The sequence below is a fragment of the Corythoichthys intestinalis genome, chromosome 9, assembly GCF_030265065.1.
Source record: "Corythoichthys intestinalis isolate RoL2023-P3 chromosome 9, ASM3026506v1, whole genome shotgun sequence".
Taxonomy (NCBI): Eukaryota; Metazoa; Chordata; class Actinopteri; order Syngnathiformes; family Syngnathidae; genus Corythoichthys; species Corythoichthys intestinalis.
The window spans coordinates 3290278-3866993 of record NC_080403.1 but is presented as its reverse complement, the minus strand read 5'-3'; the positions used below and the strand labels follow the sequence as shown (position 1 = coordinate 3866993).

At 39.6% G+C, this 576716-nt stretch overlaps 6 protein-coding genes and 3 long non-coding RNA genes across 24 annotated transcripts; 4 read left to right on the top strand and 5 right to left on the bottom strand.

The window, feature by feature from the left end:
* Positions 1 to 5875: 5875 nt before the first annotated feature.
* vgll4b (vestigial-like family member 4b) lies at positions 5876 to 111628 on the bottom strand. 2 transcript variants are annotated; one of them, XM_057845293.1, is made up of 6 exons: positions 111361 to 111628; positions 103890 to 103963; positions 44336 to 44561; positions 16139 to 16367; positions 15950 to 16067; positions 5876 to 9957 (listed from the first exon to the last, which is right to left on the bottom strand). In XM_057845293.1, exons 2-6 carry the CDS (start codon positions 103951 to 103953, stop codon positions 9683 to 9685), a joined length of 912 nt encoding a protein of 303 aa, XP_057701276.1. In that variant the 5' UTR covers positions 103954 to 103963; positions 111361 to 111628; the 3' UTR covers positions 5876 to 9682. The 2 variants fall into 2 exon arrangements, with proteins under 2 accessions (XP_057701276.1, XP_057701275.1); XM_057845292.1 differs by lacking the exons at positions 103890 to 103963; positions 111361 to 111628 and adding an exon at positions 56171 to 56544.
* A 5554-nt stretch (positions 111629 to 117182) lies between these two features.
* On the top strand, positions 117183 to 122138 carry LOC130921422 (uncharacterized). The gene is made up of 3 exons (XR_009064348.1): positions 117183 to 117424; positions 119474 to 119747; positions 121784 to 122138. It is a non-coding gene; the product is annotated as an uncharacterized LOC130921422 (long non-coding RNA).
* A 4614-nt stretch (positions 122139 to 126752) lies between these two features.
* tamm41 (TAM41 mitochondrial translocator assembly and maintenance homolog) lies at positions 126753 to 149343 on the bottom strand. Of its 2 annotated transcripts, none has more exons than XM_057845291.1 (8): positions 149002 to 149343; positions 148214 to 148396; positions 148037 to 148129; positions 143723 to 143873; positions 141887 to 142032; positions 129149 to 129314; positions 128746 to 128808; positions 126753 to 128664 (listed from the first exon to the last, which is right to left on the bottom strand). In XM_057845291.1, the coding sequence occupies exons 1-8, from the start codon at positions 149038 to 149040 to the stop codon at positions 128573 to 128575; spliced, it is 933 nt and encodes a 310-aa protein (XP_057701274.1). In that variant the 5' UTR covers positions 149041 to 149343; the 3' UTR covers positions 126753 to 128572. The 2 variants fall into 2 exon arrangements, with proteins under 2 accessions (XP_057701274.1, XP_057701272.1); XM_057845289.1 differs by having other exon boundaries at positions 126754 to 128664; positions 148991 to 149343.
* A 45315-nt stretch (positions 149344 to 194658) lies between these two features.
* Positions 194659 to 380764, top strand: syn2b (synapsin IIb). 2 transcript variants are annotated; one of them, XM_057845288.1, is made up of 13 exons: positions 194659 to 195276; positions 298377 to 298434; positions 300294 to 300385; positions 308061 to 308217; positions 312627 to 312716; positions 347368 to 347430; positions 347629 to 347771; positions 353648 to 353722; positions 353871 to 353973; positions 364880 to 365059; positions 365163 to 365229; positions 369731 to 370499; positions 375230 to 380764. In XM_057845288.1, exons 1-13 carry the CDS (start codon positions 194831 to 194833, stop codon positions 375345 to 375347), a joined length of 2361 nt encoding a protein of 786 aa, XP_057701271.1. In that variant the 5' UTR covers positions 194659 to 194830; the 3' UTR covers positions 375348 to 380764. The 2 variants fall into 2 exon arrangements, with proteins under 2 accessions (XP_057701271.1, XP_057701270.1); XM_057845287.1 differs by having other exon boundaries at positions 375191 to 380764.
* LOC130921421 (metalloproteinase inhibitor 4-like) lies at positions 312717 to 343316 on the bottom strand. Its single transcript, XM_057845294.1, has 6 exons — positions 343187 to 343316; positions 342769 to 342949; positions 322546 to 322643; positions 319824 to 319938; positions 319612 to 319736; positions 312717 to 316075 (listed from the first exon to the last, which is right to left on the bottom strand). The coding sequence occupies exons 2-6, from the start codon at positions 342899 to 342901 to the stop codon at positions 315878 to 315880; spliced, it is 669 nt and encodes a 222-aa protein (XP_057701277.1). The 5' UTR covers positions 342902 to 342949; positions 343187 to 343316; the 3' UTR covers positions 312717 to 315877.
* Positions 380765 to 397368: 16604 nt separating the features above from the next.
* Positions 397369 to 489705, top strand: pparg (peroxisome proliferator-activated receptor gamma). 8 transcript variants are annotated; one of them, XM_057845120.1, is made up of 9 exons: positions 397369 to 397462; positions 458990 to 459277; positions 460773 to 460939; positions 467439 to 467577; positions 471389 to 471588; positions 476267 to 476384; positions 476695 to 476879; positions 479730 to 479973; positions 487604 to 489705. In XM_057845120.1, the coding sequence occupies exons 2-9, from the start codon at positions 458992 to 458994 to the stop codon at positions 487849 to 487851; spliced, it is 1587 nt and encodes a 528-aa protein (XP_057701103.1). In that variant the 5' UTR covers positions 397369 to 397462; positions 458990 to 458991; the 3' UTR covers positions 487852 to 489705. The 8 variants fall into 8 exon arrangements, with proteins under 8 accessions (XP_057701103.1, XP_057701102.1, XP_057701097.1 ...); XM_057845119.1 differs by having other exon boundaries at positions 397376 to 397462; positions 458987 to 459277; XM_057845114.1 differs by lacking the exon at positions 397369 to 397462 and adding an exon at positions 397553 to 397774.
* Positions 489706 to 521972: 32267 nt separating this feature from the next.
* On the top strand, positions 521973 to 576491 carry terf2ip (telomeric repeat binding factor 2, interacting protein). 2 transcript variants are annotated; one of them, XM_057846213.1, is made up of 10 exons: positions 521973 to 522104; positions 531395 to 531624; positions 533011 to 533141; positions 540611 to 540679; positions 540788 to 541218; positions 541354 to 541458; positions 561021 to 561633; positions 571921 to 572006; positions 575185 to 575445; positions 576100 to 576491. In XM_057846213.1, the coding sequence occupies exons 1-10, from the start codon at positions 522090 to 522092 to the stop codon at positions 576319 to 576321; spliced, it is 2163 nt and encodes a 720-aa protein (XP_057702196.1). In that variant the 5' UTR covers positions 521973 to 522089; the 3' UTR covers positions 576322 to 576491. The 2 variants fall into 2 exon arrangements, with proteins under 2 accessions (XP_057702196.1, XP_057702195.1); XM_057846212.1 differs by having other exon boundaries at positions 540611 to 541218.
* Positions 554401 to 555615, bottom strand: LOC130921870 (uncharacterized). Of its 5 annotated transcripts, XR_009064414.1 has the most exons (6): positions 555593 to 555615; positions 555470 to 555520; positions 555201 to 555269; positions 554978 to 555091; positions 554825 to 554894; positions 554405 to 554702 (listed from the first exon to the last, which is right to left on the bottom strand). It is a non-coding gene; the product is annotated as an uncharacterized LOC130921870 (long non-coding RNA). The 5 variants fall into 5 exon arrangements; XR_009064413.1 differs by having other exon boundaries at positions 554401 to 554702; positions 555201 to 555520; XR_009064416.1 differs by lacking the exon at positions 555201 to 555269 and having other exon boundaries at positions 554407 to 554702; positions 555466 to 555520; positions 555593 to 555614.
* On the bottom strand, positions 555612 to 557857 carry LOC130921871 (uncharacterized). The gene is made up of 4 exons (XR_009064418.1): positions 557687 to 557857; positions 557066 to 557164; positions 556880 to 556956; positions 555612 to 555651 (listed from the first exon to the last, which is right to left on the bottom strand). It is a non-coding gene; the product is annotated as an uncharacterized LOC130921871 (long non-coding RNA).
* Positions 576492 to 576716: the final 225 nt, after the last annotated feature.

Below are 576716 nucleotides of genomic sequence, written 5' to 3'. Positions count from 1 at the left end.
TTAGAGAATTCAGGATTTAAGCATTTATTCACAAGAATTTTCACCAGAAAAGCTCCTTTTAGATAAGGCGGCTGCTAGCTACATTAATTAACAGACTAGCATTGTACTTCGACTTATTCACGTAAAATAAATGCTGACTGCACAGGGTTTTTTGCTTTTAACCAATAATCAAGACTGTTTTACGTCCATATCCATAAAGAATTCGGGGATTTAAGCATTTATTCACAATAATTTTCAGTGGAAAAGCTCTGTTTAGCTAGCCGCTAGCTACATTTACTAACAGACTAACATTGTACTTCGACATATTTACATTAAATAAATAAATAAATATATAAATAAATAATATAAAATAATATATATATACTGTATATAAAAATTGTATAAATAAAATGACTGCACTTTTTTTTTTTTTTTTTTTTTGCTTCTAACCAAGAATCGACTGTTTTACGTCTATATAAAGAATTCAGGGATTTAAGCATTTATTCACAAGAATTTTCAACGAAAAAAGCTCTTTGTGATTCCACTCGATCAGCTTTGACGGCCTCGCCAATAATGCAGGCCCCCTATTTATTGGCCCAGTGTCCCGTCAGAACATTATGAAGTCTATGCACATTTATTTACAAGAATTTTCAGCTTAAAAAGCTCTTTGTTTTGTGACGGCTGCCATGTTGGATTACACAATAACGGAACTTTCGCTTGAAATATTTGTATAAAATGAACGATAAGTGCCCGTTTTTTGCTTTTAACCAATAATCTAGACTGTTTTACATTCATATCTATAGAAATTCCACGAATTTATGCATTTATTTACAAAAAAAAATCAATTTAAAAATCTCTGTTTTGTGAAGGCTGCCATTTCGGGTTAGACAATGCCTTTAGCTTGGAATATTTACGTAAAAATGAACGATAACCGCCCTAATTTTTCTTTTGTTGAATAAAATTAAAATGATTCTGCAATCTTTCCTCAAGTATTAAGTGTTTGATGTGAAAATTGAGTGATTTATTAGCTTTTGAAAACTTGTCAGAATTGGACTAAAAATAAAAAGAGGTTTCTATTGCTGGCAAAAACTTGCATGATTTGTTAAATATTGCTATTGATTCTGAAAATATAGGTGAGTATCTCTGCATTTGCTGATTTTTGTGGATCTAGTGTAAAATCTGAGAATTATCAAGCCATTTTGTTTTGTTATATTTACCGTAATTTTGAGACTATAAGCCTCTACTTTTTTCCTTCACTTTGAATCCTGTGGTTTGTAGTCCAGTGCGGCTTGTTGATTTATTTAGGTTACTAGGTCACAGTTTATTTGACAGTGGCGTCATAAGCAGTGTTGTTAATCTTACTGAAAAAAAGTAATTAATTATAGTTACAAATTACTTCTCCCAAAAAGTAATTGCGTTAGTAACTCAATTACCTGAATGTAAGAGTAATTAGTTACTTGGCAAAGTAAATGGTAATAATTACTTTTTTTTTTTTTTTTTCCAAAAAAAATAAATAAATAAATAAAAATAAAAAAACCATTGGCCACACGATAGGAAGTTTTTTGTGAAGGTTTTTGGTACAATTGGCCCGAGCCCAATTCTTTACCCTAATTTACACTTTACCCTGAATCAACTGTTAAAAGTTGTTAAAATTGCTCCCATTATTGCATTAGTTCCCTTCTCTCTGCTTTCGACATATGAAAGTTTTAAAACTGTTTCATCATTTAAAGATAGATTCAAGTCAAGATTTTGCCGATTTAGAAGCATTTTAGATAAAAAGTTACTTAGGTTCGCTAGGAAGGTTCTCTACAACAGAGCCGTCCTAAAAAGTCTACTGCTTTAAGATGGCGGCTGTCTACTAACTCATTTAGTGCCATGTCTGTCATTTTGCATCTAGTTATATCTATGTACAGTAGATGTGATATCTACCATGTCTACCATATCTACCATAACATGCGGGCGTAGTTTGTAGGCTATCGGCTACAACATGTATTATTGGAGATACCTAGCATCGCGTTTGCTCGGCGTCACAACTTTCTTGCCTCCTCCCTACTCCTGCTCTGCTCTGTCGTCTCGGTGAGTCCGTCTCCCTCAGACTTTTCGACCAATATAGTAACGCGTAGTAACGCATGCCTTTCCGTCCTCAGTAACGGTAACGGCGTTGCCAAGATGAGAAAAGTAATTAATTAGATTACCCACTACTGAAAAAAATAACGCCGTTAGTAACGCCGTTATATTGTAACGCCGTTATTAACAACACTGGTCATAAGACTGTCATAACTATGGCATGACACTCATTTGCATTACTGAATGCTTATGACAGATTCAGTTAAGTGTCATCCAGCACATTATGTCACTAACTCCATTTATGTCAAGCTCGGATCTTTTACATCCATTCAAAAGTGATCCATTTATAAGCATTCATCAATGCTCATGGCAGTGTCATGTCATAATTATGATTGTCTAATGAATCTTATGGCACCACTGTCAAATAAAGTGTTGCCAAATACCATAGCTACCAATTAATGAAAGTGGAACAGTAACTGAAGAAATAATTAGCACAAAACATGAATTTTGATTGTTATTTAGTACATCTGTAGCGCCACACTGCATGCTAGGAGGCATGTTGGACAACAACAGTGTTGACAGCAGGTGGCAGCAGAGGATGACTGTCTCCTCCAGGGGAGCAGTGCATAGACTTCGTAATATATTGACATGACTTGGGGCGCCGGGCCGATCCGTAGGGGGCCTATTTTCAAAAACTTAAAATTCAAATATTTTTAAAACCAAAGCTGCTAATGACCTAAAACCAAAACATGCAGCTACCTTAGCCATACATGAGTCTGCATGAGCAGCAGTGTCAAAAAATTCAAAGTAGTTCCCTTATAAAATCGTGATCAATTATTTTTTATATAAGTGTAACAAAACAAAACGGCTATAAAATTCTCAGTTTATGCACTAGATACACAAAAATCACCAAATGCAGAGATAATCTATATTTTCAGGATCAATGGCAATAATTAACATATGTTTTTGCCCAAAATACCAACTTAAATTTTTTTCAACAGCTAATAAATCACTCAATTTTCACATCAGAAGCTCAGGACTTGAGGAAAACATGCAGAATCAGTTATAAATCATTTATAAGTAGAATAAATTCTATATGCAATAACAACTTATTATAGAATATAATAGCCCTTTATTGTCATTATACTGTATATTTGTAGGGAATGAGGCTATTGGCCGCCTGACGTTAACAGAGCTTTTCTGGTGAAAATTATTGTGAATAAATGCTTAAGTCCCCGAATTCTTCATAGATATGGATGTAAAACGGTCTCGATTCTTGGTTATAAGCAAAAAAACAACTTGCGTTTAGCGTTTATTTTACGTAAATATGTCGAAGTACAATGCTACTCTGTTAGCGATTGAGGCTAGCGGCCGCCTGACGTAAACAGAGCTTTTCTGGCGGAAATTCTTGTGAACAAATGTTTAAATCTGTGGTGACCACTACATTGTTACATAATTCACTTAAGGAACTTAAGTGGGGCATGTTGTGTTCCAGGGGAAAAATATTTTGCCGTGCGTGTTTCCGGCACAGACAGAGAGTCAAGAGAGTCACGAGCGGCCGGACACGTCGACACGAACGTCTACTCAACGAGCCATCAAGACTCAACAACATTCATCCACTACAAATCCCTAAATTCTTCATAGATATGGACAGAAGACAGTCTCAATTCGTGGTTAAAAGCTAAGAAAACGTATATTTGTAGGGAATGAGGCTAGTGGCCGCCTGACGTTAACAGAGCTTTTCTGGTGAAAATTATTGTGAATAAATGCTTAAGTCCCCGAATTCTTCATAGATATGGATGTAAAACGGTCTCGATTCTTGGTTATAAGCAAAAAAACAACTTGCGTTTAGCGTTTATTTTACGTAAATATGTCGAAGTACAGTGCTACTCTGTTAGCGAATGAGGCTAGCGGCCGCCTGATGTCAACAGAGCTTTTCTGGCAAAAATTATTGTGAATAAATGCTTAAATCCCCTAATTCTTCATAGATATGGGTGTAAAACAGTCTCAATTCTTGGTTAAACGCAAATAAAAAAAAAAAAAAAAGTGCATTTAGCGTTTATTTTACGTAAATATGTCTAACTATAATGCTACTCTGTTAGCGACTGAGGCTAGCGTCCACCTGACGTAAACAGCTTTTCTGGTGAAAATTCTTGTGAATAAATGCTTAAATCCCCGAATTCTTTATAGATATGGATGTGAAACAGTCTCTATTCTTGGTTAAAAGCAAATAAACTGCAGTTGGCGTTTATTTTATGTAAATATGGCGAACTATGATGCCAATGCAGTAGCAGCTGATTTCTCCCATTGATTTTATTTCATAAGTTTAAAAATGCATCCATGGTACAAAAAATGTTAGAATTACCTCGAATCCTCGCACGAATCACACGTATCCTTCCTGTTTGTATGTGGTACAGTTTTCGTACTTCTTCAAAAATCCAAGCTTAAACCCGCCTTGGACATGAGCGTGTGCTTTCTTCGAATGACTATTACTAAATGAAGCTCAGCCCCTTATGGCAGTACTTCTCAAATAGTGGGGCGGGCCCCCCCAGGGGGGCGCAGAGCGATGCTAGGGGTGGCGCATGTGACCTTGGGGAACATACTTTATTGTCGTACTAGATGAAAGTGTAATTGCACATCCACTCAGTGGGTGGCAGTGCTGCTCTCATTTTCAGCGTGTGTGCAGTACTTTTGAACCAAACAAGAGCACACAGCAAAGAGCACTGGAGATATGAAAAGCTAAGACAAGGAAATATGACAAAGCATATGTAGCATTTAACTTTTGGCCTTGTCTTTTAGTACAATGGGAGATGAGGAAAGACCAGTCTGTCTACTTTGTATAAAAATGTTCGCAGCGGACAGCAGGAATTATTTTTTTTTCAGTGAGTGCCAAATAAGCCCAGCAATCCTCCCGCTTTGTCAGTGTTACATCAGTACACCAGTGAGCACGGTCAGCATCATATAATCTGGCATACCAAGTTGCTCAGTGCAAAATGACCCCACAACATAACAAAGGAGCTGATACTGCCTGCAGCAAAAATAAAAACTGTCCCTCTGCCTACTACCATGTTGTTTTGTTCTATTACTTTTGTTTTTTCGGTCTAATTGTTTGACATATTGTCATCATGCTTGATGTTGCTAATCAATTTGAATTTATTATTATTTATTGATTTCATTAAACGGTCAAAAAATGTACTGAGTGTATTTATACAGAATGATGTTTTTTTTTGTTTTTTGTATACTTTATTGTAAGTTAATCTGTATTACTTTTCTGTTTAATATAAAAAATAACAATGTTACGCAGAGTTGTACTTATAATAATAAGAATTTTATATACAAATGATACTACAGTATATTTACAGTGGTGACAGAGTTGGGGGGGCGCAGAACGTTTACGTCTTCCGGGGGGGGCGTAACAGAAAATAATTGAGAAGCACTGCCTTATGGTAAGGCGTGACGCAAAGAATGACGAAGTGTCAGGTCAATAGTTTTGAAGTCTATGAGCAGTGATAGCCAAACGAAGCTTCTTGAAGCAATGAAGCTTTGCAGCCAATTGGTTCAAAACTTCAGAGTGGTTCATTTGGTTTTATGACAATTGAATGATGCCACTGTCAAATAGTGTTACTGGTTGATAATTTTTGGTGTAATTATCCCATTATATAGTGAGGACGGCTGCTACTTATAGTCCAAGTGCGGCTTATACGTGAACAAATGCCGTTTTTGTGTCAAATTTGGTGGGTGGCTGCTTATAGCCAGGTGCGCCCCGAGCCCGTCAACTGATAATGAAGTCTACAGATCAGTGAGCAGAGAAACCACAGTCAGTCAGGTGCTGATTTCAAAGCACTTTATTGTTCATCAAGGCTACTTTACGTACAAAAAAAAGGTGGCCTGCCAAAACCTTTTCAGTAGGAGACGCAGAGCCACAAACTGTTCATTTGTGTGTACTATTTATTGTACAGTTGAGAGTGATTCTAGCACTAAATACATGCTACTTGTTAAAAAGAAAAAAAAAAATACAGTGCCCCAGGAACATGTGATTGGTAGCCACATTGCGCGACAATGGACGACCCAAAACACTCGCATTGCTGACTAGCAACAAGGCAGATTGAAGAGCAACAGATTGGACTCGGATTTGGAAGACGCGATTGAAAATGCTGCCAGCGGGTGGCGCTGAACCTAGTGGCTGAGTCACTGGACTTTTTAATTAAATAATTGCTGGAAGTAGCGATTGTCACCGACATCGTCCAGTGGCTTTGTGTGTGTGTGTTCCTGCACTTGAACCTTTTAAGACAAACGACAAAAAAAGATCAACTTTTTCAACGAGAAGAAACAAAGGATTATAATAGAGGACAAGAAGAAAAAATTAAATAGCTACATGTCATTAACAAATTATTGTTCCTTGAAAAATACCTATGATTTCTTTCCTCTGTACATCCGTTACGCACAGCGTAATGATGGTCTTAAAGTTAACTATTACAAAAACATCTTCCTACTCTACGCGATGTAGTAGACAGGCCGCTTTCAAAGTACAGCACGGAAGTGAAATGATGGAGAGAAAAAATGAACCAGTTTACGTGACGTTTTAGCAGCAACAGAAGCTCAGCTCCTGCGGCGGCTATTTTATTGCCATTTCTTGCTATACTGGACGAAATAAAAATGGAATGTGTGGAGAACGCTTTTTGTCGGTAGCGCTTCCACTTAGCAGTCCAGTTCGGAAGACCATTGTGGTTTGTTTAGATGCTACTGTATTGATTTAACAGATCCTTTTTTTTGTGTTCTTAATTCCCAGAATTGCACAATTCCCTCTGCAGTAATCTAATGCTTGAAAGTTAACCCCACATGCTCAACCCTCTGAAGGACTATCTTGAAATCGTCAAATGTTGCCTCAATCTGAAGTTACAGTGGTACCTCTACTTACAAACGTCTCTATATTTTCAGATTCAGAATTTTCAGGTTAAGACACGCCTCAATGGGAAAATATTGCTTTGTTACGCAATAATAAGTATGGCTGGTACTCACATCTCCCAGAGTTCACTGAATGTAACATACTTATAGCTGCTCTGCCTTTGGCTATTGCCTAGCATCCCATTGGCTAAGAAGGACCTCTACTTTATGTGTGTATCCCAGCGTCCTCTTCATTACCCTCTTCGTGTTCTGACAGCTTTACATGAGTGAATTTATTCTTTATTGTTTTTTTACACTATGCACAACTCAATTTTATGTTTATTGTGCAATAATCTAATTGTAACATTTATTACACGTTTTGATGCATTATAAAAGATTTATGTCTGAATTTGGGGGGGCTTGGAACGGGTTAGGGCATTTACATGGAAAACGCACCTCTTCTTACAAATGTTTTAAGTTACGAAACTAATGCTGCAACGATTAATTGATCAGCTCGTATTAATTCGAAATTTTTTTTGCTGCTTAGAGGATTCATTTAATTGTAATGGTTTGTTTTAAAAGTGTTTGCATTTAGTTTTATTGATATGGGTGGATACACTACCCTCTAGTGGCAACATTGAATATGACATAACTCAGCTGCTCCCTGTTAAGACCAACATAAGGTTGTAAAACTTCGAGCTAATTTATCCATTCATAATTTAGTTTAGAGCTGTATTTAAGTTTTTTTTTTTTTTTTTTTTTTGGAATATGTGTTCTAACGATCTTTTAAGCGCACTGTTAAAAAAAAAAAAAACGGAAAAAAAAAAGACCAAAAACATTTTAGCTAGCCAAATAAGAATTGTTATTTTGTTGTACTTCAAACCTCATTTATTTTTATACAGCTTAAGGCTTAGATCAGGTAATTTAATTATTTTTCTTGTGAATTGCAAGTGCAACTCTGCATAGTTGGAAAAAACACTCGGGAGTTTTATTTTGTATTCGCATCTAAAGCTCTTTTTAAAGTGCAATTTTAGCAAAATTTATTCTGCAACACATTAAAATTTTCTGATTACTTGATTATTTGAATTGATAGATTAATCATACAAATACAGGTAGTCCCCAAGTTACGATGGACCCAACTTGCATGATTTCGACTTTATGCTGCCTACGTCGTTTTTTTCTTCAAATGTTGACTTTTGTGATGCATGTACAGACGCGTCCGCCCACCCCAAACACAGAGCAGCCGAGTAGTAGAGGAGACAGCTTGCGCACAATTTGTTGCTTGTGAAGCATCCAGAGGCGACTGCTGTACATAACCCCTTTTTTACTGTTTATCGTGCATTTTTAATTGTGGTCAAATACTTGGTGCGAGTTATGTGCGGATGCTAACTGATACATGCTAATCGTTTGTTATTGCTGTATCAGCAGCGACTTGTAAACGCAAATTTGAATTTCTGTTATTGAAGATGAGAATGATTTAATTTTGTTTTATTTTAGTTTTATTCTGCAATTGTTGTTGTCATGAAAAGATGAGTCTAACATCGTCATTTTGGCGCTTAGCTCCAATGTCTTGGCGAGGACAGTACAATGACGTATCACATATGTTTTTGGATAGTTTTTTTATTTAGATGGTGTTTTGATGTTTTTAAAGAGTTAATTCCGGGTTACATCGCCAGCGCAAAAACAGAACTCGTTCGTAAACTGCTAACTACCTGTAATAAATAGTTGCAGTCCTATTTTAAACTACTTCCAGAACCAATTAATTTCAGAAGTAGAGGGATCACTGTATTTGCTTGTTCTTAAAAATCAAAAGTTAAAAAGCGCCCGATTTGAAACATCTCTTAACACCGTACCGAACTGTACTGTTTTGCGTAAACTTTACAGATCGTCGTCGCGCCAGTGACGGATCAACGTCAACGTTGCTTGGTTTGTTTTGTTTCAGTAGAAAATGTTAAGCGGAGCCTGTTGACTGGTACAAAACTAAAAAAATAAAAAATAAAAAGCACGCGTGTGACATATTAACATCAACGATAAATGGGATTACAACTGATCCAGCAGTGAGCGAGTGTTGTCTAACGCGAGTCACAAGAAAACATCCGGAAAAATGCTGACTGCAAGATGCCAGCTATTCAAAACCAAAATACATGCATGACAGGGGAAAAGCGATTTTACCGTTCGCACCTTTCAAAGGCCGACTTAACCACAGATGGGATGATGCGCGTTCACCTCAGCCTGTTCTTATTTAATACTATTGTTAGCTTTTTGAAAAGATGAAGGTGGCTTTCACAAAGACTCTCATGATGTGCAATTTGTAACCCAAATCTTAGAAGCGTAACCTTTTAAGATCAGAACCATTGTTGAAATCTTTCAGCATTTGAACATATCAGCCTTGAACTCCAGATTTTAAATCATGGCCTAGTGTAAAACCTTTCAATCCAAACAGTCAAACATAACACTTTCATCAGGCGTCGTTGGCATCCGTCCAGACCTCGCCGGTCAGTCCTCGAGTCTTTGAGGTGCAGTGTGAAAGGGGCTAGAGAAATTTTTGGTGGCACATTCACGTGCTTTTTGTTTCTCACTTTTGTCTTTCGATGCAGCGCGTTAAACAAAACCCAAAAAGATCTACAAAGAAAAAACTGCTTATGTACAAAAAAAAAAAAAAAAACGCCAGGACGCCGCATTCCTCATCAGTTCCTTGCTGCTCCTCAGCGCTCCATCAAGGAGGCCGGCTTTCTCGGAAGTCCCGCCACCTTCAGGAGACCAGTGAAGGGGAGCGATTGCGGTTGACGACGCGGCTGTCGGGTGACGAGTCGGGGCTGCTGGCGGAAGACGACGGCGTGCTCTTGTTCTTGATCTGCAGCCAGGTCTCTCCCAACGCCTTGGCGAAGTGGTCGTCCACCGAGCCCGTGATGGACACTGAGTTGGCGGCCGTGGCTTGCGCGGTCGCCGCCGGTTCAGGTTCCTTGTAGTTTTTGCCCAAGCTACGGCGGAAGTGCTCCTCGATGACAGGGTCACACACAGTGTTGGCTGCAATGAAGATGAACAGAGAAAAAACGGAAGCTGGTCAATCACAATGATACCGAAACTTACATGTGCCTGGATTAGGGGAAGTTCAGAATTGTTGACATTAGGTTTAATTAGTCAGTGGAGTTGATTTCAACAAATTCCGTACAGTTTGTCTGTTATTTGTTAGTTCCTGAGTGGCTAAGCTAGCGTGAGCCAATGGTGCCTGCTCAGCATGCCAATAGAAAAAAAAACAATATTAACCGATCTAACATAGTCAAATAAATTCAAAATACCCATGCGGCCAAAATAATCACACCAAACTGACGGACAGTGGGGCCAATAAGTATTTAGTCAACAACCAATTGTGCAAGTTCTCCTACTTGAAAAGATTAGAGAGGCCTGTAATTGCCAACATGGGTAAACCTCAACCATGAGAGACATAATGTGCAAAAAAAAAAAAAAAAAAAAAAAATCCCATTGTTTGATTTTTAAAGAATTTATTTCCAAATTAGAGTGGAAATTAAGTATTTGGTCACCAACAAACAAGCAAGATTTCTGGCTGTCAAAGGGGTCTAACTTCTAACGAGGTCTAACGACGCTCCACCCGTTACCTGTATTAATGGCAACTGTTTAAACCCATTATCGGTATAAAAGACATCTGTCCACAACCTCAGTCTGTCACACTCCAAACTCCACTATGGCCAAGACAAAAGAGCTGTCGAAGGACACCAGAGACAAAATTGTCTCAGGCTGGGAAGACTGAATCTGCAATAGGTAAAACGCTTGGTATAAAGAAATCAACTGTGGGAGCGATTATTAGAAAATGGAAGACATACAAGACCACTGATACTCTCCCTCGATCTGGGGCTCCATGCAAGATCTCACCCCGTGGCGTCAAAAGGATAACAAGAACGGTGAGAAAAAAAATCCCAGAACCACACGGGGGGACCTAGTGAATGACCTACAGAGAGCTGGGACCACAGTAACAAAGGCTACTATCAGTAACACAATACACGGCCAGGGACTCAAAATCCTGCAATGCCAGACGTGTCCCCCTGCTGAAGCCAGTACACGTCCAGGCCCGTCTGCGGTTCGCTAGAGAGCATTTGGATGATCCAGAAGAAAACTGGGAGAATGTGTTATGGTCAGATGAAACCAAAATAGAACTTTTTGGTAGAAACACAAGTTGTCGTGTTTGGAGGAGAAAGAATACTGAATTGCATCTGAAGAACACCATACCGTCTGTGAAACATGGGGGTGGAAACATCATGCTTTTGGGCTGGTTTTCTGCAAAGGGACCAGGACGACTGATCTGTGTATAGGAAAGAATGAATGGGCCATGTAACGAGAGATTTTGAGTGAAAATCTCTTTCCATCAGCAAGGCCATTGAAGATGAGACATGGCTGGGTCTTTCAGCATGACAATGATCCCAAACACACAGCCAGGGCAACAAAGGAGTGGCTTCGTAAGAAGCATTTCAAGGTCATGGAGTGGCCTAGCCAATCTCCAGATCTCAACCCCATAGAAAATCTGTGGAGGGAGTTAAAAGTCTGTGTTGCCCAACGACAGACCAAGAACATCACTGCTCTAGAGGAGATCTGCATGGAGGAATGGGCCAAAATACCAGTGTGAAAAGCTTGTGAAGAGTTACAGAAAACATTTGGCCTCCGTTATTGCCAACAAAGGATAAATAGTATTGAGATGAACTTTTGGTATTGACCAAATACTTATTTTCCACCATGATTTGCAAATAAATTATTTAAAAATGTTTTGGACACTCGGGTGAAGAGAGGGGCGGAGCTGTCAACTGATCACCACCTGGTGGTGTGTTGGCTCCGATGGCGGAGGAAGTTGCTGACCAGACCTGGCAGGCCCAAACGTATTGTGAGGGTCTGCTGGGAACATCTGGCAGAATCCCCTGTCAGAAAGAGTTTCAACGCCCACCTACGGCAGAACTTCTCCCTTGTCCCGGGGGAGGTGGGGGACATTGAGTCCGAGTGGGCCATGTTCCGCACCTCCATTGTTGAGGCGGCCGATCGGAGCTGTGGCCGTAAGGTGGTTGGTGCCTGTCGTGGCGGCAATCCCCGAACCCGCTGGTGGACATCAGCAGTAAGGGATGCCGTCAAGCTGAAGAAGGAGGCCTATCGGGCCTTTTTGGCCTGTGGGACTCCGGAGGCAGCTGACAGGTACCGGCTGGCCAAGCGGACTGTGGCTTCGGCGGTCACAGAGGCAAAAACTCGGACATGGGAGGAGTTCGGCGAGGCCATGGAAAACTACTTCCGGACGGCTTCGAGGAAATTCTGGTCCACCATCCGGCGTCTGAGGAGAGGAAAGCAGTGCACCATTAACACTGTGTATAGTGAAGATGGTGTACTGCTGACCTCGACTCGGGACATCGCGAGTCGGTGGGGAGAATACTTCGAAGCCCTCCTCAATTCCACCGACACGCCTTCCTTTGAGGAAGCAGAGTCTGTGGACTCTGAGGTGGGCTCTTCGATCTCTGGGGTTGAAGTCACTGAGGCGGTTGGTAAGCTCCTTGGTGACAAGGCCCCGGGGGTAGATGAGATCCGCCTGGAGTTCCTAAAGGCTCTGGATGTTGTAGGGCTGTCATGGCTGACACGCCTCTAACACATCGCGTGGACATCGGGGACAGTGCCTCTGGATTGGCAGACCGGGGCGGTGGTCCCCCTTTTTAAAAAGGGGGACCGGAGGGTGTGTTCCAATTATAGAGGAATCACACTCCTCAGCCTCCCCGGTAAAGTCTATTCAGGGGTGCTGGAGAGGAGGAGGAAGGAGGAATCTCGGATTCAGGAGGAGCAGTGTGGTTTTCGTCCAGCCGTGGAACAGTGGACCAGCTCTACACCCTCAGCAGGGTCCTCGAGGGTGCATGGGAGTTCGCCCAACCAGTCTACATGTGTTTTGTGGATTTGGAGAAGGCGTTCGACCGTGTGCCTAGGGGAGTCCTGTGGAGGGTGCTCCGGGACTACGGGGTACCGAGCCCCTTGGTAAGGGTTGTTCGGTCCCTGTACGACCGGTGTCAGAGTCTGGTCCACATTGCCGGCAGTAAGTCGAATTCGTTCCCAGTGAGGATTGGACTCCGCCAAGGCTGCCCTTTGTCACCGATTCTGTTCATAATTTTTATGGACAGAATTTCTAGGCGCAGCCGAAGCGTTGAGGGTGTCCGGTTTGGTGGCCTCAGCATTGCATCTCTGCTTTTTGCAGATGATGTGGTGCTGTTGGCTTCATCAAGCCATGACCTCCAACTCTCACTGGGGCGGTTCGCAGCCGAGTGTGAAGCGGTTGGGATGAAGATCAGCACCTCCAAATCCGAGACAATGGTCCTCAGCCGGAAAAGGGTGGAGTGCCCTCTCCGGGTCGGGGATGAGATCCTGTCCAAAGTGGAGCAGTTCAAGTATCTTGGGATCTTGTTCACGAGTGAGGGTAGGAGGGAGCGGGAGATTGACAGGCGGATCGGTGCAGCGTCTGCAGTGATGCAGACTCTGCACCGGTCCGTTGTGGTGAAGAAGGAGCTGAGCCAAAAGGCGAAGCTCTCGATTTACCTGCCGATCTACGTTCCTACCCTCACCTATGGTCACGAGCTGTGGTTCGTGACCGAAAGAACAAGATCCCGGATACAAGCGGCCGAAATGAGTTTCCTCCGCAGGGTGTCCGGGCTCTCCCTTAGAGATAGGGTGAGAAGCTCGGTCATCCGGGAGGGGCTTGGTGTCGAGCCGCTACTCCTCCGCGTTGAGAGGAGCCAGTTGAGGTGGCTCGGGCATCTGGTTCGGATGCCTCTTGGACGCCTCCCTGGAGAGGTGTTCCGGGCATGTCCCACCGGCGGGAGGCCCCATGGTCGACCCAGGACACGCTGGAGAGACTATGTCGCTCGGCTGGTCTGGGAACGCCTTGGAATCCTGCCGGAGGAGCTGGCTGAAGTGGCTGGGGAGAGGGAAGTCTGGGCTTCCCTGCTGAAGCTGCTGCCCCTGCGACCCGACCCTGGACTAAGCAGAAGATAATGGATGGATGGATGGATCAACTCCCTTATGCGCACAGATTTGTCTAAATACTGGGTTCCTAACGACATCACTAACAAAAGCATATGCATTTACCCTACTCTGTCACACCTTAATCTGACCTATCCCCCCACTTCCATTCCTCTTGGTAACCTTACTGGTTACTAGGTGGATCCCCTCTCCACATGATTTGGCCTTGGTAAGGGTAGTCATAAAGAGCTTGCAATTCTACTTAAAATAGTATAAGCCTGTCGAGATATGCATTAAGTCAATTTATCGCACGGTAAATAAAAAATGAGGTCGGTAATTTTCCCAGCTTCGATTTATCGCTGCGTGCACTCGGCAAACGTGCGTGTTGATTGCATATGGGAATCCTGTTCCTTTCACAGATGTTTATTGGTCATCAACACACCGTAGAATTAAAGTTCAGACACAAAATAAGGAAACAAATCTATATTAAACATTGTAAAATGTTAGCATTGCTACATTGAGCCTAATGAAAAACATGAAAACTCGCTGGTTTACAGCATTTGCAAACGATGCGAAAAAAATCAATTACTAACACCACATGCATGATGAAAATTGAAGACAAGTGCTTTTTTTTTTTTTTTTTTTTTTTTTTTTTACTAAATTGAAGACAAGTGCTTTTTTTTTTTTTTTTTTTTTTTAACTGCTGTGAAATTTATGGTTAGCAAATTAGGGAATGTACTTCCGATGAACATTTAAAAATAAAAGCACGTCATGTTTAACATGTAAATAAACATTCCTGGGGTTAATCTCACATGCTTCACATTCTACGCTAAGTAGAGCTTTAAAATGACACCCATTATAAAATATCTGATTGGCAATGAATAAGTTGAATAAATTTGCTAACATGCTCACTTTGCAGGACAAGATAACAGTCATTTTGGATCAAATAAACACTTTTGATGGGCTCTAATTGGCAGAGAACAAAAATGGCGTTGGGTTTCTCACCCATTTCATATTTTGCACTTAGCTAGCTTAGCACTTTCAAAAGAGCATTAAACGCAATTACAAAATAAAATTCCCGAATGTTTCTTCAAATCATGCAGAATTGCACTTTCATTTAAAAATAAATGAAAATACTTGAGCTTGGCCTCAAACGGTATAGGGTTACTACCTAAGTAAAATAAATGAGGATATAAGTACAACAAAAGAACAATTGACTAACTTACATAGCAAATATCCGCTAACTTAAATGCTATAAAATGCTAACTTTTTTTTTTTTTTTTTTTTACAATGCTCTTAACAAATTGTTCAAACGCATATTCCCACAAAAAATGGCGAAATCTACCTATAAACTAAATTACGAACGCATTAAAAAGAATAACTCAAATAAAAACTTTCCTTATGTTGGTTTTAGCAGGGAGCAGATGGGTTCAGCAATGTTAAATGAGTTATGTCATATTCATTGTTGCCACTAGAAGGCAGTGTATCCACCCAAATCAATAAAACTAAAAGCAAACACTTTCAAAACAAACCATTAATTATAATACCACTCTAAACGAATACTTGAAGCCGCAAAATTTGATTCCAAGTTTTTTTTCAAATCGAATTACTCGAGTTAATCGATTAATCGTTGCAGCACTAATGAATACAATTATTATGTATTTCAATATTTTTGTTTTACATGAATAAACATATCAACAATAATCAGATGTGTTAAATTGTTTTTAAAAGAAAAAAGAATTGCAATACCCATACACCTCTGGAATATTTTGATGCTTATATCCCTTAATTCATTCACTGTCATTGACTGTTATAGAAATGAAGTCTATTTAAACTGAAACGCTGCCACTGAATGTTCATGTTTCAAAGCCACTGACGGCAATCGGCCGATCGCTGCCAACCCCCCCAGTCAAATCGTATCAGACGTCTACTGCCGTCAAGAGGCCAGTGAGTTCATTCTTAAAATATTAAATAAATACATTTTAAACATAATATTAAAAAGCCTTGTTGTTTATGTGTGAGCACTCACAGTGGACTCTCCTGTAGTTGTTAGTGAGGCTCGAGCACCCATTGTGAGAGAGCGTGCAGTGTGACAGGTTGCAGTTGCGGTTGTTGGCGGGAGCGCATGTGATCACCGATGGACGATTCTGAAAAAGATGCACATCAGTGTTTAGTTCCCGAAAAAGGAAAAATGCAACATCTGAGGGTCGACAGTCACCTGCTGGCGTTCCGCGATGCCGAGTGCATGCGGGACGGCGACCGGGGCCGTCAAGCCGTTGCTCTTGGTCAGCGCCAGTGGCTGGTCCATGGCGGCTAAACTGGCCAAGTGGTGATGATGCTGGAGGTGGGCGTGTCCATACAGGTGGTTGGCATGGAGGCCTGGTACCACCACACGTTCCATAGGACCTCGGCTCTGGTCCTTGCTGCGATAGTCTCCGTGAGGTTTCCTGTTGTTTAAAAAAAAAAAAAAAAAAAAAAAAAATAGAACAATGGGGTAACATTAAGAATCTGTTACTGTCTGTCAGAATCGTTTTGACTTTTCCCCAATGCAGCGCTCGTAAATACAGTGGTATAAAAAAGTATCTGAACCTTTTGGAATTTCCCACATTTCTGCATAAAATCACCATCAATTGTGATCTGATCTTCGTCAAAATCACACAGATGGATAAAAAGGTGTCTGCTTGAACTAAAACCACCCAAAAATTCATAGGTTTTCATATTTTAATGAGGATAGTAGGCAAACAATAACAGAAGGGGGGAAAATAAGTAACTGAACCCTCATATTTAATATTTTCTGACCCCCTTTGGCAGCAATAACTTCAACCAGACGCATCCTGTAGCTGCAGATCAGTCTGGCACATCAATCAGGACTAATCTTCTCTACAAAACAGCGTAATTCAGTCAGATTCCTGGGATGTCTGACATGAATCGCAGTCTTTAGGTTATGCCACAGCATCTCAATGGGGTTCAAGTCTGGACTTTGACTTGGCCACTGTAGAACATGTACTGTGTTTTGTTCTTCTGAAACCAATCTGAAGTTGATTTACTTCTGTGTTTTGGATCATTGTCTTTTTGCACCATCCATCCTCTTTTTAGCTTCAACTGTCTGACAGACGCCGGTTTTCCTGCAAAACATCCTGGTAAACCTTTGACTTCCTTCTTCCATTAATGATTGCAAGTTGTCCAGGCCCTGAGGTAGTAAAGCGGCCCCAAATCAAGATCCTTCCTCCACCATGCTTCGCGGTGGGGATGAGGTATTTGATGTTTGTGAGCTGTTCCATTTTTCCTCCACACATGATGTGTGTTACTGCCAAACAATTCAACTTTGGTTTCAATCAGTCCACAAAATATTTTGCCAAAATTTGCGGAGTGTCCAAGTGCCTTTTTGCGAACATTAACCGAGCAACAGTGGGATTTTTTTAGACAGCAGTGGCTTCCTCCGTGGAGTCTTCCCATGAACACCATTCTTGGCCATAATTTTACATATAGTTGACGTGTGCAGACATATTGACTCTGCCAGTGATTTCTGTAAGTCTTTAGCAGACAAGCTAGTGTTCTTTTTTTACCTCTCTAAGTATTCTGCGCTGAACTCTTGGTGTCATCTTTGGTGGACGGCTACTCCTTGGGAAAGAAAAACAGTGCCAAACTCTCCATTTGAAAACAATTTTTCTGACTGTCGATTTGAACACCATCCAGACTTTTAGAGATGGCTTTGTATCCTTTCCTATCTTTATACAAATCAACAATCCTTGATCGCAGGTCTTCAGACAGCTCTTTTGACCGAGCCATGAACCACAACAGACAATGCTACTCATCAAGACAATTCTTACTCGGTGTGTGTTTTATAGTGGGTGGGGCAGCTTTAAACCACTCATCAGTGATTGGGCACTCACCTGACAAATTATTTGGTAAAAATTGGTTTCAATTGCTCTCCAAGTCTCCTTAGACAGAGGGTTCACTTATTTTTCCCCCCTTCTGTCATTGTTTGCATGCTATCCTCATTAAAATATGAAAACCTATTTATATTTGGGTAGTTTTAGTTATAGCACACAGTTTTTTCATCTGTGTGATATTGACAAAGATCAGATCACATTTGATGGTGATTTTATGCAGAAATGTTAAAAATGATAAAAGGTTCAGATACTATTTTACACCACTGTTGACTGTATACACCCAGTTTTTCCTCATATTGCTCGCACTTGAACCGGTAGCAATTATGTTGTTGAGTGGCTCCAATACAGTCTGCTTCACTTTGTGCATGCTTGTTTTTGACTTGTGTTTTAGACCCTTCCAGCAACTTCACTTCCCTCCTCCAATTTGAGGCCCGCCCAAAGGATCGAGAGTCAGTCTTTTTTCTCACAAACAGGAAAATGGAGCTCCATCTAAACACATGTTGACAAACTAGGACTTTAAAAATGCCTTTTCATTCACAGGCAGACACTGAGGCATTTCCACAGTCTTTATGTCATCACTGAAAGAGAACACCGCAACTCAATGGGCACAATAGTGAAAATTCAAGACCCTTTGGAAAAAAAACAACAACGAAAAAAAAACATACTTGCTTGGACGCGAATGCTAAAAACTTGTAGGAACATGTGACCAAGCAACCTGACTGCTGGTTCAAGCATCTGGAGTCAACAACAGCATCCAACCACAAATAAATGAGCCCCCATCACCTTCCACAATACCGTGAGGACAGAGGAAGAGCTAAGGAGATGTGTGTGTGTGTGTGTGTGTGTGTGTGTGTGTGTGGGGGGGGGGGTCCCCCTGGGTGAATGGTCCAGGCTTCTACTACTACAAGAAAGACTTGTTTCCTTCGTTAGTGGCCAAAGCTTGCCTGAGCAAAGAGGCTCGTTTTCCCCCTTTGCTTTGTTTTCTTGTTCTTTCACCATCAGCTGCAAACTTCCTGAGAGATTTGGCAGCGCTCCAAAAAAAAAACCACCAGGAGACACACTCACAAAAGCAAGACATCAATTTGCCATTTCTTGTTCTGAAGTTCAATTATATTCAAATCGGATTGTCATAATAAATCGAGAGAAGCAGTTTTCTCAGAGGCTGCAGGTGAATGTTATCATTCCCTATAAATGTCAAGAATTTCATTGACAACTACACTACACACTCGTTTATAGGCCGATTCTAACATGCGGCTTTTCCATCCCATTGTCGTGGCTCCCAGAGGCTATTGAATCATATTACTTTTGCGAGCGGGCTGTAAAGAAGCATTACTAGACCAATGCCTCTTCAATGACCATCACGCCAAAGCCAGGGCAACTTTTTCATATGGAGGAAAAACAAACCAGGAGTCATGGCGGCGGTCTGGAAATATTTCAGCATAGAAATTCCATCGATTACAATCAATGACTGCATGCAAGATTTGTGGCCTGAACGTTTCGAGAAGTGGAGTTAAATCCGCCAGTTTCAATACCTCAAACCTGATGAAACATTTGAAGACGAAACGTGAACGAACACAAAGACTTTGAGGCTGCAACAGCAGGACTGCTGTCCAGAGAAAGGGGGCTGGACCAAAGCAACAATACCGAGTCAGTTCACTAAATCTACTTTACTTTTATTGTCTTTTACAGAAAGAAATACCGCAGTAATTTGAGACATGTTTCCAAAGTAGGGTTGCCACCTTTCAGAAATAGAAATAAGGGATGCCTTCCTCCCACCGAAAGCCATACAGGTGACGAAAAAAAGGGGCATCCCCAGAACTCCGAAAATGCATAGAAATAGAAAATAGATTAGATTAGAATAGAATAGAAATGTATCTATTTATATTAAAGATACACGATAATATCGGTCGCCGATAATTATCGGCCGATAATGGCAATTATGACGTCACACAGATAATCCAGATAATAAAAAAATTCAACCGATAATGCAATCCGATAATTCTATACTTGATTTAGCCTCCAAATGTGCGCAACCGAAGAATTCAGCATGCTGCCTCCTCAACCCCTCCCCTCTCTGAAGCCCCTGAGGGAGGAGGGGTTGAGGAGGCGGAGTTACACGACAAGAAATAGTTGAATATTATGGCGGCTGTTACTAAAAAAACGACGCTCTCGCCATCCTCGAAACATGTACCGCAGAAGTTCCACGAGACCGAAAGAAAGCGTCCTCATTCAAAACCACTAACCCAGCATCCATTTAAAACTGCATCACAAAGATTTTTGGAACGAATACGAGGCTGCTGCCAGCGGGAATGCTAAAGCTATTGTAAACACTAAGTGAAACTACGGGGCTTGTGACGATACAGAGTCGGGTTGTTTGGGAAAGCAGCCCAAGGCGGGTGGTAAACTTGCATCTAAGGCTAAACACCGGCACGACTGGAGACCGATAGTCGGCAAGTAGCCGTCCTCCAACGGAGCCCGCCGCTCTGGATGGTCCCGGCAGGCCGCCGCGGCGGGCAGAGCCCAGTTCCACAGCTTCAGGACCTCCGGCGAACACCCCGGTTTCTCGAGCGTTCCCTCACGGCGTGCGAGCAGAGCCAGCCCCCGAATACGCTGCGGCGAACCGGCCGGTGCGGGCGGATTATCTGGTAGGAACGTAGCCGCCGCCGAGACGAGATACGATTTTTTTTTACCGAAATGACCCGAGAGCCAAAGCCCTGGATAAAAAAATAATGCAGTTTATACGACCACCATTCTTCATGAAAAACATGCCAATCACATTTTCACCGTGTACATTTGGAGAAGTGATGTCCAGTAAGCAAGCTTATCATGACGGCACAGTGGTTAGATGATAATTTAAACATAGAGAAAATGAAGTCAGCCAGCCAATAATGCATTCAGTATGTAAAATGACAAGCGGTCAGATGACTTTGTAACGCTGCCTTTATTTTCTGCTTAACAAAACTCAGGCACAAAACAACACGCATGGAGATGCGAGCTCCAACTCCATCCAAATAGTACTGCCGTGTATCAGTTTAGCTGCTGAAAAGCACACGTCGTTAGTGCCGCAAATGTAAACAAAGCGCTGCAGAATGGGTACATGACATCTCGCTCTTTTGAGTTAATCATTTTCACAGTGTGCAACAAAGCATATAACATTAGTAATCACTTTTCAAATTAATCTAATTTATTTGTCTGCTCAATTGCAGTCACAGTAGATAATCAAAACTTATTGGCACTTATTAACACGTATCAATTTAAATATGCACATTCCTGTTGTAATGAAATAACAATAATATTCTGTAGCCACAAATATTATTCAAAATCTTTTCTTCTTCCAAGTTTTTTTTTTTATAGGATTAAGTATAATAACGTATTGCTTAAAATAAGGCTGTTAAGATTATTTTCAGCTAGCTATTTTTCTTCCAAGAAATCTGAGAAAAATACACTTGAAGCGCTGGCAGATACAGTGCCTTGCAAAAGTATTCGGCCCCCTTGAATCTTGCAACCTTTCGCCACATTTCAGGCTTCAAACATAAAGATATGAAATTTAATTTTTTTGTCAAGAATCAACAACAAGTGGGACACAATCGTGAAGTGGAACAAAATTTATTGGATAATTTAAACTTTTTTTAACAAATAAAAAACTGAAAAGTTGGGCGTGCAATATTATTCGGCCCCTTTACTTTCAGTGCAGCAAACTCACTCCAGAAGTTCAGTGAGGATCTCTGAATGATCCAATGTTGTCCTAAATGACCGATGATGATAAATAGAATCCACCTGTGTGTAATCAAGTCTCCGTATAAATGCACCTGCTCTGTGATAGTCTCAGGGTTCTGTTTAAAGTGCAGAGAGCATTATGAAAACCAAGGAACACACCAGGCAGGTCCGAGATACTGTTGTGGAGAAGTTTAAAGCCAGATTTGGATACAAAAAGATTTCCCAAGCTTTAAACATCTCAAGGAGCACTTTGCAAGCCATCATATTGAAATGGAAGGTGCATCAGACCACTGCAAATCTACCAAGACCCGGCCGTCCTTCCAAACTTTCTTCTCAAACAAGGAGAAAACTGATCAGAGATGCAGCCAAGAGGCCCATGATCACTCTGGATGAACTGCAGAGATCTACAGCTGAGGTGGGAGAGTCTGTCCATAGGACAACAATCAGTCGCACACTGCACAAATCTGGCCTTTATGGAAGAGTGGCAAGAAGAAAGCCATTCCTCAAAGATATCCATAAAAAGTCTCGTTTAAAGTTTGCCACAAGCCACCTGGGAGACACACCAAACATGTGGAAGAAGGTGCTGAAACCAAAATTGAACTTTCTGGCCACAATGCAAAACGATATGTTTGGCGTAAAAGCAACACAGCTCATCACCCTGAACACACCATCCCCACTGTCAAACATGGTGGTGGCAGCATCATGGTTTGGGCCTGCTTTTCTTCAGCAGGGACAGGGAAGATGGTTAAAATTGACGGGAAGATGGATGCAGCCAAATACAGGAACATTCTGGAAGAAAACCTGTTGGTATCTGCACAAGACCTGAGACTGGGACGGAGATTTATCTTCCAACAGGACAATGATCCGAAACATAAAGCCAAATCTATGGAGATAGAATAGTGCCAAAAGAAGTGAGGTTGTAAAATGAAAATTCTTCCTGTAAAATGACCATTTTTAACTAAAAAACACTTGTATTACCGACTTTTTCCTTTTGTAATAAACATGAAAAAAACACAATGTAAAAAATACATTATACAAGTGTTTTTTTTCCAATTACAAGTGATTTTTTTTGTTCTACGGGTGTTTTTTCTTAGCTACAGGTTAAAAAGTTTTGTCTCACCCTTGTCGCGTTTTATGAGACAAAAAAAATACTCGTAACCTAGTTTTAAAATAAAAACATACCTGTAAAATGACTCATCTTAACTAAAAAACACTTGTATTTTAACTAAAAAAAACACTTGTATTTCCAAATTTTTTCGTTGTGAAATAAACATGAAAAAACAATATTATAAAATTTCTTCAAGTGTTTTTTTTCCTCATTTACAAGTGATTTTTTTTGTTCTACGGGTGTTTTTTCTTAGCTACAGGTTAAAAAGTTTTGTCTCACCCTTGTCGCGTTTTATGAGACAAAAAAAATACTTGTAACCTAGTTTTAAAATAAAAACATACCTGTAAAATGACTCATCTTAACTAAAAAACACTTGTATTTTAACTAAAAAAACACTTGTATTTCCAAATTTTTCGTTGTGAAATAAACATGAAAAAACAATATTAAAAAATTTCTTCAAGTGTTTTTTTTCCCCCATTTACAAGTGATTTTTTTATTTTTCTACAGGTGTTTTTTTCTTTGCTACAGGTGAAAAAGTTTCGTCTCACCCCTTGTGGCGTTTTCTGAGACAAAAGTCACTTGTAACCAAAGATGAAAAAATCTACTTGTACATCGAAATAATATGTTGTAAAACACAAAAATATCATTCCAAGTCGTGGTCAAAAGAAGACGTTAGTTAAGAAAGAACACAATCTAGTGAATAGTTCTTCGGGTGTTTTATCTTTAATAATCTACAAGTGTTTTCTGAGCATGTACAACTAAATTTCGGCCCAAGCATGTGATGTGAGGCAAAATTCAGACCAATCGGAACGGCGATTGTTCAGGAGGAGGGCGGGACACACCATTGCCGACCTGCTCCTTCTTGCTTTATTCATCACGGCAGAGTACGACAGAAATGGCAGAGCAGCTCTGCCATTTCGGCCATGGCAGAGCAGCTCTGCCATTTCGGCCATGGCAGAGCTGCTCTGCCATTTCTGTCGTACTCTGCCGTGATGAATAAAGCAAGAAGGAGCAGGTCGGCAATGGTGTGTCCCGCCCTCCTCCTGAACAATCGCCGTTCCGATTGGTCTGAATTTTGCCTCACATCACATGCTTGGGCCGAAATTTAGTTGTACATGCTCAGAAAACACTTGTACATTATTAAAGATAAAACACCCGAAGAACTATTCACTAGATTGTGTTCTTTCTTAACTAACGTCTTCTTTTGACCACGACTTGGAATGATATTTTTGTGTTTTACAACATATTATTTCGATGTACAAGTAGATTTTTTCATCTTTGGTTACAAGTGACTTTTGTCTCAGAAAACGCCACAAGGGGTGAGACGAAACTTTTTCACCTGTAGCAAAGAAAAAAACACCTGTAGAAAAATAAAAAAATCACTTGTAAATGGGGGAAAAAAACACTTGAAGAAATTTTTTAATATTGTTTTTTCATGTTTATTTCACAACGAAAAATTTGGAAATACAAGTGTTTTTTTAGTTAAAATACAAGTGTTTTTTAGTTAAGATGAGTCATTTTACAGGTATGTTTTTATTTTAAAACTAGGTTACAAGTATTTTTTTTGTCTCATAAAACGCGACAAGGGTGAGACAAAACTTTTTAACCTGTAGCTAAGAAAAAACACCCGTAGAACAAAAAAAATCACTTGTAAATGAGGAAAAAAAACACTTGAAGAAATTTTATAATATTGTTTTTTCATGTTTATTTCACAACGAAAAAATTTGGAAATACAAGTGTTTTTTTAGTTAAAATACAAGTGTTTTTTAGTTAAGATGAGTCATTTTACAGGTATGTTTTTATTTTAAAACTAGGTTACGAGTATTTTTTTTGTCTCATAAAACGCGACAAGGGTGAGACAAAACTTTTTAACCTGTAGCTAAGAAAAAACACCCGTAGAACAAAAAAAATCACTTGTAATTGGAAAAAAAACACTTGTATAATGTATTTTTTACATTGTGTTTTTTTCATGTTTATTACAAAAGGAAAAAGTCGGTAATACAAGTGTTTTTTAGTTAAAAATGGTCATTTTACAGGAAGAATTTTCATTTTACAACCTCACTTCTTTTGGCACTATTCTATCTCCATACAAATCTACAATGGAATGGTTCAAAAATAAACGTATCCAGGTGTTAGAATGGCCAAGTCAAAGTCCAGACCTGAATCCAATCGAGAATCTGTGGAAAGAGCTGAAGACTGCTGTTCACAAACACTCTCCATCCAACCTCACTGAGATCGAGCTGTTTTGCAAGAAAGAATGGGCAAGAATGTCAGTCTCTCAATGTGCAAAACTGATAGAAACATACGCCAAGCGACTTGCAGCTGTAATTGGAGCAAAAGGTGGAGCTACAAAGTTAATGCAAGGGGGCCGAATAATATTGCACGCCCCACTTTTTAGTTTTTTATTTGTTAAAAAAGTTTAAATTATCCAATAAATTTTGTTCCACTTCACGATTGTGTCCCACTTGTTGTTGATTCTTGACAAAAAATTAAAATTTTATATCTTTATGTTTGAAGCCTGAAATGTGGGACAAGGTTGCAAGGTTCAAGGGGGCCGAATACTTTTGCAAGGCACTGTAATTTCACTTATTTCCAATAGATTTACACTTAAAACTGAATAGTTTTAAGGAGGTGTGTTTTGCAGTGTATTAATGTTATATATGTTAGGAATGGCATACTTTTAAAGGCATTTTTGTGCAATTTAGGTATTTACTCTGTAAGTAATTGTTGCCAAAAGTTTACCATTACACAATGTCAGACAATCTGTCATTATTTAGATGTTGGAATTGACGACTTGTTCATATTTTATGTTGAAAAAAAGAGGAATAAATTATATTTTTGCACAGTAATATTTTCTTTTGTGTATACTTTAAAATTTTACATAAATCTTTAAATAGAATTATCAGCTTGACATTATCGGTTATCGGTTGGAATGAGGAGGAAATTATCGGTTATCGGTATCGGTTGAAAAATGTATTATCGTGCATCACTAATTTATATATATATATATATATATATATATATATATATATTCCGTATTGGTTCAATACGGAACACAACTTTTAATTCCCAATTCGGAACAATTCCTTATTTCAAAGAACGGGTGGCAAGCCTATAAAAGTGCTGTAGAAGTAAGCTAAGCTAAGTGGCTAAATGTGTGTTGCTGGTGTTGCACAGAGAGGGAGGTTAATAGAGAGACAGGATGCTGTGGTCAATTATTATTATAATTTCATGAAAGTTGCACTGTTTAGCCTTTGAGAGCCAAAACTCAGGGTTTAAAAAAGCTTATTCAGTTCATTGATTGTATTTTTACTTTCTTACTGTTGGGTTAGTATTATACATGTTATAATTTCACAAATTTAGCATTATTTTGGTCTTTGAGAGCCAAAGGTCTATTTAACTTTTGTCACCCATACCAGGTATGCAATAAAAAGTTCTACTGGATTCACTTCACATATATAATTTCAAACGATGTGGTATCGGGTATGGTATCAGCATAGGCCGATACGGCACAGCCAGGTATCGGGGTTGGGGCCAAACAAATGGTAGCGGTGCAAGACTAATAAACACACTGAAATGATATCAGACCCTCTGTTAAAACTTAAATTGTTTTATCAAGGGTTCCCAACGATGTGTACTGCAGAGGAGGTGTGTAGCATCTGTACACCTCAAGGATTCCTTTCCAACTAAAGTAATGTTATTTTTGCCTGCTGCTTCCAGTAAGTCACCACTAGGGGAAGCCAAGCGCACATAGCAAAACCAAAGAAAAACTGTAGAGTCCGGAGTTACAATAGTGAAATCTTGGGACGGATGAACAATATATCAGTTTAGAAAGAAATCAGACTTAAAAAGTAGTCAATAACCATTCCAATTGAAATGATGCTTCGTTTGAATTTGAATGGTTCCGATTACAATTCCATGTTTTGATTCTGGTTCCAAGCGATTCTCGATTCAGATTCTTTCAATAGGCAAGGTAAACCAAATTGTACAGTTTATATTATTAACTACTCTTCTCGACTATTTTTTAAATTATATGAACTTCTTATTAACTTTGCTATGAATTTCCCACAGGGCTAGTTTTAACATATATAAATATCAGTCTTTGAACTTGATATGATGAAATTTATCTATTTTTCTGTATCATTTTGGTGTGTTTATTCTGTTACTATGTTGTCATTTATGTGAAGCGTAGCAACGCATTTTTGGGCTAAGCTAAATTAGCCACTTCAGAAGATTTGCTCATAACGAAGCTAGTCTTCATGTGGCTACTTCGTGGTGTTCGGCAGCTTTTTTGTTCTGGTCGGCAGTCAGGGCATCGAAACTTGGAATTGAAATTAAAAAATTCAAACAGTTCCGGGAGAACCGGAGTGTTCGTCCCAGATCCCATTGATGCCCAACCCCACTGTTAGCGATTTGATGTATGAAACGATAACATAGTAATAATCGTGACAGGTGTACTTATGTGTTTTGTTTACAGCAGAGGTGGAAGGTGTAATAACATCACAGCCAACTTGGGATGTTCCAAGTTGGAAAATGAAATGTTGATCTCACAAAGTTTGTCTCAGTAGGTAAATGAAGATATCGTGTCAAAGTGCTTTGAGTGCCTTAAAGGTGGAAAGGCGCTACACAAGCGTAACTACATTTACCATTTACAACTGAGGAACAAAACTTTCTGAAATGAGGGTTATCTGTATTGAGTCAGTCAATATCAGTGGACACTTTTCTATTCAATGGTGCGACAGACAAAATGACGAAAATGTTCCTATTCTGAATGTGATGCTTCTTTCTTCACATTGATGGTCAGTAAATCAGAGAGACGCCCAATTCGCCCCTCACCACCTGAGTGCCTGGGTTCTTCCCAATTTCAACCACTGCCAAAACAAAGGAGTGGCCATAGCGCCGAGGCAGAGGGGCCCGGTTGCAGGAGCCAGAGAAAGAACCAATCAACGAGAGTCAAATCCTCCACCAGCCCCGAGCCTAAGCGTTGGCCCAACACACTGTGCTTGATTTTGTGCCATTGGGCAACCAAAAACCCACCTGCTTGCTACTCGCGCCAGCTGGTCAGACTACACAATCAAACTTGCCTGCTTGTAGAAGGCTTCTTTTGTTGTTGTTTTTTTGAACGTCTGTCTTTTTAAATTTAAATAAATTTTAGATCCGATCTTGGGTTGAAGTGAAAACGAGAACCACATGACTGGCATCGGAACACGTCACATGACGAGCAGTTTGAATCTATTTTACATGTAGCCAGCCATTAGTGGCGGCGTTTGCGGCCTGTGCTTACAGGAGAATCCTTTCGGTCTTAATCCAGAGGCCAACCCTCCGCCTAAAACCAATGCACCGTACACTTCCATATGAGTACTGTACTTAAATCCGGCACCGTCATCCTCTGTCATTAAGTGCAGCCTTTTAAGTGATGCCTGTTTTCACGTGGACTCTGGGAGGGCTGTGGTCGTGCTGTGTATTACTTGTGTTCAGAGGTGGGTTGTAGTAGTACAATTACTCCATTATATTTACTTGAGTAACTTTTGGAGAAAAATGTACTTCTGAGATTAGTTTTACCACACAATACGTTTTACTTTAACTTGAGTAGATTTATGAAGAAGCAGCACTGCTCTTATCTGTGTCAGGGAATGCGCGGGCAGGCAGGTAGGTTGTGTGGACCCAAAAGCAGTGAAACAAAAATGCAAGGCAGGTGGCAGAGAACTCAAAAAGGCTTTAATGATAACTAACAAAAGGCACAAAGTACAAAACAAAGGCTGTGGTGATCAAAAAACTATCAACAAATAACTTAGGTCACTAACAAAGGCTGAATATCAAAAACTTACTGAGACGAACACGAGGGCTAGGACAGGACTTCAACTTTGACGCAGACACAGACATTGACAATGACGCAACCAGGAGTGAACAGAAAATGGGAGCTTATATACACACAAGCAAACAAGGGTTAACGAGACAACAAGGAACAGGTGAGCACAGGGGGATAGGCAAGGAGAAGGCACATCAGGTGAAATCAATGGGCAATCACAGGGACAAGTTACACTAGGAGAAAACAAATACAAAACCTAACAGTACCCCCCCCTCAAGGGACGGATCCCAGACGTCCCGATGAAAACAAAGTCCCAAACACTGCGAGAAGAAGGATGCTGAAGGAGGGAGCAACATTAGCCCGTCAGGGCTAGTCAGGCGGGCGTCCAGGACGCCAGACGTGGGCCGATTGCACGGGTCGACCGGGTGGGCGTTTGGGGCGCCAGACGTTGGGTGACCGCACAGGATGATCAGGCGGGCGCCCCGGGCGAGGTAGGACTTTGCCGTTCATGCCACTAAGCCGTGGCAGGAAGCGAGGAGCGACGTCGTCGTCATCGTAAAGAGAGTCAGGCACGTCGTCGGAGTCGGGCGGACCAGGCACTGAGGCGTCGTCGGAGTCGGGCGGACCAGGCACTGAGGCGTCGTCGGAGTCGGGCGGACCAGGCACTGAGGCGTCGTCGGAGTCGGGCGGACCAGGCACTGAGGCGTCGTCGGAGTCGGGCGGACCAGGCACTGAGGCGTCGTCGGAGTCGTCGTCGGAGACTGCTGGCGGAACAGCAGCGGAGTCGTCGCCGGAGACTGCTGGCGGAACAGCAGCGGAGTCGTCGCCGGAGACTGCTGGCGGAACAGCAGCGGAGTCGTCGCAGGAGACTGCTGGCGGAACAGCAGCGGAGTCGTCGCAGGAGACTGCTGGCGGAACAGCAGCGGAGTCGTCGCAGGAGACTGCTGGCGGAACAGCAGCGGAGTCGTCGCAGGAGACTGCTGGCGGAACAGCAGCGGAGTCGTCGCAGGAGACTGCTGGCGGAACAGCAGCGGAGTCGTCGCAGGAGACTGCTGGCGGAACAGCAGCGGAGTCGTCGCAGGAGACTGCTGGCGGAACAGCAGCGGAGTCGTCGCAGGAGACTGCTGGCGGAACAGCAGCGGAGTCGTCGCAGGAGACTGCTGGCGGAACAGCAGCGGAGTCGCAGGAGTCTGCTGGCGGAACAGCAGCGGAGTCGCAGGAGTCTGCTGGCGGAACAGCAGCGGAGTCGCAGGAGTCTGCTGGCGGAACAGCAGCGGAGTCGCAGGAGTCTGCTGGCGGAACAGCAGCGGAGTCGCAGGAGACTGCTGGCGGAACAGCAGCGGAGTCGCAGGAGACTGCTGGCGGAACAGCAGCGGAGTCGCAGGAGTCTGCTGGCGGAACAGCAGCGGAGTCGTCGGGCACTGGAACGAAGGTCAGACGGCGAGGCGCCGGGACAGGCACTAGACTGCGTGGAGTCGGCGCGGGCACTGGAACGGAGGCCAGACGGCGAGGTGCCGGGACAGGGAGTAGGCGACGAGGCGCCGGGACGGGCACCTCGGGCAGCTTGGACTTTGGCGCGGGCACTGGACTGCGTGGAATCAGCGCAGGCACTGGAACGGAGGCCAGACGGCGAGGTGCCGGGACAGGGACTAGGCGACGAGGCGCCGGGACGGGCACCTCGGGCAGCTTGGACGTCGGCGCGGGCACTTGACTGCGGGGAGCCGGCGCTGGAGGAACTTGACTGCGGGGAGCCGGCGCGGGAGGAACTTGACTGCGGGGAGCCGGCGCGGGAGGAACTTGACTGCGGGGAGCCGGCGCGGGAGGAACTTGACTGCGGGGAGCCGGCGCGGGAGGAACTTGACTGCGGGGAGCCGGCGCGGGAGGAACTTGACTGCGGGGAGCCGGCGCGGGAGGAACTTGACTGCGGGGAGCCGGCGCGGGAGGAACTTGACTGCGGGGAGCCGGCGCGGGAGGAACTTGACTGCGTGGAGCCGGCGCGGGAGGAACTTGACTGCGTGGAGCCGGCGCGGGAGGAACTTGACTGCGTGGAGCCGGCGCGGGAGGAACTTGACTGCGTGGAGCCGGCGCGGGAGGAACTTGACTGCGTGGAGCCGGCGCGGGAGGAACTTGACTGCGTGGAGCCGGCGCGGGAGGAACTTGACTGCGTGGAGCCGGCGCGGGAGGAACTTGACTGCGTGGAGCCGGCGCGGGAGGAACTTGACTGCGTGGAGCCGGCGCGGGAGGAACTTGACTGCGTGGAGCCGGCGCGGGAGGAACTTGACTGCGTGGAGCCGGCGCGGGAGGAACTTGACTGCGTGGAGCCGGCGCGGGAGCTTCGGGAACCCACGACGTCAGCACCGCCGCCCGCCGTCGGCGTTGACGGCCACGCCGAGGCTTTTGCTGAGTGCCTTCAGGTGGCAGGGGCGGCAGAATAGCCCCATTAGGCCGCAGTGAGCCTGGGCGTCCCCGCAGACCACCCCGGGGGGGTCCCCGATAGATGGCCCACCGGGATCCCAGGTAGGAGTCTTTGGCCAAGATTTCGGAACGGGACACAAAGTGCGACGGGTGGAAGGAAAAATTACCAGGGGAAACGGAGGGCGTGAAATCAAAATCCAGGTCTGAGTCAGAATCAGACTCCAAAAATATATGCCGAGGGAACACAAAATCGGGGGAACGGGCAGAAAGCCGTCGGCGAGCATGCCGGTGCCGGTTGTTTCCCGCTGGGTCCACTAGTGTTTGCGTCATTCTGTCAGGGAATGCGCGGGCAGGCAGGTAGGTTGTGTGGACCCAAAAGCAGTGAAACAAAAATGCAAGGCAGGTGGCAGAGAACTCAAAAAGGCTTTAATGATAACTAACAAAAGGCACAAAGTACAAAACAAAGGCTGTGGTGATCAAAAAACTATCAACAAATAACTTAGGTCACTAACAAAGGCTGAATATCAAAAACTTACTGAGACGAACACGAGGGCTAGGACAGGACTTCAACTTTGACGCAGACACAGACATTGACAATGACGCAACCAGGAGTGAACAGAAAATGGGAGCTTATATACACACAAGCAAACAAGGGTTAACGAGACAACAAGGAACAGGTGAGCACAGGGGGATAGGCAAGGAGAAGGCACATCAGGTGAAATCAATGGGCAATCACAGGGACAAGTTACACTAGGAGAAAACAAATACAAAACCTAACAATCTGCTACTTCGGGCTATACTAGTCTTTACATTTTTCCCTCTTCAGTTAACATATTAGATTTGACTTAATGTTTGCCAGTAATGCCCACAATTGCTCTATTAAATTCACCAGTGAGATGGTATAACAATAATCACATGATACCAGTATACCAATCAGGCGTAATAATACCATTACATGACCACACACAAGCTTGCAGTCGTAGGTTTTGCTATCACAACGGCCTGTTCAATCAAGTCGCATCTTTAAAGCACCTTAAAAAATAAGCAGTAGAGTGCTGCCGTCAGCATTACTCGAAAGTGTGGATTTCAACATCTCTCGCAGTTTTTATTTGGCACTGTTATACTACGGAAAAACAGATATTATTGTTTTAATTTCATGGTCGGAAATCTTTCTTGCACGAGAGGGCACTCATTGGACGATTGATGTTACAATTCTGTAGATTTTTCTAGTCGGAATTAGAGAATTTTTGTGTATTTTTCCGTCTTCACAAACACAACATTCACTTCCACTGCTACGCGGATGACACCCAGCTCTATATTTCTTCAAAACCAACCTCTTCCCTTGCACCCTCCTCCCTCACCCTCTGTTAAGAAGACAGTAACTATTGGTTCTCCTCCAACTTCCTCCTCCTCAATAGCTCAAAATCAGAAGTCGTCCTTGAAGTCAACAACACCATGCTCTGTAATGACAATAACTTCTTTATTACCATCAACCGATGTCTCCCTCTACTCAGGTTAAGAGTCTGGGTGTCATCCTCGACAGCATGCTCTCCTTTCCCTCCCATATCAACGACATCACCAGATCAGCCTGCTTCCACCTTTGCAATATTTCCCGCCTCCTCCCTTCTCTCACCCGCCATACCACTTCCACTCTTGTCTGTAGGCTAGTCACTTCCCGGCTCGATTACTGTAACTCACTGCTCTTCGGTCTCCCAAATAAGTCCCTTCAGAAACTGCAGCGCCTAAAAAACTCAGCAGCACGCCTTATCACTCGGACCCCCACCACACACCACATCACCCCCATCCTCCGTCAACTTCACTGGCTCCCAGTCAAACAAAGAATCAACTACAAGATCCTCGTCATTCCCTTCAAAGCACTCCATGGCCTGGCCTCTCGCCTACCTATGCAATCTCCTCTGTATTAACAGTCCCCCCTTCGCTCCTCCTCTTTCCTCCACCTTTCGGTTACTCGTGTCCGTCTCGCCACCTTACATAACCACACTAAGCCAAAGAAATCGCCCCCCCCAAAAAAAATCCAAAAAAATTACCAGAACTGAAGCATCATTCGTTCAAAGAGCATGAGTGCCCTCTAGTGGAGAAATTAGTTTCTACTTTGAATAGTTATTATGAAATTAAAAGGATCATATCTCCGGTTTCCTAGTCAATCGGTGCCAAATAAAAACTGGGAGAGAGGTTAAAAAATGCGCTTTCAACTCATGTTGAGGGCAGCGCTCCATGTCAAATAGTTAATTTTTTACAGTGCTTTAAAGACGCCACGACATTGAATAGGGTGGCGTGATCATAGAACGGCAAGCTTGATTGCAAGCAAGGTTGGTACAATTGAGTCATGTGATTATTGTTGCAACATCTTATTGGTGAAACTAGTTTAGCCATTGTTGGCATCTGGCAAAAAAAAAAAAAGTAAAATCTAATATGTAGAATAAAGAGGAAAAATGTAGCGACTAGTGTAACCCAAAGTAGCGGAGTAAGAGTAGCGTTTATTCTTCATAAATCCACTCAAGTAAAAGTAAAAAGTATTGCTTGGTAAAACTACTCTTAGAAGTACATTTTTCTCAAAAGGTTACTCAAGTAAATGTAATGTGGTAAATGTAACGCATTACTATCCATACTGTATCTGGTTGTAAATTTATCAAGATACATTACAATTGATTATTACAATTGAATTTCTTTCATTTGATTTTGTGCCCTGAATTATTCACTGAGTAGCTCCTATTTGACAGTTTGTTGTGGGGGATATTTTTGTATTTATTTTTTCAACGGGATGGAAGAATGTGTGCATGTTCTAAACTCCTCTTTCATTTTCAGTGCTGTAATAATTGTCCGTGTGGCAGTAGCTCGCATAAAAAAAGTTGGAAATACCAGTTACTACTACAAATGTAAAGGTATCAGGCTTTGTTCTCTCTGAATCTTTATCCTTCATTTTCACCAAGACTTGTTGGACAATTATATGCTTGGCTGTCCACAAAGCAAGGTCCATAAAAGGCGTGCTTGGATGAGTTTGGTGTGGAAAAACTTGATCCCGACGCCATCAAGGGCTGTTGGGACGATCAGGAGGAGAGATTACAGGCCTGACGCTCTTACATTACAGTGCCTAATTATAGTTACAGCCAGGTGTAACACTACTTAAAACTATACAATCTAAAAAATATTAAATTCAATTTGAAAAATCCCGACATTTTCAGTGTTTACTCCTATTTTTTGGTTCACTTGTTTCAGGTTCAAACTACACTTACAGAGGGGGGACACTTCTCCAGGAAAACCCTCCCAATAAATCTTATAACTAGGCAGATGTTGATATCCTCAGAAAGATCCATGGAGACGGGGATAGAGGGAATGATACACACACAGGAAACATCTGGGAAGAATCAGCATGTAGAGAAAAGACACACAAAAAAAGAAAAAAATGAGTGAGGGGGTGGATGAAGGCGCAACCGCAGGTTACATACAACCAGGCCGAGCTCTGCGAAAAGCCACAGAGTGGAAATATACGAATTTATATATAGAAAGTCAGCCACACTGTTTATCCAGAATATGTTTTTGCATCCAGCCAGCCTTTAACACAATTTCTGACACCACTTGTGTTGTAGCTGTACAGTTTCTCCACACATTTTCACTTGGACGGCATAACTGATAGGAATCAAACACGTCTGCCAGCCAAGTGACTTAGGGTCGAGGGTGGGTGGCAGAAAATCCTTTATCAAAGCTGGGACAGATCGGATATGGGAACCTCAACAAGGATGCACAGAAGACAACACGTGACTAACGAACACAAAAAAAAAAAAAGGAAGCCACATGCTTTTGAACAGCTTTGATCATCAGACAAGCTTCCTCTCTCTTGTTTTCATCTTCCTCCCATTTGGCTTCTGGAGAAACCTCTTAACTCTTTCCGTGCCATCGACAATGACAGACGTCCAATCATCTTTTCATCATTCTGCTGAGGATTTAAATTACTTTTTCATTATTAGACGTCCTATCCAGTTCAATTGGATTCAGAATTTCAAAGTGAACTCCAATAAAAAGGAGCCAGATTTCAGGCTTAGTTGCTTGCTACGGCAACTTTTAGCTGGGTACGTTTGTTTTATATACCCATTTCAAACCATCCTTTTTGTATTTGAGAAGCAAAAGCAAATGGGACTTTTACACCGGAGGGTTTACAACTGCTGAGTGGCAGCCAGGAGGGCAGGCAGCAGCAAGCTTCCAGCCCGCAGGCTCCAGTGAGCGGGATAAGGCTTCTTTGTTCCCGACTCCGCCTACCTCCTCCTACATACACAGTCTGAATCTATTTTTTTATTTTTTATTTTTTTTTTAAAAGAAGCACAAAATCAGAAAGATTTGCTTCAAATATACACCACAGCTAAGAATCGCCCAGATCAAAAAGTCAGGCTTTCAGCTTGAAGTTGATACAACAAATTTTAAAATGAGAGTGTCACGAGTGTTAACACAAACTTTTTTTTTTTTTTTTAATGCTCGACTTATATATATGCCCCAACAAAATGAACATAGACAAGCACAAATTCTAAGTTCTACTAGGACAACGCCGACTTTGTGATAATACACACTCAGCAGGAAAAAAGTCATCATTTTCAATTAAACCCACCTGATTTTTTTTCACAATAAAATAAAATTTCTATAATTTTTTATAAATGAAATAATTTACCTTTGTTTTAACTTCAAACAGAAACAAAAAGTGCAGGAGTTCTCAGGTTCAGCATCATCTCTCGTAAATACAAATAAAAACCATTTAATGACCGAAAGAATACTTAACCAAACAGAGGAGGGAGGAATACTAGAGGTGGGAATCTTGGGGCACCTAATGATTCGATTACGATTATGATTCAGAGGCTACAATTTGATTATAAATCGATTATTGATGCCCCCCCCCCCCCCCCCCCGCTTTTAATGTTTCGTACATTAGTTACAAAAATTGTACAAAAATCTTCTTAGACATAAATAAATAGAGGTGTGCAAAATTTCCGATTCTTAGATTATTCGCGATTCGGCCGTGGATGATTCGAGAATGATTCACAAACATCCAAATTCCGATTATTAAAGTATGCGAAGTAAAGCGGAAGTACACAACACTCAGCGCGCCGCGCGGTGTTCGGGACGGAACGGAGCGAGAGTAGCTAAACATCATGCTTCCCATTACCCGGCTCCTCGGGTAATGCCAATGCTCAACTCACGGCTCTAGCTCAACTCATGCAACGAGATAAAAAAACACAACAACATACCTGACTGCTGCCGAAAAGCTGCTAGAAAAGTACATCCCTATAATGTCACGGTGGATATCATTTATATAGGACTAGATGCATTATAGATTTGGTAGTGTTAGCAGCACATCGACAAAAAGCTAGATGCGGGAGTTATAAACGGCCGCCATCTTAAAGCAGTACACTTCCCTGCAAGGCTGTTGTAGCGAACCTTCCAAGCAAACCTAATTAACTTTTTATCTAAAATACTCCTAAATCGCTAAAATATTTAGTTGACTCTATCTTTACAATAGTTTTAAAACTTTCACATGTCGAAAGTAGACAAAAGGGAAATTATGGAATAACGGGAGCAATTTTAACAAATTTAATGGCTGATTCACAACATTAAATTAATTGAATGTAGTTTAAAGCTGCTGATACAGAATGGGGACTGGAGTTTTTTATTTAATGTTATTTTTGTATATTTGTTTACTGCTATATGTTAACTTGATACTGAAATAGTAGTGTGGTTTAGCCTGAGAGTATTTTTGAACAATTTTGGAACTAATGTACAAAACATTAAAAAAAAAAAAAAAAGAAAAAAAAGAAAAAAAAAAAAGGAGGGGGGTGCATCAATAATCGTTTTATAATCGAATCGGAGCCTCTGAATCGTAATCGTAATTGCATCGTTAGGTGCCCAAAGATTCCCAGCTCTATAAATAAACTACTATTTCAGTATCAAGTTAACAGTTCAAAACAGTAAATAAAATACTTGAGTCCCCATTTTGTAACAGCAGCTTTAAATTACATTCCATTAATTTGATGTTTTGAATCAACTGTTAAAGTTGATAAAATTGCTCCCATTATTCTATAATTTCCCTTCTGTTTACTTTCGACATGTGAAAGTTTTAAAACAGTTTCATCATTTAAAGACAGATTCAAGTCAAGATTTTGCCGATTATAGGAGTATTTTAGATAAATAGTTCATTAGGTTCGATACAACAGACCTTTCCTGAGAAGTCTACTGCTTCAAGATGGCAGCTGTTTACTAGCGCGGGCGAGTCTTTCATTTCGCATCTAGTTTTCTATACATGTACCAACACCGCCGAGTCTGTCATTTCGCATGTCGTTCTATATACATGTGAATGATGTGACATCTACCGTAGCATTATTTGGGCGTAGTTTGTAGCGGCTGTCAGCCGCAGTCGGGTATTATTTTTTTTTCATCTAGCAGCATGAGTTAAGCATGATGTTTACTCTCGGTCCGTTCATCATTGCGTCTCGAATACCCAGCTGACTGTGTTTTAGTTCCGTTTTACCAGGCATATTTCAATAAGCGGAATTTGGATGTTTGTGAATCGTTCTCGAGTCTTCCACGGCCAAATCGCGAATAATCTAAGAATCGGAAATTTTGCACACCTCTAGTGAATACTAGTGCAAGAGACAGCAGGCAGGAGAGAGAGGCGCGGCTGAATCTGAGCCAAAATAACCCAGTTTTAAATTAATTTTTCATATCGGCCGGTCGGATTTAAAAAAAGGCAGATACCGGTATATGTCAATTTTCGAAATATCGGCGCCAATAATTGGTCTATTTCTAATACGAATGCATCGAAATACTATTTTTTCGATATACTGTACAACATAAAATTTGACTCCTTATGTCTCGACATATGACAAAATGCTCGAGATACGACGATTTATGACAGCGGCGCAATTTCGTTGTTTTCCCGTGAGACGGCAGCACGTCGGATTTTCTTGTGAGAGAATTCATCATGGGTCCCAAGAAGGTTAGTGCAGGCGGTAGTTAGGGAACCTCGTGGTACTTCACGGTACGATACGATTTACAATTCAAAGGTCACGTTAACGATGATCTAACGATATGGCGATATGATAAACAAAAAAACAAGCTATCTTCATCCTTCTGGTATAAGTTTATCACTAGTAGATGTCCAATCCATTTGAACTTGAAGGGTGGCAGTTAATGAACCCCGCCCATTTCAATTGGGCCCCTCCCACTTCTATGGCCATCAGTGGCAGCCAGTGTTGGGCAACGAGGTAATTTTGGGCCATTCCAAGTCATTACCTGTTGATTTTCAGTCACTCCCTGTTGATTTTGAGGCATTTCAGGGTCACTTCCTGTTGATTTATGGGCATTTTATAGGTCACTATTTGTTGATTTTGGCTTACAGAACAGGAAGTGACCTGGGAATGAATAGGCAGTGACTCAAACATAACAGGAAGTGACTTTTAAATGCCCCCAAATTCGGAAAGAGTGACTGTGAACGCTCTGGTTTCGAACGAATAAACGTTCATTCACTCTTCCCGATCTTAAAGGAAAGGGTGTAGCCATAGAGTTACCTGAGACACTATTATGGTGTGGAAGATTTTGGTAGCAACTTGTTGGTGCCTTTTTCTTTCTTTTTTTTTTTTTTTTTTTTAATTGAAATACATGGACACCTTTTTAATACGATATCTCGATTCTTGGCATCAGCATATCGATAACCTTTTTGGGATGCAAAGTATCACGATATATCACCATTTCGATATTTTGTCATACCCCTAGTGGTAGTAGTGGTGAAAAAATGAAGATGGTGATGTTTACCATTGATATGAGAAATAAAAAGAAATAAATCACGTAAAAATATGAGCGTGGTGTGCGTGTGACTGAACTTCCTAGACAATAAGGCCGGAATACGTCTACGATCTCGATGGCCCTCCCCTCAAGCAGAGAGAACCACTCAAAATGGTCAAAGCATCCAAGGGGACACTATCATCTCTAAACGTCTTAGTGCTATTTCGGAGGAGATGGAATGCCATGCTAATATGGATTAAGGATAAAGAGAGATTGCTGGCCATTTGGTCACTGAAACAATAATATGTCTGAAAGCCAGCTTCTATTTGTTAAGATGACAATTAAATATGAAAAAAGTGTTTTTTAATGAGTTATTTGTTTTGCTATGTGTAATTGCTACTTGTAATTGCACCTGCAGCATTTCTTAAAGGTTTATTGTAGGTTTTTTTAGGCTGTGGAACGAATTAATCGAATTACAGTGTATTCTTATGGAGAAATCAGTCTTGACATACGACCATTTTGACAAACAAACCAGGTCCTGGAACAAATTAAACTCATATGTCGAGGTACGACGGTAGGAATGAATTGTCGTTATTTAACTCATTAGGCCAAAAATATATTTGTCTGGCCCTCTTGCGATCTAATTGCCATTAATATGACCCACGAACCAGTTGGTCTAGACCAGGGGTCCCCAAATGCCTCCACATTTGGTCCGGCCCCCTGAACAATACCAGAGAGCATTTTGATTTTTTTTTTTTTTTTTCTCAATATTGTTATTTATTTACTGGTCTTTTTCTTTGAAGAACTTAGAGATGGTTATTTGGTTATTATCTATTTAATTAATAGTGTTATTATTTTTTTTATTATTATTATTATATTATATTATATTTTTATTTTATTTACTTTTGTTCCGTGAAGAATCCAGAAGGGGTTATTTGATTGTGGCTTTCTGAAAAATAATAAATTTTTACATTTAGGCACTCCTGCAATCGTCACACTTTTATTGTTACAAACTGACCCTGGCCCCTCATCAGAGAAGGGAAAAGTTATGTGGCCCTCACAGGAAAAAGTTTGGGGATCCCTGGTCTGGACTGTATTCCTGATACCGATAAGTTATCTTCAAGTGCTTGAAGGATGCTAAACCATTTAGAGTCAAATCAAACATACTTAGCAAAACTGTACACCGCACAACAATGCAGCCTTTATCGGTCTTGTGAGTAGCATGTGTGTGTGTGTGTGTACAGGCAGCTGGAGTTTGTTCAGACACTTTTGCTTTGTTCTCCCACCATAGTCTGACTGCCCCCACCCCGACACTAACGTGCTTGTTGGGATTGGACAACAAAAGGAGACGCGACCTTCTGTGGCACCGCCCCCGAGTGGAGGTGTCAGGTGTCAGTCCGCGCCAACAGAACAACTAACACTGTCTGTGCATTAGAAAAGTGTGGGAAAAGTAGTGGGATTTTGTGAAAACATTCAAAAGTACCAAGTTAAAAAGACACAAGAAGACGTTGCATATGGGGAATCTAGGCCTCGGCGGTAAATTACTTTTATAAGTTGTTTTTTTTTTTAATTGCGGATGATACAAAAAAAAAAAACTGACAGCACAAATACGGTGAAGAAAAAAGATATTTAAGACAGAACTTTTTTAATGCTACTTTTGTTCAACATCTAACATTTTTTAAGAACCCTTAATGGAACAAGTGACTATTTTTAATAATTAAAAAAAAACAAAAACAACCTGACATCCATTTACGAGGAATCCCATTTTGGATCATGTAGGCCTTAATATTTACAATAAAACATGTTAACAAGTTTAGCCTCTTTGACCTAAAACAGGGTCCCCCCAGGATTGATAAATCTATAATTAAGACTTTTAAGACCTTTTTAATGCCGTTTCAACTGAAAATTAATACTTTTCTCGCACCCATTATTTAGATAATATTTAATCATATTAAAAAAATAAAGCACTGAACATCAAATTTAACCTCAATTACTAAGTGTGTTTGACAAAAGAATGCACATTTATTGAAGATACAATTAAAACAAAAGTTTTGTGCCACAGACCGGCCCTCTTTATGTCATGACCTACCTTATTAAAATATTGTAATAATAATCGTGCTGTCAAGAGATTAATTTTTAAAAATTGCGACTAATCGCATGCTGTCAATAGTAAACTTGCGATTTTTTAAAATGCATAAATTATATATTTCAATTTCTAAATACACCTATTAGCACAGGAGTTCGTCAAATTTAAGCCTCATTAGAAACAAGAATAGAGTTTTCCTTTACACATGTAAAGATGAATCAAACATGAATTTTCCCCAAATAACTTGTAAAAAGGGAGGCACAGAGGAAGAGCATGTCGACTGACAGTTCTGAGATCAAGGGCTCAAGCGCAGGTTCTGTGTGAAGTTACCATTTTATTTTTGGGGGTACTAGCTATAATTTTATCTTATATTAGACTGACTTTTTAAAGAATGAGGAACCTTTTCCAGGTGTTTTGAATTACACATGTGGCAAGTGTGTACAAAACTGAAGCTTTTCATTATATTCATTTTTTTTTGGTTTGTGGTACATGCAAATTGACATCCTCAATTTTGTTGGTTTAATCTACCAAAATAAAACAACTTTTACTTGATATTCAAAATTTGGGGGGCGTACTGTATATAGTTTACATAAATAAAAAAATAATGTAATATATCATTACTTATGTTTTCATATTATTCATGACATAAAATTACCGCAATTAAATGTGAAAGATTGAATGATTGATTGAAAGAATAATTGAACTCAACAAAACGGCTGTCTCCCAATGCACTTATACAGTTCAGACACCTGTGTATTTCAGGGTAGTTCACGCTCATCAGTCCACCTCAGAGTGCAATGTTTTGGGTTAAAATGCCCAACTTATGTTTTGCCTGAGAACGTGGATTTCACCCCAATCCTCCGTCTTTGTGCCCAAAAATAGTGCCTGAAGCCTCCATGGTGGAAAATTTAGTGGTGCTCTCATGAAAAATATTTCATTCTGCATGTTCATTTACGGTTTATCGCTGTGCTTTTATCCAAACATGCTCAAAAACAACGATAACGGGTCGCTCCAACAGCCAGACGGGTTCACGCTCGTCATGCTGCCTCAACGTGCCCCATTTCGGCCATTAAAACCCAAAATTAAGTTTTTCCAGAATCAAATCAACAGGATGATATCATGATACTCTTTCCCGGAGGCAGAGCTGGCGGCATTGGAGAATGAGAGGGAGCCTGTTGCGGGGTATCGAATTTTAAACTACGGAATGCTAGAAGGGCCACAATTTATCGTGCAAAGCGGGGTTGCGTGATGCCGTTAGTAAATAGTTTAACTGAAAGCTTCGTTAAAAATGTGTATTACGACCGGCCCAAACGTCAGGCCGGCCCACCAGGAACTGTCCCAGTTCTCCCGATTAGCCACTCCGGGCCTGGTACTGTGCCATTGCCTGGTGTTGTGATGTTGATGCTAACGGCGCGCACGCACGAGGTGCAGTGCATCGTAAAAATTCTACGCTTCATCTTCGTTATGGATTAAAAAAAAAAAAAAAAAAAACTTCGTCACGGATATAATTTAGGTTGCACTGAGATGTTCTTGAAAATTAAAACCACGGTGAAAAAATTCCGGACTTACGACAGCTAATTTAATACTTTTAATACCTTTAATAATAGAAAACTAAATTCAATGCCTATTTAATACTTTTAATAATCCGCGGGTACCCTGTAAAAGTGATGTCTATATAAGTGGACGCCAGAACTCAATTATATTATTGTTTATCATCGTTTGTCATTATATACTCTTTAATGAATGAATTAAATTAATTGATAAAATCTTAGTAAAAAAAAAATAATAAAATGAAATAAAAAACAAACAAACTGAAAATTACTCTGGTTAAGGGCCCCAATAAAAATCTGAAGTGTCTTTTTTGGGGAAGGGGGTTTCCGCTGTATTTATCAAATTCTTCTGATGATAAGTCGCAGTTTTTTTTTTTTTTTTTTTTTTTAAATAGTTTGGCAGAGGGTGCGTCTTATACTCTGGAGCGACTTATGTGTGAAATTGTTAACACATTATTATATCATTGTTGCTTGTTAGTATCTTCTGAGTGTTACAGTTATCTGAATAACTCTTAATTGCTTTGCTACATTAACATACCAGGGAGGTTCTCAGTTCGTTGTTTATGTGTCATGTAATGTTAGCATACCACACACTTATTCAGCCTGTTGTTCTCTATTGTATTTTTATTTTATTGCCTTTTAAGATGACGTCTGTTCTTGGTGCTGGATTCTATCAAATAAATTTCCCCCAAAAATGCGACTTAATACTCCAGTGCGACTTATATGTTTTTTTTCCTTTTCATTGCACATTTTTTGGCTGGTGCGACATATACACAAGTGCGACTTATAGTCCAAAAAATATGGTAACTCACTGTTTGCCCTTGACAACGATCGACGTCAAATTCATTTAAACTGGGATGACTGGCTGTGAATGCTCATGTTTCGATGCCGTTGACAGATCTAGAAACCCAATCAATTTTGACTGATCGCCATTATTATTTAAGACCTCTTTCACAGGGTTTTAAAATCCAGTATTTCCCACATTTGTTTCTAGGGCCGGCCATATTTCGACTTCAGTATCAGAAGCAGGGTAAATTTTTAATAATGGCATCGGGGTGAAGTTTTCAAACGAATGCTCACTTGAAAGCAACAGTGGTTCTCTGACAAGGATGTGAGACATAGCTAATTAGTGGATTGTGTGATGCTGTATCGGCCTGCAACATCTAAAACAGACACAGAAAATAGAACAACACTACCAGTTTAACTAGTCTGCCTAATTAAATCTGTAAAATGTGAATTCCCAACACATCTATGAGTGGGAAAAGATGATGACTGTGCACAAACGTCAAGTCATACAAGCTAATCCTTTGTTATGTGGGCCCAGTCACAAGACCAGCAAAGAAAAGACCTTTTTCTCATGCCCCCCTATGAGTAGCACGGTGGCTCGACCTGATGTGTAACACAATCCGAACACAATTATGGATGTCTGGTGTGAAACAAATCTCTGAACGGTAATACCCAGGATTGTAAGCCGCTTTCAATGTTTTAACGTTCAAATGGTTTTCCTTGCATAAGCAGAGTGCTCTTTATCTGTCAAGGATGGCCATTATAAGTGACGTTCAATTCCCTCCACCAGACACGATCACTATGAAGCAACTAGTATGAAATGTGACACAGCTTGGGCTTTCCAATTCCTGACATCGCAGAAATAAATAATTGCAGTCCCATGACTAACTTCGGATTGCCTGGTCTGCTGCCCCCTCGCCTCCAGAATTTCTGGAATCTCTGCAAGCGGGAATGCGAGGAAAGTGGGCCGTAGAAGTGGTAGTACGTTTCAAGGATTTTATAGTTCCAAGCAAATGACCACCACGTCAAAACAATTTTGTTTTTTATCCACTCCTGGGAATTCTTTATTCCCTCCAGATACCAAACAAACCCATACAAGGCCAAAGAAAGTCAACAAAGTGTCCTTTTTAGAACATGATCATTAATATTTTTTTTAGTACTAATGAAATAAAGCAAAACACATCAAATATCCAAATAACTGAAAATGGAATTCATCACCAAAGAGGAAAGTGAAGTGAAGAGTGTTATGACTCTGCGTTATGTACTCACAATTGCGTGGCAAAAAGTCGACTCATTTTGGCAACGTGCTCATTGTCGTCCAAGTCGCTGTCTCCCTGCTCTCCGCTCAGCTTCCTCTTGGTTGGGCTGATGGGTGGCGGGCCCGTTCTGTGGGTAGAGATGGATGACGACGAGGAGGACGAAGGAGACGATGAGGAGGAAGACGAGGACAGGGACAGGCACTGGAGTCGGGGGTCTCCTCGCAAGGTTGCCTCTCCTAAGACAGCAGGACACTATAGTTAACCATACGTTTTGACGTTGATGGACTAACTATTCAGTGTCCTTTACAATACAGCAAGTGTTTCAGAAACAGTAGTATTGACTTTCTCCTCTAGAATTAGCAGTGGAGTATCTGTTTTGGAAACCTCTGAACAGGTTCTGCGTGCAACTGTTTGTGTACATTCCTCTGACTGACTGAGTCTGAGACAGAGTTTTGCCCTGGTCCACAAGACCTACAGAGTAGCCGGTGAGTGGGGGCAAAAAAAAAAAAAGAATGAGGGAAAAGTACTACTGGCTCTGTCTCTGCTTGGGGACTTTCCACTGCTTTGGATTCATGCATCTGCCTGAGTTTTCCAAAAAACAAAACATACAAGCCGAAGAAAAAGCCTATTCCAGCTCAAAACTCTCCATAACTACTCCCAAAACGGAGACAAACAAAAAGTTTGTTGCTAACGCAAGGCTCCCAAAGCGTGACAATACAGCTCCTTTCAAATGATGATGAATCGGCGCAGCCATTAGCTCCGACACAAATCCCAGAAAAGCTTTCAACCAGCATACTGAAATCAGATAATTAGATAGGTCGATCACTAAAAATAGAACCGATCTTGTCCGCTATTTGACTCTAGTCTAAGTTAGCAACATTAGCCCGCTTGCATTTGGTCCCGGACATCCATGTTCATTAATATGAGCATAGAGGGCACTTGTTGGGTATTTTCAAACTTTCACGACTCCAGTATATTTTTTATTACTCTAATAAGCCTCTCTTTGCTGCGTTAAAGTGGGAAGGAGCAAAATTTGTATTGGCATTCTCTCTATGTCACTCTTTGGTAATTGTTTTGCCAGGGTTCTTGCACCCTTTTCCAAGTTTTTTTTAAAAGTCAAATTCAGTGCTTTTTAAGCATTTTTAAAACCATAGACTTCATAATGTATTGACATGACACAATCCCCATTCACTGTGTTACGCCTTCTCGAAGGGGGCCGTCCAACACTCCGCTTTATTTATTAGCAGTCAGTTCACATGCAGCGATCTAACGTTGGATTTAGGTTGAAAAAGTATGAAAGCTATACCGCATACAAACAGGAAAGATTGTCTCAGGAGCGATTTGTTCGAGAATTCAAGGTAATTATTATATTTTTCGTACCATCATGCATTTTGAAACGTTACGGAAAAAATTAATGGGAGAAATGAGCCGCTACAGCATTGGCATTATACTTCGCAATATTTACATAAAATTAATGCTACTACCTGCACTTTTTTTTTTTTTTTTTTTTTTTTTTTTTTTTTTTGCTTTTAACCAAGAACCGAACAAAATTCAAGACACGACTGCCACCCAGACACCTGAAGGGATGCACAAGGTTAAGATGGCTGCAGCGGAAGTTACTTAGCGAGAAATTTACTCCTGTTCAGAGACTCGAAAATACATTTGTGTATGAGACAGGCAAGAACCAGGTTGCACTTTGGGTCCTCTTCTGTGCGCAAGTTATTTTTTAGAGTGACAGGGGAAGAGCGAGTTGTCCAGCTGTAGGTTCAAGTCATGTTGATTGGAAAATGTCTCTAGTGCATACCTGTCAACCCAAAGCCGTTGGCAAACTTACAAATAGTGACGTATGCGCTTACAAATTGGTGACTGATCTTACAATGTTTTATATAGCGAGCAATATGAAACAAAAATAAAACTCAATTTAAAAAAAATAATAATAATAATAATATACAATAATATTATATATATGTAATAATAATAAAAAAATAATAATATGAATTTATTGGTAATATTGTCACATATAACCTGGTGCAATCAAAGAACAATCAATATCTTCAGCTACATCATGATTACTAAAATTTAACAGTGACTTTTGTTATAATTGTATCTCGCACTTTTGGCAATTTCTATCATGTCTTTTGATGGCTGCACTTCAGCTCGCAATTCAGTTTGACTTGAAGGTACTTCATTAATGTGTCCAATTATAAATTAAAAAGGTCAATTGATAAAATTAACTTACCGTTGCAATCTTTAAATCAGGGAACATTTCTTTTGCTAATTCTGAAAATAGATCAGCAATAGTTGCAGGCAACAAATTGGCAGAATAAAATCTCCGCTTTCGTCACTTTTCATTCTACAGACTTCATCTTTATGACCAGTGTTGTTAATCTTACTTTAAAAAAGTAATAACAGCTACAAATTACTTCTCCCAAAAAGTAATTGAGTTGGTAACTCACCAGAATGTAAGAGTAATTAGCTACTTGGCAAAGTAACTGGCGTTACCGTTCACTCCCCCCCCCCCCCCCCCCCCAAAAAAAAACAAAAAACAAAAAACAAAAAAAAACAGTAACCTTTGCTATGTTTGGAAGTCATTTGATGTTGTGAATCAACTGTTAAAGTTGTTAAAATTGCTCCCGATTTTGCATAAGTTCCCTTCTGTCTACTTTCGACGTGAAAGTTTTGAAACCGTTTCATCACTTAAAGATAGATTCAAGTTAAGATTTTGCCGATTTAGGAGTATTTTAGATGAAAAGTTACTTAGGTTCGCTAGGAAGGTTCACTACAACAGACTCTTTCTGAGAAGTTTACTGCTCAAAAATGGCCATCAAGTGTACCATCAAGTGGGCGTAGATTGTAGGCTGTCGGCTACAGTCAGGAAATATTGGAGCCACCTGGTCTAGCATCTTTCCACTCCCGCTCTTCTCTTTCCGTGTCTGTCTTTTCTCACGTCATCCAACAAACGTAGTAACGCATAGTAACGCACGTTGTCTCATTGCCGAAACGGTGACAAAATCCGAACGGAGAAAAAAAAACAATGCACAAAAAACGTGAACGTTTCGAACGTACGGCATACACATTTAAAAATCAGTGCTCACTTGTACAAATTACGCCGAAACCGTACAACTTGAAATGTATGCTAGTGTGTTGCTAAGTCCCTTGTGCGTGTATAAGAGGTGAGTACACGAACCCTCTTGTACTGTTTAACCTTCATTGTTGTTGTTTTTGAGATGTTGCTGGTTAGCGCCGAGCGCTATGCTAATTAGCGAATTCGCTAACGTGTCGATTTGTGCGTTGTTTGGCTGTGTACAAAAGTTACTCCAGAGGCAGAAAGTGTAAAACCAGGAATAAGTACAGCGGTAACACTACAAACATGCTAAATAGTACAGAAATATGTGAAAAGAAAAGTATATTGGTTCAATATAGTCTTATTTCTAAAGGCACTTTGTTTGTTTCCAGGAAATGTGAAACTCATTCCACCAGTGTAAGTTTTATTGTATTGTTGAGAGAAATAAATGTTGCCTTTGAAACAGCTAATGTTTTTGCACCTTCTTTAGGGCAGCTTTTGTTGTGTGGGCATGTTTCCATTGTTCCTGTTGAATCATTAGGACATATTAAATAGATAATGGTCATAAATTTGTTTGGTTACTTTATTAATTAGTAATTTATGATGCATCGATAATCGTGATCATCATCAATACAGTGATCATCGTTCAATCATCGAATCGTTGCACCCTCAATCGTGATCAAATCGAATCGTGGGGTGACTAAGATGGCACACCCTTACTTTGTACTCGGGGTGGTAATCTCTGGGTACCTCACGATACAATACGATTTGTTCACGATCTCACGACATTGCGATACAACAATTATCGATATGACTAAGACTTAAGTATTTTCGTCCATAAAACTAAGACTAAGACAAAAATTAAAAGGGCTGCCAAAAACAACACTGCTCAAGAGGCACATAAAAATGCTTTCATTTTAAAGCCTATAACTGTGCGTCACAAATAAAACAAAAACTGATGAATTAAAGAAATGAATTAAAGTACTTAACTAATTATTTTTTATAATGTTATGAAAACAGTGGACGATTCAATATCTCACAAGTCCTAATATGCCTCTTAATGATTGGCCTTTAATCAACGTAAATCATCAATTTTTATCATTAGATACAAACATTTAATGATTTGCTGTGTATACTTTTGAAGTCACCTATTTTAATTTATATAAAATAAGTGCCTAACTTATTTCATATTTTACTGTCACTAATGGTAAGAATTACAAATGTGTTTGCCAAAAATGTGTTTTTTTTCCCCCTTGTACGTGCAGACTGTCAGGTTCCAGGTCTTGGTAAACCGTAGAGGTTTGGTCCGGGCAGCGGAACTCTTCTTGTTGGCTGGATATGTCATGCCAGTGTGCATGTGTGTGATTAGTGCGTGTCGTCTGAAAAAATTAGAAAATGTATTGTACAATTATGTAATTGGCAAAAATGACTTGTTATCTTTGATGTGCTATATTTAAATTCATTTGAAAATAAACACTATGCATGTAATTTTATAGTCAACAGGTTCCCAAATACTAAAGTGTGATTAGTCACCTTAGATCAGTTTATCAATTTTATCCAACCAAATCATATATCTATTACGATTAAAGAGTAATCATTTCAAGTAATGAAGAGTGGGCATATGTGCTGCAGCGGCAGCCTTAGCATGGCCTCTTAAATACGCCACCTCACTACGCATGGCATGTTCCTGCTCGCCCGCTGTGTGCCATGGCAACAGGGATGACATCATTATATTTGGCCAGGCAGATAGATAGCAATAAAAAGGACAGCAGGTTTCTGACAGCACACAACCAATCAGGGGGCAGCGCAAAGAGAGTATGGGTTCATTTGGAAGGGTAAATGTTTCCGACCCACATGAAATAAAAACATCAGATGGAATAGAGTGAAACATCAAAAAAGGAACTGAAATGTTGGTCTACTTGCATGTTGTTTTAATAGCCAAACAGTAATCAAGTGAATTGTTATCATTGACGCCATTAGGAAACTGTTAGATAGCAGAATACTCTCCATTTCGGTGGAAATTTCAGTGTCAGAAACACTAGTTGTTCACACACTTCCTTTCATCACAGTATGTTATGCTTCCACTTCTGTGGTGGTTATCACATAAGGTCTGGCTCAACTCATGCAGATAGATATACTGTATATAAACAATAATACCTGTCTGCAGCCGACAGCCGCTACAGACTACGCCCACATAATGCTACGGTAGATATAACATGTATAAAGAACTAGAAAAATGCAAAATGACAGACTAACCAGGGTTAGTATACAGCCGCCATCGTAAAGCAGAAGACTTCTCAGGAAGGCTGTTGTAGCTAACCTTCCGAGCGAACCTAGTTAACTTGTACCTAAAATACTTCTAAATCACCAAAATCTTGACTTGAATCTATCTTTAAATGATCAACCAGTTTTAGGACTTTCATATGTTGGAAGTAGACAGAAGGGAACTTAAGGAATAAAGGGAGCGATTTACAACATTAAATTCATTGAATGTGGTTTAAAGCTACTGATACAGAATGGGGAATTGAGTCTTTTACTGAAACTGATACTGAAATAGTTTATTTAAGCCTGAGGATTTTTGTACAACTTTTGTAACTCATTTACGCAAAAAGTAAAAGCAGCTAATAGCTGGGGTGGGGGGGTCCATCAATAATCGAATCGTAGCCTCTGAATCATAATCGTAATCGAATCGTTAGGTGCACCAAGATTCCCACCTCTAGTGTGAAGTGTTTTGAGGGCCTTAAAAAGATGGAAAGGCGCACTATAAGTGTAACCCCATTTACCATTACCATTTAACGAATTAGAAGAAGGGGTGAATATTAGTTTAGGAGAGAAAGGCGCGGCTGCATTCTGAGCCGGAATAACCCAGTTTTAAATGGATTTTTTTCATATCGGCTGGTCAGATTTCTTAAAAAAAAGGCCGATACCGATCTCCATCAAATTTCCAAATATCGGCACCGATAATCGCTCTATCTCGACTCGAAATACGACGATTTACGACAGTTACATTTTATAATTACAATTACATTGTTATCCTGTAAGACAGACGTCTTGAAAAAAAATAACACTCTACAGCATCTCTGTCTCTGTCAGTCACACGGTGCGTTCAGGAACAGCATGCAAAACACAACCGCTACATTAGGATTCAATTCTTTATATTATCATGTTGTTATTATTCCAATTTGTATTTATAATTTACAGCATTTGTTTTGCTATATGTAATTGCTATTTGTAATTGTACCAGAAGTAATTATTAACGACTTAGCCTAGGTTTTTGGACTTTGGAACGAATTCATTGAATTATAATTTATCCTAATGGGTAAATCCCGCTTGACATACGACCATTTCGACTGACAAACCAGGTCCTGGAATGAATTAAATTACTAAGTAGAGGTACCACTGTATATGGCATTTTATGACTGTGTAATCACAGAGACTAAATTAAAACAGACTCTTTTAGGATCAGAAAAAAATTTGTTTATTATTATTTATTATATATATATTTTTTAATAATTGGCAGAATAGCATATAAAAATTATAAATGTGCAACTTCAATGCAAAGAAGTAAATAGTAAATTAGTCAATTGAATGTTTCAGTCCAAATGGTAAATCATCACACCAAATGCTCTTGTGGCATATTTTTCCAAAAACATTTGGTTAATCTTCTAATTGTGACACTTTGGGCATTCAACTTGTGCATTCAAATTTGCCTTTGCATACATTTTCATATGACAAAGTAACAAACATAACGTTATGGTTGGCAGACGTGCACGCAGACACGATTTGTAAATGTGACCATATGTGCGACAATTTACGCAATGTGCACATTTTTACTTCAGACTTCTAATTAGAAACATCAGAAGACATAGACATGATGAGAAATGCGCTTGAATGGAAGTCAAACTCCTCTCCTCTCCTCTCTCATTCAATTGGGCCTGCAAGATCAAAGTCTATTTTTCTTGAACGATCTTCAAACAGCTTGAAATCTGGATGAGATTAGATTACAAATAGAGGTGAACTCTCTCTCGCTCTCTTTTCCTCTGTATATTCACCCTTAAGACACTCCAAGATGAGTCCAAGCTTGCCCTGTTATCTCTATGGTGGAGTGCTTAGTCTATTAGTTGAATCCTGAGAAAGTAGAAAGAGGATCAAAAATCCATGATCGAGGATAATCCAAAAAGTTGCACCCAAGTAAGAAAATTATCTCAAAACACACACACAAAACCCGCTAAACACTTACTGAACTACTTAAACAAAACTTTAAAAACTAATTAAGCACCACCACACAGCAGGTTTTAAGTTATTGTGGTATTTAGAAACTCCATTTTTCTCCAAATATGACGCAACTATTGTGCTAACACATATTCCATTGTTTACCCACTATACTTCTGGGGAAACAAGCCAGGATGTCTGTGCTTCGCGGTTTTGGGTGTACTGGAGAACATAATAGTGCTACGGATGCATGTGCACAAGATGTTGTCACTTGATAATTACCAGGTTGCTTTGCAAATGAGACTCAGTCCCCTATTACCTTACACAGAATTAGGTTGAACAAATGAATGAAAATATGGTGAAACTTAATCAACCACAATTTGATGTGGTATCATAACCACTTGTCTGCTAGGGAACTGGTGTAAATGTAATAAATTTGCTCCAAGTTCAAATTGTGGCCATCATGAAATCTGATAACGGCACTGCACTTAAAGATGCGTTTAGAAATAAAAATTTTAAAAAAGCTTTTCACGTTGGTTGTCTTTCAAGTGTTAACTACTAACATAAGGTTCAACAATAAAAATGTATTTAAAACCACAATCCGAAAACAGCAAACGCTAGCGTTCTACAGCTTCACTATGATCGCTTTCCGAGCAGCTACTTAAATTATAATTCCTGGTTCACGGTCACATCATCTGAGAGGCATAAACAAGACAAACAATTCAGTACTGCTGAAATAATTTCTAATGAGGTACGTGGGATACTGACATGGCATGAACGTTTTGTTGAGCTGTGGTCCATTTTCCAAATATAAAGCCAAAAGCTTCCAAACAATCTTCTCATGAACAACATTTTAAAATTGTACACACTCAAGGCAACACGTCAGCACAAGGGCATCGTCACATCTTTACTCCACCTCGTTGCGAGTCTGAACACGCACAGCACTTCTTTCCCTCTTATCATGAAGCACAAGTTCTGCTTAGTCAGTTAAAAGAAACCAAAACAAATGTGTGTGAATTATCATGTAAGAGACCCCCAGAGGATGGGCACGGATTAAAAACAAAAATAAAACTGAAGCATCCCCTCCTTTTTCTATAAATGGCTTAATTGGATAGATGTCGTGAAACGTGAGAGGGAGAAAACAACCCGAAACCCTCTGTTTGGATTTAATCCCTGAACAGTGGCACTTTTATTCTTTTCACTTGTTGAAGTGCAGAGGAAAAGCTATGACAAGACTGAAAGCTGCTGCTATTTCTGAATTCGCACTTCTTAAAGCAACACTTAATAACTTTCAGTTTTCAGTTATTTTGGCGGCGCCAATGGACGAAACCGGTAGTTTTGCTTAACTGTCACCATTTCCCATGACGACCTGCGCAAGTGACAAAAAGTCCTGATCTTCTGGTCGCTGGCAGCTAGTTACCCTAGCATGTGCTTTGTAAAATAATTATTTCAGTAAAAAATCATATTGCTCATACAGTGGTAAGCAGCCTGTCTCCCATGTATAATGGAAATGAGACAAAGTGGAACCACAAAAGCTGCCTTGATATGGAACGGTAGACTGTGACCAACATAGCAGTGATTAAATCACACACAAAGATTTAAAAGAAACTAAAGACATCTCTGCACAGGCTTGTGTGAAAAGAGAGTGACCAGACCACATATTTTAGGGAAAATCTAACAAACCTGTTTTGCCAAATTAGCTACTGAGCTAATCTGCAAAATGCTTTCAGCCGCATGGTTTCATTGGCACGACTACAGGTTTATTTTATGGAGTGAAATGTAGATTTGAGCTGTGTATTTTCACAACTACATTAGTGGGTTCCGTTTTGGATCTGCTTGAAGACAGGCGACAAGAATTTGGAAAGCTTCAATTCACTCATTTTTTAATAACATCCACATTGTTTAACAGGCCAAATAAAAGCGGCTGCTCAAATCTACTTTTTCCTCTTCTGCAGGGTATAATATAACAGTTGATAAAACGTACTGACACGGTTTCCTATAATATAGGCCAAAACTGCTCATTTGACTCCTTGACCACCATTGACGGCAACAATTAACCAGATTTGCCGTTTTTACATTGGCCATGCAGTAACTTCAAATTACCACATATAAAACAGTTGTAACGCTTTGACGTTTTTCATGAATGAAGTCAGGGCTCCGGACTACGACCAAATGGTCGCATTTTGCAATTAAAATTAGAGCCAGTACAAGTTTTTTTTTTCATCTACTTGCACATGCGCGACCAGTAACATTGCAGGTTTTTTTTTTCGTGTTGTTGTTGTTGCAGACAAACTCCTTCATGGTTAAATCCATTAGTTGGTGGTAATGTAACTTGCTTGATTTGCCAAGGGAAAATCCAAAAGAAGAAAAAAGTGGAGGTGGGCAATGTGTGGAACGGATTGACACAAGGGAGGCAACAAGCGATGGCGAAATGTGAAAGATATCGCCAAACAACGGGGGCGATGCGACTGCAGCGGCAAGCGACACAAACCGCCCTCTGTCCATGCGTCATCGCTCGTCGCTGATTAGCTATGAATTTGGAGGGCATTTTACGATTCCGCTCAATTCTGAGCGCCAACAAATTTTCAAACTGCAGCTTTTTTATCTACGTCCCGAAAATCAAGCCGAGAGCTATCATAAAGTATGTGCTGGTCACACATTGCTAAAATGATGCGCTTCTCCATGTTGACAAAGTGTGGTGTGTGGAACCTCTTGGTACCTCACGATACGATACGGTTTGCAATACAAAGCTCACGATAACGATGATCTGACGATATGGCGATACAATGATTATCGATACACTGGTCAAGAAATTGTTCTAGGATATTCTAAAAACAACAAAAAAACAGAAAAACAAGCTTCTCCTGTGAATTGGAATGGGTTTATCACTAGTAGACATCCAATCCATTTGAACTGGGAGGGTGGCAGCGAATGAACGAATGCCATCCCTCCCACTTCAAACGCATTGAACGTCTATGGCTGTCAGTAGCAGCCAATGCCAGGACATGAGGCATTTAAGGTCATTTACCTGTTGATTTTCAGTTACTTCCTGTTGATTTTGGGGTGTTTTATGGGTCACTTCCTGTTCATTTTGTGTTACAGAACAGGAAGTGACCTTGGAATCACCCAAATGAACAGCAAGGGACCTATAAATCCCCTGAAAATCTGACAGAATGACTGTGAATGCTCTGGTTTCGAATTAACGAACGTTCTCAGTCTAAATATTGGGTGTCTGGCACTGTCAAGGCAGCTTTAGAGTTAACTGAGACACTATTATGGTGGAAGATTTTGGTTGCAACTTCTTGGTTCCTTTTTCGGGTTTTTTTGCTCCCAACCCCCCCCCCCCCCGTTTTTTAGACATTGACACCTTTTTAAAAATGATATCTCGATTCTTGCAGGAGCATATCGATAAACTTTTGGGACACAAAGTATCATGATATATCACCACTTCGATATTCTGTCACACCCCTACAGTTGACGGCGACAGAAATCGAACAAAATTCCCATGTTATCCTAATTTATAAATAGTATACTGTTTGATGTCATAACCAATAGAGAATAAAATATAGATTCATAAATGTGTAGATTTATGCATTTATTATAAAAGTATCGGTTAATTACAGAAAACTTTACATGTCGATTTACAGTGTGCGCCCCTTAATCTTCTGCTTGTGCCCCTAAAACTTCAAGTTAAGAGCCACTGTGCTCCCAAAAATATTAGTCTGGAGCCCTGGAAGTTATTAGCTCCCACTGACGGCAATAGATGTCAATTTTGACTGGGAGCAAAAGATCATTGACAGCCCTCCCAGTCCAAATTAACAGTACGTCCATTGTATTGCTGTTAATGGCACCGAAACATGATGTCTATCACTGTCAATGGCAATTTTTTAAATATATATTTAAATATATAATAATTTTTTAAATAATAAAGTATCTTTACTTCACCTAACTATCCTAGCACCTATTATAGTAGGCAGAACAATTAAACATTTTTCCACGAGATGGCATAAGGTACATATTTAACCTAGGTATCCACTTTCTCTGCCATGAGATTAATCGTTTACGTAAATTATAGCACTGTACTGTATTCCCCATTGGGGCAGGGTTATTAAAACAATGCTAATGTTTTGCAACTATTCAAATTCAGTCTGACTTGACAGAGCATGATAGATAATGACAACATATTACAACAGAGAACACTTGAAGCTTTCAGCGCAATGTGTCAGACAAACAACGTGAAAAATGAATCAATATTCACTTTTTCTCAATATCCTAAAATGACACTAGAAGCCAACGTAAACAACGTAGCCGACAGCGCTGCAGAGCGTTATGCTCGTTTGAACGTACGCATATTCCACATTGTAAGGATAGTTCGAGGGGAATGCCAAAACACGAATAGTCATTCAAATACAAAACTCAGTTGTGCCATTACGACGAAATGCGAAAGCATCGATAACAACGTGAGTATTAAGAACACTTAAGACCACTTGGAAGTTGCAAAAACAAGCAGAAAAATATCGACGAGCCCACCAGTCGCCCCCGTAAGAAAAAAATGCCTTCCAAGTTTACCTTCGTAGCAGAGTATGCCAATGTTGTTGTTCATCTTGTCCAGATACTGGAAGTTCAACAGGTCCATTTTTGTCAGTAGCATTTATCGCGTTTTCTCCCCTTTACAAGATTACGACAAAAAGCAAAGTGGCTGGCTGTTCTTTTTTCAGGCTAAGTTAAAAGGCCCAGCCTCCCAACTTTAGTCTCTTTAGTAAACAAATTCAACCTTGATAGAAGAAAGTACGCTTAAAAATTAGTATGGAGAAATACTTGGCAAACGTAGGTAATAATGACAGTTTGTAGCGCCAGTTCTGCTCACAGCCAGCTGTAAGTAGACTGCACTGACACGCAGGCTATGTTGAGTATGACTCTCGATTGGTGCTCAACACACGCACACACAAGTGGATGGAGCCTCAATCTGTGACGTCACGCCGATGCGGAAGTTCCCGAATACTGCTTTCTCTCATTGGACAACAGGTGGCGACAACGCAGGATACCAAAAACAACTGTGTTGAGGACTTTATAATAGTATGCAGTATATAAAGGAATACATGCTAGTCATCCCCCCCCCCCGGTATTTTAGGAGCCAACAAATTTCCATAGCGCTTGGATTCATTAATGCTTGGGGTGAGCTGATTTTGAACTGGAATAGTTGCCAGCCAACTCCAGAGCACGCGTATTCAAACTCTCAGTAGCACATGCATACATATGGCAGAAACAAGGCTGAACAAGCAGTTTCTGCTCTTGCACCACTCTTTAAAAAAAAAAACTGCTGTATTCTAAGCAAAAAGATCTGGTGTGTTTGATAGAACAATATGTCTATATGCTGCCATTGGAGAGTCATGGTGCATTAAGCCCCCGAACTATTTTTAATTTGTCCGTTTTACCCTGGAGACCCCCGTTAACAGACGTCGCGCAACCGCTTTTGTTTCAACCAAGCCATAAACAGAAAGCAAGTATATATATTTATCACCGTATTCAAAATGTCTGTCATGTTTTGTTAAACTCGTTAATTGATGTCTAATATTTACAGGGTGTTCCAAAATGGTTGACCCCATTCTAAATGCCCATACCTCGGAAAGTACTTGATGGATCTTAATGAAACTAAATACACTTTGTGTTGAAGGTAATAGGTTTTATTGCTTAAGTTTACAAAGAAAAGTACAAATATTTGTTGGTTCTATGACAGATTTTCATAAATGTTCAATATGAGCGCCGCCTGTGACTCTGCACACGTAGAGTCGGTATTCGAGCTAGTGCCAAACCCGCTGTACCATGTCTTCGGTAACAATTTCCAGTGCAGCTGTAATTTTCTGTTTTGTTGTTTAGTTGGTGCCTTTTTTTGCAAAATTTGTGAAAAAGGCACGATGCATTGTCTTCGGTGACTGAGTCCGAGCATACTCTAACATGCAAAATGCCTTTTCATTTGAAGTGAACGGCATTTCTTAACCTGAAAAGAAATGACAAACGTTACACACAAAAACGTTTCTACACAAGCTGTGAAAATTTGAGGTCATTCCAACGAAAATTGTCAACATTATTGGCCTACGAAATGTGGTCAAACATTTTGGAACACGCTGTAGTTTAAAAAAAAAAAAAAAAAAAAAAAACTTTAAAAAATTATTCATTTGCATATTTTAAACTTTTAAACAAATTTACGTCAAAATGAAAAAAATAATGTCTGTAAATAAGTCACGGCTATCGCTTAATTGTATTTTTTTTTGTTACTGTCGCATTTTCCCCCAATGTTTTAGATGATAAATAATCGATCCAAACAAAGAAAAAGTGGAAAAAAAAAAAAAAAAACACTTAAAAGGGTAAATATATGAAAAAGAAAATCTTGACCACTCCTTGATGTCTGCGATTTCTGCATCGCGACACTTGTTGTATTACCATGTTTCACCCATAAAATCCCCCCAAAATTTGGCTGTGGCCATTCACAGCTGTGTCTTGACACTCGGTGATACATAATACATGGAGTTTTTGGATCGAAGAGAGGTTAGTACGCAATAATATCGCGTTAAAATCATGGCGTCTTTAGTTATGCTCTCTCATACTCTCACCTCCTGATGGGGTTTTGCTGTTTAATTTATTTTTAATGCCCTCCAGTTCCAAATTTTACTTCCCCCAGAAAATTGAGATTTTAAGTTTTCCAATGATGTATCACACATGCATATAAGTCAATTTTGAAATTTGGCCAAATTGGGAGCCTCAGAGCGGAACTTCAAGTCACCTGAGTGGTTTCCGCCATATACTTATTTTTAGAAGAGGAAAATAAAGTAACAAGACATGAAATGAAGCAAAAAGAAGAAAAAAAACCTCCATCTGAAGTCTTGAAAAACGGTAAATTTTTTAAGACTTGTTTCTTTTTAAATAAAAAAAGTTTATTTTGCAGCAGAAGTGGGTAGTAACACGTTACATTTACTCCGTTACATTTACCGTAATTTTCTAACTTCGAGCCACTACTTTTTTCCACTCATTTTGAATCCTGCAGTTTGTAGTCCAGTGCGGCTTTTTTGTTGATTTATTTGGATTCATTGGTAACACTTTATTTGACAGTGGCGTCATAAGACTGTAATAAGACAGTCAAAATTATGACATGATACTATCGTGGGCATTTATGAATGCTTATGACAGATGTCATTAAGTGTCGTCCGGCAAATTATATCACTAACTCCATTTATGTCCAGCTTGGATCTTTTACATCCATTCAAAACTGAGATAATTTGCCGGAAAACACAAAATGACATCTGTCATAAGCATTTATTAATGCTCATCGCAGTGTCATTTCATAATTATGATGGTCTTATGACAGTCTTAAGGTATTACTGTCAAATAACGTATTCGCAAATACCATAACTAGCAATTAATGAAACAACTGGTAACAACAGTAACTGAAGAAGTAATTAGCACAGAACATGAAGTTTGATTGTTATTTACTGCTGTCGCGCTGCAATGCATGCTAGGAGGCATGTTGGGCGACAACAGTGTTGACAGCAGGTGGTAGCAGAGGTTGACTGTCTCCTCCATCATGATCATGATGGCCAAATGAAGCTTCTTGAAGCAATGAAGCTTCGCAGCCAACTGGTTCAAAGTTTCATAGTGGTTCATTTGGTCTTATGACAGTCTTATGGCACTACTGTCAAACAAAGTGTTCCCAAATACCATAACTAGCAATTAATGAAACAACTGGAACAGAAACTGAAGAAATAATTAGCACAGAACATGAATTTTGATTGTTATTTAGGTTGACTGTCTCCCTCAAGGGAGCAGTGATCGCCAAATGAAGCTTCTTGAAGCAATAAAATTTCACAGCTAATTGGTTCACAGCTTTATAGTGGTTCATGTGGTTTTATGACAGTCTTATGGCACTACTGTCAAATAAAGTGTTACCAAATACCATAACTAACAATTGATGAAAGAACTGGAACAGTAACTGAAGAAATAATTAGCACAGAACATGAATTTTGATTGTTATTTAGGTTGACTGTCTCCCCCAAGGGAGCAGTGTTGGCCAAATGAAGCTTCTTGAAGCAATGAAGCTTTGCAGGTTTGGTTCAAAGCTTCATGGTAGTTCATTTGGTCTTATGATGCCGCTGTCACATGAAGTGTTACCGGCTAATATCTTTTGGTGGAAATATCCTATACTACATTGAGGACAGCTGTGGCTTATAGTCCAGTGCGGCTTCTTGAAAGGTGGAAAAGCGCTATACAAGTATAACACCATTTACCCATCTATGAACAAATACAGTTTTTGTTTGGTGGCCGGCAGCTGATAGTCAGGTGTGCCTTATAGCCCGAAAATTACAGTACTTGAGTAACCTTTTGAGAAAAGTATACTTCTGTGTAGTTTTACGAATCCATACTTTTGACTTTTACTGGAGTAGATTTGTGAAGAAACGCTACTCTTACTGTGCTATTGGGCTACACTAGTCGTTACATTTTTCCTCTTTAGTCTAAATATTAGATTTTATGTCTTTTTTTTGCCAGAGATGCCAACAGTGGGTTTCACCAATGAGCTGTCGCAACAATAATCACACGACTCCATTATATCAAACAGACTCAAGCTTGCCCTTCTATGATCACGCCAGCTTGTAATCACATCAATCAAAAAATAAGTATTTGACATAGAGCACTGCCGTCAATGTGAGTCGAAAGCGCAGAATTTCACTACCCTCCCGGTTTTTATTTGGCACGGATTAACCAAGGAAAACCGGAGATATAATCCTTTTATTTTCATAATAGGATATATGTTTTCTCCAATAGTGAACACTAATGCTCTTTGGACATTTCTGTGTTGCTTCATTTCTGTATTTTTTTTTTTTTCGTGCCGTAATGCAATGATTGTGTTTGTTTGTTTGTTTTGTATTTCTTTGGCTTAATGTGTTTGTGTAATATCCTATAGTACAGTATAATAATAACAGTTCATATAGATAACTTAGTGTTGAGAAAAAAATACAATTGTTTAAAAAAAAAAACAACAACACCGTAAGGAGTTACTCACAATGTTACTCATAATGTGAGTATTGTTTTGCGAGAGTAACATTGTTTTGAAGTAACGCTACTCTTACTTGAGTAAAATTTTTGGCTACTCTACCCACCTGTGCTTATTTTACAAACTGTTACAGATCAATGACAAATATTCTTATGTTTGTGTACAATGTTTACAGGCACCATTAGCGCACAGCATTTTCAATCAATTAATGGTAATCTTGGTCAATCAAGGAAATGTGTATAAATGTCCATTCCTAAAATAAGTAAATGCATTTTACCATAGTGTGGGAAGTGTACAAATTCAGGTTGTCATCATTTGTGCATGAAAGGAATGAAAGGGCGCTACAGGATCGATGGGTTTCCCGTGCCACCACACATATGCACTGGGCATGCTTGATAAATCCCCAAGGGCCTCAAATCTCAGGGATGTTTTATGCACAAGATCAGTCTCTCCAAACATAGGCCGATCCGATGAGCGAGGGGAGGGCAGAAGTTGGGTACTTAGGGTTTGTAGAACAGCAGATGAATGGGGTTGGGGGTAAAGTACAGGTATAAAGGACAACATCATATCACAAGGTTGAGGGAAGGGATAAATGAATATAACAATGAATTCTCTGCTTATGGTCCTGACAGGAAAAGGAAGTTGTATGACTTCAGAAGTGAGAAGCTTGGTAAAAAATTCAGTCAGAAATAATTATATAAGATTGTTGATAGCTTATAACCATTTGCGATATTACAGGGTAAATATAAATGATTTTAATAACCCCTCAAAAATGATGAACATAAACCTGTGATGATAAAACATTGTATGTGAAATATCCAATATGACAATGACTAATGGACGGAAGCTAAGCAATCCAGTCTTAAATTCAAAAGTGTATGTCTGCTGCCCTCTAGGGTCCATAATGAAAATGCGGATTATGAAGGCAAAAAAAAAAAAATACTTTGATTATAAATTAAAAAAACATTTCATATATACAGTATGTATATAAATATATCAAATAAAAAATCCATTCATCCATTTTCATTGTCTTGAGCAAGGACGCCTCGACTTCGCTTCCTCATTGTGAAGAAATCAAAATAAAACAATACTGTACACAAGATATAAATAACATTTTTAGCGTGATTTCGGATTAAGGGATCAACCAAAATGCATTGAAACATACAAAAGATATGGGCAACATTTTTTGAGGAAAAATAAACATCAGCAAAAATCTTATTTCAAGGCCATATCACCCAGCTCTCGTAGAAAACCTTCTACCATCTGGTTCACTAATGAAATCCTAATTCCATGACAGAATTTTAATGTCCTTCTCATACAAGCACGAAATGCACCTCTAACTTATCCCATAAACACTCCTTTAACAACTCCCCTCTGTCCTTGTACATAAACATTACACATCACCATGCCACAAGCCTCTCTATACTCCCTCTCATTGCCTTCTCCATTCAAGAGTGATCACCATTTGCATTACCTTCTTCGACCCTTTTTATTGTGTCCACTTTCACACACTCTCACGCCCTCAGTTAGAACAGAGGGTCTCATTCAGTACCTTACAGCTGCAAACTACCACGTTCCATGACACAGATTGACTTCCAACTTGTTCCCATAAAAAATAAATAAATTAGATGAAGTAAATCACCTGAAAGAAAATCAGGGTCAAATTTGTCAACCACGGTAAAAAAAAGTACCATACAGCAAAACTACTGAATTTTAAAAACCCTAACAGGGTTATCAAGGGGATAAAAAGAGCAATACTGTCACAAAGAGGAATTTTAAAGTTAATGTGTGGAAGCAAGCCTTGCTACAAAAGATAAAAACCTGAGAAAAATGTAATCTCCAACATTATTTATAATGTCCATGCCTAGAGGATGTCGCAGCATGATATCAAAGGACTACATTTGCCTAACGGGAGCTCCTCAATTCACTTACTTAAAAGGTTCCAAGGTGCACACTGTATACTGTATTGCTATTGTCTAGTCATAACAAAGTATACAGTGCTGGCCAAAAGTATTGGCACCCGTGCAATTGTCAGATAATTCTCAATTTCTCCCAGAAAATGATTGCAATTACAAACATTTTGGTAGTAATATCTTTATCTATTTTACTTGCAATAAAAAAAAAAAAAAAACATAAAAGAGAAAGGGGAAATAAAATTAAATTATCATCATTTTAAACAAAACTCCAACAATGGGCCGGACAAAAGTTTTGGCATCCTTTGAAAAATAATGTGATGCTTCTCTAAATTGTGTAAATAACACCATCTGTTACTTACCTGTGGCACATAACCGGTGGTGGCCTTAACTAAATCACACTTGCAGCCAGTTAAAATGGATTATAGTTGACTCAACCTCTGTTCTGTGTCCTTGTGTGTACCACATTGAGCATGGGAAAAGGAAGAAGACCAAAGAACTGTCTGAGGACTTGAGAAGCAAAATTGTGAGAAAGCATGGGCAATCTCAAGGCGACAAGTCCATCTCCAAAGACCTGAATGTTCCTGTGTCTATCGTGTGCAGTGTCATCAATAAGTGTAAAGCTTGTGGCACTGTGGCTAACCTCTCTAGATGTGGACTGAAAAGAAAAACTGACAAGATATTTCAACGAAAGATTGTGCGAGGGTGGATAAAGAAGCTCGACTAACATCCAAACAAGTTCAAGCGGTCCTGCAGTCTGAGGGTACAACAGTGTCAACCCGTGCTATCCGTCGGCGTCTGAATGAAAAGGGACTCTGTAGTAGGATACCCAGGAAGACCCCACTTCTGACGCAGAGACATTAAAAAGCCAGGCTGGAGTTTGCCAAAACTTACCTGAGAAAGCGGTAAACGTTTTGGAAGAATGTTCTCTGGTCAGATGAGACAAAAGTAGAGCTTTTTGGAAAAATACATCAACATAGAGTTTACGGGGGAAAAAAGGGGCCTTCAAAGAAAAGAACACAGTCCCCACAGTCAAACATGGTGGAGGTTCCCTAATGTTTTGGGGTTGCTTTGCTCCCTCTGGCACTGGACTGCTTGACCGTGTGCATGGCATTATGAAGTCTGAAGACTACCAACAAATTTTGCAGCATAATGTAGGACTCAGTTTTGGAGTTTTGTTTTAAATGATAATGATTTTTTTTTTTTTAAATCATTCTCTTATGTATTTTTTCATTGCCTGCAAAATTAATGAAGATATTACTATCAAAGCATTTGTAATTGCAATCATTTTCTGGGAGAAATTGAGCATTATCTGACAGAATTGCAGGGGTGCAAATATTTTTGGCCGGCACTGTAGGTTCCAAAACGCCCTGACTTTGGCAACCAATACACGGTGTACCCTGCCTATTCCCCGTTGTCAACAGGTGTTTTATTATGTTCAGTAAGACAAGTCTGTAGAAAGTACGCTTTGGTATATAGCACAAGGGTAGCGGATTCAGTGATACTCACAGCTAAGACTAGTACTATAGAAAATGGAGTGATAAATTATGTCTTATTGCAAGAAAAAACTAAGTGCAGTGTAGGTATAGGCATGGTGTACACCCAGAAATGTTTGAGGGGTCAAAATGTCAACAAAATCTTTCAGTGCCATTTATGCATGTGTTTGTCCCCCCCTATTTTTCTCCCAGTCCTCTCTATGTAAATGGCTTGAACGTCTATCACTGTCAATGGCTGCCAATGAGTTAAGTCAGTTGTGTCCGAAAAGCAGCCAAAGTTTATACTGGTCCACAGCAAATTATGAAAATATATTTGAATATGGCCAGCAAAAGAAGGTTGCGTTCATCCTACATTCAAGTTACTTTACTCAGCTTCAACACTAGATGGAGCTAAAACCTGACTTGTAGAAATCAATGTGGGAAACTGGAGGAAAATAAGTATTTGAACACCCTGATATTTTGCAAGTTCATGGAGGGGTCTGAGATTTTCATCGTAGGTACTAGTACATGTCCTCTGTGGGAGGAATCATTTAAAAAGAAAAACTCACAATGTATGTTTTTTTAACGATTAATTTGTTTGATACAGATGAAAATAAGTATTTGAACACCCGAGAAAACGAATGTTAATATTTGTTACAGTAACCTTTGTTTGCAATTACAGAGGTCAAAAATTTCCTGTAGTTTTTCTCTTGGTTTGCACACACTGCAAGAGGGATCTTGGCCCACCCAACAGTCAGGTTTCTGGGCTGTTGCTGAGAAACACTGAGTTTGAGCTGCCTCCAGAGATTTTCTATTGGGTTTAGGTCTGGAGACCGGCGAGGCCATGCTAGAACCTTGTTATGCTTCTTATGGAGCCACCTCTTGGTTTTCTTAGCTGTGTGCTTCGGGTCATTGTAATGTTAGAAGGCCCGACCTGAAGGAAGGAGGTTGTTCCCAAAAATCTCCCAATACAGGGCCCCAGTCATCCTCTCTTTAATACAGTGCACTCCTTCTGTCCAATGCACAGAAAAACACCCCCAAAGCATGATGCTACCACCCCCATGCTTCACAGTAGGGGTGGTGTTCTTGACACAGTACTCATCATTCTTTTCCCTCCAAACACGGTTCGTAAAATTATGACCCAAAAATTTTATTTTACTCTTATCGGACCACAAAACCTGCTCCCATGACTCCTCTGCATCATCCAAATGGTAATAGGCAAACCTAAGAAAGGCCTTTACATGTGCTGGTTTAAGCAGGGGAATCTTCCATGCCATGCATGATTTCAAACCATGACGTCTTGGTGTATTACCAACTGTAACCTTGGAAACGGTGGTCCCAGCTCTTTTTAGGTCATTGCCCAACTCATATCAAGTAGTTCTGGGCTGATTCCTCACCTTGCTTAGGATCGATGAGACCCCACGAGGTGATATCTTACATCGGGCTCCACTCGATTGAGGTTGACCATCATGTTTAGCTTCTTTCATTTTCTAATGTTTGCTCCAACAGTGGACCTTTTTTTACCAAGCTGCTTGGCAATTGCTCCGTAGCCCTTTCCAGCCTTGTGGAGGAGAACAATTTTGTCTCTGGTGTGTTTGGACAGCTCTTTGGTCTTGGCCATGTTACAAGTTTGAGTCTTACTGATTGTATGGGGTGGACAGGTGTCTTTATGCTGACATCGATCTTAAACAAGTGCATCTGATTCAGGATAATACATGGAGTGGAGGTGGACCTTTAATAGGCGGACTAACAGGTCTTTTCGGGTCAGAATTCTAGCTGATAGACCAGTGTTCAAATACTTATTTGCAGCTGTATGACACAAATAAATTGTTAAAAATTCATGCATTGTGGTTTCTGGATTTTTCTTTTTAGATTACCTCTCTCAAAGCAGACATAACACCTACGATGAAAATTTCAGACTCCTCCATGATTTCTAAGTGGCAGAACTTGCAAAATAGCTAAGTGTTCAAATACTTATTTTCTTCACTGTATATTAAGAAGGTTATTATCTTAGCAACTAATGAAAATGCATCAATTTCTGCTCACCATTTTAATACAAAGACAAGATAACTTGATATTTCAGGTGGGTTATCCAAACTTTCTTAATCTTTAGTCAATTTTCAAAAAGCTACTATCATTGTAAAGATTCATAAAACATGTTGTTAAAAAGCAAAAGTTGAAAACTTCATGTTTAAAATACACCCAGGATGGAACAACCAAGTGCAATTGACATTTTAAAAAAATAAATAAATAAATAAATAAATAAATAAGCCGTGGCAAAACAGACAGAAAATATGGGACATTATAACATATATGAATGCAAAACTTAAAATAAGCCTTTGGTTTTTCAATGTAAACTGAGGCGCAAAATTTTTTAGATGGACATGACTATCGAGGCAAAGGGACACAGTTGCAACAAGACACCAACAGGGAGTCGTCGTACTGTTGACAGGTTGCTACAGCAAAACAATGACAACCAACGCTATGATGTCATTTCCCAACTTTTATCCTAACAGTCCTCCACACTGAAAGACGACCCAAAGAAATCCAGAAAATTAAAGAAATAAAAGCAAAAGCAGCAATCACCTTGTGGGTTTATTCCAATTACTAGATTTGTAACTCATAAATAATTATTGAAATGTAGAAAACATTGTGGAGCGAAAATCTGTCAAAATATATATTGAAAGTAGGGCTGCAATGATTAATCGATTATCTCGAATAAGTTGGTTAGAAAAAAGCTTCGAATCAAATTTTCCTGCTTCAAGGATTCGTTTAATTAGAGTGGGGTTGTAATGGTTTTTACAATGTTTTTAAAGTGTTTGCATTTAGTTTTATAGATTTGGGTAGATATACTGCCTTCCAGTGGCAACAGGGAATATGACATAACTAATTTAACAAGGTTGAATCAAGCTGGTCCCTGTCAAGACCAACATGGGATACGTTTTTGTTTGAGCTAATATGTTTTTTATGCATTGGTAATTTAGTTTAGAGGTATACTCAGCAGTTCTTTTGTGGCAATATGTGTTTGAACGATTTGTTAAGAGTAGCGATGTCCCGATCTAATCACGTGATCGGAAATCAGGCCAATCGCTCCATTTTTCAGAGAATCAGAATCGGGTAAAAAGGATCGGTTTTTAATTAAAAAGAAATATTTTTGTTTTTCTGCTATATGCTCGTACAGCCTCTCACTCTCCCACCTGCTGATTTTCTTGGTCAGCAGTGCACTGGAGTTTGTTTGTTTAAGTTAACGATGATTGACAGGCGTTGAAGCTTTGACCTTGCCAGAGAAGTTTGGGAACGCTAACTTCAAAGGCACCAAATGCGTCAATCATCGCTACTCTGCCGACGACATCACCCATATGGAAGCGCCAAAATGCTATAATGATAGGAGGAGGTAAACGGCAGATTAAATGCCTCATTTGTCGTCATCTGCGCTTTGCCAAATTGTTGATTATAGTCGAATCGTCTCAAAATATGATTTAAATGACATAATAATATTATTTTAGATTTTTTAAAGATTTTTTTACATTATGCTTAAAAGCAATAAAATGTGCATAGTGAATTTAATTCTATACCTAGTGTCACGTTATTTACTGAAATACTCTCCTAAAAGTGCAAATGGCTCAAGTGTATCTCTGTGAGAAACATGAAAGTGCTGTTATATTTCATTCTGAGTGACTATGGAGCGGGCAATCAAAAAGAGAAGAATCTCAAGTATGTGTGGTCAGCACAGTCTTGAGAGAATGTTCCTACACTGCTGAGCTGTTATAAGACAATTTGGCTTGGCATTTACAGAGAAGGAATGAAGGCCTTGCCAGGATGCCCCCAAAATGTCCACAATCTCCCAAACTGTACAATTAAAAACTATCAATCCAACACATGGAGCAAACTCTGAGATGACCGGAGAGATAACTGTTTTGTTTCACAGAAAAAAGGATAAGTCAAGCAAAATTAATGAGAACACAACATTCATCGATTCTATTGTATTTAACCTTGTGACAGTTACCCTCTGACACTCCACCTTTGTGGCTCCTCAGCCACCCATTCAACCATGAAAGAGTGGCAACGACACAAGGACAGGGTACTGAAAGAGGGGAGTGAATATAAGACAATAAAGGGCTAAATGTGAGTGAGACAATTCAAACTCTCCGTGCTCTCTGGCATGAAAAGATGACGGATCTGACCACGAAGAAACTGACCTAAAAAATTTGCTCAAACATTTTTCCCCCGTTACAATTAGGCATGGGCCTGTTACCGGTTTCAAGGTTTACCGTGGTATGAAAACGTCACGGTTTCAAAACCACTAAAATTTTCTGTCATACCGTAGTTAGGGTATTAGCCATTTTTGAGGTCCCAAAAATGTAGCGAGAAATCTGTGGCTTGGCGAGGCAGTGCTCACCCATCCCCTTCCAGTTGTTGCTCTGTTCTGTGTGTCAGTGACACTACACCTGAGCTTTTTCCCCCCTCAAAAATAGACAAAGTCGCAAGTATGGGAGTGCTTCGGCCGCCAAAAGAAACAGAGGAAGAGTAGGAAGGACAGCCGACGTGCAGGCAACAACTCCAACATGATTTCACATTTGCGTGATCATCATCCGTCACTTTACAGACAATTTAAGGGGAGTAAAAGCTGTCATGAACATTTTCCACCAGCTACGAGAGTTCACTCAAGCTGGTTTAGTGTGTCTAGCGATGGTAAAACATATAATATAATGTAAGCTTGTCAACGAGACTGATAATGTGGCTAGTTACCATGCCAAGACGGCTAACTAGTTTCCTCTCTACCATTAACATTAGCCTACTTTTTCTTTTGCCATTGTAAACATTTGCCAATTTGCAAATAAGTTAAGTAAATAAAATAAAAACCCTGTTCAATGGAAAACTTTTTTTTAACTCATACATCTCAAAATAACACATTTTTTAAACTATAATTGCAATACTGTGAAATCGCTGTATTATTGCATAAGGTTATTATCCCGTCAAAATCTCATACCGGCACATGCCTAGCTACGATAAACCCTTTTATATTGCCAGACGCAGGAATCCCATCATGTGTCTTGCATCTCATTTTTTGTGGTTGTATTACTACAGTTATGAAATCTCTGAACAACTGTATGCCACTGTCTTTCTCATGCAACATTGCAGTTTAATTATTAATTGCTTGCTTATTTCTTCTGTTCCAATTAATATAATTATGAAGTCCGAGGAAATAAATAAGAATTGAAATAAAAATGGAAAATGTTAAAATAAAAAATCATATATATAAATAAAAATGAAATAAAAATTGAAATAGATAAAACATGAAATAAATGCATAAATATTGACATAGACGCATTTTAATGACACATTTAATAATTTATTTAACTGTGTATTTAATTTTTGCACTCCTGGTCCTCCATAGTCTTCAGCACTCATCTTCACACATATTTATTGTATTTAGAAACAAATCATCAATATGACTGGAGTGTCCCTATAATTCTCCTTTCTTGCCGCCTAACCCCTCTTCAACCCATGTGATTTCAAAATGAATTGCCTAAAAACAATGAGGGATACATACAACTCATATGCAGTTGAATAGAACAAAAGAACAGAAAAAAAGGTCAAAGTTGTAATGCAAGGTTAATGTTTATGTGCAATGTAAACAGCTAGTGACCTATTTATCAATGAATAGCGCTTTAGTCTCCTGATAAAAGCAGTGTCTATTGTTGTACAATTTACAACCGCTGACACTTAACACCAGATAAGGTGATCACTTAAAACAACAATGACATCATTGGGAGGCACATTAATTGCACGTTTTTGTCATTTTGTTTAACGATCAAAATTATGTTAGTCGTAGTATCCTGAAGTAATGCAAGCAACCACTTCACAATCCTTGCCGTGGCCTATAAATCAAACAACAACTAAAAACAGTGTTTATTTTGTGAAATTTGCACATGATCCCTGTGCCTGATTGGGTTTTCTCTAGTTACTTTGGTTTATTCCCATATCTCAAAAACATGCATTGTAGTCTGATTGACCACTTCAAGTTGTCCGAAAGTATGAGTGTGTGTTTGTTTCTTTGTCCCCTTTCATTGCCTGCCCAATGTTAGGCTCCAGCAACCCCGCAACCCTCTTGAGGATAAGCGACACGGAAGATGAATGACTGAAATTAAAACAATACACCATACAAAATAACATTAAGTACGGTAAATAATTACTGGTGTCAACAATAATCGATGTGGCGATGCATCCCAATGCGGGGCATGGACGATTCGATTCGATGTGGGCAACAAGCCGAATCGATTCAGCGCATTTTAAAATATATAAGTACGTTCAAAAATCTTCCCTGCGCAATTCCGGTGATGCAATGGATTTGGTTTCCCCATTTGTATTATTATTGTCATGTTTCATTTTTTACACACTGCATAACTCTGGTCAAGTTTCCCACCAACTTCATAGAAGCCAAAATGTCTCCAGATGTCAGCTTTCAATGTCTTAGGAGCATCAAGAATCTTTCTTGCGCCCTCTTTCTCCGCTTCAGCCATTGTTATGTTATGTCCTATCTCTTAGACAGGGGCGCCGTATAGGGGGGAAAAGTGGTACTGATTCCAAGGGCCCATGGCCTGAGGGGGCCCACAAAGAAAATTAGAGCATTAGGTAATCGTTCACTAATTTAAATATTAATCATTATAATTTTAAAAGGTATAAAACGAAGGGTTTCTTTTTCTTGTTTTGTTTTTGGCAAAAAGTAAACATCCAGAGAGCATATGTATTGCCAGCAACCCCCCCCCGCGTATTTTCATTAATTGGTTTCGTCCGCCCTTCCTTTGATCAGACCGCGCGCAGGCTGAGCAGCGGTGCACATTTACACCAGTCAATGACTCTAGAGTATTGTGTAACTGGGTAGAAAAGGCCAACAGGATGTGAAAAAGTACTTCACAAAGGAAGGTTGGTGTAAATTGTGTCAGTGTAGTGCTTAAAATTAACCTGTTATTTTAGCTCACGCGACGTCTATTAGAAAGCTCAGAAGCAGGTCCCAGCTCACTCCGTAAGAAATACGGGATTTTCCCGACCTCAGTGAGCGACATTGACCAATTCAAGAACATGAATTCCAAATAATGACGGCATTTTTTGGTATCATACAGATGTTGAAAGTTGGTGTGGATTTTTTTTTTAATCTGGTTGAATCCAGTTTGTCAATAATTTATTGAATTTAGTTTGTCATCAATTAAATTTACTTAGTTAACATGGAAGGGACCTGGCTTCGGAGCTGTAGCCTATAGTGGAGATTGTAAGTTTTCAAATGGGGCTAAGCCTACTCCATAATGAAATACTGTAATTGTTTGCTAGCTAGTGTTTGCTCCACTTTTAGCTTACATTTAATTAGTACAGCAGGTTAACCCTTTCGCAAGCTCTCCACACCAAAACGATTGTCTCTGCCCTCGCCTGTTGTAATAGGCACAAGAACAACTCCTCTTGCTGCGTCTGGCTCAGCAGCCCTGTCTCCTGACACCCTTTATGAGCCAGCCTCATCTTTACTCCCAACTGAAGGAGGTGAGGAATCAACTTGAACACTGCCACACCACACATAAAATATCAGTGGCTAAGAGACAAATAGTAATAAGTAATAATAATTAATAATAATTATTATTATTATTAATTAATGATACATAATTAATAATTAAATTAAGATACTAGAATAATATAGAAGATATTGTTATATTTGTCATTTTATGTACACTACAGAGCCAGGACCATCTTCAGTAAGACACCTGAACTCTGTGTATACTGCTACATTCCCCCCTAACTTGTCCTCCCTTGGTCTCCTGAATGCAATTTTTAAGATGCAGCTGCAAAGCATTTTTGGAGAAGTGTGCATCGCTTTACGAATATTTTGCACACTCCCCGTAACGGTTGCAGGCGGCGAGAGAGCTTTTAGTAAGCTAAAACTCATAAAAAATTATATGAGGTCCACTATGTGTCAGGACAGGCTTTCTAGTCTTGCCATGTTGTCCATTGAAAGTCAGTTGGCTAGGAAGCTAGACTTTAATGATTTGATCACTGACTTTGCTATCAAGAAGGCTCGGCGCTGGGCTCTTGGTGACTAAGGCAGAGCAACCTGCAATCTGCTCGCTTTGTTTGTAATTGTGAGTGTGATTGCTTGTGTGTGTGTGTGTGTGTGTGTGTGTGTGTGTGTGTGTGTGTGTGTGTGTGTGTGTGTATGTGTGTATGTGTGGTGTTCGCTTTGTTATATCATTCTAAAGATTGTTGTTTTGATTGGCGTTAATGTATGCTGTAGTATTGTTAGAATAAAAGTTTTGTTTTAACTTAAGTCATTCATTGTGGTATTTGAGAATATTTCTAATAATATATTAAGGTTTGTAAAATATGGGCTTCAGTACATTTCTTAAAGATGATATCAGTCTATTCATTATTGCTCTATACGCTGTATGTTTACATAAATATATTTTCATCTTAAATTAATGCAGAAAATGCACAAATTAGTGTGTAAAGATTCACCAGAATGCAGGAAATTACATAGTTGATACTCTAAATGTGTGTGTGTGTCCCGGCACTGGTGGTGGGGCCCAAAGTGATATCTTTTCATGGGGCCCAAAATCCCTGGCAGCGCCCCTGCTCTTAGAGGTTAGATCTTGTGCCCGAACCCGAACGGGTCGGGCCCAAAATGTTCAGCCATTGTTATGTTATGTCCTATCTCTTAGAGGTTAGATCTTGTGCCCGAACCCGAATGGGTCGGGCCCAAAATGTTAAGCATTCACGTTCTGGTCGGGTCGGGCTGCCCCGCGCCGGACTAATAAATTATAAAAAAAAAATTAAAAAAAAGGGATAAAACCAAGAGCAGGCTCTATGTATTGTGCATTTGCTTGTGCACTCACATGAAGCAGTGGCGCCGCCCGCTTTTTCTTCTTCTCCTCCGCTGTGGCGCTTGCGATTCGTTACGAAAGACACTTTTATTTATGCACACAAAGGCAACACAAATGTGATCCTTTTGAATCCTCTCCTCTGTGTGTCTGCAAACTCGTTTTTTTTTTTTTTTTTAATATATTAAACTTTCCCAGCGTTATTTTGTTGTGTAAATGATTTTATAATGATCGCAAAAATATGTAGACTATTTAAACATTAAGAAAAGTTGCGTTTTTTTTCTGCCAACTGAGAATTCGTTACGAAAGACACTTTTTTATGCACACAAAGGCAACACAAATGTGATCCTTTTGAATCTTCTCCTCTGTGTGTCTGCAAAATCGCATGGTTTTTTTTTATATTAAACTTTCCCAGCGTTATTTCGTTGTATAAATGCTTCTATAATGACCACAAAAATATGTAGACTATTTAAACATTAAGAAACATGCGTTTTTTCCGCCATCTCGAAGAAATGAAAATAAATTGCTGCTGCTGCGTTTTTTTTTTTTCGCGTCACTACAAGCCGGGTCGGGCTTCAATACCAGCGGGCTGTGTCGGGTCGGGCTGGATTTTTTAGGCCCCATCTAACCTCTACTATCTCTCTGCTCTCTCTATTGCAAAAAAAATGATATTTCCTCATGTTGAAACAGATTGTTATGGCTGCTAAAATGCTGCTGCACTTCATTTTAATTCATTATTTTTATTGTTATGTGGTAGTTACTGATTGCATTTCTAAGTTGATTGCACATATATAGTGGGCTAGACCTACATTTTACTTTTGATCTACATTGCAATTTACAGTGCCTTGCAAAAGTATTCGGCCCCCTTGAAACTTGCAACCTTTCGCCACATTTCAGGCTTCAAACATAAAGATATAAAATTTAAATTTTTTGTCAAGAATCAACAACAAGTGGGACACAATCGTGAAGTGGAACAAAATTTATTGGATAATTTAAACTTTTTTAACAAATAAAAAACTGAAAAGTGGGGCGTGCAATATTATTCGGCCCCCTTGCGTTAATTCTTTGTCGCGCCACCTTTTGCTCCAATTACAGCTGCAAGTCGCTTGGGGTATGTTTCTATCAGTTTGGCACATCGAGAGACTGACATTCTTGCCCATTCTTCCTTGCAAAACAGCTCGAGGTCAGTGAGGTTGGATGGAGAGTGTTTGTGAACAGCAGTCTTCAGCTCTTTCCACAGATTCTCGATTGGATTCAGGTCTGGACTTTGACTTGGCCATTCTAACACCTGGATATGTTTATTTTTTAACCATTCCATTGTAGATTTGGCTTTATGTTTTGGATCATTGCCCTGTTGGAAGATAAATCTCTGTCCCAGTCTCAGGTCTTGTGCAGATACCAACAGGTTTTCTTCCAGAATGTTCCTGTATTTGGCTGCATCCATCTTCCCGTCAATTTTAGCCATCTTCCCTGTCCCTGCTGAAGAAAAGCAGGCCCAAACCATGATGCTGCCACCACCATGTTTGACAGTGGGGATGGTGTGTTCAGGGTGATGAGCTGTGTTGCTTTTACGCCAAACATATCGTTTTGCATTGTGGCCAAAAAGTTCAATTTTGGTTTCATCTGACCAGAGCACCTTCTTCCACATGTTTGGTGTGTCTCCCAGGTGGCTTGTGGCAAACTTTAAACGAGACTTTTTATGGATATCTTTGAGAAATGGCTTTCTTCTTGCCACTCTTCCATAAAGGCCAGATTTGTGCAGTGTACGACTGATTGTTGTCCTATGGACAGACTCTCCCACCTCAGCTGTAGATCTCTGCACTTCATCCAGAGTGATCATGGGCCTCTTGGCTGCATCTCTGATCAGTTTTCTCCTTGTTTGAGAAGAAAGTTTGGAAGGACGGCCGGGTCTTGGTAGATTTGCAGTGGTCTGATGCTCCTTCCATTTCAATATGATGGCTTGCACAGTGCTCCTTGAGATGTTTAAAGCTTGGGAAATCATTTTGTATCCAAATCCGGCTTTAAACTTCTCCACAACAGTATCTCGGACCTGGCTGGTGTGTTCCTTGGTTTTCATAATGCTCTCTGCACTTTAAACAGAACCCTGAGACTATCACAGAGCAGGTGCATTTATACGGAGACTTGATTACACACAGTAGGATTCTATTTATCATCATCGGTCATTTAGGACAACATTGGATCATTCAGAGATCCTCACTGAACTTCTGGAGTGAGTTTGCTGCACTGAAAGTAAAGGGGCCGAATAATATTGCACGCCCCACTTTTCAGTTTTTTATTTGTTAAAAAAGTTTAAATTATCCAATAAATGTTGTTCCACTTCACGATTGTGTCCCACTTGTTGTTGATTCTTGACAAAAAAATTTAATTTCATATCTTTATGTTTGAAGCCTGAAATGTGGCGAAAGGTTGCAAGATTCAAGGGGGCCGAATACTTTTGCAAGGCACTGTAGTTGGATGTTTTGTTTGCAACTGAACTGATCCCTGGATTGATATTGCGATAAAGATGCTGCTGCACTACAATATTTTCTTTGTCGCTTTCTTTAATATTTACTTGAATATTTTTATCGATGGGTTGTTGTGACTAAAATACAGTGACTGTTATTACTGATTTTGCACAGGAGTTCAGATGTTGCACTGTGTGAAAGGCTGCTACTGTGTGTAAAAAAAGAGAAAGCCCTGGTCTCATTCAAAGCACCAATTAAATGCTGTGATCTGTTTTTTTTTTTTTTTTTTTTAAATATATATCTAAAAGTATTTTCATTTGACTTCAACCAGGAGTGACACAAGAGCCAATAAAAAGTTGTTTAATGTCTGACCGCTTGTGTTGCCTCATGATTCACGAAAAATATGTTTTGCTTTAGAATTTTAATGCATCCCAGGCTTTAAGGCATCGCGATGCATTGCCAAATCGAACCGAATCGAATCGTGACCCTCTGAATCGAATCAAATCGAACTGAATCGAATCGTGGCCCTCCCAATCGTAATCGAATCGGATCGTGAGGGCAGTACCGATGCACACCTCTATAAATAATACAATGTTTAATATGTCCAATGTTTAATACATCCTACTTTAGGTGCCTGTGACAGCATAAAAAAAATCTTAAATAGCATTATTATGAGAATTACAATCATATTTTGAGACGATTCAACTATATACAACAATTTGGCAAAGCGCAGATGATGAGAAATTAGTCTTTTAATCTACCGTTTAGCCCACCTGTCATTATAGCACTCTGGCGTCCCCAGCTGGCGGATGACGTCAGCAGGGTCACGATTTCATCTGATTTAGAATTCAGCCCATTGAGGGGGAAGATTCAGAACGAGGAAAATGCGACGAAGAGAGCTGCAAAACGTCATTGCTTCAATATTTCTACTCCAATATTTTTACAGCATATTCTTTTTATCCAAGTATTTTTTCCCCAATTGCTAAATAAATGGTATGGTCATGACAAATAGCAGTCTTGTGCTAAATGGAATATGAAATATTAAAAATGCATTTATTCAGTACCACATGGCAAAATTACTCCATAATGGTCAAAACTGTTGACTCCTTGCACCTCCCAAACGATATTTTATGCCACCGGAGTATGTCCGGCTTTTGTCATTTCCCTGCCCCGGCTTCACAGAGCGTAAACATCAGGAGGCGTGACAGGTAGCAAACATGCTAACCCGAACCGAACGGCGTTTCCAAGTCTTATTCTCGTCTTTCGAAAACGGAAAATCACACAAAACTACCACAGATCATTTCACATGGCGGCGTGGTTGTCGATCGTCTTCACCGATCGGCAAACCCCAGCAGCGAGCAAGTTACAGCTTGTAGTTCCCCTGCTGCGGGCAGGAGTGCTCGTTGCTTGGGAAGCAGCTGGAGAATGACCGCCGGACAAACCAGCCGACTTCGGAGGAGCACGTAGCTGCCCTAGCCCAACCCGATGATAGTGCTCTATTGCCGGGCACACGAAGAGGGCAGAGGGGGCTGGAAGTCTGGACTATATGGAGAACCGCATGAGCATAAGCCGAGTATAGCGCCCTCCCGGCGGGCACACGAAGTGGACCGAGGCGGGTGTGCGACAAGCCGCTGGTCGTCAGCCGAGTGGCCTTCTCGGTGGACAAGGAGCATCGTCAGCCACAAAATGCAAGCTACCTCCTTATTAAAACGTGTCCCATGATCCCAGTATTTGACATAATACAAAACACGATGTTTATTCACTTCCTCATAAGTCCAATGGTCCCACAGTTGTCTGACTTGTTTTGGCCAGTCTCCGCGGTGAAAGGGAACTTTCTCAAACCCAGAAAGGCTCACACGCCTCTCCCTGGTGCAGCAACAAAACCCTGCAGCACATTTGGCTGGCCTGATGCAAAAAATACATTAATCCTCAAAATCTGCTGAATCCGCAGTCCATCTGCATGCAATAAAGCAATGCTGCATTGTGAGATGCTGACCCAGGTGACGTCACATAGCCATTCCTCCTCAATCCAGGAAGTCACTCATTTTCATGGCGCGGGGTCAAAAAAATTGAATATATAAATTGATCGCTTCCACACACATCCAAGTGGTCCATTTCATTCAAGAGCATAAAATACTGCTGGAAATAAGAAATAAACATGCTTTTTGCTGTCATAGACACTTTAAGTTTACATGAAATTAAATATCAATAGGCTTATAATTAGCTGAATTGCTGATTAAAAAAAAAAAAAAAATCAAATATGTTCTCACAAGGGAGGCACAGTGTCAGTGATTAACATGTCCACCTCACGGTTCTGAGATTGTTGGTTCAGTCTGGCCTCCTTGTGTGGAGTTTGAATGTTCTCCCCATACCTGCGTGGGTTTTCTTTGGGTACCCCTCTCACATCCCAAAAAATGCACGGTAGGCTGACTGAACCCTCCAAATTGTGGGTGAATGGTTGGTTGTCTTCATGTGCCCTACGAATGGCTGGCAACTAGTTCAGGGTATACCCTGTTTCCTGCCCATTGTAAGCTGGGATAAGTTCCAGCAGCCCAGCAACCCTTGTGAGGATAAGCGGTTCAGAAAATGAATGAATGAATAAACATTCTCTCAAACAAAATCCATTTAAGTCAAGTGCAACCACAAGTTAATTCTTCTATGTTAGGACCAGAGGTGAAAGTGGGCCAGAACGGCTTGGAATGCCATTCTGGTTAAAAATCTGGGGCTGACACATACTGGGACTGTGCTTTGATCCCGAAAATATGACGGCAACTGTCAAAACTCCATGTCAATAAATAAATAAATAAATAAATAAATAAATAAAGGCTGCCACACACGCAAAAAAAACAATCTACCAAGGTCAGATTTACATACACAAATGTTTAGAACAAGCATAATAAAGTGCACGAGTAGCATAATGGTTTCCACCGATACTTATTATTTATTTTTTCCACAGAGCTCTCCGGGCCGCAGCAGTTTAACTGTTTATCTAATCTCAGTGACGAGTCATGTCGATGTGCACATGTGCGCAGCAAACCACCCTGGACTCAATTGTCTGTTCAATTGGCTTACAGACGGACATGTGATCAGTATGGATAGTTGGCTCTGAATGGTTCAAATGCAAATGCTTTCTGGAACAGCAAAAACAGAAAAAAAGACCAAGCTTGTTGTATTAATGTGATAAAGAAAGGCAATGCAACAGAAAATTGATCAGATTTTTATTTTATTTAGAGCTGTCAAATTTATCGCATTAACGGGTGTAATTATTTTTTTTAATTAATCACGTTAAAATATTTGACACATTTAACGCATGCGCGGAATGAGAACACAGGCGTTCATTGGACCGCGCCGCTTATTGGCATAAGCTTCGGCAACTCCTTCACAACAAACATAAGTATCATTTAGTGAAAGCACAACAAAAATAATATTCCTATCTCTCAAAAAAAAATAATGTTCACAAAAAGAAAAGCTGGCATTCTCTATCAAAATAGCTATTCAAAGTACACATAAAACTTACTCAGACTTAGGTCAAACTCTATTCAAACATTTCGTTTAGCTCAACAAATACACTTGATAGCAATATTTTGTCACAATATACAAACTATCAGTGGTCTCGTACGTTGTGAAGCCAGCACTCAAATGAACGTGAATCACAATAGACCCAGTTGAAAAAAAAAAAAAAACAGGGAGCTACGGCATCAGTCGGGGGACAAAACACACTCATTGGCTTGATTTCTAAGTAATTTAAAACTCGCCATTGACACCTTGACACCTATTTCAATCACTACCTTACGTAATTAAAGACACTGTGGAAGAAAGGCAGGGAGCTCATGTGCCAATGGTGAGCTACAAGTTTATTTTTTGATTGAAACTTTTACACATTTTATTAAAACAAAAACATTAAGAGGGGTTTTAATATAAAATTACTTTAACTTGTACTAGCAATTATCTTTTAAGAACTACAAGTCTTTCTATCTGTTCCGCCTGTTCGGAACTTGACTTGAGTCATTTTACACGTGATTTATCAACAACCCAGAGGGCAGCAAAAACACCAAAACACACCCAGCCTAACCCAAACTTACCCCCCTTTACACACGCAAACATGTATAAACTGTCAAACCAACTCCCACACTGTTGGCCGCCGGTGAAGTTTAGAGAAAAAGTCATAGTAATGAATCTCAAATTTCACTTAGCATCGCACTTTGTCAAGCTCCAACTAGTTTCAACTAACAGCCTAAGTCGTTTAAAATGTTACCACATACAAAAAAATGTCGGTATTTGTCTTAGTGTATGACTAAGACAAGTAAAGCTAACCAACTTTTCCCCTGTAAATCCATCACCACACAAGCAAGAGGGTTCACCAAATCGGCTAATGTTTGAACAACCCCTGTAAATAAAGGAGGGAATGAAACACTGCGTTTGATTTCTCTCACACAATAAGCAGACAGGAGTGTCGATAGTTGTGTGTGCGTGACTTTTTCTAACCTTTTGTTACAGCACTTACGAGGACAAGAAAATAAAGTGATAGAAAATTATGTCACAATGAAAGTGGAATAAATTTTTGATAATTTGTCATGCTTTAATAGCATTAAAATGTTGGACAGTGTTGCCAAAAACACTAGGCTACTTTTGACAAACATTTATTGGTGTTGGAAGGAGCAGTTTTGATGTGACAAAGTTAAACTTGTGTGTTTACACTGAAGTTTAGCTACGTTGTTTGCCTACATTTATTTCTACACTCTAATTATAAAGTAATGAGAATACTGAACTGGTATTTTAATTACTCACAACGTGTGACATGGCAACTTTAGGTAATTTCTGAAAGCCAAATCCAACAAAATAATGCTAAAAAAAGAAAAAAAAAAAAGACAACATTAAAATACATTAAGGTCATGGACGAAATTATTGGCACCCATGGAGTTTTTCCAGAAAATACAGCATTTCTCATAGAAAGTAATGCAGTTACAAATGTTTTCAGTATGAATGTGTTCATTTCTTAGATGTACATTGGAAAAACACAAAAAAGCTGAGGGGAAAAAAGTCAAAATTGACACAATTTTAGACAAAATTAAAAAAATAGGCTGGACAAAATTGTTCGCACCCACACCTCAATATTTGGTTGCACATCATTTGGAAGAAAAAACAGAAAGCAGTCGCTTCCTATATAACAATTAACAAGTTTTCGCTTCAAGAGTCGCACAAGAGTCGCTTCAATAAAAAAAAAAAAAAAAAAAAAAAAGGAAAAAAGTGTTTGAATACAAAAATAAATTTGAAACTCAAGCAACTCAAAAAATGCATTTGAAAGCATTTTTTTTTTTTTGCCAGGACATTTTTTTGTCTTTATTATTCAATCAAAAAATAAGTTGCTTCAAAAAACTATCAAAGAAAAATCACTTCAATCAAAAAAAGAACAATTTCAATAATAGAATAAGTTTTTGAATGCAAAAAAAATATGTGAGTAGGCCTGTCGCGATAACAAAATTTAGTGTGCGATAATTATTCTCATAAATTATTGCGATATGCGATATTATTGCGCCCCCCCCCCAATTTTTTAAACCAATTTACAATAACACAGTGCGAATACAGTATATATTAATAGATGAAGTACACCCATTTAAACGCGATATTTACTCTTAAATTCAAATCTACTTTTTAAGAAATCACAACTAAAAACAATAGACCATACCTCTTAAGTAAAAAACAACAATATTTATACCGCACAGAAACACAGAATAAATAAAATGTGTTTAAAAAAAAAAAAAATGCACTTAACAACTTCAGCATTTAGAAAAAATTTTCCCGTCATAGCTTCTGCAATGGTGTTCCATAGGGATGCAATGATACAGTTAAGTCATGGTTCGGTACGAATTTTGATACGAGGGACATGATTTTCGATCCGATTCAATACATTTAATGCTCTGTAAAAAAACAAAAAACAATTGTATTTTTTGTTTGTTTTTTTTGCTAACGAGCAAAAATTAAATTGCCATCATATAAACATGCATTTTAGTGCATAATATTTATGTGCTTACTTCTTACTGATATGAAAAAAAATTGCATAAAAGTGCTGAGAACAATCTTTACTGTTTGTAAAGTGAGGCAGGGCACACCGTTGATTGCTACAGCTCTCTTAGTAGCTAGGTTTACTACATGAGCAAGACATCCTATTTATGGTCCGAATCCATTTGTGTCACGTACTGAATTAACAATACTTGCAACATTATCTATAGGCACTGGTATGGATTGATTTGGCCTTCTTAATCTCATGTGACAAATGACAGTTTAGAATTCATCGATGTAGTATATGGACTACATGTCCCATAATCACTCTGGGCTCACGTAGCCAATGGCATGGGAAGTAGCACATCTAGTTTGCCATTTCATGATATCTAGTGTGTGCGCGCATTAAAAAAGTTAGCAAGCGCCGCGAAAGTCACGTCTGCTCATTACTACACAACACCAGCATATGAGGGCTTTCATATACAGGACGAGTTTGAAGCACAGCGCTCTTACCGGTAATTTCATTCAGCTGTTCTTTGTCAAAGTGAGGTTATTCGTAGCAGCCAAGTCGGTAACAATGTTTTGGCGGACTTAATTGTAAATATCCAGCGTTGTGCCGAAAAATAGCCGCCCCGCGTGAAATGTCACTCCTGACGGGAGCGCCCGCACGTCAACAACACCGGTGTTCTGCCAAAATATTCTACATCGGCGAAACGTCCTACATTAGTCGAATTTGAGACCTAAAGTACTACCGTGCGCTCTAAACTTGTTTTGTTTAGATGCATACAGGAATAAGGTACTAAAAAAATGCCTGCAGAAAATACTTAAATGTAGTTATATCAAATAAGGACGGTTTAAACACGCTACGTGACTAATGTGGTCAACTGCTTCAAAGCTAACACAAAAAAACACAATGGTTAAAAGTATGAGAGGGTAATACATGCAAAAAGTATCTTTGAGGCTGTGAAAAGGTTCTAAATAACTAAATAAAAACAAAAATAGTGAGTAATCGCCGCCTCTAACAGATGTGCGCATGCGTGTGAATGCATGCGCAAGCGCCCTGAGCATTGTGTAGAACGTTTCGCCGCGTAGTAAGGAATGGCCGAACACCGGCGCGCCATAGATGGTCCACAGTCACTCCGGAGCACTGACGCGGCCGGTATACGTTGAACAATAGGATATAATGGGAACAATTGGCTCTGGCGCTAGTTTTTGGCGGACCTGGAACGAAGATGCATTTTGCGCAGTTGGTAACGAACTATTAACAGCACGTCTGCCGCACGCGCACACACACGTGCACGCGAGGCGATAAATCGCAGCGGAAAAGTTATCGCCTCCATTTTTATATATCGCGCGATAAATGGAATTATTGCATATTGCGACAGGCTTATATGTGAGATTGAAAAATTTGCATTGAACACTTAATTTTTCATTGAAAAAGTTTTCTTTGATTGAAGCAATCCTTTTTGTGTTCAGGCCATATTATTCTAAATCATTCAATCCCCCCAAAAGTTGCTTCAATCAAAAAAAAATATTTTCAATCAAAGAAAAAAATCATTTCAAAAATAAAATTGCCCTCCCGTAATTTTTTTTTGTTTGAAAATTGTATGCAAAGCAAATGACCGTCTAAGTTGCAAGTCACATTATCTGTTCAAAAAATAATTTTGACCCATTATAAAATTATATTTTTTGTTAATTTCATTCATTTTTGTTGCAGTTTTATTGCTTTACAACTTATATATATATATATATACACTAGGGCTGCAGCTATCGATTATTTTAGTAGTCGATTAATCGATGAGCTAGTTAGTTCGATTAATCGAGTAATCGGATAAGGAACATAAAAAATTAAAATACCTGAGCTGAGCCTCAAACGGTATTTAAATTAAAGAGGATCTATGTACAACAAACATTTGGCTAACTTACATAGCAAAAGGCTGCTAGCTTAAATGCTATAAAACGCAAATGGGTTTTTTTTGTTTGTTTTTTGTTTTTTTACACAATGCTCTTGATAAATGGTTCGGACACATATTTCCACAAAAAACATCTAAATATACCTACAAACTACTTTACGAATGTGTTAAAGAACATTACCTCGAACAAAAGCTTATGTTGGTCTTAACAAGGAGCAGCAGCTGGATTTATTAACATGAAATGAGGCAGACTAGAGGGCAGTGTATCCACCCAAATCAATTAAACTTAATGCAAACACTTTTAAAACAAACCATTACAACACCGCTTTAATTAAACGAATACTCGAAGCAGCAAAATTTAATTTGAATATTTTTTTCTAATCGAATACTCGAGTTAATCGATTAATCGTTGCAGCACTAATATACACACGTAAGAAAGTCGATTACATGCAATTACACTTTTCAGCCACCAGGTGGGGCCTGCACCCCCTAAAAATCCGCTTATGGCCTTAATTAACCAGTTACCATTAAACCATGTCCCTCAAGATGAAAATTGAACCACAGGCTTCTTAAATTTGCCGATGTCCTCAGAAGACACTAAGCGAGCATTATCTTTTTATGACCGTAAAAGGGTGCAAGTGAACAACGGTACAAAGAGGGATAGTGTGATGATGTTCGCAGAACTTGAAAGTTCAGTTTTTTACCCCCTCACCTGAATATTGTTTATTTTCACACTTTTCCGAGTTTCCCGAGCTTTACATAGCGATCAGGCAGGCAGCTCGGCCTGTACACCATGTAACATGTGAAGTTGAAATTGGCTCCGTCAAGCTGAACCTGGAGGAAAATTTCTTTGCACTTGTGTAATGACAAATAAAGAAACTCTCTCTTGCCTGTTTAGCATAATATACAGTAGCTTAGTGAAGAACAGTCAATATTTATAAAAGAAGAATGGAAATGTAATTTTAAAAAGTTTCTCAATTCGCATCTACTCCAAGTGAAGAAAATAACAAGGAGGACCTAGTTTTTCCAGCTGTTTTCATAACCAAGGTGGAATGGTATCTGTGTGTTTGTATGAAGTTTAATACAGTAGCTACATATTTAGGCACTGATCAAATTAATTGTGTAGGCAAATCCATCAAGGCGCAGCATTAATGACAAATTTTAGCCTAAAAAAAAAAACAAAAAAAAGACAGTTGACTGTGAAGGTAATTTTGGGAGACATTTGCATAAATTGGGCTACTGGTCCCAGTTATTGGGGAATATGGCATGTTGAGTTTTGCTTTAGAATAAGTTAGGCCTTTTTACACTTGTGCGGCTGATACGAGTTCAAACTAACTTCAAACTTACAAACGACTGTATAGTTTTAGCCTCATATAGGACACGCATTTCACTCAACGGCTGCCACTGACAGCACTAGAAGTCCAAACGATTTTGACAGAGAAGTTAGCAGCCCTTAGAATCAAAATTAATTGGACATAAATGGCACTGAAAGATGAGCATTCAAAGCCAGTCTTCCTAGTTTAAATGAATTGGATGTCCATCATTGTCAGTGGCAGGCAAAGAGTTAAATATTTAAAAATTAAAAATAATTGTAAAAATAATTACTTCAAGGTGTTACTGGGGGCAATAACTAGGGTGTAATTATATTTTAATTCATATTAGTTGCAATGATTTACTTTACCAATTCATTTATTCATAAAAATATATTTAAAAAAAAAAACCTACCTCTATCAAATGCAAAAATAATAACATATAGTTACATCATTTTGAGACATGTAGGCCACTCTTGTATGCCAAATGTTAACTAGGCCTGCAAAGCAGGACTGAATTTGGCGCAACTCGGACGTCACGCAAACTCGGAAGGCACGCCGGTCAGGGTGGTGACAGATCGTCCCCTTCTAATCATCTCATGAGAAGCTAACATGCTCGAAACTCTCCTCTTTTTTTGGGATTAGAAATACACTCACACATGTAGGAGAAAAAAAAAAAAACAATAGAAGAGGGTCCTACAAAAAAGGAGGCGCGACTGAGCTGTGCAGCCACGCCCTTACTCAAAACCAAAATGAATCTTCTAATTGGGCCAATTCGATCTAGTGTGCCACATTCCGTGGCTCTATAGACCCAACCACCGACGTCACAAAACCACGTGCTCGCTGTATGGTTCCGCCCACTTGTCCGTCATTTTGTCTCTGTATTAGCATTGGTTTCAATTGATCGAGGAATTTAAAATGCATTTCATGGGAGACCCGGTGCTTTCTGATGCCGTAAACTCACTGGATGTGTTGCATAAAAGGCGTTATGTGGAAAAGCTTCGTTCTATACAGTCGCCAGATCCATATTTGATGCCCAAATCGATGTTTTTCGACCCACTGTCTTCGCCCTGTCTGCCTGACATCTGCTACGCTGATATTTACAATTATCTTGTCCACACAAAATCAGCCTATTCTCACGAAAATTTGAAAAACTTCAAGAGCTTGGAGGCTTATAAATACTTCGTTGCTGGTTGGGTGAAACAGGTCCTCGTCCACGAAAATTCGGCAGGAATCTATCTTGTGCTTGGAAAGGTGAGTTACGAAATTTTCAATTCAAAATCTTTTGTTATTGCTAACATCCACTGTCAAGTCTAATGTATTTCATGTCGTTTGTCAATGGAGTTAAGGCTTTTAATGTTTATATGGTTTAGCGATAGCACTCTCACTACATACATACGTGTATGTTGTCGGCGATCTTAATTGTGGTTATTTGTCAGCCCAAAACCCTCTAAGTATATCTTAAATGCATCTTACCGGATATAAAATGACTACTACATAGTCTGTGGTGATTTTTTGGTGCCCAGTTTTCACGTCGAATTGCAGCCGTCCATTTCGCTCTCCTCTTTGGATCCCTCGGAATACGGTAAAACTTCAAGTTTCTCCTTCCATCTTCTCTGTTAGTGCAACCAACAGCCACACACGCCTTCACCATTTTGATTATTAATGTTAAGGAGCAGAAAAACACGCCGTAAATAGGAGGAATGTACGTAGCCGTAACAGGTTAACACTATGTTTTGACGGACAGTTGGGCGGTACCATTCAGGAGAGCGGAGTTGTGACGTCACGTGGGTAGGGTCTATAAGCTGTCTAAGTCCCTGAAAAAAATATACTTCCTTTTAATGGAGAACAAAGAGCTGTTGTGCCAACAGAGACATGTGGACATGGGCCTTAAAATGTATTATTACAAAAGGTCTTGAAAATAACTGGACATGTGTAAGTAAAATGAGTGACTTTCTGTTGCCACTAGTTGGCCCTGTAGCGTTGATGCGAATAAGCTGTACAGGACCCTTCAGGGTACGACTCTCACCAGGCACGGAAAGTTTGGTGCAGATATGTTGTATGTCTGACATGTTACGACTGTTCAAAATTTGTGGCGAGACAAAACAGCGACTGTCATTTTCACTTTTCCTGTTCGGACCCCGTGACCAAACCTCAATATTTTTCATCAGGCACCTGAACACATAAGGCTCCCCTGAAACAGGTTTGACGTCAATTTTTTTTTTTTTTCCACGGAGGAGGATCCTGTCTGGTAAAAAAGGCAGTTTCCTATTCCCAGCAGGGGGCGCCAGGCCTAATGGGTAATATTTCAATGCAGTCGAGTTCAGGTTGGGATACCTCACATACATGCCAGATATGAAAAAGATTGAACATTGTATCAAGGAGTTATTATCATTTTCTTATATGTTGTTTCACCCCCCCCCCCCCCCCCCAAAAAAGGCCGACTTTGGCACCCTGCCCAGGTCATATCAAACCCGAGAATGAAAACTCACCATTTTGAGAACTTAAGATGTCATACGTCTCAGGAACAGTCTCACCAATTTTGAGGAGGACCGAACTAATTCCCTAGGTGCCAAGGTCTCAAATGTGCACCCTGTAAATCGATAAAAATATCACATTCAATCCAAAATACCCAATCTCCTGTTGGGTTTGGAATATGGTTGCAAGAGACTTTTTGGAGCAGTTTTGGACAAGGTATCGACTCCCCAAATTTCATCGCTCTACGTTGAAAATACCTATCCTAATTCCTAGTAACCCTTGTAGGGTTGATGCAAATGACCGCTACAGGACCCTACAGGATATGGCTCTCAACAAGCAAGGGGAGTTTGGCGCAGATATGCTGTATATCTGCCAAGTTATGACTGCTCAAAATTTCTAGTGAGACAAAATGACGACGGTCTTTCCACTTTGCTGTTTGGACCCCTCCGCTTCAACAAAATCTCAATATTTTTCATCAGGCCCCTGAACTCATCTCTTAAGGCTCCCCTGATGCAGGGTTGAGGTCAATTGATTTTTTTTCCCTTGGAGGAGGAGCCTGTCTGGTAAAAATAAAATCGCGTTTCCTGGTCCCAATAGGGGGCGCCAGGCCTAATGAGTAATATTTCAAAGCATTCGTGTTCAGGCTTTTTAGTCACGTAAACAGTACTGTATTGTACCTCACAGTATCTTATTTTAGACTTTATTTGATTAATATGAACATTTTGCCCTTTGGCAAAACGTGTACTGGTTACAAGGTTAAGTCAGTAGAGGAGGTAAAATTTCTATTATGCATATTATGCATGTATTATTCTTTCGTTTTGTGTTCTGACTGCACAATATTGATGAATTGAAGCGGAATGTAGGCTGTCTGTGCAAGTGGGTTATTTAATCCTTTCCATCAGGTAGACAAAGCGTGTCACTTATATTGTCATCGAAAAAAATCAGATGTAGTAATTATATCGCTTGGACGAACAATGTAAATCGAGCCTGAAGCAACAATTTGTGCATGTCATGTTGTGACGTAATACAGCTGCTGCAGAGGTGTGGCATTAAAAATTGAGGCAGCGCTCCTGATTGCAAGACACACAAGTTATAATGTGTCGTACCGGCCCTGACAGGTTTGAGCCTCTCCCTGTAACGTACACCCAAAGTGCAGTTATAAACTCCCATGACAGGTGAGAGCCAGTACTGTAGGTCGGGGCCCGTTGGTCTGGTTGGCGCTCTTTACTAGTCAGCTGCTTGGCCGGGTCGCCAAGCAGGATGGTTGACTCGCTCGCTTATTTCCTCTTCCACAATTGTGTACACATTGTTGTGAGACAAAAGGGGTCGTGACACTAAACGCAACAAAACAAAGACACAGCAGGGGGCGTGGACAGGAGGGAGGAGCAAGGAGCTGGTTTTCAGTTGATACGGGACAATGCATGATGGGATACCAGCTGCTGACACGCGAGACAAGCTGCGCCTGAACATTCTCAGGCTGCCAATACACAAGTGAGCATTTTTACCAGAGACATTCCAAGTTGCTGGGAGACCAAAAGGGCCAAATTGTGTGTCGTCCTCTAATACTTGCTCCAACTTCATGATGAAGATTATTGATGGAAATTAAAAATATTTTGATGGAAATTAAAAATATTTTAAAAAGCCTTGTTGTTGATTTTTTTTTTTTTTAATAAAAACTAAAGTAGTGCCAGAAAATACAAGTTAAACACCCTTAATCTGTGCAGTTATACCTCCTCCCAGCAGTGGTTCGTACTGTAAAGAGTGCAGTGCAGAATGCTCGACAACATAAAAACAAACAAACAAACAAAGCCACAAATATCTCTGTTGACATAGCTACCATATATAAAATGTTAAAAAAATAAAAATAAAAATTGGCCCATGGGAGAACATGAGCATGGAAGCCGCTGCTGCACATTTTTTCCAAAAGTCCCTGGATATTTCATAGTAGTGCGAGAAGAAAATGCTGTGGACATATGAAACCGGAGTAGAATACTTTGGGAGAAACCACGACACAATGAACAGAGGAAAAAGTTAACAAGATAGATCATAGAAGATATTGAGGTCATCTGTCCAAAGGTTGAGGCTAAAAAGAAGTACAGTGGTAACTTACGGACTTATTTACGGACGTCACTACATAGAGGAGGGTCAGGTTAAAGGATTGGAAACCGATAGAAAGACATTTAGTTCTTAAAAGATAAATATTAGCACGAGTTATAATAATAATAAGTTATAATTGGTGCTGTCAAATTTATCGTATTAACGGGCGGTAATTAATTTTTTAAATTAATCACGTTAAAATATTTGATGCATTTAACGCATGCGCGGAATGACCCGCTGATGCATTGCCTCAAACAGATTACAATGACGTCATTTTTTTGCACATTGAGAGCTAAGAGGCAGAGAAAGGCAGTGGACACAGGCGTTCATTGGACCGCGCCGTTTATTGGCATAACCTTCGGCAACACCTTCACAACAAACATAAGTTTCATTTAGTGAAAGCACAAGAAAAATAATATTCCTATCGCTCAAAAAAGAAATAATGTTCACAAAAAGAAAAGCTGGCATTCCCAATCAAAATAGCTATGCAAAATACACATAAAACTTACTCAGACTTTGGTCTATTCAAACATTTTGTTTAGCTCAACAAATACACTGGATGGCAATATTTAGTCACAATATAAAAGCTATCAGTGGTCCCGTACGCTGTGAAGCCAGCACTCAAATAAACGTGAATCACAATAGATCCAGTCTATTAAAAAAAAAAAAAAAAAAAAAAAAAAACAGGTAGCTACGGCATCTATCAAAGGGACAAAAAAAACTCATTGGCTTGATTTCTGAGTAATTTAAAACTTGCCATTGACACCTTTGGTGTATTTTAATCACTATCTCACGTAGTTAAAGACACTGTAGAACAGATATGTCCAAAGTGCGGCCCGGGGGCCAAATGCAGCCCTTGGTCAGATTTCATCTGGCCCCCAGCCTCTGTCATAAGATCAATAATGTCTGGCCCGCACCCAGATTTATTAAATTGGTCAGCAGTACTGTTTATACCAGAGGTTGCGCTAGACTTTTTCGTTGTCTGTCATTTTGACTGACAGGGTCATAAAAATCCGGTCATAATCTATTTTTACCCGTGACTTAAATTTTTTAAATGATGATAATGACATTGTGGTGACCCTTTGTTTGGCATAATTCACCTTCCGTACTTGTGTGTCCATTTGGCCGAGCGCATTACCGGCTACGACACAGTCACGTGACAGAGACACTTAAGAGCCGCGCGCGTTCCGGCTTGAATAGAGAGTTCACAGAGAGCAGCAAAGCTACAGCGGCTGGACACAGCAATTCGAGCTAACAAGACTCTTAACATTGCATACCGCTTCAACATATTCAATAGCATTTAGTTTTCATTCATTTTAAATTAATATTATGTCCGAACAAGCTTAACAGAGAATCCACACCGTGCCATCATCACACATCAAGCAGATGAGGTTACATATGGAACAATGAAATTAACAGTTCACCTGCTGTGGCCTGAACGCAGTCTCACACTTTCCTCCTGGTGCGCATGGACTTGAATTGCGTGCCCGCTTGTGCAGTCCCTCTTTTTTCACCTCTTTTATCAACACCATCGTCGTTTTGGGGCTTTTTGAAGAAACTTCGGACACTCAGTTGCCTTGACATTTTTCAGAGTAAGGCCAACGACGTCATGCATCAAGAGAGACAATAGCTAATTAATATGCTCACTCGCCACCCTGTGGTCTGGGGTGTGAATTGCAACCTGTCAAAATGACAGATGGACTTCAGTTTTTTCCGTCATCGTTTTTAAAAAATCGGTCAACGACGGAAAATATTCGGTTAACGCGACCCCTGGTTTATACATTAAATGCTTCTCCTCATTTACCCACTAAAAGGCAGCAGCCCTCTAAGCAACATTACCCCGTGTGACCCTTGACTTCCAATTTTCTAAAATGGCAACAATCAACAACAAAAAACAAAGTTGACCGCGACGGCCGACGCTTCAAGGATAGGTGGAAATTGGACTATTTCTTCACTAAAATACGCAACAACTGTGTCTGCCTCATTTGCAAAGAGACAGTCGCTGTTTTTAAAGAGTTCAACGTGAGGCGATATTACCAAACAAGACACGCTGACGTGAACGACAAGATTACAGGGAAGATATGCAGCGAGAAATTGAAGCAACTTGAAGCTAGTTTAATTTCACAGCAGCAGTATTTCACAAGATCCCGAGAGTCGAAAGAGAACGCCACAAAGGCTAGTTGCGAGATTGTTGAAATTATTAATTAAAAAAATAATAAATAAAAAAATAAAGCAAATATGACACACAGAATGGGTTGCTAAAATTTGCTTAAATATATTGTTCTACGTAAAGGACGTCAGCCAAGGTCGCCCCCCCACATTTTTACCAAATCTGGCCCCCTCTGCAAAAAGTTTGGACACCCCTGCTGTAGAAGAACGGCTGTGACATCACCGCTCAGCGACGTCAACAATGGCGAGCTACTAGTTTATTTTTTTGATTGAAAATTTTACATATTTCATTAAAATGAAAACATCAAGAGAGGTTTTAATATAAATTACTATAACTTGTACAAACATTTATCTTTTAAGAACTACAAGTCTTTCTATCCGTGGATCCCTTTAACAGAAAGAATGTTAATAATGTTAATGCCATCTTGTGGATTTATTGTTATAATAAACAAATACAGTACTTATGTACAGTATGTCGAATGCATATATCCATCTTGTGTCTTATATTACATATTTTAGAGATGGTTTGAATCGTAATTAATCACGATGAATTAATTTTTAAGCTGTTATTAACTCGATTTAAATTTTAATCGTTTGACAGCCCTAGTTATAACCCCTCTTAATGTTTACGTTTTAATAAAACTTAGTTAATTAGTTTCACTCATAGGTCGCCATTGTTGCTGATGACATAATGCACTCTGGCCGGTGACGTCACAGGGCAACGCTGCCGGGCTTCCACAGTGTCATCTTCAACTACATAAACATGTCGTCAGTTCTGCCATTCCAATTTCAACCCCAGCTTTAAATTAATGAGTAGGAGTCCTTTCGAAATTTCACAAAACGAGCAGCAAAAGCAAAATGAACTGGAAAGACGGGATGAGACAAGAGTAACACAAAACCGGTAGTGTTCATGTGTCAAGTTCGCTAGTGACAACACTCTCCTGCTCTAGTGGCGGAGCAGGAGAGTGATGTCAAAAAATGATTGCAGATCTTCACGGTAAACTATTGTATGGTTCAACTTATTCCAATATTATTACGGAGATAGCTAGCATCCAGAGCTGTCTCATGCTTTACAAATGATTAGGGTATACAGTGAAACACAGCAGTTTGATTATTTTTGCAGATAGCCTGTGCATCACAGCACACGAAAATGATTGACAGAATGCTGCCTTTCTTTGTCACGTATAAACATAAAAGCGCCGTCCAGATTGATGATCATCCTGCCGGTGCTCTCAGATTTATCAGACTTATCAGATGTTGCTCCCGAAGATTGCGTGGCAGTGAATAAGTGACATGGAAAACGAATGAATAAACGTATTAAACTTAATTTGATTGCTGGCTATTCCTATCATTTTCTGCCCAACAGATGATAATAACGCCTTATTTGCACCTTGAGATATGAGGACTGTCGTGTACTTTATTTGTACTTAAAGCACATTAAAGCACACTTGAGCAAACGTGATTCTCTTTTTTTTCCAATTCTGCAGTGGCGCTGCATTAAAGGAGCGTTCAAGACCACACTGTTTAGCAACATTAACGAACACCACAAGGAACATGTTTTTTTTTCTAAATCGATAGTATGTGTATTGTTTATCTATCTATTAGCTGCAATCAGTAACTCAAGTCCTCAGATGAAAACCAACAAACAGTATATGAATGCGGAAGCAAGGCTAGACCACAAAGCAGAAAACGGTAGCAGAGGGATTGCGTACAAGGGTTTATTGAACACACACAAAAAAACACGCGATCGGGAGACAAAAAAGGGTCCGTGACAGCAGGTCAGGATCAAAAATATAAAAACAAAACAGAAGGAAAATCACGGTGAGAGGCCGCAAAAGCAAGGCGAAAAAAGATAATGCCCTCAAATACCTGCACATGGTAGAGGATTCCAAAACCAACGGCGAGAGGCAAATGAAAAGAACTAAGGCCAGAATGCAACGAGCAACAAAGGGATCGAGAATACAAACTGTCAAATGGCAGCAAGTCAATATCTCGGCAAGCCGCCTAGGATTGTTTTAAAGACACTGCTGATGAGCTGGAATTGGATGCAGGTACGATGTTGGGAACTCATCCCACAGCTCTGTAACAAAACAATCTGACCAGCAAATTGTGACCAGATCATGCCAGTCGTCATGATGGTCATGGTCGCTTGCTAGCTAGCACAGCCTTTATCCAAGTCCAGCCTAACCGCATCATCACCACCAGCGTGCATTGCCCCATGTCCCGATCCGATATTTGGATCGGATCGGACGCCGATATGGGCAAAAAAATCCGCATCGGTATCGGATCGGCCAACACGAAAAAATTCCGATCCAGACTTCCGATCCAGTTTTTTTTTTAAAGTCCGGCTTTTCCAGGGCACCGATTTACATAATCCATTCCAGTTTTTGCTTCGGTTTCCCAAAAATCCGGTCCGCATTTTACGGCACACCTTCAACACACTACATTTACATTACCGTCTCCCAATTTACCGAGAGACTTTATCGGTAAAAATGTCAGCTGTGTGGGATCATTTCACCTTAAAGGACGACAAAGACGAAGAGGCAGAGTGCAACGTATGCCACAATAAAGTCAAGCATGGTGGTAAAGCTGTAAGAAGTTTTAATACAACCAACCTAATCAAGCATTTAGCGAAATACCACCACAAACAATATAAGAAGTATGTTAAGAAAACCGAAGACAAAAAGAAAGGTCCTGAGCAACTAACACTGGCAGAAACTTTTGCTATGCGTGACAAACTGGCACTCGACAGTCCCAAAGCCCAGGGAATAACAAGATTCATTGCCGAAGAATTCATTCTGGATGACGAGCCATTATCTCTCGTGAGTAAAGACGCACCATCCAACACTTAGAACCACGGTACAACATGCCCAGCCGTCATTACATCCTTGAGCGATTCGGCCGTGGAAGATTCGAGAACAATTAACAAACATCCAAATTCCGATTATTGAAATATGTCAAGTAAAGCGGAACTAATACACAGCGCGGTCTTCGGGACGCAATGAGAAACGGACCGCTTTGCGTCCCGAGAATAAACATCATGCTTACCCGGGTAATGCCAATGCTTAACTCACGGCTTTAGCTCAACTCATGCTGCTGGATAAAAAACACAGGAATACCTGACTGATACTGACAGCCACTACAAAATACGTCAACATCGTTTTACTGTAGATAATAGATATCATATGTATATAGAACTAGATGCAAAATGACAGACTCGACAGCGTTAGCAACAGCCACCATCTTAAAACAGGAGACTTCCCTAGTAGGCTGTTGTGAACCTTCCAAGCGAACCTAATTAACTTTTTATCTAAAATACTCCTAATTCGGCAAAATCATGACTTGAATCTATCTTCAAAACAGTTTTAAAACTTTCACATGTCGAAGGTAGACAGAAGGGAAATTATGGAATATCAGTCGAAAGTAGACAGAGGGGAAATTATGGAATAACGGGAGCAATTTTAACAACTTTAACAGTTGATTCGCAAAATTAAATGAATTGAATGTAGTTTAAAGCTGCTGATACAGAATGGGGACTTGTTATTTACTATTTTAAAATGTTAACTTGATACTGAAATGTCGTTTATTTAAACCCTAGAGGCTTTTTATACAATTTTTGTAACTAATGCACGAAACATTAAAAGCATCTAATAGCTTGGGGGGTTTGTGAGATTTTCCACTGAGGTTGTTTGTGTGTTTTGCTTTTTTAAGACAGTTTACAATATTATTTGCACGTTTTACTGGCTGACTATGCCATTTCTGTTTGTTATTTATAATGTTTTGTGTTTGTCACTGAATAAACAGGTCAGTTTCTTGTTACCAACCGTTGTGTGTTATTCAGACTCACCTACCGTAATTCCCCGAATATAAGGCGCACCCGTGTATAATGCGCACCCCCAATTTACCTGCAAAATCTAGGGAAAATTCTTGTACCCGTGTATAACGCGCACCCTAATTTTAGCACCAATAAATACGGTAGAATACAAGAAAACAGCTCGTGTAGAAATACAGAAATGTCATTTTAACAAATTATAAACAGACATAACACAGCACGAGCATAGCACAGTGATTATTACTGTAATTACAAAACATTACTGTAACAACCTTTAACAACTTCTCCAACTTAAGAGAACCGTGAGAAAACAAAACAGTCATATCTGTATTATACATGAACATCTAAAGCATTGTTATAAGTGCTTTTCTGCCCCTACCAATTGCTTTTGCTGATGACTTTGCTTGTTCCAGCTGCTTCTTCATTCGTTTTCAATACCGCACACTCGATTCTCCGACGTCATACCGTCTTGCCGCTTCACGAATTCCAGCTTCCTCAGATACGGAAATTACTTTCCTTTCGAAGGCTGCCGTGTAGCTTGCTCGTTTCATCATCATGAAATACCGCAAATGTATCTTCCTTGGAATTATACTGTAAAGTAAAAGTGATGACTGAAGTGGGAAAATGAAAGGAGCTCATAACAGTGCAGACGAAACGAACTCACGGAAGTCATTCGACCAATCAGAGTGAAGTATTACCAAAACAAACGGTGACGTAATATACCGAAATGGCGGCAACAGATCACCGTATGCGTTTTCTTCAACACAACATGGCCGTGTCAATAAAGAAAAAGTCTTAAAATATACATATTTATATGTATTTATTTCTGTCTCCATCCATATACCCGTGTATAATGCGCACCCTCGATTTTACAAGTGGATTTGGGGAAAAAAGTGTGCCTTATTTTCGGGAAATGACGGTAATTCAGCTGGCTAGTTGTTATCAAGAGTACTAAAACCTTTTTCAACAGGAGTCTGACAACTAAGTAAGGAGGCTAAATAACTTTAAACTTTAACACATGCTCAGACAGGCCGGTATCGGTATCGGCCAGTATCGGTATCGGATCGGAAGTGCAAAACAATATCGGTATCGGATCGAAAGTGCAAAAACCTGGATCGGGACATCCCTAGTGGAAATACAGAAAAAGTTCTGAGATTAACCAACATTGTATGAACAGTTATTGGAGGAATTAAAGATATTCCACAGGTTTCAAATACTTTTTCCTCCCACACAACATTTTTTTTTAATTTACAAAGCCACTGACTATTCTCACTACTGTTTACAGTCTAGGGCTGCAGCTATCGAATATTTTAGTAATCGAGTAATCGACTGAAAATTCGATCGATTAATCGAGTAATCGGATAAAACAAATATATTTTTAGGTGAAGAGCAATTATACATATACATGAGAAAACAAGACATTTCATCTAATCTTGAACCATTTTCAGTCAATGAATGTCTTTATTTTCGATGTATATTGTTGAAAACAGACAACAATTGCATCTCAGATGTAACTAGAATTTTTAAAAAAAAGACTAATTCACTGCTTTCACTCAAAAAACTTTTAGATGTTATTAAAATATATATATATATATATATATATATATACATATATATATCTTACCTAAAAATGCCGTTACGCTTGATAACACACATCACTTAAAAGTTAGGATTTTTTTCCCACGTGTTTCAATTGAATTTCTCTTTGTCTCAAGCCATTTTTAAGTTCTAGTTAAGTTTTAAGGTGGTCTAAACTGTAAGTCCTGATTGGATTTTGAGTTTTTGCAGTGTTCAAAATAAATGTATGATACAGGCTGTATTGGAGCACATTAGGGACCAGTGCTACTTGGTGTTTTATCCAGCAATGACTACTGAGCTAAAATTGATAGTTAGCATGATTAAGTTTTTATTTTACACCCTCATCACTCCACAATGCTATGTTATGTTAAAGCCTGTATGTAAGACACGTTAGCCACGCATCGACAGTGGTCATAATTCATTGAAACCTAGCCCTCCGCAGGGCTAACGTTACATGAGCTAGTAGCGACAGTATCGTTAATCTTATTTATTAGCGCTTAGTGCTCTTTATTAGCGCTTAGCGCTGTACTGCTTTAAGATGGCGGCTGTTTACAAACGCTGCCCAGACGCGGCCGAGTCTGTCATTTCGCATCTAGTTCAACATACATGTGATCTCTATGAGACGCACCAGACGCTACCTGTTACCAATGTAGCATTGTGCGGGCTAGTATTTAGCAACGTCGGCGTCATTTGTGGCGGCTGTCGGCTGCGGTAAGTTTTTTTTTTTTCCCCTTCTTCCTCTCCGCACGTGACAGCGCGTTGTCCCGCATTAAAAGTTGTCCTAGCAAAACGTGATGCTTAGAGCTGTCAAAATAAACGATTACTCGAGGTGAATAAAATTACTCGGATCAGTTTTTAAACTCGAGTTACTCGAGTTGCTCGAGTACTCGTTTCAGCTCTATTACAGTCACTTGCTTATACAGTATGTGTTTATTCATGAACTATAGTTCACTTTGCTTTCCCCCAGAGCAATGCAAATAAAGGCTAATTCCACTTTAAATGAGAAGTATTCTGTGAATTCTGATGGTTAATTTCCATCAGCACATAGATCAAGCCAATGGCAGAGAGCCTTGCTGTGGTAGATTTTGTCAATTTCTTTCTTATCTTGGAAATAATTTAATGCAGAGTAAGATGATTTTAAAAATCTCTCAAAAATGTAAAGGAACAGTTAGTTGGAAAAGACATGCGTAGAATATGCGTCAGTCGAAGGCCAGCTTAACTAACCTAGGCAGTCAACTGGTTGACCGGCAGCACTGGTGGCAGTTGAGTGCAGTTGTTGCTCATTTTTCTGCCATGTACAAATTCACAATGACAACTATTGTGTTATGTCACAAAGCAGCGCTGAGGATTACAGCTAAGCAGAACGTTGCAGATTGGTTGATACATAACACAACTCTAATCGCACAAAGCGGTGTTTCCCAACTATGGATCCTATATACCAGGGGTCGGGAACCTGTGGCTCGTGAGCCAGATCTGGCTGTTTTGACGGCTGCATCTGGCTCGCAGACAAATCTTTAATTATTAAAGAAAAAAAATAAAGTTTTGTTATACTCCATTGCGCATTGCGCGAAACGGCGACGGTCACCGGTCATATGCTGGTGTTGTGCAGTAATGAGCAGACGTGACTTTTGCGACGTATGTTAACTTTTTTTAATTCTCCTACAACACTTGCGCAATTCGCACTAGATATCATCAAATACCAAACCTATATGTGATACGTTAGATCCCCCCAAGTCCCATGCCATTAACTACGTGAGCCCAGGGTGATCATGGGACACGTAATCCGTATACTACAACCGGCGACTACAAAGCCAGTTCGCAGTAATTTTAGTGGGAAAGTGGCAAACATACATGTCATTGTGTCTATCTATATTTTTATTTATCCATCAATTGCATTGGCAACGCAGATGAGGCAGAGACACTGTTCAAGTTTTTCGTTTCCTTTTCCTTTTGTCAGCTAATTTTAGAAACCCTTTTGAGAAGGTGGGAAAAAGAAAAAAAAACAGACAGAGGAACTGACAGAGGAATTTGCCTTTGTGGAGAGTTTTTCGGATAAAGATCGTCATGATGTTAAATCAAATTGAGGACACGCAAGAGAAGCACATAAATGCGGCACCGTTTTTTTCTCTCGCTTTGGATGAGTCACCAGGCGTAAGCAATTTATCCCAATTCAGCGTGATTGCAAGTTTTTGACCACGAAAGGGACAACAAGGGGGGAAGATTTATTCAAGTCCTTCACTGGGTCCGCTAAAGAAAAAAATCTACCTATGGATAGAGGTGTGCAAAATTTCCGATTCTTAGATTATTCGCGATTCGGCCGTGGAAGATTCGAGAACGATTCACAAACATCCAAATTCCGATTATTGAAATATGCCAAGTAAAGCGGAAGTACAACACACTCAACGCGCCGCGCGGTCAATGAGCAACGGAGCGAGAGTAGCTAAACATCATGCTTCTCATTACCCGGCCCCTCGGGTAATGCCAATGGTCAACTCACGGCTCTAGCTCAACTCATGCCACGAGATAAAAAAATACAACAACATACGTGAAGCTGCTACAAAAGTACGTCATCCACATAATGTTACGGTAGATATCATTTATATAAGACTAGATGCACTACGGTAGCGGTAGCGTTTGCAGCACATCTACAAAAAGCTAGATGCATACGTAGTAAACGGCCGCCATCTTAAAGCAGTACACTTCTCTGCAAGGCTGTTGTAGCGAACCTTCCAAGCAAACCTAATTAACTTTTTATCTAAAATACTCCTAAATCGGTAAAATATTGACTTGAATCTATCTTTAAAATAGTTTTAAAACTTTCACATGTCGAAAGTTGACAAAAGGGAAATTATGGATTAACAACTAGTCCCAGAATGGGGACTGGAGTTTTTTATTTACTGTTATTTTTGTATATTTGTTTACTGCTATATGTTAACTTGATACTGAAATAGTAGTTTGGTTTAGCCTGAGAGTATTTTTGAACAATTTTGGAACAAATGTACAAAATATTTTAAAAAAAAAAAAAAAAAAAGGGGGGGGTGCATCAATAATCGTTTTAGAATCGAATCGGACCATCTGAATCGTAATCGTAATCGAATCGTTAGGTGCCCAAAGATTCCCAGCTCTACCTATGGATAAACTTGTTTCAGTGTCCACTGATGGTGCTCCGTGCGCGGTGGGGAAAAACAGGATTCGTGGCGCTTCGTGAACATGAAAACAGATGCACCCGAAGTTTCTCAACGCCTGCATGAAGCTTAACCCCACCAAGTATCAACCAGACTACAAAGCCATCAGCAAAACCATGCAGCACCAGAAGTCGCATTAATGGTAAGAAATACTCATTATTGATTAGCAACAGCATAACAATGTTATTTAAAAACAATTCAGAGAATAACCCAAACCCTTGTACTTTAAAAGTGTTGGAACGACATAAAATGCACACATTACTTGTATTTTTAGTTTTAAACATATTGTATGGCTCCTGCAACATACACAGAAAGGTGGATTAATATATATATATATATATATATATATATATATATATATATATATATATGTATATATGGCGGAAAACACTCAGGTGACTTGAAATTCCGCTCTGAGACCCCCAATTTGACCAGAATTCAAAATTGTCCGATATGCACGTGTGATACATCATTGGAAAGCTTAAAATCTCAATTTTCTTGGGGAAGAAAAATTTTGAACAGGAGGGCATTTTTTTTTTTTTTCTTTTTTTTTTAAACAGCAAAACCCTATCTGGTGGTGAGAACACGCGAGAGCAGAATTACAGACGCCATGACTTTAACGAGATATTATCGCGTACTTATCCTGTTTTGATCCGAAAACTCCATGTAGCATGTATCACTGAGTGTCAAGACACAGCTGTGAATGGCCAAAGCTGGATTTTGGGGGGATTTTATGTGTGAAACATGGTAATATAACAAGGGTCGCGATGCAGAAATCGCAGACATCAAGGAGTAGTTGAGATGTTCTTTTTCATATATTTACCCTTTTAAATGTTGTTTTTCCAATTTTTTTGGATCGATTATTTATCATCTAACATATCGGAGAAAATGCGATAGTAACAATAAAAATACAATTAGGCGATTGTTATGAGGAAGATATCCGTGACTTATTTTACAGACACCAATTTTTTCATTGTGACGTAATTTTGGTAAAAGTTTAAAATATTCGAGTGAATAATTTTTTTTTAAAGTCGTTTTTTTTTTTTTTTAAACGAAAGATTAGACATCAATTAATGATTCTAAGCTAAAAATGACAGACATTTTGAATAATAGAGATGATTACTTAACTTGTTTTCATGGCTGGGTTGAAACAAAAGCGGTTGCGCAACGTCTGTAAACTGGGGTTTTCAGGGTAAAACGGGCAAATTAAAAATAGTTTGGGAGCTTCATGTGCCATGAATCTGTTATGGCAGCATATAGACATATTGTTCTATCAAACACAACAGTTGTTTTGGCTTAAAATAGAGCAGTTTCTTTTGAAGAGGAGTGCAAGAGCAGAAACTGCTTTTTCAGTCTTGTCTGTGTTTTCCGCCATATATATACATATATATACATATATATATATATATATATACACACATATATAGACATATATATATATATATACACAGTATATATATTAGGGCTGTCAAAATTATCGTGTTAATGCGCGGTAATTAATTTTTTTAATTAATCACGTTAAAATATTTGACGCAATTAACGCACATGTCCCGCTCAGACATTATTCTGCCTTTTGGTAAGTTTACAGCAAGGTTTTTTGTGCTGTCTAACAGCGAACTCTTGTGGTCGCTTTGCGACATGGTTTATTGCTTTCTTGCCAGTTCAATATGGCTGCACGACGTCTCGGGCTGACGCCTACGTTGTAATGTTGTGCTTATATGATCCTTGGACAAGATTTGTCCGTAAGTATGGTTGTTGTAAAGAATGTACATATTGTGTAAGTAAGCGAAATGTTATATTTTTTGTATGAGACGCTTTTTGTTTATGTGTAGTGAACCTGTATAGCGTGCTAAGCTAACGTTGTTGCTAATGCAATGCTTGTGTACTTTTTTTTTGTAGTTTCACTACGGTCTAAAGAGGACAATGGTTTGAGCCCATTTAATTAATAAATCAGATGAAAAAGGAAGAAGTCTGATTATTAAGGTGTCGTTCACTATCTGTCTAGCTTTGGAAAAAGTAAACGCTTCGGAGTGAGGACAGCATAGACAGATTTAAATGACAGTAGAGTGAAATGCCCACTACAGTCCTTATGTACCGTATGTTAAATGTATATATCCATCTTGTGTCTTATCTTTCCATTCCAACAAATTATTTTACAGAATATATATATAATTTACAGAAAAATATGGCATATTTTATAGATGGTTTGAATTGCGATTAATTGTGATTAATTACGATTAATTAATTTTTAAGCCGTAATTAACTCGATTAAAAATTTTAATCGTTTGACAGCCCTAATATATATTACATATATATATATATATATATATATATTTTTTTTTTTACATTGCCTTAGCTTTATTTTTATCAAATTTCCATTGAAAACGCCTTGAATGTATTTCAATTCAATTCAATTTGTCCAGATGAGTTTGGGGGGAAAAAAAGTTTGGAAAATGGCGTAGGTCAACAATTGTAAATGCCAAACTGGTTCAGTGTTTATCACACCCAATTCTTATGTACAATCGACACAGAGTCAAACCATCATTGTGACTTGAAAAAGAACCATAGTCAATTAGGAACTGAATTGAAAGTCATGCTGTTTCAAGACACTGTTACAGGTGTTTCTGAAATTATCCGTCACATGACGCATGACAAGTAGCAGCTAATAGAAAAGCTAGCTGTTAGCCCAGCTTTTGATTTATCTTCTTTTATGACTACTCAATAACAAGTCAGTGTCTGTATTAGGGCTGGGCGATATGGCCTTAAACATGTATCACGATAAATTGAGCAGATTTATCTCGATAACGATAAATGCCGATAAATTCGCCCAAGCGGACTGTTATATAATTTGAAAATCTGAATCAATGCATGAAATACAGATTGACTATTTCTTGTTGATTTATTTACCAGTATTCAATTTGATATACTGTATTTAACAATTGTACATGCAGTCTAAACATTAAGTTTATAAAAATGTATTGTAAGCAATAAGAATTCAAGTATGAACATTTATAACAGCGTGTATGACTTGAACAATGTACATTGTCAAAATCAATATGCCTGTGCAAACATGTAATTGTAACACAAATGACTTGCAGCTTGAACAGTACACTTCAAAAAGACAACTTATTGTTAATGGCTGCTGTGACAATAATTATTAAATACAAGTGTTTACTATATGGTTTAAGGGTTTTTTCCCCTCCAGTGCATTTTTTAATAAATGCACGCACAATAAAAATAGTTGGGGCCATTTCTCGGTCATTATAAGTTTTGCCGTTGGATTGTACTTTATGCTGAATGCTTTACCATCACAAAAGCTATCAGAGGAATCATACACAGACAGATACAAAATAAAGCCACATAGTAATTGCTAGATGCAGTCCGTGCCCAATCCACTCATTAAGTTCAGCCGTTTCGACAATGTTAGAGCCGCTATCCGACTCCATAACGTTCATTTGTAGCGTTAGCCGCTAGCTAGCGTTAGCCTCGCTACCAGTAGAAAGCACTGAAAGCACCATCTCCGGAAATCGTGAGAACAAAGGAGGACAGCGGGTGAAAGCCCGTCTGGATGCCACCAAGAGTCTACTAAATGTCGGTTGAAAGTTTGGTGAACCTCCCTTAAGCCACACTCCATCACGTTTTGCTTGTAGCGTTAGCTGCTAGCGTTAGCTTACCGGGCTTTTGTTTGATTGGCTTCCTGATGATCACGTGACTCCCTACATATGCACATTCACTGCTTTCTTAAAGGGGAATGAACATAGACGAACAACACAGAATCAAAGCGGGATGAAAAGACTATATTTTCTTGTTTTATTAATTTACCGAATTTACCGACATGGTCAAAATTACGTCGGTCATCGTTAAGAATTTCGGTGACGGTAAATTTTCGGTTTACCGCCCTGCTCTAGTCTGTATTACAACAATCAATCAAGATACAGAAGCATCGAAAAGAAACAGTAAAAAACTTACGTTCTTCTTCGTTTGCATGAACAAATGACGCTGCTCTTGATAGAACATCCAGTGGCGTCTCCATGCTAAGATGCCTGCAGGACAGAGCATTGGGTTTAACTATTGGCATCCAAACACACAAAGTAGAACCCCTGCAGGTTACAACTAGACACACAATTGAATATTTGAGGGTTTTTTTTATGCGAGTGCACGTTCCAATATTGGTTTAAACATTATCATTAGTGTTTGGTTTTGGGGTGACGAAACTGCAGCCTGTTCGACAACAAACAACAATAAAAAAATCCATGATATTCAAGTTTGAATGGCACTTTTATAGAGGTGTCGGCTATGTAAAATATGTTCTTTGTGGGTAGCATGGTGAGCTAGTGGTCAGCACAACTGTCTCTTAGTTTTGACTGTGTAAAGTTAGCATACACTACCGTTCAAAAGTTTGAGGTCAATTAGAAATTTCCTCCTTTTTAAAAGAAAAGCACAGTTTTTCTTCAATGGAAATAAGATTAAACTAATCAGAAAAACACTCTATACATTATTAATGTGGTAAATGACGATTCTAGCTGGAAACGTCCGGTTTTAAAGCAATACTTAGGTAGTTTTGTAAAAAGGCTCATTTACAGCAAACATCATCCAGTGTTCTAATGGTACATTGTGCTTGCTAGATGCCTTAGAAGGATAATAAATGAATAGAAAACCTTGTGCAATTATGTTGGCACAGCTCAAAACAGTTCAGGTAGTTAGAGAAGCTATAAAACTGATCTACCTTTGAGCTAGTTGGGTATCTGGAGCATCTCCTTTGTCGGTTTGATTAAACTCTCAAAATGGCCAGAAAAAGACAACTTTTACGTGAAACTCGACAATCTGTTCTTAGAAATGAAGGCTATTCCATAAGAGAAATTGCCAAGAAATTGAAGATGTCCTATAATGTCGTGTAGAACTCCCTTCAGAGAGCAGCACAAACATGATCTAACCAGAGTAGAAAGAGAAGCGGGAGGCCCCGCTACACAACCGAGCAAGAAGACAAGTACATAAGCATCTCTAGTTGGAGAAAGAGATGCCTCGCAGGTCCTCATCTAGCAGATTCATTAAATAGTACCAGTAAAACGCCAGTGTCAATGTCGACAGTGACGAGACGACTCCGGGATGCTGGCTTTAAGGGCAGCGTGGCAGAAAAAAAGGTACGTAGGGTAATGTAGCTGTAATCAGCTACGCATTTTGCGTAAATGTACCGTAGCTGAGAGCTACGACATTAGCTTGGCGAATGAAATATTTCAAATAGATCTTTGTTATGGTTCTTCTTGGGAAACAAAATGTGAAAAAAAAAACGTCATGATATGACGCAATTTTGCCGTGGCACGACATGGTGAAGCGGTCTGACTCCGATGCAGCCCACCACTGCAGCTTCAAAAAGTCCTAGAGCAGGGGTGTCCAAAGTTTTTGCAAAGGGGGCCAGATTTGGTGTGGAAAAAATGTGGGGGGCCGACCTTGGCTGAAGTCCTTTACGTAGAACAGTACTTCTCAAATGGTGGGGCGCGCCCCCCCAGGGGGGCGCAGAGCGATGCCAGGGGGGGCGCGAGTGACCTCGGGGAACATGCTTTTTTTTTTTTTTTTTTTTTTTTGCCGTACTAGAATAAAGTGTACTTGCACATCCACTCCGTGGGTGGCAGTGGCGCTCTCATTTTCAAAGTGCGTGCAGTATTTTTGAAGTAAGCAAGAGCACACGGAAGAGACTCATGCAGAGCTGGACTCACGCAGCGACCCACTGTCTTTCTCACGTGTCCGGCCGAGAAGTGCCGTTTTCGGCTTGGGATCGTCACGACCACCGCCCTCACCTACGGTTCTCCCTCGGCCGCCGAGAATGCGCTTTTTTCGGGCCGTTTGCCTTTGACTTTTAATATAGTGGGAAATGAGGAAAGACCACTGTTTACTGAGTCTAAAAATGATTATAGCGGAGAAGCCAAATCAGTTAAGACGCCACTTAAAGACATTAGACCTCAATCTCATTGATAAGTCGCTTGATTGTTTTTCAGCGAAAATGTGCCGAATATTGCCAATTGTCACAATCGTCCCGCTTTGTCAGTGTTATATCAGTAAACCAGTGAGCACTGTGGTGAATCAGCGAAAATAAAAACTTTCCTTCTGTCCAGAGACCTTTTTCCCCCCTTCTATTCAGTTTTGTTGTTTTTTCGGTCAAATTTTTTGGCATGTTGTCCTGAAGAGTAAATGTTTCTAATCAATTTGAATTTGTTATTATTTACTGATTTTATTACATTTTATTTTTCAGTATCAAATGGTCAAAAATGTACCTTGAGTGTATTTTTACAGTTTGGATGTGACTTTTTTTTTTTTTTTTTTTTTTAACTTCAGGCAAATTGATGCGCATTAAGTCTTTTCTGTTACAAGCAACACAATGTTAAAAAAGTTATTCTTTATTATAAGTTGATCTATGTTACTTTTTTTCTTTAATAGAAAAAAAGGACACAATGTTAGGCTGAGGCGTACTTATAATAGTAATATAGACGAATGATACTATTTACAGTGGCGGCAGAGAGTTGGGGGGGGGCGCGAAACATTTACGTCTTCCTTGGGGGGGCGTAACAGAAAATAATTGAGAAGCACTGACGTAGAACAATATATTTAAGGACATTTTACAAAGCCAGTTTTTGTGTCACATTTTTTTAAATTAATAATTTCAACAATCTCGCAACTAGCCTTTGTGGCGTTCTCTTTTACTCTCGGGCTCATGCGAAATACTGCTGCTGTGAAATTAAACTAGCTTCAAGTTGCTTAAATTTCTCGCTGCGTATCATTCCTGTAATCTTGTCGTACATGTCAGCGTTTCTTGTTTGGTAATATCGCCTCACATTGAACTCTTTAAAAACAGCGACTGTCTCTTTGCAAATGAGGCAGACACAGTTGTTGCCTATTTTAGTGAAGAAACAGTCCAATTTCCACCTATCCTTGAAGCGTCGGTCGTCGCACTCAACTTATTTTTTATTTTTTTATAGTCGCCATTTTAAAAAATTGGAAGTAAGGGGTCACATGGGGTAATGTTGCTTAGAATGCTACTGCCTTTTAGTTGGTAAGTGAGGAGCAGCATTTAGTGTGTAAGCTACTTCATATGCTGGTAGCAGTACAGCTGACCAATTTATTAAGTCTGTGTGCGGGCCAGACGTTACTGATTTTATGACAGAGGCTGGGGGCCGGATGAAATTTGACCACGGGCCGCATTTGACCCCCGGGCCGGACTTTGGATATGTCTGTCCTAGAGGAAACCCTGGTTTGAGGTATGTTTTTATTTTTTTATGCTATGGTCATCTCTATAAAATTCTTAAATGACATTGCCTCTCTGTACATTGCTATTATTATTGATGATATTATGATTGTTTTATGATTATTATGTAAGTTGGTGTAGCTGTAGCTGTGTTTTCTTCTGTTTATACTTTGTAAAATACATGTAAAAGCAAGAAGGAGGAGGAAAAAAATACAAAAAAAGTCTCATATAAATGCAAAATGCAGGTCCTGTGTTATACCGGTTGAGAATCAATGCTCCAAATCCCAAAGTATTCACTCACCTTCCTTGACTCGTTTATAAACTGAAGAGACAGCATTCTTTAATCCATAGGGTTGTAGCGAGAACACTTTGAACTCTTCTGAAAAGGCTTTCTATCAGGTTGAGGAGTGTTTTCATGGGAACATTTGACAAATCTTCCAGAGGCAATTGAGTAAGTTACACAGTGATTTTAGATGAGAAGGCCTTGCTCTCAGTGTCCGCTCTAATTCACACTACGTGTGTTCTGTCGGATTAAGTTCAGGTTTGTGTATGCCAGTTAAGTGTTAAAGTCATCCATGTACACAATGAGTACTGATGATTCACGGTCATGTTTAAACAGGAACAGACCATCTACAAAACTGTTTCTCCACAAAGATGCAGAAGCTTGGAATTTTCAAAAATTCTGCATCAATCAGTGTTTTATTCAACAATATTCAGTTCAGTTCAGTTCAGTTTAAGTTTATTGTCCCCTAAGAAGGGGAAACTTGTCTGACAGCAGGTAAGCATACAGATAACAGATAACACAACCACTCATACACATACAATAAAATAACACAGACTACAAATTTAAAATGCCATAGACAGTTTTGCATCTAAGTGCAAGAATTGTGCAAATTTAGCAACCGAATTGCACTGGGTAGGAAGGAGTTCTTTGTCCTATTTAACTTAAAACAAGGGACTCGTAATCTCCTGCCTGAAGGGAGGGCCTCAAACGAGCGATGAAGGGGATGTTGTACACAATTCAGGATGTGTTTTGCCTTCCTCATGACCTGCCTCTCATAAATATCTGTTAATGAGACCTGTGGACAGCCTATTATCTTACTGGTGACCTTGACAATATGGTTGATGTTATTTTTCTCCTTCAGGCTAATTCCTCCATACCAGGCAATAAAAGCAAAAGTAAGAACCGATTCAGTAAAAGATTTATAAAACAAGGACAAGATAGCCTTATCAACATGAAAAGAGTTAAGCTTCCTTAGGAAGTATTTTACACAACTCCATGCTTCCAGCCTTGTGGGAACAGTTTGGGAGTTGTCTGTCCCTGTTCCAATATGACCAATGTACAATGCGAGGTCCCTAAAGAAATGTACTGTACTGGCAATGCCCATTTTTTTCATCAATAAATCATTGGGTGGTTGGATGAGCAACTTAATTTTGATTTATCAAAAACTAATGACCAGAGTAACATTTCAGCATTGAAACTAGGATTATCGAACTAATCGAAGATGTGCAATATGCATCAAAATGAAATTAGACAGGTGAAAACATTTAGGCACCCTTGTCAGTTTGCCCTTGTACTGGGAATCTTGCTAAAATAGAGGGGTGAAGGGATTCCACTCAAGATTAGGCACGTGGTATGCCCCTGGCATGAAAACGTCACGGTTTCAAAACCACTAAAGTTTTCCGTCATACTGTAGTACGGTATTAGCTATTTTTCATATCTCACCGCTACTCCTCCGGTTGTTGCTCTGTCCTGTGTCTGTCGGTGACACTACACTTTAGCTTTTCCCCCTCCTCAAAAAAAAAGACCAAATCGCTAGTATGGGAGTACTTCGGCTACCGAAAAGAAACAGGGGGCGCGACTTAAGAGGAAGAAGGACAATAGGACCTCCAACATTTCACATTTCACATTTACGTGACCATCATCTGTCACTTTACACACAATTAAGGTAAGGAAACGCTGTCATAAACATTTCCCAGCAGCTACAAGAGATCACTCCAGCGTGTTTAGTGTGTCTAGCGATGGTAAAACAAATACTATAACATAAGCTTGTTGATGAGGCAGATAACGTGGCTAGTTAGCATGCCAAGACGACTAACTAGTTTCCGCTCTACCATTAGCCAACTTTTGTCTTCCGCCATTGTAAACATCTGTTCAAAATGACATTTTCATCATACAGCCTGTGGTGTTTTTTTCTCTTTGGTGACTTTCTGTGTTGAGAGAGGGTGGGTAGGTGAGTATCATGTGTAAATAATGACACGTGTCATACACACGCACTCGGTCTCTTACTCTCGCTCTCCAATCTCCATTAATATTCAACTAATTAATATTAATAGTAATAGTGGTATGTGTTTTACATAAAATCAATTTGATCGTTCGGTGTATCACAAACGTGAGTACACCCTTCGCACTTCTATAGATATTTAAGTATATCTTTTCATGGGACAACACTGACAAAATGACACTGACTCTATGAAAGTAGTCTGTGTGCAGCTTATAGAATAGAGTTAATTTATTTCCCCCTCAAAATAACTCAAAATATAGCCATTAATATCTAAACCCCTGGCAACATAAGTGAGTACACCCCTTAGAAACTACGTACATCCCTAAATGTCCAAAATGAGTACTGCTTGTCATTTTCCCTCCAAAATGTCATGTGACTCGTTACAGGAGTGCTGTCAGCATTGCTGACATACCTTTTCACGTTTATTGGTTAAGTTTAGTTCTATATTACCAAGGGTTCTTGATCTAATTTTGAACAACTTGAGCTGTGGGTCTAATCTATATGTTCTATTTATTTCAATTTTATTTAAAAGATTTCAGTTATTTATTTTTTGTCATTTTATTCATTCATTAAAAAAAAAAAAAAATTAACCCATACATCTCAAAATAACACATTTTAAAGCTAAAATTGCAATACCGTGAAACCACGCTATTTTTGCTTCAGGTTATCATACTATCAAAATCTCATACCGGCACATGCCCACTCAAGATCAACAGATTCTTGAGAAAAATGTTCAATAAACAGCCACAACGTTGAAGTTACGCCGGGGCTATATATTTCAACAGTACAACTACCCACAACACTGCTCAAAATCTACTCTGGTATTCAAAACAGCTATGTTCAAGGAGGTCCATCCCAGTCCCCAGGCTTGAATATTATTTCAAATATGTGGTATGATCTGGAGTGGGCTGCCCATGATCAGCAAGAATTTTAGATGTTTTTTAAGGAGGAATGGTCCAAAATATGTCTATACAGAATCCAGAAACTCGTTGGAACTCAGAAGAAATGTCTAGAGGCTGTACAAGCAGTTGTCTTGGCAGAAGAAAGATCAACTGTATATTGATTTTATTTTGTTGTTGTTGGGGTGCCCATATTTTTGCACCTGTATAGTTTATACATGACATCGTTATACATAATTTATACAAATACAGTACAGGCCATTTTTGGACACAACTCATTCTTGCGTTTTCTTTATTTTCATGACTATTTACAATGTAGAGTCAATATTTTCAGATTTTATATTCTACAGACGCAACAATAATGAACATTGTCGAATGTCTTCTCAGACTTTATTAATTCAAATTCCACCTGAATTTTGCTTGAATGCATCTCTTCTACTGGGCCTCCAACTCGTTTATGTATTTATATTTTTTCTTGTACTTGTTTCGAGTATTTTGTCCTTCAAATGTGGACCCGTCTGTGCTACAAAGCTATGCAAGGTATCTGTGGATTTAAAAAAGAAGAAAAATGCTATTCTGACTGCATTCTTCAGATGCCTCCCTACTCATTATTTCTCACGAGGAGAAAGTACACAAACGATCTTACTATGAACTTTATTACACAAGCAAAATGAAAATGAAAACAGCGTATCCGTATTTCTGCAAATTACACTTTTAATTTGTGTCCCTCTGTTTCATGACCTTTAACGACCCAAAACACCGGTTTTAACACCAATTATTAACATTAAAAAAAAAAAAAATACGCAGTTTATGACATGCTCGACTGAGCTACATTTCGGGACACTACCACTTCCTGTTCAATAATTAATTCCACTCCCACAAAATTGGTCAAGTCACCGTGCCTCCTTCATTGCTATTTCCGTATTAAAATCTTGTTAAATATTCCCAAAATGTTCAAGTATCTCAAATCTAGAGACGCCACGAAACAACATGACAAGTTCCTATTGAGTAGCACGTACCTCCTTTAAGCGCCACTTTGGTATCTTCCAGTAGTACAACGTCCACGCAAAGGGAAACAAATAATGCGGAGGGAAGTGAATATTCCACAGAGATCCGAAGCTTAATCCGCGGCTAAACTGCTCCGAGGGAGGGAGGACAATAGTAGTAGCTGAGCTGTCGGGACCAACTTGGTTGTAAACGAGGAAAAGGAGGAGGCGGAGGAAGGAGGAGGAGGCAGGAATGCCTGGAATGATGGAATTCAGTTTGCTAGCAGGTGGTGAAAGTGACGCATGATGATTGGAGGAGCCGCGAAGGCATGATATCATCATAAATTATGCTAATAAGTTACGTCACATCCTCTCAAGGCGTAACCACCGCTACTGCATTTATGGCGCGTTCCAGTAAATGACTACAGGCAGGGCCGGAGTGGGACTCATTTTCGGCCCTGGAATTTCATGCCTCAGACCGGCCCACTCATTTAAAATTATGTCATTATGCATACACGTGTTAAGTTCAGTGTTCTCTAAAGCCGTGTACTGTAATTCTGTGTATTCCAATTCAGTGCAGGTCATGGTTGTTTAACAAGGTGGCTTTATTTTAACAAGTGCAACACAACATATTTTGAACAAATTTAAAAATGGATTTAAAAAAAAACTATATTAAATGATACATTTGAAAAATAAATTAGGCCTGTCAAATGATTAAAATTTTTGATCGAGTTAATTACAGCTTAAAAATTAATCGCAATTAATCGCAATTCAAACCATCTATAAAATATGCCATATTTTTCTGTAAATTATTGTTGGAATGGAAAGATGAGACACAAGATGGATATATACATTCAACATAAGGTACATAAGGACTGTATTTGTTTATTATAACAATAAATCAACAAGATGGCATTAACATTATTAACATTCTGTTAAAGCGATCCATGGATAGAAAGACTTGTAGTTCTTAAAGGATAAATGTTAGTACAAGTTATAGAAATTTTATATTAAAACCCCTCTTAATGTTTTCGTTTTAATAAAATTTGTAAAATTTTCAATCAAAAAATAAACTAGTAGCCCGCCATTGTTGATGTTAATAATTACTTACACAATGCTCATGGGTGCTGAAGCCTATAAAATCAGTCGCACCCAAGCACCAGCGGAGGGCGGCAAAACTCCATAAAGCACAATTAACAAGTGGGCATGTCATTGTACTGTCATTTAAATCTGTCTGAGCAGGGCATGTGCGTTAATTGTGTCAAATATTTTAACGTGATTCATTAAAAAAATTAATTACCGCCCGTTAACGCGATAATTTTGGCAGCCCCAAAATAAATGAATAAATAAGACCTTTTCTGCAACATCAAATATTAACAAAATGAGTGCTTACAGATAAAACAAACATAGCAACATAACAATATGAAAAATAAAGAATACGTATTGCACATTGTAACAACTTCTAATGATACTATTATCCATTTTCCATTTCCACTTTAAAAACGCCACGTAATTGATTATATTAATTCTAATGTTCACTCGCTGAACGACATGGCAATCCTACCTTCCAGCTCTGCACCTGTGGTGTGTTCATTATGGCTAATGCTTGCTGCTACATATCCCTTGTGAGGTGCTACAAGAAGCCAAAGTTTCCACAATTACATATTGTCGTATCACACGGTGCAAGTTGCATTTTATTCGCCATGTGGCCTTACCACTTTCGTTGTAATCCTCTGTAGTTTGAGGCAGCAAGGTCGTTGCATGAAAAAAATTAGCTATTTTCGCGCATTTTGCCGATTCTTTCACGAGTGCCTTTCTCTTTTTAATTCTTATTTTTCAGCGCCACCCTTGCTCTTTTTATCCATCCGAGCACCGAGATAGCAGCTAATTTGGCTCAATACAGACTACAATTAGGGGGCGGAGCTGCATGCTGTATTTTTCGTCTGCACACGTGAGGATGAGTCTGGAAAAAAAAATAATACTGTTTTTTTTTTTTTTAAGACGGCCCACAGGGACAGCGGTAACAGAATGTAAGTTATACTCAGTGACACTGTCATAAATAAATACCAAACAAAAAATGATAACAGTGTAATTTTTTTTTTTTTTAAATAAAACGCGGACCGGCCCATCTGGCCGGCCGGCCCTTCTGGAATCGTCCAGAAGCTCCCGATTAGTCACTCCGGGCCTGACTACAGGACAAGATTGTTTATCATGTGAACTAGTTTTTCCGGACACTCTACAATGTCCCGTTAACGCGAAACCACACACTTATTCATATCGCCAGATATATAAGCACACGGAAAAACAATAATTATAAGCTAAGTATTTTTAATACAAAATATACTAGAATTAAATCTATCCGGCCATAGACTTGATAACTAATTGACATAACACGGGAAAAGGGGCCGATTCGTAGGGGGCATATTTTCAAAAACTTCAAATATTTACAAAACCAAAGCTGCTGCCGACCTAAAACCAAAACAGGCACCTACCTTAGCCTATGAGTCTACATGAGCCGCGGCATAAAAAAATTCAAAGTCGTTCCTTTATAAAATCCCGATTAATTATTTTTTATATAAGTATAACACAACTTAAAATGGCTATAAAAGCCTCAGATTTTACACTTGATGCACAAAAATCTGAGATAACAGAGACAGATGCAGAGATAATCACCTATATTTTCAGGATAAATAGCTATATTTAACATATCATATAGGTTTTTGACCAAAATAACAACTTTTTTTTCTCGATTTATTTACTGTAAGTTTTAAACAGCTAATAAATCACTCAATTTAACATCAGAAACATAATACTTGGGGAAAACATGCAGAATCAATTATAAATAAATTGTAAATAAATTATAAATAAATTCTATATAGTATCACAACTTATTATAGAACAGCCCTTTATTATCATTATACACTATATACAGTGCTTAATTTGTAAATAAGGTGCCGGAACGCAAAGTACATATGACAGCGCAGTGATGACGAGACGGACACAGGCCCCGGAATATAAGCGGAAATCGTGCCGAAACAACATGCAAATGCCCACTTGCCATGTTGTGGGACTTATAAGCCTCAATTGCAGATAATAATAATAATAACAAAAATAATAATACAATGTATTTCTACAGCGCTTTTCAAGCCACACAAAGACGCTTCACAAGTGAGATGGAATCATAGTACCAACAAAACAATCATAAAAAAATTAAAAGCATAATATCCATGGTATGAATGTTATGACAACAATTTAGAATTATTTAGGCTATACTCTGCACAGCACGGGCAATTGTCCACATAACCACAGTTGGGACTTACAGTCAGCAATTAGTTTCTCAACAGGTCTAACTTGTAATACATTAAAAAAAAAAAAGATTGGCACGGCGGCCTATTTAGCTTACCATATTTAGTTGTCCAACACATTCCTTGTTTGTCATTGTTGCTTTTCTGACTTGTTTGTCTGTCTTTTATGCATGTTGAGATACCGTTTGATCCTAAAGTTTTTTTCTAATTTATGTCAGGGGCTGATTTGTTGATGCAGCTTTTGAGCGTTTCAACAAATTTCCTTTAAATGTTTTTTTTTTATTTTTTTATAAACAACATTGTTACTAGCATTTCCAAGGGGCCGGTGTCCCGTTTCAGTGTGACCGGCATTGCCAATTTGGCGTAGAAGAAGAAGTGGGTGAGCGTATGGGGGAGAGAAAGGAAGTTCGGTGGTTGACTTTTACTATGGTTCGGAGTTGAAAGCACCGCTAACCAAAAGTGCAGATTGGAAACAACATGCAATTTTTGTGATATGTTCTGTAAATTAATCTATGCATCTTATTATTTTATCCCCGCGACCTGACCCCGGAGCAAGCGGAAGATGATGGATGGATGGCTGGGCATTTTTAAAAACATTTTTATAGCGCTATATAAGTATAACACCATTTACCATTGTAGCATCACCGGGCTGTCATCGGCATGGTAATTTATGCGTCAACGCGGGGCCCCTATTGGTGTTCCAGTGCGACGCTCCGATTGGTGGACTGCATAGCCGCCCGCCAGTGACTTGTTTGTTTTGCATTAGGTTGGCGGAAATCTGGGATCACTGTAAAACATAAAGTTAAATATTTAGGTATTATAATTGGAAAAGATCAAAGTGCAAGGGTGGCAGAAAATTTTGATCCCCTAATTGGTTTAGTCCAAAAGAAATTTAATCTTTGGCTACAGAGGGATTTATCTTTAACTGGTAGATCATTAGTCTCTAAAGTCGAAGGTATTTCAAGATTGATATATGCAGCGATGGCGCTTGATGTGTCAAAAGATATTTGTATCAAAATAGACAGAATTTTATTCAATTTTATTTGGAAAAACAAAATACATGACATAAAAAAGAATGTTATTATCGATAATGTAGCTTCGGGAGGCTTTGACGCTTTAGATTTTACTTCTTTGAATGCATCGTTTAAAATTAAATGGATTAAATTATATTTGAAAAATCCCAACTCAATTTGGAATTTTATCACTAGTCATGTCTTTAAATCTGTAGGAGGTCTAGACTTTCTATTAAGGTGTAATTACAACATTTCAAAGTTACCGGTTCAATTAGCCAAATTCCACGCTCAACTTCATGGTCAATGATATATAAACACAATTTTTCACCACATAGATATTACATTTGGAACAACCAAGATATACAGTATCGAAATAGATCTTTCTATATTGAAAGATGTGTCAAAAATAACATATTTTTAGTTAGTCAATTATTGAACGAAGATGATCAACTTTTCACTTATCAAGAATTTTGTTTATCTTATAGTATTGTTGTTACGCCTCGTGAATATTCTGTTGTGTTTGATGCGATACCAGAGGTCTCGCATAGATTATTACAAAATTCTCCTAAAGGTAGAAATTGTAACGTGCCAATCTTTGATCCAAAGTCTCCATTTATTGGTTATAAATGTGCACTATTGAGCTCTGAAGCCTCCAACCATTGTTTGAGAGGACTTATTCAAAAGGATAAAGTTTCCAAACCTGCAGCAATTTCTTATTGGAATAATTTGTACGAAAATATTGAATGGAAACATACTTGGCTTTTGCCTAGAAAATATTTATTAAGAAATAAAGTAAAAGAAATCACACTCAAATTACTTCACAGGTGTTATCCTGTAAAGACGACAATGGTTAAATTTGAAATTGATATTGAGACATTATGTTATTTTTGTGCAAATGCAGAGGAAACTATTTCCCATTTGTTTTGGGAATGTACTTACTCCCACATCTTTTGGGTTGACCTGAACAATTATATTAATTCCAAAGTTGTGTCATCATTGAAAATTGTTTTTAGACATATTTTGTTTGGCCTATCCAACGTTGAAGAACCAGAAATGGATAAAAGATATGTTGTAAATCTTATTTTAATATTGGCGAAATTTCACATTCAATGTGTAAAATATGCTAATCAAAGACCAAATTTTCATGTTTTTGGAAAAATGTTTTCTTTATATTTGGACGATTTAAGTTCCTCTTTGGACCCCAAAGCTATAAGAACCAAAAGACTTTGCAAACAGTATGGCTTGTGTTAAAAATGACCCAGGCCATTTTATTTATTTATTTATTTTTTGTTGCTGTAAATCTATTGATTGTATGTGAATTGTTCGCCCATTATTTGTATTTGTTTTTATGTAAATAAAGTTTGTTTAAAAAAAAAAAAAAAAAAAAATTAGGGTGGCGGAAAGAAGAATAAAATGAGGGGGTAAAAAGCATCAAGGTTCCTGTGTTATTTTTGCTGCCAAGCTTTCACTTAGCAAGCGTTACAATTTAAAGCGACTGTTTTCTGTTCAGCCCAAATGCTTGATGAAAAGTTTGGGCAACCATGACTTTAGAGTGGTGGTTTCCAGTGTTATGTAATGTGTGCTCCATTCGGTAAAGCGCAGTGACTCGTGGCGTTATTTATTGAGGAGGGCGCTAGCGTGGCAAGTGACGATGATAAGTTAATCGCCTCACATTCTCCTACACGTCGACCGGCATAATATTATCATTAATATTGATACTTAAAAGGTTCCGGAACGGATTAATTGAGTCCCGGAGCACGTGGAGTCCAAAATCAACAGGTACTGAAACATGTTCCGGCATGATTGGGCACAAATTAACCCCTGACTATATACTGTAGGCAAATGAGGCTGGCGGTCGCCTGGCGTAACAGGAGCTTATCTGACGAAAATTGTTGTGAATAAATGCTTAAATCCCCGAATTCTTCATCGATGTGGACGTAAAAACGTCTCGATTCTTGGTTTAAAGCAAAGAAACCGTGCAGGTAGCGTTTGTTTTACGTATATTGACGAAGTACAATGCTACTATGTTAGAAAATGAGGCTAGTGGCCGCCTGGGGTAAAAGGAGCTTTTCTGGCAAAAATTATTTTGAATAAATGCTTAAAACCGGAATTCTTCATAGATATGGACATAAAAGAGTCTCGATTATTGGTTAAAAGCAAAGAAACCGTGCAGTTAGCATTTATTTTACGTATATTGTCGAAGTACAATGCTACTCTGTTAGCGAATGAGGTTAGCGGCCGCCTGGCGTAAACAGAGCTTTTCTGGCAAAAATTCTTGTGAATAAATGCTTCAATGTCCGAATTCTTCATAGATATGGATGTAAAACAGTCACGATTCTTGGTTAAAAGCGAAGAAACCGTGCAGTTAGCATTTATTTACGTATATTGTCGAAGTACAATGCTACCCTGTTAGCGAATGAGGCTAGCGGCCGCCAGGCGTAAACAGAACTTTTCTGGCAAAAATTCTTGTTAATAAATGCTTAAATCCCTTCTTTATAGACATGGACGTAAAACAGTCTTGATTTTTGGTTAAAAGCAAAAAAAAAAAACGTGCGGGTAGCATGTATTTGCAGCGCCGCAGTGAAGAACAAAGAGCAGCGAGATGGAGGGAGGGAGCGAGAGTGAGACTATGCGGTCGGCTCGGGAAGCTCATCTATATATATATATATATATATATATATATATATATTTTTTTTTTTTATTGAAAAAAAATCTGCGATGGACTCAGGGCGCGAAGTTTGAAGCGCAAAGTCGCGAGGGATCACTGTACACAGAGAAGAACAAGAAAACAAATGATCATCATTTTGAACATGCTTTTTACTTTTGCTTAACGCAAAAATCTTATCTCCCACACTATGATGTTGTCTTCTGTTAGCGACAGTACCTCGACCAATGAGATGAATGGGATTTCGTATCGTCATTGTTCCATCAGCTCATTGGTCAAAAAGCAGGATAGGCGAGGGAATGCGTTGACCATCATATTCTTGTAAAGCACCATACCAGTGTTCGTTCGTACTAAAAATAAGACACTTTTCGAGTTTGATGATAAAAAGGGACAAAATGCGTCCCTTGAAAGCTCAATAAAGGATGCGTACTTTTGTTTCTGAATACCGGACTATTCCGTTTTTCAAGGGACAGTTGGCAACCCTAATTCTCGTGAACTATACTCTAACATTTCTTTTCAAATCCGAGTGTTTTTTGAAAAATAAAATAATAAGAATATGGGCATGTTACATTCAATACTAGGGAAACTCTGGGGAACAGCAGACATTAAATATTAAAAATGGGGATAATAGCGAGAACAGATACTGTATCCTAGATAGCAGACCGACATTGGATAAACGTCAATTTTCAATCAAAATCATCAGTATGGTTGACATTGAAATTTTCGACAATGAACAATGTTGAATCAACATTGCAAATACAGATAACACCTGACAGTGACGTTGAAACAACGTTGTTCTATGGTGTGTCAGGCAATGATTGGGTTAACATTATTTCATAGTTGATGAAATAATGTTGACAAATAGTTGATTTTTGATTGACCGGGAAATATGGTTGAAAAGTCATCAAATTATTGATGAGCGGGAGTTATGGTCAAAAAATAGTTGTGTTCGTGGTCGACTGGGAAGACAACGTACCAACTCAAACGAACTTCACTGGAAACGCCTCATTTAAGAATATCCGTATTTAAAGACCAGATGTGAAGTAATTTCATAACATGCCAAATAGGGTCACAATTAAAGTAATTAAACATTGTCCAACAAATAAAGCATGAAAAAATAATTTATATGTTGTATATTTGACAAAATAATCGCGTTTCCGAAGTTTGAGCCTGAAAGGGGACGAACCCGGAAGTGATACGTCACACCGAGAACAGCGATGGCAGCGCTCCATACGGCCACCATACAAAGTCCTTCAAAGCGATAGATCGAGCGCAAGGGAGGAGATGCAAGTTTTTGAAGAGTTGGAGGAAGAAGAGGAGGTTGGAATTTTATGTTGGACCTAACATGCATTAGCCAGACGCTAATCAGGATGCAAACAATGTGCCTGGACTACCTGACATGGAATGGAGACAAGACCCATCGAGATTACAAGATTGGTAAGATATAGGCTGTTATTATTTTCATGATTTGAAGATGCAGGCATTTGCACATAATTTTATGTTTCTGTCTATCTGATGACATTGTTTAAAAAAAAATAATAATCAGACTTCATGTTCATTTTGGCAGATCCGGCAGCTCTCGTGCATATAAAAAAATAAGATAAAAACTTTGGGGAGAAAGAAGGAGATGAGTCGTTGATGGCTTTCTCCACTTTATTGTGGCAACATTAAGAAAACAAAAATAATAGCAGACTGTCGCCACACTCAACCGCGAAGTTTTGCTTCTCGCTCATCTCCCCTCGCCTCCTACTACTCACACCTCTTCAGTCCCAGCGTCTCTTAAACGGATCGTGCATAGTGTCTTGTTATGAGCTTTTTGTTGACAAAGGTATCGAACACACGACGTGCTGACAACCTTGTTTCTTTATTAACACATGGAGCTAACAGTACGAACACAGCTTGGGGCTCTCGCCAGGTTGTGCAGAGCGATAGATAGAGCCTGTAGAATTGGCTTCTAATGGCGTGAGGAAATGTAGTTTTTTCACATAAGCGAACAGATTACAAAGCACCACTACCAACACGCTAGTTGTCAACTGTCACCTGTCAGCGGCTCTCGTAAAACACAAACTAGAAGGCTATCATGCGATCACAGTGAAACAAAAGCCGAACCGTCCAAAAGCAATGCAATGCTTGAAGCATGAAGGTGGAAATATATAATACAAATACAAATATAGGTGCACAAACTCACCGGCGTTGTGTGTCTCTTACGGCAACGTGACCGTGAATTACTGTGACGCCGACCTGCTTATAGCACTTATATGCACATCCACACCCCTTTCCTGATTGACAGTGGATTAACTCTTTCGGACAAGATCGTAGATGACGCACAATTTAAACACGCTTAACCTAGCGAACGCAACAACTATGATCGGGGATTGCCACGAGTTAGCTTTCAGCTAACGTCGCTAGCTTCTACTGTTCATTCCAAAACAGTTGGCAGCTCTGCTTTGACAAAGTCATCAATCATCTATCCAAAAATCACACTTACTTTTTGGCAAATCCTTGATCATAAGCAGACCAGTTGAGGCATCTTCGAAGTCTTTGTAGCAGAGAACACGACTCGATGATGGCGTGAAATTCATTCGCTTAGTGCGAACAAAAGATGTCCATTTACGTGCCCTGCTATCCTTCAGCCACTCATACAACTTTTCTTTAGATTGAGAACAATACATCGCCACACACCCCCGTGGCATCTGACCGAGAAGCAATGCAACAATACTGTGTGTATGGCGGATTTCCCTCGCAGTTCTCTGTGTGACGTCATTTCCGAAGATTGTCGAAGAAAAGCATTTTCGTTGTCAAGGGCGTTGCTACGGGTTAAACGAAGTATCTGGAAGGGTTGCGTTAAAAAAAAAAAAAAAAAAAAAAAAAAAAAAAAAAAAAAAAAAAAAACGAAAACATGCTTATAATTGTTTAGCCATTGATATTATTCTAAAAACATGGTTGGCCAACCTTACTTCACATTTGGTCTTTAAAGGTAAGCTTGTTGCTTTTCTTCAGAGCCTTTATCAGCAATGATGTCTTACGGTACAATGAACCGCATTTGTCACCAAAGTTGTGTATAAAACGATTTGCCTGACACAACTTGACAAAGTTGCCGAAACGGTAAGAAACGGTGCATATGCTGTGATTGACATACTAGCGAAGACCTACTTAGCCTGGATGTTAGCTATAGAAGAACTTATTTCAGGCAAACGTGATTCTTTTTCCAATTAAAGCGCCAAAAATCTCTACATACTACACAAACGAGCCTTGTCTGAATTTATTGAACACTGAGACAGTGCGGTAATTTTTCCATCGTAGCTAGCTAACTTGTTAGCTCTGTTCCCACATGTAGCCCTAATAAGGTTTGAGATTGGTTGAGAAACTCACTTCACCACAAAATACTGAAGTATGTTAAACAAACACATGATACCTGCTTGAATTCCTTGATATGAATTAACTGTAAATGCCGTTTTGTTTGTATTTTTCAGATTCACTGGAGAGGCAGATAGGGATGGATGCGTCATAATATGCATTTGCTGCTGCTGTGCAGAAGTGGCTACGCTATGTCTCAGACTGCGTTGGTGGCAAAGTTCGCAGCGAAGCTCGTCAGACTGAAGAGGTGGCTTAAGTTTGGAATAAGTTTGCTGAGTGTTAATGAAGTTTTCTATTGTTGTGATTCAATTAAAAATAATTTGAAAACAAGCCAAGTTTTAATTTTTGTTATATATTTATTGTTACATTTTATTTAGTTTAGGGTGACCAAACGTCCTCTTTTGCCCGGACAAATCCTGCTTTCACGTAGTATCCTCATCGTCCGGGCGGGTTTTACAAATTCATAAAAATGTCCGGTTTGTCTGAAAATGTCTGATTTTTCACGGGACCAATTTGAAGAGAATCCCTCCGGCCGCTGGGTGGCAGCAGTTGACATGGCTCCTACTAGAAGGGAGGGAAGGAGTAGTTCTTACTGTTTTTGTTGGCAGTTTACCCCTATCATGAGGCATTACCATTGTTAATTTTTTAACAATAAATACATAAATAATGGCAACTGTTGACTTCTGTCGGAGCTCTGACTGTAAAATCCCATTTGGTGTCGCATCGTTGTGCTGCCGATGATTGTAAACTTTTCTAGCAAAGTTTGATTTTTGCCTCAGCTAGCTATCAGTAAGCTAAACCATACTAGGCATTATTGGAAACGTAGTTTTGAACTGCTACGTTTGGAAACATGCTGGTTGAATAGTTTGTCAGTTTACTTCGGTTATTGTTTGTGTGCAATCTAGAACATTGACTGAGAATATCAATTGAATAGGAATAACAATTTGTCAAGGACAGTTGTCGTGATAGTAATTTATAAAAATGTTTAGTTGGCACATAGCCTACTGTGTGTATGTGTATTGACTGGACCACATTTCCATGGGTCTGCATTATATATATACAGTGCCTTGCAAAAGTATTCGGCCCCCTTGAACCTTGCAACCTTTCGCCACATTTCAGGCTTCAAACATAAAGATATAAAATTTTAATTTTTTGTCAAGAATCAACAACAAGTGGGACACAATCGTGAAGTGGAACAAAATTTATTGGATAATTTAAACTTTTTTAACAAATAAAAAACTGAAAAGTGGGGCGTGCAATATTATTCGGCCCCCTTGCGTAAATACTTTGTAGCGCCACCTTTTGCTCCAATTACAGCTGCAAGTCACTTGAGGTATGTTTCTATCAGTTTTGCACATCGAAAGACTGACATTCTTGCCCATTCTTCCTTGCAAAACAGCTCGAGCTCAGTGAGGTTGGATGGAGAGTGTTTGTGAACAGCAGTCTTCAGCTCTTTCCACAGATTCTCGATTGGATTCAGGTCTGGACTTTGACTTGGCCATTCTAACACCTGGATACGTTTATTTTTTAACCATTCCCTTGTAGATTTGGCTTTATGTTTTGGATCATTGTCCTGTTGGAAGATAAATCTCCGTCCCAGTCTCAGGTCTTGTGCAGATACCAACAGGTTTTCTTCCAGAATGTTCCTGTATTTGGCTGCATGCATCTTCCCGTCAATTTTAACCATCTTCCCTGTCCCTGCTGAAGAAAAACAGGCCCAAACCATGATGCTGCCACCACCATGTTTGACAGTGGGGATGGTGTGTTCAGGGTGATGAGCTGTGTTGCTTTTACGCCAAACATATCGTTTTGCATTGTGGCCAAAAAGTTCAATTTTGGATTCATCTGACCAGAGCACCTTCTTCAACATGTTTGGTGTGTCCCCCAGGTGGCTTGTGGCAAACTTTAATCGAGACTTTCTATGGATATCTTTGAGAAATGGCTTTCTTCTTGCCACTCTTCCATAAAGGCCAGATTTGTGCAGTGTACGACTGATGGTTGTCCTATGGACAGACTCTCCCACCTCAGCTGTAGATCTCTGCAGTTCATCCAGAGTGATCATGGGCCTCTTGGCTGCATCTCTGATCAGTTTTCTCCTTGTTTGAGAAGAAAGTTTGGAAGGACGGCCGGGTCTTGGTAGATTTGCAGTGGTCTGATGCTCCTTCCATTTCAATATGATGGCTTGCACAGTGCTCCTTGAGATGTTTAAAGCTTGGGAAATCATTTTGTATCCAAATCCGGCTTTAAACTTCTCCACAACAGTATCTCGGACCTGCCTGGTGTGTTCCTTGGTTTTCATAATGCTCTCTGCACTTTAAACAGAACCCTGAGACTATCACAGAGCAGGTGCATTTATACGGAGACTTGATTACACACAGGTGGATTCTATTTATCATCATCGGTCATTTAGGACAACATTGGATAATTCAGAGATCCTCACTGAACTTCTGGAGTGAGTTTGCTGCACTGAAAGTAAAGGGGCCGAATAATATTGCACGCCCCACTTTTCAGTTTTTTATTTGTTAAAAAAGTTTAAATTATCCAATAAATGTTGTTCCACTTCACGATTGTATCCCACTTGTTGTTGATTCTTGACAAAAAAATTAAATTTTATATCTTTATGTTTGAAGCCTGAAATGTGGCGAAAGGTTGCAAGATTCAAGGGGGCCGAATACTTTTGCAAGGCACTGTATATATTATTTTAGTCATTATTATTATTATTTTTTTTTTCAAACTGCATTTGCCCATCCAGAGTGAGGGGGCACACTTTAAATATATTAAAGTGATACAGACATCTTTGAGTGAACTTCGAGTAAAATTCAAGTATCTTGAGGCCGGGCTGAGTGTCCTCTTTTTTGGAAATCAAAATATGGTCACCTTAATTTAGTTGGTCATGTATAATATTTTATTAGTCAGCCTTGCTGTTTCTTCTGTCTGTAAATAAAGTAGGACCTCTAAATATGGGCATATTTGAAAGCATTAATAGCATCATGGTTGAAAACAAAGGAAAACATAACATTGATTGTGAGGATTTCAATGTTGGAGCAACATTAATCAAGGGTGCAAAAGTGATGACAAATCGACTCTGATGACAACGTTGACTCAACAATATAAGATTGACAGCGGAATGTTAATTCAACATTGTTTCAACGTTGGTCTGCTATCTGGGATATTATTAACGGTTTAGCTGCCACTGACAGCGATAATCACCCAATCTAGTGTGACTGGAAAACTCAGGAAATGATCAGAGCTGAGTAGAGTAGCCACCGATTTCACACAAGTATGAGTAACATTACTTCAAAATAATATAATAATATACAGTGCCTTGCAAAAGTATTCGGCCCCCTTGAATCTTGCAACCTTTCGCCACATTTCAGGCTTCAAACATAAAGATATGAAATTCAATTTTTTTGTCAAGAATCAACAACAAGTGGGACACAATCATGAAGTGGAACAACATTTATTGGATAGTTTAAACTTTTTTAACAAATAAAAAAACTGAAAAGTGGGGCGTGCAATATTATTCGGCCCCTTTACTTTCAGTGCAGCAAACTCACTCCAGAAGTTCAGTGAGGATCTCTGAATTATCCAATGTTGTCCTAAATGACCGATGATGATAAATAGAATCCAACTGTGTGTAATCAAGTCTCCGTATAAATTCACCTGCTCTGTGATAGTCTCAGGGTTCTGTTTAAAGTGCAGAGAGCATTATGAAAACCAAGGAACACATCAGGCAGGTCCGAGATACTGTTGTGGAGAAGTTTAAAGCCGGATTTGGATACAAAAAGATTTCCCAAGCTTTAAACATCTCAAGGAGCACTATGCAAGCATTCATATTGAAATGGAAGGAGCATCAGACCACTGCAAATCTACCAAGACCCGGCCGTCCTTCCAAACTTTCTTCTCAAACAAGGAGAATACTGATCAGAGATGCAGCCAAGAGGCCAATGATCACTCTGGATGAACTGCAGAGATCTACAGCTGAGGTGGGAGAGTCTGTCCATAGGACAACAATCAGTCGTACACTGCACAAATCTGGCCTTTATGGAAGAGTGGCAAGAAGAAAGCCATTTCTCAAAGATATCCATAAAAAGTCTCGTTTAAAGTTTGCCACAAGCCACCAAACATGTGGAAGAAGGTGCTCTGGTCAGATGAAACCAAAATTGAACTTTTTGGCCACAATGCAAAACGATATGTTTGGCGTAAAAGCAACACAGCTCATCACCCTGAACACACCATCCCCACTGTCAGACATGGTGGTGGCAGCATCATGGTTTGGGCCTGCTTTTCCTCAGCAGGGACAGGGAAGATGGTTAAAATTGACGGGAAGATGGATGCAGCCAAATACAGGAACATTCTGGAAGAAAATCTGTTGGTATCTGCACAAGACCTGAGACTGGGACGGAGATTTATCTTCCAACAGGACAATGATCCAAAATGTAAAGCCAAATCTACAATGGAATGGTTCAAAAATAAACGTATCCAGGTGTTAGAATGGCCAAGTCAAAGTCCAGACCTGAATCCAATCGAGAATCTGTGGAAAGAGCTGAAGACTGCTGTTCACAAACACTCTCCATCCAACCTCACTGAGCTCGAGCTGTTTTGCAAGGAAGAATGGGCAAGAATGTCAGTCTCTCGATGTGCAAAACTGATAGAAACATACCCCAAGCGACTTGCAGCTGTAATTGGAGCAAAAGGTGGCGCTACAAAGTATTTACGCAAGGGGGCCGAATAATATTGCACGCCCCACTTTTCAGTTTTTTATTTGTTAAAAAAGTTTAAATTATCCAATAAATTTTGTTCCACTTCACGATTGTGTCCCACTTGTTGTTGATTCTTGACAAAAAATTAAAATTTTATATCTTTATGTTTGAAGCCTGAAATGTGGCGAAAGGTTGCAAGGTTCAAGGGGGCCGAATACTTTTGCAAGGCACTGTATATTATATTATTATATATAATATATATATTATAATAATAATATAAACAAATAGTAATCCAAAAAAATGAACACCACAATAAGTAAAAAAAAAAACAAAAAAACGTTACGCTTGATGCTATCATGTCACTAGGTTTTTAAAAATCCAATTTTTGCCCGAGGGCAGAGGTAGGTAGTAGCACGTTAGATTTACTCAGTTACATTTACTTAAGTAGCTTTTCGAGAAAACTATAAGAGTAGTTTTACTAAGCCATATTTTTTGCTTTTACTCGAGTAGATTTGTGAAAAAGAAACACTACTCTTATTTATTTCTACTTTTTTTATTTATTTATTTATTTTTTTTTTTATTTAAAGCCAGAGACGCAATCAAGCTTGCCTATGATCACGCCAGCCTGTTCAATCATGTGGCATCTTTAAAGCACCGTAAAAAATAAAGTATTTGACATAGCTGTCAACATGAGTTGAAACAAAGCACGGATTTTAATTTCCATCTGTTTTCAATTGACCACGGGAAACCGGAGATATGATCCTTTTAGTTTCATAATAGGAAATATGTTTTCTACACTAGAGGTCACTCATGTATGTCTTTGGACAAATAATGCTTCATTTCTGTAGATTTTTTTTCTCTCGACATAATTCAATGTTTTTTTTTTTGGAGGGGGGGTTGTATTTTATTGGCTTCATGTGTAATATGTTATAGGACAGTATAATAACAGTTCATATAGATAACCTTGTGCTAAGAAAACAAATACCATTGTTTAAGAAAAAAAAAGTAACATCTTAAGCAGTTACTCACGTTACTCATTATTTGAGGTTTCTTTTCAGCAAATATTTTTTTACCTGTACTTGCGTACATTTTTTGGTGATACAATGTATCACAAAAGTGAGTACACGCCTCGCATTTCTGCAGATATTTAAGTATATCTTTGGATGGGACAACACTGACAAAATGAAACTTTGACATAATGAAAAGTAGTCTGTGTGCAGCTTATATAATAGAGTAAATTTATTTTCCCCTCAAAATAACTAAAAAATATAGCCATTAATATCTAAACCCATGGCAACAAAAGTGAGTACACCCCTATGAAGAAATGCACATCCCTAAATGTCCAAATTGAGTACTGCTTGTTATTTTCCCTCCAAACTTTCATGTGACTTGTTACAGGAGTGCTGTCAGCATTGCTGCAGAGATTGAAGATGTGGGAGGGGTCAGCCTGTTAGTGCTCGGACCATACGCAGTACTCTACATCAAATTGGTGTGCATGGCTGTCACCCCAGGGGAAGCCTCTTTTGAAGGCGGTACACAAGAAAACCCGCCCATCTCATCACACCATAGGACACGGTTCCAGTAATGCATGTGCTTTGTTGACCTGTTTTTGTCTTGACATATATAGTCCTGTACACCTTTTGGGATATCCCCTTTGACAGGAACGTTCATTAATGTTCTGCGCATAACAATTTCACAAGAAATAATGGTCCTTTAAGTACAGGAAATAATTGTTGCCGCAAACATGGTGAAACCTGTGAAATGCAACAGTGCACCCCACTTTTGGTGATCACTGCATTAGCTTACTGGAAGACTTGAGCATTATGTCATTTATCAACAGAAATGACACGGTTTTCTTCAAGCTCTGTATATGGAGATAGTGCCCATGTGTTGCAGTTTGGATCTAAATGCCCTGATTGATTACAATTATTATACAGTAACCCTCTATGCTTACTCATGTGAACAGGTTATTCTGAATGTTTAAAAGAAAAAAAAAAAACAAAGATTACTGACTGAATAGTGACTGCACGTAAACATGGCATATGTTTGTTTGTTTAAGGGCAAGTTTATTACTTCAAAATTGAATTTATCACCTTGGCGTGGCTGTATTCAATTCATAGATTTGATGTGAGAAAAGTGTTTAAATTCCAGTTTGTTACGTTTTAAGAAAAGATGATGACTGATTCCAAGGCCAAACGTAGATCAGGAAGTCTGTGAAATTGATGGTTTCCTCTTCCAGCCCTTCCACATCTTTATAAGTTTCTTAGCGCTATAGGACACGGTCTTCCACATGCCTGAGAAAAAGAGACAATAGGCAAAAGACAATTGTATTTATTATGAAAAGAAAAAAAAATATCCAACAGGGGGAAACTTACCAGCTGTCGCAATTCCTTTGATACTCTGTGTTATACTGGATGATTTCACAATTGAGGAGATTCCTGAAGAACATAAAAAAAAAGCTTAATTTACTTGCAGTCTGCCTGTGGACGGGTGATCATCAATGGAAGGAGTCTCAGAGTCTTCAGAAGTCTCAAATTAACTCAGCGGTAGGTGCGTGCATTGGGACAATTCAGAAGAAGCTATGTGTTTATATACGCTGGTGCTCTCATTAAATGTCTTCTGGTACTTTCCCCTGGAATATATGTAGTGGCTCACAAAAAGTTGACTTGGATGTGGAATTTTACACTTGATTGTTGGGCGAGTGCCAGAGATTCAAGTATATTATTCCAAAAGTTGTTTCTCTTAAAAAACAGACATCATATTATATGTCCCTCTTACCTTGCTGCACAACTACTCCACAGTCGGGGTCCTGAGCCATCTGCAGCAATATCTCCTCCACATCCCTATTCTTCCCAGGAGGATCCACCAGTTTTGTAATCCTCTGCTGCAAGGTGCGAGGAAGCGCCATCAACTGGACAAACTGGCCTTCTGGGCTTTTGTCGACCTGCAAATGAATTCAATGAACCTCGATTGGTTTGGGATTGAAATAGTCTTTTAAATTGGGATATAAGTTACTTTTTGTTGTAATGATGTCTTGACATGTCAACGATGGCAAAAGCGTGAAAGCCATAAAAAATGAAACATAACTTACACGGTTGGTACAAGCCATACAATAACATTTGGTGGTAAAATGGGTAACAAAACCCTCGACAGTCCTCGCTTTGAAGAAATTATACACTATGCAAATGTTTTACAGTTCATAATTTTTCAAATTAAATCTGAATAATATTAAAGCAGCTAAAGTTAATCATTTTTGACATTAGGCTTAATCTTCGAGTTAGCGGGGGACTATTGACTCGTGCTAGCTTAGCCACTCCAGAGCCCTGAAACTAACAAAAATCTGACAAACTGCATGGAGTTTGTTGAAATCATCTCTACTGGTGAATTAAACCACTGCTAACTCAAAGATTAAGCTTAATGTAAAACATTTGGAACTTCCCCTTTGTGATTGCAATACACAGTGTTAGCAATATTACGAGATAAAATTTAAATGGACTTCATCGATATCTATGAAACTTAACATTCTCTATTAACGACTACAAATAGTTTGGGGGGGGGGGGGGGGGGATCATTTATTCTAAAAGTTGCAACATTGATGTGTGAAACATTGTGTTTTACATTCTGTCCATACATGCACTGCGTGAGTTGGCTACGTCTTACAGTGGTCGCGTTCATGCTCTCGGTTGCAAATAAACCATTGAAAACTAATGATGTTTACAATATAATTAGTTTTTAGTTTTACTTTGTTTTTTTAAACGTTTTTTCACGTATCTTTTTTTTTACTGTACGCATATCCGTTAAAAATCCCATACAAAATACAGGCAAACCATAGGAGTTGACAGGTAAAAGTTGACAGACAGACGGACGGACGAACAGACAGAGAGACAGACAAAAGTTCATAATTCAAGCTATTATTTAATGGAAAAGTGACCGATGGTGTAATGGTGCATTCGCCTGACTTCGGTTTCCACCGGTGTGGTATCAATTCCCATTCGGCGGTGGTGTAATTTTGGATGCAAATGATTGTCCGTCTTCGTAAATGCCCTACAACTGACTGGCGACCAGTTTAGGACGTAGTCTGTCTTTTACCCGAGGTCAGCTGATATACAGTAGGTTCCAACACCCCACGATGGATAAGTGGTGTTGAAAATGGATGGCTATTTCAATGTATTTACATCTAGATATGTTAAATAAATCGGGACAGAACAACTTTTGTTTAAAACCACCCCCGACAAAGAACTGGAACCAGACTGATGGGTATTTCTAGTTGCTCAGGTCTTGCCCTAAGATACATAACCTAAACATTACATAGTGCTTGTTTTGTCTTTGTGTTTCACATGTATTTGCTGTTAAGCAAACATAAGAGACCATAAAGTTGTCAATTGGAGAAAAGCAACCCTTAATTGGAAAGAGGGAACAGGGAAAATCAATCAGAGCTATTCCACAAACATCGGGCATGGCTAATAAACTATTTGGAAGGTCCCGAAAGAGAGAGAAAAAATTACTATTCACTGAGCAAGAGACATTGAACAGTTAGGCCATGGGTATCAACAGCAGTTAATTACAGAAACAGTGAGAGGTGTGAAGAAACCATCATTGCAAACCTCCACAAAGCAAGGGAGTAGGCATGATAATCCACTTTTGAAGTCGACTTAGTAAGAAAAAATATTCAGGCCACGCCACAAGATAAAAACTATTCATCCCCAAAAAGAATTGGAAGGCAAAATTGAATTTAGCTAAGTACAACGAGATGAGCCACAAAACTTTGGAACCAGGTTTTATGGTCTTATGAGACCAAAATTAAACTCTACCAAAGTGATCGAAGGGATCTTCTTATAATCCAAAAGACCCAAGATCATCTGTGAAGCATGGTGGTGAAAATGTCAAGGCCCGTTGCATGGCTGCTTCTGCAGAATCATCACCGTTTTCTTTATTGATGATGTAACTCATGGTTGCAGCAGAATTTCAAAGGCTACAAAACCATGTTGTCTGGTAATTTACAAACAAATTCATTCAAACTTATTGGGATAACCTTCACCATGAAGCAAGACAATGACCTAAACACATATCCAACACGACAGAGGGCTTCATCAAGGGCAAAAGGAGAGTCTTAGTATTAGAAGTATTAGAATGGCCAAGTCAGTCACTGGCTCTTAATCCAATACAGTAAGCATTTCTCCTCTTGAAACTGAGACTAAAGGAGGAACCCTCAGAAACAGTGTTGTTTTTGGTCGCCCTTTTAATTTTCGTCTTAGTCAGTCTTTTGGACGATAATATTTATTTTACTGATTCATATTTTAGTCATCTGAAAATGTGTTTGTCTTTGTCGTGTTTTTGTTGACGAGAACTCAAGACTAATTTTGTCGAGTTTTAGTCGACGTTTAACAGAAATGTTTACGTCTGTAAAATAAAGAAATAATACCCACCAGGATGCCACGAACTGTATGTAAAAAAAGCTGTCCGAGAGTTTAAGAGGACGTTCGCCATTAGCAAAAGACTGATGCTAAAGCGAATGTGAATGCTATGCTCTTGCCAAGAGAAGAAGACAAATCTTAGCATGTGTGTCTCAAAACAAGCGATGTGGAGACTGGAGAGGACACTAGTGGCTGAGTTTGTGGCGTGAAGCATGTCACATGAGTGACACAACCAGACACTGCTACAACGCAGGCTAACTAAACATAAAATATCACACATTGCGAACATGTGACAGAAACTATGGTGCATTTTCATCTCGTTCTCGTCTCATCAGACGAAATCTGGCATTCGTGTCATTATGTTTTAGTCTTCCAAAACATGTTTTAGCTGGTTATCGTCTCATCATTGTCATGAAAAATCCAACAAAATATTTTCGTTATAGTCATCATTGACGAAAACAACACTGCTCAGGAATAAACAAGAACTAAAAGAAGCTACTGAAAAGACCTAGAAAAACATTTAAGATGAAGAATGGAACTGCTTGATAAATCGTTACATAACACATAGCGAGGTCATCGTTTACCGTCATTAGGCTTTTTAAACAAATGCCCTGGCAGGTTCTGATCAGAACAGGTCTGCAAAAGAAGAGCCTTTATTCCTATACAGGCAGCGTGTTTTTAATTCACCTGTTATTTTAATAAAATTGACAAAACAATCACATTTATTGAATAGAATAAACATATGAACTTCATCATGATGAATCCCATAGCGTTGACGTCAATCTTTGAATGTCACATGTCTGTAAGACATAACCGAACGGAGTAACTGAATCAGAAGTCCTTCTTGTCGGTATCCCTGCCATGTTCACTAATGACAATAACTTCTCTATTTCCACCAATAACGCACACATCTCTCCTTCCACTCAGGTTAAGAGTCTGGGTGTCATCCTCAACAGCACGCCCTCTATCCGCTCCCATATTAACAACATTACCAGATCAGACTACTTCCACTGTCGTAATATCCCTTATCTCCTTCCTTCTCTCACCCCCTACACTGCCGCCACTCTTGTTTGCAGTCTAGTCACCTCCCAGATTGACTATTGTAACTCACTGTTCTTTGTTCTCTCTAATAAATCCCTCCACAAACTGCAGTTCCTCCAAAATTTAGCAGCACGCCTAATCACTACAGCGCCCACCACATCCCCCCATCCTCCCTCAACTCCACTGGCTCCCAATTAAAGAATTATCTACAAGATTCTCATCACCTTTAAAGAGGTTTACGGCCTGTCCCAATCCTATATATCTAACATCCTCTGTAATAACACTCCCCTCAGTTCAATTCGTTCTTCTTCTACCCTCTATCTGTGTCCCTCATGCCTGTCTCACTGCCTTCAGTTCCAGAGCGTTTAGTCACTCTGCCCCCCCAACTCTCCACCCCATGAGCTTCGCAGCATACTATATACGCTGTCACTTTTCAAATCCCGACTCAAAACTCATCTGTTCAATCTTTCTTACCCACCTTGATCCTTAGCTGTTTTGCGTCAACCTCTTAATTTTCTATTACTTTTATCCTGCTTTGCTAATTCCTCATATGTTTTGCATAAAGTAATATTTGCTGATTATACAAATATGTTCTCTTCCAGCAAAAATCCAAACACACTTGAGCAAATCGTAAATAGAGAGTTGGAGAAAATAGACACATGGTTCAAACGTAATCATTTCTCTGTAAATATCAATAAAACAAATGACAATGTGTTTTGCTCCCATAAAAACATGCCATTAAACAAATCTGCCTTAAAATAAAAAAGAAAACATTAAAAGAGTCGGCTCTACAAAATTTCTGGGGAACCACATTGATGAGTACCTTAACTTTAAAAACCATATTGATCTCATAACTAAACTATTGAAATATGCTGCCATGTTCTTTAAACTGAGACATTATCTCCCATTCTCTACACTTCTCATTCTGTATAAATCTTTATTTGAACCACATTTACAATAATGTAATATCATATGGTGCAGCAGATTTCCAACGTATCTAAAAAATCTTGAAATACTATAGAAAAATATGTGTCCTAATATGGTCTGAGTTCAATGTTCCAACTAAAATGATTTTTCACCGATACCACCTTTTGAGGCTTAAAGAGCACAACTACTTTCAAAATACTTGTGTAATGTATCAGATCGTCCATAAACTAAACCATAAATTAGGTGACCTTAACCCAATCTGTACTCCTCAGCACACATACTGTATACTACCAGGAAAAAAATCTAATTACTGGGAAGAAAAAGAAGGCTAAAGTGTACAAGCTTTAGCATTATATGAACTTGACAAAATACTTAAAATGTCACACTCCATTTCCATTAAAAAAAACTCAAAACACAACTCCTAACAATGTATGTTTAATATGCTTTGAATAACATTACTGCGGTATTTCATATAAAATCCAATGTAACCACAATGTTGTAATTGCCGATAGTTAATTGTATGTATGTGCATGGGTGTGTGTATGTGTATGCTGTCCACATTCATAAGGATAAACATATCTCGCCAATATAACATTTTTGTGGAACGCTGGGCCCCTACTAAAAGCTTTAAATAGCTTCTCTGGAGTGTCCTTTTCACGCATCTAATTTGTGTTCGTTAATTCTTAATATATCTCTTGTACTGTGTCCTTGAGTGTTTTGAAAGGTGCTTGAAATAAAATGTATTACGGTATTATTTCCAATATTATTTTTTTATTTTATTCATTTATTTATTTAGCAGGGACAGTGCACATTGATGAACATCTAAAAGATGTAAATATGCTAGATTGCAGCAAAAATGCTAATTTGCATCTGCAGTCCCAAGGCAGGTAACCTAAAGGCACAAAAAGGCAAAAATGATCAAAAGATTACAATAAAACAGCACAAAACATTAGGTTACTAAAAATTTAAGAGTCCGTGATTTAGAGCTGAAACAAATACTCGAGCAACTCAAGTAAATCAAGTTTAAAAACTGATCCGAGTCATTTTATTCACCTCGAGGAATCGTTTAATTTTGCCAGCTCTAGGAATCACGTTTTGCCCAGACTACTTTAAAAACGGAACAACGTGCTGACGTCACGTGCGTAGATGAAGAAGCAATTAAAAAAACCTTACTTTAGCCGACAGCCGCTACAAACTACGCCGACGTTGCTAAAAACTACGCCCGCACGATGCTACGGTGGTTGTAGGTAGAGTCTGATCTGTCTCATAGATATCACATGAATGTAGGACTCGATGCGAAATGATAGACTCGGCAGCATTCGTAAACAGCCGCCATCTTAAAGCAGTAGACTTCTCAGTGCTAATAAATAGGATTAACGTTACTGTCACTCGCTCAAGTAACGTTAGCCCTGCGGAGGGCTAGGTTTCTATTAATTATGACCACTGTCGATGTGTGGCTAACGTGTCTTACATACAGACTTTATTTAATCTGTGAAAACATACTGCTGTAGAGTGATGAGGGTGTAAAATAAAAACTTAATAATCCTATCTGTCAATTTTATCTCAGTAGTCATTGCTGGATAAAACACCAAGTAGCACTGGTCCCTAATGTGCACCAAAACAGCAGGTATCATACATTTATTTTGAACACTACAAAAACTCAAAATCAGATCAGGACTTAACAGTTTAGACCAGGGGTCGGCAACCTATGACACGCGTGTCAGCACTGGCACGCGAAGGGTTAACCAGTGACACGCGAGCGCATGGCAAAATAATATATATATATATATTTTTTTAACCTGAAATTAAGACATTTTTAGTTGCACACCCTGTTATTTAGGGCTTTACAGGAGCGTCCCTCCCGACCCCTCTGCCTATACCGTTATTTGCGAACAATTATGGATTTTGAGCACACTTCCAGCTCTTCAATTTCTCGATTCCTGTGCTCGTCGTTTTTTTTTTTTCCTCTGCGCGCTCAATTCTGCGCGCTCAATTCAGCACCCGCTACTAACGAGTCACGAAGCCAACCAGTCAGAGAGCTGGTGGAAGTACACAGTGTTACCAATCTGCACTTTTTGGTACTGTTACTCCAAGCCCCAGCGTGGAGGCCGGCGGACCAGTAAGCGAGTAGACAGCCGGCGAATCGCCGGCGTCCGCGCCGGGAGCCCCGTCGCTTTAACTTTGAATTGAGATCCCGATGTCACACCCTCGCCCCGGCGCGTAGGCCGGTCGCTTAAGATACGAGGCTGTACACCCCTGTCCCGGCGCATCGCAACACTCCGGTTGGACCCCGATTGCCAGCCGTCAGGTCAGGGCAGCGGGTGAAGCGATGCTTGCACTGTAGTATGGAGTGGACCGGCGATTAACGTGGCTCGTTGCCGTCGATTCGTCCGGTGCTTACTTCGGAGAGGTGGCAATGTGTATAAAAACACTGTGACGCGTTGGATGGCGTTTTACTGGAGACTTTTAACAAAAACCAGCGGGGGACACAGCCTCTTCTCTCCTTTTCACGGCGCTCTCCGCTCTCTCTCAACACCTTCCTTCGCTCCCTCTCTTTTTCTCGCCCAGACGCCCAATTCTTCTTCTACGCTTAACTAGCAAGCCGATCATATTGTAGGGGACAGCGGCCCCTTGGGGATACCGGTAACAACTGGTTGCCTGGTTACTTCTGGTAGCTCTTTTTGTGCATTATGCCTCGAGAGAGTTGTGTGTCGCACAACAAGTGTCAAACGCCACTATGAGACAAAACATGAAAATTCATAGAAAGCAGGGCCAAGGAACACATTAAAGTAGGTATCTTTTATATTTGTAATATAAAATCTAAAATTGTGCATATAATTCACTGTTTAAGTTGCTAGTGAACAAGACAAAATGTAAGAGTCGGCTGTTCTGACTTTGAAGGCTCTCTGTACTGTGAGAGACCTGCACTGAGAATCACACCTGTTCCCCTTTGCGTGCTGGGGTGTGTGTGTGTGATATGTTTGCATAAAATGGTGCAGCTGTACAGCTGTTATTACTGTTGCACTTATTTTCAAGTTTTGATATTTTCGACAATATGCATTAGTTTTTAGTTAATTGATGAAGACGAATGGTAGTTATACAAATTAGATGTATGTCCATGTTTTTTTTGTTTGGAGTAAAATTCCAGCTCTGCTGAATATAAACATTCGGTTGCGCGTCATAAATCTTGGGGTGGCACACTGATTGACAAGAAAATTTGAAAGTGGCCCTCCACACCAAAAAGGTTGCTGACCCCTGGTTTAGACTAACTTAAAACTTAACTAAACCTTAAAAATACCTTGACACAAACAGAAATTCAATTGAAACGTGGGAAAAACACCTAACTTTTAGGTGATGTGTGTTATCAAGCGTAATGACATTTTTAGGTAAGAAATATATTTATTAGGGCTGTCAAACGATTAAAATTTTTAATCGAGTTAATTACAGCTTAAAAATTCATCGTAATTACTTGCAATTAATCGCAATTCAAACCATCTATAAAATATGCCATATTTTTCTGTAAATTATTGTTGGAATGGAAAGATAAGACACAAGATGGATATATACATTCAACATACGGTACATAGGGACTATTTGTTTATTATAAAAAATAAATCAACAAGATGGCATTAACATTATTAACATTCTGTTAAAGCGATCCATGGATAGAAAGACTTGTAGTTCTTAATAGAAAAATGTTGTACAAGTTAGAGAAATTTTATATTAAAACCCCTCTTAATGTTTTCGTTTCAATAAAATTTGTAAAATTTTCAATCAAAAAATAAACTAGTAGCCAGTGTTGTTAATAACGGCGTTACAATATAACGGCGTTACTAACGGCGTTATTTTTTTCAGTAATGAGTAATCTAATTAATTACTTTTCTCATCTTGGCAACGCCGTTACCGTTACTGAGGCGGGAAAGGCGTGCGTTACTATGCGTTACTAAGTTGGTTGAATAAAAAAAAGTCTGAGAGAAACGGACTCACGGGGACGAGAGCAGAGCAGGAGTGGGGAAGACGCCGTTGCAACCGCGATGCTAGGTGGCTCCAATAATACCTGACTGCAGCCATAGCCGACAAACTACACCCACATGACACGGTAGATATCATATTATAGAACTAGATGCAAATGGCAGACACTGCTGCATTGCCAACATGTTTTAAGGACTACATGCGTTTGTAAACAGCCGCCATCTTAAAGCAGTAAACCTCTCAGGAAGGCCCTGATGTAGAGATCCTTCCTAGCGAACCTAAGTAATTTTTTTAAATCTAAAATGCTCCTAAATCGGCAAAATCTTAACTTAAATCTATCTTTAAATGATGAAACAATTTAAAAACTTACACATGTTTAAAGTAGACAGAAGGGAACTAATGCAATAACGGGAGAAATTTTAACAACTTTAACGATTGATTCACGACTTTAAATGACTTCCACACATAGCAAAGGTTACTAGCTAGTTATCGTAATACCCTTGTGTCTAGTTAAGTGGAGGGTAAAGAATTGGGCTAGGGCCAATTGTCCCCCAAACCCTTTAAGCTTCACATTGTGTGACCTGTGTTTTTTTTTTGTTTTTGTTTTTTTTTGAGGAAAAAAAAAAATATCACTAGTTACTTTGCCAAGTAACTAATTACTCTTACATTCAGGTAACTGAGTTACTAACGCAATTACTTTTTAGGAGAAGTAATTTGTAACTGTAATTAATTACTTTTTTAAAGTAAAATTAACAACACTGCTAGTAGCCCGCCATTGTTGATGTCAATAATTACTTACTCAATGCTCATGGATGCCTATAAAATCAGTCGCACCCAAGCGCCAGCAGAGGGCGGCAAAACTCCATAAAACACAACAAGTGAGCGCTTCAATGTGTACTGTCATTTCAAACTCTCTGAGCGGGGCATCTGCGTTAATTGCGTCAAATATTTTAACGTGATTAATTTTTAAAATTAATTAACGCCCGTTAACGCGATAATTTTGACAGCCCTAATATATATATATATATATATATATATATATATATATATATATATATATATATATATATATACAGCATATATACAGTGCCTTGCAAAAGTATTCGGCCCTCTTGAACCTTGCAACCTTTCGCCACATTTCAGGCTTCAAACATAAAGATATAAAATTTTAATTTTTTGTCAAGAATCAACAACAAGTGGGACACAATCGTGAAGTGGAACAAAATTTATTGGATAATGTACTGTATGCATATATACAGTGCCTTGCAAAAGTATTCGGCCCTCTTGAACCTTGCAACCTTTCGCCACATTTCAGGCTTCAAACATAAAGATATAAAATTTTAATTTTTTGTCAAGAATCAACAACAAGTGGGACACAATCGTGAAGTGGAACAAAATTTATTGGATAATTTAAACTTTTTTAACAAATAAAAAACTGAAAAGTGGGGCGTGCAATATTATTCGGCCCCCTTGCGTTAATACTTTGTAGCGCCACCTTTTGCTCCAATTACAGCTGCAAGTCGCTTGGGGTATGTTTCTATCAGTTTTGCACATCGAGACACTGACATTCTTGCCCATTCTTCCTTGCAAAACAGCTCGAGCTCAGTGAGGTTGGATGGAGAGTGTTTGTGAACAGCAGTCTTCAGCTCTTTCCACAAATTCTCGATTGGATTCAGGTCTGGACTTTGACTTGGCCATTCTAACACCTGGATACGTTTATTTTTGAACCATTCCATTGTAGATTTGGCTTTATGTTTTGGATCATTGTCCTGTTGGAAGATAAATCTCCGTCCCAGTCTCAGGTCTTGTGCAGATACCAACAGGTTTTCTTCCAGAATGTTCCTGTATTTGGCTGCATCCATCTTCCTGTCAATTTTAACCATCTTCCCTGTCCCTGCTGAAGAAAAGCAGGCCCAAACCATGATGCTGCCACCACCATGTTTGACAGTGGGGATGGTGTGTTCAGGGTGATGAGCTGTGTTGCTTTTACGCCAAACATATCGTTTTGCATTGTGGCCAAAAAGTTCAATTTTGGTTTCATCTGACCAGAGCACCTTCTTCCACATGTTTGGTGTGTCTCCCAGGTGGCTTGTGGCAAACTTTAAACGAGACTTTTTATGGATATCTTTGGGAAATGGCTTTCTTCTTGCCACTCTTCCATAAAGGCCAGATTTGTGCAGTGTGCGACTGATTGTTGTCCTATGGACAGACTCTCCCACCTCAGCTGTAGATCTCTGCAGTTCATCCAGAGTGATCATGGGCCTCTTGGCTGCATCTCTGATCAGTTTTCTTCTTGTTTGAGAAGAAAGTTTGGAAGGACGGCCGGGTCTTGGTAGATTTGCAGTGGTCTGATGCTCCTTCCATTTCAATATGATGGCTTGCACAGTGCTCCTTGAGATGTTTAAAGCTTGGGAAATCTTTTTGTATCCAAAGCCGGCTTTAAACTTCTCCACAACAGAATCTTGGACCTGCCTGGTGTGTTCCTTGGTTTTCATAATGCTCTCTGCACTTTAAACAGAACCCTGAGACTATCACAGAGCAGGTGCATTTATACGGAGACTTGATTACACACAGGTGGATTCTATTTATCATCATCGGTCATTTAGGACAACATTGGATCATTCAGAGATCCTCACTGAACTTCTGGAGTGAGTTTGCTGCACTGAAAGTAAAGGGGCCGAATAATATTGCACGCCCCACTTTTTAGTTTTTTATTTGTTAAAAAAGTTTAAATTATCCAATAGATGTTGTTCCACTTCACGATTGTGTCCCACTTGTTGTTGATTCTTGACAAAAAAATTAAATTTCATATCTTTATGTTTGAAGCCTGAAATGTGGCGAAAGGTTGCAAGATTCAAGGGGGCCGAATACTTTTGCAAGGCACTGTATATATATTTTTTATGAGATTTAGAAGTTTTTTTGAGTGAAAGCAGTGAATTAGTCTTTTTTTTATTCTAGTCATATTGGAGATGCAATTTTCAGTCGATTACTAAAATATTCGATAGCTGCAGCTCTGCAGTGACTGCAGGACTGATTTACTTTCAACCACTGCTTGAGCTGAGTTTTGAAGGTTTGTATTGTGGGAAACTCCTTGATGGCGAGTGGTAAACTGTTCCAGATTTTACTTCCCTTTACAGAGAGAGAATTGCGACCGAAGGCCGTTTTTCTGATTGGGAACTCACAGTCCCCTCTAGAGGACGCCCTGGTCCTGAAACCACTGTGAGCCCCTTTTTTAAAAGAAGTCCGACATGGGAGGTGGGGTAAGTCCATGTAACACATTGTACATTAGACAAGAAGTTTTTAAAAAATTGGAAATTCTCAAGGCTGAATAAATACTACTTTTTTAAAATGTTACAAACATGGTATGACATTGGTTGTCCGGCAAGGACCTTTAACAATTTCTTGTAGAGTGATTCTATGTTACTGCATGTATTTACAGTTGCCAACATGTAATGCAATATTTAATGTGTGATAAACTCATTGAGTGTAGAAACATTCTAGCAGCCCCAAATGTTATGAAAGATCTTATTTGTTTAAAATTGTCCAGGTTGAATTTGACAATATTACATATTTTTTTAATATAGCATATAAAAGAAAGTGTGCAATCGAGTGTCACTCCAAGGTACTTGAATTCAGAAACAATTTGTAGTTCCTGTCCTCCCGAAAATACACCTGAATGTTTGATGTAAACAGGTTTCTTTGCAAACATCATACGAACAGTTTTAGATGTGTTTAATAGAAGGCAAGATTTGTTGAGCCAATCATTTATAGGAACCATAGCTAATGTGGAGTAGAAGCTGCGACGAGTATTTTTTTGCACTAGTGAAGGAGGCAGCATCGTCAGCGTACATTAGAAATTCAACACATGAATTTGGCAAGTCATTAACATACAAAGAAAATAAAAGTGGGCCAAGTATTGATCCCTGAGGCAGGCCAACAGGGACATCTAGAAATGTTGATCTGACACTGTTAATGGAGAAACACTGTCTACTGAATTCTAAATAAGATTGTATCCACAGATATACATCCAATGAAAAATTGAAATCGGTTAATTTGGGCAGAAGAATTTCATGATTTACGGTGTCAAATTTTATCAGTACAACATGAATAATATAATTAAAAAATGGCTACAAAAAATTACCAAACTGACACAGAAGCATACCTCCAGTTTTCCTTGTTGGGGCTTGTAGACCACTTGCGGGCAGTCCCGTAAGATGTTACTGTAGAGAATCCGAAAGTGCTCGATGTTGTCATTAACTATGTTGGCGACCTTGGATTTATCCTCTCCTATCACCATCCGGAAATCACCTTGAAAGGACCACATCACATGTTTTCCTTGACAGATCGCAAGTCTGAGTAATGAACCAGTCACACACAAGGCAATAGCAAGTGTTTCATCTAATTTGTGAGGGTGTATTAGGCCCACGGCACACCAGGCGACAGGGACTGAAGTGTTGCATAATGTGTGGGGTTTTTCAGCTAATTTTTATTGAAGTGACATTAGACATTAGTTTTGGTCCAAAATTTTGAATCACAATAACAGCCAATTAAAAAGGCAATCCTGTACTTGAGTTTTCCAAAACAAAATTGACAAACAGAAGTGAGCTGACCAAGAATGTTTTTTTTTTGTGTTTTTTTTTTTTAAAAATCCGTTTGCTCTTTGCGATATTTTAGTTGCCCTGGGCAATCAATAAGCACTGAACTATTTAACTACTAATTAACTTAACATGCCCTAGTCATTAACTATGTGGACTAGAGCTGAAACGAATACTCGAGCAACTCGAGTAACTCGAGTTTAAAAACTGATCCGAGTAATTTTATTCACCTCGAGGAATCGTTTAATTTTGCCAGCTCCAAGCATCACGTTTTGCCCGGACTACTTTTAATGCGGGACAACCCGCTGACGTCACGCACATAGAAGAAGAAGCAATAAAATAATTTTTTAAAAAAACTTACTGCAGCCGACAGCCGCTACAAACTACGCCGACGTTGCTAAAAAGTACGCCCGCATGATGTTAGTATGGTTGCAGCTAATGTCCGAGGACCTCATAGATATAGCATGCATTTAGAACTAGATGCGAAATGACAGACTCGGCCGCATCTGGGCAGCGTTAGTAAACAGCCGCCATCTTTAAGCAGTAGACTTTTCAGCGCTAATAAATATAACGTTACTGTCACTCGCTTACGAAACGTTAGCCCTTCAGAGGGCTAGGTTTCTATTGATTATGACCACTGTCGATGCGTTGCTAACGTGTCTTACATACAGGCTTTATTTAATCTGTAAAAACACAGCGCTGCAGAGTGATGAGGGTGTAAAATTAAAACATAATAAAGCTAACTGTCAGTTTTAGCTCAGTAGTCATTGCTGAATAAAACACTGTAGTAGCACTGGTCCCTAATGTGCTCCAATACAGCAGGTATCATACATTTATTTTGAACACTGCAAAAACTCAAAATCCTATCAGTACTTACAGTTTAGACTAACTTAAAACTTAACTAGAACTTAAAAATAGCTTGACACAAATGGAAATTGAATTGAAACACGTGGGAAAAGCACGTAGCTTTCAAGTGATGTGTGTTATCAAGCGTAATTACATTTTTAGGTAAGAAATATGTTTTTTTTTTTTTTTTTAATAAGATCTAGAAGTTTTTTGAGTGAAAGCAGTGAATTTTTTTTCTAGTCACATCTGAGATGCAATTGTTGGCTGTTTTCAACAATGTACATCGGAAATAAAGACATTGATTGACTGAAAATGGTTCAATATTGGATTAAATGTCTTTTTTTCTCATGTATATTTATAATTGCTCTTTACCTAAAAAAAAAAAAAATAAATAAATAAAATGTTTTATCCGATTACTCGATTAATCGATAGAATTTTCAGTCGATTACTCGATTACTAAAATATTCGATAGCTGTAGCCCTAATGTGGACGCATGTGTTGGTAATTGTCCAGTTCAGTCTGTAGACTCTAAACAATGTAGATATAATTTTATGTACCAGCGTAAGAAAGACCAGCAATCTGCAGGAAAAGCTCCTCCTCGCTGAAACTTTCCGGAAGCATAAGGAATGATGCCGTTACAGCGCTTTTCAGGTTGGCTACCATCGCGGCACGCAGCTTTCCATTATCACCCTGCACCAGCAACTTCACCTACAGAGAAACCCGAATACAACAGCATCATTCATAATAACTATGCCCACAATTACAACCCTGTAAAGAACATTTCCCCTCATATTTTGGTGTTTTATGTTATTTGGGCTTTATATAATAAAGCACGGTTTATCAGCAGTTCAGCCTATTTTAACATAAGGCGTATCATTGAACCCTGTTGAGAAGACAAGCGGTTCGTTGTGCATCTTTGTCAAGCAAAGATGTTTTACAGCCACATGCAGTATAATATACCTATTGCCTTGTTGAACAAAACAAACATGGAACAAAGATAGCTGCCACACTTGGCTCCTCAGGGTTACATGTGGCCCCTTCTTGGCCCCTGTTCCAGAAAAATCCTAGAACTGTCACTGCTTTTTGGCTACTTTTTTTCAGATCAGATTTGGTTTTTACAGTATTCTTATAAAACAGAAAAATATGGTTTTGTTACAATGTATATGTTCCTACTACTATTCATGCAAAATTTTTGACTACATCATAAGTCCTAAGTCCTAAGTCAGCTTTATTGTCATCTTCTTCATATGCACATACAAAGAAAACGAAATTGTGTTTCTCTCTCTATCCCTATGAAAGACACATAACATAGGACTTACATCCATTGAAATACGAACATGACTGGTAACAATAATAATAAAGTGATGTAGTGACAGACAACAACTGAGACCGTCCATTGTTGTGTATTGCAAGGCCCAAGTAGTTCTTAAGAGATAGTAAATTACTAAAGTGCTCTGTGCGTGTATGTGTGTGTATGTGTGGAAGTCAATGATGGGAGGCAAAGGAGGGAGTTCAACATCCTGACGGCCTGGTGGATGAAGCTGTTTGTCAGTCTGGTGATTCTGGACCTGAGGCTCCTATACCTCCTTCCAGAGGGCAGCAAGCTGAAAAAGTTGTGCTCTGGGTGTGTCACATCTCTCACAATTGTGACAGCTTTGCGAATGAGGCGGGTGGTGTAGAAGTCCTGCAGGAAAGGAAGTGGAGCATTGATGATTTTGCTTGCTGTGTTCACTATACGCTGTAGGGCTCTCATGTTGCAGTCTGTGCAGCTCCTGCCCGAAACAGCAATGCAGCTGGTGAGGATGCTTTTAATGGTCCCTCTGTAAGAAGTGGCCTTGATGGGTAGTGGGGCGCTAGTGTGCTTCAGTTTCCTTAAGAAGTAGAGACCCCGCTATGCTTTCTTGGCTAGTGATGTGGTGTTGGTGGCCCAAGAGAGATCCTCATCGATGTGCACGCCGAGGAATTTTGTGCTGGTTACTCTCTCTACGGCAGCCCCATGATCAGTGACAGGTGTTGGCTGTGGCCTCCCTGGAAGTTGACAACAATCTCCTTTGTTTTGCTGATGTTCATCAAGAGGTTGTTATCCCTGCACCACGTGGCGAAAAAGGTCCACTTCAGTCCTGTAGTGCGTCTCATCGCCGTTGGTAATGAGGCCCACCAAAGTGGTGTCGTCCGCATATTTTACCAAATGATTGGTGCTGTAAGTTGTTTTGCAGTCATCTGTAAGCAGAGTGAAGAGCATGGGGCTCAGAACACAGCCACAGGGGCTCCTGTGCTTAGTGTGATGGTGCTTGAGATGTGGTTGCTGACACGTAATGCTAGCGGTCTCATGCTGAGGAAGGCCAACAACCAGTTGCAGAGAGAGGTGCTAAATCCTAGCTTGTCCAATTTGCTAATGAGTTGTTGCGGTATTATGCTGTTAAATGCTGAACTGAATTCCACGAACAGCATTTTCGCATATGAGTTTCTCTTGTCCAGGTGGGTGAGGTTTGGGTGGAGGGCAGAGCATATTGCATCATCTGTGGAGCTTTGGGCCCTGTATGCAAACAGTAAGGGGGTCCAGATTGGGTGGGAGGGTGGATCTTATATGTGACGTGACCAGCCGTTCAAAGCACTTCATGATGATAGGAGTCAGTGCTCCAGGACGGTAGTCACTGAAGTTGGTTGGTGATGACTTCTTCGGTACGGGTATGATGGTAGCGATTTTAAAGCAAGAGGGGACAATGGCTTGCTCTAGTGAGGTTTTGAAGACATCAGTGAAGATTTAGCTTTTGTTGCTCAGCGCAGTCCTTCAGCACACGACCAGGGATATTATCTGGGCCTGTTACCTTGCGAGAGTTGATGTTGATGAGTGCTCTTTTCGTGCTGGCAACAGGCAGGAGCAGTGGTCGGTCATGGGGCGGGGTGGCGTTTTCTGTGGATGCGTGTTGTTTTGTTCCTCAAAGCAAAATATTCTCTTTGTTCACCGTTTCTTGCCCTGTACAGTGAGGCTCTAATTCCTTAATGCATACAACATCCAGTGTTTCCCATAGGATTTTTTGAAACTGTGGTGGTGGGCTGCATCGGAGTCGGACAGCCTCAACATGTCGTGCCACGGCGAATTTTTTTTTTTCTTCATTATTTTTTTCCCCCAAGAAGAACCATAACAAAGATATATTTGAAATATTTCATTAGCTAGGCTAATGTTATAGCTCTCAGCTACGGGACATGTATGTAAAATGCGTAGCTGATTACAGCTACGTTACCCTATGTAATAATGCGACTTTTTTTCTCGTAGCAATAGTACGACTTACATCTCGTAGTGACTCAGGGTTGGCAACCCAAACTGTTGAAAGAGCCATATTTGACCCCCCCCCCCCCCCCAAAAAAAACTGATACAGTATGTCTGGAGCAGCAAAAAATTCAAAGCCTTGTACAAGCCTTATAATTATCAATACTAGCTATATTAGCCTACTATAAAATGACTAAGTTGGCTAGAAATACATAATTAGCCTTCATGATTAAATGTTTATTTTCCCTGCAGTGGATCCTATAGCGCACCACGTGACTACTCTGTTGTACGATGCCACCACAAGTTTAACTTCATTACAATATTAATGAATTGAAAGAATGTTTGTGTCATGTTTGTCCTCCTAGAAATCCTATTAAAACAAAAAATATATTTCCCTCCCCCATCTTTTTCCATTAAAAAAAAAAAAAAAAGCAGCGCTAAAGAGCCGCATGCGGCCCGAGAGCCGCGGGTTTCAGACCGCCGTCGTAGTCCTCCTTTTTCCTTTTTATTTGACCCTCGTAAGTACTACATTACCACAACAATAACAGTCCTTCTGTCAACTGACCCATTTACAGGACTGGGGCAATTCTAATAGCAGTGTAAAGAGTTTTACTTGATTCGGTGAGAAGGTGAATAGTTTTTTCCCCGTTGTTCGTGAACTAAATTTCCACACAAACGCACATCGAGGTACCATTAACTTAGCAAGGAGAGGTATGAGAGTCATTTTTCGAGTGTCCCAGAGCTCGCGAAAGTGTGTGTGTGTGTGTGGGGGGGGGGGGGCGCATTTATCAAAGTTTCGTCAGCCGTAATTGTCTGAAGTTGACGCGCCGGTGTTGTGCCGAAAAATAGCCACTCCACGCGAAATGTCCCCCCCTGACGGGAGCGCTCACACGTCACTCGTACAAACAGCCTTTTCTTACCTATCGATGGACACGGAAACGACGTTCTTGTACCGTGAATATGTATCATTTTACTCTACTTGAACTAATAAATATTTTACTGTGACCAACGCTCTGAAAATAGAGCAAGGCTTTATTTTGGGCCCCGCCTCTCCGCGCAAGTTCAATCAAAGTTTGCTTTCCGTTCAAGACGGCAGTCCACCGCTCACTTTCGCCGAAAAGTCCGATCCAAACTATTGTAATGCCCCGGATATGGGGAAGAAGGAGAGAAGTCTGTATTTGCTTACCCACTTTATTGTGGTAACAATAATACAGAAAAACAATAACAAAATAACAGCGTGCTGCTAAGACATGCGACCGCTATCTCGCTCGTTCTCCCATTCTTCCTACTCGTTCCCCTTGCGTCTCTTAAATAAATAAATAAATAAATAAATAAAATACTACTCTAAAATGCTACTCTACTACCCGCGCGCGCTCTCGCAGGTAGTAGAGTGGAGTGGGCTACAGCTGTGTAATCGGCTGACTGACGCATCTGATTATTATCTTCTTTTTTTTTTTCGGCGGAGGGGCAAACGAGACTGTGGCGGGCCCAAACGAGACTGTGGCGGGCCGCCACAGTCTTGTTCATTTGTGGAAAACACTGAACATCTGTATGTATCCATACACAGTTCACGAAGTGAGAGTCGTAATGAGATACTCACCGGTTTGTGAAGCCGCCCTGCAGCATACAAGCTTTTCCAGTGCATGAGGTCATCAATTAGACACTCTGTACTTATCACACCATACTTAATAACCTACAAGAAAAAAAAAACATTATTTTCTGTATCTTTTTATTTATTGAAAATTACATATCTTAATGAGATTGTGGTCCATCTTACCCTCCCATCAACTGGCACCAGCGTGTTGTAGTACATAGCTGCTCCATGGTCACTCTGTAAGGAGCTGATCATAGCAGGTCCCAATAGTTTAAGGATAGAGTAATGTTTACGGTTCTGCAGCAAATTCATGGTATGCCACGTGACTGGATCGTCCACCGCAAACACAAAGTCCAGCATGTTTTTCTGAATGAAAAATGATACAGACAGCACAGTTTTACTGGAGCAAAGTCCCCAAGCACAAACTTTAACATATATGTTTACTGGATATAGTAGTATAAAACTACTTGTTCTGTTACCAGGCATATATACTGCAAGGTGAAGGAAAACAAAAAAATTGTCTGGGTGACCCCAAATTTCTGAAAGACAGTGTACTTTTTCATTTTCCTTTATTCATTCCTCCCTTTTATTAAAACTTTGTATTTGTGCGTTATTCCTTCTGTCACAGCAACCTATTTTTCTCCCTTTGACCTGCCTTATATTTTGCATCCTTAGTTTAAAGTACTTTTTCCCATCCTTACTTCACTATTTATCCAATACCGATTGGAGTCCACTTTCTTTATTCTTTAAATTCCTGAAATCATACAAGGTAAGTATAAGTGAATTAAAAAGTATAGTTGACCCACCACACATATGTGTATGTGTGTGTATTAGTGTACTAGTATATATACTGTATATTAGTGTGGAGTACATTAGTGTGTGTGTACTAGTGTAGTAGTATATATACTGTAGATTAGTGTGGAGTACATTAGTGTTGTGTGTATAGCTGTCAATTGTTACCTCCATCTGACCTTGGCTCGTTCCTTGCTGTTTGAAAACGCCAGATCCATATGCAAAAGCTAAACTGATATCCTGGGGAAATTGTGACAAAATCCTTCTGTAAAGCACTCCGGTGTTGTGCAAAGCCGGTAGAGTCATGTTGTCAATACTTATTACTAAGCTTTAGATTCCTATCAAAAACATACGCTTTTCGGCGAGAACCCCTGAAATGAAATTCAGAGTCATTGCTAAGGTCTAAAGAAAAAAAAAAATCTATTTCGAATTGTTTCATAACACAAGTAGACAACGCACTGCCGTATAAAGCTTTATTTTAGTTTAGAACTTCGACTGCCATTCAGCAGCTTCCATTTGTTGTCAATGTCGCAGACTTCATACGTCATAACTGAGCTGCAGTGACCGAAAAGGCTCGTGGTAACTGTAGTTTTAGCACATATAAAAATGACATTGTGGATTAACAATTATTAAATAACTTAGCATGAACTGTTTTTTTTTGTTTTTTTGTTTTTTTGTTTTTTGTTTTTTGTTTTTTTTAATGTATTTTTTTTATTAAGAGATAATTTCATACGCAGGCCGTCCGGTTAAAATTATGTTTTACTACACTAGGACGAACACCAGTTATATAACTGTTCGGCCAGCAGATGGCAGGTTTGAAGTGCGAACTATTTTATATAATTTTAATTCATTTCGGTTCATTTTATTAGATATCCCTTACAATAGAGTGATTTCTTTTGTGGCAGATCATAGACAAATCACAGAACGACAGTTACTCTCGTTATTTTTAGCAAGTTACACAGTTAAGCCCTGAAAATTAACAAGTGGGATAACATGTCTGTGTTTTCTGTTTTGGCAAGTGATTGCACATTTGTATATTTCAAGCCCACCGTACATTTGCACCTTGTAGTCGCACTCAGGTTGCCAATTCCCTGTAAAAAAAAAAAAAAAAAAAAAAACACAAGGCACACCTCATTGGTAGAGCAGGCCAGCCCGATAACTGTCACCATTAAATTATTATTATTATTATTTTTTTTTTGTATGTTAAAAGTAACCACAGTATAATATAATACATACAGTATATAACATAATAATTTTACTCAAAACTGAATTAGTTACATATTTATCAGCAATGTATTTTTATACAAAATATAATAATAATACATTTTATTTCTAGAGCGCTTTTCAAACACACAAAGACGCTTGATATATATACGCTTGAAAATATACTAGAATTAAATCTATCCTGCTAAATTTAAAATTGTAAAATTTAACGTTTAAGGTCCTTTATGTATGTGTGGGCATTTTGGCCATTAAAAAAAAAAAAAAAACACTTCTTTTAAAAAGTACAGACAAACTCTCAGGTAAACTTTTTTGTTTTGTTTTGTTTTTTTAAATAATTTAAGTGTGTCCCCTCAGCAATGACATTTTCGCAAATGATCACTCCAAATATAATTAATTTGACAGAACACAAAAATAATAGGGATGTTCTGATCGCATATTTTTGCACCTGAGATTTTGAAAATCTGCCAATACCAAGTCCCAATCTCATTTTTCTTTTAACAAAAGTTTCAAACATGTTACAATACTGTACTATTTATAGTACAGGCAATCCCTGGGTTACGACGTACCCGACTTACGTGATTTCAACTTTACGACGCCTAAAAAATATATTACAATTAGTGAAAATGGAGTACACAGAGAAGAAAAAGAAAATGAATGATGGTGATTTTGAACAGTTTTTACTCTCGCTTCACTCAAACTTCTTATCTCCCACATTCTTATGTTGTCCTCTGTTAGCGACAGTAGCTCGACCAATGAGATGAGTGGGATTTTGTATTGTCATTATTCTATCAGCTCGTTGGTCAAAAACCGGGATCGGCGGGGGAATCTGCAGAGGAATGCATTCCTCTGCAGGTTCTTGTAAAGCACCATACCGGTATTCGTTCCTTCTACAAATAGACACTATTTTTGAGTTTGAAGATAATAAGGGACAAAACGCGTCCCTTGAAAGCTCAATAAGGGACGCGTACTTTTGTTTCTGAATACTGGACGATTCCGTTTTTCAAGGGAAGGTTGGGAACCCTGAGTAGTACACACGATTTTGCCCTGATCTGAGGATCAGTCAATATAATACCGATGAAAAAGAATGGGTTTCGAATCATGGGTCCAGCCTTCCTGTGTGGTGTTTGGAATCGTTGGATGTTCTGATTGCTTGGATGGGTTTTGCTCACAGTGCTCCAGCTTCATCTCATAACACAAGAACATGCATGTAAAGATCATTCATCCAATTTAGGGTCATCAACATGGTGGGCACCAGGTCACCCTCAAGGAATACACAGGCATGAAAATCATGAAAACCGTTTTGAGGTCAAAAAGGGTGACCTATGTGAATTGTGTAGATCCGAGGAGAACATTTTTAAGGGAGACTTTTTTTAATATCGAACGCTTGGAATGCAAGCGGGGATAGTGGCACAAAGCCAAAAAAGTGCACCAGAGTGGCCAAAACATTGACTTATTTCAACAAAACAAAGGAGGGTACACTGTTGTGTCCTGTGTCTTCAATGCCAAGCTTGGCTGCACGTCGGCCGTGAATGAACACCTAAAACGCCGTCACCCAGTTGTAATTTTGGAAGACGACAGGAGACAAGCTGGCAGATTGTTAGTCTATCTAACAAACTAACGACATGTTTTATTGAAATTGCTACACTTGTCGCGATATGCAATGAGTCTATTTATCGCACGCTAAATAAAAATGAGGTCGGTAATTCTCACGGCTGCGTTTTATCGCCGCATGCGTGCTGATGGCGCATGAGACTCCAGTTCCTTTAACAGATGTTCATTTTCATGAACACGCCGTAGAATTAAAGTTCAGACATAGAAAATAAGGAAAAACACATCTAACAGAGGACAATTACACACCGTAAACGTTAGCATTGCTACATTGAGGCTAATGGGGGAAAAAGACAACCTACTTTAGCCTGTTATAAAACATTGGCAGTCTTCTCCAAAACGCAAACTTGCAGTTAAAAGGTAACGCTTCAAACATGAAAAATAGCTGGTTAACAGCATTTGCAAATGAAAAAAAAAATTGATTACTGACACCACATGCAATGACAGCAAGAGCTTTTTTTGCGGAATGTAAAGTTTACAGTTAGCGGTTTAGCGAATGTACTTCTGGTGAACGTTTCAAAATAACAGCACATCATGTTCGTCATATAAATAACGATTTCTGGAGGTAATCCCACATACTTCAGAATTCAGATTCTACACTAAGAACAGCTTTAAAATGACACCCTTTATGAAAAATCTGATTGTCAATGGATAATTATTACACTACTATTACCGTATTGGCCCGAATATAAGACGGTGTTTTTTGCATTGAATTAAGATTGAAAAAGAGGGGGTCGGTCGTCTTATATTCGCGGTCTAGACATTATACCCATTCACGACGCTAGATGACGCCAGAAATCATTGCAGCAATGTTCTGACAGATCTCAGCTACTCTCCCCATTCACGACGCTAGATGGCGCCAGATATAATTGAAGCGATGTTCTGTCATGACAGATCTCAACTACTAGTTTAACCAGTGTGCATTATTTTATTGCTGTGTTTTCCCTATTCAGATTTGTTTCAAGACCACAGTTATAGTTAGACTTCACTTTGATGGTTAATGCAGTTATTGCAATTTTGTTTTTTTATTACAATATATTGGTTTATTTACATTCCAAAAACCAGAAGCCATTCATTTACGAATGTGATTGCACTTTAGTTTACATATTTAAATCAGGGGTTTTCAACCCAGTCCTCAAGGCACACTGTGGGTCCTGGTTTTTGTTCCAGCCGATCCAGCAGAGACAGTTGAACCAATGAGGCTTCTGCTAAAACAAGCCACACCTGACTGCAATCAACTGATTGCACTTGTAAAACACCAGATTGGGGAAAAAGTGTTGTCATCTTGTTTGGTAAGAATGAAATCCTGCACCCACAGTGTGCCTTAGTGGAATAGGTTGGGGACCCCTGATTTAAATGTTCAGATATTAAGATTGGAATGAGGCAAAATAACATTCTTTTTCTCTCAAAAATATTGTTATAATCATTTGTTTCAGATGTACTGTACTTATTTTCTGTATAAAAATTAATTTGGTGTTCAAAAAGTCTTTTTTCAAACTTGACTCTTGGAAAAGAGGAGGTCGTCTTATAATCAGGGCCGTCTTATATTCGGGACAATATATGTAGTCGCATTCTATAATATTAAAGATAGATATCATAGATTTTTTTTTTTTAAGAATTGTTTTAAATCATGTTGCAAAGGCGAAGTCAGTATTCTGAATCTGTTTACATTCCATTCTTTTGCACTAGTTAATGCTGTTAGTATTTTACCTCATTGTATATTTGTAATTTATTGTTGTTATTTACGTGTTTATTTTTTACTATGATAAAGAATTTATGTGTTTCAAAATGTTTTTGAGAATTAATAAGTTTCATCAAAAATGTCATCGCTAAATTAGTTAATTAAAAATTAAATTTAATTAATTAATTAAATTTTTTTAAAAAGGGAAAAAAACAAAATTTGATTAGTCGACTAATCGTAAAAATAGTCGACTGACTAATCGGGAGAAAATTAGTCGTTTAGGACAGCGCTAGTTGTACAGTTTACCGGAACATATTTCCTCCACACCCTTCTCACCTTTTTAACCACTGACCCATTTTCATGCCTGAATACATGCTACCCATGGGTAGCCCACCAGCTGTTCTATGAAGACCTCAATATTGATGGCACATTTTGATTCCCTAGCAATGTGCCACCTACAAGTGAGGGATGTGGAAAAGACTCTGGAAACTCTCAAAAGGCCAATCTTCACCTGCGAATTAATATTGATGAGGTCACAAGCACTAAGCCCTAATGAGTGATGAGCTACCTCACTGTGTACAACTGCTTTGGTAATCAGTGATGTACCAGTGCCACAGGAAAACACATTTTTCACCCAGCATGGCATCAAATTAGCACAGCTTAAAGTGAGTATGTTTTTCTCGCTAGTTTTCCTGCCTCTAGATTCAACAGTGTTGGAGTTCCAATTGACGACATCAGTGTAATTTCACCAGTCAAAATAGTGGAAAATCGACAATTACAGTAATTAGATAATTGCACACTATTTACCCAAAAATTCCGAGGAAGTTGTGTGTTTTGTCTCATCATGAACGTAAAAATAAATACCTCCGAAACAGACCCCTCCTGTTTCCATCTGAATAAAATGAAACAAAAGCAGTCAGAAGATGCTGTCTTCCACACACACATATTTTTAAGTGCTAACTACTGAGCATATTTGAACTCTGTGGCTTACCAAAATAGCAGCACCTACTGACACGCATAAAATCTCAAATGAATTAAAATGCAGAAACCTATCACGTTATTAAGTGAGTTCCTGATGCAGTACTAAAAAAAATCTTACATTAAGTCATAGACTTCATAATGTATTGACAGGACACGGGGCGCGGGGCCGATAAATAGGGGGCCCTGCATTGTTTGCAAGGTCGTCAAAGCTGACCGAGTGGAATCACAGACAGAGAGCTTTTTTTCATTGAAAATTCTTGTGAACAAATGCTTAAATCCCTTAATTCTTTATAGATATGGACGTAAAACAGTCTCGATTCTTGGTCAAAAGCAAAAAAAAAACGTGCAGGTAGCATTTATTTTATGTAAATATTGCAAACTATGAGGCAAGTCTGTAAGGAAATTAGTAGCACGCCATTTGTAAACAAAGAGCTTTTTCTGTTGAAAATTCTTGTGAATAAATTCTTAAAGCCCCGAATTCTTCATAAATATGGGCGTAAAACAGTCTCGATTCTTGGTTTAAAGCAAAAAAAAAAACAAAAAAACGTGCAGTTGGCATTTATTTTATGTAAATATGTTGAAGTACAACGCTAGTCTGTTACTGAATGTAACAAGCGGCCGCCTTATGTAAACAGAGCTTTTACAGTGAAAATTCTTGTAAATAAATGCTTAAATTCTTCGTTACATCTAGATTGGATTACTGTAACTCCCTACTTGCAGCTTGTCCTAAAAGTTCTCTCAAAGGTCTTCAGCTAGTCCAGCACGCAGCACCAAGACTTTTAACAGGAACTAATAGAAGAGCGCACATCACCCCTGTGCTCCAGGCCCTTCACTGGCTTCCAGGCAAGTTTAGAATTAAATTTAAAATCCTCCTCATACATTTAAGACCATTGACGGGTTGGGGCCATCTTATCTCACTGATGTTCTGGTTCCATACCGCCCCAACAGAACACTCCGTTCCCAGAATGCAGGTCTACTGGTAGTTCCCAGGGTTTTTAAAAGTACGGTTGGAGCTAGAGCCTTTAGCCGCCAAGCTCCTGTTTTATGGAATCAGCTTCCAGCTAGTATTATAGAAGCCAAGACAGTCTGTACATTTAAGATTAGACTAAAAACGTTCCTATTCGACAAAGCTTATGGTCAGGCTAGTTGAAATCGGACTAGACTCACAGTTCTGTCTAAGCTGCATTAGAAGCTATAATGCTGGGGGAAGTACAACCACTGAGTCCTATCTCCTTTTTCTTACTCTACCTACCTCTTGTCTTACTTTATTTCTATTTTCTAATTTTAATATCTAGTTGACTAGTCTCTTCATCACTAGTCACCTGGTGTCCCCTTTCCCTCCTCCCTATATGGCTATTTTTCAGCTGCAGCCTCCTGACTATCCACTGGCTGGATGGACGTCCTCGTTGTAACCCCCCCCCTTCTTCTGGACCTCTTCTTGTTCCCTTACTCTATTGCATCTTTACAAACTGTAACTGCGTCTTCTAATTCCCATTAGCAGTCCTGGTGCATCCTGTCTATCCGTCCTGGGAGTGGATCTCTCCTGACTGTGGTGCTCCCCAAGGTTTCTCATTTCTCCCAAAGAGTTTTGGAGTTTTTCCTTGCCGACATGGATGGTCTAAGGATGGGGGATGCCCAGAACTTGACCTTTATTTATTTCATCTCTATTTATTTCATCTGCTGTTTCTGATTGTGTATCATATTGCCTCTGCAAAGCCCTTTGAGACAACCTTGTTGTGATATAGGGCTATACAAATAAAACTGAATTGAATTAAATTCCCAAATTTTCTATAGATATGGACATAAAACAGTCTCAATTCTTGGTTGAAAGTAAAGATACACGATAATATCGGTCGCCGATAATTATCGGCCGATAATGACAATTATGACGTCACACAGATAATCCAGATAATAAAAAATTCAACCGATAATGCAATCCGATAATTATATACCTGATTTAGCCTCCAAATGTGCACAACCGAAGAATTCAGCACGCCGCCTCCTCAACCGCTACCCTCTCTGAAGCCCCTGAGGGAGGAGGGGTTGAGGAGGCGGAGTTACACGACAAGAAATAGTTGAATATTATGGCGGCTGTTACTAAAAAAACGACGCTCTCGCCATTTGCGAAACATGTACCGCAGAAGTTCCACGAGGCCGAAAGAAAGCGTCCTCATTCAAAACCACTAACCCAGCATCCATTTAAAACTGCATCACAAAGATTTTTGGAACGAATACCAGGCTGCTGCTGCTGCTGCTAGCGGGAATGCTAAAGCTATTGTAAACACTAAGGGGCTTGTGACGATGCAGAGTCGGGTTGTTTGGGAAAGCAGCCCAAGGCAGGTGGTAAACTCGCATCTAAGGCTAAACACCGGCACGACTGGAGACCGATAGTCGGCAAGTAGCCGTCTTCCGACGGAGCCCGCCGCTCTGGCTGGTCCGGCAGGCCGCCGCTGCCTCGCCGTTGGCGGGGCGGGCAGAGCCCGGTTCCCCGGCTTCAGGACCTCCGGCGAACACCCCGGTTTCTCGAGCGTTCCCTCACGGCGTGTGAGCAGAGCCAGGCCCCGAATACGCCGCGGCAAACCGGCCGGTGCGGGCGGATTATCCGGTACGAACGTAGCCGCCGCCGAGACGAGACACGATTTTTTTTTTACCGAAATGACCCGAGAGCCAAAGCCCTGGATAAAAAAATAATGCAGTTTATATGACCACCATTCTTCATGAAAAACATGTCAATCACATTTTCACCACTACATTTGGAAAAGTGATGTCCAGTAAGCAAGCTTATCATGACGGCACAGTGGTTAGATGATAGTTTAAACATGGAGAAAACGAAGTCAGCCCGTCAATAATGCATTCAGTATGTAAAATGACGAGCGGTCAGATGACTTTGTAATGCTGCCTTTATTTTCGGCTTAACAAAACTCAGGCACAAAACAACACGCACGGAGATGCAAGCTCCAACTGCATCCAAATGGTACTGCCGTTTATCAGTTTAGCTGCTGTAAAGCGAATGTCGCGACTCGTGAGTGCCGCAAATGTAAACAAAGCGCTGCAGAATGGGTACATGACATCTCGCTCTTTTGAGTTAATCATTTTCACAGTGTGCAACAAAGCATATAACATTAGCAATCACTTTTCAAATTAATTTAACTTGTCTGCTCAATTACAGTCACAGTAGATAATCTAAACTTATTGGCACTTATTAACACTTATTAATTTAAATATGCACATTCCTGTTGTAATGAAATAAAAATAATATTCTGTAGCCACAAATATTCAAAATCTTTTCTTCTTCCAAGTTTTTTTAGGATTAAGTATAATAATGTATTGCTTAAAATAAGGCTGTTAAGATTATTTTCAGCTAGCTATTTTTCTTCCAAGAAATCTGAGAGAAATACACCTGAAGCGCTGGCAGCTAATTTCACTTATTTCCAATAGATTTACACTTAAAACTGACTAGTTTTAAGGAAGTGTATTTTGCAGTGTATTAATGTTATGTTAGGAATGGCTTACTTTTAAAGGCATTTTTGTGCAACTTAGGTATTTACTTTGTAAGTAATTGTTGCCAAAAGTTTACCATTACACAATGTCGGACAATGTCATTATTTAGATGTTGGAATTGATGACTTGTTCATATTTTATGTTGAAAAAAAAAAAGAGCAATAAATCATATTTTTGCACAGTAATATTTTCTTTTGTTTAAAATTTTACATAAATCTTTTAATAGAATTATCGGCTTGACGTTATCGGTTATCGGTAGGAATGAGGAGGAAATTATCGGTTATCGGTATCGGTTGAAAAATGTATTATCGTGCATCACTAGTTAAAAGCAAGAAAAACGTGCAGTTAGCAATTATTTTATGTAAATATTGCGAACTATGATGCCAATGCAGTAGCAGCTAATTTTTCCCATTGATTTTTTTCCACAACATTTCAAAATGCGTGCATGGTAAGAAAAATATTATATTTACCTTGAATCTTCGAACAAATCACTCCTAAGACAATCCTTCCTTTTTGTGCGTGTGTTTGTGAATAGCTCCTCTTGACGTGGGCTGCCCTCTACTTGAAGGCGAGGCGCATTGCATGACCGATCTGACCAGTCAATACTATTATAAAGTCTATGATTAAGTATTGGCACCATCTTTGGAAGGTTGTTTTAAGTACCAGCAACAGAAATGAGCAATATGAAGGGAAGACATAGCCATGGCCAGGAAACTAAGAGCAACAACTCCTGCAATACTATTTACTGTACTATAGTGCCAAGAATGCATGTAAGCCTGTCACGATATGGAATAAGCCCATTTATTGCATGGTTAAAAAAAATGAGGTCGGTAATTTTCCCAGCTGCGATTTATCACTGCGTATGTCCGTGCATACATTTGTGTGTGGGTGTGTTTGCATGTGCTGCATGCACTCGGCACACATGCATGTTGATTGCATATGACACTCCAGTTCCTTTCACAGATGTTTATTGTTCATCATCACACTGTATATAAAAGTTCACACATACAAAAATATAAGGAAACACATCTATATTAAACATTGTTAAACCTTAGCATTGCTACTGTACTGTACATTGAAGGTAATGGGGAAAAAAGACAATGTACTAACCACTTTAGCCTGCAGAAAACATTGGCAGTCATATCCAAAACTAGGATTGAACACTTGATCTCAGAACTGTAAGGTGCACGTGCTAACCTCTTAGCCGCTATTCAGCCATTCTCTCTCAGTACTTTCTGTTCTCTTTCTTGTTTTTTACTTAATACTGGTAAACCAAGGGCGTAGGTTTGGTCTCAATATTGATAGGGACGATATAACAGAATAACCTGCATGCACACTTTTTGCCGGGGACGGGACATTTTTAAGAACAAACAGATTGGGTGAACGGGAGTCAGGGCTACATTTCTCACGAATATGAATCTAATTAATTGATAGGCTAAATGATCAATGCAAAATAAATCTGTATTGACTAACTTTCACACTACAAATTTATGTAATGTCTTGATAATTTTTCCTAAATCTAGTCAAATAATTTTTTCCGTCTTGCATTAAGTGTTAAAAACAAGTTAACAGATTAATACGTCAGATTATTTCACTTAAATTGAGTAAAGATTACTATTTGTTTTTTCTTTATAAGCCAAAACATCAACAATTTTCACCTAAATCCAGAAAATTTTTCTTTCAAATGATGATTTGAACAATATCAATTCTTGAATTAAGAACATTTCTGACAAACAAGATTTTTCTTAAGATTATACTAACCTTAAGTGTTATGCTTATTTTCAGCTACCTCTTTTTCTTATTTCAAGAAGTGAGTAAAATTAACTTGAAGCACTGGCAGATCATTTCACCTATTTCTTGTAGATTTACAATGAAACCAAGGGAATTTAACTAGATTCAAGGTGGTGTATTTTAGCATTGCATATGTATGTATTGGTTCAGGTGATACACCGTTCACACTATTGTGAGTTGGCATAATTGGCCCATGGTTTTTTGTAGAAAACGAACAGGCAGTATCAGGGACATCTGACGGTTATGTCAACATGATCAATGAGTGTTTCCTGCCACCACTGAACCAGATCGACTGCCGGCCAGGAACACGACCACTGTGGGGCAATATTGAAATGTATATGGAATGCACGTTGCGTTGCGACGATTGAGCGACCGCTTGAAAAAAATGCCTCAACAGCGAAAGCGCATTCCAACTTCGTCCACTCCATGATGCTCACTGAGGTTCCTGAAAATAAAGACAAATTAAATAACGCATGTTAAAAACTAAACTTGAAGCCCCACCCTCTCAAATAAATCCATCCCTACCATCGTCAGAGGCGCCAAATTTAAAAAAGTTTCTCTGCCCCACCCTGTATAAGGCATGTATGCAATTTTTCTGGGAGACCCTATATATAAATTACCAGACTCAGAACAATTAAGGAACTATTTTTAAAATAATACACTTCACTGGTCCTTGGCATACATCTAGGGGTTTTTATAAACCTCTTCTTCTGTCAGCTTCACAGGTGGAGTTTGTAGGCGTTCCACCCTGTGCCGTCCCGTTGCCGATCCTGGCCCCGGGGTTTTCGGCTAGGGCTTGTCTGGTCATGTCTGGTCGCGCATGGGTCCCGTCGTGCACACGGTAATCTTGCTGGTGGGTGGGGGTGCCGCTCTGGGGCCCTTGCCGGCCGGGGTGGGGTGGAGTTGGGGGGGGGGGGGGGTGTATGCGGCGGCCATAGTTCCCTCCTGGGTCGGCCCGTCCGGAGCTGCGTCTCCGGAGCCGCGTTGCCTGCGGGCCTGGGGGTGTGTTGGGGGGGGGTTGCGCCTCCGTCCCCTTGGTCTGTTTCCACCCCTGTCCACCTCCCCACACCGCGGCGGATGCCGTTGCCCTCCTGCTGGCGGGGTCGTCGACGGGGCCTGTTGGGGCCCGCAGGGCCTTGGGTGGGGTTTGCTGTCCCTTGCCGGTGGGGTGGACATCACCTGGTCTCTGGTGCTTGGCGTAGGGCTTGTTCGGGGTGCAGGGTAGTGCTCGGGTGGCGGGGGGAGGGATGGATGGCTGTGGGTGCGCCGGGGGTGGTCTGCGGTGGTGGTTGATTGGGGCCCTGGCGCTTCTTCCGCCCTGCGGCTGGTGGTTCTGGTGGACGGGGCCACGCCAACGGGAGCCTGCCTCTTAATTCACGCACTCCTCACTTTGCACTGTAAATATCTTTCACCCTGGCACCTACATACTCATTCATTTCTCCAGGGAGAGTTGGGAGGGTGCCATACAGTCAAGTTCCTAACTCCTCCTTGGCCGTTGTGGAATAGCACGTTGGTGCTCAACCATGAAAATGCTTCCATGTTGCAGATTACACTTTTGTTTAGGAATAATGATTTTAATGCATCACACACTAAGGTTGGGGGTGGGTGCTCACGGTTACCTCCTCACGGCAGGCCCCGCCATTCCTGCACCTTCTTTAACGCACCACACGCATCATACTCCACGGTAGAGCTCCGACCATAAAGAAAAAGAAAGCCAAAATGTGGCCTAAACACAAATAAACATTACTTCAATCAAAAAAGTTGCTTCAATCAAAAACAACTTGACTCGAGACAATAAAAAAAAATAAAAAATAAAATTAAATCAAAGAAAAATAGCTTTCCCATGAATTTTTTTGAGTTTCAAATAAATTTTTGCATTCAGACGATTTTTTTTTTTTTTTTTTTATTGAAGTGACTTTTTTTGGACTGAAAATATATATTTTGATTGAAGCAACTTTAAAAAAAAAAAAAATTTTAATGAATAATAAAGATGCAAATCTACCTCCATATGGCTCCGCCCAGGAGATACAATTTACAAAAAATTAAGTTGCATTCTATTTGAATTTGTGTGCATTCTTTATTTCTTGAGATGACACATACTAGTAAATTGTCAAAATGTGTTATTGTGAAATTAAACTGTTATCCTGGAAAGATTCTGTAGTTTCATAGTTTTTGGGAAGCTTTCCTTAGGTTGTTTTGAAAAAATCAATATATTGCCTGAAAACAACCGTAACTTGTGTTCTTTCCCTCCTATAGTCACCCATTTAATATCTCCAGCCTAATTATTTGTGCAATAGGCTCAAAAGACAATAAAGAGACTTTGAGAACGTTTACATCCTTGTATTTGCCCTCTATGCAAACTATACCCTCTAGGCATTCAAACATTTTTTTTTTTAATTGAAGTGACTTTTTTGGGACTGAAAATATATATTTTGATTAAAGCAACTTTTTTTAATTGAATAATAAAGACACAAATCTACCTCCATATGGCTCCGCCCAGGGGATACAAGTTACAAAAAATTAAGTTGCATTCTGTTTAAATTTGTGTGCATTCTTTATTTCTTGAGATGATACATACTAGTAAATTGTCAAAATGTGTTAATGTGAAATTAAACTGTTATGCTGAAAAGATTCTGTAGTTTCGTAGTTTTTGGGAAGCTTTCCTTAGGTTGTTTTGAGAAAATCAATATATTGCCTGAAAACAACCGTAACTTGTGTTCTTTTCCTCCTATGGTCACCTATTTAATATTTCCAGCCTAATTATTTGTGCAATACACTCAATAGACAATAAATAGACTTTGAGAAAGTTTACATCCTTGTATTTGCCCTCTATGCAAATTGTACCCTCTAGGCAAGATACCATGTAGAGTAGTTAAATCCTGGGCTGTGGGTCTTTATGTGATGTTCGATTGCAATTTACCCATACCTTATTAAATCCACATTTTCCAGGTACCTAAATTTACATTTTTCACACAGAAATGTCCATATCTTTCAAAAGCGTTTATGCTAACCTAATTGGACTTTACCAGTTATTTTGAGTATTTTCTTAAACACTAAACCCCTTTCTTATATTTTTTTTGTGTTATTTTTCTGTAAAAACTAAATATGTCAAAAATGTCTCCAAACGTCCAACTCGTGAAGGTGCCATGTTTATAAAGATAAAATAAAGATATTATGCATAATTTTCATATGCAACATCAGAGCCTCACCCAGTGCTTTTTCACCACGTGCTTCGATAGTCCATTGTTGGTGTGAGACCACGTAGTCAATCGCAGTGCATTCATGTTTTTGTAACCATTATCTGACTCCAAGAACACTAATAGCGTACGGCAAGTAACACTTTGCTCATTAATATTCATGACGTTAGCAACTGTTGCTAGGGGGGTCAAACTCGCATTAGTCCCTCATGCTCTATGCATGTAAATAATGTACGAATGAGATGTTTACTGAACTAAACCTACCAATTCTGTCCAAAAATGATGTCCCTGGTGCCAAATTAAGTGGTAAATTTGTGGAAGAACATACACACGTTCAGATAAAGAGATGGCTTGAGTGTCGAGGGCTAAAAAAGGTGGGGAAAAGAGCTGACCTGATCCAGAGGTAGCTTTTTTATCTACACCTTTTTCTTGTGTGCATTGCCTTAGGCCACTGACAGTGACATTCTCCTGTTTCAACAATCTATCCTTTACCACCATATGTCTTTCTTATATGTTATATCCTTTTGTTGTCTTATGTCTCTGACTGTCAACAGACTTGCAGGGGCCCAGGGACAAGAGACTATTTGGGCCCCCCAACCCAACCCACCCCTGCCACCGGCTTGTCACGACAACATACGCAGTACTTTTGATGCTTTGCAAGCAATGACAGTGTACATTTTCAAATTATTTGATTTTAGATGGACAGTTAAATTTCACAGACCGTTATGTGATGTGGCACAATATAAACAAACAATTTTCATCTATTGTCCCATATACGCTACAATACAAAACAACTGAGAGTGCCTTCCTGCTAAGCAACAAAACAGTATAACTAAACATCCTGTGCCTGTCCCTTCCTCATCACTGGGGTTATCATGCCCTCAAACAGAGATGTGCCTAGATTTTTTTGACAGCTAAGTCATTTATAACATCAGTGAAATCCAGTTTTTGAGCTAGCTCACGCTCAATGGAGAGCATGGCTAGGTTGTTAAGCCTGTCCTGTGATATGGTGGAGCGTAGGTAGTTTTTTATTATTTTCATTTTACAGAAGGCTCGCTCTCCTCCAGCTACAATCACTGGCAAAGACAAGAAAATGCATAGCTGCTGTTCGTTTGTGCTGTTTCAGTGATGGATTCGTATTAGCGTTTGCTATAATACACAGTGGGTTGTAAAACCAAGATAAATCGAGCCGCCGGACCAGAGTCTGTTCAGCCTGGCGCACCTGCTCCCCACACACTAACATATTTCCCTGATCTCCTATCACCCTCTCTCTCCTCGGCTCAACGCGAGCAGCATGTCTTGTCATACCGCAACTCAATAGGCTTCAAGCAGCCGGTGACAGACTCGAATCGGGCTTTAGTCACGGTGATCGCGTATGTAAACGTTAAGTGTTATAGCGACCGTTGTTCACTTACCAACATCACTGTCCACAGCCAACTCTAGCCCTAGTTCTCTGGCTTATTGTCCTCCTTTCAAAAACTTCATCCTTTCTTCTTGTTCACCTCTATATGATCTTCATCTCTCTTTTTTTTTTTGGGGGCACCCGATTTATGACGACTCGCCATGTTTAGAGTTTATAACAATGACAGATTTTAATTTCCTGCTTCAGGGCACGTACGTAGTGTAGCCTTGAGTGTGTCAAACCATTCTCTGCTAAGACGGGGCAAAAAAAAAAAAAAAAAAAGGAAAAAGTATATATTTGAAATATTTAATATGTTAGTTTTTAAGTATATATCGAGTAGAACATAATATGTCATCAGACAATGATTTAAATTTAAATTTTCTTTACAACAGAAAAGGTAAAGCTGTTAAATCTAGAGCCTATCTGTAGGCACGAACAGGCTTACTACAAAAACACTAAACACGGCTAATTGATATAAATACTGGTATTTGTAGAAAAATAGGCCTACATGACTGTTTTGATATATAAAGAATTTTTTTTTTTTTTTTTTAGGTCATTCATTGTCAGACAGAAGCAGCACGGCAAAACGCCACAATAAAAAATAAGTAAAAATATCAAAATGGCTTACCTCTTAGGGGCAGGCAATGGATCAGGATTGTCATCTGTAGGACCATGTCCTCCAACAAAATATATACTGCATATGAAGGTGAAAGGCTTCCCCTTGTTGGCGTTAGACTGGTCTTTTGGACGTCCGCACAAGTTGATCCATTGTTCACGTTTTTTCCCTCTGGGTTTTTGGCTTTGGGAAACGTATAAAGAAAACATCCTTCATATGTGGACGGTCTTAATGTCTACTAGAGTCATTTTTACACGTTCAATAGCAGCAGTGTTACATCGGCAAGTTCTTTTTTGAAAGATTACCTGCAGAAAACAAGCAGTACTAGCATGGGTTGTATGCGAGCGCGCTTCTACAGTATGTTGACTCCCTTCCGGTTTATGATAGCGACGTCACACAGCCTTGCGATCTAAAAATAGCCTTCGTGCGGTAGGCTATTTAGATAATCTGAAGAAAACTTTAACAATGACTTTCCACAAAGCAGACCATTTCATACAAGTATGAATGAATTTATTGTCATTGTCATCATCATCAAAATCATTGACAGTTTCAGAATGTGGAATTTTACCCAAAGGAAAGACGAAGGCAGACAAGATAGACGGCAAAAGCAGATGCTTATCGAAACCCATCCCCCATTAGTAGAGAACAGTAAAAAGCAACGAGAATACCAATAAAAGCTGTAAGGCAAACAGAGGGAAAAAAACTTGGCACAGGGTCCTATTCTAGCAGCACGCCTTTTGGCATTCTGAGAAGTGACGACGTTCAATCTTTTTGAAGGTTCGGAAGGTGGGGAGGCAGATCAGAAGGGCTGTTGGGACAGGGCCCAGCGGCGTCGCCAATCTTGGATTGGGCAAGAGTTCGTGACAACTGTTGTCGGGGCGATGCTGATTATCTTCTGCTGGCGTCAGCCTTGAGTGGGCAGATTCGGCAAACGACGCCTGCTGAGAACTCTATGTCCATTATCATATGGCGAGGGTGTGACGTGGATCGTCAACTATGTCCTGTTTTTATACCTTAGTCATTCATTTCCTGCATAAAGGGCCCACACAAGGCTGAGTGGTTAGCACATCCACCTCACAGTTCTGAGATCAAGGGTTAAATCCCGGGCTTCGGCCTTCCTGTGTGGAGTTTGCATGTTCTCCCCGTGCCTGTGTGGGTTTCCTCCGGGAACTCCGGTTTCCTCCCACATCCCAAAAACATGCATGGTAGGCTGATTGAACACTCTAAATTGTCCGTGGGTATGAGTGTGTGCGTGAATGGTTGTATGTCTCATTGTGCCCTGGGACTGGCTGGCAACCAGTTCAGGGTGTACCCTGCATTCTGCCTGTAATTAGCTGGGATAGGCTCCAGCACCTCCACGACCCTCGTGAGGAAAAGCGGCATGGAAAATGAATGAATGAATGAAAAGGCCCACACAAACATTATTTCTCATGCACTCGTATTTTAGATGTATTTTATTCCTGGTTACACTATGGTTTTAAATTCTTTATTTTGTACTAAAACAATGGAAGCAGGCCTATCTACGAATATCGATTAGCATATTAGCATAAATACCATTTTCCTTAACCTTCAACCAGTGGCGGATCTACCAATTTTGGGGCACAAGGCAAACATAGCCAGGGGGTCCTCTTCATATGTTTCTTTAACACAAAAGAAGCAGGAAAGGCAGCCTCAAAGGCCCCTATCAATATACAACCTTTCACTAGATTAATACAAAGAGTGAGGATATACGTATAGCGTCATATAGATTGTATTTCAGAGAGAAAGACTGTGTGTGTGTATGTATCGAGTCTGAAGATGAACAATTACAATATAACAAATAAAATACATGCCAGGCGTTGGTGGTGCACTGTAATGTGCAACAAGGCTGATTACTTCATTCTGGATGGATTTACTCAGGTATGTTTAAGCCAGGTCTTTCTCTTCAATCCTCCTCAGGTGCTCCTTCATTATCAGGCCAAATTTGGCCATAAATTTAAAATGACCAAGGACATTGCCGTTGCCTTGCTCATTTAATTTTTCTCTGTGGTCTCGAAATGCCAGATTACGTTCTGCTAGATAATTGACAATAGCAAGTAATCTGTACAGAATTTCTTCCCATTTTAAGATTTCAACATTAATGAGATGCTGCCTCACTTGATCAATTGCCTTGCCATACTTTAGATTATTGCTCAATGTGTGCCTGCTATCCATGTGTGCAAAGGGAATCTCTCATGTGCCTTGAGATTAGCCTGGATAATTTTCCAATTATTAAAACCACTGTAATTCAGCTGTGTGGGCCTGCTTACATCTCCAAACAACCGGCAAGAAAAGCACAGAACACAGTCTTTTGCTTGGTGTGACGGAGTGGCTCCGTCACTGACAACGCGTGCGCACGCACGCACGGGCACACACACGCAGGCACTAGGCAGCAGCTGCGCTGGTGTACATGACACACGCTTTTTTTTTTTTTTTAACTCACGCCGTGGTTTGGACAACAATCGGGACACGTTTCCCTTCCTAATGTTCCCGGACAATTAGTAGCGAGACTGGGGGTGCACACTCATTGCTCTACACGTTGTCAAATACATCCATTCCACATACAACCATACAATATATTCATTATGATCATGTAAGAGCTCTTACCGGCAAGGAGGAAGTAAACAACCCAGGACCTGATGATCTTTTCTCCATTTTTCATGAAGATGTAATAGTTGTTCCATGTAAACCTCCGACCGTCTGCGCTTTTAGGGAAGTCTGTATTGATTTGAACCGGCCGTCTCTTAACTATAGCACACCGCTTGCTATCACTAAAATCTTTTGGCCACAGTCCCGGGTCATCATGCGTGTGTGGGGGGAGATAATATAGATGCAGCATTCAAATGGCTTTCTTTTTTTTTGTTTTTTTTTTTTGTTTGGTATGCTGAAATAATTATACATGACAAAAGTTGGAGGTGCTGCTTGCTCCGGTGGCCCAGGCCCTTTCTTGTTGGTGCAGGGGCAGCTGGTTGGGGCCCCCTACTGGTTGGGGGCCTAAGGCCATCGCCTACTTCGCCTGAATAGTAGATCTGCCAATGCCTTCAACAGACACATATGAAATAGTCAACATAGTATGTATGCTGTTAGTATTGCATTTATATGTCTAGGTTGACAGCGTGACAGCTCGCTGGGGACCACACACATAAACCAACCTGGAAATGTATGAAAGCGTGAATGAAAGTTTTTCTGCATTTTTAATGAGGCATTTCTTTGCGCAACTGCAATTAAAAGCCAGCAAAATGAATTGCCGAGTAATCAGCTATTTAGTGCGAGAGTTCACTCGATTAAAAGCCTTGAAACACCACTGATTTAAAAGCCATGGGAGCTTTTTGGAACCTGGCAAATTGCAATCATGAATCATTTAAAACCCCAGTTTTTCAAATTTGAAATACCTGGAAAACATGTTAATTTGTCAGTATTGGATAATCAGTAAAAGGTTTTGGAAAAGTCATTAAAACTATTGGTAAAAAGTTTACGTTGCACCTGCTGATGTTTATTTCTTATCATAATCATCATATTATTATTCATTTATTCATTCACTGATATACTGCTGATACGACCCCCTAACAAAAAGTATGGAATCACCAGTCTCGGACGAGCACTCACTCAGACATTTTATTATGTAGCACAAACTCAGATAAAAAGTTTGAAAAAATAATAAATTAGTTCAAAAGTACAGCTCCTTGGCATTCAGAAAAACTAAAAGAAATGCATATAAAACATTGTGGTGGTCAGTAAATGTTACTTTTATAGAGCAAGTGCAAGGAAATAAATATAGAATCACGCCATTCTGAGGAAAAAAATATGGAATCATGAGAAACAAACAAAGAAACATTTCTAGTATTTAGTTGCACCACCTCTGGCTTTTATGACAGCTTGCAGTCTCTGAGGCATGGATTTGATGAGTGACAAACAGTATTCTTCATCAATTTGGTGCCAACTGTCTTTGATTGCAGTTGCCAGATCATCCTTGCAGGTCAGAGCCTTGCTGTGGACCTTTTTTTTTTTTTCAATTTCCACCATAGGTTTTCAATAGGGTTGAGATCTGGGCTATTTGCACGCCATGACATTGACTGGATGAGTCTTTCTCCAAGGAATGCTTTAACAGTTTTAGCTCTGTGGCATGATGCATTGTCATCTTGGAAAATGATTTCATTATCCCCAAACATATTTTCAATTGAAGGGATAAGAAAGCTGTCTAAAATGTAAACTTGTGCATTTATTGAAAATTTAACCACAGCCATCTCCCCAGTGCCTTTGCCTGACATGCAGTCACATCTCATCAAGGACTGAATGAATTTTGATGTCTTATTCAGGTAGTCATCTTTGTAAATCTCACTTGAACGACACCAAACAAAAGTTCCAGCATCATCAACTTGCCCAATGCAAGTTCTTGACTCAACACTGAAAATAACCTTCATCCAATCATTCACAGTCCATGACTGCCTCATCTTAGCCCATTGCAGTTTTGTTCTTTTCTATTTAAGTGTCAATGATGACATCCTTTTAGCTTTCCTGTCTGAAAATCCCATTTCCTTTAGGCGATTTTGCACAGTCCTGTGACATACCTTGACTCCAGCTTCCTCCCATTTCTTCTTCATTTGTCCTGTTGTACATCTTCTGCTTTCAAGACATATGGCCATTGGTTGTTTGTCATGACGTTTGGAAGTCTTCCTCGGTCTACCAGTACGCTTAACTTTAACAGCCTTGCCATGCTGTTTGTACTTGGTCCAGATTTTTGATACAGCTGACTGTGAACAGCCCACATCTTTAGTAAACATACGTGTAGCGTTACCTTCTTCAAGAAGTTTGATAATCCTCTCCTTGGTCTCAAGAGAAATCTCTTTTGTTGGAGCCATGATTCTTGTGAATCCACTTGGTCCAGCAGCCCTCCAAGGTGTGATAACTGAACTATTTTTAACTGCTGACTAACGAGCAGACCTAATCTGAGGCAGTGGCTCAATTAAGGAAAGGTAATTGACTGGGTGTGTCTGTATTTTCTACTCAAAATGGAGTGATTCCATATTTTTTTCCTTAGAATGGAGTAATCCCATATATATTTCCCTGCACTTGCTCAATAAAAGTACCGTTTACTGACCGCCACAATGTTTTTTATTAATTTCTTTTAGTGTTTCTAAATGCTAAAGAATTGCACTTTTGAACTAATTTATTATTTTTTCAAGCTTTTTATCAGAGTTTGTTCTACATAACAAAATGTTGAGTGAGTGCTCGTCTGAGACTGGTGATTCCATACTTTTTGCTAGGGTTTACCAATCTGACTCCTCATGACTACCAACTTGCAAATGTGGTGTGTGGGTTGATTCAAAATGTATTTATTTTGACACCGCCAGTGTTACGGCAGATGTATAACCCTAAGGTTCTTCACTAGCTACGTAACATGTAGACAATATGGCCTAAAGTTGTGTGCTCTGTGTACATTATGTGATTGACTGACAACCAGTCCAAGATAAACCGTGTATCTTTCCTCATGTCAGTTGGTATTGGTTCCAGCTCACCTGTGACCATAATAAGGACAAGAAACAGAAAAAAAAGCATTGTATGTCAGTGTCATTTCTACAATGACACATATCTTCTACTACAGACTTTCATTTACTCTCTTTTTTCCATTCTTGGGTGGGAGAGTCTCTCTGTGAATGTTCCGAACTCATCTTTTCATTCTATTGTTGCATTAGGCTGAAAAATATTGCCTGGAGGGGTCATGCAACAACAGTGGTTTGCGTGGATGTAAGCCTTAGCTGAACTAATGCTGTGCTCCTTTAGACAGTAAAATAATTGAGACTGAATATCTGCTGGAGATTGCCAAGAAGTGCAGTTCATTTTGCCTTAATTGCCTCACGAGGTGAAAAATCAACAATCAGTTCATTGACGAATCAGTCATTATAACCCTCCCTATCTGGAGCAATTTTGATGAAACATTCTGAAGCAATTTTCCGAATATTAAACACTCGCCTACATGCTCATCGGATGGAATCATGCACACGATAACTACAAGATTCCCTTCAGCTCTTGTGCACCGGTTACCATGGAGATTACCATTGCTGTCCGTGCCATCGTGATGGAACATCAAAAGCACCGCCGTTATAAACCACACATACACACACACACACACACACAGATTTGTGTGGATGCACAGATGCTCTACAACCCTCTGAGTAGATGGAAACATCCCCTTTAATCTTCACATCTGAGTAGTGAGGCTTTTTGATCCTTCTATATACAGTATATCACAGTGCATTTGCTAATCATCAATAATGGCCATGCATCTTTACGCCTATAACCATTACTCTAACTGTGCAATTTTACAAACACATAGAACGCCAGAAGAGATGATATAAAACTATTTCACTTAAGCCGTGTTTCCATCAAGCGGTCAAGTGCGGGTCAGGTAGTATACTATAACATTTGGGAGCATTTCCACTGCCGGGTCGTGGATAGTACAGTGTTGGAATTTGGAATGGAATTTTATTGTCATCATTATCGGTATCATTGACAATTATTGAAAATTACAAAATGTGATATGATTTTCCTGAAGGAACCGAAGAAGAAGACAAAGGCGGATGGAATGAAGCATATGCTTATCAGTTTCCCGTCCCCCATACAACCAAAGATGCACATTCAGGCATGGAACATACATCAAAACTGTACAATAACATAATCAACAATCTGGGTTTAGTAGCTTAGCGTCCAGTCAAATGTTACTTCCACATTTGATCTTTTTGATATCCCACGTAAAATTTGACTCATCATTTGTCTCGACATATGACGACATGCTCGAAATACGACGATTTATGACAGCATCGCAATTTCATTGTTTACTCGTAAGATGGACGCATGGCGGATTTTCTTGTGAGAGTAATCAACATGTCCCAAGAAGGTTAGTGCAGGTGGTGAAAAAAGGAAAAAGTACTTACCATTGAAATTAAGAAGAAAATGATAGAAAATTATGAGCGTGGTGTGCGTGTGAGTGAACTTGCCAGACAGCGTGGCTCACCGGTGCCCCCTACCCCCGCCATGAAAAGTAAAAAATTTCCACTCTTCCGCTAGTCTCTCACTCTCCCGTCAGTCAAACGGGGCGTTCAGGAACAGCAGGCAAAACACAAAGGCCACATTACAACCCGATTTGTTGCATTAATTTATTATTACAGTGCTGGCCAACAGTATTGGCACCCCTGCAATTCTGTCAGATAATGCTCTCAGAAACCTCTCCCAGAAGATTGCAATTACAAATGTTTTGGTAGTAATGTCTTCATTTATTTTGCTTACAATGAAAAAACACAAAAGGGAATGAAAATAAAATTAAATCACTATCATTTCACACAAAACTCCAAAATGGGCCGGACAAAAGTATTGCCACCCTCAGCCTACTACTTGGTAGCTCAAATTTTAGACAAAATAACTGCAAACAACCTCTTCCGGTATCCATCGTTGAGTTTCTTACAATGCTTTGCTGGAATTTTAGACCATTCTTCTTTGGCCAACTGCTCCAGGTCTCTGAGATTTAAAGGGTGCTTTCTCCAAACTGCCATATTTAGATCTCTCTCAGGTGTTCTATGGGATTCAGGTCTGGACTAATTGCCGGCCACTTTAAAGCCTCCAGTGCTTTCTCTATAACCATTTTGTAGTGCTTTTTGAAGTGTGTTTTGGGTCATTGTCCTGCTGGAAGACCCATGACCTCTGAGGGAGATCCAGCTTTCTCACACTGGGCCCTACATTATGCTGCAAAATTATTGGTAGTCTTCAGACTTCATAATGCCATGCACACAGTCAAGCTTTGCAGTGCCAGAGGCAGCAAAGCAACCCCAAAACATCAGGGAACCTCCGCCATGTTTGACTGTGGATATGGTGTTCTTTTCTTTGAACGCCTCATTTTTTCCCCTGTAATCTCAAAGTTGATGCCTTTTCCCAAAAAGCTCTACTGAAGTCTTATCTGACCAGAGAACATTGTTCCAAAACGTTTTTAGCTTTCTCAGGTAAGTTTTGGCAAACTCCAGCCTGGCTTTCTTTATGTCTCTGGGTCAGAAGTGGGGTCTTCCTGGGTATCCTAGCATAGAGCCCCTTTTCATTCAGATGCTGACGGTTGACACTCTTGTACCCTCCCTCACACCATTACTTACCGTATTGGCCTCAATATAAGACGGTGTTTTTTGCATTGAAATAAGACTGAAAAAGAGGGGGTCGTCTTATATTCGTGGTTTAGACATTATAACCATTCATGACGCTTGATGGCGCCAGATATCATTGAAGCGATGTTCTGTCATGACAGATCTCAGCTACTCTCAAGTTTAACCAGTTTGCATTATTTTATTGCAATGTTTTTTCTTATTCAGATTTGTTTGAAGACTACAGTCACAGTTAGACTTCACTTTGATGGTTAATGCAGGTATTGCAATTTTGTTGTTTTATCACAATAGATTGGTTTATTTACATTTCAAAAACCAGAAGCCATTCATTTACGAATGGAATTGCACTTTAGTTTACATATTTAAATGTTCAGATATTAAGATTTGAATGAGGCAAAATAACATGCTTCTTTCTCTTAAATATATTGTTATAATCATTTGTTTTGGATGTACTGTAATTATTTTCTGTATAAAAATTAATTTGCTGTTCAAAAAGTCTTTTTTCAAACTTGAATCTTGAAAAAGAGGGGGTCGTCTTATAATCAGGGCCGTCTTATATTCGGGCCAATAGGGTACTTTGAAGCAAGAATAAACCCCATTTAATGTGAGCAAGTTGATTTGCATACCAGAAGGCTACAATACGGATGATATATTTGGGCACCCCCCTTTGTGTCAACATAAGAAATAGTTTGCTCTGATTGGTCTGATCAAAGGCTTTCGATGAATGAGTAAAGCATAAACACCTTGTTGAGTTCAGGTTTTAATACTTGAGTAATAATTCCTTCAACGCAAATATGCATAAAATACCCCCCAAATCTCAAAATAACTACCAAAAACATGTATTATACGTCATTGTACTGTCCTCGCCAAGACGTCATTGCTAAGTCCTAGCTAGATGGCGACCTAAGCTCCAAAATGACGATGTCAGACCTCCCTGTGGATTGATGACTTTATTCAGCTCCTCATTACATCAACACTTGCAGAAAAAAAACTAAAATAATAATGAAATTCAATCAGTTTCGGCTTCAATAACAGGAATTCAAATTTGCATTTATAACTAGCTGGTGATACAGCAATAACAATACACACAAAAATTTGCAAGTATCAGTTAGCGTCCACACATTATCAACATCATCATCACCACCACAATAAACCGTACAAAAGTTGCTATATACAGTTGTTGCCTCTGTGGATGCTTCACAAGCCACAAATGCTGCAGCTATAATATGTTACCTTGCCCTCACTCGGCTGCGCCACTTCTTCGTGTGTGCAAATGGGCTCTTCCTTGTGGGTGTGCGTGTGCTCTTTCTCATTTTGCAAATGCATTCTTTGTTTGAACATGCTCCCTAACTATTATGTGGAAGTACCACCTGCTCTATGCATCCTGCATAATTAAAAGCATGCATCACAAAACAAAAGTCAACATTATTAGAAAAACAAAACAAAAAAACGACAGGAGATAAAATGGCAGACGAGACTCCAGCGTCATAAAGTCGAAATCACCTAAGTCAGGCACGTCATAACACTGGGATTACCTGCACCTTTTACCTCTTCCACTTTTTCCCGGGGGTGTTGGGGAGTATAAACAGTGTTGGGCACGTTACTTTAAAAAAGTAATTAGTTACATTACTCACTACTTCTTCCAAAAAGTAACTGAGTTAGTAACTGAATTACTCTATAGTAAAAGTAACTAGTTACCAGGGAAAGTAACTATTTCCGCTACTTTAAAAAGAACTTGTTGCATGTCAAAGAATTTGAAATTTTGTGAGCAGTATTTGAGTCAGTGGAATAGAGAAAAACAGACAGGTAGTTTAACTTGTTAGGTGCTTCAGCAGATTTGAATTGCTTACCACAGATGTCGACAAAAGCTTTGCCCCGGGACATAAATTACACATTACATGCAGGTTCTTTCCTTTAATTTCGACAAACTTGAAATAGTGTCTATAGCTCCACCTCTTAAAGGACAATTTTTCTTCTGAATGCTCTGCCATCCCGACCCTGTGCATCTGTTTTGCGTATGTGTGTTTGCCGCACGCGCTGTTCCGGTTTGCTTGTGAAATCACCGGCTCTGATTGGCTTACCACGACACATGACACTAACCCTCAGCCAATCACAATCACTTCCATCGCATCCCTCGAGGGGCTGCATTTAGGTAGGCTCGTTTCCCAACAATTCACGTAGCCTTCAAAGCGCCTGCCGTCCTCAAGATGGAAGCAGAATTATTGCTGGCTGACAGTGGGAGATGGGAACGAGGCTAGCATCAGGTGTAGCAAACACAGAAACGTTACCAAACTTTGGAAAGCATTGTCTAATTGAATGAGCAGGGACAAACAGCTTGGAGTCAGAAGTATGTGCGCTATTCTCGAACCTGAACGCACCCCAAGTCTTGGATGACAAATCAACAGAGCAGAGTCGACTCGACACGGCTGGTAGCTTCTTCAATTTATTCAGAGTAAGTAACGCACCGCTTTTGACCGTCAGTAACGGTAACGGCGTTGTAACGGCGGAAAAAGTAATTAGCTAGATTACCCCGTTACTGAAACAATAACGCCGTTACGTAACGGCGTTATTTATAACGGCGTTACTCCCAACACTGAGTATAAAACATACAGTGGGGCAAATACTGTAAGTATCTAGTCAACCACCAATTGTGCAAGTTCACCTACTTGAAAAGATTAGAGAGGCGTGTAATTGTCAACATGGGTAAACCCATTTGATGAGAATCCCTCTGGCCGGTGGGGGGGCAGCGCCTGCCTGTGTTGACGTGGCTCCTAATAGTAGGGGGATAAGTTCTTCTTTTTTATGCTGTTGTAATTTATAAAAATGTTTGGTTGGCACATAGCCTACTGTGTGTGTGTAATGACTGGACTACATTTCCATGGACCTGCATCATATCATTTTTTATCATTATTTAATTTTTTTGTGTGCTTTTTTAGTGTTTATTTTTTTCAAAAAAATAAAGCCTGTTGAGTAACCTGTAACCTGTTGAGTAAAAAAAATATATTTACATATAGTATATAAAATGTACTATATGGCAACATAATTTATACAACTGAATTTTCCTATCCAGACGGAGGAGGCACAGTTATAAATTATATTCATTATATATTAGAGTGATATAGGCATCTTTGAGTGAACTTTGAGTAAAATTCAAGTATCTCGAGGTCAGGCCGAGTGTCCTCTTTTTTGAAAATCAAAATATGGTCACCCTAATTAAGCCTGAACGATATTGGAAAAAAAACTATTTTTTGTGGGTTTGCAATATATTGCGATATTACGTTGCGATATTAGAACTAGAAGAATTTTCACCAGATAACTTGAATAGCTCTTTTTGGGATGCACCTGATTGATATGGGAAAAAAATGAACATTGCAATATACATAACCAAGGCTCCACACTTACTTTTTGCATTGGTTGCACTGGTGCGCATAACTTTTTTCTTGGGCACCTTTAACACTAGAAAACCCAAGGAGGGATCAGTTGATGAATATACCTTTTGTGCCCAGAGAGGGATCATCTGATCCTAATTTGCACATCTATTGTGGTCGTTGATGGTGGTTGTTTGTTACTCACGCCTACGGACAATTTGGAATGATCAATCAGCATAGCATGCACGTCTTAGGAATGTGGGAGGAAAGGGAGTCTTTTTCTATCTCTACATAGAGAAAGAAAAAAAAAAAAAGCAAATGTGTATGTATGTGGGAATGAAGCATTTAGCTACAGTAAATATGCCACAGACCTAATGTGGATGTGTAGCTGAACAGGTTGACTTTCATAGTATATTGAACTATATTTTAGCAATCCTTTTTTTTTTTTTTTTTTTTCATCTTGAATCCATTTCCAGCAGGCTTATAATGTAGACTCTAAGCCTAAACCAATGTAGGATAACAAAGACAAAATAACCGAATTTCAATCTCTGAAAGATTTATTTAGAGCAAAACAAAAAACTGTACAGTGTACTGTATACAATCCTGACACATCACTGGGTAAGGCGTACAGCATGAGCCACAAGTCAATCGGCCACATTTCTGACACACATGAGACATTTTTTTCCTCCCGTACGCTTCTTTATTTGGCAGCGCCTCGTTTTTGCTGGTGGACTGTGTGTCATGGGAACAAATAAATCTTTCAGAAATTAAATTTGGGTTGTTTTGTCATTGTTATCCTATGTTGCTTTACACTAGAACCACCAGGGGTTTTGGTGCTTCCTAAAACTACCAAGGGTGTCCCATTTTGGGACACCCTGGGATCCGCCCCCAAGCCGAGCCCATCTCATTTCTACCCCTCGGCCCACCCCTCGGCCCACCCCTTGGCCCTTCAAATGAAGCAATAAGGGGTAGGGGTAAGGTGTAGGGCTTGAAACATCACCCTAAGAATTGGGACACCTCTTTACACTCGCGTATGTCATAAGTCCGTTCGAACAGTTGTTACGTAACCAAAAGCGACGATAAAAAGTGCACTAAGTGCACTTGTGCGTTTAGCAAAACTGAAAAACAAACCAAACATTACAAATGAAGAAACACAATGAACAAGCATTACAATAAGTGGTGTCGATTTTTTATTTAGTACACCCCTAAATAGTGCACTTTTTATCGTGATTAATTTTTTTTAACTATCACTTTTCTGACTGAAGAAAACACATTGAGAGTAGATAATACTGGTCATCAGCTGTTAGAGTATTATTTGGATGTATCAAGCTTGTTTCATTGAATTTAAGCAAAGCAAACAAAACAAACACTTGTAACAAACGGAAGGGTCCACAACACATGCACACAGATGTGGAGCACTAGTTCAGTTTAATTTAGTTTTGTTTCAAATTCAAATATGGTTTCAAATTCAATGTAATATTTACACCATTGTATGAAACCTGAATGATAGTTTGTTTCTGAACCAAGAGTGGTATTTACTAGTCTTGCATATTTTCTTCCCAGCCATTTCATGTGAGGTGTTTTTCTTGTTACCACTGTTGCTTGGTGTGCTTAGTTGTAGTATTTCTAAATATCTATGAATATAAATGTATATCCACAGTAAATTGTTAACTATTCTTTTCAAAAATGTTTTTTTAACATGTAGAGGGTATTCAAACAAATACATCCGAATGAATTAGAATTATTAAAATACTGTTATCAAAATATTCTCAGAAGTTTAGCAGTTAGTGTCAAGTAAGAAATAAGTGTCTGATAGTCAAGCTACTTCAGCTGAAGAGGGGGTTGGGGCGAAACAGGCTCAGTCAGGCTACTTTAGCTGAGGAGGGGGATGGGCGAAACAGGCTCAGTCAGGCTACTTTACCTGAGGGGGGTTTAGGCAAAACCTTGCTGAGTCAGGCTGCTTTCTCTTTCGCTACTACTATTAGTCAGGCTACTTTCAGACACTTATTTCTTACTTGCCTACTGTAGGCTGATAAATTTGTAGGTAGATCTGTCTATGTCTTAGTCAATCCCAAAAAAAGGTTCCTTCAATCAAAGTATATATTTTCAATAGAAAATAAAAGTCACTTGAATGAAAGCAAAATGTTTTTGAATGCAAAAGTTGCCTGAATGATAGCTTGTTTCTGAACCAAGAGTGGAATTTACTAGTTTTGCATATTTTTTTCCAGCCATTTCATGTGAGGTGTTTTTCTTGTTACCACTGTTGCTTGGTGTGCTTAGTTGTAGTATTTCTAAATATCTATGAATATAAATGTATATCCACAGTAAATTGATAACTGATCTTTTCAAAAATGTTTTTTTAACATGTAGAGGGTATTCAAACAAATACATCCGAATAAATTTGAATTATTAAAATACTGTTATCAAAATATTCTCAGAAGTTTAGCAGTTTAGTGTCAAGTAAGAAATAAGTGTCTGACAGTCAGGCTACTTTAGCGGAAGAGGGGTTTGGGGCGAAACAGGCTCAGTCAGGCTACTTTAGCTGAGGAGGGGGATGGGCGAAAACCTTGCTGAGAGATGCTGCTTTCTCTTTCGCCACTACGACTAGTCAGGCTACTTTCAGACACTTATTTCTTACTTGCCTACAGTAGGTTGATAAATTTGTAGGTAGATTTTTGTATGTCTTAGTCAATCCAAAAAAAAGGTTCCTTCAATCAAAGTATATATTTTCAATAGAAAATAAAAGTCACTTGAATGAAAGCAAACTGTGTTTGAATGCAAAAGTTGCCTGAATGATAGCTTGTTTCTGAACCAAGAGTGGTATTTACTAGTTTTGCATATTTTTTTCCAGCCATTTCATGTAAGGTGTTTTTCTTGTTACCACTGTTGCTTGGTGTGCTTTGTTGTAGTATTTCTGAATATCTATATATATCAATGTATATCCACAGTAAATTGTTAACTGATCTTTTCAAAATTGTTTTTTAACATGTAGAGGGTATTCAAACAAATACATCCGAATAAATTAGAAGTATTAAAATACTGTCAAAATATCCTCAGAAGTTTAGCAGTTTATTGTCAAGTAAAAAGTGTCTGAGAGTAGCCTGACGCCCAACCCCCTTCCACAGCTAATGGCTGGTTGCAAGTAAAGAAACAGCAGCCTGACTTGTTCAAACACATTTTGCTTTCATTCAAGTGACTTTTTTTTCTCGATTGAAAATATATATTTTGATTGAAAGAACTTTTTTTGGCTTGACCAAGAAATAAACAAATCTACCTACAAATTTATCAACCTACAGTAGGCAAGTAAGAAATAAGTGTCTGAAAGTTAGCCTGACTAGTAGTAGTAGCGAAAGAGAAAGCAGCCTCACTCAGCAAGGACTCGGCAAAAGGATGACCGGAAGTTAAAAAAAAAAAAAAAGGACGACACTTTTTATATTGCTATATGTGCTTTGTGACTATCTGTAAGGACCTCTGTGAAGTCCCCCCCCCCCCCCCCCCCATCAGACGCAAATTTATATAGAAATGATGTCAATCGTTTGTGCTGTAAAAGTTTTGTTTGAGCTGCTTTCGTTGTAGAGATACTTACAATTCTTATATAGGTAAATCTGAGGTCAGCTAGCCCCCCATTTCAATTAACAATTGTGTCAATCGTTTGTGCTGCAATGGTTTTGTAGATCAGTATTATGCTTTTATTCAGATATTAATTTCGAGTGGTTACGTCACTCGTAGCTTTTCCTTAGCTTAGCTCCCGTGGCTAATGCAGCATACCAACTCCCAATAACAGAGGGGTGTCCTAGCTACCTACCTAACAAGCACGATCATAACACAAACAAATTCGGGTCCGTTTCGCAGTAAATTGGGGGGCTTTAGATATTAATTTTGAGTGATGACGTCACTCTAAGCCCCTCATTTACTGCAAAATGGTCCTGAAGTGCTGCCATTGGTATGCTCTATGAGCCACGGGAGCTAAGCTAAGGAAAAGCTACGAGTGACGTCACCACTTAAAATTAATATCTCAATAAAAGCATAATACTGATCTACAAAACCGTTGCAGCACAAACTAGCACAAATGACAGACACAATTCTGAATTGAAATGGGGGGCTAGCTGACCTCAGATTTACCCAAAAAGAATTGTAAATATCTCTAGAACGAAAGCAGCACTAACAAAGCTTTTACAGTACAAACGATTGACATCATTTTAATATAAATATGTCTGATGGGGGGGAGGGGGCCAACTTCACAGAGGTCCGTAGAGATGATCAGATAGCACATACAGCAATATACAATATGTCGTCCTTTTTTTTTTTTGTATCTTAATTTTTTTGTACTTCCAGGTCATCCTCTTGCCGTCGTGTTGTTGGATTTTGCTGTTCTGTTGCGGGATTTTTGCTGCTGTGTCTTTGCATTTGCCTTCTGAGCCATTCGTGCTGCGAACCATTTGCTGTTGTGTTGTGGCAATTAGGGTTCGTGCTTTTGCCAATTTGCAATCGCGCTTTAGGAACTGGGGATCGTGTTGTGGTGGTTTGCATTCATGCTTTTTTTCTTTTGCAAAGCGTTTGCAGTTGGGGTTCATGCTTTTTTCTATTTGCAAAGTGTTGAGACTTTGCATTTCGCCTGACACCTCTCAGCCACCATAATTTCCTGCTCCTGTTCAAATCCACCCCGCCAGTCGACTGTCGTTCGCTCACACTAGCTCGGTCATCAAGATAAGCACATCCCCCGCCCCTTGACGTAGTTAGCACTTTGCATTCAGAAAGCCACATGGCAGAGCTGATCACACTTGGGTTGGGTTGTGAGACCAAAACATTTGAGATTTTTTTGTCGTCACAAATGTATTGATTATTTCATTCATTATAACTTTATACACGTTGCAATGGTCTGTGCGTTTGTTTATTTCATTGCAGTAATTTATACATAAAGTTGCCTGTGTGTGCTATAGGAGAAGAAGAAAAAATGGGCAGAGCAGTGAATGAATAAAATAAAACCATATTCAAAAATAAAACTCTCAAATAATAACTGAAACTATCATGGCAAGAGTCAGTGTAAACTGACCAACCCTTGTGGGTTAGAGTAAGGTTGTTTGCTTGTGTGCTTGAGTGGCCTATTTGAGAGACAATGACACACTCATTTGCACATATACAGATGCTAATTGTGGATACCCAGAGTTGTGGGGATCATCTGATCCCCTTCTGGGCTTTCCAGTAGGCTAAAAAAATGTTGGGTTTTCTAGTGTTAATGCCATCATTTTAAGCACTCTCCATAACATTCATTTAATTACTTCATTCATTCATCTTCTGAACCGCTTATCCTCACAAGGGTCGCGGGGGTGGTGGAGATGTTTCAAAATTCAAATGTCTTGCCCATGGATTTGAGATTAAAAGATTCTATTTTCTTGTCGAGTACAAATGTAGACCAAGGAGACATTTTAGACCGGGTGTTTGTAATTTGGCAGACAGACACAAGGAGGTGCATTTGAAAAAGAGTAGTTTCTGCTACTGTATATGTGAATATGCCGATTCTATTTGCCGGGAATCACGACAGGTGCTTTCATTCCCTTTGACACATTCATACATTAGACATCAATTTCGCAGCGGTCCGTGCATGACATGATCATTGTTTCTGCTGTTGGCACAAACAGAAATGCTAAATGAGTAGGTGATAACCACTGCTGTCTTAAAGTAAATATCTGCACGGCTCAGTGGCAGAACAAATCAGATCAGAGTCCAGGGCGAGGATTAGGACCGGGGCCCCTAAACCCAAATAATAAAGATCTGCATAACAGATTTTCACATTTTACACATGCCAACAAAAGCGGGGCTTACAAGCTTCCGCACAAAGGAGAGCAAGTATGTCATTTGAATTCAGCTTGTCGCGATATGCAATAAGTCGATAAATAAAAATGAGGGTGGTAATTTTCCCAGCTGCGACTTATCACCGCGTGCGTTCATGTGTGCATGGTATATTGCGTGTGCTGCTTGCACTCAGCACAAGTGCGTGTTGATTGCATATGACACTCCGGTTCCTTTCATAGATGTTTAGTGGTCATCAATACACTGCAGAATTGAAGTTCGGAGATACAAAATAAGGAAATATATCTATATTAAACATTGTAAAGTGTTAGCATTTCTACATTGAGGCTAATGGAAAAAAGACAATGTACTAACCACTATAGCCTGCTAGAAAACATTGGCAGTGTTCTCCGAAATACAAACTTGCGGTTAAAAGGTGACACTTGAAACATGAAAACTCGCTGGTTTACAGCACTTGCAAACGATGCAACGATGCAAAAAGAGAAAAAAATCTATTACTGACACCACGATGCATGATGAAAAGAGAAGACAAGTGAATTTTTTACTGAGTGTAAAGCTTACAGTTAGCGGCTTAGTGTACATGCTTCCAGTGAACATTTCAAAATAAAAGCACATCATGTTCAACATGTAAATAAAGATTTTTGGAGTTAATCTCACATACTTCCCATTCTACTCTGAGAATAAGCTTTAAAATGACACCCATTATGAAAAATCTGATTGGCAGTGAAAAAGCACTTTGCAGAAAAAGATGACAGTCATTTGGATCAAATCAACTTTTCACCAGCAACCTCGAATTGGCAGAAAACGCATTGTGAAAAATGCATTGTGATTGTTTCTTATTTTTTATAATATTTATTATTTTTAATATAGTTTGTGTTTTATTTAAGAATAACAATTTATTGCATTTGAATGAGTGATTTATTAAGATAAATTGTCACTACATTAGTAGTTGAAACGGCGGGAAAAAAAAAAAAAAGACAATAATATAGCATATATCAGCTATAATTTATGAAACAACATACATACATACATACATACTCGCCATTTCGACTTTGCGACACCGGAGTCCGTACACTAATTTGTCTTCAATCGTGCTTTTTTTTTTTTTTTTTTAATGTTACTGTACCTCATCCTATTTTTTATTTTATTAATATGAATATTTCTGTCCTCACTCAAAGTGAAGTTGTTCAGCTTTACAGATAGCAAACAAGGCAATTGTGCTTTTTTGAAGCTTTTTACTTCCTTTACTTTTGACAATTTGTAAAGGTGTAACACACACATGTACACTTCTATCCAAAACGACACGCATTTTAACCATAAAACACTTGACACAAAACAATTGGTGTTCAAACGTCCATCTTGTCTGATCATTATGTAACATTAGTAGATCAAATTAGCCTAATTTGCCTAACAAAAGTCTGCTATCTTAAATGCTACTATGCTAACATATTTAAATTTCTCATAGCAAATCGCTCACACATAACTCCACAAACTGTAGCTGTGAACTTAATTATAAATGAATACACATAAGCCCGTGGACTATGGGGGGCAACCTTGTATGTTGTCCCAGGCCTCAGGACCATGGGGCCCCTGAATGACCCTTAATATATTTTACTTTACATTGAAATATTTTTTTTTACTTAAATCATTGTCTGATTAAATATTATGTTCTACTCTATATATACTTAAAAACTTGAACATATTAAATATTTGAAATATATATATTTTCCTTTTTTTGCATAACACCCCCCACCCCCTCTGTCTTGGCAGAGAATGGTTTAACCCCTCTCTGGCGTGCTCAAGTCTACACGAGGTACGTGCCATGAAGCGGGAAATTAAAATCTGTCATTGTTATAAACTCTAAACATGGCGAGTCGTCATAAATCGGGTGCGCAGAAAAAAGAAAAAAGAGAGATGAAGATGATACGAGGTGAACAAGAAAAAATGATGACGTTTTTAAAAGGGGTCAAGAAGCCAGAGAATTATGGCTAGAGTTGGCTGTGGACGGTGATGTCGGTAAGTGCTAACAGCCGCTAACACTGAACGTTTACATTCGCAATCACCTTGACCAAAGCCTGATTCGAGTCTGTCACCGGCCACTTGTAGCCTATTGAGCAGCAGTATGACAAGACATGCTGCTCGCGTGGAGCTGAGGAGAGAGAAGGTGATCAGGGCTATATGTTAGTCTGTAGGGAGCAGGTGCGTGTGGCTGAACAGACTCTGGTCCGGCGGCTGGATTTATGTTGGGTTAACAACCTAGCCATGCTCTCCATTTAACGTGAGCTTGCTCAAAAACAGAATTTCACTGATGACTTTTTTTGTTAAAAAAATCTAGGCGCATCACTGTTTGAGGGCTTGATAACCCCAGGGATGTGGAGGGGACAGGCACAGGATGTTTAGTTACACTGTTTTGTTGCTTAGCAGGAAGGCATACCACTCTCAGTTGTATTGTATGTAGCCTACATGGGACAATAGATGAAAATTGTTTAATCACATTACGGTCTGTTAAATTTAACTGTCCGTCTCAAATTAAATAATTTGAAAATTCACACTGTCATTGCTTGCAAAGCGTTAAAAGTACTGCGTATGTTGTCGTGACAAGCCGGTGTCAGGGGTGGGGTGGGAGAGCCCTATAATGGTCTCTTGTCCCCAGGTCCCTCAAAGTCTGTTGACTGTCCTTCATACACAAACATATATTAGCTGAAACAACTTACAGCTTTATGTGGCCCAAACCAGAGCGCAGCTGTGCTTTATCTATGTTTTCAGTCATAAGGGGACAGTCCAGCCAGACACAACGCTCCCACCAGAGGGCACTGTATCGTCCACGATTAAACAAAATATAATACATTTGGAGTTGTTGGATGGTTACAAAGGGACACTTAAAGGCTTGATTCCGACTTACTCGGAAATCTGGTTTAACTCGCCAGCGTAGAAACGGAACTCGTTCGTAACCTGCGGACTACCTATATACGGCGACTTTAGACTAGTGAAGGGCTCAGTCGACAAAATTTCTCTCCCTTGCAACCTGAGCCCAGTGCAACTGCCACCACTACGTGCAGCCACAGCCCCAGCCCCATCTACAATATCTATCCCCACTTGTACAATCCTCCAATGTATTTTTTCTTGTCTGTTACGTGTTTGTAGGTGCAACATGATCACATTACACATTTGTCTTTCAAATTGGTGAAGTAGCATGTTACTCATTAAGGTAATTTCTCTGTTCCAAGTGCTTGTAACTGTAAACCATCGTATGTGGTCAGGCGGAAGCTTAATCTTTTGTGTAAGTGGGACGGCAGGTAATGTATTAGTCAGAAAACCTTGCACACGCCATTCAATGTGACAATTCTTGTGTTTTCCCAGTCTAGAAAATGTTTGTCACGACAATGAAGTACAAGCTTAAGCTTTCTAGTGCACATGATCTAAATTAAGGCCATGTTTAGCCTTGGTGGCCAACTGTCATCATACTTCCACACATATTGTTATATAATCCTCGTTCGGAAATGTGTAATGTGTGTCATGAAACATGTAGGCCAGGAGGGACTTATAGGATGTCGTTTCAGTTCACACGGCAATCTCGGTGACTCACCACAGCTCCCTCACGCATCACCAAACGGCAACGGAGGGGAGGCGCTCTCTCGTGTTCAGCTCAAATGTGGAAACCTGCATGTGTGTGTTTTACTAAGGAGTGCTCTAGAAATTCATCTGTCAGAATAACAGTTTCATAAATATTCGGGATGTTTTTCATTCTCCCCATTTTGTCAGCTGAAGGTTTTCTTTCCTTGGTGATTTACTATTGTACAAGCTGTCAACCAAAGTGAGCTAACTGGGGCACCAGTCATCATTAGCGAAGCCTGTCAAAAGGCATAACAAGCTGTTTTTGTGTTTCTTCTGGTTAAGTTAAAAAAAGAAAAAAATACCCTGGTGTTGTCTGAAAAGGATGCGCTCTGTTTGTCTTACATTTTAAACAGGGTGATCCGTCTCTTGTGACAGATGAGATGAAGTGAGGTGAATTCAGCCGACAGGGTGGAACCTTTCCTCGGGACACGATTTCCCACCTTTTAGGTGAGTACTAATGAAGAAGAAAAAGAAATAGAATTAAATAGCCAAAGAGTGCAAGTCACAACATGAAAACAATTCCCTAAAATGAGTGAAATGAGTGAAAATGAGTGAAGAAGTGAAAAATGTGTGAAGCTGCTGCTTTTGATTGGAATGGCGACTTCAAGTTCAGTGTGGGCAGTACAATAGGTCATATACTTTAAGTCCAGTGGTTTTCGACCTCTGTGCAGTGGCGTCGTGTCTTGTGTGCCATGGAAAATATTGTTTTCACCTAAATTACCGTAATTTTTTTAATATAAGCCGCTACTTTGTTCCTTCATTTTGAATCCTGCGGCTTATAGTCCTGTCCAGATTTATTTGAGTTAAAAGGGTAACACTTTATTTGACAGCGGCGTCAAAAGACTGTCATCAGACCATCATGTTCCTCCTTGCCCGTGCGACCGTGTTGGGGTTGACAACCGCCAAGATGAGCCCGACGCTCTGCTTCTAGATCGAAGAGCGTGCCAGCACCTTTTGGGTCAACTTGTAGACAGCCTTGACAGACTTGTAGTTCTCCCACCTGGCCAGCACCTTCGGGCTCAAGAATCAGGCTGTCCTCATCCTCTCAGGCTTCTACAAACATGTTTGTTTTAGAAAGATATGTGTTTTGATTGATTTTTTTAATAAAGTGAATAATGCTGGCCACTTACTTTAGCCCCAGGACACCTGGGCAGCACCATACAGCTGTTATTGTGGAAGCTGCTGTAGATGTTCTTCCAAAGGTGCACAGGGTCTAAGTAGACGAAGATCTGCTTGTTGCCGTCGGCTTAGGGGTTGGTGTAGGACCGTGGTGTTTCACTGAAAGTTATTAGATTGAAATATTACATAAAATAAAACACGTAAAAGCTGAATGTTTTTTTAATATGGACGCAGAAATGTCTAAATTAAAATCTAGAGATACAAAATCCAACATAGCCGCCACAGCAAAACAATGAGGTTTTTACATTGAAATTCTCGTGAATAAATGCTTAAATCCCTGAATTCTTTACAGATATGGATGTAAAACAGTCTCGATTCTTGGTTAAAAGCAAAAGAAAACCATGCAGGTAGCATTTATTTTACATAAATATGGCGAATGTGCGGCTCGTTTTTAAGTTCACTGTGGCGCCACCTTACCACGAGTCCACAGTAAAGAGCTTTTTACATTGAAATTCTTGTGAATAAATACTTAAATCCCTGAATTCTTTATAGATATGGACGTAAAACAGTCTCAATTCAAGGACAGAAGCAAAAAAAAAAAAGGGCAGTTTGAATATACTTTACGTAAATATGTCGAAGAATGATATTAGTCTGTTAGCTCTTTGTTATGATAAGGGGGCTGCCACAATGGCTTTTTCCGTTAAAAATTCTTGTGAATAAATGCTTAAATAACTTAATTCTTAATAGATATGGATGTAAAACAGTCTCGATTCTTGGTCTAAAGCAAAACTCGGGGAGTTGGCAGTTATTTTACATAATTATTGTGAGGTATTGAGCGGCTAATTCCTCCAATTGATTTTTTTCACAACGTTTCAAAATGCACGCATGGTACGAAAAATATAATAATTACCTTGAATCCTCGAACAAATCACTCCTGAGACAATCCTTCTTGTTAGTATACGGTCCAGATTTCGTACTTTTTGAATGTAAATCTGGATGGTGCTCAAAAGCATGTGAGAGAGTTTCACTCTCATCAATATCTAATAAATGAAGCTGAGTCACACAGACCCCCCAGCTCCCACCGGCAGGCAACGCGCAGAAAATGACCAAACTTCCCTGTCAAGTATCTTGATATCTATGTGTAGCTTTTTATTCTCAATCAAAGCATTCACATTCTGGTTAGTTTTAACATATAACATTTCGTGCCATAGAAGTGAGCCCAGTTATCTTAGTCCTTTGAAGAACACAAAGGTGTACCATGATCCCCCTTAGTCTACTCAAGTCTTTGATAATCAAATAAGGGGAAGTCAAAGACAACCCCCAGAACTGTTGACCAATGGTTTGAATGATGAAAGTAAACGCCCTCTAGACTGTAAAACGTGAGGTATACTGTATATTGGAGTCAGATTGTGAAATGTGTGTACCTCATTCAATATAAATCGTGTTTATTGTTTGACTGCATCCTGAGACTCTGGGATTATTTTTTTTAAATAAAAAAAGTGTACCGTGGCTCAAAAAAGGTCGAAAAACACTGCTATAGTCGTCAATTTCTTTCCGTCCGTCCATGGTGCTGATTCTCATCATATTCACTTTACACTAGGCGTCGAACTATTCCAGTGAGAGTTGAAGATCATTACTTGTTATTTACATTAATTTCTTTGTCATGGACGATTTTTCAGGAATTTGAGGTACTTTCTCCACAAAGAAGGCAGGCAGTTCTCATGGTGAATTTGATACATCAAGTTTTAATTATCAGTGCAGAATTATATTATAAAGGGCAGATCCCATGAATTAATAGAGTGGCTTCTGAAGTTCACTGGCCCCACTATCAAAACCACTGGCCCCAGGTCAAGTTGTCAGTTATTGATGCCAATAATCACGAAAAATAACAATTTGCTTGAATAAAATGGATAACATTTATTTTTTAAGGTAGATTTCATGACAAAACGATGCAAAAACATGAATCTAGTGCAAATAATCCTAAACCATTCCATAATTACTCTAGTATAACCAACATTTTTTCTTGGGGGCTCCAAGGGGAGGCGTGCCTGGGTGAAGCTTCCCCAGCTTCCCCCTTACCACCTTCTGGAAGTCTCCCCCGGCTCGGTTGTCATGGCAACAATTTAGAAGTCAAAGAGATGACTAAGGCAATTATGGCTAACGATTTTCAAGCTAAACCGTCGTTATGATTATATTATTTTCAGTAGTCACGCAGATGAATTATAACATGTTACAGTATGTTCATACCATCGGTTTCATACTCGTAAACTTTTTAACTTAATTGTCTGCATATGTGGGTGTTCATCTGTAAACCTCACAGTAAACCTTGTTTTCTGTTTCATCGTAGCAGAGACAATTCAGCGGTCTTGCCACTGGGACTGAAACTTTCCCTTGTCTTTTCATATGGGATTTCACCATAGACTTCATAACCTATTGACATTACACGGGAAACGGGGCCGATCCGTAGGGGGCCTATTTTCAAAAAATTCAAATATCTTCAAAACCAACGCCGCTACCGACCTAAAACCAAAACAGGCACCTACCTTAGCCATATATGAGTCTCCATGAGCAGCGGTATAAAAATTTTTAAAGTAGTTCCCGAATAAAATCCCAATTAATTATTTTTATGTAAGTATAACAAAACTTAAAATGGCTATAAAATTCTCTGATTTTACACTAGATGCACAAAAATCACCAAATGCAGAGATAATCACTTATATTTTCAGAATCAAGTTTTTGCCCAAAATACCAACTTATTTTTCTTTTATTCATTGAATTTTTTCAACAGCTAATAAATCACTCGTTTTACATCAGAAACTTAATACTTGAGGAAAGCATGCAGACTCTATTACAATACATAAATAGATTACCAATAAATTCTATGTACAATCACAACTTTTTATTGAATAGAATAGCCCTTTATTGTCATTATACTCGTCTTTAAGTTCACTGTGGCGCCGCCTTACTACAACAGAGAGCTTTTTACGTTGAAATTCTTGTAAATAAATGCTTAAATCCCTGAATTATTTATAGATAAGGAGGTAAAATAGCTTAAATCTGGCTTGGAGAGAGCATGTGCCGTCTTCGGCTGACTATTACTAAATGAAGCTCGGCAGCTCGGCCCCCTATGGTAAGGCGTGACGCAAAGAATGACGAAGTGTCATGTTAACAGGTAATGAAGTCTGTGATTTCCCTTTCCCTCAATTCTTCCAGTGACGTTCCTTTTCTTGAGTGGTATTTTTTTCCCGATGCTTGGCCAGGTGCTGAGGGTTTCAGAAACATGTCATCTTGAAGTATAACGCTAGGTGGGTACTGAGACACTGACAATCAGTCTGCAGCAGTAATCAGGTTGTGCATGGTCACGTAGTGGGGAACGAGTGAACGAGGTGTGTTTACGCCCCAAGGAGAGCAACGGCTGACTGCATAGACTGTAAGGTGGTCTTTGATCGGGATAGCGCAAAGTCGTCAAAACATGGAACAAATGGGAATTCATGTGAAATAAGTTTTTTTTTTTCTTAAATCGACGCATTTTTTTTACTGGCCCCGCTGGGCCAATGGTTGGATCATTCTGGTGGCCCTGACGGTTTTAAAAGTACGTCCAGGCGACCCCTGGCATTGAAAACGGCACTTGGAGACTTCCAATCTTCCATCTCATTCACGTGTGTGACTTCCTGAGCACACAAATCTAACCGTCGAAGTGTGCCGCAGCATGTGGTATGATTCTAGAAGTATAATTTGAATAACAATATCAGTCATGCTTTAAATGAATTAATTTATACAATGATTCTGAGGGTTCACTGCACACTGTTCATGTACATAAGAATGAAACAAGCTGGCGTCAGCCTCGTATTACAGCTAAAATACCTATTCTTCCCCTCGCACCTCATGCATAAGATCAGTATCGAAACTTAGATCAGGTCTTTAGGGGCATAGTAAATTGTCACTTGCACCAAGCAAAGACAACACTCTCGCTGCACTGGTCCGCCTACATTGGGGCAACCGATCTCCCAAGTTCCAAAACACATGTGGCGTGGGCTGCACAAAGACACTTGCATCTTATTTTACACCAGAGCGCAGGGGCACCAGCTATGAAAATAGGGCCAAAGGTGTTGTAGAAAGCTTCTCATTACTTTAGGAAATAATTACACCAAAGTAATTACAGTAACACAGAAAACACCCAAGGACAGCCTGAAACTGTTCTTCTGTAATGGCATCAAGCATCTGACGGAGCCTTTGTTGGCAAAAAAAAAGTCCTCTGAGAGCTGGTTGAAAGCAACTTATTGACGCTAGCATAGTATCTTCTCGTCGTAGCAAACCATCCATCCTTTTAAAATTGTTCTTTTGTACCGACACATACTGTAGCATCAGATGCAGCCTCCATCATAAAAACACAGTTTTAAATTAAGCTTGATGAGGCGACTGGCAAGCTTTGTTGGGGCTAACAGCAGCCGAAATGTCTAACAATCCATGGTTCGACGTAAATGGTTCTTTTACAGTGGCAGGTAAGGTCTTCTCTTGACAACAAATTGGAAATTAATTGGGATAAAACTTCTGGCAAACGGAGTTTCTGGAAATTGGAAAGGTAACAGAAAGGTAAGAATGCATTTCCATTACAGCGCACGACAACTCAAGAGTGGTGTCATAACTTATGGAACACTCCTGCAAGGTGTTCGAGACTATGAAGGTACTGCACCGTCATCATGGCGAAATTAAATGATAACAAATATGAATATCATTTGTCGCCCCAAAAAACTATAAATACGCTGCTTAGTTATATATAAAAAAAAAGCCTGGTTCAAATCGAGCGATGAAGCCCCTATTTATAGTACGAATGTTAAAGTACATGTGTCCTAAGAACCAGTAATTTTAGCATGTTAGCTTTTAGCATTTGCTTACAATCTCCTGCTGTCTTGTTTTGTTTACACGTGATTGTAGCACAGTATTGTTTCTCAGCAGAAATGATGGAATGTTTCACTTTAGCACTATTTTGTGTCTATTAGCTCTTTAAACACAACCAGAGCCAGGGAGGTCATTGATAATCTTTCCAAACCTATCTAAGAATTTGGACTAGTGAAAAGCAAACTTCAAAATGTGAAAGCAGTGTTGTTTTTGGCAGCCCTTTTAAATTTCATCTTAGTATTAGTCTTTTGATTGTACTTATTAGTATTAGTCATATTTTAGTCAACTCAAAATGTGTTTGTCTTAGTCTGGTTTTTGTTGACGAAAACTCAAGACAAATTTCGTTTAGTTTCAGTTGACGTTGACTGAAAATGTTTTCATCTGTAGAATAATTTTTTAAAAAAATCACTCCCAAAATAAATAAATAAATAAATATATAAAGGTTTCCAACTATTTTGAATGAACTTTGACTTATGAGCACATGTTGTAGCGTGTACAAGGACGCCATTTTGGTGATAATACACACTTGCAGGAAAACAATACATTATTTTCAATTAATTATAACCACCTGGACACCACGAACTGTATGTAAAACAAAAAAGTTTTCCAAGAGTTTAAGAGGACGCTCGCTGTTAGCATTAGGCTAATGCTAAAGCGAATGCCATGCTAACACTACGAGTTACATTTAGTGTGTGATGATTACTCAGCAGAAACCTTTAAAGGCTAAAGCAACATTGCAAATTCTCTCTGGCCAAGATAAGAAAACAAATCTCACCGTGTGTGCAAGCCTCGAGAGGAGAGGATAGTGGCGAGCTGGGCGTGGAGGTGTGCGGCTTGTCAAATGGGTGACACAATCAGACACTGCTACGATGCGGGCTAACTACTCATACAACAAGAAAATGTCACACTTTGTGAACATGTGACGAAAACTGCGCATTTTTGTTTCGCTCTCCTCTCCTCAGATGAAAACTGGCATTCGTCTGGTTATGTTTTAGTTTCCCTAAGCTAGTGTTTTTCGACCTTTTCTGAGACACAGCACATTTTTATATTGGAAAAAATCTCGTGGCACACCACAAAACAAAAATGTTCCAATATTACTTTCTGTACAGTATTTTTAATTTCAAAATAATTTCTCAATATTTATACTTACACAGTGTGAAACTTGAGCCTGTTTAGATGAACACAAAGCCGATATCCTAGCAGGAATCATTGTCAACAACTCTCAGTCTCTCTCTGTTATTATTTTTTATTACAGTAAGGCTTGAAAATTTTTAGCAACACATGGTAACTGGTTTTGAGGGCTTTATCGTATATCTTTGTAGTTTTTCTCAAAAAAGTTGCCTGTTTCTCTGTGTTTTCACGAAGGTGAACAAAATAGTCAATCGACTTCTTTTGAAGCGATGCGTGTTTCATTTGGAGATGACGTTTAGGATAGCTGCTTGTGCCGCGTTCAAAAACTGCTCAGATATATAGCCATCAGCCATCTTGCTGTCCTCGGCAATGTGTTGGAATGAAACACAGGGGGAGGATTGAAGGTCGTTACATATAGATAAAATGAAAAGGACACTTTCGTGTATCTTGACTCTTGACGAGTCTAATCAAATGATGTATAGTAGACGTACTGTGGTCTACATTGTCGCGGACAGCAAGGTTGCTGAAGGCTAGAAATTCGAGCAGGTATTGAACGCGACACGAGTAATACTTCGCTCATCTGGACACAACTGCAACTTTCTATCTAATCCTTTCTTCTAACTGCAACTCGGCCCGTTGAATTAAAAAAAACAACAACAAAAAAGCGATATCAGATAATTTCTCGCGGCACACCTGACAATCTCTCACTGGTTGAAAAACACTGTCCTAAACACATTTTTAGCTCGTTATCGTCTCGTCATCTTCATGAATAAGTGTTTGTTGGCGAAATATTTTCGTTACCGTTATTGTTGACGAAAACAACACTGTGTGAAAGTAAGCTTGATGAAAGCACTAACAAAGGTGATTTACATGAAAAGCTCCAAAATGCTGGCCTAAACAGATGGGATAAACATTTGTTGTGCACCACAGGGATCATCCGAAAGGTCCCTACATGAAAATTTCTCGATTACACCTAATCATCGGTCAGTTATTCATCATGTATCTAAACCAAAGGGCATACTGCCAGACCTTTTGCATGCAGAATCTAGGGCTTGTGCGCCTCTCATGTTCTGACACTAATTAAATTCAGGTGCACAGAGACAGGGAAAGAAAAACAAGAGGGAAGATAAATGTGTTTGCTTCAAATTGAAAATGATGCCACGGCAAATAGCCGCTATGAGACAGATTTGGCATCCTTCAGATCGTTTGTATGTTTTGCTGGTGCTGCAATGACTCAGCAAGGGATGATACAATATCCTATGAAAAAACAGTAAGCTTAGCTGACATTGGTGTTTGCATGCTGCTCCCGTTTGCGCGCAAATAAGAATGGAATGGGGTGGGGGGGGCCTAATGTCTCAAAAGGTGGGTGGGTAGTTAACATGTTTAAGAGATGGATGGCACGCGAAAGAGGAAACCCCTTCCACTGGTTGCACACGGCACACAGCACTACCAGCAGCAGCACGATGACGCACACACAAGCACATGCACGAGTGGTGTATGATGTAGGAGGAGGAGGGGCGAGTGATGGAGAGACTACAAGGGGAGGAGGCGCGATGAGCCGAGCAAGCAGCATCTCTTCATTTGGCTCACAGGTAGTCAGGAGGCGGCAGCCATAGTTTGAGGACGGAAGAGCAGCAGCATCTCACCCGCAGGGGGCGACGCCACATCTCTCACTCCAACACACACATCACGCACATGCATTCGTGAGAAGCCCAGCAAGAGGAACAGAAGACTGGAGCCGGGCTGCATCCATCGCCTCCATCCATTGCTCCATATGCTCTCCGTCAATCTTCACTTTACCTTGGATTCTGACCTTACTGCTTCACCGTGACCCTCTTTGCCCAACTGTGTGTGTTTGCGTTCGACTGCTAACTCAAAGAAGGAACAGGAAATCTTCCCGCCATCATGAACTTCCTCCGACGTCGTCTCTCTGACAGCAGCTTTATGTCAAACCTTCCCAACGGGTACATGTCAGACCTCCAGAGGCCGGACCCGCCTGCACCTCCTCCCCCAACTGCCTCGTCTCCATCCCAGCAGGGTCCAGGTGTTTCCCAGGCACCTGCCCAGTCTCCCACCCAAGCCCCATCCCAAGTGCCGGTCAGCTCCCCTGCTCCACAGGAGCGCCGCCCATCCCAGGTTCAACAGCAGCCTCAACAGGCCCAGTCATCTGCCTCAGCCACTTCTTCCTCGGGTGGTTCCTCCGGGTTCTTCAGCTCCTTCAGCTCCATCACTAACGCAGTCAAGCAGACAGCGGCGTCTGCTGCTGGCTTTGTGGAGCAATCTGCTCCCTCTCCCTCCCTTTCCAAGAAGTTTAAGATCCTTCTGGTCATTGATGAGCTTCAACATGAATGGTAAGTGACCTCAGGGCTGGTCGGTTTGTGTAGTCTAAAAATCTGATGCAATAATATGATGAACTGACCGTTGGGAAATCTGCAGTCCTTACTGATCTGCACCACATACATATTCTGTCATTTTTGTTTGTGCTCAATTTTGCATTCACCAGATCAGGCTCCCAAAATAGAAAAAGCCTCAATAGACAAGCTTTTCTCAAGGGGTCACGTGTATAGTGCCTGTGCATGTGTCAGATGGCTGTGAGGAAGTGTTTCATCCCTGGACAGCACACGTTGGCTAACAGGTTATTATCCTTGTGCTAACAGCCCATACATCACCCGCTGTCATATAAGGGGCATGTAAATACTGAATAAACCATCACTCTTGACGGATGTATTGTGTAGTAATGCTTCTAAGTCGTTCTAAGTTGCTCTCTGGGACTGTGGATCACATGTACATTATTTGGTTTGTAAAGCACGCCTTGGATATTTATTATGTGATGCTGTGTATGAGATTCTGTTATGGTCTGAGTCTCAGGGCAGAGTTGTTTTTGGCAACACTTTTAATTATTGTCTTAGTTTTTTGGACGAAAATATTTTTTAGTGTCAGTCATATTTTAGTCATTTCAAAATGCTTTCGTCTTCGTCTAGTTTTAGTCGACGAAATCTCATTCAAATTTTGCCTAGTTTTAGTTGAAAGTTACTCAAAATATTTTCATCTGTGAAATTCTAATTAAAAAGTTTAATTAAAAAAAAAAAAGGTTTGCAACGATTTCGAATGAAAATAGACGAGAACATATTGTAGCGTCTACAAGGACAACGCCAATTTTGTGATGATAATACACACTCAGCAGGAAAATCAGTACATTATTTTTAAATAAACCATTTCAGAAGCCACACACTGTTTGTAAAAAAAAATGTCCGAGCGTTTAACATCCTCAAAACAAGCCCTTAACCTGGGTTCGATCGAACCCCAGGGGTTCGGTGAGTAAGTTTAAGGGGTTCAGCAATGGGCCCTATTTTTGCAGACTGGCTAAATCCACCAATTTACAGGCTATATTCAATTTCTTTCGACTGATAGCCCTTTATCTAAAGAGTTTGCTCAGTGCAAGGTTGACGCGCTCTAGGTATGAGGAAGTACTACAACAGGCAGTGTGGACAAAATCTGAAGAATAATTCGCTCATTTATTAGCTTCATAGCTTAAGTTTAGAATAAGGTTTACAATTTTTTTGTAAATTTACTTGTTCATCCAATTCTGATGTGTTCGATGAATGCACAGGTGAAATTCACAGGGTTTGGTACATTGAGCAAGGTTAAGAACCACTGCTCTAGACATGCTGACCATAGAAGCCTTTTTAGCTTTAGACTAGACTTTAGAGTTTTAAGAGGACGCTCCTCATTCTAATGCTAATGCTAATGCTAACGCGATTGCTACACTAACGCTCGGATTACATTTAGCTTCTGATGATCATTCAGCAAAGGCTAAAGCAGCATTGCATATTATGTCTTGCCAAGATAAGAACACAAATCTTACCATGTTTCCAAACAAGCAAGATGGAGCGCAGCCTAACTCCTAAACTCTGGTGAGGACAGTAAAGGAGCAGCTTAGCACATCTGACATGAGTGAAACGACCCAAACACTTCCGCGATGCAAGCTGACGTACTCCACATACAATATGAAAAAGTCACGCATTGTGAACATATATATATATATATACAGTATATATATATATATATATATATATATATATATATATATATATATATATATATATATATATATATATACACATATACATATAGAATATATATACATATATTTTCGTCTCATCGTCGTCTCGTCAAATGAAAACTGGCATTCGTATTGTTATGTTCTAGTCTCCCATGCCACGATTTTGCTCGTCATTGTCATCAAAAAATTGTTCGCCAACGAAATATTTTCATTATCTTCATTGTTGGCGAAAAAAACACTGTCTCAGGGTAAGTGATTTTGTGATTATCAAGTCATTACACGTGCAAGTATCTTGTGTTACTCAATATAGGCTGTGTGAGTCGATCAATTTTCCATGTGACCTATCTCCTTCAGGGTCACAGAGTGTATGCTAGCTCCCTCTGTAAAGGAAAAATACACCCACGGCTGGACATCAATCAGTTGCAGAGAAAATGAACAGATGGGGTACTAAGTTGGAATCCATCCAATTCAAATGATCTTAACCACTACCCTTTCCACGCATCCTTCTTGGTTCCATCCTCATGAAAGATGCAATGTCAAACAGAAGCACTTAGTAGAGCACAGACAACCACCATGATAGGGAATTTATGCCAGATTGTGATAGATACCTCCCACCAAGATGAGCGGCTAGTGTAATCACAGTCTCTTCCACTCATTGATGTAGAAAATAGTCCCATCGCAGCCGTAAAAGAATAGCTAGCAGAAGGCTGTCTTTGCTTTTTATACAGTGAAACCAGTACAGGCAGGATATTGCGTCGACTAAGGGTGTTTTTTCTTTTTTTTTAATCCTGTCGTGCGGAACAACAGTAGCCTCAGCGCAAGATGTAACAGACGGAACACGCGGTGGGCCGCTACAGATGCTTCCAAAAACAACAAGGCTTGAGAATTGTCCAGTGTGATACTTCAGACCCCTCTTCCACCATTTTATAATCCACAATTTACACAGGCTGTGAAGACTGTCTCATCATCTCTCATCAGCACTGTTTACACAGAACATTGACCCAGATAAAGGTGGATGTATCCTGATTTTAAAATGATGTGTAAAACTGACTAAATGAGAAATACAGCAGAAAATGTCCTAGTTAAAAAAAAAATAGTACAATGAGTTTTAGGTGCTTAATTACAGCCATACAGGAGTTTTATAAAGTATCTGAAACTTGTGGAATTTCTCACATTTCTGCATAAAATCACCATGAAATGTGATTTGATTGTTGTCAAAATCACACAGATGAAAAAAAAAACACTATCTGCTTTAACTAAAACCATCCCAAACATTGATATTTTTCATATTTTAATGAGGATAGTATGCAAACAATGACAGAAGGGGGAAAATAAGTAAGTGAAACATCACATTTTGATATTTGTGCCCCTTCCCCCTTTGGCAGCAATAACTTCAACCAGATGCTTCCTGTAGCTACAGATCAGTCAGGCACATCGAACTAATCTTGGCCCATTCTTCTCTACAAGACTGCTCTAGTTCAGTCCGATTCCTGGGATGTCTGGCATGAATCGGAATGAGTCTTTGGTGCAGTTTACATGGCGACTCTGCGACACAAAGACGCAATGACTGAGTAGCGGAATCGCCACGCGTGCGTATGGTGTCGGCGGAGACGGAAGGCTAAGACGAAAAATTCTGAATCCTGCCTCCAAAGTGGAAGAATTCGAGTGTGGGGGATTGAGGGGGGCTTGGTCCTGTGAATATCAAAAGCTTCCGCTGTGCGAGACAGCGCCGATAACGTCAGCACTCGTACACGTCACATTGGGCGTGTGCAACTAAACATTAAAAACAGCAAATATGGCGGAATGTCGGCTTTAATTTATCCATCCATCCATCCATTATCTTCCGCTTGTTCCGGGGTCGGGTCGCGGGGGCAGCAGCTTTAACAGGGAAGCCCAGACTTCCCTCTCCCCAGCCACTTCAACCAGCTCCTCCGGCGGGATCCCAAGGCGTTCCCAGGCCAGCCGAGAGACATAGTCTCTCCAGCGTGTCCTGGGTCGTCCCCGGGGCCTCCCGCCGGTGGGACATGCCCGGAACACCTCTCCAGGGAGGCGTCCGGGAGGCATCCTTTAATTTAGTGTTTTAATAATATTTCTAAATTAAATATGTTGAATCTTTCCATTTTTGTGCCTTTTTGAACAAAAGAAAAATGCCATTGCTTCGAGTGGGCGGGCTTATTTTTTTCCGGGCTGAGGAGCTTGTTGGGGTCAAAGTGCATCGTTCGCTGTCGCCTTGTAAATCTGCTCTGCCCCTTGAGCCTGGCATGAATACTACATCGTTTTCATGCGGAATTTCGACATTGTTCGAATGGAGACGAGCCCATATAAATGCAAATTTGAAATTTTTCATATTCTCAGAGAGTCACCATGTAAACGGCCCCTTTAGGTCATGCCACAGCATCTCAATGGGGTTAAAGTCTGGACTTTGACTTGGCCACTCCAGAACGTGTATTTTGTTCTTCTGAAACCATTCTGAAGTTGATTTACTTCTGTGTTTTGGATCATTGTCTTGTTGCAGCATCCATCCTCTTTTTAGCTTAAACTGGAAGCTGGCTAACACTATGAGTTAAGTCACATAGGGTTTGTCCAGTTCTTGTTTACAGTTGATGATTATTCACACCGTTAGCCAGTCATCAGCGAGTCGAAGGCTCGGTGTTGACAACACATGCACAACGATTCACGATACTGAACAGTTTTAATGTTTACAAGTACCAGCCGCAGAAATATAAAAGCGATATCGTATATGTAGATCATGACTTCATCGTGGACTACAAAAATATGATGTCATTGAACTACTACTCTGTAGTCCTCGTTACGTAATCTTGAAAAACACATTTCACACAAAGAACAAATGTCCAGTCCAATTGAACAGGGAGGCCTGGTGGTAAAAACATCCAATCCACATAAAGTAGAAGGGGTTTACAGTGATTAATCATTGCTACACACCCCAGTCCAAATGGATTGGATGTCTATCGCCACCAATGGCAGTCAAAAAGTTTATTGGTGCACAAAACTGAAACGTTCACTTAAAACATGTAAAAATGTGATTTCAAACTTCAATACTGTAGTATAGCCATGTTTGTAAAACATACAATTGAGCTCGAAGAGGAACAGTTTTCGCTGTTAACTTCATTTACAATCTCTAGAGTGTTTTATATGAACGCGTGACTGCATGTTTTATTCAAGCGAGTTCCAATGCACAGTGACTGGCTTGAATGTGAATGGCAGCTCTGCAGTATGTTAATCCTGCGTCTCTTGCTGGGAGTGTTTTGGTGGCATATGATTGGATGGTGGCCACCCATGATGCGGTGACAACCAAATGTGAGAAGACGTTGCAGCCTGCATCCATAAAAGCATCTCATTTGAATGCATGGCTTAACAGAAGGCAATCCTCCTTTATGCAATCTGTGGGGCATATTTTTGATTAGAAAAAAATCACAAGGTGCCTAATTAGATGATACAATTTGAAAATGGAACACTACAGTACTGTATGTGGAGGTGTTCATGCTTAATGAATGCAATGACTTGATGGAACTCTTTGATCCTAATGCTGACGGCCAATTTTAATTGGAAATATATAATATATTCAAATAGAAACAGTAGTATCAGAAAATTACAAATTATATATAGTAGGCTCCACATGATTATTAATGGAATTTATTTCCTAGCATTCCTTTAAGCATGAGTCAGAGAGACATTCTACTAAATGTTATTGATTTTCCACTTGGCAAAGGACCACACCAGAGGCTTTCATGCTCTTAACGCCCATAACAACAAACCATGTTAGAAACCCCTTATTAGATACTATTCTATCATCATTATACCATAAGAATGACACATATTAGTATTTTGGTAGTATTGACGTCAGACAACATTGACTCATCCATTTTTGTCATTCACTTGCATTTAACCTAAACCTAAAGCTTTGTTTTTCTGTTTGGAAACAAACAAAAAAAGTCTCTGAAAAGCAATGCAGGTAGTCCCCAGAGATAGACTTCATAATGTATTGACATGACACATTCACTACGTCACCCCTTCCCGAAGGGGGCCGTCCAACACTCCGCTTCATTTATTAGCAGTCGGTCACATGCAGCGATCTAACGCCAGATTTAGGTTGAAATAGTACGAATGTTGTACTGCATACATAGAGGAAGGATTGTCTCAGGAGGGATTTGTTCGAGGATTCGAGGTAATTATTATATTTTTTGTACCATGCATGCATTTTGAAACGTGAAAAAAATCAATGGGAGAAATTAGCCGCTACAGCATTGGTATTACACTTCGCAATATTTATGTAAAATAAACGCTACCTGCACATTTATTTGCTTTTAACCAAGTACCGAGACTGTCTTACATCTATATCTATAAAGAATCAGGGGATTTAAGCATCTATTCACAAGAATTTTCACCGGAAAAGCTCTGTTTATATCAGGCGGCCGCTAGCTACATTTACTAACAGACTAGCATTGTACTTCGACATATTTACTAAAAATAAATGCTAACTGCACATTTTTTTGTGTTTTTAACCAAAAACCGAGGCTGTGTTACATCCATATCTATAAAGAATTCAGGGATTTAAGCATTTGTTCACAAGAATTGTTAATGGAAAAAGCTCTTCATTTACATATGGTGGCCGCTAATTTCCTTCCTGACTAGCCTCATAGTTCGCAATATTTACGTAAAATAAATGCAACCTGCACTGTTTTTTGCTTTTAACCAAGAATCGTGACTCTTTTAGGTCTATATCTATAAAGAATTCAGGGATTTTAGCATTTATTGACAAGAATTTTCAACGGAAAGAGCCCTTTGTTTACATATGGCGAGCCCTAATTTCCTTCCTGACTAGCCTCATAGTTCGCAAGATTTATGTAAAATAAATGCTACTCTACCGGAGATAGGCCCCATATGAATCGGCCCGCGCCCTGTCAATACATTATGAAGTCTATTCCTCAGGTTATGGACGGGTTCCTTTCTACACTGGCGAAGTTACCCGAAATTCCGCGTAAGTCGGAATGAACCCTCTAAGTACGCCCAAGTAACACCCAAAATCTAAAAATACCGATCCAAAAAAACGTGTTATACATCATTGTACCGTCCTCGCCAAGACTTTGGAGCTAAGTCCCAGCTAGACAGCTAGCTAAGCTCCAAAATGACGATGTCAGACGTCCGTGTATCAGTGTAAACAAAAAAATGTTTTTTGTTTTTTTTTGGGGTGTGTTCAGCGTATTTATTTAGATTTAACAGCATCGGACAGAGATACTTTTAATACATGTTTTTTTCCCTTTTTGCCCAAAGTATATTAAAAAGAAAAATAAATCTTATATTAATATGTATATTCTAATAAATGTTTTTTAAGCACTGCAACAGTAATAATTATTACATAAATAAAATATTCATTCATTCATTTTCCATGCCGCTTATTCCTCACGAGGGTCGCGGAGGTGCTGGAGCCTATCCCAGCTAACTTCGGGCAGTAGGCAGGGGACACCCTGAATTGGTTGCCAGCCAATCGCAGGGCACAAGGAGACACACAACCATTCACGCACACACTCACACCTATGGACAATTTAGAGTGTTCAATCAGCCTACCATGCGTGTTTTTGGGATGTGGGAGGAAACCGGAGTTCCCGGAGGAAACCCACGCAGGCACGGGGAGAACATGCAAACTCCACACAGGAAGGCCGAAGCCCGGGATTGAACCCTTGATCTCAGAACTGTGAGGCAGACGTTCTAACCACTCAGCCACCGTGCCGCCATAAATAAGACATATGAAAGAAAACAATGATTTGTTCATTTGATTTGAACATTTCTAAATAAAATACTGTATTTATTTAACATATATATATATACATATATATTTAAGATGGCACTGATTATAAGACTACCCCCTCTTTTTCAAGACTCGTTTGAAAAAAGGAACACTAAATTTTTGAACACCAAATTCATTTTTATACAGAAAATAATTACAGTACATCCGAAACAAATGATTATAAAAATATATTTGAGAGAAAAAGCCTCATTTAAATCTTAATATCTGAATATTTAAATATGTAAACTAAAGTGCAATCCCATTCGTAAATGAATGGCTTCTGGTTTTTTATATGTAAATAAACCAATCTATTGTGATAAAACGACAAAATTGCAATAACTGTATTAACCATCAAAGTGAAGTCTAACTGTAACTGTAGTCCTGAAACAAATCTGAATAAGGAAAAACATTGCTATAAAAAATTGCAAACTGGTTAAACTTGAGAGTTGCTGAGATCTGTCATGATAGAACATCGCTTCAAGGATATCTGGCACCATCTAGTTTCGTGAATGGGGAGAGTAGGTGAGATCTGTCATGACAGAACATCGCTTCAATGATATCTGGCGCCATCTAGTGTCGTGAATGGGTATAATGTCTAGACAGCGAATATAAGACAACCCCTTCTTTTTCAGTCTTATTTCAATGCAAAAAACACTGTCCTATATTCAGGCCAATATGGTTTTTCTAAAAATCCACAGTAGACTGAGGGCGCAAAGTTTGAAGCGCGATTTAGCGAAGGATTACTGTACTGTATTCAATGTTTTGACAAAAAATAATCAAAAAGTGACAGTTATCAGGCCTGCCGGCCAGTGTTCTATCATATGGGGATTCCTTGTCGAAGTAGTATTCCCACTGTTGATAGCAGCTTAATGTTGATCATGTTGTGACATGGTTATTTAGATATATTATAATATTAAATATTTAGATACTCCCACTATAATGTCAATAGTATTTCTTCAACAATAAACACTATTAAAGCCCAGGCGACCCACATGTTTACTGCGTATCAGACAACGTTAACGTCCTAATGCTATTATCTCGCAATATCACCAATATTCTATTGTAGTCTTTCGTGCATATACCTAATTGTTTACAGTATTTAGCGGACAAAAGGCACTATAAAATGAAAAGGGCGTGGTTCTCGTGCGCATGCTCTGTTGCGCTTTGGATATCAACTCAACTGGGATACTCATTCGTCAGAAAACCGGCTCTACCAGTGAGGTGTCCCTTAATTTCAGGGAGTTGTTGCTAGGCTGCTACTGAGGTGTGTTAACACTCCTGTAATGGCGGACATCACTAGAATGCGAAGTCCACAAATCTCTACTTGGATTAGTCTATTACAGTCACAACTAATGCCATCCCTACTTGACACGTCCCATCTATAGTGCCGATTAAGCGCTAACAAAACGCAAAATCAGGGCTTAAGCACTCAGTAGGAATCTATCTGAAAATGACAGCAGAGTTGAAAAAGAACATGCTTTACAGACAGTGCGTTCTTACATGTTGTCCATTTCTTGCCAGCTCCATAGTGGAAAAAACCTAGAGTAGACATTCTAATTCAAGTAAATTATTGGAATTCAAGTTCAGTTATGTCTGGCAGTAATGAACAACCTTGTATGAAATATTTTCTGTGCTTCCTCGGGTGCTATATTTAAAATTATAGGTTTTATTCACTTGGCAGACCCAAACTGACTTACATTTAATCCCCACAGAGTTTGAAAAGGTTAGTCTGGAGCTTTAACAGCCAACAGCTGAATTTGTGTTGTAATGGCACTCTTCTGACATTCTTGCAGGCGTTCATCTCACTGATGGGAAAAAGCTTTTAGCCAGGGTAAAGAAGAGACTTTGGACAATCTTTCCCACTGGTTAATGACCACTATCATACATTGCTTAATGTCTTCCAACCCAATTCTACAGACGAACATAATCTTTTAATCATTGCTACAAGGTGAAAGTGAGCCCGCAAAACCAAATGATACCGATATTTTCTGCCTAAATACAGTATAATCTCAGTCTCTCGGCAAAATATCGACTGTGCCATTAAAGTGGCTTTTTATGTGCGTGGTTCAAAGAGGGAGGAGGAGGATGCAGGAACGAGTGTGTTGAGCAGCATAGACGCGCAGTTACGTAACACAATGTGAGCTCATGTTGATGTGACGGTAAAGACAGTATCCAGGGATGTTCAAGGTGATTCTTGCACAGAAAGGGATGATTAGCAAAAAAAAGGGGGTTGTCTTGGGTAAAAATATATATATTGCATGTCACGCCCCCACCCTTGCCTCTGGTTGCCTTTCATCGGGAAAGTTGCTCTGTGTGCCTCTTCAGAGAGAGACTACTGCTACTGCTGCGGGTTCAGGAAGTGATGAAGTAATGCGATAAGACGTGGTGATTCAGCAGTTTCGGCCCAAAGGCCACATCTGTTCTCTTCCCTTTGCTCTCCCAAATAAGGACGGCACATCCCCTTTTTACACATCTTTGTCTCTGTTGTATTTCTGCCTCTGATTTATGTTTCTGCGTCAGCAGCTGCGTGCTGTGCACATTGATGGCTACCAACTGTTTTGGAAGGTTTCATGGCAAATTTTGCATTTTCACTGCAGTAGAAAGTTGAGTTTGGAAATGTTGTCAATCAGCAAAAACAAGTAAGGTGTAGCGGTGGATCTGTGCGATTCGGTGGCGGCGAGTTGAGTTGGTGTGTCGTGCGTGTTAGCCACTTGTGTGTCTAGTCTGTGTGACCCGGAAACCGCACGTCAAAGTGTTTCTCCCTGTGGCGGATACCACTCCTACCACAGTGGAGTGTTCCAAAATTTCGTAAAATTATTATTTATTTAATTTTTTCATTCACCGTGTCAAACAGCAGAACAGGACAGGTTTAAAAAAAATAAAAATAAATGCACATTAGTTGATTTATTGTCTGATGTTAATGTATGTATTTTTTCCCATATGTTGTTATATAATCACTGGAAGTCCCGGAGTTTTTTTTTGGCTATAAAGAAATACGAGAAAGGCATTAAATGACCCCGAATCCAAACTGACTACATGGCTTTGTCAAACAATAGACCGCTCAAACAAGCAATCAAGCAGCCTAGGTGTGAAGGGGGTTTTTCACTCTGGATAGCTGCAATTAGCATCTTGAATATTTGCAAATCCAGACTTGTTAACTCCTCGGTTAGTATAAAAATGATGAGAGGGCCATGTGGCATGGAACTACGACTAGCATCCAGAACTGTAGTGAAGGAGATAGTACCTTTTCTAACCTGTCTAACTGTTTGCATTACTCTAACACACTTAATATAATTAATCAGGGAATAGTATTGTTTCTCGTTTGTACTGTATGACTTTGTATTACTCTAACATACCCAATATAAAATAAATATCACTTATACCATAGTTTAATTAAAACAAGCAGAATATAGGGCATAAGAGATAAACAACACCTTCTTATCACAGAAGCCCAGTGCGTACATCATAAAACGAACTGAACAAGATTGACGCTGACAAGCCCGCGTCTGCACAACCAAGCCTCGCAATCAGTTCTGCCGGACAGTCCACAAAAAATGGCAGGACGGTCTGTCCTAACATGAGGAACACAGGAGAACATCTGATATCCAACTGATAATGCGACTGACAAGACTCCAAGAGCCCCTTTGACGCTGAAGTGACAAAACACACGACCCTCGTTGCCTGGACAACAGTAACTCCCAAATCCTCCTGCCCAATCCACAAACAGACAATACGCCCCCCCCCCCAAGTGAGAGCCTTCAAAAGACTACATTTTTAACTAAGCGTTGTCATTTTTCCCAGGAACTTTTGTTGACGTATGATTGGGTGACCTTGCCTCCCCGCCTGAGTGTTTCTGCTTCGCCTTACCGTTTTGATCTCTGTCGACCTGAATAAATTGCCAACTTGTTTTCGGTGAGCCTTCTTTAAACCTCTCAAGAAGGAGTCAGTACAAAGCAAGGGCGTAAGTTTGCATAGGGACAGTAGGGACATACTGTAACACTACCGACTTCTCAGGATGCTCAAATTGTCCTCACCAACCATTAAGCAACCTTATTTGCATTATAAAATGAGTTCAGTTATACAGGTGATTCAGATTGTCTTCCCATATGTTGTAAGGATAGAAATGACCCGACCATTATTGAGTAAATTACTTTCGATAGCTCCAGACTTATTTTTATCCCTTATCACTTGCTGAATGTGCAAGTCCATTTTTCCCCTCAAACGCACATTTTGATTGGCTGATGACTAGATCCCCCTCATTCACACAATCCTGATAGAAATGCATGTCAACATGCCGCCTTTTCCGCCCCCTGTAAAGAGGAAGGATATTAGAAGTTTTTTTGGCCAGCAGCAGCAGCAGCAGCCACTGTAAGTAATGTAAAAAGACCTCAATGTTGTGGAGGTGGGGAACACGCCGCTAATTTTGTTACGGCATAACATTAAACTGTGTGAACATGCTAACCTGTAAAATTTGAGTAAAAAGCTGCTTGGAGAGGTGTCTTGCTGTATGTTTTTTTACTGTTAACATTAACTCAAATGTGCATTTTGTGCATTTGTTCATGAATTAAAATGTATTTTCTACATCATTTATAATAAAATACAGTATATATTTCTATTTGTAACTTATGCTCATTTTCCTAACCCCCCCACCCCCGACGCCAAAAAACACAAAAACACAACCACTATAAATTTCCTTTATATGAAGCAAGCATTCTGAAAAATGACTTTCCCCCTTGAAAATATTTTTAGCTTTTTTTCATTTTTACGTAGGAACCAGCTATTTTTGAGAAATGTACCCAATCTCTTTAGTCTTATTAATGTCCCGTCCCCAGCAAATATTGTACATGCAGTTATACTGTTATAGGGTCCCTACCAATGTTGAGACCAAACCTACGCCCTTGGTACAAAGGGTTAAGACTAAAGTGAACGTGCAGAGTTTGGCCTTCCGGCTTGTTGGATCTGCGCCAGCACGGGTCCTGCCCGGCGGTTTGGCTGGCGCAATTCCGGCAGTCTGGCTAGAAGGTCAGATTCCTTCAGTAGCTAAACCAGAAAATTGAGTGTTAGAACATCTGGGACAAATCCCATCAAGCTCCTTTACTTTGTCTTGACAAGTCCAACATTCAGTTGTCAAGGTTCACGGTTTGTTATGTTGAAGCACACAATGACCAAAGAACTTTCCACAGCAGCTCAAACAGCTGTTTTGTCCCAGCAAACACAAGCTTCGGTATACAGTACATACGTTGGCAAACTGCAGCTTTTGGAAAATGTAAAAAGGTTGTCCGCCCGATTGTCTGCCTGAGCGTTCCACTGTCCGACAAAGCCAAGGCACCCCTGCCCTGCAAACACTCAAGATGCCAATTGAAGCAATCCAACCCTGTGGTTTTGCGAGTGTGAATAGGAATGACTAATGAGAAACTCAATGCTCACAAAAGATATGCTGATTAGGGTCAGATGACCCTTCTCTGGATACAAAAAGGATTTGTATCAACTGACCCACCTTTGGTAGTTCTATTTTATTGAGAATGTTTGGTTAATTTTTTGTCATACCTCCCTCAGGTAGTCGTTAGTAGAGTCCGCCTTGTTTTAAACGGCCACAGAGATGTGTCTGGATGTCAATTTGGTTGAAGCCTATTGATATGTTGACCTCTTTATGTTGGGCCCAAGATATTTTGTTTAACAGTTTTTTTTGTGTGTGACTTTATTACATTTCACCTAAGTTGAAACACCATTGTCCTTGTGTATGTTAGGTCCACCTTATCCCCAAAACACAATATGCCCCACATTAGTTCCGTGGGTAAAACATATACAGAGGGTGTCGTGATCACTCCAAGGGTACCAGAAAGATTTGAGGAGGAAGATAAGGCTGTTTATTATTCCTTAGTTCACATCACTGCAACTGTCTTGATCTTATTGAAGGTGTTTACAGCGCTTTTTAGTCAAACGTGGAGTCTGAAATGGTCCATCCAACCATTTTGTTTGACATACCTGACCGGAGCCCAGCTGATTTTGATGGATGGTGTAAGGGTATACAGTCATGATCCCAGTCAATCACCGGGTACACCATTGACATCATAATGTATTGACAGGATATGGGGTGTGGGGCCGATTCACAGGGGGCCTATCTCTCTCAAAGCTGACCGAGTGGAAACACAAAGAGCTTTTTCCCTTGAAAATTCTTGTGAATAAATGCTTAACCCTTTAACACCGAACGTGTCGGCAGCGACGCCTTTACGCATATCGTCTTTGAAGCTTCGTCACGCTGTAATTACGTCACCCACGTGCCGCTGGTCGGTCTCATTTGAAAGTGCGGAAGTTAATGTCCACACCAGTTTTTATTTGAAGTCAATCGATCAAGAAAAACGGGAGATAATGCCATTTGAGTTTTATAGTTTTATTGCACTCATAAATATGCATTCAAACGCTGCATGGACCATGTATCAATCTCTATATTTCCATCATTTCTTGTCCTTTTTCAAAACCAAAAGCAGCAAAAAAGACTACACATCCCAAGAGCCGTTCTGATGTCAAGAAGGACGAACCGAATGTGATCATTTTTAATAAATTTCCGAACGAGGCGCCAACTAATGAAAGGGAGGCAAGCAACGGCCGGTTGGTTTGAGCGAGCGACTTTGAAACGTGCAGAATGAATATAAAACTACATTTAGCGCAAGCTAATGCATTATTTCATTAACTCAAGGAGGAAGATGAGCAGTATTTGTCGTCTTTTTCTTTGCATGAGTCGGCGTCTCGGCAAATAGAAGTGACGGCAGCGCGCAAACGGCAAAAGAGTAGGCTGTGTGACGTTGTGTGTGTGTGACGCAGCTCCGTGACCTGTTCAAGCTTTAGTGAGTGCGCAAAAGAAAAAAACATTTATTTGGTCGCATTCCTGAAAATTTTGAATTCAACTGAACTACTTGTCAATATTTTTTAAAATATTTTTTTTCAATGTTATATATATTTTTTCTTTACTATAATCTTTTCAATTTTTATGTAGATGTGTGTTCGAGAAGCTTGATTGCATGTAGGTATATACTTTTGATACGGTGATGGGTACAACACCTAACTTCACAAAGAGATATCCTCCAAACCCTTTTTGTGTTAGATGATATATATATATATTTTTTTCTCACTATTTTACACTGTATACAACCTGTTTTGTATAAGGCCAAAAACGCCAATGACCATACCTGCTGTTTGTGTTAAATTGTCAAACATAAAACTATTCAATCTTATTTTTTTCTATTGAATGTTTATCCTAACAAGTTGAATAAATATGATCAAGCTTCAAAACGGTTGGTCGCGCATGTTTGGTTGTCAGTGGGACGTCAACATTACAAATTTTGAAAAAAGATTTTGGGATTTTTTGTCTTTTTGGGTCCAAAATGTAGATTAAAATTGGTCAGTGAAGAAAACAACAGTTTGGACATGAAGTTCAAGGTGTCCTGAAAAAAGGGACCCAACTTGGTCATTGTAAACAATTTTTTCTTTGAAATATAAAGGCAACATCAAATGCATGCAAATTCGGCCAAAATAGGCTTAGGTGTTAAAGGGTTAAATCCCTGAATTCTGTATAGATATGGACGTAAAACAGTCTCGATTCTAGGTTAAAAGCAAAAAAAAAAAAAAAAAAAACATGCAGATAGAATTCATTTTACGTAAATAATGCGAACTATGAGGCTAGTCCGTAAGGAAATTAGTGGCCGCCATATGTAACCAAAGAGCTTTTTCCGTTGAAAATTGTTGAGAAGAAATGCTTAAATCACTGAATTCTTGATAGATATGGACGTAAAACAGTCTGGGTTCTTGGTTAAAAGCAAGGGAAGGCGTGGAGCAGTGAATGGGGAATGTGTCATGTCAATACATTATTGAGTTTCTTCAATTCTTTTTGCATGTGAGGGGAACTTGCGTTAACCCAGATATGCAAACCTTGCACAGTGATGTTTCAATGGAGATCCAAATTCAATACGTTGGCTGTGAAGGAGATGTGCTAACACATGTTCCACCATACGGCTTTCAATGGTGTGAGTAATCATTCATTTAACTCAGCTGGACTCATACAACCAGTGGTGGATTCTTTCCCACTCTCCGACAGCAAACTATGATGTTAGGATCTATTGTCAACAAGGATTGACTGCGGACCATTGTAAGGTTTAGTCTGCCAATCAATCCCAAAGCAAACTGAAAATGTCGAGCATGCTTGTGACCAGTATTGTCAATCTTACTTTAAAAAAGTAGTACAAATTACTTCTCGCCAAAAGTAATTGAGTTAGTAACTCAGTTACCTCATTGTAAGAGTAATTACATACTTAGCAAAGTAAATGACGTTACTTTTCATATTCTACTGTACACGTTATTACATTAAACATTCTATAACTTCTTTCACATCAAATATGATTTTGTTAACTATTTTAAGAATAAAAACACTATATACAGTATTTTAGAACATTTGGAATTTATTTGGATCAAATATATTACAGTTTATTGAGTCAGCACAAACATAAACTTCTTACCATAAACCAGCGAAAATCTCTCACAATATAAAATATTGAAAATGATTCAAGTTTGGGAGGACTACCTTTTCCCTGGCTCGTCGCCATTATCGCTGTCTTGTTGTGTTTGCCAGAGCGTGTAGTGAAGCAGGGCATGATCCGCCCATCCAGCCAATCATGATCGCCTTTGCAACGGCATCACCAACCCTTTCCTCCTCCTCCTCCCACTCTTCTCCCTCCAGCTAAGAGCAGCTAGTGTGTGAGAAAATCAGCTGTTGACAACTCGCACTTCATTCAACCAAATTGTAGTAGCGGGCCCCTTCACATCCTCGGTAACGGCGTTGCAAAGATGGGTAACTTAATTAATTAGATTACTCACTACCGAAAAATATTACGCTGTTAGAAACGATGATATACTCTAACGCCGTCTTTAAAACACTGCCCGTGACCCTGCCCCCTTTTTTTTTGAGTCATTTCAAGTAATTATGTTTTGGTCTTTTGCCATGGACTAAAACAGACCATTTATCTGCAAGGTCATGTGTTTTCTCTTTACGTTAAGGTAAAGTAAACGTTCTGCAGCAATGGTTTGAAACGATCACTGTGGTGCTCAGTCATGGGTTGAAATAGTTTCACATTAGCCCACAGCAATGTACTCTATGTGACCTAGCTTCTATTCCTGATGTTTACCACACCCAAGTTGCTGCTTTGTGTCTTGTCAACATGCAGCTTGGCAAATCCCAGTCTCATTTTTTGATCAACAAATCAATTTCAGTAGGTTTATCTTTGCTTTTGTTGTGTTCTATTGCATATTCATTATCATAGAATATATAAATTTTAAGTATTGTATTTTATTTTTATTTATTTATTTTTTTAAATACTGTATATACAAGTCAATAGGTATCTGCACTTTGTTGTAATTGCTTGTATATTGGCTGTACGTCTTTGGATGTTATATTGGAACCACCCTTCTTGCTTTTGGTAAGTTACAGTTATTGTTGTTGGGAAGTAAAGATGGTTGGACCACTCTCCATTTGCACAAAAAAAAAACAGCAAATTGTATTTTTTTTGTGATTGGTAGCCGTTATATATCCTATATATTAAATTAAACAGTTTTAAATTAAGATGGACAGGTATTTATTTTATTCTAGATTTTTTAAAAAATGAAAATACTTAATAATACTTAATTACTGGTTTCCCAATGTGCTTATATCACTCAAATATGTACCTAATTAATTCAGGTTTGAGTCAAACAATAAAAAAAAAGATCACTTTACAAATATAAAAAAAAAAAAGACCTAAAGGCTAATAATTATCACGCCGGTTGGCTCTACCAATGAGGTGTCCCTTTCAGGGAGTTGGCAATCCTAGCTCCAGCACCCCCGTGACCGCTGTGAGGATGGAAAACGAATTAGAGGCATTCCATCTTGTTAAAAGAACACTTACCCTAGGCTCTGATACATTGCCCCTTTAAATGTTTTCCAGTCCCACTACTTATTCTGTGCTTTGCATTTGCTCCCAAGGGCCTGGGTCACTCGTGAACCAATGTTTGTTGCTAAGTCAATAGTGCACTGACTAACTAATCAGCATCAATTAAGGCTTTTATCCTCAAGGACTGCTGTAGCGATCCTACCCGCTATTTGTGTACCTTTAGCTCCTCTACTAATTTTGTAAGTGATGAGAAGTAGCCATTTCACATTCTCACGACTGTGCTTTGTTTTCAAATTTGCCCTCAGTGACTTAGAATAATTATTGAATCAAGGCACATATTAAAAAATCTTAGCGCTCACCAAACACAAATGTCGCATAAAGTATGAACAAGAGACCTAAATAATGATCATCTCCACTCAATTTACAGAAAAACTAATGCATGAACAGAAATAGGTGGATAGAGCAAAAGCATTGTTTTGTCTGTCCTTATGTGTTGCTCACATGGATTGATAGACAAAGATGCATTATTTTTAGTAAGTTAGTTAATTAATAATCCTTATTACTTAAGGTGGACCGATACCGATATCAGTCTCGGCAGTGTGGGCCGATCAGGCCCAAAATGGTGGTATCGGTATTGGCGAGTACCCACAAAGAGGGCGCCGATACCATTTACTGGTCCAGTATTATAACACTTGACCGCAGCCTTTTTTTCTCCTGACACTCACTATACTCTCTGCTCTGTGATGACACGTGATCACTTTGCATGCCAAACAGCTATCGCTATTGGCCTGCTCCAGACCAATGCCGGGGCAGCTTTTTTATATGTAGGAAAAACAAACTCCGAGAGGAAAATGTCAGCTATCTGGACATATTTCAGTTTATAATCTCCGTCGAGTACAATAACTTCATGCAAGATTTGCGGCTTGAAAGTTTCGAGAGGTAGAGTTAAATTGGCCAGTTTCAATACCTCGAACCTGATAAAACATTTGAAGACGAAGCGTAAACGAACACAAAGAGTTTGAGGCTACAACAGCAGCAACTGCTACTGAGAGAAAGATCAGCTCACTTCGTCTACTTTACTTTTATTGCCTTTCACTGAAAGAAATAATGCAGTAATTTGAGACCTGTTTCAAAAGTAGAGTTGACACCTTTCAGAAATAGAAATAAGGGACACCCCCCTCACGCCCAAAGCCGTATAGGCGATGAAAAAAAGGGTCATCCCCAAAACTCCTAAAATTGACAGAAATGTATCTATTTATATATATATTTATTCCGTATTGGTTCAACACGAAGCACAACTTTTAATTTCCAATACGGAACGATTCCTTATTTCAAAGGACGGTGGGCAAGCCTATTCAAAAGTGTTGTAGGAGTAAGCAAAGTAAGCTAAGCTAAGTGGCTAAGTGTGTGTTGCTGCTCGTGCACAGAGATGGGGGCTAATGAGAGACAGGAAGCTGTGGTCAATTATTATTACTTATAATTTCATGAAAGTTGCACTGTTTGGCCTTGGAGAGCCAAAACTCAGGGTTTAAAAAAGTTTATTCATTCATTTTATTTTTACTTTCTTACTGTTGGGCTAGTATTATACATATTTGAATTTCACAAATTTAGCACTATTTTGGCCTTTGAGAGCTAAAGGTTTATTGAACTATTGTCACCCATACCAGGTATGCAAATAAAAACTTCTACTGGATTCACTTTGTATATATAGATTTCAAACAAAGTGGTATCGTTATGGTATTGGTATCGGCAGATACTGCACAGCCGGGTATCGGTATCGGGCCAAAAAATGGTATCGGTGCAACACTATTTATTGCACACCTGATTGGATCTCACGGTGCACTAATATCACGTACAACACTGTTAGTAAGCATTTCGACTGTCATTGACCTGACGTGGGTAGTAACGTGTTTACATTTACTCCGTTACATTTCCTTGAGTAACTTGTTGAGAAAAATATACTTCTTTTTTTTTTTTTTTTTTTTTAAACCTGTCCTGTTCAGCTGTTTGACACAGAGAATGGAAGTCTAAGTGCCCGGATTCTGAACAGTTTTAATGTTTCACATGGAGAGTCTGACATACTCCCATTGTGATCCTTCAAAATACCTTTTTATTATGACAAAGCAGCGAACAGGAAGGGATTATGGGGGGACAGAAGAAAAGAAATACAAGAGAAGAAAGAAAAGAAACACATAAACAACAACAAGAAATACATTGAACATCTAAACTAGTTACTAATATGCTGGTGCTATCGTCAGCGAGATGTATTTCCGGTTTACACCATGTGGGGGCCAATTGGCCAGTGAAAGAGGAGAATGGGGGTGGGGGTGTCTATAAGACTATAAGCTAAGTGATTGAAAGGGGTAGAGTGTACACAAATCAGTTCTGTGATCTAGAACCCAGTAATCGTGTGAATCTCTTATGAGTGTAAGCCCGTTGGCGACCAACCCTACGCCGCCGCATCGCCAATCCCGGCACCAGAACCCCCAACCCGAGCATGCCCTCTCACATCCAGCAGCACGCAAGCCCCACCGGGCGCGCGACAGCCACGCAGACGGGCGGAGAAACCGCGCGGGCGCCAACCCAGGGCCACGGCCCCCACCCAGCCAGCCCGGGGAGGGAGGGAGGGAGGGCGGGCGGGGGGGTGGGGGGGCCATGCGCAGCCCATCCCTCCTCCCGCCGCCCAGCAAAGGAGCCACCGTCCCCCCCCGGGACCCAGGGTGGTCCCCCGGGCCACACGCGCGCCCATCAACCGGCCTTCAGGGATGGCAGGAGGGGACGCATCACCAACCCCACGCCTACACCCACCCCCGCCCGCCCACCCGGGCCACAAGCCACAACCACAGCCCCCCAACCGGCACGGCACGCCACGGGACCCCCAGCGGCCCACCAAGCCCCAGGCAAGGCAGGGTCCCCCGCCGGTGCAGGCGACACCCCGCTGATACACCGGCGCCCAGCCAGCGACCCGCGACGGAGCGCAGGGCGGATGCCCAGCCAGAGAAGAGAGGGGAAGGCGGAGGCAGGAGAACGCCCAGGAACTGCCACGGGGCGATGCAAGATCGGAGACCCGACCCCCCAACCCACTCCCGCGGCCGGCAGCCGAGGCAGAGGGGAGGCCACACCCCGGGAGCCACGCCATATAGAAAAAGTGTGGGACCCACCTACCACCCTATTACTGTGGCTGCCAGGTTCCCGACTGGCAGCCATCACCCAGCACCGTGATGGGGGTGTGAGGGGAGGGTAGTGCAATGTATGCATTAAAATAGGAGAGCTTGGCTTGGGGCAGTGGGACCGCAGCATGGAGTTTCTGTCCAGCCGCCCGTCCCACCGCCCTTTGCCGGAGCTCTCCTGTGGAGTATGATGTGTGTGGTGCATTTAAAAAAGGTGCAGGGATGGCGGGGCCTGTGGTGAGGAGGCAGCCGTGAGGCCCCCCCCCCCAACAGGTCCCAACCATCCCACAACCTTGGTGTGTGGTGCATTATTACAAATATACTTCTTAGAGTAGTTTTACCATGCAATACTTTTTACTTTTACTTGAGTAGAATTTTGAAGAAGAAAACGTTCTCTTACTGTCCTACTTTGAGCTACGCTAGTAGTCGTCGTTTTCCCTCTTTATTCTACATATTGGCTTTATTTTTGCCAGAGATACCGGCAGTGGTTGTCTATGTTTCACCAATGAGACGTCGCAACAACAACCACATGACTTAATTATATCAATCAGATGTAACAATGTTTTTCTCAACTAGAGGATGCTCATGCTCCTTGGATGGTTGATGTTTCAAGTGTACTCCACAAATGCTATTTTTAGACCGTGACGTCGCCATCGTAATGCGGCAGAGGATCGTTATAGACACGCCCTTGCATACAATCCATATTATTTCTGCTTGTTTTCTCTGGTAATCTTTCAAAAAAGAACATGCTGATCAACACTGCTGCTATGGAACTTGTAGAAATGACTCTAGCCATTATGACATATGAAGGATTTTTTCTTCATATGTTTCCCGATACCAAAAATTGGGAAGAAAAAATGTGAAGAATGGATCAACTTACGCAGACGTCCAAAAGACCAATTTAACGGTAACAAGGTGAAGCCATTCACATTTCATATGATATAAACATTTTGTTGGGGGCGTGGTCCTACAGAGGACGAAGAGGTAAGCCATTTTGACATTTTTTACTTGTTTTTTAGCGTGACGTTTTACCGTGCTGCTTCTGTCTGACAATGAATGACCTGAAAAAAATTAAAATGGTATCTGACTGCCACTGTTACCTTTTCTGTTGTAAAAAAAAAACAACTTTAGTAAGGTGGATGTGTAAATAAATTATAGAATTAAGATTTGTAATTAATGAAAACATTTAAAAGTGTTCATTGGCTGTCACTTAGTAGCATTTGCGATCGCTGCACAAAAATAGCAATGTAAATTAACCCCAAGAATGGTCAGAGACGTAAGACAACCAGAGGATATAATATTTAAGAAAGACAGGGCATATGGTGGTAAAGCATAGATTGTTGAAACAGGAGAAGGTCATCGTCAGTGGAGTAAGGCAATGCACACAAGAAAAAGGTGTCGATAAAAAAGCTAACTGTGGATCAGGTCGACTCTTTTTCCCGTCTTTTTCAGCCCTCGACACTCAAGCCATCTCTTTAACTGAACATTTGCATGTTCTTCCACATCTTTACCAGTGAATTTGGCACCATTTTTGGACAGAATTGGTAGGTTTAGCTCAGTAAACATCTCCTTTGTACACTATTTCCATTCATTCCATTTACTATTAGGGACAAACGGGAGGTTTACCCGCCTAGCCACAATTGCTAACGTCATGAATATTAATGATCAAAAGTGACGTGTTGCTTGCGGTACGCCATTCGATGATTTTTCGTGTAATCTTTTTGGCCTAATATGGTCATGTATAGTATAGTACAATAATAACAGTTCATATAGTTGAAGTAGTACTGAGAAAAAATATACCATTAAAAATTTCAGACATTGTAAGCAGTTACTCACAATGTTATTCATTACTTGAGTATTCTTTTTAACCAATACTTTTTTACTTGTGCTTGAGAATAATTTTGGATGGCTACTTTTACTTGAGTAATATTATTTAGACGTAACAGTACACTTACTTGAGTAAACATTTTGGCTACTCTACCCACCTCTGTCAGTGACTAACTAGCTAACATGGCGGTCTACGCCTTTACTCAGTGATCGTGTAACATGACACCCAAACAATTCAAACAGGCAAAATGTATTCTGTGGCGCTGGTTTAAATAAGGTCAAGTGTGCATTGTGACGGATCCATTTTCAAAAATATGTGCTCTATTTCAGGCATATTTTTCCCAAGACCTTTTGGTCACATTCTTCATTGTAGCTGTGAGCTTTTTGTCATTGGACTTTGGAGGTCACCTCACACAATTGTAAACCAGCGTTAAGTACTCTTCTTGATAATCACTGCAAAATAGGTTGATCCAACAATGAGTAGGGTCATTAGAGGAGCTCAGTGGAAGCACACATGCCAGATACTGATTTTCTTTTATTCTAATGTATAAACTGTCTGACCTTTTGCTGATTGTTAGCTTTTGGATGAACAGACCTCTTCATTTCCCCTCCATTATATATAGCGCCACAAGGAGGGAGGAGGGAGCTTCAAATACAGTAGATGGATTTATTTGCTTCACAAAAAGCTGTGACTTATTTTTTGTGGCAATTGAATTAATTTTAGCGGATCTCAGGTTTCTGTCAAGTAGGATAGACTAGTCATAATGGCATATAGAGGTATCTTGGCAGTGAATCATTGTAAAGAAGTGTTGAATTGACAGATTGACCTTTTCCCCATCTCACGGTTTAAAACATCTGGCAAAGGGCAACCTTTGGTGGAACAATAAGAGGCATTGTTAGGCTTTTTGTGTGGGTGCTCTGCAGATAAACCAGTTACCATGAGTGAGGAGTAAAGATATCGAAAAAGGCCATAAAGCATACCGATTGGCCTCGCAACCACTAGTGTTACCATGGCAACCAGTCTTTCACCTAACTTGACACCTTTTTGTCGTCGGAAGACCTTCCAGGTGATTGAACATTAAATTGTTGGTCAATATCTCCGAGAACAACAACATTTTCGTGAGTGCTGCTTTCGTTTTTGACATTTTGGCAACGCTTTTATAGGTCAATCTTAGGTCAACCAGCCCCCATTTTGATTAAAAATGGCTAAAAATTTTCCATTGATGACATCAGATAGCCCCCTTTTATTGCAAGATGGACCCGAAATAGTGCCGTTTGTGCTGTAAAAATTTGTGTTTGTGTTGCTATTGTTTTATGGTTATCGAGATATTAATTTCGAGTGATGATGTCTATCACAGCCAATGTTGCGCGCGCATGCGTGCACATACTCAGCACACAAGAAAATCAATGCGGCGCACAAAATAAAATTCAATAGAAGTGTATTGTAGTGTCAGTGGGACTACTGTCTGTCAGCACCGCAGTAAAGTGTCAGCGCGATGCTCCAGTTTGTGCGTTCGATAAGGCAACGCGACTAGGACAATTATTGGCGCCGCTTAGATGTGTCACCGCGACACTCCTATTGGTGCATTCGATACGGCAACGTGACACTCCCTTTGGTGGAGAAAAGCGAGCTTGACTCCTTGCTGATGAAGCAACATTCTGCTCCCAAACTTTGTCAGCGCTACAGTATTAATTATTATCTATTTACACTGAGAACAAGGAAATTTAACTAGTTTAAAGGAGGTGTGTTTTTGCAGTGTAGCTGCTTAGATATGGAGAGTAGGAATCTTGAGTGTCTTTATTGTATGAACAGTTTAATGTGGGAGTTTGATATACTGTACTCCCATTGTGTTTGTTCATTTATTAACTCACTCATGCCACAACTGGACATTACCCTGGCCAAAACAGGACTCTTCATATGGTTTAAGCAAGACTCTCATATATAACATAGTACACATCTCATGAACAACGAGATTTTGGTCTTTTTCACTTTAAGTGGGCCAACGCAATTACCGTAATTTTGGGAATATGAACCGCTTGCCTGGCACGGCCAGACTGTTCTCCCTGTATTTTTCAAACACTGAGAGAAAAGTCTGGGAACCAGCCCATTAACGGCCTCTCGAGCAGGTACAAAATCAATCGACAAATCAGATTGATTTATTTGCGTGACGTGTTCTTAACGAGCAACATCAGTCTTGCACGTCGGAAGTCGTCTCCACAACAACACAGATGGTGAACAGGAGAGCCGAGAATATGTTCCAATCCACGGTAAAATCAGTTTTAAATTACCAAAAACACATCGACACGAGTCATTGACAACAGTCTGTCTCGCGCTAGCCATGTTGAATAAACTCCTCTCTCCTCGTATGTTTACTTCCGCACGCAAGTCCCTCATCCTGCCCTCGTCGTTTTACTAACGTCATGTCTGCCCGTCGCTGATTGGTCCACTCCGCTGTCTGTTTGCTGTGGCTTGCTCCGCTCTGGAAATTGTATCCGCTGAATGGTGGCCAGACTCAATAGCTGGAACAGCGGTGAGTCTGGTGTACCAGGCAAATGAACCGCTGCTTTTCCCCTCATTTTTAATCCTGTGTTTTATAGTCCAGTGCAGTTTATTTGTTGATTTATTTGGATTAACAGGTGACACTTTATTTGACAGCGGCGTCATAAGACAGTCATAAAATTGTCTTAATTATGACATGACACTATTATATGTATTAATGAATGCTTATGACAGATGTCATCAAGTGTCATCCAGTAAATTTTATCACTATGTCCAGCTCGAATCTTTTACATCCATTCAAAAGTGAAATCATTTGCCATCATAATTATGACGGTCTTATGATGCCACTGTCAAAGTAAAGTGTTACCAAATACCATAATTAGCAATTAATGAAACAACTAGAACAGTAACTGAAGAAATAATTAGCACAGAAAATGAATTTTGATCGCTATTTACATTTGTAGCGCTGCAATGCATGCTAGGAGGCATGTTGGACAACAACAGTGTTGACAGCAGTTGGCAGCAGAGGTTGATTATCTCCCTCAAGCGAGCAGTGATGGCCAAATGAAGCTTCTTGAAGCAATGAAGATTTGCAGGCAATTGGTTCAAAGCTTCATGGTGGTTCATTTGGTCTTATGACAGTCATATGATGTCATGGTCGAATAAACTGTTAAAGGTTAATATCTTTTGATGTAAATATCCCATAATACAATGAGGACAGCTGCGGCTTATAGTCCAGTGCGGCTTATCAATGAACAAATGCCGTTTTCGTGCCGAATTTGGTGGGTGGCGGCTTATAGTCAAGTGGGCCTTATAGTGCGAAAATTACAGTATATATTAAGAATAAAGTAATGGAAATTGCTGCTGTAATTTCATTCTTTTAATAAGCCATGTAACTTGCTATGATCCAAGGTTTTGAACAGGCGCGATACTGGTGTGTGGCCACCGTGTACACATGTGATGTTGCGCTCACCGTGGTCCGCATTGTGCTCAGGGAGCTTGTGTGTCTGCTCAGACACATGCAAAATTAGAGTGAACATTGCTCACAGCTTTTCTATATCCAACTCCTGTGGCTGACGGAGTGTACCAACTCTCTCAGTAAAAGAGAGGTGCAACTAGCGCAAAAATAACACAAATGAATGGCACCCCTTCAGGTCCATTTTGCAATAAATGGGGTCTTGAGATATTAATTTCGAGTGATGGCGTGACTCGCAGGAAAAAAATATCTGTTGGAAAAATAAGAAACCTTCAGAATCGATCAAAGGTAGAGGGATTCCCTTTCAAGATGACCAAGCCATAGTGCCTGACAACAATTGCATTGATCTAACTAAAACATCAGTCTGGTAGTTGATGTAGTGGACATCGTCAATGATGTAAATGCAATGACTAGCACAAAATACTGTTGAATATTGATGACATAAATACATCGACACTTGCTGACCGTCAATTGTAAACAAGTGTGCACCGCTGAAATGGCGGAGTTCTGGTGCTTGTTCTGGCAGCTTTTAGATTTCTTTCAATTTTATCACACAAACGCGAGCATGAAAACACGGCTAGTTTTCTAGCCTTAGATTGCAGACCTTCACATCTAATTTAGGTCAGCAGTATTGGAAATGTCTGTAGTATGTTCTGGACTGTTTATGCTATGTCTTTGTAGAGGTCTATTTTCTGTTTATGTTTCTAATATCCACCTGGCAGAGCCATAAAGCTATTCTCCAGCTACACTTAAGGTAATTTGTTCTGCTCTGCAGTGGTGCAATGCAATTAGTAGACTGGGGCAAAAGAGATGCTCTCTTGTGCAGGAACATTGTATCTAATTAAGCTTTATAATCTCAGTTGGTTCAGTCTCAGGGGCAACACAATTGTAATTCTGCTTCATGTGAGAAGGGGACAGTCTCCAAATAAAAACACGTTATATTCTAGAACAACAATGCTCTAACATCAGAAAGCACATCCATTAACTCATTTGCTCCCAAAAACGTATAAATACGTTCTATTTTTAATTGTTTCAGTGTCACAAAGACGTATTGATACGTCTTGTACGTTTTTTTCACAAGAGACATCTCTAGGTTCTGATACAACTTAGCTCCAAAGTACAATGCTGAAAATCCATTTTAAAGCAATAAAACTGGCCACTGGAAGGCAGTAGCGCATTTGGTAAGACCCACAAACCGATTCAACGGAACAAACGGTCGGGGCGCCGGTGGAATACGACCGAATAGATGTCCAGGATGCCAGGCGGCGGACGACCGAGCAGTACAACTGGGAGGACACCTGGGATGCCAGGCGTTGGACGACCGAGCAGAACGACTGGGACCACCAGTGCAGCGGACCAAGCCGTTGAGTCGCCGCCGTGCTCGTCCGCTCGCGTCCCCCCTCCAGTGTCCCGCGACTCAGCCGGAAACGCGCACGGCCAAAGCAGTTCCCTCCCAGGAACGCAACATGCCCCACACAATTTCCACAGGCGAACTCCGCCATGAAGCAGTGGTCACCACAAAAGAAAGACAAAAAAAAATACATCTTGATGAGACAGGGAGCGATGAGGGAAAAGTTTACCCCGGCTGTCGCAGCCACAACAGCGTCATCTCTCAGTTCAATAGTTTAGTTATGTGTAAATAAATTGTTACTTTGCTATCAAAAACTCTATTTGTCTTGTTGTTTATGTTATTTTGTAGAAGGAAAACATTATTCCGATGTTTGGGGTGTCACAAAGCAAAAAATAGCTGTGTTAAAGTCAAAGTTTGAAATGTATGCTTTTACAAAAAGCTCCATTTCTGTTTTTTCATAGGAAATTGGAAAGTTGCTCAAACTAAGCTATTTTATAATGCTGATTTCTAAAGAATGGAAAAAGATATGAACTAACTGTTTTTTCCTGCTGAAAGAAGAGAGTCTAATCTTTCTTTTGGTGGGTTCCACGTTTATATAGCAATAGAACAGAATTTTCAGAACAAAATCAGCCCAAAACCAGTAAAACGGCCGGGAGCGAAGGGGGTTGCACAAGTGAAAATGGCTGGGAGTGAATGAGTTAAGAGAATATCTGGCAGAGAGATATCTTGCTACTAATATAAAGACAATATATGACATCTCGATAAAAGCACTTTCTCAACGTTTCCCCAGCTGTAGGAAACTCTAAAATGGGCTTCCAAAATTTTCCTTGCTCAGCCTAAATATTTTTAAGCGGTTTGCTCACGAACGGCAATAAACTATCAGCGTTAACACAAAACCATTAGAGCACCTTGTAAAAATGCTATTATCTTCCCAGCCTCCTATAAATGAGTAAAGCTTTTGGTTTCATGTGCAACAATGCGTAATAAGTGACGAAAAGTGCTACTGTGTGCTTCCTAAAATGCTGTTGTTATGTCAGCATTTCCAAATTTAGTCATGCTGGCAAGTGTGCTGTCTCATTCTTTGGGGCCGTTTACATGGTGACGCTCCAACATTACGACAAATTTCATTTTGCATTTACATGCTTGTCTCCATTCGAACAATGTCGCAATTCAGCGTGAAAACCATGTAGTATTCATGCCAGGCCCTAGAAGGCAGTGCACTGTTACAAGGCGACAGCCAATGGTGTACTTCCTTGACAACAACCTCCTCAGCCCGGAAAACAACATACCCGCCCACACGAAGCAATGGCGTCCACGTTTATTTTTCATTTGCTTCAAAAAAGCACAAAAACACGAACAAAAAATGTATTTAAAAAAACAATTAAAGCCGACGTTCCAGCATTTTTGCTGTTTTGAATGTTACTAGCAGTGACTGCGCATATAGTGATGTGTGCGAGTGCTGACGTCATCGGAGCGAGAGTTTGGTTGCGGGCAGTGTTGTTTTTTGCAGCCCCTTTAATTTTCATCTTAGTCATATATAGATAATAATTTCGTCTAGTCTTTGTCGACATTTACTAAAAATATTTTCGTCTGTAAAATAAATTTATTCTGAAAATAAATAAACAAAGGTTTCCAACTGTTTCGAATGAACATTGACAGTGTTGCAATAGATTACTTGTAAAAGTAATTTCATTACAGATTACTGATTATGTGTCAAACAAGTAATCTAGTTACTTTACTGATTACTTTATGATAAAAGCAACTAAGTTACTTTAAAAGTTATTTATCAGTTACTTTTTACCAATTTTTCTCCCGTTGCTGCTTCAACATAAGAATGACAACAGACAAATGTCCTCACATGTAATTGAATTTTTGTCATGTCTCGGAAGTCTTGTTAATGCTTTGTGTTTTGTTCAAGTCAGATCCTTTTATTTTGGTAGTGGTTTGCCTCCTTGAGCAAACATTACTTCCTGCTCTTGCCAATCAGGCTGATCATGTCCACCTGTGACCTTGTGTATATATAGCCTGCAGCTAACCATGCCCAGTGTCGGTTTGTCTTGTATCCTGCCATGTTCCATGTCACCAGCTCATGTAAGCCTTTTCTTGACTAAGATTTATGTTGAGTTCAAATACCCACTTTTGTTACTTTGTTGATTTTGCCCAGAATTTTTGTATCCAGCAAGTGCTGTGACTTTTTGTTGACTTTGCTCAGAATTGTAGTATCCAGCAAGTGCTGTGAATTTTTGTTGACTTTGCTCAGAATTTTGGTGTCCAGCAAGCGCTGTGATTTTTCGTTCTCTTTTTGAACTCCTATGAACTGAAAATAAATATTTTTGTTTAAACGGAACATTCGTGCATTTGGGTCCTTAGTGAATCCTTGTCAATTTTTAGCATAAGACTTAATCTTCGAGTGAGGATTGAACATGAACAGTGTCAAGATGTTTATAGTGTATATACAGTACAGGCCAAAAGTTTGGGCACACCTCATTCAATGCAATACAAATGATAGTCCCAAACCAATTAAAAAGGCAACAAATTCCACTTATTAACCCTGATAAGGCATACCTGCGAAGTGAAAATCTTTTCAGGTGTCTGTATCTTGAAGCTCATAGAGTGAGTGACAAACGTGTGCAAAAAAGTAATAGAGCATAGGGTGGATACCGTATTTTTCGGACTATACGTCACACCAGAGTATAAGTCGCACCAGCCAAAAAATGCACAATGAAAAGGAAAAAAACATACTGTATATAAGTCGCACCGGACAATAAGTTGCATTTTTTGGAGGAAATTTATTTGATAAAATCCAGCACCAGGAACAGACATGTCATCTTGAAAGGCAATTTAAAATTTACATTACACAATAGAGAATAGGTGTACGGTATGCTAACATTACATGACGCTAGAAGTTAGATCGGGCCTAAAAAATCCAGCCCGACCCGACCGGTCCACGGGTATTAAAGCCTGACGTGGCCCAAGCCCCATCAATTACCTTGATTTGCTTGCCTGAGCTCGAAAAAAACCCCGAAATTTCATATTTTATTGTAGGCATGAGCCCGAAAAAAAAAAAAAAAAAAATATATATATATATATATATATATATATGTATATATACTGGACTGTCTCAGAAAATTAGAATACACAATATTCTAATTTTCTGAGACAGTCCTGTACATTAATCCACCATTTAAAGCAGGGGTGTCCAAACTTTTTGCAAAGGGGACCAGATTTGGCGTGGTAAAAATGTGGGGGGCCGACCTTGGCTGACGTCCTTTACATAGAACAATATACAGGACTGTCTCAGAAAATTAGAATATTGTGTATTCTAATTTCCTGAGACAGTCCAGTATATATATATATATATATATATATATATATATATATATATATATATATATATACGCATATACATATACATATACACATATATATATATATACGCATATACATATACATATATATATATACATATGTTTTATTTGTGAGGACTCAGGAGAAGGAGGAAATGCGGGGATGTGATGCGTGGTTGAGTTTTGTGTGATCACTTTTGTGACGATGCCAGTGCATAAATGCATAATGATAACAAATTAAATCCTCTCTTGTAACGAATTATCCCAGTTAAACAAGACTGTAAGACGGATATTCAATAAACATTTACTAGTATATCTTTTCTATTTGCGTGTCTGTTCTAACAGGCGGATAGTGAATTTGACATTTATTTAAAAAAAAAAAAAAGTTTTCTCAATGTTTAAATAGTCTACATATTTTTTTGATCAAAAGAAATAACGCTGGAAAAGTTTGTTAAATATATTTCTCGTATGAGACCAAAGCGCCACATTCGTTTAAATTCAGCAAAACTGACACAGTTTTACGTATAGCACCTTCAACAATCAATACATCGTTTTAGTATAAATATTTGTATAAATTTTTATTTTACAGAAAAGTTAGCGAGAGAGAAGTCAGCCCGACCAGACCCTAAATAATCACACATAAGTCGCTCCAGAGTATAAGACGCACCATCTGCCAAACTATGAAAAAACTACAACTTACAGTCCAAAAAATATGGTACTTTGAAGAAATAAGCAGGGGTAAAAGCACGCAGCACGTCACATGGGTGACACAACCAGAGACTGCTAGAATGCAGGCTAACTACACATAAAATGTAACCAATTGAGAACATGTGATGAAAACTATTGTGTATTTTCGTCTCATTAGACGAAAACTGGCATTCATCTCGTAATGTTTTAGTCTCCCAAAACACATTTTTGTTTATTTTGTTTTTGTTATTTTTGTTTCATTTTGTCAGCTTATTGTTGTTTCGCCATTGTCATGAAAAAGTGTTTGTTGACGAAAAATGTTCGTTATCGTCATCGTTGATGAAAACAACACTATTGTGGAGCAATCCCCGCAATCGAATTGTTCTGCTTTGGAGACCGGAATCAAAAGTTTGCGTCTCCTCCTTCCATTTCGTTTTCGTCGTGTAAAGGCGAAGCCATTCCGCAACACAATTGTTGTGTCTTGGTGTCGCAACATCAGCATGTTTTGTTACAAGACTGCTTCACACAAGGCTTGTGATGATGTGAAAAGGGCTTTCGCCTACCTTACATGCATGTTTTTGGAATTTTAGGGGACGCTTGTCCTAGCCAGTCTGCTAATACACAAAAATTCCAGTTTTTTTTTTTTTCCAGCAATGATCAACAGCAAATTTCAAGAATGCATTCATGCAGGAAACAAAGAGCATTTTAAGTTGAAAATTCTTGCAAATAAATGCTAAAATCGTAGAATTTCTGTAGATGTGAACGTAAAACAGTTCTAGATTCTTGGTTTAAAAAAAAAAAAAAAAAATCATCATGAATTATCATTCATTTTACTTGAATTTTTAAAGCCAAAATTACAGTGTTCTTTAATCCACTTTAATCCAGCATGGCGGTCATCACAAAACAAAGAGTTTATTAAGTTGAAAATTCTTGCAAATAAATGCTTAAATCGTGGAATTTCTGTAGATATGAATGAAAAACAGTCTAGACTCTTGGTTAAAAGAAAAAAAAAGAGCAGTTATCATTCATTTTACGTAAATATTTCAAGGTAAAGTTTTTCTATTCATTTCATTGTATCCACAATGTTTCAAAATGCATGCATGGTGCAAAAAATATAATAATGACCTTGAATAGTAGTGTCACTTACTTCCAATTTTACGAAAGTGCCTTAGCCATCCAAGAGTTTACTTCCATAATTGCTCCCTCTGTATAGGGTGCACTGATCTACTACCAAACAGGTTTGCTGCCCGAGGCCTTTTAAATGAATTCTGCGGTTCTGACATTGGTCCCAGGGCATGAAGAAGAAAAATATCCCAGTGTGTGTGTGTGAGCTGGCAGTAGTTTCCATGCATCCTCCTGTGCTTATTTGTGCAGCTTTAAGGTACGGTCGATGAATAAGCAGTTTGTTTTACTGCTCATCTGTGGGAGAATCGGAAGAGAATAAGTAAAGAGAGGAGGAAAATGGAGTGACAAGAGGAGTGAGATTAGAGAGGCGTGATTATAGTTTGAAAGTCGTTAGAAGAAAAAGGACAGAATGAGCCCCAAGAATGTGAAAATCTAGTTTAAAGGTGACTTCTTGCAGGATTTTTAAAATCCCTCTCTCAACTCTTTCATGTGTAAGATAAAGTAGGTCAAAAGAGTAAGTGCCCTGGATGAAGTTTGTCATCTATTTGGTTTGTGATTTCAAACAGCTCTGTAAATGAGCTGATTTAAAATCAATGATAGTGGCAACACACATAGTGGAGGGGGGTGGGGGGGTATAGTATTTTGATACTCGACTCATTTTGAAAGTTTTCATGCAAAGAAATTATAGTTATCAGAGATTTCGCATAGCCGATAATATCGACTGATAAAAGCGTTTTAAAATGAAATCGGATAATATCCACATCGGTTTTTCATTATTGGTTCTGGGCCAGTATGCATATGTGATATAGCTGTATGTTATGTCCTCTGGTCTTATGTTGACTACTTTTTGGGTTTAATTTCTTTCTAAGATTGCACATTGTTCATCCGTCCACAGGATGTCGCTATTCTAACTCAGAATCTTAAGTTTTTCTTTGGTATTGCTGTTTGCGCTCGGCTTCCCCTAGTGGCGACTTGCTGTAAGCAGCAGGCAGAAAGAACTTTTTATTTCAGTTGGAAAAGAGGCCTTGAGGTGTTAAGACGTTACACACCTCCTCTGCACTATACATCGTTGGGAACCCTTGACAAAACAAAATCTGTAAGTTTGTACGTTTTAACAGTGGGTTAGATGTAATTTTGGTGTGTCTATTCTGTTATTTTGTTGTTATTTATGTGGCGCGAACCCACACGTTTTTGTGCTAAGCTAAAGTAGCCACTTCATTTCATTTGCTCATAATGGAGCCAGTTTTCTGTTATTTACATAAACATGTTATTGTATAGAACCTTTTATTTTGTGTATAACATTGGTGTTTTATGTATGTTTCAGTTTTACCACACACACACACGCACACGCACGTTCACGCGAAGAAATAAATGAGAGGAAGGAGTTCGGGCCTCCAAGTTTCTTTGTCGGTTTAGCTCGCTGCCAAAGTCGAGTAGCCATACGCTCGGCTGAGGGCAGAAGAGTAAAAAGATTTTCAACACATCAAGCACCCAAGATGTCTCAGCAAGAAGTTTCACCACCTATCAGCCAAGTGGTCACCAGGTCGGAGGCCAGTCATTCTCATTCTTCACGCCGGTCCAGAACGAGTCAAGCTGCTGCACAAGCACGAGCAGACGCCGAAGCTGCCTACGCCAGAGCACGGTACGCCAAACGCCAAATCGACATGGAGGTCGAGAAGGCACGCATCGAGGCAACACTACACGCTCTGAAGACGGAAGGTGAAGCAGAAGCAGCGCTCGCCGCAGCCAAAGTTTGGGAGGCGACTTTCGAAGAAGAGGAGCGCGCCAAAGTCGACCTCAGCGAGCAAGGGGTATTTTCCAAGACACCCCCCTCCATCAGGCGTGCACAAGAGTATGTGCATGCTCACTTTGACGACCAGCGTGTCCAAGCAGATGGCACACAAACGCCAAACAATGAGCACCTGGTTAGGCACAATGACTCTCAACAACCAGAAAATAGCCCAAAATCAGCTGGTGCTTTTCCACATGTGCGTCACATCGACATCGCTGACGAAGAGCATCTCCAATCTCATCGTGCGAGAACGGACATCTCACACCAGCCTACACCTTCAGCAACCCCACAAAGTGAACTGTCCAATTTAGCAGCCTATCTAGCACGGCGTGATCTGCTGACATCGGGGTTCAAGGTTTTCGACAACCGGCCAGAGTCCTACCTGTCCTGGAAGTCCATGTTCTGCAACGCGACGGAAGGCCTCAATCTCAAGCCCAGCGAAGAGCTCGACCTTCTCACCAAGTGGCTCGGCGGGGAGTCTCTTCAACACGCTCAGAGGATCAGGGCGGTCCACGTGAGTAATCCACAGGCAGGTCTCCAACGTCTGTGGCAGCGGCTAGACAAGACTTATGGCTCTCCAGAGGTAATTGAATCCTCACTCTTCCAACGGTTGCAGACTTTTCCAAGAATCTCCAACAAAGACACTCACTTACTGCAGGAGCTTGCTGATCTTCTGTTAGAGCTATCGTATGCCAAAAGTGAAAGTTATTTGCCGGGTCTTAGCTTTCTCGACACACCAAGGGGCATAAACCCGATAGTTGAAAAACTCCCATATGGACTCCAGGAGTCATGGGTTACACAAGGTACCAAATACAAAAGGGAAAACGGTGCAGTCTATCCACCTTTTTCGTATTTTGTGCGGTTCGTAAATGACTACGCTGAAATGAGAACAGACCCTAGCTTTATGTTACAGTGTTCAAACGTAATAAATCCAAGGGTTGATAAGACATCAGTAAGACGAGACAAATACAGAGTTCCATTGGCGGTGAATAAAATAGAGATCAGTCCGGCTAAATTGACAGCACTCGATCCAGACAAACAATGTCCTATCCACCAAAAACCACATTCACTCGTCAAATGCAGGGGGTTTAGAATGAAAACACTAGACGAAAGAAAGAACATTCTCAAAGAGCACGCCATTTGTTTTAAATGTTGTGCGTCCACAAATCACAGGGCTCGAGACTGTAAAGCTATTATCCAATGCTCAGAATGTGATAGCGATGCTCATGTGTCTGCCATGCATGTCGGTCCACCTCCATGGACACCTCAAGACTTTAATCCCCCAACCCAGAGTCACGGCGGGGAGTCTGAGGGCCCAAATCCTGTGAACACAGCCAGTTGCACAGAAGTATGTGGGCAAGGCGTAAAAGGAAAATCATGCTCAAAGATCTGTTTAGTTAATGTATATCGCCGAACTTCTCCAGAAAAGAAAAAGAGGGTATATGCCATGTTGGATGATCAGAGCAATTCATCCTTAGCCAGATCTGCGTTTTTTGACATGTTTAATGTGCAAAGTACCATATTCCCATACACCATGAGAACATGTGCAGGTTTATCAGAGACACGAGGTCGCAAAGCTGATGGCTTTGTTGTAGAAGATGTAGATGGTAAGGTCTCCATGATGCTGCCTACAATAACAGAATGTGATCAGATTCCAGATAATAGAGACGAAATTCCCAGCCCTGAGGTAGCAGCAGCTCACCCTCATTTGCGATCAATCGCTTCACAGATTCCTCCTCTCGACCCATCGGCAGACATTCTTCTGCTCCTGGGAAGGGACATCATTCAGGCTCATAAAGTTCGTGGTCAGGTAAATGGGCCAAACAATGCACCTCATGCCCAGCGTCTCGATTTAGGATGGGTTGTCATAGGTGATGTCTGTCTCTCTGGAGCTCATAAACCCACATTGAACTCATTTAAGACGAACGTTCTAAACAGTGGACGTCCCACGTTCCTCAGTCCTTGCGAAAACACAATCGTTATCAAAGAGAAATACACCAAAAACGATCCACTAAACACACAAGCGGAACTAGGACAACATATTTTCCAACAAACAACAAATGACGACAAAGTTGCACTTTCGGCAGAAGATGCGTTGTTCCTAGACATTATGCACAACAACTTTGCTAAAGATGAGGCGAATAACTGGGTAGCTCCACTTCCATTCCGCTCACCTAGGCGGCGCCTACCTGACAATCGGGAGCAGGCCTACAATCGTTTAATGTCGCTCCGCAAAACGCTGAGAAGAAAACCTGAAATGAGAGCGCATTACGCTGAGTTTATGGAGAAAATATTCAGCAAGGGCCATGCCGAACCAGCGCCCGCACTGGCGCCAGATCAAGAGTGCTGGTATCTCCCTAGTTTTGGCGTTTACCACCCGCAAAAGCCAGAAAAAATTAGGGTAGTCTTTGATTCGAGTGCTCAACTTGACAATGTTTCTCTCAATGACGTGCTCCTCAAGGGACCAGATCTTAACAACACTCTCGTAGGAGTTCTGATGCGGTTTAGGTCCGACCCATACGCCGTTATGGCAGATGTGGAGCATATGTTTCACAACTTTATAGTACGAGAAGACCACCGTAACTACCTTCGTTTCTTGTGGTTCCAAAATCATGACCTTGATGGAAAAGTGCAAGAATTTAGGATGACTGTCCATGTGTTTGGTAATTGTCCTTCCCCATCAGTCGCCATCTTTGGACTGAAAAGAACAGCCATAGAAGGAGAAATGGAATTTGGCAGTGACGCAAAAGAATTCATTGAACGGCACTTCTATGTAGATGATGGGCTAAAGTCATTCTCTTCCATAGAGCAGGCCATTGATGTTCTTAGTAGGGCACAGAAGATGCTGGCTCAGTGTAACATACGCCTGCACAAAATCTCATCCAATTGTCCTCTCATAACAGGAGCCTTTCCAACCGAAGATCGTGCTGTAGGCATGCAAGGTCTTGACATTGGGCAGACTACCCCACCAATGCAGCGCAGTTTGGGCTTAGGATGGGAGCTGTTGACTGACCAATTCAAGTTCCAAGTAAGAGTAAATGAAAGGCCGTTCACAAAAAGGGGAGTTCTGTCAGTTATCAACAGTGTGTTCGACCCACTTGGTTTTGCTATTCCAGTAATCGTAGGGGGTAGAACCATACTCAGAGACATTTCCACAAATGTTTCAGAGTGGGACACTGAACTGCCAAAAGACAAATTAGAACAGTGGCAAAAGTGGAAAAGTTCCCTCGGACACCTACAACATCTTGAAATTCCCAGAATGTACACTTCAATACCGCTGTCTGCAGCCCAAAGAATAGAGATTGACGTTTTTTGTGATGCTTCCACAAAAGCCGTAGGTGCGGTAGCATACCTCAAACTCACAAATGAGGACGGACACAGCGAAGTGGGATTCCTCCTCGGCAAAGCACGTTTAGCTCCTAAACCAGACATCACCATACCCCGACTTGAACTCTGTGCAGCAGTCCTGGCCGTGGAAGTAGCAGAGTTGGTTCTAGAGGAGCTGGATGTCACAGTCGATCAGGTGAATCTTTACACAGACTCAAAGGTAGTGCTTGGGTACATCTCAAACATGAAGAGACGCTTTCACGTTTATGTGCACAACAGAGTCGAACGCATCAGGCGCTTTGCACAAACTCACCAGTGGCATTACGTGCCCACACACTTAAATCCGGCAGACCATGCCACACGAACGTTGCCCGCTGAGCAGCTCTCCAGCTCCACCTGGCTCAGAGGCCCAGCTTTCCTCTCCAGGTTGGACCAAAGTCAAGTTCGAAGTCAAACCTTCGATCTCATAGACCCAGAGACTGACTGTGAGTTGCGTCCTGAGGTAACAACTTGCACTACCACCCTATCAAAAGGCCAGTTTAATAGTGCCAGATTTGAAAGGTTTTCAAGTTGGAAGGTGCTGCAAAAGGCTATTGCCAAACTCCAACATATAGCTCAATCATTCAAGAACAACTCTGAGGTTTCCTGTCGTGGCTGGCACAACTGCAACAAACATTTAACTGAAAAGTCACTGCAACTAGCCAAGACCACGATCATTCGCACCGTTCAAAGAGAGGTCTTCGCAGAAGATATTGGATGCATTGAAAAAGGCACAGCTCTAAAAAACTCAAGTCCACTCAGCAAACTGAATCCATTTGTTGACACGCAAGGGCTCCTTAAAGTTGGAGGCCGACTAAAGAAAGCACAGTTGTCTGCAGAAGAAACCAATCCCATACTCGTCCCTGGAAAGCATCATCTTGCTCAGCTCATAATAAGACACTTTCACGAAAAATTATGTCACCAGGCAGAAGGCATTTCACGGAGGGAGCAGTCAGAGCAGGGGGCTTTTGGATTGTGGGAGGAAAAAGAGCAGTAAGAAGTGTGATTTTCAAGTGCATCACATGCCGCAAATTAAGGGGCAGGCAACCTGAACAGATAATGGCTGAACTTCCTGAGGACAGGCTGTCCACGGACCCTCCTTTCACAAATGTAGGCCTTGATGTGTTCGGTCCCTGGTCCGTTACAGTGAGAAAAACGTGTGGTGCTAATGCAGATGCTAAAAGATGGGCAGTCATATTCACCTGCATGAGTACACGTGCAATTCATATTGAAGTGATTGAGTCAATGGACACATCGTCGTTCATTAATGCACTGCGTCGTTTCTTTGCCATCCGAGGTGGTGCCAAACTCTTGAGATCTGATTGTGGGACAAATTTTGTGAGTGCCTGCAAAGAGCTCCAAATAGACAAACTAGGCTGTCACAATGACAAAATAGGCACATTCTTGAAAGACAGTGCGTGCAAATGGCAGTTTAATCCTCCACATGCATCCCATATGGCCGGTTCCTGGGAACGCATGATCGGCGTCACCCGAAAAATCCTCAATGCAATGCTCCTTGAACATCCATATGGGAAGCTCACACATGAAGTACTCGTGACATTGTTAGCTGAAGTCACCGCAATTGTAAATGCACGCCCACTAACGGCTGTTTCTACAGATCCCGAAAACCCAGTCATTCTTACTCCTGCGATGCTACTCACGCAAAAGGTTGGCACACCACCGATTCCACCAGGGCAGTTTCAGACCAGTGACCTATTCAAAGCCCAATGGAAGCGCGTGCAGTACTTAGCTAATGTTTTCTGGAGTCGTTGGCAGAAAGAATACATCGCAGGCTTGCAGGTTCGTCGCAAGTGGAAAATAAAAAAGCCGAACCTTCAAATGGGCGACGTTGTTTTAATGAGGGAGTCTCTGGAACATAGGAATAATTGGCCACTCGGACTGATCACAAAATCTTTCCCAAGTGAGGACGGTAATGTCAGAAAAGTTGAGGTTAAGATTTGCCGAAACGGCGAGAATAGGTTTTACATTCGCCCAATTCGTGAAGTTGTGCTTTTGCTGTCTAAGGGTAGCATGTAAAACGAGTTGTTGTTGTGTATCGTTCATTAGTTAAGAGCTGACATCTTGCAGATGTCAGGCGGGGAGTGTTATGTCCTCTGGTCTTATGTTGACTACTTTTTGGGTTTAATTTCTTTCTAAGATTGCACATTGTTCATCCGTCCACAGGATGTCGCTATTCTAACTCAGAATCTTAAGTTTTTCTTTGGTATTGCTGTTTGCGCTCGGCTTCCCCTAGTGGCGACTTGCTGTAAGCAGCAGGCAGAAAGAACTTTTTATTTCAGTTGGAAAAGAGGCCTTGAGGTGTTAAGACGTTACACACCTCCTCTGCACTATACATCGTTGGGAACCCTTGACAAAACAAAATCTGTAAGTTTGTACGTTTTAACAGTGGGTTAGATGTAATTTTGGTGTGTCTATTCTGTTATTTTGTTGTTATTTATGTGGCGCGAACCCACACGTTTTTGTGCTAAGCTAAAGTAGCCACTTCATTTCATTTGCTCATAATGGAGCCAGTTTTCTGTTATTTACATAAACATGTTATTGTATAGAACCTTTTATTTTGTGTATAACATTGGTGTTTTATGTATGTTTCAGTTTTACCACACACACACACGCACACGCACGTTCACGCGAAGAAATAAATGAGAGGAAGGAGTTCGGGCCTCCAAGTTTCTTTGTCGGTTTAGCTCGCTGCCAAAGTCGAGTAGCCATACGCTCGGCTGAGGGCAGAAGACTGTAACTTAATGGCACTTTGTACTTGCACTTGATCGGAAAAAAAATTATGCTTGCACTATTTTGATTTCAACAATAAATATAGTAGTGCAATATAGGCAGTCTTACCATAACTTAAGTGTAAGTTCTCTTATTTTTCACAGAATGTTTATCTAGAAAACCGTGGTTGTTACATTTATCATTATTAAAGCATCCAGTTGGACAGTTGGACATTACAAAACAATTAACCCCAATGTGTTAAGTCCACGACGTCATATATTGGTATCGGTTTGATATCGGTGTCGGATTTTTGGAGTTGGACAATATCGGGCTATAAGTTCAATAGTCATTATCGGGCAATTCAGTAAGAGAGACACTCAAATTTATGGAGAGCTTTATTTTTAACAGTGGTGGAAAATATAAGGAAATTATATGAAATGAAAACCAAAATTTAGTTTTCATTTCTCTCTGCTATATAAGTATTTCAACCCTAATCAAATGTTTCTTGTAGTTGGTTACATGGTTGAAACATACATAAGTAGTAATTTTAGTCCACTTCTCTCTGCATCAAATTTTGAGGTTAGCGTAACGCACGTAACACGTCAACTTTGCTCATTAATATTCATGACGATAGCAACCGTTGCTAGGGGGGTCAAACTCGCGTTTGTCTCTCATGCTAGATGTATGTATATAGTGTACAAATGAGATGTTAACTGAGCTAAACCTACCAATTCTGTCCGAAAATGATGTCACTGTTGCCAAATTCACTGGTAAGGATGTGGAAGAACATGCAAATGTTGGGTTAAACAGATGGCTTGAGTGTCGAGCGCCGAAAAAAGCGGGAAAAAGAGCCGACCTGATCCAGAGGTAGCTTTTTTATCGACACTTTTTCTTGTGGGCATTGCCTTACGCAACTGACAATGACATTCTCCTGTTTCAACAAGCTATCCTATCCCACCATATACCCTGTCTTTCATATATATTATATCTTCTGGTTGTCTTGCGTCTCTGACCGTTCTTGGGGTAATTTATATTGCTTTTTTTTGTGTAGCGATCGCAAATGCTACTCAGTGACAAGACAACGGAACACTTTTAATTTTTTCATTTTTTTTCAATAATTTTTTTACACTTTCCCCTTACTAAGGTTGTTTCTTTACAACAGAAAAGGTAAAGCTGTTAAATGTAGAGCCTACCTGTAGGCATTAACAGGCTTACTACAAAAACACCAAGGCCAAACATGGCTAATTTATTTAAACATACGTATTTTAGAAAAATAGGCCTACATGACTGTTTCGACGTATAAAGAAAATTTTATTTTTACCACCATATGCCCAGTCTTTCCTATATATTATATCATCTGGTTGTCTTAGATCCCTGACCGTTCTTGGAGGTGATTTATGGGCTATTGCTATTTTTGTTTAGCGATCGCAAATGCTACTCAGTGACAGCCAAAGAACACTTAATTTTTTCATGAATAACAAATCTTAATTCTATTAATTTATTTACACTTCCACCTTACTGAAGTTATTTCTTTACAACAGAAAAGGTAACAACAGTGGCAGTCAGATACGATCTAATTTTTTTTCAGGTCATTCATTGTCAGACAGAAGCAGCACGGCAAAACGCCACACTAAAAATAAGTAAAAATGTCAGAATGGCTTACTTCTTCTAGGCAGGCTGTGGCAGGCAATGGATCCCCAACAAAATGTTTACTGCATATGAAGGTGAATGGCTTCATCTTGCTGGTGTTAAAATGGTGTTTTGGACACCCGCACAAGTTTATCCATTGTTCACATTTTTTCCCTCTGAGTTTTTGGCTTTGGAAAAGCATCCTTTATATGTGGATGGTCGTAATGTCTAGAGTTGTTTCTACAAGTTCCAGAGCAGCAGTGTTTACTTGGCATGTTCTTTTTTTAAAGATTACCGGCAGAAAACAAGTAGTACTAGCATGGGTTGTATGCGAGTACGCTTCTATGTTGACCCCCTTCCGGTTTACGATGGTGATGTCACGCAGCCTTGCGTTCTAAAAATAGCATTTGTGCTATATGCTACTCAGCTTCCCCCATAGATTTCAATAAGATTATCTTTAGGACATTCCATGGCCTTCAAGGGCTTCTTATGGAGGAACTCATTTGCTTGCTGGCAGTATGCTTTGGGTCGTTGTCGTGCTGGAAGACCGATCTACAAACCAATTTCAATGCCCTGGCTTAAGCAAGGAGGTTGTCACCCAATAATGTGCAATACATCTTCGCAATACATCTTCAGAGGAACAGTCAATGCTTCCACCACTGCCTGATGGAGGGGATGGTGTTCATGGGGTCATATTCAGCAATTTTCTTCCTCCAAAACAGGGTAAGTTGAGGTCAAGTCATATGTTCAAATTTGAGGCGGGCATGGACATGTGCCTTCTTGTGCAAACTGACCTAATGCACACTGCAGGATTTTAAACCTTTGGGTCTCAGTGTATTACCAATAGTTTTTCAAGGTTGCTGTGGTCCCAACTGTCTAGAAATAAATTACCAGGTGTTCATGTGTAAATCACATTTAAGAATGTCATTTGTATAGCTATCAAAAACATTAATTCATCCCAAACGGTGTCTTCAATATGAGAAACACTTAAGTATCAAGCAAATGATATCGGCTCGAAGGCATTTTTAGTGTCTCACAATTGGTTTGGCCCACTCAATGTCTGCCCCCTGGGGCCATGTTTTACAACACACAGTGGGATGCAGTGCAATTGCTGCATTTTAAACCGCCTTTTGGCATTACACACAATTCATTAATGAATCTGAATGGCTAAATTTCCTTCATAGGAGTGACATAAAACACTTATTATTACACACAATAATGTATGTTTTTCATTCAGATAATGTACATTTGGATCAGCAAATAGAATAGACATACAAGAGACCTCATCATTTTACAGTTATGAACACCAATTTGTGTTAATGTTAGCTGTCATGCCAACCGAGAATAATTCCACAATTGTGAGGTACATAATTATTACACTGTGCGGTTAGCTGGCTAACTACACCTACACTATGAAAGTAGATATTCCCTGGATGCTACAATTTGCAGAGCTCCTCACTGCTGACTGTTATTGATTAAATTTCCAACAAATAAAGTGAGTGAACATGGATTAACACATCGTCCATTTGCCAACTAGGATGGCCAAATGTCTTGCATTATGCAGAACATTCCTTCATCCTGTGCAACCTCAAGCAGGACACTTATTTGTCCTCCTTTATGGAGTTTGACCTGACTGCAACACACTCCAGTGTGTCCGTGAGTGCTCATTGCATTTAGACCAGCTACATGTAGGCAATGGTAACATACCTGTCAAGTTGTACGGTTTCGGCGTAATTTGTACAAGTGAGCACTGATTTTTAAATGTTTACGCCGTACGTTCAAAATCTGTACGTTTTTCGTGCATTACGTTTTTTTTTTTCTCCTCTCAGATTTTGTTACCGTTTCGGCAATGAGACAATGTGCGTTACTATGCATTACGTTGGTTGAATGACGCGAGATAAGTCAGAGACACACAGAGAGAAGAGTGTTTGTTGTGACGCTGTAGCAAAAGCGATGCTAGGCTAGGTGGCTCCAATATTTCCTGACCGTAGCCGACAGCCTACAATCTATGCCTAGATATCACATGCATATAGAACTTCATGTGAAATGACATACTCGGCGGCATTGGTAAACATTTTAAAGCAGTAGACTTCTCAGAAAGGCTCTGTTGTAGTGAACCTTCCTAGCTAATCCTAAGTAACTTTTTATCTAAAATACTCCTAAATCGGCAAAATCTTGACTTGAATCTGTCTTTAAATGATGAAACAGTTTTAAAACTTTCACATGTCGAAAGTAGGCAGAAGGGAACTAATGCAAAAACGAGAACAATTTTAACAACTTTAACAGTTGATTCACAACATTAAACAATTTCCAAACATAGCAAAGGTTACTATGTTTGAAAAAAACATGAAAGGTAACACCAGTTACTTTGCCAAGTAAGTAATTACTCTTACTTTCAGGTAACTGATTTACTAACTCAATAACTTTTTGGGAGAAGTAATTTGTAACATTAATTAATTACCTTTTAAAAGTAAGATTAACAACACTGATCATAAAGATGAAGTCTGCAGAATGAAAAGTGACGAAAGCGGAGGTTTTATTCTGCTACTTTGTTTCCGAACACAATTTGCCCGCAACTATTGCTGATCACTTCTCAGAATTAGCTAAACAAATGTTCCCTGACTCAAAGATTGCATCGATAAAATAACTTTATCAATTGACCCTTTTAAATTATAATTGGACACACTAATGAACTACCTTCAAGTCAAACTGAATTGCGAGCTGAAGAGCCATGAAGTGCAGCCATCAAAAGACATGATAGAAATGGCCAAAAGTGCTACATACAATTATAACAAAAGCCACTGTTGAGTAATCATGATGTAGCTGAAGATATTGATTGTTCTTTGATTGCACCAGGTTATACAGTGGGGAGAACAAGTATTTGATACACAGTCAATGGGAAAACCCATTGGAAGTGTATCAAATACTTGTTCTCCCCACTGCATGTTACAATATTACCAATAAAGTCATATTGTTTTAAAAATTGAGTTTTATTTTTGTTTTATATTGCATGCCATATACGACGTTGTAAGATTAGTCACCAATTTGTAAGGGCATACCTCACTATTTGTAAGATTGCCAACGGCCTCAGTTTGACAGGTATGTTGTAAGCACTTGGGAAAACACAATTTTACCTTAACATCGACTGTGATATCAACTTGTACGTGCCAATGCAACAGTTGACTCATTTTCTCTTGTCGGCACAACTTTAACCAAAAGGCATTAGTGAGGTTCATTCAATTGTTGTTGTTTTTGTTAGCACACTAGGCGTTAACAGCTTTCCAAGTTAGACTCGGCAGTAGTAAAATATTGTAATCAATAATTCAATAATTATAATTAATCATATTTGCAATCAATAATAAAAAAAAACTTGCGTCACGCTTGTGATGAACAACATATCTTAGAATCGCAGGATTACTACTGTATGGCTATTAGTTCAGGGTGAAGTCAGCCTTCTGCCCAATGTCAGCTGGGATAGACTCCTGTCAAGTGGAAAATTGTATTATTGTGGGGAGTACGACTGAGTTCGATTTTGCGATTTTTCACTACTTATTACTTGCCACAAAGTGTCCTCCTTTTTAATGTTGTGGAAATGGCCAACTATAAGGTATTTTTGCCTGAAGAACGCCAGGTTTTATTATGCTACCAGGAAAACATCATCTTATCCTTCTCTTTTGAATATTTTCCAATATTTTAATTAGGTACATAATTTTGTGTACTAACGTTAGCCTAATGCTATAAATAATTTTCTTAGATTAACGACACAGATTTGGCCTGGGCCTAATTAACTTTAACTACATAACCTTAGCAGGTCATCATTATTATTGCGAACATCTTTTTACCATTACCGGCGTGGAAATGAGCATTCATACTTCGAGCAGTTTGTGACCACAGTTAGCCTATATTCTCCGAGACTTTTTGGGGCCAATAGTGACAGGCTTCGCCACTTGTCAGCCATTTTATGTCAAGGCCAATGGATAAACTTAACATTGCTGTACAGTCAATGGAGTGTGTACTTTGAAATAGCTGTAGATTGCTCACATTTTCAACCAATTTTCAAATGGCTTGTTGTATTTATTATAAACGTCCGAGTTGCAGTAATTTTACTACAAGTTTGAGAATATACTACTATATACTATGAATCCAGACACCTGTCTGTGCCCCCCGCTCGTCTCAGTACTATGGGGAGTAGAGCATTTAGCCGCTTTACTCCCCGGCTTTAGGAACACCGACTCACTCCCTGTTTTTCAATCCAAACTCGCATACCCATAATAACCCCTGATTTCTTATGTTTTTGTCAGGTTTTGTGTTTGTTTTCTTCTACTGTGACTTGTCCCTGTGATTGCCCATGGATTTCACCTGTTGTTCCTGCTCCTAGTGTATCCTCCAATCTACATCCTCCCGTGTAGCCCAGCTGTTCCTCGTTGACTCGTTACCCTGTATCTGTATCTATATAAGCTCCCCGTTTTTGTTGAGTCTTGTCGCGACATTGTCAATGTTAATGTCCACATTCTGGTCAGCATTATTCTCGTCTATTCAAGCAATCGTGTTCTAAGTAAGTTTTTTTTTTAAAAAAAAAAACAGTCTTTTGTTAGTGACAGTTTTGTTTGCCTCTGTGCTTTCTTTGGATCACCACAGCCTTTGTTTCGTACATTGTTTTTTGTTGGCTTTAATTAAATCATTTTTGCACCGTTCATCTGCCTCGCCTCCCTTTCCCTGCATTTAGGTCCACCTGCCTGCCTGCGTTACTTGACAGTTTTACTGTCCGGCTTAATATCTTCATCTATTTTTCTATTCTAGTCTTTAATTTGTCTAATAGTTCTAAATGATTTACAGCGACCTTGAGTGTCAGAAAGGTGCCTTCAAATAAAATGTATTATTATTATTATTATTTATTAATATAAAAAGAATAGTTACAACATCTTCTCAAAACCCAGCAAGAATCATAGCCATCTTAATATGGTATATTATAAACAGAGGTGGGTAGAGTAGCAAAACATTTTACTCAAGTAAGAGTAGCGTTACTTCTAAATAATATTACTCAAGTCAAAGTTGCCCAAGCATTTACTCAAGTACAAGTAAAAAAAAAATCTTTGAAAAGAATACTCAAGCAATGAGTAACATTGTAAGTAACTGCTACAATGTTGTTGTTGTTGTTGTTTTTTTTAAATATATTTTTTTCTCAGCACAACTTAATCTGAACATGAAGATGAACTATTATTAGACTGTACTATAGCTCAGTGGTCCCCAACCTTTTTTGCACCACAAACTGGTGTGATATGGGCCTTTTTGTCACGGACCGCCAATGTGTGGTAGAAAATGACAGTAAAGATAAAATCACGCGACAGAGCTAAAAACAAACATAATTGCAGGAAAAATGTAACTCACAATACGCTGAATCAACCTTTTTTAACAGTGGCCTGTCCTAAGACTTGACAGCAAATATCCTTGGTCGCAGGCATAATGAGTTCCTTCTCCAATCGTGAAAGGTTTCCTGGCTTTAGCAATATGGTTCGCCACGGTATGATGCTCTCAGTGCATTCGCTTCTGTTGCCTTGTTTGCTAGCTTTTAACTACATATTATGCAGAATGAACATGGTTGTAGGCACCTCTTCTGGCTCAGCAGGTGGCCTTTTCTCCGTAAAAAAAGCTGTCCAAAGACGTCGCCGCTCTCAGCACACAGTCAACAGCAGCTCACGTTACTATTTACATTGACTGACGCTGGGCTGCAATAGATGTTCAAACACCCCAGTAATAGCAGCCAACCACTAGAGGAGGACATAGGCCAATCTCTTCTCAAATTAGTCAAGAGGCACAGGCCAGATTGCGGTTAACAAATTATTTATTATTTCTCTGCGGACTGGTACTGGCCCCCGGCCTGATGGTTGGGCATCCTTGCTGAATTGCTGAGCCTATTACATGGTCGTAATATGCCAAAAAGATGACACAGAAATGATCAAATGTAGACCAAAACACCCATTACCTGTCCAAAAAGCATAAGTGCATTCTAGTGGAGAAAAAACATTGTTACCTCTGCACGGTATAATGGAGTCATGTGGTTATTGTTGCAACATCTCATTGCTGAAATTGGTAGCGCTACTGTCGGCATGTCTGGCAAAAATAAAGTCAATATGTAGAATAAAGAGGAAAATATAATGACTCAAGTGAAGCCCAAATTAGCGAAGTACGAGTAGTGTTTCTTCTTCACAAATCTACTCAAGTAAGAGTAAAAAGTATTGTTTGGTAAAACTACTTGAAGTACATTTTTCTCAAAAGGTTACTCAAGTAAATGTAACAGAGTAAAAGTAATGTGTTAATACCCACTTCTGATGATACACTAATTCGGCGAATTAAGAATATTTTAGTAGAAAAAACACTATGAGGCAGACAACATTGTACTGACAGTGTACATTGTTGGTAATGGTATGGTAGTTACGCAGTAAAATTTTAAATGGAACGGTTTTAAGATCAGGTGATTTCATTTTATTTTTACATTATGACAAAACAAGGTGTGGAATAGGGCGTGGGAGTGACCTGAAATGCTTGAAAAACACGCTCAATGCGTGCAAGTTGAGAAGCATGTTCATAGACTACCTGTTTAGTCCACAATATACAGTTTTATGAAAAAATATCTGAACATTTTGGAATTTCTCACATTTCTACATAAAATCACATCAAATGTGATGTGATCTTTGTCAAAATCACACAGATCTAAAAACAGTGTCTGCTTTAACTAAAAACTCACAAACATTTATAGGTTTTCATATTTTAATGTGGATAGTATGCAAACAATGACAGAAGGCGGAAAAATAAGTGAACCCTCTGCCTAAGGAGATTAAAAGAGCAATTGAAACCAATTTTTACCAAACAATTTAAGTCAGGTGTGTGCCCAATCACTGTTGAGTGGTTTACGGCTGCCATGCCCACTATAAAACACACACCTGTTAAGAATTGTCTTGATGAGAAGCAATGTCTGATGTGCATCATGGCTCGGTCAAAAGAGCTGTCTGAACACCTGCAATCAAGGATTGTTGATTTGTATAAAGCTGGGACAAGATACAAAACCATCTCTAAAAGTCTGGATGTTCATCAATCGGCAAAATGTCTACAAATGGAGAAGGTTTGGCAGTGCTGCTTCTCTCCCAAGGAGTGGCCGTCCACCAAAGATGAAGCCAAGAGTTCAGCGCAAAATAATCAGGCAGGTGAAAAAGAAAAAAAAAACAAGAGTGTCTGCCAAAGACTTACATAAATCACTGGCACAGTCCACTATCTCTGTTCAAACATCAAGTATATGTAAAACTATGGCCAAGAATGGTGTTCATGGGAGGACTCCACGGAGGAAGCCACTCCTGTCTAAAAAAAAAAACATTGTTGCTCGTTTTATGATGATGAGCTGATGAGCTGCTCGTCGGAACAGCTCTTCATCACCTCATCCACACCATGAAGCATGATAGAAGGAGCATCATGATTTGGGGCTGTTTTGCTATATCAGGGCCTGGGCAACTTGCAATCATTAATGGAAGAATGGATTCAAAATTTTATAAGGATGTTTTGCAGGAAAACCTGAGGCCGTCTGTCAGACAGTTGAAGCTAAAAAGAGGATGGATGCTGCAACAAAACAATGATCCAAAACACAAAAGTAAATCAGCTTCAGAAGGGTTTCAGAAGAACAAAATACACGTTCTGGAGTGGTCAAGTCAAAGACCTGAACCCCATTGAGATGGTGTGGTATGACCTAAAGACAGCGTTTCATGCCAGAGATCCCAGGAATCTGATTGAACTCCAGCAGTTTTGTACAGAAGAATGGTCCAAGATTAGTCCTGATTGAGGTGCCAGACTGATCTGCAGCTACAGGAAGCATTTGGTTGATGTTATATGTGATGGTTCACTTATTTTTCCTCCTTCTGTCATTGTTTGCATACTATCCTCATTAAAATACAAAAACCTATAAATGTTTGGGTGGTTTTAGTTAAATCAGACAGTGTTTTTTCATCTGTGTGATTTTGACAAAGATCAGATCACATTTGATGGTGATTTTATGCAGAAATGTGAGCAATTCCAAAAGGTTCAGATACTTTTTCATACCACTGTAAAGGTAGTATCCATGTAAATCAAGGACTCAGTCAATCAGGAAACAGCCATTATTGAGTTATCATTGTTATTACCATGAAATCGGTTGTTCTCACAATGACGTTGATTAAAGTCTGGTTTCAAGAATCTTTTTGAAATATTGGTCAGCTGGTCTTTGTCTGCACTCCTGCTCACCAACTGCCTTTTTTTTTCACATTGACTGCCTTTTTTCAATTTGACATCTATTGTGCGCCGTACTCATATTCATGCCACCGGCCACATAAATCACGGGTTAAGTAATTGAAGCTCTGCCGAGATAGATGTCCTTACGTCAGATAACTTTCAATGAATCATTTTCAGCACACTAAAGAGATTAAGAGGAGAGGAGGGAACAACTCGGGGTTGCTGTTTTTCTGCCTGTATGTGCTGCAGCGGCATGATGCTGGCGTGGGCGGCTTCACGCTGCTTGGTTGCATTGCATGTGTATTATTGTGATGTCCGTGTTTGCATTTCACCCACCCTGGGGGAAGGTCACGTGACATCTCACGGTAAGCCCTTTTCACATTAAAGGCCCAGAAGAACATGTGGAGCTTACGCTTACCTCAACGAGTGCACTGCCGGCATGTCGTGACCAGAAAATCTCCCTCTCGAGCTTTTCCTTAACACCCACATCCGTTATCATTTACAGCTTGCTGAGGAAGTGCAGTTTGAACACTATGAAAAAAACATTTAAGGATACGCCCCAGTTATTCACTAGGTGGTTATTTCTTTTTCTTTTTTTTAATTGACAGTAGTTGTCAAAGCGCTTTATATTAAAGTGGTACTATTAATTCATTCCAGAGTGGCTTTTGTATCAGATTTTTTCATGTGTGGGTGTGTGTGTCCATGCTCTACTAAAACATTCTCTACTAAAACACCACATTAAATTTTATAATCAGGGTAAAACCAGAATAAAACACATTTGAATCATTCAATATACCTAACCTAACCTAACCTACATAACCTTTAATGCCTGTAATGAAGTAGATAATAAAATATAATGAAAAGAAAAAAACAAGGAAAAAATACGAAAACGTGGAACCTTACTTTTCGAGTGAGACGATGGCCAATAGGAGAGCAGGTTCTTGGTACTGAGCATGATGGGAAAGATTCTGACCAATAGAGCATCAGTGTCTTATGGCGCTGTCATCTCCTCCGACTGCCTGTCTTTATTTGTAATGCTTTTTTGCCCCATCCTGGTAACTAGATTGTCAGGTTCCCGCTCATTCTACAGATTTTATCACATGACTAGTCGAGCTCATAGCAAAACGGTGTGCTAAAAGACGAGCTACCTTTGGCAGACCCTTCGATTTTCACTGGCCCCACTATCAAAACCACTGGCCTAGGTCAACGAGTCAGTTATTGATCTTAATAATCACGGAAAACAACAACTTGCTTAAATAACACAAATATATATTTTTTAATGTACAGGGTGTCCATAAAATCTCTTTACCACTTCAAAAATTATCAAAAATGCAATTGATTAGATATTTTATTCAGATTTACTCTATTGTATTCAGCGTTTATTGAAGTTTTTTTTTTTTACTTCTTTTAATACACTTCTACATGGGCACCATTAGTTGCACGAAGCACATCAACACGGTACTCGATTTCTTGTCATGCTCGCTGTAGCATAGCCTCATCAATTGTGGCAATGGCATCAGTAATCCTTCGCTTAAGGTCAGTAGTGTCCCTTATATCTTTGTTCGATACACGATATCTTTAACATAGCCCCATAGAAAGAAGTCCAGGGGAGTGATATCTGGTGAACGTGGCGGCCAAGGAATTGGCCCATCCCTTTCAATCCATCGGTCTGGAAATGTTTGATTGAGGAACCCACGAACATGCAGCCTCCAATGTGGTGGTGCACCATCTTGCTGAAAAATAATGGTTGGTTAAAAGGTCAAAGTAAACATTTGCAGAAATTGATTGTCTCGATGAAGAAAAAAAAAACTAAAAAAAAAAAACTTTAATAAACACTGAATACAATAGAACACATCTGAATAAAATATCTAATCAATTGCATTTTTAATAATTTTTTTTAAACGGTAAAGATACTTTATGGACACCCTGTAGAGTTAATGAAAAGTGCAGCAAAACGGTGCAAAAATGTGAATGTAGTGCAAAAAATCCTATTACAATTCCATAATCACATCCCTAATCATTCCAGTATAGACAAGTTTCCAAAGGTACTTCCGCTTTACTTCCTTATGTCTGCAACCAACTTTCGTTTTGGAATCTCTCCATCCAAAACAACAATGGAGCTGGAGTGACATTACTAATGAAAATCCCTTAAAAAAGACAACTTGGAATACCGCATCCATCTGCCATCATCGTGACAAGGGAGGACAACATGTTCATGAAGACAGATGTGGAACCAAGCACGTGCCACCACAAAGACCGGTTGTTTTTGTAGCCATGTTGCTACTGTGTTATGGAAGGTATGTATTCCTATCCCTGCATTTTCATGTGTCCGATGCTTAAAAAATACTAAAGCTAAAATCGTGCGCATGAAACGACTTGTTACCTTTGATATTGTTAATACGGTGATGATTGTAATTATGATGATCTTTAATATCATTTACTACAACTACTGTGGCTGCAACACATGATATTGGATGCTAGCCTGTTGCTAATCAGTACGTGTAGATGCAAGTGTTACAAGTTTATTGTTCCTTTGTTTACTGGTGGAAAACGTTGTTAGGCAAAGGAAGAAGCTGATGTGCCTCACAGAAACCTTTACTGTACGTTGATGGACATATATCGAGATTACGTCGTTCTACCCGGGGGCAGACCGTCAGCTTCATCCCGAGATCCAACTATGAGCTTTTTAACTGCAGCAACTTTTAGAAATGCTATAGTAGCTGGAATTACTGAGGACAGCGGGAGAAAGCCCGTCTGGAGGCCGTAATGTCGGGTGAAAGTTTGGCAGTTTGGCGAGGCTCTGGAGCGCTCCTGTCTGATATCACATTCTCATATCCAATTTTCCAATAACTTTCTAAACTGTGATTGATTGACCTGTTTTCACATGCACCAATCGTTTTAAATAAAACAAGAAATGGAATCATGTTGCCTAAATGTTTTATTGTAATCAGTATCTGCAATAAAAAGAATGACATACAATTTTTGTTTATAGTATTTATAGTATTACCTTGTAACAACAAAATCCGTGTCAGCCCTTCTGCATTCGGCAAATGTAATTTGTAATTTCACCTCATTTTGGTCACTCAAGTGGGCGCCACATTAATCTATACCTCACGTCAACACAGGCTGACAGGTTGTTTTAATTTTGTCCACGAATGATCAACAAAGTGATAAGAACAATCATACAATCTCATCTACGTCTCATCTACGTCGTACTGAATCCATTTTTGGAGTTCCTCTGGGTTGAATTTGCAGTTTTAACTTTGTCAACACACTGCTCACTTCAACCGCAATTCATGTTCTTTCAAAAGCGGAAGTTAGGAGCAGGCATTTTCCAAAATGGTGCCACACATATTTCACTCAGGAAACTTGTCTGTAGCCAGTTCTTCCTCCATCTTCTCCTCACTTGGCTGATTTTTGCGCCCTAATGCCTTGGTAGTGTATCCAGGGCGTCTGCTTCTGGGCTCTGACTGCCACCATCTCAAAACAGCCCTCTCAGGATTGAAGTTTTCAAGATTTGCCCCCTCAATGGTCAGGTTCATAAGACGGTTAAAGGTCTGTGTTGAGAGCTTTGAAGAGATGACAAAGGGAATGATGGCTAACGATTTTCAAGATAGACCGTCATTATGACGATAATATTTTCTCTGTAGTTATGTAGATATGAATTATCACGTTATGTTCATACCATATGTTTCATATTCGTTAAATTTTCTCTAACTTACTTCTCTGCATATGTGGGCATTAATCTGCAAACCTCACATTAGACCTCGTTTTTTTTCCTCTCATCATAGCCGACCCAATTCCAGCGGTCTCGCCAGAAGAGCCAATACTTTCTCTACCTTTTCTTTTCATATTAGATTTCGCTTTCCCTCAACTCCTCTGGTGATTTTCTCTTTCTTCTGTGATTTTTTTTTTCCTCCAGTGCTTGGCCGGGTGCTGGGTGTTTCAGAAACATGTCATTTTGTAGTATAACGTTAGGTAGGTACTGGGATACTGACAATAAATCAGCAGCAGTAATCAGGTTGCGCGCATTCACGCGGGAGCGAGCGAGGTGTGTTTCTGCCCAACAAAGAGCAACGGCTGGCTGTATAGACTGTAAAGTTGTCTTTGTTCGGGATAGCATAATGTCATCAAAACACAGTAACACTGTAAATTAATGTGAAATAAGATTTTTTTTTTTAATCGACGCATTATTTTTACTGGTCCCACTGGGCCAGCAGTTGGACCATTCTTGGGGCCCTGACTGTTTTAAAAGTAATTCCAGGCCACCATTTATATAGTCGACCCCTGTTAAATATTTCACAACATGGTGTTCCCTGAGATAAACAAAAATGTATTCTTAATATGTCTTTATTTGCATCCTACAAACACAGTATTAATAGCCTAGAGTTTGCCTCATTAGTAAAAATGCACATGAGTGTGTTTTAGCTTAGGTGTCAGAATTTAAAAAGAAAAAAAAAGAAAAAAAGAATTGGCGGTGTGCTAAAGACAAGCAGTGACAACAGCTCTAACCCTGTCTGCGATGCCACAAGATATTTGCAGAATGGACGTCAAGGATGAAAAGAAGTGGAAGTGGAAGGGGGAGGGAGAAAAACTGCAAGGCCGTGCAGTTGTTTGCTCTATTGAGATATGGGGAGGAGAGGAGTCTGAAATAACAAATGTGAGCACGATGAAATATGGAGAGCGCAATGGATGGGTTTGTCTGTGAGGATGTGTGAATAAAGAAGAGGATTTTAACTGTATGGGAGCAGCAAAGATCCGCGACACGTGTCTCAGTGGTCCGACTGAGCGCCATGGCACATGACTGCCCCGGGGAGGCTGCCGCAATCAGCCATGGCACAACTCAGCACAAGCATGCACGCGCGTACACACACATACAAATGACAGCGTGTGAGTGAATGAAGAGAGGAACTGAAGCGTTGCTCAGCCATCGAGAACGCTTTACATTAAAGGTGACCTTGCATTTATGTAATCCCAATTTTAGGTAGATGTGGTTTGTGATTTGATTGCAATCACTTTTCTATGGCAAGGTGCTTTGCAAAAGAGCAGCTTTTAAAATCGGCGCTGGTGTGATATCACACTGTTCCTTATTATTATTACCACTAGCCAATGGCCAAGCGAAGTCTTTTTGCACCATAATCTTTTTGATCAATTATTTGACAAGGCTACTCATGCCACACTATCATTTGGTGTGGCTATCTGCTGCTCCCAGTCTGCAGCTTTGCAACTCTACGCAGTGTATAATCGTTTGATACACGGATTTTATTTGAAAAAAATCATGTCAGTGTGTCACATTGTTTGGCTTATGGCTGCACGGAGGGTAAATACAACATTAGGAGCTTGGAAATATATGAAAACACATTATTTCCATAATGTCAGACCATAGGAGTGTGTTATCTTCTGTTTAAACATTATTGTGTCCGTATAGACTTCATAATGATATTGACCGGATACATTCCTAAAACACTGTGCCACGCCTTCAAGTATGGGACCGTCCCACACTCCGAATCAGTCAGCCGAAGTCGTTCGCAGTTATTCTCAAACACTTGCAGCGATCCAACGCCGGATTTAGGTTGAAAAAGTACAAAAGCTGTACCGCATACAAATAGGAAGGATTGTCTCACGAGTGAGTTGTTCGAGGATTCAAAGTAATTATTATATCTTTCGTACCATGCATGCAAATCAATGGGAGAAATTAACCGCATTGGCGTCATAATTCTCAATATTTACGTAAAATAAATGCTAACTGCCCGTTTTTTTTTTGTTTGTTTGGGGTTTTTTTGTTTGTTTTTTTGCTTTTAACCAAGAATCGAGATGGTTTTGCTTCCATATCTATAAAGAATTCAGGGATATTACGCATTTATTCACAAGAATTTTCAAAGTAAAAAGCTCTTTGTCTGTGTAATCGGCCCCGCGCCCCGTGTCCTGTCAAATATTATGAAGTCTAAATCCTGATTTGCTTTCTTAGATCCTTTGAGCAAGCATCTTTCACATGAAGGTCGTTTAGACTAAAAGATTACTATCGCTATTACTTCCTATTATAACTATAATTATTAATTTCAGTGGTGGAAGGTAACGAAGTACTGTACTTAAGTACATTTTGCTGTATCTGTACTTCACTTGAGTACAAATATGGCACTTTTTACTTTTACTTCACTAAATTTTGCAGCATGTACGTACCTGTACTTTTTACTCCACTACTTTTCAAATTGTCGCCTGCATTACACGCAGTGGTGGATGAAGTACTCACTTTTTTTTTTACTTAAGTAAAAGTACATGTATCTAAGAAAAACTTTGCATGTTTGCTCGCCAAATTTAACCACACATTGTGTAAATCTTTACATCAATAGCAGTTTTTGTAAAAATTGAGCAAAGAATAGAATAGATCTTTATTGTCATTGTCAGGAATGAATGAACATTGTGAACAGCAAAATGTGACGTGGCACTCCAGTATAAACAAATATATGTGTTTAATTAAATTAAAATAAGATAGATAAACAGGAAAATATATACTGTACTCTTGGGCTATAAGTGAGTAATTATAGCTTGCGTAAACTGAAATACTGTATGTGCAACACAGAAATAATGCAATGCGGTCCTAAAGTTAGCAGCGCAAAAACAAGAATGAAATATGAATAAAAATTTCCTAGAGATAGAAAAGTGGTCCGATTAATGTGCAGGTTCACAGTTTAGTGTAGGTTACATACACCAGTTGAAGAGCGTATATGGGGAATTCATAGTTTTTTGTGTTTATTTAGGCTAGTAATGGCCCTTGGAACGAAGCTGTCTCTCAGCTTGTTAGTCCTTGTTTTATGGGAGCTGTAGCGTCTGCCGGAGGGCAGCAGGGCAAAGAAGTGGTGGCCAGAATGAGAAGGGTCCTGAATAGTGTTATCGTCTCCTCTTTGGTAGTGAGAGCAGGCGATGTCATCAAGACTAGGCAGAGGGCAGCCGATGATCTTCTGGGCTGTGTTGAGGACTCTGTGAACCCAGCATACCACACTGTGATGCAGTATGTCAGTATGCTCTCCACAGCGGCTCTGTTGAAGGAGCAAACTTACCTCCAATAGCAACGCGAAGAGAGCAGTTAAGCGTGATAGCATTAGAGAAGTCATTGAGAGTAGGAGACACAAACCCAAGATGTCAGGTTGCAACAGCATAAGTCAAGCAACGTACAAAGAAGAGCGGTTGGAGGGAGAAAGCATCAGTAATATGGAAGGCAATCTTTCACGATGTATCACCACAACCATTCCCAAGCTCAACCCCTCCGCGGATGGAGACTGGAGAATCCAAGTTTAAACTCGAAGGTGTCAAAAGGAGCACGCCAGATGTAGATCGTAAAGCAGCAATGTCTAAATTATCAAGAAACTGGACAGAGTACGACATCACAATTTACACAGATGGCTCCACGTCGAATTCGAATGGAAACGGGGGAGCCGATATCATATTTACGGAAGGTCCACCAGAAAAACCGGTCGTCAAAAGGGAGGAGACTATCTCGGCTAGCAAATGATACTCTTCATATCAAACAGAGCTGAAAGCAATAGCGTATGCATTGCAAGAAGTAGCGCAAGAAACCCTACCATAATGTGAGGAAAGTGTCTGATAGCAAAGCGGTGCTGACACGCATCCAGAATCTGAACCTGACCATGATGTTGACAAGCAACGAAGAACTAGAGATACTCGAGAGCTTGAGAGATTGTAGAGAGAAGGGATGCCAAGTGACGTTCACCTGGTGTCAAAGCCAGATTAGCAGATGAGAAGGTAAAGGAAGGTACCACAGGAGACCAGAGCCATGTTAGTATCCAGTACGAGACAGCGCAGTCGGCAATCCAAAGATACACAAGGAGAGATTATGTCAAGAAACCTCAACTGAAAGAAATCTACGGTGAGAGGGGCGAGCTTCTTAACAGAAAGAACGAGAAGACCCTGAGTAGGCAGTAAGCCGCTTGCGGCGTGGACATCATCCTGATCTCCGGTACTGGCAGCATAAGAAATTGGCCGCGATGATTCAAGCATCTGCCATGGGTGTGGGATGGGGGATGAAACCACTTTGCACGTGATTACTGATTGTCCAGCTATCGGCCCGTCGATACGTGGCCTCCTCGTCAACCCGGAACGTATGGCCAGAGACGCCAAAGCAGTACTCCAGGTGTGGCATAAGTGGAAAGCCCAAGTGCTAGCTGAACAGGGGACCGACCAGCAATAGGAGGGGAAGCAGGAAAAAGACGTCATCCAGCATTGCTCAACAGCAACAACAACACCACCAGCTTCTGTTCCAGGTGTTTTTTCTTGAGCATTCTCAAGAAGTGGAGTTGCTGCTGGGCTCTTCCTACCACTGCTCTGGTATTAGCAGACCAGGAGAGGTCATCAGAAATACGTACCCCCATGAGTTTGAAAGAATTGGCTTGAGGTTATTCTCTTAACACCACACTCCCAGTTTCTAAACCTCCTCTCTGTATGCCGCCTCATCCCCCACAGAGATAAAGCTGACCAAGGTGGTGTCGTCAGGGAACTTAACTATTTTATTGGAGAGGTGGGTCAGTGAGCAGTCAGAGGTGTAGAGGGTGAAAAGCAGAGGACATCCTTGGGGAAAGCTGTTGCCCGGCGTTGAAAGAGACTTGGTGGCCGAGTTTCACAATTTGTGGGCGGTTTGAGAGAAAGTTCATAATTCAGTGGCGGATGGTAGAGGAAAGTCTCAGGTGAGAGTTTCTTCAGTAGAATTTCCGAAATAATGGTATTAAAAGCCTAGCCGAAGTCCAGAAAGAACATCCTGACATAGTTCCCCTGGTGCTCAAGGTGGCCCAGCGCTTTGTAGAGTGCTATGTTTATGGCGTCATCCGTGACGCGGTTTTCCCTATTGGGCAAACTGATGAAGGTCCAGTGTGGGGGACACAAAGTCCTTGATGTGCTGGGACACCAAACTCTCAAACCACTTCATGACCTCAGGTGTAAGTGCAACAGGTCTGTAGTCATTGAGGCTATCTATTGCTGACTTCTTGGGGATCGGGCTGATGGTGGAGGTTTTGAGGCGGTGGTCTGTGACAGCGACTGGTTAAAAAGTGTGGTGAAGACCCCTGTCAGCTGGTCGGCACGGTCTCTGAGCACCCTCCCTGGTACTCCATCCAGACCAGCCGATTTCCTGGGGTTTACAGACCTCAGCACACGTCTTACTTCATGTTCCTGAAGTATCAGCGTATTGTTGCTGGGTACTGGCAGTTGTGAAGTGACTGCTGGGGGGTCTTCCAGCCTCAAAGCGAGCAAAAAAGTGATTTTAGTCCTCTGCCAGTGAGGCATTAGCCCCAACAGTCACCAAGTTGTTTCCTCTGCAGTTTTTTATTTTTAGTTTATTAGTCCCTGCCACATCCTCCTCGAGTCGTCGCTCGAGAGAAATATTAAAAAAGTTAGGAAAGATCACTCCAAGTATTGAGCCATATTGTCTTTGTATTAAAATGGTGGGCAAGAATGGGCATGTTTACACATAATTCACGTGAAAATTAGAATTATGACGACTATTCTGCTATTACTGGTCTCATTCATCAACTGAAAATCTACACAGTTTATTTCACCATGTTTTCGTGTTTAGAGCCCTGATCTAATGGAAAGGCACTGTTTAAGTAACTAGCTTCATCTAGTGTTGAAACTGAGGAGTGTAACAGATTATAGGCTGAGTTTAAGCTTCTTGAACGGGCCGTATTCAATGATACAGTAGCACCTTGACATGCGATCACATCGACATATAATCATTTGGACATCCGACGTAAAATTTGAGTCATCATTTGTCTCGACATGTGATGACATGCTCAAAATATGACGATTTATGACAGCGTCGCAATTTCATTGTTTTCCAGCATGAAGGATTCACGGCATATTTTCTTGTGAGAGAAATCAATAACGCCATACCCAAGAAGGTTAGTGCTGGCGGTGAAAAAAGGTGACGCTTACCATTGAAATTATGAAGGAAATGATCGAAAAACATGAGCATGGTATGCGAGTGAGTGAACTGGCTTGACGATATAGCTGGTCTCCTCCGACCTCCGTTTGGCAGCCTCTGTAAGTTAAAGTGACAATCAAAATGCTTCTTTTATTTCCGACTTATTATTGTTATTATTGTAACATTAGCAAGGAAGTCATCAGCTTAGTCGGGTTTTTAATCATTTATTTCAGAGCTTGCTGTCAGAACTGCTGTCCGCCGTAGCCGACGGCCAACAATAACAGAACACGAAAAGAGAAAGTAAAAGCTTCCCACTCTTATATACCTCTCACTCTCTCGTTAGTCACATGGTGCGTTCAGAAACAGCATGCAAAACACAACCGCCACAATGGAATCTGATTTGTTACATTTTTATTAGGGCTGTCAAACGATTAGAATTTTTAATCGAGTTAATCACAGCTTAAAATTCAATTAATCTTAATTAATCACAATTCAAACCATCTCTAAAATATGACATGTTTTTCTGTATATTATTGTTGGAATGGAAAGATAAGACACAAGATGGACATAAACATTCAACATACTGTACTTAAGTACTGTATTTGTTTATTATAACAATAAATCCACAAGATGGCATTAACATTATTAACATTCTTTTTGTTAAAGGGATCCACGAATAGAAAGACTTGTAGAACATTTTTTTTGAGAGATACGAATATTATTTTTGTTGTGCTTTCACTAAATGATACTGTAGCGACTGTTCCGCCCAAATGCATGATGGGAAGTTGGGCAACCATGACTATCAGTGGTGGCTGCAAATGGTAATGTTCTGCATTGTGTTTAAGTAGGCGTGTTAAGAAAAAGAACGTCTCCTGCTCTCCCCAAATGCATGATGGGAAGTCAGGCAACCATGACTGTCAGTGGTGGCTGCCAACGGTATACAGTATTGTGTTCGTGTACAATTAGGCGTGTTAAGAAAAAGAACGTCTCCTGCTCTGCCCAAATGCATGATGGGAAGCTGGGCAACCATGACTGTCAGTAGTGGCTGCAAATGGTATACAATATGTTCTGTGTTGTGTTCAATTAAGCGTGTTAAGAAAAAGCTCCTCTCTTGCTCTGCCCAAATGCATGATGGGAAGTTGGGCAACCATGACTGTTAGTAGTAGCTGCCAAAGGTTAAGCCAATAAAAGGCGCGGTCCAATGAACGCTCGCATTTCTCTGCCTTTTTGCTCTCAATGTGCTAAAACGGCATCATTGTAAACTGTTTGAGGCAACGTATGAACGGGTCATTCGTTGCATGCGTTAATTGTGTCAAATATTTTAACGTGATTAATTAAAAAAATCAATTACCACCACGATAAATGTGACAGCCCTAATTATTATTATTATATTATTATTCTGATTTGTTTTGCTGTGTGTAATTGCTATTTGTAATTGTGTCAGCAGTATTTATTAAGGATTTAGCTTAGGTTTTTGGGCTCTTCAATGAATTAATCAAATTATAATGTATTATTATGGGAAAATCCCACTCGACATACAACAATTTTCGACTTACAAATCACATCCTCAAACGAGCTAAATTCGTATGTAAAGGTACTACTGTATTTTCATAATTTGCTGCAGGCCAATAAAAACTGAGCCATGGGCCGCTTTTGCCACGCTGTAGTTTGCTCTAGTCTCAAGGTAAAAAGGGGGCTCACCATAACTGTCTTTTTTAATTCATTTCCCTGTAGTCTGATCTTGTAGTATCACATAACAGACAACCGGTATTTTAGGGATGCCAATTGCGTTAAAGATAACTGTCTATTCAAGATAGTATATTGGATTTCTTTTAAGAATAGTATAGAATAGTCAGTCCCTTCTAGCAGCCCAATCTCATTGTATTCGAACTGTCTCCTTGCATGCATGTTTTTATTAAGTTATATTTCTCATTACTGTAGACATGCTTGTCCTGTCTCTTGTCTTATAAAGGGTTCACAAATTTCACATGGCACTGAGCTTGACTTTGCAGCAGTGTTGTTTTTTCATCTTAGTCTCTTGGACGATAATACTTATTAGTCACAGTCATATTTTAGTCATCTCAAAATGAGTTTGTCTTCATCTAGTTTTTTTTGACGACAACTCAAGACCAATTTCGTCTAGTTTTAATCGATTTACTAAAAATAGTTTTCATCTGTAAAATAAAATTTAAAAAAAAAAAAAAATGTTTCCAACCACTTCGAATGAACATTAAAAGACGAGCACAAATTATAGCATCTACAAAGACAATGCCAACACACTCAGCAGGAAAACAGTACATTATGTTCAATTAATTACACCCACTTTGTTACCACGTAATGTACTGTATGTCAAAAAAATTCTGAGAGTTTAAGAGGATGTAATTGTAATTTATAATGTTATTGTGGCAACAATAAGAAAACAATAAACAAAATAACAGCGGACTGCTACCACATTTGACCACTCACTTTAACTTATTGCCCGTCTCCCCCTCACTTCCGACTACCTCACAGCTCTCCAGTCCCAGCGTCTCTTAAAGGGACTGTGCATAGTTACGGACATTAAAGGATAAAATAAAATGATAATATGCATAAATTCATTCACAGAACAAATCCCAAAAATGTTATGTTGTTTATGATAAATTAACAATATTTGAAGAATCAGAGATTTGTTGATGCACTGAAAAGCTGGACCAAATCATGCCCCTGACATAAAAAAAAAAAAAAAAAAAAAAAAAAAAAAAAAAAACAGAAAAACTGGAAATTTGCGGCATCTGGGGAGCAAGCAGCCAGGATCAAACAGTATTTCAACATCCCAACAACAGAGAAGGCATGCTAACAAGAGAAGGCTAGTGGCGCAGCAGCTAGCGAGGTTCATGGACAGCCAGCCAAACCAGGGCAGGAGGCTGCTACCGTGGCAGCAGCTGGTCAGGTTCACCCGGAGTGGGGGCAAGCTATAGCACCAGCAGTCAGCCAGGTGGACAACCAACAGCCGGAGCAACAGGCCAGTACCCTTATGGGAAATTCGGGTTTGGGCTTCAAAATTTATAAGGCGGTAGGAACATTGGGGCCAGAGAACACGGGAGGAATGAGTTTGTGTTATTTATTGTAATCTCAGATTTTTTTTTTTTAATGTTTTACAAGTTAGACTGTACATTACTGTAAGTCCCACGTGTGGTTATGTGGGCAATTGCCTGTGCTGTGCAGTGTAGAGCCTAAATAATTGTAAATTGTTAAGTAAGTCCCACAGCATGGCAAGTGGGCATTTTCGTGTTGTTTTCAGCACCATTTTCTGCGTATGTTCCAGGACCTGTGCCCATCTCGTCATCCCTGCGCTGTCATATGTATTTTGTGTTCCGGCACCTTATGACTTATAAATTAAGCACTGCTCAGCACATTATTTTTCAGTCTCCTAAATCGCATTTTTAGCTCGTTAATTGTCTCGTCATCGTCATGAAAAAAAAATGTTCACTGACGAAATATTTTTGTTATCGTCATCGTTGGCGAAAACAACACTGCTTTGGAGGTTTAACTGGATGTGAACCTATCACAACCATTTAGCACTGCATTGCACATTCTCTGTTGGAAAACCACAAGTTGTCACAACTAAAGCCACACTAAGCGAAGTACGTTAGTTGCTGCAGAAGTAACTTACCTGACATGAAAATTTGATGGTTTAATATTGTATCGCAATAGAACACAAAAAACGCAGCTTGGGGGGGATATCTTATTCACCACTTATGCCATGATTTTACTTCTCATCTTTGTCCTTCTCTCACACTTTCCCTGTTGGACACTTGAGTTGCACTGAGCCAGTCAGGGGAAGCAGTCATCTGTTCTGCTAATTAGTAACTTGAAGAACAAACCATAAAATACGGAATGGCCCAGTGATGAAAGTACACTGTTGTGGCTGTTTTTTTTTTTTTATATATATATATATTTTTTTAAAAGAATGACTTTTTCTTCAGATGCAAGCCTTCTTATGCTTTGCATTATTTACGCAAGGTACATTTTTTCCTTCCTTCCTTTTAGGTATTTAGTTTGTTACTAATCACGGAGTCTGAGAGTCTGAGGAATGGGAATTCTTCGACGATTTGACAAAGAGATGATATTTATTCATTTATATTATATTTAGTTTTGTTCTGGACAAGATTAACTCTTCACCTCTGTGTGGATCAAATATCTGTAATACAGCAGTACATTTTGTCCATGCAGATGCAGGTTGCTTAGCTTTGCGACCTATCCAAATTGTAAGCGCATTAATTTTCCTGAATTAAAAATAAAGTGATTAATAGGAAAGATATATATATATATATATATATATATATATATATATATATATATATATATATATATATATATATATATATATATGTATATAGACTGATTATATGTATAAGAAAGTATGATTAAAAATAATACTTTTATGTATATAGATGTTTTAATACAATTTTTAAGCACTTCAGATGTAATAATTATGAAATAATTATTAGTTTTAAACATGATACTGTCCTACCGAATTATTTTGAAAGGGAAAGCCCTTATGAAATCTCGATTAATTATTTTTTAGATAAGTATAACACAACTTAAAATGGCTATAAAAGTCTCCGATTTTACACTAGATGCACAAAAATCACCAAATGCAGAGATAATCACCTATATTTTCAGGATCAATAGCAATATTTAACATATCATTTAAGTTTTTGACCGGAATAGCAACTTATTATTTATTTATTTTTTTTATTTACTGCAAAATTTCAACAGCTAATAAATCACTCAATTTAACATCAGAAACTTAATACTTGAGGAAAACATGTAGAATCAATTATAAATAATATGTAAATAGATTATTAATAAATTCTATATACAATCACTAACATTATCTTTTTTTTTTTTGTCCGATCCTGCTTAAATGCTGGAATCTAACTTATTATAGAGTGTATGTATGTAATATATAATTGTAATCATTATACACTATATACTGTTAGCGAATGAGGCTAGCGGCCGCCTGGGGTAAACAGAGCTTTTCTGGTGAAAATTCTTGTGAATAAATGCTTAAATCCTTGAATTTCCTTATAAATATGGATGTAAAACAGTCTCGATTCTTGGTTAAAAGCAAAGAAACCGTGCAGTTAGTGTTTATTATACATATATTGACGGAGTACAATGCTACTCTGTTAGCGAATGAGGCTATTGGCCGCCTGGCGTAAACAGAGCTTTTCTGGTGAGAATTCTTGTGAATAAATGCTTAAATCCCTGAATTCTTTATAGATATGGACCTAAAACAGTCTCGATTATTGGTTAAAAGCAAAATACGTGCAGGTAGCATTTATTTCGCGTAAATATTGCCAACTATGAGGCTAGTCAGTTACGAAAATTAGCCGCCTCCATGTGTAAACAAAAAAGAAAATTCCTCCGAATAAATGCTTCAATCACGCATGCATGGTACGAAAAATATAACACTTACCTTGAATCCTCGAAAAAGTCACTCCTGAGACAATCCTTCCTGTTTGCATGCTGTACAGCTTTTGTAATTCTTCAAAAATCCAAGTTTAAATCCGACATGAGCGTGTGTCGTCTTCGTCTAAATAAAGCTCGAATGACGAAATGTCACGTCAGTAGGTAATGAAGTCTATGGCTCTTCATATTTCCAGTGCTCTTTGCTGTGTGCTGTTGTTTGGTTCAAAACTACTCTGCACACTCTGAAAATGAGCGCTCCATTGCCACCCACTGAGTGGATGTGCAATTACCCTTTATTCTAGTATGGCAAAACAGTATGTTCCCCGAGATCACATGCGCCACGCCATTATATAACCATATATATAACCATAGTCACATTTCAGAGGAAGGTGGTGTTTATTTGTCTAATAGGATTAGAAATAGCCTGAACATCTTTATTTGAGACTCAGTCAGTGAACTACAGTTTTGAGTAATTTAAGTCACGTCTTTAATTAAACTGTGGAATATAAACAACATAATATTTTCTAAAGCAGAAACCCTGGTATGCATTGACTTTTAAATTTTGAATGATTAGACTGTGCATATCTTTAATAACAGCTCTTTCATGTTTTTCTACTAAGTGAGAATGTGTCGAGTTTTTTCCATGCACTTTATGGCTCTGAAAAATTGTCACTGAGGGATAAAGTAGAAAAAGCGGGCCTGCAGCCAATAACCAGCTATTGAGGGAGGATTGATAGCGCTGTGTGCACTTGGGCTTAGAGACAGGCAAAGCTTTTTGTTTAGTCTTTAGTCTAGCTAGTGTTTTTACTTTTTTTTTTTTTTTTTGCAATGGAGCTTACTTGTTTTATTGAAATTTTTATAATATAGTTGAAAAGAATTTTTATTTTGAAGATCACCTCACAACGATAATAGTTCATGCTCTATCTAAATTCCAGACCCAAAAGCATGGCTCTTTTATGGTAGGAATACATTTACTATTTTTCTAAACCCATTTGACAAGGTTTCAAATCCAGATGAAGGAGTACGCCTCATCAGATACACCCTGCACTTGGGGTTAGAAATTGATTGGATACCTAAAAGGCCATCTGTGCAGGGGCGGAACATATGGGGGTCCTGGGTGTGCAACCGCACCTGAGCCCAGGGCTGTTAGGGGCCCAGTTTGCGGGCGTAAAGAGGTCGTGGTTGGCCAAGGGCAGGGTCAAACTGAACAGTAAAATAATGCGCTGTAATACATTCATTTTCAACACCGCTCATCCTTGTTAGGCTTCCGCCACTATCGGTATCAAACAAAAACTGTCACGTGATTGATGATGTTTGAATAAAATGAGATAATGCATCGAAGAAATAGTTCCTCAAAGTTTTGGAATATCAGCAAAATTAGAGAATGAATAGTCTGCAGTAGGAGTGGGAACCTCTTGGTACCTCACGATACGATACGATTTGCGATACAAAGCTCACGATAAAAATGATCTGGCGATATAGCGATACAATGATTTTCGATACATTGGTCAGGAAATCATTCTAGGATATTCTACAAAAAACTAATAAACAGAAAAACATGCTTCTGCTATGAATTGGAATGAGTTTATCACTAGTAGACGTCCAATCCATTTGAACTGGGAGGCGTTCATTCGCTGCCATCCCTCCCACTTCAAACGGACTGAACATCTATGGTCATCAGTGGGAGCTAATGCCAGGCGTTGAGTAAATTTGGGTCATTTAAGGTCATTTACCTGTTGATTTTCAGTGACTTCCTGTCGATTTTGGGGTATTTTATGGGTCACTTGCTGTTTATTTTGCGTTACAGAACAGGAAGTGACATGGGAATCACCCAAATGAATAGGCAGTGACTCAAACTCAACAGGAAATGACCTTTAAATGCCCTAAAATGAAAAGCAAGTGACCTGTAAATGCCCCGAAAATCAGACCGAATGACTGTGAATGCTCTGGTTTTGATGGGCCATCATTCACTGTAGGAAGAGGGAGAGAAGAAGAGTAGGAGCGCAAGGGAGGAAAGGAGACATCTGATGGGCGTAACTGGAACAGCAGCCTTCAAAAAAAAAAAAAAAGGCTGGGTGCTTTTGAATGGGGTATGGCTGAAATGATGTTCAAATGACATTTTCTTGGAGTGATTTCAAAATTTAAAAAATCGAGTGAGGTCAAACAAGTAGTTCTAGGAAAAGTCATGAAAGCACGACACTGTAATTTGAACAGGCACAGAGATTGTTTTTCTGGATGTTGGGTCACTTGACCCAGCTGCATGGTCTTTTAAGTGTAAAAAATATCTCTCCCAGCACCCACCCCCAAATGGCCGGTTATCTGGAGAGGCCCGCAAAAAAATTTCCACTTGCACCTAAGACACAAACACACACTGGACGATCGTCTTAAAGGTTAACGCGAAAGACATTTAGTCCTTAAAAGATAAATGTTAGTATGAGGTATAGTAATTTGATGTTAAATCCCCACTTAATGTTTTCGTTTTTATAAAATTTGTAAAATTCTTAATAAAAAAAAATAAACTAGTTGCCTGCAATTGTTGTTGACGTCGCAGGACGGTGACGTCACATGGCCACGGTGCCGTACTTCACAGTGTCACTCTTAAACTATGTAAGGTAGTGATTTAAATACACCACAAGGTGTCAATGGCAATTTTTAAATGAATAGGAGATCAAGCCAATGAGTGCGTTTTGTCCCTTGACTGACGCCGTAGTTTCCTGTTTAGTGCGGGCCCATTGTGATTTACGTTCATTTGAGTGTTGTCTTCACAACAAACAAGACGCCTGATAATGGCTCCCAGCATCATAGTTTGTATATTGTGACTAAATATTACCACCCAGTGTATTTGCTTGAGCTAAACGAGTTGCTAAAATGATTAGAGTTTGACCAAAGTCTGAGTAAGTTTTATGTGTATTTTTGCATATCTATTATGATTGTGAATTTGTGAATGCCAGTTCTCTTTGCATTGTTGTTTAACTGTGTGAAAATAGGACTTCATCAATACAAATTGAAGCACTTTTCTTTTTGCGAACATTATTTTTTGAGAGATATAATTATTATTTTTGTAGTAATTTCACTATATGATACTTATGTTTGTTGTGATGGAGTTGCCGAAGCTCTTGCCAATAAACGGCGCGGTCCGAGCTACGAATCTGAACGCCTGGTCCACTCTCCTTTCTCTCTGCCTTACACCCCACTGTGGAGTAAAGGAAAACTACGGCGTCAGTCAGATACAAAACACACTCATTGGCTTGATCCCTAATTAATTTAAAACTAGCCATTGACACCTTAAGGCGTATTTAAAACACTACCATACATAATTAAAGAGTGACACGTGGAATTCCGGCAGCGTTGCCATGTGACGTCACCGCCCTGCGACATCAACAACAATGGCGACCTACTAGTTAAAATAATTTTACAAATGTTATTAAAATGAAAACATTATGACGGGTTTCAATATCAAATTGTTATAACTCGTACTAGATTTATCTTTTACATGACTCTCTATCCGTGGTTCCTTTTAAAAGACTGCGAATAATTGTCCACCAGCCCACACCTTAAGTCACACTTATCGAGTAATATTATTTTGACGAGTAATATTATTTTGAAGTGACTCTATTCTTACTTGAGTAAAATTTTTGGCTACTTTAAAAAAAAGAAAAAAAATGTTGAATTTCCAGTAATAAAAATACTGACAGCTGTGTTTCACCATAAAATGAACTCTATATACAGTATTTACCTATTTTATAGCAGTTATTTTAGATCAAATTATTGTATAAAGTACATAGGTTTAACCAGTCTGATATTGGTGACATCACAGTGCTCTGTTTCTTTGTTCTCCTCATTCTCCAACTGGAGTGTGAACCCATGCTGTCACAGTGGAAGTCAGTTTGCTGACTACTGAGCAGACAGGACAGTCAAGCGTCAGCTGCCAGCACACTCTTTTAAGCGCTCAGTGAGTCGTGCTTTCAAACCTTCTACAGGCACTGCACATCTTGTAACTGGTCTGCATTAGCTCAGTAGTTATCACCTTTAACTGCAAAGATGATGGTGTAGGTTTATATCCTGACAGGAGAGACAACGAGTAAACATTCAACAAATTTAACCATCATTAAAGTTCCTATGACATGACATATGATATTCCATGCGGTATTTTATGCTCCTGAATGAACTGGACTGCTTGGATGTGTGTGGAATTGTTTTATTTCTTCAATTTTTTTAATCCCACGCCATGAAAGTGAATAACTTCCTGTTTTGATGAGGAATGCAAAGGTGGCGTCACCCAGGTCAGCATCTCACTGTGCAGCATTGCTTTATCGCGTGCAGATGGAGTGCGGATTCAGCTGATTTTGGGGTTTAATTCATTTATTTTTCACATCACGCCAGCCAAATGTGCTGCAGAAAATTGTTGCTGCACCAGGGAGAGGCGTGTGAGCCTTTAAGTTTCAAAAGGTACCCATTGACCGCGGATATTGGCTGAAACAAGCCCTACTGTGGGACCATTGGACTTACGAGGAAGTGAGTAAACATCGTATTTTGTATTATGTCAAATACTGGGATCATGGCACACGTTTTAATACGGAGGTGGCTTGCATTTTGTAGCTGATTGTCCACCGAGAATGCCACTTGGCTGACGACCTGCGGCTTGTCGCACCCCCCCCCATACTCGGCTTATTGTCGTTGTCGTGTGCCCGGTGTTCTGTGAAATTTTCAACCCCATCAGAAATTTGTGTCAAAAATGGCCGCGAATAGAGCGATTACAAAGCAGATACTACAAACTTCCTTTAAATAAAGAACTATTTACATACGTTTGATCATGGACGTACATGTTCTCCTCAGACACATCATGCCATGTTAGCTGCACAACAACTGCCGAGGCTCTCGTATGAATCCCTCAATGTTTATGTCTTCGCTGTGTAGTAAAGCATTATTTTATGCCATATTGGTGTTGACCATGTGGCAGCTATGAGCTCCTCCGAAATCGGGCGGTTTGTCTGGCGGTCATTGTCCAGCTGCTGCCCCGCAAACGAGCCCTCTGCCCACAGCAGGGGAACGACGAGCTCTAACTTGCCGCCGTGTGGTATGATCCGGGCTAGTTTTGTGTGATTTTTCAATTCAAAAAGCGAAAATAGACTTTGAGACGTCACTCGGTTCGGGTTAGCATGTTGGCTACCTGTCACGCGTCTTAGTTTGTTTATATTCTCTGAAGCCGGGGCAGGGAAATGACAAGAGCCAGTGTTCTGAAAAATGTTGGTACCCATCAAAAATTGCAACTTTGCGGTTCTGCGTATGCGTATAATGGTTAAAAATGGCCGCCAATGATGCGGTTCCAAAGTACACACTACAAACTTCCTTTAAAGAAAAGAATATTTTACGTTTGATAATGGTTGGACATGTAGAAAAGTTCTCCTCAGACAGATCCTGCCACGTTAGCTGCACCCAACAACTGCACGCCGTTCTCTCACTGTTAATGTCTTCGCCGCGTCGTTAAGCATTAATTTACGCCATATTCTTCCTGCACATGTATGTTTATGATTTAACTTGTTTATTTAGCACCTTTGGATAACATTAAGAGTCCTACCGAATGTAAAAGAGAGCTTATTCACAGCTACAACAGCTTGGGTTGCAATTTTTAATGGGGAGCAAAATTTGTCAGAACACCGGACTAACTACGGTGGCATGAAATATTGTTCAGGAGGTGCGACAGTAAAGGTGAAGTCGACAGTTTAGACCATTATGAAGTAATTTTCCCATGTCGTGCTGAATAAATGCATTTTTAATATTTCATATTCTATTTAGCACAAGACTGGTATTTGTCATGACCATACCATTTATTTAGCAATTAGGGAAAAATACCTAGAGCCAAATAATATCCTGTAAAAATATTGGAATTGGGAGATTGAAACACCATTTTGCTGCTCTTTTCGTCACATTTTTGTCGTTCTGAATAATTCCTCTCAATAGGCTAAATTCTAAATCAGATGAAACCGTGACATCGTGATCGTCTCAAAATATGATTGTTATTCATATAATAATGCTATTTTGGACTTTTTTTAATCCTGTCATATGCACTTTAAGACTGGCTATGTAGTTGCAACCACGGCTGCAAGTATTGTACTGTAAATTCAACCTTTTTTTTTTTTTTTTTTTGAGTGCATGGCGTGGAGACAGATGCCATGCTTCATCCTGCTGAACCAACATACTTTTGCTGTATGATATACAGTATTCATTTAGCTACTTTACAGATTGTGCTGTTGTGTGCAAGGAATACCTCTGTGCTCCCAATCAGCAAAAAAAAAAAAAATTCAACCAGTTGAACTGCACTGTTAAAAGCAAATTCTACAGTATAGTCATTGTTATCCCTGAATGATAAATCATGTTGTTTTCAGGACATTTTGATAGCACAAATACAGTCATTAATCAAACGTTTTGGAGCTGCTCTGGCTTAATTGCAGTGCATGGCTATCACATTTGTTAATATTCCCTGCCGAGAAAAATTGTCAGGCTTTTTATGGCTTTGTTCTCAGCTGTACTCAACCGCTAGTCACTACCTTCATCTATCTGCTAATTGGGTCCACGCACAATCGGGTATGGAAAGTTTAGTGCAGCTTTTCTGTGGGATGTAGCAAAATGCTGCCGCTGGGAACACTTTGCTTAAAAGACCTCTTTTTTTCCATCTTTGTAAATGCTGATTTCGGCATCTCGTGAGTGCAAGCCTGTGAGTTTACTGTAGATCATTGCCAAGTGCTAAAATTTTTGCCAATGATCGTTAATAGCCTTGATATACCTGTACAGTCATGTGAAAAAATTAGGACACCCTATGGAAGCTTGTGTGTATTCAAACATATTTGGTCATATGGATATTTGATATCAATTTTAACAAACGTCAGAGATTCAAGTAATAGAACTAAACAATTAAAACTGAATTTTAAAAATAACACACAATCCCACTTAAAATGGCTAAAATCATACACAGCGGTATCACATCAGGTGCACATGATTAGAACATCATTACCCAGTGTTTTGAACGAAGCTTGCCTTATTTAAACTGCACATTTAGTTTGGTGTGCCCCCGACTGTTGAAGTGAGAGAAAACGCCATGGTGAGATCAAAGGAGCTGTCTGAGGCCTTCAGAAAGAAGATTGTAGACACTTTTGAGTCTGGTTAGGGATTTCAAAACAACTCAGAAGAATGTGCAATCAGCCATTCTACTGTCAGGAAAATAGTCTCCAAGTGGAGAACATTCAAAACAACAGCCAACATACCCAGGTCTGGCCGTCCAAGCAAGTTTACTCCGAGAGCAGAACGCAAGATGCCAAAAGAAGTCTCCAAAAACCCTAAAATGTCATCACAGGACCTACAGAAGGCTCTTCCTAATGTTCATGTGAAAGTGCATGCCTCTACAGTCAGAAAGAGACTTCACAAGTTTAACCTTCATGGGAGGAATGCAAGGAGGAAAACTTCTCTCTCCAAGAAGAACATGAAGGACAGACTGACATTTGCCAGAGTGATTGTAGACAAAGACCAGGACTTCTGGAATAATGGACAGATGAATCTAAATTTCTCAACACTCATATAACAAAAAAGAAAAAAAAAAGTGGGTTGACCATGTAGTTTCTAGATTACCGCCGTAGCAACACTTTAGCAACAGGGACATTCCTCGCTGTCAGCCTCTGCCTGATGACGTCATTTACAGAACGCCGCACCAGCACTACATTTACGAAAGTATAGCATCAAACTGTCCTCAGTTTATTTCACAACAATTTTCAACTATTTACCGGCAATATTCATTATGCTATGTCGATGTGTAGTGTTTAATTGCTCACATGAATGATTGAGACTTTATAAGTGGCCCAAAAAAAAATCTTTAGCAAGGATTTGGACATCGTTTGTGAATGTCAAGCAGAAGAAGCTCCCGGAGGTTTTTTGGCGTTGAATAAGCACACTTTATAATAGCGCCGAACAGTTAGCTGCAGATTTAGACAGTGGATAACTTCAAATTGTTTGCATTGTAGAATATTATTGTTTGTTGTTGCTGTTGAGCTGCCGCCGTGTAGAGTGCTGTTGGATATTCTAGTGCAATTTATTTGAGTGTTGTGAAAAGTTGGTGTTGAACCGAGCTTATTGGCCCTTTTAGTTTTCAAATGTGTGTCAAATTTGTGTGTCATTACGCCATCTTGCTGCGTGCATTATAATACACAGGCGTTTTTATTTCCAATACAAAAACTCCAACACAGACTGTATGTGAAATATAACGCTGTCTTTGTAGTAGCCTAGTAGTTGTACGTAAACTATCCAGCATGAGTGTGTACTGCCACTGTGCACGCCTTGTATGGAGAAAAAGCGCGAGCATGACAAATTTTGATCGAAACGGCTGTTTTTGGATGGGAAAAACAAGATCCCCATCCCGTTTATTGTTATTATTTTTATTAAAGGTTCTAGTTTGGAATGTAGCTTGTAATTAAAATAGCTATAATGCCGATTGTGCACATATAAAATGCACTTCTAGAGCAAATCAGTGCTTAAGCATTTTCCATTAACAAATTAATATTTACAGGCATAGCCCTCTGTGATTTTAACAAATCCAAACCTATTATAGTGAAACCCAAGTGACGCTAATATAAAACTCATATTATTTTAGATCCTTTAACCATCTCAGTCCTCATCCATTTATTATGAAAAGTGCTTGCCATAAATACTTGAAGAGTTGCCAATGAGCCACATCGCCAACATACCATAAACCTCTCACTCTGGTTATATAATAAGCCACAGGAGAAAAGACACAGAAAGATCAATTTCTTTTGTATCTAGCTGCCATGCCAACTGTAAGATCAGCATTTTGGTGTCATTGTTTCTTTTGTACTCCTGGTGTTTAGCACATTTTAACACTAGTCAAATGCTTGTGGGTGATAGATTTGTACACATACAATGCAGCCCAGTAGAAGCAGTGATAACGCATTTGCTAACAGATAAATGCCTTGTGATCAGGGCTGCAGCTATGGAATATTTTAGTAATCGAGTAATCGACTGAAAATCTTATCGATTAATCGAGTGATCGGATAAAACATATTTTTTAGGTAAAGAGCAATTACAAATATACATGAGAAAACAAGACATTTCATCTAATATTGAACCATTTTCAGTCAATCATTGTGTTTATTTTCAATGTTCATTGTCGAAAACAGCAAACAATTGCCTGTCAGATGTGACTAGAATAATAAAAGACCAATTCACTGCTTTCACTCCAAGAACTTTTAGATCTTATTTTAAAAAAAACAATGTCAATGGGAAAACCCATTGACAGTGTATCAAATACTTGTTCTCTCCACTGTATATATATATATATATATAAGTAAGGTGTTTTGCCCATGTGTTTCAATTGAATTTCCATTTGTGTCAAGCCATTTTTAATTTCTAGTTAAATGGTAAATGTAAGTTTTAAGTTAGTCTAAACAGTAAGTCCTCATAGGATTTTGAGTTTTTGCAGTGTTCAAAATAAATGTATTGTAACATATAATAAGGCGGGGATATTTGCATGCGTTCCTGAATGCACCGCGTGACGTGCGGGGCTGAGGGAGGTGCGGGAGAGCGAGAGACGTGCCTTCCTGTTGTTGTTGTCATTCCACAAGTTCCCAAAAAATAAATAATTGCAACCTAACAAAGCGGGTGACTCTTTGTCAACGTTAAAGTATGATACCTGCTGTATTGGAGCACATTAGGGACCAGTGCTACTTGGTGTTTTATCCAGCAAATTACTACTGAGCTAAAATTGACAGTTAGCTTGATCATATTTTCATTTTAGACCCTCATCACTCTACAACGCTATGTTTTCACAGATTAAATAAAGCCTGTATGTAAGACACGTTAGCCACGCATCGGCAGTGGTCATAATAATAGAAACCTAGCCCTCCGCAGGGCTAACGTAACGTGAGCGAGTGACAGTAACGTTAATCTTATTAGCGCTGAGAAGTGTACTGCTTTAAGATGGCGGCTGTTTACTAACAACGCTGACTCTGTCATTTCGCATCTAATTCAACATACATGTGATATCCATGATACACATCAGATGCTACGTGCTACCACCGTAGCATCATGCGGGCTAGTTTTTAGCAAGGTCGGCGTAGTTTGTAGCGGCTGTCTGCAGCAGAAAGGTTTTTTATATTTTTTTATTGCTTTTTCCTCTACGCACGAGATATCAGCGTGTTGTCCCACATTAAAGGTAGTCCGGGCAAAACATGATGCTTAGAGCTGGCAATATTAAACGCTTCCTCGAGGTGAATAAAATTACTCGGGTCAGTTTTTAAACTCGACTTACTCGAGTTGCTCGAGTATTCGTTTCAGCTCTACTTGTGATTAAATAAATAAATTTATATCAGGTGTCCTATAGGGCAAAAATGTCAAACACAATGCCGTCAAACACAATCAGGCCCGTCACATCATTTGTACTGTGAAACCTGATGAGGCAATATTTTTTGGTCTATAAGGCACACCATCAATGAACAACTTTGTTTTCATACAAAAGGCATACCTGATTATAAGGCGCATTTAGTGCATTAATGTAGATTTACCATTTGTGCTTTCAACATTGTAATTGTTGTTTGATTTACTAAATGTTTTGCTATTTTAATTCCCGATTTATTATTATTAAAATTATTATGATTGCAACATCAGCAAAGTCGCCAGCTTCGTCAGGTTTTTAATCATTTATTTCAGAACTTGTGCAACACTACATGGCTACTGTCTGTCATAGCTGACGCCAACAACAACGGAACATGAAATTCTTCCACAACTCTCTCACTTTCTCGTCAGTCACACCGTGTGTTCAGGAACAGCATGCAAAACACAAACACCACATTGGAACACAATGCGTTACATTATTGTTATTATATTACAATTACAATTTTTATATATAATTTATTTGTTTTGCTATGTGTCATTGCTATTTGTAATTATACCTGCAGTATTTCTGAAGGATTTAGCATAGGTTTTCGGGCTGTGGAGCAAATTAACAGAATAATAATGTATTCTTATTGGAAAATCACACTCGACATACAACCATTTTGACTTACAAACCAGGTCCTGCAGGGAAATAAATACATACAGTGCCTTGCAAAAGTATTCGGCCCCCTTGAACCTTGCAACCTTTCGCCACATTTCAGGCTTCAAACATAAAGATATAAAATTTTAATTTTTTGTCAAGAATCAACAACAAGTGGGACACAATCGTGAAGTGGAACAAAATTTATTGGATAATTTAAACTTTTATAACAAATAAAAAACTGAGAAGTGGGGCGTGCAATAGTATTCGGCCCCCTTGCGTTAATACTTTGTAGCGCCACCTTTTGCTCCAATTACAGCTGCAAATCGCTTGGGGTATGTTTCTATCAGTTTTGCACATTGAGAGACTGACATTCTTGCCCATTCTTCCTTGCAAAACAGCTCGAGCTCAGTGAGGTTGGATGGAGAGTGTTTGTGAACAGCAGTCTTCAGCTCTTTCCACAGATTCTCGATTGGATTCAGGTCTGGACTTTGACTTGGCCATTCTAACACCTGGATACGTTTATTTTTTAACCATTCCATTGTAGATTTGGCTTTATGTTTTGGATCATTGTCCTGTTGGAAGATAAATCTCCGTCTAAGTCTCAGGTCTTTTGCAGATACCAACAGGTTTTCTTCCAGAATTTTCCTGTATTTGGCTGCATCCATCTTCCCGTCAATTTTAACCATCTTCCCTGATCTCTGAATGATCCAATGTTGTCCTAAATGACCGATGATGATAAATAGAATCCACCTGTGTGTAATCAAGTCTCCGTATAAATACACCTGCTCTGTGATAGTCTCAGGGTTCTGTTTAAAGTGCAGAGAGCATTATGAAAACCAAGGAACACACCAGGCAGGTCCGAGATACTGTTGTGGAGAAGTTTAAAGTCGGGTTTGGATACAAAAAGATTTCCCAAGCTTTAAACGTCTCAAGGAGCACTGTGCAAGCCATCATATATAAATGGAAGGAGCATCAGACCACTGCAAATCTACCAAGACCCGGCCGTCCTTCCAAATTTTCTTCTCAAACAAGGAGAAAACTGATCAGAGATGCAGCCAAGAGGCCCATGATCACTCTGGATGAACTGCAGAGATCTACAGCTGAGGTGGGAGAGTCTGTTCATAGGACAACAATCAGTCGTACACTGCACAAATCTGGCCTTTATGGAAGAGTGGCAAGAAGAAAGCCATTTCTCAAAGATATCCATAAAAAGTCTCGTTTAAAGTTTGCCACAAGCCACCTGGGAGACACACCAAACATGTGGAAGAAGGTGCTCTGGTCAGATGAAACCAAAATTGAACTTTTGGGCCACAATGCAAAACGATATGTTTGGCGTAAAAGCAATACAGCTCATCACCCTGAACACACCATCCCCACTGTCAAACATGGTGGTGGCAGCATCATGGTTTGGGCCTGCTTTTCTTCAGCAGGGACAGGGAAGATGGTTAAAATTGACGGGAAGATGGATGCAGCCAAATACAGGAACATTCTGGAAGAAAACTTGTTGGAATCTGCACAAGACCTGAGACTGGGACGGAGATTTATCTTCCAACAGGACAATGATCCAAAACATAAAGCCAAATCTACAATGGAATGGTTAAAAAATAAACGTATCCAGGTGTTAGAATGGCCAAGTCAAAGTCCAGACCTGAATCCAATCGAGAATCTGTGGAAAGAGCTGAAGACTGCTGTTCACAAACACTCTCCATCCAACCTCACTGAGCTCGAGCTGTTTTGCAAGGAAGAATGGGCAAGAATGTCAGTCTCTCGATGTGCGAAACTGATAGAAACATACCCCAAGCGATTTGCAGCTGTAATTGGAGCAAAAGGTGGCGCTACAAAGTATTAACGCAAGGGGGCCGAATAATATTGCACGCCCCACTTTTCAGTTTTTTATTTGTTAAAAAAGTTTAAATTATCCAATAAATTTTGTTCCACTTCACGATTGTGTCCCACTTGTTGTTGATTCTTGACAAAAAATTAAAATTTTATATCTTTATATTTGAAGCCTGAAATGTGGCGAAAGGTTGCAAGGTTCAAGGGGGCCAAATACTTTTGCAAGGCACTGTAGCAGTACCACTAATGAAATGATGAAAACTCAGTCTCGGCTATACATTAAGACAAAAACTGAAATTATGTCGGTAATTGAGCTTGCCATCTTGCATAACTTTACGCAGCTGTGCAAGCCTTTTCAAAACCAAGGACCCCCTGCATTGTTTGGAGTTGTAGAATCCTCTATTTTTGACTGCAGAATATATTTCTATATGCCACAGCAAGTCGTGCACTCACCTTCGATTCACCTCGTTGAAAAATGAATCACTGTGCTCTTACTACCTCAATCAGACAGAACAAGACTGCCCTTTGGAGACATGTGCTCCCAGCCACTTGTGCCTCTTATTTTCACCAATTGTCCACCTGCTCGTAGAAATATAATCATGGGTAAGTGGGATGGGGAGCAGAAAGTATAGCACAGAGTATCTCGGTGTTGACTATAAAAGGACTATAAACTCTCTTTTATCATAAAACTTGGTTAGCAGGTTAACAAATATTTAATATTCTATTTCATTTTTAGGAATGAAACCTTTTTTATGTTTACAGTGGGGAGAACAAGTATTTGATACACTGCCGATTTTGCTGATTTTCCCACTTGCAAGCCATGTGGAGGTCTGCAATTTGTATCATAGGTTCTCTTCAACTGTGAGGGACGGAATCTAATACAAAAATCCAGAAAATCACATTGTACAATTTTTAAATAATAAATTTGTATTTAACTGCATGAAATAAGTATTTGATACATTACCACCTAGTAAATATTTCGGCTCTTAGTTCTTTTTTAAGAACCCCTCCTGTTCTCCACTCATTACGGGAAGTAACTGCACCTGTTTGAACTTGTTACCTGTATAAAAGACACCTGTTCACATGCTAAAACAAGCAAACTCCAACCTCTCCACAATGGCCAAGACCAAAGAGCTGTGTAAAGACATCAGGGATAAAATAATAGACCTGCACAAGGCTGGGATGGGCTACAGGAAAATAAGCAAGCAGCTTGGTGAGAAGGTAACAACTGTTGGAGTGATTATTAGAAAATGGAAGAAGTTCAAGTTGAAGGTCAAACCGCCTCGTTCTGGGGCTCCATGCAAGATCTCACCTCGTGGGGCATCACTGATCATGAGGAAGGTGAGGGATCAGCCCAGAACTACACGGCAGGACCTGGTCAATGACCTGAAGAGAGCTGGAACCACAGTCTCCAAGAAAACCATCGGAAACACATTACGCCGTCATGGATTAAAATCCTACAGCGCACGCAAGGTCCCGCTGCTGAAGCCAGTGCATGTCCAGACACGTCTGAAGTTTGCCACTGACCATCTGGAGGAGCAATGGGAGAAGGTCATGTGGTCGGATGAGACCAAAATTGAACTTTTTGGTCTAAACTCGGCTCGTCGTGTTTGGAGGAAAAGAGGGATGAGTACAACCCCAAGAACACCATCCCAACCGTGAAACATGGAGGAGGAAACATCATTTTTGGGGCTGCTTCTCTGCCAAGGGTATAGGACGACTGCACTGTATTGAGGGGAGGATGGATGGGGCTATGTATCGCCAAATCTTGGCTGACAACCTCCTTCCTTCAGTGAGAGCCCTGAAGATGGGTCGTGGCTGGGTCTTCCAGCATGGCAACGACCCAAAGCACACAGCCAAGGCAACTAAAGAGTGGCTCCGTAAGAAGCATCTTAAGGTCCTGGCGTGGCCAAGCCAGTCACCAGATCTGAACCCGATAGAAAATCTATGGAGGGAGCTGAAAGTCCGTGTTGCCCAGCAGCAGCCCCGAAACCTGAAGGCTTTGGAGAAGATCTGCATGGAGGACTGGGCCAAATCCCTGCTGCTGTCAGGGAATGCGCGGGCAGGCAGGTAGGTTGTGTGGACCCAAAAGCAGTGAAACAAAAATGCAAGGCAGGTGGCAGAGAACTCAAAAAGGCTTTAATGATAACTAACAAAAGGCACAAAGTACAAAACAAAGGCTGTGGTGATCAAAAAACTATCAACAGATAACTTAGGTCACTAACAAAGGCTGAATATCAAAAACTTACTGAGACGAACACGAGGGCTAGGACAGGACTTCAACTTTGACGCAGACACAGGCATTGACAATGACGCAACGAGGAGTGAACAGAAAATTGGAGCTTATATACACACACAAGCAAACAAGGGTTAACGAGACAACAAGGAACAGGTGAGCACAGGGGGAAAGGCAAGGAGAAGGCACATCAGGTGAAATCAATGGGCAATCACAGGGACAAGTTACACTAGGAGAAAACAAATACAAAACCTAACAGTACCCCCCCCTCAAGGGACGGATCCCAGACGTCCCGATGAAAACAAAGTCCCAAACACGGCGAGAAGAAGGATGCTGAAGGAGGGAGCAACATTAGCCCGTCAGGGCTAGTCAGGCGGGCGTCCAGGACGCCAGACGTGGGCCGATCGCACGGGTCGATCGGGAGGGCGCCCGGGGCGCCAGACATTGGGTGACCGCACGGGCAGATCAGGCGGGCGTCCCAGACGAGGTAGGACTTTGCCGTTCATGCCACTAAGCCGTGGCAGGAAGCGAGGAGCGACGTCGTCGTCATCGTAAAGAGAGTCAGGCACGTCGTCGGAGTCGGGCGGACCAGGCACTGAGTCGTCGTCGGAGTCGGGCGGACCAGGCACTGAGTCGTCGTCGGAGTCGGGCGGACCAGGCACTGAGGCGTCGTCGGAGTCGGGCGGACCAGGCACTGAGGCGTCGTCGGAGTCGGGCGGACCAGGCACTGAGGCGTCGTCGGAGTCGGGCGGACCAGGCACTGAGGCGTCGTCGGAGTCGGGCGGACCAGGCACTGAGGCGTCGTCGTCGGCGTCGCAGGAGACTGCTGGCGGAACAGCAGCGGCGTCGCAGGAGACTGCTGGCGGAACAGCAGCGGCGTCGCAGGAGACTGCTGGCGGAACAGCAGCGGCGTCGCAGGAGACTGCTGGCGGAACAGCAGCGGCGTCGCAGGAGACTGCTGGCGGAACAGCAGCGGCGTCGCAGGAGACTGCTGGCGGAACAGCAGCGGCGTCGCAGGAGACTGCTGGCGGAACAGCAGCGGCGTCGCAGGAGACTGCTGGCGGAACAGCAGCGGAGTCGCAGGAGTCTGCTGGCGGAACAGCAGCGGAGTCGTCGGGCACTGGAACGAAGGTCAGACGGCGAGGCGCCGGGACAGGGACTAGGCGACGAGGCGCCGGGACGGGCACCTCGGGCAGCTTGGACGTTGGCGCGGGCACTAGACTGCGTGGAGTCGGCGCGGGCACTGGAACGGAGGCCAGACGGCGAGGTGCCGGGACAGGGAGTAGGCGACGAGGCGCCGGGACGGGCACCTCGGGCAGCTTGGACTTTGGCGCGGGCACTGGACTGCGTGGAATCAGCGCAGGCACTGGAACGGAGGCCAGACGGCGAGGTGCCGGGACAGGGACTAGGCGACGAGGCGCCGGGACAGGGACTAGGCGACGAGGCGCCGGGACGGGCACCTCGGGCAGCTTGGACGTCGGCGCGGGAGGAACTTGACTGCGGGGAGCCGGCGCGGGAGGAACTTGACTGCGGGGAGCCGGCGCGGGAGGAACTTGACTGCGGGGAGCCGGCGCGGGAGGAACTTGACTGCGTGGAGCCGGCGCGGGAGGAACTTGACTGCGTGGAGCCGGCGCGGGAGGAACTTGACTGCGTGGAGCCGGCGCGGGAGGAACTTGACTGCGTGGAGCCGGCGCGGGAGGAACTTGACTGCGTGGAGCCGGCGCGGGAGGAACTTGACTGCGTGGAGCCGGCGCGGGAGGAACTTGACTGCGTGGAGCCGGCGCGGGAGGAACTTGACTGCGTGGAGCCGGCGCGGGAGGAACTTGACTGCGTGGAGCCGGCGCGGGAGGAACTTGACTGCGTGGAGCCGGCGCGGGAGGAACTTGACTGCGTGGAGCCGGCGCGGGAGGAACTTGACTGCGTGGAGCCGGCGCGGGAGGAACTTGACTGCGTGGAGCCGGCGCGGGAGGAACTTGACTGCGTGGAGCCGGCGCGGGAGGAACTTGACTGCGTGGAGCCGGCGCGGGAGGAACTTGACTGCGTGGAGCCGGCGCGGGAGGAACTTGACTGCGTGGAGCCGGCGCGGGAGCTTCGGGAACCCACGACGTCAGCACCGCCGCCCGCCGTCGGCGTTGACGGCCACGCCGAGGCTTTTGCTGAGTGCCTTCAGGTGGCAGGGGCGGCAGAATAGCCCCATTAGGCCGCAGTGAGCCTGGGCGTCCCCGCAGACCACCCCGGGGGGGTCCCCGATAGATGGCCCACCGGGATCCCAGGTAGGAGTCTTTGGCCAAGATTTCAGAACGGGACACAAAGTGCGACGGGTGGAAGGAAAAATTACCAGGGGAAACGGAGGGCGTGAAATCAAAATCCAGGTCTGAGTCAGAATCAGACTCCAAAAATATATGCCGAGGGAACACAAAATCGGGGGAACGGGCAGAAAGCCGTCGGCGAGCATGCCGGTGCCGGTTGTTTCCCGCTGGGTCCACTAGTGGTTGCGTCATTCTGTCAGGGAATGCGCGGGCAGGCAGGTAGGTTGTGTGGACCCAAAAGCAGTGAAACAAAAATGCAAGGCAGGTGGCAGAGAACTCAAAAAGGCTTTAATGATAACTAACAAAAGGCACAAAGTACAAAACAAAGGCTGTGGTGATCAAAAAACTATCAACAGATAACTTAGGTCACTAACAAAGGCTGAATATCAAAAACTTACTGAGACGAACACGAGGGCTAGGACAGGACTTCAACTTTGACGCAGACACAGGCATTGACAATGACGCAACGAGGAGTGAACAGAAAATTGGAGCTTATATACACACACAAGCAAACAAGGGTTAACGAGACAACAAGGAACAGGTGAGCACAGGGGGAAAGGCAAGGAGAAGGCACATCAGGTGAAATCAATGGGCAATCACAGGGACAAGTTACACTAGGAGAAAACAAATACAAAACCTAACAGCTGCAGTGTGTGCAAACCTTGTCAAGGACTACAGGAAACGTTTGGTATCTGTAATAGCAAACAAAGGTTTCTGTACCAAATATTAAGTTCGATTTTTGTGATGTATCAAATACTTATTTCATGCAATTAAATGCAAATGTATTATTTAAAAATCATACAACGTGATTTTCTGTTTTTTTTTGTATTAGATTCCGTCCCTCACAGTTGAAGAGAACTTATGATACAAATTACAGACCTCTACATGCTTTGCAAGTGGGAAAACCAGCAAAATCGGCAGTGTATCAAATACTTGTTCTCCCCACTGTATATGTTTATTGTATCATGAATGCAACAGTAACATTTTCCATTAAAATCAATAATTTTTGCAATTATTCATTTTTCTTTCCAACACCACCTTCCTCCAACAATCCATGAACATGGAATCTCCAAAAATGGATCTAGCATGACGTAGATGAGACTCTGAGACTTTCTGTGCCGTGCGTGAACTCCTGGAAGCGTCTATATATATGGTTGGAAGTGGAACATTTTTGAACAGCGCACAGCTTCAAAGCATAAGTGTGGATCTACCTTGGCATATGGCTTAAATCGAAACCAGCTGCAGACAATAATGTAAGGATGTTATTTAGACCTAACGATATACCTAAGGATTACAAGTAATATTACAGTTGCCAAATGCAGAAGGGCTGACATGGATTTGGTTGTTACGAGGAAATACTACAAGGTGTGTACATATAAACAAAAATAGTATGTAATTTTTTTTTTTGCAGATACTGATCGCAATAAAACACTTGGACAACACGATTTCATTTCTTGTTTTATTTAAAACAATTGGCGTATGTGAATAACAGGTTAATAAATCACAATTTGTAAAATTATTAGAAAAATGTTAACGAAGGTGAAGCATACGAGAACGTGACATCACACAGCGTCTTGAGGGAGTCTCGCCAAACTTTCACCCAACATTACGAAGACCCTTGGTGGCCTCCAGACGAGCTTTCTCTCGCTGTCCTCGTAATTCCAACTTCAATAGCGTATCTTAAAGTTGCTGGAGTTAAAAACCTTGTAGTTGGATCGAGCTGACGTATACGCCGCGAGGCGAGCCACCGTCTGTCCCAGCCCCTGCATCTCGGCTGCCCTGGGGAGTCGAGCCTTCCATCACTAAAGTAGAACGCACGTAGTCTCGATATATGTCCATCAACGTACAGTAAGTGCTGTGAGGCACATCAATTGTCTTCCCTTGCCTTGCAGCGTTTTCTACCTCTAAACAAACTAACAAAAAACTTGTAACACTTGCATTTATGCGTTTACATAATTGTGCCATCCTACACGTACTGATTAGCAACAGGCTAGCAGCAGATAGCATGTTTTGCAGCCACAGCAGTACAGTAGTTGTAGTAAATATTATTAAAGATCATCATAATTACAATGATCTTCGTAATAACAATATCAAAGGCAACAAGTCGGTTCAAGCGCAACATTTTAGCTTTAATATTTTTTCAGCACCGGACACATGAAAATGCAGGGATAGGAAGACACATACCTTCCATAACACCAGAGGCAACATGGTCACATACATAAACACCCGGTCTTTGTGGTGGCCCGAGCTTGGTTCCACATCTGCCTTATGAACATGTTGTCCTCCCCTGTCGTGATGATGGCAGATGGATGCGGTATTTCCAAATGGTCTTTTTTGAGGGATTTTGATGAGTAATGTTACTCAAGCTCCACTGTTGTTTTGGATTGAGAAAGTGTAAAACGGAAGTGGCGAGCAGAAATGTGGAAGTACCTCGGAAACTTGTCTATTATCTCGCACCTCATTATAAGGTGCAGAAGTAGTAGTAGTAGTAGTAGTAGTAGTACAGGTTGGGGTTGCATTATAAATCCACTAGATGGTGCTGCACTAAAGGGATCGTCACACTATGATTAACCAATTGATCCATATATAAGGCGCATCAAATTTTAAGGCGCACTGTCTGCTTTTGAGAGAGTGTTTTTTTCCCTATTAAATTAAACATTACAACATTTATGTTTTTACGGGGAGGCTTGAACGGATTTCTGACATTTCCATTCATTTCAATTCGTTTCAAACCTTTGAAGTACTAGCTAGAACAAAGACATGATTCAAACATGAAACGTCTCTCCTTAATTTCTCTCCTTGGACGACAACAACAACACGACTTGCTTGTAAATCGTTCCTTATCTGCATGTGAGAAGAACAATCAAGATGGCTGGTGGTGTAGAAATGTTCCCTAGGTATCCTTTTACACTTTACAAGAAACACACAGTCATTCACTAAGCGTGTGAACCAGAGGGAATTCCAATGTCCTGTATGCAGTCATTTCGAAAAATGAAAGTTGCTACTCTATGCGGTTGACTGCATTGTTAATTCAACCTATCAAAAATCAATGGTTGCATCATTTTCTAATCCAATTAATGGAATGTGATTGGGACTTTCATTTCATTTATTCTGCGATTACACTTGAAAATACAAAAAAATTGTACTTCAAATAAGATTTTCTCATTTAAAGATGCTGTAAAACAATTTTTCTGATTCTTTTTTCCCCTATATACCTGTATGTGAAATGTGTTTGAAGATAAGTGCTGACAATACATTACGTTGCAAAGACTGAGAGCAATTTAGTGCTGAATTTCATTTTCACCTTCTCATTTTTTTGGCTGGGTCAATATGTGGGATTAACTGACATCTGTAAATCTCATGGTTTCTGGCCTGCAGTTTCCGCTACTGTACATAGTACACTGTAGATAGTGGCTATTCAGCAGAAGGGCGAATTACTGTACTTGTTTTTGTGATAAGGCCTATTTACTAACCACCATTTTCCACATCGTAACACATCGAGGTAGTTGATTGACAGTTTGCATTTGAGCGAAGTATGGTCTGAGCACAGTCAGCAAACATGCCTACAGCTATTGAAATTTAGTAGGCCAGCCTTATTTTTCCAAATGTGGCTTTTCTTTGGTGTGTAAAATTGGTTATTGATGTTCACTTTTTTTTTTTTTTTTTCACTTTTTTAAATGAATAGAAATGCCATTATTCCTTAACAGCCTCCCTGATTAAGGGATTCAATTAAAATCAAATATAATATATAACAATATACATATTCATTAAATATACCATCCATGGTAACAAACTGTTGTTTATAACGACGCAAGAGTATAATGGCGTTTCCAACGGCGTTATTTTTTTCAGTACTGAGTAATCTAATTAATTACTTTTCCCATCTTTGCAATGCCGTTACTTTTCCTGAGGATGTGAAGGAGTTTGTTGGTACCATTTGGTTGCATGAAGCGCGAGTTGTCTGATTTTGTCGGAGCTGCCTGGGACAGAGCAGAGTGGAGGAGGTAGAATGGAAGGGGGCGGTGACGCCGTTACAAACGTGATGATGATTGGTAAGGTGGCTCAGAGCATTAGCTTAGCATTCGCGTTCCTTTTAGCATTAGCATTTAGCATGGCTGGCATCATTTTAGACTCTCGGGCAACTTTTTTTTTTAAATACAGTTCATGGTGTAGATGTGAGTACAATTAATTGAAAACAATGTACTTTTTTCCCCTGTATTACCACCAAAATGCCGTTTTCCTTGAAGACACTACAATAATATATATGGTTTTTTTTTTATTGCCGAAAATAGTCACTTCCCCTAAACCTTTCTTGAATGACGTATCCATGAACATTGTGTGATGTTTTTTGTCAAAACAACTAGAGCAAAGACAGGAGAGGCAGGAGATTCAGAGCCTCACCTGCATATTGAAAACCAGGAAGGCCAAAAGCAGGAAAACCAAAAAGGCTTTAATATCACAGCATTTGCAAGTTAAAGTTTTTTTTTTAATGTAAAAAGTTTGACCTACTTTTTTTTTTTTTTTTTTTGAGGGGGGTTAAAAAAAATCAGTTCAATTCAACCAGTTAATTTAAACGTATTTGATGTGAAACATGTTATAGAATGTATAATGTAATAATGTGTTCTAAATGAAAAGTAATGTCAGTTACTTTGCTAAGTAACTAATTACGATTACAATCAGGTAACTGAGTTACTAACTCAATTACTACGATAAGGCGTACCTGACTATAAGCCGTCACCCACCAAATTTGACACGAAAATGGCATTTGTTCTTAGATAAGCCACACTGGACTATAAACTGCAGCTGTCCTCACTGTATTAATAGATAAGCCACACTGGACTATAAACTGCAGCTGTCCTCACTGTATTATGGGATATTTACACCAAAAGATATAAACCGATAACACTATATTTGACAGCGGAATCGTAAGACTGTAAGACTGTCATAAGAACAAATGAACCACCATGAAACTATGAACCAATTGGGTGCAAAGCTACATTGCTTCAAGAAGCTTCATTTGGTCATCAGTGCTCCTGTGGGAGAGACAGTGAACCTCTGCTGCCACCTGCTGTTACCACTGATGTGGTTCGAAATGCCTCCTAGCATGCATGGCAGCGCTGCAAGGCAAGGCAAGGCAAGGCAAATTTATTTATATAGCACAATTCAACACAAGGCAACTCAAAGTGCTTTACATCACATGAAGACCATAAAAATCACATTTAAATCAACACAACGTAAAAACCAAGACAAATGATTGCATTTAATCACAGAATAAAAATAAATAAATAAAAATAAAATAAAAATAAAGCAAAAACTACTACTACTAATAATCATTGAAATCAGCAATGGAGATAAGCACAAGAGGAATAGAAGGCAGGTAGGTTGAAATATATAGACAGTTATGGATATGCAGTGCCAAACAAAAGTGTTTTTAGCCCTGATTTAAAGGAGCTAACAGTTTGAGCATACTTCAGACGTTCGGGTAACTTGTTCCAGAGGTGAGGAGCATAATAACTAAATGCTGCCTCACCCTGCTTGGTTCTTGTTCTTGGAACATGCAGAAGACCCGTTCCAGACGACCTTAAGGGTCTAGATGTCTCATAGGAATCTAACAAGTCAAGCATGTATTTTGGTCCAAGGCCATTAAGTGTTTTGTAGACGAGCAGTAGTATTTTATAGTCTATCCTTTAACTCACTGGAAGCCAGTGTAGCGATTTCAAAACCGGTGTAATGTGGTCCAGCTTCCTTGTATTTGTGAGGACTCTGGCTGCAGCATTCTGTACTAGCTGCAGCTTCCTGACTGATTTTTTATCAAGACCTGTAAATATACCGTTGCAGTAGTCCAATCTGCTGAAAATGAATGCATGCATAAGTTTTTCCATGTCTTGTTGAGTCAGAAGCCCCTTAATTCTGGTTATATTTTTTAGGTGGTAATAAGCGGATTTAGTGATGGACTTTAGATGGCTATCAAATTTTAGGTCTGAGTCAATAATTACGCCAAGGTTTCTGACTTGATTTGTAGCTGTAAGTGACATTGTGCTAAGTTGGCTGCTTATCTTTGACCTTTCCTTTTTTGGCCCAAAAATGATCACCTCTGTCTTCTCCACATTTAACTGGAGAAAATTCTGGCACATCCATTCATTGATTTGACGAATGCATTTACTCAGGGAGACTAAGGGACTATAATCATGTGGGGACACAGAAATGTATGAAATGTCATCTGCATAGGCGTGATAGGAGATGTCATACTGTTCCATTATCTGAGCTAACGGAAGCATATAGATGTTAAATAAGAGTGGTCCAAGAATTGACCCTTGAGGGACTCCACACGTGAATTTGGTTCGTTCTGACTGATAGTTTCCAATTGACACAAAGAAATCTCTATCATGTAAATAGGATGTGAACCACTGAAGAATAGTGTCAGTAAGTCCTACCCACTGTTCCAATCTGCTGAGTAGTATGTTGTGATCAACCGTGTCAAATGCGGTGCTGAGATCCAATAGTAGCAGAACAGATGATTTGCCTGCATCGGTATTCCGACGAATATCATTTAGGACTTTGATAAGCACGGTCTCGGTGCTGTGTTGTGGCCGAAATCCAGACTGAAATGAGTTAAAAAGATTGTTTTGCATCATAAAAGTCTGGATCTGTTCAAACACAACCCTTTCGATAATTTTCCCCAGGAATGTCAGATTTGATATTGGCCTGTAATTACTAATGGTTGAGGCATCCAGATTAGGTTTTTTTTAGGAGAGGTTTTATTACTGCAGTTTTTAAAGTCTGAGGAAACTCTCCTGTTTGGAGGGAAGTATTTATAATCTGAAGTATGTCTGGGGCTATGCAATGAAAAACAGTTTTGAAAAAGTTTGAAGGAAGGATGTCAAGGCAGCATGTTGTGGGCTTTAATTTCGACACAATTTCTGTTAAAGTGGCACAGTCTAGGAGGCTAAACTGTCTAAGATTGACATGGGGGACATTTTGGGAGGCGTTTAGTGTAACATTTGTTAATCCGGAGTTGCACACAGTCTGTCTAATATTTAGTACTTTGTGTGTAAAGAATGCTGCGAAATTATTACAGGACACCTCAGATGCCAATTCCTGAGGTATTGATGCTTGTGGGTTTGTCAGTTTGTCAACAACAGAAAATAGTGTGCGAGTATTGTTGGTGTTTCTACTAATGATCTCTGAAAAATATGATTGTCTAGCATTTTTCAGTTCCTGGTTGTATTTGCGAAGACTCTCTTTGTAGATATCATAAAAAACTAGGAGTTTGTTTTTTCGCAGATGTAAATAACAATCAAAATTCATGTTCTGTGCTAATAATTTCTTCAGTTATTGTTCCAGTTTTTCATTAATTGCTAGTTATGGTATTTAGTAACACTTTGACAGTGGTGTCACCTTAAGACCTTCATGATTATGACATGACACAGCCATGAGAATCAATGAATGCATATGACAGATGTCATTTTGTGTCATCTTGAAAATGATCTTACTTTTGAATGGAATTAAAGTGTTGCCTATTAACCTGAATAAATCAACAAATTAGTCGGTCTGGACTATAAGCTGCAGGATTCAAAATGAGGGGGAAAAATAACGTCTTAGAGTCCGAACATTACGGTACTTCTGGGGTAAGTAATTTGTAACTGTAACTAATTACTTTTTAAAAGTAAGATTTACAACCCTGTTAATAAATTTGGAATGGAATTTAGTTTTAAAGATATTTAGTATTAAATGTCACCAACACTGTTTCACTATATATACTGAATACTGATAGTTAGGGTCATGCAGTCCATCATTTGTGCAGGAAGAAAACAGCAGCGTACTCAAACTTAAAATCTTAAAGCTTTAAATCCTAAAGCTTTCTACTTCGTTGTACTGTGTACAGTGTTGTCACAGATTACTTGAAAAAGTAATTTGATTACTGATGACTGATTATGCCTAAAAAAAAGTCTATCTAGTTACATTACTGATTACATTATTATCAAAGTAAGTAAGTTATTTTAAAAGTAAGTTATTTTAAAAGTTTTTTATCACTTACTCTTTACCATTTTTTCTCACTTTGCCGCCTCAACACAAGAATGACAACAGAAAAATGTCATCACATACTGTAACTGGCTTTCCGATAATTGAATTTAAAGTGGAAGATCATAATTTTTCACATAAGACTTAATTTTCGTGTAAACGGAGGTTTAATTAGTCGATGGAGTTGATTTCAACCACCATTGACTCGCGCTAGCTTAGCCACTCCGGAGCCATGAAACTAACAAATAAATGGGAAACTTTGTGGAATTTGTTGAAATCAACTCCACCAACTAATCAAACCCCCGCTAACTCGAAGATAAAGCCTAATGTAAAAAATTCTGAATTTCGGGTTTGGGTTAACAGCATTTGCCAATGTAAAACAATGCAACTTGACTGCACAATAGTCAACAACACCCAAATGAATTGCACATTGCAATAAATACAAAGGTGGGGGCGGGCGCGGATGCACGCGCACAACCCGGAATTACGCCGTACATACACACGCGGTCAATTTGGCCACAAAACTAGCGGCAACTAAGCACTTTACACTCAATCCTACTTATAACACATCCCAAATATACTAAACGAGCACGTCACTTCGCGGCACAAATGTGCAACACGGATGTGATGTAAACATTGCTTGCCAACTTGGAGCGATGACCACCCGTCGTTGCAAAGGCAAAGCTACGAAACGGCCATGCATGGTCCAACCGATCGCTGGAACCCTTCAGAATGAAGGAAAAATACTCATGTTCATCCATGGACGTACACAGATCAACATTCCCTCGCACATCTCAACATGTGGCTGCATTTGCCAGGCACACCTTTCTCAGTCCCAAAACACTTAGCGCGTGTGACTCAAGACCAAAACAGGAAGTAACTGTCAGCGGTTACCATGGAAACTAACACGTAGCGGGAACCTTTCTAGAATTTTGTATTTAAAATGCTCTACGTACATGACTACAATAGTCGTCATTCTACATGCATTATGAGGCAATAACAAAATAGTAACACACAGACACTAAGGAAACAAACTTTAAACAGATTACTGGTTTGGAAAAGTGAATGCGTTAGATTACTCGTTACTGAAAGAAAGTAATCAAATTATAGTAACGCGTGAAGTAACGGACAACACTGACTGTGTACAATGACAATAAAGGTTTTCTATTCTATTCTATTCTATTCTATTCTATTCTATTCTATTCTATTCTATTCTATTCTATTCTATTCTATTCTATTCTATTCTATTCTATTCTAACAAGTGTTATTGTTTCAAACTCTGTTTTGCCATTTGCCCATCTAGTGGTAATGTTGTATGGTAAAGCTCCTTAATGTGATTGAACAAGGTGTAAATCTCTCTCCCCACCAAAACAGGTGGAGTATAGCACGTCTAATAAGAGGTGTAAACTCTGCAGTAAGACCAAATGTGTCACAGGCATCCAGGAAGAAGAATAGCATAATTTTCCTTACTAATAGTTGGTAATAAAATAAAAGTGTTTACACATTGCTGAAACATCTAACTACACAGCTGCTGTTCTTCCACAATTGTGATGCACCTCGTATTCTACGTATGCTAAAATACTAGCATGGTTGCCAAGAATACACACGGATGTGTTTCAAGCCTCACCATGCTGCCTCTTCAATAATTCAAGGGACACCTTCACCCCAGGGGGGCTCACTGAAGTCAACATGGCTTATTTGAAGCTTGCTATACTGTGCTAGTGTGAGAAATCGGAACCCTGCGTATTTACCCTCAAATGCTCGTCGACATTAAAGGACACGCGTTGCGATCAAAAGTGACTGTCTGATGCTGAGGTGTGGTACTTGTTTTTACAGGCCATACATGCCCACAGGGAATCGTTTTCAAATGCATGACGTATTTTATTCTAGTGTCTTGGAGACGATATTGCAGGGTGTTATCATGTGATTTTTACATGTACCAGTCAAGCTTATGTATATAGAGCACTTTCTCAACAGCCACAACTAAATCAAAGCATTTTATTGAACACATTATTATGAACAAAAACAATAACACAAAAACTCCTCAATAATGTACAGTACAATATATGGCCATATTAGGATACAGTTGTTCAATGACAGTTTTTGATAACTGATTACATAATTAACTATTGGTGTTGGAGATTTCAGAGTAAGTTACAATACAGCAATATTGTACTGTGTGTCAACATGATATAGGATTTACGCACAAATCGATATAACATGCAAAATAATCTAAAAACAATCATGAATTCTAGTAGTGAGAAATACACAGAGAAAATATATTTTGCAAACACAAAATGATAATATCAAAATACAGTGTTTATGTGATAATCACCATAACTACATCATTTGATTGGGCAAAAAATATGTACACTCACTCATAAAACAATACCCTCTGAACTTTAAAGGGTATTGGTATGTGACTGTACATACTGGAAAAGAATTGCAAGTTACTCTTTAGAATCTAAAGAGCAACTTGCAATATTTTTCCCGATACCATCGTACAGCATTACAAAAACATATTAAATGTTTTGTTTAGGATCAAGGGTATAGATTTGCACAGGGATGGTAGGGACATAACATTACCAACTTTTCAGGATACTGAAATTGTCCCAACCAACTTTTAATCAACCTTATTTGCATTATATAATATGTTCGGTTTGACTGTCTTCCCATATGTTGTAAGGATAGAATAGATAAAATAGACCCTACCATTATTAAGTGAATTATTTTCATTACATTCAGACTTACATGGCGTCGCCTTCGAAGAGAAAGGAGATTAGAAGTCTTTATTGGCCAGCAGCGACAGCCACTGTAAGTAATGTAAAAAGACGTCAATGTGGTGGAGGTGGGGAAGAAGGCACTAATTTTACTACTGAAAGTCAGACCTGCATCAGAGTTAGGATAACATTAAACTGTGTGAACTTGCTAACTTGTAAATCTAGAGTCGAAAGCTACTTAGAGAGAAGCATCCTCCTGTATGTGTTTTCTACTGTTAACGTTAATTCAACTGTGCATTCATTAATTAATTAAAATGTATTTATTTCTTTTCTCCATCATGTATTTAGAAATATTTTTATTTGCAGCCTATGCAGACATTTTTACTCAGGTAACTTGTTCCAGAGGTGAGGAGCATAGTAACTAAATGCTGCCTCACCCTGCTTGGTTCTCGTTCCTGGAACATACAGCAGAACGGTTCCAGACGACCTTTGGGGTCTAGATGCTTCATAGGGGTCAAATAAATCAAACATGTGTTTTGGTCCAGGGGCATTAAGTGTTTTGTAGACAAACAATGACAATCGTATAGTCTATCCTCAGTGGAAGCCAGTGTAATGATTTCATAACTGGTGTAATATATTCCAGTTTCCTTCCTTTCCTATTTGTAAGCACTCTGGCAGGACGATTTTGTACTTGCTGCAGCTTCCTGAATAATTAAAAAAAATAATAATAATTTTTAATATTTTTATTAAGACCAGTAAATGTAGTGTTGCTACACAGTAGTCCAATCTACTAAAAATGAATACATGGATAAGTTTTTCCATGTCTTTTTTTAGACACAAGCCAGGGGTTAATTTTTGCCGGATCCTGTTCTGTTCTTGATTTTGGCCTCCCTTTGTTCCGGGACTTCTTTGGGCCGATCTGTTATCTCTCGTGTATAGAAAATAATCATAATATAAAAACCAGCCAGGATTAAACGGTATTTAAACGTGCCAAAAAGACAATTGCATATACTGTCTTTTTCAAAAAGAAGGAAGATGGTTCAAAACGAGTCAGAAAAGCAACAACCGACAATGAGGGCAGCTGCAGCAAGAGGCTAGCGCCACAGCAGCTAGCCAGGTTCATGGATAGCCAGCCAAGCTGGGGCAGGAGGCTGCTACCGTGGCAGCAGCTGGTCACATTTTCTCAAATGAACTTGATTTCCACTCCCAACCATGCGTCTCCGCTAACATCCACCATATCATCTTTACTCTTCCTAAATCTTGTTGGACCTCCACTGGCTGAATTCAACCCAGTCCCATACGTGAGGTCGGCGACACTGTTTTGAGTTAGTTTCAATTTATTTGCTTACATGGCACTATACAATCATTACAACTGTGTTATCGGACTACATTATTATAGAAGTATATTAAATTAACGGATAAATATGTTTGTAAACCACAGACTCAAAGCACGAATAAAATGGCGTAGTGATACATTTTGTGATGAGGCCCTAGCCATGTATTAATCATCTAGCCATGTTATATCATGATTAATACACGGCAACTGACCAATCAGAGAGGTTCCTCGAAAACCAGCCGTTATTATTTTAAATAATAATAATTGGAGATTTGTTTTATTTATTGTAATCTGTTTTTTTTATGTTTTACAAGTTACACCTGTTGAGAAACTAATGGCTGACTGTGTACTATAAGTCCCACCTGTGGTTATGTGGGCAATTGTCCGTGCTGTGCAGAGTACAGCCTAAATAATTGTAAATTGTTGTCATAACATTTATACCATGGATATTATCTGAAATTGCGGCTTGTAAGATCCACAGTATGGCAAGTGGGCATTTGCGTATTGTTTTCAGCACCATTTTCTGCCTATGTTCTGGGACCGACCTGTGCCCATCTCGTCATCCCTGCGCCGTCATTTGTACTTTGCGTTCCGGCACCTTATGTTTTACAAATTAAGCACTGACACAACCCCTTTAATTCTGGCTATATTTTTAGGTGATAATAGGCAGATTTAGCGACGAACTTTAGATGGCTGTCAAATGCAACAATACTACACATTAAAAAGACTCTTTTAAGAATATTGGACATAAAATAGTGACAATATTGAGCATCAGTAAATGATGCAATTCATCACAGTAACTATTTTGTCCCACTAATGCCTTGTCAGTTAACTCTCATGTTCTTGTCCTTTTTCATCAGTTCTGTCAGAAATGCAAACGCTGCTTCTTCAAACGTATGAATTATTCTCCTTGTTGATGCACATTTAAATCAATAGACTGTTTGCCTGAGGCAGCGTGATAAATTTAAGCATAAGACACACTCAAGTCTGTCAAAAGCCGTCACTCCTTCAATGCCATCTAAACATTTCTGTCATATGTTTTTGATCTCTCCTTCCTTTCGGTACCCTTGGTATTGCTTCATCTGACCACACACCCCTCCACAACTGTCTCAGACTCATGGACTCCACTGATCAATATTGAAAGTGGGGCTGCATCAAATGATCCTGAAAATTGAGTCAACAGAGCTCATCTCATCAATCTCACCAAGAGCTAGCTATATTGAGCCATATACTAAATCAAAATATGCCTATTAATATAAAAGCTGCTCAACAGCACACTGGCATCAAATCAGGATCTCTAAATATATATCCAAATAGAACATTTACTCAGTCTATACCTGCTGACATTAACTCATTTGTTGCTATTGATGGAGGTGGACGTTTTAACCTGGAGGATTGAAAGAGAATTAGTTCAAAGCCTTTCTAAAATGGACATCAACATCTAGAAATTATTGACCAAAACAGTGGCGTGCATAGACAATTTGGAGCGTATGTAACTGGTTCGTTAGAACAGAGGGAATTCATAAAAATTTGAAAAAACATTGCAGATGTATAACATAATTATGTATTTATTTATGTATTGAAACAAATAGCAACCAATTCCAAACTAGCAATGGGCAACAAAACACTCAAAAACACAACAACAATATGAACAAGCCTTCTTGGTGACATTAAAATGGGGCACACACACGACACAGCTAAAAATATGTTTGGCATTTAGCAAATAAATGATGCTGATAGCCTGCTATAAACCTGTAACAGTGCATCTGTGCGCTCATGCTCGAACAAGGGAGCCTACAGTTTTCTTGGAGCTTATTCACTTTCTCCTACACACACTCAGTTTCACTTCCTCCAGTTGAGTTTCAAATATATTTTTTTGGTGTGCGTTTATTTTGATTATTATTAGTTTTCGTTAGGCAGCAACATTCCCCTGAAGAAGCAGTACTGTACTAAACATGTAAACATATTACTAAATACTTGAGCTATAATAATGGAATGTCCGGAACTATGTGCGGCCCCTTTAAGAGACACTATGGACGTGTGGGCTGTGACGGGAGTGAGAGAGAACGGGCTGGGAGCTAATGATATCAGTCGCACTCAGCAGCAGCCCACTGTAATATTGTTTTCATTCTAGTCACATTAAAGTGAATGAAGCCATTCCTGACTCCTCCTGACATTCCTTTCTCAGCTGAGGGCATTCAAATATATAGTTTTATTTATTTTTCCTACTGACACTGGTTGAGTGCTGGTCGCCACGTTACACCTATTAATTTATTTATGATGAACAGCTAGCCTAGCTTGTTTAACAGGTGGGACAGGACATTCGGCTAATTTAGAGAGTTGCACAGAGACAAAGGCTACTTCACGAGACAAATAGTTAAGCAATAGATGTTGAAATGTAGAAATTGAATGGTCCTTAGCAGAATTGCTGCTGACTACATTTGACTACAGAAGTGACTGACATTTAGGCTAGGTTCATCTTAATGAACAATTCCGATTTTTTGTCATGTCTGTTTTTTTGGCGTGCCCGTTCAGACTGCCTTTGTCCATTGAGCCCACTCACTCTAAACATCCTCAAGGACAGCTCACATCCTGGTTTCCAGCTGTTTGAACTGATCTCCTCTGGGAGACGCTATAGGTGTTTAAAAGCAAGAACAAACAGAGTGAGGAACAGGCTTCAACTGGGACCAAAGCACACAGTCCCAGGCTTCAACTGGGACCGTGTGCTTTGTTCAGATGAGACCAAGATTCAGCTTTTTGGAACCAAACACTCTAAGTGGGTCTGGCGTGCCACGAAAGATGCGCATGCTGAAAAGCACCTCATACCCACTGTGAAGTATGGGGGTGGGTCAGTGATGCTGTGGGGCTGTTTTGCTTCCAAAGGCCCTGGGAACCTTGTTAGGGTGCATGGCATCATGAATGCTTTGAAATACCAGGACATTTTAAATCAAAATCTGTTGCCCTCTGCCGGAAGCTGAAGATGGGTCGTCACTGGGTCTTTCAGCAAGACAATGACCCTAAACATATGGCCAAATCTACACAGAAATGGTTCACCAAACACAAAATCAAGCTCCTCCCATGGCCATCTCAGTCCCCAGACCTTGTTTTGTTGGCAAAAGGGGGTTGTACAAATATTAACACCAGGGGTACTAATAATTGTGACACACATTATTTGATGTCAAATAATTATTTCTTTATGTGGGATTTTTTTCCCCACTGAATAAATGCACTTGTATTGAAGGTTGGAGTTTTCTCTTTTTTTCCATTAAGGTCCCATATTATTTGAATTAAAAAATATATATATTAGTAGCTAAAAAACACATCTTAACCAGGGGTGCCAATAATTATGGAGGGCACTGAACTTTTGAAAATTATTTTTTCCATACTTCATACCCTGTTTATCAATGAGCTGAAAAAGACTTGCTTTTCTCAGCTACTCAGCACTAAACTGCTCTGTCTATGAATGTGTTCACCTCTTATCTCAACTTAGTTCATGTATTTAGAAACCTCATAAAAGGACAGGACATTTACTTGACTGGTCACCTTTCAATCACATGGTACACCAAGACGAACAAGTATTTATACAATAGGGACAAATTAAAGTCTTACATTAACTTGCCTGCTTGCCGGTTTTTGGAATGTGGTAAGAAAGATGTGTTCCTTGAAAAAATCAAAGATAAGAACATGCAAATTCCAAGCAGGAAGGTGCCAAGAAAAGAGAGTCGAGATATAAACCCCAAAGCTAAAAACGTAACTCAAGTAACTTTCTTTTGGGCTTTTCCCATTAAAACCGGGTAAAAATAGAATAATGCAATACACTGGCCCACATCATGAATACATCCATCAAGTTTCTGCCTTGGATTCTAGAAGATGATGTTGCGATTGAGCCCAATTAAACGCATGATTAGCTCATGCCATGAAGTCAACCTTAATTTTCAAGCAATTGGCCAAAAGGAAAATGTGATGTGGGATGATTTTATACCTCAGAACAATAATTGCTAGACCTTTGCCCAGGGTGGGAAAAGACTTTGATTTATGAAGTTTTATTTTTCCACCACACAATCATGTTACAATATAACACGACATTACTGACATTTTGCTGTCACTTTGTTCATTTCTATTGTGCAAGCTGGCAGCTCATTAACCAGTGGACTGGAGAAGCAATGACATTCCTTATATAACACGTCAACAGAGACAGCCATGTTCAAAGTTGCAATTTGTCATGGAAATTTGTGATGAATGACTTCGGACTTGGTAGTGTGTCAAGTGAATTTTTATTTTGGTTCCGCTTTTTGCAAGTAATTGTAAATGGCATTCAGTGTCTTTTCTATACAGTATCTCCAAGCAACTCTTTAAAAAAAACACAAGATTGGGTATCGAGCCTGGTGGATCACTATATGGCATGAGCCCTCGATTAATTAGTCCCAAAAATATACAAATACTATGGGGAGTGTGTTTCTCCAATTCCATTGTTAATTACTGTTGATTTGTTACAACCTCAATTGTCCCTGAAGTGTTTTTCTATAACAGATAGTCTCATCATAATAAAACGGTAACATTTTGGTTTCCTAGTAATTGCTCACGGTCCCTAGGGACTGTACACAATTGTATGCTCCTGAGAGCCAAGCGGCCCATATTGTAATCTGAGAAGTTGTCAAGCTTTTACATTGCATTTCATGAATCGGTTACTGTACATGTGCCCTTTACCAAAAAACCTTTAAAAAAAAAAAAAAAACATGGGACCTTGTATTGAGCTCTGTGGGACGCCACATTCAATAGACACCTTATAAATGATTTAAACATATTTTAAATACAGTACAATATATTAGGGCTGCAGCTAGCGATTATTTAAAGCAACATTAGTTAGATTTTCAACTTTTATAAAATATTTTCAAAAAGTTTGTGATATGTCGATTGACAACTTGCTGAATGACACCTCTTTTATAACTTGAGGAGGTCTGTATCGCTTTCGGCGGCACTAATTAACTTTGAGGAGAGTGGCAGGAAACCTGCCACACAGAAAAAAACTACAAATGTGCTGAGTGCTTTATGTCAATGCGAACGCTTTCGCGCGAATTCTGCAATGATGGCAGCGCAACAAAAGAGACAAAAAGTTTTGTCTGAAGAGGGGCAAAAAAAAGCCCAGCTTTCACTCGTTGGCGCTGACGAGTTCGGGAGGGGTGGGGGCGTCGCCACACAGTTGCTAACCTTCATATGCTATTGTTTAGCCACAACTAGATTCACTGCCTTATTAATATTCATCCTTCACACAGCCGCTGGAAGCAGAAATGTTGTTTATTTCATCTGCAGGCGACTGGGAAATTGATTTTTGATTGAATGAATGAATGAATGAATGAATGAATGATTGATTGATTGATTGATTGATTGATTGATTGATTGATTGATTGATTGATTGATTGATTGATTGATTGATGATTTTACAACACTTTGCAGTTGTGCGCTGGTCCTCACGGGAAACGCACTCTTCCTTAAGGCAAAACACTACTGCTTTTGTCCACCGGCATCGCTAAAATTGAACAAAACTGAAAATTTACAAAGTGTTTCTTTAAGCAATCGATTACTCTATCAGTTACTTAGTTCGAATAATAGAGTAACATTAGGAACATTTAATGTGTGGCGGATTAGGAACATTTAATGTGTGGCGGAATCAATTTTAGAAGGTGTAAAACAAAGGCTTCCTAAGATTGCACTTTGCAACATAAAATTCCTGAGTGTTTTTTCAAACTATGCAGAATTGCCCTTGCATTTCACAAGCAAGCGCAGTAAAAGCATTTAACGGTAAATTAAAATACTTGAGTTTTTAAAAAATGATAAATGAGGATCGAAGTACAACAAAGGAGAAATTGGCGAAATGGCATTTAGAAGTCCGCCAGCTTAAATGCTATAAAATGCTAACTTTTTGTTTTTATTGCTCTTAACAAAGCGTCCAAACACATATTCCCACAAAACTGTTAAATATACTTCTAAACTAAATAACGAATACATAAACAATCATATTAGCTCAAACTAGGCATGTGTCGGTATGACATTCTGATGACATGATAACCTTAAGCAAAACTATCACGCCTAAAATGTGTTACTTTAAGAAAAAAATTCCATTGAACAGGATTTTTATTTGTCAAAACATATTAGCAAATTGGAACATAAGAAGAAAATGTTAAGTTAAAATAAAATGGAAAAAAAAAAAAATACAATAACTGAAATATCCAAAATGAAATTTAAATAAATGCAATCCTTTAGGTGAGCCTAAACCCTCAGCCACAGCTCAACATTATTACCATCAGAAGAAGAGCAATTGAATTATTTTCCATGAAAGCACGCGTGTATGACTCGTGTCATGTTTACATTATACACACACTCGCTTTCTCAACATAGACAGTTGCCAGAGAGAAAAAAAAACACCACATATTTTACCACCGCTAGACACACTAAACACGCTGGAGTTACCTTCATTCCTAACCCTAACCTTTCATTTTGTATAAATGCAAATTATCATATCAGAGGTATTGCGTCCTCGGCAGCCACCCTCCGCAAACATGTTCTACATATCGGTTGGCCCTCCTCTAAGCCACGGCCGTCTGTAACTTTTCTGTAGCTGAAGTATTCTCATACCAGCGATTACAATTTATTCGATGGGGGAAAAAGTTCAGGAGTTTCACCTCCTCCAGCAGTTGTGTAGCACAGCTGACTCACTGACACAGAGCAACAACTGATGGGGGAGGGTGGAGCCTTAAAGCTGCAAGCGAGGGATTTCTCCATGCAGTTTTGGGACATAAAAACTAGCTAGTACCATAGGGACGGTATGATGGAATTTTTTTGCGGTTTAAAAACCTTGACGTTTTCATACCTCGGTATAACTTGAAACTGGTAATCGGCACATGCCTTGCTCAAACAAAAACTTACAACCCTATGTTGGCCTTAACAGGGAGCAGCTGAATCCAGCCATGTTTGATTAATAACGTCATATCAACTGTTGCCACAAGAGGGCAGTGTATCCACCTTAATCAATAAAACTAAATGCAAACACTTTAAAACGAAACCATTACAACGCCACTCTAATTAAACAAATCCTCAAAGCAGCGGAATTCTAAATTACTCGAGTTAATCCATTAATCTTTGCAGCACTAGGATATATAGAAATATATGAGAGTGAAATGTGCCTGGAACGGTAGCCTCAATGTCAATTTATGTTTATTGATTTGTTACAACCTCACTTGTCTTTGCATTGCTCAATTACAGATGGTGTTGTACTAATGAGCCCCGCTAATGAGCAAGTTGCCTCTGAGCTAGTTCCTATGAGCTTTTATGAAGGGAAATTCTATGTACATTTTTAATTTAGACAGGTGGTCATAACAGCACAGTACTTTTTCTTTTTAGTATTTTACAGTTGACAAGATGTTTTGTGATTTAACATATAAACCCACAAGAAGATTTGTAATGAGGCATCATAAATCCACAATGCATCAAATGCATGAATAACAAACGATGGAGAGGGGGGTTTAAAAAAACAACAACTTCACACCAAATCATCTGTGGTTGCTTTATTTAGCCCCGGTTTGTTGGCTCCTGATTTGTGTAATGAAAGCCATCTGTGATTCAGTTTACAATGCTGCGTAAAATAAAATCCATCTCAAGCAGCTTGGCTAGCATCCTTCTCATCCTGATCATCGATCTGCCTGTGTATTCTTTTGTGATCTCTACATATATCAGTCTTGAGCAAACTGGCAGCCAAGATACAGGACGTCAGCTGTATAGGCCACCGTTTGACTGAACCCATTTGTCATTGAAACTCAATTTTGGCTATTGATTAACTAGCTGTTCGTCTGAAATATTATTTTGAATAGCCATCCTACTTTCTATTGCTATTCGAAAAATATGCCCAATTAAAGCTGGACAACCTGGCTTCCATTTTCTCTCTGATCACTTCAGTAGGAATGTGTGATGTCCACTAGAGGGGAGTGTGAAACTGACAGCTTGCAAATGAAAACGTCTCCTTTCTCTTTCAGGGCCAAAGTGTTTCGGGGAAAGAAGGTCTTGGGAGAGTATGACATCAAAGTGGAGCAGGTACAGAGTATTCATTAAAATATGATATCTAAAATAAACCCATTAAACATTGTAACATTTGCAACACTGAATAGTTTGCTGTCAATTTATTCAACAGTGGTCAAGTAATTCATTGATATAGTGAGCACTGAGCACAAATAAAGTCAAGTTAACAAATATATGACTAAACATGGATACACTGCTGGCCAAAAGTATTGGCACCCCTGCAATTCTGTCATATAATGTTCAGTTTCTCCCAGAAAATGATTGGTAATAATATATTCATTTATTTTGCTTGCAATGAAAAAACACAAAAGAAAATGGAAAAAAAAAAAAATCATTATTTCACACAAAACTCCAAAAATGGGCCGTATCTCCAAAGATCTGAATGTTCCTGTGTCTTCCGTGTGCAGTGTCATCAATAAGTGTAAACCCCATGGCACTGTGGCTAACCTCCCTAGATGTGGACGGAAAAGAAAAATTGACGAAAGATTGTGCAGATGGTGGATAAAGAACCTCGAATAACATCCAAACAAGTTCAAGCTGTCCTACAGTTCGAGGGTACAACCCGTACTATCCGTCGGCGTCTGAATGAAAAGGGACTCTATGATAGGATACCCAGAAAGACTCAACTTCTGACCCAGAGACATAAAAAAGCCAGGCTGTAGTTTGCCAAAACATACCTGAGAAAGCCAAAAATGTTTTGAAAGAATTTTCTCTGGTCAGATGAGACAAAAGTTGAGCTTTTCGGGAAAAGGCATCAACATAGAGTTTACAGGGGAAAAAATGAGGCCTTCAAAGAAAAGAGCAGGGTCCCCACAGTCAAACATGGCGGAGGTTGCCTGATTTTTTGGGGTTGCATTGCTGCCTCTAGACCTGTACTGCTTGACCGTGTGCATGGCATTATGAAGTCTGAAGACTACTAACAAATTTTGCTGCAGAATGTAGGGCCCAGTGTGAGAAAGCTGGGTCTCCTTCAGAGGTCATGGGTCTTCCAGCAGGACAATGACCCAAAACACACTTCAAAAAGCACTAGAAAATGGTTTGAGAGAAAGCACTGGAGATTTCTAAAGTGGCCAGCAATGAGTCCCGACCTGAATCTCATAGAACACCTGTGGAGAGATCTGAAAAAGGCAGTTTGGAGAAGGCACCCTTCAATCTCAGACACCTGGAGCTGTTGGCCACAGAAGAATGGTCTAAAATTCCAGCAGAGCATTGTAAGAAACTCATTGATGGATGCCGGAAGTGGTTGTTTGCAGTTATTTTGTCTAAAGGTTATGCTACCAAGTATTAGGCTGAGGGTGCCAGTACTTTGGTCCGGCCCATTTTTGGAGTTTTGTGTAAAATGACAATGATTAATTTTTTTTTTTTTTTTTCATTCTCTTTTGTGTTTTTTTATTTCAAGCAAAATAAATGAAGATATTACTACCAAAGCATTTGTAATCACAATCATTTTCTGGGAGAAATTTAGCATTATCTGATAGAATTGCAGGGGTGCCAATACTTTTGGCCAGCAGTGTACATAGGCTGATTTGTTACTATGCGTCTGTAATACATTTGCTGTGCAGATTTTTCACTTAGGTTAAAAAAAATCCCATCACAATATAATTTGTTAACACAAAAAACATACTCACATGTGGTAGTTAATGAAATGTATATAGTAGTACTACAATATAGCATATGCAATTTTTCACCATGGCTGGAATCACTAAGCAATCTAATCACTTTAAGCCTGCAATTGCAGCTATTTTGTATCTTCTCAACATATTGATTTATGCAGAATGATATCAAGGAACCAACGTATAGTGTGGTTCTGAAGTCAGCCTTACAGTAATGCATGTTAATAATTCAAGCACACTCTATCTGCTCTCTCCCTGCAGGCAGAGTTCTCGGACATCAACCTCATCTCACATTCAAATGGTACTTGCACTGTGGACATGCAGGTCGTCAGAGGCGGTGCTAAAGCAGCCAGGTGAATATTGTGAATGCATCAAATTATGATTATCACAGGTTTGAACGGATTAGATAGGTTCCCCCCACGGAATACTACATGTGGGAAAGCATGTCTTCACATCCTGCTTCTTGAACCAACACAGGAAATGAGGACGGCACCACTGTAATCGTGTTATGTGGCTGCTTGTTATGCAGACACACGCTCTGTTTATGATGAGAAAAGGTAGAGAGGTATTGAGGAGTGGAGAAGAGCGCGCTTTATAGGAGCAAAGATGCCTGTTTTCACATCAATGGCAGTTAAATCAAATGATTTGATATATGCATTTATGTCTATTTGTTGCTATGTAGCTGCCTAATCCTTCATCTGTCTCTACTTTAGGTAGCACTCTTGACCACTAGTGAGAATCATAGTGTATTACGCCTCAGGAATTCATCAGATTGCCACCAAACATCATACAGATTTTATATATACATATATATATTAGGGCTGCTAAATGATTAAAGTTTTTAATCGAGTTAATTACAGCTTAAAAATTAATTAATCATAATTAATCGCAATTCAAACCATCTATAAAATATGCCATATTTTTCTGTAAATTATTGTTGGAACGGAAAGATAAGACACAAGATGGATATATGGATATATACATTCAACATACGGTACATAAGGACTATTTGTTTATTATAACAATAAATCAACAAGATGGCATTAACATTATTAACATTCTGTTAAAGCGATCCATGGATAGAAAGACTTGTTGTTCTTAAAAGAAAAATGTTAGTACAAGTTGGAGAAATTTTATATTAAAACACCTCTTAATGTTTTCGTTTTAATAAAATTTGTAAAATTTACAATCAAAAAATAAACTAGTAGCCCGCTATTGTTGCTGCCAATAATTACTTACACAATGCTCATGGGTCATGCTCAGCCTATAAAATCAGTCGCACCCAAGCGCCAGCAGAAGGCGGCAAAACTCCATAAAACACAACAAGTGAGCGTTTCACTGTGTACTGCCATTTAAATCTCTCTGAGCGGGGCATCTGCGTTAAATGCGTCAAATATTTTAACGTGATTAATTTTAAAAATTAACGCCCGTTAACGCGATAATTTTGACACCCCTAATATTATATATATATATATATACATATATAAAATCGTTGTCTCGCCCTACCCGGGCGGTATGGTCTCTCCTTTCAAGCTCGGGTCCTCTACCAGAGGCCTGGGAGCTTGAGGGTCCTGCGCAGGATCTTAGCTGTCCCTAGGAATGCACTCTTCTGAATAGAGACGTCGGACGTTGTTCCTGGTATCTGTTGGAGCCATGCACCCAGCTTGGAGGTTACTGCCCCTAGTGTCCCGATCACTACTGGCACCACTCTTGCCTTCACTCCCCACATTTTCTCCAACTCTTCCTTCAACCATTGATATTTCTCCAACTTTTCATGTTCTTTTTTTCTTGATGTTGCTATCGCTCAGGATTGCTACATCTATCACTACTGCTGTCTTCTGATGTTTATCCACCACCACTATGTCAGGCTGGTTGGCCATCACCAGTTTGTCTGTCTGGATCTGGAAGTCCCACCGGATCTTGCCTCGGTTGTTCTCGACCACCTTCGGAGGTGTCGCCCACCTTGACTCTGGGGTCTCCAGTCCGTACTCTGCACAGATGTTCCTGTACACTATGCCTGCTACCTGGTTATGTCGTTCCATGTATGCCTTGCCTGCTAGTATCTTACACCCTGCTGTGATGTGCTGGACTGTCTCAGGCGCCTCTTTGCATAGCCTGCACCTGGGGTCCTGTCTGGTGTGATAGACCCTGCCTCTATTGCTCTTGTGTTAAGGGCCTGTTCTTGTGCTGCCGTGATCAGTGCCTCCGTGTTGTCTTTCAGTCCAGCCTTTTCTAGCCACTGGTATGTTTTTCCCATGTCAGCTACCTACTCAATTTGTCGGTGGTACACACCATGCAGGGGCTTGTCCTTCCATGATAGCTCCTCAGGGTCCTCCTCCTTATTGGGTTTCTGTTGCCTGAGGCATTCACTGAGTAGGTCATACATGGGGGTGCCATACATGTGCACCAGGGCACTGACGTCACATGGCCACGCTGCTGTTCTTCACAGTGTCACTCTTTAACTATGTAAGGTAGTAATTTAAATACACCACAAGGTGTCAATGGCGAGTTTTAAATTAATGAAAGATCAAGCCAATGAGTGCGTTTTGCCCTCAACTGATGCCGTAGTATACTGTTTAGTGCGGGTCCATTGTGACATTTGAGTGTTGTCTTCACAACAAACAAGACTGCTGGCTCCCAGCATCATAGTTTGTATATTGTGACGAAATATTGCCATCCAGTGTATTTGTTGAGCTAAACGAGTTACTAAAATGTTTGAATAGAGTTTGACCAAAGTCTGAAGACGTTTTTCGTGTATTTTGCATATCTATTTTGATTGTGAATTTGTGAATGCCAGTCTCTTTGTATTGTTGTTTTACTGTGTGAGAATAGGGCCTCTTTAATACAGATTGAAGCACTTTTCTTTTAGTAAACATTATTTTTTGGGAAGATGTGAATATTATTTTTGTTGTATTTTCACAATATCAGGGGTCAACAACACTGGTCCTCGAGTGCCACTATCCATCTTGTTTTCCATGTCTCCCCCCCTTTAACACACCTGAATCAAATAATCATGATCGTTATCAGGCTCCAGCAGAGCTTGCTGATGAGCTGATCATTTGATTCAGGTGTGTCAAAGGAGGGAGACATGGAAAACAAGATGGATAGTGGCACTCAAGGACCAGGGTTGTTGACCCCTGCACTATATGATACTTATGTTTGTTGTGAAGGAGTTGCCAAAGCTTTTGCCAATAAACGGCGCGTTCAGAGCTACGAATCTGAACTCCTATGTCCACTCGCCTTTCTCTGCCTCTGAGGCCTCACTGTGCAAAATTATACAAATAACCAGCAACCAAACTAAGTTTAATACATTTATTCGTTTTCCGTGTCGCTTATTCACTGGTAAGCAACCGGCAGGATGATCGACCATCTGGACATCTGCTTTTACGTGACAAAAAAAGTAAGATGTCATTAGATGCCATTAGACGTCTTGGTAGAGGCAAACATTTTCGTGTGTTGTGATGCGCAGCCCCGTGCTATCAGCAAAAATAATCAAACTGCTGTGTTTCATTGTATACGCTAATCATATGTAAAGCACACGGCAGCTCGGAATGGTAACTATCTCCATAATAATATTGGAATAAAAAGTTGGATCACACAACAGTTTGGTGTGTAGATCTGCAAACAGTTTTTGACATCAAACACTCTCCTGCTCTCATCACTAGAGCAGGGGAGTGCTGTCACTAGCGAACTTGACACATGAAAGCTACACATCTCATCCCATTTTTCCTGTTCATTTTGCCTTTGCTGTTCTTCTCATCAATGTTCCACTCGGGTTCAAATTGGAAGGGCAGAACCGATGACATGTTAATGTAGTTACAGAGTGACAGTGTGGAAGTCCGGCAGCGTGGCCATGTGAAGTCACTGCCGTGTGACATCAACAAAAATTCAAACCTACTAGTTAAAATAATTTTACAAATTTTATTAAATCGAAAACATTAAGAGGGATTTTAATATATATTATTATAAAATTTATCTTTTAAGAACTTCTTTCTATCCATAGTACCCTTTGATACGAGCTAACTTCAGAGCTCGTGGTTTACGTAAAATGCTTGACATAAAAGTGTCTCTACAATACATCATCATGTTTATGTCAGACAACACAGATTCCTGAATGCTCATCCCCAGTCACAAAACATCCAAGGGCCTTGTTTGCGCAGCTAATATCCAAATTTGGCAGATATGTAGAAAACTTGCAGCTTGCTGACAATGCTAGCATAATACTCTACATCGTTGCTGTCTTGTCAAAAGGCACAAACAGTGGCTCAAATCAAAGTTCGCAAAACATTGTACAATATTGGCTCAACTCCAGTCAGGCAAATAGGAATTAGAACTCAAAATTAACTTCTCCCAAAATTAACATCTTGTTCTCAACTCAGTAAGTCAAAAAAGCAGAATCAATTTTGCGATGGTGGCTGAAATGAGATCTAGTGAGGAGTTACAGTAGGTCAAACTGATTAAGCCCTATTTCCCCCCAAAGAATTGAAATTTTTAGTATTGGAGGTCCCAATGTGACAAAATGGTTAGTAAAGCTCTTAATCAATGCTGGAGAAAACCAGAATGACCTTGAGTTTGGTGGTCACATCTGATTAAAATGTAGGTCTGCCCTTTCCTTCTTGTGAGGAATCAAGAGATTAGGCTGTCCCGTTAATTGCTGTATCCTTGCCAAATGAGCACTTGAAGTTCCAGAATGTCTAATTAGTATTCTCGGTGCGCAAACAGCCAGTGGTTGTCACACTGAGCGAGATATTTCCTTTCCTAGTCTTGCTTTTCAATATATGTGTAGTAATATACTTGGTTTTGAAATATGATGATCTCAGAGACATTCACATGTGGTAATAAATGAAGATTAAGAGCATGGTGCTGAGTCAAAATGGGCCTGTCAAAGGAAGTTTAGCTTTCATTATAAATGATTTAATTTCATTTTCCATGCAGCTACTAGTGATGTGTATAGTTGAACAAGCTATGGAGTCACAGAGACATTTTAAAATATTTCTTGAGGATGGATTGGACATTTTGTTTTTTATTAAAGCACTAATGTGAAAGGATATGAATGTGTTTTATAAATCTGCCTCACGGTTTTGCGGTTCTGCGCTCTAATCTAAGCATTTACCTGTGGATTTCATGTTCTCCTTGTGATTGTTTTCTCTGAGTTGTTTGGCTTCTTCTAAAATTCCAAAAACAAAAAGGTTAATTTTACTGGAGACTGCAAAGTATCCTTAGATGTTTATTTGAGCAGTGATGCTAGTGAATGCTTGTTTGTCTATCAGGGCTCCAGACTAACATTTTTTACTTGGAGCACAGTGGCCCCTAACCTAAAATTTTAGGAGCACAAGCAGAAGATTCAGGGGTACACACTGTAAATCGACATGCAAATTTTTCCTCTAATTGTCACTGTTTAACCGATACTTTCATAATAAATGCATAAAACTACAAACTTATGAATCCATATTTTATTCTCTATCAGTTTTGGCATCAACTAGTATACTATTTAGAAATTAGGTTAACATAGGAATTACTACTAGTAATTCTGTTGCTGTCACCTAGCACTACGACCAATCAGCAACGAATTTATTGATCGACAAATGACCTGCGAGGAAACTGTCCAACCCGGAAATTGACATTCACACGCCACACTTAGTCAACATGGAGGAGCGTATCATTTTAGCAGTGTGCGACCAGCACATACTTTACGATACCTCTTGGCATGATTTTCGGGACATAAATAAAAAAGCATTAGTATGCAAAGTTCATGGCACACAGAAAAGAAATCTTAATATGCCCTCCAAATTCATAACCAATCAGAGACGAGTGATGACGCACAGGCAGAGGACGTTGCGTGTTGTTTGCCGCTGCAATCGTATCGCACCCGGTGTGTTGGCTTTCAGCTCAACGGCGATGACTTTTGCATTTCGCCATCACTCATTGCCTCCTGTGTCTGGAGCCCCTTACCTGCACACATCTCGCCCACCTCCACCTTCTTTTTCTTCTGTTGTATTTTCCCTTGGCAAACAAGCTCATTACATTACCACCAACTAGTGGATTTAACCGTGAAGGAAAAAAAAAAGAAAAAGTACTGCTAATTACTTACTACTACATACTCATACTATTAAAACATCCCGTCTAGGATTTCTGAAAGTGATATGGCCCTGATCTCATGTAAGTTTTGCGAGTTTTCAAACTAAACAATGGCGCTGTCAAAATGTTAAAACAAAGAACAAAGAATCTTGACTTTGCAGGTCTGTTGCAAGAAATTTGTATTTTGTGGTAAGAATAAAACAGGTTAATCAAGTGATATTGCTCCCCGATACTCTATGTTGATTGGGTGTGACTTTTAGCAACGACTAGATCACACTACTTGACATCCTGTTGTGCTGGCCCTGACCACAATTTTGGTTTGGTGTCAAGTTGGTCTCAAATAACGGTGATAAGTCTTGAATTTAACTTTCCATGAGCTAGAGGAACCTTGTCAATATTTTCATTTCTACTCATTTTTACTATATTAATGATACGCGCAATGCTTTTGCAACTTAAGCCCCTTTCACACACCGGTTAAATCCCAGGATTTAAACGGGCAGGCCTTGTATGTGAAAGCAATTTCCCGGGTCGACTGACTTTAGTCTCATTACAATGTCCGGTAGTTTCCTGGGACGAGGCGTATGTGAAAGCAAGCGTTAAATTCCTGGGTCACAGCACGATGGTTGAGTGGGCTCATCGTCACTTCCTCTTTATTCGCGGTAAGACAAAAAGCTGTAAACAAACATCGCGATAATCAACATAGCAAGCTGGAAATAGCCAAATAAAACGGAAAACATAACGAAATTAAATTGCTGCTGGATCGTAGAGCCGAGGAAGAGAGTCCATCGTCTTGTGAAATGTCTTGTTTATTTTGTTGCTGATGTTAGGGTCCGCAACTGCGGAAACGAGGTTGTACCTCAAATCACAAAACAACAGAGGGATGTGTTTGGGTTTATTGAATACAAACAAAAATACACGTGATCGCGGAAAAGGGGGAGTAACACTATGGGTCCGTGACAGTAGGTTGACGGGGATCAATAATACGAACCTAAGCAGAAGGCACAGAGCCAATAAGACATCAAACCAAATTCACTCAAATACCAGCACAACGTAGGGGATTTCAAAACAAGGGCGGCAGACAAACAAGCTAGCAAATGCACGAAATTTGAGAGTACAAAGTGTCGAATGGCGCCCAGCAAGGTAATACCTCGGCACCCTTCTCTTGGATCGCCTGGGCTTAAATACAGTCTTTATGAGCTTGAATTGGCTGCAGTTATGATGTCGGGAACACTCCCAAAACACGATTTGACCAACATTGTGACAGCCGATGTTGACCAAAAATGACGTAATGTCCGGGTTACAAAATCACACCAGCAGCCCTCCCCGCACAGAGATCACCAGTGGATAACACGGGACAAGTCTGTGAAAGTGCGCTTCGTTCCCGTTATATGTCTACATGGCTGAAAGCAATGACGCGAGTAAATTCCACGTCACCTTACACGGGAATTTACCAGGATAGGTTTGTGAAATGGGCTACGTTAACACATTGCCGCCAACAATTAGGCTTAACTGTGGAGTAGAAATTTGCCAGCCACAAAAAAATTCAAGAAAAATAACGTTTAAAAAAGAAAAATCTACAAAAGTCCTACTTGCACAAGTAGATGAAAAATGTACTTGCGTTGTGTCAGATTTTAGGGGTGAAATGCCTCCGTTTTAGAGCCGTCTGGAGACCAGTCTATACGTGGTCTGCGATTGGTTGGCGACCTGTCCAGAATATTCCCTGCCTCTTGCCCCAGCTGTGATAGACTTCAACTCACTTTTAACCGTCATAAGGCTACGTTGTTTTGAAAATGACTTTTTCTTCATAGTGTGTGGGTAAAGCATTAGTGTGTGGGTGAAGCATGACCCACACACTGGGAAAGAAATGTTTTGTTTTTCATTTATCATAACTGTTGCAAATGTACATACAGTGTTTAATTTCTTAACTATTCTTCTGTGTTGAACCATCAGATCTTTTAGGCCAGACTTTGTCTTGGTGCGCCAACATGCCTTCAGCATGGCCCAGAACGAAGACTTCCGAAACCTAATCATCGGTCTGCAGTATGCCGGCATCCCCTCTGTCAACTCGCTGGACTCTATCTACAATCTCTGCGACAAACCCTGGGCTGTAAGTCTTTTTGATAGGCTCAGTATTATAGGGAAAAAAGAAATTTGTGTTGATTTGCAAGAATAAGAGCAAAGATACAGTATTAATTTTTTTCTGTCATGTGGAAGAAGAGCAATTTAACATTCATATCAATGAAATTGTGTTATCAAGCCACTACACCTCAAAGCAGTGGCGATAGATTGTATTTGCCTGCTAGGCTGCAACCATCAGAAGTTCAACTAATTTCCTGCCTTATACAACAAGCAAATCAGGGTATTGAAATTTTGTATCGTGAAAGACTAAATGATAATCGCTTCACATTCTTCTGCCAAATAATCTAAACAACTGCGCACTACAGAAGTGCTTCTCAAAGTATGGTGCAAATACCAAAGGTGGTACTGTATGTGGGCTTCATTTACTGCAAGGTTGGGCAAACAGGTCCTCGAGTGCTGTAGTGGGTCCTGGTTTTTGTTCCAACTGATCCAGCACGGACAGTTTAACCAATGATGTTTCAGCAGAAACAAGAAGCACCTGACTGCAATCAACAGACTGCACTTGTGAAACACCGAATAGGTGAAAAGGTGTCCTCTTATTGGTTTTAAACAAAAACCCGCATCTATGTGGAATAGTTTGCCCACCCCTGCTCTAGTGGTACATAAAATTAAATGTTTAAATGATCTTTTTTTCCAATCCACTACAGTGCATCCTGCACAGTTTAGTTGTATTATTATTAAACTACAAAAGATTCACATCTAATATTTTCGAACTGTTTGCATTAGGGATGTGCGCAACTAGTTATTTAAACATGTAACCGCCTACTCATTTATTAAACGTTTCATATTTTACTAGTCTGTTAAACAAGCATCATGCATCTTGAGCCACTTTCAGATATACACTGAACTCCAGTTATGTCCCGGGATTCAGCCCTTATGTCTCAGACTTCACCGGGACGCGGCATGTATGAAAGCAGCCATTTAGTTCCCGGGAAACAGCATATTTTTGCACCCGAGTCCGAGATACCTGAGTCACCACCGATACCGAGTCCTGATCTGATCCTGAACATGTTACTGTCCATCTGTGCTGCCTTCATAATGTAAATTATTTTTAGACAAGAATAACATAGAAAATGCTTGTCTTTATTTATTGCTTCATTGAGTGAGTCCCACTCAAATCGACTCACGCTAGCCTCTCACTTACACAATGAGTCGTGCTGAGTTGCAACAGCACACTTATGACTGGGCTGCAAGTTTAACGATGATTAACACATTTGTGCCGTTGATCATAGCACTACCAAAGCTTCCCTGGCAAGATCAAAGCTACAAACCTGTCAATCATTGTTAACTTTTCCAAACTCCGCTGCAACAGACAGTTTGGTTGCTTGTCTTTATTTTATACTTTATTGAGTGAGTCTACTCAAATGCGCTCACGCTTTGACGCTCAAGCTGCTGAGAACGGCCTCTCACTTGCACAATGAGTTGCCACAGCACACTACCGCTAGTGTTTGACAAGCTAAACAATGATTGGCAGATGTGTGCCTTTGAAAGGTAGAGCCTGCTCTCAGACATACTGTACATGCCTTTCGTCAAATAGACAACAATATCCCTTGTGCAGTTGAGTTATTGCACTGTGTAAAGAAAGCTCTAGCTGTAGCGATGATGTGCAATATTTTACCTTTCCTTGTTCAAAAAAAAAAAAAAAAGTTTTAAACATGTTGCAGCCCACCGGGCCGGGCCACCTTCATAATGTAAATTATTTTTAAACAAAAATAACTTAGAAATATGTTTACTTTATCAAATGCTTCATTGAATGAGTCCACTCAAATCCATTCACGCTGCTTAGAAACGCTAACATCGCAAACTCCAGTGCACTGCTGACCAAGAAAAGCAGCAGGACAGATTGTTAGAGGCTGTACGAGAATGAAGCAGAAAAACATAAATAATGTATCTATTTTTTAATGAACAACCCGATCCTTTTCACCTGATTCCGATTCTCAGAAAAATGCCGCGATCGGTCTGATTTCCGAGCGCGTGATCGGATCAGGACATCCCTAGTATTAATCATGGCGGGCCGATCGTGATCTCCTCTTTCTTCGCAGTAAGATGAAAAGTGTTGAACATCGCAATTATCAACATAATAAACTGTTAAGATAGAAAAATTAAAATGAAAACATAATGAAGTTAAATTGCTACTTAGAGCCGAGAAGGTGATAGTCCATCATCCATTTTTGGAAATACATGGTTTATTTTGTTGCCAGTGCCGAACAAAAATGACGTAATGTCTGGGTTATAAAATCCCGTCCCCCACCCTCACCGCACAGAGAGCGTTGAGTCACCAACACGGCACAAGTCTGATAGTGTTCAACCCGGGCAATTCCCGGTACATCTCCCCATGTCTGAAAGCTGTAACACGGGTAAATCCCGCGTCATTACGTGGCAATTCTGCGGGATATACAGTAAGTCTGGTCTTCGTGCCTCTGCAGGCTGAGCAGCCAGTGGGAGAATTGCCCACCCTCCCTCCACCTTATACACACACACACACACGTGTACGAGGGGGCGGGGACGCAAAGTTTGGGGAACCATTGGCGAAGGTATCAGAAATGTCTGTTCCAATTGTTCACCTTTAATCAGTCAGTCTTTTTTACATCAATAGAATTTAAATAAACAACTTGTCCTTGGAAGCGGCATCGAAAATGAATGAATGAACTTGTTCTTGGCTAAAATAGCTTCTAAATACACAAAAAAACCTTTTAATTTAATATGTGTAATAAATTGCAAGTTTTCTTACTAATAGACTAGTCGAATAGTGGCAAATAAAATCCAAGACTAGCCGGCAGAGAAATTAGTCGAAATTCCCATCCCTAGTTTACATGGATATACACTGGAGAAAGTGCTCCCATTTAGAAATCATGGAGGAGTCTGAAATTTTCATTGTAGGTGCATGTTCACTGTGATAGAGGTAATCAAAAAAAACTTTCAGAAATCACAATGCATGATCTTTTAACTAATTATTTGTGTGATACAGTTGCAAAAAACACCTGTCCATCAGCTAGAATTCTAACCTTGAAAGACCTGTTAGTCCGCCTATTAAAAGTCCACCACCACTCCATGTATTATCTTGAATCAGATGCAGAGGATCTTTGAGGTCGATAGCCTCATAAAGGCACCTGTCCACCCCATACAATCATTAAGACTCAAACTTGTAACATGGTCAAGACCAAACAGCTGTCCAAAGACACCAGAGACAAAATTGTTCACCTCCGCAAGGCTGGAAAGGGCTATTGAGAAATTGCCAAGCAGCTTGGTGAAAAAAGGTCCACTGTTGGAGCAATCATTAGAAAATGGAAGAAGCTAAACATGATGATCAATCTCAATTGGAGTGGAGCCCCTTGTAAGGTTTCACCTTGTGGGGTCTCAATGATCCTAAGAGGGGTGAGGAATCAGCCCAGAACTACACGGCAGGAGTTGGTCAATGACCTGAAAAGAGCTGGGACCACCGTTTCCAAGTTTACTGTTGGTAATACACTAAGACGTCATGGTTTGAAATCATGAGTGAAGTCATAGGTTTGCCTATGACCATTTGGATGATGCAGAGGAGTCATGGGAGCAGGTTTTGTGGTCAGATGAGTGTAAAATAGAACTTTTTGGTCATCATTCCAATAACCGTGTTTGGAGGAAGAAGAATGATTAGTACTATCTCAACAACACCATCCCTACTGTGAAGCATGGGTGTGGTATCATCATGCTTTGGGGGTGTTTTTCTGTGCATGGGACAGGACGAGTGCACTGTATTAAAGAGAGGATGACTGGGGCCCTGTATTGTGAGATTTTGGGGAACAGCCTCCTTCTTTCAGTCAGAGCATTGAAGATGGGTCATGCCTGGGTCTTCTAACGTTACAATGACAAGGTTCTAGCATGGCCTAGCCGGTCTCCAGACCTAAACCCAATAGAAAACCTTAAGCGGGAGCTCAAACTCTGTGTTTCTCAGCGACACCCCAGATACCTGACTGATGGGTGGGGCAAGATCCCTCCTGCAGTGTGTGCAAACCTAGTGAAAAACAACAGGAAACGTTTGACCTCTGTAATTGCAAACAAAGGATACTGTACCAAATATTAACATTCATTTTTTTCAGGTGTTTAAATACTTATTTGCAGCTGTATCACACAAATAAATCATTACAAATTCATACATTGTGATGTCTAGATCTTTCTTTTTAGGTTATCTCTCTCACAGTAGACATGCACCTACGATGAAAATTTCAGACCGCTGCATGACTTCTAAGTGGGAGAACTTGCAATATAGCATGGTCGTCAAATACTTTTTTTTTTCACTGTAATCCTTAATTAAGTTTGCTTTTTTTTTTTTTTTTTTTTTTTTTCGCCAATTCACATGTGATTAATATGCTTCTTTCTTCACCCTGTCTTTGTTCCTAGTTTTCCCAGCTGATCAATAATCAAAAGAGGCTTGGTGCTGATAAATTCCCTGTGATTGATCAGACGTTCTACCCCAACTACAAGGACATGGTGAGCATTTTTAAAGTGTTTTTTTTTCTCAATCTTTATTATTACACAAAAAATGTCGACATTTCTGAAGGATGGGGGTGGGAGCACTTGCTGTATCTGTTACTAGAAAAACATTTTACAACAGCTTTAGAGACATATTTTCTAGCATTTTGGAAAAAAATGGGTTACACAACATTCCATACAAACATTTTATATACAATCTTTTTTGGTACATGGAAATACAAAAAAACTGCACTTTTTGAACACGAACAGACATAAATACAAATCCCCAACAATTTTTTTCAGTATAAAACAAATTGTTGCATAATGCTTCACTAAAACACATGCATTTGTCATAATTATTATGATTATAATTATTACAACATACTAAAACATGCATTATCATGCAACAATAATGTTTAGCTGGAAAATGTACTAACTGTAATTATTTATCAGTGGCTCAAGCCTAACAGCAGTTGCTAAGTAATAACACATTTTATAATATTGCATTATATAATATAAGGTTATGCTAGCTTCTTCTCTGGAATATACTGTACAGTCAATGGCTGGGGGGTGTTGTGAAAATTTAAATAGCAAATATTTTGAAATACAGTCAAGAAAAATAAAATGGTCTGTCTAAGACTGGAAAATGAATGTCGTTATCTTCTAATTTGCAACAGTTTACAATAGTTACAATCACAGGAATTATCGTACTGCTGTGAAGTTGGCCCCCCAACAGACACAAATTTATATAAAAATGATGTCAATCGTTTGTGCTACGTTTGTGCTTGTTTGTGCTGTAAAAAGTTTTGGTTTTACTACTAGATAGTTACAGTTCTTTTATAGGCCAATCTGAGTTTAAACATAGACTTCATAATGTATTGACGTGACACATTCGCCATTCACTGCATTACGCCTTTCCGAAGGGGGCTGTTCCATACTCCACTTCATTTATTAGCAGTCGGTCACTTGCAGCGATCTAATGCCGGATTTAGGTTGAAAAAGTATGAAAGCTGCACTGCATACAAACAGGAAGGATTGTCTCAGTAGTGATTTTTTCGAGGATTCAAGGTAATTATTATATTTTTCATACCATGCATGCATTTTGAAACGTTGTGAAAAAAAAATCTAATTAGCCGCTACAGCATTGGCATTATACTTTGCACTATTTACGTAAAATACATGCTACCGGCACATTTTTTTTTTTTTTTTTTTTTTTTTTGCTTTTAACCAAGAATCGAGACTGTTTTACCTCCATATCTATAAAAAAAAATTCAGGGATTTAAGCATTTACTCACAAGAATTTTCAACGGAAAAAGCTCTTTCTTTACATATGGCTGGCGCTAATTTCCTTATTGACTAGCCTCATAGTTCGCAATATTTACGTAAAATAAATGCTACCTGCTCGTTTATTTTTTCGCCTTTAACCAACAATTGAGACTGTTTTACGTCCATATCTATAAAGAATTCATGTATTTAAGCATTAACACAAGAATTTTCTACAGAAAAAGCTCTTCATCTGTGTTTCAACTCGGTCAGCCTTGACGGAGATATGCCCCCTATGAATCGACCCCGCGCCCCATGTCCCGTCAATACATTCAATTCAATTCAATTCAGTTTTATTTGTATAGCCCTATATCACAACAAGGTTGTCTCAAAGGGCTTCGCAGAGGCACATTATGAAGTCTATGGTTTAACCAGCCCACAATTTTGATTAAAAATGGCTAACAATGTTGTCAATTGGTTATGATTCATTTGTGCTGGTTTGTGCAGTCAACATTTTTGTTTGTGCTGCAACCGTTTTTTTATATTGAAATATTAATTTTGAGCGATGACGTCACTCGCAGCTTTTCCGTATTCAACTCCCGAAGCTGACCCAGCGTACCAGCCCTCTCAATAACAGAGGGGTACGCTCCATCAGCCGCAACGGAGTGGCTGCGATTGACGTCGAAATTAACAACTCTATATCTACAAAACTATAGCAGCACAAACAAAAATACTTAAAGCACAAACGTAGCATAAACGAATGGCACCATTGTAGGTCCGTTCCACCATTGAAATTGATATCTCAATATCTCAAAAACGATTGTAGCACCAACAAAACTTTTGACAGCACAAACAAAGCATAAACGATTGACATCACTTCACGGATGTAATTATCGTAATGTTTAATTCCTGTGTTTGGGTCTATAGTTTATATACAATGTATGGTCCCATGCATAGGGTACTTCTATTGTATGTAGTACTACCCCAATTCAAATGATGTTGGGATATTGTGTTAAACATAAACAAAAACAGGATACAATGACTTGCAAATCATATTCAAGCGATATTTAATTGAAGACACTACAAAGACAAGATATTTAATGGTCAAACCGATGATTTAAAAAAAAAAAAAAAAAAAAATGGATTTACCAAATAATCATTGTGAAAAAGGCCTTTAGATTTGAGCCCCTGACTGACCAGACTCAATACAATCCATCGTATAAACAAGCCGATGTCAAAGGCAATTGTGATTTTGCAGTGTTCACTGGTAGCACAGCAGTTAATATATCAGCAGACATTTTTTAATTTGCAGAAAATTACTTTCAAAGACTCGAGCTGCATAGCGGATTAATAGGTTCATAACATATCACCATCTCTGACCAGCCACTTGGGTAGAAGAAGCGTGTTAGATTCTATTCTGTATTGATGTAGTTAAGCTAGGACAAGCGGAATGAGATATCTTCTTTTTCTTATCAGCATTCAAATAGCAGCATTCTTAACAGCTGGTCTTTAAAGACTATTTTTTGCAGCTAGCAGAGAAAAGAAAGTTAAAATGATCTAACCTTGAGATCACAAATGCATGCACTTTTTTTGTTGTTGTTAACATATTAGTGATGTTACAAAACCAAAACAATTCTAGTACATCCTGGCCAGAGAAGAGTTAATGCCTGGTTTTCCTAGTGTCTTTTCACTTTTTTATTTTTTAAGATATTCAATACAACATTAGTTAACATTACCCCAGCATTCATATGATAGCAAACGCTCTTTCAAATATGAAATTAGCCCAGTTGACATATACTGTATTGTGTTGCTATGTTACATATAAGCAGCCACATTCGAGATACACAAGCCAAAGCGGGACATTCCTGTGCCTGAACACATTATAGGAGTCAGATGGCGATAGCATCTTGAGCCGGTCAAGGGTCAGTCATGTCAAGGAAGTCTTTCTCGGGGGCGTGGCCTCCCCTGTACCAGCCACAGGTCGTGTCGGAGCGACGAATGCACGCGTATTGCCGCGCCTGCTCACCGTTAAGGCTGTTATCCAGCAGCCAGTCCGTCCACAAGCATTCGTTTTCTCCCGTGGATGCGCACGGCACTGTGTAGCACACATTGATCTGTCGAGGGAAAAGTTAGCATAATCAACTAAATCAAGCTAAAAAGAAAGCTAAATCAACATTTTTAATCAACATTTTGGTTTTCTCAGACCCGAAACAGCTTTGTTCCACTATGCTCTGACTGATTGCTTTATTAGTACAGTGATCCCTCATTTTTTGCGGATAATGGGGACCAGAACCTGCCGCAATAAGGGAAAAACTGCGAAGTAGTGACTAAAGAATATATATACCGTATTTTTTGGACTATAAGTCGCAGTTTTTTTCATAGTTTGGCTAGAGGTGCAACTTATACTCTGGAACGACTTATGTATGAAATTTTTAACACATTATTGTATTATTTCACATGTTATTTTGGTGTTTTGGAGTGACACTGATGGTTTGGTAAACTAGTTAGCATGTTCATTATGCTATAGTTATAGGAATAAATCTTAATAGCTATGGCCATGTTAACATACCAGCCACGTTCGCATTTCGTTGTTCATGCATCATGTAACATTATCATACTGTACACTTATTCAGCATGTTGTTCTCTATTGTATTTTTATTTTAAAATGCCTTTCAAGATGACATATCTGTTCTATGTGTTGGATTTAAACTCTAACTTGAAGTTCCACTCTGAGACCCACAATTTGGCCAACTTTCAAAATTGTCCGATATGCACGTGTGATACATCATTGGAAAGCTTAAAATCTCAATTTTCTGGGGGAAGAAAAATTTGGAACAGGAGGGCATTAAAAAAAATTTAAAAATTGAACAGCAAAACCCTATCTGGAGGTGAGAGCACACAAGAGCAGAATTACAGATGCCATGACTTTAACGAGATATTATCGCGTACCTTGTTTCGAGCCAAAAACTCCATGTAGCATATATCACTAGCCACGTTTACATGCTGACTTTTATTCATACCGATTCAAATCATTCTGAATGGAAATTTCACATCAGCTGTATACATGTCACTTCATCTATTCCGATCCAGCGTTTACATGTGACTGCCTTTATTCCGAAAGGACGTTTGACAACTGCCGTCTGACATGCGCAGATTAATCAAAACAAAGCGCCACGTTGCAAAACATGGAGATCGATCGTCAGATCAGCTGCTGTTTTAACTTTTCGAGTGGAAACAAAACTTCAGAATGATACGCCGTTCATTTAAAAAGTTGTGTGGGTGCGCTGTGCGTGTGCTTGGAAGCCATGTTGCAAGTGACATTACTTACGTCACCAAGTGACGTCACCACGTCAGTACGGAGCATGCGCAGAAAGAACGCAACCAGACACCATTCCGCTTCCCTGTTTACATGATATAATTTTACTTCTAATCGGTTTGGGAAAAGGAATATTCCACCCCTGTGAATCGGAATGAAATTCCATTCGGTTTGGGCCTGTTCATTCCGAATGACGTGTTTATATGGAACACATTTATTCGGTTTGAACAAATATTCCGATTGTAATTGGAATATTTTGCTCCATGTAAACGTGGCAACTGACTGTCAAGACACAGCTGTGAATGGCCACAGCTGGATTTTTGGGGGATTTTATGGGTGAAACATGGTATTATAACATGGGTCGCGATGCAGAAATCGCAGACATTAAGGAGTGGTTGAGATTTTCTTTTTCATATATTTACCCTTTAAAACGTTTATTTTTCCCCCCAATTTTTCTTTGGACCGATTATTTATCATCTAACATATCGGAGAAAATGCGACAGTAACAAAAAAATACAATTTAGCGATAGTTATGAGGTAGATACTGTATCCGTGACTTTTTTAAAGTTTTTTTTTTTAAACGAAATATTAGACATCAATTAATGATTCTAAGCTGAAAATGACAGACATTTTGGATGATAAATATAATTAATTACCTTCGTTTTATGGTTAGGTTGAAACAAAAGCGGTTGCACGACATCTGTAAACGGGGGTTTCCAGGGTAAAAGGGATCAATTGAAAATAGTTTGGGGGCTTAATGCGCCATGAATCTGCTATTGCAGCATATAGAGATATTGTTCTATCAAACACAACAGTTGTTTTGGCTTAAAATACAGCAATTTCTTTTAAAGAGGAATGCAAGAGCAGAAACTCCTTTTTCAGTCTTGTCTGTGTTTTCCGCCATACATATATATATATATATATATATATATATATATATATATATATATATATATATATATATATATATATATATATATATATATATATATATATATTCATATGGCGGAAAACACAGCATATATAAGAATTCAACTTTGGTGTCATCAGTCCACAAAATATTTTGTCAAAACCTCTGTGGAGTGTCCAACTGCCTTTTTGCGAATATTGAACGAGCAACAATGTTTTTTTAGACAGCAGTGGCTTCCTCCGTGGAGTACTCCCATGAACACCATTCTTGGCCATAGTTTTACATATAGTTGATGTGTGCACAGCGATATTGGACTGTGCCAGTAATTTCTGTAAGTCTTTAGCAGACACTCTAGGGTTATTTTTTTTACTTCTCTGAGTATTCTGCGCTGAACTCTTGGCGTCATCTTTGGTGGACGGCCACTCCTTGGGAAAGAAGCAACAGTGCCAAACTTTCTCCATTTGTAAACAACTTCTCTGACTGTCGATTGATGAACATCCAGACTTTTAGAGATGGTTTTGTATCCTCTCCCAGCTTTATACAAATCGGCAATCCTTGATCGCAGGTCTTTAGACAGCTCTTTTGACCAAGCCATGAGGCACATCAGGCAATGCTTCTCATCAAGACAATTCTTACCAGGTGTGTGTTTTATAGTGAGCATGGCAGCTTTAATCCACTCATCAGTGATTGGGCACACACCTGACAAATTGTTTGGTAAGGGTTCACTTACTTATTTTCCCCCCTTCTGTCAATGTTTACATGCTATCTCATTAAAAGTTGAACACCTATAAATGTTTGGGTGGTTTTAGTTGAAGCAGACACTGTTTTTACATCCGTGTGATTTTGACAAAGATCAGATCACATGTAATGGTGATTTTATGCAGAAATGTGAGAAATTCCAAAAGGTTCAGATACTTTTTCATACCACTGTAGATGTTTTTTGTTAGATTTATTAGATTGTTGTTTCTAAAGCCAAACAATAGAAACCTCAGAGGAAAGTGTGAAATATGCTGTGAGTATCTTCATGTTCTTGTCAGCACTTGTCAGCAGTTATATGGGATCAAATGTAGTGTCGTTTGGGACTCTTTCCAACAGCCTCACAATAGAGAATTACAAAGGATGTACCAGTAGTGTTTTCTTTTTCAACAGGAAATTGAGATTTCGCGATTTCATCCAAATGAGTTTAGTCCTTCAAATTACTTTTTAATGAGACCGTGCTATTATGCAGTTCAATCAGCCTACGGGCAAGCAACCTTTGGTTGTGGGCAAATGAAACTTGTATAAATTCTGTAATTCATGTTGTATTACAAATCGCAGGATTAGATGATAACTTTTCAGCCGTAGTTTCGGTATTTTGAGCCAACATTCCGCATTAAAGACAGCTCTGAATATTCATAAAGGAGGCATGAAAAATCCTGACTCACTCTGCATTCGCAGCCCATCTGGTATCTGTAGTTGAGATTCTTCCTTTGTGAGAGTGATAAATTGTCCCAGGACTCCACCAGGTCACACTGGCCGATCGAAAGCCTCCCGTCGCTCCACATACTTCCTGTTTAACAGCATAGCAATGCACAGTCACTACACTAATGCCATTGTTTTCCTTTACATTTTATATCGTAATCAGCAGTGCTTGTACCTGAGAGCAGATATCCTGCTTTGTTGTTGGAGTCTAACTTAACTCCACACAGGGAAGAGAAGACTGGGGTGTACACATACTGAATATCCCTTGCCTTGTCGAACCCTTTGAACATCTGCACAATTGTAAAAGACACTAGAGAGAGTCAGGGTGGATGTGCAGAATTTCAATGCAAGGAATGCACACTTCATTAGAATTGTTTTGAATCTTTCTACATTAAGGTGGTAAAGCAAGCACACGAGGAATGGAATGCCTTCTTTTTCAAATCAGCACTCAAGCATCAGAACTAGTTTTCAGCTTCATGGTGATGAGTAAACCATCCATCCACCGATCTGTTCATTGAATTAACATAATGTGGGTTTGTTGTTTCAACAGAAGCGATTTTGTGACACAGTTTAATTTCTCAAGTTGTTGTTTTAGCGTCGCATTAAGTGTAGCATATGAAAAATGAAATAAACCAACCCCCAAGTCGTATAAAAGTGGACCATTTCAAATCTGATCTGGGTCACTTTTGTATGTGATTTAAAACCAATCTGGGCCACATATTTCCAGAATGTGGCGGCGGTCTGAACTGTCAAGTCTCCCAAATCGGAATTCATGCAGCAATTATGTCAGCAAAGAGCGAGAGCAGCACGCAAGACTACAGTGATGTAGCTGTTCATTATCGTTAGCGCCTAGCTTGAATTCGGCTTTTACTATGCAGGTGGCTGGCTTGACTAGTCATAAAAAAATACAATGAAGAAACAGATAAGCCTGATTCTGCTCTGTTTCTTACTGTGCACCAAGTGAGCAATATTTCAGTATTGCTTACATGGCTGAGTCGGGGCAAACTGATACACACAATTAACGTTTATGTGTGTACTTGAATAGGCTCAATGGACAAAGGCAGTCTGAATATGCACACCAAAAAAACAGATATGACAAAAAATTGGAATTGTGCATTAAGACCTGCAGTATGAACCTAGTCTAAATCTCTTGAAAAAGGAAGCAAAACCTGACAGCAAAGATTTAAAAGCAATAAAACACAACTTAGCACCACTTTGTTCAGTGGTACCTCTACTTATGAACGCCTCTACATACAGAATTTTCAGGTTAAGGCTTGAGATATTAATTTTGAGTGATGACGTGAGTCGCAGACCCCCATATACTGCAAAATGGACACGAAGGGGTGCCATTCCTTTGAGATATGTTTGCGCTAGTTGTTGGGACACCCCTCTGTTATTGAGAGAGTTGGTACATTCCGTCAGCCGCGACAGAGGGGTTGTGATTGACGTTATCACTCGAAATTAACATCTCAACATCTATAGAACGACAGCAGCACAAACGAAAATGTTTACAGCACAAACCTAGCATTAACACTCAGCCTGTCGCGATACACAATAAGTCAAATTATCGCACGGTAAATAAAAATGAGGGTGGTAATTTACCTTGCTGCTAATTTATCGCCACATGCGTGCGTGCATACATATGTGCGTGCGTGTGCTGCGTGCACTCGGCACACGTGCGTGTTGATTACATATGAGACTCCAATAGCTATCACAGATGTTTATTGGTCATCAACACGCCGTGGAATTAAAGTTCAGACATACAAAATAAGGAAACAGTTCGATATTAAACACTGTAAAATGTTAGCATTGCTACATTGAGGCATATGGAAAAAAAACAATGTACTGACCACTTTAGTCTGCTATAAAACATTTATATCTTCTCCACAATGCAAAATTGCTGTTAAAAAGTGGCATATCAAACATGAAAACTAGCAGGATTAAGAAATTTGCAAGCGATGCGAACAAAAGAAAAAAAATCTATTACTTATACAACATGCATGACGAAAGAGAAGTGCATTTTGTTTTTTTTTTTTCTTTTACTGAGTGTAAAACTTACAGTTAGTGTCTTAGCAAATGTTCTTCCGGTGAACATTTCAAAATAAAAGCATGTCATGTTCAAATTTCTGGAGACATTCGGATATTCTTCAGATTCTACACTAAGAATAAATTTTAAATGACACCTGAAAAAATCTGATTGACAATGATAATATGATGTAATAAATGACAATAATTTGGCTTCAAATTTTTCGCATGCGCACTTTGCATGAAAAGATGACAGTCATTTTATATCAAATCAACACTTTTAATGGGCTCTAATTGGCAGACAACAAAAATGACAGTGGGTTTCTCACTTATTTCATATTCTGCACCTAACTAGCTTTAAAATGACTCATTACGCATTGTTTTTTTTTTTAATATTTATAAAGTTTAATATAGTTGGTGTTTTATTTAAGAATAACAATTTATTGCATTTCAATAGATGATTTATTAGGATGTGTTGTCACATTATAATGCTGAATAGGTTAAAAAAAAAACCAGGCAATAATATCCTATATCGCAATAATTTATGAGACAATATATTGCCTACTAAAATTTGCTATCACGACAGGCCTAATAAACACAAACATAGCATAAACGAATGGCATCAATTCCATTTTGTGATAAATTGGGGGCTGCGTGACATCATCACTTGAAATTAATATTTCAAAAACGATAGCAGCACAAATGGAAGTTTTTACAGCACAAACATGCACAAACATAGCACAAACGATTGGCATGATTTTATATAAATTTGCATCTGATGGCGGGCCAACGGGTGCGACTTATAGACTGAAAAATACAGTAGTTTTATACACTCCTAAAGTTGGTATTATCATGTAAGCATCACATCTCACCTTGATCATCTTTATTTCATACTGGATCATCTTCATGTAGGGGGAGGAGCTGTTGCTAGGCGACACAATCTTCTCCCCGGCAATCTTCGCCCTGATGACTGTCAAGAAGAAAAGTGACTGCTCTCAGAAAAGGATGTAAAAATAATGTGTTGTTTACATCGCACAGAAATCCCTCTCAGATTCCCGTTGCCTTTGTTTCTTCCTAGTCACATGACAACACTACTCATTTTTGTGCTGCGAATAGAACTTGGCATGTAGTGTGAAACAGTCTCATCCAACATCAGAGATGAACCAGTAAAGGTCAGATCGTTCTGTAAAAAAGATAACGATGTATATCCTTAGCCAAGCAGATGGTCCATTAAAACTATCTACTGTACTGTATGTCTATAACACTGCAATAAAAATATTTTACTGCTAGTTAAACTAACTGAGATTTGAATAGAAATTAACTAAAGCTGTAATGGGGCAGGGTTCCTTGGCATCATTCTGGCTCCTAGTTAAAACAACAGAAACATTTGTAGATGGCTTTTTACATGTAAGCGTCAGAAGTAATAAAAAATATCAATTTTAATGATAAAGATACATCATGATCGAATGGAATTAGAATAATCTATCATTTATGCTAATGAGAAAATATTATGTAGTGTTAAGTTCACAAATGGTGCCTAAACAGGCTGCCACACACAAAAACTACAAGCTAACTAATTTTTGGTTGCATTGGTGTAATCAATTTATTTGTTATTATTATTTGTTTATTTTTAGAACATTTAAACACAAACACTAGAAAATGTGTTTAAATGTGGAAGTTTTTAAAACTATATGATTATCACTGTGGAGTAAATATTAAAATAATGCTGCCATTAATTGGTCTAGCATGTCTATCATAGCTTTTCCACAATTACCGGTATGATGTTATCCGTACAAATCTGTTTTAGTGTGAATCTTTTGGTCAGGTGTGAATGTAGCAATTATACTTGAGTATGGTCCAAATAAACAGGTTAAAAGGAGAATTATGTAAGATTTGCACTTCAATTATTCATTAATTGTCTCTAATATTTTAATAGACATTAAAGAAACATGTTTTTGAGGGGGGGGGCGGGGGGGGGGTTCTAACATGGTTCTCAATGGTAAAGCCGAGATTTTCCCATTTTCAAAAATTATGTGTGATCCTTCAAGCTGTTTTGATTCTGTGTTTACAACGGATGTCCCGCCATCAACCATCAGCCAATTAAGAGATCAGTTCTTTCTCTTCGTCCAGGTTACCACAGCTCTGTAGGCTCCGGAAACTAAGGTTGCTACCACGTTCACTGTCAGAATTAATGATCTTGTGTACCAGTAGAGCAGAAAAATCACCATCACAAATGTCAAATGACAATTTCAGAAAGAAAAAAAGGATATGCATTCGAGAGGCTTTCGAACAATAGAGACAAATGATAAGGAGGAAAAAAATTGATGAGATACCAAAGTTGCACGACTTCTCCTCAAAAGGTGATGACTTTGAGTTTTCCTGTATTACTTTCCTGTATGGTAAATTGACAATCAGAATATGAACAAAGCAAAGATAGCGTCTTTACGCATGTACATCGTGGTTGGTAATTGAAATTTAAATGGATGGCGCAATAAAATCGTCTTTGTGGATACTGTCAATGCATTACCCCTGTTTTTTTTTTTAATTTTTTTAATTTTTTTTTTTTTAACTAAGCTCTTTTGTGGTAACCTACCTTGCGAAAAATTATTATTTATTTGGGCACCAACTTAATCCCTGTGCCATTTGAAACCCCTACATTTGAAGACTGTAGCATGTACCCATCTAGTTTTTGGTAACTGATATACTAGTCCTTCTCAAAAAATTTGCATATTTTGATAAAGTTTTTCTGTAATGTACTGATAAACATTAGACTTTCGTATATTTTCGATTCATTACACACAACTGAAGTAGTTGAAGCCTTTATTGTTTTAATATTGATGATTTTGGCAAAAAAAGTTCAGAAAAACCAAACCATCGCAAAGAATTAGCATATTTCATCCGACCAATACAAAAAAGTGTTTTTTAATACAAAAAAAGTCAACCTTCAATTAATTATATCAGCTATACACTGAATACTTGGTCGGGAGTCCTTTTGCAGAAATGACTGCTTCAATGCGGCGTGGCATGGAGGCAATCAACCTGTGGCACTGCTGAGGTGTTATGGAGGCCCAGGATGCTTCAATAGCGGCCCCAAGCTCATCCACAGTGTTGGGTCTGGTGTCTCTCAACTTCCTCTTCACAATTTCCCACAGATTCTCTATGGAGTTCAGGCCAGGAGAGTTGGCAGGCCAATTGAATACAGTAATGCCATGGTCAGTAAACCATTTACCAGTGGTTTTGGCACTGTCAGCAGGTGCCAGTTCGTGCTGGAAAATGAAATCTTCATCTCCATAAAGCTTTTCAGCAGATGGAAGCATGAAGTGCTCCATAATCTCCTGATAGCTAGCTGTATTGACCCTGCCCTTGATAAGACACAGTAGACCAACACCAGCAGCTGACATGGCACCCCAGACCATCACTGACTGTGAGTACCTGACACTGGACTTCAGGCATTTTGGCATTTCCTTCTCCCCAGTCTTCCTCCGAACTCTGGCACCTTGATTTCCGAATGACATGCAAAATTTGCTTTATCTGAAAAAAGTACTTTGAACCACTGAGCAACAGTCCAGTGCTGCTTCTCTGTAGCCCAGGTCAGGTGCTTCTGCTGCTGTTTCAGGTTCAAAAGTGGCTTGACCAGGGGAATGCGGCACCTGTAGCCCATTTCCAGCACACGCCTGTGCACGGTGGCTCTGGATGTTTCTACTCCAGACTCAGACAACTGTTTCTGCGGGTCCCCCAAGGTCTGGAATCGGCCCTTCTCCAAAATCTTTCTCAGGGTGCGGTCACCTCTTCTGGTTGTGCAGCGTTTCCTGCCACACTTTTTCCTTCCCACTGAGGTGCCTTGATACAGCACTCTGGAAACAGCCTTTTCACTCAAAAATTTCTTTCTGTGTCTTAGCCTCTTGCTTGAGGGTGTCAATGATGGCCTTCTGGACAGCAGTCAGGTCGGCAGTCTTGCCCATGATTGTGGTTTTGAGTAATGAACCAGCCTGGGAGTTTTTAAAGCCTCAGGAATCTTTCGCAGCGGTTTTGAGTTGATTCGTTGATTCAGATGATTAGGTTAGTAGCTTCTTTAGAGTACCTTTTCATGATATGCTAATTTTTTGAGATAGGGATTTTTGGTTTTTCTTGACTTTTTTTTCCAAAATCATCATTATTAAAACAATAAAAGGCTTGAACTACTTCAGTTGTGTGTAATGAATCTAAAATATATGAAAGTCTAATGTTTATCGGTACATTACAGAAAATAATGAACTTTATCACAATATGCTAATTTTTTTAGAAGGACCAATACATAGGTTGTACACGACACATGCTGTATGTTCACATGATCATTATTACCAAAACAGGTTTACGAACGAGTTCTGTTCCTGCGCTAGGGATGTAACCCGGATTTCCGCGTGAATCAGAATCAGCCCTTTAAATAACTCTAAACACACTCAAATTTAAAAAAAAAAAGTTAAAACATGTATTATATGTCATTGTACTGTCCTTGTCAAAACGTTGGAGCTAAGTCCTAGCTAAGCTCCGAAATGACTGTCAGACGTCCGTGTGGTTTGCTGACTTTATTCAGCTGCTCATGACATCAACACTTGCGGAATGAAACTAATAAAATCAAATCAATCTCATTTTCAATAACAACAATTCAAGTTTGCACTTACAAGTAGCTGCTGATAGAGCAATAACAAACTACCGTAATTTCCCGAATATAACGCGCACTTTTTTTCCCCAAAATCAACTTGTAAACTCATGGTGCGCATTATAAACGGGTACATGGATGGAGACAGAAATATATATGTATTACATATATATATAAACCGATTTTTTTTTCATTGACACGGCCACGTTGTGTTGAAGAAACGTATGCGGCGACCCGTTGCCGACCATTACGGTACGTGACGTCACCGTTTTGTTTCGGTAATACTTCACTCTAATCGGCCGAATGATTTCGTCTGTGTTAAATCCTGCTTTTTTCACTCTTCATAAAACACAAAATTTAGTTTCTTGAACTCATTTGAGTCGACGTTTATTGCAGCTCCGCAATTCGGACCATAACAAATGTAAGGACACACACTTCCTGTGTCCGTCAACTATATCGGTCCCTCGGGAAACTCAAACCCAAATAACAATAGTTCCTTTTGTGACTGTCGTGTTGACAGCTATGAGCTCTCACGGATTTCCGACTTACGTTCTCACTTTCATTTTACCGTATCAATCCATGGAAGAAACATTTATTCATCATGAGGAAACGAGCAAGTTATACAGCAGCCTTTAAAAGAAAAGTCACATCTGTTTTGTTTTCTCCTAGATTCTGGTAAGTTGGAGAAGTTGTCAAATCATATTACCGTAAATATTGTCAGTTTACGGTAATGTTTTGAACAATGTGCTATGCTTGTGCTGTGTTTCACCAGTCAGTAAAATGACATCTCTGTATCTGTACACAAGCTCTGTTTTCTTCTAAAATTAGGGTGCGCGTTATAAACGGGTACAATAATTTTCCCTAGATTTTACAAGTAAATTTGGGGTGCGCATTATACACGGGTGCGCCTTATATTCGGGAAATTACGGTATTAGCATGCATCAGTTAACATCCGTACATCATCAAAAACAATCACATACACTCACCTCAAGTATTTGACCACAATATAAAACGCACAGTAAACAGTGCAAAAGGGGTTATATACAGCCTTCGCCTCTGGATGCTTCACAAGCAACAAATGTGCGCACAGGCTGTCACCCCTTAGTCGGCTGCGCTCTTCCTCATATGTGCATGTGTGGGGTGGGCACGTGTGTACATGCGCTCAGTGCAGAAGTTCTGCCTGCTCTACACTTCCTGAACCAAAATAAAAGCATGCATCACAAAACAAGTCAACATTAAAAAAAAAAAAAAAAAAACTCAGGCGTTGTAAAGTCGAAGTCACGTATGTCAGGTACGTCGTTACCCAGGGCACTACCTGTATTAATGCTAATGTTAGCCTGGTACTCCAGACTCACCGCTGTTCCAGCTATTGAGTCTGGCCACCATTAAGCGGATAAAATTTCCAGGGCGGAGCAAGACACAGCAAACAGACAGCAGAGTGGACCAATCAGTGACGGGCGGGACAAGGGACTTGCGCGCGGAAGTAAACATACGAGGAGAGCGGAGTTTATTCAACATGGCTAGCGCAAGACAGACTGATGTCAATGACTTGTGTCGATGTGTTTTTGATAATTTAAAACTGATTTTACCGTGGATTGGAACATATTTTCGGCTCTCCTGTTCGCCATCTGTGTTGTTGTGGAGACGACTTCCGACGCGGAAGAGTGACGTTCTTCGTTAAGTACACGTCATGCAAATAAACGAATCTGATTTGTCGATTGATTTTGTACTTGCTCGAGAGGCCGTTAATGGGCTGGGTCCCGGACTATTCTCTCAGTGTTTGAAAAGCACTGGGAGAACAGTCTGGCCGTGCCAGGCAATTAATGTGTAGCTTGTTAGCCTCTGTCTTCTCTGATTGAAACTCATTGGTATGATAGCGCAGCATAGTGAGCGAGAAGGGTCCAGCTGCAGCTCGCAGAACTCATCTTCCGTGCCCCCTGCTTTCAACGATCAATCAAATCAAGCGTTCAAATATTTTTTCATGGTGTCGCTGAAGGGTTTGTTCAAAGCACTTTATATCTCCTGCTCTTTGCTGTATGCTCTTGTTTGGTGCATAATACTGTGCTCACTCTTTGAAATTGAGAGCGCCGCTGCCACCCACTGATTGGATGTGCAATTATTCTAGTGCTGCAAAAAAAGAGTCATGGGATGCGGAAAGCACCAAAAACCCTGACCCCTTTTCCATGTCATGGGATGCAGAAGACACTAAAATGGGTGAGGAAGGAAGGGCGCGAACGGTAAGTACTGCGAGCCGCAGCTGGACCTATACTTGTAGTGAGCTCTCAATATTTGGATCCTAATTGCAGTACAGTTTTTAGCTACCTGTGTTTGGGGCCGTTTACATGGTCACACTGTGATTGATGATTGTGTTGCAGAATGGCCTCGCATTTACACGGTGACAGCTACAACGGAAGGCGAAGATTCAAACTTATGATTACGTCTCCAAAGCGGAACAATTCGATTGCGGGGATTGCTCCGCAACCATATGAATTAAACGCTCTCACTCCGATGACGTCAGCACTTGCACACGTCACTATGGGCATGCGTAGTGGCTGCTACTTAACATTGAAAACAGTAAACATGGCGGAACGTCGGTTTTAAATAATTGTTGGTTTTTTGTTTTTGTTTTTGCATATTTTTAATTTAAATATTTTTTTCTGTTCATGTATTAGTGCCTTTTGAAGCAAAAGAAATAAACACGTGGACGCTATTGCTTTGAGTGGGCGGGTATGTTGTCTTCCAGGCTGAGGTTGTTGTTGTCAAGGAAGTGCATGATTGGCTGTTGCATTGAAAAACTACACTGCCCCTAGGGCCTGGCATGAATACTACATCATTTTCACATGGAATTACGACATTCTTTGAATAAGACGGAACCATGTAAATGCAAACATGAAATGTGTTGTATTCTGGGAGGGTCACCATGTTATATATTACTCCTTAAAGACCAATTAGAATCAAAACAATTTCTCGGCTCGGGTGGGGTGAAGAAGTGATCCCAACATTGTGCAATAATGCTCAACAAAAACAGGCCATGACTAGCTCAAACTTAAACTGACATCGTTTCAAGATTTTAACCAAAATTTAATCAGAAATTTTTAATATGGAAGATCTGCAATTAAAACTGCCTCAAAATATGAAAACAAGATCCAAACAAGATTGATCTACTGAATACACATACACAAAACAAATGCTATTCCTGTTAAACTTTAATTCATTTGTCACCAGTCTCTTAGTGCTGCAACAATTAATCAATCAACTCAAGTAATTAGATTGCAAAAAAACTTCGAATCAAATTTTGCTGCTTCGAGGATTCGTTTAATTTGACCGACATTGTAATGGTTTGTTTTGAAAATGTTGCATTTAGTTTTATTGATCCAGCTGCTCCCTGTTAAGACCAACAAAGGTTATGTTTTGTTTCAGCTAATGTTAGCTAATATGTTTGTTTATGCATTCGTTATTTAGTATATTCAGCCGTGTTTGGTGGGAATGTGTGTCTGAACGATTTGTTAAGAGCATTGTAATAAAAATGTTAGCATTTTATTGCATTTAACCTACCACACTTTTTGCTATGCAAGTTAGCCAATTGTTCTTTTGTTATAGATCCTAATTTGTTTTTTGTTTTTTTTATACTGTTTGAGACTAAGCTCTGGTATTTTAATTTAGATTTAGATGCATTTATTGCTCTCCTGCATAGTTTGAAAAAACACTCAGGAACTTTATTTTGTATTCTCATTCAAGCAAAAATAAATATTATTGCAGGCATAAACTTGTTTCTTTGTTTTAAATCTCCCAAAATTTATCTTGCAACACATTAAATGTCCAATTACTCGAACTAACTAATCGATTGATTAATCGATTACCTAAATAATCGATAGGTGCAGCCTTAGTTTAGATGTTTATCTTTCCATATTTTTTTTATATCAACATTCAAAATCGTCCCGCACCTATTTACTTCCTGTAATAATTTGTGCCTGTTTTGATAGTAACCTACAATAGTGTGATGTAATGGTGCTACTCTATTGCTTTGTGTCCCTTATGCCACCATAAAATTGGATTACTTGGTTTATACGTGCATGCTTGGACAAATAATAATATGCAGCAATTTTTCTTTAATAGTACCTCTTAAAACCGGAGTATGATATTATTGAAAAGTGATGATGGCGCTGCTCTCTTATCAACCCTTCAAACAAAACCCTAAAATGGTCCTTGGCAAATAAACTGGCTCATTTAAATCTCCTCAGAGCGCAATAATGGCACAATGCCACCTGTTAATGGTAAATAATAAACACTGGCATCACATTGCTGTGTGTACTGATTATATCAAATGAGTTTTGACTGCATACAAATGTGGAGAAGGTGGAAATATTTTTAAATAATTAGCCCCCCCCCAAAAAAAACAGGCATAAAGTGCTTTTCCATTAGCGTAAATTGTGAGTGGACGAATTACACGGACGCCCCCACATACATACAACTAGCCCCTTTTTCAGGGAATATTGGCTTTGGGTATTTAATGGGCCTTTAAATGACTAAAAGAATAGATTTCAAAGTACACAAATGTTTAAAAAGTAAACTCACTACAGGGAACGATGGAATGATAATGTAGTTTACATCTTTGCTGCAACCAACAGAGAGAATTATTAATTCAGGCTGTCTATATAGGATGTCCAGGAGTGTAGAAAGCAGGGGCAGGAACCTCTGGGTAACTCACGATACGATACGAATACAAGGCTATTTGTTTTATTTATCTTTGTCGGTCATTTTGTTATGCATGATGCTCCACACTGCTATTGATGAAAACAAAAAAACTAAATCAAAACAAAGTAAAAAAAATAATAATAATAGCCTTTTGGGCTACAAAGTACAGTGCTACCTCTACATACGGATGTAATTCATTCCAGGACTTGGGTTGTTAGTCGAAATTTGTGGTGAGTGGGATTTTCCCATAAAAATATATTATAATTCAATGAATTCGTTTCACAGCCCAAAAGCCGAGGCTAAATCCTTCATACCCATAGGTACTATTACAGATAGCAATTACACATGGCAAAACACATATATTTTTATAAATGACAATAATAATAATAATAATTAGTGTTGCACCGATACCATTTATTGGCCCCGATACTGATATCTGGCTGTGCAGTATTGGCCGATACCATACCGATACCACTTTATTTATTTACAGTGGTACCTCGACATACGATCGCTTTGACACACGATCTTTTGACATCCGACGTAAAATTTGACTCGCCATTTGTTTCTACATCCAACGACATGCTCGAAATACGACGATTTTTGACAGCACCGCGGTTTCTTGTTTTGCCGGAAGACTGACGCACGGCTGATTTTCTTGTGAGAGAAATCAACACTGGATCCAAAAAGGTTAGGGCAGGTGGAGAAAAAAAAGAAAAGGTGACGCTTACCAATGAAATGAAGATGTGAATGATAGTAAAATATAAGCATGGTGTGAGCATACATGAACTGGGTCTACTATAGGGCCATAAAATGTCGATCTCCGCCGGCGGTCCTCCTCCGTTCGTCAGTCTTTATAAGTTAAGGTGACAATTCTCATTGCGGTAACGTCGCCAAAGAAATCGCCAGCTTCGTCAAGTTTCTAATCATTTATTCCATCAACTTGTGCAACAGCAGCAGACGCCAGCATCAAAACAGAACGTAAACTCTTGCTCACCATCACGTCACCCCATTATAGAAATTATTATTGTTATTATTCTTATTATTATGTTATTATTATTTTGATTTTTGTACATATTTTATTTGTTTTGCTCTTTGTAATTGCTATTTGCAATAGTAAAAGCAGTATTTATTAAGGATTTACTGCAGGTTTTTGGGCTGTAGAACAAATTAATGGAATTATAATGTATTCTTATGGGAAAATCCTGCTCAACATACGACCATTTCGACTTACAAACAACGTCCTGGAACGAATTAACTTCGTATGTAGAGGTACCACTATACTGTATATATGTATACTGTATATATGTATACTGTATATATGTATATAAATACAGTTGTGGTCGAAAGTTTACATACACTTTTGAAGAACATAATGTCATGGCTCTCTTGAGTTTCCAGTTATTTCTACAACTCTGATTTTTCTCTGATAGAGTGATTGGAACAGATACTTCTTTGTCACAAAAACCATTCATGAAGTTTGGTTCTTTTATGACTTTATTATGGGTGAACAGAAAAAAGTGATCAAATCTGCTGGGTCAAAAATATACATACAGCAGCGCTAATATTTGGTAACATGTCCCTTGGCCATTTTCACTTCAATTAGGTGCTTTTGGTAGCCATCCACAAGCTTCTGGCAAGCTTCTGGTTGAATCTTTGACCACTCCTCTTGAGAGAATTGGTGCAGTTCAGTTAAATTTGATGGCTTTCTGACATGGACTTGTTTCTTCAGCATTGTCCACAAGTTCTCAATGGGACTTTGGGAGGCCATTCAAAACCTTAATTCTAGCCTGGTTTAGCCATTCCAATACCCCTATTGATGTGTGTTTGGGGTCATTGTCCTGTTGGAACACCCAACTGCGCCCAAGACCCAATCTTCGGGCTGATGACGTTAGGTTATCTTGAAGAATTTGAAGGTAATCCTCCTTTTTCATTATCCCGTTTACTCTCTGTATAGCACCAGTTCCATTGGCAGCAAAACAGCCCCACAGCATAATACTACCACCACTGTGCTTGATGGTAGGCATGGTGTACTTGGGGTTAAAGGCCTCACCTTTTCTCTTCCAAACATATTGCTGGGCATTGTGGCCAAACAGCTCGATTTTTGTTTCGTCTGACCACAGAACTTTCCTCCAGAAGGTCTTATCTTTGTCCATGTGATCAGCAGCAAACTTCAGTCGAGCCTTAAGGTGCCGCTTTTGGAGCAAGGGCTTCCTTCTTGCACGGCAGCCTCTCAGTCCATGGAGATGCAAAACACGCTTGACTGTGGACACTGACACCTGTGTTCCAGCAGCTTCTAATTCTTGGCAGATCTGCTTTTTGGTGATTCTCGGTTGAATCTTCACCCTCCTGACCAATTTTCTCTCAGCAGCAGGTGATAGCTTGCGTTTTCTTCCTGATCGTGGCAGTGACATAACAGTGCCATGCACTTTATACTTACAAACAATTGCTTGCACTGTTGCTCTTGGAACCTGCAGCTGCTTTGAAATGGCTCCGAGTGACTTTCCTGACTTGTTCAAGTCAATGATTGTTCAAGTCAATAATCACTCACAAGAAATTGCTAATTTGTGTTGCTGTATGTATATTTTTGACCCAGCAGATTTGATCACTTTTTCTGTTAACCCATAATAAAGTCATAAAAGAACTAAACTTCATGAATGTTTTTTGTGACAAAGAAGTATCTGTTCCAATCACTCTATCGGAGAAAAATCAGAGTTGTAGAAATAACTGAAAACTCAAGAATGCCATGACATTATGTTCTTCACAAGTGTATGTAAACGTTTGACCACAACTGTACATACATACATACAAATACAAAGTGAATCCAGTAGAATTTTTTATTGCATACCTGGTGTGGGTGACAATAGTTAAATAAACTTATGGCTCTCAAAGGCCAAAATAGTGCTAAATTTGTGAAATTAAACTGTATAATACTAGCATAACAGTAAGAATACAATGAATGAATATGGAATAAACTTTTTCATATCCTGAGTTCTGGCTCTCAAAGGCCAAACAGTGCAACTTTCATAGAATTATAAGTAATAATAATTGACCACAGCATCCTGTCTCTCTATTCGCCTCCCTCTCTGGGCACCAGTAGCAACACACACTTATCCACTTAGCTTAGCTTACTAAAAGTAAACTTTCAGGCCGCAACTTTTGCATGCAGCAGTTGTAATGGACGGAGATTATAAAATGAAATATTTACAGACCGCAAATATTTTCCTGTCATAGTTTGTTTTTCCTACATATGAAAAAGCTGCCCCGGCATTGGTTAAGAGCAGCTATTGGCCCGCTCTCATTGGTCTGGAGCAGGCCAACAGCGATAGCTGCTTGGTATGCAAAGTGATCACGTGTCATCACACAATAGAGACTGTAGTGAGTGTCAGGAGAAAAAAAGGCTGCGGTCAATTGTTATAATACTGGACCGGTAAATGGTATCATGCTCTCTTTGTTGGTACTCGCTGATACCGATACCATCATTTTGGGCCGGATAGGCCCCCCGTGCCGATACTGGTATCGGTGCATCTTTAATAATAGTATAAGAATAATAATCTAACGAATCGGGTTCTAATGTGGCGGTTGTGTTTTGCATGCTGTTCCTGAACAGTATGACGAGAGAATGAGAGAAGTGCGTTAGTTTTTTTCTTTTCACTTTTCGTGTTCATGTTGTTGTTGGCGTCAAATACGGTGGACAGTAGTTGTGCTGGGTTGCAGTCCTGAACGTTCGGAAATAAATGATTAAAAACTTAATGAAGCCAGGGACTTCCTTGCCGACGATACAATAATTGTCACCTTAAATTATAAAGACTGGCGAACGGAGTTCGGAGGTGAACCGTCAAGATGGTAGACATATTCTATCATTTCCATCATTTAACTAACCTTCTTCGGACCCATGTTGATTTCACTCACAAGAAAATGCTGCCGTCTTGGGGGGGGGAAAAATGAAATTACGACACTGTTGTAAATCGTCAGATTTCGAGCATGTCGTCATATGTCGAAACAAATGTCAAATTTTACGTCGGATGTCGAAAGGAAAGTATGTCGAGCAAGGGTGTAGGTTTGGTCTAGTTATTAGTAGGGACGATATAAATGCATAACCTGAATGTCCACTTTTTGCTGGGGACGGGACATCATTAAGACCAAAGAGATTGGGTGAATGGGGGTCAGGGCTACATTTCTCACCAATATGAACCTAATTAACTGATAGGCTAAATGATTAATGCAAAATAGATCTGTATTGATTTATATTAACTTTCAAACTGCAAATTTATAAGGTCATAATTTATAACGTCTGATATTTTTTCTTAAATTGAGTCAAATAATTTTCTTTATCTTGTTTTGCCTGTTAAAGGCTAGTTAACAGATTAATGCGTCAGATTATTCTATTTATTTTAAGTAAATATTACGATATGTTCTTACTAAGCCTATAAATATAAAAGTTAGTCATTTTTTTAATTCTTAAATTAAGAACATTTCTGACAAACAAGTTGTTTTTTAAAGATTATACAAACGTTTTGCTTAAAATAAATCTGTTAAGATTATTTTCAGCTATTTTTCTTATTTCAAGAAATCTGTGTAAAATTTAATTGAACCACTGGCAGATAATTTCGCTTATTTCTAGTAGATTTACACTGACAACAAGGGAATTTAAGTTTTTTTTTTCTTCCAGTTTTAAGCAGGTGAGTTTTTGCAGTGCATATGTATTGGTTCAGGTGATACACCGTTTGGTTCAAACCTTTGTTTTTAAAACGACTACAGACATATTTTGAAAACTTCCGGAATGAATGTCTGGATTTTATTAGCAAATTAATAGCAATGTTTGAACACAAATCATACATCAGATCATACATAAGAAAGACAAACTTGTAAATAATCTCTTAACTATCCAGGAATGCAATAAATAAATAAATGAATAAACATTTACCTTAAGACGACTCAAAATTGTCTAAATAAATATCACAAAAAAACTTCTTAGTCAGGTAATAACAAAAATAAACAAAAATGGAGCCTTCCTTCAGGTAAAACACTACTGCGTTTGTCCACAAGCACAGCCAATCTCAACAAAAAAAATCAAAGCTCCTTTGGGCTGCTCTAAAACCCTAAAATAAAATATAAAACTCGAGAGAAGAGGTTAAACCTTGGTTCACTATATTTTTGACAGTTTCATTAACATTAACAGTAGAAAACATCCAGGAGGATATTTCTTTCAAAGCAGCTTCCTCCTCGAGTTCGAGAAATTCACACAGATTAATATCATGCTAACTCTGATGCAGGTCAGACTTTCAGTAGCAAAATTAGTAGTATGCTCCACACCTCCACAACATTGACGATGTCTTTTTACATTATTTACAGTGACTGCTGCTAGCGGAATAAAACTTCTAATATTCCTCGTCTTCGAAGGGTGTGGAGGAGGCGGCATATTGTAATTGGGGGGCGGGGGAAGGGGTGTCAAGTCATCAGCCAATCAAATGTGAGTGTGAGGGAAAAAAGGGACTGGCACATTCAGCAAGTGACAAGGGGTCAATGTAAATCTGCACATAATGAAATTAATTCCCTTAATAATGGTAGGGTCTATTCTATCCTTACAACATATGGGAAGACAATCTAAATTACCTATATAACTGAAGTCATTATATAATGCAAATGAAGTTGCTGAAAAGTTGGTGGGGTCAATTTGAGCATCCTGAAAAGTTGAAAAGTTTGAAATGTTATGTCCCTACCGTCACTATGCAAACCAAGCCCTTAATGTCGAGCTACCACTGTATCGCGAAATATCACATTTTCGATATATTGTCACACTCCTAGATGAAAGTGGAAAAAGCTTGGTTTTGGAAAATTTTGTTTCATTCCTTAATTTTACCGTTAGCCTCCCAGTTGCTTTCAAGAGTATTTCGATGCCTCACAGAGTAAAACAGAAATAAATTTGGTATCAGTTTGGTGTATAAACTTTCTAAATGAGTTGGAGCATCAGCGTCACAATTTTCTTTCAGGTCCTACTCTTTTGTTCATTTGTAAAAAGGCTTTTCGAAGCTGAAATGGTGAATGCACTGGAGTGAGAAATTTTATTTCCGACCAATTTCACACCTGTTACATGACAAACAAACAAAATTTGAACATCTTTGTCAGACCTGTTCACTCAGCTGGTTTAATGCGCTGCCACAAGAATTAAACAGGATTTTAAGCAGAAACAAAAAAATATTTCAGCTCCAGCATCACAATTGTTTTTGGGCATGACTTGGGCTGCCACACAGAAAATTATAGGCGTGGACTCATTCTTAACAAGTTTACTCACAGATTAAAATGTTATGCGGCGGAGGTTTTCACCGGTAAAAATTCCCATATCTTTTGAGTGCATAAACCTCGCAAAAACATCATATTGCAAAGCTAAACCATGAGAACTGATGTAGTAAAAAACATCCCTCGGCCCAGATGAATCGGCACCCTTGTCATTCTCACAAAGCTGCACTGTCAGTGGTCTTTCACATTGATATTGTTAGTATGCAGACCATTGGGCCCAGCCTATAGACATGGAAATGAAGTGGAAGGAAGGGGAGAGCGATGGAGTAAGCTGGCTTGGCCTCGCTCCAGTACGCACACACTACACTAACACAAACACACACCCACAAGCATAGACACTGCTTGGGAATCTTTCAAGGTTTGTACAGATGGGATATTAGTCAGATGTTCGGCTTTATTTAAAAGTTGCACTGACTCTCACGACACTGTTAGGTCAACTGAAGGCCGCCACCAGCCAACTCTTGCAAAACAACAAGATCAGTGGAACCACTAACTAAATGAGTTCCTAAATTGTTGTGTGAATTATGCTTCTGGGTTGCAGTAATGGCAGAGCGATGGCGTTGATCCTACATCATCATTCAGCATTCAAAGTTCTGCGTCAAGGGAACGCGTTGCTCTGTAATTGACCGCCAAGGCACTAGAGGGGTGTGGCTTTGTCTTTGTACGGTTTTGGGGACTCTTGTCGAATTCCTTTAGTTTTCCTCCCGTCATAGACAGCAATGGCAACGGAAAGAGAGGGAATGTGTGTATTTGCAGCCATGTTGAACAACAAAAGTTCATTAATTTTCCATGTTGCTTTTCCTCATGAGGGTTGCGGAGGTACTGGAGCCTATCCCAGCTAACTACGGGCAGTAGGCAGCGTACACCCTTAACTGGTTGCCAGCCAATCGCAGGCGACAAGGAGACATTCGACCATTCACGCACACACTCATACTTACGGACAATTTAGAGTGTTCAATCAGCCTACCATGCATGTTTTTGGGATGTGGGAGGAAACCAGAGTTCCTGGAGAAAACCCACGCAGGCACGGGGAGAACATGCAAACTCCACACAGGAAGGCCGAAGCCCTGGATAGAACCCTTGATCTCAGAACCGTGAGGTGGACGTGCTAACCACTCAGCCACCGTGCCTCTACAACAAAAGTTGTTATTACAAATGTTGAAGCGTAGGGAGACACAGAAGAGGTTTGCGAATGTTTGCAAATGGCGGTGTTGTGCTGTTCCGGAAACAATGTTCTGAGCAGACCAATCACAGTACTTTGACGTTCACGAAATCACGTGTTCAAATGCCATTCTTCTTCTTCTTTTCCTGTCGGCATTTTCCATCAGGGTCGCCACAGCAAATAAGTCGTCTCCATCTAAACCCTGTCCTCTGCATCTCCTGCTCTCACATAAACTACCCTCATGTCCTCTTTAACTACATCCATAAAACCTCCTCTTTGGTCATCCTCTGCACCTCTGGCCTGGCATATAGAAATTGAGAATCATTTTTGCCAACATACTCATCTCTCCTCAGGACATTTCCAGACCATCTCAGTCTGGCCTCTCTGACTTTATCACCAAATCTTCTAACAAGCACTGTCCCACTGATATACTGATTCTATCCAGCCTGGTCACTCCCAAATAGAACTTCAGCACCCTCATCTCTCCCACGTCCAGCTCTGCCTCCTGTCTTTTCATCACTGGCACTGTCTCCAGACCAAACAGTATCGCTGGTCTCACCAGTTTTATCGACCTTTCCTTTCATTTTAGCTGAAACTCTTCTATCACACCTGACACTTTTCTCTACCCGTTCCAGCCTGCCTGCACACGCTTCTTCACTTTATTTCCACACTCTCCATTGCTCTGGACTGCTGAGCCTAAATACTTAAACACCTCCACCTTCCTGGTCTCTTCTCCCTGTAACCTTGGGTCCTTCTCATTTACACACAGATACTCCATCTTGCTACGACTAACCTTCATTCCCTTCCTTTCCAGGGCAAACCTCCACTCCTGTAGTTTCTCCTCCACCTATTCCCTGCTCTCAATATAGATCACAATGTCATCTGGAAACATCATGGTCACTGGAGATTCCTGTCTGACTTTGTCCTGTCCATTACCATAGCGAACAAGAAAGGGTTCACAGCTTATCCCTGATGTAGTCCTACCTCTACTTTGAACTTCTCTGTCACACCAACAGCACACCTCACAATTATCTAGTCCTCATACATGTCGCGCGCCACTTGAACATACAGTGGGGAGAACAAGTATTTGATACACTGCCAATGGGTTTTCCCATTGGCAGTGTATCAAATACTTGTTCTCCCCACTGTACTTCTCTGCCACTCCAGAATTCCTCCTACAAAACCACAGTTCCTCTCTGGGCACCCGTCATAAGCCTTCCCCATATCTACAAAGACACAATACAGCTCCTTCTGACCTTCTCTGTACTTCTCTATCAACATCCTCAAAGCAAATACTGTATCTACAGTAGATATCATATATTTGTAGAACTAGATGCAAAATGATAGACGACGTTGGTGTTAGAACATGTATTATTGAACAGAGATGCGAAATGACAGACTTTCCGGCGTAAGTAAACAGCCGCCATATTAAAGCAGTAGACCTCTCTAGACGGCTCTGTTGTCGCGAACCTAATTAACTTTTTATCTAAAATACTTCTAAATCGGCAGACTCTTGTCTTGAATCTATCTTTAAATGATGAAAAATAGTTTTCAAACTTTGACAAAAGTAGACAGAAGGGAAATTATGGAATAACGGGAGCAGTTTTAACAATTGTAACAGTTGATTCACAACAATAAATTAATTGAATGTATTTAAAGCTGCTGATACAGAATGGGGACTGGAGTTTTTTATTTACTGTTATTTTTGTATATTTGTTTACTGTTATATGTTAACTTGATACTGAAATAGTAGTTTGGTTTACCCTGAGAGGATTTTTGAACAATTTTGGAACTAATGTAAAAAACATTAATAAAAAAAAAAAAAAAAGGAGGGGGAGTGCATCAATAATCGTTTTATAATCGAATCGGAGCCTCTGAATCGTAATCGAATCGTTATGTGCCCAAAGATTCCCAGCTCTACGCTTGACAATGTCATTATTTGACGAGGACGAAAGAGGAAATAGCAGAAGGGAAGGTGTTGGGACACCCCTCTGTTCCTGAAACAGTACACAGGACACAGAAATGGAGGTTCCATTCACTTTTGCGCTTCCGTGTCGGCGCAGTTTTCCCCATACATAATGGTCATGTAAACGTGGAAACACCACTTGTGCGTTATTGTCTACGATTGTTGTCATGTAAACATGGCCTGAACTTTTGCTGTCACTTTTTTGAATGGATATGTGTCCAAAATATGCTGCGGTACCTTTAAGATTTCATGGATTAGATGTCGTAAAAGTTAAAAACAAGAATGGTTATTTAGTTTTAAAAAGGTGACACTTTTTAAAAAAAGGAACCACCAGGTTGGAACCAAAATCTTAGTAGAATAGTGTTTACGTTGGCCCACTGGCTGCCATTGACGGCGCTAGACATCCAACTCATTTTGACTGGATTGGACCTCTAATGCCGTCAATGGCACTGAAACCAGAGCATTCACTGGCGTCTTTTGTGGACATTTACAGGTTAATTCCTGTTGGTTTTGAGTCACTTCCTATTAATCTGGGGACATTCTTGAGTCACTTCCTTTTCAGTAACCCCAAATCAATCGGAAGTTACCTGTAAATGCCCCAAAATCAAAAAGAAGTGACGTGACATGCTTCAAAATTATCTCACAGTGTGGCATTGGCTGCCACTGACAGCCAAAGATGTCCAATCCGTTTGAATTGGGAGGGATGGCAACATATGCCCAATGGCCAGCCTCCCAGTTCAAATGGATTGGACGTATACTCGCGATAAACTCATTCCAATTCTTAGCAGAATGATGAAAGTAGCTTGTTTTTTTGTTTATTAGTTGTTTCGTATAAAACTTGTATTGTTGTAAAACCGTGTTTCGTTGTTTTTGTATGGCCATATCATGAGATCATCGATACCATGAACCTTGTATCGCAAATCGTACCGCATTGCTATTCTGAGGTACCAAGAGGTTCCCACCCATAGTAAGTGTGGTGCCAATAAAATGTTGATTTCTGCCATATTCCCATATAGACATCATGTGATCAAATGCTGCTGTAGTTGTGCCAATACTGTACACTTTGGTCTTCTTCCATCAATCACAGAGGACGCATTTTGACTGTCCTAAAAAAGGTAGACCCTTACCCAACTCTTAATCGTGTTCTCATAACCTAGATCCAATTATGAGCCTGTGCGCAGGTTTTTAAAAGCAGCTCTCAGCCTCAATTTCGCAACACATTTTGACCCTTTGACAGATACTCCAGCTTTCTGGTGAAGCCAAGTACTCAGCAGTGTTGGTTTTGGCTTGTGTTAAAACAAAAAAGAAAACAAAAAGAAAGTAAGAAGGAGGATTATGCAAGCCGGGACATTGGACAAGCAGATAAAAAGTAGGCCAAACTATGTGGGACTTAATGGGGTTTATTTATTCTTACTGTATGTGACAAACACGTTGTGATTTCAAGGAAACTGTTCACAAAAAGCTTTGGAGCATTTTATAATCCATTTCAATATATGATTACAGCATTCAAATGAGACAACATTTATATGTTGAAGGATGGGAAATTAGAACACAAAGAAGCAAAGTTGTATTGTATTTTATTTTTAATGTTAGTCTCATGCTGTCTTTGTTTCTTACTAAACTTTGCCAGTCAATGATAAAGTTCAAAATTTAAGAAAAAAAAACATATATCACTGAAATGCAAACTATTACAAAACAAATAAATTAAAGTGAAAACAAGTTCAGTGGTCCTTTATACTTATTTAATCTATTTATTTATTTTAAAGTGTCAGTTTAACCTACAAGTTAGAAATGCTTTAATTGTTTTTTTATTATGTGAAAATGAATCAAACTATGGGAATAAACATACAAAAGTAGTTATTGTACCAAATGACCTTACAAGGGTACTGAGAAGATCACAAATCCGACATCTGACACCATTTTATTTTATTTTTTTAATATCTGAGGTGGTGACAGGTTCTTTCCACGCACTTAAATCCTTATTTTAATGATTAAATACTCTAAATTGAGAAATGAATTGAATACAGGGTTGGATAATATTTGAACGTCATCATTTTTATTTTATAAATGTATACAAAAATAACTTATTTGTACAAGTTTTGTTTTGCCACTGTCATTTATGTACTTGACTGCAACACTGGCTTGGGTATTTTGGCCTTAACCTTTGAATATTTTTAATTGGAGCAAGAAGTTGCAGCAGTGCTGTGATGAATTACGATTAGGAGCTGATGTGTCTTTTGCCTCTAACTAGGCTCAAAAGACATAATTAGTAAACAATCAAAGGGAGCGTCTGTAGGCTTTTCTGCCTGAAGAGTAACTAATGATCTCCAACTCACCCGTCTCGGCACTGCAGAAGAGTTGCTGTGGGTGAGCTGGGTGGCAGCTGCATGCGTCCACAACCGTGCCTGCTCCCAGCAAGAGGAGCACCCAGAGCCCCAGACGTACACTCCTCTCGTGGGACACGGTCATGATGAGACTCCCGCTGGCACCCACGAATTAAACAAACCTTGTCCAATGCTGTTAAGGTCAAATTGAATGAAACTGAGGCTTGAAGACAAGACTAGTTTTAAAAAGATGAGCTCCGGAGAGCTCAGAGTTTCAGCAGCTTTGAGTAGAAATGATTTCAGAAGTTTCAAATGGACCTCTGAATCCAGGCTAGAGGAAAGATGGATTAGCAAAGGCTGCTCCTCATCACCTGCTCCCCTCCCCTCTTTCTCTCGCTCTCTCGGGACGACGACACACGGATAAACTTACAATAGTTGGATCGCCTGGCACGCTGGTCCTGAATGCTGAGAGGGTCGCGCACAGGGAGCCTCTTATGCACCCGACAAGTTAGGCACAGCCTCCTCCTCACACACAGCAGAAAAAACAACCATTCTTTCCCTGTCTCCCGTTATGATATCCTACGCCTTCTTCCTCCGCCGCGGGCGTCCGTAGGCGTGTTAATTGTTGCTGAAAATCTCGTGGTCCACTGCATCCACATAGCATATCACACGTCAAACATGATGGAAGCAGAAAAGGATAAATAAGAAAAAGTCAGTTATTTTCACTTTGTTGACAATAGAAAATCCAAATCCCACAGCATACCATAGAATGTGTTGAACAATTTACAGACAAAAGACAAAGAAGAAAGTAAGTGATAACTTTTCAAGGATAGAACACTGTAAATTCTTATTTAATCAATTTACCATAATTTTTGGCCTTTAAACCACACCTGACCAAACAAATTTAGCAAGACACCGATATTTGTGAATGTTCATTGATGGATTATAAAATGCGAGTGTTCATATTATGTTATGGGATGTTTACACCAGAAGACATACACTGCTGGCCACAAGCATTGGCACAATTCTTTCAGATTCGGCTCAATCTCTCTCTAAAAATGATTGCAATTACAAATGCTTTGGTAGTAATATCTTCATTTATTTTGCTTGCAATGAAAAAACACAAAAGAAAATGTGGGGGGGGGGGGGAATAATCATTATCATTTTACACAAAACTTCAAAAATGGGCCTGATAAAAGTATTGGCACCCTTTGAAAAATCATGTGATACTTCTCTAATTTGTGTAATTAACAGCACCTGTTACTTACCTGTTGTACATAACAGGTGGTGGCAATAACTAAATCACACGTGCTGCCAGTTAAAATGGATTCAAGTTGACTCAACCTCTGTCCTGTGTCCTTGTGTGTACCACATTGAGCATAGAGAAAAGAAAAAGAATTGTCTGAGGACTTGAGAAGCAAAATTGTGCAGAAGCATGGGAATTCTCACGGCTACAAGTCCATCTCCAAAGACGTGAATGTTCCTGTGTCTACCATGCGCAGCACTGTGGCTAACCCCCTAGACGTGGACGGAAAAGAAAAATTGACGAGAGATTTCAGCGAAAGATTGTGCGGATGGTGGATATAGAATCTTGACTAACATCCAAACAAGTTCAAACTGTCCTGCAGTCCGAGGGGGACAAACGTGTCAACCCGTACTATCCGTCGGCGTCTGAATGAAAATGGACTCTATGTAGGATACTCAGGAAGACCCCACTTCTGACCCAGAGACATAAAATAACCAGGATGGAGTTTGCCTAAACTTACCTGAGACAGTCAAAAATGTTTTGGAAGAATGTTCTCTGGTCAGATGAGACAAAAGTAGAGCTCTATGGGAAAAGGCATCAACATAGAGTTTACAAAGGAAAAAAACTAGGCCTTCAAAGAAAAGAACACGGTACCCACAGCTAAACATGGTAGTGGTTGCCTGATGTTTTGGTGTTGCCTTGTTGCCTCTGGCACTGGACTGCTTGACCGTGTGCATGGCATTATGAAGTCTGAAGACTACCAACAAATTTTGCAGCATAATGTAGGGCTCAGTGTGAGAAAGCTGGGTCACCCTCAGAGGTCATGGGTCTTCCAGCAGGACATTGACCCAAAACACACTTTAAAAAGAACTAGAAAATGGTTTGAGAGAAAGCATTGGAGACTTCTAAAGTGGCCAGCAATGAGTCCAGACCGGAATCTCATAGATCACCTGTGGAGAGATCTGAAAATGGCAGTTTGGAGAAGGCACCCTTCAAATCTCAAAGCAGCTGGCCAAAGAAGAATGGTCTAAAATTCCAGCAGAGTATTGTAAGAAACTTATTGATGGATACCAGAAGCGGTTGTTTGTAACTAGAGGTGTGCGAAATTTCCGATTCTTAGATTATTCGCGATTCGGCCGTGAAAGATTCGAGAACGATTCACAAACATCCAAATTCCGATTATTGAAATATGTCAAGTAAAGCGGAAGTAAAACACACTCAGCGCGCCGCGTGGTCTTCGGGACGCAATGAGGAACGGAGCGAGAGTAGCTAAACATCATGCTTGTCATTACCCGGCCCCTCAGGTAATGCCAATGCTCAACTCACGGCTCTAGCTCAACTCATGCCGCGAGATAATAAAAACAACAACATACCTGACTGCTGCCGAAAGCTGCTACAAAGTACGTCCACAATACATAATGTTAAGGTAGATATCATATTTATATTGGACTAGATGTAGAATAGTCTCGGTGGCGATAGCAGCACATGTAGAGAAAGCTAGATGCGGGCGTGAGTAAACGGCTGCCATCTTAAAGCAGTAGACTTCCCTGCAAGGCTGTTGTAGCGAACCTTCCAAGCGAACTTAATTAACTTTTTATCTAAAATACTCCTAAATCGGTAAAATATTGACTTGAATCTATCTTTAAAATAGTTTTAAAACTTTCACATGTCAAAAGTAGACAAGAGGGAAATTATGGAATAACAGGAGCAATTTTAACAACTTTAACGGTTGATTGACAACATTAAATTAATTGAATGTAGTTTAAAGCTGCTGATACAGAATGGGGATTTGATTATATTATTTATTGTTTTTAACTGTTAACTTGATACTGAAATAGTCGTTTATTTAAGTCTGCGAGGCTTTTTTTTTTTTTTTTTTTTTTTTTTTTTTACAGTTTTTGTAACTAATGTACAAAACATTAGCAGCTAAAAGTGGGGGGGGGGGGTCATCAATAATCAATTTATAATCGAATCGTAGCCTCTGAATCGTAATCAAATCGTTAGGTGCCCAAAGATTCCCACCTCTATTTGCAACTATTTTGTCTTAAGGTTGTGCTACCAAGTATTAGGCTGAGGGTGCCAATACTTTTGTCCGGCCCATATTTGGAGATTTTTTTGTCAAATGATGATGATTTAATTTTTTTTTTTTTTTTTCATTCTTTATTGGGTTTTTTCATTGCTAGCAAAATAAATGAAGATATTTCTATCAAAGCATTTGTAATTGCAATCATTTTCTGGGAGAAATTGAGCATTATCTGACAGAAGTGCAGGGGTGCCAATACTTTTAGCCAGCAGTGTAGTTCCTGGATCTCAACTCAATAGAGCATGCGTTTCCACATGTGTAAAGTGTAAAGACCCACATACCTCCTAAAAAAATTTTGCCAGAATTAAGGGGCTTCTAACTCATCAAGACATGGGAAAACTTATGCATGCATTCATTTTCAGCAGATTGGACTATTGCAACGGCATATTTACAATCTTGATAAAAAATCAGTCAGGAAGCTGCAGCTAGTACAGAATGCTGCAGCCAGAGTCCTCACAAATACAAGGAAACTGGACCACATTACACCGGTTTTGAAATCGTTACACTGGCTTCCAGTCAGTCAAAAGATAGACTATAAAATACTACTGCTCGTCTGCAAAACACTTAATGGCCTTGGACCAAAATACATGCTTGATTTATTGGATTCCTATGAAACACCTAGACCACTAAGGTCGTCTGGAACTGGTCTCCTGTATGTTCCAAGAACAAGAACCAAGCAGGGTGAGGCAGCATTTAGTTATTATGCTCCTCGCCTCTGGAACAAGTTACCTGAAGGTCTGAAGTATGCTCAACTGTTAGCTCCTTTAAATCAGGGCTAAAAACGCTTTTGTTTAGCAATGCATATCCATAGCTGTCTATATATTTTAATCTATTTGCTTTCTATTCTTATCTCCATTGCTGATTTCAATTATTAGCAGTAGTACTAGTATTTGTTTTTACTTTTTATTTATTTTTTTATTCTATTCGTGATTAAATGCGATTTTTATGTATAATTTTATTTCCTATTTCGATTGTCTTTGTTTTTACGTTCTATTGATTTTAATGTGATTTTTATGATCTTCATGTGATGTAAAGCACTTTGAATTGCCTTGTGCTGTATAAATAAATTTGCCTTGCCTTGCCTTACAATTCTAACTACTAAAAACAAAGCATCTCTAGGATTGAAACACACAATTTGGGGATGTCCATTGGTTCCATCCTTTTACAATTATGCCATTATTGAAATACTTTTAAGCTCTGTATTATGATGACACTGCATTTCAACTCAACACTTAAAACTTTTTAAAATGTTTCTTTTGCACTGTTTTGTCATCTTTTTTAGATCACATCGCCGAACTTCCCTGTCGTGGTGAAGATCGGACACGCCCACTCCGGAATGGGAAAGGCAAGTCATCCTCAGGAAAGACTGGGCAATTGTTTTGTCATACACCCAAGTAGTCCTGTCACGTTCCTCATGGGTGGTGACGCTAATGAAGTCACCATCAAGCTGACACGACTTGTCAACATTCATCTTAGTACTATCCATCACCGCTGACAGTGTAAAATATTGCAAGCATGGTAATATACATCACGTGTTCCTCAGGTCAAAGTGGACAACTTGAGCGACTTTCAGGATATTGCAAGCGTGGTGGCCATCACTCAGACCTACTGCACGACAGAGCCGTTCATAGACGCCAAGTACGACATCAGAGTGCAGAAGATTGGCGCTGACTATAAGGCGTACATGTAAGTAGTGAAGAGCTCTTGAGTTCTAACGCAAGTGCAAGAGACTTATCGAAGAAATCTGCCTTTAGGGAATGCTTCCAGAAATGCTCATTTTGTCAGAGACTGTCAGAGGTATTCATTATCTTTTTTCACTGCAATGGATGTTTATGTCGAATTGAATTTTTTATTGAACACGGTTATGAAACATAAAGACACTGTCGTCCAATATTTTGCGTTGCAATGCTGTACACATTTATTAAATACACACATTTTCATAACAGCCTCACAGGCCACACAAAAGCATCATGTTCAACAAGAGTAAGTAGATTTTTTATTTAAACCTACCCTTTTAATAGAAAAGTTCAGCGTCAACTTTGACCATTACATGTACCAATATGGTATAACTTAATATACAAAATATTACTGCAGCATATAGCATAATTTTAGATATTCTCTAGTTTCTGCTCTGTATCCAACCAGTGTCGTTTTGGCAGCCCGTTTAATTTTTCTCTTAGTCTTTAAACGAAAATACTTATTAGTCTTAGTCATATTTAGGGATAGGAATCGAAATCCGATTCCAATTCCGAACCGGTTCCTAGTGTTTCGAGGCCTCGACATCACAATGAAAAAGCCTTAACGATCCTTTCAACGATTCCTAAAGACGCGTATTGCGTCATCACGTGACGTGACACGTCTTGTTGTCCCGACGCATCAAACTAGCATGGCGCCAAGAACCAAAGTTTGGCTACACTTCACCAGGAAAGAGGGTGAAAATGAAAGGTTACAATTGTTTAGCACGAGCATTGCAGCCTTAAACATAACAATGACAACATGTTCAAATGCTCGAAAGTGTGTCTTCACATCACGAAGAAAAATAACAACAAAGCGACTTGCAGTCATTCAGGCATGAAAATCACCGTTCGGCTAAATTTGCCATTTTGAAGTCAAAGAGGGTGACATACTTGAATTGTGTAGATCCGATGAGAACATTTTTAAGAGGGGGGTCGTAATTCCATCTAACTACCAAGTAATGACATGTTTTATTTAGGGCTGTCCCAAACGACTAATTTTCTCCCGATTAGTCAGGCGACTATTTTTACGATTAGTCGACTAATCTAATAATTATTTTTTTAAAAACTTTTTTTTTAATTGTTTTTTTTTTTTTTTACTAATTTAGCAATGGAATTTTTGTTGACGCTTATCAATTCACAAAAAACATATTGGAACACTTAAATTATTTATTAAAGTACAAATAAACACATAAATAATAATAAATCACAAATAAACAATTAGTTCAAATGCTGATAGAATTTACTAGTGTAGCATCCCTGATTGAAAAGGTGGTCTCTTAAACGGATGGCTTACAACTTTTATTCCATCCTTGATGTAATCACACCGTAAGAGCTATGGTGCACACAAATAAAACAACACAATTAGAAATTAACAAAAACTTTTCACCTTTTTCCTTTTAAACCTTATTTATATATCAATGAATTGCCTTTACCTTAATTTATTACCTTATCATTGACAATCTCTCCCTTGAGTGCAATCACTGTATATACTGTATATATTTATGGCCTTTTAACCTTATATAATTTTCTATACCATAAAATAAACCATAACATGAAATAAACCTTTCAGTTAGCATGAAGGACAATACTAATAGCACTTATAGGCCCATTGTCAATGAAACATTATTATTCAGTAAGGCGACAGCACCCTCTGGTGTACAAAAAATGAAAGAAAAAAAATTAATTACAAACGGTGACGGCGCTTGAGATGTTTATTCACGGCCGACGTGCAGCCAAGCTTGGCATTGAACAGACAGGACAGAAGAGTGTACCCTCCGTTGTTTCTTTGAAATAAGTCAATGTTTTGGACACTCTGGTGCGCTTTTTTTTGGCTTTGTGCCGCTTTCCCCGCTTGCATACAGAGCATCCGACATTCTGAACTTTCCACACATGTATTTTTTTTAACCCTTCATTAACCGTCGACGGGATGTTGTGCTCGTCGATGGATTTACGTCATCGATGACGTCGACTATGTCGACTAGTCGGGACAGCTCTAGTTTTATTTAAGTTGCTAAGCCTGTCGCAATATGAAATGAGTCCATTTGTTGTAAGATAAATAAAAATGAGGGCGGTGATTTTCACGGCTGCGTTTTATCAACACGGACGCGCATGCATACATTTGTGTGTGTGTTTAGATGACTATTAGACTCCAGTTCATTTCACAGATGTTTATTAATAATCAAAATGTCGTAGAATTACAGTTCAGACATACAAAATAAGGACACACTTGTATATTAAACACTGTAAGCGTTAGCATTGCTACATTGAGACTAATGGGGAAAAAAAGACAACCTACTTTAGCCTGCTATAAAACATTGCTAGTCCTTTCCAAAACGCAAACTTGCGGTTAGAAGGTGACACTTCAAACATGAAAAATCGCTGGTTAACATCATTTGCAAACGAAAAAATTGAGGGGAAAAAAAAAAAAAAAACTATGAGTGACAGTGACACCACAAGCAATGACGAAAAGTGTTTTTTTTGCGGGGTGTGAAGCTGTTAGCGGTTTAGCGAACGTATTTCCGGTGAACGTTTGTTCTTCTTTTTCCCCAAATTAGAATCGATTAGAGAATCGATAAAGAATCGAATCGTTAAGCAATATCGATAATGGAATCGGAATCGTAAAAATCCTATCAATTCCCATCCCTAGTCATATTTTAGTCATTTCAAAATGTGTTTGTCTTTGTCTAGTTTTAGTCAACGAAATCTCATACAAATTGCATCTAGTTCTATTTGACAGCAAATTAAAATATTTTTGTCTGTAAAATTCAAGTTTTCGTCCAAAAATAAATAAATGTTCCCAGCAACTTCGAATGACAGACGAGCACATATTATAGCATCTACAGGGACTACTCCAACTTCTTGAGGATAGTACACACTCAGCAGGAAAATCAGTACATTATTTTCAGTTAAACCCATCGAGAAGCCACGAACTGTATGTAAAAAAAAAACAAAAAAAATTGGCCAAGCGTTTAAGATTTTGCAAGTTCTCTCACTCCGAAATCATGTTTGGGTTTGAAATTTCCATGGTAGGTGCTTGTCCGCTGTGAAAGACAATCTAAAAAAATAATCCAGACATCACACTATATGATTTTTTAAAACAAATTATTTAAATAATACTGCTGCAAAAAAGTATTTGAACACCTGTGTTAGAATTGTAAGCCTCAAAGACCTGTTAGTCACCGTTAAAAAGTCCAATGAATTAGTGGAGTGGAGGTAGACTTTTTGAGTCTGACTTTTTGACCTGTTTGAGGCAGTTAACTGCATATAAACAGTTGTCCACCCCATACAATCAGGAAGACTCAATTTACTAACATGGTCAAGACCATAGAGCTGTCCAACGACACCAGAGAAAGATTTGTAGACCTCTACAAGGTTGGAAAGGGTTATGGGGCAATTGCCAAGCAGCTTAGTGATATAAGATCCAACGTTGGAGTAATTATTTAAAAAAGGAAGAAGATAAACATGACTGTCAATCTCCCTCGGACTGTGGCTCCATCTGCAAGATCTACCTCGTATGGTCTCGATCCTAATAATGGTGAGGATTCAGCCAACAACTACACAGGAGGAGCTGGTCAATGACCTGAAAGGACATGGGACCACCATTTCCAAGGTTACTGTTGGTAATACACTAATATGATTCATGCATAGAACGGAAGGTTCCCCTGCTGAAGCCAGCACATGTCCTGGCCCGTTTTAAGTTCGCCCGTGACGATTTGGATGATCCAGAAGAGTCATGGGAGAAAGTCATGTGGTCATATGAGATTAAAATGGAACTTTCTGGTCTTACTTCCACTCATAGTGTTTGAAGGAAGAAGAATGATGAGTACCATCCCAAGAACACCATCCCTACTGTGAAGCATGGGACTGGTAGCATCATGCTTTGGGGGTGTTTTTCTGCACATGGGACTGGGAAACTGTACTGTATTAAGGAGAGGATGACCATGCCCATGTATTGTGAGATTTTGGGGACTAACATCCTTCCCTCAGTTAAAGCATTGAAAATGGGCCGGGACTGGCTCTTCCAACATGTGGCTTGAAGCAGACAGCCAAAATAACCAAGTAATGGCTTCGTAAAAAGCATATAAAGGTTCTGGAGGGGCCTAGCCAGTCTCCAGACTTAAAACCTATAGAAAAGCTCAAACACTGTGTTTCTCACTGACAGCCCCGAAACCTCATTGATCTAGAGAAGATCTGTGTGGAGCAGTGGTGCAAAATCCCTACTGCATTTTCTGCAAACCTGGTGAAAAGTTACAGGAAACATTTCACCTCTGTAATCGTAATCAAAGGCTGCTGTACCAATATAAGCGTTTGATTTAATCAGGTGTTCAAATACTTGTTTAGAGCAGCATAATACAAATAAATTATTTTAAAAATCACACACTGTGATTTCAGGACATTTTTTAGATTGTTTCTCACAGTGGACAGGCACCTGGCATGAAAATTTTAAACCCGCCAATCATTTCTAAGTGGGAGAACTTGCAAAATCGCACGGTGTTCAAATACTTATTTTCCTCACTGTAGAGCTGTGATGCTCCAGGGTGTGACGACAGTGATTAACCATGGCCAAATGTTGTGCTGCGCTAAGCAGTTGCATTTGATACACAGTATGGGGGTTGTGTTTTGCATGCTGTTCCTGAATGCACCGTGTGAGAGTGCGGCAGGGATGGAGAAAGGGAGGTAGTTCGGTTGGTGCAGTATGAATGCTCAACCTTTTAAAAAGTCATTTGCAGGTGTTGTTGCAAGGTAGCTCTCCAGTCGGTCCCTGTTCCTCCCGGTTTAACGTGAAAGTGCCCTAAAGCTTATGGTTAGTGGTTTAGCGAACGTAATTCCGGTGAACATTCCAAAGTAAAAGGACGTAATGTTCAACAAGTAAATAAAGATTTCTGGAGTTAATCACATACTTCAGATTGTAAACTAAGAATAGATTTAAAAATGACACCCATTATGAAAAATTCGATCGGCAATGAATAATTTGGCTTCAAGTTTGCTAACATGCGCATTTTGCAGGAAAAGAGGAGTCATTTCGTACCAAATAAACACTTTGATGGGCTCCAATTGGCAGAGAACAAAATGGCATTGGGTTTCTCATTTATTTCATATTCTGCACTTAGCTAGCTTTCAAATGACTAGTTAGGCATTGTTTTTTTTCATATTTATTATTTTCAATATACAGTAGTTTGTGTTTTATTTAAGAATAACAATTTATTGCATTTGAATGGGTGACTTATTAGGATGTACTGTCACTAAATTAGTGGTTAAATTGGTTTTAAAAAATTGACAATATTATCGCATATCGGCAATGGTTTATAAGACAATATATCGCCTACTAAAATTTGTTATCGCAGCATGCTTAAGAATCCCGATTATAAACATTTATAAACATGTACAGAACAAAAAAATGCCTCAACACCGAAAGTGCGTTCCAACGTCGTCCACTCCATGATGCTCCCTGGGGTTCCTGAAAAATAAACACAAAATAAATAACGCACATTTAGAACCCAACTTTAAGCCCCTTCCTCTTAAATAAGTCTATCCCTACTATCCTCAGAGCAACCATCGCTTCAGGGCGCCAAATTTAAATAAGCAAGTTGCTCTGCCCCACCTTGTATTATAGTATTATAAGAATGTGTTTGTACAAATGTAGGAGTATTTTTGAGGTGGCTTGTTGATTAAAACAATTAATTCCAACTGACAGTGTCAATCAAAATGACTGCAATTCCTATGGCCACTATATGTACAGTATATCCATGCTTGTGTGTTTGTGATGACATTATTCATAATTGGAGCTGACATCTACTATAAATGTGACTGTGTCCCATTTTTCAGGCGAACATCCATCTCTGGTAATTGGAAGAGCAACACAGGTTCAGCCATGTTGGAGCAAGTTGCCATGACTGACAAGTGAGTACAGCTTCATTGTTGCTCAGGAGGCTGTTGTGTGTAGTGTCTCATTTGTCGCACCAAGTCAAATTGTTCTAACACCTAAACTAACTAAACTAATCTAACATCTAAATAAACTCACCCTGTTGGATGTTTGCATCCATCGCAGGTATAAGTTGTGGGTCGATACTTGCTCCGAAATCTTTGGTGGCCTGGACATCTGCGCCGTCAAGGCCATCTGTGGCAAGGACGGCAATGACTACATCACCGAGGTGAGGGAATTGTCGGTGGGAGCATTTGGTTGCTCTATGATTGAGTCACTTAATTGTAATTTGCGCGCGGCATCAGAAGCACAAATATGGTCCTGGAGGTTTAAATATAGCATGACTGGCCTAATTTAAACTCATGGGACCAATAGATTTCCTGCCTGGGAATATACTGATTGAATTTAACCTCAATAGACAAGCTAAATTGAATATCTAATATAAAAGGAGACATATTTCACATTAAAAAAAAAAGCTCCGATGTGTCTTAATAAATATTATAAAACACATTTTTCTCATAATACGCCACGATTCAAGAATCATGACACGCTTTAAACTCAGTTTTGGCATGGAAAATTCACACTGTTTTTTTTTTTTTTTTTTTGTCACGCAAATGAGACGGCCCCCACTCTGCCCCAAAAGCTTGTTGTCCAATGGGGAGCGTGGATCTCGTTGCCATGACGGCCGAGTCTGAGCTTTTCAACGAGACACTCTCTGCAGGCTATCGTCCTCTCGGCGGCAAGTGTGAGCAGAAGTATATTTTTGGAGAAGAAAGGGAGCTCCTCTAAAAGACCAAAAAGTGTTGAAAGTCAAAAAGGCAGCGGTTCAAAAGTAACACTCTGGACAGACAAGTCCAGCCAGCCATTCATGTTTTTGTTGTTGTTGGGAGTCAGACAGAAAAGAAGCAGACGGAACCAAAAAAAAATTAATCGTTAACACCTATGTTACCTAAGGACATAGTGGTGCTATCGTAGTGTAATTATATTTACCTGTGGACACCATGCATGTGTGTGATAACAGAGGGAAAAGAGGAGGGAAGGTAATCCAAAAAGAAACGTGGTTAGGCAGGGTGGGGCGTAGAGAAATGTGAGGAACCCAGTATTATGAAAATCACCTGTAAGTGTTGTTAGGTTGACATCCTACTCTATGCTACCTGATCATTAATCCTGGCACCACCAATCTCTTTTATCTGAATGTGCCTAGTTGCAACTAGTCATGTGTAAGTCCGCTTTAATGGTCATGCAGAAAAATGGAAATGCTGGGCGGGGGCTGCCAGGGGGTCCCAGCACCGCCCCCGCCAACTTTGGGAGAGCTCGTGTGACATGACCCTCCTCCCCTTGCAGTTCTAGCAAAGTGTACCACCGCCATCCGCCCGAGGTTGAGGAGATGCACCACCACACCACATGCCCTCGAAATTTTAACTGGCGTTTCCAATGTGAAAGCAAACTAACAGAAAATAGCGCTGGCGTGATTCAAACAATCACATACGAACACTTCCGCCTTCGTCAGAGGGTCCCTGACGAAGGCGGAAGTGTTCGCCGAAACTTGTCAAGTAAATAAGCCACCTACTATTGCCTGGGATAAAAGAAAAGTTTTGACGAATTTGTAAATGTAGGCAAAATGAACTCAATACAACTACGACAGCAAATAACCACAGCACAACAGCAAGAAGCCACAACACGACAGCAAATAGCCAAAACACGACAGCAAATAGGTACAGCACAACAGCAAGAAGCCACAGCGCGACTCCAAGAGGAAGACCCGGAAGTGGACTACATATCACAGAAGTAGACATTGAGAACGAAAACTCCCGCCTTTCTGCTGCTACCGCGTAACCGCAGAGCTGGAAAACATAATTTCATAAGGAAAACATAAGAAATTCGCTCATACATTTGCACTGTGAATATTGCAATATATGCTTGGTGACCATCTCTACAGACCTTCACGAATCACCCCCCCCCCCCCCCCATTCAGACGCAAATTTATATAAAAATGATCTCGATCGTTTCTGCTGTAAAGGTTTCGTTTGTGCCGCTGTCGTTTTAGAGATATTTATTAATTCTTTGTGCTGGAACGGTTTAGTAGATATTATGCTGAGATATTAATTTCGAGCGGTGAGGTCACTCGTAGCTTTTCCGTTCTCTAGTGCTCAATTATGGTATACTTGCACGGGGCGTTCGATTGCGCCGGAGGCATGAAAACGAAACTATCATTTCACAATGAGAGAAAAACAAACAAACAAACATACAAAAGTAACGTGTAACGCAGGTGACAATTTGAAAGGTAGTGGAGTAAAAAGTACAGATACGTGATGTAAAATGTAGTGAGTAAAAGTAAAAAGTACCACTTCATATTTGAACTCAAGTAAAGTACAGATACGCAAAAATGTACTTAAGTTTGGTAACGAAGTACTTTTACTTTGTTACATTCGACCACTGGGAACCACTAATCCAGGAGGTGGAACGACATCTAAAGAACTGCTTGTTTCTTGAGCCAGGGTCAGTGTTCATGACCCCCAAATAGGAAGAGCCGACAAAAATTTCATCCATTGCAGAGTTCTAAGCCATAAACACTAGTCAAACAAGTCCAATTATTAAGTATGATCGCCCAGCTCCATAAAAGTATCATACTACCAACAGAGTAGTAGTACAGTACTTATCTTTGCACAGTTACTTTTATCTGTAACTGTGAAATTCTCAAGTATCATTATCTGATAACCTGGTGCAGTTAGCAGTTTAAGAGAATGGCGTATGTGGTGAACCGGTAAGATAGTTATCATCCCTTTGCACTGCCATCGTGCGCATGCCCCTACTAGCTAACTCTGAACAATAAGGCAACGAGTACTTCTGGCTATTGGTGCCTTTGTGTGGTGTGGTAACTATGGTAAATACCACTTGTCCAGTCATAAATTGCAAGTCGAATTTTCTACTGGAGAGATAGGAATTTATTTTGATACCCGAGTTTCCGAGATGAGACAACCTTTTACCTTCAAAATGGTGGATAGCGAACAAGGAATTGTGCAGTGGAAGAAATTGTATTTCTTAAAGAAGATTTATTGGTCATTTGCTTATTGTTTTGGCAACTGCATAATAACGTAATGTACACAATTATAAAATATGTAGTTTTCAACCATATATTTGCGATCATGTTCAGTTATTGACAAAAACTTACCATTTGCATTTTGATGCATTCTCTTATTTTTGGAGTCGATGAATTAATAGATGTAAAACAGTTTTTCCCAACGAACCAAATGAAGTCCGTGTCTGCTATTGTGTGCTTTTTTTTTTTTTTTTTTTTTGGCCACGACAACAAAAGCACATGCTTGTAATTGCCAATTAGCAAGTTGTAATGGTCATCTTTCCTAGAGCATGTTAAGGCAGCATAATTCCCAACCTTCAGGCAACAATGAGTCTGCAATTGTTAATCATCTCAGATACAAAAAAAATAAAAACAACAGCCTCGAGGATGAATGCATATTCTACTCTAGAATGTACCTAACGAATCTTAATTGTGATTCATCAACAAATAAATTGCCACGAGGCAGAAAATTTTTAAAAAGAAAAAATCAAATCAAAAGTCCGGCTTTGAAGATGTGTAAACATATACCCACTAAATTAATTCTGATCAATTGTCAGACAACAGAAAAGCAAATTTAGTTAGTGTTCCCCCCCAAAAAAAGAAGAACAAGAAGATTAAAGCAAGCAAGTTTCTGAGACCTTCCTCCTGGCGGTGTAAAAAGAACATAAAGGCAATTCTTACTTTGAAATTAATTCCCAAGAGTTTTGGGAGAACATTCTATGGACTGACAAGAAAAATACTTGGAATTTGTTACATCTATTATAAATGTAACAAAGTATTTCAGAAAAATATCATGCCAACAGTGAAACATAATGGTTATGGCATGATGCACTTGAGTACTCAGCAATACAATAATCCAAAAAACACAGGTTAACTTCTGAAGCAAAATAAATGAGCATTTGTAATTGCAATCATTTTCTGGGACAAATTCAGCATTATTTGAAAGAATTGCAGGGGCGCCAATACTTTTGGCCAGCACTGCAGGTAAAGCCAAAAGCTAGATTTAGATGTGAAGTGCTATACAACTTTTCAAGTGGCCATGAAAACACAAAAAGAGACTAATAGACAGGCAACTGGAACTTGTACCGTATTTTTCGGACTACAAGTCGCACCTGAGTATAAGTCGCACCAGCCATAAAATGCCCAACGAAGAGAAAAAAAACATATATAAGTCGCACCGGAGTATAAGTCATTTTGGGGGGAAATTTACTTGATAAAATCCAACACATAGAACAGACATGTCATCTTCAAAGGCAGTTTAATATAAAAATACAATAGAGAACAACATGCTGAATAAGTGTACAGTGTACAGTGCATGAACAACGAAATGCGAATATACTGTCCTCACCAGGACGCTACGGCTCGGTCCTGGCTTTCAGCGGGCTAAACTCCCAAATGACGATGTTGGACGTCTGTATAATTTGCTGAATCAATTTCGTCCTCGACACCAAAAAGGGTCGCATCAATGTAAATAAATGATAATTAGGTGCTTTTACAGCAATGACAAAAACGGTTAGCATGCGTTCGCTAGCATTAGCACATCGTTCAAACAACCGCACAACTGGTTCTAAGTGTCCGATCGCTGGTGGAAAATACACAACAACAACAGAAAAGATGACACACACAGGCGTTGCCTCTGTAGAGATATTTTACAAGCATAAACAATGAACGTAGGTTCGCAGCCGTGTTTCTCTCTCGCTAACTCGCCCACTTACTCAGAGCTACGTAGCTGTCGGTCTTCTTCTGGCGTGTGAGCATTCTTCTTTACGTAAACAAGTGCGAGTGCGTCTCCACGTGGGCGTGAAAGCGCCACAAACTAAAAGCATGCATTTCAATATAAAAAAGTCAATAATACAATTGAACACACATTACCAATGGCAGAACGCAAACGTGGCCATAGCTATTAAGAGTTATTCAGATAACTATAGCATAAAGAACATGCTAACAAGTTTACCAAACCATCAGTGTCACTCCAAAACACCAAAGTAACATGTGCAATGATATCATAATGTGTTAATAATTTCACACATAAGTCGCTCCTGAGTATAAGTCGCACCCCAAGGCAAACTATGAAAAAAACTGCGACTTATAGTAAGAAAAATGCGGTACTACAAAAGGTGTAGACTGAGGCTCACAATTAAAGACACCACAGAGAGCAAACGCCAATGCATATGCAAGCACTGACAGCATTGAAGTGAAAGTCGTTGACAGGCAAATCAGCAGCAGCATCAGGGAAATCAGCAGAAAGGTAAAGGACATGTCACGAAGGAACGAAGTGTGAAAATTGTAGAGAAATTCAATTAAAACAGTAAAGATAGTTAAAAGAAGAAACTGAGCTCACACTAACACACAAAGGCGTTCCATTTTCACTTTGCAGACCGCGAGTTACCATCTCCTCTCCAGCCATGACCTGGTTGCGGTGGTGACATTTGAAAATGCTACATTCATACTACAGTATATTACTGTGTACATGTTTGCTTGTCACAACAGGGGTTGACCTTCTTTTCTTTCCTCTTCCATCACCATGCTTGTGTTTATATCTGTCCGCCATCTTAACATAATGACAGTGATGGCCATGAGTCAAAAAGTAATTGAACCATATTCATTAACTCTAATAATCCATGCTGATTATCCTGTTCAAAGTTACGTGGAGCTGAGGGGGGTAAATATATCAGGGTTTTCCCTAGGATTTTTTGAAGCTGTGGTGGTGGTGGGGTGCATCTGAGTTGGACAGCGGCGAAATTGTTTCATATCATGACAAATAATACTTTTTTCGACAACATTTCTTTTTCAAGGAAAAACCATAACAAAGACCTATTTGCAAAGTTTGCATCCTGCCTGCACTTTATTTTCCTGGATTTAAAAAAAAAAAAAAATCGAGGGCTCTTTCATAAGGGCAATCAGTAATTGGTGGTCACAATTATAGTCAATGTGAGGCATGCTTCCAGTCACCCTGCAGCTGGTTCCTCAGGTCTGTCTTCACCTACACAAAAATTACTAATAAACAAATTAATTCATTTAAGAGATCTAGGAAATGAAGACATTCAAGCATCTCTAAGTGACATCGTACAGTACTGTAAATTGTACAGTTGACCAAATGTCATACTGTGTTCATTGCAGAGAAATCTCTCTCACAGTTCACTGTTGAGATGGGCAATGACAACGCAATGGCCGACTGTTGGCTCCAGCAAGGGTACAGCCGTCCCCATTCATGAGTCAGTGATTAGTCAGTGACCATCTTTGCCATCATGCTGACCTGGTCCATATTCTGACACACATTCAATGGATTAGGCATTAGGACTACACTGTTTCAATCCCATGTTTTCACAGATTAAATTAAATCAATTCAATTCATCTTAAAACTGAAGCTTATTTGTGGGAGTTACTATTCTGATTGTTTTAAAGTTACTCTCTAGTGCAAACTGATATTTTAAAAAAAAAAAAAAAAAAAGACTTGTTTCAATGAGATGAAAAATGTTTATTTCGACATCTGTTTTGTAATTTTTGGATGAGGAATATGCCAATTTATAAACAATGAACCATTTTCAACTCCGTAGCTTTTGTTAAAACAATACAACTATGATAAATAAAAAATGATAGTTGCACAATTCTTCATACTCACCTTGGTTTGTGCGGTACAGCCATGGCTTGAGCTTTGCCATTTCTGTCCACTTTGCGTCCCAACCAGATTCCCTGTTGGCTTAGTTCTCCTTCCCTGGACTTAGTGCGCCTTCCTGATTTGCATCCCCAGCTGTGATCTTGCCTCATTCAGTTTTTTAAATTGTTGTCTCAACATTAAAATACAACGCTTGACATAACCATCTGGTTATGTCTACTCCTCGGAATGTGAGAGTTAAATACATACAGAACTTGGGGAGCATGCGCATCACGTTCCAAAATATTTAAATAGCGCACTAATTGAATGTGACAGTCTACATCACCACAACGGTAACAGTCTTTTTTGTTACATGACCCTCCTCTTCAGGAACTTTTCTCTTTCCAAAATACTTTAAAATGCTCATCTGAAAACGAGTGACGTCAGCAACAAGCAAATACTATGCTAAGATGCGACAATTCGGGTTGAAGACGCTATAAAGAACTTAAACGTTACGTGGATGTCTATGTTAAGTTCGTTTTATGTTGTCTTAAACCACAATTACATTCATTAAGTTGAAATACCATTCTGCGGATTTTTATGCTTATTTTCAACTCCGCGCCAAGTTAACAACAGGAGAACCGATGTGATTTTCAAAATAAGGCGTGTAAAGGAACAATTTGTATTTCACTTGCTATTTCAGTTGATGTATGGCAAATAGTTCGCAAATAATGATATATATATATTCTTTTAGACATCATTTTAAATTATACAAATTATGAATTACAATGCATCTTTAAATCTTAAAGAAAATCTCATGTGCATTGCTTGGCGGCTTTTATTTTGGTGTGGCTGTGCGCTGTATATATACTATATCACTTTAAGACAAGAACGTGTTATTTTTTTAAATGAAAAATTTTGGAATAAAAAGGGGTTAAAACCAAAAAAACATTCTTTCATAAAAATAACACTTGAAGAAATGTTAGGTAATATTTTAATTAGTAAAAAGAAATATATAAAAAAGTACTGTTTAGCACATGAAAATATATTTTCTGTTTATTAAAAGAAAACATGCTTCTTCTGTTATTTTTAAAACAAATTTAACTACATAAGTCAGAAAACGGCGATCTAGCAGTTGCAAACATGTTTTCATTTCAACTAATATCGGCTACAACAAAAAAAAACTTTATTGATTCAAGACAACAAAACTAGTGCTGCAACGATTAATCGATTAAATCGAGTAATTCATTTAGAAAAAAGCTTTGAATCAAATTTTGCTGCTTTGAGTATTTGTTTAGTTAGAGTAGTTATAATGGTTTGTTTTGAAAGTGTCTGCAATTAGTTGAATTGATTTGGATTGATACACTGCCCTCTAGTGGCAACAGTGAATATGACATAACTCATTTAACATGGCTGGATCTAACTGCTCCCTGTTAAGACAAACATAAGCTAATGTTTTTTATGCTTCCGTAATTTAGTTTATGTTGGTATATTTAATTGTTTTTTTGTGGGAGCATGTGTTTGAACAATTTGTTAAGAGTATTGTAAACCAAACAAAAGCTGAAGCTGCAGCCTCCTGACTGTCCGGACCCCTGGCTGGATGGACGTCCTCGTTGCTACCCCCGTCTCATCTGGCTAGATGGACCTCTTCTTGTTCTTTTACTCCACTGCATCTTTACGGACTGTAACTTAGCCTGCTAATTCCCATTAGCAGTCCTGGGGCTTCCTGTCTATCCATCCTGGGAGTGGATCTCTCCTGACTGTGGTACTCCCCAAGGTTTCTCATTTTCTCCCCAAGACTCTGGAGTTTTTGTAGTTTTTTCTTGCCGACATGGAGGGTCTAAGGATGGGGGATACCCAGGACTTGACCTTTATTTATTCATCTTTGTTGCTTCATTTGCTGTTTCTGATTGTGTATCATATTGCCTCTGCAAAGCCCTTTGAGACAACCTTGTTGTGATCCAGGGCTATACAAATAAAATTGAACTGAATTGAAAAAAACAACTAATAAAGTGCAATTTTACATTCTTTGAAGAAGCACTCAGGGATTTTATTTTGTGTTTGCATTTAATGCTCTTTTAAAGTGGAATCTTAGCAAGCCTTTGTTTTAAATCTCCTAAAATTTATTCTGCAATGCATTAAATATTCTTAATCCAGTTACTCGATTATTAGAACTAACTAGATGATGGATTAATCGACTACTAAAAATGTCGATAGCTGAAGCCCTACAAAAAAACAAATCTTATCCTTGACCCACTGGGCTTGGCACAGTCACCGATTTCAGATATGTCATATGTGAGGGACTATAAACCAAGCATGGCTCAAATGAACCTCTCTATGATAGAAAATTACGGATTTTCGTTTTTCTAACTAAGATGCCTGGAGGTGGGGCTCGTTGGCACTGCCCAAAATGCCAACGCGGGGTTCCCCTTCCCATGAGCTCTCCACTTGTAGGAAGTGCCAAGAGTGCAGAAATAATTGTTCGGAAAGCTGGTTCTTGGAGCAAAGAATGTCACCTATTTGGCAGGGAATGAGCCAGACCTGCTGTGGTTGAAACATCCTTGACTTTAAATAGTTTGGCTCACCTCCACTTACTGCCTGGTCTCTGGTACCACTCCTCTTGAAAAGCTCTGACCAGAGGGTGTGTTTCAAACATTTCAAACACATTCTCAGCATGCTGGTAGAGTCTATTCAGGGTTACTGGCGAGTCCATCGGTTTTCAACATGTCCCACAAGAAGAAGGCTCTGGGAACATGCTGGAGAGACTATGGCTAGGTTCATACCGCAGGTCTTAATGCACAATTCCAATATTTTGTCATATTTGTTTTTTGGGTGTGCCTGTTCAGACTGCGTTTTTCCATTGAGCTCGTTCAAGTATCATGCATGCGCAGTAACTAGCAGTCCAACACGCACTGAGCAAACTGACCCGCATGCGCACGAGCATCAAAACAAATGACCACACATGCTGGATCATCGTCATTTAAGGGTGATCATATTTTGATTTCCAAAAAGAGGACACAAATAACAGACATAAATAATCCCCGTTTAGTTTTATATTCAATGTTTATATGGATTGATATCATGCACCCATTGCATGACACACATACATACGGAAAGGTTGCCCCGGCTCCCGGCCATGTTAGCAATCTTGAAATATTGCTCATTTGGAGCAGACAGAGAAAACCGAGCATTCTTAGGCTAATCCTCAACCCATTTTATTTCTTTATGACTGTCTTTAACACTGTAAGCCGTTTCAAGCTAGGCGCTAACGGTAATGCACAGCTGCACCGCTACCGTAGTGCTTGAATTCCAATTTGGGGGACTTGACAGTTCAGACCGCAGCCACATTCCGGAAAAATGTGGCCCAGATCGGATTTTAACCACATACGAATGTGACCTAGATCGGATTAGAAATGGTCCACTTTTATGTGACTTCCCGTTCAGACCGTCAAGTTAATGCCTCACACAAGTCGGAAAAACACGAAAACATCAGATTCGTGCATTAAGACCTGCGGTATGAACTGAGCCTATGTCTCAAGGCTGGCCTTGGAACCAGACTTGCTTTTGGCTACTCTTCATTTTCATTTTCATTTTTTTGTCTTTCGTTATTAGTCTCAATCATATATTAGTCATTGAGTAAAAATGTTTTATGTTTGTATTCATCGAGTTTTCATGACAAAAACACAAATTTCGTCTAGTTTTAGTCAGCGGTTACTCAAAATGTTTTCGTCCGTAAAACAATTCCAACAATCCGACACCACTGACTGTATGTAAAAAAATGTCAGAGACTTTAAGACGACGCTCGCCTCGCTAAATGCTAATGCTAACGTTTCATGTTACATTTGATGTGTGATGATCACTCAGCACACACCTTTACAGGCTAAAGAAACATTGCATATTCTCTCTTGCCGAGATAAGAAAACAAATCTTACCACGTGTTTCAAAACAAGCAATGCTGGAGTGCAGCCTAGCTTCCTAACACAAGTAAGGATGTGTGGGTGGTCGCAATACTTCTAACATGAGAGACACGACCCAAACACTGTTACAATTAATTGATTAATTTCTAATTAACAATTAATTTCTTCAATCGTTATTGAAGAAAACAATGCTTGGAATGCCTCGGGATGCCCTCGGAAGAGCTAGATGAAGTGGATGGTGTAAGGAAAGTCTGAGCTTCCCTTTTTAAGCGGGCTCCACGAGAGGACATCACCTAAACGGGTGAAGATAGATAGATGGATTTAGGGAAGGCGAAAAATGTATTTCATCCAATTTATAAACCCTGATGGCACCCACCTAATGTGACATTTTTTTAAAAAAATGCTAAATACATACATTCTTCTTTTATACCCCTCAAATTAAATTATTAGGAAAAATATTTCACCCTTTAAGCCCAATGAATTGCATGTTACTTCAATGCATACATTAATTTGATTGGAACTTGATTCCATTGTGCATTCCCAGGTGGTGGGCTCATCTATGCAGCTGGTCGGCGATCATCAAGCGGAGGATCGCCAGCTCATATCCGAGGTGGTACTGGCTAAAATGAGCCAGGTCCTAGCTGCCAAGAAGTCCTCTATTTCACGCTCGCCAGCTCGCTCCCCTCAAAGCCAGAAAACGACTGTCTCTGCTGCACCCTCACAGGTAAAGGAGGTGATAATGGTACTACGGACAATTCAGTCCGAGATCGGTGATTTTAATCCATACTAATTGGCTGTTACCTTCTTGTCCTATTTCTGTCTTCCAGAGTGGTGGTGTTAAAGAGGGAGCGCCAGATTCAAGCAGAGCCACAGGCCAGCGTCCTCAACTTCAAGGTCTGTGAAACGCGAGTGAATGAGTCAATACTAGGGCTGTCTCAAACGACTAATTTCCTCCCGATTAGTCAGCCGACTATTTTTACGATTAGTTGACTAATCCAATATTTATTTTTTTATTTTTTTACTTCTTTAATAATGAAATTTTTGTTGAAGCTTATTAATTCACAAAAAACATTTTGGAACACCTAAATTCTTTATTAACGATAAATAAATAATATAAATATCAATAATAAATCACAAACAATGAGGTCAAATGCTGCTGGCATTAACTAGTGCGAAACAAATGTAAACGGAAACACTGAGACTTCACCTCTTTAACAGGAGTCAAAACAATTCTTACTCTTTTTGTAGTATGTCATTGTCTATATTGTTCTAAATGTTAAAATGAACTGCAATGTCCCAGACAACCATTTTCAGAATACTTTGTGTGAGTTCGAATCCTTTTTCTGGTGTGCATTCCGCATTTTTGGGGGAGGGCAAAAACTGTTCAACTTGTGTTTGTTTTAACCTGAAAATCAAGTAGAGGGCACACTGAAATATTACCACAATTATTTTGAATGAGAGGCACACATACTCACAGTAACAAAAATTAAATATATAGTATTAATTTATTTATTTAAATATAGTATACTACTATATGTATATACACAATGATACTTTATAATATAAAGTAACTAACATTAGTTCAGTCATGGATTACAGTAAGATGGCCAGTGCTGTTTCCATATATATTTTTATTATGTATATACAGGATATATGTATATATTTTCCCCAAGTGGGAGCTTCCATGATCCTAATAAATTTAATAATAATTTTAAAAATTATTCTATAATTATATAATATATATATTATTTTATTAAACAAAAATGCAAGTTGATACGACGCACATAAAGGTCACTTCCATTTTTTAAAAAAATCTTTAGAAAGTTGTATGGACTTACAATCCGCGAGCTTGTTGTTTGCTGTTGTCTTCGAAAATTATACTTGGGTGACGGCGCTTCAAGTGTTCGTTCATAGCCGACATGCTACCGTGGTATGCGAGCTCAGCTTAGCAAAGAGTACACACCCTCCATATTTTCCTTGAAATAATTCCAGGCTCTGGCTATTCTGGTCCGCTTTTTTGGCTTTATGCCACTTTCACGTGTCACCAATTCTGCCCTTTTGGTAATTGGCGGTGTTTTCAACTCCTCGCCGTAGTGAAGAGTGAACCGGCGATTCACTTGGCTCATTGTCGTCGGTTCATCCGATTTCCTCCTCAGGAAGGCGGCGGCGTGCATAAAAACAACGAGAGTCATCGGATGGCTCTTTATTAATACTTTTATTGACCAAAACAAAAGCGTGAGGGATGCAGCCACTGAACTCCGCGCTACCCGCACGCTTTCCCAACTCAACAATCTTGCTCCCTCTCTCTCGCTCGCCCACTTTCTTCCTCTTTGCTCAATCTGACAATGCCGGTCACATTGAAATAATAGCGGCCCCCCTAGGGGGTGCCAGTAACAACCGCTTGCATCGCGAGCGCCCGCCATTCTAAACTTTATCCGCATGTAATTTTTTTTTAACCCATCATTACCCGTCGACGGTATGTTTTGCCCGTCGACGCATTTACGTCATCGATGACGTCGACAACGTCGACTAGTCGGGACAGCTCTACTCAATACTGAAAAGAAATATTGTGAAATTTTGTCACGTTTTTTTCCCTATCTGGCATTAAGGCAATTCATGATTTACGAACTAAGCACTGCTTAAAGTCAGCTCACAACTCGAAAACAAGTACCAGTGTGCTACTACAGGCTGAAGGCTGCCCTGTACTGGCTAACACCTAGCGTAGCCATATGTAGCTCTGATACAAAAAACAAAAACCGGGCTCCAAGGAAAAAAAATACTGGCCCATGCGTCATACAGTATTCGGGAAATTACGGTAATTTGTAGCTGTAACTAATAACTTTTTTGCAGTTAACAAAACTGGTTACTACTATATCTCAAAGCACTACTATATATTGGTATGATATAATGTACATAATTATGAGCTGTATGGTATTGTTGTCGCTTGTTTATATCAGCTTATAGCTGTCTGATTTTGAAATATAAAAAGATAACAATATTTTTAAAATTCCCTTCTTCAGTTACATAGATACGTACATAGTATAAGGAGGTACTGCAGTTGTTCTCATCAGATGAATTTTTGTCTTTTTCTTTTATAATATATTTTACATCGCTCAATCAATGTAATGTGATCTTCTTATCCATATTATTAATTAAATACTGTCATCCTATGAGACACTCTGCTATTCCCAATCCTAGTACTAAGTACAGGTAGGAGTCATTTAAGCGCTTGCTATATTGTCCAGAATGAGGGTGATTCAACAGATTGGAAAACAACAATCATGTTTTCTATGTAACTGAAGAAGGAAAACATTTTAATGAAAAAAAGGTCTATGATCATCAAACAGCTAAGACATCGAGACAAGACGTTGGTTGTGTCAATACTGTGTTACAGGCAAAAACAACTCCATAGAAGTCGTAATTTTATCATCACAGTCAGATGAAAAGCTCATTATGTGTTTTTTAGAAGTGTGTGGGTGTACGAGGGAATAAAAATAACAGGACCATTTCATGCTGCATATTCAAAAACGTGAGCCAGAATTTAATATTCATAGCTGTTTTATAGAGTCAAATAACCAAGAGTGCAAACAAATGTCATGATAAAACAAAGCAAGTGCTCAGCAATGACCGGATTTTCTATTTTAGTTGACCTTATACCCGTCAATGTGTCAGAACACATTGTTCATTTTCTGCCTCTCTGTAATTGCTTTTTTGCCATCTTCATACATCATCTGCCTACAAAATATATATAGCTATGCTAGTTCCCAGAAACCAGATTTCATTTGTAGAGCCATTAAAATCCATAAATGGAAAAAAAAAAATCTAATCAAATGTATTTTTTATGTTGTCCCTGAGCTACTCTCCATAATCAAAAGTGAAAACTGCCCTTTTCTAATGTGATGTTATGCTTCCCTCTGCTTGCAGTTTTATATATATATGTTTTTTCCCCCACATAATTGTTTGACAGGCACAATGGTGGAAAACAGAAAAATACAAACTGAACCTCTGTGAAGTCGGCCCCCATCAGACACAATTTTTTATAACAATGATCAATCACTTGTGCTACGTTTGTGCTCGTTTGTGCTGTAAAAAGTTTTGTTTATGCCGCTATCGTTTTTGAGATATTGAGATATCCATTTCGAGTCATGACGTCACGCAGCCCCCCACTTATTGCAACATGGACTCAAAATGCTGCCATTCCTTTATGCTACATTTGTGGTCATTTGTGCTGTAAAAAAAAATATTTTTTGCTGCTATCGGTTTATAGATATTGAGATATTAATTTCGAGTGATGGCGTCACTCGCAGCTTTTCCGTATCCAACTTTCACGACTGATGAAGCGTACTAACTCTTTCAATAACAGAGAGGTGTCCCAACAACTGGCGCAAACATAGCACAAGTGAATGACACCCCTTCAGGTCCATTTATATATATATAAGATATAAACCTATATAACCAGTGGTAAGGGATGCCGTCGAGCTGAAGAAGGAGGCCTACCGGGCCTTATTGGCCTCTGGGACTCCGGAGGCAGCTGACAGGTACCGGCTGGCCAAGCAGACTGCAGCTTCTGCGGTCGTCGAGGCAAAAACTCGGACATGAAAGGAGTTTGGCGAGAAGGCTTCGAGGAAATTCTGGTCCACCATCCGGCGTCTCATTGGAGACCATGGTCCTCAGTCGGAAAAGGGGTGGCGTGCCCTCACGGGGTTGCCAGGATGAGCTCCTGCTGCAAGTGGAGGAGGAGCTGTAGAAGGGAACGGGAGATCGACAGGCTGATCGGTGCAGCTTCTGCAGTGATGCTGAATATGCACCGTTCCATAGTGGTGAAGAAGGAGCTGAGCCGAAAGTTGAAGCTAACGATTTTCCAGTCAGTCTACGCTCCTACCTATGGTCACGAGCTGTGGGTCGTGACCGAAAGAACAACATCCCAGATACAAGCGGCCGAAATGAGTTTCCTCCGCAGGGTGTTCGGGCTCTCCTTAGAGATATGGTGAGAAGCTCGGTCATCCGGGAGGGACTCGGCATCGAGCCGCTACTCCTCCACGTTGAGAGGAGGCAATAGAAGTGGCTCGGGCATCTGTTTCGGATGCCTCCTGGACGCCTCCCTAGAGTGGTGTTCTGGGCATGTCCACCGGCGGGAGGCCCCGGGGACGACACAGGACACGCTGGAGAGACAATTTCTCTTGGCTAGCCTGGGAACGCAGTTGTATGGCAGTTGGCAATTAGGTGACGCCTACAATAACCACCAAAATAATCAATGGGAGCACTTAACAACGGTTGCTAGGACGTACAGTATTATTTGTCAATGGCCTTTTTGGGGGTAGAGTTTGCAAAATGTCAATTGATTAAAGCATTCCACACATCGTCTAATAATTTTTATTTGTATGTGTATTTCTAGGGGCATCAGTTAAAGCACAGAGTGTGGAGTCATCATCAGACACACTCAAGAGATCTTCCGAGAGTCCATCAAAGCCCATTCAGGCCCAGAAACCTGCTTCAAGTCAAGCGCAGAAACCAGCTCAGGCACAAAAGCCAAGCCCAGTCCAAAAATCTGCCTCAGTTACAAAGCCTCCAGTGCAGAGGCCTCCACCCATGACAAGAGCTCCGTCTGTCACAAAACCTACATCAGATTCTGCTTCCGGCCCAGCTAAACCTCCTCCATCTTCCCCTGCGGTCTCAGCAGCTCCGGCCTCCCCCGCGGCCTCGGCTGCCGCCTCTCCTCCAGCGTCAGCTCCCACCACAGAGCAGCCCAAGCCCCAACCCCCAGGCTCCCCAGCCCAAGCTCCAGGAAAGCCGAAGGACCTGCCGCCTAAGCCCACCCCACCTGCCAAGCCCATCCCTCCTGTCCGCAGGAACTCCAAGCCGCAGCTGCAGCCAAAACCCCAAACGCCGCCTCCTCCCAGAGCCTCACCAAAATCTCAATCCACACCCCACAACCCGGCGCCTGTCGAGGCCTCGGACACAGCTCCATCTACCGGCGAGGCGCAAGTCGAGTCTCCGGCCAAAGCCAGTCAATCCCCGCCTAATGCGCAGTCTCCAGCCAAGTCTCAGCCTCAAGCTAAGCTCGCTTCTCCGTCCCAGAACCCTGAACCCGAAACTGCCACTGACCCTGCTGAGGGCCAGGAGGACCAGCAAGCGTCCCAGCCAAAAACCCACCCTCTGCTCAAGTAAGACCTTTGTAGTCAGCCCACTAGAGAGTGTGCTAAAACATCCATTTAATTTGACACATGAACAAATCCATCAAAAGAATGATAGAATCATCTTTTTTTTTTGTAAAAGTATATGTTTTACAAAACACAAGGAGTTCATTTTTCAGTTTGAACCCACCAGGATCAATATGAAAGTGTCATATACAGTGGGAGGACAATGGGAGAATGTTACAAAAGACAGGCTTTAATTTGTTATCATTATGCATGCATCGTCACAAATGTGATCACACAAAACGCAAACAGTCCCTTTCCTAAGCAGTGCTTTGTCCGGGTCTGACTGACGCATCAAATCCCTTCCCTTTCCTCCTTCTCCTGAATCCTCACAAATAAAACATAAAATTTTGGGGGGGGTTCGGGCTTGGGCCTACAAATAAAACATAAAATTTTGGGTTGTTTCGGGCCCGGGCCTGCAAATCAAGTTAATTGGTCGGGCTCGGGCCGGGTCGAGCTTTAATACCCGCAGACCGAGGTTGGGTCAGGCTGGATTTTTTAGGCCCGATCTTACCCCTACTACCACCTACACTATCCTTCTTGGGACCCATGATTTCTCTCACAAGAAAATCCGACGTGCCGCCAACAGAGGTGGGTAGAGTAGATAAACATTTTACTCAAGTAAAAGTAGAAGTAGTCATCCAAAAAATTACTCAAATACAAGTAAAAAAGTATTCGATTAAAAAAATACTCAAGTAGTGAGTAATATTGTGAGTAAGTGCTTACAATGTCTGTATTTTTTTAATAATGGTATACTTTTTTTCTCAGCACAACTTCATCTATATGAAGTGTTATTATTATACTGTACTATAACCTATTAAATGACCATATTAACCCAAAAGATGACACAAAAATCATCAAATACAGACCAGAACAACACTATGAAAAATCACCTGTCCAAAGAGCACGAGCGCCCTCGAGTGAAAAACTAACATTGTTACCTAAAATTGGTATAATGGAGTCATGTGGTTATTGTTGCAATGTCTCATTGGTGAAACTGAGACAGCTGCTGTCGGCATCTCTGGCAAAAAAATGACGGCAATATGTAGACTAAAAAGAAAAATGTAATGACTCCAGTGTAGCCCAAAGTAGCTGAATAAGAGTAGTGTTTCTTCTTCATAAATACTCAAGTAAAAATAAAAATTATTGCATGGTAAAACTACTCGAAGAACTACATTTATCTCAAAAAGTTACTCAAGTAAATGTAACAGAGTGAATGTAACACGGTGGTGGCCAACTTGGGGCAAGCAATGAAATTGTGACACTGTCGTAAATCGTCGTATTTCGAGCATATCATCATATTTCGAGACAGATGATGAGTCAACTTTTACGTTGTATGTTGATAGTCATACGTCGATTAGTTTGTATGTTGAGGTACCACACTATAGTTATTGTTGTAGCATTACAAATGCATTCCTGTAAAACTACAATTTAATCCTTAAAGTGCCTGTGACAGCATAAAAAAATCTTAAATAGCATTACTATGAGAATTAAAATCATATCTTGAGATGATTCGACAATGTACAACAATTTGGCAAAGCACAGGTGACGAGAAATTAGACTTTTATCCTGCCGCCTGTCATTATTGCGCTCTAGCGTCTCCAGCTGGATGATGAGGTTGGCAGGGGCACGATTTCAGATGATTCAGAATTCAGCCCATTGAGGGGGAAGATTCAGAATGAGGAAACTACGACAGAGAGCAGCAAAATGTCATCACTGTTTCAATCTTTCTACCCCAATATTTTTACAGGATATTCTTTTTATCAAAGTATTTTGCCCCAGTAGCTAAATAAATGGAATGGTCATGCCAAATAACAGTCTTGTGTTAAATGGAATATGAAATATTAAAAATGCATTTATTCAGTACGACAGTGCAAAATTACTGCATAATGGTCAGAACCGCCGACTTCTTGCATCACCCGTACGGTATTTTATTTGCCTGGCACGGCCAGACTGTTCTCCCTGTATTTTTCAAACACTGTGAGAATAGTCTGGGACCCAGCCCATTAACGGCCTCTCGAGCAAGCACAAAATCAACCGTCCAATCAGATGCGTTTATTGCATGACGTGTTCTTAACAAGTAACGTCACTCTTCCGCATCGGAAGTCGTCTCCACAACAACACAGTTGGCGAACAGGAGAGCCGAGAATATGTTCCAATCCACGTTATAATCAGTTTTAAATTACCAAAAACACATCGACACAAGTCATTGACAACAGTCTGTCTCGCGCTAGCCATGTTGAATAAATTCCGCTCTCCTCTTATGTCTACATCCGCACGCGCAAGTCCCTCGTCGCTTTACTAACGTCGCGTCCGCCCGTCACTGATTGGTCCACTCTGCTGGCTGTTTGCTGTGGCTTGCTCCGCCCTGGAAATGTTATCCACTGAATGGTGACCAGACTCAATAGCTGGAACAGCGGTGAGTCTGGTGTACCAGGCTAGTATTTTATGCCACCGGTATTAGTCTGGCTTTTGTCATTTCCCTGCCCTAGCTTCGCAGGAAAGAGCGTAAACAAAACAGGAGGTGTGAAAGCTAGCCAACATGCTAACCCGAACCGAGCGGCTTTTCCAAGTCTTTTTCACGCCTTTCGAATACGAAAATTTACTCAAAACTACCCTCACTCATGTCATACATGGTGGCGGGGTTGATTTTTTTGACCCATCGGCCAGCCCCCGGCGGTGAACAAGTTTCGGCTCGTTGTTCCCCTGCTACGGGTAGGAGTGCCGGGGAAGCAGCTGGAGAATGACCGCCGAAGATAGTGTTCTATTGGCAGGCACACGAAGAGGACCGTGGGGGTGGAAGTGACCATGTTGTGTGACAAGCCGCTGGACGTTGGCTGAGTGGCCTTCTCGGTGGACAGGGAGCATTGTAACCCACAAAATGCAAGCCAACTCCTTATTAAAATGTGTGCCATGATCCCAGTATTTGACATAATACAAAACACGTAGTTTACTCACTTCCTCGTCGGTCCAATGGTCCCACAGTTATCGAACTTGTTTTGGCCATTCTCCGCAGTGAACGGGAAATTTTTGAAACCAAAAAAGAGTCACACGCCTCTCCATGGTGCAGCAACAAAAGCCTGCAGCACATTGGGCTGGCGTGATGCTAAAAATAAACGACTTAATCCGCAAAATCAGCTGAATCTGCAGTCTTTCTGCATGCTATATAGTGATGGCTGCATTGTGAGATGGTGACCCAGCTGACGTCACATTTGCATTCTTCATCAATCCAGGAAGTCACTAATTTTGATGGCAAGGGATTCAAAAAATTGAATAAATAAATCGATCGCCTCCACACACTTCCAAGCGGTCCATTTCATTCAGGAACATAAAATACTGCGTGAAATATGAAATAAACATGCTTTTGCTGTCATAGGCACTTCAAATGATGCAACTTTTTCATTGATTAGCAGCATATACACTACCGTTCAAATGTTTAGGGTCATTTTGACCTGTAGTGTATCATATGGCATTTTTCATTCAGTACAATCCGGTTCAAAAGTTTGGGGTCAAATCGACCCCAAACCTATGAACGGTAGTGTATTTTATTTCCAGAGTTTTTTGATATTCCCCAAAATATCTTGTTAATTAGACCTCTTCATACCCGTCAATCAGTCTTGCAAAAACAGTGGTACCTCGACATACGATCGCTTTGACACACGATCTTTTCGACAGCTGATGTAAAATTTTACTCAATTTGTTTCTACATCCGACGACATGCTCGAAATGCGCCGATTTTTGACAGCGCAGCAGTTTCTCTGTTTTGCTAGAAGACGGATGCACGGCTGATTTTCTGGTGAGAGAAATCAACACTGGATCCAAAAAGGTTAGTGCAGGTCGAGAAAAAAAGAAAAGATGACGCTTAACATTGAAATGAAAGTGTAAATGATAGCAAAATATAAGCATGATGTGTGCACCCATGAACTGGGTCGACAGTAGAGCCGTAGAATGTCGATCTCGGCTGGCGGTCCTCCTCCATTCGCCAGTCTTTATAAGTTAAGGTGACAATTCTTGTTGTGGTAACATTGCCAAAAAATCGCCAGCTTTGTCAGGTTTCTAAACATTTATTCCATCGACTTGTGCAACACTGACGCCATCATCAAAACACAAAGTAAAATAGAACCACGCTCTCTTGCTCACCGTCACGTCAGCCCCGCGGTGCATTCAGGTACAGCAAAAAAAGCCCACCACATTCGAACCCGATTCGTTTCATTATTACAGGTATTATTTTTATTACTATTATTATACTGTATTATTATGATTTTTATTCATAATTTATTTGTTTTATTCTTTGTAAATGTTATTTGCAATAGTAACAGCAGTATTTATTCAGGATTTAGTGTTGGTTTTTTGGACTGTGGAGCAAATTAATGGAATTATAATGTATTCTTATGGGAAAATCCTGCTCGACATACGAGCATTTAGACTTACAAACAAGGTCCTGGAACGAATTAACTTCGAATGTAGAGGTACCACTGTGTACACAACAGATCCCTGTTAACGGTGTTCTCGTCTAGTTTTTCAAGTTTCTGTAGTCACTTTTTTCTCTGTTTAATGTGACAATGTTTCCCGCTGTCTGTCATCTTTCCTCATCCCACCGTCCAATCTCCCTTCCACACATCCCACCCTCCACCCTGTTCTCTCTCCTCAATTCCCAGTAAGTCCCAGTCACTGACCAATGCCTTCAACGCCTTCAGTGATTCCTCCTTCTTCCGCGGCGTGTCCGGTTCCGGAGGCGGCGACGGCCAAGATGAGGCCAAGGCCGAGACCATTCGCAACATCCGGAAGTCCTTCGCCAGCCTTTTCTCTGACTAGCCACCGACCTCCTGCCCTCTTCTCCCCCTCTCCCACTCCTCATTGGCCAGCGATGACTTGATTGACATTTCAATATGGCACAGTCAGAGACGTATGTGTGTTTTCAATTAAGTGTACTGTATTCCCGCTGTCCATCCATCTGTCCGTCCTGCGTATCAACTTGTCTGTGCGAGTGAACAGCGATTTCCCCCGGCTCGGATTTTAAGTGCATGTAGCTGTGCCAGAATAGATGGACTGATGAGTTATGTCACTGATGTGCCCTCGGGATAGCATAGCATAGCATAGCATAGCATAGCAGAGAATAACATAGCTTAATACAGAAAAGAACATGTTTATTTTCACAAAGCACATTAAAGAACAGAGTTATATGAAATTATAATGATAAATTGAGACAAAATGTACATAGAGTATATAAGCAGTACGCATAGAGTATATAGTTAGAGAGACACAGATATATAGTCAGTAGTTTATCGGTGACATAACTCGTTCATGAAGTGGCTGGATTTTTAAGCGTTTTAACTATTAGTACTATATTTGATGGTTTCCTTCGTGATCCTCGCAGTAAATCCACTTTTGGTGCCCCTAAGTGAAACTTGTGTGTAATTTTAAAAATTATAGGAAAAAAAAACACGTCAAGTATGTGTTTATGTGCAAATCCAGCCTTGGTGTCTCGGCTTGAGGAGGTTTGCGATCTTTTTCTCTGTGTGTGCGTCTATGTGCGTGGGGGTGCGTGTGCATGTGTGTGTGTTCTGCATGGCTCCTCAGAGAGGCTCCACCGTGACCTTTGGAGTTGCTGTCAGGAGCTGTATCAGTGTTGACTTTGCCTTCCGTTGCCTCTATCTCTCTTTTCTCTAGATGTTGTAGCCTTATCGTGTTTTCAACTCACAGCTTTGTTCGTTTGCTGTGCAGACCTGAGTCAACTTGAAATTCATTCATCGGTTTATTACAAACAAGGGGGCAAGACCAGCTCATCCAATTCACCTTTTGTCTTCAAGCCACCCCGAAAATAACTCCCTGATCAAAGAGCAGCACACAGTTCGAGTTTTTTGCCTATTTTAAAATCTTGGTTTTGTTCTATTACCAAAACCCCAGATAAATTCTCACTCGGGATGTTTTCAATCAAGAAATCTTTTTAATAAGAATGCAACCAGATAAATTCATTAAAAAAGCAATGCTGCCACCATCATAGTGCTTTTCAATACATCAATCTAAGGTCTGGATCAGGGTTCTCCAACTGGCGGACTGGGGGAAATGGAGTATGTTGCATTTGTTTAAAAGTGCAGAAATCAAGCTAACTCTGATGCGGGTCAGACTTTCAGTAGCAAAATTAGTGGTGTGTTCTCCACTTCCACAACATTGACGTCTTTTTACAATACTTAAGTACACAACATACCGGCAGCTCTGACCCGTCGTGAGCGCTCGCGTGATCGCGCGCGCTACTGTGACATTAAAAACAACCTGTGAGGTGGACTTGATTTGACTGAACATTTTTTCCCAAATTTTTTGGGGCATTTACCATGAGTTTGTGACACCCCGCCCAGGTCAACAACCAGTTATTTACTATTTAATTACTGTTTCAAATTACCGTATTGGCCCGAATTTAAGATGGCCCTGATTATAAGACGACCCCCTCTTTTTCAAGACTCAAGTTTGAACAAAAGACTTTTTCATTCATTCATTTTCCATGCCGCTTTTCCTCATGAGGGTCGCGGAGGTGCTGGAGCCTATCCCAGCCAACTACGGGCAGTAGGCAGGGGACACCCTGAACTGGTTGCCAGCCAATCGCAGGGCACAAGGAGACATACAACCATTCACGCACACACTCATACCTACGGACAATTAAGAGTGTTCAATCAGCCTACCATGCATGTTTTTGGGATGTGGGAGGAAACCGGAGTTCCCGGAGGAAACCCACGCAGGCACGGGGAGAACATGCAAACTCCACACAGGAAGGCCGAAGCCCGGGATTGAACCCTTGATCTCAGAACTGTGAGGCAGATGTGCTAATCACTAAGCCACCGTGCCGCCAAAAGACTTTTTGAGCACCAAATTAATTTGAGAGAAAAAGCATGTTATTTTGCCTCATTCAAATCTTACTACAGTATCTGAACATTTAAATATGTAAACTAAAGTGCGATCACATTCGTAAATGAATGGCTTCTGGTTTTTGAAATGTAAATAAACCACTTTATTGTGATAAAACAACAAAATTGCAATAACTGCATTAACCATCAAAGTGAAGTCTAACTGTAATTGTAATCTTGAAAAAAAATCTGAATAAGGAAAAACATTGACATAAAAAATTGCAAACTGGTTAAACTTGAGAGAAGCTGAGATCTGTCATGACAGAACATCGCTTCAATGGTATCTGGCGCCATCTAGCGTTGTGAATGGGTATAATGTCTAGACCGCGAATATAAGACGACCCCCTCTTTTTCAGTATTTCAATGCAAAAAACACAGTCTTATATTCGGGCCAATACGGTACATAAGTTGCATAACTTACCATCCATCCTCATGCAGATTCCTTTTTAAACGTTGTGACTTTCCACCACCATATAGAATCGTTCATCGCCCATGTTTACTGGTGTTTAAACCTTGAAGAAGCACCTTGCCTGTTGACTGCAGGCCTGGCTCTGCCCATTTTGAGGGATGCGTCTCCGGCAAAAATAGAAAATAGCTCAAACCATCCGGTGGACTCCGGCACGTCGGCGATGGTCAGCAGTCAATCTGTAGCACTGACGGAAACAGATTGGCTCCGGCGCTATATCTTGCCGGATCCGGACTGCAGACACGTCCGGTATAATTTGGCCTTTACAGTGACTGTTGCTGGCCGAAAAAACCTACTAATATCTCTCCTCTTTAAAGGGGGCGGAGGAGGCGGCATGTTGTCGACATGTTGTATTTCTGTCAGGGCTGTGAGTGCGTCTTTGGGGTCAAGTCATCAGCCAAACAAATGTACGTGTCAAAAAAAAACAATGGACTGGCAAATTCAGCAGGTGAAAAACAGTAAATGTAAGTCTGAACATAATCAAAATAATTCACTTAATAACGGGAGAGTCAATACTATCCTTACAACATATAGAAATAATATTGCTTAAAAGTTGGTGGGGACAATTTAAGCATCCTGAACGTTGGTCGTGGTATGTCCCTACCGACCCCATATAAACCTACGTCCTTGAGTCAAATACATAATGACATTTGACTGTTTTAACCTTAATAATTATATTTCAACTGTTTGGGATTACAGTGTTTGCAGAGTGCCTGAGTTTATGTAAAAGAACGTATAATTCACATACAAACTGCTTCTGGTTTCCGAGTGGAGGTGGATAATTTGCGCCTACTGTATTAAATGTGCAATTATTTCTTCAGGATATATAATGTGAATATTTTCAGAAAACACTTGGCTGATGGAATTACTGGACCTCTTGCCAATTTAGTTGGGGAGCCCTGATCTAGACTGTGGTGGGACTGTAAGCAAAGGTGAATTGGACCCATAGCAGTCGGCCCTATCAAAAATTAAAATGAATGCATTTCAAAGCGGAAAAAGACGCATGTCTGTTGCCGTGACTGGTGAGTTTTTTGTTTCACCTTATGTGTAGAGCTACCTATGGTATTGTAAGTTGTTGATTATGCCACTAAGAAGACATTGAGACGGTAGTGCAATAACACCTTGACATGACTGTTGAATGGTGTCATCCTATTATATCAATATGAATATGAACGTGTATATGGGACTATTGTATCTGTTAGACATCTTTCTCCTTGACATTGCTTGAAGTGGGGACCCACTCCCCAGCATCGACAGTGAAAATGAGAAAGAAAGTGGGGTGTTTTAACACTAGCACAATTTGGTTGATCTGGTTTCTTTTCCCCGCTTGGTGTGATGCGTTTATAACCAGGACAACCTCTTGGTCTTCCATCCTAAAGACTGGGACCAAAGCTGAGTTAAACTGAACCACGCCAGAGATTAATGGAGCCAAAGTTATTATTGCTCACTGTTTCTCACCTTAATAAGAGTTGTGTTGACACTCAGTTTGGATATGTTAAGACAAACCTGGGTACAGTCCATTTGTTTACCAAACTTTCTGGCTGTTCACAGGTTAGATTAGGATCTGCCAAGGTTATATGGCTTGTGGAAACATGATTTTCCTTAGTGAGGTGTTAACAGAAAAGAATTAAATTGCTTTTTAGGTGATCTTGGTCCGCTTGCAAATAATTGCCACTCATGTTTGGTTGAGATTGGGCCAGTGAAATAAACTCTGGTGCTGTGTTGGTTTTAGCAATGATTTTACTTTTTGTCTTAGTCTTTTGGATGAAAATACTAGTCTGAGGCTCCTTAAATCTTATTTTCAGGGCTGACTGTTCATACTATTTTTAGCAAGTGTCCAAATCAGATCAGGGCCTGTTCATACCTGCATAATTGACACTCTTGACAAGTTGTCTGTTGCAATGAAGGCCCCATTCAGAATAGATGGACGTCATAGACAGTCAAAAGCCATCTGAGCTGTTCAGACTGAGAAGCATCTTGTCCATATCACAGTCTTGCAAAAATGTGATTTTCTGCTTTGTGACTATTCAGACTGCAAAAGAGCCATCCAGTTTTAGTCTGGATAGCATAAAAATAGGATATTGGCTGCTAGTCTGAACAAGGCCATCTAGTGTTTGTCGTCTAGTTTAAGTCAAGAAATAAAAGTTTTCGTCTGGAAAAATTCTGAAGTTTTAGTCTAAAAATAAATGAGATTTCCAACAATTTCGAATGAACATTGACAGACAAGTACACATGTTTAAGACTGTCCAAATGTGGTTTGCGGCATGTGCTGCGAAATAAAACATACCCAAATGTTATTTCCATTTACATACAAAAATTATAATGGACTATTTTTTTAAATGAATTGTATGTCTATGATATCTTAAATTGACTTGTTACAACTCGCCTATGAATAAACATTAGTGTAGTGAACTTCAGGTGCTGCTTCAGATTTGTAGGATTGTCGCCAGCAGTGTTGTTAATAACGGCGTTAGAGTATAAATGGCGTTACTAACAGCGTTATTTTTTTTTCAGTATTGAGTAATCTAATTAATTATTTTTGTCATCAATGCCGTTACCGTTACTGAGTCTGTAAAGGCGTGCGTTACTATGTTTTACTACGTTGGTTTAATGACGCGACAAAAGTCTGAAAGACACAGACTCACGGAGGGAGCACAGCAGGAGTGGGGAAGAGGGAAGGTTAGTTGTGACGCCTTTGCAAACGCTATGGTAAGTGGCTCCATAATACCTGACTGTAACCGATAGCCTACAAACTACACTCACATGATGCTACAGTAGATATCACATGTGTATAGAAAAAGATGCGAAATGACAGACTCAGCGGCGTTAGCACATGTATAAAGAACTAGATGTGAAATGATAGACTCGCCGGCGTTAGTAAGCGGCCGCCATCTTAAAGCAGTAGACTTCTCAGGAAGGCTCTGTTGTAGATAACCTTCCTAGCGAATCTAAGTAACTTTTTATCTAAAACAATCCTAAATCGGCAGAATCTTGACTTCAATCTATCTTTAAATGATTAAACAGTTTTAAAACTTACACATGTCGAAAGTAGACAGAAGGGAACTAATGCAATAACGGGAGCAATTATAACAACTTTAACGGTTGATTCAGAACATTAAATAACTTCCACACATAGCAAAGGTTACTATCTAGTTATCGCAATATTCGCAATACCCCTGTGTCTGGTTAAGTTTAGGGTAAAGGATTGGGCTTGGGCCAATTGTCCCAAAAACCCTTTAAACTTCACATTGTGTGACCGTTTTTTTTGTTTGTTTTTTTTTTTAGAAAAAAAAAACATGAAAATTATCACCTGTTACTTTGCCAAGTAACTAATTACACTTACATTCAGGTAACTGAGCTCCTAATGCAATTACTTTTGGGGAAAAATAATTTGTACCTGTAAATAATTACTTTTTTAAAGTAAGATTAACAACACTGGTGGTGGCTTATAGTCAGGTGCGCCTCATAGTCCGAAAATTACGGTACATCTGTCACATTTGGTTTAGCGCGATTCATTTGAAGTGTGAATATTACATACAGTATGTGGAATCGCTTACATGTACGCTAGTGTAGTTCAGTTTACTTTAACTAAAGTGTGAACACTTCAGTTTTCTGAAATAAATGAATTCTGGTGTGATTGCTCAAGTAGTTCATTTTAATTGTGAACACATTATCAGATCCACATGAAGTGGTAATAAATTTGGCTCCATCTAAAGTAACCTCTGGGGTGGTTCAGTTCACTTACAAAACAAAGGCAAGCAAATCTGACATGGATGAACAAACTCTATTCTAGTTAGAACCAGGCAGACAAAAGGGTGCTACCCAATTAAAAGGAGAATAGTTCTGAATTAAAAGTCAGTCTGGAAACCATACTCTTCTGTTTAATGTGCACTGGTGTGTCAACGTGTCATTTACTGTATATCCCTTGTCATGTTGCCAACAAGTAACCTTATTGTTCGTACGTATGAATGTTTGTATGAATGGATGGATGTACTGTATGTACAGACGGGTGACAAAACAATAGGTGGGAAAAGTGGGAAAATGAGGTCTTGTGTTTCCAGCATTTAATAATGGAAATTTGACGTATAAATCTAGCTGTAATGTTATGATTTATTAGCACCACCATAATGGTTGCTTGTCAGTTTACTGATGCAATTTAATGTTGGTTTTAACCTGCACTTGTCACCCATCTGTATGTGCCATATTAAGAGTTTATTTATTTTGTAATTAAATGGATTCATTTATTTTTTTGGAGGCTCCATATTTACGGCAATCTAGTAAGAAATTGTTTTTTGTAGTGACTGTTTATATTTGTAACTGCAAAATAGCGCTTTGCATGACTTGGTGACTGACGCTGTCATTTATGTACAGTTGATTCACGTTAATAAAGAGATGTGGCTCCATAGGTCCTGTGATGAAATCAATTTGATGTGGCGGATTGTACCTACCTAAATGTGCACTAGGTGGCAATCTACATATGCGGATAGTTCTCTAGTGAGCTTCATTACAAGTGTTCGCAGTTCGCACAGTAAATGATTACCTGGCACTGTACTAAACACTAAATACGTCACATTTTTATATTTTATATAATATTAAATAACCATATATGGAAACTTGATATCACTAACATATAGGCTATTTACTGTATTTGACAGCCAGGCAGTCACACCAAATCAAAATATTCACCAGTGACGGTTCTAGGATTTTTCTGAAACAGGGGCCAAGAAGGGGCAATACGTAGATATTCTGCATGTGGCGGTAAAAACATAAAGTTTGTAATAAATCGTATTTAATAATACTGTGTGCAAGTAAGGATGCAAAACATGGAACAATAATTTTAATCTCTTTAAAAAAATAAATAAATAAAAATTTTTAAAAAAGCCATTTTCAACACAAAAAGCAGCATTATTATTTAAAGTTGCCCAATGTAAGATTTGCACTTGAAGGGAATAGTATCCTTTCCCATATTTACTGTTTGACTGTTTGCATTACTCTAACACACCCAGTATAAAATAAATAGCACTTAAATCATAGTTTAAGAAAACAAGTAGAATATATTTGAAGCGTGAGTAGTTGGACTTGGAGTGATTTAAATTTGCAGCGCCAAGACAACGGGGAGATAAGGGCATAACAACTACAGGATGCCTGCTGGCGACAGAAGCCCGACCCGCGCGTCACGCAGCTGACTGAGCGAGATTGACGCTGACGGAGCAATACAAGCAGGTGATGACCAAGACATCTACAAGCCCACGTGTGGACCTCCAAATCATGCCATCAGCTCTTTTGGGTGCCAACAATGGATTATCCAGATCAATGGCGAGACATCCTGTCTTGCCACAAGGAATGCCTAATAACAAGACGACTCCACAGGTGAGAATTTGAACACTCAGCGCTTCTTTTGCGCTGAGGCTGACAAAATCTCCAACTCTGGTTGCTTTGGCAACAGTGATGCATGGACTCCTCTGCCCAATCCGCAACAGAAAATTATCCTAATCAACACCCAAACACACCCTTCTTCCGGACCACAATTCTTTAGCTAGCGCTGTCTTGTCTTGGGAATTTTTTGTTGACCTGTGATTTGGTGACCCTGATTGCTGTCGACTTGGAATAAATTGTCAACTTGTGTTCGAAGCCTTTTTCCAGTTTTTAAAATGGAGTCAGTGCAAAGGGGTTAAAATTAAGGTGAACGTGTGGAGTTTGGCCTTTTGGCAGTGTTGTTGGATTTTCACCAGCCCGGGTCGTTGGAATTACGCTAGTGCGGTTCCGGTGGTTTGGCTGACATGATTCCGGCAATCTGGCTAAAAGGTCAAATTCCAACACACTTCAGTTATTCATGAAACGGCCATAATACTTTAATTGACATTAGAGAAAAATGTTTTATGAAAATATTTCTAAAATGGATCTCAATGGTTAAATGGAGATTTTCCCATTTAAAAGACAATTTACCTGTCACAAATTTGTTCATGTTTTGCTTCCATGTTCATCATCAGCCAATCATGTGACCAGTTTCCAGTCTTAATCTGGTTGCCACAGCTCTGTATTCCCGTAAACTAGGGCTGTGCGAATTTTGACAAACAGTCTGTATTACGTCTACCACTCAAGAAAAAAAAAAACATTGTTACGAATCTCAAAGGAATCAAGATAATATAGAAGCAAAACAAGGATATCCATTCATTTGCTATGGTTGTGCTACGTTATTTAGCATGTAGCTCTATTCATTCATACATTCATTTTCCATGCCACTTTTCCTCACGAGGGTCACGGAGGTGCTGGAGCCTATGTGGCTCTATTGACCAGGGCAAAAATAGTCTTTATGCGTGTGTATATTTAGTTGGTAAAGGAAATTAGAAATGGATGGAGCAATTAAAACGTGTTTGTGGATGCTGTCTATGCATTACAAAATTATGTTTTTTTGCCAGTATGCTTATGCATTGAGAAAAGTAGTCCTCTCTCACTTCGGTCATGGTAACATAAACTAACTTGGAAATCATGTCACGGCTCTTTTAATCATCTAAAGGTGGCCATTATTATGTTGAAAACATCTTGCACGAAAATTAAAAATAAGATATACCTTCTACAGAGGACTCGCCATTTGCTACTTAAAGTTCTTTTCCTGCAGGTTCTCCAATGTGAAGTAGTATTCTGGCAACCTGAAGGGGGAGGGCGTTTTTTGCTAGTTGTCACGTCTGGGTGAGGGTTGTCATGTCTTGGTATATTGTCTCTTCCTGTTTTTATTTTGAAGCCTCACCCTCCTGTTTCCACCTAGCCCTTCCTGCAGTTTCACCTGTTTCTGATTATGATTACCGATTGTTCCCACCTGTGCCCCATTCCTCATGTGCTTAAATTGTTTGTCTCTCCCTAGTCTCGTGCCAAAGTGTCTTCGTCGTCACTACAGCCCGCATTCATAGTCAAAGATATTCTACGTTGTGAGTTAATTCATAGTATTCTACAGTTTTGTTCTTTTATGCCTAATGCCAAGTCCTTTGTTATAGTATTCTACTCCAGTGCATTTTGCCTGGCTCTCTTGTTTCCCGTTTGTACCACTTTATTTCATAGCTCGTCATTTCCTCCTTCTGGAGAGCCCTCAGTTTGTTACTACCTCTGATTATTTGTGTTCAATAAAAGACTGAATTCTGCACGTGAGTCCGCTCCATTCCGTCCAAGTGTGACAGTACACTTTGGCCAGCAATGGACTCAGCGGAATTCGCCAAGCTTTGTGCTTTGCTCCAGGGCCACGACAACAGACTCGCCCGTCAGGAGCAGTTCCAGGCAGCCATGGCCACCAAGTTGATCCAGTTCACAGCTCAACTAACCGACCTGGCGGGTAGGCTTCAGCCCGTCACTCCACCTCCTGTGGCACCTGCTGCCCCTTCGCCTACCGTTTCCACTCACTCTGGGCAAGGTCCTCGGTTAGCGCCACCGGAGCATTTCTTTGGAGAGGCCAACAACAGTAAGACTTTTATTACTGACTGTACGCTACATTTTGACTGTTCTCCGGGTGAGTTCAGCTCGGACCGAGCTAAGATTGCGTACATGGTCACACATATGACTGACCGAGCCCGGGCCTGCGCAATGGCTGAGTGGGAGCGCGACTCCCCAATTTGTTACTCCTTCACTGCTTTCACAGAAGCCCTAATCAGGACGTTTGACCCAGTCTGCACCGAACGGGCTCGAGCACGGGAACTGGCAAGCTTGCTGCAAGGCAGCCGCTCCGTTAATGATTACACCATCCAGTTCCGCACCCTGGCCGCAGGGAGTGGCTCGGGGCACATGGGGCTGTACGACACCTTTCTGAAGGGGCTTTCCATTCCCATCCGGGAGTAATTTATTCCCCTGGATCTACCAGACGACCTCGACTCACTCATCGCCTTAGCCATTCGGACAGACAATCGGCTGCAGGAGCTCCAGGGGGTCCAACCAAACCGTCCTGAGAGGCCCCCTCCCCGGGCATCTGAGCGCCCCGAGAGGGGCCACCCTTCTCTGCATCCTGCCCCACCGCAACCAGTAGATGTCAAGCCCATGCAGCTAGGGCCGACCGGTCTCTCCAGAGAGGAGCGCAAGCGCCGCCATCTGGAGGGAAGCTGCTACTACTGCGGGGCCTCGGGACATCTGGTAGCCACCTGTCCTTCTCGCCGCAACCGTCCCAAAGAAACGCAACGTACTCAGGAGAGTACACCACGCTCAACCACCCCTATCCTGGTGACGCACAAGGGAAGAATCCACACATTCCAGGCACTCATAGACTCAGGAGCAGATGAAAGCCTGATGCCTTGGGGGGTATGTAAACTGTTGGGACTGTGGGTTGTTCCTCTCAAGCGACCTCTGGTGGCCAAGTCCCTTGACGGCACCGGACTGTTTACAATAACCCATGCTACCGAACCAGTGGGGGTGGGGGTACAAGGACATCCCGAGACCATGAGTTTCTATCTGTTTTCGTCATCAACTCAGACTGTGGTGCTGGGGTTTTCCTGGTTATGCAAACACAGCCCGCAAATTGAATGGAAAACTGGGACAATTGTGGGCTGGGGTTATGACTGTGCAAGGAACTGTGGGGGGCGGGGGTAGTACGGTGTCTAGGAAGGTTGATGTTAATAACATGTCTCTTTCTGCCTCCTCAGGACCGGAGATCGACCCGAGCACAGTCCCCGCTTGTTACCACCACCTAAGTCGGGTCTTCTGCAAGTCCAGTGCAATGTCCTTACCTCCTCACCGACCCTATGATAGCACCATCAACCTCATTCCTGGTTCCACCATCCCTCTATCCGATCTCTGGTCCAGAGAGACAAGCCATGAAGGACTATTCAGTCCTCGTTAAAGGCAGGTTTGATCCGCCCTTCCTCTGCCGCTGGGGCAGGGTTTTTCTTTGTGGGGAAGGACGGAGGCCTGCGTCCATGTATTGACTATCGCCAGCTGAACGATATCACAATTAAGAACCGTTATCCACTCCCATTGATGTCATCGGTGTTCGACCAGCTGCAACAAGCAAGGGTATTCACAAAGCTTGATTTAAGAAATGCTTACCACCTAGTTAGAATACAAGAGGGGGAGGAGTGGAAGACGGCTTTTAACACGCCAGATGGCCATTATGAGTATCTTGTGATGCCGTTTGGTCTTACCAACGCTCCGGCTTTCTTTCAGGCTTTGATAAATGATGTCCTACGTGACTTCTTAGACCGCTTTGTATTCGTTTATTTAGATGATATTCTTATATACTCACCCGATTTAGCCACCCACCAGCACCATGTAGCCACAGTGCTAGAAAGACTCTTGGCTAACAAATTATATGTTAAGGCAGAGAAGAGCCAATTCCATGCCGACACCATCTCCTTCCTGGGCTTTATCGTAGCCCCTGGAAGGGTTCAGATGGATCCGGCTAAAGTCAGCGCTGTGGTTAACTGGCCAACCCCTGATAGCCGCAAGAAGGTCCAGCAATTCCTGGGATTTGCTAACTTCTACAGGCGGTTTATCCGAGGCTTCAGCGCAATAGCAGCTCCCCTCCATGCTCTCACTTCTCCACAGGTACGGTTCTCATGGACCCCTGAGACAGAGGCCGCCTTCCAGACCCTCAAGACCCGTTTCACCACAGCACCTATACTGAACATGCCTGATCCCCTCCACCAGTTTGTGGTGGAGGTTGACTCTTCCAATGAAGGTGTTGGGGCCATCCTCTCGCAGCGCTCTGAACAGGACTGAAAGATTCATCCTTGTGCCTTTCTTTCACGGAAACTCTCCAAAGCTAAGCGGAACTATGACGTAGGAGACCGAGAGTTATTGGCGGTGAAGACTGCTTTAGAGGAGTGGCGTCACTGGTTGGAGGGGGCGGAGCACCCTTTTCTGGTCTGGACAGACCACAAGAACTTGGAATACCTCAAGACTGCTAAGAGACTAAATGCTCGTCAGGCCAGGTGGGCGCTCTTCTTTAACCGCTTTTCGTTTTCTCTCTTACAGGCCGGGGTCCCAAAACAAGAAGGCTGATGCGCTCTCTCGCCTCTACGACCCTGAGCCTGTCGCCAAGGAGCCTGAACGCATCCTACCACTGAACTGTGTGGTGGGGGCGGTGACTTGGCAAATAGAAAAGGAGGTTAAGCTGGCTAGTGGGGGGGTCCCTTCACCGTGGGGGTGTCCAGAAAACAATTTGTTTGTCCCGATCAACTTACGCCCCCGGGTGTTTCAATGGGCTCACTCCTCGCCGCTTTCCTGCCATCCGGGAGCTCGGCGGACAATGCACGCCATCTGCCGGAGGTTCTGGTGGCCGGGCATGGAGCCGGAGGTCCGGGAGTACATTAAGGCATGCTCGGTCTGCGCCCAGAACAAGAGCTCGAACCGCCCGCGCATGGGACTGCTCCATCTGCTGCATCCCCTCCAGGCCTTGGGCAGAAATCTCCATGGACTTCGTCACAGGACTTCCGGTCTCAAAAGGCAACAACACAATCCTCACAGTGGTCGACAGATTCTCAAAGATGGCCCGCTTTATCGCTCTACCAGCCCTGCCCTCCGCCAAAGATACTGCTGAGATCATGATGCGGCAGGTGTTTCGGGTTCATGGATTCCCCAAAGACATTGTTTCTGACCGAGGGCCCCAGTTCGTGTCCCGGTTCTGGGGGGCCTTCTGCAAATTGATTGGTGCCAAGTCAAGCCTCATCTCTAGGTATCATCCGGAATCCAACGGCCAGACCGAGCGCCTGAACCAGCAGTTGGAAACCGGCCTCCGGTGCCTGGTGTCCCAGAACCAATCGACATGGAGCAACCACCTGGTCTGGGTCGAGTTCGCCCATAACACGCTGCCCACCTCAGCTACGGGTATGTCACCATTCAAGTGTGTGTTTGGCTATGACCCTCCAGTTTTCACTGCCCAGGAGCCGGAGGTCTTAGTCCCCTCCGCCCACGCCTTAGTCCACAGATGCCGGCGCATCTGGGAGGCTGTCCGTCTGGTCCTTGCTCGTCAGGGGGACCGAATGAAGAGGATGGCAAATCGTAGACGACGCCCGGCGCCTTCCTACCAGCCGGGGCAGCGGGTCTGGCTCAACGCTCGGGACCTCCCTCTTCGAGCCTCATCAAAGAAGCTGGCACCCCTCTTTGTTGGACCGTTCCCCATCTCCAAGGTGGTGGGACCGGCAGCTGTTCAACTACGCCTTCCCCGCACCCTTCGGGTCCACCCCACGTTCCACGTGAGTCAAGTGAAACCCGTGGTGGAGAGCGCCGTGCTGCAGACTCCACCCCCGCTGGAGATTGACGGTGGCCCCGCCTACAAGGTCAAGCGGATGTTGGCGGTCCGGTCCAGGAGCAGGGGACGACAGTACCTCGTCGACTGGGAAGGATACGGCCCCGAAGAGAGACAGTGGGTCCCCTCCCGTTTTATTCTATGCCCTAGCCTCATCAAAGACTTCCACAGGGACCATCCTGAACTGCCTGGTCCGTCTGGGATCCGGTCCTGGGGGGGGGGGTTCTGTCACGTCTGGGTGAGGGTTGTCATGTCTTGGTATATTGTCTCTTCCTGCTTTTATTTTGAAGCCTCACCCTCCTGTTTCCACCTCACCCTTCCTGCAGTTTCACCTGTTTCTGATTATGATTACCGATTGTTCCCACCTGTGCCCCATTCCTCATGTGCTTAAATTGTTTGTCTCTCCCTAGTCTCGTGCCAAAGTGTCTTTGTCCTTCGTCGTCACTCCAGCCCGCATTCATAGTCAAAGATATTCTACGTTGTGAGTTAATTCATAGTATTCTACAGTTTTGTTTTTATGCCTAGTGCCAAGTACTTTGTTATAGTATTCTACTCCACTGCATTTTGCCTGGCTCTCTTGTTTCCCGTTTGTACTATTTTATTTCATAGCTCGTCATTTCCTCCTTCTGGAGCGCCCTCAGTTTGTTACTGCCTCTGATTATTTGTGTTCAATAAAAGACTGAATTCTGCACGTGAGTCCGCTCCATTCCGTCCAAGTGTGACACTAGTCAACATTTTGATTTAGTTGCCGCACCATTTTGGACATCAAGCCTACAATGTGCACCATTAACATACTATAGAAACGACATTATCACATTCTCTCTCACTTCAGAAAAGTATTCGCCGATTGCCATGTTGTGTGCTAAGGCGGGAACAGGGGCACTTCAGGTGCCATTCAAATTAGAGGTGGGGCCACTGCCCCTGTGGCCCCACCCCTAAAACCGCCACTGTTGGTCACAGAAAAACAGGATGCAGTTGGGTACTTCTATCAAACTCAATAGAACAGATTTTTTTGCTTTTATTCATTATTTCTTTTTATTCCAACGCAGCAGTCTATATTTTGCACAGTCATGAAGAGTGGAAAGGCTCGAGGTCCAGATGATTTGCAGTCATGTGAAAAAATTGGAAGCCTGCGTGTTTTCTAACATATTTGGTCATATGGATATTTAATATCAATTTTAACAATCGTGAGAGATTCAGGTTAGAAATAAATGCACTTTCTCTTGAGGAATAAATTAGGACACCCCACATTCAATCCCACTCAAAATGGCTAAAATCACACAAAGGTGTATCACATCAGGTGCACATGATTAGAACATCATTACCCAGTGTTTTGAAGGAGGCTTGCCTTATTTAAACCTCACATTAGTTTGGTGTGCCCCTGACTGATGAAATGGCAGAAAAAACATGGTTAGATCAAAGGAGCTGTCTGAGGCCTTCAGAAAGATTGTGAACGCTTATGAATCTGGTAAGGGAGTTCAAATGGTCTCAAAAGAATATAAAATCAGCCATTCCACTGTCCGGAAAATAGTATACAAGTGGGAGACATTCAAAACAACTGCCAACATCCCCAGGTCTGGCTGTCCAAGCAAGTTCAATCTGAGAGCAGACTGCAAGATGCTAAAAGAAATCTCCCAAAACCCTAAAATGCAAATACCTACAGGAGGCTCTTGCTACTGTTATGTGAAAGTGCATGCTTCTACAATCAGAAAAAGACTTCCCAAGTTTAACCTTCATGGGAGGTGTGCAAGGAGGAAACATTTGCTCTCTAAGAAGAACATGTAGGCCAGACTGAAGTTTGCCAGAGTGAACTTAGACAAAGACCAGGACTTCTGGAATAATTTTTTTTGGTCAGATGAATCTAAAATTGAATTATTTGGACACCAGAACAAGATGTTCAAGACATGTTTGGCGTGAACCCAATACAGCATTCCAGGAAAAGAACCTCATACAAACTGTGAAGCATGGAGGGGGAAGTGTCATGGTTTGGGGATGTTTTGCTGCAGCAGGACTTGGCCAGCTCACCACCATAAAATCCACCGTGAATTATATCGTGTATCAGAGGGTGCTTGAGGATCATGTGAGATCGAAACTGGACAATGCAACATGACAATGACCCAAAACATACCAGTAAATCCACCAAGGACTGACTGACTTTCAGCGCGGCCCATCCCTCCTCCCGCAGCCCAGCAAAGGAGCCATCGTCCCCCCCCCCCCCCCCCCCCCCCCCCCCCCCCGGGATCCAGGGTGGTCTCCCGGGCCACCCGTGTACCCATCAACTGGTCTTCAGGGATGACAAGAGAAGACGCACCCAAAACCCCACGCCCACCTCCACCCCCGTCCGCCCACCGGCTCATGAGCCACAGCCGCAGCCCCCCAACTGGTACGGCACGCCACGGGACCCCCTGCGACCCACCAAGCCCAGGGCAGAGCAGGGTCCCCCGCCGGAGCAGGCAACACCCCGCCCATACACCGGCGCCCAGCCAGCGACTAGCGACAGAGCACAGGGCAGATACCCAGTCAGAGAAGAGAGGGAAGGCGGAGGCAGGAAAATGCAGAGGAGCCGCCACAGGGCGACGCAAGATCGGAGCCCCGACCTCCCCCCACTCCCGCGGCCGGCAGCCCAGGCAGAGGGGAGGCCACGCCCCAGGAGCCACGCCATAGGGAAAAAGTGTGGGACCCACCTACCACCCTATTACTGTGGCTGCCAGGTTCCCGGCTGGTAGCCATTACCCAGCAGATTGATGGGATTGTGAGGGGAAGGTAGTGCAATGTATGCATTAAAATAGGAGAGCTTGGCTTGGGGCAGTGGGACCGCAGCATGGAACTTCGACCCAGCCGCCCGTCCCACTGCCCTTTTTTCATAGCGCTCCTGCGGAGTATGATGTTTGTGGTGTGTTAAAAAAGGTGCAGGGATGTCGGGCCTGTCGTGAGGAGGTTACCGTGAGCCCCCCCCCCCCCCAAACAGGTCCCAACCATCCCAACAATGTTCATTTCTATTGTATACCTGCAATAAAATCACTTTCTTTTCCAAAGATAAAGAAAACAAGATTTGACATTAATATGTGAACATTTCTTAATAAAAAACTGAATATTTAATGGGGTGTCATAATTTTTTCACATGACTGTACCTGTAGAGGTACCAAAGTGTCTAGGAGAGATAACAGTACAATTTCTGACTGGGTTGTTCAACAGGATCTTAGATAGTGAGAAGATGCCTGAGGAATGGAGGAAAAGTGTACTGGTGCCCATTTTTAAGAACAACAGAGACGTGCAGAGTTGTGGCAACTACAAAGGAATAAAGCTGATGAGCAACACAATGAAATTATGGGAAGGAGTAGGTGAAGCTAGACTGAGGGCAGAGTTGAACATCTGTGAGCAGCAGTATGGTTTCATGCCAAAAAAAATGTACAACAGATGCAGTGTTTTCTTTGAGGATTTTGATAGATGAGTACAGAGATGGTCGGAAGGAGCTGAATTGTGGCCACCAAAACTGTGGTTTTGTATGTGAAAGTCTGGAGTGGCAGAGAAGTGTTTTCAAGTGGCGCAGGGCATGTATGAGGACTGTAAGAAAGTGGTGAGGTGTGCTGTTGGTGTGACGGAGGAGTTCAAATTGGAGTTGGGACAGCATCAGGGGTCAGCTCTGAGCCCCTTCTTGTTCACTATGGTAATGGAAAGGATGACAGAGGAGATTAGACAGGAATCTCCATGTACTATGATGTTTGCAGATGAAATTGTTATCTGTAATGAGAGCAGGGAACAGGTGGGGGAGAAAATAGAGGTGCCCTGGAAAGTAGGGGAATGAAGGTTAGCCGTAGCAAGACGGAGTATCTCTTTGTAAAAGAGAGTGACCCAAGTGGAAGAGGCTACAGGGAGAAGTGACAAAAGAAGGTGGAGGATTTTAAGTATTTAGGCTCAACAGTCCGGAGCATCGGAGAGGATGGAAAAGAAGTGAAGACGCGTGTGCAAGCAAGCTGGAATGGGTGGAGTAAAGTGTCAGGTGTGTTGTGTGATAGAAGGGTTTCAGTTAAATTAAAAGGGAAAGTTCATAAAACTGTGGTGAGACCAACGATGTTGTTTGGAGAAAGCCCCACTGAGGAAAAGACAAGAGGCAGAGCTGGAGGTGACAGAGATGAAGATACTGAAGTTCTCTTATGAAGTGACCAGGATGGATAGGATCAGGAACGAGCATATCAGAAGGACAGCGCATGTTAGAGGATTTGGCGATAAAGTTAAATAGGCCAGACTGAGATGGCTCTGGCATGTCCAGAGGAGAGATAGTGAGTATAATGGCAAAAGGATGTTGAATTTTCAAGATGACTAACAAAGAGGTGGTTTATTGATGTAGTTAAAGAGGACATGAAGGCGGTTGGTTTGACAACAGAGGATGCAGAGGACAGGGTTAGATGGAGACTGAGATGGGAACAAAACACACACATACACGGTACGTCATTAAAACATAGATTTCCACCACCATCGTATCTAAAAGAGTTAGAGGGTATTCTAACTGAAGAATGGCTTAAAATGTCTTTGGAAACAGTTCACATGTTGTATGAATCAATACCTCAGAGAATTGAGGCTGTAATTGCCACAAAAGGTGAAAAGGTACTTTTGAATAACGAAAGTGGAGTACACACAGCCACCTAAGGATTTGTGGTCATAAACATGGAGCAGGTTCATCAATTGTGACATATGAGAGAGGAAATAACAGTTCAACACACAACGGCAGTATAACTGTTTAGGTTAATCTTTTAGGAGCATCCGAGTATGAAAGCTTTGCTATGTTTGATAGGAAGGGATGCTCAAATTTGGCCCGAATGTTGGTATGTGTGTACGTTGCCTAACTTGAAAGGCGCGTAGGCGAGTCCCGTGCAAGCGGGAAATGATGGAACACTTTCAAAGTATTCCACCCACGAGTAAAAATAAAACTGCTGGGATTTTTTTTTCTTGGTTATTACAGAATTTGCAGCAAAATACTCTTGAGGGAACACGTGTGCGTTCACATCAACAAATTCTATTCAGCTAAAATTGATGAACAGTCATACAAATGGTTAGTAACTTAGTACCAAATATTAGTATGAGGGTTTGTTTTTTTTTGTTGAATCCTCTTGCAGATTTTCCAAAACCAGTTGCTGCAGTAAATAGCTAAACTCCAACAATTACCGTGAACTCGGTATCATCAAAGTCAATTATTATCATTTGAATGACTAAATAAGGCAGCATGGTGGCTGAGTGGTTAGCACGTCTGCCTCACAGAGATCAAGGGTTCAATCCCGGGCTTTGGCCTTCCTGTGTGGAGTTTGCATGTTCTCCCCGTGCCTGCGTGGGTTTCCTCCGGGAACTCCGGTTTCCTCCCACATCCCAAAAACATGCATGGTAGGCTGATTAAACACTCTAAATTGTCCGTAGGTATGAGTGTGTGCATGAATGGTTTTATGTCTCCTTGTACCCTGCGATTGGCTGGCAACCACTTCAGGGTGTCCCCTGCCTACTGCCCGTAGTCAGCTGGGTTAGGCTCCAGCACCTCCGCGACCCTCGTGAGGAAGAAGCGGCATGGAAAATGAATGTATGAATGACTACATAACAAGATGGGAGTAGTGAATGGAGTCTAACAAACTCCAAGAGCCTCCAACAAGTACTTCTATCCGGTTCAATAAATCACATTAAATGAATCAGAGCTTTCTTTATTTTTCAAATTTTACATTTTATTTTACGTACAGTGGGGAGAACAAGTATTTGATACACTCACAATGGGAAAACCCATTGGCAGTGTATCAAATACTTGTTCTCCCCACTGTAAATGGCAAGCCATTTGAGCATGTAGTCGAACCACAGTTGAGCTCCCAAACAGAATTTCTTTCTAATGATGGCGTATTTTCTTGACAAAATGTTAGCTTTTATTTGTAAAAGTAGGAATAGGCTAATAAACGCGTTGAAATGATTTTAAATCTTTGATGTTTTAGCTCAGTGACTCATAACTGGTCCGCGCGGCTCCTGTGTGAAACGAAGTGAACGATGTATTTTGGCTTATTGGGCTAATTGCACATTTAGAAATAATACGACCTACCCATTTCTGGTTTTGCAGAAAATGACAGGTGTGTATTCATGATAGGTTTAGAGTAAACAGAGGAGTATGGCCTTTTAAAAAAAGGCCCGATCTTTTTTTCAAAACGGTCTTGTTTTTCCCTCTGGCAACTGTCTGTGTTGAGAAAGTATTTGTATAATGTAAACATGATACAAGTCATACATATGTGCTTTTTATGGAAAATAATTCCATTATTTTTGTTTTGATGATAATAAGCTGTGGCTGTGTGTTTAGTCTCACCTAACAGACTGCATTATATTTTGATTTAATCAGAATATTTATAATATTTAATATTTTTTGGTTTATTTATTTTTATTTATTTTAACTTAACATTGTACTCATGTTCCAATTTGCTGATATTTTTTGAAAAATAATAGTTCTAACAAATTCGTGATTTGCATAATAAATTCTTTGAGTCACTCTTTGTCACATGGTCATCTTGTAAATCTTCTAAATCAAATAAATAATCTAAATTGTCTATTTCCTTTTAATTAATTAATTAATCAATCAAAATGCATGACATACAGTGGTATGAAAAAATATCTGAACCTTTTGGAATTTCTCACATTTCTATATATAATCACCATCAAATGTAATCTGATCTTTGTCAAAATCACACAGATCAAAATACAGTGTCTGCTTTAATTAAAACCACCCAAAGATTGATAGGTTTTCATATTTTAATGAGGATAGCATGCAAGCAGTGACAGATGGGGGAAAAATAAGTACGTGAACTCTCTGCCTAAAGAGACTTAAAGAGCAATTGAAACCAACTTTTACCAAACAATTTAAGTCAAGGGTGTGCCCAATAACTGATGAGTGGTTTAAAAATGCCCTGCTCACTATAAAACACACACCTGGTAAGAATTGTCTTAATGAGAAGCATTGTTTCATGTGCATTATGGCTCGGTCAAATGAGCTGTCTGAAGACCTGCCATCAAGGATTGTTGATTTGTATAAAGCTGGGAACGGATACAAAATCATCTCTAAAAGTGTGGATGTTCCTCAATCATCAGTCAGAGAAGTTGTCTACAAATGGAAAGAGTTTGGCACTGTATCTTCTCTCCCAAGGAGTGGCCGTCCACCAAAGATGACGCCAAGAGTTCCATGCAGGATGCTCAGAGAGGTTAAAAAGAACCCTGGAGTGTCTGTTAAAGACTTACAGAAATCACTGCCACAGTCCAATATCTCTGTGCACACATCACCTCAATGTAAAACTATGATCCAAAACACAGAAGTAAATCAACTTCAGAATGGTTTCAGAGGAACAAAATACACGTTCTGGAGTGGCCAAGTCAAAGTCGAGACTTGAAACCCATTGAGATGCTGTGGCATGACCTAAAAACAGCTATTCATACTAGACATCCCAAGAATCTGACTGAACTACAGCAGTTTTGTACAGAAGAATCGGCCAAGATTAGTCCTGATTGATGTGCCAGACCGATCTGCAGCTACAGGAAGCGTCTGGTTGAAGTTGTTGCTGCCAAATGGGGAGCCACAAAATATTAAATGTGATGGTTCACTTACTTATCCCCTCCCTTCTGTCACTGCTTGCATACTACCCTCATTAAAATATGAAAAGCTATAAAATGGTGGGTGGTTTTAGTTAAAGCAGAAACAGTTTTTTCATCTGTGTGAGTTTGACAAAGATCAGATCACATTTGATGGTGATTTTATGCAGAAATTCCAAAAGGTTCTGATACTTTTTCACTGTAACTGAACATGGCTTTTGATAATAGCTTAGACACATCCTGAAATTTAGCACATTTTAGCATTATTTGTTGAACGAACCATGTGGGTCTTTTTTTTTTTCTTGATTGTTTGTTTTTGAAGGTTTTTGATGATCTCATTCCATTGTTATACTACTGCTAAATTAGTTTTCAATTTACTAGTTATGGTCCATGAAATGAAAAGAATGTTGAATGCGGTTTCACCACTGGCATTAAAATTAAAGGCATTTCCCTACCCGTTTACTTAACAAAGCTATCTTGACTTTTAAACTTCAAAAGAAAACGCTTAATAAACGAGCCTAACTCGTTTAATTAGCTTCATCTCGCCAGGAAATGACTACCGATAGTAGTGCAATTGAGGACTTATGAGCTGGATGAGAAGGGGAGGAGGAGCGCGTATTGACACTGACGAGACCGGCAGTCGGTGCAGTAGAGGCGGCCATTGATTGGAGAAGCTCCCGCAGAGAAGAACCGGTGCTCTGCAGCGAGGCAAAAAGGACGCGGAGAAAGAAAAGAAAAAGGAAATCAGGTCAGCTAATTTACAATTTGGTCTTTTCGGGGACGATTTTTGTTTGTTTGTGTTGGGGAAAAAAAGTTTATTTTTGCGACCGAACCGAGCGGAGCTTTCATAGTGGACTGAACCGTTCACTCGCTTAGTTGGGAGATGCGTCCACTGGGACACGGGGTTGGTGGGTGGTGATGATGGCTTCTTAGGGGGGTGCGGTTAAAGAACGCACCAGCGGCAGCCAGTCAGGTGCTCCTGAACCACACTTTGAATGTGACTTTGACATGCAAACACCAGGCAGAGACCTAAACCATCACGCTGGTCATAGTTATTTAGGTAAGTTTGCGTGTTTTTATTTTTATTTTTTACGGTTTCCAAAAGGGATATGATTCAAATCGTAATTTTATGTGAAGTTGTTGCTCAACCCTGTTTTTTCTGACAGTATTATCCTGATAGCCATGTTGGTCATGAGTCATTGCAATGTGGTTATATTATATACTGTCAATTTGCTGAGTCACTCTAGAGTGGTAAAATCATTAATCCAGCAATTTGTTTCAAACCACCAATGCAGAAATGTGCTGTTGCTAAATACAGTATACTACTGTATTTGACAATGCAAGGGTCACCTGTTGAGTGATGGGACTTCAAACTTGAGGGTCTCAATTTAGGATTAGATGTTATTCCAGTGTCTGGTGTGAACAAGCAAACAATATATATATATATTTTTGTTCATTTCATCCTCAATAATGGCGTTGTAGAACACATCTATGACGTTCCATACAGGCAAAATGAACATTTCAGATTATGTTATTGAGGAACTGAGGAGTTGTGTAACAATAAGTTAAAAGTGGTTAGTAATAATATTTAAATTGTGATAAGCTAAAGTTGAGGTTGACAAACTGGAAATAAATTCCTGCACAGCAAATTGTGACGTAAACTGATAAAATCTGACTGATATGCGTGTTTGTACGTTTTGATTTTCAGTACCAAACACAGACATTCATTTTCTATATCCACTGCATGTTTTCTGGGAAGAAAAGTATATAAATAATCAAAAAAATTATAAGAAATCTTCTACATGAAAGGGTTTAGTTGTGTGGCCCCAAAGTGGTAAAATATGGAGTTTAAAAAATACTTTATAGCTTAATACACATTCACAAAAGTCAATTTTCAAAGATTCTTGTCTCTGACATCAACTTCAAATCAGCAAATGTCTGAATATCTATCTGCCTTTAAATTCTTAGGTGTCTGTTCATGGTGTATTTCTCAGGGCAACAGTCTGAATCTCAAAATGTTTCCATAGGCAATGCCGACCCTTCTAACAACAACAAAATGGACACTTTATTTTCACTCTAACAACTCTTATGTGTGGTTTCGAAAATACTATATTGTGTTTTCTATTTGGTTTTTCCTATCAAACCATGTTCATCATGTTAAAGGATAACAATGCAAAGAATACTGGACTGTCTCAGAAAATTAGAATACACAATATTCTAATTTTTTGAGACAGTCCTGTGTATATATACAGGACTGTCTCAGGAAATTAGAATACACAATATTCTAATTTCCTGAGACAGTCAGGAAATTAGAATATTGTGTATTCTAATTTCCTGAGACAGTCCTGTATATATACACAGGACTGTCTCAAAAAATTAGAATATTGTGTATTCTAATTTCCTGAGACAGTCCAGTAAATCATATTTTTATTAGATTGCGAAGTACTCCCTTAAACAAATATCTAAATACGAAGTGCTTCTTAAAAACACACAATAACCCTTTAAACACTTTATATCTGAACACCAGTAATTTAAATATTCACTCAACATGTCATGTATACATTTCAGTACAAATTGCGTTTGTTTTCTTTCAGCGCAAAATGAGAGGCTGGCAATCAATTTGAAGTTGAGGATCTCAGCTCTAAATTTCACTTAACACTGAACAGTCAATTAAGCAAACTTTTCAAGTAAAACAATATTTTCATTCATGTTTTTGAGTTCTGTTCTTCTAGTTCCAAGGGCGTAGATTTGGTCTCAACATTGGTAGGGACGATATGACAGCATAATCTGCATGTACACTTTTCGCTGGGGATGGGACATTAATAAAACCAAACAGATTATTGAATGGGGTTCAGGCATAGGCGGAGTTTTGACTTTTAGGGCAGGGGGGCATGTTGATGTCCCCGAAACGCAGTGTCAACAATAAAATTAAGTTGAAGATGAAACAATGAAGATTGAAAATGAACAATATTTATAATAATAAGTTGAAAATTAGTGGTTTTTGTTTCCCATCATTCTTGATGGCAATTGTAAACGTCTGCTTAGGACAACTATACTTTTCGCCAAGATCGTCATCCATTGCATGTGGTTACCAATGTAGTTACCCCCATCAAAAATTGTATCCCACAGGCGGAGCCACTGCGCTGCTCTGATTTGCTTGATTTTTGTGTTTTGGTGATTTAGTTATCTACCAGGTTTTGAAACATGGCCCATCCATCAAAAAGAAAAACTTTTTTTTTTCTGTCGTATAATGAGACATACGTGCTGAACGTAAAAAAAGGTAAATGTTTTGCTGTTTTACTCGTAGGATGACCTGTAACTGTTATTACTGTAATTCAAGTCCTGTATGGAGTTTTTTCCAGTTTACATTGTCCAAACTATATAACCGTGGTTCTATTCTGGCTTCAGTTAAACAATTAACTGTTTAAGTAGACATAACTCATAACTAATGTGTGTGTGTGTGCGCTCCCGCAGCCAGGGGATACAATTTTTGACAGGGGTAACTACAGTGGCAAGACACCGGTGGTGGCTCTGTTGTACAATTAGCATCTTTAGTTGGGCAAATTGAAATTCCGCTCACCATTTTGACGGTGGTCTCTGGCATTTCATGGTCCACATTTTCAATCCTTGGTTCTTGCGCAGTAGTTGTTGTCGCTTTTGAAAGCTTAGGTTTTAAAAAATTACGTATATCCATCTTGCCTCTTCGGTCCTCGGGTGGTTTGGCTAGGCAAAGCAAATGACCGTCTAAGGTGCTTGTCACATGATCTGTTCGAAAAATAGTTTTGACACAGTATAAAAATATCTTTTTTTTTTGTTCATTTTATTCATTTTTGTTGTTTGTTTTATTGTTTTATAGTTTTATATGCTTTTATAGACAATATTTTACAGGAACATTTTTAATTTTAAAATCATACATAGGAAAGTCAATTACATGCAATGACACTTTTCGGCCACTTTTCTCCCTTAAACTCCGGGTTCAGGGATACATTTTTCACGAATGTGAACCTAATTAATTGATTGGCTGAATGATCAATGCAAAATAAATCTGTATTGACTTAAACTAACTTTCAAGTGTATTGGTTCAGGTGATACAACATTAGATTCAAACCTTTGTTTTAAAAAAACAACTAAAGAAACATTTTGAAGTGCAGGTCCCTTTATTTGAAAAAACGAGGAGCTATCCAAGAATGAGTCCACTTCTGGAGGACAATGAAGCACCTCTAGACCTGAACTAAGTATTATAATATAAAAGTGATTTGGGGAAAAAAAATAATGAAAAAAAAATAATCTCAGTGTGTGCCCCTGAAGTGGACCCGTTTTTTCATTTATTTAAAAAAAAATGTTAATAAAAGGACTTACAGTCTAAAGCAGGGGTCTCAAACCGATTCCACAAAGGGCCGCAGTGGGTCCTGGTCTTTGTTCCAACAGATCCAAAACAGACAGTTCAACCAATGAGGTTTCTGCTAAAGTAAGCAGCACCTGACTGCAATTAACTGATTACACTTGTTAGACACCAGATTGGTGAAAAGGGATTGTTCTCGTTTGGTTGGAATGAAATCCAGTACCCACTGCGGCCCTTTGAGGACCGGTTTGAGACCCCTGGTCTAAAGCCTCCGCGTTGCATTACCATAATGCACATAATGCAAACAATGATCCAAATGAGGGACGGCTAACTTGACTTCGTTGTTCCATGTGGAGGCTGGCCTGACCGCAGTAGTTTTGCAGGTTCGCAAATTCACACAGTTAAATGCTATGCTATATCTGATACAGGTCGGAGTTTCAGTAGCAAAATTAGTGATGTTTACCCCACCTCCACAAACATTGACATCTTTTTACTAGGGCTGTCAAAATTATCGCGTTAACGCGCGGTAATTAATTTTTTAAATTAATCACGTTAAAATATTTGACGTAATTAACGCACATGTCCCGCTCAGACAGTATTCTGCCTTTTGGTAAGTTTCACAGCAAGGCTTTTTGTGCTGCAGCACAACAGCGAACTCTTGTGGTCGCTTTGCGACATGGTTTATTTTTTTTCTTGCCAGTTCATATACGTTGTAATGTTGTGCTTATATGATCCTTGGACAAGATTTGTCCGTAAGTATGGTTGTTGTAAAGAATGTACATATTATGTTAGTAAGCGAAATGTTCTATTTTTTGTATAAGACGCTTTTTGTTTATGTTTAGTGAACCCGTATAGCGTGCTAAGCTAACGTTGTTGCTAATGCAATGCTTGTGTACTTTTTTTGTTGTAGTTTTATGACGGTCTAAAGAGGACAATGGTTTGAGACTATTTTATTAATAAATCAGATGAAAAAGGAAGAAGTCTGATTATTAAGGCGTCGTTCACTAGCTGTCTAGCTTTGGAAAAAGTAGACTCTTTGGAGTGAGGACAGCATTGACAGATTTAAATGACAGTAGAGTGAAATGCCCACTACAGTCCTTAAGTACCGTATGTTGAATTTACAGTGGGGAGAACAAGTATTTAATACACTGCCAATGGATTTTCCCATTGGCAGTGTATCAAATACTTGTTCTCCCCACTGTATATATCCATCTTGTGTCTTATCTTTCCATTCCAACAATTTATTTTACAGAATATATATAATTTACAGAAAAATATGGCATATTTTATAGATAGTTTGAATTGCGATTAATTGCGATTAATTACGATTAATTAATTTTTAAGCTGTAATTAACTCGATTAAAAATTTTAATCGTTTGACAGCCCTACTTTTTACATTATTTACAGTGGTTGTGCTGGCTGAAAAAAAACCCCCGAATATTCCTCCTCTTCGAAGGGGTGGAGGAGGGGACATGTTGTCGACATGAATATGTCAGGACTGTGTTTCCCCCACCTCCACAACAATGAAGTATTTTTACATTAATTATAGTGGCTGCTGCTGGCCGGAAAAAAAACTTCTAATATCCCTTTTTGAAGGGGCGGAGGAGGCGGCATGTTGTCGATATGAATCTGTCGGGGATATTTGAGTGTGCATGTGTGTGTGTTTGTGGCGGAGGGGGGGGGGGGGGGGGGTATGTCTAGTCATCATCCAATCACATGCGTTGAGGTAAAAAAATCGACCGGCACATTCAGCAAGTGAAAAGGCATAAATGTAAGTCTGAAAATAATGGAAATAATTCACTTTATAATTGTAGGGTCTATTCTTTCCTTACAACATATGGAAAGACCATCTAAATTACCAATATATCTGAACTTTTTATGTAATGCAAATAAGGTTGCTGAAAAGTTGGTGGGGACAATCTCAGCATCCTGAAAAGTTAGTAGTGTTATGTCCCTACCAACCCGATGCAATCCTACGCCCTTGTCGAGTTCAGTGGATGTTTGCTTGATGCTTGTGTCTCGCTAAATGATTTAAAAAAAAAAAAAAAAAAAAAAATATCAAATGTTTCTGTATTTCAGTTATCAGTTGGGTGTAAAGATAATTATAGTCAAATCCCCAGGAACAGACAGTGTTTGGTTCTGCTTTTGAAGCAGTAGTAGAACCTCTCTATTGTGGCTGTGGTCTTTCCTCCTGGGGCCTTACAGTATGTGAAGGCCCTTTTCATGTTCTAAGAGTATTGTGGCCTGCAGTCATGGTCTGCTGTCTGGTCGTGGTGCAGACAGCTCCCTGAGTTGATGTTTCCTCACATATTTGGTCTGCCCCAGCCTCAGGTCATTAATACTGTATATCAGCTTTTATTCCGTGTGTATGTCTGTGTGTGTCCTTGATTGATTTTGATTTGGTTTCATTGAAAGCAATTTGACAGCATTTTATGTAGTAAAATGTGTGTGTAAAGATTGATTGACTGATTGATTAAAAGAGGTGAGTCATTAATATCGGCCATTTAAAAAAAAAAAAAAAAAAAAAAAAAAAGACGCTATTGCTGAACAATACAATTTGTCATCATTGGGATATTAATTCAAATTTGTATTCATCAGAATGTTCTGACCGCAGTCACATTTTGGAAAATCTAACCTATACACAAAAGTGACCTCCGTGAAGTTGGCCACCCAACAGACGCAAATCAATATTAAAAAAATGATGTCAATCATTTGTGTTACGTTTGTGCTGTAAAAACTTTCGTTTGTGCTGCTATCATTTTTGAGATATTGAGATATTAATTTCAAGTGATGAGGTCACACAGCCCCCCCATTTATTGCAAAACAGACCTGTGTCTCTATGTTGTGTTTGTGCTCGTTTGTGCTGTAAAAATTTTCATTAGTATTGCTATCATTTTATAGATATTGAGATATTAATTTCAAGTGACGTCAATCGCAGCCTCTCCGTCCCGACTGACGGAGTGTAAAATATTTAAAAAAAAAGGTCATCTAGTTTTAGTCGATAAATTTTCTCACCTGTAAAAATAATTCGTTTTAGTTCAAAAATAAAAAAATAAAGGTTTCCAACAATTTCGAATGATTATTGACAGACGAGCGCATACTGTAGTGCTTACAAGTTCAACGCCAACTCCGTGATGATGATAATACACACTCAGTAGGAAAAAGTACATTATTTTAAATTAATTATATCACCTGACCGGCACGAACTGCATATAAAAAAATGGTCTGAGAGTTTAAGAGGACGCTTGCCACGCTAAAATCTATACTAACGCTATGCTAATGATACAAATTACATTTAGTGTGTGATGATCACTCAGCACAGACATTTAAAAGCTAAACCAACATTGCATATTCCTTCTTGCCAAGATAAAAAAATATATATATTTTTACCATGTGTTTTAAAACAAGCAATCCTGGAGTGCAGCCCAGCTTGACACGCTTCCTTCCTAAACACCGGTGAGGGATTTAGGCACTGCTACAATGCAGGCTGACATATTACATGTACAATGTCGCGCATTCTAGGACAGAAACTACATCGCATTTTTGTCTCATTGTCTCATCTGGTATTCGTCTTGTTATGTTTTAGTCTCCCAAGACACATTTTTCGCTGTAATTGTCACGTCATCGCCATGAAAAAAATTGTTCGTCGATGAAAAATTTGTCGTCGTTGACTAAAACAACAATGGATAAAGGCTTCACTTCAAGCTGCAATCCAGCCTCAGTCACGATATTCAACTTTCCTTGTGACCATTTTTCAAAAGCAGTGATCCATTGCAGTTTTAATATCTTTTTCGGAACAGGCAACATATTTGGATTCCTTGTTACATTGTTTTGCATATGAAAATCCCAGAGTCAAACGCACAGTGCATGACAGGGTGTCACATGTATAATGCACAAAAGCAGTCATTTGTAAAGATTTTGGAAATGTTTTTACCTGAAGTAGGTACTTCCAAGCTGCAAACATTTTAGAAAAGTAAGAAACGTGTAAGAGCTGGAGATGGTGCAGTTTAATTACAGTAATCCTATTACATATTGACTATATACCTTTTATTATTTATATTTACAATTTATTTATGTCAAATTATTTATTTATGGACAAACAGAGCCAAGCTGTTTGAGTTGTGTGTGTTTTTTTTTTTTTTTAATATGTTATACTGATAATCGTTCATCAGTTTTTTTTTTTATTATGGGCTCTGTTTACATATGTACATGCTTTTGTGCTATTCATTTCTGTAGAGTTGATTCAAGTTATTGCTGGGAAAGAAAACTTGCTGGAAAATGACAGCTTCAAAGATTGTTTGGTATCAAGAGAAATAAAAAAGATCCCAGAGGGAACAAAGCAAAACTGTTTGAAAATTGTAATTCCATTCATTCATCTAACATCCATCCATATATCCATCATTCATCTTTTATGCCATGTATCCCAGCTGACTGCAGCCAGGAGGCGGGATACACTCTGAACTGGTCGTAAGCCAATGACTAGGCATTAAGACATGTCAGCTTTGGTATTCTATTGTAGTCTTTGTCATTTGTGTGATAGTTGAGGTTGGTGAAATTACTAATAAAGAACAGAAACCCATGCCTGTACATACACAGCTAAAAAAAATCTGAAGAACACTTTTAAATCAGAGATAGCCACCTATGAGTCAAAAGTCTGGGATATTGATCTGGACAGTTAAGTAGTAGAGAGGGTTGTTAATCAGTTTCAGCTGCTTTGTTGTTAATGAAATAAACAACATGTGCATCAGAGGGGCAACAATGAGAAAGCCCCCAAAACAGGAATGGTTTTCCAGGTTGAGGCTAGTGTTGTATCGGTCGCGAACGATTCGTTCTTTTTGAACGAATTGTTTGGGTGAACGAGACCGAACTAATCACCATCTGCACTGATTCGTTCTATGAGGTTGGTGCTTGTTCGTTGCGTGGGAGGGCGTTGAGCAAGCGGCAGCGTCTTCTGACATCGCACACGACCAATCAGACGCCAGCCTCATCGCGGGCAGGGGAGGGAGCGGAAACAGAATCAGGGCGTCTGTCACTCACTTCCACGTGTAGCCAATAAGCAGCCAGCGTGCAGGCAGGAGGGCAAGACTGAGTTATGTCACTTCCCGTTCAGTGACTCGGTCCTACGGAGGCTCCGGTTCCTGACCTAGCTTGCTGCTAACTTGACTTTGCAGTAATGCGGTGAACGAGTCAAAAAATGAAAGGAAATGACTTTGTCACATATTTGTTGATGTGGAGCCTATCAAATGCTGCTCAAACAGACAAAAACACCACACAAACCTAGCGAGCATGGTTTAGTGTACTACTTTTCTCAACAGACTCGGGACTACATATAATGACATACTATCAAATTTACAGTCGTTTAAAAGACTTTCGCGGGTAGCTACGAGGCAAGCAAAAGCTGAGCTGCGGTCGCGTGACGGCAGTGCGGGGGGAGAAAACTGTCATTGTATGGAGGCTTCATGGCAGCGATATTTACCTCATATGTGCACAGAAAAAATATTTAGTATGATCACCATAATACTGATTTGCAATGAAACTGTATATACATGTCAATTTTTCCCGACTGTTTTTATTTTCTTTCGTGTCAGAGCGTGTCGGGTGTTAGTTGGTTTGACAAATTATGTCTATCCGTCCATCATGTGCTACTCAAGCGCCCAAAAACAACGCACGCGGACACGGGAGATGTCGCAATATGTCTACATTTTTCTTAACAGACTAATGAGAGTAGAAAGGCAACTTCGTAAAGAGCAAACAATTATTTCTCGTCAGCATTTGACAATCTGAGATGAAGGGACGACAGGGGAACTGACCGGATTATTTTATTTGTTAATACCAGTGCAAAAATTCAATACGATCATCTTAATACTGATTTGCAATTCAACTGTCAAATATCAAAATGTAGTATTTTTATTTCAGAGCAGCAACATTTGACAACTAGCTATTTACACTTTAGTTTTAACAATAGTGACCAAAAATAATAGTGATGAGCATAAAAACTAAAATACAACAGAGAGAGAGGTAAATATGAGTTGGTTGGTCGTTAAACTTTCGATTTATTTTTATTTTCGTGACAGCAAGCATGCCACGTTGGCTGGTAGCAGCATTGTATATGTGATCAAGATCATGCTAAAGAAAGTCCATGCACCCCCGACCCAAAACCCCCACTCCCCCCACAAAAGGAAAATGTTTAACCGTGTCCTAAATCGAAATGCAAGCACAAGCCATGACTTTAATCCCATTGAACTAGGACAGACGACGCGGAAGTTCTCCCTCGCTTTTGCAGCAGCGGGAGGGAGACGAGGCTGTTTGTGAAAGCAGAATGATATCGCCTGTCACTCATTTCTGAAACTACGATGAGTGGTCAATGTGTGCAAGAGAGGGAGGGACCAAGCAATGTCACTTCCCGTTCAGTTATACTGCGAAGCGGTCTTTGGTGATTCGTTCTGCAACGTCACTTCCCGTTCACTAACCGAACGATTCATTTGGGCGGGGAGGGATATGAGGGGGGGGAACGATTCGTTGAACGATTTGTTTGAACGAATCTTTTTACTGAACGAACCGGAATGGATTCGTTTACTCAAGTGAACGACAGATCCCGTCACTAGTTGAGGCCACTGATACTTTTAACCCTGCACTTTTGGGTGATTTTTTTACAGACTAACTTTCTACTGCTGAAGTTTTTCATTTGGCTTGGATCAACATCTCTGTTGAGGGCATGGTGCAGTACCTGGACGCTACAGAGGTTGCACAGGCCGTCCAACTCCTCCAGAATGGCACATCAATACTTGCCATTGCAGGAGAGTATGCTGTGTCAAACAGCACAGTGTCAAGAGCATGGAGGAGTTTCCAGGAGACAGCTAGTTACTTCAAGAGAGTTAGACAGAGCCGTAGAAGATAGAACTCTCCATAGAGCTCCATTGGCATTTGCCATCGACCATCAGAGTGCAAACAGGTCTCTGGCACCCTGTGCTCTTCACTGATGAGAGCATGTTAAACCTGGTCACATGTGACAGACATGAAAGGGTCTGGAAATATCATAGAGAATGTCATGCTGCCTGCTGCATCATTCAGCATGATACAATGATATGAAAAAGTATCTGAACCTTTTAGAATTTCTCACATTTCTGCATAAAATCACATCAAATGTGATCTGATCTTTGTCAAAATCACACAAATGAAAAAACTGTCTGCTTTAACTAAAACCACCCAAACATTTATTGGTTTTCATATTTTCATGAGGATAGTATGCAAACAATGACAGAAGGGGAAGAAATGAGTAAGTGAACCATCACATTTAATGCCCCCCCCCCCCCCCCCCCCCCCTTTGGCAGCAATAACATCAACCAGACACTTCCTGTAGCTGCAGATCAGTCTGGCACATTGATCAGGACTAATCTTGGCCCATTCTTCTTTACAAAACTGCTGTAGTTCAGTCAGATTCCTGGGATATCTGGCATGAATCTCATGTCTTTGGGTCATGCCACAGCATCTCAATGGGGTTCAAGTCTGGACTTTGACTTGGCCACTCCAGAACGTGTATTTTGTTCTTCTGAAACCATTCTGAAGTTGATTTACTTCTGTGTTTTGGATTATTGTCTTGTTACAGCATCCATCCTTTTTTTTTAGCTTCAACTTTATGAAAGACGGCCTTAGGTTTTCCTGAAAAACATCCTGATAAAACTTTTGAATTCATTCTTCCATTGATGATAAGTTGTCCAGGCCCTGAGGTAGCAAAACAGCCAAACTCATGATGCCCCCTCCACCATGCTTCACAGTGGGGATGAGGCGTTGATGTTTGTGAGCTGTTCCATTTTTCCTCCACACATTACGTTGGGTGTTAACCCCAAACAATTCAACGTTGTCCACAAAATATTTTGCCAAAACATCTGTGGAGTGTCCAAGTGCCATTTTGCGAACATTAAACGAGCAACAATGTTTTTTTAGACAGCAGTGGCTTCCTCCATGGAGTCCTCCCATGAACACTATTCTTGGTCATAGTTTTACATATAGTTGATGTGTGCACAGAGATATTGGACTGTGCCAGTGATTTCTGTAAGTCTTCAGCAGACACTCTAGGGTTGTTTTTTTACCTCTCTGACGATTATGTGCTAAACTCTTGGCGTCATCTTTCGGGGACGGCCACTTCTTGGGAGAGAAGCAACAGTGCCAAACTCTCTCCATTTGTATACAACTTCTCTGACTTTCGATTGATGAACATCCAGACTTTTAGAGATGGTTTTGTATCCTTTCCCAGCTTTATACAAATCCACAATCCTTGATTGCAGGTCTTCAGACAACAGACTCAGTCTTTTGACCGAGCTATGATGCACATCAGACAATGCTTCTCATCAAGAAAATTCTTACCAGGTGTGTTTTATACTGGGCAGGGTAGCTTTAAACAACTCATCAGTGATTGGGCACACACCTGACTTAAATTGTTTGGTAAAATTCATTTCAATTGCTCTTTAAGTCTCCTTAGGCAGAAAGTTCACCTATTATTGTCCCCCCTTCTGTCATTGTTTGCATGCTATCTTCATTCAAATATATTTAAAAAATATATTTAAAAAAAAACTAGTTTTAGTTTAGTAGTGTTTTAGTTAAAGCAGACACTGTTTTTACATCTGTGTGATTTTGATCAGATCACATTTGATGGTGATTTTATGCAGAAATGTGAGAAATTCCAAAAGGTTCAGATACTTGTTCATACCATTTAACTGTGGTGGTGGGTCAGTGATGGTCTGGGGAGGCATATGCCTGGAAGGACACACAGACTTCTACAGGTTAGATAATGGTATCCTGACTCCTATTAGGTTTCGAGATGCAATCCTTGGACTCATTGTCAGAACCTACGCTACAGTATGCAGGCAGTTCCTGGAGGATGAAGGAATTGATACCACTGACTGGCCGCAACGTTCACCTGACCGAAACCCAATAGAACACCTCTGAAACATTGTGTTTAGGTCCAGTCAGCACCACCAGATTACTCCTCAGACTGCCCAGGAGCTCAGTGATGCCCTGGTCCAGATCTGGGAGGAGGTCCCCCAGGACACCATCCGTCATATAATTTGGCTGACTTCCTTTTTATTCCTTTTTTTCTACTCTACAGCAAAAATCATATCAATCTGTCAGATGTATTGCCTAAACAATTGCTCAATTTACCAGTATGTGTCATAATTACCTGCGGGGGTAGACAGTTTCTACGGAAACGATCAAGGAGCTCTTCGAACTTACACACCCCACCATTTTTTCTCCAAACATTTGACAGTTAATCCAAATGACGCAGCAGCTTTTTTGTTGATGACATCGGCGACAGCATAAAAGGTGGGAATATTATTACAGTGAGTCAAACCATAGTTGTTCAATGGCTCTTTTTGATGGAAGATTAACACTGTAAATAGAGTACACTGTGATGGCAACAATCAAGTTTTACTCTGTATGTGTTAGCCTGAATAATGGGGGGGACTTCAAAACTCAGCACTAATGTAGCAGGACTATTTTTAAATAGAGGAACCCAGAATGATACATACTGAAGGATAGTCTTTATTTAGACAGGGTTACAAAAGGTCTCAGAAGGGTCATTCTGGCATCTTGCACAATATAGCTTTTTGTCGAAACCATTTTGGGAAATAGAAAGACTCTCATACAGTATCATGTCTGTTCAGTCTGTTGGTCCATGGTTTAATTTTCGGCTCTGACATTTATTTGTGGAGTCTGCATGGTCTTTTCTTGTTTGGAGATGAGGCTTTCTCGAGTGACCCTGAAGTGCAAAGCAAAACAGTAAATATCTCAAAACAATGGCAAGATTTAAAAAACAAAAAAAAAAAAATAATAATCATAAAACAAATAACAATACCACCCCAAATTTTAAAACGGGACAGCAAATAACTATTCAATTAGGGTGTGATTGCAGATTTTGCTGTCATGTATATTGATTTGCTGCTGTGTTTACGGTACTAATTTTTTTTTTTTTTTTTAATCTGCTGCTGTGTTTGATTATCTCTTTAGGGCCAGCATGGTTCATTGGTAGAGTAGTCGTTCCCCAAGCCAAAGGTTGTGGGTTCAATTCTCTGATCTGCTGACCTCATCTAAGTATCCATGAGCAAAATATTGAACCCCTCCTTGCTCCTGTTGCTGTATCATTAGTAGGTGAATGAGGATATAATGTCAAAGTGCTTTGAGTGCCTTAAAGTAACTGTGACATGCTACAACAAATCTTAAATAGCATTATTATGCGAATTGAAATCCTATTTTGAGACGATTCGACTATATACAACAATTTGGCAAAGCGCAGATGACGAGAAATTAGTCTTTAAATCTTCCGTTTAGCCCCGCCTGTCATTGTAGCGCTCTACCGCCTCCAGTTGGTTGATGACGTCGGCAGAGTAACGTTTTCAGCTGATTTAGAATTCAGCCCAATGGGAAAAATTCAGAAAGAGCAAAATGCGACAAAGAGCAGCAAAATGTCATCATTGTTTTCATCTCTCCACTCCAATATTTTTAGAGGATTTTTTTTTTTCTAATTATTTATTCCCATTTGCTAAATAAATTGTATGGTCATGACAAATAACAGTCTTGTGCTAAATGGAATATAAAATGTTAGAAATGCATTTATTCAGTACGACAGGGCCAATTTACTGCATAATGGTCAAAACTGGTGACTTCTTAAACCTCTCGAGCGATATTTTATGCCACCGTAGTTAGTCCGGCTTTTTTCATTTCTCTGCCCCGGGTTCAGAGATGGAGGAAAGAGCATAAACAAAACAGGAGGAGTGAGAGCTTGGCGACATGCTAACCAAGTGGCTCTTTCGAAAATGGAAAATCACACAAAACGACTCATGTGACACATGGCGGCAGGGTTGATTGTTTCACCGATCGACCAGCCCCTGGCGGTGAGCTAGTTTCGGCTCGTTGTTGTGCTGTGGCCCTGGCTGGCAGGCAGTGCTCAACGCCAGAGACGCAGAGGGGAATGAATGCCAAAAACGGCGCATTCTCACATTACCTTGCCTTCTAAGCTTAAAGTGGACCAGGTCCTCTCAAAAGTCCCCAGCATCGCATCTTATATACTCTCAGGCTAAAAGCTACCAGCTAGCATAGCAGCTTTGTTGTAGCACACTGTGGCAATTCATCGTCTTTAAATCACAACAAAAGTCGAAACACCCAGGATTAACCTTAAACGGTTCCTCTGTAATGGGATCGGGCATCGGACAGAACCTTTCCGGGAAAAAAAAGTCCTCTGATTGCTGGTTGAAAATGGCCAATCAGCGCTAACATAGTGTCCTCTAGTTGTAGCAAACAGTGGATACACATCCTTTTAAAATATAGCATATAGGATCAGATGGAGTCCTATTCATCTATAAAAGTTTTTGGATGAATTATGAGCTTGAATATCAAGCTTCTGGAAAGCTTTGTCAGCGCTAGTGTATCAGCTGAGAGCAATTTTATTGTAAAATTTGGATGTCCATTTTTTAAAATATGTCTAATCAGCCGTGGTTAGACTTGAATTATTCTTCTGCAGTAGCTGAAGGGGTCATCTATTGACAGGAAGCATGTACCTGAAATTAACCAGTTTACTGAAAAACTGCGCCTATGGAGCTATCACTAGCTAAAGGTGCGTTTGGAGAATAGAATACACACCGAGTTTGCGCCGATTCCCACAAGAACTCAAAAATGTTGTCAAAATGGAACATTCACTTCAGACTTCAGAGACTTTGAACACACCCTTAAGTGGCAACATTATGAGGCACCAGGTCGCGAAGCGAATATCAAAATTTTGAATGGGAAAATATGAAGCTCCGTAAGAAATGAATAGAGGTTTATATAAGATATATACAAGTGCATTATTGATTTCCTGTTATGCCTGCAACATTGCCACACCATGCACCAGCAGTTAACATTTTTAATTGCAGCAAAAATCAGTCGACTGCTTTATAGCAATTGGTTTGATAAAAACAAGCAAACGTTTAAAATAAGCAAGCGACAAGTGGTTAGAAAATATGTCTATATACATGCATGTGTGCGTCTCAATGGTGTGAATAAATGACTGAAACTTTGCACCGTTGTCATAAATGAAGGGAGTGTCTCAGATAGCATACCATCGTATGTTTGTCTCCTCCTCACATGGCTCGCCAGTGGCGTCCTTCAGTAGACATGTTTACATTTCTGTTTTTTATGCCGCAGATAAGCAAGATTAATAGCACAATAACAAACTCATACGCTTAATAGCAGCCAATAAGTTTTAAGCAGTGATTTGACTGTGTTGTTATGTCGGATTTTGCAGGAAGCCAACCTTTGATTTTGCTTTATCAGGGCCCATTAAGATCATGTTGATTTTGTGAAGACTTTTAAGGTCATTGTTATATTTAGTTGCAATTCAAATGATATGTAATTATTACAAAGGCTACCAATGAAACCATTTCCTGTCTCCTAGGGGTGGTTAATTTTAAAACTTTTCAGGAATTTTGTCCAACCATAATTTAAGATTTCAGGATATTATTTATATTAGTTATTCATACATTCATTTCAGAATAATATTATGCCACACTGAGATCATGTGTGCTAAGTACATCAACCTCAAAACTTGAGTTTATTGGTTGAAATTTTAGTTTTGGTCATCTTGTGATGAGTTCTACGTTCCAAAAGAATTCACTTTAGGTTCATGAATTAAAAAAATAAAACATCCTTAGGCATGAATGTTGTTGTGAATTATTTTTTGTGCACTGTGATTTGCTGGCAACCAGTCCAGGGTGTAGCTGTATTGCAAATTTATAATGTCTTAATCAGATCATTTTTGTTAAACCTAGTAGAATGAATTGAATTTGTTACCCCCTGGGATGGCAGAGGTGGCGTTTGAATTAGCCTACGCATGACTAAGTTCCAATGAACACATAGTGGAATGTCAGTTGTTTAGTACTCACAGGTGATTTGTCCTAGCGATAGGTTTCTCACTACATATTACGAACATTGCTTGCGCACCTACCTTTACCTGTTCACATTTTTATCTGACCTCTCTCCCGTTTTCCTTTCTTTCAGTTTCAAGGTATCCGTTTCGCTACATTCTCGCAGTCGGACATCCGGGCATTAATGAACACGAGTCACAAGCAGTTGCTCTGTCGTGCATTGTAGTACAAACGCGTTGAACTTTCGTCTTATTTGCGGTCTTTTTTTCCATCGGAATGACTAAAAGTTGCCGTGTTGCGGGTTGTAACACAAGGAAGAGTTCGGAGACGCATTTGAAGTTCTTCCTCGTGAGAAGAAAAGGACAAGCAAATGGCTGAAAGCAATCAATCGAAGAACAGTAAAAGAAGACGGTTCCGTGGACCATTCTCGCCAGTGGGAACCTAAATCCAGGCACATTTACATTTGCAGTCGACATTTTATTACTGGTGAGTAAACTTTATTCGATTTTTTTTTTTTGCCCTAATTAGCTGCTAGGATTCAATAGACTTGGCAGTGGTTATTATTACCGTAATCGACAACTCGCAAGGCGTTATTTTTCTTTTGCCGTGAACTGCTCTGATCGGTCAATCGGTATATTATTGGCCTGGTGGGAATTGGTTATTTTGTCGTGAAGTGTTCACGGCTAAATAACGCTTGGAGACGAATTACCGGTTACGGCACAAATAATCACTCCGTATATACAACCAGTTTTCTTAGTTCCATACAGTACATATTACACGTAGTTGATAAAGGTCAACTTACTGGGTGTCTTTATGAGGTAGTTGTAGATGTTTCCAAACTCCACTGCAGGCAATTCCTTTGGATTGTTTATCCAGCTATCAGCCGCGACTTTGTATGGGCAGATTTGCAGGCCAATACATGCTTATTTTAAGTTGTATCGCCTCCTCACGTCTGTCGACAGTGACTCGGGCTAATAATAAGTCATGTTTAAGACGTTTTTATAAAATTTTTTTAAAAAAAACACAAAGCACAGCTGAAATATATGAATTTCAGGTGTTTGTCTACGGATGTTTACCTGTGCGTGCCCTCATCTCAAAATGGCGACACGTTTCTATGCGTGATGACGTCATCGTGACATCACGCCGACTGCGAGAATGGTGATAGTAGGCACAGAGACAGCAATGCTAACTGTACTAGGTCGCATATACAGGGGTTGGAGAAAATATTTGAAACACCTAAAAAAATCAACGATAACTAATTTAAAGGGGAACTGAAGAGCTTTTCAGATTTCGCTCTTAAGTGTTTTACTCAGTTGAATTGTATTAAATGCGTCATTCGCTCTCTCAAAAAGTCACATAAAAAAAAAAAATAATAATAATTAACCGCGTAGTTTTTGAGTTATGGCCATAGCAACACCATAGCAACGAGGGACGCGCCGTCCTGCCGACCCCTACCTCGTGACGTAACTTCCAGGAAGCCTCGCCACCACTCTGAACACGGAAATATAGCACCACGCTATCCTAGCCATATATTGCAAACATTTTCTGGGTTTTACTCGCGGGATTCGTCATGCTATCTCGATGTGTAGCGATATCAATTACTCACAGGAAGACTCGAGACTCTAGGAGTGGTCCAAAAAAAAAACTTCTGCAAAGGTTTGGACCGTTTTTGTTAGCATGCATACAGGTCCCCAATCGGCTCATTGTTTTCATCATTTCAGCCACGACAGCTTTGAAAACCTACAACAATGCAACCTTGGTTTTCCAAAGACGTAAGTAGAACATTAATGGCTTTTTTTTTTTTTTTATAAACGAGGGGGACTCCTACTGCCAGTTTGTTGAAGTGCGACATTTTTTTTTTTTTTTTGCTGTTGGCCTGTCATAAGTAGATAGGTTGGCTGACATGTCGTCTACTCATGTGATTTTATTACTATATCAATAGGTGTTATGTAAATTCAAATGTCCCCAGCACCAAATAGGTCCTTGGCTCGTTGTTTTTTATATTTCAACATCAAGGTCTGCCTATTTGAAGAGGGAACAATAGCATCAAATAGATGCTGCTATGACTGGGGCATTATTATTTCATCACCAAGAAATTATTATTAAATTAAAATTAGGATTCACCCAATATTTTCATGCTGCTGTGATTTTTTTTTTCCTCCAGGAAGCCAAACATAAAAAATTAAGTGGTGGAAACCCTCAACACGATGAAAAAAGCGTTGCAAGTCAGTTGCCACCCAGTTTCCCAAAATCAAGAGAGAGTGGGTCGAGTCATATGATGACCGAAGTGATGCGGTGTCCAGCGATGACGACTGAAGAGATCCTATGAGGCCTGCCAGATGCTGAATTTCTTCCGTCTGCGACATCAGATGACGATGATTTAGGAGAAATAAATGTAGCAAATTTTGATGACATGAAATCATAAACTAGTCATATATACAGTACACATTTTTTAAAAGAAAAATCAAGTTACCTTCATATTTTAATGATAATGCATTATCTTTGTATAGAGAACACTTCATGCTACAGAAAAGAGTAAATACATATTTCCCACTGCCATTATCATTTTTCAATGTTGCGCTAGTCCGTTGCTATCCTAACTTTGTGTTGCTTACTAAAATTATGCTCTTTGATGTGTGCCGTTGTGTGCTTGGTATAACATGTTGTGTCACAATCTGACAACGAAAGCTAATGCTGATTCAACATAAACCTGGTATCATTTATTATTGCGGCCTATTGAATATTTTTTCAGAATGTAATATAATTACAATATATTATATACCAATAGAATACATTAAACAGTCAACAAAATGTGTCAATGTTGTTAACAATTTATGGTTTTATTTTTTTAAATGAAATTCATGCCCCTGTCAGTGCTTCAGCCTCCGCAAGTTTGGCTCTCACGTCTGCGATCTCCTGATGACACAGGCATACTCTTGGGAGGGTAATTACTTGACGGTTTACAGCAACACCTGGAAAATAAAATGGTTTTGTCATTTATTTTGAAATATCAATAACATCATGCATTTAGCCACATTTGGGTTAGCTTTATCATATTTAGATCGGTAGGAGCTGTCCCATTACCTAAAATCCAGTTTTAGCTATGTGTAGAACATTCATTTAGCCACATTTGGGCTAGCTTTATCATATTTAGATCGGTAGGAGCTGTCCCATTACCTAATATCCAGTTTTAGCTATGTGTAGAGCATTCATTTAGCCACATTTGGGCTAGCTTTATCATATTTAGATCGGTAGGAGCTGTCCCATTACCTAATATCCAGTTTTAGCTATGTGTAGAGCATGGAAAAATATACAACCATGTAATCGCATTCTAATAAAAAATCACGATGCTGGATTTACCACTCACTCTCCTGTTCGTGAAGTGTCGAGCTGTCAATTGGCGTCATGACGCCATCTGCTGTGTCAAGTAAATCGCCGTCATCTGACGCCTCAGGTTCAAACATGTAGGGATTAATTGTAGTTCATCTTTCCTGGGAGACTTTGCCATCGGTAGTGTCACGAAAGAGCGATCCTGAATGGTTACCTTTGGTGGAAATATCACTGACATCGTTGTTGCTGCTATGTTAGCTGTGAGTAGTCTTCTGTTGCCTACGTCACACTTCCGGGTTTGCGAAGGGACCATTAACGGAGTGCAAAAAAACTAAAAAAAACGCAAATTATCCTTACAATTACGTGTTGATAATGTCATGGTTGTTTTGATGAACTTGTCCCAAGTTTATATTCATAAAATTACACCAAAATCCGGAAAGGTCTACAGTTGCCCTTTAATATGGTGTAGGTCCGCGTTTTGCATCAATTACGACCTCAATTTGCCGAGGTACTGATTCATTCAACTTGTTAATTGTTTCCAAAGGAATACGAAGCCATTCTTCAATTAAAATACCCTGTAACTCTTTTAGAAAAGATGCCGGTGGAAATCGACGTCTTAATTGAAACTCTAAAACTGACCTTAAATGCCCAATAATCTCGAGGTCTGGGGATTGTGTCTGCCATACGAGATTCTCAACTTCATTAGAATGTTCCTCATGCCATTCTTTACCAATAATGTTCAATAATTATGATGCCAAAATGTTAGGTTTTTCCAGGGCTACAACTAACGATTATTTTCATAATCGATTAATCGCACAATTAATTAAATTATTAATCGATTAATCGGATAAATGTCACTTCTTTTAATTACCTTCACAATTTACCCTGAAGTTGTTTTCGGCATGTTCTAAGTAGACATGAAGGCAAAATGGATGAGTATTTTTCTTCGACTCTATCGTTTATCAAATTCATTGGCAACTAATATATTAATCGATCTAGTTGTAGCAGCCTTATTAGGAATCTAGTTTAGACAGTAAGATGTCCGGAAACTGGCAAAAATGTGAATTATTGTTTTCCAAAGTAAAAGCAGATTTTTGTTCATATCCTTATATAATGAAGAAATTTTGTTGTAATTATGTATGTTATAATGTAATAATTTAGAAAAGTTTAATTTATTCGGTTATCAAAATAGCTGTCGATTAATTTGCTTGACGATTAGTTGTCGATTAATTGTTGCACCTCTAGGTGTTTTTAATATTTGTATTCATATCATTATTTTGTCCAACCGCTGTATATTCAATCCTATTTTTTTTTTTTTTTTTATGTCACTATTCACTCTTTGTCTGTTCCTACTTTCTCTTTGTCCCCCATAAACCCTTTTCTGATCCGATTCTCTGAATTAATAACACAATATATTGTAAACAACCACAATTGTAATACACCAAACTCCCATGTGGCACGTTAAAAGTGTTCAGCCTTGGAAATACTGAGATTCCCATTCTCTGGGTCTAATCAGCAGAACAGGACAGTTAAAAAAAAAAACAACAATAAAAAACTACCTATTGGCGTTTTGTCGGTGTAAGTGTGGAAGACATTAAGATTTTTACTTTAAATTAGCACCTGCTTGATAAAATGACAGTGTGAGGTTCCACTTTCTGATCATTGCTGCACATTTGGAAAATGGGTGTATCCTATGCTTAAAAGGAGCAGCCTATAAAATACAAGACTAGATCTGTGTAATATCAATGGAGACACAGGCTCAAGTATGTCTACATATTATGTGGTGGACAATGGGCTTGGAGTTCCCCCTCTGGGTGATAGCACGCCCACAGGCCGCTTCCAAGTGGAACTCCCAACTGACGACCGCTAGAAAGAGCCAGAAAGAAAAGTCAAGTCGTTGGAAACGAGATTGGAGAAAGTGGAGCCATTAAAAATAGCTTGTTCAGTGAAGTGAAAAGAATCTTGTGTGAGTTGACAATCCTTTTCCAAGCTACAGTTTAAAAGTTGTGCAGTATAGTCAGGACTGTTGTGTGTCGTATTAATTGAATATATCAGAAGTACAATTTTAATCGGCATCAAAAATACCTTTATTACAATTTTTCTCACACTTTTTACTGGAGAATAATGCTAAACGAAACAAATAACCATGACGTGAGCAAACCTGCAATTTAAGCATTTTAAAATATTTTCATTGTTACAGGGTTGCGACGAAGTGGTGTTTTTTGCTGTACAGACTTTTTGTCGGTGGGATACAGCTTCCTATTTTTGTTCCAATCCCATTGAAATTATATGACACCTAGCAAGTATTCTATCACTTTTCATTGACAACATTGACTGATGTGCATTTGAGTCCAGGAGATCTACTGTATATTCATGCCATAAGAAGAGCTAGACCATTGAGGTGTTTTAGTGGTAGTATTAGAAATTTTCCAGGCACTTGTGCTGCTGTGTGCTTAAAAATTCATTTTACCACAAATCCAAATATCTCTCGTTAGTCCTTCAAAATTTTCCGCATTCACGTGGCGACATCTATAGCACGCAGTAATTGCTGCATAATCCTAGTAGGGCTGCGCCAATCACAATATTCTGGCCAATCACCTTTTTCTAAAAACCCCGACTTGCTGGTCTCGATGTTTGCCGATCTCAATTTTTTCATAAAGAACAGCGTCCAAGCATTTAATATGCCAATCAATTTTATTTTATTGTGAAATATTACATTAACTCACAAAGAAAAGACAGAGAAATGAAGCTATCTAGCTATCTATTGACCACACACTGACTATATGCAATGTCAACACAAATTCCACTCATTCACAAATTAATATAGCAAAGCACAGTAGACATTATAATTAGAAATATTATAGGGTAAGAAGTTGTGAAAATACCCCACAATTGCACTTATATATTCTTATTCATGTTTAGAAATGTTCGCGACCAAATGCTAGCTAGCTAATGTGACTAACTGACGCAACTAACGCAATAGCGGACAAGATCAGTTATATTTTTTATAGCTCGACTGATCATCCCCAGATTTATGAAAGTGGTCACGCCTCTAGATGCTAACGTTGACTTTCAGAAGGTTTATCCATTGGAGTAGCGGTGTCAAACCCATTTGTATTTTGGGTGACATCATTGTGATGGTTTGCCATGGAGGGGTATATAAAATGTAAGATCCCCCCCAAATAACTCCAAAAACAAAACAAAGTAAATAATTGATTTTGAAATCAGAAAATCTTTTTTCCAAACACCTATTAAGTTTGTTTTAAAAACGGGGTTGATTACAAAAATGCTTGCAATAGCTAACTGTTTTTAAAAGTGCTAACAATCTGCCGGGCTCCCCCTTAGAAATTGTGTGAGAAGCTTTGTTATCCAAGAGAGGCTTGGGTTAGACCAACTGCTCCTCCGCATCGAGAGGAACCTTATGATCTGACGCCTCCCTGATGAGGAACGTTCCTCTAGGAGAAGGCCCAGGTGTCAACCAACAACATTCTGGGAAGACTACGACTCCTGGTTTGCCTGGGGAATGCCTTGGGATCACTCTGGAGGAGCTGGGCAAAGTCGTTAGGAAGAGGGAAGTCTGGGGTTTCCCGCTGAAGCTCCATCCCCCACGACCTAACCTTGTATATAGCAGCAGGACTGATGCATTGATGGAACAATCTTTAATTTTGGTACTTTTGAAAGAAATATCAAGTAGATGTGCATGATTGCAGGCTGTACAGAATAACGTGGAGGCCCACTTCTGGCCGCTGGCCGCAAATTTAGCACGTCTGCTTGAGACCAACTTACTCCCGCCAAATTGTCAATAAGCCAGGCGTATCTTTAGATTGTAATAGCCTTGTAAAGAGCTTTACTAGTTTTGACAAGAACGGAACAATTTTTTTGTTGTTGTGGTGAACTACAGTTCCACACAAATGTACATTGATATATCATTTAGCTTAGCAAATAAAGGCAAGGGACCAGCCGATATTTGGAAAGTTGACGTATATTGTATCTGCCTTTTTTTTTTATTTCGACCGGCCAAATAATCAATTTAAAACTGGGTTATTTCGACTCAGATGCAGCCGCGCCTCTCTTCCCTGGCTGTTGTCTCCTGAACTAGTATTCACTCCATCATATGATCGGTTAAATGGTAATAGTAAATGGAGTTATACTTGTATTGCGCCTTTCCACCTTTTTAAGGCCCTCAAAGCACTTCACGCTATATCCTTATCTACCTACTAGTGACGCAGCACCAGGAGCAACGTATGGGTTTAGTAACTTTCTTAAGGATACTTAGATTAGGTCATCAGGGCGGAGAATCGAACACACAACCTCTGGGTGGGGGAATGATTACTCTAGCACTGAACCACGCCACCCCCTATTATTAGCTATTATTTACTACAGTCAGTGTATCACAAAAGTGAGTACACCCCTTGCATTTCTGCAGATGTTTAAGTATATCTTCTCATGGGACAACACTGACAAAATGACACTTTGACACAATGAAAAGTAGTCTGTGTGCAGCTTATATGATAGAGTTAATTTATTTTCCCCTCAAAATAACTCAAAATGTAGCCATTAATATCTAAACCCCTGGCAACAAAAGTGAGTACACCCCTATGAAAAAACATACATCCCTAAATGTCCAAATTGAGTACTGCTTGTCATTTTCCCTCCAAAATGTCATGTGGCTCGTTACGGGAGTGCTGTCAGCATTGCTGCAGAGATTGAAGAGGTGGGGGGTCAGCCTGTTAGTGCTAAGACTTTACATCAAATTGGTGTGCATGGCTGTCACCCTAGGAGGAAGCCTCTTCTGAAGACGGTGCACAAGAAAGCCCGCAAACAGTTTGCTGTAGACATGTCAACAAAGCACATGGATTACTGGAACCATGTCCTATGGTCTGATGAGATGGGCGGGCTTTGTGATACACTGTATATGTGTGACCCATTAAACAAGCGGCCGAAATGAGTTTCCTCCACAGGGTGTCCGAGCTCTCCTTTAGAGAGAGGGTAAGAAGCTCGGTCATCTGGGAGCGACTCGGTGTCGAACCGCTACTCCTCTGTCCTCCGCGTTGAGAAGAGCCAGTTGAGGTGGCTCGGGCATCTGGTTCAGATGCCTCCTGAACGCCTCCCTGGAGGGATGTTCCGAGAATGTCCCACCAGTGGGGAGGCCCCGGGGACGACCCAGGACACGCTGGAGAGACTATGCCTCTCGGCTGGCCTGGGAACGCCTTGAGATCCTGCCGGAGGAGCAGGTTGAACTTGCCCGGGAGAGGGAAGTCTGGGCTTTCTTGCTAAAGCTGCTGCCTCCGTGACCTCACTAAGCAGTAGATGATGGATGGATGGATGGATGGATGGATGGATGGATGGTGTACACAAGTGTTTCAAATATTCGTTTTTTTGTTTCGGCCAAGAATTTTGCTTTCGGTACATCCCTAATGTATTCCTTAAGAAGCAGTCGGTAATGTCATGTCTCAGTTTTTATTCTGAGACACTAATCTGTAACTGTAAAATGACTCAATCCCCCAAATTTAGCATGCAAATATTTTCTAAAGTGAAATACATCTCCGCCAGTGCACTTTAGCATATTTTCAGCAGAGACAGAGTGATATGCAATAGCCTTTGTTCCACTTACCCTTTTGGAAGCTATGGGGCTAATTCACAAGCAAGCACTTCTGGGACTGATGAGGAGTTTGTTTTGCCCAAGACAATGTAGATGTAGCAACACGGGTGCTTGTGTTGCTTCGGATACATGACATCCGTCCATTTTTTTTTTAGCACTTACCCTCTTCAGAGTGACTGAGGTGGCAGCTCATACGGGACATTCATCTAGGGAAAGTACACATTGTACATCCTCGACTTTTCGACTAGCAATCTCAGTGTTGACCAATTTGTCAACAAGTTGTCGATTAAATTAAGGACCAAAACATTTTGTGGCATTTGTCTTTTGTCATGGGTTCTCATCAAGCAATAACTTGTAGGTTCACATTCTTGATAGTAACATCCTAAAATTAAATACAGACTAAAGTATCATTAGGCACACAATTTATCTACTTCTACACTGCCTTTGCAATGCTATTCACCAAACTTTCATCTCCATAGTACTATCAAACCAATCATCCCTAATCCATTGTAATGCCATTCCAGCCTATAAAATGCAATAAAAACATGTTGGGTGTGTACTATTTGGGGGTATAGCACAGTGAGTATAGTGAGTTTGGCTTGGTTGCATTATTCTGCATGTGAGCGCCTGAGTCGAGACCTCAAGTAGCCCTTTGTGAGTGTTTTCATATTGTTTTGTGCAATTGACTGTTTGTCCAACTCAACAAAGCTGAAAGTGCTTGAGTAACTGTGGATCTCCTTGTTAACACCTACCTTGAACTTTGGTGTTGTCCAGCTCCCATTGCGTTTTTGTCAATAAGACTCACGTCATCTGCCGTCTGAAAGCAGCCCCCTCACGCCTTTTCCTCAACATTTCGAGGAACAAGGCACGACCCTTCCCGAATTCTACCTCAGGCTGTTCTTGCCAAGTTACCTCCTTTCACTCCTTCAAATTATTGGACATGCAGCATTTCGATTGGAATGAGGTCTACATTGACCTGGATTGAACTTGTATGGCCTCAGTTCAACTATACATTGTGTACACACTACCCACGTGTGCTAATACACAATCTCCAGGGCCATACCACTTACTCTGTACGAGCGTGTGTGTGTATGTTTCTGTGTGTGACCTTGACAAAGTGCACCACTCCTTCCCCTTATCCACCGAAGGAAGCGTTTTAGACTCTAGGGACTCATCAACCATTAACTCATAACTATTTAAAGGAATTGGGGGAAAGTTCATGTCCTCAGTTTATTGTGAAAATTGCCTTTTCACTGCTAGCAGCAAATGGAACCAACATTCAAATTGTTACAGGTACTTTTGTCAAATTTGTTTGAGGCTGTTCAATTTAAAAAAAGAATAAAAATAAATAAATGCAAACACCTTACCTGCATACGTTTCTGGCTTTTATTGCCTCAGAGCAGACAAGGTTCCTGTAAATACAAAAAAAAATAATATTTTTTTAATTTACAATTTTTTGCATATTAACCTCATTTTAATAATTTGTGTTGAAAGTACCCAGAATGTCATTTTTCAAGCTATTTTAGGAGTACGTTGAGGTAGAACAAAGTGGGCAAGTACTAGGGCTGAACGATATTGGAAAAACAGACATTTTGACTTTTGGGGGGTTGGCGATATATTGCGATATACAGTGCCTTGCAAAAGTATTCGGCCCCCTTGAATCTTGCAACCTTTCGCCACATTTCAGGCTTCAAACATAAAGATATGAAATTTAATTTTTTTGTCAAGAATCAACAACAAGTGGGACACAATCGTGAAGTGGAACAACATTTATTGGATAATTTAAACTTTTTTAACAAATAAAAAACTGAAAAGTGGGGCGTGCAATATTATTCGGCCCCTTTACTTTCAGTGCAGCAAACTCACTCCAGAAGTTCAGTGAGGACCTCTGAATGATCCAATGTTGTCCTAAATGACCGATGATGATGATAAATAGAATCCACCTGTGTGTAATCAGGTCCCCGTATAAATGAACCTGCTCTGTGATAGTCTCAGGGTTCTGTTTAAAGTGCAGAGAACATTATGAAAACCAAGGAACACACCAGGCAGGTCCGAGATACTGTTGTGGAGAAGTTTAAAGCCGGATTTGGATACAAAAAGATTTCCCAAGCTTTAAACATCTCAAGGAGCACTGTGCAAGCCATCATATTGAAATGGAAGGAGCATCAGACCACTGCAAATCTACCAAGACCCGGCCGTCATTCCAAACTTTCTTCTCAAACAAGGAGAAAACTGATCAGAGATGCAGCCAAGAGGCCCATGATCACACTGGATGAACTGCAGAGATCTACAGCTGAGGTGGGAGAGTCTGTCCATAGGACAACAATCAGTCGTACACTGCACAAATCTGACCTTTATGGAAGAGAGGCAAGAAGAAAGCCATTTCTCAAAGATATCCATAAAAAGTCTCGTTTAAAGTTTGCCACAAGCCACCTGGGAGACACACCAAACATGTGGAAGAAGGTGCTCTGGTCAGATGAAACCAAAATTGAACTTTTTGGCCACAATGCAAAACGATATGTTTGGCGTAAAAGCAACACAGCTCATCACCCTGAACACACCATCCCCACTGTCAAACATGGTGGTGGCAGCATCATGGTTTGGGCCTGCTTTTCTTCAGCAGGGACAGGGAAGATGGTTAAAATTGACGGGAAGATGGATGCAGCCAAATACAGGAACATTCTGGAAGAAAACCTGTTGGTATCTGCACAAGACCTGAGACTGGGACGGAGATTTATCTTCCAACAGGACAATGATCCAAAACATAAAGCCAAATCTACAATGGAATGGTTCAAAAATAAACGTATCCAGGTGTTAGAATGGCCAAGTCAAAGTCCAGACCTGAATCCAATCGAGAATCTGTGGAAAGAGCTGAAGACTGCTGTTCACAAACACTCTCCATCCAACCTCACTGAGCTCGAGCTGTTTTGCAAGGAAGAATGGGCAAGAATGTCAGTCTCTCGATGTGCAAAACTGATAGAAACATACCCCAAGCGACTTGCAGCTGTAATTGGAGCAAAAGGTGGCGCTACAAAGTATTAACGCAAGGGGGCCGAATAATATTGCACGCCCCACTTTTCAGTTTTTTATTTGTTAAAAAAGTTTAAATTATCCAATAAATTTTGTTCCACTTCACGATTGTGTCCCACTTGTTGTTGATTCTTGACAAAAAATTAAAATTTTATATCTTTATGTTTGAAGCCTGAAATGTGGCGAAAGGTTGCAAGGTTCAAGGGGGCCGAATACTTTTGCAAGGCACTGTATATTGAAAAATGAAAACTAGAAGAATTTTCACCAGATGACTTCAATACCTCTGTTTGGTAAGACTTAGGATGACTTTTCCTGACCACATTGTATTCATATAATACCTTTTATTTCAAGTTAAGGAAGTTCATCTATGAATGATGAGTTCTGTATATAAAAGGGATCCAGGAGAGCATGTCTCTGCACAGTTGCTGCCATAGACTTCACCATCAGTTGACAAGACAGCTCCCACAAACATTGCGCCACGCCTTCCCGTTGGGGGCCTACCCAGGCCTTCATTGTGATAAACTCAAACACACGGTGCACTCAAACGCTGGATTTAGGTAGAAAAAGGATGAATTTTTTACTGCATACAAGCTGGGAGGAGTGTCTCAAGAGTGATTTGGTCAAGGATTTAAGGTAATTTCTTATATAAAATATCCCCATGCTTGCATTTTGAAACGTTCTGAAAAAAAATGCATGGGAAAAATTAGCTGAAGTTTATCTTGAAATATTTACGTAAAATGAATGATAACAGCCTGGTTTTTTTTTTTTTTTTGCTTTTAGCCAAGAATCTAGAGTGTTCTGTGTTCATATCTATAGAAATTCCGAGATGTATGCATTTATTTACAAGAATTTTCAACTTAAAAAGCTCTTTGTTTTGTGATGGCCGGCATGTTGGATTACACAATAGCGTAATTTTAGCTTGAAATATTTACATAAAATGAATGATAACTGCTCGTGGTTTTTTTTTTTTTTTTTTTTTTTTGCTTTTAACCAAGAATCTAGGCTGTTCTATGTTCATGTCTATAGAAATTCCAGGATTTACGCATTTTTTACAAGAATATTGAACTTAAAAAGCTCTTTGTTTTGTGATGGTCGCCATGTTGTATCCATACACAGCAGCGTACCTTTACAGTCAAATGATAAGGTAATTTTCGGTCAACTGCCCGTTTTTGGGGGGGGGCAAAAAAGTAATAATTTAAATATTTCTGCATCCATACAAAACAAAAATCATTCAATCATTCAATCAATCTTTTTACGGGTTTTATTTGATGTAACATTTCAGTCTAAAAACGACGAGGGCCAGATACCCGGCAAGATGTGCCAAGGCAATAGTAACATCAGAATTCAACCTAAATAAGTTGTGATTGTACATAGAAAAATGCCAATTTCGCTTTCGTTGAGTAAAATTAAGATGATTCTGAATGCTTTCCTCAAGTAATAAGTTCGTTATGTGAAAATTGAGTGATTTATTAGCTGTTAAAACTTGCAAAAAATTAAGTTGCTATTTTGGGCAAAAACTACGATATGTTTAATATTGCTATTGATCCTGAATATATAGGTGGTTGTCTCTGCATTTGGTGATTTTTTTCGTATCCAGCGCAAAATTTGAGAATTTTATAGCATTTTAATTTTTTACACTTGTATAAAAAATAATTAATTGAGATTTTATTAGGGAACGACTTTGAATTTTTTTACGTCGCTGCTCATGGAGACTCACATATGCCTAAGGAAAGTGTCTGTTTTGGTTTTAGGTCGCTAGCGGCTTTGGTTTTATAAATATTTGAAATTTTGTAAATAGGCCTGTCAACTGATAGTGAAGTCTATGTTGCTGCTGTTATGAAGCAAAACTCAAGTTTACTTACATGTTAAAAAAAAAACAAAAAACAACACATCCTGCCTTGGGACTATTGCATATGCGCACATCGCAATAGCAATGTTCAAACGATATACTGTATTGTGCTGGCCTAGCGAGTTCTTGCATAATAAGGCTCAATGTGGCATCACATCATCACCAATTTTAAATACAGTACGTTCATTTGCTGAGCGATTTGAATCCCCAAAACAATTGCAATCAAATAGCAATCTTCAGAGATGACAAACCAAGTCCAGGTCACACACACATTTTTACCTAACCAATGCACATAAACTGTGACTTAAAGCAACACTAGGTAACTTTTCAACCTTTGTAAAATATTTTCATAACATTTGTGGTAATATATCGACTGACAACTAGTTAAGTGACACCTCTTTTATATCTTGAGGGGGGTCTGTATCACTTTCACATTGAGGTCCTCATTAGTCATTCCCATTCAAACTCGCAAAACTACAGGGTTGGATTGCTCCATTTAGCATCTTGAGTGTTTGCAGGGCAGAGCTGCCTTGACCTCGTCGGACAGTGGGCTGCTCAGGCAGGCAATCGGGCAGAAAACCCTTTTACTGTATGTACTGTATACTGAAGCTTATGTTTGCTGTGACAAAACAGCTGTTTGAGCTGCTGTCGAAAGTTCTTTGGTCATTGTGTTATTCAACTTAATAAACTGTGAACCTTGACAACTGAATGTTGGACTTGTCAAGACAATGTAAAGGTGCTTGGTGGGATTTGTCCCAGATGTTGTAACACTCAATTTTCTAAAATGTAGACAGTCTGGTTTAGCTACAGTTCTGGAGGCTTGTCTTTGTTTCATGCCACATGGCCCTCTCATCATTTTTACACTAACCCAGGAGTTAAGTCTGGATTGCAAATATTCAAGATGCTAATTGCAGCTTTCCAGAGTTACCCCCCTTTACACCTAGGCTGCTTGATTGCTTGTTTGAGTAGTCTATATTTTGACAAAGCAAAGTAGTCAGTTCGGTAACGGGGCCATTTGACGCTTCGCTGGTATTTCTTTATAGCCAAAAAAAATACCCGGGACTTCCATCTGCAGGCGACCGGGAGGTTGATTTTTGATTCATTGATGATTTTACGACACGGGTGTGCGCTGGTCCTCATGAGAAATGCAGTCTTCCTTAAGGCAAAACACTACCGCTTTTGTCCACCGGCGTCGCTAAATACGACCAAACTGAAAAGTTACAGTGTTCCTTTAAAGAATGTGAGAACAATAAAAACACAATTTCATAATTTTGATATTTTATTGTATTTATAGTGCACTTAAGAGCTGCTTTTTAGTTTAAATATACTGTAATTTCCCGAATATAAGGCGCTCCCGTGTATAATGCGCACCCCAAATTTACTTGTAAAATATAGGGGAAATTATTGTACCCGTTTATAATGCGCACCCTAATTTTAGCACCAATAAATAGAAGAATACAAGAAAACAAAGCTCGTGTAAAGATACAGAAATGTCATTTTACTGACTGGTGAAACACAGCACAAGCATAGCATATTGGTAGTTCAAAACATTACCATAAACTGACAATATTTACCGTCATAATATGATTTGACAACTTCTCCAATTTACCAGAATCTAGGAGAAAACAAAACTGATGTGACTTTTCTTTTAAAGGCTGCTGTATAACTTGCTCATTACATCATGATCAATAAATGTTTCTTCCATGGATTGATACGGTAAAATGAAAGTGAGAACGTAAGTCGGAAATCCGAAAGACCTAATTGCTGTCGACACTGTGACGTATTGGTATTCTATGTTATGTTGTTCTATGTTGTGGCACTGGTGGATCCATGCTGCTGTATTGTCATATCTATGTTGTGATGGTCTATGAGCCAGAGGGCCGCTGAGGCTAGACAAAAGAGCGCCGCATTATAGCCGGACTGTCGGCATTTAAGTTCATTGAAAGCAAGAAATAAATCGTTGAACACGGCACTCGAAGTATTCTAGTTTTTTTTTTCAAGACAAGATAAAACAGACACGACATTAACAATAGGAACTATTGTTATTTGGGTTTGAGTTTCGCGAGGGACAGATATAGTTGACGGACACACATAGAAAGTCTGTGTTGTTACGTTTGTTATGGTCCGAGTTGCGGAGCTGCAATAAGCGTTGACTCAAACGAGTTCAAGAAACTAAATTCTGTGCTTTATGAAGAGTGAAAAAAGCAGAATTTAACACAGACGAAATCATTCGGCCGATCAGAGTGAAGTATTACCGAAACAAAATGGTGACGTCAGGTACCGTAATGGTCGGCAACGGATCGCCGCATTTAACACAACGTGGCCGTGTCAATAAAAAAAAAAATCGCTTTATATGTATGTATGTATATATATATATATATATATATATATATGTACATATTGGGGGGGGGGAGTGCCCGTTATATTCGGGAAATTACGGTAATCAATATAAAAAAAAACTTTCACATTCTTTGATTAAAAAAAACAGCCTTTTTGTTCTTCCTGTTGTACCAAACCTGTACAGAACCGTGACTCCCGACCGAACCGTGACTTGTGTGTACCATTAAACCCCTAGTATATACTGTATGGAATACAAATTGGATATCCTTTTGACGTGTTAAAAAACACTTCAGTTTTTGGCAGCATTTACACACTACATGCCCGTGCATGCACAGATATCCTTATGTGCCCTCATATGGCTTTGTTTGCATTGTAGAGATTATCTTCAGTCATATTACGTTCAGTCACCTCCGTTGCCCTGAGGACACACCTCGGGATTCAGTCACATGTTTGGGTGACTGTTTGTGTGTGTGTGCGTAATCTCAAATTTTCCCATGACAATAGTTTTTTTTTTCATTCATGAGATTAAAGGTTTCTTCAGGTTCTGATATACACTCTAATTCACTTGTCATTTTAAGCAGTTGAACTCACGTGTTTAACTTTGCCCCCTCGGTGTCAAAATAAAAAAGTGCCAGTGAATTATTGACAGCGTAGACTAGTGAGACTGTCAGTTTGCCTTGCGTTTGTCTTGTTTCCTTAAAAAATTTTTGCAAAGTTAATGTTTTGCCTAAGTAGCTTTTAATGCTAACGTTCATACTTGCTGTGATATCACTGTTTGCCAAATAATATAATGTCATGTCAGTTATGTCGCATGTTATTAGGTACACTCGCATGATGTAACAAGATCCAATACAAACCTTTGCTATGAAATTCTGCCTTGCCAAAGCAAATAAGGCTCAGTTTTAAAGTTCCTATGACACATGATGAACTTTTATTCAACAGGAAACGTCTTTAACAGGCTGATACCTCCTGAATATGTCATATTTTAATAAGCTATAATCTGACTTGATTTCTGTTCCTTTCAAAATGAATATGGATAACTGTTTTCCTCAAGATGCGAGTTGACGATTAGGGATGTCCCGAGGTCTTATTTTTGTACCTGAGTCTGAGTGACCTGATATTGAGAATCTGTCGATATTGAGTTCTGATACTAAAAAAGTTTTTGTTGTTGTTTTTTTTTTTTTTAACAAAAGCTTTAAACATGTTACTGTCCTACCCAGGGGTCGCGTTAACCGAATATTTTCCGTCGTTGACCGATTTTTTTAAACGGTGACGGAAAAAACTGAAGTCCATCCGTCATTTTGACCGGTTGCAATTAACACCCCAGACCACAGGGTGGCGAGTGAGCATATTAATTAGCTATTGTCTCTCTTGATTAAAGATACACGATAATATCGGTCACCGATAATTATCGGCCGATAATGGCAATTATGACGTCACACAGATAATCCAGATAATAAAAAAATTCAACCGATAATGCAATCCGATAATTATATACTTGATTTTGCCTCCAAATGTGCTCAACCGAAGAATTCAGCACGCCGCCTCGTCAACCCCTCCCCTCTCTGAAGCCCCTGAGGGAGGAGGGGTTGAGGAGGCGGAGTTACAAGACAAGAAGTAGTTGAATATTATGGCGGCTGTTACTAAAAAAACGACGCTCTCGCCATCTGCGAAACATGTACCGTACAAGTTCCACAAGCCAGAAATAACGCGTCCTTATTCAAAACCACTAACCCAGCAGCCATTTAAAACTGCATCACAAAGAATTTTGGAACATATACGAGGCTGCTGCTAGCAGGAATGCTAAAGCTATTGTAAACACTAAGCTAAACTACAGGGCTTGTGACGATACAGAGTCGGGCTGTTTGGGAATGCATCCCAAGGCGGGTGGTAAATTCCGACGGAGCCCGCCGCTTTGGCCAGTACGGCAGGCCGCCGCCGCCTCGCCATAGGCCCCTCTGGACCTCCGGCGAACACCCCGGTTTCTCGAGCGTTCCCCCACGGCGTGCGAGCAGAGCCAGGACCCGAATACGCCGGGGCGGGCGGGCGGATTATCCGGTACGAATATAGCTGCCGCCGAGACGAGACACAGTTTTTTTTTTTACCTTAATGACACGAGAACCAAAGCCCTGGATAAAATAAATAATGCAGTTTATACGACCACCATTCTTCATGAAAAAGTGATGTCCGGTAAGAAAACTTATCATGACGGCACAGTGGTTATAAGATAATTTAAACATGGAGAAAAAGTCAGCCAGTCAATAATGCATTCAGAATGTGAAATGACGAGCGGTCAGATGACTTTGTAACGCTGCCTTTATTTTCGGCTTAATAAAACTCAGGCACAAAACAACACGCACACGGATGCGAGCGCCAACTCCGTCCAAATAGTACTGCCGTGTAGCAGTTTAGCTGCTGTAACGCAAATGTCGTGAAAGCCGCAAATGTAAACAAAGCGCTGCAGAATGGGTACATGACATCTCGCTCTTTTGAGGTAATCATTTTCACAGTGTGCAACAAAGCATATAACATTAGCAATCACTTTTCAAATTATTTAACTTATTTCTTTGCTCAATTACAGTCACAGTAGATAATCAAATTCTTAAATCAATATTCTGTAGCCACAAATATTATTCAAAATCTTTCCTTCTTCAAGTTTTTTTTTTTTTTAGGATTAAGTATAATAATGTATTGCTTAAAACAAGGCTGTTAAGATTATTTTCAGCTAGCTATTTTTCTTCCAAGAAATCTGAGAGAAATACACTTGAAGCGATGGCAGATAATTTCACTTATTGCCAATAGACTTACACTTAAAACTGACTAGTTTTAAGGAGGTGTGTTTTGCAGCGGATTAATGTTATATATGTTAGGAATGGCTTACTTTTAAACGCATTTTTGTGCAACTTAGGTATTTACTCTGTAAGTAATTGTTGCCAAAGGTTTACCATTACACAATGTCAGACAATCTGTCATTATTTAGATGTTTGAATTGACGACTTGTTCATACATTGTGTTGAAAAAAAGAGCAATAAATTATATTTTTGCACAGTAATATTTTCTTTTGTGTATACTTTAAAATTTTACCTAAATCTTTTAATAGAATTATTGGCTTGACATTATCGGTTATCGGTTGGAATGAGGAGGAAATTATCGGTTATCGGTATCGGTTGAAAAATGCATTATCGTGCATCACTACTCTTGATGCATGACGTCGTTGGCCTTACTCTGAAAACATGTCAAGGCAACTGAGTGTCCGAAGTTTCTTCAAAAAGCCCCAAAACGACGATGGTGTTGATAAAAGAGGTGAAAAAACAGGGACTGCACAAGCGGGCACGCAATTCAAGTCCATGCGCACCAGGAGGAAAGTGTGAGACTACGTTCAGGCCACAGCAGGTGAACTGTTAATTTCGTTGTTCCATATGCTACATATGGTAGGCTACCTACCTACTGGGGCCTCAGTGACGTTTCTTATTCTCGCTATATGATTATACAACTTTAACATTTGTTAATAATACGCTCTGTGTGTAGTATCATCAGTCGCTTTTCCTTTTTAAATGGGCACTTATAAGCAAACGCAAGAAGTAACAACGGGAACATTTTTCAACAGGCATTTCACGGGAGAGCATTTCGACTCTTCGGCCAATCATATAGCGAGAGCGAGTGGATAGTGAGGGGACCGCGCACGGCTCCTAAGTGTCTCTGTCACGTGACTGTCGTAGCCGGTGTAGGCGCTTGAACCTACACCGGTAACGCGCTCGGCCAAATGGACACACAAGTACGGAAGGTGAATTATGCCAAACAAAGGGTCACCACAATGTCATTATCATCATTTTAAAATTTAAGTGACGGGTAAAAATAGATTATGACCGGATTTTTATGACCCTGTCAGTCAAAATGACAGACAACGAAAAAGTCTAGCGCAACCTCTGGTCCTACCGTGTCGCCTTCAAACAAAAGCTTTAAACATGTTACTGTCCTACCGTGCCACCTTAATAATGTGAATTATTTTTAAACAAAAACATTGTAAAATAAATGCTTGTCTTTATCAAATGCTTCGAGTGACTCCACTCAAATCTGCTCACGCTGCTAAGCATGCTAAACAGCCTCTCACTCACAAAATGAGTTGCCACAGCGCACTACCGCTAGTGAGTAGCAAGCTAAACGTTGATTGACACATTTGCGCCGTTGATCGTAGAGTTACCACCCTTCTCTGGCAAGATCAAAGCTACAAACCTACCTATCATTGTCAAAATTTAAGTAGCTAACGCCAGGGCACTGCTGACCAAGAAAATCAGCAGGAGGGGGAGTGAGAGGCTGTACGAGCATGAAACAGATTTTTTTTTTTTTTTTTCATTAAAAACCCAATCCTTTTCACCCGATTCCGATCCTGTGAAAAATGGTGCAATCGCGATTTCTGATCACGTCATCGGATCAGGACAGCCATATTGACAATGTTTTACAAACACCAAACAATGATCCAGATGCTCTAAACAGCAATTTTAGGTGACCAAAAATATTAGGACTTATGAATGTCAAATTAAGTATATTTTCGGAGTCTGTTTTTAAAATGTGAAAAGTAAATATTTCCTGTTAAAATGGGTTTATTAGCTAGCACAACAGGCACTGGGTCTGTCAAGAGTACTTGGCGAAGTCTAAATTTGCAATTTCAATGTAAAATCGATTCATCTTTCAGCACTGTAGAGGATGTTGGTTAGGGTTTGGATGGTCCTCTTGCCTCCCCCGTAAAGCATTTTCATTATGAAGCAAAAAATTGCATAGATTTTTTTAAAGGCCATCTAGCACCCAACTGTAATACATACAGTATATATTTTAAAGGCTCACACACCTTTCCCTGGTGCAACAGCAAAACCCTGCAGCACATTTGGCTGGCGTGATGTGAAAAATAAACAAATGAATCCGCAAAATCAGCTGAATCCGCAGTCCATCTGCATGCTATAAAGCAAAGATTGGGGTGACGTCACATTCGGATTCCTCCTCAATGCAGGAAGTCACTCATTTTCATGGAGCAGGATTGAAAAAAATTGAATATATAAATCGATCACTTCCACACACATCCTAAAATACTGCATCGAATATGAAATAAACATGGTTTTTGCTGTCATAGGCACTTTAAGTATTTTCTTAAGGCATCTTTTGTATGTTCTGTCTCTATGCATCTAAACAAAACAAACTTAAAGCGCACGGTGATACTTTGGGTGTCAAATTCGCCTCTTGTAGATGTTTTGCTGGTGTAGCACATATTGGCATAATTCCATTTCCATCTTTCCTGTTCATTTTGCTTTGGCTGATCGTTTTTGTGAAATATCGACAGTGCTGTCATCTTCATTAATATTTAGCTCTGGTTCAAATTGAAAGGGTTGAACAGATGACATGTTTATGTCGCTATAGTCATTCTCTGGAAACCCATCAGCGTAACCAAGTGACGTCACCGCCATGCGACGTCAACAACAATGGCGACCTACTTGTTAAACTAATTTTACAAATTGTATAAAAACGAAAACATCAACAAGGGTATTAATATCAAATTATTTTATTTCATAACGTTTATCTTTTAAGAACTACAAGTTTTCAAGTCTTCAGTCAAATCATTTTAAGTAGCCAACTTGCTCATGGTGTAAGGGTACATTCGCCTGACTATGGTGCAGGTAGCGTGGGATCGATTCCAACTCATTGGCAGTGTGATCGTGCGTGTGAATGGTTGTCCATCTCTGTCTGTGCCCTAGGGCTGCCTTGAAACAGGTTTAGGCTGTAGTCTGACTTTTGCCCGATTTCAGCAGGGATAGGCTCCAGCACCAGCACCCCGTAACCCTGACAAGGATAAACGATGTTGAAAATGAATGGATAAACTAAATTGTTACTATGTGTTACTGTGTAATGTTGCATGTAGAGGTCTTGCTGATATTGTACTGACACCAAGTGACTGTGTGGCAGTGGAGAAGTGCAACCAGAGAGGCTGCCCGTCAGACTGAACTGACAGAAAGTCTTACCAACCCTCTCACCCTATCAAACACGCAAAAACATACACAGACTTTTACATTTCTTATTTTGTAATATACAGTAAGTCAATATGACTGAGTCAATATGTACTTACATGCTGCTTATACTATTGATTAATAATCAAAAGTCATGGGTCGAGCACATGATGCTGAGCTGTCTGAACTTCTGCTGAGCCCAGACTGTGTCAGAGAGAGAAAATGCGTGTGTGTAGGTTCCCTTTCTATTGGTCATCACTTCCTGAGGAAAAGCATGACCGTGTGCACTGACACCACAACACACGGACACGAATACCTCCTCTTCACTGTCAGTTGTTGGCCATTGGGCTCATGGTTTACAGTCTCGGAATTGATAAGGACAAACAGGGTGAGTGGAACATAATTTGTGTGGAGTTGTGTAGGTTTGTGTGTGTAGACATGGGTGTCATTTTATGTCAAGATGGGCATAAGATTTTGTGCTTTCATTTTTCAATCTTATGTAGATTGTCTGGGAAATGTGTATGTTTTTTTTAATCTAATGGAGTACTAAAGTGTTCAGTTTGTTGATTTAACTCCTCTTTGACAAATGATCAATTGAGTCATTAAATGTTTTTAAATGTGCAGAAATTCCTCTGTCATTTAAAATAGTTTATCTTTTTTCCCAATGTTGATTATTAAACATGCAGCGGAGCACATTGACCGATCAAACACAAACAGAACAGTAACGTTGAAATGAATTATTAAGCAATGTGGTTAACAAGCTGGCCTCTCAGTCGAGAGATTATAGGTTTTATTCTTGACTCCAGGCTTTCCTCCCTATGCGTAGAGTTTGCACATTGTGCACCAATGCCTCCATATTTAAGAAACTTATTGAACCAATGTGCAGTACTTCTCAAATAGTGGGGCGCAAGACAAGGAAATATAACAAAGCATATGTAGCGTTTGACTTTTTGCTTTGACTTTTGATACAGTAGGAGACAAGGACAGACCAGTCTGTTTACTGTATCAAAAATGTTTGCAGCGAACAGGAGGAAGCCAAATCAATTATGATGTCACTTAAAGACATTAGACCCCAATCACATTGATAAGCTGCTTTTTTTTTTCCAGCGAAAACATGCCGAATATTGCAGAAAATCGTCCCGCTTTGTCAGTGTTACATCAACAAACCAGCGAGCACTCTTAGCATCATATAAGGTGGCATACCAGGTTGTCCAGTGCAAAATAACCCAACACCGTAGCAAAAGAGCTGATACTGCAGCAAAAATAGTCATTTTTGTTCTATTATTAATTGTTGATTTTTTTCGGTCAAATTGTTGTTGCATATTGTCCTCATGAGTTAATGTTGCTAATAAATGTGAATTTATTGATTATTTTTAAGTATCAAATGGTCAAGAAAGGTACCTTGAGTGTATTTTTACATTTTGGATGTTACTTTTTTTTTTTTTTTTTTAGTTTAGTTAAATCGATGCGCTTTAAGTCTTTATTGTTACAAACAAAACAATATTAAAAGAGCTACACTTTATTATAAGTTGATCTCTATTACTTTTTTTCTTTGATACATACATAAGATTGTGTCCTTTTTATAAAGGACACAATCTTATGTAGTGGTGTATTTATAATTAGAATAATTTTATAGACAAATAATTAGGTAGGTTAATTAGGGATGGGAATTGATAAGATTTTTACGATTCCGATTCCATTATCGATATTGCTTAACGATTTGATTCTTTATCGATTCTCTTATCGATTCTAATTTGAAATAATGGACTGTATGAGGTTCTGGATTCAATATATTTTACGGTTCATTCGCCTCGGGGTGTCTGTTAGAACACAAGGAGTGGAGAGTGGAGTTAGTCTTTGGCACTTTAATCCAACTTGGCAACAGGCACAACTATATACAGGCAATGGCACTTGATTTGAGAATCACTCAATGAGCAGGTGAGAACATGTGTGGAAAGATGTTGATGTATTTGTATGTGTGTGAAAGAAGACTGGAATGTGAGGGTATATGTGTGGTTCTGAAAGGAAAGAAAATTAGTGCTAATGCAATAAACAATGCAAATTGACTGTAAAGCAGTCAATAACACACATACATGACTCGCACAGTGTAATGAACACAAAGGGGGGGCGGGGGGCGCGAGGGCGGGCGCACAACCCGGAAGCACGTTGCGCCTGCGGTCATCTTGGCCATAAAAGTGGTAAAAACTAAGCACTGTACACTCATATGGTTATACAATATAAGATGCTAAACTAACAGATTCCCTCTTAACACAAATGTGCAACGCGAATATAATGTAAACAACACTCTCCTCGACACAGCGAAGACAAGCGGGAGCAACCAGCCGACCTAACAGTAGAAACACGAAACGGTCGCGCTGATAACTGCTCTAACTTATCATAAGAACTTTATGACATGAAGAGGAAATACTTACATTCGTTTATGGACGCACAAAGATTACCAGGTAGCCACACTCTACTCGACATGCGCATCTTACGCCTATTATCGGTTCCAGAATACACAGCGCTTGTGACATAGGACAATAACTGGAAGAAACTGACTGGTTGCTATGGGAATGAACGCATACCCAAGGAACCGTTCTAACAGGAGTATTAAAATTGCTAATAAAATCGTTTAGGATTATTTTAGATGTATATATGTTATATTTTTCTTCCAAAGTATTCGACGAGGAATACGATAGACCCATTAACAGATTTTTGGGGAAAAAAATCACCATTTCCTGAAGTAGTCTCATGAATAATGACTTGGCCTGTGAAAACAACTGCTTAATCACTCGGTGACGACTCCTTAGATTATACTTGGTGGGTGGTCCCTCTTTCGGTAATCATGTTGTCTCCCTTGCTGAATCAAATGTGTGAAACATGCGTAAGTTACGTGACGTAAATACTGTTTGGACTCAATAAGAAAACGTTAAATATACTGCCAAACGATTCCATGGAATTGAAACACACGGAACCGGTTCTCTAGAGGAACCGGTTCTCGATTCCCATCCCTACAAAAGATACTACCGTATTGGCCCGAATATAAGACGGCCCTGATTATAAGACGACCCTCTCTTTTTCAAGACTCAAGTTTGAAAAAAGACTTTTTGAACACCAAATAATTTTTTATACAGAAAATAATTACAGTACATCTGAAACAAATGATTGTAACAATATATTTGAGAGAAAAAGCATGTTATTTTGCCTCATTCAAATCGTAATATCTGAACATTTAAATATGTAAATGAAAGCGCAATCACATTTGTAAATGAATGGCTTCTGGTTTTTGAAATGTAAATAAACCCATATATTGTGATACAACAACAAAATTGCAATAACTGCATTAACCATCAAAGTGAAGTCTAACTGGAGTCTGGAAACAAATCTGAATAAGGAAAAACATTGCAATAAAATAATGCAAACTGGTTAAACTTGAGAGTATCTGAGATCTGTCATGACAGAACATCGCTTCAATGATATCTGGCGCCATCTGGCGTCGTAAATGGGTATTATGTCTAGACCGCAAATATAAGACGACCCCCACTTTTCGGTGTACCCAAACAAACAGCGAACACGTTTGAGTAAAAAAAAAAAATTCCATATCTGAGTTAGTCTTCCTCCAATCTACAGGGTTCATGCGGGTTCTTGAAATCCTTGAAAATGCTGGTATTTTACTGTGGTGTTTTAAGGTCTGGAAAAAAAATGCTTGAATTTTGCTTAAGTTCTCAAAAATTTTGGAAGTGTTCGGCATGCGATATTACTCAGCATCCTCCGTGAAGTTGGCCCCCCATCAGACACAAATGTATATAAAAATGATGTCAATTGTTTGATAACTGCAGCCCTAAAGTAAACAAAAAAGATTAAAAGTAGATAAAACTAGAAATCATAACACATAAGAACAGAAAATCAGAGATCAGTCGGAATCAGAATCAATTATTTTATAAATACTGTAATTTTCTGCTACACATTGCTGGTCTATAAAAAAAGGACCATATCACACCGGTTCGTGGTGCAATAAAAGGTTGGGGACCACTGGGCCATAGTACAGTATGATAATAACAGTTCATATATTGTTCATGTAAGTTGTGCAAAAAAAAAAACAAAAAAAAACATTATTTAAAAAAAAAATAAAAAAAATAAAAAATCTGACATTGTAAGCAGTTACTCCCAATGTTACTCATTACTTGAGTATTCTTTTCAATGAATACTTTTTTACTTGAACTTGAGTAAATTTTTGGATGGCTACTTTTACTTGAGTAATATATAATATATAAGGTGGAAAACACAGACAAAGCTGAAAAAGCAGTTTCTGCTCTTGCACCGCTCTTTAATGTAAATAAACTGTATTTTAAGCCAAAAGATCTGTTGTGTCTGATAGAACAATATGTCTATATTCTGCCATAGCAGATTAATGGCTTATTAATTCCACAAACTATTTTTGTCTGTTTTACTCTGGAAACCCCCGTTTACAGACGTCGTGCAACCGCTTATGTTTCAATATAGCCATAAAAAGAAGGAAAATAATCATATTTAATATTTGAAATGTCTGTCATTTCTGCTTAGAATCATTAATTAATATCTAATATTTAGTTAAAAAAAAAAAAAAAACGACTTTAAAAAATTATTCACTCGCATATTTTAAACTTTTAAACAAATTATGTCACGGTGAAAAAATTAGCGTTTGTAAAAAAGTCACGGGCATCTACCTAGTAACTATCGCTTAGTTGTATTTTTTTTCATTACTTTCGCATTTTCCCCAATATTTTGGATGATAAATAATTGCTCCAAACAAAGAAAAATTGGGGAAAAATAAAAACGTTTAAGGGTAAACATATAAAAATGAAAATCTCAACCTCTCCTTGATGTCTGCGATTTCTGCATCGCGACCCTTGTTATATTACCATGTTTCACCCATAAAATCCTCCAAAAATCCGGCTGTGGCCATTCACATCTGTGTCTTGACATTCGATGATACATGCTACATGGAGGTTTTGGATCTAAAAGAAAAAAGATATCTCGTTAAAATCATGGCGTCTTTAGTTATGCTCTTGCGTGCTCTCACCTCCAGTTAGGGTTTTGCTGTTTAAGAAAATTGTGTGGTTTTTTTTTAAATGCCCTCCTGTTCAAAATTTTTCGTCCCATGGAAAATTGAGATTTTAAGCTTTCCTATTATGTATCACACATGCATGCAAATTGGGGATCTCAGAGCGGAACTTCAAGTCACCTGAGTGTTTCCGCATACATATGGCGGAAAACACTCAGGTGATTTGAAGTTCCGCTCTGAGACCCCCAATTTGGCCAACTTTCAAAATTGTCGTATATGCATGTGTGATGCATCATTGGAAAGCGTAAAATCTCAATTTTCTGGGGGAAGAAAAGTTTTGAACAGGAGGGCATTTTGACAAAAAAAAAAAAAAAAATTAACAGCAAAACCCTAACTGGAAGCGAGAGCACGCAAGAGCAAAATTTAAAGAAGTCACGATTTTGACGAGATATTATCGCGTACTTACCTTGTTTCGATCCAAAAACTCCATGTAGCATGTATCACCGAGTGACAAGACACAGATGTGAAAAGTCACAGCCAGATTTTTGGGGATTTAATGGGTGAAACATGGTGATATAACAAGGGTCATGATGCAGAAATTGCAGACAACAAGGAGTGGTTGAGATTTTCTTTTTCATATAGTTAACCTTTTAAACATTATTTTTCAATTTTTCTTTGTTTGGATCGATTGTTTATCATCAACATATAGGGGAAAATGCGACAGTAACAAAAAAATAAAATTAAGCGATAGTTATGAGGTAGATATCCGTGACTTTTTTACAGACGCCAAATTTTTCATTGTGACGTAATTAGTTTAAAAGTTTAGAATATGCGAGTGAATAATTTTTTAAAGTCGTTTTCTTTTTTAAAACTAAATATTGGACATCAATTAATGATTCTAAGCTAAAAATGACAGACATTTTGAATAATAAATCTAATTACTTACCTTATTTTTATAGCTAGGTTGAAACAAAAGCGGTTGCGCGACGTCTGTAAACGGGGGTTTCCAGGGTAAAACGAACAAATTAAAAATAGTTTGGGGGCGTATTACGCCATTAATCTGCTATGGCAGCATATAGACATATTGTTCTATCAAACACAACAGTTGTTTCGGCTTAAAATACAGCAGTTTCTTTTCAAGAGGCGTGCAAGAGCAGAAACTGCTTTTTCAGTCTTGTCTGTGTTTTTCGCCACATAAATATCTCTCTCTCTCTCTCTCTCTCTCTCTCTCTCTCTCTATATATATATATATATATATATATATATATATATATGTATATATATATATATATATATGTATATATATATGTATATATATATATATATATATATATATATATATATATATATATATATATATATATATATATATATATATATATATATATGAATACATATAGAATTTTTGGCTACTCTACCCACCTCTGGTCATGATGTCGCAGTGTGTCTTGAAACGGACGAGTTGCGGTCTGACAGCTGACCTCGTCATGAGGCCGGATAAACAGTTGTCACTCAGTAATGGCCACGGCACTTCATATCATGATAGTGACGGTTTTCTGCTTTGCTTGGATCAACACATTTGTTATAAACAAGACAGAAAAATGTGATTCACTATTCATTTTTATGCGTCATGATAAGCAAAAATTCTGACACGCCTTCTTGCGACGTGATCGTGGGGTGTCCGAGACATCAGATCAGCATTCACATGACAAGGCGTCATGACCACCCCACTTTAAAATGTAGGCCAGGACAGTCAACAATTCTCCACGACGTGTCTCTCGGGCTAGAATTAGGCTGAAATCATATAGTCTGAGACAGGCATCAGTAATGCAGTTACATCTAGTGCAGGAAATGTATAGCGAATGGAATGGCTGTCAAGTAGACTCCTCAACATATAATATTCTTTAAAAATTGGACCGTTGTGTCATGTCGTACTGACCGTGCAAAAATTTGATGCTGAGTCGTTTCATAGGCAAAGATTGACGCAGACAGTACACGCAAAAGTGTTTGAGTCACTGTCACTGCAAACCACATGTGAAGTTGAATGACATTTTTTTTTAGGAAGTTGCATATCTTGCTTGCTACACTTTCCCCTCACGCACACATTCTTAGAGATTTAAGCGTATGAAAAAGTATTTTCCCCGCCTCCTTGATTTTTTTGTGTGTGCTTATATTAACACTAACATGTTTCAAATCAAGTATATATACTGTAGCCCCCGATCCATAGGCAGAGTTTGACTTTTGGGGCAGGGGAGGCACATGTTGATGACCCCGAAACGCAGTGTCAGCAATAAAATTAACTTACAAGAATATTTATAAAAATGAGTTGAAAATGAGCGCGTTTTTTTGTGTTTCCCATCATTCTTGAGGGAAATTCTAAATCAGGCTGCTAAGGAAAGCTATACTTTTCGCCGAGATTGTCATGCATTGAATATGGTATGCCCACCGGTGTCGTGCCAATGTAGTCACCCCCGTCAAAAATTGTATCCCCTGGGCTGAGCCAATGCGCTGTGCTGACTTGCTTGATTTCCTGGTTTTGGTGCTGTAGTTATCTACAAGGTTTTAAAACATGGCCCATCCATCAAAAAAACTTTTTTTTTTTCCTGTCGTATGATGTAACATACGTACTGAACGTGAAAAAAGGCAATGTTGTAATGTTTTACTCTTAGGATGACCTATAATTGTTATTTCTGTAATTCAAGTCCAGTATGAAGTTTCTCCAGTTTAATAAACGTTGAAGTCCAAAATATATAACTGTGGTTCTTCTCTGGTTTCAATTAATTGTTTAAGTTGACATAACTCATAACTTATGTGTGTGTGCGCTCCCGCGGCCAGGGGATACAATTTTTGACGGGGGTAACTACATTGGCAAGACACCGGTGGTGGCTCTGTTGTACAATTAGCGTCTTTAGTGGGGCAAATTGAAACTCCGCTCAACATTTTGGCGGTGCTCTCTGGCATTTCATGGTCCACATTTTTAACCCTTGGTTCTTGCCCAGTAGTTGTTGTCGCTTTTGAAAGCTTAAATTTGAGAAAAAAAAATTACCTATATCCATCTTGCCTCTTCGTGGTGGTTTTGGCTAAGCAAAGCAAATGACCGTCTAAGGTGCTAGTCACATCATTTGTTTGAAAAATAATTTTGACCCATTATAAAATATATCTTTTTTTTTCATTGAATTCATTTTTGTTGTTTTTTTGTTTTGCTTTACAATTTTTATAGATAATATTTTACCGGAAAACTTAGCATTTTAAATATATCTATATCATATATCTTTTTCTCTATGGCATGGCTCCCGGGGCGCGGACTCCCCTCTGCCTGGGCTGCCTGGGGGGGCGTCCCCTTATCCCATCCCTGAAGGCCTGTTGACAGGGACACGGATGGCCCGGGGGACCACCCTGGATCCTGGGGGGATGACGACGGCTCCTTTGCCAGGCTGCGGGAGTGGGGATGGGCTGAGCTGGATTGCAAACCCTGGTTGGTTGAGGGGGGGCTGTGGCCTTGGGGCGGCGCCCGTGCGGAATCCCCACTCGTCTGCGGGGCTGTCACGTGTTTTATTGGTTTCGCGCGTGCCTGGATGTGGTGGAGCACCCTCGGGTGGAGGGCCTTGGTGTCGGAATTGGCAATGGGATGGCATAGGGTAGGATGCCAACAAACTCACACTCACAAGGGATTCACACGAATACTGGGTTCTACATCACAGGGCTGATTTGTGTACACTCCACCTCTCACAAACACTTATCTTTTAGACTCTCCCCCTACCCCCCTCTCTTTCCATGGTTGTCGGGCCCCCCACATGGTGTCAACCGGGAATACATCTAGCTGACGACTTCACAGACAACCAGTTTCATATCGTCAAATAAATTACAGTATTATATGTCTTTTACCAACTCAAGTACAGTAAATACTAAATGCTGTATTTAAATGATTTTAAGTATTAAGTTAATAATGTTCTGGTGCAAAGAAATTGAGACTGAGGACATGAACAGGAAGGCCAGACAATGATCTGCATAATTTTCAAGTCAGTAACAGAATGTATTATTCCATTAAGCACAGTAAATCATCTAGTATATACGTCATCATCTAGTAGCTGAATGAGCAAAGCAGCCACAGAAAATCAAACCTCCATCAACTTAATATACTTTTTTTTTTTTTTTTTTTTTTTTTTTTTTTTGCTGTTCGATTTTTACTCGCATGAGTGGTAAATCACAGGTACATCAGGCTTTAACAAGGGAATGTTTTTTTCCACATTCACGGTTTGGACAAAATAATGGGAACGCCGAACATTTTGGCATCACAATCATTGAACATAATTGTTAAAGAATGGCATGAGGAACATTCTAATGAGGTTGAGCATCTTGTATGGCCGGCACAATCCCCAGACCTCAACATTATTGAGCATTTATGGTCAGTTTTAGAGAGTCAATTAAGATGTCAAATTTCCACCTCCATCGTCTTTAAAAGAGTTAGAAGGTATTCTAACGGAAGAATGGCTTAAACCATTCAGAAGTTGTGTGAATAAATACCTTCGAGAATTGTGGCTGTAATTGCTGCAAAAGGCGGACCTACACCATATTGAATTAGTTTTTGTTGATTTTAGAAAATTTTTCTATTCTTTTGTCCAACCCCTGTACATTAGGTATACATTTTCTGCTCATCATTAAATAAATGCCATTAAAATTGCTTTAATGATTCCATTTTACTTTTATAATGACGCAAAAATATAAAGAATATTCTAAATACGAGTAAGGGTGCAAATATTTTTGACGAGCAGTAGAAGTTAAGAAACGTTTATCTTGGTTAAACATCCAAAACCATAAACTTTGCACTTTATACTGCAAAAACACACCTCCTTAAAACTAAATTTCCTTGTTTTCAGTGTAAATTGACAAGAAATTTGTGAAATTTTGGTGAAAATGCCACTGCTTCAAGTAAATTTTACTCAGATTTCTTGAAATAGGAAAAATACCTAGCTGAAAATATGCTTAACGGATTTATTTTAAGCAATACATTAGTATATTTGATCTTAAAAAAAAGCTTTGAAATGTTGAAATGTTCTTAATTCAAAACTAGATATTGTTCAAAACATTGTTTGAAAGCAAATTTTGCTTGATTCAGGTGAAGAACTTTTAAACGTATGGGCTTAATAAAAACAAATAGTAATATTTACTTAAAGTAAGTGGCTTAATCTGACGCATGAATCTGTTAACTAGCCTTTAACACTCAAAACAAGATGGAGAAAATGATTTGATTAAAGAAAAATAATCTGAATAAGATGTCGTAAATTTGCAGTGTACAGTAAAATGTGATTATTGATTATTTTTAGAGTGCAAGTAATAGACTGCAGGAAACCAAAAAATATTAATTTGATTGTCCGTTTCATGACTCTCATCTACACTGTATACCCTCTCATTGTATTAATTACAATATTATACTGTACAGTTTCATTACAGTATGTTATTGTTCAAATTTCATGTACAGTGTAGGTGGCTAAGAGCAACATTTAATGCTACAAAACCAGTTGGTCATCTTTTTTTCTGTCACGCATAATACACATTTGGCTTAAGTGTAGACGAGCCCAATTCTTTACATTCTCCTTGAGTGAATGTGTGAGTCAAAGGTGTTTACCCACTTAGTTAATGTATGGTTTTCACATGAACACATACCCTTTTATTATTATTACATAATTACTTTCATTTCTTCAAGGAGGAAAATAAGACAATACACAAGACAATGTCAGAGTTACAACTAACACTTGAAGAGTTTGCAAAAAGAGATCTTCATTTTTATAAATTTTGATGAAATTTTTATGACTTTTTTTTTCCCCAAACAAACCTCAGGTAATAACTGCTAAAGCCATTGTTAAAAATAAATGTATTTTCCATTTAAGGCAGATAAATCCAACTCATTTAATTGCAAAAAAAAAAAAAAAAGTAAACGTCTTACAGTGGTATGAAAAAGTATCTGAAACTTTTGGAATTTCTATCATTTATGCATAAATTCACCATCAAATGTGATCTGATCTTTGTCAAACTCACACAGATGAAAAAACAGTGTCTGTTTGAACTAAAACCACCCAAACGTTTATAGGTTTTCATATTTTAATGAGGATAGTATGCAAACAATGACAGAAAGGGGAAAAATATGTGAACCATCACATTTAATATTTTGTGCCCCCCCCTTGGCAGCAATAACTTCAACCAGACGCTTCCTGTAGCTACGCATCAGTCTGACACATCGATTAGGACTAATCTTGGCCCATTCTTCTGAACAAAACTGCTGTAGTTCATTCAGATTCCTGGGATGTCTGGCATGAATCGCTGTCTTTAGGTCATGCCACAGCATCTCAACGGGGTTCAAGTCTGGACTTTGACCTGGCCACTCAATAACGTATTATGTTCTTCTGAAACCATTCTGAAGTTCATTGTCTTGTTGCAGCATCCATCCTCTTGTTTAGCTTCAACTGTCTGCCTCATGTTTTCCTGTAAAACATCCTGATAAACTTTTGAATTTTTCCATTAATTATTGCAAGTTTTCCAGGCCCTGAGGCAGCAAAACAGCCCCAAATCATGATGCTTCCTCCACCATGCTTCAAGGTGGGGATGTAGTGTTGATGTTGGTGAGCTGTTCAGTTTTTCCTCAACACATGGTGTTGTGTGTTACTCCCAAACAATTCAACTTTGGTTTCATCAGTCCACAAAATATTTTGCCACAACCTCTGCGAAGTGTCCAAGTGCCTTTTTACGAAACATTAAATGAACGACAATGTTTTCTTAGACAGCAGTGGCTTCCTCTGTGGAGTTCCTCTCTTCTACGCTTTACTGTATTGACACCAAGGGTGTAGGTTTGCATAGGGACGGTAGGGAAATAACACAAGCAACTTTTCAGGTTGATCAAATTCGCCCCACCAACTTTTAAGCAACCTCATTTGCATTATATAATGAATTTAGTTATATAGGGATTTTAGATTGTCTTTCCATGTATTGCAAGTAAGGATATAATTGAACCTACCATTATTAAGTGAATTATTTGCATTATGATCAGAATGACATTTACCCCTTTTCACTTGCAGAATGTGCCGGTATATTTTTTTTCCCCACAAACGCACGTTTGATTGGCTAACGACTTGCATTTCTTTAAAATGTATGAATATATTTTCTACATTTATTCATTTAAAAAATGTTATTTGCAGCCTATGCAAACATTTTTCAGATAATCATTAGTCATACATTAATCATATTTGAGGTAAAAAGGTTTTTTATTATTTTTTGTTGTTTTTTGTTTTGTTTTTTCTTTTTGGAGTATGGCTGTGTTTGTGGACAAAAGCAGTAGTGTTTTACCATTTTTATTTTTGTTTTATAACATGTGAAAACATCTGATTCTAATCAGATTCCTCTTTATATCATATCCGATTTTTTGGGCTGACTGTTCACATTATTTTCAGCAAGTGTCCAAATCAGATCTGGGCCTGTTCAGACTGGGCATATTATTGACCCATCTGACAGATTTCTGTGCTTTGTGACTGTTCAGACTACAAAAAAACCATTAATTTTTAATATGGATGGAATAAAAACCAGATTTTGGCTGCTTGTGTGAACAAGGCCCAAGTGCAGTTAGCATCTCTGTGAACTGTGACAGCTTTTGCTTACAAAAACTAGTGGTGTCTATCGGCTTCTGCAGATACAGTGGTATGAAAAAGTATCTGAACCTTTTGTAATTTCTCACATTTCTGCATAAAATCGCCATCAAATGTTATCTGATTTTTGTCAAAATCACACAGATGAAAATACAGTGTCTGCTTTAACTAAAACCACCCAAACATTTATAGGTTTTCATATTTTAATGAGGATAGTATGCAAATGATGAAAGAAGGGGGGAAAATAAGTAAGTGAACAATTACATTTAATATTTTATGGCCCCCACTTCGGCAGCAATAACATCAACCAGACGCTTCCTGTAGCTGCAGATCAGTATGACACATCGATCAGGACTAATCTTGGCCCATTGTTCTCTACAAAACTGCTTTAGTTCAGTCAGATTCCTGGGATGTCTGGCATGAATCGCTGTCTTTAGGTCATGCCACAGCATCTCAACGGGGTTCAAGTCTGGACTTTGACCTGGCCACTCAATAACGTATTATGTTCTTCTGAAACCATTCTGAAGTTGATTTACTTCTGTGTTTTGGACCATTGTTTTGTTGCAGCATCCATCCTCTTTTTAGCTTCAACTGTCTGACAGATGGCCTCAGGTTTTCCTACAAAACATCCTGATAAACCTTTGAATTCATTCTTCCAATAATGATTGCAAGTTGTCCAGGTCCTGAGGCAGCAAAACGGCTCCAAATCATGATGCTCCCTCCACCATGCTTCACGGTGGGGATGAGGTGTTGATGTTGATGAGCTGTTCCATTTTTCCTCAACACAAGATGTTGTGTGTTACTCCCAAACAATTCTTTGGTTTCATCAGTCCATAAAATATTTTGCCAAAACTTCTGTGGAGTGTCCAAGTGCCTTTTTGCGATCATTAAACGACCAACAATGTTTTTTTAGGCAGCAGTGGCTTCCTTTGTGGAGTCTTCCAATGAACACCATTCTTGGCCATAGCTAAACATACTTATAGTCGATGTGTGCACAGATATATTGGACTGTGCCAGTGATTTCTGTAAGTCTTTAGCAGATACTCCAGGGTTCTTTTTTACCTCTCTGATTATTCTGCACTGAACTCTTGGCATCATCTTTGGTGGACGGCCACTCCTTGAGAGAGAAGCAACAGTGCGACTCTCTCCATTTGTAGACAACTTCTCTGACTGCCGATTGATGAACATCCAGACTTTTAGAGATGGTTTTGTATTCTCTCCCAGCTTTATACAAATCAACAATCCTTGATTGCAGGTCTTCAGACAGCTCTTTTGACTGAGCCATGATGCACATCAGACAATGCTTCTCATCAAGACATTTCTTACCAGGTGTGTGTTTTATAGTGGGCAGGGCAGCTTTAAACCACTCATCAATGATTGGGCGCACACCTCACTTAAATTGTTTGGTAAAAAAATGATTTCAATTGCTCTTTAAGTCTCCTTAGGCAGAGGGTTCACTTACTTATTTTTCCTCCTTTTGTCATAGTTTGCATGCTATAATCATTAAAATATGAAAACCTATCAAGGTTTGGGTGGTTTTAGTTAAAGCAGACACTGTATTTTCATCTGTGTGATTTTGACAAAGATCAGATCACATTTAATAGTGATTTCATGCAGAAATGTGAGAAAGTCCAAAAGGTTCAGATACTTTTTCTTAAAACTGTAACAGGAATTTTGACACAGATTTTGACGTTGAGATGTAGAGGTTTTTGAAAATAAACTCTTCACTTGGACGTCAAAGTACTGAGGTTATGGCAGTTAACACAAACTGTTGACTGTTGGCCTTTTGGCGTGTGATGTAATGACTGAGACAAAGTCCCCCTACATAATGCCAGGTGCGCTAGTTCTGACATGAGGCAAGCCAAGACGTCTTGCTCACACAAGCTACGGTTTCACGCACGTGCGCCGACAAACACATATACAAATGACAAACCCACACTAATCATTTTTCATCTTTTATAATGTCTTGACAGCGTGTTTGCTCACGCAGTTCGCAGATACATGCAAGTTTCATTCACTCATTTCGCCATCCTGCCACACACGTTTTAAAAAACAAAAACAGTTGTTGTTTTTCTTGCAATGTGATTAATGAGATACTCAGGCTACAATGGGATTCCCAGAATGCTAAGCTTTTTCTCCCTTACCATGAAGGGTTTGCGAACTCAAGGTGTGTCTATTTTCAGTCAGGATCTGGCTGACAGGCCACAAACAGGCAAAAATCCAGGTTTCTCAGGCTATAAATAGCCTCTGCTGGGGTAGAAGCTAAAAGTTGCACTCAAAACCAAGCTGCAACAATGTCACAGTGATGTGAATTCTAAGTTGTCCCAACCTTGTTGCTACATTCCATAGCAGTAAAAAAAAAAAAAAAAAAAAAAAAGGAAACAATAAGGTAATTGCCAAAGGAGGATGTTATTTTTCCATGATCCATTTTTATAACGCTACTACCTTCATCGTCTTATTTTGCTCGTTGCATAATCCACCTCATTCATTGTTTTTAGCATCTATGCGCGCATTGGCAGCATGCATGTTTTTCGGAAGTTTATTTTCAGACTCTCTCTGTAGTAAGGGCTTATGGATTATTTATAACCTGTTCTCACAGTTATTCATAGATATGTAAAAGGCAGGGACACTGTGTACTATCAAATATCTTATTTATCATCAACTTGAATACCTTAAGTCCAAGGGCGTAGGTTTGCATAGGGACGATTGGGACATAACACTGCCAACTTTTCCAGATGCTCAAATTGTCCCCACCAACTTTTAGGCAACCTTATTTGCATTATACCTGTATTAACAGTTCCGTTATATAGGTAATTTAGTATATATTATAGTATATAGTAAGCAAATTATTTTCATTAGATACAGACTTACGGTGTACCACAAAAGTGAGTACACCCCTCGCATGCCTGCAGATATTTAAGTATATCTTTTCATGGCACACTGACAAAATGGCACTTTGACATAATGAAAAGTAGTCTGTATGCAGCTTATATAATAGAGTTCATTTAATTCCCCCTAAAAATAACTCAAAATATTGCCATTAATATCTAAACCCCTGACAACAAAAGCCCGCCGTCTCATCAGACCATAGTACATGGTTCTAGTAACCCATGTGCTTTGTCGAAATGTCTTCAGCAAACTGTTTGTTGTCTTTCTTGTGTACCGTCTTCAGAAGAGGCTTCCTCCTGGGGTGACAGCCATGCACACCAATTTGATGTAGAGTGCGGCGTATGGTCTGAGCATTAACAGGCTGACCCCCCCCCCACCTCTTTAATCTCTGCAGCAATGCAGACAGCACTCCTGTAATGAGTCACATGAAATTTTGGAGGGAAAATGACAAGCAGTACTTAATTTGGCCATTTAGGGATGTACGTAGTTCCCATGCGGTGTACTCACTTTTGTTGCCAGGGGTTTGGATTTTAATGACTATATTTTGAGTTATTTTGAGGGGAAAATAAATTAACTCTATTATATAAGCTGCACACAGACTACTTTTCATTGTGTCAAAGTGTCATTTTGTCAGTGTTGTCCCATGAAAAGATATACTTAAATATCTGCAGAAATGCGAGGCGTGTACTCACTTTTGTGATACGCTGTACATTTATCCCTTTTCACTTGCTGAATGTGCCGGTGTTCACCCAAGATGTCCTACATCGCCGAAACGTCTACACAAGGCGAATATGACACTCAAAGTACTACTGTACGCTTTCAGCTTGTTTTGTTTGGATACATACATGCAGAACGTACTAAGAAAAGGCCTTAAGAAAATACTTAAATGTAGTTATATCAATTAAGGACGATTAAAATACGCTAGGTGACTAATGTGGTCAACAGATCAACACTGCTTATAGCAACCACAAGAAAACACAATGGTTAAAAGTATGAAAGCCTGCATGCATGCAAATATTATTTTTGAGGCAACAAAAAGGTAATAAAAAACTCAGTAAAAACAAAAATAGTGAGTACTCACTGCTTTTAACCAATGTGCACATTAATGTGGACGCTTGCACAAGTGCACAGAGCATTGTGTACGACGTCTTGCCACGTAGAAGAAATTGCAGAACACTGGTCCATTTTTTCCCCCCTCAAACAAACGTTTAGTTGGCTGATGAGTTGAGGCCCACATCCCCCGTCCCGCCACAAAGACATACACACATACTCACACAGCCCCGAAAAATTTATGTTGACAACATGCTGCCTCATCCGCCCCCTTCGATGAGGAGGGATATTAGACGTCTTTTTCGGCCAGCAGCAGCCACTGTAAGTCAAGTAAAAAGACGTCAATGTTGTGGAGGTGGGGGAAACACCACTAATTTTGCCACTGAAAGTCTGACTTGCATCAGAGTTAGCATAACATTATACTTGCTAACCTGCAAAACTACTGCGGTCAGGCCAGCCTCCACAAGGAACCATGAAGTCAAGCTAGCCGTCCCTTATTTGGATCATTGTTTGCATTATGTGCATTACGGTAATATCGTCCCCTACCAATGTTGAGGCCAAACCTACACCCTAAATCCCAAAATTTGAAAAATAAGGTCTTAATGGAACCTATTTTTCAAATTTGTAAAAAAGAAACTTAAAAATGAATATGTGTAATAAGTGCTTTAATATCTATAACCCTTGCTAAATCCTAATTTTTTTTTCTCTCTCATGGAATCTGTAGATGCATGTGTTGACTTGCATCCATCAATTTGTTTGAGAAAGAAATTTTGAAATTCAGAATTAGTCTCAAAATCATGAAATTCTATGTGTATCAAATGTAATACATTTGGCAATGAAGGGTTAAACGTTCTTCCTAAGTTCTGATTCTTAGGCTTGGCAGAATTGCATCCCCGCATTCCCACCATGCTAGCAAATAAAAGTTGTTGGACATTTTAACGTGCTGTAAAAAGATTTAACTGTGGCAGGAAACGTTCTCTCTCTTGCAATGCTATTTTCTTAAAAAAAAAAAAAAACTGTTATTATAATAGTTATGAAAATGCCAAAGAAAGCATTTCAAAACAATCAACGTTTCTCAGAGCCTTAGATCCATTTTGGAAAAGTCAAAACCGGCATTGTATGATTTTACAATAATTTATTTGTAATTTACTTACCATAAGTATTTGTACCCCTGAGAAAATCAGTGCTAATATTTAGTGCAGAAGCCTTTGTTTGTAATTACAGAGGTATTGCTGTAGTTTTTCACCAGGTTTTCACATAGGAAACCGGGATTTTGGCCCATTCCTCCACGCAAATCTCCCCTATGTCTGTCAGGTTTCGTGGCTGTCGTTGAGAAACACCAAATTTCAGCTCCATCCGAAGATTTTCTATTGAATTGAGGTCTGGAGACCACTCCAGAACCTTAATATGTTTTTTACTCAGCCACTCCTCAGGCAGCTTGGCTGTGTGCTACGGATCATTGTCATGTTGGAATATCAAGCCACGACTCATCTTCAAGTCTCTGACTGAGGGAAGGAGGTTGTGGCTCAAAATCTGAGGATACATTTCACCATTAATCCTCTGCTTTATACAGTACAGTCGTCCTGTCCCCTTTGCTGAAAAGCAGCCCCAAAGCATTAGGTTTCCACCCCCATACTTCTCAGTGGGGATGGTGTTCTTAGGATTGTACTCATCCTTCTTTTGCATCCACACACGACGAGAAAAGTTCTACTTGTGTCTCATCTGACCACATGACTTTCTCCCATGACCCCTCTGCATTATTCAGATGGTCCCTGGCAAACTTCAGATGGGCCTTGACATGTACTGGCTTCAACAGGGGAACCCTCTGAGCCATGAATGATTTTAAACCACTGCACTGTAGTGTTCAACTGACAGTGTCCTTCGAAAATTATGCATCCAGCTCTCTTCAGGTCATTGACCTGCTCCTGCCATGTAGTTCTAAGCCGAGCCCGCACAAGGAGGGATTTTACATGGAGCCCCAGCCCGAGGTAGATTATCAGTCATGTTTAGCCTTTTCCATTTTTATCACATTTGCCTCAACTGTTGATATATTCTCAAGAAGCTGCTTTCCAATTGTCCCATAGCCCTTTCCATCTTTGTGGAGCTCAACATTTTTTTCTCTGGTGTCTTTCGAAATCTCTCTGGTCTTGTCCATGGTATCAGTTGGATTATGACGGACTGTGTGGTGCATACATGGTGAAAATAATGAGCTCAAACGGGTGGTGGGTGGTTAGTCATAGGGTAAATGACTTTTTTTTTCACGGTAGACTGACAACTCTTTGAGTGTCATAATTATTGCTGATTCTCAGGGGTACAAATTCTCATGAACCCCAGTAAATTACAAATACATTATTTTAAAAATCTCACATTGTGATTTCTGTGATTTTTTTTGTGTGTGTGTCTATGAGTGGAAATGCAGCTATGATATATATATATATATATTTATATATACACACACAAATACAGTGGGGCAAATAAGTATTTAGTCAACCACCAATTGTGCAAATTCTCCTACTTGAAAAGATTAGAGAGGCCTGTAATTGTCAACATGGGTAAACCTCAACCATGAGAGACAGAATGTGAAAAAAAAACAAAGTCACATTGTTTTATTTTTAAAGAATTTATTTCCAAATTAGAGTGGAAAATAAGTATTTGGTTACTGACAAACAAGCAAGATTTCTGGCTGTCAAAGGGGTCTAACTTCTTCTAACGAGGTCTAAATAGGCTCCACTCGTTACCTGTATTAATGGCACCTGTTTTAACTCATTATCGGTATAAAAGACACCTGTCCACAAACTCAGTCGGGCACAAAACTGCACTATGGCCAAGACCAAAGAGCTGTCGAAGGACACCACAGACAAAATTGTAGACCTGCACCAGGCTGGTAAGACTGAATCTGTAATAGGTAAAACGCTTGGTGTAAAGAAATGAACTGTGGGAGCAATTATTAGAAAATGGAAGACCTACAAGACCACTGATAATATCCCTCGATCTGGGGCTCCATGCAAGATCTCACCCCGTGGCGTGATAACAAGAACGGTGAGCAAAAATCCAAGAAATACACGGGGGGACCTAGTGAATGACCTACAGAGAGCTGGGACCACAGTAACAAAGGCTACTATCAGTAACACAATGCGCCGCCAGGGACTCAAATCCTGCACTGCCAGACGTGTCCCCATGCTAAAGCCAGTACACGTTCAGGCCCGTCTGCGGTTCGCTAGAGAGCATTTGCATGATCCAGAAGAAGACTGGGAGAATGTGTCATGGTCAGATGAAACCAAAATAGAACTTTTTGGTAGAAACACAGGTTCTCATGTTTGGAGAAAGAATTACTGAATTGCATCCGAAGAACACCATACCCACTGTGAAGCATGGGGGTGGAAACATCATGCTTTGGGGCTGTTTTTCTGCAAAGGGACGACTGATCTCTGTATAGGAAAGAATGAATGGGGCCATGTATCGAGAGATTTTAAAAATCTCCTTCCATCAGCAAGGGCATTGAAGATGAGACGTGGCTGGGTCTTTCAGCATGGCAATGATCCCAAACACACAGCCAGGGCAACAAAGGAGTGGCTTCATAAGAGGCATTTCAAGGTCCTGGAGTGGCCCAGCCAGTCTCCAGATCTCAATCCCATAGAAAGTCCGTGTTGCCCAACGACAGCCCCAAAACATCACTGGTCAAGAGGAGATCTGCATGGAGGAATGGGCCAAAATACCAGCAACGGTGTGTGAAAAGCTTTTGAAGAGTTACAGAAAACGTTTGGCCTCCGTTATTGCCAACATGGGGTACATAACAAAGTATTGAGATTAACTTTTGGTATTGACCAAATACTTATTTTCCACCATGATTTGCAAATAAACTCTTTAAAAATCAAACAATGTTATTTTCTGGGGGGTTTTTCCACCTTCTGTCTCTCATGGTTGAGGTTTACCCATATTGGCAATTACAGGCCTCTCGAAGATTTTCAAGTGGGACACCTTGCACAACTACAGGTTGACTAAATACTTATTTGCCCCACTGTATGTATATGTATGTATGTATATATATATATATATATATATATATATATATATATATATATATATATATATATATAGTACAGTATATATATATGTAGTACAGCATATATATATATATATATATATATATATATATATATAGTACAGTATATATATATATATATATATATATATATATATATATATATATATATATAAAATGTTAATCGAGTTAATTACAGCTTAAAAATTAATTAATCGTAATTAATCGCAATTCAAACCATCTATAAAATATGCCATATTTTTCTGTAAATTATTGTTGGAATGGAAAGATAAGACACAAGATGGATATATACATTCAACATACGGTACATAAGCACTGTATTTCTTTATTATAGCAATAAATTAACAAGATGGCATTACCATTATTAACATTCTGTTAAAGCGATCCATGGATAGAAAGACTTGTAGTTCTTAAAAAACAAGTTATAGAAATTTTATATCAAAACCCCTCTTCCTGTTTTCGTTTTTATAAAATTTGTAAAATTTTCAATCAAAAAATAAACTAGTAGCCCGCCATTGTTAATGTCAATAATTACTTACACAATGTTCATGGATGCTGAAGCCTATAAAATCAGTCACACCCAAGCGCCAGCAGAGGGCGGCAAAACTCCAAAAAACACAACAAGTACACCTTTCACTGTGCTCTCATTTTAATCCGTTTGAGCGGGGCATTTGTGCGTTAATTGTGTCAAATATTTTAACGGGATTTATTTAAAAAATTAATTACTGCTCGTTAACGCGATAATTTTGACAGCCCTAATATATATATATATATATGTATATACATATATATATATGTATATATATGTATATATATGTATATATATGTGTGTGTATGCACATTTCTTTAAAGGTGCCATTTGAATGAAACAGAGGGGATATTTTTTGTTGTTGCTAAATTTAGCCCTCAGCCTAGTTTTGCTAGCAAAATAGCGAGCGTGACTTTGGATGTTTGATCAGAAATCTATAATTTTACAAATAAAGCTTCTGAAATGATTCAATTGAAATAGTTCATTTTCTACATAGCTTCAATTGAGTGGGATCGTTATGATAAACCACTCTGAACGTACGTCATAAAACTGCAAAATCTGATTTCATATATACATACATATACATATATACTAGTACATATATTTTGATTTATTGTGTTTTTTTTTCATTAATTAAAATAAAATTGCCCCCCACAATTGAATTTCCCGCCACTAATACAACTTAACAGATTGGACAGTTACAGTGGAATCGAACCGTTTTTGTTGTTGTTAAATAGTGTCTTTTAATTTAAAAACAACACATGATTAAAGATAGGGAAGGTTTTGAAACTGTTTTTCTCAACAGGAGTCAGATTCATGGACTTTTTCCTTTTAAATGATCCCTGCTAAGAAATCCAGCATAAGCTGGTTTCTGTACCAGCAAGGTTCTGCTGGATTTATTGTGTTTGGGTCTTGCTAGTTCAGAAACCAGCATATATTGGATTTCTTAGCAGGGTGGTGTTTGGAATCATGTTAACGTCCCTGTATTTCTCCTCAATCAATTGATTGTATGTGCTATATTTGTTACATCAGCCTTTAGCTCTCATACTTGCATTGGCTGCCTCTCTACAGTGTCATCATTTTTTACTCAAGTGATCTCCAAACCAACAAGAAGAAAATGTTACTTTTTCCTTCCAATTCCACATTTTAATTGAGTGCTCTTTTCAGGCAGGTGTAATCAAAGCGACAGGATACTAAATAGAATGAGTGACTTATTTCACGGGTCAAAGTCACAAACTTGACACGCACACATTCTGTTGTTTTTGTGTCCTTTGCTTGAGACACCCAAACATCAGCGGGGTAAGACGGCCCCATTACAAGCAGAGTTCGTCTTGTTCCAATTCTTTCCCAATCTTACTCGTTGTCGACCAGATAACAGGCCCACCGCAGAGGCAAATCCGAGGATGTAGGGAGGTTGATCTTGTAATTACATTGTAATTGTATAACATTGCATTCTTGGTAACTCTGAAATAAAATACACAAGTGTGTCTATATCTCTAGCTAGACAGTTCCTCCTTATTTTCTTATCTCACCACCAGCCGCCCCCTCTCCCCACAGTCATTCTCTCTTCCCTGTTTTACATTCTTTTTACTGTTTTTCTTTGAAGCAAGGACACAAGCAGTAAATACGGAAATGTTGTATCAGCTTACACGTCAACGATCCCGTTTCTCTCTCTCCGAAGCAGACATGGTGGACACGCAACAACTCCTAGCCTGGCCCGTGGGCTTCAGTCTGAGCGCTGCCGATCTACCCGAGTTGGACGACAGCTCCCACTCGCTGGACATGAAACACCTGACCACGTTGGACTACGCCTCCATCTCGTCCTCATCTTCCTCTCTATCGCCCTCGCTTATGTCCTCCATGTCCTCCGTCGGCGTGGCCTATGATCCCAGTCCGCCGCAGTGCGAGGACAATCTCACCAACCTGGACTTCACTAGTATGCACAGCTATAGGACTCATGCAGATGTACAGAGTAAGTGACTTCTTCCTAATTCATGTGCTCATGTTGTACATTCTAATAAAAGGTTTAAACATGGCCCACATCAAAAGGTCATGAGATCAAGTTTACATGTTGAAAGATAGCACTTTTTAAAATCAAAATGTAACAGAATATGCAGCAAACCAAGATTTTTTGGTTTTTTTTTTGTTTAATTGTGTTAAAATGCTTAGCATGAGTTGGCTTATAGTAGGTTGCACTGGTTTTATAATCTTACAAAGAATACGAGGTAAAATGGCGTCATTTTGTGCATGTACAGTTAAAATACAATGCATATAAAAACATTCAAGCTTTAAGATGATATGAATTATGATAATTGTGTTAAAAACTATTCATGAGCTATATTGGGAAAAACTGACTGGATGATTTCTTGTGGGGGTTGTGATTTATTGCGAAATACAGCGAGGAAAATAACTATTTGAACACCCTGTGAATTTTGCAAGTTCTCCCACTTAGAAATGATGGGCGGGTTTGAAATTTTTATGGTAGGTGCTTGTCCACTGTGAGAGACAATCTAAAAAAAAAAAATCCCGAAATCACAGTGTATGATTTTTTTTTTTAAACAATTTATTCGTATTATACTGCTGCAAATAGGTATTTGAATCCCCTTAGAAAATTAATGTTATTATTTGGTACAGTAGCCTTTGATTACAATTACAAAGGTCAAACTTTCCTGTAACTTTTCACCAGGTTTGCAGAGAATGCAGCAAAGATTTTGCACCATAGCTACACACAGATATTCTCTGTATCAATCAGGTTACTGGGCTGTCACTAAGAAACACAGAGTTTGAGCTTCCTACAAAGATTTTCTATTGGGTTTGGTTCTGGAGACTGTGTAGGCCCCTGCAGAACCTTGACATGCGTTTTACGAACCCACTCCTTGGTAATTCTGGCTGTCTGCTTCAGCCCATTGTCAGGTAGGAGGACCCAATCAACACCCATTTTCACTGCTCTAGCTGAGGGAATGAGGTTATTCCCCAAAGTCTCACAACACATGGCCCGTTAGTCACCTTTAAAAAGCACCTACCATGAAAACATCAAACCTGTGCATAATTTCTAAGTGGGATAACTTGCAAAATCACTGGATGTTAAAATACTTATTTTCCTCATTGTATTGCGATATTAAAAATAGAAGAATTTTCACCATATTTGAATAGCTCTGTTTGGGAAGACTTTGGTTGACTCACTATGACCATATTGTGTGCATTAGAGATGTCCGATCACATGATCGGATATCGGGCCAATCGCGCCCTTTTTCCGAGGCTCGGAATCGGGTGAAAAGGATCGGGTTTTTTTTTTTTTTTTTTTTTAAATATAAGGGGTATTTGGAGTTAAAGGGTTAATTCTGACTTACGCGGAAATGGGTTACGTCGCCAGTGTAGAAACAGAACTCGTTGGTAACCTGAGGACTACCTAAGAATTGGGGTTCTTAACCACCCGTTCTTTTGACATCAATGCTTGTCTCCGACAGATTCTATAAAGTTGGAGCCAGAGTCACCGCCGCAACACACAGACAGTCCGGTATTCTCCAAGCTCCAGGACGACGCGTCGACAGCCGCACTCAACATAGAGTGTCGCGTGTGTGGAGATAAAGCCTCCGGGTTTCATTACGGCGTCCACGCCTGTGAGGGATGTAAGGTAGTACAGACAGACTGACTATATGATGTTTCACTTAATAAAAATGACAATTAACTAACTCGTTGGCTGCCACTGATAGTGATGGACATCCACTATATCTGGACTGGCAGTGAATGCGTCAGTGCCATTGACACCAATTATTTCAAATTACAGAAGTAACATTTTGACTATCAACTGCACAAGGAATGTTGTATCACTACAGTTTGAACCTCAAGATAAGGTACGAATTGCGATACAAGACTCACGTTAACGATGATGTCATGTATATGGCAATATAGCAATTATCAATAAATGGGTCAGCAAATCATTGTTGATGTTCTACAAAACAACTAATAAATAGAAAAACAAGCTATTTACATGCTTCTACTGTCAATTGGAATGAGTTAATCACTAGTACACACCCAATCCATTTGAACCCAATCCACTTCATACATATCGGACGTCTGTGGCCTTCAGTGGCAACCAATGGCAGAAATGAGTTAATTTCACATCATTTCCTGTTGATTTTCAGTCACTTCCTTTTCCTTTTAAGGAATTTACAGGTCATTTGCTGTTGATTTTGGGGCATTTACAGATTACCTCCTGTTGATTTTGGGTTACTGAAAAGGAGGTGACTCAAGAATGTCGCCAAATTGAATAGCAAGTGACTCAAAATCAATAGAAAGTAACCTGTAAATGGCCGAAAACAAACAGGAAGTGACACCTCCGTGAAGTTGGCCCCCCATCAGACGCAAATTTATAGAAAAATGATGTCATTCGTTTGTGCTGGAAAAAAATTGTTTGTGCTACTATCCTTTTTGAGATATGAAAAATTCTTTTATTGGTCAATCTGAGGTCAACCTTCCCCCCCAGTTTGTTTAAAAATGGCTTAAAATGGTGTCAATAGTTTGTGCTAGTTTTGTGCTGTAAAAGGTTTCGTTTGCTCTGCTATCGTTTTTAAGATATTTACAATTCTTATATTGGTTAATTTGAGGTCAACCAGCCCCCCATTTCGTAAAAAATGGCTAAAAAATGTGTCAATCGTTTGTGCTACGTTTGTGCTGGTTTGTGCTGTAAAAATTTTCGTTTGTGCTTTTATCGTTTTAGAGATATTGAGATATTAATTTTGAGTGATGACGTCACAGACCCCCCCATTTATTGCAAAATAAACCTGAGACGGTGCCATTCCTTTGTGCTAGGTTTGTGCTTGTATAGATATTGAGATATAAATTTCGAGTGAATGAGGGGATATTTATTTCAAGTGATGATTTGAATAGCAGTCGCACACATAGTAACATAAGAAATAACAAAATAAAGAGCAACACTTACGGAAGTTTTTTCAGCACAAACCTAACAAAAAAAACGAACGATAATTTTCTAGGAATGTGCATCTGATGGGGGGCCAACTTCACGGAGATGGAAGTGACCTATAAATGCCCACAAGACTAGTTGTGAATGTGCTGGTTTGAGTGCCAGTCAAAATGAATTGAATGTCTAGTGCCATCAATGGCAGCCAATGAGCTAACGAACAGACTATTCTAATGGAAGATTTTGGTAGCAACCTGTTTGTTCCCTTTTTTCTAAACAGTGACAATTTCTTAAAACGAGATATCGATTCTTGGTGGGAGCATATCGATAACCTTTTGGGCTACAAAGTATCACGAAATATCACCTCTTATCACAAGTGGCAATTAAATCTTAGCCCGAGCTGCATTAGTCATATTCTTTAAAGTCAAACTTTAACATTAAACAAGGAAAAGGAAAATCAACATATACAGTAAGATACGATGACCTCTGCTATTTTATTGTGAAAGTTATGTGACTCTTTTGCATTCGTGAAATCATGGATCATTGTCTGGTGAAAAATAATTGGTTTGGTAAAGGGATGCTTTCAATTTCTTTTCCAAAAGACATAGTTTGCATTTTGTTTGTATTATAATGTTTTTAATGTAAAATGAATAGATTCACATGTTGTCAGTTGCATTCTGTGGCAAAGTGTAAGGAAGCGTCATTGTTCTTAAGTCTCGGGGGGTTTGTGGAGGGATTCGCCAGATGCATAGGTCAGCCAAGGAGGCAAACATTTTAATTGTTTTGAAAGAGAAAACATTCTTTTAAGGCGGCGTCTCAACTCACTTTAACTTCCTTCTCCTTTAAATAACGCACAATTTGAAAAGTAAAATTAAAAAAGGAACAGCTGCTGCCTGAAAGAATGAGGATGCTGCTTAAAAATACAGATTCAGAGACAATTCTACCAGAATGCAGTGGTGGATGAAGTACTCACTTTTTTTTTTTTTTTTTATCTAAGTAAAAGTACAGATTAGGCATGTGCCGGTATGAGATTCTGAAGGTATGATAACCTTATGCAAAAATTTCATGGTATCACGGTATTGCAATTATAGCTCTAAAATGTGTTACTTTGAGAAGAAAATAACTTTTATTTTTCAAAACATGTCAGTAATCTGGAACATAAGTATAATTTAAAATAAATTAAAAAACAAAAACAAAAATTATGAAATATTCTAAATAAAATTAAAATAGATCATCGAAGTCCTTTAGGTGAGCCCAAACCGCAGCTCAACATTATTATCATCAGAACAAAAATAATTGAATTATTTTCAATAAAAAGCACATGTGTATGACTTGTATCATGTTTACATTATACACACACTCTTTCTCAACAGTTGCTAAAGAGAAAAAAAACATGTTTTGCCACCGCTAGACACACTAAACACACTGAAGTTAACTCTCGTAGCTGGTGGGAAACGTTCATGACAGCGTTTACTAGCCTTTAATTTTGTATAAATACGAAATCGTATTGGAGGTATTGCCTCCTCGGCAGCCACCCTCCGCAAACATGTTTTACATGTCGGTTGGCCTTTCTCGTTGGTCATCTGTAACTTTTCTGTAGCCGAAGTATTCCCATACTGCCGATTTCGTTTTCTTTGATGAGGTAAAAAGTTCAATAGTTTCACCTTCTCTAGCCATCGTGTAGCACAGCTGACTCACTGACACTGAGCAACAACCGGTAGGGGAGGGTTGAGCCTTACAGCTGCAAGCGAGGGATTTCTCCATGCATTTTTGGGACATAAAAATAGCTAAAACCTTAGGGATGGTATGACAGAAAATTTTGGTGGTTTTGAAATCGGTAATCGGCACATGTTTAGTACAGACACGGGTGTAAAAAATTACTTAAGTAAAAGTACAAGTACAAGTCAAGTAAAAGTATAAAAGCACTTGCTTTTAAATTTACTTTATTTTCTCCCGATGCAAAAATGTGTGTGTGTTTACATATATGAATATATATTTATTTTTTAATGTATTTTTTTCCCTTAATATACAGTACAGGCCAAAAATTTGGACACACCTCATTCAATGCAACACAAATGAAGGTCCCAAGCAATAAATTCCACTAATCAACCCTCTTGTAGCTCATCAAGAAAATGGCAAGAGTGCAAAAAAGTAATCAGAGCAAATGGTGGCTGCTTTAAAGATGCTAAAATATTATACATGTTTTTAGTTATTTCACCTTTGTGGTACATAATTCCACACGTGTTCATTCATAGTTGTATTATTTTCAGTGAGAATTTATAATGTAAACAGTCACAAAAATAAATAAAACGCACGGATGAGAAGGTGTGCCTAAATCTTTGGTCTTTCCTGAATATAAATACATATATACCAAGGGCGTAGGTTTGGTCGCAACATTGGTAGGGATGCCATAACAGCATAACCTGCATACACTTTTTGCTGGGGACGGGACATTAATAAGACCAAACACATTGGGTGAACGGGGGTCAGGGCTACATTCCTCACGAATATGCTGATGCTTACGTAAAAATGAAAAAAGTTAAAATTGTTATTTTCAAGGGAGAAAATGGGAGGGAAATCCCTCTTTTTTTGATACAAAGGAAATTTACAGTGGTTGTGTTTTTGTGTGTGTTATTTATTTATTTACTGGGGGGAGGGGTTAAAGAAATGTCGGCATATAGGCTGCAAAAGAAATTATTTTTAAATGAATGATGGATAAAATAAATGAATATATTTTTAGTAATGAATTAATGCATAAGAATAAATGCATAATTGAATTAACGTTAACAGTAGAAAACATGTACAGTACAGGGGGACACTTATCTCTAAGCTGCTTCCTACTCGAGTTTTGCAGGTTAGCAAGTTCACACAATTTAATGTTATGCTAACTTTGATGCAGGTCGGACTTTCAGTAGCAAAATTAGTGTTGGTTCCCCACCTTCACAACATTAACGTCTACTTATAGTGGCTGCTGCTGCGGCTGGCCGAAAAAAAATTCTAATATCCCTCTTCTTTGAAGGGGGTGGAGGAGGTGGCATGTTGACATGTATTTCTGTCAGGGTCGTGTGAGTGTGCGTCTTTGTGTGTTCTAGTCATCAGCCAATCAAGTGTGCGTTTGAGGGGTAAAAATGGACCAGCACATTCAGCAAGTGAAAAGGGGTAAATGTAAGTCTGAACAAAATGAAAATACAGTATTTCACTTAATAACGGAAGGGTCATTTCTTTTATTACAACATATGGGAAGACATTTTAAATCATTATCATTAATAATTATCATCAATTATAATCATTATTTAATTCAAATAAAATTGCTTAAAAGTTGGTTGGGACAATTTGAGCATCCTGAAAAGTTGGTAGTGTTATGTCCCTACCGTCCCTATGCAAACCTACGCCCTTGATATATACACGCATACATGCATGCAAACAAAAATACAGTACATGCATACATACAGTACATACACGCATACATGCATACATACAGTGGGGAGAACAAGTATTTGATACACAGTCAATGGGAAAACCCATTGGCAGTGTATCAAATACTTGTTCTCCCCACTGTACATACATTCACACTAGAGATGTGCAAAATTTCCGATTCTTAGATTATTGGCGATTCGGCCTTGGAAGATTCGAGAACAATTCACAAACATCCAGATTCAGATTATTGAATTATACAAGGTAAAGCGGAACTAAAACACAGTCAGTGCAGTTTTTGGGACGCACTGAGGAATGGATAGACAGTAAATATCCTGTTCAACTCATGCCGCTAGATAAAAAAACAATAATACCTGACTGTGGCTGACAGCCGCTACAAAAAACGCCCAGTTGCTAGTTGCTACAAACATAGGGCCACATACGGCTACGGTAGATATCACATATATGTAGAACTAGATGCGAAATGACAGACGACGGCGGCGTTAGAACATGTATTAGAGAACTAGATGCGAAATGACAGACTTGCCGGCGTTAGTCAACAGCCGCCATCTTAAAGCAGTACACTTCTCTTGAAGGCTCTGTTGTAGCGAACCTAATTAATTTTTTATCTAAATACTCCTAAATCGGCACAATCTTGACTTGAATCTATCTTTAAATGATGTAACAGTTTTAAAACTTTGACAGGTCGAAAGTAGACTGAAGGGAAATTATGGAATAACGGGAGCAATTTTAACAACTTTAACGGTTGATTCACAACATTAAATTAAATGAATGTAGTTTAAAGCTGCTGATGCAGAATAGGGACTTGAGTATTTTATTAACTGTTATCAACTGTTAACTTGATACTGAAATAGTAGTTTGGTTTAGCCTGAGAGGATTTTTGAACAATTTTGGAACTAATGTACAAAACATTAAAAGCAGGGTGGGGGGTGCATTAGTAATTGATTTATAATCGAATCAGAGCCTCTGAATCTTAATCATGATTGAATCGTTAGGTACCCAAAGAGTTCCATCTCTAATACATACATACAGAAATCTGAGTCAATATTGACAAAAAAAGAACCAAAAAATTTTTTATTTAAAACTTTGCAGAATGGATAAAACAAGCAATAACATTGACTGCACTGTAAACAGAAGCTTAAGCTCAATAACCCATATAACGCCACCTACTGTACAAGAGTGTCGCGGTTTCTATTAGTCAATATCTTGTTCACATGCCTAATCTGCTTGTACTCGTGTTGCTGCCTCTGGTGCTCTGTTACAGTATAGTTGCATGTAGCTTATTGATGCCAGAGGCATCAAAAGGAAACTATAAATTCACAATGAGAAAAGTAGAAAACAAACAAAGGTAAGGTGTAACGCAGGCGACACTTTGAAAAGTAATGGAGTAAAAAGTACAGATACCTGCTGTAACATATAGTGAAGTAAATGTAAAACGTAACACTTCATATTCGTACTGAAGTATTGATACAAAAAATGTACTTGAGTACAGTAACGAAGTACTTTTACTTCGTTACATTCCACCACTGCCAGAGAGTAAAATGAAGTGTGGCCTAAACTAACACATACTGTACAACTGCTTTGCCCATTTGAACTCAGCCGCAACTGCCAAATCACGTACACATTTCTCAGATGCCAAAAACAAAAAACAAATAAAAACAACTAATTCTTTAATAGTTACAAATAGCTTTTGGTAGACACCACATCAGTTTTCCAACCAGGTATGAGACTTTTTATATCAGAGTTACAGTATTAAATATTTGTTTCTTTCTTACAGGGTTTCTTCAGGCGCACCATCAGGTTAAAGCTGGTATATGATCATTGCGACCTCCATTGTCGCATTCACAAGAAGTCCCGCAACAAATGTCAGTACTGTCGTTTTCAGAAGTGCCTGAATGTCGGCATGTCACATAATGGTAAGACAACATCTTGAGTTAGTAAAACAACAATAAGCAGAACATACAGGCTGCGTAGAACTTTGCTGAACATTAAAAAAAGGATTTGATTAATTTCATTATTTGTTTGTTTGTGTGTTTTTTTATTTATTTAGAAGTGTTTGTTTGTTTGTTTGTTTGTTTGTTTGTTTGTTTGTTTTATAATCATTAAATATGGGGAAAATGCCATTATAGTGTTGTTTTAAATATAGTCAATTAACATTTTCAACAGAACAGAGTAAACAGATAAATAGTACAGGTCAGTGACCTCCGTGAAGTTGGCCCCACATCAGACGCAAATTTATGATGTCAATTGTTTGTGCTACGTTTGTGCTTGTTTGTGCTGTAAAAAGGTTAGTTTGTGCTGCTATCATTTTTAAGGTATTTAAAACTCTTTTATTGGTCAATGTGAGGTCAACCAGCCCCTCCCCCACCCCCATTTGGATAATAATGGCTAAAAAACTGTGTCAATCGATTATGCTTCGTATCTGCTGGTTTGCATCGGTTTTGAAAAATTGAAATATTACTTTCAAGTGATGACGTCACGCAACCCCCAATTTATTGCAAAATGGACCAGAAATGGTGACATTCATTTATGCCACGTTTGTGCGGTAAAAATTTTTGTTTGAGCTGCTATCACTTTAGAGATAATGAGATATTAATTTTGAGTGATGATGTCAATCGCAGCTCCTCAATATATATAAAACTATGGCATCAAAACCGAAAATTTTTAAAGCACAAACTGAGCATAAACGAATGACACCATTTCGGTTCTGTTTTGCAATAAAAGGGGGGCTGAGTGACATCTACAGTCAAAATGAATCTCTCAATATCTCAAAAATGATGGCAGCACAAACAAATCTTTTTACAGCACAAACGAAGCATAAATGATTGACACCCTTTTTTAGCCATTCTTAATTTAAAAGAATTGCAAATATCTTAAAATCGATAGCAGCACAAATTAAACTTTTTACAACACAATACAGCACAAGTGATTTACATCATTTTTATATAAATTTGCGTCTGATGGGGGTTGTACTACCTAAGTGTTGTGCGCAGCAGTGCATATAGTGTGGATACATTTTTAAAATAAATAAATAAATGAATAAATAAATAACAAAACATAGCTGCCTGACAGGCATTAATTCCTTCCTTGTAAACATTAACATTTTACTGAGAAAAAATCTTGTATGCATTAAACATAGAGACATAAAGGAACAAAGCATACTGTATTTATGAAAAGAAAAACTGTACTCATGGAAATTAATGAAAAAATTGCCAAACAACACTAAATCTTTTTGTACTTTCACTATCCCCATTGATTTTTTTAAATCTATGTTCTGAATTTGCATTCACTGAGACAGTTACATCTCTTGAGCATCAAATCAGTATCAAATTACAATAAGTACCATCATATTTGGAAAATATATTGAGTCACTGGAAACGAAGCTGACAGTAACACTAACACTAATAGCATTAGCATAACATTAACATTAGCTTGTGACATTGTATGGTGCATAATAACAAACAGGCTGCTGTCGCAGTACTTTTATTTAACTCAGTGAGGCATGGGCCTTGTCACATATGAACACAGTGGTACCTTACGAAATTAATTGGTTCTGGGAGTAGTTTCGTAGCTTGAAAATTTTGTAAGTAGAGACGCGCTTTCCGTGTAAATGCCCTAATCGGTTCCAAGCCCCCCAAAATTTCAGACATAAATCTTTCGTAATGCATAACAATGCATCAAAACAGTTAAGAAATACATGTTGCAATTCGATTATTGCACAATAAATATAAATTGAGAGTTGTGCATAATGTAAAAAACCAAGAATAAAGTAAAGAGTAAAAGTTAAAAACAAACAAAGAAATAACAATCAAAACACATCTCTAATATTTAGTAGCACCAGCTCTAGCTTTTATGACAGCTTGCAGTCTCTGAGGCATGGACTTGATGAGTGACCAACAGTATTCTTCATCAATTTGGTGCCAACTCTCTTTGATTGCTTTTCCAGATCATCCTTGCAGGTCGAAGCCTTGCTGTGGATCTTTTTTTTTTTCAATTTCCACCACAGGTTTTAGATAGGGTTGAGATCTGGGCTATTTGCAGGCCATGACATTGACTGGATGAGTCTTTCTCCGTGGAATACTTTAACAGTTTTAGCTCTGTGGGTCAAGAATCTGCTTTGCTTGTCTGCATTGGACAAGGTGATGATGCTGGAACTTTTATTTGGTGCTGTTCCAGTGAGATTTACAAAAAAAAAAAAATTATCTGAGTTTGTTCTACTTGTACAATGATTAAAACGTCTGAGTGAGTGCTCGTCCGAGACGGATGATTCCATAGTTTTTGCCAGGGGTTGTATGAATGAGGGCTTATGACAGATGTCATTGAGTGTTATTTAATAAATTATGTCACTTTTGATGCAATATTGAGATTTTTTTTTCAAATTTTCAAACCTCAAACAGCCTCAAACTTTTGTTTGGTGCTGTTCCAGTGAGATTTACAAAGATGACTGCCTGAAGAAGACATCAAAATTCCCTCAGTCCTTGATGATATGGGGCTGCATGTCAGGCAAAGGCACTGGGGAGATAACTGTTGTTAAATCTTCAATAAATGCACAAGTTTACATTGAAATTTTAGACAGCTTTCTTATCCCTTTAATTGAAAATATGTTTATCTATTGCAAGATGACAATGCGTCATGCCACAGAGCTAAAACTGTTAAAGCATTTCTTGGAGAAAGACACTTCCAGTCAATGTCATGGCCTACATATAGCCCAGATCTCAACCCTATTGATAACCTGTGGTGGAAATTGAAAAAAAATGGTCACAGCAAGGCTCCGACCTGCAAGGATGATCTAGCAACTGCAATCAAAGAGAGTTGGCACCAAATTGATGAAGAATACTCATCAAGTCCATGCCTCAGAGACTGCAAGCTGTCATAAAAGCCAGAGGTGGTGCTACTAAATACGAAAGATGTTTTGATTGTTATTTCTTTGTTTGTTTCTCATGATTCCATATTTTTTTCCTCAGAATGCAGTGATTCCATATATATTTCCCTGCACTTGCTCTATAAAATTAACATTTACTGACCACCACAATGTTTTTTATTCATTTCTTTTAGTGTTTCTGAATGCTAGAGAGTTGCACTTTTGAACTTATTCATTATTTTTCAAGCTTTTATCTGAGTTTGTTCTACATGATAAAATGTCTGAGTGAGTGCTCATCCGAGACTGGTGATTCCATACTTTTTGCTGGAGGTTGTTTTCATGACAAGTGTCATGTCATCATTATGACACCGAGTTCAAATAAAATGTAAATGACTCTTGATCAGAGCTGTTCTATACAGTATATATTTCCTGAAGGAACTGAATAAGATACATGCAAATAGTGAAAAACACACACTGAAATACTTTTCATTACATATCCTTTATATTTGCTGGCAGGAGGCTTACCTCTATTCATTAAATGACAGTGATTAAGAGTTGTCCAGGCACATCTCTGTTGCCTGCTTATTAAAAATACCCTAATGGTTGGCAGCAGACATCAAAAGACAAAAGTACAATGGGTCATTAATTAGAGTGATTAGGGCCCAGCATGCATTTAATCCTTTTTAAAATAGCTTTTTTATCCTTTTTCTTCCATTTTGCAGGGACTTTGCTCTCTGTAAATTTGCTGAAAATTCATACCCCGAAACCTGTTGCAGTTCTCATTTTTGATCATATTTTTGTGATTTGTGCTTGTCTGTTTTGCTTCTAACATGTTCTTGGTTTTCTTGGCTCGTCTCATTTTGCAGCTATTCGTTTTGGAAGAATGCCCCAGGCTGAGAAGGAGAAACTACTGGCGGAGTTTTCGTCCGACATGGAGCACATTCACCCGGAGGCAGCCGATCTGAGGGCCTTGGCCAAACATTTGTATGAGGCCTATCTCAAGTACTTCCCCCTTACCAAGGCCAAGGCCAGGGCCATCCTCTCTGGCAAGACTGGAGACAATGCAGTAAGCAATGCTTTCAGCGTTTAATTGTTTGCAACTTTAATTTAACGGTAGCTGGAATGTACAAAGTCCAAAACAATCTGAACGCTTCAAACACTCTACTGCAGTGGTTCTTAACTGGTGGTTCGGCGAGTAAGCCTCAGGGGTTCGGTGAAGGTTAAGAAACCGAGAGCCCTATTTTGTACGGATGCGACAATAAAATGAGAATATAGACATGCAAAAAAAGTGAAAATGTGAAAATGAAATGAGTTAAATTTCTTTTCCAACATGAAAATCAACAGCAAAAGGCAAAATTATTTGTAATAAATTTGAAATCTGGAAGAAATTTGAACAGGAATACACTTAGACCGGGGGTCAGCAACCCGTGGCTCTTTAGCGCTGCCTTAGTGGCGTTTTCAAAAATGTTTGAAAATGGTAAAAGATGAGGGAGAGAAATATATTTTTAGTTTTGATATAGTTTCTGTAGGAGGGCAAACACGACACAAACATTCTTCTAATTCGTTAAAATTGTAATGAAGTTAAACTGCAGGGAAAATACACATTTACCATATTTTCCGTGCTATAAGGTGCATCGGAGTTTAAGGCGCACCTTCAATGAATGGCCTATTTTAAAAATGTTTTCATGCATAGGGCGCATTGCATTATAAGGCGCAGTAGTAGTAGAAGTAGTAGTAGTTGTGGTTGGCGTTGCGTATTGCACCCAAGATTGCACCAAGATTGAGCTGAGCTAAATGGAATTTCATGTCATGATTAACCAATATTGATCCATATATATATATATATATATATATATATATATATATATATATATATATATATATATATATATATATATATATATATATATATATATATATATATATATATATAAAGGCACATCGGAATATAAGGCGCACTGTCAGCTTTTGGTGAAGGCTTTCAGGTGCACCTTATATTGTGGAAATTACGGTAATCACGAATGCTCATTATGTATTTGTAGTTAACTTAATAATTTTGATACTAGGCTAATATAGCTAATATTGATACAAACAATGGCCTTCATTATTAGGCTTATATAAGGCTTTCAATTTTTTGTGGCTCCAGACATATATACAGTATATACACACACACACACACACACACACACACACACACATATATATGTATATATGTGTGTGTGTGTGTGTGTGTATATATGTATATGTGTATATATATATATATATATATATATATATATATATATATATATATATATATATATATATATATATATATATATATATATATATATATTAGGGCTGTCAGACGATTAAAATTTTTAATCGAGTTAATTACAGCTTAAAAATTAATTAATCGTAATTAATCGCAATTCAAACCATCTATAAAATATGCCATATTTTTCTGTAAATTATATATATATATTCTGTAAAATAATTTGTTGGAATGGAAAGATAAGACACAAGATGGATATATACATTCAACATACGGTAAATAAGGACTGTAGTGGGCATTTCACTCTACTGTCATTTAAATCTGTCTATGCTGTCCTCACTCCGAAGCGTCTACTTTTTCCAAAGCTAGACAGCTAGTGAACGACGCCTTAATAATCAGACTTCTTCCTTTTTCATCTGATTTATTAATAAAATGGCCTCAAACCACTGTCCTCTTTAGACCGTAGTGAAACTACAAAAAAAAGTACACAAGCATTGCATTAGCAACAACGTTAGCTTAGCACGCTATACAGGTTCACTAAACATAAACAAAAAGCGTCTCATACAAAAAATATAACATTTCGCTTACTAACATAATATGTACATTCTTTACAACAACCATACTTACGGACAAATCTTGTCCAAGGATCATATAAGCACAACATTACAACGTAGGCGTCAGCCCGAGACGTCGTGCAGCCATATTGAACTGGCAAGAAAGCAATAAACCATGTCGCAAAGCGACCACAAGAGTTCGCTGTTAGACAGCACAAAAAACCTTGCTGTAAAACTTACCAAAAGGCAGAATACTGTCTGAGCGGGACATGTGCGTTAATTGCGTCAAATATTTTAACGTGATTAATTTAAAAAATTAATTACCGCGCGTCAACGCGATAATTTTGACAGCCCTAATATATATATGTATATATATGTATATGTATATATATATATGTGTGTGTGTATATATATATATATATATATATATATATATATATATATATTGTTTTTTGTTTTGTTTTTTTGCTACAGTATGGCTCTTTCAACATTTTGGGTTGCTGGCTCCTGACCTAGACATTAGATTGCTAGGTTTTGAATTAGTTAAAAAATGGCTTGATGAAATTCCTAAGGGTTCGGTGAATGAACCTGTGAAACCCATGGGATTCGGTAACTTTAGCAAGGTTAAGAACCACTGCTCTACTGTAAATCTTATAGAAATTGGGAGGATGGTATAATACATGAGTGCAATATATTAGGAAGGTTATAGATAAAATGGAGCTATTCATGTTCACTTCCACCTCTGAAAATTTCAGCTCAATAGCCATAATTTTTTGATTTTATGGATGTATGCCTCCATCATTCCTGTCTAGTGTTTACACATTCTCCGTGCTTGCATAGGCTTTCTCCGAGTCAGAGGGGAAAGAGCTGCAAGCCTGCGCGTACGTTTGTTGCTTGTGAAACATCCACATAGGCAACACCTGTATATAACACTTTTTGTACTGTTTATTGTGCGTTTTCAATTGCGGGCAGTTCTGAGCGAAATATGGGCGGCACTATCTTGGAAAATTTCTGCTTCGAACTTCCGGTTTAGAAAAAAACCTCATGAGTTGCGGTTGAAGTTAGCGGTGTGTTGACAAAGGTAAAACTGTACAATCAAGCCAGTGGGATCCACGGAATCTCCAAAAATGGATTCAGCACGACGTAGATGAGACGGAGATGAGATTCTATGATTGTTCTTATCACTTCGTTGATCATTCGTGGACAAAATTATAATAACCTGTCAGCCTGTGTTGACGTGAGGATATAATTTTATACGCCAGCCACCTGAGTGACCAAAATTAGGTGAAATTACAAATAATACTACATTTGCCGAATGCAGAAGTGCTGACACAGATTTTGTCGTTTCAAGGAAATACTACAAGGTATGTACATACAAACAAAAATAGTATGTCATTCTTTTTTATTGCAGATAATGATCGCAATAAAACATGTGGACAACATGCTTCCATTTCTTGTTTTATTTAAAACAATTGGTGCATGTGCAAGATAGGTCAATATATCACAATTTATAAAATTATTACAAAATATTAACAGAGGTTGAGCATACGAGGAATGTGTTATCAGAAACAGAGCTTAAGGGAACTCGTTCGTAACCCGGGGACTACCTGTGCTAATTATCTAGTTTTGTCATTGCACCTCAAAACACAAGGAGTAACCTGAAAGATGAATGTACTACATGCAGTCATTTTAATACTCAAATAATGTAAATGTTCATCACAATCCTAACTACTGTCAATTCATGTGTAGTCACTTTAACAGTTAGTAACAGGCTTGGTAGCAGAGGAGGAAGAGCAGCAACAGCATTATCTGTAGCTTGTCTCTGTCAAGTCAGAAGGGTTCAAGGCTCTTCAGTCAGCTTGTTATGACTGTTCACAACAGTGATAGCTGCCGAATGGTTCCAAATCATCGTCTTGTTCCAGGGAGTCTTGCTGTGCTTTTTTTGACCCTTAAACCCGCCATGGGTGTTCCTCAATTGCACAGGTTGCAAAAACTGAAAGCACATCTACGGTTTATTAACACAATATCCAACACGATAAATGTTTATTGTACACACATCAACTATATGTAAAACAATGGCCAAGAATGGTGTTCATGGAAGACTCCACGGAGGAAGCCACTGCTGTCTTAAAAAAAAACATTATTGCTCATTCAATGTTCGCAAAAAGGCACTTGGACACTCCACGGAAATTTTGGTAAAAGTTGAATTGTTTGGGAGTAACACACAACGTCATGTCAGGAAAAATGGAACAGCTCACCAACATCAACATCTCATCCCCACCGTGAAGCATCGAGAAGGGACCATCATGATTTGGGGCTGTTTTGCTACCTCAGGGCCTGGACAAGTGCATGATTAATGGAAGAATGAATTCAAAAGTTTATCAGGATGTTTTGCAGAAAACCTGAGGCCATCTGTTAAACAGTTGATGCTAAAACGAGGATGGATGGTGCAACAAGATTGATCCAAAACACAAAATTAAATAAACTTCAGAAGAACAAAATACACGTTCTGGAGTGGCCAAGTCAAAGTCCAGACTTGAACCGTATTGAGATGCTGTGGCATGATCATTCATTCAGAGAAGATTAGTCCTGATCGATCTGCAGCTACAGGAAGTGTCTGGTTGAAGTACGTAATTGCTGCCAAAGGGGGGGCACAAAATATTAAATGTGATGGTTCACTTACTTATTTTTCACCCTTGTCATTATTTGCATACTACCCTCATCAAAATATGAAAACCTATAAATATTTGGGTAGTTTTAGTTAAAGCACCGTTTTTTCATCTGTGTGATTATGACACAGATCTGATCACATTTGATGGTGATTTTATGCAGAAATCTGAGAAATTCCAAGAGGTTTAGATACTTTTTCATACCATCTCTAATGCTGTTTGTCATTCATTTATTCATTCATCTCAATTCCATCTTATGTCCCACAGCCTTTTGTCATCCATGATTTGAAGTCTCTGATGGAAGGCGAACAATTCATTAACTGCAGACAGATGCCCATTCAGGAGCACCAACAGCAGACGTCGATCCATTCCGCCACAAATGGAGGTGAGTTGGTCACGACCGACAACCACAGCAACCACTTTTGAAGGTTGTATCTACCATAACAAAGTGATACGGTAAAATATGCACATCATAACAAGAGAGTGCACATACAGATGGTATTGAAAAGCAAAAGTGGTAACTGTAAGTTAGAATTTTTGCCAGCAAACTAACACCAGAAAAAAAATACAAAATTACAATACAATGAATAAATACAGTTATTTCCTGGAAAATGTAACCTACAATGTGAAATGCCTTCATTTATTGATGATTTTTTTCCCTAACAAATGTCCAAACTACATGTTCTCATTAATAGGTGCTTTTCCGGGGTCAGACTATGGCTTTGTAGGAATGACAAGCGTCACAGACCACGGAACGACAAATGCAGTCGAGCTCCGTTTTTTCCACAGCTGCCAGTCCCGCTCAGCTGAAGCAGTGAGGGAAGTTACCGAGTTTGCCAAGAGCATTCCGGGATTTGTCGACCTGGATCTCAATGATCAGGTGAGGTCCAAACTAGTGTCATAGACTTCATAATATATTGACCGGACACGGGGCTTGGGGCCGATTAATAGGGGGCCTGCAATGTTGGCGTGGCCATCCAAGCTGACCAAGTGGAATCACAAAAAGAGCTTTTTTCGTTGAAAATTCTTGTAAATAAATGCTTAAATCCCTGGATTCTTTATAGATGTGGATGTAAAACCGTCTCGATTCTTGATTAAAAGAAAAAAAAAAAATGTGTGGCATTTATTTTATGTAAATATGTCAAAGCACGATGCTCGTCTGTTAGTAGCTAGCAGCCGCCTTATGTAAACAAAGATTTTCCGGTGAAAATTCTTGTGAATAACTGCTTAAATCCCTGAATTCTTTACAGATATGGACATAAAACAGTCTCGATTGTTGGTTAAAAGCAAAAAAAAACAAACAAAAAAAACATGCAGTTAGCATTTATTTTATGTAAATATTACGAACCATGATACTAGTCAGTAAGCAAATGTAGCGGCAGCCTTATGTAAACAGAGCTTTTCCGGTGAAAATTCTTGGGAATACATGCTTAAATCCCTGAATTCCTTACAGATATGGACGTAAAACAGTCTCGATTTTTGGTTAAAAGCAAAAAAAAAAAAAAAAAAAAAAAAAAACGTGCAGTTAGCATTTATTTCACGTAAATATGTCAAAGTACGATGCTAGTCTGTTAGTCAATGTGGTGGCCGCCTTATGTAAACAGAGCTTTTCCGGTTTAAATTCTTGTGAATAAATGCTAAAATCCCTGAATTCTTTACAGATATGGACGTAAAACAGTCTCGATTGTTGGGTAAAAGCAAAAAACAAGACAAAAAAACATGCAGTTAGCATTTATTTTATGTAAATATTGCGAACCATGATGCTAGTCGTTAAGCAAATGTTGCGGCCGCCTTATGTAAACAGAGCTTTTCCGGTGAAAATTCTTGGGAATAAATGCTTAAATCCCTGAATTCTTTACAGATATGGACGTAAAACAGTCTCGATTTTTGGTTAAAAGCAAATTTAAAAAACCTGCAGTTAGCATTTATTTTAAGTAAATATGTCGAAGTACGATGCTAGTCTGTTAGTCAATGTGGTGTCCGCTTTATGTATACAGAGCTTTTTCGGTTAAAATTCTTGTGAATAAAGGCTTAAATCCCTGAAGTCTTTATAGACATGGACGTAAAACAGTCTTGATTCTTTGTTAAAAGAGAAAAAAAACGGGCAGTTAGCATTTATCTTACGTAAATATGTCGAAGTACGATGCTAGTCTGTTAGTCAATGTGGTGTCCGCTTTATGTAAACAGAGCTTTTTCGGTTAAAATTCTTGTGAATAAATGCTTAAATCCCTGAATTCTTTATAGACATGGACGTGAAACAGTCTTGATTCTTTGTTAAAAGAGCAAAAAAACGGGCAGTTAGCATTTATCTTACGTAAATATGTCGAAGTACGATGCTAGTCTGTTAGTCAGTGGCGGCAGCCTTACAACAAAGAGCTTATTACGTTGAAAATTCTTGTGAAAAAATGAAAAATATAATAATTACCTTGAATCCTCGAACAAATCACTCCTGACACAATCCTTCCTGTTTGTACAGTAATCGGTGCAGCTTTCGTACTTTTTCAACCTAAATCCGGCGTTGTATCGCTGCATGTGTCACTGCGACCGACTGCGAATAACTGAAGCGGATTGTGGCATAGCCCCCTACTTGAAGGCGTGGTGCAGTGAAGATCGAATCTGACCTCTCAATATCGTTATGAAGTCTATGCTGGTGTTTTATTAAGTATTTTTTAATCCTTCAGCATATATCTTGCACCTTGCTATTTTTTCTCCATTGTTGCGTTCAGACCCGGCACAATTGGTTTGAAATTAAATGAACCTGAAGCACTAATTCCCTATATCAGGGGTCATCAACCTGCGGCTCCAGAGCCACATGCGGCTCGTTGAACCCTCTGATTCTGCTCAGTTGTATATGAAATACATGAATATTTGATATTATTATCTTCCCTTTACTACAGTGGTCAGCAACCTGCGGCTCTTTGAACCCTCTGATGCGGCTCAGTTTTATACATTAATATTTGAAATTATTTTCTTCCCTTCAGTAGGTAGACCAAGTCTGGCTCACTATTTTGTGTGTTCACACTTCACTCACGCAGGTCATGCCATTCACAGGTGAAACAACTTCCAGGCACGCCCTCTGAGGTGCAACCGTGACTTTACATAGTTGGTGAAATCATGACCTGCGAGAGTATTCAGAGAATAAAAATGTGTATAAAGTGACCACTTATTCTCCTTAATAAAAGGGTCAAACATTTCAAGTGTCAATGTGTGCGTGCCGCTCCCAGTGTTGTCTTTTCTGTGGAAACGTGGTCGAAATGGCTCTTTGAGTGTTAAAAGTTGCCGACCCCTGCCTTATAATTAACATAAACATAACATAATAAACATCTGTTTTTCAGTCATCTTCGCTAACCTGTGGGCTTATCATTTCCAGCACAAATCTAGTGCAGCTACGCCATTATCGAAAGCAAGCGCACATTGATAAAAAAAAAAATTAGGTGCTAGATGCTAGCTCCAATGGATTTCAATGACAACTTTCTATCCAGTATCATTATTTTATCTATAGAGTAGACAGGCTTATTGATGTATCAAGAGACACAGGCAAAAATATCTATTATTTCTCTGCTGCCTGGTAGTAAATGCGCCACAGACCGGTACTGCTCCCCAGCCTCGTGGTCGGGGATCCCTGGTCTAGACAATATTATCTCTTCATATTCACTTTGCTGCGAGAACTTCTTCGTAGCTGTACTTATCCAGGCTTGTTGAATTCTATCCTTTTTTTCTTTCTTACCAGGTAACATTGCTCAAATACGGCGTGATCGAAGTCCTCATCATCATGATGGCGCCCTTGATGAACAAAGACGGAACCCTGATTTCGTACGGCCAGATCTTCATGACGCGAGAGTTCCTCAAAAGTCTCCGGAAGCCCTTTTGCCACCTGCTGGAGCCCAAGTTCGAGTTCTCTGTCAAGTTCAATATGCTAGAACTGGACGACAGCGACATGGCGCTATTTCTGGCAGTCATTATCCTTAGCGGAGGTGAGTGGTCTCTGGATGCAATCGGTGAGAAATGTATTCACAAAAGGCGATTAGGGACTTGCAGAATTTGATTTTAAAAAATATATTGATTGAAAAGTTTAGGTTTCTACATCCTGTATTAAACATATTTCAGGATGTGATGTTTGGGAACTTTCCTCCGAGATTTTTAGAATTGCTAGCCTGATCAAGTACTGTAGCCGGCGGTGTTGTTTTTGGCAGCCCTTTTAAATTTCGACTTAGTCTTAGACTATTGGACGATAATACTTATTAGGCTTTGTTACGTCCCACTGACGGCTTGCTAAGGGCGTTACCTAAAACGAGCCACACGTTTACAAGTGGACACAATTTATTGACACAAATCCAATTCACAGTGACTACAAAATACGGAAGAAGCTGGCTTCACGGTAAGCCCTGGCCGAATGAACAAACAAAAGGAATTTACACTTAAACCCCACCCGCTAACTAAACCCTGATCGTACTAAAAGAAAGAACAAAAAGACAGCAACTACCCTGGCTTCTTATAATAAACAAAACCGGAAAAGGCGTTGAACAGAAATGGCAGCTTACCCATACTGCTTCGGTGCTCTTATTTACAGTGGTAAACAAAAACGATCCAATAATGACAAAAAAGAAAAGCGGGAGCGTAACAATTGCGATTGCGAAAGCGAATGTATGGCGAGCAAACAGCTGGCGAGGAGGTATGCAACGCAAATTTTGACAAACGCGACCTCCCAGACCGGTGAAAGCTGCTGGATTTTGAAGTTGGTGGCATCTTTCAGTGGCCAATCAGCGGCGGCCACGACATCTGCCCATTCCGTGTCAATCAGCACACGTCATGCTGGGAGGGGAGGCAGCCAGCTGGTGGAGGCGACGATCAGCTTCTCAAAAGTGGCCGTCACAGTCTTATTCATCTTTCAGTCATCTCAAAATGTGTTTGTCTTTGTTTTTTGTTGACGAAAAACAAATTCATCTTGTTTTATTTGACGTTTACTAAACAGTGTTGTTTTCGTCAACAATGACGATAACAAAAATATTTCGTCAACGAACAATTTTTTCATGATGACGACGTCACTATGACACGCTGAAAACATGTCTTGGAAGAATAAAGCATAACGAGATGAATGCCACTTGTCGTCTGACGACATGAGAACGAGCAGGAAATTTGCCATAGTTTCCGTCATATTGAAAATGTGTGATATTTTCTTATTGCGTGTGTCGTTAGCATGCATTAGCAGTGTTTGGCCGTGTCACTCATGTGACATGCTGTACCTTCACCCCGCCCAACACAGATGGTTACTCACTGGCCTGTGCCTATTCCAGGCTCCTTTTGTGAATCGGGTGCTGCTTGTTAAGTTTTGCTTTCTTTTCTTGGCTATTTATGCCAAGTTACTTTAGCCTTTAAAGGTCTGTGTTGAGTTATCATCACACACTAAACTAACTTGCAGCATTAGCAAAGCGTTCGCGTTAGCATTAGCATTTAGCGCGGTGACTCGGTGTCTTCTTAAACTCTTGGAAAACATTTAGCATACAGTTCGTGGCGTCCAGGTGAGTTAAATTAATTGCAAATAACGTGCGGTTTTCCTGCTGCGTGTGTATTATCATCATGAAAATGGTGATATCCTTGTAGACTCTACAATTATGTGCTCGTCTGTCATGTTCATTCGAAATAGTTGGAAACTTTTATTTATTTATTTATTCATTCAACTTTTGACAACATTTTGAGAATTGTCGACTAAAACTAGACAGAGTTTGTCTAAGTTTTCGTTGACTAACACTGGACGAACACGAACACATTTTAAAATGACTGACATATGACTAAGACTAAAAAGTATTTTCTTCCAAAAGACTAAGACAAAAATTAGAACAGCTGCCAAAAACAACAGTGTTACTAAAAATGTTTTCGTCTATATAATTTTAAAAAATATTCCCAAAATAAATAAATAAATAAAGGTTTCCAACTATTTCGAATGAACACTGACAGACGAGCACATATTGTAGCGTCTACAAGGACAACGGCAACACACTCAGCAGGAAAACAGTACATTATTTTCAATGAATTATACCCACCTAGACGCCACGAACTGCATGTAAAAAAAAGTTGCCGAAAAGTTTAAGAGGAAGCTCGCTGGTAGCTTTAGCCTAATGCTAACATGAACGCGAATGCTATGCTAACGCTACGAGATACATTTAGTTTGTGGTGATCACTCAGCAGAGCCAGCACAGGCCTTTAAAAGCTTAAGCAACGTTGCATATTCTCTGCATATATTCATATATGGAGACTGGAAACGACAAAATAGTGAGTCGGGAAGGACGGGGGGGGGGTTGAGGGGGCGCAGCAAGTCACGAGTGACACAACCAGACACTGCTACGATTGCGCACATTGCACATGGAAGCACATTGCGATCATGTGACGGAAACTATTAATGAAAACTGACAGTCGGCTCGTTATGTTTCAGTCTGCAAAAAAACATTTTCAGAAAACGTGTTTGTTGACTAAATACTTATTTTTGATATTGTCATCGTTGACGAAAACAACACTGGTAGCCGGATTCTGTAGTCGCCTATGTTGGTTGTAGGAAAGGGAAAAGCGGAATACCAGTAATTAAACAGCGGAAATGTAATCACATTTGATCATTTACAGTCATAAAACTATTTCATAGTGTAAGCTGTCATACCACTAATACAATATCTATTATTTTAGGTCAAGTAATGAGATTTAGACAGTTGAGCTCTAGACCACAAAAAAACACTACATTTGTTAACGTTTGTTTGGCTTTGACTTTTTAGGGATGATTTTGGGGAATGCCGCTGAATAACTTCATGCCAAAGGTCATTGTTTGAACCCGATAAGTTGGCAAGTCTGACATTTTAGTCGCTTATTAACTTAAATTGCCGCGATTAGAGTTGGAGATAAAGATAAATAGATTTAGAATAATCTGTTTATGTTTTCTATAGGGCAAAGTTATGATTAGTTACGAATATACTGATTCACTATGTTTGCTACTCAAATGCATTATACACATAAAATGAAATAATCCATCCATCCATTTTCAACACCGCTTTTCTTTGTCAGTGTCGCTGGGTGCTGGATCTTGACAATGCCCTAAAATGGTCGCCAATCAGTTGTAGGGCACGCACAGAGACCCACAATCATAGTTAAGCTGGGCGCTCTACTCATACTCAGGAGCGACGTACTCTAGACCCTACTCACCAACGTCACAGAATGACGTGTCGCTGTATCCGGCCGCCATATTGTCCGTCTCTGTTTAGCCCTATTCTCAATGGTTTCAATTAGTCGTTCAGTTTATAAAGCAATTCATGGAAGCCCCGGTGCTTTCAGATGCTGTAAATTCATTGGATGCGTTGCATAAAAGGCGTTATGTGGAAAAGCTTCAGTCTATCCATTCGCCAGATCCATATTTGATGCCTAAATCGATATTTTTCGACCCGCTGTCTTCACCCTCTCTGCCTGACATCTGCTACCCTGATATCTACAACTGTCTTGTCCACACAAAATCAGGCTATTCTCACGAAGGTTTGAAAAACTTTAAGAGCAGCACTCTAAGCAACATTCCCCCGTGTGACCCTTTACTTCCAATTTTCTAAAATGGCGACAATCAATAAAAAAAAAAAGTTGACTGCGATGGCCGACGCTTCAAGGATAGGTGGATATTGGACTATTTCTTCAATAAAACACGCAACAACTGTGTCTGCCTCATTTGCAAAGAGACAGTCGCTGTTTTCAAAGAGTTCGATGTGAGGCGATAATATTACCGAACAAGACACGCTGACATGTAAGACAACATTACAGGGAAGATACGCAGCGAGAAACTATAGCAACTTGAAGCTAGCTTAATTTCACAGCAGCAGTATTTCACAAGAGCCCGAGTGTCGAAAGAGAACACAACAAAGATGAGATTGTTGAAATTATGAATTAAAAAAATTATAAAGCAAATGTGACACACAGAAGGGCTTGCTAAAATTTGTTTAAATATATTGTTCTATGTAAATCAGCCAAGGTAGCCCCCCGCATTTTTACCACACCAAATCTGGCCCCCTTTGCAAAAGGTTTGGACACACCTGTTTAACTGATGATCCGTAGACGAGGCCAGCTTCTTTCACTTGGTAGCAGCTAAATATTATTCAAAATGTAATGATGGAGGAAGAAATAAGCATCTTGAATTTGAAACTGTATGTTGTCGGCGATTAGCCTCGCAATGATCTTTATTGTGGTTGTCAGCCCAAAACCCTCTAAATATATATTAAATGCATCTTACCAGATATAAAATGACTGCTACATAATCTGTGGTAATCGTTTGGAGCCCAGTTTTCTCGTCGAATTGCAGCAGTCCATCTCGCTCTCCTCTCCGGGTCTCTCGGAATACGGTAGAACTTCAAGTCTCTCCGTCTATCTTCTCTGTTATTGCAACCAACCGCCACACACGCCTTCACCATTTTGATTATTAATGTTAACGAGCAGAGAAACACGCCATAATAGGAGGAATTTACGTAGCGGTAATGCGTCAAAACGACAAGTAGACGGACAATATGGCGCGGAGGCGTGGTTGTGACGTCATGTGAGTAGGGTCTATATGTGAAATCATTAAAAGGAACCATGACTAAATGACATGTTGGTTTTATATTCTACATTTCAATGTTAGTGACTAATAATAATAAAATAATACAACATTTGAAAATAAGTTGCATTTTATTATAAGGTAAAAGCTAATGTTGCACAGATACCGATACCAGTATCAGCAGAGGGCGCCGGTCCGGCCCGAAATGGTAGTATCAAATAGGGCGCCAAAACCCTTTTACTGGCATCACGTGAACACAGCTGTACTGTCCTCAGCAAGACGCTACGGCTCAGTCCTGGCTATACAGTGAGCTAAACTCCCAAATGACGATCCAGGACATCGGTATGATTTTTTTGACTTTATGTTGCCATTGATCCTAACATCATAACTTGAATGAATAAAACTAAAAATAGAAATGAAACAAACAACTTCGTCCTCAGTAATAAAGATATTCGCAACAACGCAAATCCATGATGATTACCTGCTAATACAGTTATGACATTCACAAACGGTTAGCATGCGTTCGCTCGCGTCCGTACATCGTCCAAACAACTACACAATCGGCTTTAAGTGTCTGATCGCGAGTGGAACCACACAACAACAATACAAAAGACGATACATACAGTGGGGCAAATAAGTATTTAGTCAACCACTAATTTTACAAGTTCTCCCACTTGAAAATATTAGAGAGGCCTGTAATTGTCAACATGGGTAAACCTCAACCATGAGATACAGAATGTGGAAAAAAAACAGAAAATCACTTTTTTTTTAATTTTTAAACAATTTATTTGCAAATCATGGTGGAAAAAAAGTATTTGGTCAATACCAAAAGTTCATCTCAATACTTTGTTATGTACCCTTTGTTAGCAATAACAGAGGCCAAACGTTTTCTGTAACTCTTCACAAGCTTTTCACACACTGTTGCTGGTATTTTGGCCCATTCCTCCATGCAGATCTCCTCTAGAGCAGTGATGTTTTGGGGCTGTCGTTGGGCAACACGGACTTTCAACTCCCTCCATAGATTTGGTTGAGATCTGGAGACTGGCTAGGCCAGTCGAGGACCTTGAAATGCTTCTTGTGAAGTCACTCCTTTGTTGCCCTGGCTGTGTGTTTAGGATCAATGTCACACTGAAAGACCCAGCCGTGTCTCATCTTCAATGCCCTTGCTGATGGAAGGAAATTTTCACTCAAAATCTCTCAATACATGGCCCCATTCATTGTTTTCTTTACACAGATCAGTCGTCCTGGTCTCTTTGCAGAAAAACAGCCCCAAAGCATGATGTTTCCACCCCCATGCTTCACAGTGGGTATGGTGTTCTTCGGATGCAATTCAGTATTCTTTCTCCTCCAAACACGAGAACCTGTGTTTCTACCAAAAAGTTCTGTTTTGGTTTCATCTGACCATAACACATTCTTTCAGTCCTCTTCTGGATCATCTTAAATGCTCTCTAGCGAACCGCAGTCGGGCCTGGACGTGTACTTTCTTCAGCAGGGGGACACATCTGGCAGTGCAGGATTTGAGTCCCTGGCGGCGCATTGTGCTACTGATAGTAGCCTTTGTTACTGTGGTCCCAGCTCTCTGTAGCTCATTCACTAGGATTTTTGCGCGCCGTTCTTGTTATCATTTTGACGCCACGGGGTGAGATCTTGCATGGAGTCCCAGTATGTCTTCCATTTTCTAATAATTGCTCCCATAGTTGATTTCTTTACACCAAGCGTTTTACCTAATAATTGCTCCCATAGTTGATTTCTTTACACCAAGCGTTTTACCTATTGCAGATTCTGTCTTCCCAGCCTGGTGCAGGTGTACAATTTTGTCTCTGTTGTCCTTCGACAGCTCTTTGGTCTTGGCCATAGTGGAGTTTGCAGTGTGACTGACTGAGATTGTGGACAGGTGTCTTCTATACTGATATAAGTTAAAACAGGTGCCATTAATACAGGTAACGAGTGGAGCCTCGTTAGAACTTGTTAGAAGAAGTTAGACCTGTTTGACAGCCAGAAATCTTGCTTGTTTGTCAGTGACCAAATACTTTTTTTCCACTCTAATTTGGAAATGAATTCTTTAAAAATCAAACAATGTGATTTTCTGTTTTTTTCCCCACATTCTGTCTCTCATGCTTGAGGTTTACCCATGTTGACAATTTCAGGCCTCTCTTATCTTTTCAAGTAGGAGAACTTGCACAATTGGTGGTTGACTAAATACTTATTTGCCCTACTCTATAGGCGTTGCCTCTGTAGATATTTTACAAGCATCAAAAATGCAACTAGGCTCACAGCTGTGTTTTCGTCCCTCACTAGCTCGCTCACTCGCTTGGATGCTATCTACCGAGAACAAAGACATTCTCGCCACTTTCACCCCTAATCTTAGTCAGATTTTAGTCATTTCTAAATGTTTTCGTCTTCATATTGTTTTAGTCGACGAAATCTCATACAAATTTCGTCTAATTTTAGTCAACAGTTACTCAAAATGTTTTCGTCTGTAAAATTCAAATTCGAAGTGATAGTCCAAAAACAAATAAATGTTTCCAACAATTTCAAATGAACATACAGTGGGGAGAACAAGTAATTGATACACTGCCAATGGGAAAACCCATTGGCAGTGTATCAAATACTCGTTCTCCCCACTGTAAATAGACGAGCACACATTGAAGTGTCCAGAAGGACAATGCCAACTTTGTGATGATAATACACACTCAGCGGGAAAAGAAGTAGATTATTCTCAAATTAAACCTACCTAGACGTCATGAACTGTATGTCAAAAAAAAAAAAAGGTTTTCTGGGCGTTTAACATCCTCCAGACTTACTGACTAGAAAAGCCAAGTGTCTCTTCTTTAGACTGGTCAGTGTTTTAGGATGACTCTCGCCATTCTGTAGCTAATACTAATGGGAATAAAACAAATTAATACATGTTTTTATGTACACTGTGTTTGGGTGTTCCTGGGGAGGAACCACATTTCTAGTTCAGAATATAGACTATAAGCAGCGTGTACTGATTTATTTTTCCCTATGGCCTTTTATAACATACACGTCTGTCTCAATGTGCTGTTGCCCAGACCGTCCAGGCCTCTTGAACGTTAAACCCATCGAGCAACTCCAGGAGACGGTGCTGCATTCCCTGGAGCTGCAGCTCAAAGTCAGCCACCCGGACTCCCTGCAGCTATTCGCCAAACTGCTCCAGAAGATGACTGACCTGCGGCAGATTGTCACCGACCATGTGCATGTCATCCAGCTGCTCAAGAAGACTGAAGTGGACATGTTGCTGCACCCATTGCTGCAGGAGATCATGAAGGACTTGTATTAGAAATGAAACGAGGTTGCGACAAGGGACCGGAACTGAGAAAGGGACCAGGAGAAACAGGAAGGCCAAGAGTGTTTGCGCCTTGTCTAGACTGTGCACAGTCATCCCTCCCGTGGTTTCGGCTTGCAAAACTGCAATGTGCTGTTGATTCTCACTGGGGAGATTGTAAATGGCAGGCTGCACCGACTGACGCCTGCAGGGCAAATGTAACTGTGAATGCCACACAAAGTGTTTGTGTGCCAAATATAAATGTGTGCCCACACACAACACGCGACGACGTCCGTGATTCAGTGATGTCATGGGAGAAAATACATAACACACCTGCTCCCCCATGCCCCGTTAGATATCTGAAAGGCGCCATCATGTCATGGTAATCATCTTCATCGGACCCACAAGACAAGCGATCAGATTATATCCTGTCGCATATTTTCATTGTCAACTGTCAGGGAACAATCAAGATGAATGTGTCACGACTGTGCCTTTCTGCTGTACAGTCAATGTATTAGGCATACAGTGGAACCTTCAATGTTGCGTTCATTTCTAAACCACCATTTTCTCCATTGGAAAAAGTGTCAAGGGATTTAAAATAAGACAAATTAGCGTCCCCAACCCTAAAATTTTTCATAATGTTACATATTAAAAGTTAGTAGAAGTAATTAAGTATACCACAAACTATGATTCCAAAACACTTTAATAATCTTTGATTTACAGATTACCGGTATGTGATTTTGTAAAAAATGCAGCACAAAAACTTACAAATGTTGTGAATATTTTCCCTAAACTCTAGATGGAGCATTTGGTACCTAAAGTTAATAATGACTGACAGGTTTGTAACTTTTATCTTTCCAGAGAAGCTTGGTGCAGTGTATCACAAAAGTGAGTACACCCCTCGCATTTCTGCAGATATTTAACTATATGTTTTCATGGGACAACACTGACAAAATGACACTTTGACACAATGAAAAGTAGCCTGTGTCCAGCTTATATAATAGGGCTGTCAAACGATTAAAAATTTTAATCGAGTTAATTACAGCTTAAAAAGTAATTAATCGCAATTAATCGCAATTCAAACCATCTATAAAATATGCCATATTTTTCTGTAAATTATATATATATTCTGTAAAATAAATTGTTGGAATGGAAAGATAAGACACAAGATGGATATATACATTCAACATACGGTACATAAGGACTGTAGTGGGCATTTCACTCTACTGTCATTTAAATCTGTCTATGCTGTCCTCACTCCGAAGCGTCTACTTTTTCCAAAGCTAGACAGCTAGTGAACGACGCCTTAATAATTAGACTTCTTCCTTTTTCATCTGATTTATTAATAAAATGGCCTCAAACCATTGTCCTCTTTAGACCGTCGTAAAACTACAAAATAAAAGTACACAAGCATTGCATTAGCAACAACGTTAGCTTAACACGCTATACAGGTTCACTAAACATAAACAAAAAGCGTCTCATACAAAAAATATAACATTTCGCTTACTAACATAATATGTACATTCTTTACAACAACCATACTTACGGACAAATCTTGTCCAAGGATCATATAAGCACAACATTATCAGCCCGAGACGTCGTGCAGCCATAATGAACTGGCAAGAAAACAATAAACCATGTTGCAAAGCGACCACAAGAGTTCGCTGTTGGACAGCACAAAAAGCCTTGCTGGAAAACTTACCAAAAGGCAGAATACTTTCTGAGCGGGACATGTGCGTTAATTGCGTCAAATATTTTAACGTGATTAATTTAAAAAATTAATTACCGCGCATTAACGCGATAATTTTGACAGCCCTAAATAGGATTAATTTATTTTCCCCTCAAAATAACTCAAAATATAGCCATTAATATCCAAACTCCTGGCAACAAAAGTGAGTACACAACCTTTGAAAAAACGTACATCCCTAAATGTCCAAATTGAGTACTGCTTGTCATTTTCTCTCCAAAATGTCATGTGACTCGTTACAGGAGTGCTGTCAGCATTCCTGCAGAGATTGAAGAGGTGGGAGGTCAGCCTGTTAGTGCTCAGACCATACTCAGACCGTCTCATCAGACCATCGGACATGGTTCCAGTAATCCATGTGCTTTGTTGACATGTCTTCAGCAAACTGTTTGTGGGCTTTCTTGTGTACCGTCTTCAGAAGAGGTTTCCTCCTGGGGTGACAGCCATGCACACCAATTTGATGTAGAGTGCGGCGTATGGTCTGAGCACTAACAGGCTGACCCCCCACCTCTTCAATCTCTGCAGCAATGCTGGCAGCACTCCTGTAACGAGTCACATGACATTTTGGCGGGATAATGACAAGCAGTACTCAATTTGGACATTTAGTGATGTAAGTAGTTTCTAAGGGGTGTACTCACTTTTGTTGCCAGGGGTTTAGATATTAATGGCTATATTTTGAGTTATTTTGAGGGGCAAATAAATTAACTCTATTATATAAGCTGACAGACTACTTTTCCTTGTGTCAAAGTGTCTTTTCGTCAGTGTTGTCCAAGGAAAAGATATACTTAAATACCTGCAGAAATGCGAGGGAGGTACTCACTTTTGTGATACACTTTAGACCCCAATCTCATTTATAATGTCTTTAGGTGACGTCTTAATTGGTTTGGCTTCCCGCTGTCCGCTACAAACATTTTTAGACACATTAAACTGAGGGGCAGTTTACATGGCGACTCTGCGACACCAAGATGCAATGACTGTGTTGCGGAATGGCCTCGTCTTTATATGGTGTCGGCGAAATCGGAAGGCAAAGACGCAAACCTTTGAATCCTGCCTCCAAATTGTAAGGATTCAATTGCGGGGGTTTGAGGGGGATTGCTCCGCATGCATGTCAATGGAAAGCTCTCGCACCGATAACGTCCGCACTTGCACACGTCACATTGGGCGTGCGCAGCTGTGCTACTAAACATTAAAACAGCAAATATGGCGAAGCCTCGGCTTTAATTTACTGTTTTTATAATATTTTTAATTTAAATATGTTTCTTCCATTTTTGTGTCTTTTAGAGCAAAAGAAAAATGCCATTGCTTGGAGTGGGCGGGTATGTTTTCGTCTGGGCTGAGGCGGTAGTTAGGGTTAGAGTGCATCATTGGCTATCGGCTGGTAAATCTACACTGCCCCCTAGGGCCTGGCATGAATACTACATCGTTTTCACATGGAATTGCGACATTGTTCGAATGCAGACGGAACCATATAAATGCAAATTTGAAATGTGTCGTATTCTCGGAGCGTCACCATGTAAACTGCCCCTAAGTGGTCTTTCCTCGTCTTCCACTGTATTGAAAGTCAAAGCCAAACGGCCCGAAAACAGCGCATTTTGGCAGCCGGGGGAGAACCGGAGGTGAGGGCGGTCGTCTTGACGCTCCCAAGCCGAACATGGCGATTCTCGGACTGACTCGTGAGAATCAGAGAAGACAGTGGGTCGCTGCGTGAGCCCGTCCCAAAAACGGCGCATCGCACTTCCTATCTCTTGTGCTCTTGTTTGACTCAAAAATACTGCGCACACTCTGAAAATAAGAGCGCCACTGCCACCCACTGAGTGGATGTGCAATGACACTTTATTCTAGTATGGCAAAAAAGTATGTTACCCGAGGTCACATGCGCCACCCCCAGCATCGCTCTGCGCCCCCCGGGGGGGGGGGGGGGGGGGGGGCGCACCACGCTATTTGAGAAGTACTGGGTTAAACGGTCTGAGTTTGATCGGTAGGAACAAAAACCAGGACACACAGTGGCCCTTAAGAATCCGTTTGGACACCCCTGCTCTAAATGGTACCTTGATGTAAAAATGGTTGTTTTTCGAAACTTGTTTGATTGACTGACCATGGTGACTAATTCAGAAAGTACCGCAAATCTTGCCCAAAGCCAACTCTGATAGCTTCTTTGCCATCTCTGGTACACAAGCCAAAGAAAATTTATATCTGCAGGATTAAGCAAGATGGTTCCACTGTCCTATATGGTTCTCTGTACTCCCTTTCCTTATTTTTATATCGATGCTTTTTATGTTTGTTCAAATTATTTTGACCCACGTGTCTACGTAAAGTTCCAACTGTGCCTTATCAATAATCATCGCGATGGATTCTTACAAAACGGGAATACAGATGAAGGGATCTGATTAGCTGTAAATAAATCAAGATATTTTTTAACTTTTGCATTTGCCTGAAATTTGTTGCATTAGAAGCATAAGAACATTTCCAAAGAGAGCTTCTTTCAGAGCCTCACTCTTGGAAGTCTGTTTTACAACAGTGACATCAGCGTCGCTTAACAAACACCCCCCCACAAATACACACACAATTGATGTGATTACAACACTCCTTTTGTAGGGCGTTCAAAACTACATTTATATGTTCGTATTTGTCCTGTTTTGTTCAGCTGGTTATAACACGTCATCTGAAGAGCTGAAGCAGAATAACGCAATGTAGATCATATGACAGGCCACAGGGTCAAACGGAGGACGTTCACATTGGCTGTGAGGTCATTACAAACAAAACCAACACTCACATTAGTTTACACAGGGTTTTATCATTGTACCGTATTTGTATTTCAACAGAGTTCCATTTAATTAACTACATTAAAACGTCTTCAGCATACCGTACTTTGTGTAAAGTTAGAGGTAAAATTAATATACTCCATTCCAGGATTAATAAAGTCATGTTATTACTGTTTGATAAAAAAATATACTGCTAAAATAAAGAAAAAATCTTTTACTTTTTTTATGTGACAGATGAGGAAGGAATAAAGGCGAGTGAGCTTCGTGTGTCTTGATTTTTAAACATTATTAACAGTTAAGTCAGTATTCCTAAATCAGTGATATTTAACCTTGCTAAAGATACCGAACCTTAGCATGTGCATTCACCAAGACCCTTTGGAATTTAATAATAAACATGTTTCCAAAATATTTCCGCTTTACTTCCGCATTTCTGCTTGCGACGTTTTACACTTTCTCCATCCAAAACAACAGTGGAGCTGGAGTAACAGTACTCATCAAAATCCCTCAAAAAAGGCAATTTGGAGATACCGCATCCATCTGCCATCATCACGACATGGGAGGACAACATGTTCATGAAGGCAGATGTGGAACCAAGCCCGTGCCACCACAAACAGCAGGTGTTTATGTAGCCATGTTTCCGCTGGTGTTATGGAAGGTATGTTCTTCCAATCCCTGCATTTTCATGTGTCCGGTGCTCAAAAAATACAAAATATTGCGCATGAAACCACTTGTTGTCTTTGATTTGTTAATACGATGATGATTTTAATAATAATTATGTTTAATATTATTTACTACAACTACTGAATCGGCTGCTAGCCTTTGCTAATCAGTACGTGTGGGATGGGACAAATATGTAAGTCAGTGGTTCTTAACTTGGGTTTGATTGAACCCCAGGGGTGCGGTGAGTAAGTTTAAAGGGTTCGGTGAAAGTTGACTAACAGGGCCCTATTTTCATACTCTGACTATAGGCCAAGTGTCGTTTTAGACTAGATTTTGGAGTGGGTTGCCTCCAATATACAGGCTTTATCCCATTTCTTTCAATCCTTGGTTTATATCTAATGGGTGGAGAAACTGATTTGCTTAGTGGAAGGTTGACTCACACTTGAGATGAGGAAATATAACAGACCTACAGGCAGGGTGCACTGCACAGATAGTTTAAAAAAAAAACAAAAAAAACAGTTGCGTCACATTTTACGTCATGAAAATAGTATGTGATGCAAGGATGTGACCATACAATGAGAATGTAGACATGATGAACAACCACAATAGGAGTTATCAAACTCCCATGTGGTACATTAAAGCTGTTCAGACCATAAGGACACTCAGATATACCTAGATATTTATTCTCCGTGCCTAGGCAGCTGAACAGGACAGGTTAAAAGTTAAATAAATAAAAAATGAACAAATGTAGACAAAAAAATTCATTTTCCAATATGAAAATTAACTGCAAAACACAATTTATTCATTGTAGATTTGAAATTTGACTAAATTTCAACGGGAATTTGCTTGCTAGCTTGGCTATATCGGTTTTGAATTTGGAAATAAAAAAGCTTCATGATTAAATACCGAAAGGTTCAGTGAATGCACATGTGAAACTCGTGGGGTTTTAAGAACCACTGATGTAAGTGCATAAATGCAAGTTTTTGGTTCTTTTGTTTACAGGTGGAAAACGCTGTTAGGCAAGGGAACACAAATTGATGTGCTTCACAACAACACTAAAGGCCCAGTTATTGCTTCTGCGGCAGACCTATGCCACCAAGGCAGACCCGATTTACGACCCTTCGCTGTAGCCTCACGTGTACTTCCACAATTTTCTGACTTCCCGTTGCATCAACGCATGGTGACGTGACCCAAATGGACTGTGATTGGTCCGGTGAGACTGTTGATTCCGGTTCAGCGCGAAATCACTGCCATTTACAAACATTCTTGTGCTAACAACCACCTCCGCAACAGTCTTCTGCGTCGCCTGCGCCTCAACATTTGCATGATCAACATTTGTTGTTCAATGTTAATGAGTTGCAGATCCACATTCAAGCGTTCCATCTCCATTGGCAGTGTTGTGTTACCGGAAGAAAACTAGAGGAAGTCGACAAGAGTCCCCCAAAACTGTACAAATACAATGCCACACCCCACGAGGGGCTTGGCGGTGAATTGCAGAGTAACGCGTTCCCTTGCCGCAGAATTATTGAATGCTCATTGACGCCGTAGTCGCTACGTCGTTACCGCAACGCAGAAGCATTACTCAGGCTTAACGGTAGGTCAACGGACATATACCGAGACTACGTGCATTCTACTTTTGATGATGAAAGGCTCGACTTATGCTCCACGTTTTTTCAGATAATTTATATAAATTGTTATTTATTGACCTGTTTTGCACATTCACCACTCGTTTTAAATTAAACAAAAAATTGAATTATGTTGTCCAAATGTTTTATTGCGACCAATATCTGCAATAAAAAAGATGTAAAAATGTACTAACCTTGTAGTATTTTCTTGTAACAACAAAATCCGTGTCAGCACTTCTGCATTCGGCAACTGTAATATAATTTGCAATTTCACCTCATTTTGGTCACTCAAGTGGCCGGCGTATCGATGTACACCTCACGTCAACACAGGTTGAAAGGTTGTTATAAGTTTGTCCACGAATGATCAACGAAATGATAAGAACAAACATGCAATCTTTTATGTAGATCCTTAGTTTTAAAGCACATCCTTAACTTATTGTGTGCAGCTGTTTTTGATTTAAGGCATATGGCGAGGTAGATCCACACTGGCGCTTTGAAGCTTGATGCTGTTCAAAACATTCCACTTCCAACCATATATATGGACACTTCTAGGAGTTCACGCACAGTACAGAAAGTCTCATCCACGTCGTGCTGAATCCATTTTTGACGATTCAGTGGGTTGTTCATTTAGCAGTTTCAGGTTTTTAAACAAACTGCTTACATCAACCGCACTTCATGTTGTTCTGTCTACACCGGATGTTCGGAGCAGAAATTATCAAAGATTGCGCCACCCATGTTTCGCTCAGGAAACTTGTCTATAAAGCAATATTATTTTTTCAAATTCAAAACCGATGTCTAAAAATCCCTGTTCAAATTAAAATTTTCTATAAATACCTGTGCCGTTTGCTGTTGATTTTCACTTTGGAAAATGAAATTTTTTTTTTTTTTTTGGTTTTCATGTCTGCATTCTCATTTTATTGTCGCATCCTTGCATCACATACTATTCTCAAGGCATAAAATGCCGCAAATATTTTCTTTTTCTTTATAGTCCAAGCAGGGGTCGCGTTAACCGAATATTTTCCATCGTTGACCGATTTTTTAAAACGGTGATGGAAAAAACTGAAGTCCATCCGTCATTTTGACCGGTTGCAATTCACACCCCAGACCACAGGGTGGCGAGTGAGCATATTAATTAGCTATTGTCTCTCTTGATGCATGACGTCGTTGGCCTTACTCTGAAAAAATGTCTAGGCAACTGAATGTCCGAAGTTTCTTCAAAAAGCCCCAAAACGACGATGTTGTTGATAAAAGAGGTGAAAAAACAGGGACTGCACAAGCAGGCACGCAATTCAAGTCCATGCGCACCAGGAGGAAAGTGTGAGACTACGTTCAGGCCACAGCAGGTGAACTGTTAATTTCATTGTTCCATATGCTGCGTATGGTAGGCTACCTACCTACTGGGGCCACAATCAGCTGTTTTTGTCACTGCGGAGAAAAAGTTACATATTCATCTGCTTGATGTGTGATGGCACAGTGTGGATTCTCTGTTAAGCTTGTTCGGACAGAATATTATTTTAAAATGAATGAAAACTAAATACTATTGAATATGTTGAAGCGGTATGCAATGTTAAGAGTCTTGTTAGCTGTAGGCGCACTATCCTATTCCCCTCACTATCCACTCGCGGGGGCCTGCGCTTGTCAGTGACGTTTCTTAATCTCTCTATATGATTATACAACTTTAACATTTGTTAATAATACGCTCTGTGTGTAGTATCATCCATCGCTTTTCCTTTTTAAATGGGCACTTATAAGCGAACGCAAGAAGTAACAACGGGAACATTTTTAAACAGGCATTTCACTGGAGAGCATTTCAACTCTTCGGCCAATCATATAGCGAGAGCGAGTGGATAGTGAGGGACCGCGCGCGGCTCTTAAGTGTCTCTGTCACGTGACTGTCGTATCCGGTGTAGGCGCTTGAACCTACACCGGTAACACGCTCGGCCAAATGGACACACAAGTACGGAAGGTGAATTATGCCTAACAAAGGGTCACCACAATGTCATTATCATCATTTTAAAAAATTTAAGTGACGGGTAAAAATAGATTATGACCAGATTTTTATGACCCTGTCAGTCAAAATGACAGACAACGAAAAAGTCTAACGCAACCTCTGAGTCCAAGCTAGCTGTAGGCCTGTAATGCTTCGTCATACCAAGTGCGAGTCAACCTTCCACTGAGCAAACCAGATTCCCCTCCCATTAGACCAGTACTTCTCAATTATTTCATGCTACGTCCCCCCTCGGGAAGATGTAAATATTTCTCAGCCCCTCCCCCCAACTCGCTGCCGCCACTGTAAATCTTATCATTTGTCTACAAAATGATTATAAGTACACCTCTGCATAACATTGTATCCTTGTTATCATTAAAGAAAACAGTAATATAGAGCAATAAAGTATAACTTTATTAACAATTTTGTTTTTTGCCTACAAAAAAAAGTTACATCCAAACTGTAAAACATTTTTTGACCGTTTGTTACAGAAAAATAAAATGTAATAAAATCAATAAATAATAATAAATGAAAATTGATTAGCAAGATTAACTCAGAGTAGAATATGCCAAACAGTTTGACCAAAAAAAACAAAAATTAAATAGAACAAAAACGACAGGTCATTGGACAGAGGGACAGTTTTTATTTTTGCTGCAGGCAGTATCAGCTCCTCTGCTATGGTGTCGGGTTATTTTGCACTGAGCAACTTGGTATGCCACCTTATATGATCCTAACAGTGCTCGCTGGTTCACTGATGTAACTCTCACAAAGTGGGACGATTGTTGGCAACACGCGCACACTCAAAACACGTTTTCGTTTAGAAAATATCAAGCGGCTTATCAATGGGATTGGGGTCTAATGGTTAAGTGACGTCTGAATTGATTTGGCTTCATGCTGCCTACTGCGAACATTTTTAGACATAGTAATCATACTGGTCTTTCCTTGTCTCCCTCTATACTTAAAAGGGAAACCAATACGGTTCGTCATCATAATCTTTCCTCTTCATATCTCCTGCTCTTTGCTGTGAGCTCTTGTTTGGTTAAAAAATACTGTGCACACTCTGAATGTGAGAGCACCGCTGCCACCCACTGAGTGGATGTGAAAATACACTTTATTCTAGCACGGCAAAAAATATCGCATCGCTGTGCGCCCCACTATTTGAGAAGGACCACATTAGATAAAGGGGCTGGGCAGTTAAAAGAAATGGAATAAAACTTGTAAATTGGGGGCAAACCAGTCAAAAACCTCATCTAAAACGCCACTTCACCTGTAGTCAGCGTATGAAAATCGTGCCCTGTATGTCTTAACCTTTGCCAAACCCTTTAGACTTACTCACCGAACCCCTTAATTTCACCTGAGATCTAGGATTCGACACTGACTGACCGAAAAGTTTTGGTCCTTTTCCTTGGTGGCAACAAGTGCAGGATATAGGGGTTGGAAATCCTGAAATTTGCTGCCTGACACACGGGAATAAATACTGTTGTTTCCCAACCCATTCCCTTTATTAATAAAGGGGAGGTTGCATGTAAATTTTACTTTGTTGAGATTCCTGGTTAAAAACACAGTTGGAGTGGTTTTCTGACCCATTCAGTTATGTTTGAGACCTCGTCAGTTCTCTCCTGTCTGCCGGTGGGAGCTTCTGGAACGCTCGGTCCTGCATAGGACCTCCTTTTATGCATAGCACCTACCTTACTATGTACTGTATGCTACACTGCACCACGCCCGATGCAACCTACCTCTGTGAAGTTGGCCCCCCATCAGACGCAAATTTATAAAAAAAATGATGGCAATCGTTTATGCTACATTTGCCCCCCATTTTGAATAAAAATAACTAAAATAGTGTCAGTCGTTTATGCTTCGTTTGTGCGCGTTTGTTCTGTAAAAAAAAAATTGTTTGTGCTGCTATCGTTTTTTAACTATTGAGATATTAATTTCGAGTGATGTCATCACGCAGCCCCCCATTTATTGCAAAATGGACCCGAAATGGTGCCATTCGTTTGTGCTACGTTTGTGCTGTAAAAAAGGTTGCTTGTGCTGCTATTGTTTTATACATATTGAGATATTAATTTTGAGCAATGATGTCAATCGCAGCCCCTCCGTCGCAACTGACGGAGCATAACAACAACTCTCTCAATAACAGGGGTGTCCCAACAAATAGTGCAAACGTAGCACAAACGAATGGCACACTTTCGGGTCAATATTGCAGTAAAAGCAGTACATCATGTCATCACTCGAAATTAATATCTCAAGATAATAGACCATCCATTTGCCTGAAAATAGGCAATATGCCCCTTTTAAACGTCACTGACACAACCGTAGAACACACAACAACAGGTGATTTTAGTCGGGTTGTACTGCAGTGTCAACAGGGAATGCATGGATACTCACTCAATTCTTTTTCATAACATGACGAAACGGCACACAGCAAAAAATCCTCATGTCCTCACGGCCTTAAAGGAATATCATCACTTTTCAATGCTGAAACGATTCACTCTTTAAAATGTTCTCTCACTGTTAAATTACCAGCATTTTAGACTGGGACAAGTGGCACCAGCACTTGTCTGCGATCGCCATATTTGTGCACCTAGTCCATTGAGAGTTGACTGCTGTTTACTATAACTACATTCGACCAAAATTAAGTTGATCATTGTTTGTGCATATGGGACGGGCATTAATGTGAAAAAGATTAAACGATTTCATAAATCCCACTTTCTGAAATCGTCGTTCAAGTGTAGTAATAAGTTTAATGCTGTGCAATGACATTAAATAGAACTAAAATACATAAAAATGACTGTGCCGTGTAGTGTAATGTAGAAGGGAGGTGACCTTAATATATCCTGTTTTTTTTTTGTTTGTTTGTTTTGTTTACACACATCAAATGCCAAGAGAAGAGCAGAGTCCTTAAAACTAATCATGTGGCACAACATAAAGACCAAATGAATCTGAAATGCAATAAAATGACTCAACCTTTAAGTTACGAGTGATGGAAGAAATGTGAGTTTACTCTAGGTATCTAATTCAAATGTCACACAAGTGTGAACAGTGGTGTTCCAAGCCTACATGGTGCCCTGGGCAACAAGAAATCCACCCCCCTAAACAAGTCAAACCAAAAAAAAAAATCAATCACAAAAAAACAACAACGGTTGACCCACAAAATTCAGCGCCTGAAGCATACTAAGGACAACCCAACAACCAAAACACAGTATTTGCAAAGAATGTTACATTTATTAACGCTATCAAACCAGTTGAAAGTGCACAACATTAAATACGTGCAAGAGAATATTAATTTAACTACACAAACATTAATATAATATTGTAGAAATAATAAAGTGTGGAAGATTTTACACAGCAAAATTTATACCATCCCAATTTGATTTTTTTTTTTTTTTAATATCTAGTCAAATAATTTTCTCCATCTTGTTTTGAGTGTTAAAGAATATTTAACAAATACTGTAGTTGCATCAGATTATTCCACTTTAAGTAAATTAATATTTTTTCTTATTAAGCCAATCTAAAAGTTGGTTATTTTTTAACCTAAATCAAGACGAATTTCCTTTCAAATAGTGTTTTTAACAATACCTATTGTTGAATTCAGAACATTTTCTGACAACCTAGTTTTTTTTTTAGATTAAATATAGGCTACCATTTAGTGCTTAAAATAAGTCCGTTATGCTTATTTTCAGCCAGCAATTTTTCTTATTTCAAGAAATCTGAGTAAAATTTACTTGAAGCACTGACAGATAATTTCAATTTTTTCTACTAGATTTACACTGAAAATAAGGAAATTTAACTACTTTTAAGGGGCTTTTTCAGTGTACTTGTGACTAATTGCCTCAGATGTGTTGACCACCACAGGGGCTTCGGTCAAAGAGCCCAGGAGATGAAATCAACACTTTTTGGGGCTCATGTGCAGGTTTGTATACATGTACACACATTTAGTATCTGGTAAAAAACATTCAGACATATAGTCAACATTCACAAACCTCTCAATGTGATTAGCTTATTAAACCACATCATTTTACGGTAACTATAGACCAACTATAGTGTGCATTTGAATGCTACCAAATGCTAGCTATGCTAATCTACTTGAAGAATTCTTAACAGAAAGAATACATATACATTATTCAACTAGGTCAAATATTAAAGTTAAAAAAGAAAAAAAAAACAGATTGTTTGCACATTAAGAATCAAAGTCAACCCTAGGTGAGTGACACTGTTCACTGATTCAATCCCCTCCCCAACCTACTTCTCCTTTTGGGATTGCGTGTAGACCAAGGTTTGTATAGGGACAATAGGGACATAACACTACCAACTTTTCAGGATGTTCAATTTGTCCCCACCAACTTTTACGCAACCTTATTTGCATCATATAATGACTTCAATTATATTCAATTTAGATTGTCGTTCCCATTTTGTAAAGGTTGAATTAACACTACCATTATTAAGTGAATTACAGTACTTTCACTTTGTTCAGATGTGCATTGAACCCTTTTCACTTGCTGAATGTGCTAGTCCACCCCCCCTTAAACGCAAGTTTTATTGGATGATGACTTGAGTTTTCATAATGTTTCTTTAGTTGTTTTTGAAAACAAAGGTTTGAATCAGTGTTTTCGTCAACGATGACTATGACGAAAATATTTCATCGATGAAAATTTTTTTAGTTGTTTTTGAAAACAAAGGTTTGAATCAGTGTTTTCTGCAACGATGACTATGACAAAAATATTTCATCGATGAAAAATTTTTTCATGATGATGACAAAACGATAACGTGCTAAAAACGTACCTTGGGAGACTAAAACTTAACAACAATAATGCCAGTTTTCATCTGACGAGAACGAGACGAAAATATGCCATACTTTTCATCGCATGTTCACAATGTGTGACTTTTTATGTGTCGTTAGTCTGTCAGGTTGTGCCACTCATGTGACGTGCTGCGACCCCACCAACGGCCACTAGTTTAATGTCCTCTCCAGTCTCTGTTTTGAGACACACACGGTAAGATTTGTCTCCTTAGCTCGGCAACAGAGAATATGCAATGTTGTTTTAGCCTTTAAAGGTCTGTGCTGAGTGCTAAATGTAACACGTAGCATTAGCATAGCATTCACATTCACTTTGGCATTAGGCTATTGCTAACGGCGCGCATCCTCCTAAACTCTCGGACTTTTTTTTACATACAGTTTGTGGCGTCCAGGCGGGTATAACTAATTGAAAATAATGAAGCCTACTGTTTTCCTGCGGAGAGTGTATTATCACGTGATAGATTTGTTGATGCTACAATATGTGCTTGTCTGTCAATGTTCGTTGGAAAGCTTTTCCTACTCATATTTGGAGGGAAATTTTCGAATTTTAAAAACGAAAATAGTGAGTTAACGTCCACTAAAACTAGACGAAATTAGTCTGAGTTTTTGTCGACAAAAACTAGGCAAAGACATTTTGAAATGACTAAAATATGACTAGTAAATATTATCGTCCAAAAGACGAAAACTAAGACGAAAATTAAAATGGCTGCCTAAAACAACACTGGTTTGAATCGAATGGTGTATCACCTAAACCAATACATATGCACTGCAAAACCCCACCTCCTTAAAACTGGAAAGAAAAAAAACTTAAATTCCCTTGTTCTCAGTGCAAATCTACTAGAAATAAGAAAAATTGTCTGCTAGCGCTTCGAGTACTTTTACTCACTTAGATTTCTTAATAAAAATACCTACCTGAAAATAAGCTTAACAGACTTATTTTAAGCAAAAGGTTTGTTTATTCAATATTGAAAAATCTTGTTTGTCAGAAATGTTCCTAATTCAAGAATAGATGTTGTTCAAAACATTATTTTAAAGCATTGTTTGTCTTGATTTAGATGAAAAATGACCAACTTTTAGATGTAAGGCCTTAATAAGAACAAATACTGAAGTAATATTTACTTAAAATAAGTGAAAGAATCTGACACATTAATCTGTTAACTAGCCTTTAACACTCAAAACAAGATGGAGAAAATTATTCAACTAGATGTAAGAAAAATTATCAGATAAAGATGTTATAAATTTGCAGTGCGAAAGTTAGTATAAGTCAATACAGATTTATTTTGCATTAATCATTTTGCCTTTCAATTAATTAGGTTCATATTGGTGAGAAATGTAGCACTGACCCCCGTTCACTCAATCTGTTTGATCTTATTAATGTTCCGTCCCCAGCAAAAAGTGAACATGCAGGTTATGCTGTTATATTGTCCCTACCAATATTGAGACTAAACCTACGACCTTAGTGCAGACAGTCACTGCGGTCTGCAGGAAGCATCATTGCAACACTAGGGGCACTAATTATAATAGTAGACAATCACTTGCGTGCACCCGCGTCCATGCACCCCTAGCAATTTGCCGCCTTAGGCGACTACCCAACTCAATCTTGCCAGGAACAGCCATTGAGTGTGAAGGATGGTTAGCATTTTGTTTTTTGTTTTTTTAAACCTATCCTGTTCAGCTGCTTGGACATGGTGAGCAGGAATTTTAATGTCTTGAGAGGCTGGAGAGTTTTAATGTGCAACATGGGATGGTTAACCAGTTTTTAAGAATACTATTCTTCACTACAACTCAATTATAGTATAATTACTCATCTCTTCGTGATGCAACAAAGGAATAGAATCAAAGGTGTCCCATGGTCAGTACGCGAGTCAAACTTTTGATATTCCAAATGTTAAGTAAGTGTAAAATTAATGGACTCAAACGCAGGGAAAATGCAGAGGCAAGGTAGGGTGGTGGATACAACTCAAATCAACAAAAACACATAGTATAAACAAAAGATTGGGGCTCAAAACTTACTCGTCAGAGGAACGGGCCAAAAGGGCTTGGACGCTGAAATAAACAGTGACGCAACAAGGACTGACAGCACATAGGGGAACTGAAATACAGACATGGGGTAATGATACAATGAGGCACAGGTGGGTGACATAAGACGCAACAGATTGGTCAGGACTTAACTCAAGGCATGACACTCTTAAATCTTAGGTCTTTTTACTAAACGTGTCATAAAAGGAACAATGTCACAAGACTTCAGTTTAAAAACCTGCCTTACACTGCAAAAAATCCACCTCCCTAAAACTAGTTAAATCTCTTGTTTTCAGGGTAATTTTACTAGAAATAGGTGAAATTATCTCCCAGTGCTTCAAGTAAATTTTACTCAGATTCATTTAAAAAAGAAAAATAGCTAGGCTTTCATTAAGCTGAAAATAAGCTTAACAGACTTATTTCAAGCAATACATTAGTATATTTACCGGTAATCTAAAAAAAGTGTTAAACACTCATTTAACTAAAGTTTTGTGTATAATAAGCAAAAATCCCTTATATTAAGCAACTAATCAAGTACATTCAATCTTTAAAAAAGAATTAAACACTCACTCTAAACAACTTGTTGCTTTGAACAAGCAAAAAAAAAAATCTTAGCAACAAATCTAGGACATTAAACCTTAAAAAAGCTTAAATCACTTATTTCAAGCAACAGAACAACTCAGTTAAAGGGCAACTGAAGTGCTTTTCGGATTTCGCTCTTGAGTGTTTTACTCAGTTGAATTGTAATAAATGCATCATTCGCTGTCTCAAAAAGTCACATTTAAAAAATAATAATAATTGACCGCGTAGTTTTTGAGTTATGGCCATAGCAACACCATAGCAACGAGGGACGCGCCGTCCTGCCAACCGCTACCTAATGACGTAACTTCCAGGAAGCCTCGCCACCACTCTGAACACGGAAATATAGCACCACGCTATCCTCGCCATATATTGCAAACATTTTCTGGGTTTTACTCGCGGGATTCGTCATGCCATCTCGATGTGTAGCGATGAATTGCTCACAGGAAGACTCGAGACTCTAGGAGTGGTCCAAAAAAACTTCTCCTGCAAAGGTTTGGACTGTTTTTGGGAGCATGCAGACAGGTCCCCAATCGGCTCATTGTTTTCATCATTTCAGCCACAACAGCTTTGAAAACCTACAACAATGCAACCTTGGTTTTACAAATACGTAAGTAGAGATCCTTAATGGCTTTTATGATTCTAAAATGTAATGAACTTCTGTAGATAAACGAGGGGGACTCCTACTGCCTGTTTGTTGAAGTGCGACATTTTGTTGTTGTTGCTGTTGCCCTGTCATAAGTAGATAGGTTTGCTGACAGGTCTACTCATGTGATTTTGTGACTATATCAATAGGTATTATGTAAATTCAAATGTTCCCAGCACCAAATAGGCCCTTGACTCGTTGTTTTTTGGCCTGTCACAGGGTAAATATAAAGCCTATATTTGAAGAGGGAACAATAGCATCAAATAGATGCTGCTTTGACTGGGGCATTATTATTTGATCACCAAGAAATTATTATTAAATTAGAATTAGGATTCATCCAATATTTTCATGCTGCTGTGATTTTTTTTTTTTTCTCCAGGAAGCCAAACATAAAAAATTAAGCGGCGGAAACCCTCAACACGATGAAAAAAGCGTTGCAAGTCAGTCGCCACCCAGTTTCCCAAAATCAAGAGAGAGTGGGTCGAGTCATATGATGACCCAAGTGATACGGTGTCCAGCGATGACGACTGAAGAGATCCTATGAGGCCTGCCAGATGCTGAATTTCTTCTGTCTGCGACATCAGATGATGATGACTTAGGAGAAATAAATGTAGCAAATTTTGATGAGATGAAATCATAAACTAGTCATATATACAGTACACATTTTTAAAAGAAAAATCTACCTTCACATTTTAATGATAATACATTATCTTTGTATAGAGAACATTAAATGCTACAGAAAAGGGTAAATACATATTTCCCACTGCCACGATCATTTTTCAATGTTGCGCTAGTCCGTTGCTATCCTAACTTTGTGTTGCTTACTAAATTTATGTTCTTTGATGTGTGCCATTGTGTGTTTGGTATAACTTAGCTTATATGTTGTGTCACAATCTGACAGCGAAAGCTGATGCTGATTCAACATAAATCTGGTATCATTTATTATTGTGGCCTATTGAATTTTTTTTTCAGAATGTAATATCATTACAATATATTATATACCAATAGAATACATTAAACAGTCAACAAAACGTGTCAATGTTGTTTACAATTTATGGTTTTATTTTTTAAATGTAATTCATGCCCCTGTCAGAGCTTCAGCCTCCTCAAGTTTGGCTCTCACGTCTGGGATCTCCTGACGACACAGGTATACTCTTTGAAGGGTAATTACTTGACGGTTTACAGCAACACCTGGAAAATAAAATCGTTTTGTCATTTATTTTGAAAAATCAATAACATATCATTCATTTAGCCACATTTGGGCTAGCTTTACCATATTTAGATCAGTAGGAGCTGTCCAATTACCTAATGTCCAGTTTTAGCTATGTGGAGAGCGTGGAAAAATATACAACCATGCATTCTCTCTAATAAAAAAATCACGATGCTGGATTTAGGTTTACCACTCACTCTCCCGTTCGTGAAGTGTCGAGCTGTCAATTGGCGTCATGACGCCATCTGCGGTGTCAAGTAAATCGCCGTCATCTGACGCCTCAGGTTCAGACATGTAGGAATTAATTCTAGTTCATCTTCCCTGGGAGCCTTTACCATCGTTAGCGTCACGAAAGAGCGATCCTGAATGGTTACCTTTGGTGGAAATATCACTGACATCGTTGTTGCTGCTATGCTAGCTGTGGGTAGTCTTCTGTTGCCTACGTCACACTTCTGGGTTTGCGAAGGGACCATTAACGGAGTGCAAAAAAACAACAAAAAAACGCATATTATCCTTGCAATGGCGTACCGCAAGCAACACGTCACTTCCGCTCATTAATATTCATGACATTAGCTACTGTTGCTAAGTAGGGACAAGCCACCGTTTGTCCCTAATAGGAAATGAATGGAAATCGCGTACGAAGGAGATGTTTACAGAGCAAAACTTATCAATTCTCTCTGAAAATTATGTGCCTGGTGCCAAATTCACTGGCAAAGATGTGGAAGAACATAAAAATGTTCAGTTAAAAAGATGGCTTTAGTGTCGAAGGCTGAAAAAGACGGAAAAAAAAACGAGCCGACCTAAGCATAGCTTTAGCTTTTTTATCGACGTGACTGACAATGACATTCTCCTGTTTCAACAAGTTATCCTTTACCATCAGCCCTGTCTTTCTTATATATCCTCTGGTTGTCCTACGTCTCTTACCGTTCTTGGGGGTAATTTAGTTAGCTTTGTGTAGCAATCGCAAATGCTACTCAGTGACAGCCAACGAACACTTTTAATTTTTTCATTGATAACACATCTTAATCCTATAATTTATTTACACTTCCCCTTTCTAAAGTTGTTTTTCTATATATATAACAGAAACGGTAACAGTGGCAGTCAGATACCATTGTAATTCTTTTCAGGTCATTCATTGTCAGACAGAAGCAGTACGGCACAACGTTACGCAAAAAAAATAAGTTAAAAATATAAAAATGGCTTACCTCTTTGTCCTCTGAAAGACCATGCAAACCCAACATAATGTTTACTGCATATGAAACGTGAATGGAATCACCGAGCTGGTGTTTAAGTCCGCGCAAGTTGATTCGGTCTTCACATTTTTTCCTCCCCAGTTTTTAGTTTCCGGAAACGTAAGAAGAAAACATCCTTCATGTGTAATCGGCATGTTCGTTTTTGAAAGATTACCGGCGAAAAGTAGCACAAATTACGTTAAGTCTATGCGAGGGCAGGTCTATAATGTCCCACTTCGGCTTTACTTCCGCTTTACGATGCGACGTCACAGTCTAAAAATAGCCTGCGTGCGGTACGCCATTACGTGTTGATAATGTCATGGTTGTTTTGACGAACTCGTCCAAAGTTTATATTCGTAAAATTACACCAAAATCCGGAAAGGTCTTCAGTTGCCCTTTAAATTGTGAAATAAACTTGAAACACTTGTCTTTTTTTGTTGTTGTTTTCTAAGATTAAAAGTCCGATTTGTCACTTGTTTTATCATTTTTTTAAAAAATAATTCTGTTCAGAAGTTTGTGTTGTCAGTAAAAGTTTTCAAGTTGTTCAAGTCATACTGGAGTATTTCTTATTTTAAGGGGGAGGGGACATAAACGCTTCCGAAATGGTCCTAATTTAACAATAGATATTATTCAAAACATTATTTGTAAGCAAATTTTTCTTGATTTAGGTGAAATATTACCAACTTTTAGATGTATGGTCTTAATAAAAACAAATAGTAATATTTACTTAAAGTAAGTGAAATAATCTTACACATTAGTCTGTTGACTAGTCTTTAACACTCAAAACAAGATAAAGAAAATTATTTGACTAGATTTAAGAAAAATCATCTGATTAAGATGTTAGAAATTTGAAGTGTACAGATTTTCTGACAAATCAAGGAAAGTGTTTCATTCTGATGAAAGTTGATAGGAAAAAAATGAGTTGATGCTATCTAACATATTAAAAAATCACCTTTAAATCAGACTGGTTAAAGTAATCTAAAGTATAATGACTCACTCTGATAACTTGTGATGAAAGGAAGGCGAGCCAATCGCTTGCTGATGTTGCAATATTTTCCACTTCCCATTCTTTAGACATGTCACACTTTCCTTCCTTTCGACACTTTTCAGGCTACAGTATATGAGAGGGTCAAAACTTGGTCAAATGAGTGTCCCTTCTAAATGAGCTGTACAGTGATATGAAAAAGTATCTGAACCTTTTGAAATTCCTCACATTTCTCCATAAAATCACCATCAAATGTGATCTGATATTTGTCAAAATCACACGGATGAAAATACAGTGTCTGCTTTAACCAAAACCACCCAAATATTTATAGGTTTTCATACTTTATTGAGGATAGCATGCAAACAATGACAGAAGGTGGAAAAATAAGTAAGTGAAACCTCTGCCTAAGGAGACTTAAAGAGCAATTGAAAGCAATTTTTACCAAACATTTTAAGTCAGGTGTGTGCCCAATCACTAATGAGTGGTTTAAAGCTGCCCTGCCCACTATAAGACACACACCTGGTAAGAAATGTCTTGATGTGCATCATGGCTCGGTCAAAAGAGCTGCCTGAAGAACTGCAAATGATGATGCCAATAGTTCAGCGCAGAATATTCAGAGAGGTAAAAAAGAACCCTAGAGTGTCTGCTAAAGACTTACAAAAATCACTGGCACAGTCCAATATCTCTGTGCACACATCAGCTATATGTAAAACTATGTCCAAGCATGGTTTTCATGGGAGAACTCCTCGGAGGAAGCCACTGCTGTCTAAAAAAACATGGTTGCTAATTTATTGTTCACAAAAAGGCACTTGTACACTCCACAGAAGTTTTGGCAAAATATTTTGTGGGCTGATGAAACCAAAGTTAAATTGTTTAGGAGTGACACACAACGTCATGTGTGGAGGAAAAATGGAACAGCTCACCAACATCAAACGTCATCCCCACAGTGAAGGATGGTGGAGGGAGCATCATGATTCTGGGCTGTTTTGCTGCCTCAGGGCCTGGACAACATGCAATCCTTAATGGAAGAATTAATTCAAAATTTTATCAGGATGTTTTGCAGGAAAACTTGAGGCTGTCTGTCAGACAGTTGAAACAAAAAAGAGGATGTATGCTGCAACAAGACAATGATCCAAAACAGAGGTAAATCAACTTCAGAATGGTTTCAGAAGAACAAAATACACATTCTGGAGTGGCTGAGTCAAAGTCCAGACATGAACCCCATTGAGATGATGTGGCATGACCTAAAAACAGCGATTCATGCCAGACATCCCAGGAATCTGACTGAACTACAGCAGTTTTGTAGAGAAGAATGGGCCAAGATTAGTCCTGATTGATGTGCGTCTGCTTAAAGTTTTTGCTGCCAAATGGGGGGGCACAAAATATTAAATTTGATGGTTAACTTACCTTTCCCCCTTCTGTCATTGTTTTCATACTGTCCTCATTGAAATATGAAAACCTATAAATGTTTGGGTAATTTTAGTTAAATGCAGTTTTTTCATCTGTATGATTTTGACAAAGATTAGATCACATTTGATGTGGTTTTATGCAGAAATGTGAGAAATTTCATACCACTGTAACTTTGTAAAGGCAGAATCATATTGGTTCTCATTGGATTCTATACTGTATATGGAAATGAAAACTGGAGAATTCCATCGTCCTCCTGTTTGACGCTCATGTTATTCCCAAGAGTCACTATTTGATGTGTGTCATTTTGTGCCAAACAGTAGTTTTCTTTATTTTTGTTTGAAGGAGTGCTTTCAAGTTGTCACATGGGAGATAAAATGGCGGCGTGAGAAAGCTGCTAAGATGGAAAAAAAAAAAAAAAAAAAAAAAACTTTGGAATTGGCAGACAACGGGGGATTTACACTCAGGGACCCGGATGATCTTCTTGGATGGAGGATGGTGATGGTCAACCTATAAATGTGCCGATTCAGCATATCCTCACTTTGTTACATTCCGGTCTCTTCTGACTGAGTGTTGCCAAGATTCCTGAAGGGAAATATGCCAAAGCAACTTCACGCAATCCATCTCTGTCCCGATCCAAATATAGATTGGGAGATTTAGCCCAGGAAGTTCTATAAGAATGAAACAGCAGCTTTTTTCATCTGTAACAGAGCCTTTTGTCTTAGTGTCAGAAAGGAATTCCACTTTTGTGTATTTCATTCCTGAATTAAACACCTGTCATCGCTGCGGCCCCTGAACCAGTGTTGTTTTTGGCGTTTGGTTGGAAAACCAAAAGGCCTCTTCACTGTTTAAAACTGTCACCAAGAAAACACGTTTTCAAAAACACCCACTGTCTTTTATGTGTCAGTGCTCTTATGTAACTGATCACTTCACTTCTCAACAGTCATTCATTAATTTGCTTGTTGCGTTGCTGAAGCTTATCCCACCTAACCAAGGGGAAGGAGATGGGGTGAATTGAGAAACAAATACATTAGATAAAAACAGGGACGGACTTATGGTGGGGTAATGGCCCGGGAGACATTCAAAGACCAGACCACTTTATGGACATCCAGCCAGCAACACAGAGATGTCCACTCCTAACATTCACTAAACTTGGCCGGAACTTATTCAGAACTGTGGATTTACAGTTCCACACAAATGAGAATTGTAACCTGATCAGAGTAGCCATGTAGGGCTTTTAATTCAAATGTTCTTAACTTTGGTACAGTAAAAATGCATAGTTTTGAGTATGTGAGTAATTAGAGAGGTCCACTACTAATATTCACCAACCTTGGCCGAAGCCTGTTTGAAATTGTGGATTTACAGTACCACATACATGAGAACGGTAACTTTTAATTCATTTTCCCTAAATATTGGCAAAGTAAAAATGCATAGTCATAGACGTCACTATCATTTCACGGGGCTCGGGGCTGATCTGTACGGGGCCTATTTTCAGAAACTTAAAATTCAAATATTTTCAAAACCAAAGATGCTAGCGACCTAAAACCAAAGCGGGCACCTCCCTTATGCATATTTGAGTCTCCATGAGCAGCGACATAAAAAAATTCATAGTCGTTCGCTGATTAAGTCCCAAATAATTACTTTTTAAACAAGTATTACAAAACTTCAAATGGCTAAATTCACCAAATGCAGAGATAATCACCTATACTTTCAGAATCAATAGCCATACTTAACATATCATATAAGATTTTTCCTAAAATAGCAACTTATTTATTTTATTTAGTGCAAGTTTTCAATAGCAAATAAATCACTAAATTTTCACATCAGAAAATTAATACTTGAAGAAAGCAAGCAGAATCATCTTACTTTTATTCAACAAAAGCAGAATTTGCATTTTTCTATATATAATCACAGCCATGGCTGGAGGAATGAGGCGGAATCAGTGATAGTAAGAAAAAGGCGGTGGCGGACTGGTGGGGGGGAGGATGTGTGTATCAGTGTTTCTACGTGTCTGTCGACAAAATACGAGTCAAAGGGCCCTGCGACCAACCTTGGGAAAAGATCAAGGGCAAGAGATAGGGCCATCTGCGCGGCTCTCTCCAGGAGAAGGGAGGGGTGGGGTAAGAGTTAGAGGTGTGCATCGGCACTGACCTCACGATTCGATTCGATTACGATTCGGAGGGCCACGATTCGATTCGATTCGATTCGATTAAGAGGGCCACGATTCGATTCGGTTCGATTCGGCAATGCATCACGATGCATTAAAGCCTGGGATGCATTAAAATGCTAAAGCAAAGCATATTTTTCGTCAATCATGAGGCAACACAAGCGGTCAGACATTAAACACCTTTTTATAGGCTCTTGTGTCATTCCTAGTTGTAGTTAAATGAAAATAGTAATATATATAAAAATAATAAAAAAAACATCACAGCATTTAATTAGTGCTTTGAATGAGACCAGGGCTTTCTTTTTTTTTTTTCTACACACACTAGCAGTCTTTCATTTTTTACACACCGCATAAGTTTGGTCAAGTTTCCCACCAACCTCATAAAAGCCAAAATGTCTCCATATGCCTGCTTTCAATGTCTTTGGTGCGTCAGTAATCTTTCGCGCTTCCTCTTTCACCGCTTCAGCCATTGTTAGTATGTCTTATCTCTGCTTTCTTGAGTGCCACTGCGCAATTGCGCATGTCTGTGACGTTACTCCCGTGAGGAAACAGATTTGAGTTCCTCGTCCCCCCTGCATTGCTTGTACAATAGCTCCCTCTACAGGTAAACATGAGAATAATAATACAAATGTGGAAACCAAATCCATTGCATCACTGGAAGATTTTTGAACGGACTTATATATTTTAATATGTGCTGAATCGATTCGGCTTGTTGCCCGCATCGAATCGCATCGTCCATGGCCCGCATCGGGATGCATCGCCGCATCGATTATTGTTGACACCAGTAGTAAGAGTGTTCAGGAAAGGTAAAGGAAAACTATAATCGTATTAAGCCGAATAAGAATTTAATATGTCTAATGTCCTCATGGCGTAGGTGAGACCTTAGGTCTCTTAAGTCATTGCCAATAGTCGCGGTCTGCCTCAACATTTATAGTTCCATCACCTGGTCCAAGGTAGCATCCACTTTTCTCCATCCTTCCTCGAACCGAACCGTGAGTCCACGGAGCCAGTTCTCGAGCCGAGCCTCGACGCGGTCTTCCAATGCCTTGAATCGCACCGTTTGTACCGTGGTCAGTTTGTGGATTTCCTTGAAAGGTGCCGTCATGGAAACTTTCCGGTAAAGCAGGGCACCTCCTAAGCCAAGCAGAAGGAACTCCATAACCATCCCACCAAACAGCCAAATATCCTCGATATTTTCTACATATAGGACAGTAAGACACGCTGGCTTCCAGTGATCCCATGAATCTCTCACATATCCAGCGGCAAAGGTCCCATATGGGCAAGACGTCTCTCCTGGTGCACCGTGTCTTGTTGAAAAAATCAATTGTCAATTGCGCTGAGAGACCAACTAATCAGATCCATTTTCAATTTGTTTCGTATGAGAGACCAGCACAGTTGATCCACGGAGGAAATACAAAATAAGCAGTGTTTTTAAGTTAAAAATTCTTGTAAATAAATGCATACATCATCGGAATTTCTATAAATATGAACATAAAAACAGTCCACGTTCTTGGTTTAAAGCAAAGAAGAGGGCAGTCATCATTCATTTGGTCTAATTATTTCAAGCTAAAATTACGCTATTGTATAATCCAATGTGGCGGGCCCCACAAAAACAAAGAGCTTTTTAAGTTGAAAGTGCATGCATGGGGCTCTTTTATATCATAATTACTCTGAATCCTCGATCAAATGACTCTTAAGATAACCCTTCCTGCTTGTATGTGATAAAAAAAAAAAAAATCCTGTTTCCACATAAATCTGGCATTTGAACGCAGCGTGTGTTTGAGTTCACCACAGTCAAAGCCAACTCAGCTCTGCCTGGGCCGGCCCCCAACGGGAAGGCGTAGCGCACTGTTAGAGGGAGTTGTCTTATCAACTGATAGTGAAGTCTATGGCATAGTTTTGAGTATGGGAGTACTGTAGTCAGAAAGGTCCAATACTAATATTCGCCAACATTCGTCAGTACGTATTCAGATGTGTAGATTTACATTGATACAAAAATAACAACTGTAACCTATCATCAACTAAAGCGACCTGACCCCATTGCTCAGGGGAATCCCATAATATTATACTAATGTGACAGTGCACGTAATGCACATGTAGATGGAGCACTTTTAAGATCAGGTGACGTTATTTCATTTTTAAATGATGACAATAGTGGTGTTATACGTATATTTTAGAGTGTTGAGAGTGTTTTTATGAGCTGGAAACAACGCGAGCACACGGAAGTCAACTCTTGCCACTCGGTCAGAATGCATTAACCACAATGCTTGGATTACACGGGTGCGCTAATTATAGGGTCTGTTCATTCTACCACTCATCCGGTATGCCAGTCCACCCGTGAACATACACAACATAAAGAGGACATATTTATTCAAAATCAATCAAGTTCTGTTCTTCCAAAATTACTGGCGGGGGGCCGAGGTGGGGTCAGTGCTTTTTCAGGTGGGCACTTTTAAGGACAAAACAAGGCACTATTTAAGCTCTAAAAAATTTTCATGTATTTGAAGTTTGGACAAAATACACAAGAATCACAAATAATACATACACCCATTCAATCTATACAATAGGGACAGACAGTACACATACATTACATTACAGACAAACACACAGGAATAACAGTAGAATCCCTTTTCAAGTGTAGTAATTAATAAGCGCTTAAAAGTACAAATGAATAGTTTCAATTTCTTTACTGAGCTCATTCCAGATCCGTGGTCCCATACAGAGCACCTTCATGCTGGTACTTACTGCTGTTCAAGTTTTGCGCACACACACAAAAAGTTGTCCCTTGCATAGTATTACATGGGGCACATTATGTTTACTCTCCTCAAGGCCTTTGCTTGTTGACAAACATAGCAAGAGCAAGACGTGATTGAGCGCAATAAAGTTTCAATATTTTAGTGAACAACACGAAAACACATATGTGTGCAAACATTGATGTTAAATTGAATGATTTGGCTTACCTTCACCTCTTCGCAGAAGCCCAAGCCAGGCTGAAGCTGTTCGCAATTTCGCGCTCTCATCCAGAATTTGACACATCTACACGCGCGAGCTCCGAGCAAAACGACCGGAAGTACCCCGTCCGCCATCACTTAGGTGTGCCGGCCGCAGCACACAGCCAGTAGTAGCAGCTAACCTTGCTGTTTACATAGACTTAAGCTAGGCTGCTACCGAAGTGTTTAAACAACCCAGTAATAGGGGCAACCACTAGAGCCCACCACTACTCGGATTAGTCAGAAGTGTGTGTGTGTTTCACTTAGAGGAGTCTGTACCCTCCGCGGACCTGCCCTTGGTTCCGGTATTCAAGACAGCGTGTGTCGCCATAGAACCTAATTCGCTTATTATCTGTTCAGCACAGGTGGCACAACAGGGGCCTGGAGCAATTTTACAGGGGCACTGGCCCCTGTTAAACTGTGTGAAACAGCCAATGTCTGTACATGCATCCAACTCGAACGTGTTACACTGCTCATAACAAATGTACAAGAATTATTGGTTTTTCAATGGTTCCATGGAAGCTGTTATGAAAATGTTTAAGGTGGAAAAACCCTATTTTTGAAGTTTACAGTTTTAAAAATTTAAACCTGCTATGTAACTCTGTGTTTTTCTGACTAACCAGTCATTCCGGCTGCCAACCTTATCTGACTGAATCTTTTGGCTGCAGGACCAAATATGTTTCCTCCACCTTTCCAATGCATCCGTGACGCCTTTCAGAGAGGCTAACTGACCATTTAACTCCTCCATGTGGACGCATCCCTTTACTACTTTTGAGGAGAATGATAAATCCTGTCCCCAAACTGTGCTGGCTGGATGTCCACAGTTTATGACCTTCAATGGCTGCAAGGAGTTCAGATGTTTCAATTGCATTTTTTTTTTTTTTTTTTTTTTTTGGGGCAGAAAGACAGAGGATTGGGGTGGAATCCACATTCTCAGGAAAAACATCGCTATTCAAGATAAAATTATAGATAGTACTCTAAAATAAAATGAGAACTCCACACAGAAACCATGCTTGAGCCCTAATCTCATAACTGTCATCGGACATGCTAACCACTCTTCCTCAGTGCCTCCCTTTTTACAATTTTGTTGGCGAAAAATTCATGTTTAATTTATCTTTACAAGTGTAAACCAATCCTTGTTTCCAACGAGGCTTAAATTTGAATAATGTAAGGTAAGCACATTGGTCAACTCCTGTACTAATAAGTGCATTTAGAAATTAAAATATATAATTTATGCATTTAAAAAAAGCCACTAATTTCAAGTTCACTATTGACAGCATGCGATGAAGCGCGATTAAAAATTTTAATTGCTTGACAGCACGATTATTATGAAAATATTTCAATACGGTAATGATATAAAGTGGCGTGGCATGAAACTCCCTGGCCGAAATTGAGTCCCATTCTGGCCCTGGATAATACTTAGTTATTATGCTCCTCACCTCTGGAACATGTTACCTGAAGGTCTGAAGTATGCTACAACTCTTAGCTCCTTTAAATCAGGGTTAAAACGCTTTTGTTTAGAACAGCATATCCATAACTGTCTATATATTTCAATCTATTTGCTTTCTATTCCTCTTGTGCTTTATCTCCATTGCTGATTTCAATTATTATTAGTAGTAGTATTTTTTTAATATTAAATTTAAATTTATTTTTTAAAAAATTCTACTCTTGATTAAATGCGATTTTTATGTATAATTTTATTTCCTTTTTCGATGGTCTTTGTTTTTACGTTTTCCTCATTAGCCATTAAATTCCTCCATTTTCATGCTTGTGTGTGTCTCAGATAAATAGGGTCACAGCGCCCTCTGTAGGACTAGCTAATTTTATCGCTCCAAGTGCTAAAGTGGATGGACTAAGGGGGAAAAAAAGTAAAATAACACACACTGCATATTAAAACTTTTGTGTAATTATTGACATCAACAATGGCGGGCTACTAGTTTATTTTTTGATTGAAAATTTTGCAAATTTTATTAATACGAAAACATTAAGAGGGGTTTTAATATAAAATTTCTCTAACTTGTGCTAACATTTATCTTCTAAGAACTATAAGTCTTTCTATCCATGGATCACTTTAACAGAATGTTAATAATGTTAATGCCATCTTGTTGATTTATTGTTATAATAAACAAATACAGTACTTACAGTATGTACCATATGTTGAATGTATATATCCGTCTTGTGTCTTATCTTTCCATTCCAAAAATAATTTACAGAAAAATATGGCATATTTTATAGATGGTTTGAATTGCGATTGATTACAATTAATTACGATTAATTATGATTAATTACTTATTAAGCTGTAATTAACTCGATTAAAAATGTTTAATATATATATATATATATATATATATATATATATACATATATATATATATATATATATATATATATATATATATATATATTAGGGCTGCAGCTATCGAATATTTTAGTAATCGAGTAATCGACTGAAAATTCTATCGATTAATCGAGTAATCGGATAAAACAAATATATTTTTAGGTGGAGAGCAATTATAGATATACATGAGAAAACAAGACATTTGACCATTTTCAGTCAATCAATGTCTTTATTTTTGATGTATGTTGTTGAAAACAGCCAACAATTGCATCTCAGATGTAACTAGAATTAAAAAAAAGACTAATTCACTGCTTTCACTCAAAAACCTTTAGATCTTATTTTTTAAAAGTATATATATACACACCTAAAAATGCCTTTACGCTTGATAACACACATCACTTAAAAGTTAGGATTTTTCCCCACGTTTTTCAATTGAATTTCTATTTGTGTCAAGCCATTTTTAAGTTCTAGTAAAGTTTTAAGTTAGTCTAAACTGTAAGTCCTGATAGGATTTTGAGTTTTTGCAGCGTTCAAAATAAATGTATGATACAGGCTGTATTGGAGCACATTAGGGACTAGTGCTACTTGGTGTTTTATCCAGCAATGACTACTGAGCTGAAATTGATAGTTAGCATTATTGAGTTTTTATTTGACACCCTCATCACTCCACAACGCTATGTTATGTTAAAGCCTGTATGTAAGACACGTTAGCCACGCATCGAAAGTGGTCTTAATTAATAGAAACCTAGCCCTCCGCAGGGCTAACGTTACGTGAGCTAGTAGTGACAGTAACGTTAATCTTATTTATTAGAGCTTAGCGCTCTTTATTAGCGCTTAGCGCTCTACTGCTTTAAGATGGCGGCTGTTTGCTAACGCTGGCAAGACACGGCCTAGTCTGTCATTTCGCATCTAGTTCAACATACATGTGATCTCTATGAGACTCATCAGACGCTACCTGCAACTAACGTAGCATGTGCAGGCTAGTATTTAGCAACGTCGGCGTCGTTTGTAGCAGCTGTCTGCTGCAGTAAGTTTTTTTTTTTTTTGCTTCTTCCTCTACGCACGTGACATCAGCGCGTTGTCCCGCATTAAAAGTAGTCCGAGCAAAACGTGATGCTTAGAGCTGTCAAAATAAACGATTACTCGAGGTGAATAAAATTACTCGGATCAGTTTTTAAACTCGAGTTACTCGAGTTGCTCGAGTATTCGTTTCAGCTCTAATATATATATACACTCACCGGCCACTTTATTTGATACACCATGCTAGTAACGGGTTGAACCCCCTTTTGCCTTTAGAACTGCCTCAATTCTTCTTGGCATAGATTCAACAAGTTGCTGGAAGCATTCCTCAGAGAGTTTGGTCCATACTGACATGATGGCATCACACAGTTGGTGCAGATTTGTCGGCTGCACATCCATGATGCGAATCTCCCGTTCCACCACATCCCAAAGATGCTCTATTGGATTGAGATCTGGTGACTGTGAAGGCCATTTGACTACAGTGTGACATGGCACATTATCCTGCTGAAAGTAGCCATCCGAAGTTAGGTACATTGTGGTCATAAAGGGATGGACATGGTCAGCAACAATACTCAGGTAGGCTGTGGCGTTCCAACGATGCTCAATTGGTACCAAGGGGCCCAAAGAGTGCCAGGAAAATATTCCCCACACCATTACACCACCACCACCAGCCTGAACCGTTGATACAAGGCACGATGGATCCATGCTTTCATGTTGTTGACGCCAAATTCTGACCCTACCATCCGAATGTCGCAGCAGAAATCGAGACTCATCAGACCAGGCAACGTTTTTCCAATCTTCTATTGTCCAATTTCGATGAGCTTGACCAAATTGTAGCCTCTGTTTCCTGTTCTTTGCTGAAAGGAGTGGCACCCGACGTGGTCTTCTGCTGCTGTAGCCCATCTGCCTCAAAGTTCAACGTACTGTGCGTTCAGAGATGCTCTTCTGCCTACCTTGGTTGTAACCGGTGGTTATTTGAGTCACTGTTGCCTTTCTATCAGCTCGAACCAGTCTGGCCATTCTCCTCTGACCGCTGGCATCAACAAGGCATTTCCGCCCACAGAACTGCCGCTCACTGGATATTTTTTCTTTTTCGGACCATTCTCTGTTAACACTAGAGATGGTTGTGCGTGAAAATCCCAGTAGATCAGCAGTTTTTGAAATACTCAGACCAGCCCTTCTGGCACCAACGTCTCTCCTTTCAAGCTCGGGTCCTCTACCAGAGGCCTGGGAGCTTGAGGGTCCTGCGCAGGATCTTAGCTGTCCCTAGGATTGCGCTCTTCTGAATGGAGACGTGGGACGTTGTTCCTGGTATCTGTTGGAGCCATGCATCTAGCTTGGGGGTTACTGCCCCTAGTGTCCCGATCACTACTGGCACCACTCTTGCCTTCACTCCCCACATTTTCTTGTTCTTTTTTCCTGATGTTGCTATCGCTCGGGATTGCTACATCTATCACTACTGCTGTCTTCTGATGTTTATCCACCACCAGTATGTCAGGCTGGTTGGCCATCACCAGTTTGTCTGTCTGGATCTGGAAGTCCCACAGGATCTTGGCTAGGTTGTTCTCAACCACCTTCGGAGGTGTCGCCCACCTTGACTCTGGGGTCTCCAGTCCGTACTCGGCACAGATGTTCCTGTACACTATGCCTGCTACCTGGTTATGTCGTTCCATGTATGCCTTGCCTGCTAGCATCTTACACCCTGCTGTGATGTGCTGGACTGTCTCAGGGGCCTCTTTGCATAGCCTGCACCTGGGGTCTTGTCTGGTGTGATAGACCCCAGCCTCTATTGCTCTTGTGTTAAGGGCCTGTTCTTGTGCTGCCATGATCAGTGCCTCCGTGTTGTCATATATATGTATATATATACACATATATATACTAGGGCTGTCAAACGATTAACATTTTTAATCGAGTTAATTACAGCTTAAAAATTAATTAATCGTAATTAATTGCAATTAATCTCAATTCAAGCCATCTATAAAATATGCCATATTTTTCTGTAAATTATATATATATTCTGTAAAATAATTTGTTGGAATGGAAAGATAAGTCACAAGATGGATATATACATTCAACATATGGTACATAAGGACTGTAGTGGGCATTTCACTCTACTGTCATTTAAATCTATCTATGCTGTCCTCACTCCGAAGCGTCTACTTTTTCCAAAGCTAGACAGCTAGTGAACGACGCCTTAATAATCAGACTTCTTCCTTTTTCATCTGATTTATTAATAAAATGGCCTCAAACCACTGTCCTCTTTAGACCGTAGTGAAACTACAAAAAAAAGTACACAAGCATTGCATTAGCAACAACGTTAGCTTAGCACGCTATACAGGTTCACTAAACATAAACAAAAAGCGTCTCATACAAAAAATATAACATTTCGCTTACTAACATAATATGTACATTCTTTACAACAACCATACTTACGGACAAATCTTGTCCAAGGATCATAGAGACCCTACTCACCTACATCACAAAATGACGTGTCGCTGTATCCGGCCGCCATATTGTCCGTATTTTTTAGACCTATTCTCATTGTTTTCAATTAGTCGTGCAAGTTATAGAGCCAAAATCGATGTTTTTCGACCCGCTGTCTTCGCCGTCTCTGCCTGACATCTGCTACACTGATATTTACAACTATTTTGTCCACACAAAATCAGCCTATTCTCACGAAAGTTTGAAAAACTTGGAGGCTTATAAATACTTCGTTGCTGGTTGGGTGAAACAGGTCCTCGTCCACGAAAATTCTATCTTGTGCTCGGGAAGGTGAGTTACGAAATTTTCAATTCAAAATCTTTTGTTCTTGCTAACATCCACTGTCAAGTCTAATGTATTTCATGTCATTTGTCAATGGAGCTAGGGCTTTTAATGTTTATCTGGTTTAGCGATAGCACTCTCACTACATACATATATAATATGTAATAAATATGAAGTGCGATAGCACTACTCCAGATTGTCCCTAGTTGAATTTATTTTTTGGCTTTTGACCTCAATAGTGAAATTGTAAATTAATTGTATGACAACTGTCTTATTATCCCCTTATAATTATATATTTTCAGGTAGTTCATTCACAACGTCTAGTGTATGTTGTCGGCGATTAGCCTAGCAATGATCTTAATTGTGGTTCTCAGCCCAAAACCCTCTAAATATATATGAAATGCATCTTACCAGATATAAAATGACTGCTACATAATCTGAGGTTGTCGTTTGGAGCCCAGTTTTCTCGTCGAATTGCAGCAGTCTATCTCGTTCTCCTCTCCGGGTCTCTCGGAATACGGTAAAACTTCAAGTCTCTCCGTCTATCTTCTCTGTTTTTGCAACCGACCGCCACACACGACTTCACCATTTTGATTATTAATGTTAACGAGCAGAAAAACACGCCATAATAGGAGGAATTTACGAGGCGCTAATGCATTAACATGACGAGTAGACGAACAACATGGCGCGGGGGCGTGGCTGTGACGTCACGTGAGTAGGGTCTATAAGCACAACATTACAACGTAGGCGTCAGCCCGAGACGTTGTGCAGCCATATTGAACTGGCAAGAAAACAATAAACCATGTCGCAAAGCGACCACAAGAGTTCGCTGTTAGACAGCACAAAAAACCTTGCTGTAAAACTTACCAAAAGGCAGAATACTGTCTGAGCGGGACATGTGCGTTAATTGCGTCAAATATTTTAACGTGATTAATTTAAAAAATTAATTAACGCGCGTTAACGCGATAATTTTGACAGCCCTAATATATATATATATATATATATATATATATATATATATATATATATATGTGTGTGTGTGTGTGTGTGTGTGTGTGTGTGTGTGTGTGTGTATATATTTATTTATTTATTTATTTATTTGTTTGTGTGTGTGTGTGTGTGTGTATATATATATTTTAACTACTTTTTTAACTACTACTTTTTAATTACTTATGTCAACCAATAATGTTGTTATCAAGAAATTCCACTAGGTGGAGATGCTGAAACATCAAACCACATACAACATCGGGATTCAAAGAAGAAGAGATACGTCACACCCGGAAGTGTATTCTCCGATGGTTCTGCAAAGCGGGAAACACGCATGACTACAGACATGGTAAGTTTGGAAGAAACAACTTTATCTTGCTTTTAAGATGTTATTTATCCGCCTTAGCATCAGTAAAATAGAAAATAATCTAATGAAATTGGTTTCGTGGCTTGCCAACAGAAGGTAGCAAATCATACGTAAACGCATGAAACCTCACTTCAGATTCGTCTTGTTGGTGCTCGTCTAAAAAATAAGTGTTAACAAACGTAGAAGAGACCATAATGAGGCGCTTTGGTCTACTCATCGTGAATATGCCTTACTGATTAGCTAGAATGTTAAATTGGTATATAACCTCTATAAATTCAGCTTTTGTCCCACTCTCCACGAAACACCCCGCGCTGGCAAAACAATGCGCCGCCTTAGTTTGCAGGTTTCTAGAAATGCATTACAGCAGTCGTAAATGTCGTGTTAACGCTTAGATGCACACGTAACTGGATCCTACACTCTTACATAAGTGGGTCAAAAAGGACCGATATTAGAATCAATGTGTTTTTACGCCATTTTGTTGAAGAATAATCACTTGAATAATATTAAGTATTTAGGGCCAAACAAGAATTATTTCATGTTTGAAACATTTTTCACATTACATTTTTGAAAGAAAAAAAATTCAGCAACAGCAAGAGACTATATCCCCTCTTGTATTATATCATTCGTAATGAAGAGCTGAGATAGTGGTACTAAGTAGGGGTGAAAGTGCAGGGTTTCCCCAAGGATTGTTTGAAGCTGTGGTTGTGGTGTGCACCATGGAAATTGTTTCATATCATGGCCAATAAGATATTTTTTCAGCCTTTATTTTTCCGAGAAGAACCATAACAAATACCTATTTGCAAAGTTTGCATCCTGCCTGCACTTTATTTTCCTGGATTAAAAAAAAAACAACAACAACAATTTGAGGACTCTTTCATAAGAGAAATCAACAACCGGTGGTCACAGTTATAGTCAATGTGAGGCATGCTTCCAGTCCCCCTGCAGCCGGTTCTACATGTCTGTCTCTACCTGCACAAAAAAAAAAAAAAAAAAAAAATCTAAGAAATGAAGACATTCAAGCATCTCTAACTGACATTGTTCAGTTCTGTACATTGTAGGCCTGAATGATATTGGAAAAAACTATTGCTGCGATTTTTTTTGGGGGGGGGGGGGATATATACATATATATATATATATATATATATATATATATATATATATATATATATATATATATATATATATATATATATATATATATATATATATATATATATATATATATGACAGAAAACACTCAGGTGACTTGAAGTTCCGCTCTGAGACCCCCAATTTGGCCAAATTTCAAAATTGTCCTATATGCATGTGGGATACATCATTTGAAAGATGTTGTTTCTGGGGGAACAAAAATTTTGAACAGGAGAGCATTAAAAAAAAAAAATTTAAACAGCAAAACCCTATTTGGAGGCGAGAGCACGCGAGAGCAGAATTAAAGACGCCACGATTTTAACGAGATATTATCGCGTACTTACCTTGTTTCGATCCAAAAACTCCATGTAGCATGTATCACTGAGTGTCAAGACACAGCTGTGAATGGCCACATTCAGATTTTTTTATTTTATTTTATGGGTGAAACATGGTGATATAACAAGGGCCGCGATGCAGAAATCGCAGACAACAAGGAGTGGTTGAGATTTTATGTTTCATATAGTTACCCTTTTAAACGTTCTTTTTTCTTTTTTTTTTGTTTGGATGGATTATTTATCATCTAACATAACGGAGAAAATTCGACAATAACAAAAAAAAAAATACAATTAAGCGCTAGTTTTGAGGTAGATATTCGTGACTTTTTTACAGACGCCAAATTTTTCATTGTGGCGTAATTCGTTTAAAAGTTTAAAATATGTGAGTGAATAATTTTTTAAAGTTTTTTTTTTAAATTTTTTTATTTTTTATTTTTTTAACTAAATATTTTGAACAAATTTAGAATAATAAATATGATTACTTACCTTCTTTTTATGGCTTGGTTGAAACAAAAGCGGTTGTGCGACGTCTGTAAACGAGGGTTTTTAGGGTAAAACGGACAAATTAAAAATAGTTTGGAGGCTAATACCCCTTTCCCACTGAAACTAGTGGGTCAACGCGCGTTTTTCCAAGCCGATGCATCCCACTAGAAATTGGCATTTGGCACCTTTCCCATTGACAAAAAAGCCATGTCTTTTTTTTTTTTTTTTTTTTTTCTTCGCCCGTCTAACCCCCACCCCTCCTCAGCCGTGTGTAAGGTGCGTGACGTCACCACGCTAAGATGCGCTTCGACAAGTGCGACCGAATTCGTTCAGTTCAAGGAAGTTAACAATGCAAAGCAACATGGAAGCCTCCTTTCCGTTTGTGTTCTCTGTTTTCATGCGTTTTACTGCCACAAAATGGTCGAAATGCAGCAAAGGATCAACACTGTGCTTGTGCTGAGGCAACGTAGGCGACGTAAATTTTGGTTTGAAATTGAAAGGAGTCGTGTACGTCACAGGAGGAGGAGAAGAGCCTTTGTTTCGTCTGTTATGGCTATTGCTAACGCTGCTACACCGACTGTTCGCCGTATGTGGATCCGGGCTAGAGCACATGGTTTTTGTTTTTTGTTATGACGCATCACTTACTAGCCTACGTCACCACGTAGATTAGGGTGTTGACTGTTGACCCGGGGTTTTGCTTTCACACTGCATGGCGATCAGAGCCGAGGTGATTTTAACGCGGGTCGCTTGGCGGGTTGATTGACACGGGTCGAGGCGGGTCGCTGCACCTTTCCCACTGCCACCAAAAGTCGATTGTTAGTGGGTTGACACGGGTTTTTTGGCCAGTGGGAAAGGGGTATTAGTGCGCCATGAATCTGCTATGACAGCATATAGACAAATTGTTCTATCAAACTTAACAGTTCTTTTGGCTTAAAATACAGCAGTTTACTTTAAAGAGGGGTGCAAGAGCATAAACTGCTTTTTCAGTGTTGTCTGTGTTTGCCATATATATATATATATATATATATATATATATATATATAATTTTTTTTTTTTTTTTTTTTTTTTTTAAAGGAAATTTTTTTGATGACTTGAATAGCTGTCTGGAAAGACTTTGGATGACTCACCGTGACCACAGTGTACAGTGATCCCTCATTTTTCGCGGTTAATGGGGACCAGAACCCGCCACGATAATTGAAAAAGGGCGAAGTAGCACACACCGAACGCCCCCCCCCCCCCCCCCCCCCCGATTTTTTTTTGGGGGGGTGTTCAATGTATTAATTCTGATTCAGCATTGGAAAGAGATACATTAAAGACATTTTTTTACACTGCCACCCCCCACCCCCCCCCCAAGTATGTTTTTAAAAAATGTGTATATATATATTTATTTATTTATTTTATAAATGTTTTTTAAGCACCTCAAATGTAATAATTATGGATCAGTTTGAAACATAAATGTCACACCGAATCATTTTTAAACAAGATTATAGTACTGTAGTAGAAAAATGTTTTGCTTTATTATATGCTTCTCTTTATCTACCTTGGCTGCAGAATCACTTCCGGCGTTTATTTCCACAACACAACAGGTATACAAAGCATACCCATTCGTCATAACATCGGCTGCCTCGAACGTCTTTACACGCACACGCATTTATTCCAGCGCGCGCTTCCTTCATGCAGCAAGTGCCTAACAAGTTAAACGATTATTGAAACATGCGGCGCGTTTGAAGTCCGCTTCTCTGGCAAGATCAAACACAACCCTTAATCAACATCGTTAACTTTAATAAGCAAGTGCAGCAGAGGAACAAAGAGCTGGGAGAGGGAGGGAGTGACAGTGACACTATATGCGATCAGCCTGGGACAGGGAAAGCATTAAGCAAAGCAAAAATTTGTGGATTAAAAAAAATTAAATAAAATAAACTATCGCACGTCCTTGCGATGGGACTATTGCGCATGCGCACATGGCGTTTAAATCAGGGGTCCCCATCTGCCGGGCCGCGGACCAGTACCGGTCCGTGGCGCATTTGCTACCGGGCCGCACATAAATAATAATTTGATAACGACCGCATTCTGGCCGAATTAACCCTGTGGCCCTGCTTAACACACCAATATCTCTGTCTACTCTAGATATAATACTACTGGATAGATTACAGTGTTGTCATAGAAGTCCATTGATTGGACTGCTAGCAGTACATCTTGTTTGTGTATATAATATATCTATGTGAGCTTGTCCTCGATAATAGCGTATTACTAGGCCGCGGGCGCAGCACATTTGTTCCCGGAAATAATTAGCCCCCACACGAGCGAAGATAACTGGAAAACAGACCTCTTTGGAGATATTTTTACGGCGAAAAGGATATTTATACGGCGAAAAGGGCACCTGACGAGCCTACAACCTCGAAGACCCACGAACTGCGAAGGAGTGGATTCGTGACCCGTTTGTGAATAAACAGAGAGGTCGCAAATGACGGCGACCTTATTAAACGTACTATTAGGCTCGAGCGTTTACGTCACAGCAGCACGGGATCGTGCGAGATTTGCGACAACGCAGCCATTTCGGAAGCATGTCTGCATCACGGGACATTTAAACTTAACGGCAAATACAATTCAACTACGAGTGCCAAAGATGGAAAATGTAGGGAAAACTTGCCAGTTCGATACAGAGACAAACTTGTTACCACGGCGAAGGACAGATATGTGAGCAATTTTAAGGATGTGAACAATGTTGACCCTCACGAGCAAGCCAAACACAAATGGAATAAAGATGTCGACAAGCTTCCACCACTACGCGAAATGGACCTCATGCTCTATTTAGTGTTTGGTGTATGTTACTACTCTCATCAGCAATTCTGAAACTACAAATCGCTACAAAGCTACGAACAGTTTTGCTGCGGATGGGTGCAGGATCTGCACATTATGACCATAGCAAACGGCAACCCCATCTTTCTAGCAAAGGTAGGCAATGTGTGTTTACATTAGTCTGTGACCACGGATGTACAGATTTGCGTAAACAAACGAAATTAACTTACCGGAGTGGAAGTGCATAGAGCAAACTCTGTGTGTAACTGGAGAATCAAACGTTATGCCCTTCCTTCTGATCGAGGCCACCCATGCCATTCTTCGACGTTTGGTAAGTTCAGGTATGACCTTTTCCTCGCCTTTTCTCCGTGTAGGGATCCGGAAGAAACTCAATGGTGTTCCGTCGAGCTGTACATTCTCCTTTCTATTCGATCTGTTGTTGCAATTCTTTACCGCACAATAATTTCCAACCATTTTTAAAGAGCGACCTGTGTTGAAATGCCTCACTGTTTATGTTTCTCGCTTCCAAAATGGCGATAGCGGCGGAAACCTCGCGAGTGCCACATCATACGCTCGAGCCTAATTGAGACAACAACTCTACCGAGGTTCTGGATTAAAGTCATTCTGGAATATCCTGACATCGCGACAGGGGCATTGAAAACCTTGCTACAATTTCCAACATCGTATCTTTGTGAAGCGGGCTTCTTAATTAATGTTTAACGACAAGGCGAAGTCGTTAATGGTGAGCACGGTGTGCAGCTGTTGTGTGCAGTTTACATGGCAGGATGAATCTGAGGAGAACTTTTCTACATGTCCTTCCATGATCAAACGTAAGTTAATATTCCTTTCTTTCAAGAAAGTGTGTAGTGTTTACTTTGGAATCGCTGCATTTGCGCATTTTGCGGCTATGTTTAACGTTACGCGCATGCGCAGAACCGCATCGTTGCAATTTTTGATGGGTTGCAAAATTTGTCAGAACACCGGTCCGTGAAAAAAAAGACCCAAATAACACCGGTCCATGGTGCAAAAAAGGTTGGGGACCCCTGGTTTAAATGATATATCGTTCAGGCTTAGTACGTTGTACAGTTGACCAAATGTCTTACTGTGTTCATTGCAGAGAAATCTCTCGCAGTTCACTGTTGAGATGGGCACTGTCAACACAATGGCCCACTGCTGGCTCTCCCAATTCAACAGTCAGTGATGCCATCATGCTGACCTGGTCCATAATCTGAAACACATTCAATGGATTAGTCTATAGGACCACACTGTTTCAATCCCATGTTTTCACAGATTACATTAAATCAATTCAATTTAAGTTAAAACTGAAGTTTTTTTTAAAATTTTTTTTATTTATTTATTTATTTTTTTGTAAGAGTTACTTTTCTGATTGTTTTAAAGTTACTCCCTAGTGCAAACTGATATTAAAAAATAATAATGATTTGTTTCAATGAGATGAAAAACGTTTATTTCGCTATCTGTTTTGTAATTTTTGGATAAGGAATATGCCAATTTATAAACAATGAACCTTTTTCAACACTGTAGCTTTAGTTAAAACAATACAACTATGATTAATAAAAAAAAAAAAAATAATAATAGTTGCACAATTCTTCATACTCACCTTGCAGGGATTCCCCTATATTCAACAGATTGTGGCGCACCGCCACACTAAAATGAAAGCCGCCACGCCTGGCAAATGAGATGTATTTTATTTATTTATTTAAATAAAAAAAAAATTTTAAGGCCGCTTCAAACTAGCGGCAGCCGAGTGGGAGGAGTTCAGCGGACACCTATTCATTGTGTATTGTAGCCTAATGTTCGTAACTATGCAGGCCCCCCCTTAAGAGACGCAAGGGGAACGAGTAGGAAGAATGGGAGAACGAGCGAGATAGCGAGAGATAGCGGTCGCATGTTGTAGCAGCCCGCTGTTATTTTGTTATTGTTTTTCTTTATTATTGTTACCACAATAAAGTGGGTAAGCAAATACAGACTTCTCTCCTTCTTGCCCATATCCGGGGCATTACAATAATTTGGATCGGACTTTTCGGCGAAAGTGAGCGGTGGACGGCCGTCTTGGACGGAAAGCAAACTTTGACTAACTTGCGCTGAGAGACTGCGGAGAGGCGGGGCCCAAAATAAAGCCTTGCTCTATTTTCAGAGCGTTGGTCACAGTAAACGATTTATCAGTTCAAGCAGAGTAAAATGATACATATTCACGGTACAAGAACGTCGTTTCTGTGTCCATTGATTGGTAAGAAAAGGCTGTTTGTACGAGTGACGTGTGGGCGCTCCCGTCAGGGGGGACATTTCAAGTGGAGTGGCTATTTTTCGGCACAACACCGGCGCGCCAACTTCAGACAATTACGGCTGACGAAACTTTGACCCCCACCCAAATTTCGCGAGCTCTGGGACACTCCAAAAATGACTCTCATACCTCTCCTTGCTAAGTTAATGGTACCTCGACGTGCCTTTGTGTGGAAATTTAGTTTACGAACAACGGGGAAAAAACTATTCACCTTCTCACCGAATCAAGTAAAACTCTTTACACGGCTATTAGAATTCCCCCAGTGCTCTAAATGGGTCAGTTGACAGAAGGACTGTTATTGTTGTGGTAATGTAGTACTTATGAGGGTCAAATAAAAGGAAAAAGGAGGACTACGACGGTGGTCTGCAACCGGCGGCTCTCGGGCCGCATGCGGCTCTTTAGCGATGCTTCGGAGCTTTTTTTTTTTTTTTTTAAATGGAAAAAGATGGGGGAGGGAAATATATTTTTTTGTTTTAATAGGATTTCTAGGAGGACAAACATGACACAAACATTCTTTCAATTCATTAATATTGTAATGAAGTTAAACTTGTGGTGGCATAGTACAACAGAGTAGTCACGTGGTGCGTCATTCTCTATAGGATCCACTGCAGGGAAAACAAACATTTAATCATGAAGGCTAATTACGTATTTCTATAGTAGGCTAATATAGCTAGTATCGATAATTATAAGGCTTGTAAAAGGCTTTTAATTTTTTGTGGCTCCAGACATACTGTATCAGTTTTTTTTGTGTTTTTTTGGGGGTCAAATATGGCTCTTTCAACAGTTTGGGTTGCCAACCCTGAGTCACTACGAGATGTAAGTCGTACTATTGCCACGAGAAAAAAAGTCGCATTAGTACATCGGGTAACGTCGCTGTAATCAGCTACGCATTTTACATACATGTACTGTAGCTGAGAGGTACAACATTAGCCTGGCTAATGAAATATTTCAAATATATCTTTGTTATGGTTCTTCTTGGGGGAAAAAATGAAGAAAAAAAAATTCGCTGTGGCACGACATGGTGAGGCTGTCCGACTCCGATGCAGCCCACCACCACAGCTTCAAAAAATCCTAGGGGAAACACTGCCTTGATTTGTGCGGCACAGCCAGGGCTTGAACTTTGACAGTGTGAGAGTCTACATCACCACAACAATAATAATCTTTTTATTGTCTTAAACCACAATTACATTCATTAGGTTGAAATAACTTTAAGTGGATTTTTATCCCTATTTCCAACTCCGTGCCGATGAACTTAGGCGCAAGTTAACAACAGGAGAACTGATGTGATTTTCAAAAAAAGGCGTGTAAAGGAACAATTTGTATTTCACATGCTATTTCAGACGATGTACGGCAAATAGTGCGCAAATATTGAGCTATATATTTATATTCTTTTAGATGTCGTTTTAAATTATACAAATTATAAATTAGAATGTATCGTTAAATCTTAAAAAAAATCTGATTTGCAAATGCAATGGGTGGCGGCTTTTATTTTGTTGTGGCGGCACGCCATGATCTTTCCTATGTACGGGAAACCTTGCTGATGGCACTAATGTTGAGCTGATGCTGTGGGTTTAGGCTCACTAAAAGGATGATTTTAATTTTTAGAATTCTCTGTTATTTTTTTTTTTTTTACTTATTTTAACTTAACATTATACTTATGTTCCAATTTGCTAATATGTTTTGAAAAGTAAAAATCCAGTTCAATGGAAAAAAATGTTTTTTTATTATATTTTTTTAACCCAGATATCTCAACGTACACATTTTAGAGCTGTAATTGCAATACCGTGAAACCATGATATTTTGGCTTAAGGTTATCATATCTTCAGAATCTTATACCGGCACATGCCTAGTCGAAATATGTCCGCTAGATACAGCAGTTTTACTTGGCATCATCTTATCGATCATTTGTCGTTTCACTTTTTTTGTTTTTGTTTTGCATACATGCCTATGGGGGCAGCTAGGGTGGTTGGGGAAAAAAATGAAGTTAGATGAAAACTGGGATCTCACCTCCTGGAGTATGTATAATAAGAACTGTGTAAAGTTCTGTCTCTAACTGCGTACCTATTGTTGGGTGGAGAAGCTAGCATTGAATTCTTCAACCTCACTGTGTTGCTGCTGGCATAGAAAAAAAATTAGGGAACAATTAACTAAATTTGATTGGGCGTCAATGTTTTATAAAACAATATTATCTGTGTATCTTCATCTGGGTGTTTGTATTTCCTAAGATGGTGTCTGAAGGAAAGAATATCAATCAACACGACATCTCACCGGTGCTCTTCATGACTGTGGAAGGAGAACCCATGTCCTTCTATCTACGACCAGGGCCCGTCAAGAGAAAGCTCCATCCTCTCATTAGAGCTGGTGGAGGCATCATGTGCCAAGTCCAAACGCCGGGATCCATTTTGCTAATTGATCCTAAGGAAAAAGGCACTCTCAGTCAAAGCACAGCTCACCAGTAAGTGTACAGCAAAAATACACCAAATTCGGATCATTTTGTGACCGTCAGAAAAAAATTAATCAATAGAAAACATTTCTTAGCATTAGCGTCATCTACTATATGTAAAACTAAAACACCTTTTAAAGAGGGTAAGTTTAAATACAACATTCATATTGAAACTATTGAAATGTTGAAAGTCAGCATACACACTTCTCAGTTTAAACTGCCTCACATTTTTACTCCAAAGTTTACAGTAAATGTTCTAATAGGCTTTTCCTGACACTTTGCTTGATTATTTGAGTATTGAATCAGTGGATTAATTGGAGAAAATCTGGGGACACGCCCAAACTCCGTCTGATACGGAATTAGGAATGGAACAGTACACTGCAAAAACACAACTCCTTAAAAATAAATTCCCTTGTATTCAGTGTAAATCTACGAGAAATAAGTGAAATTATCTGCCAGTGCTTTAGGTAAATTTTACTCGGATTTCTTGAAATAAGAAAAATAGCTATCTTAAAATACCTTTAACAGATTTAAGCAGTCAGAAATTTTCTTAATTCAAGGATGGATATTATTTAAAACATTTGAAAGCAATTTTTTCTTGATATAGGTGGAAAATTGCCAACTTTTAGATGTATGGACTTATTCAGAAATAACAATATTTAAAGTAAGTGGAATAATCTGACACATTCTGTTAACTAGGCTTTAATACTGAAAAAAAGATGGAGAAAAATTTGACTAGATATAAGAAAAATCTTCTGACTCTGACGTTATGAATGTGCAGCGTCCTCTGTGACGACATTTCACCATTATACGTGAACACAAAAATAAGAATTGTCTTTTTGTCTGTTTTGTGGGTCTTGATCCTTTAATTGGGCCAATTGTGGCCCACCGTCGTCCATATTCTTGTGATAACATTCTACAGCTCACGATTACTACAACAAATAACACAGCGCTAATATCAGCGTAACCCCAAGTGGATATGTCAAAAGTGCCATCATAAAACTGCAACCGTACGTGTGTTAGTGAGCTAGAGAGTGGTGTATTTTTATGTATTTTTTGACATTAATGGGATGGATAACTGAAAATACTGCAAACATAGAGAAGCCAATGATAACACAGCAAAGTACCTTCTTTCTCTGGGGGGGGGGGGCAGTTAAGATAAATGTACAAAAAAAAAAAAAAAATTCACAACTTTCACACCATAACAACTGAACAAACAGGTAACTAATTATTTGCCTGAGCATGACTTACCGGTACATTTCTTACTTTTTCTTCACTGATACTACTTAGTGAGCCCTTTTAATGTCTGATCTTTGTGTATAGGGACTGTCAATGGAGAATATTTTGCAGAAATTAAAATCATTCTTCCTTTTCTTTTTAAAATTTTTTTTTATTTAGGTATGTGTCTATCCAGTACATCCACGACTGTGTGGGTAAAGCTGAGCAGCTGAACCTGGACGACTACAGAGTTGAAGCCAATAAGGACCCAGTGTGCTCTTTAACTATCAAATCTTCCTATACTTTAAAAGGTATACCCCACAAGCTACCCACATACTAAAAAATACACAAAAAAAAGTTCTCATACATTAATTTGTGCGAACACCGCAATGATAACTAACATAAACAAAAAATTGCTAACTTGGATGCATTAACTCAGGGTTCGTAGTCGTCCGGGTGCGTCAAATCGGTGAAAATACTTGGATGTTAATGGTGCCCTGTGGGGTTATCTTTACCCCCGCCCCCCCCCCCCCTTTCACTATATAACACGAAAAGTACGTTCTTCCTCCACACCCACGAGTATTGGAAGTGCTCTACAACCTGGCAAGCTTTTCGCTACCTTCTGGTTTTAAACCCAGCTGAATAAAGCATAATGAATACAAATAAAGTATTACTTAAATTCGCACATGTGCATTTGCTGTTGTCTAGTTCGGGGAGTCCTCATGTTATGATTTCCCTGACCTACGACGTTTAGACTTCACGATGCCTGTATTCTTCTCTGTACATCGGGAGTGTCTTTGCCTTTTTGGCTCTCCTTTTTTTTTACACTGTGACCTAGGGGTGTGACAAAATATCGAAATGGTGATATATCATGATACAGGTTATGGATATGCTCCTGCCAAGAATCGAGATATCGTTTAAAAAAGATGTCAATGTCTAAAAAAAAAATAAAAAGGAACCAACAAGTTGCTACCAAAATCTTCCAACTATGATAGTGTCTCAGGTTAACTCTAAGGCTGCATTGATGATGCTCGACGCCCAATCCATTTAGACTGGGAACATTCGTTCATTCAAAACCAGAGCATTCAGTCATTCTGTCCGATTTTCAGGGCATTTACAGGTCACTTGTTGTTCATTTTAAGGTATTTACAGGTCATTTCCTGTTGAGTTTGAGTCACTGCCTATTCGTTTGGGTGATTCCCAGGTCACATCCTGTTCTGCAACTCAAAATAAACAGGAGGTGACCCATGAAATACCCTCAAATCAACAGGAAGTAACTGAAAATCAACATGTAAGTGACCTTAAATTGCCCAAAATTACCTCATTACCTAGCACTTGCTGCCACTGACGGCCATAGACGTTCAATCCGTTTGAAGTGGGAGGGATCACTGCCACCCTCCCAGTTCAAATGGATTGGACTTCTACCTGTGATAAACTCAATCCAATTCACAACAGAAGCTTGTTTTTTCTGTTTATTAGTTTATTATTAGAATATCATAGAATGAGTTCCTGACCAATATATCGATAATCGTTGTATCGATATATAGTCAGATGATCGTTATCGTGAGCTTTGTATCGTAAATCGTATCGTATCGTATCGTGAGGTACCAAGAGGTTCCCACTCCTACTATGACCCCAAAGAAGAAAGTTGGGTCTTCTAGTGATGCTGGTCATCAAGCCACAAGTAAAACATTTGCCATGGAAACAAAACTTGACATCATAAAAAGATCAGAGAAATGAGACGTGGACAAACATCGGTCAGGATTAGCTGCATTCAGACCAAAGTTAAACAGTCGCTCAAAAACGCCATGCCCGAGCGATGCCTGTCGCCAAAAGCAATTTGTGTTCACACAGACCTTACGTTGCCAAAATTCGTTGCACTTGCACATGCTTACTCAGCAATAGCGCTCAAAACCTTCTTATTCTATATTCACCTCTCAGTAAGTACAAGTTATTTTTTTTATTTTAATGTATTGTAGCGTCTTCAAGGACAACGCTAAGTTAGTTTTTACGGGTTCATTTGCAACTGAAAGCATGGAACACAACTACTGTAAGACGTATCCGACACCAACAAAAAATGAAAACAAAATGACAGCCTTTGCGCTCGAGCCAACACTCCACACATCAACTTTGCAACCTGAAGATACATTTAGGTCTCCAGACTGCTCCTAAATGTGGGCATTTCACCACTAAAATTTGACGTACGCAAGTAAGTTTTACACCTACTTGCACATGTGCAAGTAGGACTTTTTTAGATTTCACATTTTTTGGGGAAAAAAAACAAATTCTGGATTTTTTTTTTTGTGGCTGACAAACCTCTACTCCACACTTAAGCTTAAATTTTGTTGGCAATGTGCACATAAGTCGCAAAAGCATTGCTTTTATCAGTAATATATTAAAAATTAGTCAAAATGAAAAGGTTCCTCCAACTTGTGGAAAGTGCAATACTTATTAATGTTGTTTGAGACCAACTTGACAGCAGACCAAAATTGTGGGCGGGGGCGGGCACAACAAGACGTCAAGTACAGTGGTACCTCGACATGTAACTGCTTCGACACACGATCTTTTCGACTTCAGACGTAAAATTTCACGCGCCATTTGTTTCTACATCCGACGAGATGCGCGAAATACGACGATTTATGACCGCGCCGCAGTTTTTGTTTTCCCACAAGACGGACTCATGGCGGGTTTTCTTGTGAGAGAAATCAACATGGGTTCCAAGAATGTTAGTGCAGGTGGTGAAAAAAAAGGGAAAAGATGAGGCTTACCATTGAAATAAGGATGGAAATGATAGAAACATCTGAGCGTGGCGTGCGCGTGCGTGAACTGACTCGACAATCCGGCCGTAGAATGTCTACCTTCCTGACTGTCCTCCTCCGACCTCTGTTCGCCAGTCTTTGTAGGTTAAGGTGACAATTATTAAGACCGTAAGATCGCCCAAAAAATCGCCAGCTTCGTAAGGGTTTTAATCATTTACTTCAGAACATGTGCAACACAACATTCCTACTGTCCGTCGCAGCTTAACATGAAAAGTTTAAGTAAAATGTCCTCTTTCACTCTGTCAAGTCAGCTTCGCGGTTCATTCAGGTACACCACACAAAAACACATTCGCCCTATTGAAACCCAATTTATTACATTATTACAGGTATTATTATTACTAGAAGCATGCCAAATTTCCGATTCTTATTCGCGATTCGGCTGTGGAAAATTCGAGAACGATTCACAAACATGCAAATTCCGATTATTGAATTATACCAGGTAAAGCAGAACTAAAACACAGTCAGCACGGTCTTCGGGACGCAATGAGGAACGGACCGAGAGCAAATATCATGTTCAACTCATGCCACTAGATAAAAAAACAAAAATTCCTGACTGCGGCCGTCAGCTGGTTCAAACAAAGCCCAGTTGCTAGTTGCTACAAACCAGGCATGAAAATCTCTCACCTTTCGGCGAAATTCGCCGTTTTGAAGTCAAAAAGGATGACCTACGTGAATCGTGTAGATCCGAGGAGAAAATTTTTTTAAGGGGGGGGGGGTCGTTTGTAGGCATGTGCCAGTTACCTTCACGGATTACCATGCTATGAAAACGTCGCGGTTACAAAACCACTAAAATTTTCCGTCATACAGTAGTACGTATTCGTTATTTTTCATGTGTCGAAAATGCAGCCAGAATTAGCTTGGCGCGGCAGCGCTTACCCCTTCCCCTGTTTGATGCTGCGTGTGTCAGTGACGCTATTCCAGCAAACCCAAAAACAAGCACTCCAATCGCATGGCGTAAATTCTTCAATTTATTGATCTCTCAAATCGTGGTAACTGAAATATACCAAATGAATACATTTAAAACGTTGTACACTCGTATTTTTCCACATGTGAGTAGCTTCAACAGTTTAGCTTCATGAAAAAGTTCGTCAAAAACAAAACACATTTTCCTTTCAAATTCAATACACAAAGTTACTAAAAACTTACAAAGACAAATGATAGGCAAGGCTTAGCTAGGACAGCAACTTCATTGAGGTTAATCACAGCCGCTGAGAGAGAAACAAGTTTGTATGCGGGGAGGAAAAAAAAAAAAAAAAGAGCGTCAAAGATCGCTAATTGCGACAGATGATCTTGTACTAAGCACAAATTCACATTCGCTGGAGGAGGTAAAGTATCACTCCCAATTGTTTTTAGATGAATGCATTTGCCAGCATATTGAATTTAGTGAGTAATGGTTTTCGTTTTCATATTTTGTGGTATGACAAAGTTACTGCTGTTCGTTGCAGCTTGCGTCGAACACTGCCGGAGCGTCCGGTGAAAAAATAGCTCCCGTTAAGGTAGCGTCAAGCTTGTGTATTTAACGGTAATATAAAAGCAGTGTTGTCAATAACGCGGTATCGTAATGCGTAACTAATCTGATTACTTTCTTTCAGTAAAGAACAATCTAACGCGTTAATTTTTCTAAATCAGTAATCTGAGTAAAATTACTTTCCTTGATGCCTGTGCGTTACTATTTTGTTATTGCCCCATAATGTGTGTAGAATGAAGAATACTGTAGTCATGGGAGTGACACCACATGTCACATTTTTTAATCGGGGATGGAACAAAAAGGGTCACGTGTATTACCATGATGCGTGAGCGCTGGGAGTTTGCGGCCAAAACAACATAGCCTTGCTACCTCGCCAGGATGCAATGAAATAGGCAGGAGATATACTACAAACGGCTGCATTTGCACACTGGAAACACAGCCATTACTTCACATTTTTGTCCAGTAAAGATAACAAAAATATCTCCGTGCGCTGCAAACTTTGCGCTGGCTCAAAAAGACTGTCCACCGCTATAAGCATCCAATTCAAGTACCACTTGGAATTACAGCACAACAGGTAACACGACAGCCAGGACTTTTTGATACTGCTCGTGCTCAATCCTCGGTTCAAGCTCAGTTGTTGTTGAGGGTTTTGAAAGCTTAGGTTTAAAGAAATTCTAAATATCCATCTTGCCTCCTCAGCTGTAGTTTTGGCTAAGCAATGCAAACGGCCGTCTCTAAGGTTCTATAGTCATATGATCTGTTCGAAAAATAATTTGGACCCATTATGAAATACTTTGAAGGATTCCTGTTCATTTTATTCATTTGTGTTGTTTGTTTTATTGCTATAAAACTTTAATAGACAACATTTTAAGGGCCATATTCAATGGTCTTTATTTTAAAGGGGAAGTTCAGAATTTTTTACATTAGGCTTAACCTTTGAGTTAGCCGGGGTTTAATTAGTCGTTGGAAATTATTTGAACAAATTCTGTGCAGTTTGACAGTTATTTGCTAGTTTCAGGGCTCCGGAGTGGCTAAGCTAGCGCGAGTCAATGGTGGTTGAAATCAACTCCTTCAACTAATTAAACCCCCGTTAACTCGAATATTAAGTCTTATGTGAAAAATTAAAATGGTCAAATTCGCCACATGTAGGACGTTTTGCCGACGGCGGACATTTTGGCAGAACGCCGGAACATATTTCCTCCACACCTTTCTCACCTTTTTTACCCCTGACCCATTTTCATGCCTGACAAACATACGGCTATAGTAGATCTCACATATATGCAGAACTAGATGCTAAATGACAGACGACGGCGGTGTTAGGACATATAAAGAGAACTAGATACGAAATGACAGACTTGCCATTTAGTAGTTGCCGCGTTGTAAACAGCCGCCATCTTAAAGGAGTAGACTTCTCTAGAAGGCTCTGTTGTAGCGAACCTAATGAACTTTTTATCTGAAATACTCCTAAATCGGCAAAATCTTGACTTGAATCTATCTTTAAATGATGAAACAGTTTTAAAACTTTGACATGTTGTAAGTAGACAGAAGGGAAATTATGGAAGAACGTGAGCAATGTTATCAACTTTAACGGTTGATTCACATCATTGAATTAATTGGATGTAGTTTAAAGCTGCTGATACAGAATGGGGACTTGAGTATTTTATTTAATGTTTTTAACTGTTAACTTGATGCTGAAATATTAGTTTGGTTTAGCCTAATAGGATTTTTTAAAACTATTTTGGAACTAATGTAAAAAACATTAAAAGTGGGGGGCTTGGGTGACATCAATAATGATTTATAATCGAATCGAAGCCTCTGAATCGTAATCGAATCGTTAGATACCCAAAGATTCCCACCTCTAATTGTTACTTATTGTTATTGTTATTGTAATTGTTATTATTCCAATTTTTATTCATAATTTATTTGTTTTGCTCTGTGTAATTGCTATTTGCAATAGTACTGGCAGTTTTGTTAAGGATTTAGTGTAGGTTTTTGGGCTGTGGAAGGAATTAATGGAATTATAATGTATTCTTATGGGAAAATCCTGCTCGACATCCAACCATTCTGACTTACAAGCAAGGTCCTGGAATGATTTAACTTCGTATGTAGAAGTACCACTGTAGTGTGCTCTACTCGTTGCTAAAAGTCGCACTCAATCGTATGACATTTGACAAGTAGAGTCACATAAACAGCATAGAGTATCGGGAAGTAATATCACTTGATTTATATTTTTACCACAAAATAAACCTTTTTTGCAATAAACCTGCAAAGTCAAGATTCTTTGTAAAATTTCATCATTTTGACAGCGCCATTGTTTAGTTACGCTTGCGTGAAATCGTGCAAAAACTTACATGAGATCGGTGCCATATCGCTCTCAGAAATCCTAGATGGGACTAGTTTTAAAAGTACTAGTGTGGAGCGGGTCAGGGGCTCGACACACAAGAGGCGATGGCAAAATGCGAAAGACATTGCCGTTGAGGTGAAAGCCAACACACGGGGCGCGATGCGACTGCACCGGCACGCGACAGGGACACGCACCGCCTTCTTCCTGTGCCTCATCGCTCGTCACTGATTAGCTATGAATTTTTTGGGCATTTTAAAATTTATTTTCTGAGCGCCAACAACTTTCAATACTCTGCTTTTTGGTTTATGTCTGGAAAATCATGCCGGGGGTAATATAAAGTATGTACTGGTCACACACTGCTAAAATGATAAGCTCCTCCATGTTGACAAAGCGTGGTGTGTGGATTAGGGCTGTCCCAAATGATTATTTTTCTCCCGATTAGTCTGCAGACTTTTTTAATGATTAGTGGACTCATCGGATATTTTTTATGAACCTTTAAAAAAAAAAAAATTGCTAACAATAAAATTTTTGATGACGATTATTAATTCACAAAAATATTTTGGAACACTTATATTATTTATTAAAGTACAAATAAATAAATAACAATAATGTATCACAAACAATGAAGTCAAATACTGATGGCATTACCTAGTGCAAAAGAATGGAATGTAAACAGTTTCAGAACACTGTGACTTCACTTTTCCAACAGGATTCAAAACAATTGTTACTTCTTGTGGTATGTCTGTATTTTTCTCAGCATTAGTGTGAGTACCACCATAGTACATGAATAAATGTCACGTATCACTGGAGTGAAGTACATGAAAATACCTAATGATGTACGTTGATACGACGGAGTATTTGCCCCGAATAAATAATTAAAAAAAAGAAAAAAGAACGAGATTAAAGTCATAATATTGCTGCGAGGGAAAAAAAGTTACATTATTACGTAGGGGTAATGTAGCTGTGAGCCACTTCGCACATACATGTACCTTCGCTGGGAGCTACGACGAAGCATTAGGTTAAATTCTTCTATTGGTTATAATTTCATGTAAATGAAGCAAGTTATACTACTAACACTGTTAATTGCGTGAACACTGCAACGACACAGCATGGCGCACCTTACAATCAAGTCTGTTTGCTTTCCATCAGGCAGGCATGCGTACAGCCCAGCTGAAGACGCCGCCATTCTGAAGTACATCAGCCGGCGAAAGTCTGAAAGTAAAGGCAACAGTGTCTGGCAGCAAATGGAAAAGGAGCATGTGACCACACACAGTTGGCAATCAATGAAAGCTCATTACAAAAATATTCTTACTCGGAAACTGTTAGAAGACAACGGAGCAGCAGGTGAAGAAGACGGAGCAGCCAGTGAAGATGCCGGTGAAGACGGCGTAGCGGCCGGCGAAGACGGCGTAGCGGCCGGCGAAGGCGGCGTAGCGGCCGGCGAAGGCGGCGGAGCGGGCGGTGAAGACGGCGGAGCGGCCACTGGAAACGACAAAGAAGCCGGAGCGGCCACTGGGGACGACGGAGCAGCCGCTGGGGACGACGGAGCAGCCGCTGGGGACGATGGAGCAGCCGGTGAAGACGCCGTAGCAGCCGGTGAAGACGCCGTAGCAGCCGGTGAAGACGCCGTAGCAGCCGGTGAAGACGCCGTAGCAGCCGGTGAAGACGCCGTAGCAGCCGCTGTTGACGCCGTAGCAGCCGCTGTTGACGCCGTAGCAGCCGCTGGTCACGCCGAAGCAGCCGCTGGGGACGCTGAGGTCAATTCTACGCACACACACGCACAGTCATTTTCTATTGCCAATGGAGGGCGGAAAATGACTACATTCATACTGTACAATAACACCAATAGCGAGACTGCAAGTTATTTCAATATGGTATCTGTCTTGTTGCAGGACAACAACGAAATGTCAGACAGTCCGTCCTGTGTCAAAGATGCTGCTCCTCATACTGAGCCAAAAGGCCCTCCAGAGACCAACTCGGCTGATGATCTTACACTGGTATGACCTCACATTCAATGCCATAAAGGCAAAAACGTACTCCATCCCCACATACATCGCTAAAATTACTCCTGAATCAGACGAAAATGCAACAGTTTTGTTCACAATGTGTGACATTTTCATAGTGTACGTGTAGTACATCAGCTTGCATTGTAGCCGTGTTTGGGTCATGTCAACCGTGTGAGATGTGCTGCGCATCTCCCTCACTTTCCTCACCGAATTTAGGATGTTTTTCAAGCTCGGCTTCGCTCCATCTTGCTTGTTTTGCAACGCATGGTAGAGGTTTGTTTACCTATTTTGGAAAGAGAGAATATGCAATCTTGCTTTAGCCTTTAAAGGTCTGTGCTGAGGGATCATCACACACTAAATATAACTTGTCGCGTTAGCATAGCATTCGCGTTAGCATTAGCATCAACTTTAGCGTGGTAAGAATCCTTTTAAAGGCAAGGCAAGGCAAATTTATTTATATAGCACAATTCAACACAAGGCAATTCAAAGTGCTTTACATCACATGAAGATCATAAAAATCACATTTAAATCAACACAACGTAGAAACGAAGACAAAAGATCGCATTTAATCACAGAATAAAAATAAATAAATAAAATAAAAATAAAACAAAAACTACTACTAATAATAATAATTGAAATCAGCAATGGAGATAAAAACAAGAGGAATAGAAAGCAGGTAGATTGAAATATATAGACAGTTATAGATATGCAGTGCTAAACAAAAGCGTTTTTAGCCCTGATTTAAAAGAGCTAACAGTTTGAGCATACTTCAGACGTTCAGGTAACTTGTTCCAGAGGTGAGGAGCATAATAACTAAATGCTGCCTCACCCTGCTTGGTTCTTGTTCTTGGAACATGCAGAAGACCGGTTCCAGACGACCTTAGGGGTCTAGATGTCTCATAGGACTCTAACAAGTCAAGCATGTATTTTGGTCCAAGGCCATTAAGTGTTTTGTAGACGAGCAGTAGTATTTTATAGTCTATCCTTTGACTTACTGGAAGCCAGTGTAGCGATTTCAAAACTGGTGTAATGTGGTCCAGCTTCCTTGTATTTGTGAGGACTCTGGCTGCAGCATTCTGTACCAGCTGCAACTTCCTGACTGATTTTTTATCAAGACCTGTAAATATACCGTTGCAATAGTCCAATCTGCTGAAAATGAATGCATGCATAAGTTTTTCCATGTCTTGTTGAGTCAGAAGTAGGCCTGAACGATATTGGAAAAAACTATTGTTGCGATTTTTTTTAGGTGTGCAATATATTGCGATATTATATTGCGATAGTAAAAAAAAAAAAATAATAATAAATAATTTTAAAGAAGTATTCACTAGATGACTTGAATAGCTGTTTGGAAATACTTTGCATGACACACCGTGACCACAGTGTATTCATATAATACGGTTTCATTTGTGAATGATTAAGATTGCTGTATTATTATGAAGGGATCCAGGAAGCCATGTCTGCACAAAATAGATAATTTCTTGAACACAATATTTGACACTTCAACAGCAGCAAATACATTAAATGACAAATAAAAGAGCAGGTGCATTCGTCCCCTGAGTTTTTGACAAAATATAACAATAAATAACAACTTCGGTAAAATAACAACAAAGTTGTAAACATATTTGAACAAAAATATTAAATATGACAAATAAGAGTTGTTCACAAACTATAACAATAAATAAGAACCTCAGTAAAACAATAAAGTTGTCAACATATTTGAACTTAAATATTAAATCTGTCAAATAAAAGTGCAAGTGCATTAGTCCCCTGAGTTGTTTACACAAAATATAACAATATAGAACTGCAAAACTGCAACAAAGTTGTAAAAATATTTAAAAAATATTAAGTATCAAAACTTTATGTGCAGCTGTACTATAGTTATTTGAAAAATACGATTTACAGTTAATTTAAATATAAAAGAAACAGAAACTCAATTGAACTTGTAAATAATTGAACTGAATAACAGCAAATAACTGATGAATAACAGAACCATTTTAACTCCCAAATTTATGTATTTGTCTGCATATCGTCCACCTTCCTTGCTCAGCAATTCTCAACTGGGTCTCATAGGTTTTTGGCCAAGACTACTAGTTTATCCACCATTGCAGGCTTGAGACAACAACGTTGGCACGTAACAATGTTCCCACCTGTACTAAAAAGCCTCTGATGGGAAGCTCGTAGCAGGAATGCATAGATACCTGCGTTTTAAATGGTCCCACATGTTCGACGGATTACTTCTTGTTGAGGCAACCATGGCGAGGCACTGTCAACAGGGCTGTTTTTTGTTCCTTATATTCTTGTCGATAGCCAAAATACTTCTAAAACTCCTTTTGGAGACAGTCTTCCCTATTCAACGTGCTGCTTGATTGCTTGCTTTCACTTTGAAAACGGCCCCTCCTCCCTCCGCTCTGCTGTTCGGCCCCTCCTCCCTCCACTCCGCTCTAGCAGGGGAGGGGGAGGAGCCGATGACTGCGAGCTGGAGAGAATGAGAGACTGCACTCTCTTTCTCGCTCCTTGCTCAAAACAAACGTTTGTGGATTTTAAAAAATGAAATGAAAAAACTATCGCACGTCCTTGCGATGGGACTATTGCGCATGCGCACATCGCGATGGCGATGTTTAAACGATATATCGTTCAGGCCTAGTCAGAAGCCCCTTAATTCTGGATATATTTTTTAGGTGGTAATAAGCGGATTTAGTGACGGACTTTAAATGGCTATCAAATTTTAGGTCTGAGTCAATAATTACGCCAAGGTTTCTGACTTGATTTGTAGCTGTAATTGTGCTAAGTTTGCTGCTTATCTTTGACCTTTCCTTTTTTGGCCCAAAAATGATCACCTCTGTCTTCTGCACATTTAACTGGAGAAAATTCTGGCACATCCATTCATTGATTTGATGAATGCATTTGCTCAGGGTGACTAAGGGACTATAATCATGTGGGGACACAGAAATGTACAGTTGTGTGTCATCTGCATTGGCGTGATAGGAGATGTCATACTGTTCCATTATCTGAGCTAATGGAAGCATATAGCTGTTAAATAAGGGTGGTCCAAGAATTGACCCTTGAGGGACTCCACACGTGAATTTGGTTCGTTCTGACTGATGGTTTCCGATTGACACAAAGAAATCCCTATCATGTAAATAGGATGTGAACCACTGAAGAATAGCAGGGATTCCCCTATATTCAACAGATTGTGGCGCACCGCCACACTAAAATGAAAGCCGCCACGCCTGGCAAATGAGATGTATTTTATTTATTTATTTAAAAAAAAAAATTTTTTTTTTAAGGCCGCTTCAAACTAGCGGCAGCCGAGTGGGAGGAGTTCAGCGGACACCTATTCATTGTGTATTGTAGCCTAATGTTCGTAACTATGCAGGCCCCCCCTTAAGAGACGCAAGGGGAACGAGTGGGAAGAATGGGAGAACGAGCGAGATAGCGAGAGATAGCGGTCGCATGTTGTAGCAGCCCGCTGTTATTTTGTTATTGTTTTTCTTTATTATTGTTACCACAATAAAGTGGGTAAGCAAATACAGACTTCTCTCCTTCTTGCCCATATCCGGGGCATTACAATAATTTGGATCGGACTTTTCGGCGAAAGTGAGCGGTGGACGGCCGTCTTGGACGGAAAGCAAACTTTGACTAACTTGCGCTGAGAGACTGCGGAGAGGCGGGGCCCAAAATAAAGCCTTGCTCTATTTTCAGAGCGTTGGTCACAGTAAACGATTTATCAGTTCAAGCAGAGTAAAATGATACATATTCACGGTACAAGAACGTCGTTTCTGTGTCCATCGATTGGTAAGAAAAGGCTGTTTGTACGAGTGACGTGTGGGCGCTCCCGTCAGGGGGGACATTTCACGTGGAGTGGCTATTTTTCGGCACAACACCGGCGCGCCAACTTCAGACAATTACGGCTGACGAAACTTTGATAAATGCGCCCCCCCACCCAAATTTCGCGAGCTCTGGGACACTCGAAAAATGACTCTCATACCTCTCCTTGCTAAGTTAATGGTACCTCGACGTGCCTTTGTGTGGAAATTTAGTTTACGAACAACGGGGAAAAAACTATTCACCTTCTCACCGAATCAAGTAAAACTCTTTACACGGCTATTAGAATTCCCCCAGTGCTCTAAATGGGTCAGTTGACAGAAGGACTGTTATTGTTGTGGTAATGTAGTACTTATGAGGGTCAAATAAAAGGAAAAAGGAGGACTACGACGGTGGTCTGCAACCCGCGGCTCTCGGGCCGCATGCGGCTCTTTAGCGATGCTTCGGAGCTTTTTTTTTTTTTTTAAATGGAAAAAGATGGGGGAGGGAAATATATTTTTTTGTTTTAATAGGATTTCTAGGAGGACAAACATGACACAAACATTCTTTCAATTCATTAATATTGTAATGAAGTTAAACTTGTGGTGGCATAGTACAACAGAGTAGTCACGTGGTGCGTCATTCTCTATAGGATCCACTGCAGGGAAAACAAACATTTAATCATGAAGGCTAATTACGTATTTCTATAGTAGGCTAATATAGCTAGTATCGATAATTATAAGGCTTGTAAAAGGCTTTTAATTTTTTGTGGCTCCAGACATACTGTATCAGTTTTTTTTGTGTTTTTTTGGGGGTCAAATATGGCTCTTTCAACAGTTTGGGTTGCCAACCCTGAGTCACTACGAGATGTAAGTCGTACTATTGCCACGAGAAAAAAAGTCGCATTAGTACATCGGGTAACGTAGCTGTAATCAGCTACGCATTTTACATACATGTACTGTAGCTGAGAGGTACAACATTAGCCTGGCTAATGAAATATTTCAAATATATCTTTGTTATGGTTCTTCTTGGGGGAAAAAATGAAGAAAAAAAAATTCGCTGTGGCACGACATGGTGAGGCTGTCCGACTCCGATGCAGCCCACCACCACAGCTTCAAAAAATCCTAGGGGAAACACTGAATAGTGTCAGTAAGCCCTACCCACTGTTCCAATCTGCTGAGTAGTATGTTGTGATCAACCGTGTCAAATGCGGCGCTGAGATCCAATAGTAGCAGAACAGATGATTTGCCTGCATCGGTATTCCGACGAATATCATTTAGGACTTTGATAAGCACAGTCTCGGTGCTGTGTTGTGGTCGAAATCCAGACTGAAATGAGTTAAAAAGATTGTTTTGCATCATATAATTCTGGATCTGTTCGAACACAACCCTTAATACGTAATTACTAATGGTTTAGGCATCCAGATTAGGTTTTTTTAGGAGAGGTTTTATTACTGCAGTTTTTAAAGTCTGAGGAAACTCTCCTGTTTGGAGAGAAGTATTTATAATCTGAAGTATGTCTGGGGCTATGCAATGAAAAACAGTTTTGAAAAAGTTTGAAGGAAGGATGTCAAGGCAGCATGTTGTGGGCTTTAATTTCGACACAATTTCTGTTAAAGTGGCATAGTCCAAGAGGCTAAACTGTCTAAGATTGACGTGGGGGACATTTTGGGAGGCATTTAGTGTAACATTTGTTAATCTGGAGTTGCACACAGTCTGTCTAATCTTTAGTACTTTGTGTGTAAAGAATGCTGCGAAATTATTACAGGACACCTCAGATGCCAATTCCTGAGGTATTGATGCTTGTGGGTTTGTCAGTTTGTCAACAACAGAAAATAGTGTGCGGGTATTGTTAGTGTTTCTACTAATGATCTCTGAAAAATATGACTGTCTAGCATTTTTCAGTTCCTGGTTGTATTTGCGAAGACTATCTTTGTAGATATCATAAAAAACTAGGAGTTTGTTTTTTCGCCATCTGCGTTCTGCTCGTCTACAAACTTGCTTTTGTTTTATAGCTAGTATGGCATTTCTCCAGGGTGACCTCTTCTTTCTTGACAAAGATTTTGTCTTAATCGGGGCAATAGTGTCAATTACAGTCATCACACTGGAACTGAAACTATTTACAAGTTCTTCCACTGGAGCTATTGTAGGGGTTAATGGTGAGGCATAGGCCTGTGTGAATAACGCACAAGTGTTATCACTTATGTAACGCTTCCTAATCACCTCTGTTTCCCTTTTCAGAGGATGGACAGGGGTGGTCATTTTAAACATAATGCAGTAGTGATCAGACAGAGCAACATCATTCACTGTGACCTCAGAGATGTTAAGACCTTTGGATATTATTAAATCCAGTATGTGCCCTCTGTTATGTGTTGCATGTGTTACATGCTGAGATAAACCAAATGTATCCAAAATATTTAAAAGCTCTATAGCACATCCTTCTTCAGGATTATCAACATGAATGTTAAAGTCACCCACTAGAACAACACAATCAAAGTCCATGCAGACAGAAGACAGCATTTTGGTAAACTCATCAAAAAACATTGTGTTATACTTTGGTGGTCTGTAAAGTGTTACCAAGGCAGCTCTGCAAGGGCTTTTTAAACTCTCAGTAACTTTTTTTTAAACATACAGTTCATGGCTTGTGGGTGGGGTTAAGTAATTGAAAGTAATGTACCGTTTTTCCTGCTGAGTGTGTATTATCATCACGAAGTTGGCGTTGTCATTGTAGATGCTACAATGTAAGCTCATCTGTCATTGTTCATTCCAAATTGTTAGAAACCTTTATTTTTTTTAACTAAAACTTTTGAATTTTACAGATGAAAACATTTTTAGTAACTGTCAACTAAAAGTAGATGAAATTTGTATGAGATTTCGTCAACTAAAACGAGACGAAGACTGAACACATTTTGAAATGACTAAAATATAACCAAGACTAATAAGAATTTTTGCCAAAACGACTAGAACAAAATTAAAAGGGCTGCTAAAAAACACTGCTGCTAACAAACAGATTTCTGATGTGATGGGGTTTATGCTTCGGGTCCTCAGGCCATTTATCAACAATCAGTTTTTCAGGATTGTAAAGCAAAAAATTATTCATTGTCCAATCTCAATGAGACGCCTCCATAATGATTCATAGTAATACAGTTGTCTATACTAGGGGTGCAACGGTTCAGTTAGCCCACGGTTCGGTTTGAACTTTGGTTTTGGAATCACGTTTTCGGTTTGCGTTTTGCATTAAAAAAAAAAAAAAAAACAAGTCTGACTTTCCAAAAGACTGCCTTTATTTTGCTTTAAAGAAAATGAAATAAACACTTAAAATGTAAACATTTTCAACTGTTTAAATGCCTCTTAGCTCTTTGGCTAGTGTAGTGACTGACTACTGAAATTCACACACAGTAGTAAAAATAACTTCAAAAGAACAATTGCACATTAACTTGAACTATTTAGTGAACTGGCACAGTCATATAAACAACAGTTCAGGGGAAACAAACAATAGCAAAAATAAAACGGCCAGCAACAAATAAATAAAAATACTGCCTGTTTTCAAGTAACAAATACTTCTGTACAGTTAAGGCTATGTAAAGTCAAAAGTGCAACATCAGTTACAGTTAGATGTCCGATCACGTCATTTTCAAAATATCGGAATCGGCTAAAAAATATCGGCCATGCCTTTTTTTAATATATACTGGACTGTCTCAGGAAATTAGAATACACAATATTCTAATTTTCTGAGACAGTCCTGTATATTGTTCTATGTAAAGGACGTCAGCCAAGGTCGGCCCCCCACATTTTTACCACGCCAAATCTGGTCCCCTTTGCAAAAAGTTTGGACACCCCTGCTTTAAATGGTGGATTAATGTACAGGACTGTCTCAGAAAATTAGAATATTGTGTATTCTAATTTTCTGAGACAGTCCAGTATATATATTAATTAAATCGTTTTCTAATTTAATTTAACGTTACAGACACAAAATGTTACACTCATCCTGAGTCTTTAGGTTTAGCGTAGGGTTATCATAAGTATCCCGAAAATGGCGGCATTTACTTGATTGATAAATGAGTCACGTTAAGGTATTTAAAGCTCTAATATTTGCGCTGTACGACCCTTTCACTTGTTGTCGCACTCAATATGTTATGATGCCATTTTCACAACAAAGAGAGCTAAACTTCAGCATTACTTGAGTAGAGGGACCTTTGGCAGCTAGTGTTGTATCGGTCGCGAACGATTCGTTCTTTTTGAACGAATTGTTTGGGTGAACGAGACCGAACTAATCACCATCTGCACTGATTCGTTCTATGAAGTTGGTGCTTGTTCACTGCGTGGGAGGGCGTTGAGCAAGCGGCAGCGTCTTCTGACATCGCACACGACCAATCAGACGCCAGCCTCATCGCGGGCAGGGGAGGGACCGGAAACAGAATCAGGGCGTATGTCACTCACTTCCACGTGTGGCCAATGAGCAGCCAGCGTGCAGGCAGGGGGGCAAGACTGAGTTTTGCCACTTCCCGTTCAGTGACTCGGTCCTCCGGAGGCTCCGGTTCCTGACCTAGCTTGCTGCTAACTTGACTTTCCAGTAATGAATATGCGGTGAACGAATCAAAAAATGAAAGGAAAGGACTTTGTCACATATTTGTTAACGTGGAGCCTATCAAATGCAGCTAAAAAAGACAAAAACACCACACAAATCTAGCGAGCATGGTTTAGTGTACTACTTTTCTCAACAGACTCGCGACTACCTATTACCACATACTATCAAATTTACAGTAATTTAAAACACGGGTAGCTACGAGGCAAGCAAAAGCTGAGCTGCGGTCGCGTGACGGCAATGAAGGGGGCAAAGAACTCACTATAAGGAGGCTTCATGGCAGCGATATTTACCTCATATGTGCACAGAAAAAAATATTTAGTATGATCACCATAATACTGATTTGCAATGAAACGGTATATACATGTCCATTTTTTCCAAGTGTTTTATTTTTTATTTTTTCGTGTTGGTTGGTTTGACAAATTATGTCAATCCGTCCATCAAAATAACGCACATGGACACGGGAGATGTCGCAATATGTCTACATTTTTCTTAACAGACTAATGAGAGTAGAAAGGCGATATCGTAAAGAGCAATTATTTCTTGTCAGCATTTGACGATCTGAGATGCGGGGACGACAGGGGAGCTGACCGGATTATTTTATTTATTAATACCAGTGCAAAAATTCAATACGATCACCATAATACTGATTTGCAATGAAACTGTATATACATGTCAATTTTTTCCGAGTGTTTTTTTTTGTTTTTGTTTTTTTCGTGTCAGAGCGTGTCGGTTGGTTTGACAAATTAGGTCAATCCGTCCATCATGCGCTACTCAAGCGCCCCAAAACAACGCACGCAGACACGGGAGATGTCGCAATATGTCTACATTTTTCTTAACAGACTAATGAGGGTAGAAAGGCGACATCGTAAAGAGCAAGCAATCATTTCTCGTCAGCATTTGACGATCTGAGATGCGGGGACGACAGGGGAGTTGACCGGATTATTTTATTTATTAATACCAGTGCAAAAATTCAATACGATCATCTTAATACTGATTTGCAATGAAACTGTCAAATATCAAAATGTAGTATTGTCTTTATTTCAGAGCAGCACATTCGACAACTAGCTATTTACACTTATAGTTTTAACAATAGTAACTAAAAATAATAGTGATGAGCATAAAAACAAAAATACAACAGAGCGAGAGGTAAATATGATGTGTTGGTCGTTCCATATTTTGAAATTAAACTTTCGATTTATTTTTATTTTCGTGACAGCAAGCATTGTAAATGTGATCAAGAACATGCTAAAGAAAGTCCGTGCGCCCCCGACCCCCCGCTCCCCCAACAAAAGGAAAATGTTTAACCGTGTCCTCAATCGAAATGCTAGCACGAGCCATGACTTTGAGCCCATAGAACTTGGACAGACGACGCGGAAGTTCTCCCTCGCTTTTGCAGCAGCGGGAGGGAGACGAGGCTGTCTGTGAAAGCAGAATGATATTGCCTGTCACTCATTACTGAAACTACGACGAGTGGTCAATGAGGAGCCTGTGTGCAAGAGAAAGGGAGGGAACAAGAATGTCACTTCCCGTTCAGTTATACTGCGAAGCGGTCTTTGGTGATTCGTTCGGCAACGTCACTTCCCGTACAGTAACCGAACGATTCAATTGGGCGGGGAGGGAGATGAGGGGGGGGCGAACGATTCGTAGAACGAGTAGTTTGAACGAATCTTTTTACTGAATGTTCCGAAATAGATTCGTTTACTCAAGCGAATGACAGATTCCGTGACTATTGGCAGCCCTTGACTCCGCCTCTCTATTGAATTTAACCTTGTAATCGTTCTCCCTTTGGTCTGACGTGTTAGGTGCAGCAGGTTGGGAATATAAGGTGGTAGAAAATTATTGTTTTTACAACTTATTTCTCAAAGCACAGATGATATATCCATTGTTAGCGTGACTCACAGTCATGGTTTTACTTCCCATCATGGTTCCACTTTCCCATCATGCCTTGGGGCATGCTGCAGTATCTGAACTGAAAGCTCAACAAATACACTAGATGGCAGTATTTAGTCACAATACACAAAATCCCAAGTCTTTCTATCCGTGGATCCCTCTCACAGAAAGAGTGTTAATAATGTAAATGCCATCTTGAGGATTTATTGTCATAATAAGCAAATACAGTACGTATGTACTGTATGTTGAATGTATATATTCGTCCGAGTTTTATTCATTTTTTTCTTAATGCATTGCCAAAATGTATATGATCGGGAAAAATTATCGTGAATGATCGGAATTGAATCGGGAGCCAAAAAAAGCAATCGGATCGGGAATTATCGGGATCGGCAGATACTCAAACTAAAACGATCGGGATGGGATCGGGAGCAAAAAAACATGATCGGAACAACCCTAGTTACAGTTACTGTTAATAGATAATAGCTATTATTTAGATTATTATTTCTTTTTTTCCAAGTTTGAGATTCTTATGTAAAAACACAACCCTGTCGACGTTCTCTGGAGCAAGGCGAGAGCGGCATGCACTGACAATGTCCCCTGCAGTGGAGAAAAGTCTTTCGCTTGGAGCAGAGGTTCCTGGGACACAGAAATGCCTTTGAGCAACTTTTTCCAAATAGGGGAACTTGCCCTCTTCCTTCTCCCACCATTTAAAAGGAGTCCTATGTACAGTGTGACTTACTTCTCAATTTGCAAGTGAAGGTGCCTGACCTGTGCCTGCTTTGTTATATTTTCTCTCCCTCCGCATTGTAGTCTACGGGGAAACCAAAATGTTGCCACACCGCAGATTTAAAAGAAGCCGGTGTTTCCTCAAAATTCGGTCTCTCCACTCTTCCGCTCTCCATAGCTTTTTCTGTTTTCTTTCTTGTTTCACTTTAACTTCGCTCGTAAGTGAGAGAGGGCATTACTCGGCTCCTATTACACAGGTGCTTGACAGCGATTGGACATTTACTCGCGGGGCAGGAATTTCTCTACAGCTGCGCTTCACTGTGCTTCTGTGTACACAGGCACACAGAGCTCGACCAATTCATTCCACAAGTGTTGGGAATAAATTAATTGCAAAACCGAAAAGGCGCGGTTCATAAAGGCGTATTGAACCGTACAGGGCGAACCGTACGGTTCGGCTTTGAACTGCAAACCGTTGCACTGCTAATCTATACCTATATATAAATGGAACATAGTGTGCTCGTTCCGGATAAACTCTGAAATGGCTGGCGGATTTTGACGAAATTTTAAATTAAAATTAATTCAAAACTCTTAAAAATTAGCATATAAGTTCCCTGAATGTGGTGGGGACAGCACCGTCTTTTGAGCAAAAGACTGTTTTGGCTTTCAAACTTTACGGTTTCATGTAAAAATGTTAAATGTGCTCTGATGATACGCTGTGGCTTTGAGTACTCTACAACAAAACGCTGGATTAAAAAGAAAAAAAAAGTACAATTTTCTGGAATATTACCAAGGGATTCATCTCGGCTGGATATTCATACTGTAGCAACTGTTCTATATTGTGTGTTACGTCTGCAATGGTTCATGGGTAGTTGTGACAACCATGACTGAGAGTAGTGGTTGCCGTTGTTACATTCTGGTGTTTTCTGTTCAATACGAAAACTCTCATTCTTCTCTGAGTCACTCGCCACAATACTGTACTAGGCATGTGCCGGTATGAGATTTTGACGGTACGATAACCGTGAGCAAAAATACTCAAGAGAGTCTGGCTGCAGCCCGCCTCTCTCAGTACCCTGCGCCGCTCGTCTCAGTACCCATCCCGCAGACAGGAAGTGACGCAATATCGCAGCTCTCAGACCGGAAATGACAACATGAAACAGCGCTCGACCTCCGAGCTTCCGGTTTTATCGTAATAGTTAGCGTCCATTCGAACGTAAATACTAGTTTACTTTTCTTTTCGCACGTCTTTTATTTTCGGTTTCAGCATCACTCATTATTATTTAAATAATAATTTATTTCCATGCTCCTTAAATTGATTTGGTGAAATCGGGAGATTAACTCTTTAAGCGCGGTCAGTTTGTTAAAGCCTGCTGATTTTACCAAAATGAAAAACACGGTTACAGTACATCAAAATTAAAATACACACTACTGCAATAAAGGTTTAATTGGTGACTGAAAGATCGCATGTAACCTATCACAGTGTGTACTTTAGTTTGTCAATTGTAAAATATACTCCAATTGAGAATTATTAGAAATTGCTGTCATCCTTACATTTTTATGAACGGACACATTAATATAGCTTCATTACAATTTAATGTATCAAAAACGTAATATTCTCTCAATGTTGCAACCAAACCAATTTTGTCTTTCATTTTGCTACTTAAATTCATTCATGTGGGTGAAGATCCTAATTAACTAATTCAGAAACTATATTAAACTTTCTGCTCCAGGAAAGGCACCTTTATTTCAAACAGAAATGACAAAATAGTTGTCATGTGTTAGTTGTTTTTTTCTTTTATCCCAGACAATAGTTGTAGGTTGTTTTAATTACCTGACATTTTTCGGCAAGCACTCCCGCCTTTATCACAGGTAATTAAAACTACCTACAACTAACATCTGGGATAAAAGAAAAAAAAAAACAACAAATTTATAAGTGTAGAAAAATGAACTCAATACAACCAGTTCTAATGTGGTAAACTTTATTTTTTTAGTTTTATTATTTTTTTATTATTATTGAGAGAATACCAGATATTTTCTTTGATCAACAATCTCCTCAAAAAAGGTAAATCCATCTTCCAGATGGTTGAAACAGAACTTGAATGGCTCCAAGACATTGTAGTTCGTGCTCATCCTCTTCCATCTGCAGGATGCTTGGGAACTCCTACTGCATTGACCCCCCCCCAGCCCTGTCCGAGGCTTTTGTGCTGTCTGGCACAATCCTTTTACCAAAACTGTTCATTGGAAAAGAGAAAGAAAAGAGCTATTTGAATATTACATAAGTAAAATAAAAATGATTGATACTTGATTTTTCTTTTCAGGCATTGCAATAAACTAGGTATATAAATAATCTTACCATTTTTTCCCGCCGTATCTTTTTGGAGTGGGCCACCACTAACTTGAAGGAGCTGTGGTTGCACCTCTTCCTAAAAATAAATCAGTGAATAAAGGGGGACATGTTCAAAAGTGCGTCAGAGTAATGGACACTAAAAAGTCTTTAAAAGCTGACCTCAGCAATTATATTCAAATTTCACTTCTGTAGCTGATAGACTGGTGGCACTTCACCCTGCAGTAATGCTTTTGCCTTGTCTGTCCAATGGGCAAACTCTTTCCTGTGGCTCACCTAAGTTGAAAAAATACAAAAATAAGTATTCCACATTTTCCACCAAAGAATTAAGGTGCTGTGCACCTACTTTCCTATGAATGCCATATCAACAGTTTCAAAGACTTACCATGCACCCAAGTTTGAAATTGTCCACTAGCAATATACACCACCACTTCCTCAGAGTTGGCATATCAGTCTAACAAAAATTAAAAACAAGTGTAAATAAAGAATAACGACAAGGATATTTTGTAGCCCAATTTGAATGATTCGGTGAACTTCATTTTACAATGGTTAAACTCAAAGAGAGCATCCAGAACAGTGCAAAGAGCATACTACAAATGGATAAATGAATACAAATATAACAGAGGACAAAATTGGACAGTTAAACTCACCTACCATCAACATGAAGATGCCACAGTCCTTCCCCTATGGCTGTCCCGAAAAACCCTAACGTAAGAATTTAACCGAGTCACTTCCTTCAAGTTTTGAATCAATGAATATACACACTTTTACAAATACCTCTATTTCACTTCCAATCCTCTTTCCATGTCCCCCTGTTGATTGACTGTCAACGTTTTCTGCAATTGAAAATATAGGTTTATATTAAATACAGTAGTTAAACAATTACAAACGTGTTTCCATGCATAAGAACACCAACCAGTCAGGTTTAAATGATTCATGCAAACAAAACAAGGGCGTAGGTTTGCATAGGGACGGTAGGGACATAACATGACCAACTTTTCAGGATGCTAAAGTTGTCCCCACCAACTTTTGAGCAACCTTATTTGCATTATATTCGTCCCTACCAATGTTGAGACCGGGCCAACGCCCTTGAAACAAAACATTCGCAATTTTAGAGTGGCATTTTAGAATTTTGCTTCAAATGATTGGATGAATCATCTGGAGTGCAATTCTGCTTTAATTGAAGGGGCAACATAAAAGGATCGACTGGAACATACCTTCAAAACCAAACAAGGCTATTCTGGATCATCATGGAAACGCCATGCCAATATGAATGGTTACTGAATTTCATTAGAGATAACAATAGTTCTCTGATCTCAAGATTGGATCTGTTTTTCTTCCCACAAATAATTGGAATTTGGATCATTTAATTTGTTATGATTTGACTGTTCTTTGAAAATGAACCAATGCTCCAAGTTGTAGTTGTTACTAATCAGCCTTACAGGCAAATTCATGTGTGGGTCACATCCTGTAGGCTTTCACCATGTTGCAACAACATAGGGGTCAGCCACAAATATGGTCCTTCCCTGAAAAATACATAATCTATACACACGGACATATGTTATATAAATACAAACGTACGCAGACACCTACATGAGCCCATACAAGCATTCTGTAGGCTACATAGTTAAAATAATACCCTACACAGGCCAAAAAATACTTTTTTATACCTTTGAATGAGCTACTTGTTAGACAAGTTATAAATATGCATTTCATATCTGCAAAAAAACAAACACAAAAAGTTACATTTTACTTATTTGTACAATTGACATTATGTTCTTTAGAGAAACTAAATCCTCAAAATTCACAGTTGATTCCATTTCATTGTTCAGGCCAACGTTCCAAAAGTCAGCACGTGTCAATCAAACTTTCTTTTTTTAGACAATCAACACCATTTCTGGCCTCTTTATATTCAAGATTTGCATAAGCTAATGAGAATGTTGATTGGTTAAATAAACAAAGAGTAAATAATCAATTATGTCCAATTGTCAACTAATATAAGGAATAATAAGCCTATCCAGATTTCCACTGAGCACAACATTTGTCTCAGACATAAAAACATACCAGCCGTTCCTGGGCAGGATGAGTTTGAACCGTCCATGAAGCTCGGCATGGTCTTATATTGTCACCATTGGTCCTGTCTGCACAGTGGGTTTTATTTATTTATTTATGGGTTTGTTCGATGTCTATAAAAAAAAAGTGTTCAGCACAGTCCAAAATCTAAAGTACATTACTATTTATGCTACTTACTTCCATTTGGATCTGTGTGACATCCCTGTATCTGCATGGGAAGACTACCATTTGGGGGTCGTGATTTAGTTTCTTCCCAATGGGGTGGTGATCTTGCAGCTAGTAAAAAAAAAAACAAAATAATGAAAAAATATATAGCTAAGCAGAGTAACAATAACAAGAAAAAATTACAACCTTGTCCTATTTGGATCATGTGACAACATTCAAACTACAAAGGACCAGACAAAACAAATGAAGGCAAAACAACAATACCATACAACAACAAAAACAGCGAGCTGCGAATTGCAGGCATGTACATAATGAAAAATAAGAGTGCAATATAATGAAAACTACACAAAGAAGACTGTTCATTGTGAAAAAAAAATGTAAAAAGCATTAGCAGCATTAGCCAATTCGCTGCTGAATTCATCAGTACGTATTAAACAATATAAGTAGAACAAAGTCACATGCAGTTAGTAAAGGAAGACATTATTTAAATTACATTAAGAATACTAGATATAAGTACGGTCTTTTCAACTCAGAATAAACACTTCATATTTTCACCGCAAGTGTTGTTTAACTATTTAACATTTTTAAACATGCATACGCTTTTAAAAACTTTTTTTCAGTGCGGCCACTTACCGTGTTTTTTTCGCGAGAGGTGAAATAACGTAACTTGTTTTCGTCGCAAGGGTTGACGACATTTCCGGTCTGAGGGGACTGAGAGCTGCGGTGTTGCGTCATTTCCTGTCTGCGGGATGGGTACTGAGAAGAGCGGCGCAGGGTACTGAGAGAGGCGGGCTGCAGCCAGACTCCTCTCAAAATACTGCGGTTTCACGGTATTGCAATAATAGCTCCCAAAAATTTTGAGATGGGTTAAAAAAAAAAAAAAAAAAAACTTTTTTCCATTGAACAGTATTTTTTTTTTTCAGACCATAGTTGCAAATTGGAACATGAATATATTGTTAAAATAAATAAATTATCGATAAAAAAATATTTGAAATAAAATTAAAATAAATATAACTTATAGACTATACTCACAGCCACAGCTCAAGTTGCACAAGATTACAGCAAGAACAAAATAATTTCTATAAAGTAAAAACACTTCTGAATAAAATTTTTAAAAATTTATACTGCATGACTTTTTTTTTGAGGGTGGAAAAGCTTAAGTGAAGTTTCGCCATTTTCAGCCACTGTGTCAACTCTAGTCTACATGATGTCATGCCTTTGTGTTAAAAAGAACATAAGGAATTCATAAGTTACGTAAAAATGTATAAGTTAGTTAAAATGTCAATATTGTTGTGGAAAGGTTTCATCTTAAAAAAAAAAAAAAAAAAAAAAAACACATTGGGAGTGAGACCTCACCTTGATCCAGCGAACGTGGATTTATACTTAGGGCAAGATCATTGTTCGCAATTAGCAATCTTTGATGCTATCACTTTTTCCCCTTCATTCAAGCGAATCAAGCTTGTTTTCTCACTCTGCGGCTGTAACACTCAACGAAGTTGCTCTCCCAGCTGAGCGTAGGCTAACATTCATCTTTGTAAGCTTTTACTGTGTTTGTATATTGAATTTGAAAGAAAAATGTGTGTTTTGTTTTTGGCGAACTTTTTCCATGGTGCTAATCTGTGGAAGCTACTCACATGGAAAAATCTAATTGTACAACATTTTAAATGTATTCATTTTGGATATTAAACTTACCACGATTTGAGAGCTCAATAAATTGAAGAACAGTACGCCTCATGTTTGGAGTAATTGTTTTTGGGTTAGCTGGCTGTATAGCCGATAGCATCACTCTCACACACAGCAACAAACAGGAGGGGGTGAGCGCTGCTGCGCCAAGCCGCTTCTGGCTGCATTTTTGACACAAGAAAAATAGCGAATACCGTCCTACGGTCTGCCGGAAAATTTTAGTGGTTTTGAAACCGCGACGTTTTCACTCCACGGTAAACCGTGAAACCGGTAACCGGCACATGCCTATACTGTACACAGTGATGGAAAAGCGATTGCGCATTTTATGGTGTTTTTTACTATTACTACATTACAGCTGCATTTCTAAGGAAAGTATGTTTTATCTGCCATTCGGTTGTATTGACTTCTCGTTACAAAACGCTGAGCCATTCTTCTAGTACTGTACTCACTTTTACTTACTACAACCCCTAGCAAAAAGTATGGAATCACCAGTCTCGGACGAGCACTCACTTAGACATTTTATTATGTAGAACAAACTCTGATAAAAAGCTTGTGAAAAATAATTAGTTCAAAAGTGCAACTCCTTGGCATTCAGAAACACTAAAAGAAATGAATAAAAAACATTGTGGTGGTCAATAAATGTTACTTTCATAGAGCAAGTGCAGGGAAATATAGAATCACTCCATTCTGAAGAAAAAAATATGGAATCACTCCATGTTGAGTAGAAGATACAGACACACCCAGTCAGTTTCCTTTCCTTAATTGGGCCCCTGCCTCAGATTAGATCTGCTCGTTAGTCAGCAGTTAAAAACAGTGCAGTTATCACACCTTGGAGGGCTGCTGGACAAAGTAGATTCACAAGAATCATGGCTCCAACAAGAGATGTCTCTTGAGACCAAGGAGAGGATTATCAAACTTCTTGAATAAAGTAATGCTACAAGTATGGTTACCAAAGATGTGGGCTGTTCACAGTCAGCTGTATCAAAAATCTGGACTAAGAAAAAACAGCATGGCGAGGTTGTTAAAGTTAAGCGTACTGGTAGACCGAGAAAGACATCCAAACGTCATGACAAACAACTAAAGGCCATATGTCTTAAAAACTGAAGATGTACAACGAGACAAATGAAGAAGAAATGGGGTAAAGCTGGAGTCAAGGTATGTGACAGAACTGTGCAAAATTGCCTAAAGGAAATTGGATTTTCATACAGGAAAGCTAAAAGGAAACCATCATTGACACTTAAACAGAAAAGAACAAGACTGCAATGGGCTATGGAGAGGCAATCATGGACTGTGAATGATGAAGGTTATTTTCAGTGATGAGTCAAGAATCTGCATTGGACAAGGTGATGATGCTGGAACTTTTGTTTGGTGCCATTCCAGTGTGATTTACAAAGATGACTGCCTGAAGAAAACATCAAAATTCAAAGGCCCAGTGCCTTTGGCGAATTTTGAGATGGCTGTGGTTAATTATTCTTAGTCTTTTTATTTATTTATTTATTTATTTATTTTTCTGGCGATGTGCACTTTGAGATTTGTTTTCAAATGTAAAGTGCGTTATAAATAAAATGTATTATTATTATTATTAAATCTTCGATAAATGCACAAGTTTAGATTGAAATTTTGGACCGCTTTCTTATCCCTTCAATTGAAAATATGTCATTTTCCAAGATGACAATGCATCATGCCACAGAGCTAAAACTGTTAAAGCATTCCTTGGAGAAAGACCCATCCAGTCAATATCATGGCCTGCAAATGGCCCAGATCTCAACCCTATTGAAAACCTGTGGTGGGAATTGAAAAAAATGGTCCACAGCAAGGCTCCGACCTGCAAGGTTGATCTGGCAACTGCAATCAAAGAGGGTTGGCACCAAATTGATGACGAATATCATCAAGTCCATGCCTCAGAGACTGCAAGCTGTCATAAAAGCCAGAGGTGGTGCAACTAAATACTAGAGATGTGTTCTGATTGTTATTTCTGTTTGTTTCCTATGATTCCATATATTTTTCCTCAGAATGGAGTGATTCCATATTTATTTCCCTGCACTTGCTCTATAAAACTAACATTTACTCACCACCACAATGTTTTATTCATTTCTTTTTGTGTTTCTGAATGCTAAAGAGTTGCAATTCCTTATTTTTTTTTCAAACTTTTTATCAGAGTTTGTTCTACATAATAAAATGTCTGAGTGAGTGCTCGTCCGAGACTGGTGATTCCATACTTTTTGCTAGAGGGTGTAGAATTTACTAAGAATCTTTACGAACATGGTTCCCTATGTGTCTACAGATTGACCTGATCTTTGCAGCAGAAAAAGGACCATCAGCTCATGTCCAAGCACAAGTTTCCAGCCCTGTTCACCAAGAGAAGATCTTGAGCCCACTGAAGGACAAAACCACACAAGAGGCGACAGCCAAAGATCAGACGTGCGAATCCTCGCAGGCTACGGAGAACATGGAACAACAAACAGAGCAGCAGCAAGTAAATACATTGCCTCAGACTGAAAAAGCACCTGAGGACACAGAACCAACCTTGTTGAAGCCGCGAAGCGATGTTTCGACAAGTGATAGAGAGCTGGAGGGACAAATGCTTCGCACCTCACGGCGCAATTTAGAATTAAGGCTTGTAATGGATTCTGAGGAGGAAGAGGAAGAACCGTACACCAGAAAGCTCCGTTCTGCATCAGCAGCAACCTGTGTTAGGCCAGTGTCCTCCTCGCCAACCTCAAAGAGAACCAGTTCAGCCGTACTCTCTCTTCAAGAAAAGACTAGAGAGGAGGAGCCACCTTCAAAGAGAGCAAAAGAAACGAGCTTAGCACAAGACGAAGAAGCAGCGAATGCAGAAGATGCGGATCAGCGTCCTGCCACACCACTAACAACTTCATCTCCTATCAGCCAGCTGAGTAAGACGCATACAAAAACTATACAACACACAAAAAATCATGGGTGAAAATCAGGGAAATGTCAGGATGAACCTAAAATGCAATACAGGGTTGCTTTAAGATACAAGTGACCGAAATTAGTTGTTTCTGTAGATATGATCGGTCACCTTCCATTTGTTTTTTTTGTTTTTGTTTTTTTTGCTTTTGACCTAAACCCTCAAACATTTTACAAGTATTGTATGGTGCCAGTAAATTATACTCACTGCAAAATAAGCAGCAGCTTGGTAAATAGTTTGCTTTTCAAAATATACTTTAAGCTGATTAATGTCACTCCTTTTAGATGTTGACTGTCAAACCAAACATAAATAAAAATAACTACACATATATTTTGAAGAAAGAAATAGCCCTGCCTCCCTCGACTCAGTTTAGCAGGACCACCATAGGATTTTAGTAGCCCTGAATAATTTTGTATCCCTCAAACTCTTGCAGCCATGTGAAAAAAATTAAATTTTCAGTTCTCCGTGAGGAAATGTTCACATATCAATGTCTGATCTTGTAATTGTAGGTAAAAGACAAAAATGAACATTGTTTTTACTCATTAAAAAAAATATATCAACAAAAATGCGTATTCTAACTGAGGAAAAAGTTAGGAGACCCTAGTGTTACCCTCTTTGGCTGAAATGACTTCAGTGAGACGCTTTTTGTAACCATCTATAAGTCTTTGACATCGGTCTGAAGAAAGTTTGCCCCACTCCTCAACGCAGAATACTTTCAGCTATGAGATGTCTGAGGGGTTTCCTGCATGTACAGCCCATTTCAAGTCACCCCACAGCATCTCAATAGGATTAAGATCTGGGCCTTGACTCGGTCATTCCAGGACTCCCCATTTCTTCCTTTTCAGCCAGTCCTTGGATTTACTGGTATGTTTAGGTCATTGTCATGTTGCAGGGTCCAGTTTCTCTTCAGCTTTAATTTTTTCACGAATGGTCTCACATGTTCCTCAAGCACCCTCTGACACGTGATAGAATTCATGGTGGATTCTATGATGGTGAGCTGGCCAGGTCCTGCTGTAGCGAAGCATCCCCATACCATGACACTTCCACCTCCATGCTTCACATTCGGTATGAGGTTCTTTTCCTGGAATGCTGTATTGGGTTTACGGCTTCTTTTCTGGTATCCAAATAATTCAATTTTAGATTCATCTGTCCAAAGAACATTATTCCAGAAGTCCTGGTCTTTGTCTACATTCACTATGGCAAACTTCAGTCTGGCCTTCATGTTCTTCTTGGAGAGCAAAGGTTTCCTCCTTGCACACCTCCCATGAAGGTTAAACTTGTGAAGTCTCTTTCTGGTTGCAGAGGCATGCACTTTCATATTAACAGTAGCAAGAGGTAGGTCTGTAGGTACTGTAGGTCCCGTGATGACATTTTATGGTTTTTGGAGACTATTTTTAGCATCTTGCAGTCTGCTTTCGGGGTGAACGTCCTAGAATGGCCAGACCTGGGCATGTTGGCAGTTGTTATGAATGTCAATGGATGGAGGAGCCTTTAACCTCGCCCGGCTGCGCGCAACCACTAAAACCACCACCACAACAATACGAGAAATGCAGTATGCTGACGACAATGCCACCCCCTGCCAGGCTGCAGAAGATCTTCAATTAACAGCAAACGTATACAATGCCGCATACAAACGTTTTGGCATGCAAGTTAACACTGACAAGACCAAAATAATGATTCAAAATCCACCTGGCCGGGCACTCCCAAACACAAACACCGCAATTAATGGACATCTCCTAGAGGAAGCGGACCAATTTCCATACCTAGGCAGCATCCTTCCTTCGACTCCCACATGTATAAAGGATGTTCAAAAAAGAATCAGGGCAGCCCACTCTGCCTATGGGCAGCTCAGTAATCGGGTGTTTACTAGCAGTGCAACGGTTTGCGGTTCAAAACCGAACCGTACGGTTCGCCCTGTACGGTTCAATACGCCTTTATGAACCGCGCCTTTTCGGTTTTGCAATTAATTTATTCCGAACGCTTGTGGAATGAATTGGTCGAGCTCTGTGTGCCTGTGTGTGACGTGAAGCACAGCTGTGGAGAAATTCCCGCCCCGCAAGTAAATGTCTGATCGCTGTCAAGCACCTGTGTAATAGAAGCAGAGAAACGGCCTCTCTCGCTTACAAGCGAAGTGAAAGTGAAACAAGAAAGAAAACAAAACGCTATGTCGAGCGGAGGAGTGGAGAGACCAAATTTTGAGGAAGCACCTGGCTCTTTCAAATCTGCAGTGTGGCAACATTTCGGGTTCCCTGTGGACTACAATGCGGAGGGAGAGAAAATATTGGGAAAAAAAATAAATCCATATTCAAGCATAGCTCAGCGCTTGTTCCCTATGCTAATGGAAACACTTATAACATGACTCCGGCACCTCAGCTGGCCGGCATCACCCACAGTTATCCCTTTCTCAGAGCAGGACTACCCCGAAGAGGACACCAGTGAAAACACACGTTCGTTAATTTATTTGCAACGCTTGACCCGCGTTACATTGTTCACTCGCGGACATATTTCTCCAACAACGTAATCCCCGACATTTATGAAATGGCATGCAAAGCCATCGAAGAGGATTTCGCTAAAGCACATAGTTTCGCCCTGACCACTGATAGTTGGACGTCCCATGCTACAGAGTGCTACTACCTAACTGTGACGGTCCACTATAATTCATACCTGTCAAGTTGTACGGTCTTGGCGTAATTTTTACAAGTGAGCACTGATTTTTAAATGTGTAAGTTTTTCGTGCGTTACGTTTTTATTTTTATTTTTTCGCTCCGTTCAGATTTTGTCACCCTTTTCGGCAACGAGACAATGTGCGTTAATACGTTGGTTGAATGACGCCAGAAAAGAAAAGTGTTTGTTGTGACGCTGTAGCAAACGCGATGCTAGGCTAGGTGGCTCCAATATTTCCTGACTGTAGCCGACAGCCTACAATCTACGCCTAGATATTTCATGCATATAGAACTACATACAAAATGAAAGACTCGGTAGCGTTAGTAAACAGCCGCCATTTTAGAGCAGTAAAGTTCTCAGAAAGGCTCTGTTGTAGTGAACCTTCCTAGCGAGCCTAAGTAACTTTTCATCTAAAATACTCCTAAATCAGAAAAATCTTGACTTGAGTCTATATTTAAAGGATTAAACGGTTTTAAAATTTTTCACATGTCGAAAGTAGATATAAGGGAGCTAATGCAAAAATGGAAGCAATTTCATCTACTTTAACGGTTGATTCACAACATTAAATGACCTCCAAACATAGCAAAGGTTACTATGTTTTTGTTTTTGGAAAAAATGGGGAAAAAAACATGAAAGGTAACACCAGTTACTTTGCCAAGTAACTTTTTTACTACTGTTTGTGTATTTCAGTAGTCACTACAAAAGCCAAAGAGCTAAGAGGCATATTAACCGTCGAAAATGTTTACATTTTAAGTGTTTATTTCACTTTCTTAAAAGCAAAATAAAGGCAGTTTTTTATTTAAAAAAAAAAAGCAAACCGAAACCGAACTGAAACTGTGATCCCAAAACAGAGGTTCAAACCGAACCGTGGGCTAACTGAACCGTTGCACCCCTAGTGTTTACCAATCACGCGCTAACAGTGGCTACTAGAGCTGGGAATCTTTGGGCACCTAACAATTCGATTACGATTCAGAGGCTCCGATTCGATTATAAAACGATTATTGATGCACCCCCTCCTTTTTTAATTCGTACATTAGTTCCAAAATTGTTCAAAAATCCTCTACTATTTCAGTATCAAGTTAACATATAACAGTAAACAAATATACAAAAATAACGGTAAATAAAAAACTGCAGTCCCCCTTCTATATCAGCAGCTTTAAACATTCAATTAATTTAATGTTGGGAATCAACTGTTACAGTTGTTAAAATTGCTCCCGTTATTCCATAATTTCCCTTCTGTCTACTTATATCAAAGTTTTAACACTATTTCATTATTTAAAGATAGATTTAAGACAAGATTCTGCCGATTTAGGAGTATTTTAGATAAAAAGTTAATTAGGTTCGCTACAACAAAGCCTTCTACAGAAGTCTACTGCTTTAAGATGGCTGCTGTCTACTTACGCCAGAAAGTCTGTCATTTCGCATCTCTGTTTAATAATACATGTTCTAACACCGACGTCGTCCGTCATTTTGCATCTAGTTCTACATATATATGATATCTACTGTAGCCGTATGTTTACAGCAACTAGCAACTGGGCGTTGTTTGTAGCGGCTGTTAGCCGCAGTCAGGTATGTTTGTTTTTTTATCTAGCGGTCCATTCCTCATTGCGCCCCAAAGACCGCGCAGACGGTGTTTTACTTCCGCTTTACCTGGTATAATTAAATAATCGGAATTTGGATATTTGTGAATCGTTCTCGAATCTTCCACGGCCGAATCGCGAATAACCTAAGAATCGGAAATTTCGCGCGCCTCTAGTCGCTACAAAAATCATGGTCTTAAAGGCAATAGTCCTGTCTACACTCTTGTATGCATGCGAAACGTGGACACTCTACAGGACTCTACACTACACTACACTCTACATTAAAAGCCTAGAGCGCTTCCAGCAGTACAAGCTGAGACAAATTTTAAAAATACCATGGGAGAGCCACGCCACCAACATAGATGTCCTAAAACGAGCCTCAGTAACTAGTGTTGAAGCCACCATTATCTACCACCGTCTCCGCTGGGCAGGCCATGTTCAAAGAATGGATTCTTCCCGACTCCCCAAAATAATGCTGTATGGCGAGCTCACAAATAGCACTACACCACGAGGAGCCCTAAAGATGTGCTATAAAGACCAGCTCAAGCGCACCCTGGTACGAACTAACATCCATCCCTCGTCGTGGGAGCAAACTGCCATGGCAAAACATGGAGGGGAGCTATTCACCAAGGCATTGTGGCTTTCGAACAAAAACGAACAGAAAACGAAGAGGCAAAACGGAGGAGAAGACAAAAGAGACAACAACAATCCCGTCCTCCACCGACCCTCCCTTGTACACAATTGCAGCGATTATTCCACCATAGACTAGGCCTCTCAAGTCATATGAGACATAAACACCCCCCATGAAAATAGGCTAATAAACGACTGAAACTAATTCTCGGACACGAGTGTAAAGCCGCCGACGACCATACTGATAAGTGTCTACAATCTTCTTTCTGAAGGCCCCAGACAGCTCCTTTGATCTCACCATGGTGTTTTCCCTCACTTCAACAGTCAGTCACTGTTGAAAATATTCTGAGGAGTGAGGAGTGGAGGTCTGAGGAGGACTTTTTTTCAGACCGATGTCAAAGACTGGTAGATGGCTACAAATGCGTCTCACTGAAATTATTTCAGCCAAAGGGGGTAACACTAGCTATTAGTTTGTAGGGTGTCCTAACTTTTCCCCTCAGTTAGAATAGGCATTTTTGTTGATATATTTGGTTTAATGAGTTAAACAATGCTATTTTTTTGTTGTTTACTTGCAATTACATCACTGTCTTTTCCAGAGATGAAGAAAAACAAGATCAGACATTAGTATTTGACCATTTCTTCATGAAAAACTGAATATTTAATGGGGTGTCCTAACTTTTTCACATGACTGCAACAACAGCCAAATCATGCACTTTAGTATGAACACGTAGATGAAAATTAGAGAGCGGCAAATTATCTGTCAATTCTGTATTGGAGCTGTACACGAATTGAGGTTGACTTTTAGCATATGAATTGGCATGGAAAAGCCATATGCGAATCTAAAATTTTGGCCTTAAATTAGAAGGAAAATGCTTATTATTAATTGCCCTGTAGGAATATTTCCTGCGTATATTGAATAATGAAGCAAGCAGTTTTGCTTTCTCAAATTTTTTCTCTCTCTTCCTTTTGTGTTTGCATTTGAAGAAAATACCAAATCATTTTCAGAAATCCTCCAAATTGGCAAGCAGAAAATTATTGCAGTAACATTAATTGGTTGTATGCAATATCTTCCAAGTTTTGCGTTAGCAGCAAATAGGGCATTACAGGGTTCCCGTGGGTCCTTAAAATGTCTTAAATTTAAAATTAAGATAATCAACGTCTTAAATTGTCTTAAATTTAATGGAAACTTGCAGCAGGTATTACATTTCCAGAAGATGTGTTTAATGCCAGGGTTGCTCTCAAAATTTTCCATTAGAATAGTGTTGGCTCATTGGCTGCCATTGACGGCGCCCAACATGCAATTCATTTTGCCTGCTTGGACGTCTAGCGCCTTCAATGGCACTGAAACCAAACCGTGTCTTGTGGGCATTTCCAGGTCACTTCCTGTTCATATAGGACATTTAGAGGTGAGTTCCTGTTAATTTTAGTCACTTCCTATTCATTTGGGGACAGTCTTGAGTCACTTCCTTTTTGTGTAACCCAAATCAACAGGAATGACCTGTAAATGCCCCAAAATGAACAGGAGGTGACCTGTTAATGTCTCAACAAGAAGTGACCGAAAATCAAAAGGAAATGACGTCAAATGCCCCAAAATTAACTTGTTCATTCCAATTCACAGCAAAAGAATGAAAAGAGTTTGTTTACCTGTGTATTAGTTGCTTTGTAGAATATCCTAAAATGATCGATAATTGTTGTATTGCCATATCGTGAGATAATCGTTAGCCTTGTATCGCAAATCAAAAAACCTGAAGTACAGTGAATTATTTTTTTTTTTCTCCATCAGAAATTTTTGGGACACGGTTTGGTCTTAAATGATGTATTTAAGGTCTTAAAATGTCTTTAAAAGCATTTAATTTTGAAAATGCTAATACTAACCCTTATTCCTGTTAAAAACACAAGCTAAAGAACTGATTTTTGTAACTGGAATACATACAGTGCCGGCCAAAACTATTGGCACCCCTGCACTTCTGTCAAATAATGATCCCAGAAACCTCTCCCAGAAAATGATTGCAATTACAAATGCTTTGGTAGCAATATCTTCATTTATTTTGCTTGCAGTGAAAAAACACAAAAGAGAATGGGGGAAAAAAATAAATCATTATCATTTTACACAAAACTCCAAAAATGGGCCAGACAAAAGTATTGGCAAGTATTGGCACCCTCAGCCTAATACTTGGTAGGACAACCTTTAGACAAAATAACTGCGAACAACCGCTTCCGGTATCCATCATTGAGTTTCTTACAATGCTTTGCTGGAATTTTAGACCATTCTTCTTTGGCCAGCTGCTCTAGGTCTCTGAGATTTGAAGGGTGCCTTCTCCAAACTGCCATTTTCAGATCTCTCCACAGGTTTTCTATGGGATTCAGGTCTGGACTCATTGCAGGCCACTTTAGAAGTCTACACTGCTTTCTCTCAAACCATTTTCTAGTGCTTTTTGAAGTGTGTTTTGTGTCATTGTCTTGCTGAAAGACCCAGCTTTCTCATACTGGGCCCTACATTATGCTGCAAAATCTGTTGGTAGTCTTCAGACTTGATAATGCAATGCCATGCACATGGTCAAGCAGTCCAGTGCCAGAGATGGCAAAGCAACCCCAAAACATCAGGGAATCTCCGCCATGTTTGACTGTTGCGACCGTGTTCTTTTCTTTGAAGGCCTTGTTTTTTTCCCTGTAAACTCTTATGTTGATGCCTTATCCCTAAAAGCTCTACTTTTGTCTCATCTGACCAGAGAACATTCTTCTAAAACGTTTTTGGCTTTTAGGTAAGTTTTGGCAAACTCCAGCCTGGCTTTTTATGGCTCTGGGTCAGAAGTGGGGTCTTCCTGGGTATCCTACCATAGAGTCCCTTTTCATTCAGACGCCAATGGATATTACGGGTTGTACCCTCGGACCGCAGGAGAGCTTGAACTTGTTTGGATGTTAGTCGAGGTTCTTTATCCACCATCTGCACAATCGTTTGTTAAAATCTCTTGTCAGTTTTTCTTTTCCGTCTACATCTAGGGAGGTTAGCCACAGGGCCATGGGCTTTACACTTATTGATGACACTGCACATGGTAGACACAGGAACATTCAGGTCTTTGTAGCCTTGAGATTGGTTGCTTCCTCACAATTTTGCTTCTCAAGTCCTCAGACAGTTCTTTGGTCTTCTTTCTTTGCTCCATGCTCAATGTGATACACACAAGGACACAGCACAGAGGTCAACTTTAATCCATTTTAACTGGCTGCAAGTGTGATTTAGTTATTGCTACCACCTGTTATGTGCCACAGGTACAGTGGGGCAAATAAGTATTTAGTCAACCACCAATTGTGCAAGATCTCCTACTTGAAAAGTTCAGCGAGGCCTGTAATTGTCAACATGGGTAAACCTCAACCATGAGAGACAGAATGTGGGAAAACAAAAACAGAAAATCTCATTGTTTGATTTTTAAAGAATTTATTTCCAAATTAGAGTGGAAAATAAGTATTTGGTCACCTACAAACAAGCAAGATTTCTGGCTGTCAAAGAGGTCTCGCTTCTTCTAACGAGGTCTGAGTTCTAACGAGGCTCCACTCGTTACCTGTATTAATGGCACCTGTTTTAACTCATTATCTGTATGAAAGACACCTGTCCACAATTTCAGTCAGTCACACTCCAAACTCCACTATGGCCAAGACCAAAGAGCTGTCGAAGGACACCAGAGACAAAATTGTAGACCTGCACCAGATTGGGAAGACTGAATCTGCAATAGGTAAAACGCTTGGTGTAAAGAAATCAACTGTGGGAGCAATGATTAGAAAATGGAAAGCATACAAGACCACTATTAATCTCCCTCGATCTGGGGCTCCATGCAAGATCACGCCCCGTGGCGTCAAAATAATAACGAGAACAGTGAGCGAAAATCCTAGAACCACACGCGTGGACCTAGTGAATGACCTAAAGAGAGCTGGGACCACAGTAACAAAGGCTACTATCAGTAACACAATGCACCGCCAGGGACTCAAATCCTGCACTGCCAGACGTGTCCCCCTGCTGAAGAAAGTACATGTCCAGGCCCGTCTGCTGTTCGCTAGAGAGCATTTGGATGATCCAGAAGAGGACTGGGAGAATGTGTTATGCTCAGATGAAACCAAACTTTTTGGTAGAAACACAGGTTCTCGTGTTTGGAGGAGAAAGAATTACTGAATTGCCTCCGAAGAACACCATACCCACTGTGAAGCATGGGGGTGGAAACATCATGCTTTGGGGCTGTTTTTCTGCAAAGGGACCAGGACGACTGATCCGTGTAAAGGAAAGAATGAATGGGGCCATGTATCGAGAGATTTTGAGTGAAAATCTTCCATCAGCAAGGGAATTGAAGATGAGACGTGACTGGGTCTTTCAGCATGACAATGATCCCAAACACACAGCCAGGGCAACAAAGGAGTGGCTTCGTACGAAGCTTTTCAAGGTGCTGGAGTGGCCTAGCTAGTCTCCAGATTTCAACCCCAGAGAAAATCTGTGGAGGGAGTTGAAAGGCCGTGTTGCCCAACGACACCCCCAAAACATCACTGGTGTAGAGGAGATCTGCATGGAGGAATGGGCCGAAATACCACCGACAGTGTGTGAAAAGCTTGTGAAGAGTTACAGAAAACGTTTGGCCTCCGTTATTGCCAACAAAGGGTACCTAACAAAGTATTGAGATGAACTTTTGGTATTGACCAAATACTTATTTTCCACCATGATTTGCAAATAAATTCTTTACAAATCAAAAAATGTGATTTTTTCCCCACATTCTGTCTCTCGTGGTTCAGGTTTACCCATGTTGACAATTACAGGCCTCTCAAATATTTTCAAGTGGGAGAACTTGCACAATTAGTGGTTGACTAAATACTTATTTGCCCCACTGTAACTAACAGATGCTGTTAATTACACAAATTACAGAAGCATGACATGATTTTTCAAAGGGTGCTAATACTTTTGTCCAGCCCATTTTTGGAGTTTTGTGTAAAGTGATAATGATTTAATTTTTTTCCCCATTCTCTTTTGTGTCATTTCATTGCAAGCAAAATCAATGAATATATTACTACCTAAGCATTTGTAATTGCAATTATTTTCTGGGAGAAATTAAGCATTATTTGACAGAATTGCAGAGGTGCCAATACTTTTGGCCAGCACTGTAATTGAATTCATATAGTTGAAATACTGCCCATTCCTGGTTGAGCCTTGCCACACAGTGTGAAGGGAGAGAGGAAGAAACACTTCACTGCATGCTTCTGAATAGCTTAAAGTTCAACAGTCATTACAATTGATAGAAATTGGTTAATAATTGGTGGCTGATGGATCGAATTACCCTTAATTAATAAATTAAACTTAGTTTGGTCTTTGTCTAGTTTTTTTTTTTTTCATTTGCTCTTTGCAGGTCAGTCTAAATTAGGCCAGGGAGAGAGGAAGAAGACTCAGATAGAAAAGATCTTAAGGGAGTTTTCCAGTTCCGGTGAAAGTGAGGTAGGTAAATTGTTTATGTGTATATACTGTACTGTACCTCACGTTACGAAAGGGGTTTTGCAATATTATATTGCAATATTAAAAATAGAAGAATTTTCACTAGGTAACTTGAATAGCTCTGTTTAGGATTGGCCTGAAAGCTATCGGAAAAAAAATAACATTGTGATATTTTTTGCCAAGGCTCCACACTTACTTTTTCTATTGGTTGTTCTTTTTTGTTAAGGTGCACCAGCACAAAATGTAGCTCCGCCCACATTTTTCATTGCATCATATTTAATGCCATACTTTCAATCACTCTCATTCACATTCAGATAATTTATTCATTCATCTTCTGTGCCACTTTTCCTCACGAGGCCGCGGGGGTGCTGGAGCCTTTCACAGCTAACTCTAGGCAGAATTCATTCACATCCGTTCACACCTACGGACAATTTGTAGTGTTCAGTCAGGGTACCATGCACGTTTTTTTTGGGTTGTGGCAGGAACCCGGAGAAAACCCATGCAGGCACGGGAAGAACATGCTACATGAGGTGAACGTGCTAATCACTTCCACCATGCCGCCTTCATAGTGTGAATTATTTTTAAACAAGAACAATGTAGAAAAATGCTTGTCTTTATTAAATGTTTCATTGAGTGAGTTCTCTCAAATTAACAACACTGATCATCACAACAAATTGAAAGTATATCTACAAAATCGTTGCAGTACAAACAATTTTTACAGCAAAAACGAAGCACAAACGATTGACACGAAAAATGTGGGGCTAGTTGACCTCAGATTGACCTATAAACAAATTGTAAATATCACAAAAACGATATTAGCACAAACAAAACTTTTTACAGCACAAACGATTGACATTTTTATATACGGTATATATTTGCGTCTGATGCGGGGCCAACTTCATGGATGCAGGGTGAGAAGCTGTGGCACTGTACAAGCATGAAACAGAAAAACAAGTTTGCGTGTTTAAGAAAAAAAAATATTGAAAGTCCTCGCGATGCAAGTATTGGACATCTGCACATCGCGATGTCGATCTTCAAATGATATAAGAATTGTTTTGATTAATATTGGAAAGGCGAAGTCAGTGTTCTGAATCTATATACATTCCATTTTTTGCACTAGTAAATTCTATCAACTAAGCCTGCACAATATATCGTTTTAACATCGCCATCGCAATGTGCGCATGCGGAATAGTCACATCGCAGGACGTGCAATTTTTTTTTCTCTTTTTCAACATTTAAACTTTTGTTTTACTTCATGAATGCAGCAATTGTGCTGATCCTGGATTAAACTGAGTTATAAAAATTAGGGCCGATGGCACAATTTTTCAGAGCATCGGAATTTAAAAACAACATACATTCATGTTTTTCTACTTCATGCTTATACAGCACAGCAGTGTCTCACTCTCCCTCCTGCTAGGCAGCGCGACCAAACTGTTTTTCTTTGTCAACAGTGCAGCTGTCCTGAACGGAACTATTCAAGTTATTTGGTTAAAATTTTGTCATTTTAATATCGCAATATAATATCGCAAACTCCCCAATAATCGCAATGATAGTTTTTTTCCAATATCGTTCAGGCCTACTATCAGCATTTAACCTCAGTGTTCATGTGTGAATAATTATTGTTATTTACATGTCTATTTGTACTTAAATAAAGAATTTGAGTGCTCCAAAATGGTTTTGTGAATTAACAAGCATCAACAAAAATTTCATTGCTAAATTAGTTTAAAAAAAAAAAATTTGTATATATATTAGTCGACTAATTGTAACAATAGTCGGCTGACTGATCGGGAGAAAATTAGTCGTTTGGGACAGCCCTACCGGAACATATTTCCTCCACACCCTTCTCACCTCTTTAACCCCTGACCCATTTTCATGCCCGCATAGCACTTCAGCTCGCAATTCAATTTGACTTGAAGGTAGTTCGTTAGTTTGTCCAATTATAAATTAAAAAGGTTAATTGATAAAATTTACTTACCAATGCAATCTTTGAGTCAGGGAACATTTCTTATGCTAGTTCTGAGAAGTGATCAGCAATAGTTGCAGGCAAATTGTGTTCGGCAACAAATTGGCAGAATAAAATCTCCACTTGTGTCACTTTCCATTCTGCAGACTTCATCTTTATGACCAGTGTTGTTAATCTTACTTTTAAAAATTACAATTAGAAATTACTTCTCCCAAAAAGTAATTGAGTTAGTACCTCAGTTACCTGAATGTAAGAGTAATTAGTTACTTCGCAAAGTAACTGGTGTTACCTTTCATGTTTTAAATAAACAACATAGTATCCTTTGCTATGTTTGGAAATCGTTTAATGTTGTGAATCAACTGTTGAAGTTGTTAAAATTGCTACTGTTTTTGTATTAGTTCCCTTCGGTCTACTTTCGACATGTTAAAGTTAAAACTGTTTCATCATTTAAAGATAGATTCAAGTCAAGATTTTGCCGATTTAGGAGTATTTTCAATAAAAAGTTACTCAAGTTCGCTAGGAAGGTTCACTACAAGAGAGCCTTTTTGAGAAGTCTACCGCTTCAAAATGGCGGCTGTTTATTAACGCCGCCGTCTGTCATTTCGCATCTAGTTCTATAAGCGTGCAATATCTAGGCATAGATTGTAGGCTGTCGGTTACTGTCAGGAAATATTGGAGCCACCTAGCCTAGCATCCCGTTTGCTACAGCGTCACAACAAACACTCTTCTCTCTCAGTGTCTCTGACTTTTCTCTCGTCATTCAACCAACATAGAAATGCATCGTAACACACATTGTCTCGCTGCCGAAACGGAGACAAAATCCGAACGGAGAAAAAAAAACATAATGCACGAAAAACGTACAGATTTTGAACGTACAGCGTACACATTTAAAAATCAGTGCTCACTTGTACAAATTACGCCGAAACCTTACAATTTGTCAGGTATGACATGCAGCACCCATGGTGAAACAGATGTCTTGGAGCATATTACTTGGTGAGATGCTTGTGACAATGTTGTGGCATTAGCAGTGGCATATAAAAAAATAATGGAAAAAATAAAATTATACACCTTTGATTTCTAGAAATATTTTCAGTGAAATAAACATGATTATTGTAATAGGAGCATTTTTTTTTTTACCTCCAATGTGACCTTGGCTCAGCAGCACAGGATGATTTGCTTGCATCAAAAAGAATCACAAGTCCTTTTTCCTTTCCTCAGTCTGGTGAAGAAATTTTCCAAACACCATGTGAAACATTGGTCTCTGCGGACACTTCTCCAGCCCGACCTGACGAACGCCACGATGAACAAGAATGCAGCGGATCAGAAAGCCCCACTATGGGACCAAGCCGCACCAGCAGGTCGGCATCCTTACATGAACTGGGTGGTGAGTTTGAAGAAGAAGATGCAACCCTACAAGAGCGAGCCCAAGTTGATGAGGACATGCAGTGCATCAGAAACCTGATGAAGCAGACGAACCAGGTTAGCTATTTAAATTATGCATCACATGCTTAACATTTTCCTCCAGATTGGGGTTCACCTAAAGATATTTTTACATAAAATAATATCTTTGCCAAGGCATACACGTAGTAGTGTGCAGAAAAATACTTAATACAGAAAAAAAACCTAAAACGAGAGCAAAAATCACAAAAACACCAGAAAAAACCCTTGAAAATCCCAAAATCATGGAAAATTTGAAATGAAAATTGAAGAAAAAAATGTGTGGTAAATGCGGAAAAAAATCTCACTAAAATTACAAATAATAACAAAAATTGAAATAAATGTATAAATGTTGAAATAAATAAATAAATATATATTGGAATAAATGAATGAATGTTGAAATAAATGTTGAAATAAATAAAGTAAAAAAAAAAATAAATAAATAAATATAAAATAATAATAATAAAAAGTGAAAAACAAAATTTGAAATGAGTAAATGTTTAAATTAGTATCGAAATAAATAATGCCACATTTAATAATTTGTGTATTTAATTTTTGCTTTCATGGTCCTCCATAGAGCACGAACTGGCGCGAGAGCCCTATTGTAATGTAATATTGTCATGTTGTTGTAGGACGATCTTGAAAAACTGGGAAGTGTTACATTTTTTAATTAATGTTTTATAATGTACTTGCTAGGACTTGATATCTGTTACTAAAGCCTTGCTGAAGACCAGTGGCGATGTGTCTGCTGCATCACGCCTGCTTTCGCATCCCACGTCCTTTAATTCACCGTTTTGGGACCGCCGAGATGACGACGTCCTGCTGTCGGCCGACCCTGGTCCCCTCAAGCAGCTCCTGGAGAAGCATGGCCAAGCGGGTGTGTCTAAGCGTAGGATATTCCTCAATGTAGAGCGCTGAAAGTGTGGAACATACCCACCTGTTTTCTTAAGTATTTCTGATGAGTTGGTACATGCTGTAATACTTTATTCATACAGTACATTTTATCAAAGTTACATGTCTGTTTCAAATGTGTTGCAATTAATATGCAGAATCTATATTTTTTCTACTAATAAAAGTTAACATTTGTACTTAGTCTCCTTTGTGAAGCGGAAGAGAGTACAGTAGAATAGTTGTGTTCCATTTAATCGCAGTTGATAGATTGAGTGAGATAGAGTGTTAATCTCAAAGCCAAGCTTGTCCAAAAGAGATCCAGTTGGATCTAAATCTGGGGTCTCCAACCTATTCCACAACAGCCTGCTGTGGGTGCAGGATTTCATTGTAGTTAAACAAGGTGACACCTTTTTACCAAAATC

What these genes read in the sequence shown, in the direction of transcription:
- tamm41 (XM_057845289.1), bottom strand. Translation starts at nt 149,128, where the DNA reads ATGACTCTACCGGCTTTGCACAACACCGGAGTGCTTTACAGAAGGATT. An exon ending in CCCAACAAGGAAAACTGGAG is followed by an intron (nt 129,315 to 141,886) that starts GTATGCTTCTGT and finishes ATTCATTTGCAG; the next exon opens with GTCGACAAAAGCCCAGAAGG. An exon ending in TGGAGTAGTTGTGCAGCAAG is followed by an intron (nt 128,809 to 129,148) that starts GTAAGAGGGACA and finishes TATGTTCTTCAG; the next exon opens with GAATCTCCTCAATTGTGAAA.
- LOC130921421 (XM_057845294.1), bottom strand. Translation starts at nt 342,901, where the DNA reads ATGACCGTGTCCCACGAGAGGAGTGTACGTCTGGGGCTCTGGGTGCTC. An exon ending in AGCAGGATATCTGCTCTCAG is followed by an intron (nt 319,737 to 319,823) that starts GTACAAGCACTG and finishes GCTGTTAAACAG; the next exon opens with GAAGTATGTGGAGCGACGGG. An exon ending in AGATGGGCTGCGAATGCAGA is followed by an intron (nt 316,076 to 319,611) that starts GTGAGTCAGGAT and finishes TTCCCTCGACAG; the next exon opens with ATCAATGTGTGCTACACAGT.
- vgll4b (XM_057845292.1), bottom strand. Translation starts at nt 56,252, where the DNA reads ATGCTACTGACAAAAATGGACCTGTTGAACTTCCAGTATCTGGACAAG. An exon ending in GCATCGCGGAACGCCAGCAG is followed by an intron (nt 16,068 to 16,138) that starts GTGACTGTCGAC and finishes CATCTTTTTCAG; the next exon opens with AATCGTCCATCGGTGATCAC. An exon ending in CAACTACAGGAGAGTCCACT is followed by an intron (nt 9,958 to 15,949) that starts GTGAGTGCTCAC and finishes TCTTCATTGCAG; the next exon opens with CCAACACTGTGTGTGACCCT.
- pparg (XM_057845112.1), top strand. Translation starts at nt 455,534, where the DNA reads ATGGCCAAGACCAAAGAGCTGTCGAAGGACACCACAGACAAAATTGTA. An exon ending in GACTCATGCAGATGTACAGA is followed by an intron (nt 459,278 to 460,772) that starts GTAAGTGACTTC and finishes TGTCTCCGACAG; the next exon opens with ATTCTATAAAGTTGGAGCCA. An exon ending in GCAAGACTGGAGACAATGCA is followed by an intron (nt 471,589 to 476,266) that starts GTAAGCAATGCT and finishes TATGTCCCACAG; the next exon opens with CCTTTTGTCATCCATGATTT.
- terf2ip (XM_057846212.1), top strand. An exon ending in ATCTTCCTATACTTTAAAAG is followed by an intron (nt 533,142 to 540,610) that starts GTATACCCCACA and finishes GCTTTCCATCAG; the next exon opens with GCAGGCATGCGTACAGCCCA. An exon ending in CGGCTGATGATCTTACACTG is followed by an intron (nt 541,459 to 561,020) that starts GTATGACCTCAC and finishes ATGTGTCTACAG; the next exon opens with ATTGACCTGATCTTTGCAGC.
- syn2b (XM_057845287.1), top strand. Translation starts at nt 194,831, where the DNA reads ATGAACTTCCTCCGACGTCGTCTCTCTGACAGCAGCTTTATGTCAAAC. An exon ending in GCTGACTATAAGGCGTACAT is followed by an intron (nt 347,772 to 353,647) that starts GTAAGTAGTGAA and finishes CCCATTTTTCAG; the next exon opens with GCGAACATCCATCTCTGGTA. An exon ending in AAAACCCACCCTCTGCTCAA is followed by an intron (nt 370,500 to 375,190) that starts GTAAGACCTTTG and finishes CTCAATTCCCAG; the next exon opens with TAAGTCCCAGTCACTGACCA.